At 51.0% G+C, this 423,595-nt stretch overlaps 127 protein-coding genes across 127 annotated transcripts; 69 read left to right on the top strand and 58 right to left on the bottom strand.

Moving 5' to 3' along the window:
- Positions 1-3,516: 3,516 nt before the first annotated feature.
- On the top strand, positions 3,517-4,908 carry TRIVIDRAFT_33409 (uncharacterized protein; the record flags this gene model as incomplete). The annotated part of the gene is made up of 3 exons (XM_014103880.1): positions 3,517-3,615; positions 3,682-4,511; positions 4,572-4,908. Coding segments are annotated over 3 exons (1,266 nt in total), but the record flags the coding sequence as incomplete, so codon positions are not given.
- A 1,902-nt stretch (positions 4,909-6,810) lies between these two features.
- Positions 6,811-8,584, bottom strand: TRIVIDRAFT_229499 (uncharacterized protein; the record flags this gene model as incomplete). The annotated part of the gene is made up of 3 exons (XM_014103881.1): positions 6,811-8,206; positions 8,302-8,350; positions 8,442-8,584. The coding sequence occupies 3 exons, from the start codon at positions 8,582-8,584 to the stop codon at positions 6,869-6,871; spliced, it is 1,530 nt and encodes a 509-aa protein (XP_013959356.1).
- Positions 8,585-10,732: 2,148 nt separating this feature from the next.
- TRIVIDRAFT_198143 (uncharacterized protein) lies at positions 10,733-11,899 on the bottom strand (the record flags this gene model as incomplete). Its single annotated transcript, XM_014103882.1, has 1 exon — positions 10,733-11,899. One exon carries the CDS (start codon positions 11,897-11,899, stop codon positions 10,733-10,735), a length of 1,167 nt encoding a protein of 388 aa, XP_013959357.1.
- Positions 11,900-12,916: 1,017 nt separating this feature from the next.
- TRIVIDRAFT_61857 (uncharacterized protein) lies at positions 12,917-15,000 on the top strand (the record flags this gene model as incomplete). The annotated part of the gene is made up of 5 exons (XM_014103883.1): positions 12,917-12,938; positions 12,996-13,003; positions 13,096-13,125; positions 13,207-13,297; positions 13,637-15,000. 5 exons carry the CDS (start codon positions 12,917-12,919, stop codon positions 14,998-15,000), a joined length of 1,515 nt encoding a protein of 504 aa, XP_013959358.1.
- An 825-nt stretch (positions 15,001-15,825) lies between these two features.
- Positions 15,826-17,422, bottom strand: TRIVIDRAFT_215369 (uncharacterized protein; the record flags this gene model as incomplete). Its single annotated transcript, XM_014103884.1, has 1 exon — positions 15,826-17,422. One exon carries the CDS (start codon positions 17,397-17,399, stop codon positions 16,029-16,031), a length of 1,371 nt encoding a protein of 456 aa, XP_013959359.1.
- Positions 17,423-17,910: 488 nt separating this feature from the next.
- On the bottom strand, positions 17,911-20,709 carry TRIVIDRAFT_177127 (uncharacterized protein; the record flags this gene model as incomplete). The annotated part of the gene is made up of 3 exons (XM_014104622.1): positions 17,911-19,488; positions 19,583-19,660; positions 19,800-20,709. The coding sequence occupies 3 exons, from the start codon at positions 20,628-20,630 to the stop codon at positions 18,139-18,141; spliced, it is 2,259 nt and encodes a 752-aa protein (XP_013960097.1).
- A 2,913-nt stretch (positions 20,710-23,622) lies between these two features.
- On the bottom strand, positions 23,623-26,929 carry TRIVIDRAFT_189022 (Ca2+ transporter; the record flags this gene model as incomplete). The annotated part of the gene is made up of 4 exons (XM_014104623.1): positions 23,623-25,446; positions 25,510-26,103; positions 26,181-26,863; positions 26,902-26,929. 4 exons carry the CDS (start codon positions 26,927-26,929, stop codon positions 23,623-23,625), a joined length of 3,129 nt encoding a protein of 1,042 aa, XP_013960098.1.
- Positions 26,930-30,839: 3,910 nt separating this feature from the next.
- TRIVIDRAFT_84967 (uncharacterized protein) lies at positions 30,840-32,870 on the bottom strand (the record flags this gene model as incomplete). The annotated part of the gene is made up of 2 exons (XM_014103885.1): positions 30,840-32,693; positions 32,759-32,870. The coding sequence occupies 2 exons, from the start codon at positions 32,862-32,864 to the stop codon at positions 31,312-31,314; spliced, it is 1,488 nt and encodes a 495-aa protein (XP_013959360.1).
- An 851-nt stretch (positions 32,871-33,721) lies between these two features.
- TRIVIDRAFT_61862 (uncharacterized protein) lies at positions 33,722-35,052 on the top strand (the record flags this gene model as incomplete). The annotated part of the gene is made up of 2 exons (XM_014103886.1): positions 33,722-34,778; positions 34,850-35,052. 2 exons carry the CDS (start codon positions 33,722-33,724, stop codon positions 35,050-35,052), a joined length of 1,260 nt encoding a protein of 419 aa, XP_013959361.1.
- A 9,276-nt stretch (positions 35,053-44,328) lies between these two features.
- Positions 44,329-46,141, bottom strand: TRIVIDRAFT_61863 (glycosyltransferase family 2 protein; the record flags this gene model as incomplete). Its single annotated transcript, XM_014103887.1, has 4 exons — positions 44,329-44,643; positions 44,709-45,003; positions 45,078-45,932; positions 46,017-46,141. The coding sequence occupies 4 exons, from the start codon at positions 46,139-46,141 to the stop codon at positions 44,329-44,331; spliced, it is 1,590 nt and encodes a 529-aa protein (XP_013959362.1).
- A 2,108-nt stretch (positions 46,142-48,249) lies between these two features.
- Positions 48,250-49,010, top strand: TRIVIDRAFT_91716 (uncharacterized protein; the record flags this gene model as incomplete). Its single annotated transcript, XM_014103888.1, has 1 exon — positions 48,250-49,010. One exon carries the CDS (start codon positions 48,707-48,709, stop codon positions 48,875-48,877), a length of 171 nt encoding a protein of 56 aa, XP_013959363.1.
- A 3,805-nt stretch (positions 49,011-52,815) lies between these two features.
- On the bottom strand, positions 52,816-54,817 carry TRIVIDRAFT_61864 (uncharacterized protein; the record flags this gene model as incomplete). The annotated part of the gene is made up of 6 exons (XM_014103889.1): positions 52,816-53,168; positions 53,321-53,337; positions 53,752-53,755; positions 53,809-53,837; positions 53,938-54,299; positions 54,716-54,817. 6 exons carry the CDS (start codon positions 54,815-54,817, stop codon positions 52,816-52,818), a joined length of 867 nt encoding a protein of 288 aa, XP_013959364.1.
- An 11,671-nt stretch (positions 54,818-66,488) lies between these two features.
- Positions 66,489-67,877, top strand: TRIVIDRAFT_54700 (uncharacterized protein; the record flags this gene model as incomplete). Its single annotated transcript, XM_014103890.1, has 1 exon — positions 66,489-67,877. One exon carries the CDS (start codon positions 66,489-66,491, stop codon positions 67,875-67,877), a length of 1,389 nt encoding a protein of 462 aa, XP_013959365.1.
- A 1,554-nt stretch (positions 67,878-69,431) lies between these two features.
- Positions 69,432-70,340, bottom strand: TRIVIDRAFT_61866 (uncharacterized protein; the record flags this gene model as incomplete). Its single annotated transcript, XM_014103891.1, has 1 exon — positions 69,432-70,340. The coding sequence occupies one exon, from the start codon at positions 70,338-70,340 to the stop codon at positions 69,432-69,434; it is 909 nt and encodes a 302-aa protein (XP_013959366.1).
- Positions 70,341-72,365: 2,025 nt separating this feature from the next.
- TRIVIDRAFT_61867 (uncharacterized protein) lies at positions 72,366-73,879 on the top strand (the record flags this gene model as incomplete). Its single annotated transcript, XM_014103892.1, has 2 exons — positions 72,366-73,748; positions 73,835-73,879. The coding sequence occupies 2 exons, from the start codon at positions 72,366-72,368 to the stop codon at positions 73,877-73,879; spliced, it is 1,428 nt and encodes a 475-aa protein (XP_013959367.1).
- A 684-nt stretch (positions 73,880-74,563) lies between these two features.
- On the top strand, positions 74,564-76,632 carry TRIVIDRAFT_54702 (uncharacterized protein; the record flags this gene model as incomplete). The annotated part of the gene is made up of 5 exons (XM_014103893.1): positions 74,564-74,846; positions 74,909-76,180; positions 76,240-76,334; positions 76,394-76,474; positions 76,540-76,632. The coding sequence occupies 5 exons, from the start codon at positions 74,564-74,566 to the stop codon at positions 76,630-76,632; spliced, it is 1,824 nt and encodes a 607-aa protein (XP_013959368.1).
- A 534-nt stretch (positions 76,633-77,166) lies between these two features.
- TRIVIDRAFT_31858 (uncharacterized protein) lies at positions 77,167-78,766 on the top strand (the record flags this gene model as incomplete). Its single annotated transcript, XM_014103894.1, has 2 exons — positions 77,167-77,218; positions 77,283-78,766. 2 exons carry the CDS (start codon positions 77,167-77,169, stop codon positions 78,764-78,766), a joined length of 1,536 nt encoding a protein of 511 aa, XP_013959369.1.
- A 796-nt stretch (positions 78,767-79,562) lies between these two features.
- On the bottom strand, positions 79,563-80,219 carry TRIVIDRAFT_61870 (uncharacterized protein; the record flags this gene model as incomplete). Its single annotated transcript, XM_014103895.1, has 1 exon — positions 79,563-80,219. The coding sequence occupies one exon, from the start codon at positions 80,217-80,219 to the stop codon at positions 79,563-79,565; it is 657 nt and encodes a 218-aa protein (XP_013959370.1).
- Positions 80,220-82,819: 2,600 nt separating this feature from the next.
- Positions 82,820-84,673, top strand: TRIVIDRAFT_189029 (uncharacterized protein; the record flags this gene model as incomplete). Its single annotated transcript, XM_014103896.1, has 2 exons — positions 82,820-82,963; positions 83,048-84,673. The coding sequence occupies 2 exons, from the start codon at positions 82,820-82,822 to the stop codon at positions 84,671-84,673; spliced, it is 1,770 nt and encodes a 589-aa protein (XP_013959371.1).
- Positions 84,674-86,202: 1,529 nt separating this feature from the next.
- TRIVIDRAFT_32776 (uncharacterized protein) lies at positions 86,203-89,205 on the top strand (the record flags this gene model as incomplete). The annotated part of the gene is made up of 1 exon (XM_014103897.1): positions 86,203-89,205. One exon carries the CDS (start codon positions 86,203-86,205, stop codon positions 89,203-89,205), a length of 3,003 nt encoding a protein of 1,000 aa, XP_013959372.1.
- Positions 89,206-89,987: 782 nt separating this feature from the next.
- Positions 89,988-93,993, bottom strand: TRIVIDRAFT_143603 (uncharacterized protein; the record flags this gene model as incomplete). The annotated part of the gene is made up of 2 exons (XM_014103898.1): positions 89,988-93,704; positions 93,787-93,993. 2 exons carry the CDS (start codon positions 93,991-93,993, stop codon positions 89,988-89,990), a joined length of 3,924 nt encoding a protein of 1,307 aa, XP_013959373.1.
- A 1,951-nt stretch (positions 93,994-95,944) lies between these two features.
- TRIVIDRAFT_31745 (uncharacterized protein) lies at positions 95,945-97,446 on the top strand (the record flags this gene model as incomplete). Its single annotated transcript, XM_014103899.1, has 2 exons — positions 95,945-97,217; positions 97,307-97,446. The coding sequence occupies 2 exons, from the start codon at positions 95,945-95,947 to the stop codon at positions 97,444-97,446; spliced, it is 1,413 nt and encodes a 470-aa protein (XP_013959374.1).
- Positions 97,447-98,732: 1,286 nt separating this feature from the next.
- TRIVIDRAFT_32975 (uncharacterized protein) lies at positions 98,733-100,847 on the top strand (the record flags this gene model as incomplete). The annotated part of the gene is made up of 5 exons (XM_014103900.1): positions 98,733-98,857; positions 98,971-99,061; positions 99,157-99,640; positions 99,711-99,727; positions 99,798-100,847. The coding sequence occupies 5 exons, from the start codon at positions 98,733-98,735 to the stop codon at positions 100,845-100,847; spliced, it is 1,767 nt and encodes a 588-aa protein (XP_013959375.1).
- A 287-nt stretch (positions 100,848-101,134) lies between these two features.
- TRIVIDRAFT_120392 (uncharacterized protein) lies at positions 101,135-101,783 on the bottom strand (the record flags this gene model as incomplete). The annotated part of the gene is made up of 3 exons (XM_014103901.1): positions 101,135-101,248; positions 101,311-101,483; positions 101,600-101,783. Coding segments are annotated over 3 exons (471 nt in total), but the record flags the coding sequence as incomplete, so codon positions are not given.
- Positions 101,784-106,355: 4,572 nt separating this feature from the next.
- Positions 106,356-107,525, top strand: TRIVIDRAFT_33370 (uncharacterized protein; the record flags this gene model as incomplete). Its single annotated transcript, XM_014103902.1, has 3 exons — positions 106,356-106,441; positions 106,509-106,971; positions 107,037-107,525. Coding segments are annotated over 3 exons (1,038 nt in total), but the record flags the coding sequence as incomplete, so codon positions are not given.
- A 590-nt stretch (positions 107,526-108,115) lies between these two features.
- Positions 108,116-110,109, bottom strand: TRIVIDRAFT_177140 (uncharacterized protein; the record flags this gene model as incomplete). The annotated part of the gene is made up of 3 exons (XM_014103903.1): positions 108,116-109,554; positions 109,626-109,762; positions 109,821-110,109. 3 exons carry the CDS (start codon positions 109,969-109,971, stop codon positions 108,520-108,522), a joined length of 1,323 nt encoding a protein of 440 aa, XP_013959378.1.
- A 781-nt stretch (positions 110,110-110,890) lies between these two features.
- TRIVIDRAFT_177144 (uncharacterized protein) lies at positions 110,891-113,977 on the top strand (the record flags this gene model as incomplete). The annotated part of the gene is made up of 2 exons (XM_014103904.1): positions 110,891-111,102; positions 111,163-113,977. 2 exons carry the CDS (start codon positions 110,891-110,893, stop codon positions 113,618-113,620), a joined length of 2,670 nt encoding a protein of 889 aa, XP_013959379.1.
- A 201-nt stretch (positions 113,978-114,178) lies between these two features.
- On the bottom strand, positions 114,179-114,536 carry TRIVIDRAFT_31914 (uncharacterized protein; the record flags this gene model as incomplete). Its single annotated transcript, XM_014103905.1, has 2 exons — positions 114,179-114,365; positions 114,439-114,536. 2 exons carry the CDS (start codon positions 114,534-114,536, stop codon positions 114,179-114,181), a joined length of 285 nt encoding a protein of 94 aa, XP_013959380.1.
- Positions 114,537-116,892: 2,356 nt separating this feature from the next.
- TRIVIDRAFT_61880 (uncharacterized protein) lies at positions 116,893-117,717 on the bottom strand (the record flags this gene model as incomplete). The annotated part of the gene is made up of 3 exons (XM_014103906.1): positions 116,893-117,045; positions 117,120-117,341; positions 117,523-117,717. 3 exons carry the CDS (start codon positions 117,715-117,717, stop codon positions 116,893-116,895), a joined length of 570 nt encoding a protein of 189 aa, XP_013959381.1.
- A 281-nt stretch (positions 117,718-117,998) lies between these two features.
- On the top strand, positions 117,999-119,305 carry TRIVIDRAFT_84984 (uncharacterized protein; the record flags this gene model as incomplete). The annotated part of the gene is made up of 2 exons (XM_014103907.1): positions 117,999-118,587; positions 118,743-119,305. 2 exons carry the CDS (start codon positions 118,089-118,091, stop codon positions 118,883-118,885), a joined length of 642 nt encoding a protein of 213 aa, XP_013959382.1.
- Positions 119,306-120,012: 707 nt separating this feature from the next.
- TRIVIDRAFT_31872 (glycoside hydrolase family 47 protein) lies at positions 120,013-123,251 on the bottom strand (the record flags this gene model as incomplete). Its single annotated transcript, XM_014103908.1, has 2 exons — positions 120,013-123,018; positions 123,090-123,251. 2 exons carry the CDS (start codon positions 123,249-123,251, stop codon positions 120,013-120,015), a joined length of 3,168 nt encoding a protein of 1,055 aa, XP_013959383.1.
- TRIVIDRAFT_218952 (uncharacterized protein) lies at positions 123,250-123,594 on the top strand (the record flags this gene model as incomplete). The annotated part of the gene is made up of 1 exon (XM_014103909.1): positions 123,250-123,594. One exon carries the CDS (start codon positions 123,250-123,252, stop codon positions 123,592-123,594), a length of 345 nt encoding a protein of 114 aa, XP_013959384.1.
- A 3,247-nt stretch (positions 123,595-126,841) lies between these two features.
- On the bottom strand, positions 126,842-127,186 carry TRIVIDRAFT_218953 (uncharacterized protein; the record flags this gene model as incomplete). Its single annotated transcript, XM_014103910.1, has 1 exon — positions 126,842-127,186. The coding sequence occupies one exon, from the start codon at positions 127,184-127,186 to the stop codon at positions 126,842-126,844; it is 345 nt and encodes a 114-aa protein (XP_013959385.1).
- Positions 127,187-135,750: 8,564 nt separating this feature from the next.
- On the bottom strand, positions 135,751-137,697 carry TRIVIDRAFT_229510 (uncharacterized protein; the record flags this gene model as incomplete). The annotated part of the gene is made up of 3 exons (XM_014103911.1): positions 135,751-136,269; positions 136,342-137,274; positions 137,414-137,697. 3 exons carry the CDS (start codon positions 137,555-137,557, stop codon positions 135,751-135,753), a joined length of 1,596 nt encoding a protein of 531 aa, XP_013959386.1.
- A 3,758-nt stretch (positions 137,698-141,455) lies between these two features.
- On the top strand, positions 141,456-141,912 carry TRIVIDRAFT_218955 (uncharacterized protein; the record flags this gene model as incomplete). Its single annotated transcript, XM_014103912.1, has 2 exons — positions 141,456-141,624; positions 141,719-141,912. 2 exons carry the CDS (start codon positions 141,456-141,458, stop codon positions 141,910-141,912), a joined length of 363 nt encoding a protein of 120 aa, XP_013959387.1.
- Positions 141,913-149,637: 7,725 nt separating this feature from the next.
- On the bottom strand, positions 149,638-152,252 carry TRIVIDRAFT_33222 (uncharacterized protein; the record flags this gene model as incomplete). The annotated part of the gene is made up of 3 exons (XM_014103913.1): positions 149,638-149,939; positions 150,109-151,783; positions 152,055-152,252. The coding sequence occupies 3 exons, from the start codon at positions 152,250-152,252 to the stop codon at positions 149,638-149,640; spliced, it is 2,175 nt and encodes a 724-aa protein (XP_013959388.1).
- Positions 152,253-154,514: 2,262 nt separating this feature from the next.
- On the top strand, positions 154,515-154,779 carry TRIVIDRAFT_31808 (uncharacterized protein; the record flags this gene model as incomplete). Its single annotated transcript, XM_014103914.1, has 2 exons — positions 154,515-154,650; positions 154,706-154,779. 2 exons carry the CDS (start codon positions 154,515-154,517, stop codon positions 154,777-154,779), a joined length of 210 nt encoding a protein of 69 aa, XP_013959389.1.
- Positions 154,780-155,346: 567 nt separating this feature from the next.
- On the top strand, positions 155,347-156,852 carry TRIVIDRAFT_31969 (uncharacterized protein; the record flags this gene model as incomplete). The annotated part of the gene is made up of 2 exons (XM_014103915.1): positions 155,347-155,810; positions 155,871-156,852. 2 exons carry the CDS (start codon positions 155,347-155,349, stop codon positions 156,850-156,852), a joined length of 1,446 nt encoding a protein of 481 aa, XP_013959390.1.
- An 8-nt stretch (positions 156,853-156,860) lies between these two features.
- TRIVIDRAFT_84992 (uncharacterized protein) lies at positions 156,861-159,832 on the bottom strand (the record flags this gene model as incomplete). The annotated part of the gene is made up of 4 exons (XM_014103916.1): positions 156,861-158,068; positions 158,149-158,787; positions 158,850-159,100; positions 159,187-159,832. 4 exons carry the CDS (start codon positions 159,583-159,585, stop codon positions 157,492-157,494), a joined length of 1,866 nt encoding a protein of 621 aa, XP_013959391.1.
- Positions 159,833-160,658: 826 nt separating this feature from the next.
- Positions 160,659-161,909, bottom strand: TRIVIDRAFT_15052 (uncharacterized protein; the record flags this gene model as incomplete). Its single annotated transcript, XM_014103800.1, has 1 exon — positions 160,659-161,909. A coding segment is annotated over one exon (1,251 nt), but the record flags the coding sequence as incomplete, so codon positions are not given.
- Positions 161,910-163,820: 1,911 nt separating this feature from the next.
- TRIVIDRAFT_32745 (uncharacterized protein) lies at positions 163,821-165,620 on the top strand (the record flags this gene model as incomplete). Its single annotated transcript, XM_014103917.1, has 1 exon — positions 163,821-165,620. One exon carries the CDS (start codon positions 163,821-163,823, stop codon positions 165,618-165,620), a length of 1,800 nt encoding a protein of 599 aa, XP_013959392.1.
- Positions 165,621-166,168: 548 nt separating this feature from the next.
- TRIVIDRAFT_114634 (uncharacterized protein) lies at positions 166,169-168,091 on the bottom strand (the record flags this gene model as incomplete). The annotated part of the gene is made up of 2 exons (XM_014103918.1): positions 166,169-167,749; positions 167,831-168,091. Coding segments are annotated over 2 exons (1,842 nt in total), but the record flags the coding sequence as incomplete, so codon positions are not given.
- A 306-nt stretch (positions 168,092-168,397) lies between these two features.
- Positions 168,398-170,482, bottom strand: TRIVIDRAFT_167413 (uncharacterized protein; the record flags this gene model as incomplete). The annotated part of the gene is made up of 1 exon (XM_014103919.1): positions 168,398-170,482. The coding sequence occupies one exon, from the start codon at positions 170,480-170,482 to the stop codon at positions 168,500-168,502; it is 1,983 nt and encodes a 660-aa protein (XP_013959394.1).
- Positions 170,483-170,901: 419 nt separating this feature from the next.
- TRIVIDRAFT_84995 (uncharacterized protein) lies at positions 170,902-172,465 on the top strand (the record flags this gene model as incomplete). The annotated part of the gene is made up of 3 exons (XM_014103920.1): positions 170,902-171,040; positions 171,109-171,376; positions 171,442-172,465. 3 exons carry the CDS (start codon positions 170,902-170,904, stop codon positions 172,298-172,300), a joined length of 1,266 nt encoding a protein of 421 aa, XP_013959395.1.
- A 24-nt stretch (positions 172,466-172,489) lies between these two features.
- Positions 172,490-173,843, bottom strand: TRIVIDRAFT_189050 (uncharacterized protein; the record flags this gene model as incomplete). Its single annotated transcript, XM_014103921.1, has 3 exons — positions 172,490-172,515; positions 172,564-173,637; positions 173,696-173,843. 3 exons carry the CDS (start codon positions 173,841-173,843, stop codon positions 172,490-172,492), a joined length of 1,248 nt encoding a protein of 415 aa, XP_013959396.1.
- Positions 173,844-178,260: 4,417 nt separating this feature from the next.
- TRIVIDRAFT_185753 (uncharacterized protein) lies at positions 178,261-179,531 on the bottom strand (the record flags this gene model as incomplete). Its single annotated transcript, XM_014103922.1, has 1 exon — positions 178,261-179,531. The coding sequence occupies one exon, from the start codon at positions 179,203-179,205 to the stop codon at positions 178,981-178,983; it is 225 nt and encodes a 74-aa protein (XP_013959397.1).
- Positions 179,532-180,221: 690 nt separating this feature from the next.
- On the bottom strand, positions 180,222-181,601 carry TRIVIDRAFT_198177 (uncharacterized protein; the record flags this gene model as incomplete). The annotated part of the gene is made up of 5 exons (XM_014103923.1): positions 180,222-180,465; positions 180,543-180,622; positions 180,671-180,724; positions 181,129-181,337; positions 181,469-181,601. The coding sequence occupies 5 exons, from the start codon at positions 181,599-181,601 to the stop codon at positions 180,222-180,224; spliced, it is 720 nt and encodes a 239-aa protein (XP_013959398.1).
- Positions 181,602-191,205: 9,604 nt separating this feature from the next.
- On the bottom strand, positions 191,206-192,129 carry TRIVIDRAFT_119106 (uncharacterized protein; the record flags this gene model as incomplete). Its single annotated transcript, XM_014103924.2, has 2 exons — positions 191,206-191,813; positions 191,895-192,129. 2 exons carry the CDS (start codon positions 192,127-192,129, stop codon positions 191,206-191,208), a joined length of 843 nt encoding a protein of 280 aa, XP_013959399.1.
- A 348-nt stretch (positions 192,130-192,477) lies between these two features.
- TRIVIDRAFT_84998 (uncharacterized protein) lies at positions 192,478-195,631 on the top strand (the record flags this gene model as incomplete). The annotated part of the gene is made up of 3 exons (XM_014103925.1): positions 192,478-192,527; positions 192,591-194,918; positions 194,993-195,631. 3 exons carry the CDS (start codon positions 192,478-192,480, stop codon positions 195,462-195,464), a joined length of 2,850 nt encoding a protein of 949 aa, XP_013959400.1.
- Positions 195,632-196,335: 704 nt separating this feature from the next.
- Positions 196,336-199,998, top strand: TRIVIDRAFT_32887 (uncharacterized protein; the record flags this gene model as incomplete). The annotated part of the gene is made up of 3 exons (XM_014103926.1): positions 196,336-196,518; positions 196,600-198,601; positions 198,671-199,998. The coding sequence occupies 3 exons, from the start codon at positions 196,336-196,338 to the stop codon at positions 199,996-199,998; spliced, it is 3,513 nt and encodes a 1,170-aa protein (XP_013959401.1).
- A 381-nt stretch (positions 199,999-200,379) lies between these two features.
- On the bottom strand, positions 200,380-203,165 carry TRIVIDRAFT_177170 (uncharacterized protein; the record flags this gene model as incomplete). The annotated part of the gene is made up of 3 exons (XM_014103927.1): positions 200,380-201,071; positions 201,135-202,867; positions 202,940-203,165. 3 exons carry the CDS (start codon positions 203,163-203,165, stop codon positions 200,901-200,903), a joined length of 2,130 nt encoding a protein of 709 aa, XP_013959402.1.
- Positions 203,166-203,873: 708 nt separating this feature from the next.
- Positions 203,874-204,971, bottom strand: TRIVIDRAFT_135231 (uncharacterized protein; the record flags this gene model as incomplete). The annotated part of the gene is made up of 1 exon (XM_014103928.1): positions 203,874-204,971. A coding segment is annotated over one exon (1,098 nt), but the record flags the coding sequence as incomplete, so codon positions are not given.
- A 2,950-nt stretch (positions 204,972-207,921) lies between these two features.
- TRIVIDRAFT_32560 (uncharacterized protein) lies at positions 207,922-209,355 on the bottom strand (the record flags this gene model as incomplete). Its single annotated transcript, XM_014103929.1, has 1 exon — positions 207,922-209,355. The coding sequence occupies one exon, from the start codon at positions 209,353-209,355 to the stop codon at positions 207,922-207,924; it is 1,434 nt and encodes a 477-aa protein (XP_013959404.1).
- Positions 209,356-212,148: 2,793 nt separating this feature from the next.
- On the top strand, positions 212,149-213,366 carry TRIVIDRAFT_32495 (glycosyltransferase family 32 protein; the record flags this gene model as incomplete). Its single annotated transcript, XM_014103930.1, has 1 exon — positions 212,149-213,366. One exon carries the CDS (start codon positions 212,149-212,151, stop codon positions 213,364-213,366), a length of 1,218 nt encoding a protein of 405 aa, XP_013959405.1.
- A 774-nt stretch (positions 213,367-214,140) lies between these two features.
- Positions 214,141-215,724, top strand: TRIVIDRAFT_85002 (secretion-related small GTPase; the record flags this gene model as incomplete). Its single annotated transcript, XM_014103931.1, has 5 exons — positions 214,141-214,421; positions 214,491-214,510; positions 214,592-214,618; positions 214,677-214,868; positions 214,924-215,724. 5 exons carry the CDS (start codon positions 214,346-214,348, stop codon positions 215,269-215,271), a joined length of 663 nt encoding a protein of 220 aa, XP_013959406.1.
- Positions 215,725-216,149: 425 nt separating this feature from the next.
- On the top strand, positions 216,150-218,368 carry TRIVIDRAFT_85005 (uncharacterized protein; the record flags this gene model as incomplete). The annotated part of the gene is made up of 3 exons (XM_014103932.1): positions 216,150-216,269; positions 216,327-218,108; positions 218,186-218,368. The coding sequence occupies 3 exons, from the start codon at positions 216,150-216,152 to the stop codon at positions 218,228-218,230; spliced, it is 1,947 nt and encodes a 648-aa protein (XP_013959407.1).
- Positions 218,369-218,667: 299 nt separating this feature from the next.
- Positions 218,668-219,771, top strand: TRIVIDRAFT_15479 (uncharacterized protein; the record flags this gene model as incomplete). The annotated part of the gene is made up of 1 exon (XM_014103801.1): positions 218,668-219,771. A coding segment is annotated over one exon (1,104 nt), but the record flags the coding sequence as incomplete, so codon positions are not given.
- A 554-nt stretch (positions 219,772-220,325) lies between these two features.
- TRIVIDRAFT_81938 (uncharacterized protein) lies at positions 220,326-222,104 on the bottom strand (the record flags this gene model as incomplete). Its single annotated transcript, XM_014103933.1, has 4 exons — positions 220,326-220,755; positions 220,817-221,718; positions 221,789-221,923; positions 222,009-222,104. The coding sequence occupies 4 exons, from the start codon at positions 222,033-222,035 to the stop codon at positions 220,326-220,328; spliced, it is 1,494 nt and encodes a 497-aa protein (XP_013959408.1).
- A 644-nt stretch (positions 222,105-222,748) lies between these two features.
- On the bottom strand, positions 222,749-223,834 carry TRIVIDRAFT_33067 (uncharacterized protein; the record flags this gene model as incomplete). The annotated part of the gene is made up of 1 exon (XM_014103934.1): positions 222,749-223,834. The coding sequence occupies one exon, from the start codon at positions 223,832-223,834 to the stop codon at positions 222,749-222,751; it is 1,086 nt and encodes a 361-aa protein (XP_013959409.1).
- Positions 223,835-224,531: 697 nt separating this feature from the next.
- Positions 224,532-226,331, top strand: TRIVIDRAFT_32089 (uncharacterized protein; the record flags this gene model as incomplete). Its single annotated transcript, XM_014103935.1, has 1 exon — positions 224,532-226,331. The coding sequence occupies one exon, from the start codon at positions 224,532-224,534 to the stop codon at positions 226,329-226,331; it is 1,800 nt and encodes a 599-aa protein (XP_013959410.1).
- A 1,293-nt stretch (positions 226,332-227,624) lies between these two features.
- Positions 227,625-228,592, bottom strand: TRIVIDRAFT_32699 (uncharacterized protein; the record flags this gene model as incomplete). Its single annotated transcript, XM_014103936.1, has 2 exons — positions 227,625-228,062; positions 228,122-228,592. The coding sequence occupies 2 exons, from the start codon at positions 228,590-228,592 to the stop codon at positions 227,625-227,627; spliced, it is 909 nt and encodes a 302-aa protein (XP_013959411.1).
- A 436-nt stretch (positions 228,593-229,028) lies between these two features.
- On the bottom strand, positions 229,029-230,227 carry TRIVIDRAFT_79227 (uncharacterized protein; the record flags this gene model as incomplete). The annotated part of the gene is made up of 4 exons (XM_014103937.1): positions 229,029-229,381; positions 229,441-229,679; positions 229,855-230,030; positions 230,099-230,227. Coding segments are annotated over 4 exons (486 nt in total).
- A 615-nt stretch (positions 230,228-230,842) lies between these two features.
- On the top strand, positions 230,843-234,968 carry TRIVIDRAFT_31645 (uncharacterized protein; the record flags this gene model as incomplete). Its single annotated transcript, XM_014103938.1, has 3 exons — positions 230,843-232,330; positions 232,436-234,248; positions 234,316-234,968. Coding segments are annotated over 3 exons (3,954 nt in total), but the record flags the coding sequence as incomplete, so codon positions are not given.
- Positions 234,969-235,418: 450 nt separating this feature from the next.
- On the top strand, positions 235,419-236,869 carry TRIVIDRAFT_81939 (uncharacterized protein; the record flags this gene model as incomplete). Its single annotated transcript, XM_014103939.1, has 3 exons — positions 235,419-235,769; positions 235,834-235,994; positions 236,096-236,869. The coding sequence occupies 3 exons, from the start codon at positions 235,750-235,752 to the stop codon at positions 236,485-236,487; spliced, it is 573 nt and encodes a 190-aa protein (XP_013959414.1).
- Positions 236,870-237,188: 319 nt separating this feature from the next.
- Positions 237,189-238,622, top strand: TRIVIDRAFT_215384 (uncharacterized protein; the record flags this gene model as incomplete). The annotated part of the gene is made up of 2 exons (XM_014103940.1): positions 237,189-237,599; positions 237,659-238,622. The coding sequence occupies 2 exons, from the start codon at positions 237,281-237,283 to the stop codon at positions 238,339-238,341; spliced, it is 1,002 nt and encodes a 333-aa protein (XP_013959415.1).
- Positions 238,623-239,089: 467 nt separating this feature from the next.
- Positions 239,090-242,598, top strand: TRIVIDRAFT_208166 (uncharacterized protein; the record flags this gene model as incomplete). Its single annotated transcript, XM_014103941.1, has 4 exons — positions 239,090-239,106; positions 239,171-239,356; positions 239,436-242,216; positions 242,289-242,598. 4 exons carry the CDS (start codon positions 239,090-239,092, stop codon positions 242,494-242,496), a joined length of 3,192 nt encoding a protein of 1,063 aa, XP_013959416.1.
- Positions 242,599-243,298: 700 nt separating this feature from the next.
- On the top strand, positions 243,299-243,643 carry TRIVIDRAFT_218986 (uncharacterized protein; the record flags this gene model as incomplete). Its single annotated transcript, XM_014103942.1, has 1 exon — positions 243,299-243,643. One exon carries the CDS (start codon positions 243,299-243,301, stop codon positions 243,641-243,643), a length of 345 nt encoding a protein of 114 aa, XP_013959417.1.
- A 2,098-nt stretch (positions 243,644-245,741) lies between these two features.
- Positions 245,742-247,638, top strand: TRIVIDRAFT_61912 (uncharacterized protein; the record flags this gene model as incomplete). Its single annotated transcript, XM_014103943.1, has 3 exons — positions 245,742-246,256; positions 246,340-246,953; positions 247,022-247,638. Coding segments are annotated over 3 exons (1,746 nt in total), but the record flags the coding sequence as incomplete, so codon positions are not given.
- Positions 247,639-248,461: 823 nt separating this feature from the next.
- On the bottom strand, positions 248,462-249,457 carry TRIVIDRAFT_31697 (uncharacterized protein; the record flags this gene model as incomplete). The annotated part of the gene is made up of 1 exon (XM_014103944.1): positions 248,462-249,457. One exon carries the CDS (start codon positions 249,455-249,457, stop codon positions 248,462-248,464), a length of 996 nt encoding a protein of 331 aa, XP_013959419.1.
- Positions 249,458-251,194: 1,737 nt separating this feature from the next.
- TRIVIDRAFT_229523 (uncharacterized protein) lies at positions 251,195-252,228 on the top strand (the record flags this gene model as incomplete). Its single annotated transcript, XM_014103945.1, has 1 exon — positions 251,195-252,228. One exon carries the CDS (start codon positions 251,341-251,343, stop codon positions 252,226-252,228), a length of 888 nt encoding a protein of 295 aa, XP_013959420.1.
- Positions 252,229-255,211: 2,983 nt separating this feature from the next.
- Positions 255,212-256,039, top strand: TRIVIDRAFT_32597 (uncharacterized protein; the record flags this gene model as incomplete). The annotated part of the gene is made up of 2 exons (XM_014103946.1): positions 255,212-255,702; positions 255,754-256,039. The coding sequence occupies 2 exons, from the start codon at positions 255,212-255,214 to the stop codon at positions 256,037-256,039; spliced, it is 777 nt and encodes a 258-aa protein (XP_013959421.1).
- Positions 256,040-257,969: 1,930 nt separating this feature from the next.
- Positions 257,970-259,401, top strand: TRIVIDRAFT_72350 (uncharacterized protein; the record flags this gene model as incomplete). The annotated part of the gene is made up of 2 exons (XM_014103947.1): positions 257,970-258,312; positions 258,393-259,401. 2 exons carry the CDS (start codon positions 257,970-257,972, stop codon positions 259,118-259,120), a joined length of 1,071 nt encoding a protein of 356 aa, XP_013959422.1.
- Positions 259,402-259,992: 591 nt separating this feature from the next.
- On the bottom strand, positions 259,993-260,991 carry TRIVIDRAFT_4046 (uncharacterized protein; the record flags this gene model as incomplete). Its single annotated transcript, XM_014103787.1, has 1 exon — positions 259,993-260,991. A coding segment is annotated over one exon (999 nt), but the record flags the coding sequence as incomplete, so codon positions are not given.
- Positions 260,992-263,594: 2,603 nt separating this feature from the next.
- TRIVIDRAFT_113187 (uncharacterized protein) lies at positions 263,595-266,408 on the bottom strand (the record flags this gene model as incomplete). Its single annotated transcript, XM_014103948.2, has 3 exons — positions 263,595-263,975; positions 264,055-265,359; positions 265,401-266,408. 3 exons carry the CDS (start codon positions 266,406-266,408, stop codon positions 263,595-263,597), a joined length of 2,694 nt encoding a protein of 897 aa, XP_013959423.1.
- Positions 266,409-269,294: 2,886 nt separating this feature from the next.
- On the bottom strand, positions 269,295-270,093 carry TRIVIDRAFT_185762 (uncharacterized protein; the record flags this gene model as incomplete). Its single annotated transcript, XM_014103949.1, has 1 exon — positions 269,295-270,093. The coding sequence occupies one exon, from the start codon at positions 269,876-269,878 to the stop codon at positions 269,705-269,707; it is 174 nt and encodes a 57-aa protein (XP_013959424.1).
- A 7-nt stretch (positions 270,094-270,100) lies between these two features.
- On the bottom strand, positions 270,101-270,914 carry TRIVIDRAFT_32134 (uncharacterized protein; the record flags this gene model as incomplete). The annotated part of the gene is made up of 2 exons (XM_014103950.1): positions 270,101-270,758; positions 270,811-270,914. The coding sequence occupies 2 exons, from the start codon at positions 270,912-270,914 to the stop codon at positions 270,101-270,103; spliced, it is 762 nt and encodes a 253-aa protein (XP_013959425.1).
- Positions 270,915-274,342: 3,428 nt separating this feature from the next.
- On the top strand, positions 274,343-275,533 carry TRIVIDRAFT_31863 (uncharacterized protein; the record flags this gene model as incomplete). The annotated part of the gene is made up of 1 exon (XM_014103951.1): positions 274,343-275,533. The coding sequence occupies one exon, from the start codon at positions 274,343-274,345 to the stop codon at positions 275,531-275,533; it is 1,191 nt and encodes a 396-aa protein (XP_013959426.1).
- Positions 275,534-276,404: 871 nt separating this feature from the next.
- On the top strand, positions 276,405-281,642 carry TRIVIDRAFT_198205 (uncharacterized protein; the record flags this gene model as incomplete). Its single annotated transcript, XM_014103952.1, has 8 exons — positions 276,405-276,840; positions 276,903-278,112; positions 278,171-278,402; positions 278,931-279,652; positions 279,684-279,780; positions 280,312-280,545; positions 280,592-280,834; positions 281,241-281,642. The coding sequence occupies 8 exons, from the start codon at positions 276,405-276,407 to the stop codon at positions 281,640-281,642; spliced, it is 3,576 nt and encodes a 1,191-aa protein (XP_013959427.1).
- A 656-nt stretch (positions 281,643-282,298) lies between these two features.
- On the top strand, positions 282,299-283,674 carry TRIVIDRAFT_85020 (uncharacterized protein; the record flags this gene model as incomplete). Its single annotated transcript, XM_014103953.1, has 3 exons — positions 282,299-282,419; positions 282,509-282,878; positions 282,940-283,674. The coding sequence occupies 3 exons, from the start codon at positions 282,375-282,377 to the stop codon at positions 283,506-283,508; spliced, it is 984 nt and encodes a 327-aa protein (XP_013959428.1).
- A 469-nt stretch (positions 283,675-284,143) lies between these two features.
- Positions 284,144-285,018, top strand: TRIVIDRAFT_61923 (uncharacterized protein; the record flags this gene model as incomplete). The annotated part of the gene is made up of 3 exons (XM_014103954.1): positions 284,144-284,317; positions 284,379-284,665; positions 284,751-285,018. The coding sequence occupies 3 exons, from the start codon at positions 284,144-284,146 to the stop codon at positions 285,016-285,018; spliced, it is 729 nt and encodes a 242-aa protein (XP_013959429.1).
- An 85-nt stretch (positions 285,019-285,103) lies between these two features.
- On the bottom strand, positions 285,104-288,328 carry TRIVIDRAFT_167449 (uncharacterized protein; the record flags this gene model as incomplete). Its single annotated transcript, XM_014103955.1, has 5 exons — positions 285,104-285,378; positions 285,448-286,829; positions 286,883-287,427; positions 287,533-287,887; positions 288,146-288,328. The coding sequence occupies 5 exons, from the start codon at positions 288,154-288,156 to the stop codon at positions 285,266-285,268; spliced, it is 2,406 nt and encodes an 801-aa protein (XP_013959430.1).
- A 1,773-nt stretch (positions 288,329-290,101) lies between these two features.
- TRIVIDRAFT_54744 (uncharacterized protein) lies at positions 290,102-292,059 on the top strand (the record flags this gene model as incomplete). The annotated part of the gene is made up of 4 exons (XM_014103956.1): positions 290,102-290,159; positions 290,312-290,620; positions 290,703-291,455; positions 291,518-292,059. 4 exons carry the CDS (start codon positions 290,102-290,104, stop codon positions 292,057-292,059), a joined length of 1,662 nt encoding a protein of 553 aa, XP_013959431.1.
- Positions 292,060-293,117: 1,058 nt separating this feature from the next.
- Positions 293,118-294,503, bottom strand: TRIVIDRAFT_32510 (uncharacterized protein; the record flags this gene model as incomplete). The annotated part of the gene is made up of 1 exon (XM_014103957.1): positions 293,118-294,503. The coding sequence occupies one exon, from the start codon at positions 294,501-294,503 to the stop codon at positions 293,118-293,120; it is 1,386 nt and encodes a 461-aa protein (XP_013959432.1).
- Positions 294,504-298,058: 3,555 nt separating this feature from the next.
- TRIVIDRAFT_54746 (uncharacterized protein) lies at positions 298,059-300,137 on the bottom strand (the record flags this gene model as incomplete). The annotated part of the gene is made up of 4 exons (XM_014103958.1): positions 298,059-298,475; positions 298,569-299,167; positions 299,235-299,966; positions 300,068-300,137. 4 exons carry the CDS (start codon positions 300,135-300,137, stop codon positions 298,059-298,061), a joined length of 1,818 nt encoding a protein of 605 aa, XP_013959433.1.
- Positions 300,138-301,929: 1,792 nt separating this feature from the next.
- On the top strand, positions 301,930-304,471 carry TRIVIDRAFT_61928 (uncharacterized protein; the record flags this gene model as incomplete). The annotated part of the gene is made up of 5 exons (XM_014103959.1): positions 301,930-301,947; positions 302,002-302,784; positions 302,825-302,883; positions 302,916-303,871; positions 303,933-304,471. 5 exons carry the CDS (start codon positions 301,930-301,932, stop codon positions 304,469-304,471), a joined length of 2,355 nt encoding a protein of 784 aa, XP_013959434.1.
- Positions 304,472-305,109: 638 nt separating this feature from the next.
- TRIVIDRAFT_110789 (uncharacterized protein) lies at positions 305,110-305,739 on the bottom strand (the record flags this gene model as incomplete). Its single annotated transcript, XM_014103960.1, has 3 exons — positions 305,110-305,463; positions 305,519-305,589; positions 305,658-305,739. The coding sequence occupies 3 exons, from the start codon at positions 305,697-305,699 to the stop codon at positions 305,340-305,342; spliced, it is 237 nt and encodes a 78-aa protein (XP_013959435.1).
- Positions 305,740-306,768: 1,029 nt separating this feature from the next.
- On the top strand, positions 306,769-307,993 carry TRIVIDRAFT_54747 (uncharacterized protein; the record flags this gene model as incomplete). The annotated part of the gene is made up of 4 exons (XM_014103961.1): positions 306,769-306,788; positions 306,812-306,813; positions 306,919-307,113; positions 307,176-307,993. The coding sequence occupies 4 exons, from the start codon at positions 306,769-306,771 to the stop codon at positions 307,991-307,993; spliced, it is 1,035 nt and encodes a 344-aa protein (XP_013959436.1).
- A 579-nt stretch (positions 307,994-308,572) lies between these two features.
- On the top strand, positions 308,573-311,268 carry TRIVIDRAFT_85027 (uncharacterized protein; the record flags this gene model as incomplete). Its single annotated transcript, XM_014103962.1, has 4 exons — positions 308,573-308,681; positions 308,864-309,041; positions 309,122-309,287; positions 309,375-311,268. 4 exons carry the CDS (start codon positions 308,639-308,641, stop codon positions 310,830-310,832), a joined length of 1,845 nt encoding a protein of 614 aa, XP_013959437.1.
- Positions 311,269-311,858: 590 nt separating this feature from the next.
- Positions 311,859-314,469, bottom strand: TRIVIDRAFT_211876 (uncharacterized protein; the record flags this gene model as incomplete). The annotated part of the gene is made up of 3 exons (XM_014103963.1): positions 311,859-312,091; positions 312,189-313,395; positions 313,459-314,469. The coding sequence occupies 3 exons, from the start codon at positions 314,467-314,469 to the stop codon at positions 312,042-312,044; spliced, it is 2,268 nt and encodes a 755-aa protein (XP_013959438.1).
- A 1,012-nt stretch (positions 314,470-315,481) lies between these two features.
- TRIVIDRAFT_26776 (uncharacterized protein) lies at positions 315,482-316,102 on the top strand (the record flags this gene model as incomplete). The annotated part of the gene is made up of 1 exon (XM_014103964.1): positions 315,482-316,102. A coding segment is annotated over one exon (621 nt), but the record flags the coding sequence as incomplete, so codon positions are not given.
- Positions 316,103-316,235: 133 nt separating this feature from the next.
- On the bottom strand, positions 316,236-317,490 carry TRIVIDRAFT_219010 (uncharacterized protein; the record flags this gene model as incomplete). Its single annotated transcript, XM_014103965.1, has 8 exons — positions 316,236-316,469; positions 316,524-316,628; positions 316,678-316,766; positions 316,816-316,988; positions 317,046-317,090; positions 317,147-317,278; positions 317,335-317,424; positions 317,477-317,490. 8 exons carry the CDS (start codon positions 317,488-317,490, stop codon positions 316,236-316,238), a joined length of 882 nt encoding a protein of 293 aa, XP_013959440.1.
- A 321-nt stretch (positions 317,491-317,811) lies between these two features.
- TRIVIDRAFT_54751 (uncharacterized protein) lies at positions 317,812-319,297 on the top strand (the record flags this gene model as incomplete). Its single annotated transcript, XM_014103966.1, has 2 exons — positions 317,812-318,170; positions 318,238-319,297. The coding sequence occupies 2 exons, from the start codon at positions 317,812-317,814 to the stop codon at positions 319,295-319,297; spliced, it is 1,419 nt and encodes a 472-aa protein (XP_013959441.1).
- Positions 319,298-320,537: 1,240 nt separating this feature from the next.
- TRIVIDRAFT_85034 (uncharacterized protein) lies at positions 320,538-326,372 on the top strand (the record flags this gene model as incomplete). The annotated part of the gene is made up of 3 exons (XM_014103967.1): positions 320,538-320,894; positions 320,956-325,844; positions 325,915-326,372. The coding sequence occupies 3 exons, from the start codon at positions 320,538-320,540 to the stop codon at positions 325,940-325,942; spliced, it is 5,274 nt and encodes a 1,757-aa protein (XP_013959442.1).
- Positions 326,373-327,671: 1,299 nt separating this feature from the next.
- TRIVIDRAFT_198220 (uncharacterized protein) lies at positions 327,672-329,732 on the top strand (the record flags this gene model as incomplete). Its single annotated transcript, XM_014103968.1, has 3 exons — positions 327,672-327,737; positions 328,078-328,122; positions 328,449-329,732. 3 exons carry the CDS (start codon positions 327,672-327,674, stop codon positions 329,730-329,732), a joined length of 1,395 nt encoding a protein of 464 aa, XP_013959443.1.
- Positions 329,733-331,894: 2,162 nt separating this feature from the next.
- TRIVIDRAFT_219014 (uncharacterized protein) lies at positions 331,895-332,344 on the top strand (the record flags this gene model as incomplete). The annotated part of the gene is made up of 1 exon (XM_014103969.1): positions 331,895-332,344. One exon carries the CDS (start codon positions 331,895-331,897, stop codon positions 332,342-332,344), a length of 450 nt encoding a protein of 149 aa, XP_013959444.1.
- Positions 332,345-333,722: 1,378 nt separating this feature from the next.
- TRIVIDRAFT_61937 (uncharacterized protein) lies at positions 333,723-335,507 on the bottom strand (the record flags this gene model as incomplete). The annotated part of the gene is made up of 3 exons (XM_014103970.1): positions 333,723-334,613; positions 335,081-335,249; positions 335,464-335,507. 3 exons carry the CDS (start codon positions 335,505-335,507, stop codon positions 333,723-333,725), a joined length of 1,104 nt encoding a protein of 367 aa, XP_013959445.1.
- Positions 335,508-337,761: 2,254 nt separating this feature from the next.
- TRIVIDRAFT_215390 (uncharacterized protein) lies at positions 337,762-338,874 on the top strand (the record flags this gene model as incomplete). The annotated part of the gene is made up of 1 exon (XM_014103971.1): positions 337,762-338,874. The coding sequence occupies one exon, from the start codon at positions 337,904-337,906 to the stop codon at positions 338,378-338,380; it is 477 nt and encodes a 158-aa protein (XP_013959446.1).
- Positions 338,875-340,997: 2,123 nt separating this feature from the next.
- Positions 340,998-341,723, bottom strand: TRIVIDRAFT_211879 (uncharacterized protein; the record flags this gene model as incomplete). Its single annotated transcript, XM_014103972.1, has 1 exon — positions 340,998-341,723. One exon carries the CDS (start codon positions 341,377-341,379, stop codon positions 341,119-341,121), a length of 261 nt encoding a protein of 86 aa, XP_013959447.1.
- A 1,770-nt stretch (positions 341,724-343,493) lies between these two features.
- Positions 343,494-344,345, bottom strand: TRIVIDRAFT_32515 (uncharacterized protein; the record flags this gene model as incomplete). Its single annotated transcript, XM_014103973.1, has 1 exon — positions 343,494-344,345. One exon carries the CDS (start codon positions 344,343-344,345, stop codon positions 343,494-343,496), a length of 852 nt encoding a protein of 283 aa, XP_013959448.1.
- A 2,482-nt stretch (positions 344,346-346,827) lies between these two features.
- Positions 346,828-347,565, top strand: TRIVIDRAFT_219018 (uncharacterized protein; the record flags this gene model as incomplete). Its single annotated transcript, XM_014103974.1, has 2 exons — positions 346,828-346,838; positions 346,899-347,565. 2 exons carry the CDS (start codon positions 346,828-346,830, stop codon positions 347,563-347,565), a joined length of 678 nt encoding a protein of 225 aa, XP_013959449.1.
- A 2,294-nt stretch (positions 347,566-349,859) lies between these two features.
- Positions 349,860-354,613, top strand: TRIVIDRAFT_219019 (uncharacterized protein; the record flags this gene model as incomplete). Its single annotated transcript, XM_014103975.1, has 2 exons — positions 349,860-350,056; positions 354,424-354,613. The coding sequence occupies 2 exons, from the start codon at positions 349,860-349,862 to the stop codon at positions 354,611-354,613; spliced, it is 387 nt and encodes a 128-aa protein (XP_013959450.1).
- Positions 354,614-362,242: 7,629 nt separating this feature from the next.
- Positions 362,243-363,070, top strand: TRIVIDRAFT_61941 (uncharacterized protein; the record flags this gene model as incomplete). The annotated part of the gene is made up of 1 exon (XM_014103976.1): positions 362,243-363,070. The coding sequence occupies one exon, from the start codon at positions 362,243-362,245 to the stop codon at positions 363,068-363,070; it is 828 nt and encodes a 275-aa protein (XP_013959451.1).
- Positions 363,071-363,859: 789 nt separating this feature from the next.
- Positions 363,860-367,189, bottom strand: TRIVIDRAFT_112903 (uncharacterized protein; the record flags this gene model as incomplete). Its single annotated transcript, XM_014103977.1, has 6 exons — positions 363,860-363,936; positions 364,004-366,255; positions 366,329-366,557; positions 366,629-366,722; positions 366,774-366,919; positions 367,012-367,189. Coding segments are annotated over 6 exons (2,976 nt in total), but the record flags the coding sequence as incomplete, so codon positions are not given.
- Positions 367,190-370,152: 2,963 nt separating this feature from the next.
- Positions 370,153-371,364, bottom strand: TRIVIDRAFT_117778 (uncharacterized protein; the record flags this gene model as incomplete). Its single annotated transcript, XM_014103978.1, has 3 exons — positions 370,153-370,251; positions 370,306-370,957; positions 371,012-371,364. Coding segments are annotated over 3 exons (1,104 nt in total), but the record flags the coding sequence as incomplete, so codon positions are not given.
- A 1,264-nt stretch (positions 371,365-372,628) lies between these two features.
- On the top strand, positions 372,629-374,981 carry TRIVIDRAFT_31684 (ubiquitin-protein ligase; the record flags this gene model as incomplete). The annotated part of the gene is made up of 2 exons (XM_014103979.1): positions 372,629-374,588; positions 374,650-374,981. 2 exons carry the CDS (start codon positions 372,629-372,631, stop codon positions 374,979-374,981), a joined length of 2,292 nt encoding a protein of 763 aa, XP_013959454.1.
- A 369-nt stretch (positions 374,982-375,350) lies between these two features.
- TRIVIDRAFT_198230 (uncharacterized protein) lies at positions 375,351-376,407 on the top strand (the record flags this gene model as incomplete). The annotated part of the gene is made up of 2 exons (XM_014103980.1): positions 375,351-375,544; positions 375,621-376,407. 2 exons carry the CDS (start codon positions 375,351-375,353, stop codon positions 376,405-376,407), a joined length of 981 nt encoding a protein of 326 aa, XP_013959455.1.
- Positions 376,408-377,243: 836 nt separating this feature from the next.
- Positions 377,244-378,043, top strand: TRIVIDRAFT_198231 (uncharacterized protein; the record flags this gene model as incomplete). The annotated part of the gene is made up of 5 exons (XM_014103981.1): positions 377,244-377,342; positions 377,396-377,521; positions 377,582-377,799; positions 377,864-377,897; positions 378,008-378,043. The coding sequence occupies 5 exons, from the start codon at positions 377,244-377,246 to the stop codon at positions 378,041-378,043; spliced, it is 513 nt and encodes a 170-aa protein (XP_013959456.1).
- Positions 378,044-378,209: 166 nt separating this feature from the next.
- TRIVIDRAFT_219026 (uncharacterized protein) lies at positions 378,210-379,023 on the bottom strand (the record flags this gene model as incomplete). Its single annotated transcript, XM_014103982.1, has 2 exons — positions 378,210-378,748; positions 378,903-379,023. The coding sequence occupies 2 exons, from the start codon at positions 379,021-379,023 to the stop codon at positions 378,210-378,212; spliced, it is 660 nt and encodes a 219-aa protein (XP_013959457.1).
- Positions 379,024-379,392: 369 nt separating this feature from the next.
- On the top strand, positions 379,393-382,808 carry TRIVIDRAFT_72371 (uncharacterized protein; the record flags this gene model as incomplete). The annotated part of the gene is made up of 3 exons (XM_014103983.1): positions 379,393-379,471; positions 379,752-382,363; positions 382,452-382,808. 3 exons carry the CDS (start codon positions 379,396-379,398, stop codon positions 382,626-382,628), a joined length of 2,865 nt encoding a protein of 954 aa, XP_013959458.1.
- A 38-nt stretch (positions 382,809-382,846) lies between these two features.
- TRIVIDRAFT_72372 (uncharacterized protein) lies at positions 382,847-384,546 on the bottom strand (the record flags this gene model as incomplete). The annotated part of the gene is made up of 3 exons (XM_014103984.1): positions 382,847-383,131; positions 383,199-384,133; positions 384,243-384,546. 3 exons carry the CDS (start codon positions 384,544-384,546, stop codon positions 382,922-382,924), a joined length of 1,449 nt encoding a protein of 482 aa, XP_013959459.1.
- Positions 384,547-384,865: 319 nt separating this feature from the next.
- On the top strand, positions 384,866-386,182 carry TRIVIDRAFT_32553 (uncharacterized protein; the record flags this gene model as incomplete). Its single annotated transcript, XM_014103985.1, has 1 exon — positions 384,866-386,182. One exon carries the CDS (start codon positions 384,866-384,868, stop codon positions 386,180-386,182), a length of 1,317 nt encoding a protein of 438 aa, XP_013959460.1.
- Positions 386,183-386,289: 107 nt separating this feature from the next.
- TRIVIDRAFT_81951 (uncharacterized protein) lies at positions 386,290-387,950 on the bottom strand (the record flags this gene model as incomplete). The annotated part of the gene is made up of 3 exons (XM_014103986.1): positions 386,290-386,612; positions 386,677-387,438; positions 387,733-387,950. 3 exons carry the CDS (start codon positions 387,874-387,876, stop codon positions 386,604-386,606), a joined length of 915 nt encoding a protein of 304 aa, XP_013959461.1.
- Positions 387,951-388,635: 685 nt separating this feature from the next.
- TRIVIDRAFT_208179 (uncharacterized protein) lies at positions 388,636-392,321 on the bottom strand (the record flags this gene model as incomplete). The annotated part of the gene is made up of 1 exon (XM_014103987.1): positions 388,636-392,321. The coding sequence occupies one exon, from the start codon at positions 392,319-392,321 to the stop codon at positions 388,731-388,733; it is 3,591 nt and encodes a 1,196-aa protein (XP_013959462.1).
- Positions 392,322-392,691: 370 nt separating this feature from the next.
- TRIVIDRAFT_54762 (uncharacterized protein) lies at positions 392,692-393,083 on the top strand (the record flags this gene model as incomplete). The annotated part of the gene is made up of 2 exons (XM_014103988.1): positions 392,692-392,802; positions 392,886-393,083. 2 exons carry the CDS (start codon positions 392,692-392,694, stop codon positions 393,081-393,083), a joined length of 309 nt encoding a protein of 102 aa, XP_013959463.1.
- A 153-nt stretch (positions 393,084-393,236) lies between these two features.
- TRIVIDRAFT_72381 (uncharacterized protein) lies at positions 393,237-395,045 on the bottom strand (the record flags this gene model as incomplete). The annotated part of the gene is made up of 5 exons (XM_014103989.1): positions 393,237-394,140; positions 394,196-394,379; positions 394,433-394,566; positions 394,707-394,767; positions 394,844-395,045. The coding sequence occupies 5 exons, from the start codon at positions 394,898-394,900 to the stop codon at positions 393,506-393,508; spliced, it is 1,071 nt and encodes a 356-aa protein (XP_013959464.1).
- Positions 395,046-397,492: 2,447 nt separating this feature from the next.
- TRIVIDRAFT_143655 (uncharacterized protein) lies at positions 397,493-400,678 on the top strand (the record flags this gene model as incomplete). Its single annotated transcript, XM_014103990.1, has 2 exons — positions 397,493-397,789; positions 397,859-400,678. 2 exons carry the CDS (start codon positions 397,493-397,495, stop codon positions 400,676-400,678), a joined length of 3,117 nt encoding a protein of 1,038 aa, XP_013959465.1.
- Positions 400,679-401,201: 523 nt separating this feature from the next.
- Positions 401,202-402,752, top strand: TRIVIDRAFT_85052 (uncharacterized protein; the record flags this gene model as incomplete). Its single annotated transcript, XM_014103991.1, has 4 exons — positions 401,202-401,617; positions 401,679-401,764; positions 401,825-401,977; positions 402,048-402,752. 4 exons carry the CDS (start codon positions 401,597-401,599, stop codon positions 402,427-402,429), a joined length of 642 nt encoding a protein of 213 aa, XP_013959466.1.
- Positions 402,753-402,771: 19 nt separating this feature from the next.
- TRIVIDRAFT_72386 (uncharacterized protein) lies at positions 402,772-403,677 on the bottom strand (the record flags this gene model as incomplete). The annotated part of the gene is made up of 2 exons (XM_014103992.1): positions 402,772-403,558; positions 403,618-403,677. 2 exons carry the CDS (start codon positions 403,643-403,645, stop codon positions 402,831-402,833), a joined length of 756 nt encoding a protein of 251 aa, XP_013959467.1.
- Positions 403,678-404,571: 894 nt separating this feature from the next.
- Positions 404,572-405,565, top strand: TRIVIDRAFT_130235 (uncharacterized protein; the record flags this gene model as incomplete). The annotated part of the gene is made up of 3 exons (XM_014103993.1): positions 404,572-404,653; positions 404,789-404,921; positions 405,100-405,565. Coding segments are annotated over 3 exons (681 nt in total), but the record flags the coding sequence as incomplete, so codon positions are not given.
- Positions 405,566-405,797: 232 nt separating this feature from the next.
- Positions 405,798-407,202, bottom strand: TRIVIDRAFT_61957 (uncharacterized protein; the record flags this gene model as incomplete). The annotated part of the gene is made up of 4 exons (XM_014103994.1): positions 405,798-406,390; positions 406,443-406,773; positions 406,847-406,955; positions 407,039-407,202. The coding sequence occupies 4 exons, from the start codon at positions 407,200-407,202 to the stop codon at positions 405,798-405,800; spliced, it is 1,197 nt and encodes a 398-aa protein (XP_013959469.1).
- Positions 407,203-407,629: 427 nt separating this feature from the next.
- On the top strand, positions 407,630-409,837 carry TRIVIDRAFT_211887 (uncharacterized protein; the record flags this gene model as incomplete). The annotated part of the gene is made up of 3 exons (XM_014103995.1): positions 407,630-407,647; positions 408,015-408,182; positions 408,241-409,837. 3 exons carry the CDS (start codon positions 407,630-407,632, stop codon positions 409,777-409,779), a joined length of 1,725 nt encoding a protein of 574 aa, XP_013959470.1.
- A 509-nt stretch (positions 409,838-410,346) lies between these two features.
- TRIVIDRAFT_61959 (uncharacterized protein) lies at positions 410,347-412,024 on the top strand (the record flags this gene model as incomplete). Its single annotated transcript, XM_014103996.1, has 5 exons — positions 410,347-410,645; positions 410,733-411,244; positions 411,304-411,383; positions 411,444-411,664; positions 411,721-412,024. 5 exons carry the CDS (start codon positions 410,347-410,349, stop codon positions 412,022-412,024), a joined length of 1,416 nt encoding a protein of 471 aa, XP_013959471.1.
- A 1,163-nt stretch (positions 412,025-413,187) lies between these two features.
- TRIVIDRAFT_81957 (uncharacterized protein) lies at positions 413,188-415,109 on the top strand (the record flags this gene model as incomplete). Its single annotated transcript, XM_014103997.1, has 8 exons — positions 413,188-413,242; positions 413,320-413,460; positions 413,549-413,753; positions 413,809-413,821; positions 413,891-413,950; positions 414,014-414,570; positions 414,624-414,801; positions 414,882-415,109. The coding sequence occupies 8 exons, from the start codon at positions 413,188-413,190 to the stop codon at positions 415,107-415,109; spliced, it is 1,437 nt and encodes a 478-aa protein (XP_013959472.1).
- A 455-nt stretch (positions 415,110-415,564) lies between these two features.
- On the top strand, positions 415,565-416,654 carry TRIVIDRAFT_72397 (uncharacterized protein; the record flags this gene model as incomplete). The annotated part of the gene is made up of 5 exons (XM_014103998.1): positions 415,565-415,602; positions 415,710-415,735; positions 415,946-416,091; positions 416,150-416,287; positions 416,361-416,654. The coding sequence occupies 5 exons, from the start codon at positions 415,565-415,567 to the stop codon at positions 416,559-416,561; spliced, it is 549 nt and encodes a 182-aa protein (XP_013959473.1).
- Positions 416,655-417,066: 412 nt separating this feature from the next.
- TRIVIDRAFT_143709 (uncharacterized protein) lies at positions 417,067-417,330 on the top strand (the record flags this gene model as incomplete). The annotated part of the gene is made up of 1 exon (XM_014103999.1): positions 417,067-417,330. A coding segment is annotated over one exon (264 nt), but the record flags the coding sequence as incomplete, so codon positions are not given.
- A 2,684-nt stretch (positions 417,331-420,014) lies between these two features.
- On the top strand, positions 420,015-421,440 carry TRIVIDRAFT_110794 (uncharacterized protein; the record flags this gene model as incomplete). The annotated part of the gene is made up of 2 exons (XM_014104000.1): positions 420,015-420,257; positions 420,328-421,440. 2 exons carry the CDS (start codon positions 420,058-420,060, stop codon positions 421,304-421,306), a joined length of 1,179 nt encoding a protein of 392 aa, XP_013959475.1.
- On the bottom strand, positions 421,440-422,163 carry TRIVIDRAFT_215398 (uncharacterized protein; the record flags this gene model as incomplete). Its single annotated transcript, XM_014104001.1, has 4 exons — positions 421,440-421,688; positions 421,758-421,828; positions 421,886-421,960; positions 422,041-422,163. 4 exons carry the CDS (start codon positions 422,047-422,049, stop codon positions 421,616-421,618), a joined length of 228 nt encoding a protein of 75 aa, XP_013959476.1.
- Between the last annotated feature and the right edge of the window lie 1,432 nt (positions 422,164-423,595).

The following is a 423,595-nucleotide window of genomic DNA, read 5'->3' on the forward strand; positions in this document are numbered from 1 at the left end:
TTGATGGGTGCGGGGAATAAATTGCATGTCATTTGTTTGCAGCAGCGAGACGATGAGGGAAATGACGGCATTAGCAAAGCGAATACCAGGGCAGGCATGTTTCTGCGGCTCGCCCACCCCTCTTGATATGGGCATTTGGATCTTGCTGCTTCTGAGGGTGGCATCCGATAGCCGTCCAAGGCGTTGCTACGATCAACATCCACGGCAGCAGACGCGCTAGGCATGGCATATGTAGCATAGCATAGCATAGCATAGCATGGCATCTGGGGGCCAATCAAGGGCACGGCATGGCACGGCAGACAGAGAGAGCCCAAGCTTTTTGCTGTCGCTATCCGATTCGCCAATGTCTGAAACAGTCGGGAGCGCGAAGGTCGCGGCGCTTCTCGCTGCATATGCGGCAGAGCCGTGCCGTGCTAGTACTATGCAGGGCAGATATTATTAGTAGATGTGTCTGGGATGAGTTTTACTAAGCTGTCATGTCCTTGACCAGTACTCCGTACTTACGTGCAGTAGTACGGCGTGTCGTATTACATACGAGATGGTTCTGGACTTGCGAGAGTAAGCCTGTCTGGAAGCGGCAGAAGTCGTCGCTCGTTGGCATCCAGGCCGAAGGCTCGGGTTGATGTCGAGGCGAGATCCGTCGATCCGACATGGATGGTGAGAATCACACAACCATCTACCGAGCCTCTCGCAGACGTGTGTATCCACATGGGACGGGACGCAGTTGCTCGACATCTGCTCTGTGCTTGTGTTTGCTGCTCTCCCATGTCCAAGGATTATCAAGGCTGGCTCGGAACCAGACACGGACGCACACCGGCAAATGATTGGGGGCTGACAAAAAGACCATACAGTCACGGCCACGGGCATCGAGGAAACGTAGCGACGGCAGAAGTTCTGCTACCTGGCAGCATTGAATCCATCAATCCTGGGCTGGGCTCCCCCCAGCGTCATCTTGCCCGCAGCCTCGATCGCTCCATGCGTTCACCAGCGACAAGGGGCCTTGTGTCGGTCTATTGGGATTGAGCCGCCAACGCCTGTCCAGGATTAGCGCCAGGGCCAATGGGGAGCTGCGGATCGTGTCAGAGGATGGACCAAACGCTGGTTACGTGGATTCTGGGTGTTTTGGAGTTGTGTGTGTGCAGCAGCTGGTAGGTAGCAGTGGTTGATAAGCGAGGCCATGGTGGACAGCAAGTGCTCGGCGTTCGGGATGAAGAGGGCATTTTCGCGAGAGGCGGGAATTCACTCACTCGCCTGGTCTTAAGGGTTCAAATCCGAAAGGATGAGGCATAGATAGAGTTTATTGTTAGTGATAAGAGGAAATGACAACATGCACTGATGCTGGTGAACGAAAGCGAACAAGGAGTTTAGCCTGTAGTAAGCACGGGCTGTCTTGATCCCCTTCCTGATGGACATTGAGGGCTAAAACTTATCGAGTTGCTACACGTCCCTGCCTCAACACCATCACTGCCTCTAGCACGAGGCGCCATCTTAATCAATTATAATTCCGCATCCTTGGAGAATGCAGGGTAGCAGCAAATAGCACCCGCCTATTAGATCATGACGGGCTGCCGGGATGACGGTCCTCTGCAAGTTGTGATCGCCACTACAACATGCTTCTGCATATACGAAACTGCTTGGCATTTCCTCCATGTACATACGGGCAAGGTAAAGGTGGCACCAGGCATCGACACTTTGCACTATGGATGCTGCAGCTTTGTTGTATAAGTACATGTTTGGATATCTTGCTTGATGCTGCATATATCTATCCACCGATGGAAGCTTGATTATTACACCTCGCCAAGCTGTCCATAGTCTCACACTGACTGCCCCTCTGCTCTTTGGAATTAAATAAATAAATAAATAAGCTTCCGGCTCTGTCCAATCTCGCCAACAACAATTATTGTAGTAGGTATTAGTTATCCTTGGCGATCCATGCGATACGGTAGGCAACGTGCCTTATCTCGCGCGGCTGTGCTAATGTAATGCACTTGGCAGCCCGTCGAGCCCGAGACGCCCGATTCGACTCGTCGCTCCCTTTTCCTGTCTGTCGCTCGGAAGCGGCAGCGGCAGCCCATCCGCCTCTGCCAGCCCGGGGCCTTGATTCGCCCGCTCTTCTCTTTTGGAGCACACGAGCTCTCAAGCCATCTACACTGTGCCCTGACGCATCGCTGCATGTAACTCGCCCTGCGCGGGAGGCGGCAAAAGGTACCGCGCCTCTGCGATGACAGCTGGAGCTGCCAGCACTGTCCAGCAACCACCAGCAACCACCAGCAACTGACCCGCCCTCTCAGCGTCCAGAGACGCTCACACCGGCTCCACGCCTCCATATCGTTCTGGCTTCCGACTTACCGTCAAGCCGCCCCGCCTTGGCCTCCACCGGTCTCTTTTTCAGGCGAGTCGACCTGCGGTGCTGCCGTCGTCGTGGCCCGTACTGCAGGTAGCGGTACGAGTAGCCTGCATTGGCACCTCAGACTCCCGTTTTGGCGAACCGCTGTGGCTGTTGGTGGCTCCTCTCCGCTAAACGGGCATCCGGCACAGCGCCTCAGCCAGTGGCATAGCAGCCCTCCCATAGTTGCTACGGAGTCCGGGATTTGATGCATCGGCGTTCCATCGTACTCCGGTCCAGCGCTGTGCTGTCTTCCAGTATTGAGGGTACTGTAGTAGTGTCTGTCGCTGTACCTGTCGCTGTACCTGTCGCTGTACCTGTACCTGTACCTGTACATTTTGTCGCAGCACAGCACAGCACAGCACAGCACAGCCAAATCAAACCAAACCAAACCAAACCAAACCAAACCTCGCCCGCCGCCATCCCTGCTTAGCACCGCCGTGCTCTTTTTTTTCCTCATCCTGATCTCGACTCGACCTGTGCCCCCCCCTGGCCAATTTGCGTCCTCCAAAACCTCGCCGTGCTCGCCGTGCTCGCCGTCTGCTGCCCGCCGCTCTGCCTCTGCCAGTCGTCCTCGTCCCCGCGCTGTCGCCGTCGCTCGTGGACCATGACTGCCGCCTCCCGATTCGCCCTCAATATGTATTAGAAGAATGTGTGAGTTCTGCCTTCTGTCGGCCAAGACTACCCCTACGTGACCCCAGGTCTTGGCGGCCGGCAACTGACGTCTCACAGCGCTCTCCGAGATTCGAAATGTCGTGTATGTCCTCCAGCAAGGCACGAGATGCCTCTCTGATGCCTCGTTTTGCTCCCCTTGGCCGTCGCCGTCGCCGTCGCCTGCCTCGTCATTGCTGCTGTCGTTGCTGCTGTCGTCGCCGTTTGTCTGCTTGCCATTGGCGCTGTTTTGCCTTGCCATGTTCTCCGCTCAAAGTTCCCCGATTTGCATCTTCGTCTCATCCATACGATACGCTCTTGGTCCCACCATCTGTCACCAGCACTGCTTGCCCTGTTGCTCTCACTGTCGCATCGCTGTCCCTCTGCTCTCTCACCAGTTGCCGTCTTCTTCCCCTTCTTACTCTTCCCTCTCTTGCTGCCGCGCCTGCTGCATCGCCTGCTGACTCTCCGCTGCCAGGCTTCTCTTCAGTAATCCGGTCTGGGGTGGTGCCACTACCGTGCCTACCACCATCATCAGAAACATTACCGCGCTCTCCGTGCGTTGCGTCCAGTCCACTGTCCTTCCATGACCAAGCTAACGCCGACATTGTTGGGCCCGACAGAGTCAGATAGCATACGAGGAGCGCATCGACAGCAACATCACCACCTTGACCACCACTAATGCCGATACCCTTAATGGAGTCATCCAAGGCCTCTTATACGTTCCCGATATTAGTCGAATGCCGTCCTGTGATACGCAGCAGTACGACTTCATCCCCAGAAATGTTACCCGTCGCTCCAACCTCCCGCCTACCAACTACAACCTCATCGCCCTCGCTCCTTGGTTTAGCATAGATTGCACCCAGGCCTACCTCGCCGCCGCCCGCGCCGACCCCATCCGCGCCTTCATCTTTTACAAACCAAACAACTCCTCCAACAAGCCCCAGGATGTTTACTCCCCCGTCTGGAACCTTGACGATGATGGCGCCTGGAGGAAGCAAAACCAGTATCCCGTCTTTGCCGTCTCGGGTCTTGAGGGTCAAAAAATGATGACTCAGCTCAGCCTCTACTCAGGAACCGTCAACCAGATTCCCCATGGCCAAGAGATTTCGCAGCTCTATGGGCCCAACCCAAAAGACTATGTTCGAATATGGACCGAGCTGAACATGAAGAATCCCACCAATATCCCGGCTCTGTGGATATTCTTCCTCATTGTCATTGGCGCCTTGCTCTTCATCATCGGCGGCATCTCACTCACCATGCATCTGATACAGAGGCGGCGCCGCTTGTCGTTGAAACGTCGCGTTGCATCTGGCGAAGTCGATCTCGAGGCCATGGGTATCAAGAGACTCACTGTCCCGACGACATTTGTCCAGGGATTTCCGCTATTCACCTACAACCAGGATCCAGACGCACTCAACGGCCCACCCACTCCCTCTTCCCCAGGCATGCCTCGCGCATCTCGCTCTGGAAAGTCCTCAAGGAGAAACCACCGGCACGACCGACATGCCCCCAGTGACATTGTATCCCCCAGTGAGCACAGCGTCCGTAGCACACGAAGCGTACGGAGTAAAAGGTCAAGTATAACAGGTTCCGACACTACCGCCACCAACTTTCAACCAAACTGCCACATCTGCCTCGATCGTTTCGAACACCGCGTTACCATTATCAAAGAACTGCCCTGCGGCCACATATTCCATCCCGACTGTATAGACGAATTCCTGCTCGAAAATAGCTCACTGTGTCCAATGTGCAAGCATTGCATGTTGCCCCGTGGCTACTGCCCTCCCATTACTAACGGAATGGTCCGCCGTGAACGAGCCCTGCGGAAATTGCGAGGAAGGATAGATTTGGATTACTCGTCTCTGGAATCTGGCGAGAGCAAACTCAGAGGCTGGGGAAGGAAAATCTTTAGTTCGGGCAGCCATGCAACTTCCCCTGACGTTCCGTTGACGCCGGTCAAGAACAGCAAACCAGCCAGAGATGCCAGTGTGAAAAAGACGCCGACGTCTTCCGAACAAACTGTTACGGATACAGAAGCCATCAGAGAAATTCCGTCAGCAACGCCGTCCGGGACAACGATTATGGACATATCTGAGTCCGAAGAGGATGCTATCGGAGAGACAGCACCCGTGGCATCGCAAAATCCAGCGCCCACGACACGGGCCAAACGCAAGCCTCAGCCTCGTGCCTTGAGGCTGCTACCCACGGCTACTGAAGGTGTTGAGCTGGTAGTGGCACATCCTGCCGGAGGCCATAGCCCTTCGTCGTTTGCTCGCGAGCGTATGCGGGAGATTGCAAGCCAGAATGCGCCATTTGATGATCCGGACATGAAACGTCCGAAATGTGAGTTATACATACCCTGCTTTCTCCCTCTCTGGATCTTGATCGAACCTTGTCTAACTTTGGCATTCAAGGGCGACGTGTTGTTTCGAGCATATTTCCTGGATTCGTGTAGCCTGCAACTTTCAGATTCATTTCCACTTGATGACACCGTTTTCACTACTTTAAGGAATAGCATGGCGTCGGCGTTTTTTTCTCCATTGGATATCCTTCACCCTGGTTGGCCTTGTTTTATCTTCTTTCTTTTTCGGCATCCTTTATCAGCCATTTTCTCAGAGCACAGTGGATTCAAGGGGGACGGAGTTGATACCGAAAACATACAGGCTGTCTTTTTTTACCCCGTACATTTTACACAACGATTACTCTTTCTTTCTCAACGACTTGATCACAGTTGGGAAGAATGGGCTGGTGGCTTTTTCTTAAGATCGAACATGTTTGACGCGATGATGGCTGCGGCAGAAGACATTTACCGATTCACGACGCAAATGCACTCTTCATCTAGATTTTCTTCGAGAGGAAGAAGACGCGCGATATAAAGAGGCTCTGAGTAGCTACTGTTTAGTACGTTGTAATACTGGGGCTCTCTGGGAAGGTTTGGGGGGGGGGGGGGGGGGCGGGGGGGGGCGTTTTTGGGGTGGGCGTTGTTTTTGCCCAGGAGTTTTTTTGTCTGGATGGCTGTTGTGGTCTGGTGTTGACCACTTGCAAATGAAAAAATCGGCATGTCTGGGGCGGAACGGGAAGGGTTAAATATATGTAGTGTATTTATAAGAGGCTGTGGTGCCTTGTCGTCTTCTTCATGCAGTTGTATGTGCTTTGCCCCTTGTGATGGTGGTATCCGTGTACAAGATTGTTTGGAGCAGCTGATTATCTTGTAGTGATATATGATATTCCGCTGGGGGATTTAGATGATCTACCTATGAGCATCACGAAGACAAGCAAAACGTTCCTTATATATCACCATTTAACCATATCCTATCCTATCCCATCTATCGTGGTGGCTACTTGAGAAGTGGAAAAGACGGGGAAATCCAAGCTCTCGAGGCAATTTATAAAACCCACGGTTTATTTCGTATCCTAGTCGTAAAACATGTTTGAATGATTCTCCGTTTCTAATTATACATGACTAAAAGTGTTCTTGTGAGGATGCCTCCTTCTCGGTAAGGGAGTAAGTTAAAGGCCCTATTGAATCCTTCATGGATAGGCGGGTATGTATACTCCCATACTCGAGGCCGCTTGCCGCAACAATAAGGGTATGAGGCACTATTCTGGCATGGTTTCCTTATTTTGCCGTATTGGCCAGAGGCAGTTTGGGGCTCCTTTTGCATGTTACGAGAATCGAGGCTTGCTGCTTTGCCATGTCTCTTCTCGTCTCTTCTCGAAGTGCTTGGAACACGCAAGTGAGATTGGGAGAGAAGCAGGGAGAAGATGGGATCTATCCAAATGCCCAGCCTCATGGAAGCTTGTTGGCATCTCGGCATATTGATATTATTACGCCTCCATCTTTCCATTATCCTTGTCCGCAGCGTCATCCTTGTTTCCATCGCCTCTTTTCTGCTCTTCAGGATCTGGCGTCTCGTCGGATGTCATTTTGGTATCGCCATCACCACTGGGCTCCTCCTTGACTTTCTTCGCCACGACATCCTCCTCAAGATCGTCTTCTGCTTCGCGCTTTGAGCTAACACTCTCAGCGCCGGGGCTCTTCGCCCGCTCCGGGGAGGACTTGCTATCCGCGTCTTGAGGCTCTGCCGTGGAGGATACGTCCTTTTCGTCATTTTCGTCCACGTGTTTCCGCCCAACTGCGGCTTCGAGGTCGATACCCTGCATCTCGACACCATCCTCACCAACCAGACTCGTCGTCTCCGACTGAGGACCCGTATCACCGACGCCAATTTCATCTGGCCCTCTGGCGTGCGGAACCTCCTCCTCTTCTTCGTCGTCGTCCATTGGATGATCATCTGACGACGCAGGCCCGCCTTCGATCAGCATATCGTGGGACTTGGTGAGCTGGCTGACGGGGACGATACCGGCCCTCTGCTCCTGCCTAAGCAGCTCGCCTTGGGTGACCCCCCTAGAGTGTCCCATGGATGCTACACCGTTGATGCTGACAGAGACAGTCTCGATGCTGCCCACCCCATTAGGTCCATCGATTGTCTCGGTGCTTTCGCTGTGAATCTGTGCCCCGGCTGGTGGCTCGCTGGCGCTCTCTGGCGGCGTACCCCTTCTGATCAGCCAAGGAATGGGCGTTAGCAGCGCCCCTCCTAGGGCTTCATCCGAGCCCACTGCCACTGCTGTGGGATTACTCCAGGAGACAGCCATGGCAGGATCACTGGGTTCGTCTCCGTTGAGCTGGATCGAAGACATGTCTGGAATAGGTGGCGGTAGCGGGTATGTGTCTGTCCCCGAGGTCACGGCCGCTACCCTGTCCAACGCGTGAAGATATGACGGCAGAGCCTTGTAATGCGCGCGGGGGTACAGAATGAGCTCGGCGATTCTCTGGATTGTATGAGGCGGATACGATTTGAAGCTACCAATGTGGTTCTTGATTTCGTCGACCATGTCTGCTAGCTGCTTCGGCAGGACGTTGGGCTCTTGAGTCTGCGGCGGGGATTGCGACAAAGGTTGCGATGGCACCTGCCGAGAGGGTGCGGATGGTTCTGTGTTGGCCGTGGATGGCGGTTGCTCGTCGAGTGGCGCATTCTCCTTGTTTGCGTCGGAAAACGGCTCGACGGGCGATGAAGATGTTGAAGAGAGTAGTCGTTTGTCCGAGAACCGTGGGCGTGGCACAGGAGGCGGCAGCTTGGGTATGGGGAACTCGTTGCGTGCGATCTGACGGATTTAGGACCTCGCGTTAGTAATTCTAGCATTTGATTGACTTGTTTTCATGCTTTCGGATGCTTCTGCTGCATGGTAAGCAAACGCACCTTGTCTAGTCGCACGAGGATATCATCGCGCAAGGCCGGCCATGCCTCTCTATAAAGAAGCAATCAGTTAGCAGAACCGCGATAAAGGCTACCTCAGGTGGGAAAACAGGATAGAATGAATGAAATGATGTGCCACGTACGAGGCGACGAGCTCTCCAGCGGCGGTCTTGCTGAGCAAGTCATTATCGCTGTCCACTTCCATGGGCAAAGTCGTGCGTTTATGGGCACGCGATGCCTGTGTCGTTGTGGTGATTTCAAGAGGCGTTGCCGCAGATGCAGGCATTTGGCGGTAGATGCAAGTCGGGAGTACGTACCGAGTATTGATTTTGGTGGGGGTATGCTTTAAAGCGAGCATCAACTACAAGTAGGTACCTCTAAAAGTACCTGCCTGTAGCTACAACTGCAGTTACAGAGGTACCTACTAAGGTAACTAAAAGACTTTCCCTGCTGTTGGAAAATGATAAAATTAATACCATACCTAAGATATAGAAAATATGACGTAGGTTAATTGCAACGCTAGATTATGGCTGGTGGTCCTTTTGCCTTCTTTCTACATAGTTATTTCCACCTTTGAGTCAAAGTTCCTGTATATAACATGGGATTCGTTTAATCTACTTCTGTATTTTTGTTTGGGTTATTCCTTCGGACAACGTAGCTAAGCTTGACGAGCCTTGCTAATCGGCTTCGGAACGCGGAGATTTGTAGTGTTTCTCTTTATATACGACCACGACGGCTCAATTATGGTGTGGTCGGGCGAGTTTGGGACCCAACACATCCACTGGAACCAGTACCTGCTACAGAACATTGATTATATCTAATGCCTGTGTGTCGGAGTATAGTGTTTTTGTACTTGAGCTTAGGACTGAGTTCCTTTGCAAGCGGGATAAACTTGGAGATGAGGGTGTGCTGTTGGTAATCATTAGTTAACACAGCGTTGCTGTTGCGAGAAAGCTTTACTTTTTTTTTTTTTTTTCAAACTTCCAGACCTGTTTGGGTTCAGGAGTACGGTGAAGCCCAAGGTATTGTTCGCCATTCTTATAAATATAGGAGCGCACTACATATCTATTCTGTTGGAGAACGCTAGACCCAGTAACAACCTCGCCGATGAAGATAAACAGCAGCAGTCTTATCAAACTAGATGACCTTCTTGTAGTCATCCAAAGTCCAGTCTTTATGTGTAATATACTAAGCCGATTGCTACTTCCTTGTTGGCTTTGTTTTTGGAAGCCCAGCTGACCGGAAGACTCGCCACATAGCTATTGGGACACTGGGCCATATATGTCTTCTCTCTTTCGTAGATCGCTGTGTACCTTCTCAGGAATACTATCTTTGACAACAGCTTGCTTTTGTGGCCAGGTAGGCCCAGCAGTGTCTTTGACGTATATCTAGGATTACCGGCTTCCCTAGGTTAAATCTTTGTGTAATACCCCGGTCTAGGATTGAATTCAGAGGCCTAGGATGAATCCCTGGTAGCCGATGCATCTGATCACTAAGAACGCTGGCCGGCTTTAAAGTTAGGACCTGGGCCCGTGTTGCTGTATCATAAAAAAAATATAATTTGAAATTGAGAAAATTGATGAAATTAAAGCTATTCCGACAGCAGCAACGCTCTTTGACGTTGTTTTCTGTTGTTGGTTGGAATAAAAATCGGCGGTGAGACAGGCGGTAGCGACCTTGATTCTCCGTTCTGGGGTAGATGCTCTCATAGGTAATCGTACATGTATGGGTGCAGATCCTCACGGCTATGCATGATTATCATCACTAATGAAAATCGAGGCATGATGCGTTGGAAGTTCTCAAGTGATCCATATGCTTAGAATGCAGATCCGTAATTTATTCAAGTTTATGTTACCGATGGCGAAGCGACTATTTGCAAGCCATAGCTACTAAAACTATCACGCTATTCTCTCAAAACTACGTGCTCCTCTTTTAGGGCGGTATGGATAGGTGTGCTCTTAGTACACTCATCGCTGGATGAAAAGATGAAAACGCATCATCGACGTAAACACTCCACAGCGGGGAGTTGACAAGTAAGCAATATCCTCAAACAGCAAACCATGAATGCACAAATAGCATATATGCCGCCAAGTGATATTCAAGTATTACCCTTGCGGCTCTGAATTGATGATCCTTTCTTTGTGGTTTCAACATTGGTACCAATTTTGGCTGGTGTAAATCTAGGGGTTTCATCATCGAATGCTTTCATGTTCGTACCTTGGTATCCATAGTATTCCTCTTCGTTCTTCGCCATGTGGTATTTGGATGGCGATGGCATAGTGGTACTGTGGTAAAGGGTATGAATACTCGCGGGGTTTGGGTGCCACCGGGTTGTTGCTCTTGCAACGGTTAGTTAAGGGTCAAGATTGATTGACTAAAGCCCCTTGAGATGTGTCCTTGGTTGTGGAATTAACGGCAATCCCAGCCTAGGTTTTCACGTTCCAAAAGCTGCCGTCTTCTCTCGGGTTAAGTCCATCAGTTGCAACTCCATCTTGTGTAGTGGATCCTCCAATCCTTTGGCATCATTAGCAGATGCACTGCCATTCTCCATCTCCACATTGCCCTCCGGCTTGGGTTCAGGATGCGAGGTGGTATCCCCTGCACCTACTCCATCGTACGGTTTTGGACTGCCGTACTTCTGGGCGAGAGCGTTTGCTCTGTCGTTGAGAACCTGTGTCTTTTTCAGGCAGGTTTCTGCATCCTCCTTTCTGGTATGTGCTCGATCCCAGACAATTTGCGGCCTGATAACGGAGGTATACATCTCCTTGGAGATGGTCTGAACTCTATCCATTGCAGCACAGGCATTCTTTATTATTTGACATGCTTCTGCCATGATAGCCTGTGCCTCTGTCAAGTCTGCCTTAGCCGCGTCAATGACGGGATTCTTCTCATTGATCGTAGATGTCGCCAGATCCATCTCTTTTCCAGCATATTTGGTCAGACGGGCAGCTTCTTCCTGGAAAGACCAGATTTCGATGGACGCGAAAATGCGGTCGATTTGAGCGCACACAAGACCTCTCTGCTCCTGCCAGTCCAACTGTCCCGTGTCTATAAAATCGGAACTAGTCACCGATCCGAGAAACAGCTGAGGATTGAGGTTCCAGGTCCTAGACCCGTACATATAAAGACGATGAGGGTGGATGTTATATCTCAGCCCGTTGGTGTACATTGCTTTGACAGCTCGGTAGAGCTGGCTTTTGATGCCTTGTATCTCTCTGTAGGAGAGGTGCAAGTAGCGGGCTTCTGCCTCGAAGTGGATTAAATGATGAGGCGGGTATTTAACGGTGTAGGTTCGAGCAACGGGGTTGTTGCTGACAAGCTGAGGCGCGTGGAGTCCAAGCTCGGGGAGGCGACGAACAATCTTGAGGATGGCGAGGTGGTTGTTAAAGGTTTCGTCATCTTCCAGGTTGGAGATGATTTCTTCGCGCCAGCGAGAATGACGGCTGCGACGGGGATGTTTGGACGTAGTTTCTCTGGAGCGAGTCTTCGGCTTTCTGCGAGAGCCATTTTTGAGCTCTTGCACGCGACGTGGAACGGCCGGTAAGGGTGCAGGGAGAGGGTCTGTCACTGTTGCGGACAGCGTCGGTGGAGGACTCGCCATGGCTGTGGACGAGGCGGAAAATGCAATCAGGTAGGAAGCCTAGCTGTGGATGGCGAAATAATCATGGTGCTGTTGCATTCTGTCTGTGCGGATGTGGCTCGGCTGGTCGTTTGCCTCGAGTGCTTTGTCTGGAGGGAGTTGAAGATGGAGGAAACGGTATTGAGGCTTCCAGGTAATACAGACGCGTTATGTCATCGACTCCCTGGGTAATAAGGTTCTGTGCTTTGTTCAGTAGGTAAAGCGCTATAACAGCCGTCAAAGGGCACTTGGAACGGCTGCAAACAGTCCTGCACCGCCCCTTATACGTAGTACAGCTCCGCCAAATCTCCTCAATAAGCATTCCATGACATTTGGAATTTGAACAGCCCATATTGCAGATAAATCTATCTACATGAGGAACCAGCATTTTGAGCTTGGTTTTCGCATACTTGTAGCATATCGATCACTGCTCATATTGTGCCGAAAAATTGGGCTTTCAGCATGTTTGGGGCTACCATTCGTCATTCCAAATTCAACATATCTACCCCGTTTTAGGAAAGGTGCAGCGCTCATCTGCATGATTCCGAAGAGTGTTGATGCCACTAGCAGGGATAGATCACCACAAAGGGCATGGTAATCCACAGTTCCCCTCCTCTGTGATTGGGCGAAATCCGAATCCAAGCTTGTGTAGGTGGTGAGGATGTGGCGGCAAGGGTATGACCGTGCTGGAACGGCACCAGCAACCAGGGTTGTAAATTAGTATTTTTTAGTATTCGTTTTAGTATTTATAAAAAATTACATAATAAAATCAATATTAAGTATAAAAATAAATAAAAAAATTCATTAAATAAATTATATTATTTTATATATAAAAATATAAATTTTATTATTATTACTCCACTAATTATTTAATAATCGTTAATAATTTACGAATACTAAAATACTAAAATACTAAAATACTAAAATACTAAAATTTTAGTATTTTAATATATTTCTTTATTAGATTTTTTTAAAAATATTTTAAAAAAATATTTAATTATGGCAATAAATACTTTATATAGTAATATATTTTTTATATTCTTCTTATTATTAGTGTTAATTTTATTAACAATTTTAGTGTTTTATGTAAGCAAAAATTTAGTAACTAATTTACAACCCTGCCAGCAACCATGCGGATCCACGTATAAGTATAATATACTACATCTACGTTCTACAAGTATGTACACCATAACGATGATTTCCGAATAGTGAGAAAAATCTGGTAGAGCGGTGCAGTGTCCGTCTGAAATGAATGAAATATATACATAAAAGAACGAAAACCTCGATAGACAGCTAAAACCGATCAATCGACGTCGCTTCTCATCGCCATTCCTGAAGAACTACAACCTACCTACCCAGTTCGGTATTGGATAGATGGGAGTATGTGCGCGTTCTACCTCTTGTGTTGACACGACATATACAAGCACTTGGAATATAATCGCCCAGTTTGAGGTGCTAGAGATTTACTCTCTATTCAAATGATATACGCCTGATGGGTTGACGCAGCCTTGGATTGGGCATTCGTGCACTTACTTCTGCCATCAGGCTGTAGGACCAGAGCCTGATGTTGGTTTATTGGCTCGTCACACCCAAGCCCACTGCATGTACTTCCCCTCTCAAGACACCCACCTAGATCAGGTAGATAGATGGCCTAAAGCATCAACTCTAACTCCATCATATACTTTTTTACGAAAAGCACGATTATTTCTCATTACTTAGATATCATGACAACGGTGGAAGAATTCCTCCAGCCGCTAATAGGGCCCGTTGAACTTGGCCATATTGTCTGGGTAAAGGATTCGAATAAACTCCAGAAACCCCTCGACCCAGTAAACAGTCCTGACGTTGTCTCTGGAAATGCCCAAGACACGTACAATTCGGCCAATAGTCGGTTTGCACCACTGGCCGAAGCGGTCGAGTTGTGGTCGGATTTTGACGTTCGGCACATTTCTTCGGATCCGTCCATTGCACCATGTCTCTCAAGACCATGCCAGGTGAAGTGGGAGCCCCATATTCCCGAGTATGCACGCGTCATCTATAGTGAGCGACAGCTCGAGGCCCTCTATCTACAGACGCTCGTCACTCGGGTCAACATTGCCCTCGACATGGCAATTCCGCCGGAAGAAGAACGAATTACCATTCTCGTAGGACCCGGGGCCTTTGAGAGCGTCTCCGCCGAGGCCACTGCGCAATGGCTCTTGCCGGACTGGATAATTGTTCAGGGCGACTTTAGTGCCGGTATGGAGACCGATTCGCTTCTGGCTCTTCAGGATCTTGTGGTGGAGAACAGGATACTTGCAGTGGGAGATACCAAGCTGGTCCGACAATGGGACGACAGATACGCCATTGCTCACACACGAGGGTGCTATCAAGACTTCTTACGCCAGCTTCAAGAGTATTGCGTCAACCTAGGCACACGCTTTGGCTTTATTCTTTCCAACATGGAGCTGGTGGTGATGCAAGTGGTGGGTGCCCAAGAGGCAAGCCCTCGAATGGTTGACCAGAGAGGACTGCGTTCCAGAACAAATGGTGCTGTACAGGCACAGCGACTTGAAACTAGCCTGGAGGAGGAGGATTCTCAAATGTTCGACTCTTCTCAAATGTCTGGCTCTTCTCAAATGTCCGACTCTTCTCAAACGGCAGGATACAACGGTGGCGGTGTAGATGACCCCTATGAGCTGCCCAGCTTGTCAACATCGTCCGCTCAAGTTCCATCTAAGCGACCCCATCCCTCTACCAGCCCCGAAACAAGCCCGATTCATGCTACTGCTGCCGCCGCCGCCGCTTCTCCTCCTTGGAGAAGTAATGGAGATGATGCGAGCCAAAACTTGTCTGGGAGTGACCCTCCTGTCTCGCACGAAGAAGGAACACAGGCTTCATCGTCTCAAGACCACAGTAAATATACTTCATCAGTTAGAGACGTTGAAGTGGAAGCTCTACAGATACGAAGCTTCAACGTGATGGCTTGGGGTGAAGATGGCGAAGATGGCGAAGATGGCGAAGATAACCCATACAAGGTCCTATTTACCTTTGTAATGATGATCCGTGCTCTTAGACTTAGGAAGGAGTCTATTAACATTTAAGTACCTACCTACCTACATGGGTAGGCAAATACCTATATATAAGTTATCCATATGCTAGAGCTACCTAGGCACATTTACTAGAGCTACCTACATCTACTAGAGACATCTACAGCTACTAGACATATCTACAGCTACTACCTAGTAGAGCCATAAGACATCTAACCACCGCAAGTAATGCATCTCCCGTATAAGAACATAAACTTACGCCATATATAAACCGTGGAGGCTTATAACGTCTTAAATGGCGAAGGTTATCCCCCTTCCTAAGCAGTGTTCAATGACTTCAAATAATCTGTGACATCACCTTACATTGGCCTCATCAACGAAGCTGCAACAGAACATACTCCATCTGAACCCTTAAAGCCCTTCGGATGGCCCCCGTCTCGCTGAGTTACTTTTCATTTTGTTAGCACTCCACTTCTTCTCGTCTTTCAGCGCTAGAGTCTTCGTTTTACGAGATTTAGTGACATTTGTATAATGTACCTTGTCCCGATCTATCAAACTATTCCATGCCAATGCGAGCCTCTAGGCACCATAGAGTTGCCACTTGTAATACACAAGACCAACATCACGAATAGAGGCCAACGTACGGGCATCTTCTTCTAATCAGCTTTCAGTATTGCCCATCATTCGCTCCCGGCCAATATCTGTCAGATAGCACTGCTCTTAGCCTCCACTTTAGCCGTCGACGTAATACCGTTGAGTTTCATCTCAAACCATGAGATGAAATGACTCTTGGGATGGTAAATCCATTCATTGGATTCAAGGCCGCATAAGAACCTTACGTAGCTCAACTTTCACAAAGATAAAGCCAAGGCCAAAAGCCTACCAAATAATTTCCATAACATCCATGCATCTATCAAGAGCTGTATTAAGAGCTGATCAAATCCTCAGCCATCATCACGAATTCATCTATCCCTATAGCAGTCCCCAATAGTCATTACCACAGTCCCACCATTACCAGTCTCATAATACGTCTATCCCAACCCATCCAGCATCACAACCCCAGACATCATCCAACCACAGCCTCAGAGGTCAAATTTAGCCTCCTTGTACAGCCACTTGGCCGGGTCAAACACAACCTCAAAGCTCGTCGCATCAAACGCTCCAATTGCGCAGCTCAAGTCGTGAAACCCCTCCAGTCCCGTCACCGGTAAATCCTGCTCCGCGTCCGTCTCCTCGTGGAGATGCCACCCGCCAGACCGCTGGCCGTTTCTCGTAAAGAAAATATCGACACGAGGGTGGTGCGTGCCCGTCGGGGTAAACGTCATGCCAATGCCGTACGTCTCACCTTTGCGATACTCATGCGTAAAGTCTTTGCCTCCCCAGCGGTCGTTGATGTACTTGTGGCCGTCATCTCCATGGACAGCCAGACTGCCACGATGCCATCCAGGAAGGCGGAAAGACGGGTAGGGAAGGGCAGTGAATCCCAAAGCCAGATTGATGGTGCGGCTGTCCCTTTTAATCTTTACCTCGTAGTAAATGGTCTTTGGCTGATTCGTAATAGACGGGTCGTGCTCATTAACTACATAGAGAGGAGGATAGCCGATGATGCAGCGGTCGGGGCTGTCCTTGACCGTGTTACCCTCCCAGTGGCCCGGCGCAATCCATTTCAAGGTGCCACGAAAGTCCGATGGTTCCATGAGCCGGATATTGTTGGACTGCAGAGCATGCTTGCCCGGCTGATCGAGCGTCATGGGCGGCGTGGACAGCGGATACTGTCGGCACCACGCCTCACCAGCCTCTGCCTCTGCCTCAGTCGCGTTGTTGGCATATGACGCGTCATGGCCGCTGAACAACGGGGGAGGCGGCGGGAACAGAGAAGTATCCGGGACGGCGGCCTGCCAGTCGTGTGCCGCGCTAGACTGGGAAGCAAAGGGATCTGATGGAGGTGCAATCCAGTCGCCCTTCGCAGCAGACGGTGGCGGTCCTGGAGGCGGCGCATAATCTCCCTGCTGATGAGAAGGAGGAGGCCCCGGAGGAGGGGCATAGTCATTATGCTGATGAGATGGAGGCGGTCCAGGAGGAGGAGCATAGTCGTTGTGCTGATGCGAAGGCGGTGGCCCTGGTGGAGGAGCATAATCACTATGCTGCTGCTGCTGCTGCTGCTGCTGCTGACGCCCTGGAGGCGGTCCAGCAGGCGGCGCATATTCTTCCTGTTGTCGTTTCCCAGGAGGCGGGCCTGGAGGAGGAGCGAATTCCTCATATTGATGTTGTTGTTGCTGATATTGCTGCTGATACTGTGGTTGGCCCTGGCTCTGATATCCCGAAGGCCCGCCAGCCAATGCATTCGGCGGCGCACTATACCGACTCGTTTTCCCATCTGGCCTCCCATCTAGGTTCTGCACCGGCCTGGGTGGAGGATCATCGGTCCTCTCGTTCTGACCGCCAAAACACATTGCTGACGTCCGTTTGTCTGTGTTGTTTCACTAGAGGATGGAAAAGGAGGCGACGCGCTCCAGCTAGCTACCTTGGTCAAATTCCTCTCTGCTTCTTTGTAGCCGGCTTGTCACAGTAAGAAGGGAGAAATGGGATGAGTGAATATCACGCTCAGAAAAGAATCTTAAGAGGAGAGTAATGGAGGGAGATGAAACTAGCAGAGAACAGCTAAACAAAGGCGAGAGCGGAGGGCAATTAAAGTTGTTCGTGACGTCTCTCTCATGTGGCTGTGCTGCTTCCGAAAGGCCCCTGCTCTTAGCCCTTTCTGGCAGACCCCGGTGCGCTAATTCTGCTGCTTAATTAGTGGGTTTAATTCTATGGACAGTACACGGAAACACCTGACGACAAAGACCGTCGTGGGTGGCCTCACAAAACAACATTTGGAATACTTCTTTGCACAGCCCAGCCAGTGGATTATTACACTTTACGCGTCATCATGTATTGCACTTCACAATGGGAAACTAAAAAATTGCGCAAATACGCCGTATATTACCAAGGCGTGCGTATGGATGTACAATGTACAAAGCCAACGCTGACACGATTGTACTAAGATATGCTAATATACTTCCTGCCAAGCGCTCTCCAGCCTGCTCTCAAAGCCATCTCACCCATGGCTCTACTCCACCTCATAGGGCGGAGCAAAAAGAAGAAGCCTTATTGAAGAGAACTAGCCAATAGCTATTCTCGCCGGCGCAGTGACTAGCTGCCCCACGAGTTTGCATCGGCCTCGGCCGGGTAGAAGAAGGCGACAACGCCAATAATGCAGTAGACTGCGCAAAGCAGAGCTCCTTCGAGATAGTTGCTTCGGCCGTCCAAAACAAGGAAGTTGACCATAAAGGTCGACACAAAGAGACACACAGTCTCAAAGAGGGTAAAGTACAGTGTCATCTCCTTGTCCATGATCCAGCCCAGAATAACGACCAAGGGCGTGACAAAGATGGCAATCTGAATGGAGCTGCCAATAGCAACACCAATGGCCAGATCCATCTTGTTCTTCATCGCCACAGTCACGGCAGTGACGTGCTCCGCCGCATTACCCACAATAGGCAGGACAATGAGACCAATAAAGATTTCGCCGACGCTCGACGTGGCGACGACGTCCTCGATAGAGCCAATGAGAAATTCAGCACATGCTGCGACAAGACCGGTCGTAAGAAGTAGAAGAATAATGGCTGCTGTCTGAGTGAGGTGTTCTTCCTCTTCCTCCCCTTCAGCACCGGCCGTCAAGGCGGTCAAGGGCACTTGAGCTGGCAACATGGCGCCGGGAGGTCGAATCTGATGGTTGAGCCTATCAGGTAGGGAGTTGGTGCGTCGAATACCGTAACGAACACGGGGAACAGGACCAGCGGGGGCGGCAGACAGAACATCCAGCTCGGGCTTTTGGACAAAGACCGTAGGCGCCAGGTTCTTCACAGACATGGTGCGTAGAGCAGGGAATGGCCGTTTGGATGTCTCATTGCCGCTATCTGCAACTGTATCGTTGGGGATAGCAAAGTCGACACGGCGAGGCTCTCCGTCTCCGTGATGATTCTGCGAATTCTGTTCAGGTTGTTCAGTGATTGCCTGCTGAGCATCGCCGTCTGCATCACGATGGCGGTGGTGACGACGGTTCTTTTTGTATTTCTTGCGCATGTGTCGAATACTGGGCCTTCTACGCTTGTGATGAGATCTCTCTTCGTCCTCAACAGCCTCTTCGTTGGTCTCGGTAGACCCAAGTCTGGGGAATTGCGGACGGGAAGATGAAGTTTCTGAAGACTCTTCTTGAGGATTGGTGGTTGTGGTGCCAAAAGACGAGGTCCTAGTAGGATGCAGGTCGCTTGTTTCCACAGAGGCAACGGACGACTTTCTTCTGCGTCCATGGCGAAGGACCTTTCTCATGGCACGGCGAACGGTATCCCGAGAGTGGCTGGAATCATCCGAATCCGAGCTATCAGACGAGCTAGAATCCGAGCTTGAAGAGTCTAACCAAGCTGCGGCGGGACCCGGAACAGACTCAGCATCGACGATGTTCTGCGGAGTAGACTCATAGAGGTATGCGTGTGATTTCAGCTGGAATAGGAGATAGATGATGTAGACCAGCAACAGAATCTGTCTTTTGTTAGAGAATGATGGAAGCAGCGTGTGAATAAGGGATTCAACTTACAACACTAGTGCCGCGGCTGATTTTAAGCGATTCGCGGTCAGCCAGGCTTGGATCGTTAAAAGAGGCGTGGAAAGCCGTCTGGAAGCCAATTAGCGAGAGAGTTTGAAAGAGAGACAAGTTGTTCTCTTTTGAAATGGGAACATACAGGCAAGACCAAACTGATGACACTCAAACTGAGGAGACAGGCACTCATCTGGGTCACGGTGCTGTTGTAGACTTGCTCTCGGAAGCGAAGTCCGCCGAGGAAGAAGCCCATGCCCAAAATGAGGAGCAGGTTGGCTAGGATGGAACCTAGTAGAGAAGCTTGGACGATACGGATTTCATTCTTGACCAGGGCAATGATGAAGATGATTAATTCCACGGCGTTTCCAAACGTCACATTAAGCAAGGCGCCGAGGGCGTCGCCCATCTTACGGGCCACCGACTCGGTCGCAAAGCTGAGAAGGCCAGCGAGGGGAATCACGGCAATACAGTTCATGGCGAAGATGACGCCACTATTAACGCCCTTGATGTTGGCGAGAATGATGCCAAGAGGCACAAAGACCAGCAAGACATTGAACCAGCTGTGAGTAAGGACCAGCCAGAAAGTTCTACGGAATTCCTCGACAAAGGTACGCTTCTTCTTGACACTACCGTTGTCGTTGTCGTTGTCGTTGTCGGAACTTGTAGTTTCGGGGGTAGAGGTGTTGGCTTTTGCTTCCTTAGTCCCTAAGATAGACCCCTGCCTCTCATCCTGCGAGGATGGCGCTGACGAGAGCTTCTGGGCAGATGCCGGCTTGAGGAAGCGGGAGTCTGGCTTCTCGGTGAAGACGCTGGGAGCATCAGTGCTGAGGGGAGACACGGCGACGCCATTGCGGCTGTTGGAGGTCTGGTTTTTTGGATTGGTGGTTGGTGCGGTTGTAGCAGTTGTAGCAGTTGCGGCGACGTGCTCGTTCAAAGGCGGCAGGTCGCGAAGCTCAGTATCCGGCCGATCGGAGAGTCCATAAGCTACGGGCTGTACATCAGAGCCTTTGGTAGCTATATCGGGGTCGGATGAGGCTTCCTTCATCGAACAGGTAGGTATTGAAAGCAGAGAAGGGCAAGCAAGCAATCAAGCAAGCGGAATAGCTGAAGAGAAAAGAAGTGGGATAGAAACCCAAAAGTGTAAATGAGAGGAAGATAGAAGTAAACCTTGGAGGAGAGAGGAGGGAAAGCAGGATCCCTTTTAAGCTTGAAAAGAGGCGGGCTGTGACTGAAGTGTGAGATAAACGGGGAATGTGGATGACGCTTGGTGGACAGGGGGAGAGGCGCCACGATTGATAGCTGCGTGCCGGATTCCCCAGCTAGACTCGACAGGTATCCCCAGTACCTAATCACGGCCTAACCGCCGGCTTTTGGCCACTAAATTGCATGTTTGCGCCACTCGAGACAACAATAGTGTTGGTACCTAGGTTAGTAGTACTGTAGTATTATGAAAGTCCACTTGCCACCTACTAAGTACCAATTGATGCTACCAACACCAACAAGCTCGTCAAAGTCTGCCATCACCAACTTGAATGTTACCTCAATACTACAGTTGTGTTGCTAGCAGATACCAGCAAACGTGCCACAAGGTACTCGTACCTGCTGGGTGATCCCTATCTTGGTTTTTAAGCTTAGTGGAGAAAGCAAGGCGGTGGGCTTGTTGAGTTCCACCGCAGCGCCCAATCACTGCCCGTCCTCAGGCGTCGGAGCTACATCATAGAGAGCCCGCTGTAATGCGCTAACATTGAGCAACCCAGAACAGCAATACAGGGCGCGTGTCGGCACCTACAAGATGGCGTGTCTACTAATCAAAAGAGTCATTGAACGAATCCATACCTTACGCATCCTCTTCCGCAATCAGCAGCCCAATTGATGCTCGCATAGCGTCATGTTTGTGCGAGCACCCATACAAAGCTGCGGTAACACATTGGACCTGTATTGAAACAAAAAATCCATTGAGCCCTTGCACAACAAAGCCGATTCCCGAGACAGACCAATCCGCGACAGGGGCTCAGAACAGATGCACCACCAAACATGCCTTATAGGTACCATGCTATGAATTAGGTACTACAAAATACGAGCACATCAAGTATTCTAGACTCAAACAGAATTGAATAGACAAGACAATTACCCCTATGCAAACCGCCGAATCTTTTGGAATCTTCCAACTACCACGGACTCAACTCACTTGGCCTACAGCGCGACTCTCCCCATGTCAGCCCATCCCCACACAAATAGAACCCGTTCAAGCTTACTTGATCCGTTCGAGCAGGTATCACAACAAAACCGACCCACGCCTTCAAAAAGGGTCCTCTGAAATCCCCCCTGAATACAATCCATACAACCTTGAACACTGCCCTTCAGAGAGCTACGCGTGCAGTACGGATACCTTCATTCTCAAAAGGTTACGCGTCACGCCCGGAAAATAAACCTCCGTCACCCCATCCCTCTCGTTCCCCCGAATCAATATCGCGAATTCCCCGCCTCGGTATAAACCCAAAAAGCACACACCTTTCGTTCCCCAAAGCGGGCAATTCCATGCGAGCCAAAAGCATAGAAAAACACGTGCCCCCCGGCAATAAACCCGCCCATGCACAAACGGCTTTAACCAACCCCCCCTGGTCACCCAGCTTCGCCACAACAAGCTCCGTTACGTGTAATCTTCCAATCAACGCAAGTCTTGGCAAAGCTTCAGCCACACTTCATGTTGTCATGATTCTCTCAAGTTTGCAAAATCACTTATGACGTTTTGCCTTCTTTTAGGCCTCCCGCCGCCCCCAGTTGTAGCACCTCGGTGAATCTAAAATCCAATTTCCTCATCTATTCAGATCTTTTGGATTTTTAGGGTCCCTTCTAAGATGGCCCGCCCGATGACGTACTTGATAGACACCGCGCGAATGCCGTGAAACGGGAGGTGAAGCCGGTGATGTCTTTGAACGCGGAATGCATGCGGTCTCGGATCCTCACTCCCGGTGAGAGCAGTAGTGAAACAGAGGACTCGGCATCTCTTATCCGTCGAATGCATCTATTATATACTTCACATATATATCGGTACTTATAATAGCAGAGTCAGACATATGTTAAACAATGCATACTAAAGTGCCAAAGATAGTATTACAATTGCGTAAATGCGCATCACAGCATCCCCACCTAATACAACATCCCAACGCAACAGGTGAATGGAGATTCTATAAACGCCATATTTTACAATGGCCATCACGTATTAGGTAGCAAGACCAATCAAAATTTCATCTCGCGCACGAAAAAAAAAAAATCCTCATATTCTTCTTTCTGCTTCCTTCGAAAAAAAAAAACACACTTCTTTCCACCTAAATGCGCGCACAGCCTTGTCATAAATGGACTCCGCTCAATGTCCTGCCAAATGCCCAACACATAAGAAAAGACAAGAAAAAAGTTACAAATACACAACAACTCAGGTATACCGAACAACAATCCCGACACACTGGATCAGCTTTCTACCAGTTTTGAAAGAAAAGAGAAATGAGAAGAAGAAAAAAAAAAAATGTACCCCGGTCTTTCTGATACCACATCACGAAATCCCACTCCCAGATCTAGTCGAGGCGTCTGTGTGTATTTGCTTCATAACAGCCACCACATGAGGGCAATATACGACTTGCAAGATCATGCTAGACGAAATACAATACAAAGGAAAGACGAGAAAAAAATAGAGAAAAAAAAAATTGCCATATAAGGCATGCCCTGACTCCCCATCTAGCGTAGCAGTAGCGGGCCGTAATGGGCAGAAACTACTTTGACCAGATTTCGTAAACGGGGGTTATTAAATAGGCTGAATGATATCTGATTTGCGCGCTTGATGATTACAACTTGATGTTGGCAAAATACGGCGATGCCTCCTGTATGGAAATGAAAAAAGATAATGACAAGGCTACCAAATCGTGCCCAGTCGAATCCATGGAGCCGAAACTACCAGAAAGTGACGAGATTAACCGGAACTTCTGGTTTGCTCCGGCGTGAATTCGTAAATTATTTTGCCTTTTGCTTCTCAGGCACATCCGTTATCGATCATCTCCACCTCGGGCTTTGCCTCGTCTCCTGAAAAAGTCCATGACACGCTTAGCAGCTCCACTGCTTCCCTCATGGCCTCGGTAGTCTCCCTGGTCGTAGGCGTCCGTAAATCGCTTATGGCTCTTCTGCAGCACTCCTCGGCCAGTACCAATTGCTCGCCCATCAAAGCCTTCAGATTGAGTATATCCGTACTGGTATGGTCCCTGCCGAGCCCCCGCAGGAGGTTGGCGCATGTCAACCGAGGTCTCAGAGGCACTGTTGAGGTGTGCACCTTGCTGCATGTATTGTGGGATCGCATTTGGTCGCCTGTCTGCTGGGGCTAGGTTGTGATTCTGGTTCTGAACAGGCGGGGTAGATACGACCATATCTGGCTGCTGGCCATCGTAGCCGTTGTCGAAGAAAGGTGTGCTGCCTCCGTGGGTAGTGACGATTCGTCCTAGGTCAGCAGTGCGAGGGTTTTGAATGGGCAAGTCTTGCTCAGAGGGGTGGGCACTTCCGTAATCCTTAGGAGCGCTAAGGGACTTGAGAGAGAAGGATGCGGGAAGAAGCGAGAAGCGGCGGCGCTCCTTTTTGTCGATGGAGTCTTGGGAGCCGTTGATGCTGCCACTCGCCTTCTTTCCAAGGCCAAGAGTAAAGGACCGGCGAGATGCCTTTGAGTCTATCGAAGGCCGCGAGCGAGGCTCATCTCCCGCAGCCATGCCCGTATTGGCCATGCTGATGGGAGGATACTTTTTGGCCTTTTCGGCCGACTGCTCCGACTTCTTTCCTTTGCGTCCAAACATCGATCCACTGCGACCCAAAAGCTTGGAGCCGATTTCTCCTATCGTGTTGGACCTCTTGTGTCCCTTTCCATCACTGCTCTTAGGCTCGTTAAAGCCTGACATCCTCGCAAACTTGGGGGGAACGTTGGTGCTGGTTCGCCCTAGAGCATCATCCTCGGCAGCATTAGAAGGTTGCTGAATACGGCCTTGAACATTGGTATCTGCAATGGTGGGGGGGACAGGTTGGCCATAATTGCCTCCAGACTGTAAGCCAAGAGAAGTGGCAGACTGCATAGAGTTGCCAGTACGGGGACGAGCGGTCGCCACAGGAACACCAACGGCATACGTGTGGTCGGAAGTCGCGCGAACGTCCCGCACAGGGCGAGTTGGCTGAGGGATTCCGCTTGTTTGTCCCGTAGCTGGCCCTCTCTTGGACTGTGGTCGTGCCAGGTTCCTGTCGTCCAGCGACAAATCTTCCAGGGCCGGCTCGTGGTGATGCCGAGAAGTCGGCCGAGCCTGGTGCCTGGACACTTCTTCGGTACCACCTCGTTGTGTCTGAGTGACAGGCGCAACGTACTCGACCTGGACGGTGCGGCGCTTGGCGTCCTTGGATGTGCGCTGGGTAGGTTCGGTGGGAGAATCGATCTTGCCGTGTGTCTTTGCGAGACCACCAACGACAGCGGGCTGGGGAGACTTTTGCTTTGGTGCCTCGCGAACAGAGGCGCTCCTCGTAACCATAGGGGCCTCTGCATAGTCTGAGCCTGTGGCGCTGACGCTTTGGACTTCGGATGGCGAAGTAGTCGAGCTTGTGATGAACTCGACAACGTGGGCATATTCGCTCAGCCAACTGTGGCGAGCAACCTCGAACAAGTCAGCTCGCTTTCTCGGGTTTGGCACGAGAATTCGCCTCAGGAGGTCTCGAGCATGAGGTGTCACGTATTCGGGGAATGTCAGTGGCGTCGTGACGATGTACTTGTACAGAAGGTTGATATTATCGCCTTCTGGGTTAGCAGGATCGTCGTCGAATGGCAGGTAGCCAGCAAGCATGGCGTACTGTTTTGTTCACAGAGTCGTTAGCAGCCTGAGTTTTAAAAGAGAATTGCATTTCTCACTTACCAAAATGACACCACAGCTCCACACATCAACTTTTCTTCCGGTATACAACGAATCGCTCACCACGAGCTCGGGCGCGGCATAACAAGGGCTTCCGCAGCTCGTCTGCATCAAATCGCCCTTGCGCATGCCGTTGGGCTTCACCTTGTCTATGCCCAGCCTCTTGACATACTCGCGATCCGACAGATTAAGCTCCTCCTCCTCTGTCAACTCATCGTGGGGGTCAAATGTGTTGGCAAAGCCAAAGTCAGTGATGATGATGTTTCGGTTGCGATCCAGGAGCAAGTTTTCCAGTTTGAGGTCACGATGAACGATGCCCTTCTTGTGGAGGTAGCCAACTCCAGAGACTAACTGAGAGAAGAGACGGCGCGCCGAATTATCTTTCAAATAACGATGGTTCAAAATGTAGTCAAAGAGCTCGCCTCCAGATGCATACTCGAGAATAATGCCAATGTATCTATCGGTTTCAACCATGTCTATCAATCGCACAATGTTTGGGTGGTGGATGCCGCGGAGAATGGTAACTTCGCGCTTAATCTTGGCCAACCGCGACGGGTTATGGCCAACAGTATCTCTTTTGATGAGTTTGATGGCAACCTGTATATCTCGTTAGCATCAGTTCCCAAAGGCTGTCCCTGCCAGGTACTGCCGGTGATGGGAGCGGGCAAACTCACCTGCACATTGCTATCCTGCTTCCATCCAAGCTTTACTTTGCCGAATTCTCCCTCGCCAATGGTATTTCCTAGGATAAACTCGCCAAACTTGGTGGTTGCCTTGTTGTTGCGACTGTGGTCGTGTCGACTTCGACCGCCTCGTCGCTCCTCGGAGCCAGCATTCATGGATACAACGGGAGGGGGTGCCGCTGGGTCGTCGTCGTGGGTCGAGTTGTGATAGGCAGCGCTTCGACCGTTTGCCTCTTCGCCGTTGGAAATCACCCGGTGCAGGCTTTCGCTAGCCTCACGCGAGGGTTTGGAGTTTGTTGTTGTCTGATGAGTGCGGATAGGGACGGGGATGGAAGAATGAGCTTCGGCGGCATGGCTGCCTCGAGTGCTGGTGGGCTGGGCTGAGACCGAATCCTGCGGCATGTGGTAACTCTGGGCCCTCTTGCTCCTGGCCGGGTCGGCAGCGCCGTTTGTGTCACCGCGAGAGGCGATCCGCGAGCCATCAGCCTGCCCACGGCGCGGTGAATTGTTCATCTTGTCGCTCGAGTGGGCGGGATTGTTGGACGAGGTTCGTGGAGGGGCGATGGGCGCAGTCGACAGGCGGTCAGCCCTCGAGTGCTGGTCGGCCGCACGAGTCGCGCTGGTGGGAATGCGGGAGTTTACTGGAGCGCTGGTGTCGGATGCAACGGCGGCGCCTGGGCCGCTGGACTTGCGAGAGGGAGGACGCCTTGACGATGGTGGTGTTGATGCGCTCTGGGCATTGTGGATTTCCCGATTGGGGGAAGAGTGCGTCTGCGTGTATTGGCGGTTGGCGGATGGCAGAGAAGACGACAACGCGGTTGGCTGGTGAGGAGGGGCCGTTTGGAGAGCAGCCGACGACATCCTTCCGCGTTGCTACGCGTGATGGCCGGCCCACTAGGGGTCAGTTCGACGGCTCGCTGCGGAGACGGCGAGAGAGCAGCTGAGATGAGAAAACACGGCGTTGCCTCGTTGTGATGCCGTTGTCAATGTTTTTGGAGTCTGAGAGACGGGCGACGGATCAAGGCCGTGTATTAACGATTGGAGACGGCCGATGAAACAATCTTGAACTCTCTCGTCAGTAAAAAGAAAAGAAAAAAAGACGGTCCAGCGGCATGCAACCTTGCAAGAGCAAGCAGCGGACGCTTGAGCCTCAGCAGCAGTAGCGGCTGGATGGTGTTGAATTAGAGAGGAGGATCGGAGAGTGAAAACGGGTCAAGAGCCAGACGGCGGCTACTAATCAACGAGGTGCCGTGCTAGAGAAAAAAAAAGGGCGGGCCAAAGAAATTGAAGACAAGGACCAGGACAAAGCAAAGCAGGCTCGCGGGAGTGAGGAGTGGCCAACGAAGCAATTGTGCACTATTTCATGGCCCGTTTCGACGACGGCGAAGACGACTTGGGGGCTTCTTTTTTCCTTCTTCTGGCTGTTGTTTCACAGACGAACGTCGTGGTCCAGCAGATGGCAGAAAAGCGAGTCCCCTGAGTGGGCAGGCCGTTCGGACGCGCGCAGGGCCAAGGGGGGAGCTGACAGGGTTGTGCAGAGTAGTGTAGCAGTAGGGCAGGATGAGCTCGGATTGGGTGCCTGTTTGGTCCTTGATTGTCCCCGTCTCTGCTGCCGATGAAATGGAGCTGGAGAGATTGATCAAGGCGAAGGTGTTTTGGAGTTTTTGCTACAGCAGTCCAGCACTGCACTGTACGAGTCCGGTAGGTGCTGTAGCTTTAGCGACTTGAGGCCCGGGCTGAGCTGAGCTGAGCTGAGCTGATCAATCTGACGAGGTTCGCCGCCACTGCAGCTGCCGGTGAAGCACCTGTAGTATTGAAAGCTCGAGGTACAGGTACAGCTTCAGTTGATTGATGCCAATGTCAACAGAAGACAAAGAGGGCGCCGCCAGATCCAAATGAAAATCTAAATTGAATCCAATTGAGCCAATTCTAATAATACTGAAATCCAGGCCACCCCCAAAACAAATCAAAACAAAAAACCACAGCCGGGCCAGCCAGCAGCACGCACACACACACACGGGCACAGCTAATCTTGCGGTTGTGCCACAAAAGTAAGACCACCCGCGCCTTGGACTATTTACACTACCGTGCGTGCGGCCAGCCAAAGGAGATTGGAGGCGGCTCAGCAAAGGGCGGCCGAAGTCAAGCTGTCAAAACCGCAAGAGTGGATGGCCAAGGGCTCAAGGACCAGCTTCGCGAAATTGATAGCGCAGCACGAGATTGAGACCCGTGGACAAGAAACGCACAACCGCTGGACCCGCGGCAGCTCAGTGGGCCTTTGTTGCGGCTGCCCGTACCGGTACATTTCGCCAGGTCAATGCCCGTACTCAGCGCCTCTGCTCGACGCCTTTCCATCGTCCATCCGTCTCAAGTGAAGGCTGCGCATCGTGGTCGAGATACCTGCTGCCGCGCTCATCTGGCAGCGACGGTCGAGGTATCTAGCCCAGCCGAAACGCGCTAGGTAGATTTCAGGGGGGCCCACGTCGTTCCTGCATGCATGTACTAGTACATTTTACAAGCAGCATGCATGATTGACTGGCTGGGCGGGAGCGTCACGATGCGGATGCTGAGATGGAACCTCGCCCAAATTAGCTCTCACGCAGCAGCAGCGAACCCTGCCGGCATTGAAGGGGAGAGAGAGGGAAAAAAGGGAAGGCTGGGTCGCTGTAACAGCGCTGATTTGCATTACTGCAGCTGGCTGGCACTACGAGTACGAGTACCGACACTACTCGTACAAAGAAAGCATCGATGCCGAGGAGGCAAATAACAGGCCAGGCGGTCAATGGAATTAACTACCGTCATCTTACCAGTCAGCAGTCGACGAGCAATGAATCATTTGTGCACTTGATCCAAGAAATAGCATATCAGTTAAGCAATTGGAAACGGGAACAGACAGAATGGCCCCAAAAGTCAGCAATGCCCAGCCCACGACATCATCATCGCCACCATTACCTACTGCCTAGTACCTACTCTTCCCGTCCCTTGCTTACTGCTACTACTACCTGGATAATATGGATTTCCATTATCCTTCGGTGACGCCGCAAACACCTCAACTGCTTTGGCCTCGACGCAAGGGGTGGCCCCGTATTAGCGCAACCGTGGGATCCATGCAGCCCTCTTCCCGCATACTATTAGGTACGAGTACGGAATACTAAGGTATAGGTCTAACTGGTAGTAGCATCCATATTTCGTACAGTGACAAACAACAAACAAACAAATAAACAAACAAAGACGACGATGGAGACTTGTGCTCGCTCGCTCGCTCGCTTGCGCCTGTCATTGAGCAGCAACAGGGAGCCAGAGATGAAGGGATCCCGCCTGTGCTTTTCAATTGTACTGTAATATCACTCGCAACACGCGCATACAGAGACACGGAGACGGAGCTTGAATCGCGCTGTCGCCTCGCTCTCTCCCTCGCTTCCTGCGCAAAACCACCACCCCCCCGGCAAGTTGCGCTGGGAGGAAATGCGGGCGGCTAGTACGAAGCACCAATCTCGATCCCGGCTGTGAGATTGCGATGCTGCGCGCTTTAGAACCATGCCGAAATCATGGGCGGGTTTGCACGTCTTGCACCAATCTCGCCACGCACAATCATATGATTTGCTCTTGTCCCGTCCCGAGGCGGTCGTTGATTTGCGGCCGATGAGGTGAAATTCGGCCTATCGGGCTCAAATTGCATCACGTCGATTTGCAATTGTGCATGTGAGTATTGCCAAAGGTGCTTATTGGATGAATCGTACATCTAGAGCAATACTTTTATGCACAATGATATCTGGAACATGCAGGACATGCCCATATCGGCTTGTCACCAGACAACCAAGAAGAGGAAAAAGAAACATGATAAAGCTTAATACATTGTCTCAGCCTATCCCTCCGGCCCAATAGCAGCCGTCTCGTGTGACTCGCATCATGTCCAATTAGTCCAATTCCCCATCATTACAGTTTCTGTACCTGCATGACCGATGTTACCCCTGTTGTTTTTGTTTACATGCGGCTACCCTATTATTTCAACCCAGCATGAAGCATTGAAACCTTATTGCTCTGGCCCACGCCACACGACATGCTCACCTACTCGATCTGTCCAAGGTGCTATTATTATCCTTTCTTCGCCTTCAGCACCATCCAAGTTCGGGCCACAACATACGAGCCAAATGTCCCGCTTTTCCCCTTTGCGAAGCGGACCCGAGACAACCTCACCCATCGTGAAACCTGGTGGCACATCCCCAATTTCCACATGTGCTCTCTTTCTCGTAAAACAATGTTTCGTTGCAATAATGCTCATGAAACACTCTCTTCTTCCGTGCGGCTTCTTCTATTTTCCTAGGTTTTCTTTTCTCCTGTCTGATGCAACGCTAGCAAAAGTACTTGTACATAAAAAGGATCCGGTGCGCTTTCGTTGATCCACCGCATTGTTTGCGGCGCTCCTTTGTTCATCGCATTGAGGCCGGAAATGAGCGACTTGGCTTGGTCGAGTTAAAATAGCTTCATCTTAACTACCTTTCGCTCGTAGTGGATTACGGAGTAGACACCGAGCACAAAAGGCGCCGGTTCGGTGAGCTAGAGGCATTAGCAAATCACTACTACGAGTACGGAGCGTCGGTCATAACGAGTAATGGTAGCACGCATTTATTACGGTTCCGCAGGTGAGATGGTGGATAACCCATGATATTAAATCTTCGATTGGCATCTGTGCACACAAATAAGATCGCCTGACTAGATACTAATAGGTAGATACCCGTCCAAATCCATCTAGCGCGCCAAGTTTGCCATCTCACCATCTCGCGGGTGTCTTGCATGAAAATCTTTGGCTTCAAGGGCACTCCCACCCAATCAGGGCATCGACAGATCCTTGTCTATTCCCAATGTAGACAATAACAATGCCTTTGGTTTCTTTTCAAGGGAGGCTTCCTTTCATTGTGTCTTGGATTCTTTCCTGTACGGTCATGGAAGCGCCCAGGGGTGAACAGATCATCCGTTGGGTACAAGAGCGTTGCATCCCGTCCCTGAATCACACTAGCAAACGACCGATATGGGCATGGCATCGACAAAATGTGCGCTGGTGACCGCATCTGTCATCTTGCTTTGTTCTTCTTTTGTAATGTTACTGCTCTTCTTGCGACCTTTATAGCTTGATCGAGATGTCGTAGATATCTAGCAGCACCGCAACGCCTGTGACGGTTGCCGTGTAAGCCAAGAGAACTCCCATGGCCACAACAGGTGTTGCGTCCAATGTTGGGACAGTCATATTGACCAAACCTGTCAGCAAGTTGGCAATGAGGAACACGGCCAGGCCGTTGCGATTATATGCCTTCAACACAAAGCTCGTGGACGCTTCATAGGCTTCTTTTTCAGATCGCGCGTCCGCGGCATTGTAAAATGCGGGGAAGAAGATGGTGTCAATGACACAGAAAGCTAGAATCTGCCAGCAGTTGAACGCCGCTACCCAAAGGACATAGGGCAGGTTGGCCAGCCGACGCGAGACGGTTAATCCAAGCCCAAAGTTGTAGCTAGTGACAATGGTGTACAGCACGGTCCAGATTCCGGCCCAGACTGCAATCGTCATGAGAAGCGTGTTTCTTTGCATGCCCGCGGTTGAGTTGCTGCTTGATGTGATGCTCCGAGGAATAATGAATTTGCCGAGATCCTGTCCGGCAAGAAAGATGGCGAGATAGCCTATGAAGCTAAAGATGCCCTCCCGGTTCATGGAGATGAGATCTACTCTTGGAGCGGTGAGAACAAATGCCTTGAGATCCGTATTCTCAAGCAGAGCTTGGTACGTTCCCACAAGGAGTAGAGCCAGTGCAGCATGTGAGGGAATAATATCAAAGATGGCCTGAAAGATGGCCACAAAAGGGGGAAGAAAGCCCAGGGTGAAGAAGAAGTTCCAGTGGACGCCATATTCCGAGACGTGCTCGGCGTACTCAAGCCCCTTGACGCTGAGAAGGCGAATGAAGCCGAGAACCAGCAGCGGGATGGAATGGCGGATCGACTGCAATAGGCGAGTGACCAGCGAGACTCGGCAGCCCGAGGCTCTCTCTTTGAGAACCGGACGAGCGGCAACAATGCCGGCTGAGAAGACAAACGAGCCAACGCCCATGTCCATGAGCGACGTGCCCCAGGTTTCCACCTTGGCAAACCGTCGTGGGAAGAGCCGGAAGTCCACGGCAAGGATTGCAACAACGGTGGTGATCATCATGTATCCGCGATAAGTCGTGAGAAAGGGCTTTATGCTAAGAGCCGCAAGGGGCCCCGAGGCGACCTTGGACTGGGCATTTGGCGGAAGCCTGGGCCTTTTCTTTGAACCCGTGGTGGATGAAGGGAGGAGCCATATCAAAAAGGCCGGCGCAAGCAGAAGCAGATTCAACAAGACTGGTGAGTCGGAATAAAGGGTAGTGGCCAGCAGGAAAGTGCCAACAGTGAGTGAGAAGTCGACGACAAACCCAAGGACTGAGTACGGCTTGAAGAAGGACTGTCGGGCCTGAAGAACAGACCACAGAAGAACCGCTGCCTGGGCTCACGAGTTAGCATCTACAGAGTCCCTAAGCAGCGCAAAGCAGACGATGCAAAACTCACGGGCGCGACGGCCGTCACATAGCCGATCTCCGAGACGGAGCCTCCCGTCAAATTGGACACGAAGTCCTCTTTTCGCTGCTTGTAGCTCGCCGTACTCGACATGATGGCGTTATTTCGGTTGGCTCCTGAAAATAGCGACCTATCGCATGATAGCTGAATGACAATGACCCAGAGCAACGGACAGCAAAAAGCAAAATGCAGGCCTCCAACAAGCCCGAGCGCTCGACGGTATTTCTTTGACGGCGTTTTGGTGCGCTGTCAACCTGGCCGGTTGTATAAGCCAATCAGTTCGCGCTTCGTGGACAATTCTCGCCCATAATGGGCCATCACGTGCGCGACACCATCAGTCATCCTATCATGGGCTGGCCAGATGAATGACGGTGCTTCTTTCAACAAACCAACAATGGCATAACCTGAAACAAAATAATAACAATTAGAAGAAAAAATTTTGCATCAAAAGGCCTTTGATGATGCAGAACCAACTAGAAGGAATGAGATCGTTTCCATCTCTTTGTTCTCCTTGTTGGGACGCAGCGACTTGCAAACCGTGCGCCTTTGTCACAAGGGAGCGATATCGCCCATCATCACCAACGATGACTGACAGCTCAGCCGCCACGTCACGTCTATTGACCTTTGTAATGTGCAGGCCAAGGAAAGAAGAAAAAAAAAAAGAAGTGAAAAAAAAAGAAAACAAAATCCGTGCGTGAATGGGGAATGGAAGACTAGTTTTGCCATTGATGTGAACGTGGCGCAATCAAAACAACTCGGCATGTTGTTGCAGCCGTCAAAGCCTCCCGAGATCAGATCTAGAGAGAAAAAAGGGGCTGGGTCATTGCGATATAATTCGGAATATTTCTCGAAAGATTCCTCGCATTGTAGCTTGTGTTTCATTGACCATTCTGTGTTACGTTCAGCATTTAGCATACTGTTCAACGCAGAAACGTTCATCTGTCTTCATCATGTCCTTCTCAAGAAACCGTCGGCACCGTCGCCCCATCATTATTGAACCTATCCAAACAGGTCATGCAAATCTCTTGGATAGACCACACAGGTTCTCAAGACGGAGACTTAGCCCCCTGTCGGGAGCCATCTCAGCAGATGTTCATTCTCTCAACTCAGTCGTGCCTGGTTTTGGTAACATGAGGAGGGAGATGCGATTCGCGGAGAGACAGGCACTGAGAAAGATCCGTATACCGGACGCCACATCCGCTGTGGTACCATTCACAAATCCAGGGGTTGAGCCTGCTTATTATGGATCATGCGTGCGACGTTCGATTATCGTCGAGTCACCTTCTGCAAGAGGTCATCACATGCCTGGTGGAAGAGGTGGTATCCCTTTACCATGCTCCCCCGGTACTCTTCGAATGTCGCTTTCTGTCACTCTCTCGGCCAATGTCACACCAACATCTCCCTCTTCTGAATCTGACATTCGACGGATGCAGCTTGCGGATATTCAGCGATCACGCCTAGAACTTTGGGAACAAGGACCCAAGAGATTCGGCCGTCTCGAAGACGCAGACGTGTTTGTCAGGCCACTGCCACTCAAAACAAGTCATGAAGACGTCAGATCGCTGTCAGAAGATCCAGGCACACCATCTACTACGTCTTCATCCTCCCCTTTGCCATCTCCCGCCTTGCTGTCTCCAACTTCGACATCATCGAGGCGGCTGTCTGTCCGGGCAATTATCCACTCAAAATCACACTCACCCATTGGACTGAAGCGCGAGTTTGATCTAGATGCATTGAGAGCAACGATACCAGATCCTCTGCCATCTCCTCGGTCACCAAACTTCAATGCCGAGGCACTGTTATCCAATTTGGAGCCATTGAACAGAAAACGACGGGCGTCTTATCCACCGGATGCCGCCTCCATCGATGCAAGTGGTGTTGAAGAAGAAGATGAAGACGGAGAAGAAGGGCGTGATGGCGATGTAAGAAACACTGCGAAAACCGTCACGTCTCCTCGACCCAGCAAGCGGCGGCGATTCTCAGCTCAATCTATTGCTGTGCCCATAAGTAAGTTTCTTTGTTTCTTTCTCCCCCCCTTGCTTTCCTCCAAAGAACTTTAATTAACAAAAACGACGCAGATGTCCAATACGCGCGAGCACAGTTACCAGCGTTGGCTGCCGTCATCATGTCGGATCGAGTACTTCGAGGAGATACGATAGAATTGGCATTGCCTCATCCTCAGGTGTGGCCCGAGACGGTAGCATACGTCTACACGGGAGAGTCACAACTTATTACAGAACAGATCAAGGAGAATATCCTGTATCTGGGTGGAAAGATTTAAAAGGGGTTTGGCAGCAGACAAGGGTACCTGTACTCTACTGCGATGGGCGGCGATTAGCGAGATTCCGGTTTTTTTTTTTTACTTTTTTAGAGTTGCATAACAAAAGCGTGTTTTCTTTTCTACTATTCTCTATTAGATTTCATCAATTTCCTCATTAGATGGCGAGAAAACACTAAATTATACTGCGTTAGACCTTGAATTTTCTAAGTTGATGTAGGTTTTCCATCTAAGATGAACCATTATTTCACTGTGAGATATACACTTTGCTGCCTTGTCTTCCATATCCTTTTGGGGATACTGATCAAGCACCCATATACCCGGCAATCTGAGTCTCATTCTTCCTCAGGGAGAATACCAAAATCGATCATCTCACGCGCTCTCATACTACACCTTTTCATAAGACGGCTGCCCTCGGGACAAATCCACGTACACGTCAGAGTCTTGAATATGATGATATATGACTGCAGGTACCTGATATGTAAGGTAGGCCCTTCAAAAATCCAGCAGGTCACAAGCACCTATAGAAAGTATAATCGCAATCACCACGCGTCTTCGTGTTCTCGTTATTCACAATATGACGATTCACATAAACACTGCCACAACCTCCATCACGCAATTAATACTCCGCAACATATGACCAATCCTGCTATCTCGCTGTGACACATCACTTCGTTTTTGTCAAAAGGAAAGAAAAAAAAAAGAAAAACAAGGCACCACACTCCTCGTTCCTAGCGCCCACCCAATCATCTCAGCCCATCACATTATTCCCCGTAAGGCTATCCCCCTTCACCGCGCTGAACAAATACGATAATACAGCCCGCCCTCAGCTGAGACATCGCCGCATGGGAAGCACGAGGTGGCCAAAAAAAAAATCGCACCCATCTTTAGCTCTTACATAACCATTGGGGCTAAGGCTTTGCGGCCGTTGAGTAGCGCGCCCTCCAGAATTACGAAAATACGGAGAAACCTGGTCCAAGTTGATAGATCATCCCTCGATAGCCGGATCTCCCGTCGTCATTGCAATCAATTGCTGTGGGTGACGCGGACGAGGGTGGTCCATGTCATGAGCTTCCCTCGTTGACAGGGCTGAAGGGGCACACACACTCTCGTACTCGCACTCACACTCACACTACTCTCATTCCTCACACAGAGATGGCTGTACTACTAGTATAGTAGTTGGTCATCGGCTATTGATTGTTACGACACTTGTCTAGCTCAATCAAAACAGGGAACTGGAAATACTGGTTAAGCTGAGAGGGGAAGGCCTTGTTTGCATGTTCGTCTGCTGAATTGCCTCGGGATACAACACGGCCGGCTAATGTAGAAAATAAGATGAGTCAAGTGGCCTAGTGTTAGTCGCTTCAAGCAGCAGCAGTAGTCGTGTGCTTTCTGCCGCCAAGTCATGTACATGGATATACATGGACAGGAGCATTCGCAATGACGGTAGCAGTTTGCGAAATCACAAAACGAGGCCATCCATGACACGTAGGTTCATCCACGACGGGCAATGCAATGCAGGTGCAGCAAAGCGTTCCATGTAATCTGGAGCCTGTATACTAATTTGTACGTTTGCTCCATGCCGCATATGCATGCTTGATGCCGGATTCCAACATTTCGGCATCACGATGTCTTTTCCACGCCCCCTCCATCTCCATCCTCCCCCATCTCAAAGTCCCCTTTTTTTCTCCTCATCTTGGGATCACGGCCCCCACCGCTCAAGGCTAGCTCGGTTGAATATGCACAGAATATCGTCTAGGCAATGCACACCCCCTCTTCCGGGGCAATCCTCCATCATGATGCCACGATCCATGACGGCCAGCAAGCGAACGCCTCACCTGAAAGGCGATAAGCCCCGACTTTGCCTCTGCTGTTCGTCGACTGGGGGGGAGGAAGGAGGAGGAGAGGGGAGGGGAGTGGAGATTCTTCTTTTTCTCTCCCTGTCATGTCCACTCAGCTAATCTGAACTGCCTCGCTTCTGCTAACTCACATCACTCACTTGTACAGCATTCGTACTCACAATGCCCACTGCAAGCCATGCTTGCTGCGGCAGGCTGGGTCACATTATAACTGACAGAGTGAAGGAACAGGAGATGGATGCGCAAACGCAAGCGAGGGACTGTCACCAGGCCCATGTCACTGGCTGGTCAATTGAGAGAAGCTGTACGAGTTAATTCCCTCTCTGTGAACGAGCTGTAATAACTCGACACGACCGAGCCGCCTTCACGTCTCGACAACTCACAATCATGGCGGACATGGGATGGTGGGTACGTGTCTGGCAGTTGACGGCCTGCCACATGTATGCTAGCCCGCGTCTGCGGCGCCGGCTGAAGCCAAGTCGAAGCTTGCAAGGGCACTCTATCTTGCCTACTATAAGCTGTAGATGCGCTCGTGCTCGTACGTGGACAGCGATCGCTGCCGCGCCTTCTCTGCCACCTGCAGCTTTCGGCCCTGGTGGCTGAGCCCAGCTGTGCGAGCGAGATGCTTGTATACATGTAAGCAAGCGTCCGTATCAGTCCGTCAGCTTAGCAGATACTGGCGGCTGGATAATTGTGCGTACAGTACTCCGTAGTTGAGTAGATAATAGACGGTTAGTCGAGTCGCAGCGTCTTTTTCCCCCGCGTCTGCATGGTGAGCCGACTACGGAGATAAAGGCGACTGCGATATACAACGGGCTCCCTCTGGTGGATTCGAAATGGAGCTCAGTTGCTCATATGCCTGCGCGAAACATATCCGGGGAGCCGCCAACTGCCGCTACCGCAAAAGAGGATTGCGAAAAACAATCGGAGGGGGAGTCGCTCGGAGGGCCGCCTCATCGGGGGGTGAAGGGCCGAAGCGTTGGACATTCCAGTGGCTAGTGCTGGCTGTAGTGGTCAAGTACTGTACTGCACGATACGGTAGGTACTAAGTATGGCGTTGCAACATGATGCGATTCCATCTCCATGTGTCGATGCAGTTTGTTGTTGGTTCCAGCGAAGGATTTTCTTTTTTTTTTTTTTTTCTCCCTCCCGCACTGCAACCCTCCTCTTGCGGAAATCAAGGAACAGACACTCCGTTTCTAATTAGTAGCTTCATCTAGTCGTTGGAAGTCGAAAATGGCTCCTGTCTAGCACTTTAGCCTTCCGGACGGACCGGCTCGTCGGACACCGTTTGCTCGACGGTTCAAAGTTTCTGCTTGACAGTTATGAACTGAGTGAGGCTGCGGGTTTAACTTCCAGCCAATAGCCGAGTCTGGCATGTGAGAGAAGAGACAACAGCGCCACAGTAGAAATAGGCAATAAACTTGGCTCCAATCCATACGAAATAAAACAAAAAAAGAAGGAGATGTGAAAAATTGTCATTGGACAGTGTCTTGCAGGGTAGGCGGGCACGCCAAGCGAGTGGCACAGCGAGAGACACTTATGCGGCGTCTTGACGACTCAGGTTGAAGAGCAAGCCACCATGGCTAGGCTCCAGCCAGGAAGATTTGACCTGTCAACTACAGATGCAGCCGCATCCAGTTAGCCGGCAGTACATGAGCAGCTACTCCGGAGATACTTGTGGCCCTCAGCACGAGTACGAGCACAGGTACAAGCACAAGCACAAGCACAAGCCCAGGCAAGGCACAGGCACAAGCGCAAGCATCATGTATGCGACACATTTCGTCTGTACACGTAGCCAAAGCCCATTCATCCAACGGCTTCATGTGCTTTTCCCCCTTCCCCCACCAAGCCTCCAAGCGATGACCAAACCATTGAGCGAAGGACAATCTCCGGTCTTTCGTGGGGGAGAGGGACGGTAGAAACTAGGCTAGCTGAAGCCGAGACCTCCACCGGCTGCGTTGTTCTGCGCTGTTCTGCCCTGAATCTGCTTACTGGAACACGATTGATGCAAAAGAGCGAAAGCGAGATACGACACGATGCTAATGCATCCAAACACCAAAGAGTGCAGTACAGTATAGTACAGTACAGTACAGTACCGTCCCTGTCCAAGCATGTGTCGACGGCTTCAATGGTAGCAGGGCAACACTCGTCCCAACTAGGGCCAGCCACCTGAATCAAGTAGTCCTCGTAATGTAATTAGGTATTAGTTAGTAGCCACGGCGCCGGTCTTTTTCACCCAATTTTTTTTTTCTTGCTTCTTTTTCAAGTCAAGCCAAAGCCAGTGCGTCTTCCATGGCCTTCTTCTAGGCCCTGGTGGTGGTGCGAGTGTGTGATGTGACAGCCCAGCCAGCATGCATTATCCCGAGCAGCTCTCTGTCGTTGCTTCGCTGGACCCTTAATTTGTGACTCCGAAAAGACTTGGATGTGGGGGCTGGCCAGGTATCTCTTGTCGTCCTGTCTGCGCGTTTGCCTCGACGACCATGGACAGACCATGGACAGGCCATGCCTCGACGAGCAGGCAAGTCCGGCTCGAAATGGTGAATGGAGCGCCGCTAAGGCCAGCCACGCAGCTAAAGCTCGCCCTCTCTCCGCATTGGAGGAGGGGCCGTCATTTCGCAGCCATTTCTTTTTCTGTGCTCGTACCATTTCTTCCAAGGATGGTTTTCTGGTTTTGCTTTTTTGTCGCCGCTCGCTTACTGCCGCAAGCCAGCCGCCCGCCCGCAAAAAGAAACGTGTTAGCCCGGGAAAACCAGCAAATAAAGCGTTAGTATTTGCGTGACTGATTTTCGACTACTGCTTCTGTCGTGCCACGAAATGGTGGCGGCGGCAAGTGGTGCATCGCGATTGAGCCCAGTCATGAGGCTGCATATTGATGGATTGATGAATGGCAAGGGCTCGCTGTGGATTACCTAAAGGGCTGGGCCCTGCATATGGCCAATCCCTGCACACCCTTGCCTTCCGGCCCAAGAAACAACCGCCAGAACCAAACCAAATACGCACACAAGGCCAAGGAAATACTATGTATGACATGAGACGTGAGACGACGACCTTGCACAATACCAGGCACAGCATTTCATGGTTGGATGCGACTTTACGCCGACCAAAGCACCCCAAAAGCTCCAATTACTCCGAACCATCGCCGCTTCTCGCACTATTTGCGGACGGCCAGACCCCTCTGGGCAACCGCAATGTCCCGTGTCTGCCCGGTTTTGTGGATATCTGAGAGGAGGGGTGGCTAGTCGTGTAGACTTGCAGCCTCATCGGACGCTGCAAATCGCAGATGACGCTCGCCCTGTCGGGGGTAGACTCGAGTATGCATGTCTCAGCCTCAGATCCGATCTGGCGAAGAACAAGAAGAAAGAAAAAAACAGGAAAAAAAACAAGAAAAAAAAACCACCCCGTCCATTGAGTAGTTGATGCCCCATCTCCATGGATGATCCCTGATAACCATGATCCGTCATCGATGGAAGATGGAAGAATACTAGTCGTCGCTAATGTAAGACATCTCTAGGACCAAAGAATCCCCTCATCACAAGCACAGAGCTCTTCAGCTGATGGAGACGGCGCAACCCCAGCGGCCGCCAGCAGCGCACAAGCCAATATGGGGTGCGGAGCCGCTTCTGCTCGCCGTGTCTCACCGTCCGACTCCATTCTCTGCCCTATGTATATACGCTTGGTTAGCTATGGACTAGTCCTTGGCTGACTGTATATATGTATATATATACTCGTATGAGTACAGTAGTACATACTGAACAGCAGGTAGGGGTGCCTCCTGTTAGTGCGTGTATCGGTCGGTACTCGTCACATCATGATCATCAGCGACGCGCGCGAGCTCGGCCCCAGCGGGCACATCAATGGGTCTTGCGTTCGGCACGAAATAGCTCGAAATAGGGCCTCAGATCAGCCCCATTCGGTAGCCTTAGTCGGTAGACGGGTCAGCCTGGACCATGACGCTGGATCGCACAGCCTCCCTCCTTGCTCTCCAGACGGCCTCACACCAGTTCCCGAATTGGTCCCAATCTGTTCGATTCGACTCAGCAGCACGACATCAGCTCACACTGGAATCCCTTCAAGTCCAGTGACCAAAGGTTCATGTGGCTAGCCGCCACAAGGCGCTGAGAAGGAGGGGGGTTGGCTGGCTGTATTGATTCCTCTTTGGGCTGTCTGCTTGCCTGCTTTGCCCGCCAGGTCGACAAAGGCTGCCAGATGACCTTGCCTTCGCTTCTTGCCGGCATACATACAAGGGGAGATTGCCTGCGCATCATCGCCCCAGGTTTGACGTTACAACGCGGGTACAGTCAATGGAGAGATGCCCGCTTTGAGAGGGCGTTTATTTTCTCTTTTGGCAGGCAACAGCCGCCGAGAGTGGGCGTGAAGGCGAGGGGCATGTGCGTCTTTGTACACGTACGACTATGTATAGTACTTGATATATCAGGCGTCACTGTCATTCCCCAGCTCCATCTGCTGGTACGAGTACCTCAGCGCGTACGGTAAGGCTGCTGCATCCTGACGAAGAGGCAATCGCCATTGCTCATTGGGCGCTGCAGAATACGGCGATGGGGCTCATCCATTGGCAAATAGTCCACTCGTCTTCTCCACCGCGTTAGCTTGGACCTGCGTCTGCACGCTGCATGGTTGACGGAAAGCGGTTTGGCGTGTGGCAGCAACAAGATGCGACGACAGGCTACCAGCGAGACTAGCAGAAGGGGAGGGTGGTCGCATCGCAGTGCATCGCATCGCATCGCATCGCATCGCATCGCATGATATCCACGTCTCGTCCGGTCTGCCTATCCAAGCGACCTGGCTGCTGTCCAGCACACGGCTTCGTCTCTGCCTCCCCTATTACATACATTAACCACGCAATCCTTCGAGCCAATGGCCCAGAACCATGCAATGCAAGGTACAACAAGTACGAGCGTTGGTGAGAGGTTGAATGTCCAGCTTGTACCGACGAGCCCACTTGGCCAGTGACTTGCATGTACTTGTGGTACTTGCGCTGATCAGCCACCCCACTTGCCTCAGCCTTTTCTGCACACCCCTCCCAGCTTGGGATTCTTACTTGCACTTCTCCCCTCCAATCCCCACCATTTTGTCAATGCCAACGACTTGTTGACGGAACAGAATCAACAACACCAACGACAACAAATAACGGCAGCTGCACGCTCTCGCACCAATTATGCACGCCGAATCCTCAGGCCCCGATTAATCTCCCCCAGCCTCTCCGGCCGCCAAAAGACGAGCCGAGGGACGCGAGGCATCGTGATCGTGGTCCGGCTCAAAACTCGCACGACCGGCTATTGACTTGAAGGGGGGCGCCGATCAAAAGCGATTTTAGCCCAGCAGGCCATTTGCACATCACGTCCGATTGAGGCCCCGTCAAGCATTCGAAATGGGCTACGCTCATTGCTAGCAGCTCCGCTAGCATTGGAGTAGGCGTTCCTTATCGACGCTATAGCTTCGCGTAGCCGATGTGAGCTCTCATTTTCACTTGGACTATTTCCTCATTCCTAATCCTACGTGATAGCGGCCTGTTCGAGCACAATCACGAGCTCACCGGAATCCAGCGCCACCACAAAGGCACCATGTCACCTCGTTACCACCCTGCCTCGCTCCTGTGCATCATCTCATCTCATCTCTCTCGCCCTCTCTGTGTCCTTTCTCGCCCCCCCTCCCTCCCCATGACCCCGAGATGCACAGCCCTGGCGCCCTCTCTTCCAGCCAAGCGGATTCTTCCTCGGCTGCTGTCGTGTAATTCCCCATGCATACCATCGAGATCTCCGCACATGCAAGAATTACATTGCCTTACCTCGCCTTGCCTTACACGCTCCCCTCCCTCTTTTTACCCCTAGTAGCTGATAACAAGACTCCTACCTGCTTTCGCCTGCCTGCCTATCAAATCCGCCGGCCGGTATTTCCGCCAACAACCATTGGCCCTCTTTTCCCCCTTGCTTCACCCCCGTCATACATGCTGTGCAACTTCAGCACTGCAGACTGCAGTCATAATCGCATACGTAGTAGCACCTCATTTGAGCTGCGTCGCGCTGCAACTGCACCTCGCAAAGTGAGCTGGAAGAGCTCGTGTTTCGAATAGGACGGCCGGCTGTGCCTTTTGCTTCCTCTCATCCTTAGCCCCTCCATCCCTTTTCTCACTCTTTTTGCCCTTTTGATTCATTTTTTTCCAGCTGTCAATTGCTACATACCTATAGGTACATTACACATCATATTGTTCGCCCCCCCCTCCCCCGAGGCTGGCCCTCTCATTAGCCCAATCGCTCGTAAACGACAGCACCCATCTCACCTCACCTTGCTTTAGATTGAATTGCGTGGCCCGGCCTTGCAGCTGAAGACGTGTATCGTGGATATGGATGCCAAGTTTCTCATCTAATTTTTTTTTTTACACATCAATATTTTTTCCAATACTTCTTACTAAAGATAGCCTCCCCCCCGTCATCCAACTGTCATCTGGGCATCCCATGGTGGCGACCAATAGCAGTACACCGTCTTGCACCCGGCACAGCCTTCAACCCCCGTCATCGGACCAATTGGCGTCTAGCAAGTGAGACAAGGCAAACCTAAATTGCCATGCGTTTGTTGGAAAGCCCATGTGTCACCTTGTCAACGGTTCCAGATGTCTCGGTGCCACATGTTGTGTATGTATGTCACTGTCAGAGAAATTACCGATTCTATTCCAACGACAAAATGTGTCGTGTTTAATGCCATTCTGTGTGATATGCTAATCCGGGCGACTTTCATCTTTTATTTTTGTGAATCCCGTCCTGTCCCTCGCCTCCGCCAATTCCGTTCCAGTGAAAAGATGTGAGGAAAAGAAGAAGTAGTAGAAGAAGAGGTAGTAGTAGTAAATGAAAAAAAAAAAAGAAAACAGAAAAAGGGCAGTCTAAGCAATCAACGCCTGATGGGTCAAATCTCAACGCCACCTGTTGTCAACAGCCCTGAAAGTCCCTGGCATGCCCTGGTGGTCCGGTCACACACCACGCAGCCCTAGAAATCAACCCAAGTTTCCATCCGTTCCGTCCATTCCGTCCCAAATTCCGTCCCATGTGTTTCCGTTTTGCAAGCAGAGCCCATTATTCTGCTGCAGTAATCCCGCCGTGACGCAATTTGTTTGTTTCCACCCCGCCCTGAACAGCCCAAAAAAAGAACAAGGCATACCTTATTTACCATGCCTAAAGCTCATGATAAAAGGAACCAAACCCAAGATCCCATGAAACATGTCATTTCTCGTAGCTCGCGTAAAATCAAATCCCGACTGGACAAGCAAGCCAGGGGAAATGGTCCTTTTTTTTTTTTTTTTGGAATAATAATATATATAAAAAAAAAGGCCGCCCAAAAAAAAAAAAAAAAAAAAAAAAAAAAAAAGAAGCAAAATATATATAGAAGTGGAGGTTTCATGACTTCATTACTCAGAGGTGTTGCTGAATCGCATCGAGTGTGGCTGGTCGTGGTTATGTTGCATGCCAGAGTCCTCGTGCTTTTCGGAGGCGACCCTGATGGGATTGTAGGAAGTGCTGGAATCGTAGGCAGCGTATCCACGCTTTTCCCACGCCGAATCCTGCTCGGTCCGCGTCTGCGTCTGTCGTCCCTTCTGACGGACGTTGTAGCGGATGAGCGAGCTAGCACCAGGAGGAGTCGTCAATACCTTTGATGGTCGTGGCGCCGGCGCGAGCCGCTGCGCATCATTTGCATCGCCGTCAGCTCGACTGCCCCAAGACGTCTAAAAAAAATTGAATGTTAGTTTTGTCCATGTTTCTTCTCTTCCAAGACAAAGCAGGTACTAACCATGTTAAGAGTAAAGAGGGCATAGAGCTTAATCAGCCCGTGGAAGTATCCAAAGACAATGGAGACAGGAACAAAGACGACGTCGCTGGGGTTTCGCAACAAAAGTCCCATGAGCTTGACGAACTTGGTGAAGGCGAACATGAAGATGAACTGGGCCCAAAAGGCATAGTGTCGGTATTGCAGATTCCACTCGGCCGTCGCCCACCAGCACGAGGCAAGCAAAAGCGGGTCGACAATGAAGGCGATGGAGGTAAAGGTCGCGAAGTGGAGGGCGTATGTGCACCAGGGCTGTTGTCTATGTCCAGGTCATTTTCGTTAGTACGCTCGCGCTATTTTAGCTATTTTAGACGGCTCAAAGGCCCAACTCACCTCCACACGTGCCGCTCCTTGACCAGACTGGTCCAGTTGCTTCGCCAGTTGCTACGCGCCCAGCGGGAGCACTGATAGAGGAACTTGGGGCCGTTCTCCAGAGTCGTTTCAATCTCGCATTCGCGCTCGTACTGGATCCAGGTCTTCCACTGATGGCTCACCAGCCATCGCGTGACAAAGTTGTCGTCGTCAGCATTGAGGATCCACTTTCTCCACTTCTCCGTCTTGAAGCCATCGAGGAAGTCGTGGCTCTTGAGGATGGAAGATCGGTACGCTCCCGTGCGGCCGGACATGCAAGATGTGCCGCCATCGATGTTGTGCGTGGCTGAGATCTCAAAGTTGCGGCGCTCAATGTATGCGGCGCCGAGCCAGTTCCAGATGCGCACCGACCAGGGAGCTGTCCACTCACGCTTGACTCGCTGACATGTGCCAACGCCGCCCATCTTGGGGTCCTCGAAGGGGGCCAGGATCCATGGCATCAGCGTCGACGGCCACGACACATCGTCGTCGGCCATGATGGTGATGGGTGTGCTGACGCTGGGCAGAGCCTCGCAGACCTGGAGGCGCTTGTTGGCAATGGGCGTGTGCATGACACGGACCTTGGGGTAGTTGAGAGACCTGGCCAGCTCGTCGAGCGCCCTGCGCTTGTCATGGGTTGTGACAAGAATCAGCTCAGCAGGCTTGCAGGCCAGGATGCTCTGCAGTGACGGGCGCAGCTCCTCAAACACATTATGAATGGTAGGAATGATGACCGTGACGTCGTCGTTGGTAAATGTTGGCTTGTTGGGGATCGGCTTCGACTTGTAGGTCCAATGGCTGACACAGTGGACGAGCAGCCGGACATAGCGATGCAGCCTATAGCGTAACAAGCATTAGCTTTTGGTAAACTCAATTGAAGAGAACGAGGGATAAAGGACAGCTAGGAAAAAGCCAACTAACCAGAGGATCCAAAAGATATATGCCCAGAAGGTTGGCGATTGCCAAAGATCGGACTCGACTCTAGGCAATCTGAAGGTGACCAGGGGCGCCAGTTTGGCTGGCAGCTCGCTAAGAAACCTGTCCATGATGTGGGGCGGCCAGGGTTGCTGGGATAAGATTTCTCTTGTCGCGTATACCAGGGATCTTTATGCTTTCATGGGGAGCTCGCTCGCTGCTTGGCTTCTCCAGCTGGGAAGAGAAGAGGACAAGGTGCTGAGGAGAGAGAAGAGAGGAGAGATGGAGATTGCGCGACTAGGTAAGATAAGAGGAGAGAGGACGAGGCCTGTGTGGTTTTATACGGCACAGGGCAGGGATTTCCGTCTCCCGTTTCTCACTCAATCTGCAATCAATTGGAGAGGACCAAGAGCAACGAGAAGAAGAGAGGCACGCTGTAGGCTGTCTCCAACTTGCAAAGGCCCCCGGATTCTCGATTCTGCCAGCTGCCACCGCGCGTGAGGCGAATTCCTGTTGCCAAGTGACAAGCGAATGTTCTAACCCAAACGGGGGGGCTTCCAAAAGACCAGGCAGAAGAGAAGCCAATTGCTGAGGTCCAGACCGCCAATGCGTTGCAAAAGAAGGAGGAAAGAGGCAAACAATATATGTACAGGTTCCCCCTTTGCAAGGCGAGGCTTGGTGGGGAGCAGGAAGGAGGCCGGGCGAGTCAAGATGTCAAAGGTCAAGGACGAGGAGGGCCACGAGCACCGGGAGAAAAAGCGAAAAAAAAAACACCAAGTATAACGAACGGGGAAGAGAAGCTGAGGGGCTCTAGGAGACAGACTATTGCATTGCAGAGTCCGAGCAGCCTGAATAGCCTCTGGGGAGGAGATATTAATTAGGGGAGGAGAGGAGGAAGAGGTCGTGAGGGAGAAGAGCAGCATGGCAGCCACGTTGATCGACTCGACGGCAGTTATATACCAAAAAGGCCCATACGATACTAGAGTACCTTGCAAGACCTTACGATACGACGAGTGGTGTAGACTAACCGGCCCGGCGCCATCAAGCATGCTTCCGATATGACCTAGGCCAATGCCATGCATGAGCACGGAGACGGAGAGGGTCTGCTAGCTAGCACGTCGAGGCCAGATGCATGCCATGTACCTACACAAGTACAGGACTGTAGCACAAGAGATGAGGAGGATGTACGAGTTAAGGTAAGGCAGGGTATTATTGGCAGCGTGCAGGGGCCACGTAGGGTAGCATTTGCCCAAGTGAATCTGGATGGCGCCAAAAGGTGGGTGGATGGCTGGCAATGGACTGGCCTGTGGTGCGTAGTGCAGCGTTACTGTATAGCACATTACATTAGTTTAGCGGAGGAGATGGGCGGCGGGGGTACCTGTAGGGTTCAATTGGGCGCTGTAATTTGTACAGCCCAGGTATAGGTATTCATGGCAGACAGACGGAGGGGGAGGGGGGGAGTGCGCTTGTCCGGGGGCGGCATGGACACGGAGCGCCAGCGTTGAGGATTTTGGGGGAGGGGTGCGACTATTGGGGCAATTCACGGCCATGTTGCAGCTTGTACCGCGTTGCTTTGGGGCTAGCGGCTGGGCAGAGTTGGAGTTGAGACTCGGGCTTCATTTTACTCAATTTCACAAAAATACTACGAGTAACTTTGGCACTCCACAATGCCCGACCGGCGGCGGGGGCCTTTTTCGTTGTTGTCTGATGATGGACTTTTGGACATTTGACTGATAGATACCTACCTTGCCTGGTAATACCTAAGGGCAAGGACAGGTCAGGTACCTACATACCGCCGTCAAGTACGACAAGTTGCCGCAGTGCTACAGTAGCAGTACCGTACTCGTACAGTGTTGTCCAGGTACCAGCACAGCAACTACCGATACAGGGAGGCAAAAGCAAGTTTGAACCCATCAATGGAGCGCTTGAGTGAAAATGATCGTGCAATTTTGATCCTCGCCCGCACCGGCGCGCTAAACGGGGACCCGTCGTCTATTGTGCAGATAATTGTACATACATACTACATACATTGATTCCTACGACCACTTACCTTAGTACTACTGCTGCTAGCGACTTTGCTTCGCATGTACGAGTCTGCTCGCCTAGCCGTTAGCGAAGAGGGGGATTCTGGACGATGCTAGCACATGTGCCCTTGGTGGCGTGAGCTTTTTTTGGCATTCGATACTCGGACACGTCTGGTCCTTTATTGGAGTCTCCATGTCCTTTTGGCGCGGTCAGCTGTGACTCTTTTGAGGGCCGGACAGTTTGGGTGCTGGTGGATATTGTGTGCTCTCTTCCAATTTTTTTTTCGCCTTCAGCACGCGAGTTGGCCACTCACAGCCGCCATTGCCTTTTGCCCAGCGAGCTCGAGAACCGTCGATGGGATGGGATGGGGCCGGGGGGGTCCTTGGCCAAGCGAGCGTTTGCGAGCAGTCAAATCGTCGTGGGGCGATGCGCCAGGGAAGCTAGCAAATGCGGGAGGCGAGGACAAGGGCAGCAAACAACAGCGATTTTCGAGATTAATTGGAGATTGCAATAACGGATAAACTGGGCGGGCAGGGTTCGGCGTCAAAAGTCGAGTTAAGTCCAAGCCTGGTATGGAGCGGCACCCGAAAGTACTGTACTCGTACTTGTCTCTTTGTCTTTGTTCTCTTTGGTCATTCATTGGTGGGTTGCTCTGCGTCTATGTCTACAGGATGCTGCGCTGCGCTGCGTTGTGTGTTGTTGCCATGCTGTGTGTTGTGGTGTTGCGCCGCGTTGCGTTGCGTTGCCCTGCTTCTGCTTGCTTGCCTGCTTGTCTACTTGCCAGATGCACTCTGCGCTGCAACTTTGTTATCGTCGAGCCAAACCGCGCTCAACGCAAGTAATTGCCCTATGTGTATGCGTGGCCGCGAACCAAAGTGTTGGGGGTGCAAGCGAGAGCGAGAGCTAGAGATAAAGAGAAAGAGACAAGAGAAAGTGTGTGTGTGTGTGGACGAGCGAGGCATCGCGATTCGCAGCAAAAGACGAGCCGAGTTGGTGTTGAGATCCACGATGCCAATGCAAGCTGCGACTCGTTCGGATAGGCAGCTGGCTAAGCACGAAAGCCGCCTACCTACCATACATAGAGCGATACTAGCAAACAAGCATAGGGATTGCAACCTTGAGGCTACGGACTGGCCCCTCATCACGCAATCTACCTATACCTACTGTACATGTACTCGTACAGTACTCTACTGACCTCAACTTTACTAGGTAGTCGTCCGTTCTATTAACCCGGCCGGCTGCCTCCTACTGTACGCTGGATCTTACCTCCAGGACGGACGGTGGGTAGGACGTCGGCCTCTCCATGCAGTGTGCGTACTCGTACTACTCTGGATGCAGCAAGAGGACGAAAATACCTACATCAACGGAACTTGCCAGTGTGTGCCCGGAACCCTTGCTGTTGACGTGCCGGCTCACTTGGGAGATGCCTTGCATGGCAATTCCGACGTCTCACACACCGTCTAGAAGCAAGTTTGAGGGCCAAGGAAGAAACAAGACTTTTGCCGTTGCTCTGTCTGGCGTTTAAATGCAGGTACTGTGGGCGTTATCGCGCCTTGTCGCATCTGCTCCGCCCAATAGGGACCATGTCGCCCGGCATCCATGTCATCTCGAACGCAAGATGAGATTACTTGTATCAACTTCCATGGCTACCTATGTACCTTGGCAATTTGCCTGCCGTCCCCTTCGTGCGAGCATGTACGGAGTATGTACACGTGGTTTGAGCCAGACCGTCTCTCTCGACATGGTGATGGCCTGAGGGGATTGATGACTTGTCCAGACATGAACCGTGTGCCTGGCTATTTTGGAATCGGCTGACGGGTAGTCCGCGCCACGGACGACGGCGGTAGATCATGGCGGCCAACGGACCCGGTCTCAGCGACTAACATGGCATCGCACGACAGTCGTATATGTACGGGGAGTCGAGGTGAGGCCCTGTGGTGCAACACCTCACTTTGACAGCCGCCTCTGATAAGGCAGAGAGCAGACACAGTGGACCTGATGTGGGATTGGCATATGTAGGCGCTGCCATTTCCGGCCTGGGAGTCGCCATGAGCACGACCAACAGCGTACATAGTATCCGCCGTTGCAGAAAACAGACGGTGATGCATTTTCGTCTCATTTTTTCCCACTGTGTTTGCTGGCAAAAGTGAGAAAAAGCGGCGGGACAAAGTTCGGGGTCCCCCCAACGGCTTCCACGATGCAAGCACCACGGCTGAGAGAAAGGGGGATCCGGGCCAACGAGATGCAGGCCGTGGACCCTTTCTGCAGCGGTCCTAGCAGAATCCTGGCCTCGTCGACTCCACGACTGCCAGAATCCCAGAAGCTGCTTCTGGCGGCGCGTCTGCCGATACGACAGAGGCAGTCGACGATGGAGAAGACGCACACGCACACGCACAGACACAGGATGCATCAACCTGGACAAGGCCTAGGCGACAAGCCTCCCCTTACCCGGTGCCTACAGCTCCCTGGACACTTGCATGGATAATTCAAGCAGTGCAGCTCAAAAAGCACCGAGACCTTCCAGAATCCGCGACATCTCGCAGCGAAAAAGGGTCTATTTCGGGGCCTCTCGGTCTAAGCGGTATGGACAGCCTGGGGGGGGGGCCTGAGGGGCCTGAGGGGGAGCATCGACGAGGTCCCGGCCGTTGAAACCTTGGAAGTGTGAATCCCTCGAGGTACATGTCGCTGCGTGCCGTGCCGTGTGCGACGAGTACCTCCCCGGTAGTTGGTGTAGCATCATATAAAGACGACTCGACGGCCTCTCTGCCACGACGATACCTGCCCGGTACCTGCGAATGCCGAATCAAGGTGGACAAAGGCGTACCTGTAAGCGAGCGCAGCGGAATCTCAGGGTCCTTCTCGTCTATCGTGTCTGTAGCATTGTTCCGATGCTGCTGTCTCGCTTTTCCCCTGCCTGCGTCGCGTGGCCTGGCTGGCCCTGGACGATGGCTATTTTTTCCTACTACAAGTATTTTCATCGGCCCATTCAACAGTCTTACCCTGGCGTTTAGGACCGAGGTAGTAGTGTTGACCTATCAATGTCCAATTGCTACACTTACAGTACCTTACTTTGGTGCAAGGTAGGTCCATGTACTGTATAGTTGAATTGCAGCCACAAACAAGTTCGGTGACAAAAGTGCATCCTGCTCAATGCTCTGTACACAACATCGAGCCGTTCAGCTTCGGAGGAGACCGACGCGGCCTCGCTCTTTACAGCTCCGTGCATGCTCCTGTATGTATCCGTCAGAGAGCGGCCAAGTACCAAGCCAGCGAGACGACTTCAAGTCGGAGCAAGGATTCAAGATGGTGGAGGAGGTGTACAAGCACGGGCTGCAGCACTTCCATTCGCGCGAGTACCTACCTATCCAGGCCGTGATAGTACGAGTACAGGTACAGCGACAGGCACAGGGAATACTACTACATGTACAAGTAAGCTCTCCATGTCGGCGGCGACTCCATCGCGCCCCTGCGCGGACAGCCACCGGTGCGTACACATACCCCGGAACTGCGCTCCATTGGGAAGCTTCACCTTGTGCGACAGGCACTATCCCGCGATGCCAACATGAACCTTGCCAGTGCAGCGCCGTGCCTCGGACTTGCGCAGAACAAGCCTGGCTCACGTATTATCGCGTGCTCGTGCTTGGACGGAAACACGAAGAACATGCCGGCTTATTCTCCGTGGTTTGTGCGGATGACGGCCGCGGGTTGCAAGATCAGCGTCTGTACAGCCAGAACCAAGGAACATCCGCTCGTTAGCTGCGTCGCTGGGCTTTCCAAAGTGCCTCTTGTTGAGCGTCTTGCCAGGCCCCTGGCCCGCCTGGACTCTCGCGATGCTTGCTGGCGCCAGGGGAACCAAGATTAAGAACTGCTTGGCTCTCTCCATCCACGCAGGTCAGCGGGGGGAGAAATGGTCCATTGGGGGCCGCTATGGAGCTGTCGATGATAGCCGCACGCTGAGCTGTTCTCTGCCAGGCACGGATTTTTTTGAACATGGGTCCTCCAATCAAGGCCATCCATATCACATCATGGATCTCAATGCTCGTGCCGCCTGCTGATGCCTTGGCCGTTGCCCCGACATTGATGGCGTTGACAGCTGTTACACCAAATGAATCAATGCATCAACATCTACAGAGTAGCACATGGATCCAACCTTGGTTACTAGATTTGAGCCTTCCAGGCCTTGGTCTGAAGCGCTGCCGCCATGTAGCACCGCTGCAGCAGCCCGTGAGTGGCTCTCAAGCCCTGTAGTCTCAGTGAGTCCCGCCGACCACTAACCGCCTTGAGCCGCCAAAATCCACAGTCCACTCCGTCTGTCTGATCTGTCAAATCTCGCCATCTCCTTCTCGCCGTCCTGTATTATCTCTCAGGCCAGGCGCGCAGCATCTTGCATTCGTCCAGCGTTAAGAAGCTGACCGCCATCCCTCGGGCGGCCTCGCCATGCCAGACATACTCGTGCCTGTACGGAGTACCGTACCTACGTTGACGGCGGCACAGCGACTGATCCGCGATCTGGCCCAAGGCAGTTGGTGCTGACATCCCAGGGCGCCAACGCTCACTTTACCCTCAATGCCATCCCGAGCTGCAGCAGCAACCCCCAAGGATTAGGGCAAAGGGGGCACCGGCTCATCGCCTTAGATCGCGGCCTCTCGCCAAATGCTGTGCTCGCCTCGCCTCGCCATCGTCTGGCAGTAGTGGTCGCTGCTATACAATGCATGGATGCATCTCGACGACCCGACTGGCGCGCTCTGGCTGCAAGTCAACCTGCAATTAGCGCTCCTCTCTATTCTGGGCTCTTCCTGCGCTGCTGCCGGGCTCCATTGTCTTGTCTTGTCTTGTCGTCGTCGTCGTCGTCGTCGTCGTCTTGAGCATGTCCACGTCCAAGACGACGTCCACGTCCGAGGCTCCATGGCGGGACACGATGCTCCGCACCACGATGATCTGCCTCCATATCTGATGGCTGGCGGCCCAGATACGGGGTAGCCTGGCGTGACGGGGCGGTCATCTTTGCTGTTGAGGCCGTCTCATTAGGCCAGCTCAAGCGTCGCGGAAGCACAGGCTCTTCTCCCCAAACCCTAGCCGTGACGCATGTCGACCATTTCGGCAGTTTTGTGTTTCCTCGATGGGGACCTCTTACTACATGAGTACTCGTATGGAGTCGCATTGCTCAGAGAAAGTCCAAGAAGGCGACTGCTAATGATGCGACTTTAGCCATCGCGGCACAAGTGGGCGACCAACGTGTCCAGGGGTCTGCCTTTTCAAACAGCCTCCCACGCTCATCAACACACACCCAGCCGCTGCTATACTACGAGCATGCTAGCACCACGGGGAAGAGGGATTTGTACATTTACTTGCAAGTGCTTCGAGGCCAAAGGGGTACGTCTACGACTATGTGCGTGCAAGAGCAGAGTCCATGCCATGCAATGCGCAGCCAACCGCATAACGGCTAATGAGCTCTTTTTTTTTTCATTAGCAAATCGGCTCTAGGGCCTTGTATGCCCGGCCACCACCTTGTCTGCCATGGCATAATTTTGGTCCCTTCACTCTGCAGGCGGCAAAACTCGTTGTGCATGCAACGCCATCGTTTAAGCAATCGCGAGTGACTGATAGCGGACCCCAGCCCGCCGTTTGGCCTGTGACTGGGCCGTTGCCAGTTCCACTGTGGAGGCGGCTTACAGTATTACCTGTACACAAAGGCATCATTCTTGTCTATGTGCAGAGTAATACCCGACTTGTACGAGCTTGGGATGGAGCAGTGCCAGCCGCCTACATGCTCGTACATGCGTACATAGCATCAAGAAGCACCTGGCACAATTTTACAGGCTCCTCACCCAGAGCCGGTGCCCACAATGGACGGTTCGGCCGGGATCTTTGTCCCATTCCGTCTCCATTCAGTTTCGCTCACTCTTGCGGGCGAGACGGACGAATCCCAGCGTCGATATGCTTCGTGCCTCTCCGCAACAATCTCGACGTGTGTGCGGCCAAAGGGGAAGCCGTCTCCGCGGACCAGCTGCACGCATAGTCACCATCACGATAATGCCGGTGGAGGGTGAGATAACGCCGGCAGCAGGGCCGCTCGTGGATCAAGCTAAGCTCTGCCATGATGCTCTTGTCCGCCGATTCACACAAGATAGAAGAGACGAAGCAAGGTTCTTGTTCATCAAGCTCGGAGGGTTCGTTGTTGCGGAAGGCGTCCGAAGCTTTCAAGACCGCAGCCGCCTTGCGATCCGGCCCGCTCCATCCGGGACGCGGGTGTCGTTTTTTAGCCTAGCCGCAACAAGTACACAATGCGAGTCGAGAGAAAAAACCATATGTTGCATGATTCTCAACGGGAAGTGTTGGTCGCGCGCCTGCGTGGCGTGACCGGAGGCCATCGGCCCCCTCCGCTTTCACATATCGGTCCAGCACGGGGCTCTTGTACGGAGCCCTACGAGGTCCGGGACTTGATGGCGTTTCGACTCGGTCGTTTCTCAGCCCAAAGCTCATTGATTTGGCTTTGTGGCATTAACAATATGAGAACACATGCTCGACCTTTGATTTCGCGCTAGAAAGATGCAAGACTCCTGGCCCACAACCAAATTTCCTGGCCGAAACAAGTCTGCAGGCACAGGCCCTTGAAACTTGAGTGAAAACTGCAACATGGGGTCAAGGCTGAGTGGCTGATATGCACGCTATCGACGAACCTTTTGTAGCAACAGACAAGTAGAGGACAAGCGGAATTCCTTGTCCATGACTCCTCTAGCTGATATCAGCTCACGCCATGCAGCTGACGACCGGGTATCCATGTGCGAAAATTTGTTGAGATCTATCTCGGCCTATCTAGCCTGCAAGTGTATTTTTATAGTATATGTTCCTGGTGATGAGATTGCTACCCTAGCCTTCCCTACGGCTTGATTTGCTATCGACGAGTATACTGCCAAACCATGTCTATAACTCGGGCTGAAGAGTAATATGAGTGTTTCGATTGTATGCCGTCAAACGAGTTTGTCGGAACACAGCCGTAACTTCACGTGTTAAACTCTGATTGCCTTTGAACTCATACAGGCAAGTTTGCGAGAGATTTCTACCAGCGTCTGGGGGTTATTTAGAACGTTATGAGGACACTCCTCATAACGTGGTAATCAGATCGTGGATTGAGTATGTGCTGCAATAGGGTAGGTGTGATGTTGAAGTGAGGCAAATGCTGAAGTACATGAACACTACAGCATGCGCATGCGTAAATGAACCATAAAAATACTAGGTACATTTCTTTATTGGTACATAAATGTATAATTATCGTGCGGAGTAATTGTTTTCTTCTCTCCCTGTAAAGTTCTTAATGTTCATTTTCTTGATGGCGTGCTTGTTGATATCCATCTCGGCTGAGCAAGATGCTGTAATATATATCTTATTATTCGCTATGGATACCCTGAACAACTTCATTTGAATATCGGTAGTCGAGAATTCTATGAAAAATGAGCTACATATTGGAGATCCTAGTCGGCAATGACTTCTGTCTATGGCCAGCGGAGTGCCGACTCGGATTGCTTCCAAGATGGAATGTAAAACTACAATCAACGACAGGATATTCATCTAGTTGGTATATGTTTGGGTAATTTAGCACTCATCCGTATACATTAAAGGTGTAAATAAGAATGAGGAGTATGATGGATTATTATATCATCCAGGACGAGCAGGTCCAGCGACGGGATTGTGATGCGAAATATTGATACGTGGATAATGTGGCTGTCAAATCATACACACGCTTTGCAATTATATGATCATGTGCGTATTACAATAGAAATGATGGATGTTCTTCTCACAGTGCTACTTGTCGGCATGTTAACGGAATCGTAACAAGTTGGGATCACTGTAAAGAAGGCAGCGCTGGTCTTGGCGATATATATTGCCGTCGAACTGGTCTTTGTTTACCCGCTGAGTAGGTACATGTCAGAGATTTTTGAGGATTCCGACTGTGGAAGTAAAAAATCAATCTTGTATGGGTATTTCGTGAGGAAAGAAAAAAAGATTTGCAAATTGAAACCCGGGATTGCGAACAAAAAAGTGCCCCCCAGTTTCATTGCTGATACTACCAAGAGATGAATTGAACCAAATAGGCTAAATACCAGTGTGTACGACATTTGTATTTAGAAGATGAGAGACTTTCAGTTTCATTAAATCGTTCGCTGTACTATACGAAGATGTGTTACTTGAATCGATGTTACGGTACTTTTCAGGTAGAAAGATTAAGCGATTGGATGTTGTGTAAACGAACACACATTGTTTCTGGAATGAAGCATGTTTAGCGGCACTGAAAAAAAGGACCATTTGGCTACGGCTATTTGTAAGATACATCTACTTCGTATGCTTGGCGCACAAAGTGGCTGAGCAGGTATCTCTACACTGAGGAATTTTACAGCTGACTCTATGGTACATCTGCACGATGAAGAAAGCGGCCATTCACACATCCTCATACGCCCGTCTATAGTGATGTAGATGGCAAAGACACCATCAAAGCATTTCATTTATACGGATATACGAGGAACCGCCGTGACCGTTGCACTAAAGCCGTCCTCTCTCTTCGCCCTCCTACGCAGGTACGTCCTCCCAGCTAGGTACCTAGGTAAACATTCCGGAGCTGGACCGAAGAAGAAAATTAAGAATCTGACATATGACAAGACGGAACGGCAGAGCCAAAGTACCGCCAAAGTACATGCATCGTACTCGTACACCCAAAGATCTAGTACACCAAGAGCGGCGTTGCCGTTACCCCTGGCTTTTTACTCTTTTCGGGAGAGGCGTGTACTTTACGATCTCACATGTCTGCCAATAGAGACAGGCAGTGAAGCCACCAAAATATCACGTTTGACATACATGATGCCATGCAGGGCAACTGACAAGCTTCCTCAACGGGCCAAAGTGATTGACCATGCTACATCCCAACTGGCTCTGCGAGTCATCATAAAAAGATGCAGAGCATAATAGTGCGACGATGAAAAAAAAACAGGTTTTTTTATAACTTCTTTAAATAGTTTTCATTCTCACCTTGCAGGCGGTTTGACGTCGTCGTGCATCCCCGAGTATTCCCAGATGAGGAAAATAAAGGGGGCCGCAATTTTGGAGAATGGGGGAAGTGGAGATTCCGAATAACTCAGATCCCGTTTACAAGGAAAAAAAAACAAGTGCGGAGAAACAAGGCAGAGGGGGGAAAAACGATATTCATCCAAAAAGAGCAATGCACTGGCGATCTATCTGACCGCTGATGTCCGTTCACGATGAGCATCATTTGCTGGGCAGGGGGTGGCCTAGATGTTTTATGTTGAGTGAGAGACGCACAAAGATTCATACCCCTGGCGATGCAGATTCTGTGAGAAATAGGCTGATGCGGGATGAATATGGCTCATTTCCATTATGGGCAACAAAAAATCTCGTATTGCATTTAGTATGCTCTTTTTTCTTTTCTTTTTTTTTTTACCGCGATTGCGACAAAATGTGCCGTGAATCGGTGTAGTTGAAATGGGGCGGGAAAAAAAGTAATAGAGCTGTCATAATATCTCGCGAGAGGGTCTGGCCGAGATTTGATGTCATTGCGCGCTTCTGCGCCTCCCGGATTTGGCAACACGGCATGGGGATCGACGTCCTTGGCATGCATATCAGATATCAGATTAAGAAAATGGATGATGTCGTGGTTTTGGAAGATGTGGTGATACTGGGATGTTTTGAAGAGCACAACGGGAGATCTGTCTCTGAATGCAGGGCGTGTTTCTCTCAGTTTTCTTCGTGAAGCGGCAACAGGGGATTTTGGTTTTATTCGTTTGTAGGGATATTACTGCACTTCTACTCACAATGATTCTTTCACGACTGAGTTATCGTGATTCATAGGAAGCGATCCTGTGGGGCCCTCCCGGCAAGGTTGTATGTACAGGCATTGTTAATGCATTAGATGATATCCTGGCATATATCATTCGCTAATAAGCCATATCTGTTATGAAATTGTAGGCTTTGCTCTTCCATCTCATCTACAGTTACGCAGAAGGCCTTGCCAAAAAATTGACTGACATGAGGCTCACACTGACGTCTTAACAGTACCTATATACAGTACATACATACATAGGCGTTTAACTTCAAATCTCGAGTGGGAGAGATTTTTGGCCACGATGTGCTTCGAGATCCGCCATCTCCAGCCTGCTACACGCAAGTCCATGTCAGTATCTGCATTGCGCGCGAACAAGGCACAGTCAGCTTGCTTTCAACAGTAATTCCACACGGTCCCTAGATCTCGCACCCGAAAATCTCGCCGCATGTCTTGTCAGGTTAAAAATGCTGCAAAGTATGTAGCTGTGGTGACGTCGAATGGGCGGCAGACGAAGCCCTCGGGTGAGGTTAAAAATGCTGTGAAGGGGCATCCTCAGGAGGGCACTGCGGAACAGACCTTGGAACAACCTTGGCAACAATCTTGAGCCCTCCCGAGGTCTCATCTCTAACCAATTTATAGGTAATTCTGGGACAAAATGAAACTAAATGAGCGGCTTACCGTAATATGATTCCGTCTACAACCTTTACAGCATTTTAAGCCCTCCTAGAGCTCTTACCCCCAACATTACCTCGATCGGCTAACACCCGAATTAACATCCTCTACTGCGAGGAAGAGGAGCTTGATCCATTCAGAACCAGACTCACTGAAAAGTCTGAAGATCTGGCGACTGGTTTCAAATTCTTTTCTGAATACAAATGGCGTCGGTTTAAAGGCTGACTTTGCCATGGCGAACCTGACTTGGTCATTTACCTTATCTATCTCGATGTCATCCTAACGCAGCTGCTGGAGGAAAATAGGACCAGGAGAAGCATTGCCAATTGATTGCAATTCGGATTACCTCACTATGCCACTCAATATATCAAGACTTGGTGTTTAAAGTGGCGTCCTTGGGATTCGCCAGTTAGTTCCGAAATGTATTGCCCCAGTCAAAGCACTTACACGTACCGAGTTGGAGGATTTACTACTGAGAATAAATTGCATTAAAACTTCCCAGCTTCAAGACAGAGAGCTGTAACTTCTCGTCATTACAATGGGCGATTACTCATATTCTTCAATCCCTGCAATTTCATCTTCCCGGATAAAAGGCACAGAGAGACAGGTAGCGGACTAGGGATATTAGAGACGATTCCAAGATTTAGGGATCTATAAACTGGGCTGCAGTGGATGAATACCTTGAGGTGGTAACGCATTATATTTGGCCCTACAGTCGTTCATGTTCAGCCATTCACCACCAGATGGCCTTTAGTCTCTATCTTTGTAAAAGAGCGGTCTTGGTACTGAGCATTGCGACTACAAACTGGCGGCATCATGTCTACGCCGAGTAGCAGAGGGTATCGAGACCATTAATCACCATGGTTTTACGTATACAATTGGCCATTGTCTCTGTGCTGTACGTTCTCTTGCCAAACGAGTATGAAGTGAAAAGAGCACCCCCCCAGCTAGGCATACCAAACTCTTGTGGGAAGGACACCTTCGACCCAATGCACGCAGGATACAACTCATGATGCGCAAAGCTGAGAGAGGTATTCGGATTAGCAGTTTTACATAAACAGGGGCTTCACGAAACTTTGGCCAGTATTCTGTCACCTGCAGAGTCTGCAGAGGTTACTAAAAAAGGTCACACAAGTATACAGCAAGCTTTAATCTCTATTACCATTTGTGCACTAACTATACAACTGTTATAGACTTCCTGTTAGCTCTTTACGAGGTATTAGAGAATTATGACACACTGCTTGTTATTATAGATAAGTGTAGTAAGAATGTTATTCTTAAAAAGCTAAAAAGACAGACTCATCGCCAGTTATTACAGAGACGAGACAACTGGATGGGTAGCTGTTGAATCCTGATGGCCATGCTGATAGAGAATGACGCTAGATTTTTCTTTTTGCCTTGTTAAAGACCTATGGAAAAACTTTAGATAAACTTTTGTTTGCACCACTGCCCAGCACCAACAAACTGACGGCTTACCGGAGAGAATGATACAACCGACTACCTCCGTCAAACATGCCTAAACTAGAAGATCCGATGCACTGGCTTAAAGCCACATCACGCGTCATCCATCATACACGGCATGATTGACGTCCGCGCCATATACCGGCTTCCTTTGCAGCTTATGACAGAGTAACGCGATGATCTTGAAGAATTGATTGCAGCCCGATAATCTTAGTGAGAGTCTGAATTCACACCAAACTGCCTCTCAGTAGCATTATACGGTACTATATGAACCATCTCTTTATAAATGCCTTAAATCAAGATACTTGGTACATTTATCCCAGAGGAGGAGTAGAAGAGAACTTGCAGCTGTTCAACGAGAATCCCTGTAAATACGGTATATGACTGGTCTGTGATTTATGAAACGCCATTCAACAATAAACAGAACAGAAAGGCTACTTCTTTGAAAAGAAGAGATGATCAGTAAAGGCTTCTATCCGGCCAGTCACGATACAAGACCAATGGCTTCAAGAAAGTCAACTAGCTGCACATGGCGTGCTTATTCTCAAACCATAATAGTGATTCAAACACATCCTCACGATAGAATAGTGTAAATTGTCTAGACTAGAACGGTCAGTCTTTTATAAGAAGCTAAGGGCTTGCCTGGATCTGGGAATGGGATCTTGAACGTTTAGGTCGATGTCAACTACTAAACTACTCTGACACGAGGAGCTGCGTAGCTATTGCAATATTGAGCCAGACAGATGAAGGATACAGAGAATTTATTTTGATACAGTCCCAGGAAGCTACGAGAGCTGGTTTAACGAAAGACTATCCCCAACCTTCGGGTCAAATGACTGAAAGTGAATCTTCGGTTGGATCTGGTTGGCTACATATGAGCGCACGTAATGTGTATGTTGATGAGACGGCAATCAACTGCTGTTACCTTGGTGTCTTAGACCGTCTAGAGTTTTCACAGTCGGAATGCTTGATCGAAACTGTCTTTTTAACAATATCTCATGTTGGCTGGGGCCATCTCGATCATGAGGTAACAGCCATCCAATCTACAAGTTTTGAACGCTCGAAAATGCATGGTTGGCTACCCGGTAAGCCCATTCGCGACGGCTGCAAGTTCATCTCGACATACCTTGATGATCACTTGAGGGATACAAATGCACACCCGATCGTTTGTACGAGAGTGCCAGTCTCTGCACTTATCAGATGTTCATTGCACGACTCCCACTCAAGATAAACCCCCGATGTTTGACACGGTATTTCCCATTTCGAAGCCCGCAGAAAATTACGTCTGCCAGTGAAGGTTGTCCTTCTCCTAAGCTAAAAGCTGCAGCCTTTCGATAGCTCAGGACTTGCTGAGGATATAGCTTCACAATAACCATCCCATCCAGTTTAGGAAGCGAACGAATCAAGAATGCTTCGCGTTCTGGCTTATCTCGAAGCGACACATTCACTCACAGCTTTTCATGTGAGCCATGCTGCGTGAATTTACAAATACTGCAGCGGGCTCGGCCAGTCTGCAGCGGACCTTGAATAGTCTGAGCGGCTATCTATGAAGCCGAGTTATGGCACTCGGGGTGGCAATGATAAGTAATTCTCGCCAAGAGACAAAGGATCTTACCACTACCGAGTTCTAGCTTGCTTACGAAGTATTAATCTGCTTGCAGAAAGCAATCTGTCGACGACGTTTCTTTGAAAACTTGATCATTACTTGCATCATCTCAGCGATTTTGTCCCCCGCAGTGGACACCAACAAGCGCCCAGTAGTGAAAGAGGGGTTTGAGTGACTCGCATTATCGGTGATCTGGATCGATGAGGGGAGAAACAATACTGTACTACATGGCAATCGCATGGGCCAAGTTTGGAGGATACTAGTATTAGTATCATAGCTGTTTGACCAGCTGACTAGACCGCGTGGTGACGACTTGCCTAGTGGCGGAGCACTCAACGCGTCCTTCTTGGCAGCTTTTGCAAAGGAAGTGGATGATGAAAGCAAAGTTGGGGCGGAGCTGCGGGCACATGAGGAACTCTGTTGCTGTTGCTCAAAGCTCTGAGACGAGATAAGAGCGCCTAGCAGGAGTGATATTGAGGAATTAATATCGCAGCATCCATTTGGAATCCTCAGCCGAGCTCATGTGACTCGATCTACACTTGAATCCGCGTATATCCGTAAGGATGTGGTGTGGCGAAGCTGGTGTGTATCTTGTAAGAGCAGAGCCAGACGGATCAAGCAAGGCCTTGCGAGGCTGCCAGTGTGCGGCTGAGACGATTTTGAGGCTGGAGGCACGTTTTCTTTGTTCTCACTTGAAAACTGTCATCGAGCGTCTGTCACCGGAACGCCAGCGGGGCCGAGTCGGGCACAGACAATCGAGTAGCTCACGGAGGGTGGTCAGCGTTATGGAGCGATTGGCTGCCAGATAGCCGGAACCTCAGGCTATGAATGGGAGGCTCTTTTGTCGATGGTTCTGGCCAAGGCACGGACTCGGGGCTGCATCAAGTTGAGCCGCGCCCGAGGACAAGACGGACCAATGGACGACGGGATGGGACAAATCATGGCAACACAGATGAGGGACAAGTGACGACAAGACAGACAAGACAGATGGGGGCAAAACCGAATGTTCCAACGTCAACGCCATCGTAAGATAAACCACGACGCGTAGATTAAAATGGAGGGGCAGCGGTGCCATGAGTGGTTGCAATCAATGGCCGTCCAACAAGGCAGAAGCAACCAACAAGACAGCTGAAGCTGAAGCGAAGCTGTAGGAGCACCAGCTTCGGGCTTTTGGGGGGGCCGTCACTCCCGGCCCGCGAATGGCGAGCGAGCCGCGGCCTGAGTGGCCGAGATGGAATTGTCACAAGCCACAAGTTTGTTTGTTGACGGCTGGAGCGGGTCGTCTCTAGTCGGCGACGCTATGCAGCGAGCCCCGGACGAATGGCGTGGGATAGCGCAGCTAGTTTGGGGAGCTACCAAAGTGACACCGAGAAAGGACGGATGCGATGGAAGTTGAAGCAGACACGAGCGAGGCAGAGAGAGAGGGGAGAAGAGAGGAGGCGAGAGGGGGAGAGACACTCGAGGGAGACAGGCAGAGACAGGCAGAAACAGGCAGAGACAGACCAGAAGAGGCGAGGGGTTTGAGGTGATGAGCGGGGGAATCCGAGTCTCGCTTCCCAACTGCCGTTTTCTCTCGTCTGTCCAAGCACAGGTAAGCTGAACCATTGCAGCGAGCAGGGCTTAGTAACTGGCGAGACTCGACGATGGAGGAGCACTGGCATGTCACTCGGGCGCTTGCATCCCCCGTATTATTGCTGGGCATCATGTGTTTTTGCTCTTCCACCGCCTCTCTCTCTCTCTTATACGCGCGCATATACTCCGTACTGGACGAGCACATGCATCGCGATGCAGCTGCACAAGCACGCATGTGTGAGGTGAGTACGAGTACGTACCGCTGCTGCTGGGGGGTTGGCGAGGGAGGGAAAGGGAGTATCGTATGTACGAGCACTCGTGCAGTAGAAAGGAGAGGCTTGAGGTTTTTTTTTCGGTTGGTTGGTTTCTTCTGTTCTTTTCTTATCGCAGCCCCGTCTTGGAGGCGGTAGAGAAAGGCGGTGGCAGCGCGGCCTGCATATGCCTCTTGTCCCATGTCGAGTGGTTCCCTGCTTGCCATCCAGGCACAGGAACGGGAACAGCTCATCAGCGCTGCTGGGCCTATGCAGATCATTTACCGCCAGATTGAAGCTTTCTGGCGCTGCGAGAATCCGGATTTGCTGCATGCTGGGACTGGACCGCCTCCGGGGCAACTCGGCAGAATTCCTGGCCGCCTTTTCAACTGAGACACGCATGGATGCTATTACTACTTGTACGGTGCTTGACAGTATACGAGTAGTCGTAGTTTATGAGTGTTTCGGCACAGCACAACTTACAGCTGCTGCACAAGGAAAGCTCAAAACATGTAAATTGATTGTTCTCGTGACCGAGAAGAGTAAAACTCGGCATCTTTAGGATGATGGTTTACTGTACATGGCGCATGTCTCTCGTACGTTTTTGCCAAGGCCCCCGAATATAGCAGCCCGTATACTCGCGATCGGCCATGTCTTGGCCCTGGCAGATGCATCCAGCTATTTGCCAGTAGTACTGTAGCTACGGTATCTATCGTATTGTACTACCTAGTAGGTACTATCAAGACCACTACTATACATAGTACTACTGCTACTACTGTACGAGCGATGGATGCTACGATACATTGGAGCCAGTCGCGGGAGGGAGGCGGCAAAGACGAAAAACACGCAGCCAGGCAGCGGTTGCAAAGCGGGGAGCCAAGGTTTCCCGTCGCGGTGGATTCAAAAGCACGGCGCAAATTGCAGCTTGACCGGCAAAGCTAGCAGCACTATTTGATTTCATCAATTCTCTCGTGCATTCAATCTTCTCCATCGCGTCATGCCATGCGGTGCATTGAGCGGTGTTCGCCTGCAGCTGCGCGCTTTTACCGGTACAAATGGGCGGTGATGGGGCCCTGATCGATGATTTCATGATTCATTTCCTCGCGTGTGGGCGCTGGGTGTCCCTTTTCATTAAATAGCAAATGTGGTAGCGGCATTATTATTTAATACTACTAGAATGGATTTGATTTCATTTGATTTCATTTGCCCAGCTCGAGGCGCAGCACCATCGATATCAAAGGATCGCTGATTAAATTGATGGATGCTTCGTACTGCATCGAATGAAACTACATGATACATGTACTAAAGCTAGGCCGTACCTGGTACGGAGTCCCGGGATCCAGCTGCCATGTATTCCGCGCTGCCGCCCTCCCGCCTGCGAGTACCAAGTACATGGGACGGTTCGGCGACCCGCAACTGCAGTAAACCGCCACAGCAGAGCAAGGGGGCAGCATCATGACCGCCTTTCCTGACCAGCACCTGTTCTGTTGTGTCAATTTAAAGAAAAAAGAGGGGCAAGAAGGGCAAGAAGGGCAGCAAGACGAGAAGAAGCCGAAAAGGAAGAAAGAAAACGGGCGTCAGTCCCATCAACCGATGGGACGCCTCCGGAGCCACGGCGTTTGGCTTGAGACATTTGCCAACTTTGGTTGCTTTTGGCAAAGTTTATTACCGCCCCAAATCTGCGGTAATTTGTTTTCGGACACGAACAGTTGCCCGCCGCCTTTAAACGACTTAAGTGGTTTTTTTTTCTGGGAACTGGAAATGGAAATGGGAAACAGAACCCTTGCTGTAATTTGATGCTCGGCACTCGTTATAGAAAGTACTCGCACGGCTGGGCTCGCTAATGGTAGACGAGAGTACGAGCAATTTACAAGAGCCACTGGGGCTACGAGTAATATTACCTAGGCGGTACATCAATCTCGTTGATGGAAATAGTGCCTCGTCCCCTGCCCGCTCCCCACAGCTATCAATACGGCCCAGGGTTTGTTGGCCCGGCGGAACGTCTGGAAACGCTGTCGAAGGCGACCCCCCGGCTGGCGCTGGTGCTCGCCGCTTTCTGTCGCGTCCACGTGCCGCCGGGCCAGAGAGATTGATTAATTGAGGCTGGGGGGGAAAGGATGACGAGGAAGAGGAGGCGGAGGATCATGTAAACATTGTACGAGTATGCCTACGTAGTAGTCGACGTTGAGACACGACAGCGCTTCCGTCAACGTCCTGCCCGAAACGGAGCAACGCAACACGCCTCGCCGGAGCAACTGCAGACATACCGTTTTCCTGTCAGGCCGACTGCGACAGCAGCACGAAACATGACACCCATCTGGTCCGTTTTCGACCAACTCGACCTGTGTAAGTCGCCACCAACACCGCCTTGGCCGCAAGCACCGTCGTAATCAGACCCCGGCCTGTACAAGTAGCGCTAGCCGTGGGAGTGATTGATTGCGCTGCCCGCTTCCTTACTTCCTTGCTTCCTTACCGACAGTGCCAGTGCCCGCTATCAGCGCCGCATCCAGCGCCTGCGACGGTGCCTGTTCAGGTCCTTTTAGAGGCATCCCCCCCCGGACCACCGCCATCCTCTGCCTCACCATCCAAGCATCATAACCTCGCCCCTTTCCCTTGACGGCCCCGTTTCCTCCTTTTCCCCCCTCCAGCCCCCGGCCAGTTCAAGAAGCGTTCAAACCTGGTCGCCCTTTGCCTTGGGTCCTTTGGGGTGCGTTTCCGGGTGCCCAATGCGTACATCCGGTGGATCCTCCCAGTCCGCCGCCGTGTAACTCATCCATACTCGTTCAAGTGCAAGGAACCACAGCAACAATGGCTTGCAGTCGGTGTAGGTAGATGCTACTGTACAGCAAATCCGGACGAAACGAATCTCGGGCCTTTCGACAGGGGGGCCGTAGTGGGCTCAGTCGAATCCGAAACTTAAAACAAGAACCCAGAAGGAAGCATATTCGAAACCCATCCATCTCTTCGTTCGTTGCGTTCGTTGCGTTGCGTTGAGTTGCGTTGCGTTGCGCTGCGTCCCGTATACACCACAGACAAAGACGACACACCCTCAGACGGCCATGGCTTCATTACAGACACAGCCGTCGGGCCTGAGCAGCCACGGAAAGCTCACCAAGTCGCGCAGCCGCATCGTCGTCAAGCCCATCCTCAAGCGGCTGCACCACGTCCACTCGCACTCGGAGCGCAACTCGCTGGACCTCAACCGCGGCTGGGACGACCAGCCCGTGGCGACGACCCCCGAGCTGGAGTACAGCTCCTTCGACTTTGGGTCGCGCGATCTCGACGACCTGACCAGCGACCGCCGGCTGTATTCCAACTACCCACCTGCGCCAGCTGTCGGCGCAAAGCTCACGCGCGACGTCAGCTTCACAGATGTCGGCCCTGGAGCGCCTGGCCTGGGGCGCGCAAACACCTTCTCTTCCTCCCACGCGCGCACAACCAGCGGCAACTCGGTCACGGCGACTACCGCCACCCGCATTGGATCCTTTGTTCATCCCTCAAGGCAGATGCCCCGGACCTCGACGCCGCCTTTGAACTCATATGCCAATTCCGTTGTGTCGCTTGACAACGGCCTGACTGGCCAGCAGCAGCGTGATTTGACGGCTGCCATCGCCGAGAGCGACAGCGGCGACAACGACGAGCTTGACTTTGAGGAGCCGCTGGCCTCGCCCACATCTCTGCGACTCTCCCACTCAGAGTCGAACCCAAACGGCGCCACAGCCACCAAGAAACTCTCCTACTCTTCCAGCCTGCGTTCCAACTCACCTAACTCAAAACCAACAGCTGCCGGTCGCCCGTCTTTGTCTGGAAGCCAGCGCACCAGCTCAGATGGTCCTTCAGTGAGGGCCACCACCACTCGCTCCAACTCGGGCCCTTCTGTACAACGTCTCACCCAAGGCGCTGTGAATCACCAATCCACTGCAAACGAGGGCCCCTCGGTACCATTGCTCATCTCTACTACCCAGCAAAAGACTGCCTCAAATCCCATCTGCTCCACTTCGCCCATCTCCCCCTTCCGTACTTCTCTAGACATGAATGGTTTCCGCCTTCGCTCACGGAGCGAGATGGACACATCCACCCGCCAGGAGCAGGTCCGCGAGGCCCGTCGCAAGTTCGAGGCCAAGGAGAAGGAGAAGGAGGAAAAGTATGCTCGGGAGCAGATCCGCAAGCGGGAGCGCGCCGACGCCAAGGAAGCCCACAAGAACGAGCGGGCGCAGGCTCAAAAGCGAAAGACCAGCTTTGGACACACCAGCACCCTCTCCAGCGCGAGAAACTCGTCCAGCGTCCGCGAAAAGACCGAGTCTGATCCGCTCAACGGAAGCCAGGCGCAAGAGGCGCAATTCCAGGCCCCCTCCAGAAGCAAGTCGGCCAAGCGCAGGACAAACAGCCTCTGGACCGCCTTTATGCTTTGGCTGAGAACCCGCCTTCTTAAGCTGGCCAGGCGATAGGAGAGCCAGAACCCTTTCAAGGCTTCTCAGAAGAGCAGTAGCCAAGCCCAGGCTTCTTCCAATTCCAACATCTACATCCTCTCAACAACCCCCACTCAACGCGCACGAGTCCGTTCAACCAATGGATTCGATTAATCGGTGACGCACAGTTACCAAACAAATCATCACCGCCTCAGCTATTTACTGAGGACATGCATACGCACACGTATGTGTGTATGTATACTTATCCTTCGCCTTCTTACCAATCATCAATCGATTTAGCGAATCATATGACACTACTAGCGAGGTCGAGGTGCTGGATTTTACCAACATCTCAAATATTTATGATTTTTTTTTCTGTTTCTATTTTACGGCCCTTTGATACAGATGGGGAGCAACAGACCCCAGGCGAACGAAGCATCTGGCAATGCCGTTTTTATCTTTGACGCGAATCACAATGCAAACTTGTCTTTCTGCGAGGCGTTACGGAACCGGAATAGTACAAGCATAGGGCGGAAATGTTTGACAGCTTTTTTTTTCTAATCTCTCACTCACACATTGTTGAGTTTTGATGAAATTTTCTATATTCCACCCATCCATTGGGTCATTACATTACGAATTGCATACAGGAGGAAATACACATTTTAAGGGCACGCTTTGGAGCGTTAGAACAGGAATGCAAATATTCCTTGGAGCCCAAGCAACACAAACAACACATAACAAAAAAAATACGAATTTCCCAAAAAAAATTTGAATATCATGGACAGACTTGGAGAAGCAGGAGATGTCTTGTCCCAAAGGTGGCTTCTTGTTCGAGATTTACGGATCACTTGGAAGCGTCTTGGAAGACGCTAGGTTTTGGGGAGGAGTTTTGGCGGAGGTTGGATGGGAAGGGTTAATAGAGGAGGGATCCGTACAATCTGTAGTTGTTTAGGCTAGTGGTGTGAAATGCGAACAAGTTGCACTCAAGTTGTTTTTGAAGCTCCTTTGTCTCATGTGCATGTTTTTTGTTTTTGTTTTTTTATTGTTTTGAAGTGGGATGTGGGATGTCACATGCAGCCGGCTATTGGACCGTTTGTTTGGATTGGGAGTGTTTACAGAAATAACGACAGGTCGTCATGTTTACAGCGGAGTGGCATCATTGTACATGGCCGAGTGATGTGATTCGCTGGAGGACGCGAATCAGAGGGATTTGCCTAAAGGGGATCACCAGGGGCGCAGCGATGATCGGGAGGTTTGGTGCTGCTTTGTGTGGTTGCACTCGGGAAATGAGTGGGTTGTGGTGAGGGGACGGTGAGGCTCGGTGAATGGTTGGATGGTTTACAGTATCGTGTGGTCGTGCTTCGAGTTGTAGATTTTGGTCATGGTTGTCTGTGTATGTGACGACTATACAGACTTGTGAATGATATGATATGACTACAGATATATGTTGTATATGAGCATACCGTTGACACGGTTTACATTATTAGAAGGTAGACTGGCAGGTTATGCCAATACTGAATGATACCTTTGTGGTTCAAATATTATGATACATTTTGTTATTTGGTCATTTCTTCTTGCAGCTGTAGACTGCCTTCAAAGCTTCGATTTTGGCCTCACGTCCACTGCCGCCCACCAAGGATATCCAGGGGGAGCATTATCGTCAATGGTGTCCTTAAACTCGGGCGCCCTCTTCTGCAGAAAGCTCTCGATGCCCTCCTTGGCGTCGTTGCTCCTGACAAGCGAGTAAAACATCTTACTCTCCACCAAATGCGCCTCCTCTGGCGTTGCCGGCGCCCGGTAGATCTGGTTCTTCATCACGGTGGCCGACACCATGCTCACATTGGCAGCAATCTGGTCCGCAATCTTGAGCGCCGTGGGGAGCACCTGGTCGGCGTCGACAACCTCGCTGAAGAGCCCGTCAAAGAGCTTGTGGCCGGCGGGATAGACGCCGCCCGTCGTGGCCAGGTGCAGGGCCTTTGCGGTGCCGATGAGGCGCGGCAGGAAGAAGCTGCTGCAGGCCTCGAGGCAGAAGCCGCGCTGGCCAAAGACGAAGCCGACCTTTGCGTCCTTGCTGGCGATGCGGATGTTTGCGGGCAGCGTCATGGTGATGCCGACGCCGACGGCGGAGCCGTTGATGGCGGCGACGACGGGCTTGGTGCAGCGGTGCAGGGCGAGGCTGACCTGGCCGCCCTCGTCGCGGTGCTCGTCGGGCGACGACGAGGCCTGGCCGCCGGCGTTGAAGTCCATGCCGGCGCAGAAGAACTTGTTCTGCGGGTCGGACGAGGTCAGGACGATGGCCTTGACGCGCGGGTCCGAGGAGAGCTGGTTGAAGGCGGCGATGAGGGACGCGGCCATTTCGCGGGTGAAGGCATTGCGGGCGGCGGGACGGTGGAGCTTGACGATGATGACGGGGGTGACGATGGCGGAGGAGGCGGGATGGTGGGAGAACTGGAGGGTGGGAAGGGAGAAGGTGTTGTAGCTGGAGGGGAGATTGGAGGCCATTGTGATAGGTGAGTCTCTGTAGGTGGTGTATGTAGATGGAGATGAGAGGATGTTGGTTGGTGTTGAGGTTATGAGATGACTCGATGGGAATTGAGCGTTGTGGAGTGATAAGTCTAATGAATCATGAGCCTTGCAAGGGCGTGAGATAAAGTCAACGGAGGATGAGATGAGAGTTTGAAGTGAGATTCATCATTTACTTGGCGATAGATATGTGTCTGTCGTTCAGAAGAGCTCAAGATGACTGCATACTACGGAGTAATCTGGCACGCGTTTTGCCGTGGACCTCGGCTCCCCACGTTCTTGTCACTGCCGAGCTAATGGCATTTCGAGTCTAGCCTTGGATTGGACTTCGGTACTCGGGCCGTCTCCACGTTTGGAGAGCATCGACGTCCGATCAGTTCTATTTGGGGAAATCTGGAAAAGGCCTGCGTTTGATCTATACACGTGTCGCTTTTTACAACCAATGAACTGTAGCTTGATTTTGAGTGATTGGCTTACCTACTGTTGTTAATAAAGTTTTCCCTATCAATTTCCCTATCACTAAGAGAAGGAATAAGAATCTGGTATTACGACCATGGCGCTATAACACTTGCCATTTGGAATTATAGCACGAGCCCCTGCTCCCCTATTCTATCTCTGCTTTACTTTTCACATATCAAAACTGTAAAACAATGAGTATTGAGCAAGATACCTCTAGATAACTATATCCATGGCGCTGCCTCACGGAGATTTGGGTTCAACGGTACAGTGACTCGACAAACTATGCGAGCCGGCGGATCAAATAACTGGAATTCGTATCCATGAGCAAATCCCATATTAATTTCATCCTACAGAGGTGTTTTCCAGCAGAGTTAAAAGCCCGCCACTAAAACAGATGGCGTTTCAATGTTCACATACCTTTGGTCGCAAACTTTTCAACAGCAGTGGAGGTTTCATTGGTATTGCCTTGAGCAATATCAAAAGGCCCGACACTATTAACTGCGAGCAATAACCTTCAGGCGGGCAAAAACCAAGCCATAAATTTGTTGAGTCATATGATGAGGATGATATGTGAAGGGAACACGGTCTAAATATAAATACGACGCCCCGGCAGAATCCGAGAAACTCTCCTTTTATTCTTTACAAGTGCGCTCTTCGTATAGACCCGATTAGACAATAACAACATCGCAGTCCACGACCCTATTATTCCTACGTCGATATTCCTCATACCGGCCCAACGCTCGTCTGCCTCATCGTTGGCTCATATTATCACTTACAATGGCTTCAGCAAGAGGAAAGAAGTTGTTTTTCCGAGATTTGATTCACTGGTATAGGTATAAGTATTTCTGCTTGATAAGTAGGCGCATTAGAAAAGGAATGAGTTGATTCCTCGAGTGACGAATCAGGCTTGAAGATGGCTGGCTTGAATCATCGTGGGCTGAATATATTTCAGTGGAGCACTAGAGAGAAGACACCATCTATCTTCACAATGCGCCTTTCTACGAGACCCCCATGCTCCAAGTAGTGGCTAGGGAATCTATGGCTCTAAGTAGAGAATCCATTTCTTTGCCTTTTGAGACTTGAACTCGAGATTGTTATTCGTGCCTGACTGTTGATATATGTATATTGCGCCTGACTCTCAGTGGTGAAAGCATATTTCCAGTTGCTGTAACTCAAAACAGGTTTGTCCCTGTTAACTGCCCAAGAAAAAAGCCTGGTATCTAATTCGGCATGTACGACGCAGTTTTCTCAGCCCCCAACAGGCTAGATCGTCTCGATTCGATTGAGTATTTAGATCCTACCCGACGCTCCGTCGGCTTTGATGTCTCTTTATAACCTTTCTAGACACCCATCGAGCGATCTTTCAGCCAGATATATTTTGAGAAACATACATCAATTTAGCCCTGGGCAGGTAAAGCCAAATCAAAACATCACGCACAACGCGCTTTGCATCTCATGGAGCAGCTCATACCTTGCCACGTGGTCAGTGACAGAGGTACCAACACTATAGCGCAGTCGACGAACAACATCAAGTCAAAAGAAACCATGGACAGGCCGGATGACAATTTGCAATTATTGGGTCGAATCAGGAATCTTTGGGAGCAGAACATGTCGCGGCCCAAGATGACCCTACTGCTTCAAGAAGAGGGCTTTCAGGTCACCCAAAAAGCCGTTACAAAGCTGTGTAGTACCAACGGCTTACGGATGCACAACAGAACCAAGTCCAGGTCTAGCCAAGGTTACGGTTCGCGGTCATCTTATTCTAGTACCACTCTTCTAGGACATGAAGCCATGCCGCCTCCTCGAGCTGCTTCCGCACGGTCAAATCACTCCGATCAACCAGAACTTGCACGCGGTACGAGTTCAGCCACTGGGACGAGACGAAACGGGATCAAAAAGACCGCTGCTAGAGCTGGGGCCCGGCAACCTAGCCTATATGACGAACTATCGACACACAGTGACTATTTGGAGTCGCAGCAGAAGTTGGACACAATCTGCCAGAATGTCGCAAAATCAAAGCGTTTCGAAGACTCCAAGATGACCCAACTGGAGGTCAAGAACACCTTGGGACTAAATCCTGAAGAAGTTTGGGATGTACGAGATGCTTTGAGCGCCTTGCTGAGAAATCACGGCTTTGATAATAAGTTCAATGCGACACCTACGCTTGATGAGTGGAAGAACTTGATGTTATTCTGGGGTGAACGATGCCCTAAAATCAGCAATGCTCTAGGCGTAACACGACTCAATTTGGATGGCACAAACGGTGATGAAGGAGACACTTCGAAGATAAAAAGGGCGTTGTATGTTTTGTCACGGGACGTTTTGAAGAGGCTGCGCGATGATCGCCCATCTCGACAGGCGAAAAAGCAGCCACCTGAGTCGAACACACCGGACTCAGACCAGAATCGCCTCAGTACGGAATCCCTTGGTCACACCGATGCGCTCAATAATACGCTCGCCGATGGGCCCACCAATGAGTCCAATGAGTCCGCAACAGCCCCCGATCAGCCTGTTGCCGCTTCTTCCAGCGCTCAAGATACCCCCGTGGGCCAACAACAGATAATGCCCTGGACTCAACAACAGATTCCTGGTCTTTTTGAGGGTTCGAATGTACTGCCAGACGAGGTGACTGCGTATCAGCCTCTGCACCTCCAGGCAGACACACGCATAAGGCTCCAAATTGATCCCTTGATGATCCAGAGTGTTGACTCTCCCCTCTCAGAACCATTCTTGGCAAATTTTGTTTTTTCCCCATCGCCAGCCCTGCAAGTTTCAATTCTCTCAGGAATAGCTATGATCTATCAAAGGACGATGGTAGGGCTCCTACAGGCTGTGGGTAAACTCATCAATATGGGGGGCCTCAAGGTTCGGCGTTTCCTGGGCAATTTTGGAGGGCGGTATCAGGAAATACGCACCGATACAGCACTGGTTAGTTATCTGGCTCAAGGTTACCTACCAGAGTTTTTTGTTGAGGTGATACTTATCTGGGAACATTGAATGTTACCTGTGTTCAGTGTCATTACCGACAAGGATTGGCTTTGGGTATACTGTACGCTTGAAGGATGCCGGGTTGGTTTTTTGGGATGTTTCCTTCTTTTGCATGTTCGTTTCCGGTTCCGGTTCCATTTGCATTTACATTGGCGTTGTGGGTGTCATTTCATTAAATAGCAGTTGTTATTCAGATACCCATGAACCCGCCAGGATGGACGGTTCTCGGTTTTAGTCTATGGATTGGTTGGTTTTCGGTGTTTTGGCGTCACGGATTGGTATTGGATGGGATACACAGAGGGAAGTGTTAACGCTACGAAAGTATTGTTACACTTGTAGCAAATTAATTTGACGCAGAGTCTAGGCAACCTAGAAGCGTTTTATGTATTAATACCTTATGTATTAATATGTATTGATATGTATTGAGTATAGGTAGCTGTATTACAACAACGAATTGATGAAGTTGGAACTCTGATTCTTACATGCCGCTTTGCGCTGCCACGGGAAAATGAACTGCCGCAAAATGCCGAATCTACCGACCCGCCGCTAACGTCGTCAGAGACTCTTAGCACTGGCCTTGCCTTGATCCTTTGGCCCGCCCCCACCATGGCAAAAGCTAAGCTTCGCATTTCGCAATCGCGATAATTTCAATGCAATCCGACCTCACTCCCGCCTGAGAGCCTAATTGCTTGTGGCAGCCGTCTCAACCCTCCCAGTCCCAGGCCACGGGTCCATCGCATCGACAGCGCAAACCAATGCTCAAGTCCGGCTCGGCAGCGCATCCATTGCGCCGCGCACAGGCTCTGCGGAGCTTGGCGGCGGTGCGTCCCGGAGCTGCGCGGCACTACGCAACGGAGATTGAGCCGGAGCGGCCCAAGGCGCCGCGGCAGGGCAATGAGCAGAAGCTGGGGAGGTCGTTCCAGGGCCAGGTCATGGGCAGTATCGGCGCGCGCCTGAGGAGGGAGCGCGAGCAGCGCGAGCAATACGAGAAGTGGAGAGACATGAACGACCCTGCGAGGAACTGGATGATCACTTTCCGTATGTGACGTCGTGGTTGTCTCTGTATGCTGATGCTGATGCTGACTCCTTGGTTTTGCTAGTCTTCCTATCGAGCGTTGGCATTTCCTACTGGCTGGGCACCTACTGGCCACGAGAACCCGAGCCCAACTCGACGCTGCCGCTATCCAAGACGAGGCCGCCGGCGCACAACATCAAGCTGGAAAACATGCAGGCGGCGTGGGCAGACTTTGTCAAGATTGTCGGCAAGGACAATGTCAGCACGGACGAGGACCAAGTCAGCGCGCACGCCACGTCGGATTGGTCGACGCACAAGGCCGACCCGGACGACCGTTCGTTCTGCATAGTGTATCCCGGCTCAACGGAGGAGGTCTCGGAGATTATGAAGATTTGCCACAAGAGGAAGATTCCAGTCACCGCCTACAGTGGAGGGACCAGTCTCGAGGGACACTTTGCGCCGACGAGGAAGGGCATTTCCATTGACTTTGCCCGGATGGACAAGGTTCTGGCCTTGCATGAGGATGATCTGGATGTGGTTGTTCAGCCTGCCGTTGGCTGGGAGGAGCTCAACAACGAGCTCTCGGACAAGGGCCTGTTCTTCCCTCCGGACCCTGGCCCAGGAGCCATGATTGGAGGCATGGTTGGGACTGGATGCAGCGGCACCAATGCGTACAGGTATGGTACAATGCGGGAGTGGGTTCTTAGCCTGACGGTTGTCATGGCAGATGGCACCATCATCAAGACCAGGCAGCGTCCTCGCAAGAGCTCTGCCGGCTACGACCTAACCAAGCTTTTCATTGGATCTGAGGGCACTCTCGGCCTGGTGACGGAAGCTACGCTCAAGCTCACGGTTAAGCCCGAGTCTACAAGTGTTGCCATCTGCTCATTTCCCTCGATTCACCATGCAGCCACCTGTGTGAGCAAAGTCGTTGGCAAGGGCATCCCTGTTGCGGCCGTGGAGATTTTGGACGACAACCAGATGAAGTGCATCAATATTTCCAAGACCACCTCTCGCACATGGGCGGAAGCTCCGACGCTGTTCTTCAAGTTTACCGGAACCCCCAGCAGCATCAAGGAGCAGATTGCGCAGGTCCAGGCTCTCGCCTCAAAGGCCGGCAGCAAGACATTCGAGTTTGCCAGAAGCGAGACGGAGCGCGAAGAGCTGTGGAGTGCGAGAAAGGAGGCGCTCTGGAGCACCATGTCGGTGAAGAAGGAGGGCGATCGGGTCTGGACTGGAGATGTGGCTGTTCCGATGAGCAAGCTGCCACAGTTGATTGAGGAGACCAAGGAAGATATCCAGAAGAGCGGGCTGTTTGCGTCGATTGTTGGGCATGTTGGTGATGGAAACTTCCACAGTAAGTTGAATCGGCGGAATACTTGAATGAGCCAAGCACGTTGCTAACTGCGGGAAAAGCTATCCTTTTGTACAACGATGCGCAACGGAAGAAGGCAGAAACGGTTGTCTCACGGATGGTGAAGCGGGCGATTGAGCTTGAGGGCACAGTCTCGGTAAGTTTAGGGCTGGTTGACAAAAGATAAAAGACTCTAGGTACTGATCTTCTTGACAGGGAGAGCACGGCGTGGGTTTGGGCAAGAGAGACTATCTGCCCCATGAAGTTGGCGAGACGACGGTGGACGCGATGCGCCAGGTAAGCTGCATGAGCCACTCTCCTACACTCGATTTTGTCGTGCAAATATTAACATGGCGATATAGATCAAAAAGGCGTTTGATCCGCTGTGCTTGTTGAACTGCGACAAGGTTGTTCGTGCGCAGAAGCCTAAGGCTGGCGAGGTCAAAGAGTGGTGAAGCCTTGAATGAGGAGTCTGATGAGGTAGACATCACGAGGCCCTCGATGGGAAACTGTATTATATTCTAGTGTGTGTATCTGTAAAAGCACCGACTTTGTTAGACGAGAGATGCAATATCAAACCCTCTCTGTCTCTGCTTTATATGAACTGCACCTTGTACAAGTGAAGTCACAAGCCACAGGCATCAACCCGCTTATCTAAGCTCCCGCCCCACGCTATGCCGTCATCGGGGCAATCACACGCTGCTGGTCCCTGCGCCAACTCCAAGCTCGTGACATTGCCAGCTGCTAGACAGCCCCAATAAGCAACATTCCAGCACCTCTTGGATGCCTTCATAACTGCTGCATAAGCAAATTCTCCGAAATCGTCTTGCTCTCGACGAGTGCTTTTGTATCTTCTTCGCCCCAGAGAAACTCAATAGAGAACCGACTACTGGTAAACCGCCCCGCCATTCATTCGCGCCGAGTGTTGTCACTGCGATTCCAACCCCGCTGGCCCCCCTGGGTCTGTCGCGTCTTCATCATCTCTCTCCATGTCGCTCTTTACCGCACAGCTTCATCCCGGACGGGCCCTCGGGTTTTTCAGTAAGCAGAATCCAACGTTGGCTCAGAAACTCTGTTGAATCCCAGACTCACCATTCTCTGCTAGCCCTTGGCGCGTCCCTTCACGATGTCCTGACCCGGGTCAAGGCAGAGCCGCAAGCGTTCCCGAAACTCGAAGTCCTCTACTCCCGAGACCAGCCCGTCACCGAACCAGTGTGCGTCGTTCTGCCGCAAAACGGCGTCAGGTTGCGGTTCGATGGCCCTGAGCAGCGCCTCCGCTTGATCGAAGTCATCGACTTTACAAAGAGCCACATCACCTTTAAGGATCGGGATCTGGTACGGCCGGCAGGCGCCGCTGCTCCCGAAGTGCCAGGAGAGTCTTCGGCGGGACCTACGTTTCGGCACATTTACCACCGGCTGCTGGGACCAACCTACGCGGGCGAGTTCATTCCTCCGACGGCGTCTCAGGGCAACGGGACGTATGTCTTGTCGTATCCCGGCGTGGCCTTTAACTTCTCCGTGCCCACCTCGGTGTACTCTGCCGATAAAGACGTCGTTTCGCTGCTTTCTGCATCGTCATCCCAGATTGCGACTTCCATGGCTGTGTTTAGTGGTAATTCTTGGGCAGAGGTGCGGCCAACGCTGTGGACGGATGTGCTGCCTAGCGTCAAGGTGACTTCAACTATACCTCGTGGAAAGGACGTTTACCCCGATGAGGTATCTTTGATTCGACTGCATGGTGGGGGAAAGATACAGCTATTTCGGAAATGGACGGCAAACTCTTTCTGGATCATTCTTGGTGAGACCACGCCACAGGATCTCGTGGCGGAACTTGGGCCGCCGAATGCGATATATCGCAAGAATGATCAGAAGATGGTCATTCACAAGATGCGAGCCGCAAGTAATGCACATGGCCGCCCTAATGTGAAGGATTTGGGTCGGCCGGATGAGTCAACGGATACGGACCAGTCGTCGATGCACACTGGTTCTGACGAATCGGATAACGAGGCTGCGGTCGAAGATGAAGGAGGAGACAATGCGTCCGGAGAGTGTTTCTACAACTATTTCTATTTTGGCTTTGACATTCTCATGTCTACGCCCGTACCTCCTTCCAGTCTGCCACCGGGAGAGACACAGGTACCGGACGATATTGGAAATGGAATTAAGGCTCATGCTCCTGATCGATTGGTTGCGACGAAATTAGTGCTTCATGGCAACATCCCCGGCTCTTACGAATTCAACCGCCATCGTCGGTGTCGCTGGGAGATTAGCTACCTGGATGATTTGGCTAGTGATAACGGACCGGTCAACTCTGAGATGGAATTCAAGACGATAGAGAATCTCATGAGCAGGAAATGGGAGGGCGTGTATCCCACAGACAAGACCCAGCCGCGGCAAGGGGGTATGGTCCTGAACCGCGGCTGGGGCGACAGCCCAGGCAGCAGTTGCGAGTTTCTCGGCGGGTGGGAGGAGAGCGGCGCGAGAAGACCAGAGGCGAATGGCGATTCTACGACGACGCTGTATGGCTTCCCTGGCATGGTTTTTGAAGTGTTGAGAAACGATTATGTCAATGCTTTGACGGTGTTTTGAGGGTTGGGAACTTGAGAGGGGGGAGGGAAGGTTTACGGGTAATGCATGAAGAAAGGGGCTTTTTTGATACTAAGCATTCTACGAGAGCGGAAATATTGTATTTCTGAGGCCGTCTTTTTTATTATTATTGCTTTGGATGTTTGTTGGGTGTTTTGGATTGGGATAGCATACATGGTATGTGTAAACATGCTGAAGCTTTTTGGCTTTCATAGCTTTTTGCCCTTTAATACAGATGGGTTTATAAGTTAGTTTGGTCATGTTCTAAATGACTGTGATGTGCTACTGAACCAAGTAATCGAGGTGATATTTATAATCAAGATGAAATTGTTAATGAAGTCATATACTAAGATCCTTCATATGCAAAACTATTATTATACAGCCAAGCCCCGCTCTCGATGGCACTCCATCGGCCGAAGACGAAGCCCGTGTCATTGTCATCAAGATTTAATGTCATCATTTAGACATTTTTTGTTATCTCCTAATCGGTGTTTAAAGGCGCCATCTCGGAATTACCGGGGTTTCCATGAATATTCCTCCATGATGACTTGCTCCAAGGAGGCTAGTTGAGTTATCGGCCTTGTTTTGAGGGCGAATCGTATTTTCTGAGCTCATGTGGACTCTTTGCACATGCATGATGCACTGCTTGCGCGGCTTCCATACATTGCGCGGCATCAATTCAGCAAAACTGGTTAGCTGAGTACTCGGCATATCTAGTCTTTCCTTTTCCGAGGCATCTTCTGTTGCGGAACATGTGTTTCCATCTCATTTGGCGAAGTTTTTATTCCTAACGTAATCCTTACTCTAAATGCATGCCGACATATGGATGCTTTGCTGCATAACGAGCTGCAGCGTTGGCGTGGCAATTGCCTTCCACACTGGAATGACCTGGAACCCAACGCAATTCAAGCTGGACTTCATTATCGCAGAGATATTGTGATACAGCCATGAGATGGCGGATAATGGGATCGTCAAGCAATCGGGCGTTGATCGTAGTGCTCTCTCGAAGCTTGCTTATTGTTTGCAAAACGCTGGTGCAGTCGCTAAAGACTGTCACCTTGGACCACCTGGCCTTGCCATTGGAGGTCTTCTTATTATTGTCCAAGTAAAGTGCCCTCTCCATCACGGCAAAAGTTAAAGCGTGTACAATGGCAGCGAGCTCGGTAAAGGCAGAGTCTCGCCCTCGGCTAGTTAGAGTAAAGTGTTTTACGTTCCAGTGCCTATCTTTCTTAGGCGTTAGAGGCTGATAAGCGACAGCGGCGCCAGATGGAATGGCTCTGGCTTTCTTAAGTGATTTTGGTGTCGTGATCGTAGAACCATCTGTAAAGAAGACCCTATGGCGGCGACCAGCATTACACTGAAAAATATTCGTCGCCGTATCAAGAGCCCTTTCCTTGCTGGGTATGACAATGTTGGCGCAGAATCTGAGTTCGCGAGCAACATTGAACTTGGCCATTTCTTTGTCAAAGTTGAAAATTTTGTTGACATCTCTTATATAGCAGGTATTTTCATGTGCAATAGCTCTCTCCTCTTCTCCCATGTTACCATGACGGCTTCGGTTTGGCGTAGCATTGGCCTTTAGTGCTAGAGTTTTTATAGCATTGCGTAGTAAAAGAGGTAGTAACAGATGGAAGAGACTGCTTCGAGAGCAGATGTAAGAGAAGCAATGAAATCTCTATAGGTAGGCGCTTTTGATCAGCTTGTTATTTCAAGGCAACCTCTTGTTCCGTGAACCTCACCTTGGTGGTGTTGATCAAGTATCTTTCCATTGTTTCTTGTTGGTTGCGTATACTTTGTGATTATTTGGAAACATTTTCATCGTGTTTGATGAATATGTGATGACAAAGTGCAGTTAATTGCTCCATGCCACGGGACGTACTCATGTGACATTTGACACTTAACGTCCTTTTGCGCCACTGAGCCAAACATTCCATCATTTCAGTATTACCTCAACTACTATAGATACTAGACTAAACTTGTCGCCTATCAAAATTTTGCCAAGTCATACTCCGAATATACTGCGGCATAGTAAAAAGAGCGATGGTGTTGCTTTTTGGTAGATCTGATTACGGAGTACATAGTACGGAGTAAATCCAGCGGAGTCGGGGAATACGCCGTATTCACGTATTCTCGGCAGGCACAAGCGACAGCCGAACGGAAGAATCCTTTCGACGCCGGTGAATCGCGGCCCAAGGAGCTAAGAGTGGAGCGCCTGCCTCGCTCTGGTCGCTATTTCCCGTCTGGAGCTGGGTATACGAATACTAAGTAAGCCACGGAAGGTTCCGACGGCGCTCCTTCAGCTACTCCTTCGGCTGCACCTGACATGAATAGACGGAACGTCCAATGTGAGATGATTGCCAAGTCAGTTGGTCAGTCAGCAAAAATGCTGATGCACGTGTGACAGGCAGGGGTTTGGCCGAGCTCGAAGCCACTTCCGACCGTTCTCTGGATTCGGGAATTCTCCCGGCTTTGCCTCTCTGGCATGAGTAGGATCAAAACACCTTCCGCAAAGCACATGCAGAACAGAAAATCCAGATCAAATGCTACTTTGTTCGCATTGCGAAGCCTTGGCTTCCCCGTTACGGGTCTAGTCTGGACGAGATTTGAACAAAAAAAAAACAGGCAAAAGATTGCCGCGCGGGGCAGCCCACAGCGCTTTTTGTGGGCTCTCAAAATTCTGACTCTGACCGGGTCCATTTGAGATGCAAAGGGGGGCCGCCAGCAAACAAATTTGGCGATGGATGTGATGATGTGACGGTTTGATTACGGAGTACTTGCTAACAGGTACTTACAGTCGCAGGTGCTTGGCAGCTTTTACCGACGGTTAGGTGCAAAAATTGAAACCTCTTCGTTATTGCTGCTAATCTAATTCTACAGACCAGACTGATGTGAATCGAGTGTTTTGCTTTGCATCTTGTCATCGCAGTCCAATACAGGCAAAAACACCACAGGGCGCACCTCGTGGTAGTCTATTTTAACTCGCCTTCGCTGTTCGGACTTGTGCAATCACCGGGGGGCAGAAGTACTGCATACTAGCCGCTAGAGCACTCCAGGCATCGGCCAATATCAAAGGGGTTGTGGAAAAAAGAACCTTGAAACCCATTTATTGCCGAATCCTTAAACCCAGCAACCAGACGCCGCCATTGGCCTATCTCGCCAGCCCAATGCTGGCACCCGCTCTCGGCCGATGCCCTGCAGACCGGTATGAGAATCTGGTCTTAGCCTGGCCCCCACTAATGGAGGAAAAGATCCAACACCGGGCTGAGTGGCCGGAAGGCGTCCTTTGCGGTGAGAATGGGCTATTATTACGAACGTCCTAGGGTCGGGAGAGGCAAACACCACACCAATGGCCATGACAAAGCCACGCGCCGAGCATAGACGAACAATACGGGGGCGTCGTCGACGGCGATACACGGGTCCTGAGCTCGCACGAGGCTGCTCTTGGCGATATTTTTGTCTCCGGGCAAGGCATCAACAGATCATCATGCTTCTTTGATGTTCTCCCAACATGCGTTTCTAAGCCCAAGCCTTGCACTTGTCCCGTGCCGGCTTCCGGGAATCGGGTCAAGCCCACGCCGAACTCAACCAGCCCACTCTTCGTACATACGAAGGCACGAAAACAACGGCATTTTAGTGGGCCGGCCGATGAGTTGTGGTCTTTGTTTCTAGCTTTCGCTTGATGACAAACGCGAATGCTTGACGCATTTTGAGGTTCCTTTCTCACCTTCTCTGCTGGGGAGGGGAGACTATCGGAGCGCTACCTTTCTATATAGTAATAGCATCCCCCGTGGACAACCATCTTCTCTGCCCATCCTCTCTAGGTTTTTTTCTCCATCCCCCCCTATCTTCTCGATTTTCCTCCCTTGTCTTGCCGCAGCTGTTGGCAAGACGAGGATCTGGATCAACTGCTCCCAAGCTCAGAGCCAAGAAAGAGGAATCCGAGACAAGTCGCCACGAGATTCAGCGTCCCTCTCGCCACGCGACAGCTCCACCAAAGGTCTCAGCCACCGAACCCTAACCCAACGATTGTATCTTGCAAGCTGTCGACGCCTCATAATGGCCGCCTCACAAGCCACAACGCCCGATAGGCGCACCAGCTCAGACGACACAGTCAATCCCGCGCGCAGCACAGATGGCGAGATCAAGGCCATTGAAGCTGGCGTTGGAGTCGACAAGGAGCTCGGAGAGAGCAACATTGGCGTTTCAACGCTAGAAAAGGACGATGCGGCATCGGCATCGGCATCAACAACGGCACCGGCCGCCGGAGGCCCCCCGGCGCAACAGCCGCCCGCAGAAGACCCGGAAGCCAGCCGGACGAAGGTTGAGACGTTTCTCATCATCTTCGCCCTGTGTCTGGCCCTTTTCCTGGCCGCTCTTGACATGACCATTATCACCACTGCTATCCCAACCATCTCCAACCACTTTGGTTCCAGCGCCGGTTACATCTGGATTGGAAGTGCCTATCTGCTCGGCAACGCTGCATTCGTGCCTACATGGGGCAAGATATCCGACATCTTCGGCCGCAAGCCTACCCTCATCGCTACCGTCACCATCTTCTGGATCGGTTCGCTGCTATGCGCCGTCAGCACCAGCATGGGTATGCTTATTGCTGCCCGTGCTATCCAGGGCGTCGGTGGTGGTGGTACCATCGTTCTGCCCAACATCTGCATCTCTGATCTCTTCTCTATGCGCAAGCGAGGCATGTATTTTGGTATCCTCGGTATGGTTTGGGCCCTTGCCTCGGCCATCGGACCCATTCTTGGTGGTGTCTTCACCAGCAAGGTCTCGTGGCGCTGGTGCTTCTACATCAACCTGCCTTTGGGTGGCATTGGACTGCTCATTCTCATCTTCGTCCTCAAGCTGCACAACCCCCGCACGCCAATCAAGCAAGGACTGGCTGCCATTGACTGGGTCGGCAACGTTCTCATTATTGGCGGTACCCTTATGCTGCTCTTTGGGCTTGAGTTTGGTGGTGTTCAGTTCCCCTGGAAGTCCGCTGCCGTCATCTGCCTCATCGTCTTTGGTTTCATCACCATTGCCCTCTTTGGTATCTATGAGAACCGAGTGGCCAAGTTCCCCGTGATGCCTACTCGACTTTTCCGTGGTAGGACCAGCATTGCCGCCTACGGCCTGTCTCTCATGCATGCCATGACCTTCATGTCTGGCAGCTACTGGCTTCCTCTCTACTTCCAGGCCGTCTTGGGTGCCACATCTCTTCTTTCTGGTGTCTACATTTTGCCCTATGTCCTGGCCCTGTCCATAACATCTGCCCTGACCGGTGTCTTCATCAAGAAGACGGGCAACTACAAGATTCCCATCATTTTTGGACTGACGGTCATGACTCTGGGCTTCGGTCTCTTCATTGACCTAGGCTCTAGGGCAAACTGGGCCAAGATTATCATTTTCCAGATCATTGCCGGCATTGGTGTCGGTCCCAACTTTCAGTCTCCTCTCATTGCCCTGCAAACCAACGTTGAGCCCCGAGATATTGGAGCTGCTACTGCCAGCTTCCAGTTCCTCCGTCAACTTGGAACGTCCACCTCTGTCGTCATTGGCGGTGTCATCTTCGACAACGAGATGCAGAAGCAGCAAGCCTTCCTACAACAACAGCTCGGGCCCGAGTTGGGTGGTAGATTTTCCGGCTCTCAGGCTGCATCAAGTGTATTCCTAGTAGCCAGCCTGAATGGCCATCAGCGAGAGGTGGTCGCCACGGCCTACTGGAATGCCCTGCAAAAGATGTTTATCGCTTATACCTGCTTCGTTGCTCTTGGCCTCTTCATCAGTCTCTTTGTTGAGCAGAAGACGCTCAGCAAGCAGCACACGGAGCACAAGACAGGCCTCAAATCTCTCAAGCAGGAGACAAAGACGAAGCAACCCGATGTTGAGAAGGCCGTGGATGTCGCCAAGTAAAGAGAGCAGATGATGATTGTCTTACAACAATAACAAAAGTTTTAATTTCCATTGTCTTCCATTGTGTTACGGCGTTGATTGTATATATGGGAACGGAAGGATGCAAGAAGAAGATATCCAGCATTTCAGGGGTATATACGCATCGGCTGATGAGTTGTTCAGCATGCCTCCACTCTTGGGTACATTGTTCATATGCTTTAGATTTTGCTTATAGGTGGAGGTCACTATTTACGACACTAATAAATATGCGCCATTGATACTATGTACAGCAAATGCATGTCTCATTTCCAAGTAAGACTAACAGTTGGTGCTTGTACTCCGTACTTGTATGTGAATCTATGAGGCTTGATCTTGAATTACATAATCATTTAATTCTGCCACCGTTGCTGTGGCGACGGCATCCAAAGCCCCACCTGCCCCGTCACGCTATGCTAGGTATCGAGTACTTGGAAATGTAGACCTTTTAAGCGTGAAACCTTTGTAGCTCTACCTGAAGCCGCTTGTCTGCACCAACCCAAAGTTGCTTCGTACAAGCAACTTTAGTGTCTGTATTTCCGTAAACAGGTCTTTTTCGATCTCAGCACCCTGGCTCTTCCTGCACAATGTCCACATCGCACAGATCTTTTCCCAAGCCCCTCCCCGCTAAAGAGTATTGAACTTATGACACAATAGATAATTATTATATTCTGTCTCTCTATTTGCTTTTTTTCCACGATTATTAAGGGAAACTTCTTGGGTCTTTGCTGCGTGCGTTTCATACGCACTGACCAGAAGCTCCGGACTTGAGGTACCTTGGTACCTCCTAATTGCCCATTGCTCCACCGCTATCCCCGCCAAGGAATTATCAACAACAACACACTTACCATATACACATACCTTGGAAAGAAAAAACGAAGACCATCGGCAGTGGTGGTCATCCCGCCGTCAGCATGGCTCACCTTCGAACACGCTCCGATCGAGACCCTACCCGGCCTACCATGAGCTCGTCAGCCATGCGAACAGGCGCCGGCGTGCGAGGCACGCGTCAGGCCAGCACCAGCGGCAGCGCCAGATCCTCAGCCGTCGCAACAAATCGACACCTGGCCGCCGCGTCACGGGCCGACCGGTCAGGCGCCATGTCCCCTACGGAACGGGCGAATTCTACGGCAACGATTGGGACGAAGCGCAAGGAGCGCGACTTTGAGGCCGACGTGGTGGTGGGTGGAGGCGAGGAAACAAACATCAATGTTGTGGTGCGGTGCCGAGGCCGGAGCCAGCGGGAGGTCAAAGAGAACAGCGCCGTGGTGGTGAATTCGGATGGCGTCAAGGGAAAGGTGATTGAGCTGTCCATGGGGGCCAACGCGCTGAGCAACAAGACATACAGCTTTGACCGTGTTTTCTCGCCTGCCGCTGACCAGTCCATGGTGTTTGATGATACCGTGAAACCTATTCTGGAAGAGGTTGGTTTTTCTGTGCAGCCCACTCCAGACCTGGTGTCCAAGGAGCCGCATGAACTTGCTTGTATTGGCATCTGCTAATGAATTGGCCAGATGCTCGCCGGCTACAACTGCACGATATTTGCCTACGGCCAGACAGGAACAGGGAAGACCTACACAATGTCGGGAGACATGTCAGATACGTTAGGCATGCTTTCAGACGAGGCCGGCATCATTCCCCGTGTCTTGCAGCAGCTGTTTAACAAACTCGAGATCGAAGGCAGCGACAATTGCGTCAAGTGCTCTTTCATTGAGCTATACAACGAAGATCTCCGAGATCTGCTCTCTCTCGAGGAGAACGCAAAGCTAAAGATTTTCGATGACGCCTCAAGACGAGGCCACGCCACTACACTCGTTCAGGGCATGGAGGAGAAGCACATCAAGAACGCAGCCGAGGGAATCAAGGTGCTCCAGGAGGGCAGCTTGAGGCGTCAGGTGGCGGCGACCAAGTGCAACGACCTGAGTTCTCGAGGCCACACCGTCTTCACGATTACGGCATATGTTAAAAAGTCCAACGACCAAGGAGCGGAGGAGCTTGTGAGTGCCGGCAAATTGAACCTGGTGGATTTGGCTGGTAGCGAAAATATTCAGAGATCGGGCGCAGAGAACAAGCGGGCCACTGAAGCTGGCCTGATCAACAAGTCGCTGCTCACGTTAGGCCGAGTCATCAACGCTCTGGTGGATCGCAGCCCTCATATCCCCTACCGAGAGTCCAAATTGACTCGTCTTTTGCAAGATTCGCTTGGTGGCCGGACGAAAACATGCATCATTGCCACCATTTCTCCCTCAAAAAGCAACCTCGAAGAAACAATATCTACACTCGAATATGCATTCCGCGCAAAGAATATCCGAAACAAGCCTCAGCTTCATATGATAACGAAAAAGGTGCTTCTTCGGGACTTTACCATTGAGATTGAAAAATTAAAGAGCGAATTAATAGCCACACGACAACGCAACGGCGTCTACCTTTCCAACGACATGTATGAAGAAATGACTGCACAGAGCGAATCAAGGAGGATTGTGTTGGAGGAACAGACAGCGCGACTCGAAACATTGGAAACAAACCTACGGAACAAGGTCCAGGAGCTCTTTTCCCTCAACATTTCATTCATGGGCATGAAGAAGGAAAACGAGGCTACCAAGGCACAATTGGAAGATACCCAAGGAGTCCTTGACCAAACAGACATTATCCTCGCGGCGACTCGCAAGACTCTGGCAGAGGAGACGGAGCTGCGCAAGGCCCACGAGGAGACGGAGGAGAAGCTTACGGAGATTGGCAGTGTACTGATTGACAAGCTGCAGAAGACAGTCAAAGACGTCAATGGCCTACACGCAAAGAATAAGCGCAAATCAGACCTGCACTTGTTGAACCGGACGGCTTGGAACTCATCCCAGTCTCAGGTTGCCGAGATAACGTCGATGGTGGAACGACGGGTCCGCGTATTCCAGGAAGAGCAGCAAGAACAAATCTTGAGTGTATCAAGACGGATGGAGACGTTTGTCGAAGAAGAGCTGCAGAAGCTATCTGCTACACAAGCCTTTTTGGACGAGAATCTAGACACTTTTGCAGAGTCCAAGAGACTGCTCTTGGAGCAGAAGCAACAATCCAAGGAGGACATGGACGAGGTACTGGAAGAGATCAAGGAGGTTCGCGACAACGTCAAGGAACGAGTCAGCGAAAGTCTCCAAGCCATATCACATGCCGCGGAGAAGATTGCAGGGGATGTGTTGAACGAGATGAGCGAGTTCCACGAACAGCTTCACACTTCGTACAGTTCCCTGGGCAAGGACTTCAAGTCCATCTTTGAGGATCTCGTCCGGCACATCACCACCCAGCGCTGTGAGTCTGACAACCTGAGGCGGCAGTTGCAAAGTGCCACAAATACCATTAAGCTCCAGAATGCCAATATATCGGCTCGCATGCAGGAGGCGTTGGAAGAGGAGAGGCGGCACGCGGCCGAGGAACGCCAAAAACTTTTGTCCCAAATCTCGGCCCTGGTCACGACCCAGGCCGAAGCGCAGGAGAACCGGTTCGCAGATAGGGCCATGCAGATGCAGAAGAACATGGTCGAATACAACACCTCTCTCGAGGGGGCAATTAGTCAATACGGCCAAGGCATGGATGCCTGGGATGAAAAGGAGGGTGAGCTGCTGGAAGAAGTCAAGAAGTCGCGCGATCAGATAAAGACAAAGCTGAAGGACGACTGGAACTCGGCAGAGGAACGCAGCACCGCCATCCGAACCAAGGCGAACCAGGTGCATGCTGAGACTGTGCGCGTGGTGGGTGCTCAGATTGATGATTTGGATATCCAGATGGAAGCTATGGACGACTTTGTGGCTCGTGCCAAGTCTGAGAGCAGCGCCCATCATGAAACGCATACGCAATCCCTCCAGGCCCTGTCCAACACAGTGGATCAATCGTTTGGCAATATTTCCGCTCACTTTAAGACCACGTTTGATCGCGTCAACAACCTCGGCGAGGTCATGGACCTTGACGCCAGCGATCTGCAACATAGCCTCGAGCCTCTCACGGCTCAGATATGCCAACCACTATCGGCCCTGCGCGACCAGATTGGCAAGACGGCACTTCAGGATTATCGCCCCACGGGAGAAACTCCTCAGAAAGCACAGTATCTGTTCCCGACAAATTTGCCTCGTACCGAGGCGCACGATGTCATCATTTCGAAGCTTGATGAAGACCTTTCTGGCCTAACTGAGACTGAAGATGACGACGACAACAACACTATTGTCTTTGCCGATCTAGATGCCTCTTTAAGAAAGACGAGCACACCAGATCGTCCATCGACTGATAGTATCTCAGATAGGACTGCAAGCCTGCGAGAAGTCAACCCCAATCTCAGCGCCAGCGGCATTTCCTTTGAGCCCAGCTCAAGCATCAATTCTCTCGCATCGGACAATTCGCTGTTTAAGCGCGGCACCCGTTCCGCGCGAACGAGCCTGGGGAAGCGCAGTGTGCTTGGCGAGGGCCGTGAGAATTTACCCCTGACGGCTCTAGCGGAGAGTATGGCTAGGAGAAAGAGCCCGCGGATAAATTAAAAAAAAGAAAGAAAGAAGGGAAAAAAATGAAATGACATCAAACTGAGATTTGATATAATGACTTGGTTAGAGAAAAAAACTTGATTCGGCCTTGTTGTTTATTTTGACTTTTACGGGGGGAGGAATCTGATTTGCCTACATTTTCGGGTAGTGTGTGCATGTGGCATACATGCATCATTGCCCCCTTTTTATCATTATCGTTGTATGCCTTTCAAGGAGAAAAAAAGGGGGGAGGATCACGGAGTTTCAAGGTCGGTCATGAGCGGTGCAAAGCGCAATCTTTTCTTTTGTCGGGCTATACAAATGCAGCCTTGGGTTGGATGCACTTCTCTTGGAACGGGAGAGAGATTGGGTTGTGTACTTATGGGTGGTCTTTTTTTTTTTTCTTTTTTCTTTTTTCCCCCCTTTATCCAGTCATGGATAGATGGATGTGGGTGGGCTGTGTTTTTGGTTGATTTCTTCATATTCATGATGTTGTGTTTAGGGTTATTGAGCATTCTGATACCCGATTGTGTTTTACATCTTATTATATTGTTTTCAGATATTAGCAAGACAAAGACATGGTTTCTCTTGGCTATCTTACTAGATAGTTTGCCGATTATTTGTATTTTTGATCGAAGCCCGTATAAATTATAAATATGCACATGCACATTGCTGCCAATAACTCTTCCAGGAATATCCTTGCAGCCAACTCCAGTACCATGAATAACGTGAAATCAAGGTCGTGGACTAAATGAACCTTTTGCCGCAAACCCACCATCCAGCTTGACGAAAAGAACCCCCTAAAAGATCTTGGTAATGCTCTCCCTCGAAATCACGCTATTCTGCTTCTCATCCCTCTTCACCCTGAAAAAGCTATCGCAAAAGTCGCTGCACCGCATGTGCCTCAAAAACTCCTCGTCGTGCGTAATCACAATGAGCTGGAAATTGCTCTGCTGCTGCCTCGTCTGGATGATGCGATGCAGGCTCTCGGCCAGCGACTTGATATTGTCCCTGTCGAGGTTCGTCGTCGGCTCGTCGAGCGCAATGAGCCCGCAGTTGACGCCAAACGACTCCGCCAGGGCCAGGCGGATGACGATGCTGGCGAGTACCTTTTGGCCGGCCGAGCAGCGCCCGCGCATGTCCATTTCGGTGTCCTGCTTGACCATGCAGAGGCGGTAGTTGTAATTGCGCTTGCCCGTGGTGTTTTCGTTGTCTGATTTGATGAGGATGGTGTCAATGTCGGTGCCCTGGTATGTTGTCTGCCACAGCTCTCCGGCGATGCGGTTGACCTCTGCCATTTTCATGGCGTGAAACTGCATCACTGCCTTGTCGACGGTAGCAGTGCATTGACTCAAGTCCTCAATCGCAGCCTTTGTGGTTTCAACCCGAATGTGGGACTCACGATACTTTTGCTTGGCGTCCTTGTAATCCATCTCCCATTCTTGCAAGAGGCGACCGAGTTCTTCATCTTTGGACTTCATTGTGCCCATGACAGATCCACGCTCGGCCAAGAGCCGGTTGGACATGTTCTCTAGCGAGCGAGCCTCTGCTTGGAGACGTTCGTAGTCCTCATGGGCATTCCGATCCTCTAGTGCTTCAATGTCTGTCCGTAGGACATCGAGCGTTCGCAAATGCTTGCGGTAGTTGATATTGTCGCTGATGTTCTTCTTCTTGCGGTCCCCACTGTCAATGTCCTGCTTAAGCTTGTTCGTCCGCACGGTAAGATCAGCAATCTCCTTCTCCGTGGTGCTGATGGCTGTCTCAAGAGAGGCAATGGCCCGTTGGTTGGAAGCAAGGTTGGTTAGACCGCCACGGTCAACGTAGTCTTGGATATCGTTATCCACCATCTTGATTTCGCTCATCGAGTTCATGATGGCATCTCGCTCATCCGTGATGACTTGCTCCTTGGATCGTCCATGACGAAGAGTCTCGTCGCGCGCTGACCGTGCTTCTGCAATGCCCGGCTCAATCTTTTCCAGCTCTTCATCAGTCCGCTGAATCACTTCACGTTGATGCGTATAATCTTCCTTGAGAGTTTGGATCTGGTTCTGGAGATCCTTCTTCTTCTCAAGCTGACCTGCGGTGCGACCAATCTTGTTTCGCAGCTCGCTCTTCTCAAGCTCAAGTGAGTTGATCTGATCCTTCATCCGCTGCTTATCAGCCGTGAGCTTGGAGATTTTGTTCTTGAGGCTTCTGAGCTGCTCAGACAAGTTTGACTGAAGCTCATGAATCTCCTCGACGCTGCGAGAAACTCCGCTGGATGATTGCTGAGATACGATGCGGTCCACCTGAGCCTCGGCATCTTTGATTTCTCTAACCGTTTGAGAGATGTTGGTGACTGTTTTTGCCAGATCTCCGAGATCTCTCAGCTTCTCCTCCTCTGCAACAACGAAAGCGTCTTCCTCTTCGAGCTGTTTCTCCAGAGACTCAAATTCTCCCTCGGTAGTCTTCACCTCGCTCTGCAGAGCAGGCAACTCTGCTGAAAGCCGCTCATACGTGTCGAACGCTGAGCGAACTGCACGTAACGATTCCAAATTGTCCACAGCCTCTTTCAGATCCTTCTCCGTATCAACCTTGCCTTTCGGATTCAAATGCTTATCAATTTTTTTACTGAGGCGGTCGAGAGCTGCGCTCTGGCTATCATCAAAATGACGGTCGCAAAGCGTACATCTCTTCTGGGTATCCAGCATTCGTCTGCACTTGTTGTAGTAGTCAAAGAGAGCATCAAAGAGACTAAGATCAGTCCGGAGCTCTTCGACTTGCTGTTCAACCGCAGCAACTTCTTCCATATAGTCTTCTACAACAGCACCGTCGCGTACGTTTTGCAGCGCAGCGACAACTTCTTGCTTGCTCCGGGCCATCTCTTGGGTCTTTTTCTCGTGCGTTTCTCTTGCGTTTTTCAGCTTGTACTCAACCTTTTGCTGCTTCTGTCTCGTCTGGTCTCGACGTTTTTGTGCATCTTGAAGGGCTTTGTTTTGACGACTCTGGACCGACTGAAAGCGAGAGTCTACAGACTCAGGTTCCCAATCAGCTCCAAGGACATTATCAAGTTTAGGTTTCCAAGTCTCTGTCAGCGTTTCAAGCTTTCGTTTCCGATCTGCCATCTCTTTCTTGCGGAGCTCAAGCTGCGCCCGCTCTGATGCTAGCCTTGTGCATTCGACAAGCTCACGACTTAGCTTTTCATTTTCATTTTCCAGCTGCCATTGCTTGTCATTAGCTTCAGTCAGCTGCTGGTCCCAGTTAGACTTGTCCATTTCCTGTTGGACATGCCTGAGCCTGGATTCCAGCTCTTCAAGCTGTCCATCCAGGACAGCCTTGGCTCCCTCATCAACATCAATGCTCCCGGCCTCATTTTGGAGGACGCTTGTTCGCTTTTCTATGGCCCCCATGCGCTGTTTCGCAGAAACACGATCTTGCGTTCTGGCTGCCTTGCGACCCTCAAGCTCTGTAATGACACCCGTGGCCTTGTCCAGCTCCGCAGCGTTTTCTTTTTGCAGCCGTTCCAAGTCTCTCTTCTTTTCTGTCAAGAGCTTTTGAATCTTGTCTTGGAAAGCTTGGATATGTTGGTCATTTAGGTCCTCGTCAAAACCTCTGAGGTTGTACTGTCGTGCGGCTTCCTGAATCAATTCCACCCTTGCTTTGAGCTGGCGCTCATACTTGTCCTTATCTGATTGGTGTTTTCCCTGTTCGGCCAACTTTGCCGACTGGGTTTGGCGATGCTTCGCCAGCTCTTTTTGGAGCTCAGCATACTGTGCCTTGTTCTGCTCGGCTTCTTGTTGATAGCGACCCATGCTCTCTTCGTATTGGGATAATGAGCGCTCGAGGGTCGCATCATCTTCACGCAATTCGTCAATCGTCTGTCTGAGCTCGTTAACAGCATCTTGCCGGTATTCAAGTTGCTCCCGTTTGTTGTTGAGATTCTGCACGATTTGTAGGAAACTATTCGCTTGCTCATGTTTTTGGCGTATCTTATCCTGCGTTTGCTCCATGTCTTTTGTGAGCGATTCGCACTTGTCGCGAGCTGCTTCAATTTCTGCCTGCAACGCAGTCATACGCTTTTCGGCCCGTTCGCCTCTGTCCTTGTTGACCTTGTTGTGCGCCTCGTCGTTTTGGAGCTTTGCAAGCTGCTCCACCTGCTTCTTCCGGAGCACCTTTAGATTTTCAATAGCCTTTGTATATTTCAGAGCTTCAAAAATCTCATCAAAGCGCTTCTTTAAGGCTGAGGGCTCACTCAGCGGCCAGAGAGATTCATCCTGGTGACAGAATATGACGGCGTCGAGAATAGCTGGAGAAACACCGAGCCGCTCAGGAATCATCTCATCAAGCTGCGCCTGCCTAGTTGATGTAGTCGTTCGTTCTCCATTGTTGACAACCACTAATGAGCAGTCAAGCGTCTTTTGTGACCGGGTGTTCTTTTTTGCGGTGAGTTGTAAGCTTCGAGTTGCCACATGTTGTCGATCGTTGATGGAGCGAAACTGTAGTTTGACCTGGGCCATGACCTCTTTCTCTCCGGCGAGCTGTATACGAAGCGCTTGTCATTAGCGAGCAAAACACACAATGGTAGCGCGGACACCAGCCTCGAAGTTTTTTTGGCCTTACCTTTGGGTCATGGATGAAGGCGCCGCCCTTGCTGTTGGGAGGCAGTTCGCCTGTGGTTGCATATTTCAGGCACTCAATAATTGTCGTCTTTCCGGATCCATTGTAGCCAACAATGAGAGTCAACGGGGTGTTGAACTGAATGGCCTCTCGAACAGCCGGGCTGAAGGAGCGGACGCCGGAGATGGAGAGCTTGTCTATTCTCGACATGATGAGAACTGTGATTGCCTCAGTTGTAGAGACAGACGGCGATTCTGGTGGGATCCAATGATGAACTGCCGCTTGTTGTGCGGTTAGCGTCGAGGCATTTCCCTCGGTATCGTCGCCTTGGGCTTGGGGTTCGAATTCACAGATGTCCTAGCGATATCCTGGCGATACCTTGGCGATACCCAAATGGCTTCACTCACTGCGAACGCGCTCCAGGCAGCGGTCACGCGTTGAGCGCTGTGCGCTTAACTGATGCGTCCTCACGTGCGATAAGATTGATTGACCCCTCTTGCAGCCCAGGCTAAAGCATTACTTAGTGCTACGTAAAGTTGAGCAGCCCACTAGAAACTTGGCCTGTGCAGCCAAAACCAAATAAGGGTAGCCCTTGTGGCACGCAGCCACTGACGACTGGGGGCGTCCCACTGCTCGAAATGTGGCATCACGGATAGTGAATGTGTGTGCAAAGGGATGCATAACTACAACCACGGTGGCGATAACGGCATTGCGTTTGTTTTGTGTGAATCTTGAATCTCGCCGTGCTTGGATGTGGGTGGCTGAACTTGTACGAGGACTGTACTGTGTGCTCTGCAGTACTTGATACTCCCTGTCACTGCCTAGGTACCTTACCTGTTTTTAGTCCCAAGCCTTGTACCAACGTGAGCGAGATACCCTACTGCAGTAGAACCTTAGTAGTATCGGTTCGTTCGTTTGTCTGTTCTCCGTATTGGCTCCTAGGCACAGGCAAAAGTGATACATCAGGAAGCGATTTCCCTTGCATTGTCCATCTGGCCCCCCCCGGAGATGCACGCTGCTAGCCAGCCAAGTGGTCGAATCGGATTCACTTGTCTCTTGGCCCGCAGCCTGCTAGCTGTGAGAGCCTGCACAACCGGCACGACGCCGGTCAGCAGGCCTTTTTTCAGTGCACCCAGTTGATTTGCGGTGCTACCTTGATTATACATGGGAATGGCTGTAGGGTTTGATAGTGTTTGCTTGACCACATAGCAATAAGTGCCTACCTCTAGGTATGTAACCATGGAATACTCACAGGATCATACGCTTCAATGCTGCACATGTCTCAGACCACTCACATCACATCAAATCAAAAAAAAACAAGGCCCAGCTTAGCACTTAGTCCCCTAAGAGGGCCGCTTTTTTAGCGTTGTAATCGACATCTTCCCGCTGCAGCCGCTAGCCAGCGCCGCAGGATTGGGGAGGTTGCGTTGCGTCATCCCTGGCATCTTGGGCCTCGCTCGTCCTCAACTGGCTCAGCTCTTCAACCCCGCTAGGCTTCTTGCTGCCAGACATTGTTGCTGCTAGCGGAGCCAGGCGATCAATCCCTATGTTGGCAGCCGGGAGTGTTTCGTGGTACATGCTGTAGTATGGATTAGTGGTTGGTAGTAGGGGGCTAGCAAGAGGAAAAAGCAATTATGGACAAGACCTTGAAACAACCCCAATCAAGAACCTGCAAAGCCCGCTTTTCACGGGGCCATTTCTCCGGCCGGGCTCATGTCTTGGTACAAGAACAGCGTCTGCGTGGTGGTTTTCCCAGCCTTTGCCTGCCTTTGCCTGCCATCAGTCAGCCCGCTGCCCTGCTAGCAAAAATCCTGGCCCCAGCTTAGCTGAAATATCGCATCCATATCCATACATATCTGAAAAGCCTTGCTTTGGATTCTCTCGTGTGCGTGTGCTTCCTTGTGCTGTGCTGTACAGTATATACAGCATCTCGCTCCTCTCCCTCAACGGATTTCTTTCCCTTTCCCTTCCTTGCCGCCAACCAGCAACAGACACAATACGCGCTACACGACAGCTTCCCTGGACAAGCACGCTGCATGAGCCGCGGCCCCTCACCAAACAAAAGCCCCCAGAGCGCCACTGAACGCAGAGGAGCTGCCGCTAACCTGGCTCGCCCTTGATGCGTAGAATTCAAAAGCTGGTGGTATAGCATACCGCGACCATGGCCCGCCCACCTCCACTCCAGGGCGACTTCTTTGGCTTCGGCAACCTCGATGTGCTGCCCATGTTCCCGGGAGCAGGCCCCAGCCAAGGCATTCCAGCTTCTGATGCGCTGCGGCTCGACGACGACGACGACGACGCCATGGCACTTCTCGAGGGCAACCTGATGGCGCAGTTTGGCGGAGACATGAGCCTCAACACCGACCCGATGGCAGCCCTCATGGACGGAGACGCCAGCGACCTCATCTCTCCAGACGCCATCCTCAAGGCCCAGGATCAGTTCAACACCGCCGCAAACGATATCCCCGGTGCGGGGCCGTTGCCAGCAGCCGCTTTTGCACCACCCGCCATGTCCAGCAACAACCCGCTGACCGAGTTCACCAAGAGACGCAACTGGCCGGCAAAGGTGGTCGAGGAGATTCGCGATTTGCTGCAGATTCTCGATTCCAACGGCCGCATCAGATATGTGTCGCCCAGCATCACCGCCCTGGCCGGCTACGCCGTGGAGGAGGTCCAAGACACCTTTTTGAAGCATCTGATCCATCCCGACGACCAGGGCGTGCTCGTCGCTGAGCTCCACGAATCCATCGCAACTGGCAACCCGCTGCGCATGTTCTACCGTATGAAGAAGAAAGATGGGACGTATGCCATCTTCGAAGCCGTGGGCCACGCCCACATTGCGGCTGCCCGATTCGCACCAAATCCAAACAACCAGTCGCCCTTTTGCCAGGCCGTCTTCATGATGGCACGCCTCTATCCGACCAAAAACGCCGCGCTGCTAGACTCGTTTTTGGAGCACAAGATTGAAAATGAGAGGCTGCGGCGTCGCATAGCCGAGCTGCGGGCAGAGGAGGAGGCAGAAGTGGAGGAGGCGCAAAGACAGTGGGCGCAGGGCAGATCGGATATGACTACGTCTGAGGATGCCGGTGCATCGTCCTCGACAGCTTACGCAGGCCCCAGCATGCCTACCGACAAGTCCATATCATCGGCAAATACCGATGGAGCATTGACCAGGAAGAACCTAGAAGATGTCACAGCAAGCAGTCGCCAGGACTCGCTGCGTGATAAAATGGCTCGATTCGAAGCATCCTCCGCGGATACCATAGCTCTGCTGACAGGCATAGAGAATGGGGAACGGATGAGCAACGGCAACCGGAGCCCTACTCTTATCAAGGGTGATGCGGGAATTGCCATGCCCATGGATAGGGATTCTAGATCAGGCGATAAGAAGAAGAAGCTCAAGTTGGCAGAGGAATATGTCTGCACAGATTGCGGTATAACCTTCCCCCCATTTTCAGTTCTTTTCCCTTCCTCATGACCCGGTCATCCTCATCGAGCCAGCTGCTAATATCAAATTTTCTAGGCACTCTTGATTCTCCAGAATGGCGAAAGGGACCCAACGGGCCAAAGACACTCTGTAACGCCTGCGGATTGCGATGGGCAAAGAAGGAAAAGAAGCGCAACAGCGTCAGCACACCGGTGGCCAAGCCAACTCCGGGCTAACGGGTGAAGATGTTGGTCAGAAAGAAAACGATGAAGAGAGGGAAGGGACGAGAAATACTTATACAACGCGACCGGACCGGAGCCTCGCTGACTGCTTTTACGACGGAATCCTGATACGGAGTTTGGTTGGGTTCAAAGACGCATACACCACTGGCGACGGGGACTTGCTTACATCTATACTGTTCTTGTTGTTATTGTTCTGGGGGTGGGGAATGCATGGTGGATTTTTTTCTCTTTCTTTTCTTTTGTATGAAATTGGGCATGGGCATCTGTACACGAATATGATACCATTGGGAGGCAACAATTGGAAGCAGAACTAGACGGAAATGGATGAACGTGGCGAACTACCAATTGGCTTCTCACGTTTTCTGCTGATATCTTGGAAATACACGCATAGAATAAGGCTTTCTTTATGTTATTTGATATTTAATTTTTTTTTATTGCTTTCTGTGTGAGCTATCAGGTAGTTCAGGCTGGTCGTTTCGAATACTTATCTACCTAATCGGTGGTAGAAAAAGATGCTTTAGGCCACGCACAATAGTACAGGTAGCCCTTTCATAAGTTCACCTATAGACTCAAGGGAAATAGAGGGAGCTATCAAACAAAACAAGGTTTTAAAAACAAAAGCATAAAAATTTCTGGGGCCGTGTAAGAATTACGGTTACGGTCATTCAAGATGCACATGCCCGGGTAAGCAAACAAGCAAACAAGCAAACACGCTTGAGCTGTCACATCGGTCTTCAAAATGCCTCCATGCCCACCGACCAGCAACAAGAACGAAAGATGATTTACGAACTTTTGTCCCAATTGCTTTCACATGAAATTCTCTAGACGGGATTAACCGCAGAACAACCCCGCGTCTTTGCTCGATGCAGCTCCCGCATCGCTAGACTCTGTGCTTAGCCTTGGATTCAATCTCCACAGCGCCATAGAGCCTCGGATGTGCCTCTTTGCTGACCTCCATCAGCTCACTCAATCAGCGATCAACATGATACATCAAGCTTAAAAGAAAAGAAAAGAAAGCTTGTATTTTTTTTCTTCTCAATTTGTGCTTTGACCAATTTCACGCCATACCACATACCAACTCCAGTGATTGATTGCCCTGCGCCCAACATACTACATACCAGGTAATTGAGCTGTCACGGTTCGTCCAAGCACGGGATGATCAATGAGGAAAATGACTGAACATGCACCCGCAGGTCTGGCGCTTCACCGAGCTGTGAGCTGCCACACACCCCAAAATCTTCCGAGACATCTTGAAACTCGTCGCTTAGCACTTACCGACCATGGCTCCTCCGGAGAGCTTCGCCAATTACCCTGATGTCCTTGAGGGACCGGACACTGGATACCATCAGAGGATAGATCATAACCCGGTGCTCCGGGGGCTGCCTCTTGTCCTAGGCGCCGGAATGTATGTATTCATAAAACCAAGATTTAAAAAAATCAAGAGAGAAAGACAGAAAAAGAGAAGCTCAATTACAATGCCGAAAGCTAATCCGTATCCCTCTGCAGAATATCTAGCAGCGGTATTGTTTCAAGGTACTTTCTCGCCAACGCTGGCATGACCAAGATCAAAGACATGCCAGTCTTGGACGATGTTTCACCTACGTTCCATGTACGTACACGCCGCCACCCCTTCTCAATCCTGCATTCTGGTGGGGGAAAAATATGCCGAGTCTTGGCTGATGATGAGACATTGTGTGCCTGCAGCCTACCGTTACACCGCTGGGCCAGACTGGGCCCATGATTGAGTTCGAGCCGCAGCTGCTCACCTCCCAGCACGCCTCGTCCAAGGCGCGATACTACTCCGCCGGCGACTACCACGCCCTGTACAAGAGCGGCAACGCCACTCCGCTGCAGGTGGTCGAGAAGCTGCTCGGCCTGACCACCGGCGCGGGCCAGTACAGCGACGCCTGGGCGGACGCTCACGGCGCCGAGAAGCTCGCTCTCGAGGCGGCCAGGGCGTCGACGGAGCGGTGGGCTGCGGGACAGCCGCTGGGCGTCCTGGATGGCGTGCCGATTGGAGTCAAGGATGATACGGAGGTGAAGGGCTACGTTAGCCACTTTGGCTTGAAGTACAATGCTTCGCTTCCATTCTTTGCGCCGCAGAAGGAGACTGTGTGGCCTGTGAAGAAGCTGCAGGAGGCCGGAGCCATTGTACTGGGCAAGAACAAGATGCATGAGTTGGGATCAGGTACAGTAGCAGCCACTGCTTTTCATGTGTTTTGAGTTGTTTGATAAGTGTACTGATCAAGTCTAAACAGATACCAGCGGTGTAAATGTAATTCCTCACATATACCGGCTACCTACTTACATGTAGATGATATACTGACATACTAACCGTCATATAGGTTGCCCAAGGGACGCCCACAAACCACCTCAACAAGGCCTACTATCCCGGAGGCTCATCCAACGGAGCTGGATCCTCCATCGGGGCCGGCGTCGTGCCCATCTGCGTGGGCACGGACGCCGGTGGCAGCGTCCGCATCCCGGCCAACTTCAACGGCATCTACGGCCTCAAGCCCACCCACCACCGCACCCACGTCATGCAGCTCACCATGTGCGTCACCGGCCCTCTGGCCGCAAACGTCGCCGACCTGACCATCGCCTACCGCCTCATGTCCCAGCCCGACGCCTCTTGCCCGACACAGGGCCGCTTCGCCCTCTCGCTGCCGCCGGCTCCGTCCGCCAAGCGTGTCATGGGCGTCTTCCGCGACTGGTTCAACAAGGCCGACCCCCCCGTGAGGGAAATGTGCGACAGGGCGCTCGACTACTTCGCCTCCAAGCGCGGCTACGAGATTGTCGACATCAGCATCCCCTTCCTCCCCGAGGCCCAGGTCGCCCACGCCGCTCTCTGCATCAGCGAGATGGCTGTAAAGAACCGCCGCAGGACGCCCAACCCGGCGGACAACCTGTCCCTGGCCGGCCCGGCCAACAGAGTCCTCCTCTCCATCGGCGCCCAGGTGTCCGGCGGCGACTATCTCAAGGCAAACTCCCTTCGCACCGTCTTGATGAATCATCTAGCCTTTCTCTTCCAAAAGTACCCGGGCCTGTTGATTATGACGCCCGCGACGCCGCTGATTGGATGGCCGCGGTCGCCCGGTGACGACTCCTATGGCATGAGCGACACCAACATCACCATGAGAAACATGTCGTACGTATTCCTGGCCAATATGACAGGCACCCCTTCCCTCTCAGCGCCGGTAGGGTATGTCGATCCTGAGCAGGGTGAGGGGAAGTTGCCTGTCAGCTTGCTCGCCACGGGCGAGTGGGGGAGCGAAGAGCAGCTGTTGGCGTGGGCGCGGGAGGCCGAGGAGTATTTACACGAGACGTACCCTGAGGGACGTAGACGGCCTGATACATGGGTGGATGTGATGGCATTGGCTCAAGGCCAACAGTAAGGCAAGGGGGATCAAACACATCATATATACCTAGGCAGGCCACATTTCATATTTGAGTGACAAAAAAGCAATGTTTACAAAACAACAAGTCTGTTGGGAATTTTCATCAGTTTGGGGCGTCAAATCTTCGTAAGCTCATCATTGATCAAGTCTCCCTCTTGGGGCTGAACGACTGCTAAAATCACGTAGATAAAACACACTTATACATGAAAACATGAAGGCATGCTGTCAGCCCTTTAGAAAAACTTGGAAGCGATGCTCATCAGTCCAGAGGATCCTCCCTGGTTGCCTCCCTGGCTCTTGAGGTACATCTTCAAAGCCATCTCGCCAGCCTGCTGGATCGCAGACTCCTTGCTGGCATCGGATGCCACCTTTCCATCGGCCGCCTTGTTGTCGAAGAGCTGGTGATCCATTAGCATGGGAGGTAGCCAGGATGTTATTCCCCCCCTCCATAGTATCTCACCTTGCTGGCCTCGGACAGGGCCAGGCCCAGGAACGCGCCTTGGCTCTGGTTGCCGCCAGTCTCGCCCTGTGTGAACTTCTTCAGTGCCTGTAGAGCGGCGGCGGAGCCGAGGCTGTGGGAATCTAGGTTGTCGGCGTCCTGCTCGTAGGTCTCCTTGTGCTTGCGGATAGCATCTATATTCGAAGGGGGGTTTCAATGGTTAGCATGTAGCCCCCTATCCATGTACTTGGGATTCTTCACAGCAGGTATGACAAGCGTGTCCAACCATTAGATATTGATATTGACTAACCTTGCTCATCGATATCGCTGTTGGCCAAGTTGCTCTTCTTCTGGCCGAGGCTGTTGATGACGTTGGAGAAGATGTCGCTGCTGCCAGATGAGCCGGCGTATTGGGAGGCCTGCTGGTGCGCAGTGCGCAGATCGTCGTCGTCGTGGTGGAAATCGCCGCCAGCGGGATAATTGCCTCCGTAGGCCTCTATAGAATCGCGACATCGTTTCGAGTCAGGAATGACATGCTTCGGAGTCTATGTGTTACGAGGGGTAGGGGAGGGAACTGACTGTTTCCGGGAGGGAGCTGGCTTCCTGTTGATTGGAGGGACTTGTCAGTTTTCAAATCACCATGAGTAGAGTAGAGTATTGCTTCTGTGATTGGGAAGCTTTATGTCTGATGGTGGCAGACAATGCATGCGGCACATACCTTGACCGTGGGAGCCAGAAAGCTGCTCCTGGAGCTGCTGTCCGAGATACTCCTTGCCGGCGTTGAAGATGGAGTCCATATTTGCTATGTTAAATCCAGACGGTGGGAGATGTTACAAGAGAGTAAAAGAAAAGAGTAGGGAATACGGCCGTGTATAGTTTGAATGCAATGATCAATGGTCGAGAGGATGAATCGAATGGGATGGAATGGATATATACGGAACTACGTAAGGCCACTCTATGCACCTGCAAACTACCCCGCCGTGCCAAGTTGGCGAGCTGCAACAGAAGATGAACCTGGCCCAGCTGAAAGGCCGAGCTATTAGAGACTATGGGCGAGCAACATGAGGGGCCATTTTCCATTGCGGGGTGTCGCCGTTGGGTCTTTAAGGGGCGAACCAGAAGCTCTCTGTATGAGTGGTGACGATGAGTGGCTTTCTGTGTGGCTCATAGAAGCCAACTAGGTACTAACAACTGCCTGTGCCTAGCATCAGGTACTGGACAGCAGGCTGAGATTGAGCATTTGATGGTTCTTCAGCTCGCTGCACCTCGTCTGCATGCCCCCCGGTTTGAGGATAAGGGATCAATCAACGATGTGCACAAATTAGTTCGAATGAATTGATCCATCGCATTACATTACCACCGGCGTGTCTCTGCCGGGCTTTACCCACACGCAGTCCGTCGACGATGACGCGCGTCCAATCACCGACATGGAGAATGTCCCTTAGTCAGGACGCACCCCGTACAGGCCCTGAAATGCACAGCGAGATCTCAATCTCCATACAAACGTCATTTCATCAAACGCACATTCATGCGATGATATTTTTTACCGGATCTCGGAGGGGCCCAATGGCAGCTAACAAGGCACTACAGGCGTTGCTAAGATCGCAATGTGCCGGGCAGCTGGGGGAGGTGAGAACAAGCTAAAGCTTGGCGGCCTCTGTCAGTACGGCGCATGCGTTTCTAGCCCTGTACAGCCACGTTTTTAGTGGAGGCTGTTCTATCAACTTTGATTATTGCACACATGCAATTCGGCTGCGAGCGAGATGATCAATGCCTTGCCCATGTTGCTGTATACATCTTGGTAGTACACGCACATGACGATGCCTTTGGATATCTTCCTTTTTCTGGTCGCCTCTGGAAGGGGAGCACAAGTCTGCCCAGACCGAACCCCTTCGAGACGCAGGTCTAGAGTCTCAGTCTGTGACACGTACCAAACGTGATGGCTGTCCGGCTGCAGTGTCTCCCGGGAGAGTCTCCTTGGCACCTGAGCTGGCTACCTACCAAGTACCAGCGACCAGTCTGTTGTATCTGCGCCTTCGTTGTTTTTGGTCCAAGAAACAAACGGTCGATGTCACTATAATGCGGGTTGTCCGTGTGCACGGGCATGCCAACCCCTCGAGCCGCCCAAGAGAGGCCCCTTAGATAGGACAGGTAGCGATGCCATTGGGCGATGCGGATGCCGTCTGCGTCTGAGACCCGATGGCAGCCCAACAGCAACACCGCTGTGCCGCATTTGCAGGCCCAAGACGCACCTGTGCAACCTCTTGAGAACGCACATGCAATACGGGGTTTGCAGCGTGTTTCGGGGTGGCGCTGAGACGAACTGGTGTCAGCCAACCTCCCCCTTCCCAAGCGCGGCCACTGCTTTCCAGGAACGTGTTGGCCGTTTCCACCATCCCTTACGATCCTCCTGAGCTGCACAAGCCGTTTGTTGTGGTTGCTTTGCAGCAGATGTTTTATTCTCGAATGGATGTCCTATTCTCGGCATGCATGAGCACGACCTACGGATACATACCTAAGTATAAAGATGAGATGGGCTTGCAAGATATGCCCCGAATCGGCAAGTCGCCAGAAAACTCATCGCCTGGGCAGGGACCTCCAGAGAATACGGACTACCGTATAACTTCGCACTCGTAGACCCGTTGCTGCCGTTGTGCCCCACCGTACCGCGTCCGCGGGTGCGATAACGAGCGGTACTCAAAGGTACATGTCCACTAACACCAAATCGCCCTGCCTGGAAGCCCGGCACCTCAAGTACCAGAAGTCACCTCAGACAAAAGGGTTAATGGCATCAAATTTTACTGTCGCACAAGTCGGGCAGTGCGTGGCAACTCCGGCACGGCTTGGTGATCCGTAGCCTGGAAGCCAGCACACTAAGGAGATTGTTCTCACGCCATTGAGCGTTTGTGGCGGTCGGGAGGGGACTTCGTACCTGCAGCCTCGAGCCAGCAAAAAGCCTCTTGGAGCTGCTTTTGCACTGGATTAAAATAGCACGCAGTGGTGCTCGATAGCTGACTGCAGGATTCCAAAAATACCTGTCCAGCGGCGCGGTCGGCTGACGCCACGATTTTTTTCCCGTGGAGAAATGAGATGAGACTGCTACAGGAGGATCACCAGTTGGGTATGTCAAGATTTTTTTTTCTTGGTGCGATTTTAGAAGCGATCGTCGTTACTTTTAAGATCATGGCCTCGGCAAGGGGGGAGCGAATGGTGGTTAGCCAACGGCACAGCCTCGATGCTTAAGAACGGCACTCTGCACTCCCGTCCGGCTCTAGGCAGATGGTAGGAGCAGTAAGTTGCCGTGGATGCATGCGATGCAGACCAAGATGCATCGCGCTCACTCACTGGTCCGCTTCGCTGCACCGGCCTAAGTGAGTGCTCGTATGGATGGACGGAGCGCTGCACTTTGCCGTCATCGCCGTCATCATCATTGCTCATCACGATACGATACGGATCAACTGCGCTTTGAAACCCTGAGCCAGTGGTACGCGTACTTACCTAGGTACTTAGCAGCAGCATTAGCTCTTAGTACTCCGTAGTATACCATCTAATCTCTGCTGCTGCTGCGCACAAACATTGCCCAATTCACAAAGTAGTAGGTAGCAATATGCTAATAAGGCACATGGCCAACATGTCATTGGGGGCTCGTATGTACGAAGTGCTCCGTCCTCCCGTATTAAACACATGTCTCACCATTCTAATCACCGGGCTCCAGCGCTGATCGCACGCCAACAGCTGCTAACGTAGCTCCAGCTCCGCCCAGTCAGCCCAGCCTAGGCATGCATGGCTTCCGCGAGCGGCCCCCCTTGCTGCTGTGCTGTGCTTTTGCGGTGCTCTGCTTTGCTTTCCATGCATTGCCCCCATCATGCCGGCCCATTTTGTTGATCCCGGCCGCGGTACTGCATAGCACATGCGATGGGTACTCGTACATGTACAGTACGGCACTCTACTGTAGTGTCACCTCGTACTCGAGTGCGCCAGCACAGTACCAACCTGTACTTGTGCGCACGAGAATGGCCGGCAAAAGATACTCCCTCCGTCGTAGTGTCAACGGCCAGATGCAGTGCAAGCCCTCGCTGCGACGAGGCTAATCCTTAGGCTGCTCAAAGTACCGCCTCGTACCCTCCCGCTGCGCAAAGCCCTCCCGCCGCCGCGCCTGCCCGCCAAAGCCAAGTGAGCCAAGTACAAGTACAGGTAACTGCCCAGACGGCCAAGCTCAAAGAGCCACGGCCTCCCCTGCCTCGCGAAAGTGCGTTTCACCTTGACCCATCTAACCCTCGTCCCGACCAGAAGTTGCCCCCTGGCGCTCCTACCCAGAATCTCGACTTTTGCTACCTGCTAGTATTACCTGCTACTACTACTAGTCCTGCGCAGCCTTTCTCGCCGCCTCCGCTTTCCGCGTTTTTTCCCTTTTCCTCATACTGCCTGCCATCTTTGTTCGAGTCTCTCGTTTGTTCCATGTTTCTGTTTGGCCCTTCGTTGGCTTTCTTGTCAAACGATTAAGTGATTTCTATCAGCCCGATAGATTTCTTTCTACTTCTTCCCGCATCTTACTCAGTACCACTTCGTTTATTCTTTTTCTATTATTACTTCTCGTAACTCTTCATCTCTCTCTCGCTCTCTCTCTCACTACTCGACTTTTCCTTCCACCATCCTTCGATCGACGTCGTTTCATCGCTTGCCATCGCCATCGAGACAGCCCACCCGAGCATATTTGAGCTTGGGAATGAATTAGTCGGCTCCGGTTCTTTGGAGCACCAGCAGCACTTCGTTGTCCAATCGTCGCTTCCCGCAGACTCCCGGCAGGAGTCAACCAGTTGCCCATCGTGGCGGCCACACAAGAAGCTCAGAACTCCCTGCTCCGAGGCGACCCGGCTTTCGACCAGAATGGCGCCCAGTATCATCACCGCTCCGTCAGCCAGAGCGGCGACTACGGCGCTGAATACGGCCAGGCCTATCCCCAGGCTTCATTAACACAGGCACCCTATGCTCAGCCCACATATGCCGAAAACGCGAGCCTTCATCAAGACCCCGAAACAGTCGGTGCTGCTGGCGGCACTGGCAAGAAGTTTGCTTTCTTAAAAAGCAAATGGCCCACAACCTTCCTGGCTATTACCAGCATTCAGGCTCTCATCAACCTGGCATTTGAAGCGTATGTCAACCAACATCCCCCCTTTTGTACATTCATAGGAATGCGCCGGATGCTAAGACTATCACAGCTATGTTTTCGGCAAATTTCAGCTGAGCTTGGGCGACTACATCTCAGATCCCCAGGTTCAGTCTCAATACAAGACAATCCCTACCTTTCTTACTCTATTTATTTTCGGTTTCCTTTACGAGTTGATCATCGTCCTGGATGCGCTGCGCATGAAGAACACCATTCAGATCATCGGTGTCTGTATCGCCAACCTGGCGCTCTTGGTCTATGCGGCCCTCCAGATTGAGCAGATTCAGGTCGCTCTAGGAATCCTCGAGGCCCACGGTTCATTGGAACAGGGTATTACCTCTGCTATGCTCTGGGGTGATATCAAGGCCTACCTGATTGCCAGTCCTGTCATCATTGCCGTTGCCACCATTGGCATGGTCTATGTTGCCTGGAAACTCTACCAGCAATTTGCCTGGGATATTCTCAAGAACATCGGTGCTGATTATCGCATGAAGAAGCGATTCCTTCACTACCAGGTATGCTTGCTCTGGTCGTGAATTGCACAAGACGGAGATGCAAACTAACATGTCATGATTGCTAGATTTATATCGCCCTGCTCAAGTTCGATTTCTTCTTCTTCCTGGGCTTCATCATTCAGTTCGTCGTCGTCGTCGCTCAAAAGACGGATCCCGAATTCGCTCTCACGATTGCCACTATCCCCGTCACGATTGCCATTCTGATTGCTGCTGCATTCTTCACTCAGCGAGAGAACAAGCCCGGCATGATTGTCGTCATCATCCTCTACTTCGGCGGCTTGTCATACTTCATCTTCAAGCTCTTCCGTATCTACGAACCCAGCCGCGCTCAGTCTTACATGGCCGTTCGAAAGTCCCTCACAGCGTTTGCCGTCATCACCATTCTGCTTATCATCATGACCATCATCAACGCCATCATCTGCATGCACAACTTCGGCTCCGGCCTCAAGGCCCACTTGATGGCCCCGCGCAGAGTTGATGAGAAGTCTGACATCAACTCATTCGGCATGAACGATGTCAAGACTCCCATGGCCAACCGCATGACCATCGATTAATGGAGTCATTCGCATACAGTGGAGAGGGATAAAAAAATAATAAGCGTCGCGGAGATGGGAATGTACAAAGAAACGAATTTACGAAAGGGAACGGGTTGGCCCCCCTTTTTTTCACATATGAGCCGCCTCATGTAGGCTCATAACAAAGGCTAACTCTGAAAGGCTATGCTGGATGGGGATATTTTGATAACATCCCGTAAATTAAATGGATACCAATTTTTTTTGCTTTGTCAGTTTCTTACTTTTTTCTTTTTGTTTGTTTGCTTCGTCAAGTAGGCTCAGCAATGAAGGGCGTTGGATCTGTACTTCGCATACCACCGAAGACAGCGGGGAGTTTTGTTTGGATACCCGTGATCATCATATCGAAGGATATATAAAGGGTGACTTATAGATGACCCGTGTCACTCCTTGGCTACTTTTGTTTTTTTTTCTTTTTCCAGAAAAAAATTATCTATTTGTTTCCTTAATGTGATGAACCTCTCGTTAATACTTTCTCTACTTTCTTTTATTTTCATTTGTGTGAATAAACTGAGTTATGCCTGCAGTAAAACCCCATGTGACTAACATCGTTACGAGATGAGGCTTATTGTGATGCTACGTTGTTTATTCGAGATTTGTTGTTTCTCATCTGAAACCGGACTAATACGAAAAGAACCAGAAAAATATAATAAAATACGATGCTACCAATCCAACCTTGTTGACGTGTTCCCACCCAGAAAAGAAGAAAAGAAAAAAAAAAGAAAAAAAAAAAAACAAAAAAACATAAGCGGTGCTGAGTTATCGTAAAAGCCCAATTACTCCCAAAGAATGTATGATCCTCGCTTTGGTAAGCCAAATAACAATATGACGAAAAATAATAAGAGTAAGAAAACCGGGATGGAGGCCATTACCATGGAACACACTGTGGAAACCCTCCACCAAAGAAGAGAGAGAGAGAAGGAAAAAAGATGCTCGGTCCTCGTCGTTTTATGTTGTATAACACAAAGATGGGCATTCAAAGGGTGATTTTGATTGCATCCTTCAAATGGCCTTCTGTAGGGCAGTAGGGACACTTGTACCTCGAGCCCTTGGCCATGTTGTGCAAGCTCTCTCTGCAGATGACGTGTCCGCAAGGAATCATCATTGCGGGATTCTGCTCTGTTGTCTGTTCCTTGCTGACGGGGCATACGAAGATGGAGTGGTAGATCATGGATGGCGGGAGTGGTGTTTCAAAGGCTAGCTCGTTCTCCGTCGTCCATTCCGTCTTCTTTTCCTTCATATAGGTTGTGTACTTGATGAGCCGCGGGAGAGCAATGGACCCGGCCGTGACGGCGACATACAGCGGTGATTCCGCCGACAGGCCCAATAGAGAGCAGAACTCTCTGGTGAATGAGGCGGAGACGTCTTCGAAAGCCGAGTCGATCTGAAAGATGTGCCGGTAGGGGGACTTTTCAATGTTGGGTGCAAAGACCATAGCTCCGCACAACTGCTGAATATCCTTCAGATGCCTCGTTTGAAAGCGCGCAAAGTTCTCCCTTGCATATCTCAGCGCGCCCATCTGCCCATTCCTCTCGTCATCCGGAAGGCCATTTACTTCGGGGCCCTTGAACAGCCAGACGAATTGCAACTTGCAAAGTTCAAACTCCAGGTTGCTTCCGGTTGCCTCCAGTCTGCTGTTGTTTTGGCGTGCCCACTTAATTGCCGGACCAAGATTCCTATTTCTCAGCTCCGAAAGAAGGCTGTACATTTCTGCAAACTGCCCTTGTAGGTCCTCGGGGTAATTGTTGGCTCCGTGCCCCGCACACTCCTCCTCCTCCTCTCCATCTTCCTGTATCATATCATCATCGCCATCTTCGTCCGTCCGCACCGTCCGAGGAGACAAGGCGGCGTCTAGTGAAAGGAGAGATGGGTCTCGTGACTCGCGGACAAAGGTCGATGCAACGGAAAACTGGCCCTCCCGGACGAGATGCATGGCTATAGCGCGATTTATGAGACCGGCGTGGTCGGCCATGGCATCTGCTTCCATCGGTAGTTCCCTATGCGGCAGGGCCTATCGGGAAAAGATCAAAAGTCAGCATTTTGCGTGTAAGCTAGGCGGGGAGGATGAATCTGGAAGCATACCTTGTCCAGGGCCTTTCCAAAGCTCCGCTGTGCTTTCGTTACGTCTTTGAGATCATTGGTGATGGCATCGAGGCGATCCTTGACGGGGTTTTGAAGTGTTGTCATTGCCATGCTGATTCGATGGGAGTCGGCGTCGGCTGCCGAGATAAGACATGTTAACCACATTCCAGAGTCACCGGAGGAGGGATGCCATACCAGCAGCAACCTGCTCTCTGGCAGCCACGAGGTAATCGATAATCTTGTCCACGTCCTGGATGGCAGCCGTAAGATTCGACTTCTTCATCCGTGCCAGCTCGGCCTGCAGCGGGCCAAACGGCGAGACAATGTCGCCGCCCAACGGAGCCATGGTCACTCGCGGAATGCCTTGATTGTGAAGCAATGTAGAGGTCTATTGAATGAAGCCGTTCGTTAAAGCTCGTAAACTAAGTCATCGGGATGCGAACGAGGGGATTTTTTGCCCTGCAGACGGGGTTTCTCCAAGAAGTCTTTGCTAGGTTGAGGTGTGAAGTTGACCGACGGCGGTTGGAGGTTGTCATCTAAGTACGGCCGGAACCTTATCGATAGCTGGGCAAGACTGGTTTGGGATGGCGAGTCAAGGAGAATGAATGAGGAACGGCGTCGTTTGAGTTATGCAAATAAGCATAACCGCCTTATGCAGTGTGGTGCTGTAGTTTTAATTAGGACCTTGGCATCTTGTGATTCAGACATTCTTTGTGTCAGGTACAAAATCAAATAAATTACATGTAGGTGCTTATTCCATAGTGCCTAGGTAGTAATGAAATACCCGTTTGCTAACGAATGGCAATTTTGACACACATGAGCTCAATCTCATGTATATGATTTCATATACTAAGTGGTCTTGGACGCAAACCGAAATGACGTGCGAGCTTGTTGGGCCGCTTGCCGTGATTGTGAGGCCTCACTAGCAGCCTCGGATCAGCGGTGAACCCCGTTAAGGAGCAGGCGTGCCCCGCTCTGGAAGCCAGAAGCAGGCCATTGCTGCTAGCTGCAGCTTCAAGATGCATCAATCAAGGCACCAAGGTCTCGACTCTGGAGTAGCGGTTAATAGTTGGATAGTGCGCTGCCACCTTACATCACATGCCGCTCCAGCTGGAATACACGTACTAAGCCACAGCGACTGCAGGCGCCATAATTCCAGGATCGCCAATCCGGATCCTGGCTTGCCTGGCTCTGCGTGCCTTGCCTTCGAAGATGCTCCTTGATTAGCTTGCCTCCAGGGGCTGGCCAACTCCACAATGTCCTTCATGCCGTCCTTCTCCCAGGACGGGAGGGTCTATCGAGACGAAGACTTCTCCGGCACGTCAACGTCAAAGCTGGACCGCCGAATCTCTCGACCTCTCCCGCCAGATGGGACCTCGACCCTCCCCGAGATGCACATGGTAGACTCAAGGCCCGCGGCATCCAGCTCCGCAGTGCCGCAGCGACACCTGGTTTTCCCAGATCCCATCGCTTTCAAGTAGGTTTGACGAGGGTCCAGGATCGCAGGCTGCAGAGCCACTGACTGTCTCCAACCCAGGTATCTCGAGAACGACCCCTGTGTGGAAGTGGTCCAGCGACGAAGCGTCCTCCGCGGCTACGATCTGTATCTTGTTGAGCAGTGGGCCTGCTCGAGGAGACCGCCGACTCTGGTTATTACGACCTACACCGGCAACGAAAAGGATTCCATCGTGGTTGGGGTGCTAGCGGTGCCAGCAGACGAAAGCCTATTGTCCGAGGAGGTCCGATTATACCTAAAAAAGACGGAGCAAAACCATGCGCGGCCAAAGAATACCGAGCTGGGAGAGCTCATGATCACGAATCTCAGCAGTTTCCCGTCATCGCTCACCGTCATTGCAGTGCCCAATGGAGATCTCCGACAGCACCGCCACCTGTTCATCGTCAACGAAGATTTGAAACGGCTAGGATGCTCGGGGCGATCTGGTCTCACGCTTACGGAACCCACCGAGGCGACTCAGTCTAAATTCCAGCAGCTTTACAGAACCAGCGATCGAATCCCATTCAACCAGTCAGTGGTGGAACTTATCAAACTTTGCCAGGTTGCCTTGTTCATGTTCGACAAGTTGGATCACGCATACATTGACGGCCTGCTTTGCGATGTCACGGAAAAGGCAATCAACAATTGGTGGACCGAGGTTGGGGCCGAACACTACAATTATGAACCGACAGATGGGATTCTGGGGCCGTCGACCGTTGCAGCTCTGCTGGGGATGCTATTGGGCGCGAGAAACCGACTGCATTGGCAAGGTGCCCCTGTCTCAAAGGATGTCTTTGATCTTGAGAGCACCAAGCGGGGCATCTCCTACTTTCAAAAGGCCCAGAAGCTGGAAAAGACACGACGACTAGATCAGCAAACACTTTTCAAGTTGCACACGGCAACTACGAAAGCGGCAGTCAAAGAAGACTGGGGTGTGCAAAAGGCCATCAAGTCGACAGTCACAGAAATTGGCGGTAAAAGGGGAGAGATGGTTATCGACATGGTGTCTGGAAAAGACAAGGGTGGCCTTGCCGACATTGAAACCGTGGACATTGACAAATTTGCTAGCTTGGCATATGGTGAAAGACCAAAGTGGCTTTGGCATGGCAAGCCGCGCCGAACACCTCTGGAACATCATGATCAAGACCAAGACATCGTTCCACCCCTACCAAAGACGGAGGCGAGTAGTAGCCAACAACCCGGAAAACGGACTCATTCCTTGCCAGTGGAGGATGAGTTGGAGATGAAACGGAAAGATGACTTGCTCTCACCAGATGTTGGGGCTGCTCTTCGTCCCAGCGTGAGCATGTTGGAGGGCCCAACAGGTGAAAGAGATGCGCTGCACAAAACTGTGTTCAAGAGCGTTGCTGGAAAAATGAGCGACGCTCGATCAGGCTTTGGACGTTTCAAGGACGTAGTTGGCGCCAGGGGAAGAGGCCATGGAACACGACTGTCTATATCAACAAAAGAGGATGTCTTGGAAAACGGAAACGGAAACGGATCTGCCAACTACCCGACCCTTAGCATCCCGCCGAGTCCTGCCGCTGTGGTTAGCCGAGCGTTTACTTGGAAGACGAAGCCAGAGGAATATCTCTCTGCCATTAAACGAGGAGACCCTGACGCTTTGCCTGGACTTGCGGCGGCGGTGTCTTCGCCCTCATCAACGGCGGACTTGAGAGCGACGAGGCTACTGGAGTATGAGAGGAAGCCAAGAGAATCAGACAGATCGTTGGAAATTCTCAGCCCGGACATGCACAAGTACTCGCATCAGAGGACTGCTTCGGCCGTGCCATCAACTGGTGATGAGAGTGATATTGAAGTCATCTGTCCCGGTATCAGGGAAAGATCCAATTTCCGGCAGCTGGCATTATCAAGGCGTCGCAGTTGGGATATGGCGGAACTATGCTCAAGCAGAGTACTTGATGAAAATAGGTGGGCACGACGCATGTCATTTGGCGATGCTGAAGAAGCCGTCCTGTCCTGGGAAGAACTTGTCGACTTGATGGACGAGACAGACGATGAGGAGGAGACCGAAGTTCGAGCCTTGCATGCTCGTCAACTCGCCCAATGCATCGATAACATTGTCTTTGATATCGAACCCTGGGTCAAAGACAAGATCAAGTTTGTCCAGCTGCTTGACGACAAATATAGCAGAGACAAGGTGGAAATACAACACTTGCATCACCAGCTCAGCGAAATATATCATCGAGTCCAGTACAACTCGGACGAAATGCTAGCGGAAGAACGTGCAAGCCTGACAGAGAGCGTCAAGGAGATTGAAATTCTCACGGCACGCCTCGATTACGAGATCAATGCGCTGGTACAGAAAATCAACGACGTGGAAGACGGCATCCAAAACTTTGAGAGACAGGTTGAAGATGTCGAGAGACGAGCGGAAGAGCTGAAAAAGCAGCTCGAGACGGAGAGCTGGCTGCATTGGTTTGTGAGAACTTTGACTGGCGTGGGGACCGGCCCCCATATCACCCGGTCTGTATCATGACACGAGCATATATCGTTTTGGGAGTTGTTCTTCTTCTTTTTTTTTTCCTGCTCCTTTGTTGATTATTTTACCCCCTTTGGCTTTAATTATTTTTAATCGTCATTTGCTGAAAAAAATTGGGTTGGAGTTGGAAATCATTACATTCATACGGGATACATGGAACATTGGCGTTTTACTCATTTCCATGTCTCATTACTCATCATCATGTCTCATTTCGCTTTATTGTCGTTCTTGCAAGAGGATAGATACCATTTCGCAGAGGAGATGTTTGTTGACTCGTCACGATGACGATTGCTGCCCCTGGACAGCACTCAGTATAGTCTTTGATAGCTTTATACATCTTGACATGATATATGTATATCCATGAATCCCATCATATCATCAAAGTCCCTTTAAACGCAGACAACTGCCCATATAATCGTACAAAAATCCCATGACATTGCATGGTCATCACGGCCAGGAAGAAGACATGTCGATATTCAATTGACTCCCTCTTTTTTGTTGTTTGTTTTTTTGGTATTCTATAGCTGTGCACGGGGGGTGGAGGGCCGCTCCCATTTAGAACATGCCGCCCTGAGGCCCGGCGCCCATTGCCTGGCCCTGCTGCTGCATGATTTCGCTAATCTTCATGGACGTGTCGAGGAACTTTGCGGTGCAGCGGTCGAGGCAGACGGACTCGCCCTTGTTGAGCTCGCCCTCGCGGTAGTCGGTGGGGACGCACTTTGCCTGGCAAGTCTTTTGCAGCCTGAAGGAGGTTTTGATTTAGAAAAGATCTTTTTCTCACCGAAGTCGTAGGAGAGAGAGGTGGAAGAATTTACCGGTTGTAGGTATCAGCCATCATGCGCATCTCGCCCTCGACGGCAGCAATCTTTTGCTCCGAGGTGGGCTGGGGACGACCGATTCCGAGGAAAGACATGGTTGCTTTGTTTTTTTTACTTCTCCTTCTCTGAATTTGAAAAAGTTGGGAGGCAAGGGAGGCTGTTTCTTGTGCTTGGAGGTGGGTTGATATTTTTCTCTTTCCGGTTGTATGTCGTCACAGGCTTTGGAGATGCGATTTGAGGTTTGGAGAGGAGCAAAATTTCCCTTCCCGGCAGGATTGATTACGTAACATCTTATCGATAAAGGGTTTCATTACTCTTTGAAGCTCTCAGAGATGGTCTTACGATTAATAAGAGAGGGAGCCTGTTCTTTGACGAATGGGGCAAACGAACTTCCTCGTCAGTTGGTCTATAGATTTTACCGGGGAGAGGTATTATATAATATTAATTCCCAAGAGAAAAAAACAAACAAAAAAAAAAAAAAAACACAAGCGTTCCACCGCCTTGCGCGATGCCGCAGACCAGTGAGAAATGAGGTGATGAGGCTAATGCGCTGTGGCTGATAATAGCTGGCGGGGGTGTTGGGAACAAAGGAGAAAAGAACACGTCCATGTAAGATGAGATTTTTTGCTTTAGGCTGTAGGGAGATGGCTTTATGCTGGTGAGCACAGGCAGCTGTAAGTATTTGTATAAAAGAAACAACACCTTGCATTGGCTGGAATGCATCGGGCTGTGCTGCAGCCGTTTTCGAGCCAACTCCAGAGGATGAGGACCTTGGCAGTATAAAGTCTCGATTGGATGGATGGATGGAGCAGCAGCAGATGGACGAATGGGCGGCGGGCATGGGGGAAATAGCATGGCCTTGGCGTGACTGGTTGCATTTTGAAAGTAGCTGGTCTTTGACTCATCGGTTCCGCCTTGATTTTTTGATTCCCCAAGACATGCAGCCAGCAGTCAATTATACCCTGGGCACTCCGTACATAACTTAGAGCATTGGATGCATGCAATGTAAATGTACGAGGACCTTCTGGAGCAGCAAATATAGCCGCCAAAAGGGCCAGCATGGCACGGTCGCACCCAGAACAAAAAGGCTGGAGCACTAATTGGCACGGCATGGGGTCCTCACGCCATCGATTGTGTAATAGGCGTACGACGGTTACGACAGGAACGTGCCACAAAGGAGGGGTGGAAAGCGGATGACGGGAGCAAGAGAGAGGCTGTACTGTATTTTCCAGGTTTGCCAATGGCCGGCCCTCCAGCCCTTGAACACGAACCTGTGAGAGCAAGCCACATCGGGGAGACGGGAAGATGGTGGTGACACGGATGCGTTTGTGGAGGTGGGTAAGCTTTGCTTGCGCAGCCTTATCTTGATATTGGGAGCGACGACGGCGAGAAGGGGTGTGTGTACAAGTATGTGAGATGCAGCCCAGCACAAGCTCAAGCTCATTTGCCCAGTTGCAGACCGACACGGCTGATGGCTGCGTGAAGGGGGACAAGACGGTGAGTGAGTTGGTGTTGTATTTCGTAATACAGTGAAAGAGAGAGAGAATGAATTGATGATGGCGAGTACCGGAGCACGCAGTAGCGCCGTCACGGCCATGACATGTCGCTTTGCGAGCTCGGGCTCATTGACAAGAACATCCACTTGGTCACTTATACTTACCAGGTAGAGGTACTAACCTGTCCGGAGCCGTGAGACGGTCCCTACGAAACGCTTCAATTTTCCTCCGTCCTGTCTGGCGAGAATACAGCAAGTTCGGCACAGGGCAGCAGAACAGGGCGGAACAGGGCGAAGCGAGGTGAAAAAGGTAAAAACGCAGAGGCTCGTTGCGGCTATCGATTAACAGGCAGTCTCTCTGCATGTACGGAGTACTCGTACAGTAGTAGCGGGTCTCAAGGTGTACATGCATATCATTCGCGCGGTGCCTCTGCGGCCAATGAATCTCACGCCTGGGCAGCGTCTTGGCCCGCCATTTGCTGCCAGCGAGGGCGATGGATCGGAATAGCGGAGCTGGGTCTGATGGCAAGGCAGGTAAGTAGGTACAAGTAGGTAGACAAGTAGATAAAGATAGGTGGACAGTGTGCTGGGGGATTCCAGCAACTCTAGCTGCTGCGTGCTACTGTTATCATGGACGGCATATCTGGCACGCATCTAGATAGCATCAATACCTACCTAGGTACCTAGCAGGTGCTTTAAGGTAGTCGCAGAGCAGGGCATAGCATAGCATGGCATGGCATTGCAGGGCATGGCATGGCATTGATAGCATAACATGGCTTACCACCTAATCTTACGGAGCCCCCGGGCATTGATGCTCATCCTCGCAGCATCATATCGGGCTGCAACAAAACGGCCCGGCTCGGCAGCGACCAGCTTTTTTTTTTCTTTTTTCATCTCGTCGCAGCAGTACAGTCACTCCCTCACTGTTCATCCCCGGTAATACTAAAGCTAAGTACCTATAGCAGCAGGTCAATGGAACCTCTACCAGGTGCTAGGATGATTGTCGCGCACGCACCCTTTGCCGGCTTGGGGAGGAGTGCGCACAGTAGTTCCGATGCTTGGTTACCAGATGGAACCTGAGTGATTTTATCCGGGCGGCTGAGCCAGTGCTAGCATCGAGCCAAAAGGGAGCCAAAAGGGAGCCAAAGAGGGATGAAACGAAGCTCCAGCCCAGCAAACACACCGACAGTTGACGGTACTTGAAAGCTCCGGAGTTCCATTTCATGCGTGTAGCTAATGTACCTAAGGCAGAGCCGTTGTTGAACTTGTTTGCTGCTTGTATCTGTGGCTTCGACTTGTACTTGTGCGCCGCACGGCCGCGGGCAGGTACCTCGAGCGCCCAACCAGTACTTGGATGAGTCCCTGGCTGCTGGGTTTGTGGTACAACGAATACTTTAGTACTTTGCTGTAGTACGAGTACAAGTACAGTAGCATCATGGCATGGGCAAAGTGCCTGCCAAATTTGCTTGTGACGAGCCACGTTGCTCCTCCGAGCTTTGAGCGAAGTACTCGATACTCCATATTTCTCGTTTCGACAGGCATTACCCAACGCTTGGCTACCGGCCCGAGACTTTATGGCCCATCACTTTTGCTTGCATGGAGCAGGTACCGACGGGGTAATCTGGACTAAGGCAGCTGCAGCCGTAGCCAATGTTTCTGATACACGAGCTGCAGTAACCATCGTATCGTGCCTTCCCCTCCGCTGCTGCTGCCGTGCTGTGCTGTGCTGTGCTGTGCTCTGTTCTGTTCTGGTGCGCTGTTGCTGTGTGCACCCCCTCCATTGTGCTGGGCTGCTCTTGCCAGCTGTGAATTTTTGATTTTTTTCCCCACCAAAAAGGCTTGAGGAAGGAGAGACACAAGCACCAGAAAAAGGAAAGGAAAAAAAAAAGTACACACCACCCCTCCTTTTTTGCGCGCTGCTCTCTGCGCTGCCCGCCATAGAAAAAAAAAAAATCAATTCCCGTTTCGTGCTATCTCGGCTTATCCTGCCACCCCAAAACAAAAAATTCACACCACCCCAGGAAGTCTGCTCCTATTGCTCTCTGCATCCTGTCTGCCTAACCTCCTCTGACTCTCTCTCACCTCCTCTTTTCCTCTTCTTCTTTCTTCTCTTCTCTTTTCCCCCTCTCTTCTTCTTCCTTTCCTCCTCATCATGTCCGCCTCCACAGAGCCTCAGGACATCACCACATCCTCCTCCACCAGCCAAGATGCCTCGGGACGACAGCCCTCCGCCGCCTCCTCCGCCGCCGCCCAACTCGCCAGTGCACAGATAAGCCTGCGCAAGACGCTGCGGCAGTTCCCCGACTTCCCCATCCCGGGGATTGACTTCGTCGATATCATGCCCCTCTTCGCCAACCCGGAAGCCCATGCCACCCTGCTGTCGGCCCTCGAGCTGCAAATCTCTCAGTCCTTCGGCGCCACCAAGCCCGATGTCATTGTCGGCCTCGATGCCCGCGGCTTCCTTTTCGGCCCCGGCCTGGCTCTGCGCCTCGGCATTCCCTTTGCTGCTGTTAGAAAGCAGGGCAAGCTGCCTGGCCCTTGCGTTACTGCCGAGTATGTAAAGGAGTATGGCAAGGACCTGTTCCAGATGCAGCAGGATGCCATCCGTGAGGGGCAGAAGGTGTTGGTTGTTGACGATATCATTGCGACGGGTAAGTGCCATTTGTGATTTCTATCCGTGACCCTATCTGTGGTCATAAACACGATTCTACCCCATGAACCCATTGGCACACTTTGTGCACCTCATCAATATTTTACCTGCGTCAATACCTCTCCTGCAGACATCAAGGTGCTAACTCGTACACAGGTGGTTCGGCGGCGGCGGCGGCGGATCTTGTTCACCAGCTCAAGGGTCAGGTCATTGGTTACCTTTTCATTCTCGAGATTCCTGGCCTCAATGGCCGCGAGAAGCTCAGCGCTCCTACTACTATCCTCATTGAGAACCCATAAATCGTTCTCGAGAAAAAGCCCTCATGTCCTATTCTCTCCGATAGGCGGCGCCATTCAACACCAAAAAAGACGACATGATTGGAAAGCAATTTTCTCGACACCACTAGCCCTGGTCGACTAGAAGCGCTCGCCTGGGACGAAACATTCCCATTTTCTCGATGCCTTTTTCAATCGACTCAAGGCGCAAAGACGGACGATTCTTCTCATGTTGGGGGGACTGTGATCTTGACTCCTGTGGTCCTCCTTATCGGCACGCTTTTATATACATCAAAAGTTGTTTGCTTGGATCTTTTCTTTAAACTTTTTCCTTAAAAACCATCTTACATATCCATATCTCCTTGCTCTTTTTTCATTATCTTTTTCCAATATGGGGGTTTCTTTTCGCAAATTACAATCAAAAAACCAATAGACTATGGAAAGCGTTTTTTTCTCTCAACGGGAATGGCGAGTGGATGCCGTGCTCTGTCCTCATTCCTACTTATACGTTTTATATATATGACATAGACCACCTTGCTAAGGGTTCCGGAGGGGTAGATGAGGAAACAAAGGAACGAATCTCGAACGGTGATGAGGACGAGTGGGCTACGGAGAAAAAAAGACGTTGGGATGGAAAATTGTTGGGATCAAGGTGGGCATATTTAATAATCACGGCTAGGGACTTGTGCAATGAAACTCATCTCTTCGTTTTTATTTACCTGATGTTCAAACTGCTCCCACATGGCTCCGAGCCGGTATGCGTGATGATTCCGGTAGTTGAATTATCAGTGACCCTTGACCGGTGATGATACGTTGATGCTGGATTTCGCTCTCTTGATTTGGACATGGTTTCAATCAGGAGATGTCGTTCATCACTTGGGAAACCCGTTCTGCTGAGAGTACCTTTTTTTTTCATCATGTCATCAGAATCTATCTAATTATTCAGGGATATCCTATTTTATTGTTTCCAGATAACAAACTCCACAAACTCCTCCTCCTCCTCGAGTCCATTTTCTGCAACGCTCGTGATATCCGTACCTATCTATGCAAAAATGCTAGTATATATGTGTGCTATGTAATTGTTCCTTAATATGTGCGTGTGCATGTGTGTGTGTGTGTGTAGCTTATGTATATGCCAAATATCCCCTCCCTTACAAGACGGCAGCATTCTCCACAACAAGCCCCTGGCTCTCGACCCGATACTTTCTCCTCATGCCCACGCCTGCAGCGCTCCCGAAAAGCTCATAGTCGCCGCGGTCGGCTCTCACGAGAACCATGGGGATGCCGTGCAGGCGCTTCATCCCCTTGGGCGTGGTCTGTTCCCTGTCCAGTAGCGGCCGAGGGAGGTCCCCTCTATCGCGGGCCACGCCGCCGTCTTCATCGCCGCCATCTGGACTTGTGGGCGGCTCGTCGAGGATGATGACCAGCTGCAGCGACTTCTCGTGGGGCGAGAAGCTGGGGATGTTATCCAGCTTGCGGCTGAAGGAGCATCCTCCACGGCGCATGACAATGACTTGATGCTCGCGCGGCGCGGCCGCGGGGAGCGGTCCGTCGCAGGCCTGATCGGCGAGATAGACGGTCGACCAAGGGAAGTTGAACGCCGGGTACTTGAAGTTGTAAAACGGGTTGCCGGTGATGGGGGTGTCCGGGATAGACGGCATGGGATATGCGCCGGGGCCGGTTGAAGTGTATGCATCGTAGCTGTATATCTTGGCGGCCTCGCTGAGGTCCGACTGTGGAAGGGCTGTGTAAACGGGCTCGAAGACGGAGGACACGGCGCGGAGTAGGGACTGAAATAACGAGTTTGATGCGGTTTCCGCGTCGTCATCCCCCATATCATCCGTCTCTTCATCTTCGGACAGGACAAGCGTACTGTTGCTGGTTTCTGGCTTGTCCACGAGCAGCTCAATCTCCACCGCATCTTTCCTTCTCCTGCAGGAGAACACCTCGTCCTTGAGATGTCTGATGTGTTCAGCGTGAAAGAAGACGGTTTCATGGCGTCCAAGTTGCGTGTTGCCAATGTGTGTAATCCTCCACTTATAATCACCTGTAGTTTGGTCCAACTCCTGCTCGAGCTGAAGTCTCAGTCCTTCTAGCATATTGACCGTCGGTCCCAGATGCGTCTGCCACGAGAGGTGCGTGCCGAATCGCGATGCAATGCCGCTGGCAAGATCGTTGGCTGGAAACTCTATCAACGATATGATACGCTCGGGAGGAGCAACGCAAGTGCCGTTCTCGGGCAACATGGCCGGTGGAAGAGTCCACGGGAAGATGGTGTAATTTGAAGTGGCCCTGTATCCGACCACCCGTCCTTTCTTCTTGTCACGCATCTCAACCAACTCGAGGGGCCCATGCACATTGGGCGTGTTGTATAAATCTGTGAACCGGGAAACGGCAAACAAGTCTGGCCTGGCTGCGGTGGCTGAACTCATCAAATGGTGCTCCAGAGGCGCGGGAGGCGCAGGACAAGAGTTGGTGTAGCTTTCGTCGTAGTACGTGTAGACTGCTACGTCTTTGCTCTTCTTCTTCTTCACTTTGAGAGCATTCTCTCGATTAGGGTTTCCTCTCTTGCTTTTTGGTATAACAAGTGGATGGCCTTCTGTGGTAAAGACATAGGCGGCATCTAGGTTGTTTAACGGGTGATCTGGATCGAACAGCAGGTACATGTACTTTGCCGTTTCCCCCAAGAAGAAGCTCTCCATGCGATCCTGCTTCTCGCCCGTCTGAACGTCCTGGAGCCCGGCCCAGCCACATTCAGCGAAGCACCGACGCATGATGTCGCGGAGTACCATCTCACCGACATGAAGGTACCACGGATCTCTGGTAGCACGATAAATGTGGTATGTGGATTCGATGAATTCGGGTCTCCCGGGCCACCAGCCGATGCCAGCTTCGACATTGCCTTCACGGACAGACCAGCGCTCAGGCAGTGCAGAGTACCGAGTCCACAATGCTGTGTAGACAAGATTCGCCTCAATGGCCTCTTCGACTTCACCGGCCAAAGCCAGAAGCCCCGGATAGAAGGCACCCAGACTATCGATCCACATGGCATACGGCTGGCCTGTGGCACGATGATTGTTCGAATAATAGGGGAAATGGCTCCTGTCGGTGTACAAGTATCGTTTGACCGACGCGTGAGCTTGATGCCATGCTTCAAGAAAGGCGTCTGATGTGTGCATCTCAGGCGGTAGAGGGGGGTGAAGGGAGTTTGGATCCAGCCAGCTGGTCGTACTCTGTCGGCGAGACGTGGAGGCGTTGGGCATGCCAAGCCCCGAGAGAAGGATGTGGCTCTTGAGCGCATATTCGAAGAAGCTGTCCATACCTGCTCCGATACCTGCGTGCGGACCAATCCATAGCCCTCGTTCGGCGTCGATGCCGTTACCGATCAGGCCGATTTCGCTTCTGCGATGCCACACTTCCCAGAAGGCTCGTTTGGCAGCTTGCTCGAACCTCGGGTCTCCCGTAAGTCTGCTTAAGACGGTAAACTCAAGAACTAGACTTCCAGCTCCAGCACTACAGGTCTCGGTAATCTCTGGACGACCACTCTGCTCCCCCATTGCCTCCGCCAGGTTTTGGTTGAGGGGAGAGTTGACATAAAAAGGGATGCCGCTGCGGAGGTTGACTCGAGGATACGGAATACCGGTTGGAGTATAAAACGCAGGAAGCAGTCTTTCGGAAAGGTCAAGGGCAAGCCTCAACAGCTGGCCGTCGTACTTTAATCCATTCGGCCATGAGATAGGGGGAAGCTCCAAGGGGTCGTCGCCTGCGACTCCCTCCGGCTTGGGATTGTATCCAGTAATAGGCAGTTCCCCTATGGCAAACAAGTGTGCGCTCAAGAGCCCGCCGACGCCACGAATGACTGTTTCAAACACCTGAACTTTGCTGTCCAGATCGAAGCCTCTAGCACGTATCCCAGCACCAGAGGGCCCCTCTCTGCCGTCTCCGTAGTGGCGCACAAACTCGGCCACGCCATCTTGGAAGTCACTCAGAGCCTGTGGACCAGTATATGAGCCAGTCTGTGGGCCACCAGCCAGTATCGCAAGCGTGGACAAGCTGTCTATCAGAGTCAGGGAGTAGTTGCCAAGAGCATCGTTCAAGCTGATTCGCCCGGGGTTGTCTCGATCTCGCGTTAGGGGAGCACATGATATTGGACGCAACTATGCATTTACAAAAGCGCACCGGTCAGCTACCTTTCTATCTACACGATGCTTGATGACAAACAACCCACCTCGTCCTCGGGAAAGGCATGCTCCATATAGCTGCTATACCCGTGATAGAACATGTCCACCGTATCCTGCCGCAGCTGGGCCAAATAGTCCGAGCGCATAGCGCCCACCGGCCACAGCAGCGAGCAGCCCAGCCATAGCAACACGACCATTGGCAACATCATGTCGGGCCGCGCTTCGGGAGTTGTTGAGGCGGCCGCAGAAGCGATCGGAGAAGCTGGCACGTGCCAGGCGACTCATTGGGGGAGAGAGGCGATGGAGAGAGGCGGCAGCATAGAGCTGCTCACAGCGGAGGAGCGCCTTGACGGCTCGCAAGGAATCGCGGCTTTGCTCTCTGGCAGTCGTCAAACGCAAACGGCGCTGTCTTCGACTGGCCGCTTGATCGCCATATGCCATGTGCTGTCTGTCATCTTTGCGCGGCGCCACAGCGAATCGGGCAGTCTGGAAGCAGGACGAGACAGTTGTGGCTGGTGCTGGAGTGTGGCTGGTGTTCTGCTCACCTACTGAGTACTGAGTAAAGTTGCTTACCAATCGGCTGTTGCAGATGGCTTCGTTTCCGTCTTATTGCCAACAGCTTCATGCGAGAGCATCATCAAGAACAATAATCGGCAAGACTCCCCGGCATATTAGCCGATGGGGACCCTACAGTCTACTAGATACGAACAAAGTCTTGGCGAGATATACTACTCGTACTCAGTACTCAGTACAGGCAATACCATAACACTGAGTCATCCGGAGATTCAGCAAAGGCCTCGCTAATGTCGGTTCCATGGCGACCAGACACTCATACGTGGGTATTTTCCACGCCCCCAGCGCGCTTATCGCTACGCATGTTTGAGAGCTGGCTTTTGTGTCTATAATAGGTATTTGTACAGGGTGCAATTGCCATCGGACAGTCAACCCCGTTCGAGATGTAGCGAGGCGGACTTGACGCTTCAGGTGCTGTCCAACAGCTGTGGGCTTATCGTAGCCCCATGCTGCGGTCCACGTACCCGGCTCTCGCTGGCGAAGCCGGAGTAAACGGCATTTTGCTGGGCAACTCTGCAAATACTTGAATGCCTCCAAAGGATCGAGCACGACCAACCCGCATGCCTACGGGGCAGGGATCAGAGCTTGCTTGCAACAGGGAGTGTGAAGATGAATTGGAGGGTGAATTGAAGAGCGTAACACGAGCGCTAAGCCAGCCATCCACGGGCGTCTATTTCTGCGCCAGCACACGCGTCTGGGCAGCTGTGAAAGGCTCGCCAGTCGTCTCACGACGATAGCCGCGATCAGAAGACGTGCCGTTGGGGGTGTATCGTATCATGATTGTGAGCGTTGGCAGGAAAGTGCGTCGAATAACACACGGTGCAGCCATTGGGGAGTCTGAGCCCATGTATTTCGTAGTAAATGATCCAAGTACTGTACATGGAAGAGAATTTTCAACTCTTCCATGTACGTCAGAGGCAGCTACTGGCAAATTTGCCCAGGAGCTGCATGGAATTGGGGGACGCAAGCTGCCCAGCTGGCCAAAATCTTACTCGAGCTGCGAGCAGACGAGTCAACAGGGATCAGAGCACTGCTTCTGGCATCGAAACTGTCATCCATGATGCTGTGGGCGTGTCCATAGTACAGCTCGGCTCAGCACAGCGCAGCAGGAGAATCCTTACTCGTACGAGTACGTGTACTTCCTCGAATCACCTTGCCTGTGATGGAGCCCATTTCTCCCCAAGCTACTGTAAGCCTACGGCCTTGCTCCAAGCAGCCTGTATCAAGCAGCACATGCATGGCAGCGCAAGAGTACAGGTACGAAGTACGAGCAGCGATAACATCCCCCACAGCTGAGAGAAGCATGGAAAGCATCAGGTTTTTTTTTTTTTTACTTCCTCGGCGCTAAATCCAGCCCGTGGCCTGGACCGTTTGAGGGTTTTCGCTTTCGCTCCGCATCTCCCACCCCTGGCCACGAACTGCTGCTAATGGGCAAATCCGCCATCTCCCCGGCCTTCATCTCCACAGCGCTAGGAAATAGACAAAAGAAATTGAGTCCATGTACAAGTACGAGAGAGTACGAGGCTGGCCAAGGCAAGCCACACGGACTTCGGACGGTTTATTGCCCACGAGGCTTCTGGGATTGCAGTTGCTGTGGAGGGTTTGTGGTTCATCCGAAGAGCGAGGATCACTCCGGCTGCCATTGTGCCTGCCTGCATGGAGGTAATCATTGCCTAGGCACGGTACTTGCAGATGTAGATGCTATAGAGTGTGTGGAATAGGGCTAATCTGTCAGCAGCAGCTTTTGGAAGGTTTGAAACTTGCTCTTGTTTCTACTTTGACGGATTCATGTCATCCATGCGAATCGGGTCGCGAGAACGGGCCTGGCGATGCGCAATACTGCCATACGAGATCCATCTCCAGGCGCTCCCGACTCCGCCTTTCAGTTTGCCTTTAGGACCCTTTCCAATAAGAGGCAAGAGAGAGAGAGAGGGAGAGGAAGGAGTACTGGGGCATCGGTTGGGCCAGTGGATGCCACGCATTTCCTTTTCCATTTCTGCATCGACTACTGTAAGTCCTTCTCACAGCATCACATTACCTCCGCGCCCTTTTTAGCAAAACGGTATTATGCCTGCTTGGCAATCCGCAAAAGGGTTTGGGCCCGTCTTGTTCCACACATGGAAAACAACCAGGCCAGGCAAAATAACCAGCTATCCGCCGGATGCCTCTCCCCGTTAGCCCTAGTTCGCAGCGAGTCCAAAAGGCTTCCACGCATCTTCCGTGGCACGGCTGTGGACTAGGAGATTATCTTTGTGCTAGCATCTCACACTAGGACAGCAGCCGGTCAAATTGTCGCGCCATCTCTCTGCTGCTTGCTGGAGTCTCTGCTCGTGGCCGGCGCGAAGAGCCCAATCTAAACAAGGTCTCTCGCCCGGGAGTCGAGATTAGCGCCACAGTCCACGGCGTCTGCGATCCGTACTGTGAGTACTTTGGCTAGATGAAGCCGTCAGGGGATCAGTCTCATCTCACAATGGGGCGCCAGCAAGGGAGGGGGGTAGAAGGCTGATCATCAAGTTGGAGTCCTCGTCGAAGCATCCATCCATTCCCTCCTGAGGCTAGGCCATGGATGAGAGCATGGCATGGCATGGCATGGCAAGGCTAGACCCCTTGCCCGCAGAAGAGGCGCCAGTTTTTCGTCTTCCGCGGCGAGCTTCATTCGCACAAGCGATCGGATGCCTGCTTGGCCCTGCCGAAGAGGGATGGATCTATATCTGTACCTCGACCGATCCAGTATGAGCCCGCCAACGGACACGTTCCGTTTCTCCTGCGGACATCGTCACTCTGTTTTTTTCCTTCCAATGATGATCCAGGGGTGGTAATACCGATACTCCATATCTTGCTCTTGGCCCTCCCCTTCAATCCCCAGTTCAGTTGTGGCACACCTGTCCATCCATTGTGGCACAAAGACTCATCCCTCTTTGGCAATCGCCGGTGCGTTTGTCGCGGATGTGGATCTGGCGAGACGAACGACAGTCGGGCGGCTCCAGATCACATGGCTGATGGGCCATGTAGCCTTCTCAAAGGGTGGTGGAGAACGACTTGGGTTAAAAAAGACAAGAAACGAGAGATTGTGTGATTCGCACCGGAAGCTCGTGGCGCCCACGCCCGGGGCTATCTTGTCACCTCCACCACACGCCCTCGTGGTCGGCTCTTTTACTCTTTTGTTTGCCAGACGAGCGAGGGCTAGACTTTGTTACAGTTTACAGATGACTTCACTCCCGTATCGCTAGAGGGTATTCACGACCCGCAAAGTGGATTTACCAAGGTACTTGTATTGTGTTGCTATTGTCATGCAGCCCTGCGTGCTAGAGGTGTAGATGCCGCGCGGAGAGGGAAGATATCGGGCAGTCCGCAACTTTGGAGGACCGACCAGGATTGATGATGAATAAACACGGCGAATATTGACCACATATGGACGCTGTATATGAGCATTCGTGGTTCCGGCTTCCAACACTGTTTTGCGAGCGCCTAGAGGCTTTGCGCAGTGCAAATCAAGCTTGGACGGTGACAGGCGTTGAAACATGTTGGCTTTTTTGACAGATCGCCCTGTTTTATGGGGGATGGTGATCATCGTGTGGAGAAGAGAGGGCTAGAGGATTCAGTTCCTATTGCAAGAGAACGTCCACGTACGGTACCTCAACAATACTGGATGCTGAATCCCACCCCCTTTTCTCCGACGGATGGACTCTTTCCGAAGCACCTTTGATGGAGTGGCAGCGGCACTGCATGTGTCGAGTCATGGACGGCATTCTTCATACCTTGCAGCTGTTCAACGGTCTTGATCTAATTTTGCCCAGAAGTAACTCCTCCAGTTACACCGAGCCGGACCCCCGAGCATAAACGGGGGCTTGAAGCAACATGCGACTACTGCAGCCACGAAAAAAAAGCCACTAACAACCCTCACTCACTCCATCGAAGCGAATTGTATCAAGTCCCATTTGCCTTGGGCTAAATCAGATCCGCACTGCAGCGAGCGACGGGTGATGGACAATAGCCTGGCATTTAGGGCCCGTATCGACCTAGCGCTAGTGAAACACACGAAAAGCCCAGGGCCTCTTCCATTCGCAAGAACTGGCTGGTCTTGTTCAAGTATTGAGGTATCCGAAATCATCAATGCCCTTTAATCTTGTGCCGGAGACGGAAGCTGTTGTGGATTTTTCAAGTAGGTAGAGATTTGGGATACGGGAGAGTCGGGATTCTTGGGGGAGCTTGAAAAACTATGACATTGATTTTACCTAGGTGTACCTCATGAGCGTTCTCAACATTAATGTCCGGACATTGGCAGTGGGGATGCCTGGAAATGAAAAAAACAATCGAGCTCGTCCAAAGGGAAAAACAGTACGGTGCCGCTAAATGTCTCACGCCTCGAGTATTCCACACCCAGAGGGGGAGACGGGGCGCTGAATACAGCCATTGCCCAGCCCTCAGCTTCGTATTCCTCCTCGTGCCTTGTCATCAATAGTGCTCTGAGGATGCTTGAAAGTAAGGCTATATTCATGTGTTATTTTTTGCCAATGCGAAAAAAAAGCCACCCTCAAACGTCCGCCCTGATCTTTCCCCCATCCCACGTGGCCTCATCGAAACGAAGCCGCCACAGGTGTGTCGACACTAAACTAGGACATTCACCCTTCCCCTTCAGCTTTCTCGCAAGTTCAATTTTCTCCAGAGTTTCCTCCCCAAGCCACTGATGTTTTCTCCTCGCGCTACAGTTCTTTCTATTCCTTATTGACCAAGCGGACCAAGTTTCCCCCCAACCTCCCTCCCCCCTAGCGCGCGATGATTTTCTCCCGCTAGAAAGCGCCCATACTGTGTACACTATGGGCTTTCAAAGGCGAAAGCGGAGGGCTCGGAGCACCGTTGAGGCTTGCAAGGTTCTTTCCATGCTACTAGAAGGTTTCTTTTCCTTTGGGGTGTGAAAAGAAAAGAAAAAAACGACAAAGGGCCACTAGAGAGGACGGGATCTGCTTGATTCTGGGTCCCATTCACGACTCAAGTGGCCGAGGTGGTTTTTGACGTTCACTTCTTTTGTCCATCTACTTCTAGTTTGCTGCCGGGAGGCCAATGCCGGATACGTAGACACCTGTATCCAGTGTTGTCAGATTCGAAGCGCAGGTGAAGCTCTACGCTCTACGGAATAACTAACTGTTTTGACCGAACTCGCTACATGTAACATTACATTCAAGTCTACTTAAAAAGCCAACCCACTCAGCCTTGTGGGAACAGGCGCGAGTATTCCGTCTGTTGAAGGTTGATGATCCAGGCACCGCGTTGATCCTATCGCCACCTGCATACTATAGCATATGGCGGCTCCCTGAAGCTGCAATCTGCGATTATCTAAGTGTTAAAGGGGGTGTGTGTTGAGGCTATCATCGTCGTCGTACAAAGATACTCGTACGAGTTTGAAAGCACTTTTGCAGGGTCAGGGTGGCACAGAGAATCTTGACTCGGCACATTTAGGACGTATCTAAGCAAGCCACCAACCAACCATCTCACCCAGATTTTTTTTCCCCCTGTAGTGAAGATTCTGGTCGGGAAATATCTGATTCGTTCGCATTTCCACGACAGCTTCCTTGTACTCTTCCTGCATCTCCTTCTTCTGCTCTGCCTGGCACCTTGTCCCTGTTTACCTCCATCAAAGGAGCCACCAAGGGGGTGAGAGAGGATGATTTGTAAAAAGGAGCCAATTGCAACGGCATTTTGGCCGCCAGTCCCCGAGACAAAGTCAGCCACATGCATTCAGTGTCTGTTCATTTCCTAAAGCGGCAAATCAAGCTTTTTTTTTTGGGCGTTGCTGCTCGTAGCCGAAGCAAATGAGACATTACGGGGAGATGTACGGAGACTTAACTTAAAGTTTCCAGCTCTTTCATGTGTTACAAAGTGGGAAAGATACGCCAGTCCATAATGACATTGAAGAGAGAGAGAAAAAGCATAGTTAAGCAACGCGTGTCCAAGACTGTGTTTTGTAGTGTCTTTGATGCTTGATCGACACTGGTACGTGTATCCAACGTTGGCAGACACAAGGCGCCTTTACAATAGGCCCCATACACCATACCAGTGTATTCAAAGTATTTAAGCCACATAAACACGTCAACAATTTTAGTACCCGTAATTTCTCTCCAGTATTAGCGGTATTTTGATCCTTCGATGCCTTTTTCATCTCTGTCATATCAGAGGGTGCCGATATCGTTGGCATTAGCCCCTACTCTACATAGTACGAACCCCCAGCGCCTGGCGGTTGTCGGCTATTAGCAGTCCACCTACAGTGAGAGGGTACAGCAGGTTTAGTATTGACCTGTTTGCACGCCCCCTCTACAACCCACAATACCAGCATGCTATGTTTATTTTTCAATAAATATGGAAGTATATAAAATATCAGTGAATTAAAAAAAAAAGGGATGATGATGATAAAATAATCTTGGAAGAGAAAAGAAAAAAAAACCGCTGCATACAAAAAAAAGAGAATGAAACAAACTGACAACTTCCAACACCTACAGCGTCCCCCACCTCAGACAGCAAACACAAAGAAAAAAAAGAAACAAGGGGGGGAGTGTCTCGCCCATCCACCTTCCTCTTCGTATCCCACCCACAGTGCGAACTGCTCCCGCGATTGTTTCCAGTACAATGCACAAAATACAAAGGATTCCTCCCCCCCATGATGGAACACTTCAATCAGGACAAGCGCCGGATTTCGAAGGCAAGGGGAGGGGGGTTGCGTTAACTGAAGCAAGGGGATTGGGGGAGGGAAGGGGGAGGGGAGGGGAGGGGGTGCGACGAGGTGTTCGCCAATACAAGCGCAGCAAGATGAATAATAGGTACTGCACAGAGAACTTTTCTCGCTTGGAAGCCTTTCTCGGCTTAACGTTTGCTCCAAGGGCTCTTGGCCGGCGAAGGATTCGTCCACGTCAAAAGGGATAAGAAAAAAAAGGGAGGAGGAGCACGGGTCAAAATGCCGAGCAAACACCGTCGCTGTACGGTAATGCGCAAGAAGATGTCATGTCCTTCTATTTTTTCCGCAAAGAATCGGGAGGCTAACTGGATAGTGCATGGATCAAAAAGAAACGAACGGGGTTTGTGTTCCGGTGGCTGAGATGGCTCATATCAGCCAAGCGTGACCTTGACAGCATCATCTCTTTTGTCGCCTTATGCAGATTACTATGGGGTGACAGAAATATCCGTTCCGTTTCATTCGTTGCTAGCGCGGGAAAACCACAAGGACTAGATGCACAGCTTATTTTGTCTCTCCTCGACGTTTCCCCCATGATTCTCGCCCAAGGAATATGGGGTAGCAAAATTATCGGCCCATCACCACTTTTCTGTTAGCGCAAGAAGATCACAGGGATATAACAATGCACCACTTCTTTTGTCACCAAGTGGTGCATTGGGCGAGCGACAAAAGAAGCTTCTCACTCCGGCTCGACTAGTCCGCGCGGTGCTACATTAAAGGCAAGCAAAGCGCATCATTCAGGCACGGACGGACCCTGCAAGCTATCGCCAAGGTACCCCGTCAGTCCATCTGCGGGAGGCGCAGATCCGTAGCAGCACGGATATAGAGCCAGCGTAGCGTAATCCGCCTTCTAGTAATCATTCTCGTTGTCACGGGCCTTTTGCTTTGCAAACAACATTCGGATTTCAATTCATCCTTTAATAATAAGCAGCGTTGCAATGGCTCGTCATTCCTCTGTCGATAGATGGCATCCTTTCCAAACAATTTCCAGTTCGGGCGACTGATACGTACGGCCAACAGCCATCGCTTGCGAGGCGAAGCGTCAGCCAGCCAGTGACATGCAGGCCGGATATAGACCTCGATATACTCCGTACACAGCTGCAGAGCGGACGAACATGGATGCTTTGAAATCCAAATTGTAGTTTGCGGTGCCTTCTCTGATTTCATCGCCAAGTGGATCGTCGTCACCAAGACTGCGACTTTCAACTCCAACTCGACATTGCACCGCCATTTGCGCTGCGCAAATCTCAGCACATGGCGCCATTCTCCGCCCACGCTCGGCACCTCGTTGCTACCCGGGGCCACTCACCCCTGAAGCCCCCCAAAACAACTCCCGAGCAGCAAACGGCACGGTCGGGGGGGGCAAGATGCAGATGCCATGCCACTGCAACCTGCTGCTGTCTGTCTGGTCTTTCTGCCTTTTTCTTCCGATGGCCCTGTCCTGTCCTGTAGCCATCGCCCCGTAGTGTTCGCTCGCCTGCGTTCATCCGATATTGGCATTGCACTTGGATTTCCCTTGTCCGGCCAGGGCAATTACTCCACAAAGTAGACGACAGAGGCATGGATGTGTGTGTCACCGGCACTTTCGCGTCCCATGCCGCAGCCCGTCCGCCGTCTTCAGGCTTCGTCACGGGCTCTGTGCCATGTTCGAGAAGCTGCTCAGCAGAGCTCAGGATGCTCGCTTGTCACGTAGCACATGGTACTGCAAGTACACGTATGCTTGCATCATTCCTGCGAGTGTGCAGGTGGATAAATTGGACTGGCTCTTTCGCCAGGCCCTACAATCCCTGCGAATCTGTATACGAAGGGCCGTCTTGATGATACTTGTATTTCATGGATATGGACCGCGTCGAATAGGACTGCTCCGTGAATGCTTGCTTGTACGCTGCTGCACTCGTAGTATCCGCCCATATGTGCCGTAGTCTGCATGCCGCTGGGCTTCTTGTGCTCTTGTGCTCCGTCCGCGGCCATAAATGGACAAATGGCCAAATTAGCCTCGGCGGCCGTCCTCAGCGCTGTGTACATACTTGTAGTAGGACCATCTTGGCTGATGGAACCATTTTCGGTCTTTTGAAGCGCTACTCCGTCCAGGATGACACGGGCTCCGCATTGCGACCCGTAGATCGACCGGCCGGGGCGCGCCGTTAACAAGAGCAAAACGCACGGCCGCCAGCCGAAGTGCCCATTTGGCCTCCGAATACGTCACGCCGCCGCATATACACACCAAACGTTGGATTCCTGAGCTCGCTCGAGGAGGGGGATTGGGGGAGAAGCGCAGAGGCAAGGGGGGAGGGAAAGCGAGAACGAAGGGAGCAGGGCAACCCCTTACTCCCCGTCAGTCATGCCCTCCAATCGTTCTGACTTGTTTTGCTGCTTCATTGGACCCCAAATTGCGAATCCACTTTCCACCGCGTCATTTTCCAGACTGTCGGGACGGAGGGGCGGTGGGCGAGGCATGGGTGTTCCGTACTGTGCGGCTGTGCTCATCCGCGAAACCCGCCCGAAAATGCAGGCAAAAGTGCAAACAGCAAGAAGAAAACAATGCCAGCAGCAAAGGGGACAGGGCCGTCGGAATGGCAACGCGCATCGAGGACACAAGTAGCACTGCAGTGTCCGAGTCCACCGTCTTGCAGCGGCTAAACGTCTGGAGACCGGTTGGCAGATCGACCTGTCGTCCTAGCGAGCTCCGAATCGCGCCTCCGCCCTACTGTAGACCTAGACATTGCATTGTGGGCGCATCTGACACCCTATCTCTTGTATCGTATCCTTCGCGTCATGTGCCGTTCGCAAAGTGACAGATGAAGCGCCAAAGGATTCACGTTGCAAAAATGGGCAAATAAAAGAGCCGGGGGCCGTCTTTCCCGCCCCAGCATCCGGGTTTCAGCACAGCAATGGTGCTTCCTCCCGCCTAGCGCATCTCGACAGATCATGGTTCTCAAGCCCGGACCCCCAGCCCCAGCCGTTCCTGAACTCACTGGCCCCCCCGGGCAGGACAGCGTCAAGGCTCGGCCTGGAGGGCTATAGTACAGGCTACAGCGATCGTAGCAGGTTCCTAAGCGATGCGATTCCAGGCTATCCATGTGCTGCTGACCACCCTCGTGGCAAACCCATCTCGCATTGACTTGTCGTGATGAGCCAAACGGGACAGCGCGCGGAAACACGAAATCGCCATGCTTGGGGTATCTCTTGGATAGCTCTGCGCCGGCGGTTTTCCCGCAATCCTACCCAAGTAGGGCCATCTCTCAGACGGGAAGTCCTGTCAATCTGCTGGCGCCATTCCGCCCAAAGAGGAAAAGGAGCAAGCGACGCACAACATACCGTAGAGTAGTAGTACGAGCATTGGAGTAGTACCGCCATTCAGCCCATCAACCTGACGCTGATGGGGAAGCGGCACAGGCCAAAAAGTTTGGGGCGAGAGCGTGCCATTGCTCCAAGGTAGCATGGAGCACAAGGACGGTGGGCAAATGCGAGCGCCGGAACAAGGGGAGCCACGGATGTACGAGAAGAATGCCGCGGCCTGAAGACTCAAGGAATCCGTACTGTGCAAACGGGGGGGTAGGCAGGCGGCATGGTTTGTGTTTGGCTGGGCGCTGGGCAGGCGCATGTCTGTATGTCTGTACTCCGTACGTCTGCATGTGCAAAGTACCTGATACAGTGTGGAAAACCGGCGTTGGCGGCACATGGCGTACTGTGCAGCTGAAAAGCTACCGAGTAGCTGCCCGCCGCACCGCCAGCGAGACGCTCAACTGGATGAATAAAAGGCCCCAAACACCGAGACAAATCAAGACGCCTCGGCAGCAGGGAAAGACAAGCACCCCATCAGCTCAATCTCGGCCGCACAGAAAAAAGAAACCAAGAGCACAGAGCCGCATCTCCCTTGCGTCTCCCTCTCCCCTCCTCCCTTGCTTCGACCTCCCATCCCTTGTACTGTGCACCTGTACTCGCACTCCGTACTCCGTACATGCGACATATCCTCTCACCTCCCCCTCGTCGTCCTTTTGCCCCCTTCCAGGGTTCGTGATGCAGCCTCTTCTGCGACGGGCAAGGCGCGATCCCGAGAATTGGGAACTGGTGGTGTGGTCTCGCTGCGAATTGGCCAGCCAGCCCGCAGCTGCATGCCTGCCTGCCTGACGGTGTCCGCTCGGCGCCTCTTCGATGCCATGAATGGACGAGATGCCTGGCCATCTCACCTAGCCCTGCATTTCGACATGCTGCAACCTGGTCGCCCCCCTTGTTTTTTTCTCTTTTTCTTTCATTTTTTTTTCTCTTAGTAATGTACTGTACTCACCTGTCTTGCTCGGAGGGCGTGGCTCGCACAGAGGGGGAAAAAAAGGACAAAAGGACCTGGCGACGGTGGCGCTGCGGACACAACAGCCCATTCCCATATGGTCGTGTGTGTTCTCGAATGCACACGGCCGGGGCCGAGCAACAGCTCCGAAGGGCATGTGTAGGTACTCGGTACCGCCTTGGGCAGAATTACGCTTCCCGTGGCCAGCACACAGTATATGCCGTACAGTGCGCATCCAGACCTGCACTTGTCGAGCACTCGTCGAGCGCTCGTCTTGCTTAGTGATGCTTCTCCGCCATTCTGCGTTGTTTCAAGGTGCGCAAAGTCGGCCACGTAGGAGAATCCCCGCCAGCTAGCAGAGCTTCATCTGCAGCGACGATGCCGGCCCACAAGTTCGCCTTCATCAACACGTCGGACACATACAGACGGCATAGGTAATGCAAAATATCCCATCCATTGATTGTAGCACTGCTACCTTGCCTAGCCGCCCTCCAACTCCGATGCCACCCGCAGCTATCTCGTACTATCTTGTACACGCCGGTTCAGTCACATATACGCAATGCAATAGTCTTGTTTGGTCAAGTGTAGAGGTTGTATTGATTAATCATCTATGCGATTGTATTTTTTCTGTCCCAAGGACCGAGTGCCTATAGGCAAGGCAACATAATTTCAGTAAGCCAACATGATGCATCCAGGCGTATCGTGAGATTGTATCCGTCTTGAGCCGTCCCGAGTTTTCCCCCCAATTCCTTGGTTGTTCGACCGCCAATAAGAGGAAGGAGAAAAAGAAAGTTAGAAATAGAAATGAACAAGATAAGAAATTAAAGGTACCAGGTGAAGAGAAAGATAACCAGGGGAAATGGGAAAATACAGACAAAGACGAATAACACAGAAATATGAAAAAAAAAAAAAAAAAAAGAAAAGAAAAGAAAAAAAGAAACTTGTGGGTGATCCAAAAGGAGTGGTGGTTCTTCGTCGAGAAGATTGAAGCATTCTAACCAATGAAACAAAAGAGACGTCTCGGGCATTCCCGTCCCAAGCCTTCAGCCAAGCCATCCATCCAGTGCCGTCCCATCCCGTTAGACACTGCCGTGCCATGTCCCATGCCATACAAGAGCCCGCATCAAGTTGCCTTTGGTGCTGGGTGGTACACTGAGACCGGCCGGATACAAGGGCCGCCAATGGGGTGGCTGCTTGTGCTGCTGTGCAAGGTGTCAGGCTCCAACTTCATGGGAGCCCGGTTCTCCCACAGGTGTGAATCCATCATTTCGCCGTTTACAGAAGCAATGTCTTCATCCCAGCGATCGCGTCGAGCGGCGTATACCTGGTTGATCACATCGTCTTCGTTGTGGGGCGTCTGGGAAATCCGCAGCATGTCATCGCTCACGGTAACGTCCCCGCCCGGTTCTCCTCGGCCGGTGGAGCGTTTCTTAACAATGGTCTTGCGGCGGCGGCGGATGCATTCGTCGATGCCTTCGATGTATATGGCATCTTCCCATTTCAGGTCATTGACAATCTTGATCTCAATGTCGCTGGCGCTCAACAGCATGTTTCGGGAACCACCCATCTCAAGGAAGTAGTTGAGGATATTTTGATATCTCTCTCTCTCGTACCTCTTGAAAGCGGCTTGCAGTAACTTGACCTGTTTGGTGAGACAAAATGGTTAGCGTCGCATGCATTTTCAAAGGCAATAACGCGGTGGAGCTGTACTTACGTCTTCGTCAAGCCAGTCATAGAATTTGGATCGACCGCGTTTGAATTTCATCTGGAGCATTTCTTTGCCGTGCTTCTTGCCAAACTTTTTCTCAAAGTCGGCTTGGATGCTATCCCACATGTCTTGTCCCCGCTGGTTGCGGTGTTTCCATCGAGACTCGAAGATGCAGCGCTCCTCTTCGGGGCACCCCTTTTTGATGGGAGGAGGGACTTCTTGGCCAAAGCAGTTCTTGTGCTCATCGCCGGGCTCGGTCTGGCTGCGAAGAGAAGCACCCTGCCTCTTGGAGGACCTTGACTTCTTCACTCGCGTGCTGCCCTGAGTCGCAGAGCGTCGACGAGGAGAGCCGCTGGAGGAGCGGCGAACGGTATCGGCACGACTGCTGTAGCTGCGGTCGTCTGTGCTGGCCCGCCGAATGCTATGAAAATGCGATGAGTGAGGCTGCACGAGCAGAGATGATGGCTGAGAGCCGTCACGGGGGTGCGGCTCCATGGGCAGGTGACGGGGTTCGCGTATCATCATGGAGTTTTGGTTGCCCATCTCCATTGGAACATAGTATGACGGCGGTCCCTGGTGGTGGATTGACTGAGTTTCCGGGCCCTCAGATACGCTGAAGGACCCGAAATAGGGCTCTGTCGGAGGGTTGGGCGTGCGGCGATCTTCAGGCATGTAGAAGTCCGATGCCACCGGCACCTGGCTACTCAAGGGCGAGCCGCTCTGCGCGCCCTGGTTGTGCATGTCGAACTGGTTGTTCCACGGCTGGTGATACATCTTGGAGCTTCCAGGAGGGGTTGGCACTTGGGTATAAGGGGTGCTAGGAGGAGGAGGATACTGCGGTGCCAATTTGCGGATCTGATGGAGTGGGGGAGAGCTGGTCGTGGAGATGGGAGTGAGAAGGCTAGAGTCGCACGGGGCAGGGATGTTGAAAGAAGAGACCTGCGAAATTGGCGATTGGTAAGCTTACAACCATGGCGAGCAGACGGAGAAACGGAGAGGGGAGAGGGGAGAGGATCAAGCATTCATCTCTTTTGGGGGGCTCGCTGCGTAAAAAAGGGAAAAGGCAAGCAAGACTCACTGCTGAGAAGGGGGCCACTTCTGGATAGGCTGAAGTGCCTGCAGGCGCGATGGATCTGGCCTCAGACAAGCCGTGGGATCCTGCCAGGTCACCTGTGTGTGGTAGACCTGCAGGAATATACTGTTGTTGCTCTACCATGTTCATGCAAGCGGCACGTTGGGTAGGGCTCCTTGGGCGTTTAAAAAAAACACAGCCAAGGACACTCTTTGGTTGGATAGCGGCGGCAATGCAGCTGCAGAGCGTGCGAAGCAGGCTTTTCCAACAGCAAGTTGTTTGCGATGGCGCAAAAGCCGATGACGGATGACAGATGACAGATGACTTGGTACCTTGGACGGCGTGCCAAGGGGGAGACCAAAGAGGAGAATAGAGTGCAAGGTGGGAAAATGAAAGGATAAACCGACTTGTGAGAAGAAGGAAACCGTTCGTAACGCGGCACGTTTATGTATTTGAGAGAAGATGAATTGGAGGCGGAGGAGGGGTGGGAAGTTTGCAACAGCAGAGCGAGCCGCCAAAAGTTGAAGAAATCTGCCTACCTTGGCCGCGGCCGTGGTTGGTCAAAGGTATAACGATAAAGTTGGAGATGATCTAGCGGGGGGAGCCAGGACAGGTGCAGAAACGGCAGATGAGGAAAGAGAGTCTTGTGAGGACGACAGGAACAGGAGATGGCAAGACTTTTTGTATAAATGGAGGAGGCTCAGATCAAAAAGCCGGGTGAGAGCTCTCCAGGATCCAGGGCCGTGAGTCGACAAGCACGGGAATCAGTGCAAGTACGAGACGTGGCCTAGCGTGTGCTACCTGGCGCAGGGATCAAGCGTCAGATCCTAGTTGACCAGGGGCTTCGGGGAGTGTCGTTAGAGTTGTATGGCTTGGGCCAGGGTCCCTGGTCACGACGGACAGGGCTGGCCGTGGATAATGTACATACAGTGGGAGACACTGTTGTGCATGAGATAGCCGCCGAGGCGTGCAGAACTCGAGATGGCTGCAGGGCCTCGATGGAGAAACGGTAGGGGCGTGCGCGGGCCTTCTCCAGGAGACTCCGTGTGCCTCTGTATCGAGTGCGACGAGTGTAAAATCAAGCGTATCCGGTGGGCACATGACAATAGCAAGGTAATAAGCAGCAGATGAAGGCAGAGAACAATCAATAGTAGCGGGGACACTAGGACCATGATGAATTTGCCATCTCCCGGACTACTAGGTAGAGATCAGTGAGCACGGGCGACTGCCAATGTGCCCCAATATCAGACCTAATTTGCCGTTTTCTGGTTGCATCACGGCCTCGGGTCATAACGGCTGGATGACGGAAGCTTGCGTCTCTGGCCTAGCAAGAGCCACACAAGACGAAAGGCAGGGCATGAGGGGTTGTGCCAGATGATGGATAACGTCTACCCAAGGTGCTAAGGTGAGCATATACTCGTACACACAAGGTTACCTGGGGCAGCTGAGAGATGAAAATGAAACGTTCCGAGGTGCCACTGACGTATCCGGTAAGTCGTCTCGCAATACGGTCGAGATATATTTCCAACGGTTTGAGGTGAGTCCACAATCAAGTGGTCCCTGTAGAAGCTGGCTCATCTCCTGCCATCTCTAAAAGCAGGCCCGCCAGCCCTCAACCCATCACGAATTTGCGTCGAGGCTAACTGGATGTAGCATCATCAGGCGGGCCAAAGCAGCAGCGAGATACCGTAGGAGCCCGATGCAGCCGGTGGAAAGAAAAGGAACAACTTAATCTCTCTGAAATCTCAGCAGGCTCGAAAGAGGCGGCAAAGAAGATTCGAAATAACGGCGGGGGGGGATCGTATCCAAGGCAGAGGCAGCCGCCACGAGGGACCAGCTGGAGGCAGGCTGAGGGTGCGCAAGTTATTCGTGGGCTAGCAGATCAAGCCCCCGGCATAGGGCAGAGACCAGCGCATCACATCAGAGGCAGAGCAAAAGACAGACACAGCGATTGCCGAGATCGTACTAGCGAGCGCTCTGCTAGCATGAATGTGACAGATGGGCAGAAAGTGAGGGAGCCTCAATAGCTTCGAGTGGCAGAGATCAGGATCCGCTTGCTGTGGAGAATTGGAAATCAGAATTCAGGCGAGTTTAGGGCTGTTTTGTTTTGGCTGAAGTGGCTGCCTCAACAGGGCTAGCGCCTTTCCTCTGGCTGGACGTGCTACCTGTACGTACTGTAGTAATGGTTCACGCTCTTTTGGCCTCGGCACTTTTCGCAGACTCCTTCCTTGGCGGTATCTGTACAATTGAGGTACCAGGGCTTCGGCCGGTGAAATTAACGGATAAAAGTACTCGCTGGAGCTACTTAGTACCGGGGACGTTGGACATTCATTCCACGGCTCGTCCTGGCCGCAGGAGCGTACCTGTCTGTACTCCCTACCCGTGCCTTGCCTTACTCCGGACTCCGCGCCAATATCGCGACAGCCGGCGGAAAGAAACCACCAAGTACGAGTACCTGCGCAGGTGCTGTAATGCGTGTGCTGCTACTGTACTCGTACTCGTGCAGGCAGTAAAGCGCAAATCTCGTCCAGTCTGCCTTGACCAGAACCCAGCTCAGCACTGCCTTTGACCTTCATCCACAGTGCGGCCCAAACTGCGGCCCCTTTGCTTCGAGATTGACAGCTTACCACCAACTCCGTATTTCAGGCCTACGGCACAGCTTACACTCTGCTACAGCGCCTGCTGCGCGCAAACCCTCTGCGGCGATGCTTGCTTGCTAGGCCCGCCAGAGCTCGCGGTAACTCGAGCGCAAAATCCATCCCACAATGGAAGCCATGGTGTCCTACGCCATGGCTAGCGTTCGATTGTGTCTTGTGCCCTTTGATACGAGTACTTGCTCAAGCTAGCATCTCATTCACAGTGCCGCTAGCGTCCTTGTGCCAGCACAGCGACAAAGTCTCAAAAGCCTCTACTCCGCGTCTAGTGAGCTAGCATCGATGGCTAGACGAATGTCCCCGACAGAGTCTCCGGACCACTTACCCGCAATCGGCTTGCAAGAGAGACGATCATGGAAGCCAGCTAGCTAATGCCCGTCGTGGGTGACGTTCGCGTACGATCGGAAGGCGGTGGCATACTATGTATGCTTATTACATAGTGGACTAGTTGTCTAATCCACCGTCTACGATTAGTATCGTGCGTACGAGGTACGCTCATCGACGCTTCTTCCCCGCCCGGCTCCGATCAGTGGGTTTGCCCAGATACAAACTGTAAAATGACGAGAGTCGCCAGTATCTATCGAATGGATACCCCTGAAAGGGGCACGGCGGCACCAAAGTGCTGATCAATTAAGCTGCCCGGCGTCCGTCTGGTGGATCGTGGCTGTTAGCCAAGGGAATGCTAAGTCTGTCGCTCGCTCATTCACACGACATTCAATCAACCGCATCACATCATTCAATGGCCTGCTAGCCTGGGCAATTGTGTATTTCAATAAGTGCCAAGGCGAACTAGTGAAGCGGAAGCCGACCACGACACGCTCCGTGCTGAGGCGCACAGTTTCGCAAAACCACTCTCGACGCCTCTAGCGCAGCATTGTTCCTCAATCAAACGCCAGCCATTCTTCAACACCAGCAGAATGTCTGAGTATGCTACTGCTGCTACTGTTTGCCTTTGCTTCCTTTGCTTCCTTCTACGGTCTTCTTATAAGAGGTACAATAACATTCCACTCTCTATAATTCAGACCATGTTTCAGACACGGCTGCTTGTCAAGATGCTAGCGCTCAGCTCTTGGTTTGGTTTACACTTGGTGAGATATCCAAGTCCCACTTCGGACAGTGCGGCGTTCACGTTTAGAGGGAGCTAAGCCCGTCAACCATTGACCGAGTCAAGCTTAAGGCCTAAGCGCGAGGAACATGACAAACAGACAGGACTACTCGGTGCTTGAGAAGAACAAGTGGCTCGGATAGGGACTCGTCGTGGCCCACCTGTACGCATTGCTCGAGATTTCAAACGTCGCATCCTATCCTGCCCGATACCCCCGTCCAAAGTTGTATCAACGCAGCAACCCTGCCTCAATTTCCACGCTGTCGGGACCGTACCGTGCCATTCTCAAATGTCGCGGCGGCGGAGTAATGAACTTTTGGTTCTAGGCCACAACAAGCCAGTCCGGATGGGGAACTACGCGGACTTCGTCCGAGAAGCAGTGGTGCTCTTTGTGGCAGTGGCCGAGGAAGATGCCTGGGCTTGGGATGTGCAGTGCAGTTTGGTGGCCAACGGTTGCGGTTGGTCTGTCTCTCCTTGTTTCCGCTGTAGAGCTCACCAACGAGATGCATGGCCCTCATGGCTGCTCATGGCAACTCATGGCACTTATGGTAGCCCATGGCACTCATGGCACTCATGGCACTGCCGGCGCGATCGTGCCAACACTCCAGGTCCCTGTGCCGTTAGCCAAGGCTGTCTCTGGCTCCTGCTGCCCGCACAGCTCGACACTTCCAGAATGGTCGCACCGCAGCTCCAATTACGGCACATCACAAAATGTGGAGGGCCAGCCTGGGGAGTCGGAGAGATGACCGCCGACTGACGACAGTGAATGGGCGGTGGCGCCACACCGTCTCCCATGCCCTTATCTGCACGCATTTGAGTGGTGGCAGTACGACGGAGGGGAAACCCGAAGTGGGATGAATGAATCACTTGCCCAAGCAAGGCCGTCAATAGGGAGAAAGATGCCGAGAGGGATAGGCCAGCCCATGTGCATGTATGATCCGACTTGGAGGCCGGGTAGGGGGCAGACCAATCTGGCCGAGACGCAGCAGTTTTTTTTTCTCGCTGTCGCACTGCTGGCTCAGGCGGACGAAACAAGAGACTTCGGCCCCGCGTCTGGCCACTCATCTGATGGCGCAGCGCTCCACTGCTCTACTGCGCACTAAGATAGTGCGATCCGTCCCGTCGGGACGCGCTAGCAAGGATGCAGTCGATTCGCATTGGCCCAAGAGCAGCGCACGCCCCCTCCACTGGCCAGGAATCCCTGCGAGTGGCCGCACAGCCCCTGCCTAGCCAATGGGCGACCTCTCCGGATTTACGCGCTAGGCCCGAAGCAGACCACCTACGCGCGCGTCTACCCGCTGTGAAAGGGCCTGCCATTGGGTACCGACAGCGCCATAAGCGAGCCTGTGCTGTAACTACAGACGTTCCTCCTGCACAGCCAACACACAACCAAGCATATCCTGATACTGACCTGTCTCTTGGCCAACACCCTTTTTCTCTTCTCATGTCCGCCTTCTGTGCGGCACCGCTGTCGGGGGGCTCTCGGTGCCGCATTCAGCGCTCAGCTGCTGCTTTGCCTCCTGCGATTGCTGTCTTGGCCTCGGCCCATCTGGTGTTTCTCCGGGGCTTCACGCATTTCCGTCACGCGAATACTTGGATTCAGCTTCTTTTACGAGGTCTACTGCACTTCTGCACGATCTGCGGCCCCTGGCGGCGGCCTTACTCTGCCTGGCCGCACTGAGAGACCTCTGCAAAGCACAAACCCATCAAGACAGCCTTGCGTTGAGCCATCCCACAGCCTGCCTTACTTGGTGCCGTTTGAGAAATGCCACTGTCGTCATTCTATTCGCCAACTCGCGCAAGTAAAACGCCGTCAGTACAATTTGGTTGTCGCCAGTGACCTTTCTTGCCCCTGATCTCTCCCCTTGCCTCTTCTTGTCCTTGTTTGCGTGATTTGCGCTCTTCGCACTCGGCCGCTGTTGGTCAGAGGCATGAAACGTTGTGTCCCAACCAACACGCATCTGCCCTGCCAGAAGTATCTCGTTTCTGCGCCTCTTTCTTCTTTGAGCGCAGGTCTTTCGCATTTCCCACGCCTCTGCGTTATCGCCGTTGCGGATATCTGGGGCGGGTTTTCTGTTTCTACCTGTCATCGTTCATCAGGTGGCCTAGCCGGCGGCTATTTCGATGGCGGATCCTCACGTTTGCTAATCATTGTTGTTGTTCACATCTAAGCGCCGGCTCTGCAGCCATTTCTACAGTGGCTCTACCCCATTTCTGTTGTATTTCAAAGAATCTACCGCACCTGGCTGCTCCAGCCGCGTGTACAAGTCATCCCGTTAGCCGCGAGGCGACCAACGATCGAATGATACGCTGGAAAACAGAAGTTGTGCTTGCCTTACTCGACTCGCTAGCTCTGTGTGACCTTGCAATCGATCTGGATAATTCATATGTGTATGCAAGCTGGGCGCTACCGGATTGTTGGGCCTTGCTGTGGCTGGCTCTTCTCGCCCTCTGTTCCCGTGCCTCTCCACTCACACACTCGTTTTCAATCTCCTTTTTTCCATGTGTCTGCATCCTGCATGGTCTGTCAGCTTGCTGGCTCCTGATTGTTGACGAACCATGGTTGAGAAATCAAACAATATACTTCTACGACGTCCGCCGCAAGGCGTTAAAGCGTGAGATAGCCGGTAGCCAACTTGCCCATCTCGTATCTCTTCAACAACTCAAGGGGATTCCGCCGCGTAATCAATTCTCACTTGATTGCGCTATTAAATCCTGCACCTTGGCTGCATTACTTCTCCTCCCCTGCAGTGTGCCATCTGCAAGCCTGCAGTTTCGCCACTCAAAGGCCTCTTTGTGATCTGCTAGCATGGCCACCCTTGATCTACTTGAGAGGTAGCTAGGCACAGCACCAGCACCCATCAACATTTGCGCTCGCGACGACACTGTACACCCTCCTTTCCCGGTCAATCTCAATGCCCCCTGCACAGTATTCTTGAATATACTCACCTTTGGTAAACCCAGTAGTACCTGCCTATTGAAGAAGGGTACTTACTACACATGCGAACTATACTTCAAGATTTTTAACCAGGGACTTCGGTTATGAGGTCATGACTTGAGTAGTCTTCCATACAAACTCTATGGCGAGACGAGTCACACTGTTAGCTAGCCTAGCCTCTCCTCAGATGAGGAGTCAGAGTGCTGACCACCTGTCTTGTCACGCTAGGGCCATTCCCCTCGGGATGAGACGGCTCAGGCATGTTGAGGATTGCCACGCAAACACTGGATCTGATGAATTCGCTCTGTGTCGAGTTAGAGTGTCGAATGAGAGGTAACGATCAGGCTCAGGAACAGAGGCGATCAGCCCTGAGTTCAGAACTCAAGCGCTTGCGGTTTCGGCCCATACACATCCTGGCTCATGCTTGGAGAAAATGAGGGCAGCGCGAATGACAGCACCGCTTCATCATCCTTCCATTGGTTCTCTTCTATCGCTCGTTCTTGCAACGTTCATGTGGGTGGAGACACTGACAAATGGGATGATGCCGGACACTGGGCTCTTGACTACTCTACTACAGTATCTTGACTCCATCCGACCGCTAGGAACTCCGCAGAGCCTTGCCCATCTCTAGGGACATATGTGCTTTGGTACTTTTGTCGCTCCGATCAACGGTCGATGCTTGATGTGCGAGAGAGGAGGATGAACTCGACGAAGCAACTCCACCTCCCCCTGGATGTCCTCTAACATGCCCCATCCGTGATCCCTTGCTGTTAACACTCACTTGTACCTGCTTAGTTCGCCCTATGCCCTATCCCTGGTTGCAAATCTGCCATGGGGCTGCTTTCTGGGGGCGTGCTTTTCTTGCCTCTCACGGAGCTCACGGGCCAAAGCCGCACCCGGTGCTGCCCACTTGGCGCCAACCTCTGCAGCCCACGGTGTAATTCACGGCTCAGCGTTGCCCAATTTGCTGCCGAGTTCACCTCAGTGCCAGCCCTTTCCTTGCAAGCGTATGAGATGATTACGAGCAGCATTCAACCCAGCCAGCCAATAGCACTCAAGGAATCACGCTACTCCATCCATCTTGACTCGAGTCCTCCCCCGCTTCCAGATCTGCCTGATGGATGGATGGAAGCCCATCCGCTGCCTGTGATGTTGTCAAAGTAATGGAGCAAATCACGGAGCATCATCTGTACCGGCGAGAGGCTCCCGCTCTAGGGAGCGGATATCTAGCCCAAACGCCGATTGCACATCACCCGCACGTCTTAGCTTCTTTACGAAGTGCGCCATGCTCTTTTTCTGATGGATCTAGGCGGATGTCACCAAAAGCCGAGAACAGCGCTCGTGCCTATCGTGCGGGTGCCGCGTCTTCTCGATGGCGATCATTGGATGCCCGCACACCCACACTCTCCGAGCAATCCAAAGCAAGACCAAGAAGGGAGACATGGTCATAGCAAATGACCAAGCCAGTCAACAATTGCCGGCTATCTACGCCTCCGTGCATCGTTGTATGTATCTAAAGGAGGGGGTTCCGGAGAAAAGAGGGGGCGAGAGCCTTTGCATTCTTCATGAGGCTTGTAGTCTAATCCAAGCGAGGAAGTGCCAAGCGAGAAGATGAGTGACAAGTAACGCCCAGTGGGCAGTGCGTCTTTCAAGTCTATCGGCCATTGTGGATAGTTTCCCAGTCCCCCCCATCATGAGTCGCCCAAGTTGCTTTGCCATGGGGCAGAAGGGCCGTTTTCTTTTCGCTTCCGTCGACGAGATAGACTGTGGATGCTTGACACCGGTCTCTATCACGGGATATTTCCGCCAAAGGTCGACTGGGTTCATCATTACAAGCAGGTAGGTTCTTACTCCCCTAAGTTGACAAAAGGGGCAAAGTCCTTGGAAGATATGTGGTAACAGTCTAGGACCACTGAGTACGAGTAGTCCAGAATTCCATCATACCATACTACGGACATGACACTTCCTTTCCCTGTTGTCTAGGTCGCAAGTGCGTCTGTCACTCTTCCATTGACAACTGCGAGCCAGAAGAGTATACACGGTCATTCATACGAAGAGTTTACAATTTCAAACCAACGATGGCCAATATCTTATCTTCTTAATCTCCCACTCGCGGATCTCAAGCCAACAAAAACCCATCGGCGCAACGTTATAACGTCTAGCTACGGGCGCGGGTAGGGCACCACACCAACGCTGTCATTTCTCGTAGATCTCCGGGCCTCTGGATGGATCGCGCTCAACGAAGTCCTGCCGGTAGTTCGATTGCATGGCGGCGACTTGTTGCCTCCCAAAACTCTCCGCTGGATCAAGGCGGAGGCGAAGGCGAACCACAGAGCTCTCATCGTCCGTGTTGGCTCCCTCCCGAATCACCGAAAGCCCTGCTGTTCCTCTTCTCTCATACTCTTTCTTTTCTTTTCTTTTCTTACTTTCGCCCCATCTGACAGGAATGAAAACAGCGTCCTTTTCTGCTGTTGGTTGACCAACATGGATTTTCCCTCGATCGTTTTTAGACTTGACAAACGCCAACACCCCCCCTCTCCATCTCCCCCACTTGGGTAAATCAAATTCACCTTCGTGGTCAATACCAAAGAGTGGCCAAGGCTTTTTCCTTAGTCTGTTTAGAGAGCAGGATGTACTCCGTATGAAATTGGAAGAAGATGACTCGGAGGAGGAGACATCCAGCAAGGTTCCTTTAGACGGAGGGGGGCGTGCAGTCTTGGTTCCCGGCTAGTCAACGAGGTGGCTAGAGAGCCGATGGGCATCGTTCGACGACGGTATTGGATCGAATGGCAAATTTGCCCTTCGCCCCGGTCTCGGATATTGGGGTGATGTGTGCTGGTTAGTGTTGATTGAGCCATGGTGGATGAGCGAATTGTGGCCCCAAATCGTCATTCATCTCAAGCATGATTGACCAGAATCCGCGCCTCAACCAAGGCAGATTCCGATCTGAGATGGGGGAAAAGTTGAAGTGCGAAATGCGCCTTTCTTTATACGTCAACCGTTCTTTTCAAACAGATGTCGTTGTGCGGTCTCGTTTTTGGGCCGGCCTCTTTTTGTGGCCTCGGCACGGCCATTTCGGGCGGCCAAGCGCGACGACACGCCACGGCACAGCCAGCATACAAAGAGGATCCTCACAAGACTTGCGCTGTTGTGGATGAAGCGAACAGGCGGCAACTAGGCACAACGGCATCTAGGAATCATGGCAAATGCACAAAGGGAAGATGCCTTTTCTGTTGGCGGCTTCATCCGCTCTTCCCGCCATCGTGGTGTTGGGCATGAGGACTAACACAACGGCCTTTTTCAACGCTGGGCCCGGGAGAAAGAGAGGCAAAAAAAAACGGGATGTGAGCGTGCATAGCGCTACGGTGAAGTGATCGGGACATACGACCAACACGCATCCATATTTTTTTTTCCTTCTTCTATTTTACCTGAGAGGAAGGTCAGGATACCCTGTATTGGACGAATGGCGGCGGGTAAATGCAATATTGCAAGACGGCACAGACTGCAGTTGGCCAGAGGATCGATTCCACGTTACGAGGCATCTTGGAGTGGCCTCGGCTGTTTACCAACTTTAACCTGGTGCAGGATTCGCAACTCGATCCAAGCGAGGTTTGCAGGGCAAATGAAAGAATTAAGGCTGGTGTCCTACAGTCTACAGCCGAGAGTGACTTGTAGTTTTTTCATCCCCCCCCCCCCCCCCCCCCCCCCTTTTTTTGTAGGTCGGGGGGCTGACCAACAGCAGGATAGAATCTCGTTTAGCACCCTTGAAGGGGAAGGATCAGTGTTCGTGTTTTGCTGCTGTGTCCGCTTGTTCCCGTTGGAATGCCTGTGGTTGTCGGTTGCGAATGCTGGAAATGGCGTGTGGGAATTCAAAGCAGTGGTGTTCTGCTTTTTGCGCTGCTGTTTCGTTCGTGAGAAGCGCGAGGTGTTTTTTGTGCCCAGAGGATTTGCGAGATTGTGAATGTTATGTTTGTTTGCTTGGTTATTTGAAATCTATATACCCTGTCTCTACAGTGCCGGCTGTATAGTTCAGTCCTCGTTTTGCGTTGTCTCGGTGAAACTCTAATGTAAGACACTCGTCAATACCATTGTAGCGGTGTCGCTTGAAGTCTCCAAGCTTTATTCCCATTAAGACGGTAAACATATCTCATCTCATAAGCGCAAAACGTGGGGTATACGGGTGACCAAACATTAGTCTCCTCGTTCTTCTCTTCTCTCCTCGCGCGTTCATGCTATTCGTATGTATCTACCAATCTATGCTTGGTGTTTCATGCAAGTCCATCACGAATAATGATATTCCAAAGCAGAATCTAGAAACACTCAGTATCATTTCACAAGGACCAGTTATTGTCGTATATTAATTAATACTCTGTCGTCGTTTGAAGCGGACGCGTTGTTCTTTGGAATGGGGTTATATTTCAATTACCTGGGCAAATTATCTTGGCTGAGGGCTGACTTTCATTGACGACCTTTATTCCTGTGTTTCCTGAGATTAATATAGATATGTCGATTGGAATTAATATGGAGTGGTTACATTGTAGTCGTGTTTTTGCTTTCAACATTTTACTCTCTTGTGCCACTTTTTCATCAAACGTTGGTGCTCGTCGATCGCGAAAATGATGATGTTCCTATAGATTGTGGCAGATGTCGGAAAACAACAGCTACCCAAAGAAGAAAACTTGAGGAATACTCAAGATACAAATAACCGACCACCGATTCCAAACCAAAATCCATAGGTATTAATTGAAGTCTCTCAACTAAAGCAAAATGATTTGGTGAAAAGGTATACATATACCGTCAACTCTAGGGTAACAAGGCTACGACAACGGAAAACACGAAATGTCAACAATCGCCGACATGCAGCAAAGGCGTAAAACAACACGGTGAAAGTTCATCCAATATACAGTTATTCATTACACTACCTACATATTTGCCTGTATGCCTGTATCTCACAGCCAGAGCCCCTTTTCCGAAGTGCGAAAACGAAACCAAATTGCAATCCAAAGCTGCCCCATTCCCTCCCCAAATATATATTTTCCCGCGGGCAGCACAATAAAAGAAAATATGAAAAATCCAAGTAAAGAAAAAGTCGTGCCACATATAAACAAAGCATCCCCATAGCCTGACATAAGAAAACGACCTAGGCATGATTCCCGCGAGAGACGTCTACGCGGCAGTCCCAGCTCCCAAGCAAAATGATGCAACACGCGCATACACACAAACGTATAAATAGCACTCTGGTATAAAACAAAACTCACTTATGAAACCCCCCTTCCCCCTCTCCACATGTAGCACGGCCAAGTATCAATTTTTTTCAATCGTAAATCACAGCACGAAGTCATTTCCGGATGCAACCGATCTAATCCCAGCGGTCTTTTGAGTTGTCGTCTCTGCAAGCTTGCCATTTAGGTTGGGGCCTCTCCGGTACCAAGAAAAGGAGGATTAGGAGCAATGGGGGGGGAAGTAAAGAAAGAAAACCGACTCATGGATTTAAATTCCCGACCCCTTCAGATTCAGAACTTGCTTGGTCACTCTATGCACCTTCGAGAGGCGGTACAAACGAATAGTTGAAGTCAAGGAGGCCATCCAGCATCCAGTGCTGGGGATCGAAAAAGTCATAGTTGGTGTCGCCATAATTCATGTTTCCAATGATGCTGGTCGGTGCGGTTGTAGGTGCAGACAAGCCTGGGGCGCCTGGTGTTAGTACACCATTCGCAGTAAGCAGGTTGTTGGACGTAGGGAGAGTGTGTGATGGCATCAACGTGCTGTCAAGTTGCGAGGACGCGGCTGAGGACTCATTGGCCGAATCCGGATTGGTAGGGTGCTTCAAGGCAGCTACACGACACATGTTAGCTTTCAAATGAGTTCGACCAAAAAAAAAAACAAAAAAAAAAAAAAAAACACACTCGCTTCTCGTCGAAACAAGGAAAAAGGAAAAAGGGGGGATTATCCTGCAGGTTTCAAGTGCAGCTGGTGTACCCACAGGCCGAAATGTATCTCTTACCTTCGAGCGATCCTCTGCCCAAAGCTTGATACTCCTCTCTCCAACGCCAAACGGAGTCGAAAACAAGGCTCATACTGTGACGACATCGTACTTTAAGCTGTAAGCTGTCGTCGACCTGGATAGGGGAATCGTCTTCGCGGTTGTAGTTCTTCTGGTCCAAACGGGCGCCGTTCCACATCTGCACCATTAGTTCGGCCAAACGCCACTGCAAATCATTGGTAACCACACTGGTGGCACGGATGGCCTGGATGGAGCGGTGGAAGAGGTTTCGCCCGCGTTGGAAGTCAATCGTCTTGGAGAAGAAGGACCGCATCAACTTGAGCAAGGTAAAAGCAGCAGCTACTAACATCTGCTGTATGTAGTTGGTTGCGTAGAGCAAAAAGGTGCCCCCAATATTGTCGTGGGGAGATGTTACCTTGTCCACCTCCAGGAGATCATCCAGGAAGCTGACCGTGGCCCGCCATAAACCCATCAAGTCGTCCAAGTAGCCAGGGGTATTGCTAGAGTCGAAGAATCCAGCCAGCCTCATGTGAAGGGCGGCGGCACGCAAGTGCAGATTCACGACGGAACCCAGCTGCTGAGACATGATAGAGGCATACAACTCTGAATACTCGCGCCGGTATACCCTCATGAGCATTGCCCTGTGCTCATCTCCGGCGACTCCTCTAGGGTCGCTTGCGTTGCTATACATTTCCTTGGAAACCTTGTCACAGAATCTCTCAATCTGGAGTCGGGCCTCCAACTCAGGAGAGAGATGCAACGCCGGGTCGTCGCCGGGTCGGAGGGCCAGGGTCCAGTCATACAAGGAAGAAGCTGGTTGGCCGTAGCCAGTGCCGATGTTTTGTGCCACAATGTTGCACACGGCCCACGTAGTGACACGATCGGCAAGCTGCTCCTTGTTCAGATCGACCGATGTTCGAGAGAAGTCTTGGATGTGGTTGGGGCGATGCAATCCGATTCCCGTCGCCGTCTTCATCATGACGCCGCAGAGGATGTGAGTCGGGTCAGAAGTGGTTGTGCTAGTGGGCAACGGCCAGGCGCAGAGCAAGCACATGGCCTTTACGACGTAGTAATTGCTAGGCACTTCGCCGATGGTGGTCCACAGGAACCTGGTCAGCGGCCCAGACAAGTTGGAGATGAGGTTGGCGCAATTGGCAGGGCTAAATCGACGAGCAGCAACGGCGACAATGGACCAGAAGAGGAGAGGGTGCTGTTGATGGTATTGATCCGGGGATTGCTGAGGATTTAAGAATGGAAGAAAAGGGTGGTAGAAGGCGAAGAATTCGTTGAACAGATGGGTGACTGCTTCGTCTGTCAACTGGACCCCCTCCAGCTCGTGGGAGAAGCGCGGCATGCTATATGAGCCTCCTCTCTTGAGGTGGAGTAGGGATGACACCGCCTCGTCGGAACCCATCAGAGAAGGATTTCGCGTGTGAGTGTAGGTCGCGGTGCTCGGTGCCATGGGAGAGTTGAGAGTGTCGTCATCTTCGAGTATGTAGCCTTGAGCCTGGGCGCGGGCGATGTTGCGCCGTAGACGGTCAATCTCCTTTTCCATCTCGGCATGCTTGGATCGCTTCCCAATGCGCTTGAAGTTGGATTCAATCTTGCACTCGAGCTTTAGACGGTTGCACCGTGAGCAGCTCTGGAACGGTTCTTGGACGACATTACACCGCAACTGTTGCGCAGCAATTGCATCACGAATTAGCCAACATGACAAGGACAATCAATTGCGGACGAGGCAGGGCAGAGCAAGGCGGAACAAGGCAGGGCAAATCATGTTGTATCAGATCATATCAGATCAGATCAGAGCCGAGCCGAGCTGAGCAGAGCAACAAAAGCATCGACTCTCCCAGGCACATCGTGTATCTAAAAACATAAGGGCGGCTCGCTTGGTGGGGGAGGTGAGGACCAGAGGGGAGATGCCAGGGTTGGAGGGGCTGACTCACCTTTTGCTGACGACATTCGTTGCACGCGCGTTTGACACCGGGCTGTCGCTTCTTGTCGTGCTCGCCGTTGTCATGGTGGTCGCCGTGATCGTCTTCGTTGATGCTGCCGGGGCTGCTCTCGAGGCCCATGCCGCCGCTTCTCTTGCGCTTGGGCATGCCATTACCGTGGCGAGAGCTGGCAGGGCTGGTTGGGCTCATCGAAGGGGCCCCCCGGCCAACACCTGGTGAGCCATCCATGCCGATGTTTTCGAACGTGCTTGGGATCGATCTGTTCTGCCTCTCTGCTAGCCAAGGGACGGTGCTTGGCAGCGGCGTCTGCAGCAGTCGAGACGCTGTTGCGGTGCGAGGCCGGTGGAGGGGGCGCCGCTCCAGCTGAGGGCGACGTCAACTGGCGGTTGGAGCGGCCGGGCTGGTCGCGCGAGGCTGCAGCGGAACAGCAGCGGTAGCCCGGATGCAATGGGGGGCTAGCAAGTATAAGGATAGATTGGCTGGTCCTGAGGCCGAGTGCGGATGATGATGCTGGAATGGCCCAGGATAGTCACTTTTTTTTTTTTGGTGATGGCGGAGGGAAAAGTCCAAAAAGCTGCACCCGCAGCCTGGCAAAAAGTTGATGTGCTGGAACCAGACGGTACCTGCCGGCGGCGCCAAGTCACTAAGGGACAGGCCCCGTCATCAAGTACAGCGCAGGTACTCCGTAATTGCTTAGCTGCAGCGCTCCGGCCGTCACATCAGTCCGTGACAAGATGCACCACCGGCGAATTACAAGTTATTGGTTTTTGGCTCGATGCTGCTCAAATCCCGCGGTTTGTCTTTCTTGGGGGGGTTTCCCCTATTCTATATACCTATTATTCTACACCTGTCTATATATGAATGCCTTTATTGGATACTTTTACAAGGACCGTGTATTATATAGAAGAGAAAAAAAAAGCCACAATTTGCTGCTCCGTGCTGCTGTTATGCATGCAAATGCGCCGTGGCTGCCAATCGCCGGCGCCGCCCCAGCTGCAGGCCGTGTCCAAAGCGACCCAGAAATGGTCCAAATAGCCCAAATGGCCCCCCCAGACGTTGCACCAGAAAAGCCCACAAGGCGCGGAGTCCAAGAGACGAGGGCAGCCACAGTGGGGTCCACGAGGCCTGATTGGCTCGCCGCCGCATGGGATGTCACGTGAGGAGGCTGGCTCTGCCGCCGGACCAATCAGCGCCGGCCGAAAATATTCTGAAGCGGGGTATCATCAAGCTGCGACTGTGGGAATCCTCCGCCATTGCGGCTGCTGATTGGCCGGCTGAGGTGGAGGGCGTCGGTCTCATGGCGAGGTGCAGCACTAATGCCGCTGTGCGCAGCGGAGCTACTGAGTTTGTCTGCACCAGAGAAGGTACTTGATGTCTACTTGTGCCTTGGGTGGCGGCACAGGTACCAGGTTACGACGTGCAGCATTTCGAGGCAAAAAGCACACACGAGCTAGCACAAACAATGCGGTCCGTATTACGAGTGACTGGTTCGCACGCATACGAAGGACCAAGTACGGAGTACTCATACACAACCACTCCATGTGATATTAGCCACAGCCAGAGTTGCAAGGGGCGAGTCTTTCCTTTTTGCCTTTCTACCATATTAGTATTAGTAAAGCTACATACCTTAGCAGTAAAGCAATGAATATTACCGGATGTAGCTTAATTCATATGACCTGTTGTGCTTAGCCTGTTATACGAGTAGTACTCAAGGTACTTTCCAGGCCCAGGTACGAGTACTAATTCTTGCTTGCACAGCATGCTCTGTTTCATGATGGACGCCTTATCTTAGTAAGCAGACGGCTCGGCCACCCTCGTCAAATCAGCATGTGTACCTACCAGAAGTCAGAAGCCTCCATCATGCCATCTCTCTCCCTAACCCATCACCAAATATTACTTGATCGCCCTGCTGCTTCTACTGCTTCTACTGCTGCTTCTCCTTCCTCCCCTGCGCCAGCCTCGGCATCTGTGGATCGTGCTGCATCTGCCAAATACGGAGTAGTGCCGGCCAGCTGGAGCTAGCCCCTGGTCTCTGCTCTCATTCCATCTTATCATAGACAAATCGGAATCGCCTGTCTCATCAGCCAACGTGGCACGTCTCGACACCGCCTTAGACATCCATTGATCCAGTCAAGCTCCGAATTGCTTTGTGCCTGACGTGAGATTAGCTCGAATAAGCTTTGTCGCCAATCGGAAAACGTGAGACACTTTCCCTAGCCAGGCATCCTCTGTTGGCGCCCCAATTCTTCTGTCTTCTGGAAGCGGGGGGTAAAGCCAAACTTATTCCTTATAACCTTTTTCTCCTTTTTATCTACACATGGTTCCTGAATCGGCAATTCCTTAGTTGACCTGGCATTGAATTCCAAGCCGTTTTTGCTCTCTCCAGTATTACTTCTTTCTCCGGGTGCATTATTGCCATTTTGACGCATTTGTGTGACATCGCCTGTCATCATGACGGACATCAAATCAACGCAACAATCCGTCAAAAGGGTGTTGAAGCCGGTCCCTGATCACGGGACTCGTGTGCAATCTTCCAAGACGAGATCCTCTCATCAATTTGCCCTTCTCGGCTCTTTGCCGGAGCCTGGTGGGTGCAGCGCTGACTCGTCATCCCAGCACATATCACTTACATGGCTTGCTAGAAATCATCCAGATCAACACTACGTCGGTGCCGCAGCCGTTCCTGGAGCCGGAGAAGCTGGAGCAGTGGAAATGAAACACAAATAATATCCGATTAGTATTACTCTCGGGTTTATTGGCTTCACTCACGATCTCTCGGCCGGAGATACATCACTTGGCGTCTGGCTCCGAAGCCACCTGACTAATGGTCGGCGCCGGTTTGTAATCTCGGCCCGTGATACGCCAGGCTCCCCGGGGATTCAAGGGATTCGATGCTCACAAAGAACTTACTCACGAGGCTTGGGGGGTTACGACAGCCTCTTTGCCGCGTCTCATGCTACTCGTACAGTGCCGTCTCTCGGAGCCGACGCTATCAACAGTAGTGTGCTGTTGGATCTGGAACTGACCCCGCACAGACCAAGGTAGATCGCCATCTCAAATTCTATCGTCGGCTCGGCTACGGGGTGGGTTGGCCGGATTTCTTTGCTCCAGCCATCCAGTGGGATAAATAGTTGCGGTCGACAAGCAAAGCAAGGGAGAACACGTTGTTGGTTCCCGCTGCAGAAAGCCTTGGCATTATTCGCATTGCATCTGAAGGCCTCAAAAAGATTTTCATTCCCTTCCTTTCCCTTCACTTTAGCAAGACCAAATCATTGCATATAAAATGTTCCTCGGAGAAGCCAAGGACGCGCAGGTCGTGCCCTTCATCATCAATGGCGAGGACTACTATCCTGAGAGATCATTTGATGTCACATCTCCTGTGACTGGCAAAGTGGTACACCGCTGTGGCGCTGCCACTCTCGCAGATGCCACTGCTGCTGTTGATGCCGCTGCCGCGGCCTTCAAGACTTGGAGAAAGTCAACACCCGTTCAACGACGTGACATTTTCCTCAAGGCCGCCGATATTATCCAGCAGAAGAGCGATGAGTTAGCCGAGATCATGTCAAATGAGACGGGAGCTGCGACGCCATGGGCTCTCTTCAACATCAACACCGCTGCAGAGTTGATTAGAGACGCTGCCAGCCGAACCTCTGCTATCGAAGGTTCATTTCCTACATTGATGGATCCCAACACCAGTGGCATAGTCCTACGAGAGCCCTATGGAGTTGTTCTGTCTGTGGCCCCTTGGTAAGCTGCAATACCTCTAATTCTGCACTCCCAACCGCTCCGTCTCACAACTTAAACTAGGAATGCCCCCTACATTCTACCCACTCGTTCTATTGCTGGCCCTGTTGCCGCAGGAAACACAGTTATTCTCAAAGCTTCAGAGCTTGCGCCGCAATCTATGAGGGCTCTTGTATCCGTCTTCCACGAGGCAGGTCTGCCCAACGGAGTCATCAACATGATTGCCCACGACCGGGATACTGCGGCTGAGATCACAACGGCTTTGATTGCCAACCCCCACATCAAGAAGATCAACTTTACGGGCAGCACCAACGTTGGACGAGTCATCGGAAGGCTCGCTGGCGAGCACCTCAAGCCAGTCATTCTAGAGCTTGGCGGCAAAGCACCGGCCATTGTCTGGGAGGACGCGGATCTAGATGTCGCAGCCCAGCAATGCGCATTGGGCGCGTTCCTTCACGGCGGCCAGATCTGCATGTCTACAGAGAGGATCATTATTCACAAGAAGATCAAGGGCCAGTTCCTAGAGAAGCTGACGGCGGCCGTCAAGGACATGTTCCCGTCTGATGGGCCCGCTCCTATTCTCGTCAATGAAATGGCCGTCAAGCGGAACAAGGCGCTCGTCGAAAATGCCACATCCAAAGGCGCCACGGTGATTATAGGAGACATCAAGGCTCTCGAGTCACGCAGCACTGAGTTGCGCCCAGTCGTTGTCGACAAGGTGGCGCCCGGTATGGATCTATACAAGACGGAGTCGTTTGGCCCAACTGTGTCCCTTTATGAGATTGAGACGGAGGAGGAGGCTCTGGAGCTTGCAAACGACGCTGATTACGGCCTTACGTCGGCCGTCTTCACCGAAGACCTCAGGAGGGGCCTTCGTTTTGCGAGGGAGATTGATTGTGGCGCCGTTCACATCAACAACATGACTGTTCATGACGAGCCAGCTCTGCCACATGGAGGGACCAAGTCAAGTGGGTTCGGGCGCTTCAATTCATCCGTTGGGCTGGACGAGTGGGTGAGAACGAAGACGGTCACTTTTAAGAACTAATGCTTTTCAAGAGAAGCGGGATATAATTTCATAGGCGGATACTCTAACTGTAACTTTAAGCTGTAGCTTTGACTTGGAATAATTCAATACTTTCCACTCCAACTTGTCTGGATTTTTGATATCTATCGCCTTCTTTGTGATACTCTCAATTAACGAGATGCTGTGCAGCTAAACAACTTGATAGCATGCTTTAGGGGTAATTTATCTTTCAACTCGTACCATTCTTTGACTGCTCAAAAATTGCTAGCACTCGCAAGTAGATCTAGATCTGTAGCATTAAGTTCCCAACGCTCTATAAAGAACAAGAAAGCAATACTAGATATGGTGGGCGGCAGGGGTATCAGACTGCTTCAAGTGCTCTAGCAAAAAGGAGGGGACTTGGGTACGTAAGGATGCCAACAGGAGGGGGGAAGAGGCAGGTAGTCAGTCGCTAGCAAATCTATCTCGTTGAAATCAAATCAAATCAAATCACAAGTCTAAAGAAAACCAAACATCTTGCAGGGGCCACTGAGGAGAGAGCGCAGATAAGAAACAAGAATTGCTTTTGTCTTGTTTGCTTTCCCTCATCCACAAAGTCAAAGTCAACCAACAATTGGTTGACAATGTCCCCCCCGCCCCCAGCACATAATTTTTTTCGCTTCACGTACGAAACTGCAAACGTATAATAGAGAAGAGCATATTCTGCAAAACGTGGAGAATGACAGCAACGCTGGTAGGCAAAAGCTCCGGCCAGACGGCCAGATCCAACTTGCCCTCCAGCCCAACGTCGATTTTGAAAATCAGGGCAATCAGCCCCCGCACGACGAGACTCGCGACCAGCTCGCACCCCCACGTCACCATGGAAGCGTAAAACGTCAGGTTAAAGTCGTACTGCAGCGTCTGGTCCTCGGCCTTGTCAAAGGCAAAGTACGGATACACCTCCTTGTTGGCGCCAAAGTGGAGCACCAGGATGCTTCCCAAGAAGGTGGCCATGGATGTGTTTTCGGCCAGGAAGCGGATGAAGAGGTTTCGAGTTTGCAGCTTTTGATATGTGCCATACGTCAGCCCACTAAGGCCTAGGATGGTGAGAATCTTGTGGAATAAGCGAGTCATCATGATGGGCGATATGATGACCAGTCCTGTGGAAGAGAGAACTTGAAGGATAACGAACTGGGACGGCGAGCGAAGGCGGGCGTATAGAGCTCGGACGTAGGTCTGGTAGGTAAGCATAAAATAGCTGCGAGTTGATTGTTAGCGAGTTGACTCCAACCACATTTCAGAGCTTTTGGATTGGACAAGACAAGGGGAAAGACCAACAGTTTAAAAACCCAGCTCAAAGGATAGCTCCCTACGCGCTCGCCTTCCCTGATGCCCAGCACCCAACCCGTCAGAGCATCCAGCAAATGCACGGTTACTACCCAGCCATATACGTATACGACAGTCTCAAAATTGTTGTGAGGCAGCGTGCGGAGGTAGATTTCAGCATACGCTTCTCCCAGAACATACGCCATCAACCCAATAAAGAGCGCTACGCAGAACCACAGAAACCTCACAAAGCTTGCTGGCAGCCATCGGCGCCGCAGAGCCACTCTGGATGTACCAGAAGGGGGCAGAACTCTCAAAACATCTTGCTCCCAGAGGTCGTCGGTGAGATCGCGGCGCCGGCGTTGTCGGTTAGGAAACGAGTCGGGCTCCCCTGTCCACCACGAGGTCGTAAAGATGCGCTGTGTCTCCGAGAGAGAGTGCCGTAGCCCAATATGTCGTTCGTTTGTCATGAGGATAAGAAAGGCGATGGCGACTGGCATGGCCATGACGATGAACGTCCATGATACCCATGCAGTGTTGTGAACGGTGAGGAAGCGAGTAGAAGGGACGAAATATACGGGAATGGGCACAGCAAGAGATATGATTGCTAGAAGAGAGATTGTTACTGGGAACCCAAAAGACTGTGGCCACCTATTAAGAAAACGTCAGCCAGGTTACATAAAACGCGAGGCACTGAGGGTAGGTGTGCATACCAATTCAACCTGTAAAGATTGAATACTTTGGTGATCCAAATCAGAGCACTGAGGTTATAGAAGCCGTAGTAGACGAAGAGGAAGAACCAAAAGTTGACCTGCACACGGGCCGCTCCGTGACCGGGGACTTTGCTGTCGAACGTCGCCGTGGTTCGTGTAAGTCGCTGCCAGATGCCATTCGCTTGGTCGCCGTCGTTGCCCTCGTCTGGGAACGAGTACTGCGGGAAAGGCACGGCACACCACGCAACGGCCTGGATGGACGCATGTGTCAGCCTTGGGCCCCAGTGTAAAAGTGCTCACCCGTAGAGGTCATGAATAGCAAGCAGCATCAACTTACCAGCGCCGCGGGGAGGAAGACGAGCAGTCCATATCGGCTCCACCACCTGTCCACCACACGCTTCACCGCCGAGGGCCTTGGATCAACAAAGAGATCGATGAAGTAGCCCTGCCACAGCCTCTCCCACCTCGAGTCGCCAACAGCCCTGTCAGCATCCCCAGAGCCGTCACTCAGAAGCCCCGCCTCGATCTCGGCCGCAATCACCGCTCCGTAGCCAACGTGTATGCTTTCGCGCCCGTTTCCATAGTGGCCGGCCAGCAATCCCAAGGGGCTGCTCGGTCGACGCGGTCCGATGCCAGGGCGAGGAGGCACGGCTCGATAGCGACCGAGCAAAGGCGACGAGTCCGTAGGCCGCGCGCGCGATTCAGAGCCCTGTGTGAACTGGAAGAAGGCGGGCATGGCTGCCTCCGACTGAGGGGAGACGAGAGGAGACGAGAGGACGCAGATGAAACGAGACAAGACGAGACAAGACAAGACAAGAGATGCAAGGCGGCGAGCGCTGCCCGTCCCTGCTGCTGCTCGTCCCGTCCTTTTTTGCAAGCTCAGCTCAGCTCAGCTCAGCACAGCACAGGTTTGCTCCCGCAGAGTGAGGTGAGTTGGAATGCGATTCGCTCGCTCGCACGAGAACAAAGGGCCAGCCGGCATGTGGAAGCGTAAATGACCTACAGCAGGGTCTCGTGCGCAGAGGGGCATCCCTGCAGCTGCATGATGCCGCGGGTCTTGTCGGGCGCTTTTGGTTGGATTGCGAAGCACTGAGATGCTGGAGAATCGGCACTACAGCAGATACAGCAGATTCCAGCAGATTTAGTGCTGCTGTTGCGCAGCTGCGGCAGAATGACGCGGTTGCCGCCAGACCCCTGAAGCCACTGGAAGCTTGGAAGCCAAAACAAAAGCGGTGTGCCAGCAAATGACATCACTAGCAGCGGGAGCTTTGCAGCTTAACGTCCACTGGTGTGTTCAATGTTTTGGTGACACAAGCAGCTGTGGATGGTATTGATGGCTATTGGACGCTGTATTCAGCCACTGCCTACATACGTATGCATGCACGAATAAATTGCTATACATCGAGCTATTCCCTCGTTGGGAAAGTAACACAGTTTTTTTGTTCTTGTTTTTCCAATCCTGTCTATTATGAATCAAGGAGCTAATCCTATTGCTTGGTTGGTGGTTCATGAGCATAGCGAAACAAGCAATAATACGCTGTAAATGTGTCCAAATTCTGCAAGGCGCCACGCCCAGCTGCCAAACTTTCCAACAAAAAATGTATGTCCCATCAACCCAATACATCATGTTATACAATACAAAGAAATCCCAAAAACAGAGCCACGCCCTTTTAGCTAAACATCCACAGGCCAAGTCTTGTTCTATCCAATAAAGGCGCGGCATGGTATAGAGAGAGCTTTATGGTTTCATGGCTCTCAGCATCTCACCTCGACGGCTTATTCCATTGAAATGACGGATCCATCGTCAGAGCCTCCAATCACATCATCTGAAAATGCCACCGTCTTTGTCGATGTTGACTTGCGGGACGGCTCAAGCACATCTCCATTCCACGGCTTGCATTCTTTGACGTGCTCTCCACACCGCAGACAAGTGAAGCCCTCGCCCTCTTCCCGGTCTAGACGCGTTGCGATGCATACAAAGCAGTAGATGCATCCACAGGGAATGGCCTCGTATGGATTAGTAACATCGGTTTGTGATGATCCGATAACGCCGCTAGATGCTGCTGCTGCCATGATTTCCGACTCAGATGATGCTGCGGCATTCTGATCCTGGTAGCAGATGGCGCAGGTCCTCTCGGGCAAGAAGCCAAACTCGCCATTAGCAGAATCACCCCCTTGGGTTGTGTTGATAATCTCTTTTGTTTTTCGCCAGGTACGGCTCAGCCATCTCCGCCAGCGGTTGATCCCAATCAGGGGCAGTACAAACAGAAGGAATTCGGTAAAGGCATGCCACACTAGCTGTCGATTGAGGTATTCAAAGGATACTTCGCGGCTGACATGGCTCGTGGGAGGTGCCAGTCGCATGCGTAAGACACGGTCGAGAATCGTGCGATACTGCCCACGGAATAGGAACACCAGGAAGGAGACGCATGCCGCGGCCGAGTGCACCGTTGTCAGTGCGGATGTTAATCGAGACAGCCTCTGGACTCGGGGGCTGGGGTCGCTGTATCCATCGTCCTGGTCCACCAGCCAGTCCTCCCATCTGGTCCAGGCATATTTCCCAAAGACCGTTATCAGGCCATACAGTGACTTTTGTAGCTTCGTCGGGGGTGACAGCACGGGGCCCCCTTTTCTGGCGTCGGTGTATTTGAGGTTTTGTAGAGCCGCTCCGTACGTTGCATCGTTATCCCAAACGGTCAGTTTGAAAAGGATGGCCCTAAGCGCCAGCTGAATCTCGGAAGACCAGTCGTCTTTGAGATGCCCGCCGGCATAGTATCTGAGGGCTTCGCCGACCTGCCCCTTGAGGAGGTCCAGCAGCTCTTCATCCAGGAGCTCGGCATCAACCTGCGCAACGCGAAATGCAGGCCGGGTGCTCTCTATGGAAGCAGCTGCATCCCAGACACCGGCAAGGCGGTTGAGGGGATAGGGCAGCCGCTGCAGCTGGGTGTTCACGCGAGACGATTCGCGCTGAGCCGCGATTCGGGCTCGCTGTTCGGCCTCGCGGGCCTGTCGTCGTGCAGCGACGCGCTGTTGGGCTTGGACGAAGCTCGAGTCGTTCATGGAGGCGGCATTGAGGGTTGAATCTGGGGATGCGGGTTCGGTCGTGTGTCAAGACTTCATGCCGAGCGCGATGGGGTTGAGAGAGTTGAGAGATGTCGAGATGCGATTATGAAAGCTGACTGAAGGACCCGAGCCGAGGTCTAGCTGGGGTGGCTTTCGGCTCGTGGATCTGCGGTGATAGGCCGGGCCCACCAGCCGTGGTTTTAGCACTCGAGGCAAATGCCTAGGTTAGAAATTCAATCGGCAGCAACGCAAAGCACATGAATTGGAATTGTGTAGGTGGTATTACAATGGCTGCTTTGCTGGTTAAAGGCGATATTTGATAGCAGATGGTCACGAGATAAGCAGCCGTATGCTCAAATACTCGTCATGTGATGCGGTGCCGTACTCGGGAGGATGGTGTCGATATGATCTGGTGTGCTTCGTAGATCCCACCCACACGCTTTGCAAATGAAGACCCCTCCTCGCGGGGTTTTTGAAGGGGAATCCTTTGGAAACGGCTTCGTAACTTTGTTGTTTCGTCTCCGCTATTCCATGCTGGCTCGTCTACTCCTTGAAGAGGGCCATTTCATGGTCGTTTATAGTGCTGACAAAGCGCAAAAACAAAACGCCTTCGAATCAATCATCTCACCTTCGAGGCTGGTCAGCCACAAGGATGCACGGGATCTGGAGCGTTACCACATGGCCGGTAAGACCTTTCATGTGCCGGCCAGACACATGGCTGTAGGTGCTTACAGACGGCGGGACTCGACAAAAGAAGGCCAGCGATTTATCATGTCCGGTTGCCTCGAATCCGAGTGAAGCTTGCATCGTTACAAAACGAACGCAATAATCCTCTTGGGGGAAAAACTTGTTCAAAAGATTCGCTATCCATAATCTTTTGCCTCATTTGGCCCTCTTCGAACATACCAGTACTGCATAAATCCACTGAACGGCGCTTGGTAACCTATGCTGTGAATCGATATTGCGACCACCACCTCGAGGATTTTCACGCTGGGCCTAGTTATATCGAGTACCTAAGAACCATCGCATTGGTTCAAAAAGAGCCACAAGGTTGTTCCTCGATTAACTCCTTCCTGCAGGCAGTTTATCAGCCGGATACAGCATGAAGCCCACGAGGAACAATAGCCATCTCACATATTATTACTGGGAACATGACAAACATCCCAACTTGCCCAGTACTCGGCCTCTCTACTTCCGCGCAGATACTCTACAGCGCTCTTCAAAAATCCTATCATAGTCTTAAGAACCCATGAAGACTCTAGAACCCGAGCAACGAATCGGATTCGTCGACGTCGCAAAACAGCAATCCATCCATGCCTTTGATCTTCCCCGGCCGCCCCTCCACACTCTCCATACCGCACTAAAGCAGCCTGACCCGCCCTCGATGCAGCCTAGCTTTAGACGGAGCTTCATCACTGCAAATCCACCATCTCCATCTCCTGGATTCATCAACGGCCGCATCTGCCTAGTCGCTGCTCGGGGTCGTGCTTGCGCTTGCGCTTCTGCTTGGGCCTGCTGCTTTCTTATTCGCCATCATCTGTGTGACTCATTGCCCGTCGCGACGCGAACCCGCCAAATCACGTCCATCGAAAGCACTTTATATCAACAGCTGCTGCCTCTTTCGCGCGATTGCGATCCCGGTCTCGCGATTCACGGCTCGGGGTTTGTCTGCAGGCTCCGTGGCTGGCCTTGGATTGCGATATCTAGGCCGGCCTATTTCAACGCCATCTCGAGGGATTGGGCTGGAGACGGGAGATTGATTAGATCCATCTTCGATCAACCCCAACACCGCCACCTCGCTGTTCACCAAAACGACGAACAGCTACAATACATAATCGTTCCTTGTCACCTCACAATTACACCTCTAGACCTTTCTCTCTTTTTCCCCCACCCGACTTCTGACAGAATATGGCACCGCGTCGGCGAGAAATCCCCGCCGAGGGCTCGTGGCGCCTCGTCGACGGTGAAAACGACAGTTTCGACACAAGCATTATTGATCCTCTGCCCGGGGATGACTTCAGCCCTCCGTCAAGCGCCATGCCCTCTTCCGGGTTCCCCACCCAGGAATCCTTTTCCCAGAGTCAGAACAACATGAGCTTCGCATCTCAGGACAGCATCCGCGACTTTGCCAATTTCCAGAACGACGAAGACGTCATCTTGCGACAGCCTTTCCGCCCCACGCTTCCCTCGAGTGCTGCCACTTCGATGCAGCGTGCTTCATATCCGCAGCCCGAGCTGCAACTCCGAATGCCTCTCGTTAAAGCCAACAATCTCGTTGCGAGCGAAGCCTCACGGACCGCCAGAACCACCGATGATGATAGCGAGGAGGGCAGTGTGTGGGATTCTGAGCAGGAACAGGCTCCTGACAATTGGCACGAAGAGTCGGAAAAAGAATATGCCAGGCTTTTGAAGGAGCAAAACGAGGCTTCGGTTAATTGGGGCCACACCAAGCCAGGCTCATCAGCATCCAGCCCCTCCTGGCAACTGCTTCAAATCTTCCGCTACACAATAATACCCGTCGCAATCGTCCTTGTTGCATATCTCTTTCATATCAATGGCGTCTCTGTCCAAGACGCCCGCGACAAGGTCCAATCATTCTCATTTACATCTCTGCAGGATATTACAGGTGTTTCCAACTTCCAAATTCCATTCTTCGAGGCCGAGACATCTCACCGTGCCGCTGCTTCTTCAATCGACTTCACAAGTCTTATGGAGGTTCAATCTGGGTTTGAGAGTGTGCTCGATAAGAGCGCGTATGGCCTCACCATGCCTCTTGAACTCAAGAGTTCAGAGATGGCTACCCGAAACCTAAGGGCTCTCCTCAAGGAGACCGAAATCGCGGCTAGAGAAGATTTCATTTTGGAGCTCAATGGTTATATTGAAAAAGCTGGCCGAGCAGGCTCGGATTTGCAGACATTTTATATCCACATTGGCTCAACCGTCGACTCCATCATTAATATCAATCGCTGGACCCTGCGCCACATCAATTCCCTATCTATGGAACCCGAGACACCCTCACTACCTCCAGTCATAGCCTGGGCCATCCGACCGCTGAGTCTATTCAGATCATCAGAACAGGCTGGAAACGATCAGGCCCTGTTGGATAAATACTCTGAGCACATCACTCTCGTTCAAGATCGGCTAGGGAAACTCCTCGATGAAGGGAAGGCCCTCTTATTACTCCTCCACCAGAGCCAGAGCCAGCTAGGCGTAATTAATGAACAAGCCAAACAACTTCCTGGAGCGGGGAGTGCCAAACCCGACTCACTGCTCTCGACTATCTGGGCCTATATCGGGAGCTTCATGGAGGAGCCACGCAATTTCGACGAGCAGATTGTGCTGCTGAAGAAGGTGGACGCGCAGTATGCAAACACCATTTCTCATCTCGTGTCCCTAATTGAGGAGCTCAAGGACATCCAGCTGTATCTGGGGGATTTGCTCAAACGAAACGATGACTCTTCCGATATTTGGGAAGAGGGGCCTGGAGCGCTGGGTCAAACGACGTTGAGTGAGCAGTATGACATTATCAAGAATGCCGTGGAAAGGCTTGAACAGGCCAGAAAGAGAACCACGGAGGGCGAGGCAGAGAACAAGACACCAAGCGAAGCAGAGCTCGAAACACCGAGTGAAGCGGAGACTGAGACACCGAGTGAGACAGAGCACGAGACGTCCGGCGAAACGCACGCCGAGACGAGCAACGATAACTGATGCCAGAAGTGAGGATGAAGCGAAGCGGGAGCAACTGTTTCTTTTACTGGTTTATAACGTAAAATGGGAACATAAGGAAGCTAGCCATATTTCTTTGTCCTGTCCCTTTTTTTTTTCCCTTCTTTTTTTTCTATTTTCGTTTTCTTTCCTTCTTTTTCCTTTTCTCCTTTAAGGCTACTCATTCATCTCGCGATTCTATAAGCATAACTCAAGGCTGCGAGAAGTCGGGATTTTTGTATACTACATGGGCGTCACTGGGTATAGACATATGTCATGAAGCGGACTGCATCAGAACCAAATAGCAAATTTTAAGAAATAACCAATCAGTGCTGGTCTCGGCATTGATTTTGTGTCAGCGCCTGTACTTCATTAATTTTTGACCTCCTGTGCCTTTGAAGCTTTCTACCTAAAGTACCGTATCCCAACTCAGTCGCCATCGTCGTCATGAACCCCTATTATAATCAGTCATCGTCTTCATCGTCATCTTCTCCCGTCCGCCTCTCTCTTCCTCTTTTTCTAATCACCAACGAACTCGCCGCCACACTCTCCCTCCATCCCCTAGCAGGATTAATCGGCTTCAAGAACCCATCCACGTGCACCGCTCCCAACACCTCATCCTCGCTATCCCACTCCTCGTCTTCATCTCCCCGCCCAGGGTGCACAAGTTGCATATGCCGCCGTAGATTCTGCCTCCTCGTGAAGCCCGTAGCCGAGCGCTCGCACGTAGGGACCGGACAGAGGTGGAAACCTGCCGAGGAGCGCGACCTCGAGCGGGATTTCGATTGTGAGCGATTCCTGGGCGTGCCGAAGGTAGAAGACGCCGAGTGAGGCGAGGAGCGCCCGCGGAAGGGGGATGAGCTGCGCCCGCGACTCGAGAGACGGCCCAGCGAGGCCTGGCGGGAGAGCGTGTTGCGGGATGACGCAGCAGTTACGGCGTTCGCTTGGCTGTCTGAATCGGAATCTTCGTCCAGGCCGAGCTTGATCTTCTCTGGCCGGTATTCCATCGTATGAAAGGCCGGTGCTCTAGAAGCAGGCGCCTCATCCAAACGCCGCACCACCATACCTTGGCCAAACAGATTGGCGCATCGCTTCGCTGTCCGGGCAATGACCTGGGGAGAGAAACCAGCCAGGGCAGCAGCGCCGACAACATCGCTCCAGTCGCGGAGGCCAAGCCTGCGTAGCCGTCTCTCCTGAGCGCTGGCCTGCGGCTCGATTCCCAGCTCTTCCTCCTCTCTAAGGAGGGCCTGCTCACGCGCCAGCTTCTCATCGCCCTGACGGAGCCATTCTTCGAATGCTGCGTCTCTGTCTTGTGTTAGTGCCGGAAGCCTTCTGTGGGATTCGCGCGCGATGCGAATGAGCATCTCCTCATGTGTCTCGCCTTCGCGAGGGATGTGGATTTTCCGTGGACGACCTCTTTTGCTTTGGCGAGCATTCGGTGTAACGGCGCCGTCTGGGTGAGGCGAGGTTTCTGCTCCAGTGAGCTGAGTGCTGCGAGGGCGACCACGTTTACGCTTAGGGCCAGAATGGGCATCTGATTCCGAGTCGGAGGTTGCTGAAGAATCGGATGCGTAGTTCGTGGTGGCGACGCGGGCATTGTGGAGGATATGCAAGGTCGCGTCCAGCTGTGACAGTATGTGTCGAACAGATGGCCGGATGATTTCGTAGGATAGATCGTCATTGGAAGACATTACAGGCTCCTTTGCCTCTGTCGTCTCTCTCTTCTTTTGTTTTGTTTGTGCTGGCTCATCCTCGCCGCCATCATCATCAATCATCATTTTCTCGTCCTCAGAAGAAGGATCCGATAGACCTGATGTCTCTTGGTCTTCTCTCTGAGATTCGCCGTGATTGAAAGGCGTCGCATTTCCTTCAATAGATTCAAACACGACTTGCCTCTTTTCTCTGGCCTTGCTTTTGTGAAAACGCTCTCCAGCCAGCCTCAATATAGTCGCTCCCAGCTCCTCATGCAGCTCGGAGCTAGGCATCTGTCTCTCCGCCTTGCGGAATGTAAATCTGCCATGCCCATCGTCATCCTCTCTCCGGATGTGCTTCTGCTGTGGCACCCGCTTTTCGTTCAATGGCCACGCTGTCCAAACTCTGGGGGGCGCCCATATACCCTGCTCTCCATTTTCCTGTCACCCAATGTCAGCCCATCGCTCATGAGTCAAGGGACAGGTGGCTCAGTCAATGAGATTAATACAAGAGAAGCGTACCAGGGTAACCGTGACATCATGTGCCGTTTGAGAGTCTTTTCCGCTCTTCTTCAGCGCATATGCGTTGTACAAGTGAATCGCCAAATCCTGACCCTCGACAGCCTCCATCGATTGCCAGAGCCGCCGCTCCTCCACCGTCAAGCGCTGCCATGTTCTTTGTGCTCCTGTCCAGCGGTTTGGCCGGTTGTCGTGCAGATCTTGGGATGTGACAGATGCGATCTCGTCGCTGTCGAGATCCCACTCGGGAGAGCTTCGATCCATGCCTCGCCTGGCAATCACCTCACCATCGATAGATTAGTAGCTGCTTCGTAACATGTATGAGTTAATTAAGGTGTATTGACGATTAATTTTTTCAAGAATAGTGTTAGAACAAGGTTTTAATCGGATTCGCAAATGACGGGAGGGTCGCTTGATGCCAATGTTGATGAAAAGTTGAGGTTGAGGCTCATGGTGAAAAGTATAAGTTCACGTGCTAGGAAAATTTCAAGTCTACTGTAGATAATCATCACTATCAAAGCACCCTGACACAACTTGGTCAATCTCGTAAGCATCATTACGCCAGTTTTTCAATCTCAAATATTTAATATTAAAGAGAAATCCATTTTATTTTCATCGCATATACGCCGTTGAATCCTATTTACTAGTATATTAAACAGTACATCCCGAAAATTACGCCTTGCCGTTGGCCTTTTCCTTTTCCAGCTTTCTCCTCTTGGAGCGCAGCTTGGCATCCTCTGCGCTCTTCTTGTTGTTCGTGTACTGCATCTGCTCAAAGAGCTTTCTCTTCTTCTTGCTCAGCATTCCCTTGGCCCGGTCCAGGTCTTCGGCCTCTTCGCGGGCCTTCTTTGCAAGGGCCTTTCGGGCATCCTCCTTTGCCTTGGTCTTGGGGTTAGCAGCCTTTGATTTGACTGCCTTGCCGGACATTTCAGCTTCAAGCTCAATCTGTCTCTGCAGGGCCTCGTTTTCGTCGTCATCTTCGTCTTCATCCTCCTCCTCCTCAGCTTCATCCTCATCCTCAGCCTCATCCTCGTCCTCATCTTCATCCTCATCATCCTCTGCAACATCCATGCCCTCTACAGTCTCATCTGCATCAGCCTCTTCATCATCATCGCCAGCCTCGAGGGCTTCGTGCTCGGGCTCCTGCTCCTCAAGGGACACTGTCGGGTCGTAGGCTCCCTGCACCTTTCTGACAAAGGGGCTCAGATGCGGGGGCAGTGATGCGCCTGGCGCATACACATGAGGCTCTTTCAGCTCACCATCGTTGACAGAATCCCAGACCCACTGAGGTTGGATGTATATCCGGCCAGGCACACGTCGGTTGGCTGCCAGCTTTTGCGCCGTCTGGTTGTCCTCGCCATCACCATCCTCGTTCATTGAAGCTTGTATCGGGGGTCGGTCGACGATCTGGTGAGTGATTGATGGGTCCAGCTCATCCGTTGTGAAAGCGCCGCCACCGAGCACGGCGTCCCAGCCGACACGCTTGCAGCCGAATGACTTGAGGATAAACTCTAGGGGCTGGCGGGGAGTCTCACGGGACAGGTAAATTGTGAAGTTTGAGAAGAGGGAGTTGGGGCTAGTGCCACTGTATGATGGCTGGGGTAGAACGTCGCCTCCAGGAGCAGCTGGCTCGAACTTGTCAATGGCACCAGCGGCGTCTTGGTCGGCCTCCTCATTGTCCTCCATTGCGGTATCGTCAGTAGCAGCACCATTTGCTCCTCCATTTGTCATGCTCTTCAGGACTTTGTTGACGGCAGCTTGAACCTTGGGGTCCGGCTTGTGAGCAACGTCCTCCAACTTGCTCTGCTCTTCACCGCCAACCAGAGTCTTGCCCTCCAGGGTGAAGGCGCCCAGCTCGGCAGCATTCTCATCCTTGACAGCATCGAACTTGGGCGGGTACTTGAGGCCAATTGAAGTATAAAGCCTGAAGTTGACAAAGCCAAGAAGCGTCATGTAGAACTCGACAAAGGTTCCCATGATGCGGAAGTCGACATCGCCGACAATTCTCTGGTTGAACTTGTAGGGAACCAGCCACAGGACCTCCTCGCCTTGGATGTTGGCCTGGTAGTAGATACCCTTGATAGACAAGAAGGACTTTGTAAGGCTCTTGGAGACAATGAGATAGTGCTGGAACTCGAGGCACAATCGCTCGCAGCGGGCAATCATCTTAGCGGGCACCATGGAAGTCGAGGGCAGGTTCGCAAAGAGGAAGAGCATAGAGAGGCAGTCATCCAGATCCCTCAATGCGTCGACAAACGTCGGGTAGCGCTCGCGGACAACATGATCCAGAGTGTAGGTCGGCTTTCCAGTCTTGTCTGGTCGGCTTGCATTGCTCTCCAGTCGAGCGGCATCGCTGACATCTCCTCGGCCCAATGCTCTTGAAATCTTCTTCTCCAGAACCTTGTGGTCACGGAACTTTTGCACCAGCGGCTCGTGAAGGAGATACTGAATGTCTTTGGTGTAGTAAAAGGTAGTCGAGGCAGTGGAAGACTTGGAAACCTTCTTCTTGCTGCGAGGCTCTCGGGGGTAGATGCCTTTCCAAATGCAAAGCTTTCGGAAATCGGGAAGACTGAGCTGCAGTTTTCGGATCGCCTGGTTTCGCGTCACGAAGTTCTTGGCCGCACCGGCCTGTCCCTTCTTCTTTATCCGCGCCATTGTGTTGACTGTTGGCGATTTGCTATGGCGAAGCTTTTGATACTCTGTGGGAAAAAGTCCGCGGGGCAGTAAATCGCCAATTGTTTGAACTTTTTTTCTTGCAACCAGCCCGGAAATTTTAATGCCATGCGCCACCGCCCACGCCGTTGTCTGGAACAGGATTAGCAGCCCATGTCCTGCTTCACCGCCCAGCCCACTTTGAGCCACTCACGAGCCACCGACAAGCCACTCTTGAGGCTGCCCGTTCTCGCGTCGAACAGGAACAGCTCTAGCCAGGCAGCTGGCGATGTGATTGGCCAGCGAGGCTCAACTGCGGCCAAGTGGCCTCGATCCTGGTCCCTCCAATCTGCCCGAGCTTCAGTAGAGCCATTCCCAAGATCCTCCTCCAATATGGCCTAGGAGATGCCATGTCGACCACCATGACTTTGCAGAGCAAGGTCGGCGTCTTCGCTGGCGCCGCCTTGCTGAGACTCGTCCTGTCCACCGCCTTCCCCAGCCTGCCGGATCTGCTGACGGGCCGCGTCGAGATCTCAACCCCCGTGACGAGCTTCAAACGATGTAAGGCGCATCGCAAATCCCAGCGCTGAGAGGCGGCATTGAGTCCGATGCACTGACTGTTTCCGTAGTGCAGGAGGGATTGTTCCTGTATAACCACAATGTCTGGCCCTACGATGGCGGCGTCTTCCACCAGGCGCCGCTGCTCCTCCCTCTCTTCTCGCTGCTCCCAGACGTCAAGACCTGGCCCATCTTTACATCATTGCTGTATATCCTCGTCGATCTTCTCAGCGCATATGCGCTCCTTGTGATTGCAGATTCGGGAGAGGCCGGCCAGTCAAAACATTTCACCTCTCCTCGACGAGCCAAGAGATCCTCGGGGCTTCTCGTCGCTGCAGCGTAAGGTTTCCCATCTGTAAGGCTTGATGAAGCATGGAATCGGTGCTAACGTTGGGGCCATGCAGCTTCTTATTCAACCCGTACACAATCGCCGCCTCCATTGGCCGATCAACCAGCGTATTCACAAACTGCGCGATTCTCTTCGCCATCGCAAAGGCTCTGTCCGGCTCTCCCTTTAATGCCATGGTTGCCATCTCGTTCGCCTCCTACCTCTCCATGTACCCGCTTCTCCTCCTGCCGCCTCTTGTCCTCCTCGCATACGACCGTCAATCCGAAAAGCGGCGGATTGACTCCGCCATCCAGTTCTCGATAAGGGCTATTCTCATCGCAGCCGCCTGCATATCCCTCCTTTTGGCCATGTCGTTTGCGCTCACGGGCAACTCGTGGGACTTTTTAGCTCGAACATATGGCATCCAGCTCACCTTGTCCGATCTGACTCCCACGGTCGGGCTCTGGTGGTACTTTTTCATCGAGATATTCGACTCCTTCCGAGCCTTCTTCCTCGCCGTCTTCTGGCTACACCTCGTGATATACGTTGGCGGCCTCTCCATCCGACTTCGCACTCAGCCCCTGGCCGTCTTGACGATCCTTCTGGGCATCTTCGCTGTCTTTAAGCCCTACCCGTCCATCTCGGACACAAGCTTGTTCCTCGCCATGTTGGCGCTATTCCGACACTTATACCCCATTATGCGATACACTTACGTTGCCTCTGCCACCATGCTCTACGCGACGTTCCTCGGCCCTGCATTTTATCATTTGTGGATATATGCTGGCAGCGGCAATGCCAACTTCTTTTATGCTATAACACTGGTGTGGAGTTTGGGTCAGAGTTTGTTTGTGTCTGATCTGACATTTGCAGTCTTGAGAGATGAGTGGGAAGTGGAGAGACCAGAGATGGTGGGCAAGGAGATTCGACAAATATAGAACGGATGCATTTCGTCCCGCAGGAATTAAATAATAGATGTAAACTGAATGTGCTATCTTTGGTGGATCAATATGTATAAATACGATGTCGGTAGATCGGCTTATCGGGAAAGGGTAGCATTTACCATGGCGTAAAGAGGACAAGATCAAATGTCAATGTACTGTATTCCGAAATTGAATTTCTTTTTTTCAATCTACTTCGGAATCTACTTCTACTAATTTCCCATTAGGCCCTCCATGATCTCGAGCTCCTGAATCGAGACCGCTCGGGAGAGGCTGAAAGGGACCCATGGCACTGCTGAGCATTGTCCCAAGCTGCCCAAACTCGCTCAATCTTGTGCGCATCCGCCTGGGCTTCCACGACTGAGTCGATGCTCCAAACGGTTGCATCGCCCTGTAGGTTTGGAATCCATAGCCCGTCGCCAATCCGGCAAGGACTACGCCCATGATTAGCATCAGAGCTCTCTGGTCCAAGCCTTTCTTCTGATGTTCAGCCCTGTGGCGCATTTCGGCCGCGTACTGCTCTCCCAGGTTGGGAATATGGCGCAAGATGGAGTCGAGAATGCGGCCGCCAAAGCGAGTAACGGATGTTGGATCGGGTGTTGCCCAGGGAAGATCGCCGCGTGCGGTGATGGCGGCAAGCATGGAGTCGCCGAATTTGTGTAATCTGGGGGCTTTTGGCTCGAGCCAGTCTTTGAGGAAAGATCGTGGCACAGCTGGCTTCTGCATGAGAGCCAAATACCCGAATGCCAAACAGTCCAGCGAAGAGACCGCGGCATCTGTGAAAAATCGAGGGTGATCTTCATCTCCAGCGTTTATCAAATCATCCAGCACCGTAAGGCAGTCCTCGGTCAATCCAAATAACCGTATTGCCGTAGCTTGCTCCGGTGTCATCTCCTCGTGCACAGTCTTCTTGGTCATCAAAGGAATATGCCGCCGGAACGTCTCGGGCAAGGCATCTCTCCCCGCCGTCAGATGGAGGCCGCCATTGGGGTCGAAATCGGTATCCAGCTCGGCCAGGCCAAGATGCTCCGCACGCTTGATAGCCTCCGACCTGATCAAAGTCGGAACGGTCCACGTCAGGGGAAACGTCAGTAGTGAGCTGTACGCGGGCCTGGTGGTGGCGGCCCAATTTGCCGCAGAAACATATAAGGATAGATCAACCAGAGGCCCCGCGTGGGCTCTCAGATAGGCGCTATAAGCGACGCTGTCTGCCCGTTGGATGGAGCTGAGCGTCTCATCCAGGCCGTCACAGATGGCAGCTGAGGTTAAATATTGGACAATTGGTTGGAATCCGCTTGTCCAGGTGCCTTCATGTTGCAAAGCTGGCAAGAGATCTGAAAATTGAGAGTCAGACATATCACCTCGCCACCTGATACGTAGTTGACAACTTACTCGATGGGCTGACGGCCGGATCATTGCTGGGGATGAGACGCCATGACGATGAGGGAAGTGCATTGTGAAAGTACGCTATGATGGCCAGACACTCTGCGTCAATGGATGGCAGGCCAAAAGCCGGGCCCCAAACATGAAGGTCCAGCATCTCAACTAAGCATCAAGTGCTCCAACGGAAGTGCTTCTGTGGCCACTCCAACGTCAATGCAGGGCAGAAAGTGTCTCCTCGGTTTATGGAGCTGTGAGGCTTTGCTAAATGCGTCGTCAAAATATGTCTCTGTGAATTGAAACTGGATGGAGGTTGAGCATTTGCTGTTGCGAGCTGACTAAGAGTGTCGTTGATCATGAAAATGCCCAAGACTGCGAGACAAGGCATCGATTCCCAAGAAAGATTCAACAGACCCACTATTTCGGGGGCCCCACTAGTGTTGAGATACACCACCAAGAACTACATGATGATACTTGACACAATCATTTAGCTCTGTTATTGGGCAATTAGCGGAGTTCAAGGTCGAAGATGATATAGCACTAGGTATTTAGGAGTAAGGATTGAACATTGGGAGAAAAGCTTATATTCTCACTCAGGGCGATGTATTCATCATGGTCACAGACTGAAGCTCAACAACACACAATTGGGGTAGATGGGCATGGCTTCGAAACCGCAAATCGGAAAAGGATGAAATGCAAAAGAGCTTGATGTAAAATTAGAAAAAAAAATAGTCATTAAGCGCTATCCATACTTTATATGTATTGCACTACTCGTCAAAGCCATAAGGCGTGCACTTTATTTAATGGCCATTCAGTGAACGTCAATTTATGCATGATTTAGCGTACCATACCAAGGGGCATGTACCGACGTTTGACATGAAAGGACGGTATTCTCACAGGCGAACTTGTATTCACCATCGCATGTTTTGTTTGTATTAGATTAACTGGGCATGGCATGTACATATGCTGCCTTCAATACCAAAAACACCTTTCCGGCAAGTATCTCGGCGTCCATGTGAGAGTATTGCGAGTATTCAACCAACTATAGGCGCTCTAACCTCATTCAAACTGACAATCTTCTCAAAATAGTATTCTAATAATTGACTGTTGAGCTGGCTGGGGTAACTCTCTATACCAGCGTGTTGCAGCACAGTTTCATAGCTCTTCAAACTCCAATGTCTCTACACGGCCAATCAGAATAATAACATCGTAGCAAAGGCGATTATACTCTTAACGACGATTCAATCGATATAAAGCGCGAATACGCTATAATCTTTACGTGTGGATATTTCATTCATCAACCACCACCATCGTTGTATCTATTGCTCAGAATATGCTACAACAATATTCCATGCAAGGCATCACTTACCGTCAGGTTTTATGCGTCCAAATTCCATTAACTATAAAGTAAAACGGCAAGTCATTCTCTTTTAATTACTACCTAGGTAGCAGCCAGAAAAAATGATTCAGTACTTTACGGATTTAATACAGTTTAGCAGGATAGCATGCTTGGTCAAACCAAGGCTACTTTTCCCCGCTGCCTGTGAGGCCATGTATTCGATCATATCAGCTGAGCTTGGAAGGTCACTCAATCTTGTCAGACGTACGCTTTTAGTTCAGCCAAGAGGCCGCATGCCCAATCTGTTCTAAAGCGTCGCGAATTGGCGCCATATCTGTCTGCATAAGGCTACATACTCGTACTCGGACTAGCAGATGGCAAGGCCAAAGACTTGGCTTCGGCTATAAAGTGCGGCTGGAAGATGGACGGACAAGAAGAGCTAGAAACGTGGTAGTCCTCATTTCGCATGTGAAGTAGCTTGATAGGGTGAAAGGAAATCCGGGGCACCCTTGACCGAGATGGAGGCCGTAAACACGTTAAGGTATATTACCTATCACAAAGACTTGATGCCAAGACATCTTAATCTTACTAGCAGCACGGAGTAGCGAAAGAAGCAGATGTACACTACTACCGTTGGTTGGTTGTACAGCAGGCAGATTTCAGCCTTGGAGGAAGGGCCTGCTAGTGCAAGCACAGCATTCCTGATATAGAAGCGAGTCTGTGCCATGCTTGCTACTTGTATGTATTCATAGCTAGGGTGTTTGCCGAAAACACAAGGCGTGTTCGTACAAGTGTCGTACAAGTGTTGTACAAGCATGCTCATGTGTTCGCATCAGAGCCATGTAATACTGCATGACGCTTCTCAGAACAATCCATCGCCAAGGAGCCAGTAACACGGCCAAACTCTACAAAGACACACGCACAAGGTCATGTGGCACCAACAAAGCACGGCTGTGGTACGAGCCCATCACGACGCTCTTCTTGCCACGCACCCTTGCCAGCTGAGACGCAAGCAAGGGAACGTGTCAATCATTCGTTCATCGGTTGACTGACTCACTGGCGACATGGATCGAGCGTCCTACTGAGCCGATGGCATCAGCCAACGATGATCATGACGGCTCCCCCCGGCCATGGAGGGAAAAGGGCCCTGGCCTTCGCGATATTAACCGCCAGGGATCCGTTGATACGTGGCAGGCAGGTATCCAGCCGCACTCGTTTTCAATAAGAAGAAGGAAACCAAAAAACATTCGAGGATCGACGACACGTGATATCTCCTGCGTCTCAAGACAAGGTGCAGACACCAATGCATTGCATTTGAATAGACAAGTCTATGCAGACATGCGCGTCGCTTGGTTGAGCATCCTGAAACGCCGCTGTGCAAATGGGCCAAGCACGGCGTCTCCGTCCAACTATTGGGAGCAGCCCAGTTGCCCAGCCAAGCTGCGCTGCGCTCTCAAAGGGGGCCTCCCGACTCTGAAACATTCAATTCGCCACAGCCCTGGCACTAGATGGACGGGTTCCTGCTGTAGTTGACGATGGTGTCGCCAGAAGCGGTTATCGCCACTGCAGAGTCGTACGGGATACAGGGGGCTCTTTGGCTGTGAGAATCCAGCTCCACCGCCAATAGCGTGCGCGTGCATACTTTGTACATGTAGGAATATTACGAGTGGCAGTACATAGTACTATGCTATGTATGATGTTTACATCGGGGCAGGGCTTCGATTCGATATTCTTTCTTCTGGAGGACCCCTGAAAGATCAGACCCCCCCGTGCTTAATTGCTGATGCTGATCTGCCTTGTGTGTATCAAAACACGGTGCTGCGTTTTGATTTGTCGTTGTGTGGCGTTATATTGCACGATCGATAAATTCCCCCTAAGCCGTGCATATGTAATTTTACACGATAATACGACTCCAATAGTTGCTTTCCTTTTGCCACCGACGCCGCAGTCAGGTCGTAATGGATATCCAGATACATGTACGTGGAAATATTGAACTAGAAGTTCCCATCAATTAATTATTATCCACACAATTATTAGATGCCACATCTCCGAAAGGGTCCAGCGTACTCGTACATGTAAGCATCCGACTTGAACACAGCCAACAAGGCCCCCAAACCAATCAGCCTCGAGTCATGAATATCACACTAAATACGAATATAATCGACATATTCCAACCTAGCATCGTCTTCGTACTCGATAAATGGCCAAGAAAAGGCAGCACCGCCACTTCGGCTCAGCGGCAAACACCCATTAGCGGTAAGTCTAGAGGACAGGAAGCAAGAAAATAAAAAATAATAGAAGGGGTGTGGGAAGCACTACTCGCCACTAGAAGCCGGAAAAAGAAGTTTTTTCTTCTAATTCAATGGATAGCCTCATTTTAGAAGGGCGTGCTAGCCGCTCCACGATGGGGGCCCCCCAATGTTCACCGCATCGCACTCATCAAATCTCGTTGAAAAAAATAAAAACTAAAGGTAAAAATCCCCAAGCAAGGGTATCCCGACACGGTTCAGCCCGAATGGCGTCCACCGAGCAAGCTGAGCTCAAAAAGCCGGCAGTCAAAATCATTTCTCCATCGATGTATCTACTGTAGACTACCTAGACTATGTTTGAGGAAAAAACAAGATGGAGCCCGCCAAAAAAAAAACAGACCATGGCGGCCTCCCCGTGATAGCCTCGGCCAGCAGTCAACAGTCGACTCGTCCCCGTCCCTTGTGTTTTTTTCCCTTTACCGTCCCCCACATCCCAGCATCCACCGCCACGAAAAACAAGGCAAATTATGCGGAGTCCGGAAGTGCCCAGAATTCCGCAACACCTGCCCTTTTGTTTTTCCCTTTCCTGTCTTCCCTCTCTTGGCGCTGTAACAGAGACATAGACGGAAGTATTTCCCTTGTCCCAATGCGTGCGGAAGTCCACGGAGTACGGCAACGATGGCAATGGCTTGGCATGATCTGAGTGATTTACAAAGAAACAAGGGCGACAAGAATCGGCCTCGGCCAGGGTCTCGTTCGGAGATAAGCCGCCGACTAAGTCGTAGCTCTGCCTAAGTAGCCTGGCATTCCGGAGGCGCAGCGGCCACGAGATGAATGCGGAACGTAGCACTCGTTCGTTTGGTTAATAAAACATGCCCCATAGCATGTCTCAAATTGCGGCCGACAGGTCACTTTGCCCATCGGACGATCACCCAACAAGATCATAGCACCCAAGACAAGCTTACAGCACGAGGAGAGGAACAAAGTGGTAGTAGCAGAAAATGCCAAGTTTCATTGTAGTGTCTATGACTGCCAGACGGGGCAAGATGGTAGTGTCAATCCCACATTTCAATCGTTATCTCTGCCCATCGTATCCCGACCCAATCCAAAAAAGCAAAAAACCAGTCGTCAACATTCCCAGGGTATTCCGCGACGCACCCACGAATGCTCCGTAGTAGTGGTAGTAGTAGTACATGATTCCCTTCCAATTCCCAATGCCAGTAGATGTCCCCTCCGCCACCTTTCATAGAGGTTGATATAATGCATGACGCCAAAGTGAGATTGCAAGAAAAAGAAAAGAAAAAAAGAAAAAAAGAAAAAGTAGAAGTAAGTATTACATAGTATTAGAAAAAAAAAAAGTGCGTGTATGAGATACACCGCACAAGCGAAGTCGATGATCGAAACAAAGGATGTGCTCGAGCCAGCGAGGACGATGTGGAGAGAGATTAACGCAGCCTGTCATGTGGCCAGGCGTTGAGAGATTTGGTGGGGCCTCGTTCGAATGCTGGCGGCTATGACGGTGGTTGTTGTTGAGAGAAACGCTCAGGTTGTCATTGAAAAGCCGATGAGAGCAGGGTTGATGATTCGATGTCGACACGCCAAAAAGGCCGGGCTCGGTTTGGTGGGGGGAGCTGCCGCATCTCAGCCGCGAGCAGATGACCCCGAATATGCATGTCCAGCTCGGGAGAGCAGGTTGCATATAGATTGTGTCATGTCCAGCCCCGCAGTGGTTGGAACGGCTTTGTATTACGGAGTAGCAGCAGAAGTAGTGACGTGCAGCTCAGATCCGCTTCGCATAGCATAGCAGATTTGCTCGCGATGTGCCGGCGACCAGTGGCGGTCAAAGCAGAAAAGTAATTTGGAAAAACCTTGTGTAGAAGATCCGGATAGAACCATGGCCAAGAAAGGCTCAGCCAAGGAAGAGGTGTAGCCATTGTCTCAAAGTTGGGAGTATGATATGATACTCGGAAGATTATTCCTCAGAGCGGCGCGGCTCTCATTTGGGCAGAGGAGGAAGAGGTCGGCTGGGTGGGGGGCCCGGGCAGGGAGGAAGGTGAGAAGGTCGCTGAGCAGGCATTGTGGATGTGAGGGTTTGTTGAAGCTGTGAAGCTTGATAGTTTGTTGTTGAGAGGACGGCGGAAGAAGCGGCGTCCCGTGTAAGTTGGTTGGTCGAGAGTGGATGAGCGGGCTTGAGTGCTAGAGTAGCAAGTTCAAGTTGATGTTTAGTGTGCAAGAGTAGTGGTAGTTGTTGTTGTTCTTGTCTGATGCTGGTGATCTGGAGAGTAGACAGTTCGTGGGGAGAGGCGAGGGCAAGTGTCCTTATGTATTTTGGAGAGGCAATGGAAAGGCAAACCTGACGAGAGAGCGCACTTGTATCGTAGCGCGCCAGGGGGCGTCTCAGTAGGCACCCAGCAGGGGGGGGAGGGGTGTGTGAGCAAGAGTTGAGAGTACGAGATACAATCGACGCGGGTACCTGTTGAGCATGACGGGCATGCATTGCTGCACATACGTCAGCCCAGAATTGCGAGTACCAGCGGGGCTTGTACCTCTGCCACAGCACAAAAAAGCCAGACCGCAAAATGGCAGCCCCCACAGGCCTTCCCGTGTGCGCTGGGCGCTTCTCACAGCTGATGCAACCCTGGCTTGGTGACGCAGCGGCCAGCCCAGCGGGGCCAGGTAGGAAATTGAAACAGGCACAGGGGGGGGAGTCACTGTCGAGCCCTGATCCCTGCTGCTAATTGAATGCAGGGAGGGCGGTGGGATGGATTGACTTTTGGAGAGACACGGTCTGGCTGAGAGTGAAGCTCTGCCTAGCATTCTAGTCGACTTAGCATCAGTAATACCGAGATAGGCAACCAGAAAACGGTGAGGTGGCTTTTTTTTTTCCCTCTTTTTTCTTTTTTTTAGGTTTGATTGTTCGCGATCCATCCATCCCTCCATCCGTTCTATTCTAGGCGGCCCTGGCCTCGTTCCAGCGGCCAACCAGAGCGCGCTGCGCGTTGAAATTGCGCTGGCAGCCTCCCTTGCCTGCACCGGGGCCCGGCCAAGCAAAAGTACACGAACAGCTGCCACCTCTCACCGGAATTTGGCTGCATTTGCCATCGTTTGCAGGTACCGCTGCTGGCTGTTGCAGGCTGCCGCCCGCCATTCCCATCAAATCCATGCTACCTGTCCATAGCACTACCGGCATGTACCTATTACAGTAGGTCTATTGCAGTACTTGCACACGGGCAGCCAAGCAGTAGTAGCAGCGCATGTACTCCGTACATACTCGTGCGTGTACACGTATCCTGCCCCCTTTCCGTTTCCAACACTGGCCTGTTGCAGCCGGACAGTCAGGCCAGTGTAAGACTTGTCGGCCGGTAGGTACTCCGTCCGTACGATACAAACTCCACGTACGGAGTACCACTCGTACCTGTAACCGTAGTAATAGCGTAGCGCCGCACTCGTATACTTGTACATACAGGTAGTATCCATTGATGTGTTTTTACTTTGCCTTCTTAATATGACCCACGAAATCTCGACTCTCGCAAGCGCCCTCCTCCGGGCATGCGAACCGATTGGGAAACGGACTAGCCGCTCTTCTCCGTAACTTGGAGGCTTGCGAGGCCCAGCAAGGCCAGGAACATGATCATATCCCGGCCCACTCGCCTCCGTTTTTCGCCATCTCAACGCTTCCCTTTCTCCTTAACGGAGCGCCCAGACGCTTCGGCTCCACCGTATGGAAGCTTTCTGGAAGCCCGGCTTTTTCTAGCGCCCAAAGTTCTTCCTTGTGTCTTCTCTGCCACCTTTGTGGAGAAGAGCCTAGCACGTTTCATCCTGTCCTTAATTTTCACAGGACCGTTCGCTCATCTCACCCTCGTTTTCAGCCAGCGCAAGGACCAGCTGGCATCAGAATACGGAATAAGGGTGCGCGCAAAATCGTGGGGCGCAGGGCCACTTCTCAAATTGGATTTGCGCACTCGTACGAAAGCAGTAGCATCGTGGCCCGGCCCCCCCAGGACCGCAGCTTGCAGAGCTGAGAGAGGGAAAAGGGCCTTGAGACAGGGGTTCGTTCCCCAACATACTATGTAGTAGACAATTCAGTCCTCGCCGTCGTCTTTTTTGTCATTTTTTTCATTTATTCTGAAATATGCGGGTGTGTGTGCGTGTGATTCACACCGTGGCCGACTTGGCTACATCTCGCCAATCACACACAAAGCCGTTTGTGCAGCAAGCAAAAGTGATCAGGTGCCTCTCCCAAGGGAGAATTGCCCCAGTTCTGGGCGGGGCTTGGCGGTCTTGGCCCCTGCGGTTCAAGAGCCCGACCCCGTCCGGCAATCCGATGCATATCTGCAGTCGCCTCTCGTTGACCGCCAGAATCACATTCCAGGCGGTAAATAATTCAAGAACTGCTTTGCATGAAAAGTGGCCGGTGGATAAAATGGAGCAGCGCTACGAAGCAGATGAGGAAGAAAAAAAAAATAGCATCTAGCGTTCTTTGATACCCGATTATGGGCCTTGGCGGTCAAGTTGGGGGTCTTATTCCCCGGTTTTTGACGGCCCTCTCAATGCAGTGGTACGGTGTAGTAGATTCGCATGGTACGAGTACGACGTCAGAGGGCCAACAACAACTGCTGAGGATGCCTGCCGTCTTCTTCTGGGTGATCTGCAGGGCTGCCACAGAAGCAGATCGCGATTTGCGGGGCGGCAGCCTTTGGACTTGACGTCTTCTCTCGTCAGCTGCCCTCTGATGCTTGACGTTTTATACCCTGGCTGTAACACATTGATGAGAGTGAAACGGTGCTCGTTTTTGTATGTAACATGCCTTATGATTAACTGTCTGGCACATCCGAGTTAGCATTGACGCCGGTGGGCGCTTACACCGGGCTCCTCTTTAAGCCGGTATACTATTACATCAAGACTCATGCTACGAGTATTGCTAATACATAGTATCGCCGGTGCTAGATGTAGCCCGATGGGAAAGATGCCTAAAAACGAGGCTAAAGGCCCGTGCTTGTTCTTTTTTTCTTCCATTTGCTCCATCGAGCGCCTTGGACAAGACGCCAATTTCAAAAGCAGCAAGATTTCTTTGGCCATGCCTACGGCAAGAGACCGAGGCTGCTATACTAGCTGCTTGGTATCACGACTCGAGCAGGCTCCGTGCGCCTAGCTCGCTACTCACCGCATTGCGGGACGATGCAGAGCCGAGACCTCGGTCAGCACCAAGTGACGTGAAAATCGGCAATCGGGGGTTTTTCTCTCTGTGGGAATCAAGCCTAACGATGGGGACAGAAAGACCCGGGGCAAAAAGAAAAAGAAAAAAAATTCATACAGCCGCCCGACTGCTTGGTAACGGGCAAGTCAGTAAGACGCACCCCCCACCGTTCCGCTCGGGTGCTCGTGACCGCCAGGCTCCAGGCTCCAGAACGAGCTAGGTAAACACAAGTCGATGATGACATGGACTTTTGACGGTCAAGAGTGTGCTTTGTTGGCCGTGTTAGTGGCATGCGGTGTCTAGATGTTCGGCCGTCACACAAAGCACCACGTCAACAAGAGTATGTACTCGGGCAAAGGTGCTGCTGCTCGCCCATTCGCATGTACTCGTTCACGCCATCGGCTGGCCAGTAGCATGCCGTTTCACTCACACATCCTGCAGCCTTATCCTCCCACGTTGTTGACATATTCCCACGGACCTGGAATGGATGGTTGAGTCGGCCTCTCAGTGGTTCGCCGTCAGCAATCACGGACTGACTCTCTTGTGCGTGAGGCTCGCAAGGGAACTAACACCGCCATCCCTGTGCACGGCGGCGTCTATCATTGGGGCTTCAAACATGCGGCTGGGCAAATGACTCACATGGCAGCTTCAACATGCGAGTTTCGAGCCGTGAGCTGTCAGACAGTTCCAGTCCCCGATTTAGCCACAGCTTTTCAAAACATGGGGTATGCTCATCAATCCAGAGCTCCTCCTCCCCCCCCAAAAAAAAAATGCCACCCTAATGCCAGTCCTACCAGGACAGCTGTGGGGACATCTGAGATGTTGAGAAGCAGTAAGCAAAATATTTCCTTTCTTTTTTTTTCGGAGCATTCATTACCCGCCAGAAAATAGCCCGACCGCTCTCCCCCCATGATGGGATTAAATTACTGTGAGCACATGCATGCGTCTATCGATGCACGTTCCAAATTAAGAGTCATTCGGGCGGGGCAATGATGAAATCATAGGGGTCCTCTCTTTTTTTTTTTTCTTTGCCTTCTATCTCTTCTAATGGCCGTTCGCGGAATTTTGCCCAGGATCGCCACAATCATGGCCTGCCTTGGGGTTAGCCTAGCTGACAGCTCGCATTGTGTGATTCTCTCTTTGATGGTTGCTGGCACAGATCACAGACTACCGAGTCCTATGTACACACGATGATTACCCCCGGTTTAATTTCCCAGTGCCCTTGACATGACAGCACAACAAGAAAAGGAAGACGAAACAGCATAGATAACATAAATGATCTTATCGCGAAGTGGACACTCCACCCTAAACTAACTAAACAAGCAGGGCAAAAAGTTGAGCCTCCGGATATATCCGGACATGTCCATGAACCCAAGATGAGCACAGGCAAAAAAAGCAGAAGGGGATTAAAAATCAGATCACTTTAACAAGAGTCCACCCAGCGGGGACAAGGGCCATCTCGAGAAAGGCTGCGCACGGGGCAAGATAGGTAGTTACTTGTAGACGTCGTATCCGCCTCACTCATACAAACAACACGACAGGGCTGTCCGTAAGTCGGATAAGGCGTCATCCTTTTTTTTTTTTGCCCTCTTTTTTGTTTCGTGTCTGAGCCACCCCGCGACAGGACGGGTACCTGGCCTGGGCTTTTTTTTCCCTTCTTTGCTTTTTTTTTTTTTTTTCGTTTATTTTGACGGGTGGATATGCTGTCATCTGTTGCCTGATGGGCCACTACCCCCTGCTTATCTTTTGTCTCATTTATTTCTGGCCTTCTGTCTGTATCTTGCGTCTACGCGTCCCTTCGTACTCGCATGTGATGCGAAATAACGACAGACGGCACAGCTCAGACATTTTGCCTGTACGGCTGAGCTTGGTATTTCCAATGTTTCACTTGCCGACAGCAGGGCTCTCCGGCAGCCCTTGATCCCGCTGCAGTATTATCGCGTACTGTATTCGTAGTACGGAGTAGTACATGCTAATGTATCCAAGTCTTACATTTTGACAGATCGGCAGTCGCTGTATTACTCTATCACTACCGTATATAGCAGTATCTACCGTACGAGCAGCACTAATTTAGCCCGTCAAAGAAGGATTCAAGCCCTTGGGTGGCACAGTCCTCCCCGATGCTCTGTATATCCAGGCAGACGGATGCCTTGTGAACCTCTCCCGATCGTCCATGCTACCCGGTAATCGAATCACATGGCAGCACAAGGCACAAAGGACCTGCAAGCTTATCCGTACCGCATCTCCCAAGAATCCTCCCACAAAGGCGAGCTGTAGTACGAGTACCCGCAGGATCCGCCTTGCAGGATGGAAGGAATGCATTGCAGTACAAGAGCCTCCGTATTGAAAGCACGTGTACCGAGTAGCCCTTCTTTTTCCTTCTTAGTGCCGTGCATCGAGAGCTATCGTGTCGCCTGGCCCACGGCTAGTGCTCCTCCCAATCTCCCAAAAATGGCAGCACCCGAATCGGTATCCGTACATCCCACACGCCTTCCACTCTTCTCGGTACGTACCCACTGGGTAGTAGATGTCACACACTGCTCAAGTACGTAGTACACCGCCGTTTCGAATTGATCGAGCTGCGGGCAGATTTCTGTGCCGTACTATTTTCTCTCTGTCTCGTCTGTGGCCCTGTGCCGAGACTGGGGTGGGCAAGGTTTAATTGAGTGCGGTGGATCCGCCCCCCTCTGGAGGCAAAAAGGGAAAAAGAAAAAAGAAAAAAAGAAAAAAAGACTATAACGTCTCGGATATCGTTGACGCAAGACAAAATTGCGTGCGGAGCAGGAGTTCATTACGCCAGATCATGACGCTGAGATGCCACATCCTGTACCTTGTACCCCCGGAGGGTTGACTGGGGTATCGGATAACTGAACAGTATCGACAGCTGCTGTTTCATCATGTCTGGCTAACGTGAAACTGTTCGGGGGCCACGGCCTTTTTTGTCTTTCAATCGTTTACTTTGCAATTTCGCACACCTGAATAGTAAACCAACAGCTCATCAAGACACCGGTATTTGTCATTTTGGTTGCCGATATGCCGGCGGCAGAAGAAAAGGGAACAGAAATTAGAAATTATTCTAGTGCAAACCTGTAAGATGAGGCAATCGCGGCTAAATGGGGGGTCCCGAGTCTATGACATGTACGCACTAGCAGTAAAATTACCTGCGACCATCTAAGTTTTTATTATTATTATTTTGGTTAAATTTTTTCTTTGTTGGGGTGCTAATCATATCACTGTTTGTATAAACAAGTGCACAAACCCTTTATTTGGTGTGAAGCATATTAACCACCACCTGTAGTCTTATAAACGTGCCAGGGGGGTGATGTGACGGATAGGTACGCAATTGACTTCCGTTGCCCTCCCTGAAAAGTGGCTTTTGCAAGCGAACCTGAATTCAATTCAAAGGGTTGCCCCCTATGCAGGTACCTCGAAACCTTCATCACCACCCTCAGTCTGCCTTTCTGACTGATCACCTCGGCGTCGCAACTCAATTCCAAAAAAAATCCCCAAGCAACTTGCAAGTTCTGCCAGGCACCGCTCGCCAACGCCCGTTCGCTCGCCCGAAAGTTTGCCACCTCCTGGCGCCAACGTCCGCCGTTCCCTGCCGTGCGGAGTTGATGCCATGCAGAGCCACGCAAGGAGAGATCTCGCCGTGGTCAGCTTAGGGTAGCATCGCTCCCTACACACATAGCCCTATCATCGCGAGAGTCGAGGCCGAATCAGAGGCAGCGCCCAGCAACCCAAAAAAAGTGAAAGCTGATCAAAACGGCCGTCCAGGCCCTTGTTCCAGCTCTCCCAGGGGGCTTTGGCTGGTTCCAGCCCTCTGGGCCGTCCTAGCGCAAACTGGCGCCTGCCAATCACGGTGCCGTTTCTGCCCTCCGCATTTCCCGAGAGCGTTGCTTTGCTTTGCTGGCAGTTTTGCCCTGCTTTTGAATTTTGTTCAAGGTTCCCGTCCTTGAGTGGCGTGTGGCCAATCGCGGGATGCCATTGGCTGCTTCAACCCGGCTGGCGTGCCGTGGAATCGTTCCATTTCGCTTCTAACCAGCGTCCAGCAGGCATTTCTCTCCTTTATCACCTCTCATTTACCCTCAATGCCGTTGGTCAACGAAAGCATGCTCGGTAGCTAGGCGAAACGGCGTGGCCGTCGACGTTCGCCGCTTATCTCGTCCCTTGTCCAAGGTACGCAGCCACCGAACTGCACCTCGCCATGCTAGCCAGTTTGTATCAAGAGATACGGCATGGATTTGTCCAGGCTATTGCAAATCTGCCATCTCTGGGGTACAGCTTGCCTGGGTCAGCTGTTCACCGTGCATGGTAGGATTTGCAGCTCGGCCCTAGTCCATCGTCAGATGATCAAAACCGTGATTGCGGGGATCCTTGCGTCTGTCTCGCTGGCCAGCCCGATCCGTGATACAATACTACCGCCCTACTGGGAATCGAGAGGGACAGAGGGCGTTGTCTGTGATGCTCGCACTGCGCAACCCCGATGATTGGGCATCAATGGGCCATGGGCCGGGGGGAACAGAAGCTCGGGCAGGACTGTTCAGCCTTGCCGTGCGGGCGAAACCGTTGTGCTGGGACGAGTCAAGCATCCAAGTCGCTTCATGCAGCTGGTCCCATGCCAGTGACGCCCGCAGCTGCGGGAGAGGATTACATGCGTGCATATATTTGGTAATGAGCCCTTGGCACCAAGTGCATACTGTACTCGTACATGCGCGTGCCCATGTGCGTCGACTCTTGGGTGAGCCGCTCTCTATTACGATAGCAGCACTACAGTACGACGGCTCCGGCGACTATGCGACGGCGGCTGCTCCCTTGCGAACCCTCGTCTCCAGCCGCACGGCTCCCGTCGCGCAGGGGCCACGGCGCAGCCACGCAGCTGAAAGCTGAGAACCAGGCACAGGTACGGGCAAGCCAGAGCCGTGCGAGGCCGCGCTGCTATTGGTCTTGGAACGGGGCCGTACCGTCGCTGCGGCATCCCTCATGCGCCTTGTGCAGATGCCTTACATGAGGATTTACTGGTGTCTACCAAGTTAGGTACTGGGTAGGTTTGTATCATGTACCCTGGGCGTGTGCGTTGTTGTCATGACAAAGGGTTTAACCCATGCCGTACAAGTGCAGTAGGTACATGTAGGTGTTCGTTCCGTTTTGCAGCGTCCTCCACTGCATGACGTGCCCATATTCGATATCGTGCCTTTCACCTGATACACCTGCCGCTTTTTGCGTCGGATCCGCCATCAGCAAGGCGACTTTTGAGAAGCATCCTCTCTGTTACATGGTTAAAAGGCTGACACGGCTGCCTCTGTGCTTGATAAAGATGTGCTTAATAAAGATGTGCTTGGTAATGGATTCGGCTCGCTCGGGCATGATTGCCTGAGTGATGCAGATCGACTGTTACTGTAACACTCGACTATCAGTATGACGCGGCTCGGAGACAAAGAGCTCGGTACTTGGCTGGGGCCCTACATGCCAGCAAGGCTCTGAGGTACAGTATCGCCGACTCGACATGGTCTGCTTATGTCTGTCGCCTATCGTACGAGGACATACGAGTATACTGTCCACTGTAGTAAATTGATGTCGGGAGCTGATTAAGCCCCGAAGCATACACGTACAAGCCTTGCCAGCGCTACTAGTAGTAGCTGCAGGAATCAATACTCGCACTTGGGGTATTATTAGCTGAGTCAATACAGTTTGAGTCAGAGCGAGGAGTGGGGCTTTGGATTGAAGCCGCTCAAACTCCTTTTGCTCTCGTATTGTACCGTATAGTGTTAGTCAATTCAATCCACTGGAGAGATTGGTCAATCACTGTACAGGTACGAGGACTGCCTGCAGTGGGGAGCTCTGGGGGCGCAGTGACCAGGCGCAGCTCCACCAGCAGAGAAGTCGTGCCGTCAAGCCACTACTTTTCCACGTGGTGGACAGGGGTGCTGTGGCGGCCCAAAAGACGGACCCCTGGCGATCAGCGATGGGCTCAAAAGGATGTCACACCTCGCCTTGGAGTAAAGACTGGAGGCGAGCGATCCAGGGCGCTGGTTGAAGTCGGTCACTGATCACATACAGGTGGTGTATCATGTATGCTTCGTAGGATTGTCAGCCGCTTGTACAACTGCGCCGCTTTGGGCTTCATACATGCATCTTGTGTTGCTGCATGCCACCCCCTCGCGCCATGTCGTGGTTCGAGATGCTGCCAAGTACGACACGACATGAATGATAATGGGCAGCAAACGCAGCGGATGAATGGATATTGTGCGCCGTCCCGCGCCGTCGTCGCATTGACTTTTTTTTTTGCCCTCCTTGCTGATGGTGTCTACCCCCTCATTCATGCCTGAGATATATGACGACAGCGTGCGGAGAAAGACGTCCGGCGTCTACATAGTACGTGTGCACTAACATCGTCTTGCAACTCGGCGACGGGTTATTTGTCTCCTACCTCACCACAGAAATACCCGTAAAAAAAAAAAAAAAAACGGACACGGCATCACACGTGTTGGAATTACCCTATAGTGGGCAGATCGTGGAGAAGAGCCATGTGCGTCGAGGCGCTTGTGTTACACTCGCTCTTATTTTCTCGTTTGTTTTACAGGGTAGGGTTTCTGCATTGGGCGGCGCTTGTCAAATCCCCACGAGGAGACGTACGAATACGGCATTGCCTCAACCCTCGTATCGCAAGGTGAGGAGCAGCGTGGCAGCGACAGCGATGATTTGATTGATTCGCTTCGGCACAGAGATGCTCCGATAAAAACTTTATTTTCGACGTCTTGGCAAAAGGGCCATGTATTGATAGAGTCATTGAAGCTCTCGCCTGCGCTAGTCCGGGAGCTACACGCCTTGGGGTTCATGATGGCTTCAGCTTTGGCTCGCCAACTCGCCTACTGAGGGGGAGGCGCGCCAAGAGGGTGTAGCGCGACGAAGCCTGTATGGCCGAGATTGAGCAGCCAAATCGTGCCAAACTCAGGCCCCAGCGGCGGGATGCCTGCAGGGCATTGAGTTGCGACGATGGTCGATACTTGTGCCCAAAGTACCTCGAGTCCCCAGGCCAATGCATGGATCTTCGGTGCTGTCATGCGAGCAGAGATGCCGGACATCTCGCACTTTGTGCATTTGGGGGAGAGGGCCCGCGGTATTCTCGGCAAACCTAGAACAAGACTTTTCCCGCCCGCCGTTGCAAAAAAGCCCCCTCTGCGGGGGCCGTGCAATCCAGGCAATGTAGTATTGAAATCACTTTGTTTGCACGCACAATGGAAACCGTACGATGGATTGTTCGTCTTCCATGTCTGCCGCTTTTGACAGCTGCCCGTTGGGGGTCCTGGTAGCCAATCAGGCGTCTTACGATAGGCGCCCAACACTTGCGGCTCGGCGCTATCTGGCAGCATCGCCAACCACGGCCGATATGCCCGCTGCTGCGATGCGGCCTGTTATGGCGGCCGTCCTCCGAGGCACCGCAGATTTGATCAATACATACGGAGTACCTTGGAATGCAATATGCCGGCCCGCAAAGTTGCGGTGACGTGATGTGCTGCGACTGCACCAATGGCCCGTCGCGGCTGGAACATGCCACCTCATACACGGGAGCTGCGCACATGATCCATTGCCCCGAGATATCCTGGCGCAATTCTGCGTTATCTCTCTGTCGTGGAAAAAAAGTGACAAGACAGAGGCTATCAAGACGAGGTATGGATGGCATTGAGGCTAGATGCCGTGCCTGCGACCACACCAATCAGACGCGCCGCAGCCTTGTCATGGCGCCTCACGTGGCAGGTCGAGACGAGGCAATTAGGTCTTTACCGGCCAATCACGGCGCTTTGTGCCTTTTTTTTCTCTGACAGGTACATGTATGAGATCAAAATCACGGCCCGTCTGGGGACTTGTTCGGCCTATCGTGCGGAGCGTGGGCGGATCTGGACTCTCACCGGAAACCCGTTCAAACCTCAGACACGACCATGGCAGGGCAACACTTAATTTGGTCAATCGACGACAATTGCCGCGACCAGCATCTCCTCCGCACATGTAGCCATTGTGCGATATTAATGGGGGTATCCCCACCACTTTCCTTTACGTATATTGTTGCTGCTACCTTACTCGTAGTACTACTGGTATGCCTTTACGAGCACAAGATATACGGAGCAAGGTGAGCGGGTTGATCCGTTTGAAACGTTTGAAAGTGAGCATGGGTGCGATAGCAGACCCTTCTTGATCCATTCCTCGGTCAATTCGTGCCGAGGCAGATAACAACTCCCATGTTGTTTTGTGTTACTTGATGAAAAAAAAAAAAAAAAAAAAAAAAAAAAAAAAAAAAGAGAAAGACAACAAAAGAAGGACCCCGGGGTTTGTGAAACCGCAGACATGTGCCCAGGGACCTCTCAACGCTGACATGGACCCAGAATGATGTCAGTTTCTCCATGATCAGGAAGTCCGCTGGTGTTCCGATATTATACCAACTGACCCGCGGGTGTACGAGTGTTGTGCCAGTACATTGGTTGGAGAGCGCCATTGCATCATATCGCATTGCATTGCATCTCTGAACTCACAATTGCCCGCATGCGCCTGGATACACAGTCTCCGCAATGCGAAAATTGCCCTGCTCAGTGAATGGCGCCCCGAATTGGATGCTTCCTGCGAAGCCATGCCCACGATGAGACGCAAACAATCCCCCCCATCTCCGGATACTCATTATGCGATAATTATTGGCATTATAAACGACGCCTTCTTGGCCGAACCACCCCCCCCCTTCACCTTGTCATGCGGCCTCTTCGCCAACTGGTATCTGCGTTGACGTGATCCAGTTTTCCATCTTGGCCTGGCCCCCAAGGCTTTGCTGCGTCTTGTTCTCCTTCCTTTTGACGATCAAACATAGGACGCGGCCGTAAATGGCGAAACCCTCATATGACACGTCCATTGCGAGCTTTTTCTTGTAGTCATCGTGAAACTGCCCCTCTGGCTCTGCTGGTGGTTTCATAGGCCCCCTGGAGCGTTTTGGCGGAGGCTGACGACCATCGGAATCCACGTCGACAACCGAGGCAGAATCATCGTCCCCGGCGTCTTCGAATTCGTCCGAATCGTCAATTTCGAGGGTATTGCTCCTTTGGCGCTTTGCCCGCCGGCGAGTGTTGGCGGAGGGAATATCGCTGAGTGCCACGCCCTCGTTGTCACTGTCCTCCTCGATACGGATTGGGGCAAAGTCACTGGCATCCACGTCGATGGGATTCGCATTCGTCTCTGCTATGAGCTTTGACGCATTGGACTGCAGTGCAGATGGGCCTTTTTCATGGAAGAATTTTTGCTTCGTGAGCAGAGAGTGTCGCGTGCTGGTTTCTGTTAAGAAGACGGAAACCTCAAAGTCATCTGCTGGCAGGTTAGAATCCGTCTTTGCCTCGGGATCAAGTCACATCTGCGGAGACATTAAAAAAGAGAAGGATAATCATTTACCCTTTACGACGACGTCCTTGATTGCCTTCTTCTTTGTGCTCTTCTTTTTACTTCTCTCCTTTTCTTCACGGAGCTTGGGTATCACGAGTGGTCGGATGGCTTCCATGACCTGTGGAAGAATGGGATTTCGAGGATTTAAAAGCCATGACTGTGCCAGAGCCGGGTTGTCCAAGTATATCCTGCATTCAAGAACGGAATACTTTGTAATCCTTAGGTACCGGCGTATGGGTGCCATCTTTGTTCCAATTTTACTACGTGCTGTATCGTGGGAGCGTGAATATTGAAAAAGGGAGCCTTGAGCTTTGGTGATGTAATCGAGCACTGCGCCAGATGCCCCGCGCCATCCACTAAAAATAGGGTCCAAGGCCGCTGTAAGCTCCCGCCGCAAGACCCAATTGGAGGACCTGGAAGCATTGATCGCAATTGGCGCGGGGAGGTGATGTGGTCGCGAGATCTCTCTAAAAAAAAAAAAAACTTCATTCTGTTGGAGTCGCCGTTGCGAAAGCGTCAATTCCGTCGCATCTTGCCCACTGAGGCTCAAGCCCAGCGCGTACCAGCCGTCCGGCATGGTTATGGTACGATCATGTCAAAGTCATGGAAATCGACGCTGAGGCTGCCCCGCTCAAGCTTCCCGTAAGCTGGCCATGCGGAGGAGAGAAACGGCATTTCGAGATGGACTTGCTGACTTGCAATTAGAGCTCGGCCGAATCCAAAGCTGCAGCAGCAGCTCCTGCGCGACTGTACCGATAGCTTCTACCAGTGGCAGACGAATAATAGACCAAAAGAGAACCCGTTCGTGCTCCACGATGGCCCGCCGTACGCCAACGGGCCGCTTCATGCCGGCCATGCGATCAACAAGACTCTCAAGGACATGATCAACAGGATACAAGTGCAAGGTGGTAGAAGAGTCATGTATAGACCGAGTTGGGACTGCCACGGCCTTCCCATTGAGATGAAGGCTCTTGGGGAGAGTGGCACAAAGGGATTAAGCCCACCCAAGATTCGAGAGTCTGCTAGGCGATTGGCGAGCAAGACGATTCTGGATCAGATGAAAGGGTTCCAGTCGTTTGCCGTCATGTCCGAATGGGATAATAAATGGACAACCATGGATCGGGCCTTCGAGATTAGGCAACTTCGTGTGTTCCAGAAGATGGTTCGCAGCGGCCTTATATATCGCAAGCACAAGCCCGTTTACTGGTCGACGTCGTCTCGCACAGCCTTGGCTGAGGCCGAGTTGGAATACCGCGACGATCATGTGTCGACTGCTGCCTACGTTAGATTCCCCATTATGTCTGATTGGAGCTCGATTCCCGGTCTGAGCGAGTTCAAAGGTCAACTGTACGCTGCTATATGGACAACCACCCCCTGGACGCTTCCCGCCAACAAAGCAATTGCTGTGCATAACGAGCTCGATTACGTGTTACTGCAGGTCGGCAACGATGGGATTTTGGTCGCAGAGAGCCGTGTTGAGGAAATTCAAAAGAACATTCCTTCTGCGGCGGTCATTGCAAAGTCGATTCCTGGTTCTCAGCTAACCGGTCTCTTGTACCGGAACAAGCTGAGGGGGAGCGCCTCTTCTTTGCAACCCATTGTTCATGCCGAATTTGTATCTGCTGATTCTGGAACTGGTCTCGTTCATATGGCACCTGGACACGGACAGGAAGACTACCAGGCTTGCTCGGCGTTGGGCATCGAAGCATTCGCCCCCATCACGGATGAAGGCCATTTTACACCCGAAGCCTATCCTGATGACCCTGAAAAACTGACCTCGGGGCCTTCTATTCTTGACGGTGGAAGTCAGGCCGTGCTGGAACTGGTTGGACAAGATGTGCTCTGGACTCATAAACTTCAACACAAGTACCCCTATGACTGGCGCACGAAGAAACCTGTGGTTATTCGGGCTACGGCGCAATGGTTCGCAGATGTCGGAAGCATTAAGGAAGATGCTCTGCAGGCATTGGGTCAGGTGCGCTTTGTCCCGGAATCTGGTAGAGTTCGTCTGGAAAGCTTCGTCAAAGGTAGGAGTGAGTGGTGCATTTCCAGACAGCGATCCTGGGGTGTGCCCATCCCTGCTCTCTATGATGAAAGTGGAAACGCTGTTATGACGGATGAATCTATTGAGCACATCATATCTGTTATGGAGCAAAAGACATCAGACGCATGGTTTTCCGACGCCCCAGATGATGCAGCGTGGATTGCGCCATCTCTCAAAGGAACATATCGGCGTGGAACTGATACGATGGATGTTTGGTTTGATAGCGGTAGTAGCTGGACAGAGATTGGGCGTCCTGTGGATGTCTATCTTGAAGGCTCTGACCAGCACCGAGGATGGTTCCAGTCCAGTCTCTTAACATTTGTGGCAGCTCAAAAAGCAGACGGCAAAGCTGGAGCTGACATTGCTCCTCCTTTCGGGACACTCATCACCCATGGTTTCACACTTGACGCGCAAGGCAAGAAAATGTCCAAGTCTCTAGGTAACACGATTGTTCCCAGTGAAATCATGGAAGGCAAACTGCTGCCTCCTCTGAAGAGCAAAGGAAACGATGCTGCTACACGATTCGATGCTCTCGGTACTGATGCCTTGCGACTCTGGGCGGCAAGCAGCGACTTTACATCCGACATTCTTGTGGGAGCGTCTATCTTGCAGCCGATACACAGTGCACTGATCAAGTACCGCACGACGTTGAAGATGCTGCTCGGGTCACTGCACCAATCTGCGCTCGAGGCACCGTTGACGAAGCTTGACCAAATCGCCATCTTGCAGCTTCAGGACGTCATGGCTCAGGTCTGGGAGGCATATAGCAACTACGAATTCCACAAGGCTGCCGGATTGATTAACCGATGGATTGCGACTGATCTCTCGGCGTTTTACCTGGAAGGGCTTAAAGACCGCCTGTACTGCGGTGATGGAGGCGATGTCTTGGTGCCCATCTTGGTTGGATTCTTGCGAATGCTGGCTCCAATCACGCCGATGCTGGTTGAGGAGGCCTGGTCTCACAGGCCATCATGGATGGTAGAAGATGCGTAAGTCCTGCGTGCATATGATTCGTTGTCGCTAGTGTCTGCCTACTAGGTATGTCTAACAAAGTTTCACACAGGTCATTCGAACACCCGGCACGGCAGCTTTACAACTCACATGTGATTGATCCCGCGCGCTTGACGCTGGATCAAGCACAGCTACGACTACACTTGCCCATCTTGTCCGCCGTGCACGACGCAGTCAAGGCGGGGTTGGAGCAGGGCCGAGAATCGAAAGCGCTCGGCAGCTCTCTTCAGTGCTCCTTGAACATATCTGTCACGGATGACCGTTTGGCGGCCGTTTTGAAGGAGTACCTAGACGAGCTTGATGCCATGTTTGTGGTATCTTCTGTGGAGCTCAACAGCCCCCTTTCGCCCGACAATCATGACTGGTGCTATTCCAAGGAGTTTACAGTGGATGGCATGCAGGGCGTCGTGCATGTCCTACCGCCGAAGCAAAGCAAATGCTCCCGGTGCTGGCGATATGTTGCCGAGGAAGAGGACGGACTGTGTGGGCGATGCGAAGACGTTACAGCAGCGACGGCTTCATAAATCGTTGGTGATGGCTGCATAAACCGGTATGTGTGTGTATATAAATAAATGTACGAGCGTACTCCCCTCGATTGATGGTTATATAAGGTATACCTATGTACGATAGATGCGATTGATACAGAACTGAGAAGAAAATCTAGAGAATAAATTGGTGGCGTTTGATTTTTATATTATACGAGCTGACGGTGTTTGTGAGCGACGCAGATCACTGCACGTTCATAGCATGGAATTGACGGATTTGGCGCAAATAGGCTTCCGACTGAAGGCGGCATAACATCACCGTGCATCTCATGAGTGGTTCGCATGCACGATCCGATGTACCAGTGACATGCCGGCATAAGAAAAACCGGGCTTGAAGCAAGGGACAGGTACCTGACATTTCAAGCAATTTGTTTGCAATGTCCGAGTTTCAGCCGGGTACCGCTGCAGATCGAGCCGAGTTGCGCGTCCAACAAAAAGTTGGCTTGCGCTGCGCCTCGCTGGCCGAGTTTGCATTTGCACATTCGACAAATGCAGGTTCTGCTGCTACTGGATCGTAGTGGTGCTGCTAATCCAGATAGTCGATCACGCATCTTGCCGCTAGCTCCTCTGCTAAGCTTGGTTGCTACTCTGTGACCCTGTTTCTGCTGGCGCATCGCCAGACGGCCGCTTTCTCGCCTGTTTCTCATCCCTAGTGGAACTTGCACCCCTCATTAACCGGCCCCTTTTGGCTCTCCAGCTCCTTTGTGCCTTGTTCTTCTTTTCACACCTTGATTCTTTATTCTTAGCCATGCGTCCTTCCTCGAGCCTTCAGTAGGACGACTCGCAACGGCACTAGAACGGGTGGCGCTGGCGACTATGAACCGGCGGCCAAGCAATGGCCGATCACCACATGCCTGCGCCTCGGTCTGCAGGATACTACTCAGCGAGCCGAGACGGACGACGAGATGGCACAGCGACGCCAGAGCGCCGGCGGAATAGCAGCCATGAGATGGGCAAGCCCGGCAATGCGCCCACTCAGCGAGACGATGTCTTTTTCCCCAATGACGACGACCAGTTCCATGACGACGACGGCGTGAGTCCTGGCCGTGAGGGCTCCCCATATGCCGACGACGGGCATGGCCACCGAGAAGAGCGGACGCCAAAGAAGCATAAGGGTCGCTTTGGTGGAGGCTTCTTGCTACACGATGCCTTTGGGGGCGGACGATCTCGTCGGCAGCGGGCGGCCCACATCCCAGCTCCAGCTCCTCAGCTACAGCTCGGCGGCGGTCGTGATGCTGCCTTCCAAGCTCCTCCTGTTGCCGGTCCTGATATGGGCATGCGAAAGACGTCTGCGCCCATTCGGCGATCTGGCGAAGAGCCTGCAAACTCACCTCCGAATACTGGACACTCCGCCGATGGCAGGTTATACTCGGACTCGCACCACCTGGAATCGCACGGTGCTGGGGACCTGGATTCCACCCAAATTGTGAACATGGCACTCAGCCTCAGCGAATCGCGCCGCCTTGCCTCTCGACGAAATGTCTCTCGGGCAGCTGTGCCCCCACGACTTACACCTCTACCGGACGCGTCCTCCTCAAGCAATATCAGGCAGCATCTCCAGCAACAACGCAAGTTTTCACGCACAGATTCTCCCAGTCTGCTGCAAGAGCCATCTACCGGACCCCTGGTCCCCGCATCACGAACCAGTGGCACCTTTCAATCCTCGTTTGAGTCCTCCCACGATGCGCAATACCGCTGGCAGTTTTCTGCATCGACTCTAGCCAGAGCCCACAAGGCCAAAGTACATCTCGAGCTGTGGGCGCAGTACAGGCGACTGCTTGATGTGCTGCCGCCCCTGAAGCCGGGCCTCGAAAGGCCATCGTCGGGTAGCTCGCCAGACTCTCCCGTGCTGGCACCAGGTACCCAAGCGCTTGCTATAACACTAGGGCGGCAGTACAATCCGTTGCAGTACATTCGGAACCGCAAAGTGCGGGCACGTGAGAGGAAGGTCATTGATGGAAAGCGTCAGGGATTTAGCGATGTAGATGGGGTTAGGATGTGGGTTGATACGGTGTATCGACAAATGTCGCTGGCTGGGACGTCGCTTGTCGATGACAGACCTTCACTCCCCCCTTATCAATGCGCCGAAGATGTGGACATGCAGAACTCGCCCTCGGAGACCGCGGCGAGGCCCCGACGGCCCAGAGTGGACTGGATCCTAGAACCTTGCGATGTGATTGCCGACGCATACTGGTTGGAACAGAACGGGCACAAGCATCTCATTGAAGACCGCCATTGGCGAAAGATTTTCCCGCCTGCGGCCTCAGACTTGAGCAGGCCTTTATCTCGAGAGATAGATGATTCCAGCAGCAAAATTTCACCGTTCACAACGAGAGACAACGAAATATTTGAAACTATTACTGAAGGAAAAGAATTTGGGCTCTCCAAGGTTCGCTCAGAATTGTCTCATAGCAGTGCAAAGGAGCGTGCCAAGCAGAAGCTACAGAACATCAAAGGGTTTCACCATCGGCATGGAAGCGGCAGTCATGGCCACGATATACTTCGGCACAAGAAAGATTCTGGGTCTGAATATTCAGACAGCGACAATGACAGCGAGCCGAAGAAGAGGGCGCGACCTGTTCGCAAGGGAACAATCTCTAGCAACTCAAACGACTTGCTGCAGAAGCAAATGATGGAAATGGTGGCCAAGGAGGCCCGCGAAAGAGAACTCGAAGATATGGCTTTGGCGAACGAGAGCGCTGATGACCGGAGTGTTGAGGCACAAGATATGAGGCGAACATCACAATCGCCGTCCCGATTCACTGGCAGGAGAGGTTCTCTGGCGGAAACAAGCGACTCGGAGCGCAAGCCTGGGGCCTTTGAGATGCTCAAGCAAGGCTCTCCTTCGCGCCAGAGTCTTGATGCCAATTATTCTCCAAGCAAACGAGCTTCGTTTCCCAACTCACCGGAAGTCCTGCCGGTTCGCAATGGCAAATCTGAGTCGGTTGCCAGCGTTGATCCTTCGCCACCTTGGAGCCGATCAACATCTCCCACGAGGAACCCCTTTAGCAAAATTAAGCAAATCATGCGAGAGAAGAACGACGACGCAACTATGCTCGACGATGCTGAGGATGATGGAGAAGGGCGATCGTCGAAACGCGATAAGTTTCTGGCGCGTTCGGGCTCAACGTCTACTCTAGGCAGGCGTCAATCCAGCCCTGCTGAAAAGGTGCTGTCAGGGACAGATGGCGGTAAAAGCACCCGCAGCACGCGGCTTAGATCCGACGAAAACGTTGGCTTAAGAAGCATGTTCAAGCCGCCTCGTATTGATAACGTGCTCCGAGGTGGTGTTTCGAAGCTGGGAGATATCATACGTAAGAAGGAGGGATCTGGTGAAGCACCAGACCTCGACACGACAGATGAATCCGACAGTGATAGAATCAGAGGGCGAAAGTCCACACCGTTTTCTCTGACACGGAAACCCTCTAACAGGGCACAAGAACTACATCACCAGCCCAAGAACTTTCTCGATACGATGCCTCAGTTTACTCGTATGCCTAGCTATCGCCAGGGCGCCAATGGTGGTGACAAGCTTGCTGCCGCGGCTGATGGCGCAGAAACCCCTGGGCGCCATGCCGCTGAACTTGATCTTCTTCGACCTCCGCTGATTAAAATCCGGAGCGCATCATCTTCTGGGTCTTCTCCTTTACAGAAACCTTTAGGAGACTCGGACGTCTCTGAATCCGAATCCTTGATGAACAATAACAGCACTACCCCTGATGCTGCAGACAAGCGTGTGAATTCGGCCCTTTCGCTCAGCGACAAGGACAACCAACATGGGCGACTCCCGGGCCAGCATTGGTCGATTGCGGACCGTGGTTTGCCTGGCCAGATGAGGCTCTCGAAGCGCGAAGTCGCCAGGATGCGGGCTCTGATACTCAGCTCCGGTGTCAAGGCGATGGAACTGCGCCGCCGCGCCAACGAGCAGCACCAGCCGTTCAGCAGGGAGAATCTCGCCCTGAGCGAGGCCACCTCCTCCAACGAACCCGGCGGCGTCCCCTGGGCGGACATTGCCAGGCTTACCCCCAAACAAGCGCAGCTCAGCCTCCAGCTCCATGACCAGCAGGTGTCCTTCTGCGAGGTGTATCCCCTCGCCGCCCGCACTCTGGGCGTCGCCATCCAGTCGTGGGGCCAGCGGTGGCAGTCGTCGGCAGACTACTTCCGGGACAAGACGACGCGCGATCTTCGCACGCGCGTCTGGGAGGTTCGCACGCATATCGCGGATGACTTGTCCGACTTGGCTCGCAAGGCCGCTGACGAGGCCGACGAGACGAGCCGTGATCTGATGCTTGGGCAGCCCCTCAAGATCAAGCATGTCATTGACACCATGGACAAGATGCTGCGTACGCGCCGCAGGAGATTCCGCTGGTTGAGGCGCGGGCTCTGGCTTACCGTGGAGTGGCTTCTCGTGGGCTTCATGTGGTACGTCTGGTTCATGGTGATGATACTGCGCATCTTCCTGGGTCTAGGCAAGGGGGTCTTGAAGGGCGTCAAATGGCTTCTCTGGCTGTAAATTCCCGCGCACTTTTCCCACTCTGCCCCTTTATTCTCTCTAAATACCGCCCCTTCCACCTCTTTTCTATGTTGGATGAAGACCTCGTGCATCAGTATCCCCATATCCATGACATTACCATCATCATAGGATTTCAGCACTGTAGCTGTATCCCACAATCGCCCTCTTCTTCTATACGCTCCTATTGCATTTTTCCCTCTTCTATTTCCTGTCTGATACCCCATATTATTCTACAGTCTCAAATTTTGTCTCGGTGTTGCCGTTGGCAACTAAGGGACCCGATGCATAGCCATGGAGTGAGGTAGCAAAATACGCACATCTTTCATTATTTCTCGTGTGTAAAAGAAAACCTTTTTTCTTGCCTTTTTTTCTTCTTCTCTTATTTTTCAACTGTATGTTTATTTTCAACTACCTAGGCTTTTTTACTTAATCCTATCCAAAACGAGAAACTTTTTTATTTTAATTTTAAAGAAAATTAGGCAAATAATATTGACTATATATCTTCTAATCTTTTGCATCCTCTTCCCATCTTTTGTCTGAGAGAAAAAAATGGTCTTTGTCTAAAAAAAGACTTGTATAGACTCTTTTCTTCTTCTTCTTTTTTTTCAATTAAAATGTAGCGCGTAGAAAGGGGGCCACGACGCTGGCCACGTCGAGAAAAAATCAGAACCAATAGTAACAACAAATGAAGAAGGTGAAGAAAGGCAAGGAAAGTGTTTTTTTCGTCTGCTGACGGTAAATTGTCCCAGTAGGAGCTAAAGGGTGATTATATGAATAACGCTGCATCTGCAAGCAAAGTCTAACAGCGACGAAGAGAACAGAAGAAAAAGGGGGGCCAGGGGGCCAAAAGGGTAGAATGGAGGCCGTAGATCATACATCTCCCGAGCTCGTGCAGCGTACATCTACTCAATCCTCTTCTTACCCTCCTCGGCGTTGATGAAGCGAGCGGTGCTGAGTCCGCGCTCATGTCTGGCTACGAGGGACCCGATAACGGCGTCCTTTCTGGCCTTGGTGAAGTTCTCGGTGTAGCCATCGATAGCGTACGAGAGTGGGTTCAGACGTGGCCAGTTTACCTGCAAAAGTATGTTAGTTTCTACTTGTGAAGCAAAAGACACAAGGATGGGTTGATTGCTTACATAGAGCATGCCGTGAGTCCAGACAAAGTGGAAGCACCAGGCTGCCACACTGGACCAGAAGAGAATGAAGAGGCGCATGGGAATGACGCTCGAACCGGGAGGCCGCCTGGTGAAGATGCCCACGAGGACGATGAAGACGCTAAAGGCTAGGATATAAGGAATAGCCTGGATGAGAACCGGCCGCCTGTCGCCGAAGATGAGGTTGGTGCCAACGTTGGCCTCACCAGGCTGATAGACGCCCAAGAACAAGTCGTAGGCGTCCTGACGAGGGCCGTCAAGGAAGTTGTTGAGGCAGTATCGTGTGATACCAATACGACCGTCTTGCAGGGCTCCCATCGGCGTACGCTTGCCAGTCCTGGTGACGTCGGTCTTCATGGCACCAGTTCCAGAGTAGGCCGTGGACACAACATCGGCATTGTCGGCCCAGATGTTGCGGAAAAGCACCTCGAACTCGGGGTCTTCGTTCTTAAATGACGAGCCCTTTGCGAGCAGGCCGACATCTTGCAGCATGCGGTCGAGCATGTGACGAGCGAAGATGCTCTGGACGACGTTGGTACGGTCAAGGCAGTCCATACAGTTTGTGCGCATCACGCTGGTCTGAAGACTGCGGGCTTCAACCCTTCCATCGTTGTTTGCGGGCATGTCGACGCCACGGAAGTAGCCCTGCGCATCAACAGCTTCCCGGAGTCTGTCCACGATGGCGTAGGCTTTGTGCATCTGCATGCCCTTTGTCTCGCTGTGATAATCAAAGTAGACATAGTGAAGGCGGTCAAACTGCTGGCGGCTCGAGCCCGGCTGGATCGTCGTGAACTTCTCGTCGGTAAGACGATCGGCCTCTCGCCGCTCCTTGGGCATTGAGACGAGAGCCTTGGCCATCTTCTCGTAAGACTCCTTGACCTTGGACTCTCGTCCTTTGTGGTTGACCAGGTTGATGAGGTAGTTGTCTCCGTAGATGCGGATCTGCTCCTCAAAGTGCTTGGCTGAGGCGGCAAGGGCGGCGTCGGTACCACGCACATGGATTTTCGGCGTGTATTTTAGGTCATTGACCTCGGACCAGAATGTTGGCACGCTGCCTCGAGTTTGGACGTATGATAGAATCTGCATCTCCTGGCCTGCCGACGCGCCAAACTTGCCACTCTGCATATCACTGCTGCCAGCAAATCCTCCCAGGCCGGTACTGCTATCATTGAGGATGACGATCTGCTCCGTCTCGTTGTAGTTTGCCACATGGCCGTCTTCGTCAACACCTCGAGTAAAGAATCGAGTTCCACCACGGTACCGTGAGCGTCGGGAAATCAATACGATGGTCAGTGGTGTGCTCTTGAACTTGGTCTGCTTAATCTCAAACATGCCAAACATGCAAGGCAGAATGTAGGGATCGATAGCAGGCTGCGGGCCGGGCTGGCTACGGGAGCCCGTAGTGCGAAACTTGATCAGCTCGGACTGCAGATGCTTGTTGAAAAAGAAGCGATCATCGGTCCTCAGCCACAGGGGTCGAGAGGTATCGGCATGGGATTGACGCTGGATCGAGTTGGTGAGGTCGATTGAGTAGGAAAAGTACATGGGTCCCTGAGCAAGGAAGGTCTTGAGGAGGTTGATGAAGGTGTCTTCGTCGGGGTCGTGGATCTGTCGCTCGCGCATAGGGAGAATCTCGGTCGAAATGACCTTGTAGACCATCTGTCCCTTGAGCCTGCCCATGGGCTTGGCCTTGTTGATGATGATGACATACTTGTCTGATCCATGGTTAGAGCTCGTACAGAACAGAATAAACGACCACAGCCTGGGGGCATGGAGCAGCTACTGACCTAGAGGGAGCTGAATGATGCCAAGGATGCCGGAGATGCTGGATATACGCGTCGGGCGCTTGGATGAATTGGAGCCGCCCTGGACCAGCCGGACGTCTCCCATGGGACGATCAATGACCAAGGACGGCGCATCGGGAGACGAGGGAGACGTAAAGGTATAAGCATCGCTGGTGATCTTGAGGTTGATGTCGCGATAGGGCAGCTTGGCTGCTGCTAGGTGCGCCATGGCTGCAAATAGCTATCGGTTACAGGCGCAACGTCACTGGATCTGTCGGCACAGCTCTCCGCAATCTCGAGCTTGCAAAGCCGGGTACTTCCGTCTGCTGCGTGATAAACGACTTAGCTGTCTTCGTCTCAGCCTGTGATCAATCACATGTGGAATGGGAGATGTTGTAATGCCAGCAAGGCCTCGTAAGGATATTGGAGCTGCACAGCCTCAGCGCTGGTGGGCAAACGTCACTGCAAAGCCACAGGAGGAGCTAGGCAAAAGGGGGAAATTCCTGTGGCGCAGCTTACATATGCAACTCCTTTTAGAGGCGAGGGGCAATCAGGAACCATCCGGGTACGTACCTGAGTGAGAGAGCACGTATTAACTGGAAATAAAAGGCAGATTGCTTCCCCCTTTCGTATAATGCAAATTGAATAAGGAGCACCATGAGGCGACTGCAAGGCTGGGATGCCCGAATCTTTGATACATTCTCGTATTAGTGTTTATTGGAATTTTGAATTGACTTTGATTAGCGTTATAGCGTAGTCGTCTCATCGTAAACTCTCTACCTTTCTGGGCAGCTGAGATTCTATCACACTTAATGTAAGAACAACGAATAAAGCATCTACTAAGACATAAAATTAGAATACAAAGAGGAAATAAGCATCGAAAAAGGGCACCTTGATGGGTATACTGTGTCCATTTTTCTTTGTCTTATGCCTCAGTGCAAAGCCCAAGTCCCGACAACAGCTCCTCCGCCGTAATGTCAATAGCTCCAGACGCCTTATCCTCAATGCCAAATCCAATGAAGAGCTCGTCGTCTAGGTATCCGTGATACTTGACAAAGGGGCTCTTCCAAGCAATCGACGTAACGTAAATCATCTCTGAAGTAAGGCGATCTGGGTACTGCTGGCGGCCGTGGATCCAGATTGGCCGCTTCGACATGGCGTGCATGGTAAAAGGCGCCTGCTGTTGGAAGAGCATAACGTACGGCTCGTAAACTGCGTGCCAGTTGTAAAACGACTTGTGCTGCCAGATGGTGAAAATAAAGGTGTTGCTTTTGTCGGCAATGCAAATTGCGTCTGTCCGCTTGCACATGGTAACCTTGAGCGAGTTGCTTGCTTGGTGGACTGATTCGTTGTCGGAGATTGTTTTGGGCAAATATTTCGCCAGACACTTGTTATCCTCTTCTTCGGTGAGCACTGCTAGGTTGACGCTGGCTGAGCCATCTGGTGCGACTTGAGCAAAGACTCGTTTTGGCGCGACGTCGTAGTGAATATACATCTGACCCGCAGGATCCCAGAAAGGGAACCAGTTTTTCTCAACGGCATACCATGGCAGAGGTCGCTGTAACTCTGTGCCCCTGAGGAAATGCTTTGAGCCACCCCATTGGCCTGTCCAGTCAACAAGTTCGCGAAAGTCTTGGATAAACTGGCCAAAGCAAGTGAACTGGGAATTCGACCCGTACACAATGTACGGGGACTCCGGTCCGTAAAGAACGCGGGCATCGTGAGGGCCGACGTTGAAGGTGAAGAAGGCTAGATCGCCTTCACATTTGCCACCTTCTGTTGGAGCAACAGGAAGTGCTGTCGGAGGCTCAAGACACCGCAAGACTTGATCCTGGAAAGCGGCATTACACATGAGTTCTGTAAAGTAGACGGTTTGTTCGTCTGCTCCCCGCGCCAGCTGTGCCACCACGATCCACGTATCTGCCAGCGTAGGGTGAGGAATGATGTTGGGGTTCATTCCCCTGTGACCCTCGCCAAAGTCAATGGAAAAGTATTTTTTGTCCATGGTCGAGATTGAGAAGATTTCCTGATGAGAAACCTGAATATTGGGAGGTGCAGAGCCATTGCTCAAGGGCAGATGTGACGGCGGAGCATTTGCTGCCGGAATGTTTCCATCTTTCGGAGTCTCATCAAAGGTTTCCGACTTTCCGAGACCTATTGGTGCTTGAGCCTCTTGTTCATGACTTAAGTCGGTATTCTCCCCCCTTTGGCCTGAATCAAATTTGTCGATGATAGGCGGGATCCGTTCGATTCCTTTGGAGTGCGTATAAAAACTGATGATTGTGTAGAGAATAATGATAATAGGTACTGTCAGGAGCAGCAAGCGCTTAATATCTCTGAAGAACATTGTGAAGCCCTTGTAGCCAGCTGCTGGCCTATATAAATGTGGATGGTATGACGTGAGTTGCTTGTTTTAGGATGTGACAGAGTCTTGAGCGACAAGGGTTAGGTTCCTCACTCGACTCGTCTGAGCAATATTATGCAGATTCTATTTGCATGAATATCTGAGCAGAACACGGCAGAAAGGCTATTAGGCCATGGAAGTTTAATGATAGTGAGAAGGGTAAACTCGAAATCTGGCCAGAGCCTGTGGCTTGTGCGTGGGGGAACTATAGCAAGCCCTCAGGATATAAGCTGATGATACTTTGAGGTCACCACTCAATGACGACGCCGATGCCAACTCGAAGCCCAATAAGCAAGCAGGGCTTTTGATAGTAATGCCTATCACTACTAGGTACTTTGGCACGATACTAGGTACTAGTACCCAGGCAAGTACCACGGGCGGTGCAGTAATGGGTAGTGTTTAAAGAGTGTAATGCTATGCGAGATATGCCATTAGACAGACGCCTGATGTGAGGCTGGAGACGCAAGGTGATGCCATCTCACCGTGAATCCCAAATGTGATACCATACCTAAAAGTACCAAAGATACAAGCCAAAGACTAGTTACGCCACGCTCTACAGAAGATGCTTGAGATCCTGCAGCGGGCCGGACACGGCGATGTGACGCTATACGTAGATGGTAGAAATGACGATGTAATAGCACTACCTTAGTAGGTACTTCGTAGATGGAGTTTGTATGCAAGCCGGACCCAGTTGAACGGCGATGGAAAAGAGTCAGCTACAGGGCTAAATTGTCCCAAGCTATGGTCCGAGATGCGGCGGTGAGAAGGCGAGAGGCGAACAAGAACCTAGTGTAGGGCAATGACACACTGATAGTCACCATTTGCAGCCGTGTGGCTCCATTAATGGCACAGTTTTATGACTAGGACATGTATCGAGTCTTGAGTCGCAAACTTCAAGGACAATGATGTAAGAGCCAGGGCTAACACACGCTGCCGGCGGCAAATAGCATTACCGGATACCTCCATTTCTTATGTTACTTACCACTAACTTGTACGGGCACAGTACTCGTTTTTGCTAGTACGAGTACAAACAAGTGCCGTATACAAGTACAGATATCATTCATTAATGTTGCTGAGACTACTCCGTAGGAGGGCAAGTATCCCTAAGCGAGCTGGCTTTGATGAAGATGGACAGCCTTGCATTCGCAGTGGACACAACCCATGGCCCTCGATGGAGCAGAGTGGCCTCTATCGGGCCTTGCCATGGACTTGCCAGGTAGCCCGGCAGGCGGATGCCTTGATTGTGAATGTAACCCCAGAGTGTGGCCGCTAATATACGAAGATAAGAGCCTACAAACTTTGAGACGTTTGGTCAGACGAGACGGGGGAAAGGAAACAGACTATCCGTTAGCACAAAAACACAGAATCAGCAACGAAAACGAAAACCGGGCTACCCCGCAACAGCAGACTTGGCAAGAGGCTGGAATAGGCAGAGAAGCAGAAAATTGTCATATGCCAAAGCAGAAGCCGAGGGAAAACGCAATTTCGCTCTTCCCGCCCCCAAAAGGCAGCACGCATACACGAGTGAACAGCAACGAACTTGAACAGGGGCCGTCTTAGTGGCCTGCACCTCCGCACATTAGCGGCGAACAGCTTGACAGGGTACAGGCATCGAACTAACTGCGCAGATCAGAGCGATCGGCAGAGCACAATGCCGGAATCCAGCAAAGCGCTGGCGACGCGCTTGTGCTGCTTTGGGACAAACGGCCGTTGGCAGGTGGTGGTCTCAACGGCATATTTCGCCGTGCCTTGTGTTTTGGAAGAAAGGAGAAGAAGAGGGAAGAAATTAGGGAGTCCTAGATAGAGTAAGGCAGAGGGTGAAAGGGGAAAAAAAGAAGTGACACCATGATGACGAGGGTGGTTTGCAGAAGATTCTTGTTTTATGTTCCATTGCTCCTTCTCTGTTGAAAAGCACTTCAACTTGTGCCTTTGTGGCTGACGCTGTGGCGCGTGCGTGCCTGTGCGTGCCTGTACCTGTACAGAACCTCTCCAGGCACAAGCTCAGCGCCAATGCTGGGCAACCAGATTGACGAGATCGCTTGGTTGGCAGCACCCAGGAAGGCAATTTTTTAGGTGCAGCCACATCCGCGCGACGAGTCAGCATGTATCTGTACCTACCAACTTCCCACGCTACAATCAACACCAACACCATGAAACCGACTCTCACAATAAATCAGGAGATTGGATGGATCCACGACCAGGGAAATGCTAATCCAAGAGCAGCAACGGCGTAGAAGTCGCGTAGAGGGAGCAAGAGAAGAAAACTTTTACGTGGGGGATATGGGAGTGGGAGACCGGAAAAAAAAAAGACTGACACTTAATTAAAGTGAAAACTGTTGATGACATTAACCCATGCTCAATTCCATGTTGGGACTGCCCCTTGCAAGCACTTGTACGAGTAAGTACAGTACTATGTATGTGCAGGCGCCGGCATCTCCATGTCCAGCACCTGTACTGAGTAGTGCTCCGTTCGATGTCCCCGTTTGCGCCAAATCACGTATCCGTCTATGTACAATGAAATATCCCGAACCCATATTACCGCCTTCTCATGGCCACCCAATAACAGTAAGTGTAATCTGAATCATGCCCTGGCCTGCTTCCCAAGCACCGGCTCCGTAGAGGCACCGCCCAATGTCTTGCGGTGCAGCCAAGCGGCAAACTTGACACTCGGCGCGTCCACCCATCTCGTCACGGCTTCGGCGAGCACTAGAGTCAGGGGTAGCAAGATCAACTGGGGGACGAGGAAAGCAACTTCCAGCCCAAGGGGTCCAGACTTTGGCAGGGGAATTCTGTTCATCCAGTGCGGGATGTGTTGTATGTGGTCGTCTCCCTTCCAGCCCACGGCCATGTAAAGCCGATCGCCAAGTGTGCACAGCACGGGGCCGTGAACAATGTAGAGCGCAAAGGAAACACGCCCCAGGTATTGGCAAAGCCTGGTCTCAAAGAACCTCTTTAGCCAGAAAATGCGCGGAATACACGCGATCAAGAAGCCTGACGCCAGCCAGAGGTAGAACCACTTGTAGTCGAAAACTGCTTGAGGCTTGAGCAAGGATAGGTAGTACCAGCCGCGGCTCTTTTGCAAGTTCTGAACGTCTGTGGTTTCGCTGGGGATTCCGCCCAAGAATAAGCTGACAACGAGCAGATGGTAGTAGATGAAGTCTTTGATCGGCTCGAGGCGGGCCAAGAAGAGTGGGAGCTCGCCCTTTTTGGCCAGCAAGTCCAAGTCGCAGAGTAGCATGCCCGTGCAAAACAAGGCGCAGTACCAGCCGTCGCATATGAACATGAAGTAAAAGATCAAAAAGGCCTCGCAGCGGAGTCGTGCAGCCTTGGAGCATCTCGAAAAGGCCAAAATTGAGGCGTAGATAACCATGGATCCCTTGAACTCGACTGGGATAGACCACAAGTGGACGTTGAAGCTGATCCAGGGATCACCTCCCTCCTTGAAGACGAAGCTGAAGTTCTTGAATTGGATATACAGGGACCAAAGGTCATCTGTCCAGCTTCCCGCCATTTTTTGTCCGTTGACCCAGATCCCAAGCATGTGCCACTGCGTGATGAATACAAGGAGAACCGCAATGAGGGGAAGATAGAGTCGTGGCCATCGCCTGAAAAAGGCCGATGAAAGATTGTCTCCTAGCTTTGTGAACTCGCCAGCTTGCAACAGGGTCAGTGGCTTTAGGGAGAGGACATAGCCGGATATGACGAAGAAAGTTGAGACGGCAAAGTGTCCGCCTGTGAAAAAGTTGCGTATGAAGGGGAACGCGACCATGTAGTATTTTCCGTCGTAGCCGAAGCCATTTTCAAAAATGGAATTTTGCTTTTCCCAGCCGTGAGCCCAAAGTTCGTGGTGGTGCCAATACACCAGAAAGGCCGCGAAGCCTCGAAGGCCATCTAGATATGAGGTCGGGCGCAGTTTCTCAGCCACTGAGAAGATAGTGGGCAGCTTGTAGAGAGTATTCACAATGCAGCCGAGAGCCCGCTTGTGCTTGGGGATATAGCTGGATGGCCTCCACATCGTATATCCGTTTGCTTCCTTGGCAAGCTCTGGGTCGTAATCGGATTCAGAGGTGATTTCTTCCCAGTCTTTGCTGGTATTGAGGATGCTTTCTTGGGCCATGTTGGCGTTGATAGTGGTGAGATTAATAGCGTTTATCCAGTAGGAAGAGGAACGAACGCAGGGAGAGAGGATGCCAGAAGAGCCCCAGCTTCAATCTCACAAGCCTAAGCTCGGAGCAAGTGCTGGACAAGGCCGGCCGAGCCGTACGTGTACTCGTAATTGCTCGACAAGGACACCACGCTTCCCCAGACGGCAAACCCCAGGATCGATCCGATCTCGAGCGTCACGGACAAACGTCGTACTCGTTAATCTGGAATCAGAATGATAACACGGGGGAGTCCCACCGGCAAGATGCTTCCCCAGCTTTCACAAGCCGAAAATCAGAAGCACGAGGCAGATGATAAAGGTCGTCCCGAGGTCAGAAGCATGCGGAGGCGAAGGATGGACGCGGGGTTCCGGAGCTATAGGTTGACTAGATGAGAGATGCAGTTGCGGCTGACGGTATCACCCGAGAGAAAGTTGTCGAGATATCAAGGACCAGCTCTTCTGATGCCGAGGAGGACCCAGTGTGCCAGGGTGGTGGTGGTGCGAAGACTACCAAAACAGGACAAAGTTAGACACGCAATGACGCATGGGCCGGAGGCAATTGAAGCCCCATCAGCTCTGTTCCGGGACATGATGTGCCAGTGCCGTACAAGAACCTGTATTCCTGTTTGCCAATTATCACATGAAACGTTATTTTGGCCACGGCCCCCGGTGTAAGTGGGAAAAGCCGAGAGTACAAGTACATAGCCACACCATCCTTCTCCGCACAACGCCATCAAAACGCCTCCAAAACGCCTCCAAGGAACGATTTCAAGGCACTGGCAAGTGCACTATTCCGCATCTCGAAGAGACAAGGGGCTGGGCAAGAAGGCGCTCAACTGGGGATTGGACGGCGTACCCCTGCACTGTGGCTTGCATGGGAGTTGCTACAGGAATTGCCCCTCACACCAAACGCATGGACAGGGAATATTTGCAGACAAGCATTCGGGGGACCTGACAAGCCGGGAGCTACATCGTGTGCGTGGCTGATCGGCGGCTCGGGCAACCAATATGCATACTCAGCTGGCTTATGTGTAGATTTCAAATTTTCTCCCCCCTTTCGATACGACGTCTTATGTCACCAGCAGATAGGTACATGCACAAGTATGTACATGCTACCTTGTATTTGCCCGTAAGCTCCGACCTTGGGAGGCGTTTCTTGCGCCAGCCAATCGACAAGAGTTAGAGGTCGAGAAGCAGCAATGGCGAGCCGGCGCAATGCCACAGGCAGTAGAGGTACCCAGACGGAGATTCGGGCGCAATTGATGCTCAAAATACGAATGAAAATCCTGCATATCCTCTGTCATAGCAGCGTATAAAGCTGTGGATCTTGAGGCTTTTGAAAAGTACTTGTACAAAAGTGCAAGTACACGCTGCCGGTGTCGGTCCAGTCCCGTGCGCCGTCTTAAATTGGAGACAGAAATCCTTTCGGCTTCATCCAGGTGCCTGGTTCCAAAATATACGACTAAAGTGTAAGCTGCATCGAATGTTCTTACTATACGAGTACCTGTACATAATTAACGGAACGAGTCCGCGGGCTAATATCACAAGCCATTGCGGAAGACTCAGCCATGGCTTTCTTCTCCTGGCTTATACTTTGCCGAACCAAGGTTTCGAAGGGGTAGCACTGAGCTGAGTGCTCAATCTTGTTAGCCACATGTAGTACGATACACCAAAGAGAAAATAAAAAAGAAGGCGTCTTTATTATGCCGATGAGTACAGTATGGCCGTCCTGCGGACATTGCAGGTACGTCTCGCCGATTCCCTCCACCTCCGTCTTTGTCAGGCCTTGTCCATGTTTCCCCATGTTCCCCAAACTGGCCTCACCTCTGTGCCGTTGCTTTAGGACGTTTTTGGAAGCTGTGTCCGGCTCTAGTAACGTCGTTTCCTCTTCCTGTGGCCCTAAACGTAATCAAGAGGTCCCTGGCAGATTTGCAGGGATCCACCGCTGTGTGGGTTCGACAGACTCAAGTTATGGATCCTGGTGTCTTCACGCCATCCAACTAACCAACTAGCTCATCTTTGCGAGTTGGGTACAGGTACATGTACATGCTCCGATGTTTGTGGCTCAATCCATGCAAGGCAGGTAGGAGAGTATTCGGAAAGGCACAGCGGCGAGCTGTTGTAATTGCGCCCATGGACGGCCCGGACAGCCCTTTTGATACGCCCAGAGTATAATATGCGCATAGGCCGGGCGAGATGACTCTTTTTCAGTCTCTTCTTTCCCCCGGGTTTGCTCACACTGAGTATTCTTCCATCGATACTCGCAGCACTTGTCAGGACAAACTATAAGCAGCCCCCTCAACAAAGTGTATCTTGATAACCTTGCTACCAAGGTGTCTGTATACAGGGAGATCCTATACGAGCCTGAGATCTCAAGCATTCTCAAGATCTTGTGGCTTTGCACTTATTCAGTGGACGTACCGATAAGGCACTCCCTGGATACTTTCAAGCTTCGGCTGCTTTTTGTCCAAGGCAGAGGTTTGATTCGAATGATTAAACCTTAGCCACCTCTCTATCTATTCTTCAATTCTTGTTTTTCCCTTGCGGCGGCTGCCGTACACAGCATGATACCCACCCTTTAAGTGGTGCTTGTCATTGTCTCAACTCTGCCGATCTTCAATATTTTCTCTGTATCGCAAGAAGGGAAGAAGAGAGCACATCACGATGAACTCCCCTCTTGGATCACCGAGGCTCATGTCCTCTGCCAGCCCTTTCCGCAACAAGGTGCCTACACAGATGAGACGGTGCCTCCCTCTCTACCTCGCCATCGTCTTCGTCTTTCTTGTCATTCTCAATTTTGACTGGGTCCTGGCGATACCTAATCCCGCTTCAGTCCTCCGCCGACAACCAAAGCCGCCTCCTGTGCCAGGCAGCACATTTCCGCAAAAGATTTGGCAAACATGGAAAGTCGATCCTCTCAACTTCGAAGAGCGTGATCTGTTGACGGCGCGGACGTGGACTGAGAAAAACCCGGGCATGCGCTACGAAGTCGTTACCGATGCCAACGAGATGGCATATATCGAGGACCGGTATGGTCCAAATGGTTACGACCGCCCGGATATTGTCGAGTTCTATCAAATGATCAAATTACCCATCATCAAAGCCGACCTTTTGCGGTATATGATCATGTACGCCGAGGGCGGCATTTACGCAGACATTGATGTCGAAACCATGAAGCCTTTTCATCGGTTTATACCAGAGCGCTACAACGAAAAGGACATTGACTTGATTGTCGGTGTTGAGATTGACCAGCCCGATTTCAAAGATCACCCCATCTTGGGGAAAAAGTCCATGTCCTTTTGCCAGTGGACATTTGCGGCGCGCCCCGAACAGCCCGTCATGATGCGTCTGATTGAAAACATCATGAAGTGGTTCAAGGGTGTCGCCAGAGACCAAGGCGTGCCGCTGAGCGAAGTGCAGCTTGACTTTGATCAAGTCATCAGCGGCACGGGCCCTTCTGCTTTTACCAAAGCCATTCTCGAGGAGATGAACCGCAAGTCCAAGGGGCCCAAGGTCACTTGGGACAAGTTCCACAACATGGACGAGTCCAAACTCGTGGGCGGCGTCCTTGTCCTCACCGTCGAGGCTTTTTGCGCCGGACAAGGACATTCGGATTCCGGCAACCACAACGCTCGAAACGCCCTCGTCAAGCATCACTTCCACGCGTCCAACTGGCCTAGCCGCCATCCTCGATACAAACACCCTGCCTATGGCCAGGTCGAAGACTGCAACTGGGTGCCCGAGTGTGTCCGGAAATGGGACGAAGATACCGGCAACTGGGATAAATATTCTGAGAATGAGCAGAAGAAGATTGTCCAAGACATAGAGGATGCGCGAGCGGAACGAGAGCGGCAGCAACAGGCTTTGGCTGCTCTCCCCTAGTGCTCCCCATGGATGATGATTTATTTTGCATATTTCTTGTCTCGATTGCAATCTTTCTGAGCTGGTTGCGCCGACTTAGACGTTGGGTTATAATGGGTTTATGGGTTCATGATATGGCGCTGGCACTATTCCCTGGGCACGGAGTTTTTGACGATGCTTTACACTGAGTGATAAAAAGACAGAACGGGCGGGTTGTTAGCATATTGCGGCGATGCAGGACTGGGGGAGTATATATATATAAGTAAATGGGTGGAAATATCAATATCCATATAGATGTGTTGATGTAATGAATTCAGATTGGAACATGTTGCTTTTACGCGGTGTATCTTTGTAGTAGATAGTAGTTTGGAGGCTGCGTATTCCTGTACGTCATTTGGTTGGTGCATTGGCTGAGTCAAGTGATTTGTCGCTGTTACTTTAGAGTATGAGATCAGCACCTTGCTTTTGCTGGACCCATTTGAATGATGTACTCGTATATATTTTTGTTCAATTGTTTAATTTTTTCTCCAAATGCATGTAATCAATTCTTTTTTTCTATAGAAAACCTGAGCCGTGGAAACAAACACCACGCAAATTTGCAGGGTCGCAAGCATCAGGCTAAATCATAACGTGGGCCAACGTCGACACCGGATTGTTCCACTCAAGGCATCCTTGAAAAGCCAAGTTTTACCACGGCAGCCTTGGCTTACCTAAGGCAGTGTGCCATCTGACCCGCCCTCTAGCCTGACGTGTACCGCCCGTCTCTGGTATTCGCCGCATTCAACCTCCATTTCCAGGCAATCCAACTCTTTGTCCGGTGTTTGATACTATCCAGTGCGCTGTCCATCTCCGCCGCCTGTTGCCGCTCTGCGATATCTCGGCTGTTTCTTTACGACGCTCGACTGAATTCCACAGATCCCGACACCATCGGACCTTCTCCCGCCCGGCTTCCGCCACTCAACACTCTCGGCAGAGCGCAGCAAATCAACAAACCTTCAAAATGGCCGCTCGCGCACCTCCCGCTGGTCGACCAGGCCTGAACACTCGCTTCGCGCAGTTTAAACTAGTTCTTTTGGGTGCGTTTTTGATAGTCGGATGATCGACATGTGTTGATGTATTTGCTGACTTGGTTGTTTTTGCGACAGGCGAATCTGCTGTTGGAAAGGTGAACTTGCAACCTCTTGTCCCGCAGTGCTGAGAGAAACGAAGGAAGAAGAGGAAGAAAAAGGCTAACATCCTGTTACAGAGTTCAATAGTCCTGCGTTTTGTCAAGGTAGATTGCACGCAATGTCTGGGAGGCCTCTGAACCACCCTGCTAATGAAGCCATCAGGACCAATTCGACTCCTTCCGAGAATCCACCATTGGAGCAGCTTTCCTCACCCAGACTATCTCTCTCGATGAGAACACGACGGTCAAGTTCGAGATCTGGGATACCGCTGGTCAGGAGCGATACAAATCCCTTGCTCCCATGTACTACCGAAATGCCAACTGTGCCGTCGTTGTATATGATATCACGCAATCCGTACGTTGAAAATTTGGGGTTGCACAATGAATATGGTATTAATAAAGAGATGTAGGCATCACTAGACAAGGCCAAGGCGTGGGTAAAGGAACTCCAACGCCAGGCAAACGAGAACATCATCATTGCCCTTGCTGGCAACAAGCTTGATTTGGTCACTGAGCAGCCCGATAAGCGAGCCATCCCAACTGCAGATGCCGAGGCCTATGCCCGCGAGGCCGGCCTCCTCTTCTTCGAGACGTCTGCCAAGACGGCTGAGAACGTGCGAGAACTCTTCACCGCCATTGCGAAGAAGCTACCCTTGGACCAAGTCGGACCCAGACATGCTCGACCCGGGCAGCGTCCCGGCGTCAGCCTTGCACCAGAGAATTCCAACACTAATGTCAACGGACCATGCAGCTGCTAGACAACACATGATAAGAGGTTGCGGCGGGACGTCTAATGATGCCTATGTACCTACGTCCTGCAATGCATCCATGGGGGTGGATCATTCAGGTTCAGGCCGGGATAGACTGACAGCAGTGATTCAAAGCCTTGGCTTGCATCAAGCAAGTCCAGGTGCGTCGTATATTTCTCGGAGTCTTGGGTTTGGAGGGTTATTGGCCGACGATTTATTGTTTTTGGTCTCTTTTTTATTTTCCTCTTTTTTTTTTTCTTTTTTAATATGCACCTTTGATATTTTTGTGCTCGTCTTGATGCACTGGGATGTGCATAGGGACTTCAAAGGTAGATTCTCTCGCAGATGGGCTTATTCTGAGCTACGGGATGCCTAGTGGAGGATTATGAGATACGGGAACGATGTGTATTCTGTCCTTCGGTGAATCTGACTGAGCGTCTAATAGATTGCTGCTTTGATTAGACTATGGCCTGTGCTGTGATTTTCTTACATGCATCTTGTGAGATAAGGCCCTCCGCATGAGCCGGGGAACTTGCATGAGCGAGTGGGTGGCTGTATCGAGTCTAGTAATACGTGTGCATGGCCTAAATGACTTTATTCAATTCAAACAAGCAAAATTAAAAAAAAAAAATTAAGAAATAAAAAAACAAGTCGCAAATAACAAAGAAGTCGCCATATTAAAGCATGGCATGATTTTTCCATTGCTGAATCCGACGTAACAAAACCGGTTACTGGCATGACCTTGGCGTTGCGTCACGGATCCGGTTCCTGCCGGCAGTCTGGAGCTTGCATTAGCCGAACTTTTGCCCTGAGCGTTTATTGTCCATGGGCCAACTTTTGGGCTGGGCACTCCGATCCAACCTCCAACCACGCGATTGCATTTCCAAATGTTGCGATCATCGCTTCGGACAGCGAGATTGCTAGGCGGCAAGCCCATCGCGGCAGCCGCCGGGCGCCAATGGTCTGTTGCCGCGTCGCGACAGGCGCCTCTGGCCAAGGTAGGTGGCGTGCAAAATCGTGGGCCCGAGGGGAAATTTTGCGACTGACGAGCTGCTGCAATCTAGAGATTCTACGCCGACCAGAAGACGACGCCGGTTCTGCCCACATCCGAGACCCAGAGCTCTGAGCGCACTCCTCCGCCTCCCGCCCAGCCGGTTGTCGACACGACGGTGACTTCGGCTGAGATCCCTCCCACGCCGCCTCCCCCTCCACCTGTCACGAGCCAGAGCGCAAAGCCCAAGTCCAGCCCGCCGCCGAAGAAGAAGGGCTTTTTCAGGAGGCTGAGGAACTTCATCTTCACCTTGATGGTGCTTGGTGCTGCCGGCTTTGGTGGAGGAGTTTGGTATTCGCGCATCAATGACAACTTCCACGACTTTTTCACCGAGTACATCCCCTTTGGCGAGCAGGCTGTTCTCTACCTGGAGGAGCTGGAGTTCAAGAAGCGGTTCCCCAATGCTAGCCTTGGTGGCTCAAGACACGCCGATGTTAGCGAGAAGGTCAGGATTCCCGCCCAGAGCGGAGCTTCCTGGAGGGTGGCAGACAAGACAGAGCCTTCGGAGCGCCGCACAAGCGCCTCTCCTGTTGCTAAGAAGGCCGCTGCGAAGCCGGCTGAGAGCAAGCCTGAAGAGGCGGCCAAACCCGCTGCATCTGAGCCCAAGCCTGTCGTTGCTGCCAAGCCTGTCGAGAAGGTCACTCCTGAGGAACAGCCAAAGACTTTCACTTCCAAGGCCAAGGCGACCGAAGCCAACGATAAGCCTGCTGCTAAGCCCTTGAGGTCCATTGACCTGATGACCCTGCCTGATGCCAAGGAGCCCATTGTTCGAGACCTTGTCCACATGCTGAATGATCTCATCTTGGTTATCAATGCCGACGGTGCGCATGGCAAGTACTCTTCGACAATCGACAAGGCCAAGAATGAGGTCCTGAGAATTGGTGGCCGCTTGAGGGATCTCAAGGACGACGCCGAGAAGAAGGCCGCTGAAGATGTCCGATCTACCGTTGCTGAATTCGATACCGCTGCTTCCGATCTCATCCGACGAGTTGAGGGCACCATGGCTCAGCAAGAGATTGCCTGGCGTCAAGAGTTCGAGGAGCAGATGAAGACTGTTCGCGAGAGCTACGACGAGAGGGTCAAGCTTTTGCTGGAGCGCGAGCAGAAGCTCAACGAGGACAAGCTCCACAACAAGCTCCTGGAACAGGCCATCGCCCTGAAGAAGGATTTCCTCAAGGAAGTTGAGGCCCGCGTCGAGCAGGAGCGTGAGAGCCGGATTGGCAAGCTCAACGACCTTACGACAGCTGTATCAGAGTTGGAGAAGCTCACTCTTGGCTGGAATGAGGTTGTTGACTCCAACCTAAAGACGCAGCAGCTTCACGTCGCTGTTGAGGCTGTCCGCGCCAGCCTCGAGGATGGCCAGCACCCGCGACCATTCATCCGCGAGCTCGTTGCGCTCAAGGAGATTGCCACCGATGACGCCGTCGTTGACGCCGCCATTGCTTCAATCACCCCTTCGGCGTACCAGCGCGGCATCTCTACCTCATCTCAGCTGATTGATCGATTCCGTCGTGTCGCCAGCGAAGTCCGGAAAGCCTCTCTGCTTCCTGATGATGCAGGTGTTGCTAGCCACGCTTCCAGCTGGGTTCTCAGCCACGTCATGTTCAAGAAGCAGGGTCTCGCCGAGGGAGACGATGTCGAGAGCATCTTGACCCGTACACAGACATATCTAGAGGAGGGTGACCTGGATGCTGCGACCAGAGAGATGACTGGTCTGCAGGGTTGGGCAAAGACGTTGAGCAAGGATTGGCTGGCTGAGGCCCGAAAGGTTCTTGAGGTTCAGCAGGCACTTGATGTAAGTTTTTACGACGCCCCCCCTTTTTTCTAATGGGAAATAAGTGAAAGAATATTTTACTAATAACATCGAAATAGGTCATTGCTGCAGAGGCTCGACTACAGAGCTTGAGGGTGGACTAAAAAAAATTATTGAGGAATTCTTGGTTCTGTATATTGATCAGAGAGGGAAGAGAAAAGTAGAGGGCCTCCGGCCCGTGTATAGTTTATCAATAGATACTTGCAAGTATAAGTTTTAAAATTTGATTTCATTGTAACTATATTAAAGAGGCTCACTGTGTGATTTTTTGTTTTGATATGTGTACATATTCAGGTAGTACCTAGTATGATATAGCCCTCAAGCAAACAAAATTCCCTTCCATGCGATTTTTGACAGCATGATTATGCCCCACCATGTGGCTACCTCTTATCAGCCAACTGACATCAATACCGCATACCTTGATTACTGCATCAGCTTTCAACCCTCTACCAGTATTGAGAGGAGAGCCTCAATGCGGAGTACATGAGATGATGTAACGCTTCCTCCGCCTTCTCTTGATCTATCTTTGCGCACCTGGAATATGACCACCAGGGTTGCTCTCAAAGCACGCTTCCCAGTGGCTTCACTAATCCGATCACCTGTAAATCGCCCCTTCAGAGCACCAACCCAGCCCTTCAGCACAATGGCTCGAGACTACAAGGAAGCCCTCGAGAAGCTCGCCTTGCTGCAGTCGAACCGCATCATCACAAGCCTCTTTGAGGCGCCGGAGAAAAAGACGCCGCAGGATCTCAATGCAGCGGCCATCCCGGAGATGCTGGCATGGCTCCGCCGCGCTGGCTACACGCCTCAAGATCTCGCTCGCATGAGACACATCCATATTGCCGGGACCAAGGGGAAGGGCTCTGTCTGTGCATATGCGACGGCTATGTTGGCAAAGTATCGGGCCGTGGGCACGTACACGAGTCCACACCTCGTCAATGTCCGGGAGCGCATTGCGATTAACGGCGTCCCCGTCTCTCGAGATGTGTTTACTGCGGCCTTCTTCGAGATCTGGGACCGGCTTACGGAGGCTGCTGTGAAAGATGGCATGTCTGCTGTTGAGGCGGAGGGGGCAGCGTCGAAGCCGTTTTACTTTCGGTTTTTGACGATTGTTGCGTGGCATATCTTCTTGAAGCACGGCATCGAGGATGTGGTTATTGAATGCGGCATTGGGGGCGAGTATGATTCCACAAACGTGCTGCCTGCGGAGGCTGTTTCGGCTGCGGTTGTGACGCAGCTGGGGATTGATCATGTGGCCATGCTGGGAGACACGGTGGAGAAGATTACATGGCACAAGGCTGGGATATTGAAGTCTGGGGTCAAGGGGTTTACGATGAAGCTGCGAGATCAGCCGGGCGTGATGGAGGTGCTGCGCAAAAGAGCGGCTGAGAAGAATGCAGAGCTGGTAGAGGTTGAAGACGACGTTGTTGAGCGATGGGGTGGCGTGAGTGGGATACTGAAGGGGGATTTCCAGAAGAGAAACCAGGCGCTTGCTGTCATGGCGGTGCGAGAGCATCTCGGCATGGAACAAGTGAAGCTAGAAGACATTCCGCAGAAGATGATTGAGGGCCTGCAGGAGGCGACACTCAGGGGGAGATGCGAGGTTGTCAACGATGGGGCAGTGGAGTGGCTCTTGGATGGGGCGCATACGAAGGATAGCTTGGAAGAGGTGGCCAAGTGGTCTGTTCAGAGTCATTTGGGTTCTGACGAGTCCTTGATACTGATATTCAACCAGCAGGAGAGAAACATCACCCAGCTCCTGGAGGATTTTGTGGAAGCGGCCAGGAGAGAGGCGGGCAGAGAAAATGTGTTTCGATATGCGTTATTTACACGGAACGAGATTGCGAAACCGGCTGATGGAGAGGCGAGGGATATGATTGTACAGGAGCAGGCGGCGGAGAAGATGCGCGCTTTGATTCCTGGTTGTGATATCAAGGTCTTTGATAACACCCCAGACGCAGTGGCAGAAGCTAGAAAGCTTGCACAGGGACAGGACGGGTCGAGGAAGAAGATCTTGGTGACGGGCAGTTTGCATCTTGTGGGAAGCATATTGCAGGTTTTGGAGCCGTAGCAGGATAGAAAATCACTCCAATGCATGTTTTTGATGTCCGCAAGTCTAAGTGTATTTGTCTATACCCAGGTTTTGATTCGATTATTATTACCGCTTTTCTTTTTTCATTCCATGCATCTATGTCTCTCTCACAAAGCATCCGTCTCCTCAAGAATCCCCAACGCACCGCCCACCAGATGCAAACTTCCCGTAACATATGCCTGGACCACCTCTCCCTCCGGCGACGCCCCGGCGACGCCCCGAGCATAATTCAAGGCATCCTCAATAGTCGGCAAGACAACGACCTTTGCCTTGGGGTCGATGGCGGCCCACTTCTCGGCAAAGGCGTGCTGGACGGTGAGCTTGTCGATTTCCGAGGGGTCGATGGTGTTGTTGACAAAGTCGCGCTTGTAGCCCGTCTGGGAGTACGTGACGTTTGTGCAGAAGACGACGTGGTCAAAGGCCGGGCGGTCGTGGTCCTCGTTGATGCTCTGCAGGGTGGTGCTGATGGGCTGCAGGAAGTCGATTGCTTCGATGCGGCCTTGTTGGTTGAAGATCATGACTCTAGGGCCGGTTCTACTAGAAGTGTGAGTGTTTGTTTTTTTTCCATTAGAAACTGCCTTGGAGAGGTATTTCTTACCGGCCAGTGATTTCGCTGGCAAACCACTTGGATGACATCTTCAGGCTGTCCGCGGTGTGGGCGCCGTCGAGGTGCCAAGTCACATTCTTCTCCTCTTTGACTTCGCACCGGCCTCGGAAGACGCACTTCTCCAGACCGTCGATGAATTCTTGGGGGAGCTTTGACTCTGAGACTTCTTTCAAGAGCCCAAGCTTCGTCAGGACCGTCTCCGCCAGCGCGATTGCCAACGTCGCATTCTTCTTTTGAAACACTGCGTTTGGCCTGATTTTGACGCCCTCCAGGCGAGGATCGATCTTCAACGCCCGCAGGTTGACCTCCTTCTCTTTTGCTCGGTTCATCAAGACTTCTGCTGCACCCGGGAGCTGCTCAATCGTGAATGCCGGGCTACCCATCTTCATAATGCCGGCCTTGTGCCAGGCAATCTTCTCAACCGTGTCTCCCAGGATAGCGACATGGTCGATTCCAAGCGTGCTGATGCCTGATGCTACTGGACTTGACACCAGATTCGTTGAGTCGTACTCGCCCCCTATTCCGGTTTCGTAGACGGCCACCTCGACGCCCTCCTGCAAGAACGCATGCCAGCTCACAAGTGTGAGATAGCGAGCATATACCGGCTTCGATCCGAAAGGCGTGTCCTCTTCGGGAGCCTCTCTTGATTCCTCGAGCCGGTCCCATACCTCGAAAAAGTACTTTGCGAACAGCTCCTCGGATATGGGCTTGGAGTCTATGCGGATGCGCTCGCGGACGGCCATGAGATGAGGTGATGTGAACAGGCCAGTCTTACGAGGGCCACCATGGCGCTGTTGATACTGCGAAAAGATTGAATCAACAAAGGCGCAAGTGCTTCCTTTTCCTTTTGTGCCTGCGACGTGAACAATGTTGAGGCGATCAAGATCCGCAGGCTGCCCAAGGGAGAGTTAGTTGGTGATGTTTTGCATGAAATGACATGTGACATTGAGGGAGGTTACAGACTGTGTATCCGATCCTTGTGAGATACGCCCTCATCTTTGCGATGCCGAGGACAGAATCAGGGAGAATCCCGGCCTTGCGACGGGCTTCAATCACCGCAAACGGCGTCTGAAGCTCGTTGAGCTTGTCAATCGCATCCTATCATCACAATCGCTTAGAATTTCACCCAGTGACGCTACAGTTGGGAGTTGGAGTTGGAGCATGAAGCGAAGCGCGCGCATACATTGTAAGTCCTGCTTGTAGACGCCATGCTTCGCGCCTGGAGGCGTATTGCTATGAATTTGCACAGGAGAGTCGTTGGCCGCGTTGATGCATAACGCATCGGTCTGAGTCCAGGGTTCCTATTACTGAAGGGTTGACTGCGCGCAAGATTGACCTCATATAGGGAAACCAGGCCCCTCCCCCACTGCAGAGTGAGAAAAATCGCCGGAATCGGCTCTAGTTGGACGGAGGAAAGAAAAAAAAATGAGAGGTGATTGATTAGTCGGCTTTAGGTGAGCTGCGAGGTGTCGGATGGTTTTCTTGTTTTCGTTCGGCGATTAACTTGGGCTGAATTTGATGATTGGCTTGTTACTCTTAAGGTCTCTTTTTGTTTCTGTTTTGAATGGTAGAATGATTCGTAAAATCAATGATTCTGAGAAAAAGACGGTGCCATTGATTCTTATCATAGCGTCTTTTTATCCGGATACTATCGGCATCGCCAAATATGAGTGTCGATCTGACATCTGAGGTCAGGTGCACAATGGCAGGTGCACAATGGCAGGTTGCATTGTGCTAGAAGTGATGTCTATATCCTGGAAATTTACCTTGTTGTAAATTACATTCAATTTCGAAATAATCACAGCGATGCAAGTCATGTTTTAATGCTAATGTTGAATTCGTCAATGCTAGCTCTAATCAGTGCATCCAGAGGTTGAATACTTCAATCATCAATATCATAATACCACACCAGCCCCAACAGACTTAGAAATTAATCGTGTTCGTCAATTCTCTCCCACTCTTCCCAATGACATACTTCTTCATGCCTTCTTCCAGCCCGTGAAAAAATGCTGGATCAAACTCTTTGCAATCCTCGTCCCAAGCCAGGCGCGATCTCCAGGTTAGCCAGTTCTCAGCCATGGATCCCTCCGGCGCTCGAAGAATACCCGTCGCAATGTCAACGACTTGCCAGTTTCCTGGACCTTTCAGTTTCCGAGGGTCGTTTGCGTAGAAGATGGTTGCGCCGCAAGTGCCACAGAAGCATCGCTGGACATCTGGCGACGAGGCATACACTTTTGAGGTGCCAATCTTGAGATCGCTCTTGATCTCTGGCTCGCAGAACGAGAGAGGCAGAAACGTCCAGCCAACGAGGTGCGTTCCGTGTATGCGGCGGCAGTCGCTGCACGTGTCGTACGAGGCCAGCCATTTTGTCGGATCCGTTGGAGAAACGATTTCGTGCATTAGCTCATGATCGCGAATTTCTTGTGTAGGACGCCTGATTGTGAAGGAGACGCCTCCACAGTGACACTCGGCTCGCAGGCGTTCTTCTCCGTCCTCGCCGACTTCTGGCTCTGCTTCGACAATCTTGGCTCGAGGATCGTCTTTTGGAGGATTCCACTCTGGCAGCTTGACGCCATCTATGTGCGTCAAGATCTGAGCAAAGCCCTTATCCTTGGCTGAATCACTAAAGGTATGCGTCGTGATCTTGAAGTTATCAGGGCCATGGTCTGTAAAGATGGATGTGGAGACCGTCCACTCCTGTCTATCAAGTGCAACACCCGCAATGTGACATCCGCAAGTTGAGCAGAAGTCGTAGGTGCAATCGGCTCCCTTGATGGAGTAAGTGGTCAAGCTCTTCTCACTCGATGGCGCTATGAAGTTGGGCTTGATCCCCTCTCCCAAAGACGTGTGAAAGATGCATGGCGCCCCAGTAGTGAAGCGGCAGATGCTGCAATGGCAGAGGTAGAGAGAAAGAGGAAGAGAGGCCTTGGGAATATCGACGGTAAAGTGAACAGAGCCACAGTGGCACTTGGCCTCAAGAGTTTTGGTCTCAGTTTTGGAGTCTGCCATTGTACAAAGAGTTATGAAACAAGTCGCTTGATTATTAGCATCTGTCTTGACTTAGTGGTCATGCTTCACGCTTTAAGTACAAGATGTAAAGGCCGACGGGCTTGCTTAGGTGGGGGTTTGAGCTACGTTCACAATTCTTCACGCTGCCATATCCATATTCTCATAGTGTTCCAGGTTTCCTGCGTTAAGCTTTTCTTAGTTGCTCCTCTAGCGGATCAGCGCGAGTTGAGTGAAACTCTGGGCGATCAAGATAAGCCCGTTTGAATAGTTGCTCCGAATGACTCAAACTTATTCGGGCTTTGGTAGAGGAATGACTTTCCGTATTTAGCCAAATGTCCCGGTTCCCTGCTGACTCGAAATCAGCCACTCCCGACCATCTCCCAGGAGATGTCAGTTATTGTCACTATTCGTATTTTTCTTCCTTCCGGCGGAGACATCATAACCTGTGAGATGAGATTCTTTCCTACAGGCTGATTAAGCAAGTTGGACTTGATTACGCATCACCCAAAAAAGCTGGAAGGGCAAAAGGGAGAAAAGATGAACATTACGCGGATCTACGAATTATATGGGTGGAGGCGGATATTAGCCGATATTATTCCGGCTGCGCCAAACTTCCTATGCTTGACTCGACCTCTCTATCAAATTTTCTACTCACTGTCTATAGCTTGCTGGTGCCCTTGGCCACATTTTGCACGACATGTCGGATGCTAGAGATAGTTTTCTTGACCTTGAGAAGCACCGTCTACGGCTTGAAGATAATGTCAGCAAACTGCGGAAAGCTCTGCAGCACTGGCAAACTTGGGATGCCGAATATGAGGCTCTCAAGGAAGAGGTCGAGGCCGTGACCGCAGCAGATCAAGCCGAAGAGCTGCATCGCATACATGCCGAGTTTGATGGCGAGCTGCTGAACGGGAAGGAAATAGACGACATCTTCGGCCGGCCAAGCCTCAAGACCCAGGAACAAATCGTCAATGTCCTGGAACGCCGCATTGATTATGTGTCTAAGAACATTGAGACGCTGCAGAAGCAAATCGAAACAGCCGAGAATAAGTATGCTGCTGCGACTGTCATCAGCCAACCTGATGCCACTGACGAAGATGGGCAACCTATCCTGGACATTGTCGAAGAACTGGACGATGATGACAATGTCGTCTCATTTCGGCTGAATAGGCCCGGCGAGTCTCTAGGAAGTGTTGAAGCACTTCTGGAAAAGGCTGGGGTTACAGACGATACGGAGCCTGGGCCTGAGAAGAAGGATCTAGATTCAAGTAAAACCATGGACAAGGGGAAATCTCTCAAAGGAAAGGAACGAGACCTTGAAGCCGTGGCCCCACCTAAACCGCCTTCACCGAAGCCTGAAGTGAAGAAAACCGTCTCATTCTCAGAAGATACAAAGTCTGCCGAGGAGCCTGAGCCTGAGATATCATGGAGAGCGAAGCGCGTCAAGGAAATCATGGGCGCCGCCAAAGACCAAGAGGACATTAGCATGCAAGCTGCTGTTATACCCAAGGACGAGTCACCAGAAGATGCAGCTTTACGGCAGCAGATGCTGAGGTATGGCATGAGTGAAGTTGGTGCCGTTGTTGCCGAACTTGAGCTCGAGGAAGGCGATTCGGAGGAAGGTTCCGAGGCCGACGAGGATTTTGACGATGAATATGACGAGTATGATGAAGATGACGATGAAGATCAGTATGGACGCTATAAAGGCAGTGTTGTCACGGACCAATATCGTCAGCGAATGCTTCAACTGGAGAAGAAGCTTGGCATAAAGTCACATTCCTCGAAATCTCAGCCCAAAGTTGACGAAGATGAGCCAAGCGATGATGATAATGATGAAGGAGTTGGCCGTATCGTCGTCAATCGAGAAACTGCAGCGCCATCATCATCCAAAGCTCCAAAAGCCTCTCCTCTCAAGTCGAATCTTAAAGAGAAACAAATTGGCGATTCTGAAGCAAAGAAAGGCGTGCGTTTTGCGGCTAGCCTTGATATCGCTCCTGAGAACGAACCTTCTGCTCCTGTGGTCAGCGAGACGAAGAAGAAGGACGTTGTCGACCCGTTAAGCGATACTATTGTGGAACGGAGCAGCTCTTCAAAGCCGATCAAACCTGAAGCCCAACCAGCAAAAAGAGCGTCACGGTTCAAGAAGACCAGGGATAATACCGACTCAGCAAGTGCTGTTCCTAAAGGACCCTTGGATATCCGGCCGAAATTTGTCGACGAGGATCGACTGCCAGTGCCAACTGGCCCAGAAGGCGCTACAATTGCCGATAAACTGGTCGAACGGGACTCGACGGCTGCTGCCGTTGCTCCTGACGAAGTCAACGATATGATGAGCCACCAAGAGGTCGCTGATGAGTATCAACGGATGCGCAGAAAATTCATCCAGCGAGAAGGTGGGTTCCTCAAACCGGATGAATCTCCTATCCAACCCATACACGACGAGGAAGATCAGGAACCCATTAGCCGATTCAAAGCTGCGCGGCTCTCGCGCCAGTAGTATGGAGAGGATAGTCGATATATAATCGATAAATCTCACCATATTATTGAGTAATCCATCGTGCTACGAAACGTGACATTTGAGAAGATTGTCTTGAAGAATACCCAGTGTTTGCTAACCTAGTCCTGTAAATCAATTCATATCATCCTTGAAATACATGGATCTGAATGCTCTTACTAAATTATCAGTGGGTTGCAGCTGTCAATCTGCTTTCCATTCCGATTCGATCCGAGAATAATTTCATAGTAGGGTTCTCTGACACCGTTACTCGACTTGGTCGTCTCTATAGTTCTGGTGGCTCGTTAGGCTCTATACATTGGCCATTGAAGGAGTATTGTAGAATGACAAGAGAATCCTGTTTCTAATAAACTCCTCCTATTCCGTTCCTTCGACTCACGGTATTTAGTCCATCACCAACCTTCTTTCTCTATTTGCAACCAACTCGCCTCACTGGAAGATTGACGTCAGTATTATCTTCAACGTCGCTGACTAAAATGGAAAAGTAGACAAAGGAAAACGAACTATCGTGATAATTGGGCCAAAAAGCAAAAAAGAAGTGATTCCGCCCGGGCTCGAACCGGGGACCTTTTCGGTGGTGTCAACTAACTGTTAACGAAATGTCATAACCAACTAGACCACGGAACCGTATGCTTCTTGTTGAAGGATTTGGTCACTCAGAGCATTATCAAGATGTTCCTACGGAAGAATCTGGTCCTGTCTTGGTCAAAGTTTGAGCTGTGATTGAATATCGTCTTTTTGATAGATAGTAAGGATATGGAAAAATTGTTACTAGGCTACGGGGTGGGTATAGAGCAACGTTCCCTCTCATGGAGTTTCAATTGGTATGCCCTCAAGAAAGACGGAAACTGTCAGAAGAAGCTCAAGGAGATTGAATACTGACCAACGAAGAGAATACTAAAGAAGGGCAGAGATTCCATCCAAGTGCTAATGGAGGTCTGTCTAGTTGCGTATTTGAAACAAAAGGCAACTTCAAATCAATTTGTAGGGAGCATTGTATGCTCTCAAGAGAAATAGTTATTAGTATTCAATGATACAGTATGCCATTTGTCACGCCTTGAAATCCTTATAGTCTATAATGATTTGATACATGAGATCCCACCCACGCTCAGATGCCGTAGTTTACATTCACCCCATGAAGAAAAAAAAAAAAAAAAAAAAAAAAAAAAGAACTGAGCGATGGCTTATACAAGTCCATACACACCAAAAGCAAATATATGTAAAAAAAATGAACCCAACAAGGAAACCCTTCATGAACAACCGTTATCCGCAATATCATTTCCCTCTGCTGAACAAAGCAGCAATTGTGTCTGAGAATGTCGCCTGGCCTTCTGCGCGCCGCACCTCTCTCTCTTCCCTCTTGGCGTCCCAAATCTTCTTCACGTTTCGCGCAACGTCTGCCTTGGCTTGCAAGTCAGCTCTTAGAGCAGCCTCTTCAGCAGGTCTCTCGTCTTCTGGCAGCTGGTCCAACTTCTCTTTCCACTGCTTCTGAAGTTCTTCGGATGGCTTTATGTTGGTTGTGTTGGCGGCATTCGTCTTCGGGAGTGAAGGGTCGAAAGTCGGGATAAGCGTGCCGTTTTCTTTGGCCTTTTCGACCTCGGCCTCGTGTTGGAGCATTCTTTGGAACAGCGCATCCGCGTGGAGTTGGATATCCTCATCGACTTCGCTTGGTCGCCCGGCCACGGATCCATATCCTAGTGCTCTTAGAAATCTCTGTGGAATTCACCGTCAGTATCGTCCTCGTATGATACATCGTGGTGAGGTTGTCATACAGATTGCATGGTGTAGCATCTCTCAAACCGCCGTACTTGATGTCGGCACATTTGCAGCTGATCCTCCCAGCTGCCGCTCTTCATGCAGTTGATCCATTCCTCCTGCTGCGGCGCACAGTTCTCGAGCCCAGCCTTGGCGATTGCCGCCTTGCGCTCCTTGTACCCCTCCAGGACTGACATGAGCTTATCGTGATCGGTCGATGTCTCTTCCTCGACCTCTGCTAGTGGTCTGTAGTTCTTCCACAGATGCGCATATCGTCCGTCTTGGTAGAGACTTGCGGCTGGGACCGCGGCCGGCTCTGGCTTTGTTTCCGCCGCGGCGCCTGCATCTTGCCGCTGTGTTGATGCTGCCCGCTGGTTGGGGATGTATCTGACCGGCGATTCTTTTTCCAGAAACTCGCGAAGCTTGGGGTCGAGTTTTCCGAGGGGGTTCGAAGCGTCGCCGCCAAAGATAGAAGGTAGCCAGCCCATGATGAAGAGTGAGTTGAAGCCGCAGGAAGCGACCCAGGGGTATCCGATCTTTATTTGGCTTATACGGAGTAGGTGGCTCTGACGTCCCCCAACAGAATAGGTTCGGGAGATGCTTTTGACAAGGGTGTGAATATTACATAATGTGACAGAAGTGCACTGTGCAATTTTATGGAGCCTGGCGCATATGTCAACGTGCATTATTACTGTATATCCATGATTGTGTGCAAGGGGCTTTTCATTACAAGACAAGCAGTCAATCGAAATCTTAGGGAGGAAAACATGAAAAGAGATGGACATGTTCACACCCCTCGTGAAGCCATCTACGCAGGCTACTATAGGCACATTATATACAGGCGTCAAGAAATGTAGCCAAGTAAGCCCTGCGCGTGGGTATCACGCGATATTTTCCCTGTTGTGCAATCACTGCTTCCACTGTAACGAGAAACCTTTTGTTGATATTTAAACATTGGGTTTTTATTCATTCATCACCTGAGGGCCTCATCATCAAGATTTCTTTTGCATCGCGCTCCATGATTGGGAATCGAATTAAGCGTCGTAAACAATCCTGAGACGTCGAGATCGTGGTCATGAATCCTTTTTATTCACGATTGCGTCTACAACTCATTTTGTAAAGCAACTTCCCATGCCGACCCTCCAGCGGGGATGACTTATTCCCCCCTGATGTTTATCACGCCAAAAATGCCAGTAGAGAAACCCAATTTAGAACTTGGTGAACGACTTGACCGCCTTGCCAGTTCGGGGCAGAACGCGGAGGACGTTGAAGCGGACCTAAGGGGAGAGCGCATCAGCATCAAAATGTGTCATCGGACAAGAGGAGTAAAACGTACAGTCTTGCTGAGAGGCCTGCACTGGCCAACGGTAACCTGGTCACCCTCCTCAACACGGAAAGCAGGAGAGACGTGGGCGGCAAGGTTCTTGTGTCGCTTCTCGTAACGAGAGTACTTGGGGATGTAGTGAAGGTACTCTCTTCGGATAATGACGGTTCGGTGCATCTTGGTGGAAACGACGGTGCCGGTCAGGATACGGCCACGGATAGAGACGAGGCCGGTGAAGGGGCACTTCTTGTCTATATCATCCCAAAGTCAGCAACTCCAGCTCCATTGATCATGTTCAGTGCGTGTCCATTTCGTTGTCGTCGCGTTGCCCTGATTTGCGCCCATCTCCTGCATTCGTGTGCTCGAATCTTTTCCATTTCGCCGAATTTCGAATCCGTCCAATTTCAACCATTTGTTCGCACGTACCGATGTAGCTGCCCTCAATGGCAGTCTTGGGGGTACGGAAACCCAGACCAACATCCTTGTACCATCGTCGTCCACCCTTGCCCGGTCGGACGCTCTTGGTCTTGGTCTTGGAGTTCAAGAAGATGTGAGGCTGCTTCTGGAAAGCACGCTCCGACTGGACGGTCAACTCGGTCGCCCTGGCATGAATGTTAGTAACGGGCAATATTCGTCGGGAGCTGTCGCAGCGCTGTCGGGCAAAACTGACATCTTGAATTATCCTTCTCCGGAGAGGTACCGTAACTAGAGGGCGTGTCGTAGAGGGTGGGAAGACAATGTCGATGGTTTTGCACAGAATGGAGGAGTAGGGCAACGGCGCACTTTTTTCGGGCCACTTTCCCACCTTAGGGCTTGCAAAATTTAGATTGGCTGATTAGGCGAGTCAAATAATGGGGCTCTCTTTATCGGCACGTGATGCGACTTTTCAGCGCCACTGCCAATTCAATGGTGGGGAATAACTTGACTTCAAGTGCCCACTCCCAGTGGCTGGGCCAAGTGTGGCTGAACTCAATGGAGTACGTACCGTTACCCCCCCAGGGAAGTAAACAAACGCGGTCATCGGGTCCTTTTTTGTGATTCAAGCTGGAACTCCTGCTTCGGGCAATCGTGACAGGATCACGACAATCAGCAAAATGTCTGCGCCTGGCGAGTCCACTATGCCGGCGACGCGCCGTACTAGAAAGTCAATCGGCATACACACAGAGCTTTCAAATCGTTCGCACAAGGAAAATGCCACGATTGATGTTGGCGAGTCAATGGCTGCCAGTCGCAAATCACGGAGCAAGAGCATGGGCCCAGGCGGACTGGATGCGCTCAGGCAAGGGAATGGGAACAGACGTGCAGTATGAATTGTTTTACCTTGTGCAAACTCCCATAGTGTTTCTGACCTTCAATATAGTCGCTTGCTGTGCCACCCAAGCTGCCTCGCTCGATTCTCAAGCCCAGTATTTCTCCGCTACCTGAAATTCCACCATTACGATCGCAATTACCCAGAAAGTCAGTAGGCGTGCCAGCACCTAGCCCGCCGGAGGATGAATTAAGCGGATCGAAAATTGCCATAAGGACAGAGGAGGAACAACAAGCCGCCGCCAGAGAGAGAGAAGAGCGGGACAGGCGAGATGCTCGCCGCAAGTCGTTGGCCAATCGCAGAGTCTCATTCGCCGCAGAAGCAACGCTGCACACGTTTCACGAAGTAGAGTACATGCAGAAAAATTCGGCTGAGTCTAGAAGAAAATCAAACTCGGGATCGAATGCCCGAAACACGGACCCTCAATTCCCTGCCGACGACCAGAACACGAAAGGGAAGCGGAGTTCGCTCGCCGCGCAGAATGATATCCAAAGCCGAGATGATAACACCACCTCGATTATATATAGCTCTGATTCTGAACCTGCAGATGCAGTGGAAGAGATTGCCACAGATGAGGAAGAGGTGGAAGAAGAAGAGAACTCCAACAGCGATTCTGATGACGGAACAATGATGAGCGTCGAGACGGAAGAGGTTACTGGTACAACCGTGGCATCTGAAAGAACTTTGGACGACCTAGAAGAATCATCTACGCTTGATGAGGCTCTTCGCATGGCTGCCCGACAGGCAGCAACCCAGCAACTAGGAGACGGTGATTCTGACGATGGTGAAGAGATCATCCCCTCCCTTGGTTGGGTGAGAAAAGCAAACCAGCAGCCCCCGGCTAGTGGGAACAAGGAATCTACAAAGTCACCGGTAGATCAACACAACGAGGATGGCACAGAGATGGATATGGATATGGACATGGATATAACCGTTGCTATGGGGAAAATTATAAAGCCGTCTGGGGCTGGAGGCATCGATGGGGAGCAAGAACCAGAGGTTTCCATGGACGTAACTCGTGCATTTGGTGGCATTCTCTCGAATGATAGAACCAATGCTGCACCTTCACAATCGGGTGAGTTGGACGATGGCGCTATGGAAGATGCTACGATGGAATTCACGACTGCGATAGGGGGTATTCAATATCCTGACCTACCAGATATTGATTCCGAGATTGACCAAAACGAAGAAATGTCAATGGAGCTCACCAGTATCATGGGGGGGCTGTTAGCACGTCAACAGAGAGAGCAGAACGGGGCAACGAGGCGCCAAACATTGAACAAGACTTCGAATTTGGATGACGATGCAACAATGGACATGACTATTGGCCTTGGAAACATTCTTTCTGGTGCTAACCAGAATGTGGCCAATAATGAAGATGAAGATGGCGATGAGGATGCCACAACCGGCATGGATTTAACCACTGCTATTGGCGGGATTATAAAAAATACCTCCCGAGTCCTAAGAAAGAGCCTTTTCGGATCCCAAACAGATAAACCAGAGAGCCCTCAGCAAGAAACCGCATCGCAATTATCTACCGAGGAACGTACTCCTCTCCAAAAGACAGCATCCACAGCGTTGGAGTCTCAGCCTGTGCGAGAAGATCCAGCTCAATCTGCCACTCCTCAAGCACCGAAGGAGCCTCTGTTTGATTTTTCAACAACTCCGCTGAGGCCGAATTTTTCGACTACACCAAAGCCATCTGCAACATCCAAATCAACTACACCCAAAGCTTTAACAACACCTAAAGCTTCAAAAATCCCTAAAGCCTCAACCCCTAAAGCTTCAACAACTCCTAAAGCTTCAGCAACCCCCAAAACTTCAACCCCTAAAGCTTCAACAACCCCTAAAGCTTCAACCACTCCTCGACAAACTTTATCGTCGACAAAGACACAAACGCCCACATCACAGAGCCGGGTTCTTCGATCCGCGTCTAGAACTTCGCTATCTCAGAGCGCAAGCCGAACACCCTCACCTGCGAAATCAGCGCGAAAGAATGCCACAAAAGCAACACCGCAGAAGGACTCTACTCCTCGGCAACCTTCTGGAGTTGGTGCAGACAGAGTTGGCCTAGGATCACCCCAGGTTGCAGCCATTTTTGACCGGCGAGAGTCTTTGAGCGATTCAGCGAGCATATTTGTTCCTGGAAAACGCGCTGTTGCTTTCAGCGACCCCAAGGACTTGGCGGCAGAGGTTGATGAAAGTGATGAAGGAGGTCGGTCGAAATCGGATGGTCGAGATGCTACACTCAACCTTAGGGAGATGATTGATAGCATGAGTCCCAAACGAAATCCGCTGAGAGGTCGAAAGAGCCTCCACATTGGCAGTGCCAGAGGCCTTTTGGGCAAGCGGCCTGCTGAATCGGACGAGGAAGACGAAGCGGAGGAGAATGATGGCGTCAAGAGGTTGAAGGGTCGCCAGGGCAGCCCTGTCAAAAATGTAAGACTTCAGCAGCCTCCTTCAAAGGAAGAGACAACTGGCAGGCTCCGAAGGTCAACCCGACTAAGCTTTGACTTTGCTGGAAAGATGCCTCAAGCAGCCATGTCATCTCCTTTAAAGGGCGGTGATAGCAGCACTCTATTGAGCCAGAAGTACCCCAGGGCTACAAAAGATAACCAGACGGTTCATGATATCCAATTTCACCAACCTGTGGCGAGCAACGACCTTCAGGTTTTGGAGACAGTTGAAGAAAACCAGATGCACCTTCAGGACTTTTTGAACTTGACCTCAATCCGTTTCATGGAGCTTAATACGACGAAGAGACGCCACACAATTGCACCGAGGACATCTCAGAGCGGCCTTCTGCCAGATGGGGAGGAAGATCGGTCATTAGAGCGGCGTGTCATGGCTGGCGCCTGTACCGTGCCCATGTTGGAACTATATCAGCATTCCTGCCGAGAGCTGAAGAAGTACATATCCGAAGGACGGAGAATAGTGAAGGAGATTGAGACAGAGACATTTGAAGATAATCCTCCACTGTTCCGAGAGTACATATCTGCTACTCCCGACGTCAAGGCATTGATGGACAATCAGTTTAAGAACGTCAGGACTCATGCCCGTCACCTTAGCAAGGCGATGTGGTACGAGTGGCGGATGAAGCTACAAGACGGACTAAACGAAGGCCTTATCAGTATTTCTGACGGTATGAATAGCGATCTCAAAGTTGTTGAAGAGCAGGAGAACCTTTTGAAAACTGTCATGCCCAATCTCGTGAGCCGATACGAATCGCTCTTGGAAGAAAGCAACAACCTCGAAGAAGCTGCAAGGGAACTAGCAGACTGCGACCCTGCCGAGCTTCAAGCCGCCCGAGAAGAATTGACCAGTCTGGACGATGACATTGCTCAGAAGAAGAAGCTTATTGCCCAGCTTCGACAAGAGTTTGAGGCGTCAGAAGCCGATGTAGGGGAATTGACGGCACGAAAAACGCAGTGCCTTGCAGAAATACAAGATTCTGAACGAATCAGAGAGGAATGCCGTGGTTGGACCAGCACCGAGGTTAACAATCTCAAAGGTATGGGTGTATACATATATCCGTAAGCATTGTGATAAAAGCAGAGCAAGCTAACACTCAATTATAGCGCGAGTGGAGGCCATCGAAAAGCAACATGGATGGGCCGTAACGGGCATCGCGGGGTCCACGCTCTCGATGACATACAAACGAGAGATTGAACTTGTCCTCGATATTACGTCCTTCCAGCCTCGACAGCCAAACTCGCCCATAGACTTGTGGTATATCGCTGATAGCCGTGCAGTCAATCCTCTGCCCAAGACTGTGGAGAATGAATTCCTCCTGCAGTGTGTACGCGAACACATCCGCGCAATGTCACAGAGCCGCACAAAGCTGTCTCATCTCCTCAGCGTAATAGGGGCTGCATGGGACAAATCCAAATGGATCTCCCGTGAGATCAGACGCATCAATGTAACGTTCCCAACAAAGGTTACCAAAACATCCGACTCCAGCATCGCCGTTACTAGTTCTCTCTTGTTAGCACCTTTGGAAACGCGAGTCGAGGTGGCTTTCAACCTCAAAGGGTCTAGCGGGCCGGAGGGAGTGAATGTGGATGTTTCAACGGAGGCCAAGGTGGTGTATGGGGAGCAATTCAATGTTGGCAAGGTTGGGGATTTCTTGAGTACTAGGATTGGGAAGAGTGTGGGAGCTGAGGGCGAGCAGTGGAGCAACGTAGTGACTGAACTATATGAGAAGCTCATTGCTCGGGGGAAGAAGCAATAACTGTCAGGTTGACGCTGTAACGACTCATGATGAATTGGAAATATATGGCTGGCTGGTTGGCTTGAATAGGCGTTGTTGGACACAAAGATACCTTGAGCTGATGCTCTGTTACTAGTAGCGTTATCATGGAAATTAGGTAGACATGATGTTTGATCATCATGCTGGAGCTCTTTAAGAATTGATTACTTGACACATCCGTTGATATGCCACACTTCAAACTCCGCAGAGATGAACAATGGAGAGGACGGAGGTTACTATTTGGGCAAGGTGCTCTTCTACTAGCAGTAATTGGAGTGCCCCATGGAGAATCTCGCGATAGCCGTGTCTTGGACGAGCTTAACTAACACCAAGTTTTAGCGAGATTTACCCCCTACGCAGGCCGTTTGTACACCCAACTCCAATGATCGACCACCAGGTCTCTTTTTTACTCTCTAATTTCTCTCCCACCTTTTCGTTTTTGTCTTCCTTCTTCTCACATCCCTAGGCTTGGAACGTTTCAATCCTCCATTTTGTCCACTCCGCAGATTTCTTTGATCTCGTCTCTGGGGTTGTTGATTTCCATCTCGTTCAGCTCCGCACATCGGTCCCCCCAGCCTTGCTAGTGAGAGGAGTTACCCAAATTGGCAAACTACTGCGAATTCGGGCATCATTTTATAAAGACTGGCCGCTGTCCTTCATCGACTCCTAAGCCAAGACTACTCAATTCTTTCTTCAATTTTCCTTGCAAATTGGTGCTGGCGTTTCTCCTAGAGGCATAGATTGTGTTTTTTTCTCCTTCGTCATGGCTTCTTTTTTTCGTTGGTAAGTTTGCCACCGCTAGACGATCTTTTCACTTTGAGGATCTGGCTTCTGACCATGAGCGCAGGTACAATGGAAGGCTCGCAGCCCGTCCGTATCTCACCCAGGGCGTGACGACTGCAGTCCTGTTTGCTACTGGCGATATCACCGCCCAGCAGCTGGTCGAGAAAAGGGGCGCCAAGGGCCATGATGTCTCCCGAACTGGTCGCATGGCGCTCTACGGTGGATGTAGGTTTTATTTGGCTGCCTAAACCCACCTCTCTCCTCTCTCTCCAGCCAGCACCACCACAGATCCATTGAAAAATTTTTTCTAACCCAACGGATTGCAGGTGTCTTTGGGCCCGTTGCGACTACCTGGCTGGGCTTCCTAGCTCGTCGCGTCACCTTCAGGAATGCTCGGGTTGAGACGGCGGCGCGTGTGGCGGCTGACCAGCTGCTGTTTGCTCCCGTCATGATTGGAGTCTTCCTCGGCAGCATGGCCACCATGGAGGGTAAAAGCCCCCAGAAGCGCCTGGAAACTACCTGGTGGTCGGCTCTCAAGGCCAACTGGGTGCTCTGGCCGGCTGTGCAATTCGTCAACTTCACCTTTTTGCCTCTGCAGTACCGTCTGCTGTTTGCCAACGTCATATCAATTGGCTGGAACAGTTACCTGAGCTGGGTCAACAGCAAGGGCGGCAACAAGAGCAAGGACCACGAATTGGTCGCTGCCCCAGCCACCTAAATTTCTCTTTGTTTCTCCCAGGTATGGGACTGTTTTGATGTGGCTTTGCTTTTATCTGCGTTAGAGGGAAAAGAAGACAAGATAGAGGGCTAGAGATGATTCCTCAATGCGGTAACTTCGATGTACCTCACGATAATCATCATGCATGACGACACAGTGCATTTTCACCTCACATCATCACTTATGTCTGATGCTTTGTTATTTCTTTATTAATATAATAATGCTCCCCGTATCGCTTCAACTCAGCTGCACCAGTGCATTGACATAGATGCAAATGTACTCCGAATGTAGCATGTCAATGCCCCCCTGAGCCTTGCTGACGTTGATGCGGTCTTGTGATCGGGTCCGATGATGGGGGTTTAGATAAGCCTTGTTCAGGGGGAATATGACGAAACCCGGACTAAAACAACAGGAGCGGGCGATATTTGTAGGGGCGCAATCCGCGAATTAGTTATCAATGCCTCGTCCTTTGAGAGATCCATTTTAACTCTCGTCATCCCCCGGCTTTTCCCATCCAGATCTGATATCTGATAAGAACATTGAAAGCATCGGAATCCACGATAAGCGCAGGGCTTACTCAGTCCTCGTCCGAGACCACAGAGGGCTTAGTGTCGGCTGACTCATCCCTCTTTTTTGCCGCCTTGCAAATCGTTTTGCCGAACGAGCGGCCAAGTCCGGGCTTTGACGAAACACAATCGACATCACCAGGTTCAGCCTCAGCGCTCGAATCGACCTCTTTCGTCTCGCTCCTCTCTATTTTCCATCTGCCCGGCAGACCGAGTCCGGCGACGCAATGTTGCCTCTATCGGTGCGGCGCGCGGTGGCCGCTGCTCCTCAGGGGGCAAGTGGGCTGACTTCTCTCGCCGCGTCGGCCCCAAAGGTCGCAGCCTCCAGCTTCATTCTGAATCGCCCTCAGCGGCGCTATTCCTCGTCGAAGCCCTCAAGATCCGATGAGCCCAACGATATCTCTGCCGGCCAATCGGTACCGGCATCTACCTCTCGCGGAGAGAGCAAAGGCAGCAGAAAACGAAAGACCAAGGAATCATCCGACCGAAATGCGGCTTTCAAGAAGCTACCCAGTGTCCCCAGCACTCACCACATGTCCCAGGAAGGTGTGTGCCGCAGACGCCATATCCGAAGTGATCCTCATCGTAGCTAACTTGAGTGATAGCCCTGAGCTTATCGAGCTTCTTCTCACTCCACCGTCCTATTTCCATCACACAGACCATGCCCAGGACTGTTACAGACGAGCACTTTGCATCCATATTTGCGCCTCGATCAAAGTCGAGCAGGATACGGGACACTGTTTCAACGCTCTCTGACACCATCGACCAGCTGGAAGGCCCCATGGCGCAGGTCACAATAGGATCTCAGGATCAAGGGGCTGGCGATGGTATGCACAGAGTTGATGTCAAGAATCCCGACGGAACCGAGTCGAGCATCTACCTCCAGGTCGATACCATGTCTGGAGAATTCCTGCCATTCCGCCCTCCTCCGTTGCCTGAGGCGCAGCAAGGCGTTGAGGCTGATGCAGCTGCGGCTGAGACTGAGGCTTTGGAAGAGGCAGCTCACCACCGAGTTTACAAGGCCATGTTCACCATTGAGGAGTCCACAGAGCCAGATGGCCAGATCAGGATCATCGCCCACAGCCCTCGAATTATCCAGGACGAGCAGCCCCGGAGCTTCTTGGAGCGTCTGGCTGTCCGCCAACTGCGTTTTGACCAAACTCGCGGTCAGCGCGACCTCTACGCCATCAGCGTTAAGCGACAACGAAAACTCAAGATGAAGAAGAAGAAGTACAAGAAGTTGATGAAGCGAACAAGAAACCTGCGCCGCAAGCTGGATCGAACCTAAGGAGCTGTGCTTGGGCCGTGTAGACATTCACATTTATTGTTTTCCTATATTGCGTTGGGATTTGACTGGTTCTTGGGTTGGTGTCTGTCTGGGGTTGACGGCTTTTTGTCAGCCATGAGTTACGCAACGCGCTCCTGAGACTCTTTCTCTTCCATAGACTGGCGAAGATAACAGTTGTCATGTGCTGTGGTGCATGACCGGGGACACGGCCATTTCCCGTTAGATCGAATTTGTAAAATTAGTATGAATAAGATGAACATGTATCAACACATTTGATGAATATCTTGCACTGCTCTCTCTTCGTATATCTTTTAGGATTTGAACCGAATATGTTACGGCCTAATCACACCTCTCCTCAGACAAGTAGATAAATCTCCGTAAAATCTAAATTACTTGGATACATTAGAGGCTTGGAATAACCCAATTTGCTCAAATTTACTTCGTAACAGCCCAAAATGATGTATTTCCTTGCTCTTCAGCTGTCCATTCCATATAAAATAGCAATCCCAGCTATTAAGTACTAAACCTTCTCGGTCAACGTTTCGGTGAGGAGTTCGGTCGGATTTTGCACTAGAGCAGCTAATAGTTTTCACCGCCCGGCAGAATTCAGCTCCACCGCCAAATTTTTGGATTTTTTGGCTGAGACGGTGTTTTGTATGCAAGAGGTCCCGCAATAAACTGTCTGGAGACAGCAATTCTTGCGCAATTCTTTACCACAGACCATTGGCTGTGACAAAGTGTTCGCAAGATGCAGCGCAAGCAAGTGTAAGTTATTGATCAGCAAAAGTGCTCATATTATACTGTCGCAACATAGCTGACCTGCCTACAGTGACGAGCGCATCGGCGCGCTGATTCGAAATGGCCTACAGGAGAAGAAGAGAAGCTTTTTCGTCGTGGTCGGAGACCAGGCCAAGGATGTGATTGTCCGACTCCATTATATCATGTCCATGGTAGACATTAAGCAGAACAAGTCTGTCTTGTGGGCATACAAGAAGAAGCTGCTGGGATTCACAAGGTAAGCCTGAAATCATGCCTTTCCAATTTTTTCTTTGCCTTTTGGCAGAGCCTAGTATCTGACTATGGTTTGCATGCAGCCACCGGAAGAAGCGAGAAGACAAAATCAAAAAGGAAATCAGACGCGGAATCCGAGAAGCAAACTCTGAGGACCCATTCGAACTCTTTGTCTCTCTGCACAACATCCGCTATACCTACTACAAGGAGACCGACAAGATCTTGGGTAACACATATGGCATGTGCATTCTGCAAGATTTCGAAGCCGTTACGCCCAACATTTTGGCTCGAACGATCGAAACTGTTGAGGGTGGCGGTTTAGTCATTATGCTGCTCAAGGGAATGAACAGTTTGCGGCAGCTTTATAACTTGTCCATGGATGCCCACTCAAAATACCGAACGGAGGCCCACGATGATGTCGTAGCGAGATTCAATGAGCGTTTCCTTCTGTCTTTGGGAGGCTGTGATTCTTGCTTGGTTATTGACGACGAGCTGAATGTGCTTCCCATTTCGGGCGGCAAGAATGTCAGGGCTTTGCCACCTCCGGATGCCGATCAGCCCAAGACTCCTCAGATGTTGGAGCTGGAATCCATCAAAGACGATAACCAGGAACGCCAGCCTGTTGGATCATTGATCAATCTCGCAAGAACCGTTGATCAGGCAAAGGCCCTGCTGACTTTCACCGACGCCATTGCTGAGAAGACTCTGCGAAGCACCGTTGCGTTGACAGCTGCCAGAGGACGAGGAAAGTCGGCCGCTATGGGAGTTGCTGTGGCTGCTGCTGTGGCATACGGATACAGCAACATCTTCATTACATCGCCATCTCCTGAAAACTTGAAAACACTTTTCGAGTTTGTCTTCAAGGGCTTTGATGCTCTTGGCTATGCCGATCATGCGGATTACTCCATCATCCAGAGCACGAATCCCGACTTCAACAAAGCCATCGTTCGTGTAAACATCCACCGGCAGCACAGACAGACAATCCAGTATATTCGCCCCCAGGATGCCCATGTACTTGGCCAGGCCGAATTGGTTGTCATTGATGAAGCGGCTGCTATCCCCTTGCCTCTTGTCCGAAAGCTGATGGGACCTTATTTGGTCTTCATGGCCTCCACGATCAACGGATACGAGGGTACTGGTCGATCGCTATCGCTGAAGCTTATCAAACAGCTGCGAGAACAATCTCGACGGACCGCAACGGACAATGACACCGAAGTTGCCGATCGATCCACTGGAAGGGCTTCTAAGTCGGAGGAATTCCAAGCCAGCCGAAAACTACGCGAGATCACCCTTGCAGAGCCGATTCGATATGCTCAAGGTGACTCGGTCGAAAAGTGGCTAAACAAGCTTCTATGCCTGGACGCAACATTGCCCAAAGCAGGATCCAGTGGTTCACCAGATCCGTCTCTATGTGAGCTCCTCATGGTAAACCGTGACACCCTCTTCTCATTCCATCCCATCCCCGAGGCATTCCTCCAACAGATGGTAGCGCTTTACGTTGCCAGCCACTATAAGAACTCTCCCGATGACCTACAGCTGATGAGCGATGCTCCCGCACATCAACTGTTTGTCCTTACTGCTCCTACCTCAGAGAATAGTGGTAGACTTCCTGAGCCTCTCTGCGTTATCCAAGTGGCCCTGGAAGGAAAGATTAGCCGACAGAGTGTGTTAAACAGCTTGAGCCGAGGAGAGAGGCCTCATGGTGATTTGATTCCCTGGCTTGTTAGTCAGCAATTCCAGGATGAAGAGTTTGCTTCGCTCTCCGGCGCCCGCGTTGTTCGTATCGCAACCAACCCTAACCACATGGGCATGGGATACGGAAAGCGAGCTATGCAGCTTCTCGTCGATTACTATGAAGGCCGATTTGCCAATCTGTCTGAGGACGACGACCAGACCATGGAGAATGGGGCTGTTCGGGCGACGGATGCCGAGCTGGCCAAGGAATCTCTGTTGAAAGAAAAAATCACTGTCAGAGATGATAAGCACATGGCCCCTCTCTTTTCCAAGCTGTGGGAGAAGAGGCCAGAGCGACTCGACTACATCGGTGTCAGCTATGGCTTGACCAAGGAGCTACACAAGTTCTGGAAATACTCTTCATTTTCACCCGTGTACCTACGACAGACTGCCAACGACCTAACTGGCGAGCATACCTGCGTCATGCTTAGGCCACTTGATGGCAGCGGCGATAAGACATGGCTCGGTGCATTCTCCAGGGATTTCCAGAAAAGATTTCTCTCTCTGCTATCCTACGAGTTTAGGACCTTTCCCGCTTCTGTTGCGTTAAGCATTGACCAGTCAGCAAATACCGGTGCACAGCTTGATGCCACTCCTCTGTCTTCCCTGACCAAGACCGAGCTGGATGCGCTCATGTCACCCTTTGATCTGAAGCGATTGACATCCTACGCGAACAGCATGCTTGATTACCACGTCATCTTGGATCTTATGCCTATTATTGCGAACCTTTACTTTACTGGCAAACTAAAATCCGATGTCTCGATGTCGGGCATCCAGCAGGCCATTCTCCTTGCCATTGGATTGCAACGCAAGAGCGTGGATGAGATTGCTCAAGAGCTGCCCATGCCAAGCTCGCAACTTCTTGCCATGTTCATCAAGATTCTCCGCAAGTTTACCGCGCACTTCAACTCTCTGGTCACAGCCGCGGCCGATGCCGAACTTCCAAGGGCCGAGAACATTGGTGTCAGCCGAGAGAACGCCAGTGGCGCCCACGATGACGAGATTGTGGATGATCGGTTTGTTCCTCTTGAAACTTCTCTCGAAGATGAACTCGAGGAGGGCGGCGATGAAGCCCTCATGGCCCTAAGACAGAAGCAGAGGGAAATGATTGACTCTCTGCCTCTGGATCAGTAAGCGATCCCCTATCTTAGTTTCGAAACAAACCCTATTTGCCATTTAATGCTAACCATGTAACTCTTTAGATATGAAATCGATGGCGACGCACCTGCCTGGGAAGAAGCTGAGAAACAAGTGAGCAGCGCCGCGAAAGACGGAAAGTCCAATGTCGTAGTCAGCGTCAAGTCGGCCAAGCAGAAGAGAAAGGCAGGCCAGACTGCAACGGAAATCTACGACCAAGAGTTCGGCGACAACTCTCGGAAGAAGTCCAAGAAGGGGAAGAAGGGTAAATAGATACATCATGTAAGCAAATAGCTGAAAACCAAGGTTAAGGTATTGGGCGCGGCGTTTTTTGGGCTAGACTAATATCACTTGCAATATATAAACATCTTGTTCATGTTGATGGGTGTAATGCGTAGTGGAAACCCTCCAGTATGGAATGTTGTCTTGCACTATCTCAAGTCTAATAACACAAAAACGAACATGGTTCTGAAGATAGGTATCGAAGCTATAAAACTCCCAACTACGCTATTGGAGCACATATAATCCCATCTAGTCAAGAAACCACACCCTGACGAGGTCTACTACGGATCATTCCACTTGTAGTTTTTAAATTCAATCTTCCGACTGGTAGGTACGAATCTTCACAGGTGGCGTAGTAACTTTTCATCCAGATAGTCGGTGAAGGTCAATTTTGCATTTTGGGGCGCAAATGCTTTGCAACAAACAACCTTTTTGCGCACAGAATCTTCTCGATGAGTCCGACTGATTTGCGTGGAGATGCATACGAACCTGGATGTTTATACTTTGATGGCTTTTTTCCATTTGTTATGGCCCATTGCCCTTTCCATATAAACCTACTGCTTCCCCCCAGCTTGAGCGATCTTCTCTACTCTTTACACACCACATCACGTCTTCCAAGTCCAGATTCTCAGCACAACTGCATTTATATGCCCAAAGAATTCAAACAACATCTATCACACATCGTCTCTCAAGATCACCTACCAATCACCACAAGCCATCCCTGGATAACCAGATCAACCGTGCCCCTTGAAAACCATACCATCACGACACAAACCTGACAAGACCAGTCGCAATGTGTTTCCACGAGTATGCCCATTGCAAGTACTGCCGCCACACAGTCTACCAGATGACTGACTGCCGCTGGTACCGGACCGAGTGGTCCAAGGTCTTAATCGGTGTGTCCACGGCCACGGAGAAGGAGATAAGGGAGGCCTGCCCCACGCGAGCCAATGCCATCTACTGCTTCCGTCTCGGGGAATGCCCGAGGTACGAGGAATGTCTCTCCTGGCATTTGAGCCAGCAAAGCTGGTTTCCAAATGGCCGACAGGATGACATGGCCTGGACCTATGAGAATCCCAGAGTCATCCCAGAAGAGGAACTTCCGAGAACCTCCAGACTAGTCGAGGGCGACCCGTAGGGCCCGTGACAAGGTGCTTTGGGATATGGCGTTCCGGGGAAGGTTACAGGGAACACTGGCGTCATGTGGTCTCGCCATCATGATTACTTTTGGTTGGATTTGTCTCTTTCAGTGTATTTGGGTTTCATCTTTGATAATGCTAGGCCAGGTCTATCTCTTGTACATGGTCTAATGTATAAAATAGCATGGCCAGCGTGTTTTTGGACAGGGTTATAGGATAGTATGAACTGAATTGCGATTGAAATATAAATTTGTCAACAATTGTCTTGTTTGTCTATCGTATCTGTCACTCCTCCGTAAGCAGCTTTGTACAACTATCCACATCCTGTCACAGCTCGATGCAGTCGAACACCCAATCCGCATGATAGACACAAAGGCAGCACAACAGAGCCTTGAATCAGAATATTCTACCCAACACGGAGCAATGCAATCCAAGATACCAGGGTAAGCAGCCCCCTGTTGTTTGGTGTGCAAAATGTGAAAATGGCAAAACGGCACCCCGGCTTCCAAGAGTGTGGGGGAGGCCTGGTGACTGTAAGACTGCATTTCTTCACCGTACTTGTACATCCACGACACCTATTGGCGCCAGATGTTTTGTAAATCAACCCCCCTGGGTCCAGGTACTAGTACTCGTATATGAAAACCATGTTTCTCTTTTGCCTTCTCTCTTGTAAGACTAAGACCGTTGACCTGAATGCATGCAGCCACCTGTAGGGGGTCTTGACACGTCGACCGTTGTCTGACATACATCCGAAAGAGTCGAGCAGCCCAAAAGAACCAAACCTTTTTTTTTTGATCTTGTGGCCAAAACCACTGCATGCAACAAGGGCACTTTCATCTCAGCATGACCAGACTTGTGGCTTCACGACCCTAGCGTCTCACCCCGGCTCTCGTTTAGGCAAAGGGGGCCCTTGGAAGCAGCCACGTCTGGATGCAAGGATGGCAATATCTCGTCGTTTTCGGCAGTGGATGTGATCAAATTAATGCTAGGGCGTCGCGTTGGCCCAACAGCAGGCGTGCGAAGCACATGGAAAGAGTTGGGGAAATGGACACTCCCCTCCGCAGGGCAGGCCCAGGAGATGGCATCCGATTCCTCGGCTCCCCGCGTCTTTTTGTGGAATCCCGCATGCCCGTGCTGTGTTTTAATATAATATAATATAATATCAGCCTGCTAGTACTCCGTATGATAGCGATTCAATATGGCCAAGTCAGCGCCGTAAACTGCAATTGAGCCGCACTGGTGAGGGGGTTTGCCGTAGGATTGGCTGCTTAGCACATGATGGCTGGCCTCGTGGAGTACTTGTAGATGCGAAGGAATACATTACAGATGCTCGTACAGGTACTCGTACATTGTGGCTGCTTAAGCATAACGTGCATAAAGCCGGACAGGCATTCATTATTTTTGCACGCCACCTTCCCCTCACTCCGTGTTGACGATGTGAAGCCTTGAAGGAAGAGGTTCGCGTTGAAGATGTTGGGGGTCACGTTGGGGGTCACGTTGGGGACGATTCAGGGCATTATAGATGATTGTAACCGCGGCTTACCTCTAGTCGCTATGTACTCTCCGATTGCGACGCCGTAATAATAACTACCTAGTAGGTAGGCGTGGGATATACTCTTCCATCTTCTTCTTCTCCTTCTCCTCCTCCTCCTCCTCCTCCGCCCTCCTCTTCTTCTCCATCTACACGGGGGTCACCACCACCAAACTCGCCATCCGACCAGCCAATTTATAGGGTAAGCAACATGCCACGAGCCCACGATGCCACAGCCCTGCGTGGGAGCGTGTCGCCCCCATTCACGATGGATCTCGTCGAGGCGCAAGGAACAAGCCGTTGGCCGACGCTTGCGAGAATGGGGTAACTCTCGAGCTTTTGGATAAATATAACACGACCGCAGCGCGGGGAAGAAGCTGAGAGAATGTTGCGAATCCCCTCTGGTTTTCTCTTCTCCTCAACCTCGACCCCGCCATACGATTTGTCTTGGAGTATCATAGTACAAAGAAAGGTAGCAAACAGGGACCAACAACTTGCTCTGGCTCACCATGTCATGTACGCAGTCTTCATAAACTAAAACTCCCAAGTTCCGGCTAACATTCGTCTCAGCCAAGCATTTCGCCAACGAGCCTCTTGCTCTCGTCAATGCCGCCCTCCGCTCGGCCACATACACCAACCCCTCCATTGGCTTTGATGCCGCGCAAAAGACCGTCTTCCTTCGCGATGCTGCTTCTCAGCCTACCATTGCCCTGATCTCGGGCGGTGGTTCCGGCCACGAGCCCTCATTTGCGGGCTTCGTCGGCAAGGGCTTTCTAACCGCTGCTGTTGCGGGCTCTGTCTTCGCCTCTCCTTCTGCTGAGCAGGTCTTTCGCGCAATTCGCCGCGTGGGTGCAGAGCAGCCACAGCGTGGCGTGCTGGTCTTAATTATGAATTACACAGGAGACATGCTGCACTTTGGCATGGCAGTAGAGAAGGCTCGCGCTGAGGGCATCAAGACTGAGCTTTTGGTTGTGGGAGACGACGTTGGCGTTGGCAGGAAACGTGGAGGACGAATTGGCAGGAGAGGTCTGGCTGGAACAGTCCTCGTACAGAAGATTGCGGCCGCTGCTGCTGCTCAGGGGTAAGTTTCAAGTCCCATTTCACACAGAGCAGCATTTCTCGTTTGGAAACTTGTTTCTGACCTCCCGGCTTCCTTGCGAATAGACAATCTCTGGAGCAGGTCTCCCAAATCGCTACCCTTGCTTCTGAGAATCTTGCCACCGTTGGCGCTTCTCTAGCTCATGTCCATGTTCCTGGTCGTGAAATCACCCCCGACGAGCTTGGCGATGAAATTGAAATCGGCATGGGCATTCACAACGAAGAAGGCTTCGGCCGTGTTAAGACGACCTTGAAGGGCCTCGTCGAGACCATGCTCAAGCAACTCCTTGACCAATCCGACAGCGATCGCGCCTACATCAACGTAAAGTCTGGGGAAGAGGTTGTTGTCATGGTAAACAATCTCGGTGGTATCAGCCCCCTTGAGCTCGGCGCAATCACAACGGAGGTCATTGACCAGCTCGATGCCTCTTATAAAATCACGCCATCAAGGCTGCTTAGCGGCACATACATGACCAGCTTGAACGGCTTGGGATTCAGCATTACGATTCTTAAAGTGGCTAATGAGGCCATTTTGCCTTTGATTGATGCTCCCGCCGATGCTGCTGGTTGGTCACCGGCCGTCCGCCCCGAAAACTGGGCTAATGGCATTGACACCACCAAGTCGGAGATCAAGGAGGAAACCCCCTCCCAAGATGATTCAGCCCCCAGCAATCTTGACTGTAAGGCTTTTCCAAATTTCATTGCCCCTTCGCGAAAACAAAACAAGGCGTGTAACTGACCTGAATAGTGGATGCTGGATTTACTACTTCCAAGCTGCAATCAGCTCTCAAGAGCCTCATTGCTGCAGAGCCGCAAGTCACCAAATTTGATACCATTGTGGGCGATGGAGACTGCGGTCTCTGCCTCAAGACGGGTGCCGAGGCCGTGCTGAAGCATCTCGAAAGCGTCTCTTCATCAGGGCAGCTTGACACCGTGCACTTTGTCCGAAACATTGCCCAAGTCATTGAGTCAAGTATGGACGGCACTTCGGGCGCGCTTTACGCCATCTTTATCAACGCCCTGGCTTCTGGCCTCCAAGGCCAGGCCAGCAGCCAAAAGACCACCGTCACTCCTCAGATTTGGGCGACTGCTCTCCAGGCGGCCCTCAAGAGCTTGGCCAAGTATACTCCTGCTCAGCCGGGTGACCGCACCGTGGTTGATGCGCTTGTACCGTTCGTCAACACGCTGGCGGAGACGCTCGACGTTCAGAAGGCCGTCGAGGCCGCGACGAAAGGTTCAGATTCAACAAAGGGCATGGAGGCCAGCCTGGGGCGATCAGTCTACGTCAATGCCGAGGGATGGAATGAATGTCCTGATCCTGGCGCGTATGGCCTGGTCAAGCTGCTGGAGGGCTTCCTGGTCTAAGTGTGGTTTAGATCAGTGTAACGTTGATTTAGTTGATAGACTATGTGGGAGAGTTGCTAGATAGAGAATGCTTCTCGCCGCTGCCTGACATGTATATAGAGAAAAGAATTGAATATTCGTTGCCTAGAGCGCTTCAAAACAAGAAACGAGCACCCGAATGATTGGAAATGGAATACGTATTCGTCAATTCCGTTGCTGTACACACGATTATCTTGAACCCCTTTCTCTCCATTCTCTCTCATCGAATCAGTAACTTCCTAGACAAAGCATTGTTGTGCAATATTTCCTTGAATTCCGTATTATTACTATGTTCTTCTCTACACAGTATCCAAAACTAGTCCCGAGTAGTCAATCTAGGAATGCCATCTGCTCTGCCAAAGGTATCTCACATCCACCTCACTCCATCAAGCACAAAAAGTGCGCAGCTCTAGATTCAAACCAACCACCATGCAAAAACCCATATCTGTTATGCCGGTTATTTCTCCGCGTCTCGCAGCCAGCACAGTTGAGCTTCGTATGCTGCTCAGTTCCCCTAGCCCAGACGGCGAAACTCATCAGGCCAAGACCTCTCGCCCTTTCTTCGTGCTAGTGAGCAAAAGTGCATGCAATAGTCAAAAAGAAAGCGCACAACGGCAACATGGATCTGGATTCCGTCCCCGCTAAAGAGCCTCCACAACCACGCTCGCCTCGCTCGTTTGGCCTCTTGTCCTTGTCAGACTCGAGATTCCCCCCACGCCCCACAGGCCGGTCAACATCGTCGTCCATAGCGTTCTCCATTCTTTATTATTATATCCGTCTGCCTGCTCGTGGTCTGTGGTGGAGACTAAGTTAGTGCCTCCAGCTTCTTCTCCGACTCTACCAGCTCAGAAAAGCCCAACATTTGCGCTTCCAAGGCCTTGCCTTCCAGGAAGGCACAAGGCTTTCGTGGCTGGCCGCCGTAGCTGTAGTATCTCATCAGCGCGGCCTTGACAGAGACAAAGCCGCCCTTGATGGCGGTCCAGTCGCCGCGAGCGACAATCCCTTGCAGCAGCGTCGCCTCCTCTGTCTTGCCTTCTGTCCACAGTCGCATCACTTCAGCACAGGCCTTTGGCGCCACATTGGCTAATCCCGCGATCACACCGTGCCCGCCCACAGCCAGGGTCTGAATGGCAAAGTCGGCGCTACCGCCAAAGGTCCTGAAAGTCGTCCCACGTGTGCCAGCAACAACACGGGCAAGCTTGCCCGTGTTGCCGCAGGTCAGCTTAACGCCGACAATATTGGGATGCTCAGCCAATTCTAAGATGGTATCCGAGCTGAGATCCAGCCCACTGCACGCCCCGGGAAAGTTGTATATGAGCAATGGGATTGGGCTAGCATCAGCCACTTCTTTGAAGTGAACCATTATGAGGTCTGTTGACAACAAGCTGCCGTAGTACGCTGGGGGCAGGACGAGGGCGTGTGTTCCTCCAGACTCGGCAGCCTCACGGCACAGCTGTATTGTCTCTCGCGTAGATTGGCTGCCGCATCCAACAATAAGGGGCATATCACTCCGGCCAGCAGCATCGATTGTTGAACGAGTAATGCGATTGATAAGCTGTCGTTCAGCGTGATCAAGATGAACAGCCTCGCCGTTGGAACCGTGCGTCACGATGCCCGTGACGCCGGCTTCAACCAGGCGCTTGGCATGTGCTGCTGTCGTCTCTTCGTCGATAGTATCTTGAGGAGTGAAGAATGCCACGGTAGGCACGTATAACCCTGAAGCCAGCGGTAGGGTAGAGGTAGAGTTATGGCTTGAACCATTGTGGTTGGAGAAGCCGTTAGCTTCCGTAGAAGCTGTCATTGCGGCAAAAAGTAGAATATGAACTGCGCTATAGATGTAAAATAAAAAGGTGAGATGGGTAAGCCAGATGGATATTAGTGAACAAGAAGAGTGGTTTGCCCTGGAGCGCTACTGGTATAAGATAAGAGGAACTAGAGAACGTCTGAACAGCAGGGCGTTTATATCAACAAAATTCAAAACGTTACATGGGGGGGCTTCATCGTTAACATAGCCGCACGCAACGGGGGCAGTGCCTGATATATACTACCACACCGTGAGCACCGATCCGACGCGGATCAACACCACTACACCAATGGCCGGCATCCCCAGATACCGGAGCGCCAGTAACACAGGCGTAAAGAGGGTGGCTGCCCTTTTGCTTGGATTCGTCCCCCCACGGCAGACCCTGGAGATGAGATGAGCGAAGCATGATCCGCTTCCCCCCACGGAGGAGAGACTGGCTCGGCAAGCAGCGTGCATAAAAACCGGCATAAAACGGCGTCTCTGGCTCTGACTCCATACAGGTACGTACCTGTACTCCCTCCTCTCCGTAGATATGGGCAGCCGAGATGAAGAAGAAAAAAAAGAGAGAGAGAAAAAAAAAAGCTTCGCTTCCTACCCCACACAGCCAACTCGTCCCACGGGACCACACCGTCAGCCATTCTGTGTGCCAGTTAACGCAGTCCAGCAGGTGTGTTGCTCCACGGAGCTTTCCTGTAGCTAGTAGGCGTGGATCCCATGCGATCGGTCGGATCCCCTAAGACATTAGACCGGGGGTACGGGAGGGGACGGAAGCTTGGGGGAGGTGGGCTGAGCTGGGAGGGTGATCGCCCAAGGAGAAATAGATGAAGAGGAGGACCGAATGCGGGGGAGAGGCAGCCTGAGCTGTATCCGAATCGGCAGCACTTCGTATTTGGGCGTGCGTCTGCTGTGCTACTAGCCTGCTAATAAGCTCCTCGAGTCGGCCTAGGTCAGGTTGGATGCCATTACTGCACCTGTACAGTACATGTACACTGCATTGCTGAGCTTTGCCTGGCTGTACATAGTACCTCCAGCAAGCAGACCGATTCCAAGAAGCGGCGGATGTGACATTGCGCCAAGGGCAGCATACATATGCACAAGGGCGCCCGTTAAATGCTCGCGCTGCTCCTTCGAGGTCGAGGGGAGGCTCCACAGCTCGAAAACCCGGAGACGGCAGCAAAGTACGGGGTAATGGAGCGTTGCGTTGCGTCTTTTCCCTCTCCCTCTTCATACTGTAGTCGCTGGCCTTACCTCTGCTGCCCCTCCCGCCCTCCATGTCCCCAAAGGGCTGGCAGAGACGCCCAAGCCCGGCCCCCAAAACAGGCTGCCGGCTCCCATTCTCGCGAGATATCTGCGAGAAATCGGCGGGACCAGGTCCTTGCTCGGATGGAGCCGTGCTTCGGAGCTGTTTTCGTTACTCTAGACTTACCTAATCTCTGCCCAGGCCAGCGGTAGTCGTCCCAGCAAGGGGGGCGCATCGCCGAGCTGTCGGAGTCTGCTCAGAGCTTGTTGGTCTCCCGGGCCCAAAAGTCAAGTTGGATCCAGCTTAATATCATACCCCCTCCCCCACGCGCATCCAGCAGCTGCGGGAGTGCAGGGCCACAGCTAGCCAACGTGTACCAAGGCCAATAGAGCGGCAAAATGGTACATATACCTCGCTGCCGTGCTCCGTACTCTTTTTCTTGAATAGGTTAAAAACACGACCATGCCCCAGTCCCCGAGGTCACCACTTCTGTTCCCTTTTTGCGTCAGCATCTTGTGGTATTCAGTCGTCTCTCGGGTCTGGGGCTGTCGTCCTGCCACATGTGTGACGGAGCAACATGCGCCGTGAGCCCTGCTGAGCCGTCGTTTCTCGCTTGTCACTCTACCGAGCCGTGCTGAAAATGAGCATCAACGATCCATCTACAAGTGATGCGGTGCCAACAACAATGGCAATGGCGGCTCCTGGTGTCCCGGCTCTTGACCCTGGGTTGAAGCTCCCTCCGCTTGTCCTCGACCACTCAATGCCCAATCCTTCAGCCGTCATTGCTGGCCGCTCAATGCATCAGATCCAACTAGAGATGGAGTACGACGCGGAAGAGAGCGACAATGATGCTGATCATGGTCCCTCAATACAAGGCTGGCCTGGAGGACTGGAGCGGCACGTAAGCGACCACCCAGACGACCCAGACGACCTAGCCATGAGAGAAATGCACGCCTTGTGCGTCTTTGACGACGTGTCCGTGCCGCCCTCTGCGCGGCCGTGGTCGTATCTCATCGAAGCGTTGAGCGCAGTTCCTACCGTGCGCAGATGGGGGAGATGGCGGTGGCGGGAGGAGCCTGCATTCGCTGAAGTTCGAGTGGCAGAAGCAATCATGATGTACGAGAGGGGCATAGAGCAAAACACCAGCGACCGACGCTGCAGCCGCTGCCGTGCCGGGCAAGGCATCTCCCCCCAGTGTGTTGTATCTCCAGAAGGAATGGGCCAGGCGCCGGGGGTGACGGGGCCCTGTAGCAACTGTCTTTATGATGGAGTCGAGCACGCTTGTAATGCATCTGGGAGGAGGACTCCTGTGTCAGGGAGTCGGGATCGAGGAGGAGAGAGCATGAGAGACCCGGACAAGGTCGTGGACCACATGGCTGTACTCGAGATGATTGCACAGCTCAAGCGGCCATCTGGGACGCGTAGGGACCATAGTCTTTTGGAACGGGCACGGCGGATCGAAGCTGCGGCTTTGCAGATTGCCCAAGCGGCAAGGGATTGGAGAGAGAAGATGGGAGTTCAAAGCTGAGAAGGTCGGACGGTGGATAATGAGGGAATGGTAATGGTAATCCTCGCCTAATAATGGACCATGTCGGCCAACATCAGCTTCCAGTTGGCATTGTATAGGGATAGGGATGGGCATAGGGATGGTACAAGCATAGGTATATATCCATATATGGTAATGAATGAACGACGAACGATAGAATCACCAGCCTGATGAGGGGGGAGAGCCTCGATGCGTTGTTCGCCTCGTCCATGTCCCCTCTTTGAAGCTCAGCCACCGGTTGGCTCAATATTATGCAGCCACGGAACGCCCTTGTTAGCACGACACATTCATGCTGCGTATTGGCTCAATGGGCTGCTGCATGGGGAGGGATTTGGAGAGGGGAAGCATAGCATGAAATGGGGTCAAGAGTGGTGAAGAGGAGAAGAAAAGAGAAACAGAGGAGAGGATGGACTTTTCTGATGGTTGATAGCAGGTGCGTGCCTCGCGGTAGCCTGCTTGGTTGCCAGGGTTTCGGTCTGGATACACGTATAACAAAGCATTTGCCTGTCCTGCGCCCTCAGATTTGCCACAAGAAGAGGAAGGGAGGGAAACGAAATCAATAAATAAGTATATGTGCCTTTTTTTGCGGTAGGATGGCTGGAAAAGAGAAGAAAAGGAAAAGAGAGGAAGAGAAGAAGAAAATTGGGAAGAAAGAAGAAGTACCAGGGAGAGCTCCAGCCTCGATTTACAGCGTCAAAGTGCGGCTGCAGGCCCTGGTTACATGTCAAAACCTCCCGGTTTCCCTCAATCCTCCATCTGCCGGGGTATCGTTGTGGTAGTGGCGCCCTACATGTATGTTCATGTATGTTTTCCTTTTTGGATATCTTGTGATCAGCCCAACCACACACACACGCATACTAATGTAGGCATTGCTGGCCCTACCATGCGAGCCACAGCTTGAAGGCAATCTACCTGCTACAACCGTCATTTGGCCTCGTTCCGCTGCTTGAAATTGCCTGGGCAAGGAGCTGGCTGAAAGGACTAGATGCAGATGCATCTAATCAAGTTTGGACATCAGCTATCTCTGTCAGATTTACGGGGAGCTGGCTGACGCTGAGCGACCGCACGACCAGACACCAAGGCCCTTGCCTGTGTGATTTGCAGGGATCAACGGACGATCAGCCAGCTACGGAATACACCCGAGACTTAGCAGAGGATGCCGCTGCATGGACAATGCGGGGACGAGGCTTCAGTCGGCATTACCAGACTCGATATGCCCGTTCCGCACGGCTTGCGGGTATACCAGTAGGCTTTGGCGTGATGCTCTCGGCCAGAACCGACGTAGGATTGCCATGCTCCACACGTCAGTCCTGCTCCGTATACCTGGTCCTTGTATCAGCAGATATGGGATTTGAAGTACCTATGCGGAAGTTAATAGCCAAGCAGATATGAGGCTGTGGCCAGCACCTTGCATGGATAACTAGGGTAAACACATCGTTTTCGGCACACAATCATAATCGAAAGGATTCAACGCCCGCAAATTTCTTATCGCCGGAGTCTGACTGTGCCGTCGTCATCAATTAACGAGGAACAAAATATCCGAAGGGCAGCCTCTGGCATCAGTCAGAATGGTAACGACCAACGGATTCCTTCTGACAAAATGAATTTGCTGGGCATGATAGTACAAGAATTTGCCCTACTTGACGGTTTCTCTGCTTCTCTTTTCAGGCTTGAGATTGATGGACGCGAGAGAAGCTCGAGGCGATGCGACGATTTCTCTTTTATTTCTTGGCTCGTTGGAAATAGAACGCCTTTCTTTCTTTCTGTAGGATAGTGAGGAAATTATTCTACTAGATATTTCGCACGCCTACTGATGAGACACCAGTTTGAGATAATCTGTATTATTGGACACAGTCATAATCCTCAAATTGCCACAATTGATAGAAAGAGTGTGTGCGAGCGAGCCTTTTTTGCCTTTGAACGTGCCTCGTAGATTGAATCAGCTTTCTTCAAACCTCGGATGCTTAGAGGAGAGCGTATTCTGCATCCTGTTATACAAAAAGCAGGAAAGCCATTCTACCCACAGCGTCGTCGACGGAAGAATTCGAAATACAATTAGAGCCTAAGACTATTGAAAGCAATGGCAAAGCGACGGCACAAACCCGTAAGAACAACGTAATATCCTCTTAGATATTTACATATCCGAATTGGTAACGAGCCAAACAAAGCACTAGCTTGGCTGAAGAGTGTCACGCTGCCAAAGAAAAGTTCATGTTCTTTGTGGAATCGTTATTCTTTCATGGAAATATAAATAAAACTCTTGAACATTTGACAGACATTGCTTCTAGACACGCGTGGCAATATCGAACTCGCGTGCTTGTCATTTTCATAGTTACAAATGAACAACATGATTTGAACAAGGATGATGAGGTTTATAGAACACATGTTGGTGCATTGTGACCAATGAGTATTGCCATCAGACCGGGGATATAAACAAGGTAGCCGCCGTGTGGAATACAAGCAAACGCTCAGATTCGTCCCATCTGCAGCTGCTTACTACACGACTACCTGCCTCTGGTGACCTTTTCTGACGACAAACGTCGAAAGTGAAGATGAAGTGAGCAGGATTCTATTTACTGGGTGTTCTCTACCTACCTAGGTAGTTTAACACTGATGTGTCTGCTGCCAGGCATCTTTAGGGGGACTCACTCCAGCACATGGCTGCCCCTTGGCCGATAACTTCTAGCAGTTGTGAAGCAGCTATCGTACGCAGTAGGCTGACAACTGCAGGCTGTTCAGCACTTGGTCTTGCCGCAAAGCTTGGTGTATGGTTCCTAGAGGTGAATATGAAGTTCCCCCCAGGAGTGCACCTCTAAGAATTTCCTCCTACTCCTTCTGCTCCCCCCATCCTCAGCTGCCAACATCACTTCCTATGCTAAAGAGGCATCACATACTAGGAAAAGAGCAACACGAAGCCATCACAACTCAACAATCCCCACCATCCACACTATCAACCGAGACAAAGATGTGTGCAGAGTACATTGTCAAATGTAGATACTGCGGCTACTGGAAGCACTACAGCTGGGATCGCTGCGGCGAGAATAGACTGCTCCTCAAGAAGGGCTGCGCTCTTGGCCTACCATCCCAGCATCCTTCGGAATGCGAAATGTTTCCAGAAGACAACCGCCAGCGAATCAAGCGCCAAATGACCCCCTACGAATGCCCTGTTCAGGAGTGCAAAAGCACCGAGATTGCGGCCAAGCTTTTCGAAGAGCGCGCCAAAGTTGAAGCCGCCCGAGCAGCTGCTTGGGCCAAGGCTCGTGCAGAGTGGGAAGCAAAGGACAAGGCAAGAAAGGCTGAGTTTGCGGCAAAGTATTTCAAGAAGCTGCCCGTGGTGAGGTTCAGCGAGAGGCGCGAGTCGTTCTTGGATGCGTCCGCAGCATCTGCCGTTTCTTCTTCGTCGCAAGCCATGCAGCTCCCAGTAAGTTTCGCATGGCTTTTGCGGCCGGGGATTTTGTGAGGTCGAGTCTAACGCAGAACCGTACAAAAGATTGCTGGATCGTCAAGTGGCGAGCCCTATCAATGGCAAGATGAGCAAGCTCGGACGCTTACGAACCTGATGGGAAAAGGCAAGGAGATTGCAACATCCATGCACAGCCAAGTATTCGAAGACAGCGACGACGATATCTTCTCGTCTGCATCGGACGAGATGGAGATAGACGAGGTGGAAATGACCGCCCTTTCCAAGCATATCGGGGCAATTGATATCAAGGGCAGCGGCGCAGGCAAATGCAGGGGAAGGGCCATTGAGTTTTGCGATGACGGAATGCCTATCCGTACGGTGACGCCCTAGATATCGGGCATCTTACCAGGGTGTGAGACTAGACTAGGATTCAACGTTTCGGGGCTTTTGACAGAATCAGATAGCCAGTGGCCATGGGTCGGGCTATATTCAACAGCATCAGTTGGTGACTTGTCTGCAAAGCACAAAAGATCATGATAACGGTGAGTCGCCCATCTTTCCGCCGAAAATGTTTTACGATATGGTCTAACAGCTTTCATAGGGTGATGATTTGGCATGATCGACTTGCTTCTATTGTCCAATCAATACCAGAGAGACGTCAATCGCCTCCGGGACAGTCAGCTCGATGTTGAAACGATTTTTTTTTTTGGTAGCGCACGCGCCAAGGTCTCAATAACGACTATCTACATGAGCTTCATTCTATTCAAAGGCCGACGAGGCCGAAGGGCAATTTAGCAAGCCGGACATGTCGAGAAAGGGAATTATGAAGGATGATTCTTACACTATAACGCCTTAAACTGAGAGATGCATGCGAATAGTTTGAAGCCCGATATATTGCTAGCTACTACTAATGAATAACGATGCGAATGTTCAGGATGAAGGCATCCCCCAGGTTGTTGGATAGGCATATCTTATGCACCTATGATAGGCGTTCCCCCCATGATCGGCTCGGTAGAACTTGAAAAACATGACTCGTACGTAGATGATATTCCTGGAGATTTCAACCTTTAGCGAACACTGCAAAAAACCAGAGACAATAGGTGCTTGTTATCAAGTACCAGGATTCCTTTTATGGGCCCTTTGCGGACCTCGCAAGATGCCCAACGCATAAATCAGCCAACACGGACATGGTCATCCACACCAGCTCTGCTTCTTATCACGCTACAATTGTTTGTGACTGATGAAATGGAGTGAATATGTTGAAATAGTTGCGAGTACTACGTTATCAATAAACGCCTGTTGATGCGCATCATAATGTCTCACCCAAAGCTTGGCGAACCGCATGATGGGCATCAATGATTTGCAGCAAACACGAGTGACTGAATGGCTTCCAGGTTTCGTCGCTACGAAAGCACGGCTTCGCTAAAACCCCTTGCTAATGCAGGTGCTCGTGCGCCAAGTACGGTAAAAGCCGAACTTTTGTCTTTGCTGCGACTCCCGTCTCGCAAAGTCTACGATGCTACCAAGCTAAACCTGCTACAAGAGGGGGAACCAATGCATCGTACACCGCATCTTGTCAAGCAAGTATAGTAGCAGAGAAAGGCTAGAAGAAAAGAACAAAGATTCGAAGAAAAAATACGAAGAAAATTCCACAAAGCTTCCCCCTCCCCCCCTTTTCCCTTGGTGCTCTTCTCTTCCTCCTGCTCCACCCCAACTGACAAGTCAAACGCTAAGCTTAAGATGCAGCGGCATTTTGTTCTTCTTGCTCGCTCACTATCAAATTAGAGCGTCGAGAAAAAGCCTCGCTGTTCCCGTTTGGGCAATTGGCTTTGAATTAACCTTGTGAGCTTGGCGGGTTAGTCGCCGTGCTAGTTGTGGTGAGCAAGATCAATTGAGCTGCAATGCAACAAGGAGAGAGACCGGGAAACTCCGTACTAAGCTGGTCTTGGCCTTTGCCGTCGTGAAACTTTGCGTTGCCTCGAGTAACTTTTTTTTCTCTCCCTCTCCCTCTTCTCTTCTTCCTTCTCTCCCTCTCTTCCTCCCTGTCTTGTCCTCTTCCTCCCCTCTCTTTTTTCGTTTTTGCAGCAATTGAATTGTATCACATTCGTTAGCTGGACGCGAGACTAATCTCTCCTTGTCTCGGCCCACACCCATCTCTCGACGCGTCTGCGAGTTGAAGTTTGGAATTTCAAACCTGGAAAAGAGAAGAAACAAGAGCATCAACACCACAATGCATGCCATCGCGATCCTTGGCGCCGCCGCCGCGCTCTGCGGCTCTGCCACCGCTATGCCCAAGGCCACTCCCGAGCCTCAATTGGAGATGCACCGTCGCGCAAACCTCCGGCCTCGAGCAGACCCAACCGCTCCCTGGGTCACCGTTGGCGACGAGGGCACGCCCGTCAAGACCGTCACGCCCAAGATGACCACCATCAGCGGCACCCCCACGCTGGTCGACGTCGCACCGCACGACATCACCGCCTCGGCCTATACCTGGACCAGCTGGGGTGAGATCTTCACCAGCACCGGCCGGCCTCCCAATCCCACCGCCACGTCCAGCAACAATGACGGCGTCTTTTCGCGCTGCTACAACAAGGACGGCGAGGATGCTCCGTTCTGCACGCCCTACAAGAACAGCACGCTGACGACGGGAAACACCTACTACAGTGAGTTTGAATAGTGGCATTGAATGTTGGGAAAAGAGACAAAGAACAGAGGGACTAACTGCTTTATTACTATTTGCTAGTTACCTGGGATCCTGACTACTACAACAAGACTTCCGTCCCCAAGTCAAACTCCACCTACGAAATCACCGTCCGTCTGGACTATCTCAACAGGACCAGCAACGAGTGGGTCAAGCTGAAGACGTTCGACGACCAGCGCGTGCCCGCTTCCTGGGGCTTCTGGCCCCTCCAGGTCAAGAGCGACATGCTCCAGGGCGAAAAGCTCAACAACATCTCCATCACCCTGCTCGTCGCCCCCCGCGGCTCCAACGACAAGAACAGCTCCATCGCCCTGCCCGTGGCCTTTGCACCCCCCGGCCTGCCCGAGAACCCCGAGCCCCAGGTCCCCAAGGGCCACACCCTGTCCATCGCCCTGCCCGTCGCCTTTGGCTGCATCATCTTCATCGTCATCGGCCTCTTCTTGTGGAACCGCAAGACCCGCCGCATCGAACTCGGCAACATCATGAGCCGCTCCCGCCACGGCTACAGCGGCCGCAAGACCCGCCGCAACAACATCTTCCGCTCCAACAAGGACGCCGGTAGCATCCAGCTGCACAACGCCGACGACCACCTCAACGACGGCGAGTATCACGATGCGCCCATTCCTAATCGCCGTGACAGCGAAGCTCTGGGCAGCCTGGCTGGCACCCCCATCCACGAGAACTTTGAGCGGCAGGGCACCACTGGCTCCAGGAATGCGTTCCGGGATGAGATGGCTCGACAGAACCAGGAGAGGCGCGGAGGATACTAAGAAAGAAAGAAAAAAAAAAACAAAGGATATGATACGGAACGTGATGAAGTGTGATGAATCGTGATCCTGGCGGTCATGAGGACGTGACTAATACATGAATCTATGAAGCATAACGTTTGGATTGCATGCCTTATATAATTATTCTACGTGGATGGATTTCGTTACGAAACTAATGCATAAACGAAGAAAGAGGAGTAGAGAGATAGAAATAGGAGAGGAGAGGAGAGAAGACGAAAAGAAAAAGTAGAAGAAAACCATGAATAGATCATTTTGAATTAAGCACTTTTGCCGTGCTCATCTCCATCTCCTATGTGTCCTGTCCTAGTATATCAACCTAGGTAAGATAGTTCAAAATATGCTGCTCAAAAATCGTAATGAAAAAGGGGAAAGGAAAGAACCATGATTCTCCCACTAAATTCAACGCCAACTCCGACTCTCGACGTCTATGTCCATTCAGAAAAACTCCACCATCAACCCAACGGTTTTATTTCCCAATGCAATGCCCTGAATTACTCCCTTAATCAATCCACCGCCTCGCTTTGAATTTCCCCTTCCACCAAAAAATGTCCCTTTGCCTTTTCATTACCATGTCATGTCAGTGAACAAACCTCAAAATGCTCAAATAGGGAAAGAAAATTAAGATCCAGCTTCTCTTCAGAGGAAGGCTGCTATTGTTAAAGCCCGTAAATTGTCTGCGCCGTTAAATAGAAACCGGACTGTTAGTCGAGTCTGGGATATTTGACAGTCATCTCTTCTGAAATGGCATCCTCCATTGGTCGCTTGAGCGTGTGAATTGATTGCAGATCCACAGACACTGCTTCAATGTTCTGCGAATCTACCACATGCTGCTGGGGTAGTTGCTTTTCACCGGTACTGACTTCGTTATAGCCAGCACACAGATCCAGTCTCTCTTCTCCCTCTCGCAGAGGCCGCATATACTCGGCTGGTATTGCCGTTGCAAGCTGGCAACTCAACTCGCATGGTTGGTAGGTGTCCGTTGTCCAGTCTGGATCTGCATAGTTCTTGGCCTCGGCCAAGGTGTATCCAGTGCTAAATCCCTCGTGATAGGCATCTGGCAGAATGACAATCGTTTCTCCCGGTCGTTGATCCACGATCCGATACGGTATGCCCATTTTTTGCAGCTTCTCAGGGAAGAAGAACTCGGCTCTGTGACGCATGAACTGCGAGCATTTGCCCTTTCGATTCAACGCCTCCTCAGCAATATCTACAGCTGTTGCAGGGACCACAATCCAGATTTTGCGACCCTTGTATAGATGGTTCAGAGATGACAGGCGGAAGTCCTCTGCGTGGAGCTGGAACGTTGCGCCAAAGTGCTGAGCGGATTCGTACACATATGGCGTGTGTATTCCCGGAATAATGGCCTTTGTTTTGTCTAATTTATCGCCGGCCAAAGGATGGATGGGACTTCGCTCTGGTACGCCAGCTTCACGCCTCTGCCTGGCAGTCCACGCGGGGACATCGACTCGATACCGCACATTTCGCATCTGCCTATCCTTGCTCTTGTTGAAGAGCGTCTTGAGCTTTTTGAACTTGTCCTCCACACTGCCTGATAGCTCGCCATCCGGCTCTGAAGACGAAAAGGAACCATCACTCGGTACTGTGCTGACTTGCCAAAACGTCCTGTGATTAATCTGCCTTATTCGGTAGGCATTAGCAGGAGCATGTTGGGATTGTTTCTCCGGAAGGGGTTCCTGAAGCTCGTCCGGGAGCACGATCTTGAAGCATCCATCAAGCTCTGCATGAAGGCTTCGCGCGAAAGACAGAAGAGCAGGGAAATCAGCCCACTGCTCGGGCGTTGGTCGGAGATGCAGCACTCGATGGCCAGCGGGGCCATCATATGAGTGTGCGATTCCATGCGTGTCTGGCTCGCTCAGAGGCGAACTGGCCCGACTACTTCTTGTAACTGGAGAGCTGCAGTTCTCTGATGAGCTGCAAAACCTGACCAGATCGACTTCGTCATCGGGCAAAGCCTCTAGCTCCAGCACTGGAGAAGGGCTGCCAATGGGTTTTGGGTTCTCATCTCGCAATTGCGAAGTCGCAGCCTGGGCTGACTCCTCTGCAACATCTGGCGCTGGAGCAGACATTTCCGCCGGGGTTAGGGTTGCAGCTATTGGTGCTTCAGATTCAGGGTATGTCGATGTGAGGCTGTCGGTTGGCGCAGTAAGCCGCTCTTGGAAATTCCCCGTTGATTGAGCGACAGGCTCGGTATTTGAATTGTCGTCTCGCGGCTGAGGCTCTTCTGCCACTTCTTGAGATGCGCACTCGGAGCCCCTCTCAGGAGGCGCACATGACGACGACGCAGGAAAGTGCTGAGGGGCATCCATTTGTGCAGGGCTCTCCTCTAGGCGGTCTTTCGCGCCTACATACACCTTGTTGGTCGTATAAATGGTCTCGCAGCGAGGCTCTGCCTCCATCGAGCGGTCCAGAGTACCCACAGCGTACCCTGCAACGACTGGATGTGTGTGTGGCCGGGATATAAGGCGGGCGGCAGGGTTTCTCGGGCACTCCGATGCCAAACGGCCACAGGCGCAAAAGACGGTATTCAACGGCCTCGAGCGCAAAGGCTGAAACGTGGACTGATCCGCTGTGTTGTTGGTTGTACTGCTCGCCAAGTGAACCAAAAATAAACCGCAGAAACGAAGGGGAAAAGACGCTGTCCTTCGAGTGAGGCTGAAACAGGCCGGCCTCAGAGGAGGTTTCCGCCCCACGAGATCCGGCTAGTCGCACCTAACAAACACGGCGCAAAGAATCAAATCGAAGGTACAGGAGATGAATGTCGCTCCAAAGTCTGCCTCGTCGTTTTGAGGGAGAGAAAAATCCAAAAAAGGGGAGAGAGATGGGGGAAATAAGCCGAAGGGCGTGATGTCTCTCTGAAGAGCGATGGAATAAAGATGTTACTTCGGTAGGTAGTGCTTTGTAGAAGGCAAGTCGAGCCAGTGGAGACCAAACTCCCCCAGCTGGAATCAAATCGCAAAATTTTCGACGTCGCAACGGACGAGCCGGGTACCAGCTACCAAGCTGACGTCGAGAAGCAGGCGGGAATCGCGGCAAGCAGAGTGTATCGGTACAACGAGAGACGGAGGAAAGAGAGTTTGAGCAGAGACGCCGGGGGAAAAAAGAAGCAGGAAAAAAAAAAAGGGTGGTGGCAATAGCTCTTTGGGGGGCGTTTTCATTTTTCCCGGCGGTGCTAAAGGGTACCTGCTTTCACCTGCCCAAGATGGCTCTTCTCCATGTACCTGCGTCGGTGTGCTAGGACTGCTTGGGGAAGCCTCGAGGTGGAAATGAGCCTGTCCAAGGTAATCATCGCTGGACCAACACCACCGCCTTGACGAGACGATTTCATCGTCACACAAAGAACGCTTTGTAAGGCGTAGCGCGCATGTTGCGCATCAGCAGAGCCGAATGCGGAAACTCGCCTCTGCCAATCCATTCGCCAGCACGCCCAAAAGGGGCCTAGCTATTGATGCTTGTAAGCAGCCAGATGCTTTGTGCTGCTCACTCTGTCGCCTTTGATGTTTTGCTTGTTTAGTGGACGCGCCATCACATCGAGCCAATGCTGGTTGCGTCCCGTCCACATCCCACCAGAGCGGGAACAGGGATTAGTTGCCAATCTTGGATGAGATCCCGTTCTCGTGACGCGGGGGATCCGTCCAGGGGTCTGGCGAGTAGCACGGCGGAAAGACATTGGACGTGAATCTGTACTACATGATCTGGCACACTGTCCCCTCAGCAATGGGATTGGATGTTATTTTGTTTTCCTAGGCCCTCGGAACTGTGTGACGTCAATTGATGGAGTGTACAGATGTACAGATGCAGAGGAGCCGATTGAATTTCGGGCAGTTCAATTAGATGGTCCTTTACTACATACAGTACAAAGAGCAGTAGCGCCTGATTATTCATACTTGTCTACAAAGACTCTGGCTTCAATTGCCAAGGGATACAAAAAAAAGATCAAGAAAATCAGCTTTCAATTCGCCGTGGTATTTACTCTTTCTCTCTGTATACAGGCTAGAAACCTAATCCCTCCATCGCACAAAACAATGCTCTGTCCACTCCCCACCTGCGCGGCGATGCCTTCATCTTATACCGCAAAAACCAACCAGCACATTTCTCCTGACTGCATAACTTCGTCAGGGCATTTCTTTCCCGCAGCCCCGGTAAACCTGGCAACAAGCCATTCCATATTATGTGGAATAAAAGCAAACAACAAACAAAGCTTTGCTGTCAAGAAACATATACACAAGGGGTATTGAGACTCCTCCCATCCCCAAAAGGAAGAAAAAGAACAAAGGGAGGAGTGACGCCAGGATCGAAAATAGAAGCATCTAGTATAACACCATTGGGGGGACTCGCCTATGGCCCTTGAGATTTCAATGAACCCCTTCCTGCCTCTCCTCCAATAAAAAAAAAAGCCATCTATGCTGAATTAATGATTAATGACAGCTCGTCAACCTCATGAAAAATCATCTGCATCTTGTGACGACGCTACCAGCTCCTCCATAGTCTCAACAAGCTCCATGGCTTCCCGGGCAATCTCAAAAGCAATCGGTGGCAATGTCAGGGTCCAAGATTTCCATTCCTTTTCATCGACTTCCAAATCCGCCATCTCTTGGCCTCGACGGTTGGCTTCGACAAGGCGGTCTCGGCAGTCGCCTAGGCGAACTACCATGTTGCCACGACCGTTCTTCTGGGTTTCCGAGACAATGCTACTCACGATGCCATTGATAGAGCCGACGTGCGTAGAAATTTGGCGAATATCATCATCCGCGCGAGCACAATTGACAAGATTATGGATCTCGGGTATTAACAGGGCGTTTTGATCTTCAAGGTACGTCTGGGCCATCGTCAGTCATGCTGTGGGTCGTATTTTTGTTTTTGTTTTTGTAAAACTAGGCGTCGCCCTAAGCCCGTACCTTCAGACCCTCGATTTGGCCGTCGTGGTGTTCTTCACCGTGTCCGTTGGGAGTTGCGTGTGCATATGCATCCATGGATGTCCGGGGAGAGTTGACGGGGCTATAAGCTGAAGACTCAATGCTTGCCCTGATATTGGCGAGGTTCTTGAAAGCAGGAGCCGGAGGCAGACCCTCGTGGGTTGTTGATCCTCGAGCGACGCTGCGAGGCGAGAAGAAGCCGCTAGAGTCGATGGGGGTTGCGTCTCCATCTTCCTCATCCTCCAGCTCTTCGGCAGGGGTTGGTCGGATCTTGGCAGCTCGAAGTATCTCAACAATGGCGACAGTGAGATGTGACGCCGCAGCGTCAACAAGAGAGATTGGTGTAATGCCGGAGCTAGCAGCGAAGCTCTTGGAGACGGTAATTAAGTGGTTTGCGGTGGCGGAAATCCTGGCCCGGAGCTTTCCCTGCTGCTGCTGAGCTGCCTCACTTCCACGCGGTGCGGACTCGTCCAAGTCTCTCGTAATTCGACGGACGCTGACCACGACTGCTTTCATGGCATCTATGACGTTTTCTGGATGATCATCGCGGACCTTTTGCAAGAGTTCGTCGATGGCCATTTGATATTTGGTGACGTGGACATCCTTGACTCGCCCATTCTCATCCAGCAGGGTATTGTCGCTCGGTAGCTTGGTGGCATCTCCATCCACGCTGAATCCGGCGGAAGAACCTCGCAGGCTCCTGATCTGAGTCTTGGTTTTTGCGTAGCGCTCTCTCCACTCCCGAACCTCGTTCTCGAGCTGCTCAATTGTCTTTTCAAGCGCAACCTGCTTCTCGTATTTGGAACCGCTTTGTTGAGAAAGCTGCCGCATCTCGCGTAGAAACTCTTGAGCTTCGGCTCGCGCTTCTTCCGTTACTTGTTGTTGTTGCTGGAGCGAGTGTCGCAATTCATCATTTTCTCGTTGCAGATCCTCATTTACACTTGTAGAAGACATCATGCTAACGCTCTGTCGAACTTGTTCCCGAAGCTGCTTGGTTTCTTGTTCGTGTTCTTCGCGCATGCGCTCCATCTCTTCTTTCAGCGAATTGCTGAGCTTTTCTGCCTCTGTCAGCTTTCCCTCGAGGTCTGAGCGGGCTTCCGCCCACTCCTGTTTCTCTTCATCTTTAGCTGCGGCCTGTGACTGGTGGTTATCGCGCAAACTATTCATTTCCTCTTCTTTCTTCTGCATTTCTTCTTCCTTTTTCTTCATCTCTTCTTCCATGGTTGAGATCTTGGAATTCAAATCTTTGACTTGTGCCTCGTACTCTTCGATAATCTTCTTTTCCGCCTATCATGAGTTAGAACTTGGACCATGGACCACAACATCACAAGTTGAAGAATGAAAAAGAAACTCACTTCTCCATTATCGGGTCCATCCGCGGATCCGTATGCGTCAGCACCATCGTCGTCTTCTTCTATCATTGTACTCTTATTGGGAACAATAGTATTGTTCTGTGTAGGGAGTCGTGGCATTGGCCGAGCGTAGTTGCCATTGGGAATGCTGGGCGATGGAGGCACACCGTACGAGTCAATGGGTGGTGGCCCTCTAATCGAGCTGGCATTGGATGGCCTTCGCATGCGACTCTGTGATCTGGGCGGGTATTCGCCGTTGACTGGAGTTCCTGTGCGATTCATTGGTCCGCCTCTATTGGACATGGAGCTTCCACCTCGTGGGATGTCGTTGCCCACAAAGTGTGGAAACCTGCGCTCCAGTTCGTGGAACACATCGGCAGCGAGATCTCGAAATCGGGGAGGTCCCAGAGATGAGAGTCTTTGGCGAGCCTGGTTTCGCTTAGGATGGAACGTCTTCTCTGGTAACAGGAAGGCTGGCGGCATGTTGGGCGCATTGGGAGGAGTTCGAGCTGCGGCCTGGCGGCGCACCAACTCGTCGTAAACATCGGTACTCAATTCGAAGAATTGGACGGGGGAGAGTCGTAGCAACTTGTCGCGGGCCTTGTTGGGCTGCTGCTTGGCGTTCGGGTCGCGTGAAGTGAGGAAAACCCTCAGGGCAACGTAATGCTCAGAGAGGATGCCCTCATCGATATTGGCTGCGGTTGGCGACTCGCCTCCGGCCTCGCTTCGGGCGTACATGTTCATGCCATTGCTGGATCGGCCAACAGACGGCGGCGGTGACGGGCCCCCCGTGTTTGTAGGCCCCGGAGGAAAGCCATTCATGCTCATGGTCCCTGAGGAGCCTCCAGAGTTGGGAGGAGAGACGAGGTTTCCGCGGTTGGGATAGGATCCGTCTTCGTTGGCCTGGTACCGTGAGAAGGACCACTCGCTGCCGCCTACAGAAACTGGAGACAGCGGCGCATTGCGATCGCTGATGGTGCTCATGGTGGGAGGGAAGCAGGAGGAGGGAAAGGAAAGCGGCTAGCTCAGACGCCACGAGATGGAGAGGCTTTGGTGGTTTGCGCCCGTGCCTGACAGTGCGTGTGTAAAGAGACGCCACTCGGAACCAGTCCAAAAGCGCCTGTCGTTGTGCTAAAACGCCGTTCCCCACAGTGTGGCACCCCTACAAGATGATGTTCGCTGCTATCCGGTAGCAGGTTGGCACGTTGTTGACTCGTTGTTGGCGCTGGGAGGCTCGAAACTGGACCAGCCGTGAGTTGGTGATGGTGCTCAATGTGAGTTGTGAACCGTAAAGCTGCCACGAGGTCGCTAGAAGGGCGTTTGGGCCAACTGGTGCACCGATAGGTTATGAGAGCCGCAGGCCTCTAGAGGAGTCCCGATAGACTTGCAAGTATACGGACGAACCCAGGTAGTATGGTACGAGAGCCTGTGTAGCAATGCTGCAATACTCCGTAGGTAGTATCGAAACACTCCCGAGTCTATACCTGGCAGCTGCTTGTATCAAGGCGCTGGCTGGGTCAAGGAGACGAGGCGTGGCGTGAGGCCGCAGAAGGAAGGCAAAATTGGCGACGGCGCTTGAAACGGCAATGCGAGCACAGGCAGGGATGCACCAGCTCGAATCGAAAGGGCTGATTGTCCACACGTCCGGGGGTGTCTCAAAAGGGGGGGGCTTTGGAGGTTTGCTGGAGAGATCTGGCGCAGTCGGAAATGAGCTGCTATGCCCTTGTTGGCAAATAAGAGTCGAGTGCAATTTCTCCCAGACAGCCCCGTACGAGTTGGGAAGGGAACAAAGCACAGAAGCTTGGCACGGGGGAAGCCAAAGTTTTCACTCGGCAGACTATAATAGAGAGGAGAAGGATGAGAAGAGAAAGAGAGAGACAACAAAGTGAATCCTCGTACAGTAAGAGTCGAGTTGAGGCGACCAGGGGTGGAAGAGGAAGAGAAGCGGACAGAAGGTGAAGAGAGAAAAGCTGATGGGAAATCAGGGCCTTGGAGGAGCTGACGCGACTGCAGAGATCGATCGGCGGGCAGTAATAAACGGGCCAGCCAGTATTAGAGGTCCTTGCACTGCTAATACTAAGGTACAGGTATCAATATCCCGTCCAGTGCTGTCAATGTTGTGCGTGCCTGCAGTAAAAGTACAGCACTGGATGTATATGCGCTGGACAGGGTCAGGGGATAGCCCTCTGTGGCGCATCTCGCTACAGCCAGGCACTGGTATGGGTTGGCATAGTACTAGTATGTACCTATAGGTTGATTCATTTGATGTCCCGTCTTCAGTGGCCGTTGGCCCAAGAGCTGACGACTTTCTGGCTGCTTCGGCTGATGCTGCGATCATGACTGGCTGTCTGCTGGGCCATGAGAATAGCCTCTCTCCACCGACCCCAACCGTCGGTGTGCAGACCATGATTAACAAGTAGCACTTGTGCAGAGGTGGAGACGTCTAGTGGGAGAGACGCGGCATTATCACGACTTCAATCCTACCTTGGGAGGAGTGCATAGATGTAACCTTGCATAGTCCATATTGCAGTCCATACATGTATTCATAGGATCTACTGACCACCAATCTTTATTAAAACATACTTTTACACACCTTGAATTATTAGCAGCAGTACCCTGCCAGCATTGCCCAGACGCGAGTCTTTCGCCTTGCCTCGCCTCTCGCCTCATGGCGCCAACGCCATTTGCGTAGCGTTCGGCTAGAGCTGGGGGAGTGGACTTGTTCCCCTGAATTGCGGTGTCTCCGGGCCCTGATTTGCTCTGCAATCGCGCGCTACGGCTGGATCGGGGGGCTTGATTGATTTTCGCTCTATGATCCAGGAACGAGGCCTCCATCAAGATAATGCCTGCATTTAAGAGACAATTGCAAGTATAGGCACACAAGGTTTATACTAGTCCGTAGTACATATTGATGTTAATCAAACAGGTACTAAGCCAAGGGAGTGCCGTCATCAATTCGTTGGACTGATAATAACGACAACAACAACAACAACAGCCCCAACGCGGACTCTCGGACCATTTCCACCGACCTCTGGAATTGAACAGCGCTTGAGCCTTCTCACGGATGACGAGTACATGCACGAAAACCGCTCTATTTCTCACCTTGGATCCTGCTTCATGGCCCGGGATCCTCCAACCAGGGGTCCTGTGTTCACCAGAATCCGATACAGCACAGCCAGATTCCGGTGATTATCAGCCGTGCCCTGTATAAGCACGGTGCTCATGGAGGATCCGTGCCGCAGTCTTGACTGGTACGTGCAGCTACTCCGTATTTTGCATATACCTATAAGTACTCTCCATGTACTCCCTAGATATCGGAATTCAGATGCTCGGGGAGTGTTATAAAACGAGCTTCGACATTGGGTCAGTGTGTCATGAGATTCTCGGAGTAATATAAGTTCGTGCTACGTAGTACGCAACCCAATTCCACAGAACCCGCATCTAATCTCACATCGAGGCAACTTGAAGTCCGTAGATTAAGGCACCCTTGCTCACAACCATGGCTTTGGCCTAATAACTGTGCTAGCGCTCCCTCTACTGCGACTCTGTAATGAATGCCCAAATCTTACTCTCCCCGCACAACAGGCATCTGCGTACTGCACGATGCTCCCCGTTCTATTGTCGGGGCCACGAGAACTCCGTCCAAGTGAGAGCGTACGTGGACGGACACCGACAGAAATTATTCGCCTGGAGGCCGCTGTCTTAGATACAACGCGCATCTTTCCACACATTGAGGGTTTGAACACTTAAGATGGGTGGGAGATAAGGCCGTACACTACTCCGTGGTGGCAGCACTCCCACTGTCAGGGAGTATGAATTGAACAGGAAAAGAAAAGAAGGAGAAGAAGAGGCAAACAGGCAAACAGCTGTCCGAGATTAATATTCCATTGATTATAGTCCTGTATAAAACAACGATACAGCAAAGCCTGGTGTTCTCTGTAGCTCTTGAAAGACTTGACCGACTTGACCGGCAAAATTGCGTTCTTTGTCCACCTCTCGGGTGCCTCCCGAAGGCAACTCTCGCCCTCCCAATCGTTAGCTTACCCCGTCTCGTCAAGAGCCAATCTAGAACATGCCACTCGAGATCTTGCATTGGACAAGTCGATTGGCAGATCTGGTGCCGGCCACCCAACAAGACTGCAAGCCACTCGGGCTAGACGCGGGTTGGTGCATATACGAGGATCAACGCCACATTTCCCGCCGTCGGGCATATTCGCAAAACAAAACAAAAATGCTTAGCGTTACCTTGTTTTCACCTCATGTGTTCGATTGGAGGTCATTTATTTGTTTAGCTGAGTAGATGAGGAGACAATCTTGTACTCGCTATTGTGTAGTACGACGGAGCCTTGGTCGATAGTATGAGTGGTAAGTCCAGGTCCATTGTAATCGTAGCCAGCAGAATCAAGCTTGGAGGTGCCAATATGTAGCATTGGCCAATGTTCATGAGAGGTCATTTAGATCCAAGTAGCCATGGATGATTTGCAAGATTAACATTCTGCCCAGCCGGCATCTTCCCGGCTTGTTATCCTTAGGCAGTTCTCGTATGGAACAAACAATAACGAGGCAATCACTTTCTGCCAATCGCCAGAACGCCACGCCAAATCCAAGACAACCTCAGCCGTCATCAGTAACATAGATGACAAAAGACATGCAACGATAAATATCCCATCTTCACTTTAAAACCACGCCAGAGTCCAAGTCGAGGGAAGATTGGGCCAGCGTTCCTGCCAGGCAGCAATAATCTCCGGCACTCGCTCGTCAAAGCTGGCGCGAGCAGCGGCACTCCCACTGTCAAAGGCAGCTGGCCCTATAGCGCCTCGCTCTTCTGCGGCGGCGGCATTGAGAGAGTTGGCGAGATCAAGGATGCCCTGCCCGCCAATGTGGGCTTCCTCGTGGTTATCCTTGATATCAACGTTAATCACGTGTACCGGCCGGTTCAACGGTGAGCCGCGATTGAGGAGATCGTCAATAACGGCATCCCAACATCGCTCCTCACAAGTGAAAACTACGTCGACAACTCCACCCTCAGTACCCTCGCTGCCTCTATCACTGGTATGCTGCAATCTGGGCACTCCAACGGGCCAGTCTTGCCAACGCTCGGGGCCCCATTTCACACCTCTATTTCTTCCTAGCATGTTCAATATGCCATTGTTACGGTAGAGCCTAGGATCTTTAGCCTCCAGCTCTTTGTACATGCTATCATAAGATGTCTTGTTGAACTGATACACGTTCGGCTGGGTGATGGTAGGGCCCGGTAGCCGCACGAGAGAGCCTGTGCCAAAGGATATCACAGGATAGTTGGCTTGGGAGAGTCGGAGATGAGCTTCCATGGATCTGGATTCAAATTAGCAAGAGGGTATTACGAGACCCTCACAGTAGGACGGACCTGTTCTGATTGCTGGCACAGACAGTGCAGAATTTGAGCTTGTAGTCCCCATTTTCATTTGGTGACCCATTCTGGGCCGCTGTTGTACCGTTCGCGGTCTCCATGTTGGGCAATTATCCAGGAGAGGAGGTAACGCGAGTGCTCCAGGACGAGAGATGTAGCATTATTCAAGCTCCAGGCGGTGAGTGAACCTGTACCTGATCAAACGGCGTCAGCAATCGATCACAATCTCAACAGGCATCAGAGTAGAAGGGATAAGACTCTTCATCAGCTAGAATCGTATATTAAGTAAATTAAAATTTTTCATCAGAGCACGTAGCTCAGACAGCTCCAATAAAAGGTTCATCATGGAAGAGAGAGGGGGAGGGGAATGCGTTCAGTTTCCTACCTTTGGACAAATTGTCACAGGTACCTGGATGCATGCATCAAGTAGTAGCCATTGACCAATTCAAGCTGTGTGCGGCGCGGGGGCTCGTCAATTTCGCTCAAGCTGAAGTAATATTGAGGCTCTCGCCAAAGCGTGGAGGTGAAAGGAAAAGCTCGAGGGTGGAGCTATACGCGACGAGGGATAAACATCGGGTAAAATCAAAAGCGGGCTAAATAGTTCAGTACTATTAGGTAATGCGGCCATGTGCTGCTCCGAATCTCAAGCCTCAAGATTTTAGTGCCCATGCTTGCCATGCTTGTACCATTTAAGGACTGCGACCCAGTTTCAGATATACAGTACATTAGCAAAGTCCGCGATAAGACTCTCAGCAGCCTCCACGGAGCTTGGAAGAACAAGCATGTCGGCGCCGAATACATCGTCGGAGCACAAAACTCGCGCCTTTTCCAAGTACGAGTACATGTAACCTGAAGTACATGCACGAAATCTTGGTCTCAATGGCATGCTCTCGAAATTTGGTTCGCTGGAGAGACGCCCCACGGCAGCCTTTTCAGTCCCATGATTGGTCTGCAGGCACGCGCATAACCTGAAACAAACGACGCTTGGATGTCTTCCAATCAGCGGCTGGTTTAGACAAGCCCTGTCTCTCGCCAGTGTCCAAAAATAGAAGCGTCTCTCATGTCCTCATGTTGCTATTAAAAGGCAGCATTCGGTCCATGGACTCGATGGGAAATGAGACTCGGTGTGTTATGATGTCTTGCGTCTCTGTGTCTCGAGTCTCGAGCGCCTGGGATTACTATTACATTCCGTCTTGTTCATTTTATTTTAATTTATTCTTTTGTCCGGTCTTGGCAAGAGATCACGCATCATGCAGCTGTTCTGCGTACGCGCTAGCCGCATGCATGTGATGGCATCGTGGATCCTCCTGGTGAAGCAATACTGCTAACGTGCAGCTCTTTGTACTTGTATGCCCATATGCGGAGATGGTGCGGGATGGCTTCTATGCTTGTTCAAGTACAGTACGCTCGTACTTGTATGTTCTAACGCTGTATTGTCTCTCTCTCTCTCGTAACCTCCTTCTAAAGGAGAGTTTCTGGTACGGCTTCAAGTAGATCTGCTCATCCTGGACTGCCGTGTTTCAGCAAGCTCATGACAACGGACTGTACAAGCAACCCATGCGGGCTTTTCCTCGGCCAGCGAGCATTGCAGCACTGAGACGGGCAATCCGACCGAGCTAACACTCTGACGGAAACGAAATTGCCTCTGATCCCAACTCTGCTCGTATGAACCTGGGACATGTTGGGGTTCAGAGCCCCCATGTGGGGTCATCGTAGCAAACCCAGGCCCGCGGTTCGCACGGCCTTTGCTGTAATCGTCCGTTATGCTCGAGGATAAAGTAGGTATTGATTCAACGCCAGCATGGTGATCTGTCCTAGTGGAGAGAGTAGGCAGATGCTTATTCTGGTAGCGCTCATCCGTGGAGGCATAGGTACAGGTACCTCAATATTACTTGGTTCACCAGGTAGTGCTCGCGGTTAGATGGGGTAGTATGAGTTACAAAGTAGTTGGTCCTGCATAATGATGAACTGATTTCGCATTTCTCTTCCATATGGTGGCTTAATCTAACGGAAATATCTCATCCAAATACCATTGCCTTTCCTCGGCAGAGTAGAGGGAAATATATGCGAGAGCTGCAGCCCCCGTTTGAGCACAAGACACAACGTATAACAGAACCAACCACGCAAGTTCAACCGCGACGCACGCCGAGCAGTTGCTCCGAGGCATACAGTATGAATATCCGTGTACACGATTATTCGTAATGACTCTTGCCGTCATTGAACCCCGAACAGAGATAACACTCCCTTGAGCGTGTTTTGCGTCCTTCGTCCTCGTCCTCAAACACCCCGCCTCGCACAGCCGTCGACTTAGACCTGAGACGGGTATTACATACATGCATGCCAGTACGCCATAATACGGCGCAACAAGCCATATTCAACTTGCCTTGCCGCTCATTCAATCTGGCGCTACCGGATCCATCTATTTCAGCGCCGTCAGCCGCTCATACAGAGATATATAGGTCCTTGTAGGCAAGATCCGTTGAAGCCATTGGATCGGCCTCCAGGCGCTGACTCGCTGGCTATTTGCAGCTCGGCCAGTAGAATTAGGGCGTGACGCGCTGGCTCCAGGCCCTCCGTCGAATTGCATCAACCCAACAGGCCGGCCGTTGACAGCGGTTCGCCACTAACAGACGCCCGTACAAGTACCTGGGCAGTACATTGAAGCTGATTCTGCCACTGGACAACTCAACTAAACTTCAAGTGCATCTTGGGGGCAGCCTTGCCATCTCCCGCACTCCCGCCATCTCTTGCATTTTGAATCTCGATCAAGAACCTCCAGCGTCCAAACCCGCAGCGCAGGGGTTCGCTGTTACTCAGAGCCAGCATCCCTTCAGAATCACCGCTAGCCTCCCTCGAGCCTCTTCTGCAACAACCCTGTCCTGACACACTGGCGACCGCGTGTCTCAGATTAGGGTTTTCTGAGCCTCCCACCTCCGCAAGCCGATCGCTCTGACCGAAACTCACACTGCTGCGCTGCATAGCAAAGCAAACCGACGCTCCTCCAGACATCGCCAACCTTGTCCGACGTGCGCTGGAACAATCTGGATAGAGGCGTGCTAGCCTGCCGGCGGCTGCAGTTGGCTTATTCACAAGCCGAGGCGTGGAGCTGGCGAGCGCCGTCAACCTGCGCTGAATTCTTCCAATCTGGCAGCATCTCACCCAAGTTACAACCGATCTGGGAGGGATGACCGCGACCACAACAATGTCGATGAACTCGCCCCCAGCAACAGCGTCCCCGGTGGACATGTCGGACTCAATCGACTCTGGCCCGGCACCTCTGACCTCGACCTCGAATCGCCACAGCACATTATCCCGCCCGCTCTCGTATGCGTCCAAGAACAGACTGTCGCAATACTCGATTGCCGGATCGCTCCCCACCCGATCGCGGCCTCAGTCGCACGTGTTCCCCATGTTCCCCTCGAGCCTGGCGTACACGCTGGTGCGCGACTTCGCATATCCCGTCATGCACCCGATGCACTACGGCCCGCCACCTGAGCCTTCTGGCCCGCCGTCTGGCCTGACGACGCCAATGAGCGAGAGCAGGAGGCTTTCCGAGCCGTCGGTCTCGTGGGACCAGAAGATGCCGTGGGATTCCTGGACTCCGGACCCCTTCAACCGGGCCCACGATCTACCGCCGATCCAATTTGGCGACGGCCCTCCATACAGCGAAGATGAAGATTTACAGAGCCCAGTGGTTTCCACGAGGCACCGAAAGCACAAGTCAACTTCAGCGGCTCTCCATACTGGCAGGGGGCGCACTGGTCGCGATCCTGACAGAGGCCAATCTGCCATCATTAGCTCTAGCTATGATGATAGCCAGAGCTACTACTTGGGAATTGGCGGAGATGGAAGTGAACGGTACTACGTGAGCCACGGGGGCGAGGCGAATGGGCCCGGCGGTGAACTCGTTACCTATCCGCCCGACCAAGCGCATCACAACCATGCGTATCAGTATCCGCAGCAACATGAACATGATGTAGAAGGCTACGATTCGGATCACTCGAGCAGCTCATCCTCGCCAGGGGGGCTTGAAGGAGATCAGTCGCGCTATTCGCGAGATTATCAGTTTACAATCACATCTCCCGACGAAGAGTTCCACGGTAAGGCCGTGGCTCTGTTCGATTTTGAGCGAGAGAACGAGAACGAGCTACCATTGGTGGAAGGCCAAATCATTTGGGTGTCATATCGTCACGGCCAGGGCTGGTTGGTTGCAGAGGATCCAAAGACGCAAGAAAGCGGCTTGGTTCCCGAAGAATACGTTCGACTGCTCCGGGACATTGAAGGGGGCATGAATAGCCTGACTGGGGCCCTCGTGGACCCATCTGGATCCCCTAATGATGCCGTCACTCCTACCCAGACAGAGCATGGCAGCCAGTACGGCCACACTCCCACTCACAGCAATTCAACCAACGGGTATCACCAGCCAGTTGTGTCCATGTTTTCAACCTCGAGCAAAGACCTCAACCCCTACCCCACGGAACAGCTAGGCATTCAAGCTGGTCAAGCCCCACCTCAAGTTGTTCACTATCATGGGCAGAGAGGAGGAAGCCAGATGAGCACACCAACGTTAGCTCAACTTCAGGAGTCTGAAGCTCAACGGAGAGCAAGCCAAGACGCAGGAAACAAATCAGATTCTCCTTCGGCAACAGCTCAAGAAGAATCCAACGCGAAATCTACAGATACGCAGGCGTCGAGTGAGATAACAGATGCGGGGCGGTGATGAAACATCTATCGTATAACTTACCAAAGGAGGCGAGGGCGAGGGCGAGGGCGAGGGCGGAATTTAACCCTCAGGCCGGATTTACTACGTTTATTCTCTTGTTTTTCGATGTGTTTTGATCGTGAAAGAGACATAAAGGACATGGGACGTGTTAGAGAAACCCACGCATAAAATCGGACATACACCCAACTGGAAGGCGGCACAGCATTGGCAGAGAAGCCGCCAATCTAAGTCTCGCTTACAATGGCTGCCGTAATGGATTTACAGGGGGAGATCTGGTGTATCTTGGATGGCCAAAAGAAGAAGAAAAGTAAAGAGGACAACAGAGGATGGGTTTCCTTACTCTTTTGCAGGTTGGGAGAGACTTGCTAGTCTCTAGCTATTATAGGTAAGGTTAAATCGAAGCGGGAAAAGAGAGAGCGATTTGGAGCAACGCGATGATTTGGATGATAATTCCTACGACTCTAAGGGGGCAGGGCATCGTTTTGTATTTTGGCTGGGCCTGGCTTGGCTCTGCTTCCATGATGGATGGCTGTTTTATAACACCGCGAGTGAATTACAAGGGACTGGGTTGAGTTGTTAGATGTAATAAAACGAAAACTATTTGACCCAAGCAAGTGATCTTTCAAGATGGCCTTGCATTTCCTTTCGAAGTCGTGATGGCATTGTTCATGCCCCTGAACTTGGGCAGCCTACCCTAGAGAGGCCGAGGAGAGATGCGGCTGCATCATGTGTTGAAGTACATGCAAATGTACTGTATTTTGCGGCCAATTATCTCCATCTGCTGCCCAACATCAGTACATGTACATATCCATCAAAATTGCTTCAGAATATTAGGTGCATTCCAATTTCTTTATGATCTATGATCACCATGACCCCAAGACGGAAAGCACGCGATTTATCCAGCTCCAATGAGTTTGCCATATACCGAGATCTTGAGGATGCAATCTGCCTCCTGGCCTCGATTATAGACAGACAGCCAGATCTAGGTCTAGCTCTGGACTTGGAACTTGACCATGATGTCGAAAAGACTCAAGACTCTCATGACGGAATCGAGGAAGTAGATGACCTGTCAATTCTCGATGCAGAAAAGGATGAGGCGCAATCTCTCACTGAATTACAGAACAAGTTCCTGGATCGCCTTGCAGAGGCTCTTGCTAGATTCAAGACGAATCCCAAGAACCGGTCATCTCCCGATGCAAAGCACGTCTCTAGTACTTTGATGGTCGTATACAAACATCAGCAGCGGGTAAAAATCATGTGTTCCAAAAATGAAGGGCTTGACGAGGAGGATCGCACGTTCCTGGGTAATTGGAAGATCTATATGGAGGCTGTGGCAAACACAGGTTGAGTATACCGGCAGTATCAGTTCGGAATCGTTCACTGAATCAAGCAGGAACTGCCTCGCAACATCTCAAGGATTCAATGTTTGATCTGGTATTCAACCACCAGCGACCCCGCATTTCGACTTATCTGGAGAAGCTGAGGCGTACATTTCAGTGCCCACGATTAGCAAACCGCCAAACAAATCAACCCCAGCGGGCTCTTACTGAGTCACTGGTCAAAAAGCTGCCGTGGTTGAATACGAAGGTGTGGATTGACGACAAAGGTTTCGAATACGAAATTCCATCAGAGCAGCACCCAGCTTGTGAAGGCGAAGAGATTTCGGAAGCGGTATTGACTGGTCAAAGTTTCAAGGACGTTGATGTTGGCATTTTCGAATACTTTCAAACAATCGAGAAGCTCTGTGTAGAAGAAATACCAGAGGCTCAGGACTGTCTGCTCAAAAACCTGATGCGTATGACTCTGGAACTTTGGAAGGGTGCAAGAACTCGGGCAGCTGTGAAGTCTCATCTGCGTCGCTACTGTGGCGAAGACCCAACACGACAGAAAGAGGCGGAGAAGATCCTTTGTTTCACGGCCAAAATTTACCAAATCGTCCGAACCTTTATCGAAGCTGCGGAGAGGCTACCAATGTTCAAGTCCATCGAGTTGGTCGAAGTTTCTCCTCGCCAATCTGCCCCGAAGAATGCAACTACCAGGCCGTCGACAGCCTTGGAAGCATGCAAACGCTTGGGAATCAGCGTCAATAACGTCAATGGGATCGATTACCTGAGTCAGCTGTCGAAGAAATTTGGCGTTATGGTCAAGGAAAGGCGCAACAAACACCACTTTCATGCAGAGATCCAGATGCTCTGTAGTCGCGATGCCCTACTATCTTGCGACGAAAGGAAGCAAACACATCCCTATATTGGATGCAGTAGGCGTTGCTGTATGCTTTGCTACGCTTTTCTTCGGTTCTATGGGGGGTTCAAAATGAGAGGCACGCACGAAACAGTCATGCACAGATGGGAAATACCGCTAAGCGCCTCAATTCAGGAAGACTTTGCGACGGATTATCGACTCGCGAAAATACGCACTGTGGATTTTCTGAAACACATCATCCGTGACTTGATCACAATGCCACATCCTGCAAGTAGGCAGCAGCTGTTGGCTCAATCTTCATGTGCACTGTCTTCGGCACAGGTTATGGTGGAAAAGGAGGTTGAGACACTAGAGCACCCAATTCGAGAGAGAGAGTGAGTGATGATCTTCAAAAATGTGATTCAGTAGTATGAACTCGCTGACTTTCTCAAGGAACATGATGATGATGCCTGGGGTCGTCGACGACGGAATTATGGTCTTAAGAATGCCCGACAAGCCGGAGTACGCATTCATTCTTGGAGGCGGAGAACATAGCGGGAAAGAAATGTTATTATCTGAAGCTGAACTATTGAAAGATGATTACATCCGCTCGAAGCTTGGGTTCGAAAAACAAAATGAAATGCCTCCGATAGGTACCCCCCACCCTCGAAAATGCCGACTTCAGGTCTGTAGGCAGCCGTCCTCTCTCCGCTGTTCTGCGTGTAGAACAAGCTATTGTTCCAAGAGATGCCAAACGAGGGACTGGAAAAGACACGTCTTCTCCTGCTGTCTTAAAGGCCGCCCGAACAATATTGATCGCCTCAAGCCTATATGTAGGCAATGGACCATCGCATCACATGACAAGCTTTCGCGGAAGAACCTGTTCAAGTATATTTATTCTGACGATGATCTATGCAAAATTTTTGGATTTAACAACTGTGTTGATGATTCTGACGTGGCTGAGCTATTGTGCCTATATAGGAACCTGTTGCGGAGTTTCAAATCGTCTGAGCTCCAACACATGGTAGACAGACAACTGCTCGGCGATTTCATTCACAACTCAATCATAAATGGCGATATAAAACATTCTGGCAGTTGGGGAAATAATTCTTGCTTCCATTGGTTCCAAAGCAGACGTCTAGAGGGCTTTGAGATACCGAATGTCGAAGGGTCTTTCCTATATCAAAATAAAGCGTGGAACTACGTCGAGCAGGTTTTTCCGCTTCAACGTGAAGACGAGACGTGGCGCAACTTGTCTTATGGGGAGAAGAGGATGCTGAATCTATATGGCAAGCTCCTCCGAGGCTTTAATAATAGACCTGATTCCCTGTCGGCTGAGGAGCTCGAATTCGGCTTCGTCCGCTGTGCGACCGATTCTCAGAGAGAGGCCCTCGCAGCGGCGTATATTAAACTTGCAAAGATTGGAATTCCACTGGAACAAATCGCCCATGCGTGGATGGAATCATCTCTAGGGCCTCTGATGCAGAGCAAAGGGATTGATATCACACCATTTTTGGCCAGCCTCAAAAAACCCTCGTTGGACGAATTTGGCATCTATCGTCTCATGGCCGAGGTAAAGCATGCGCTCTCCGGCCATTACTGCCGCTGCTTTATACGAGCATGCCAACACCACTCAAAGCACGAAACTCATTTAAGTAAAGAATCAGAAGGCGACTATGGGTTCCATGGCGTAAATCCCTGGGAGCGCTGGCGGCTCTTGAACTTCTACTCCGATGTATTCGCACATCCGAATTTCGACGCCCAAAAGATGCAGGATGCTCGTCGAAATGACGACGCGGGGGCACTGGAAACATATCTGGACACGCTGGTGCCAAACTGTCGCAACAAAATTAGAAACGTCTATCTAGCTGATGGCTTCTTTCCCAAGTTCAGAGCCAAGTTGATATTTCGTGATGGGCCGCGGCCCCCATGTTTGTGTGTTGTTCATTCTACACTGACGTCTGAGGGATTGGACGAGCTCACGCTGTTTCGGATTTCTGATCTGCGAGATATGGCTCAAGGTGATGGGGTTGTGGAAAATCCATCTTGTTAGCCGTTACTTAGTACGTTAAGACAAGACAGTTGTGAGAAGACTTCAACTGCTTCTCCTCAGAGCTTACTGTCTTACATACTTTCTGCTACTTTTTACTACTTTGTCCACTCTCTAGACTACTGCTTTCTGCTAGTATCACTACTTTGTGCACTTCTCGTTACTTCCTGCTACTGTGGTTATTTTCTGCTCCTATCTATATATTCCTCTCATATGTGCTATCATTACTGCCCAGGCAACTTTAAAATTACTTCTTTCTTCCTACTAAGTAATAGAAGAAAGGAGAGAGCCTGGTCCATTCAGTGGCAGCTGGAGCTTTATTTTACTTCTTGAACAGTTCAACTGACTGGCCTGAATTCACAGGCTGAAATGTATCACATGATGCTATGCAGCCTTTCTTTCTTCTATAAAGCTCCCTTTCTTCTCTCTCTCTCTCTCTCCCCTCTTCTTCTTTCCTTCAACCCATTCTCTCTTTACCAAGGTATACCATGAATCTCTGTATACGGGGTATGATGATGGATGGTGTGAATATTCATGTACCTAGCCATGGCCAGCTGCCATGGGTTCGGTGGCATCTGGCGAAAGGTTACCCATGCACTCTCGACAGCTGGCCAGGCACCTGACGCGTGAACGCGTTATCGATTTATTTGTTTCAATATTCAAGTCTTCTTGTTTTCTTTTTTCTTCTTCTCCAAGCTTCTCTCTCGTTCAAAACCGGCAAGCTCTTCAAGCTCGTGAGGTTCTTCAACGTCGTCAAGCTCCTGTCAAGCTCTTCAAGGTTAGCAGTCTCTTCAACGTCGTCAAACTCTTCTAACGTCGTCAAGTTCTCGTCAAGTTCTCGTCAAGTTTCTCGTCAAGTTCTCGTCAAGTTTCTCGTCAAGTTTCTCGTCAAGCTCTACGTTAAGCTCTACGTCAAGCTCTACGTCAAGTTTCTCGTCAAGTTTCTCGCCAAGTTTTTCGTCAAGTTCTGCGTCAAGTTCTGCGTCAAGCTCTACGTCAAGCTCTACGTCAAGCTCTACGTCAAGCTCTACGTTGTCAAACCCCTCATCGTCGTCAACTATGCCGCGGTACAGAAATCGAATCGACTACTCTCAAATCGCGCAAACATGGCATGCGAATCCATGCCCCAATCCTAGGGTCCCACCGATGGCGATCGAGCTATCAGACATCCGTATTCCAACCACGGATGAACACTATATGCGGGCTAGAGCTGTCGTCGAGGCTTACTGGAGCCAAGCGACAAACATGACGACCGCAGATCAACAAGAGTATAGGACTTTGTTCTACAAGAAATTTTACATAGTCCAAAATTCTACGCTTCGTAAACCAAGCAATCATCGGCTGTACAGAGCTTGTCGTGCCCGACCAACCTGGGCAAAGTTCGTCTTCTTCCACGCGATCTACCCCCAAAGAACCTTACTCGACAACGATATGTTGCCTTTATTTGGGTCCCTTGAGATATGCGATTTTCAGGAGGCCTACCGCGACCATCACCCGCTCGTCGTATCGTCGTTGATAGCAGCATCTACCACAACCGCAGTCATCCCAGCGACGATCTCCCCAGCTGCTTTTTTTCTCCCAGCACCAGTTGCGTCACCGTCAACCGTCTCTTCCGCTTCGTCGTTGCCAGCAGCTGCTCAAGATATGACTATTCTTCAGCTGCGTGCTATCATTGCGGGCGTTGAGAGGCGCCTTAATGGAAGGTTAGATAATTTGGAGACAAGGCTGGACAATAGTGATGAGAAAGTCGACCAATGCGCCAATGATATTGACACTAAAGTTGCGGTCCCGTTGAACAACGTTGTCAACCTTCTGGCTCTAATGATGGACAGAGATGGCATGGCCCCTGTGGACAGCCTGTCTGGTATTGAGTGATCGTCGATGTATTCAGTGGTCTTAATAATAGGTTCTTTTTTTTTATGGAGGTAATTGCACATATCCAGTAGTCATGACAGATTTGGTACTCGCTCATGTTCATTACCCAAAAGAAAACGTCACGTAAAGCATGCTCCATTCTAGTTCTACACTTCCCCGAGAAACCCGCAGATAGCTTTACAATTGAGTTGGATTCCCTTTGTACACTTGCTCATTTAACTGCAAGGCGCCTATTCCATGATGTGGTTCCTGGTTCCTGGTGCCTGGGCGCATCGACGCCACAAGACTTTTGACTTTTGACTTTTGACAGCTGCTAGTGAATGGAGGGCAGAGAGAACCCGTATTTGGCAGTTGACCAACACTAGAGAATTGAACAGTATTAATAGCGCCCACTCGCCTTACCAAGTGCTGAAAATGGTACCATTGGGAGGATTACCAATCCAGCACTGCGATTTGGCTCTACAATTCGTCATCATAATGCCTAATGCCTCGGAAATAATAGGCGACTTGGACATTTAAAGTGGACAGCGGCGATGGGCCAATCACGTGTCAGATGCCGTCATTCATCGCCTATCGCTCGGAAATCATTAAGCACCGATCTAGTTGGCTGTCGGAGTTTTTGGCAGCTTGCAAGGCCCTTGATTATCCATCCAAGCCTCTACTCGTCGTTTTCTGGGACCAATTCCTCTCTACAAGCCTCAATCGCAGGTTAGAGACTTCCTAGAATTCAAAATGTTTGCCAGATCTGCTTTCCGTGCGGCCCAGCCGCTGAAGATGGTAAGTTGAAGCGCCGACAATCCGATATGCTCCGGACGAGTAAACCCAAATTGCCGCTGCAGACGGGCTGATTGTACTCTCATCTCCAGCATGCGCGCCGCTATGCTACTGAGTCTGGTGCCAAGGGCAGCTCTAACACCCTCCTCTACGGCGCTGGCGCTGTCGCCGTCGCTGGTGCGGGCTATTACTTCCTCAGCGGCTCCAAGACTGAGAGCAAGGTCAAGGAGGTCGTTGGCGCTGCTCCCAAGGCGGCGTTTACTGGCGGCGATCAGGGCTGGCTCTCCCTGAAGGTCTCAGAGGTGGAGGATGTCAACCACAACACCAAGAGAGTTCGATTTGAGCTGCCGGAGAAGGACCAAGTTTCTGGCCTGCACATTGCCAGTGCCGTCCTGACCAAGTTCAAGGCCCCCAATGCTGAGAAGGCAACTCTCCGTCCTTATACTCCCGTCAGTGATGAAGGTAAGCAAGGCATTTATCACTCTTTTTGATAGAGGTGCTGACGTTCAATGCCAATTCTAAGACGACAAGGGCTTCCTCGACCTCTTGGTCAAGAAGTACCCCAATGGACCCATGAGCACCCACATCCACGACCTCAAGGTTGGCGAGGAGCTTGCCATCAAGGGCCCTCTCCCCAAGTACTCGTGGTCTGAGAACAAGCACGACCACATTGCCCTCATCGCTGGTGGTACTGGTATCACCCCCATGTACCAGCTGGTGCGAGCCATTTTCAAGAACCCCAACGACAAGACCAAGGTTACCCTCATCTTCGGAAACGTCACCAAGGAGGATATTCTGCTGAAGAGCAAGTTTGACGAGCTCGAGAACACTTACCCCCAGCGCTTCCGCGCATTCTACACCCTGGACAAGGCTCCCAAGGAGTGGGTCGGCGGCAGCGGCTTCATCTCCAAGGATCTGCTGAAGCAGGTTCTCCCCGAGCCCAAGAGCGAAAACATCAAGCTCTTTGTTTGCGGCCCCCCTGGACTGATGAAGGCCATCTCCGGTCCCAAGGTTAGCCCCAAGGACCAGGGCGAGCTTACCGGATCTCTGAAGGAGCTTGGTTACACCGCTGAGCAGGTGTACAAGTTCTAGACGGCATGTTGATGTGATAGAAATAGAGCCTAGAAGGAGAGACACACAGGCATGATTTGATCGATAAAACTAAAGACATAGACCAATTTGCCACTGGTAGAGAATAGAGTCTAGGCGGCTAAGAAATAAATATGAGCTACCAGAATATACTCCTAGAAATTCCATGAAAAAATAACTTTACTCCTTCAAGGCATGAATTTGTCTGATCAAGATACTCCGACCCCCATGAACGGGCAGCTACAGGGTGTGAAGCCGCCTTTTGCTAATCGGCCAACACTGAGACAAGGGAGTGCTGGAGGGAAACCCAACGGTACGGACCACAAGACGGTTGTTTGCCTCTGCGGGATACAAGATGAATGGTTACGTGTCTGTGTCTCTGTCGGCTGCCGATATGCGGTTGTTTCTGTGCTGGGTGACGAGAAAATGTCTGACCCGAGCCTTTATTGGGTTGGGTGGCCCTGTGTGACTCAGGGTGAGCGAGACATGCAATCACGACTCTCCTCCTGCCTTGCCCTTGTTTAAAAATCTCCCAGACATCCCCTTTGTGGCCGCGTTTTTTTCCCATCGTCAAAACTCAGCTGCCGGATATTCTCTGCGCAAAGCAAAGAAAAGAGAGAGATTATTTGCATTTCATCATGACGGCCTCCGAGCGCCCTCGTGGCCAGGAACATATCCCGGACTACCCAAAGGCCTGGATATGGATGCGTGTGCTGCAAATCGTCATCGGCCTCGTCGTTCTCTTCCTCTCCATCCACGCCTTGGAAGAGTTCCACGTCCCGACCGGTATTCAGGTCGTCATGATCGTCATAGTAAAACCTCTGCATCCTTCGTCGCCCGATCTCTGCAAACGCTAACAATTACTCCTCATAGGCCGCTTCCACCGTCGGTGTCTCCATCCTACTCATCATCGCCCAATTTGCTTCTCCCAGAATTTTCAGATACTGGGCGCCTCTCTTATTCGACGTTTCGGTCTTTGTAGCCTGGGCCGTCTCTGCTCCGCTCTTGGTTGAACAGACCTCGGATATCGTGGCCAAGCGAGGCACCGTCCCTGGGGGTGGCAGTCATGAATTGGAGCACCAACATGGTGGCTCGCATCCCATCCCAACGAACCATGTCGATACCCTCTACGCTATCGCCGCTATGGGATGTCTAGAAATGTAAGTTTTCTTGCTACGCTTGATGCGTCCGACGATTTTTGTGTATGGACGTCTGATGCTGATTTACGTGTCAAAATAAAATCAGTGCCCTCTTCTTTTTATCCTGGGTCGTCGATTCCATCGTCATCAACCGCCACCGCGAAGCAGGCTTCCCTTGCAAGCCGCTCAAAAAGAGGGCTTCGTTTGCCGACGAGCGCGAGCGCCAAGCCAGATCGATGCAGGTCTCCCCTCCCACGAAGCCTCGAGCCAAGAAGCCACGTACGAAAATATTCGGCTTCGTATCAAACGGCGGTGGCGGAGGAGGTGGGGGAGGATGTGATGGTGGAGATGGAGGGTGTGACGGCGGTGACTGATTCTCGTTGCTGGTAGGACACACTGCCCGTTCATGGCATTGAACAAGCAAAGGATTGGTCAACAGGGTTTTTAATGCTCCAAGATAAGGGGGATGAAAGAAATATGTAATCGTAAACTAGCACTGCTTCTCGCTACAACAATGGTAATATTATACAGGACATGGACAATATTCACACCACACGATATCCATTCCACACATATTATGACGACAGATTTCTTGTCTAATCTTTTCGAAATGGGAAATCCTTATTGGATGCTCTTTGTGGCCTTGTCAACAGAGTGCTTGATGATGTTGGCCCACTTGAGCCCGTTGCTGTAATTTTTGGCGTCAATGCTTTCCACGAGGCCTGGATACACAGCTGCAGAGAGATTGTCAGTACTTTCGTCAAGAGAACTAGTAGTGAATAGGGAATCATTCAAATACGCACCACCAGCATAGCCTGTCCACAGGCCCGGAGCAAATACAACATGCTTGAACCAACTGCGGTTGTCGAGACCTCCCTCGAACAAAAACTGTCGCTCAATGTACTTGTATTGACGGTTGACCTTGATAATCGTCAACGCAAGTCTGGCCTTGCCAATAACGTTCCACCATGGAAGGCCCTTTTCAAGGCGTTTCTTCGCCCAGGCAGCGCGTTCATCCAGGCTCACTGCCTTTTTTCTGAATTCGGAAATTGAGCGTCGGACCTTCTTCAGGCTTTCTTCAAAGGCGTCTTGGCTTCCAATCACCTCCTCGGATGTAACACTGCCTCTAATCGCAAAGACTTCATCATCGGTGGCGGCCGATTCGATACCAGCGGACTGGATCTTGGCTTCGACTTTGTCGAGATAGCCATCCAGAGCGTCGGCGTACTCGGTCGCACCAAATGGAATGACAACTCTATCGGAAAGCTCGCCAATTAGTATGCCTAGAACCTGGGCCATAGTCCTGTGGTAGACGAAACCCGGGTCGGCAAACTCGCTCATCCAGTGGAAGCTATCGTAATTGCTGTGGTAATGATACACAGGGCCACTGCCATTTCCGCCGAAGCCCATGTCGACACTAGGGATGCCGGCGTAGTCCTGGAAGGCAGTAAAATCACTTCCAGAGCCCATTGTGCTGATTTTTCCATCCCAGACGTCTCCAACACTCTGGCCGGGAACAGTCTGGTTGGGGGACGGAACTAAATGGGTTGCATCTCGAAGAACTTGGTTTAGAAGGGGCGCTGCTGAAGCAGAGAATCGTGGTCCAGAGGCGCCGCCGTCAACGTTAACATATGCTACGTTGGCGTCAGAAATCCAGGGAAGGTACTCTTCAACCCACTCCGTGCTTCCAATTAGGCCATATTCCTCTCCATCCCAGCTGGCGAAGACGATGGTTCGAAGAGGCTTCCAGCCAGCTTCCAAAGCCTTTCCAATGCTTCGAACAGCTTCATTCAGGACGGCTGAACCGCTGTTGGGATCAGAGGCACCGCCGACGATCCAAGCGTCTCTGTGGTTGCCGACAATGATGACTTCGTTGGGAATAGTGCCGTTGATGATGCCAATGACGTCCCACTGAGGGGTGGTTACATAGTCTTGCTCGTTGTTAAGGTTAATGACAACATCCTTGGGCGAGGGACCGATGTTGTATTTGACGCCCTTGTGGCCCAAGCCGAGGTTCCTGTTCCACCACTTGTTCAAATCGCTAGCTCGAGGACCGTGGCCGTTGAGAGCCTTGAGGAGCGGTACGGCATCGGCATATGAGATGGGGATGGAGGGGATTGATGGAGTCGTCTCATCAGCTGGGGCACGAGGAACACCGGGTTTGGAAGGGTAACCAGGGGTTGTTCTGCAGTACGAGTTAGCCACGACGGAGGTTAAGAGAGAATTGGGGTTTCTCACGGGTCACCAGGGCGCGAGCTCAAGAATTGGACACTTCCACGCTGCACACTGCTGGGATTACGAGCAGGGCCTTCAGGATAGGCAGCATAGCCGTTCTCTTCGGTAATCTCACCATCATCGCCAGGGTCACTGTAGATCAGGACACCAATCATGCCGAGTTCCTGGGCACGCTTGACCTTGAGGCCTCTGAAGATGCCTCCATACTTGGCGATGGCAATCTTTCCCTCGAGATCGATGCCGGCCTCAACTAGATCCGCGTAGTCTTGGTAGGTTCCATAGTTGACATAGACAAAAGATCCAGTGACATTTCCGCTGGCAGAGTAACCGTGAAAAGTCGGGATCTTGTCCTTGGAAGAGGTAGTCGGGTCATCTTCAAGAACGTCTTCGGTCAGAGATGCCTTGAATGCAACATTCCAGGACTTGGCGTCGCTTGACTTTTGCAGCAAGGAGACGCTGTGGTCGACGGGGTAGTTGATATAGACGTCATAGGCGACAATACTGGAGCTGACACCCCATTCCTCCCACCTATCCTTGGTCCATTCGGCCTATGGTTACATGTTTAGTATGCTTGCAATACACATATCAAATGCTATACTCTAATCTCATGCATACACATGAGGTGTAAGAAGCTTTGGGTGCCCTTGTCTTACCTGTGAATAGTTCTTACCAGCAAGGTGTGCTCCCGACGTGTAATAGCGGCTCCATTCCTCAGCCTTTTCCCCAGATGGTGTGCCGAGCAGGATGGCTTGCAGATCCTCGTGCGTAAGGTGCTTATGCTTATGGCCGTGATGCGGATGGCGGTGGCGATGCTCCAGTCCAGAGGGCCAGATGTACAGAGCGTGAAGAATAAAGGATGCAAAGCCGCAGAGCAGCAGGCTGACGCAGGCAATCGTGCAGAAGCGGCGACAAGTGTGGTGATGGTATCTCCGGCGTGGAGGCCCTACTCGCACTGTCTGGATCAACGGGGTCGACTCGTTGGCCATTTTTTCAGGCGCGGTCGACGACCTTGGGAGCCCGCAGAGTTAGTGATGTTTTAATATCCTTGAGATTTCAAGTTGAAGTAACGAATAACTGAATATGAAGGCATTTGCGGAATGTTTGATTGTGCTACGACGTCTGGATGAGACGCGGGGGGGGCTGTTGCGTAAGGCTCGCCATAATTCGCTACGCCACTTGAGGTTAAATGACCCGGGGGTGTGACCAAGTGGCGAGGCAGATGATTGATGGAGGGAGAAGAGGTAGCAAGCAGGACATGACACTTACACCTTGCCCATGACTCGATTTCAATCTACAGTTCGAGGCTCAGCTCAGCTCAGCTCATAGAGCATCTGCACGATGAGGAGAGGAGAAAGAAGGGAGAAACGAGAGACGCAAGGGGGAGAAGAAGGACGATCGCTGTGCCGTCTTTGAATTACATTACAAAGCTGCCTCCGTCTGGAGCACAAGAGCTCCCGTAGGCCTATCGCAGTACTGGGACGATGGATCTGGATCATTTTGCCTATCTTATCTCCAAGTTGACGCAAAGGTTCCTGAGAGCACGCAACGACGTCACGCTATTACGAGGCGCTACGAGCTCCTGCCTGATTTTGCCGGAGAGATGTGGGGAGCTGTTCTTTTTCTTTAGGTAAGACGTGATTTGGATTCGATTCAACCGCCACAGGGCGTTATGGAGGCCGCAATATCTGCCTGTATCAACACCGAAGGATTAGTATGCAAGTGCCTACCAGCACGGAGTATTGATGGGATATTTTGGATTCTTACCACGAGGTACGAGAAAGCAATATGTGAGTGATGTTACGTGCTAATACTACTTTGTACGCCGTGTCTGAATCATGGAAATGGCACGGGCATACTGGGATTATCAACTAGTGCCCGTCTTCACACACACACACACACACACATGTTGCAACAAGGAATCACATTCAGCCGTTTTCCCACAGCAGCCAAGACAAATTGCCATATCCTCTTTTCTCTCTCTCTTTATTATTTCCTCACCTTCAACGGAGGCCCCCCCTGTTCCGCTCTCGTGGGCTTGGCGGGCCTAGCAGGCCTTGTTAGCTGCATCAAATTCGATGGCGAGCATCACAAATCCGGCCTTCTCCACCTCCAGGGCGCGCTTAACAGAGCAGCGAATCGGCCATTAATTCACTCTCGGGGAGCACACGCGGGGCAGCCCGCAAAGACGCCCAGGGAGCATCGTGCCTCAGCTGCAAAGTGTCGGTCTGAGCTTGGCCCATCCATCTCGAGTCCTCCAGGGTCAGCCTTTGAGACATGGCGTCCACACCAACCGCCGCGGCTACGGGGATCGTCTCCGCTGTCGGACGCAATCCAGTGTCATGAGACTCTTTATTCATCACAAAGTGACAGTATCCAAATGTCAGCTTTGTGAAGCCGTGAAGTTCGTGTAGGGAACGGTGTCTGCAATCGCCCCGTAGGTCGGCCGGCGCTGGTTCCCCAGTCCAATCACACCGCGGCCATCTGTTGCAGACGGATGAATGCATCTCGGCTCACCTGCAGCACGGCACCGGAGCCGAGCAAAAAAGAAGGTCCATGTAAGTCACGGAGTTTTGCATACTTTGTCCATCATCCGCCGTAGGGTGCATAATTATAAGTCATAAGCAGACAGATGATGGAGTCTCTCTTACAAGTAAACACTAAGCATACCATGTGACAAAGAAACAAGTGATTCCTGTTTCCATCACAGAGAACGGAGAGGAAATCCAAACATTTCATAGCATCGGCTCGTTTCCGAGGAGCCTGCCTAGTGGACTCCGAAGCCGAAGCTGGCCCTTGCTTGGCCCGTATTCAACACAGGTTCCTGTTTCTTTAGCGCATCTACCGCCTGTGCAGATGACTAGTCTGGGTGGGGATTCACTCTTCCGGGGGTGTGTCTGGTCGACAAACTTTCTCACCAATGGCTTTCTTCGTTTTCATGACTTCAACTTTTCACGTTCTCTGCCTCGCTTTAAACATTCGCTCGGCGCTGTTTCTGGGCCGTGAGCATTCTTTTCAGTTTGTCATCACAGTTTGACTGAGAGCTCTTCGTCTGGTGTCAGAGCCATGCTCTTCTAGCTTTGTGGCACTCTCCTTCACCACTCATCTGTATCCGTCTCACCTTGGTTACACGGACAGACTCTGATCGCTCGTTATCCGTGCCATTTCTCAGTTGCTTGCTCATTTTCAGCGCAATCCGTACGATAACGCAGCAAGATCGTGAAAATGACGAAAGACTCCAAATCCAAACCGAAGCTGCCTGTGCAGCAGCTGGCAATTCTAGGTAAGCCTTTCTGGGTGGCGTCAGTATGGTCAAGGCTCTGTCTGCGGCTGTTTCAGTGAGACGTACAAAACGCATTCGCTGTCTTGCCCACCGTGGCTGCAAGTCTATGGATAATGAATAAATGAAGAGCATTATGCTAACTTGAAATCCAGCCGTCGCCAGATTTGCAGAGCCCTTGGCCTACACCTCTGTCTGGCCCTACCTCCCTGAGATGATTCGGGGGTTTGGCGTCAAGCGTGATGAAGTGGCAAAATGGGCTGGCGTCACATCTTCCGTCTTCTCTATCTGTCAAAGCATCACAGCCGTCCCATGGGGCAAGGCGTCAGACAAGTTTGGCAGAAAGCCAGTGCTCATTTACGGACTTATCAGTACCATGATTTGCTTTATAATATGGGGCATGTCAACAAGTCTCACCATGGCTATTACTGTTAGAGCCATCATGGGCGGTGGTAACGGCAACGGTTAGTTTTCTCTTTCTCAGATAATGTCGATCCTTGATTCTCAAGCAAAAGAGCTGACGTGTGATGTTTCTCCTACATACAGTTGGCATTATTAGAACCATGGTGGCTGAGATGGTCACTGAAAAGGAGCTGCAGCCAAGAGCCTTCTCCATCATGCCTTTGGTCTGGTCACTTGGATCAGTCGTCGGACCCGCGTTTGGAGGATTCTTTGCCCAGCCAGCCAAGCAGTTTCCCGGCCTCTTTGGAAACATTGAGCTCTTCAAGACATTCCCCTATCTTCTGCCAAACCTCTTGGCTACCGTTTTCTTCCTCATCTCTGCTGCCAGCGCGACCTTTTTCCTGAAAGAAACCTTGGCTGACAAGAAGGAGCACAAGGACTGGGGATTGTTAGTTGGGGAGCGCCTCACAAGGCTTATTCGCCGGAAGCCGCAGCTCATTTCTCAGCGCCGCAGGTCCTTTGTCGATGGAGAGGCTACTGCACCGCTTGTCCCGAGCAGAGTGACACCCAAAAAAGCCACCGCGCCAAAGGCCCCTACTGGAATGAAGGAAGTGTTTTCTTACCAGACCACGGTCAATCTCATCTCATACACCTTTTTAGCTTTCCATTCGGTTGCGTATGACCAGAACATTACCGTCTTCCTGGATTACCCCGTCATTCCTCGAACTCCTGAGAACACAAAGTTCCCTTTTTACTTCACTGGTGGTTTTGGACTTAGCTCAGGTACTATTGGAACACTCTTCACCATCTACGGTATTACTTGCGGATTAATCCAATTCCTTATTTATCCGCCAATGGTTAACCGCTATGGTGTTCTAAACTGCTTCAAAGTTGTTTGTAAGTCTCTACCGCAAGCAACCACTTCCCCTCTCTGCACCAAGTGCTAACTAGATTGGTAGCTGTCATGACACCATTCGTCTACTTCATTACCCCGTACACTTCTCTGCTCCCCACACCTGCAACGCGGTTCGCCGCCATCCTCACAGTCATGATGATCAAGGCTTTTGCCATCATCATTGCATTTCCCTCGACGACGATCCTACTCACCAACTCTGCCACCTCCCTTCGCATTCTTGGCACCCTCAACGGGTTTGCCACCATGTTTAGTGGCCTGGGGCGAGCTGTCGGGCCCGCTTCTACTGGCTGGGCATTCTCCTGGGGTGTTGAGCATGGTTACATCGTTTCAGCGTACTTCTTCCTAGCTATCATCTCTGCTATTGGTGCCATCCCCGTCTTCATGATCGTGGAGGGACAAGGACCCACAGCATCCGCAGACAACAGCGACAATGAAGACAATGAGGAGAATGGAGTCTTGCTCGAAGATGAGAGCCCTATAGAAGACTACGATGATGCCACAGATGACGAGGCTACTGCAGCGTCTCCTCTCCTGGGCAGAAACAGAGGCAGTTCCTACAAAACCACAAGCACTGCAAATAATTAAAAAGAAAAAAAATTATTGAATATCGGAGATATATTCTTGCATGCATAAATTTGTACGCGCGCAGTCGAGAAAGACGTACGATGAAGAGATATTAAAAGGAGGAGGCATCAACGTGGCAATCAGTTTCTGGGGGCCCGTGATGCCATGGCCACACCATACATGGCCCTTGGATGATTTCGTTGGACGCTGGATATACACACGTGTTGCGCTGGGATTTTGCATCGGAACTGGCGTTTGGTAAATGATACTCCTGTAGTAAAAATGATTATTTGCTCATGAAAGATGACTGCAGAACGATCTGCAAAGATGGAAATAGGGGTCCTGTCTTGCCTCTCTCTCTTGTCGCTGTCTCCCGGCTCTCGCCAGCTGACTCCCTTGACTACATATGACGTACTAGTAGAAGCCGTAAATGACCTGTCGGCCACCATGGATCCCCCTCATGCAGGAATCCCAGGCCTAGGAGCTGCATGCTTGAGAACTAGATGCCCGGGATAGCCTAGCACTTGGTCTTAGCCTGGCCTCAGCGGCATCTCACCGACTTAACCGAGCCTCTCGTTAAGCTTCAACCGAAGGTCACACACACAAGACACACAAAGGACACAAAGTTTCGAGAATTATATTTATACATTTATTCCTAAAACACCGTCCAACGTGTAAATCAAGACAGTATCCAGTACTGTTCAATGCTTGGATGCTACAACAGGTTATAAGATATATATGAAAAAAGCAAACAAACAAAGCAAACAAAGATCTATACATATCCTTTAAACAAGAAAAACAAACAAAGATTTCAGTCGTTCACACCATTTTTTATACAACAAACAAATAAACAAATAAACAAAAACGCAAAAACTCCATAATCTTTTCTCCCAGGATCTACTATCATGTCATGTTTTTCTTTTCTCGTCTTTTCATTCCGCCGTGACAAAGAAAATAGTATAATGTGTCATCTGTACGCGTGAGCACACGCCAGGGTGGATATCAAATAATATGTATATCGTTAAACAAATACAAAAAAAAAACAAAGTCAAAACATATAAGCTGTTATCGTGAAGTCATTAGTAATGATAAGAAGGGAGTACATGGGCCGGGAACCCCTCTCTGTCGTGCCATTCCCACTCGTCCTGGTTGGAGGGATATCGTGTATAGGGCTGAGGCGCTTCGATGGTTCGGTAGTCTCGAGTTTCAGCGTGGTGCCACTCGGAGACGGGCCATATCGGGGTAGAGTTGTTGTTATTGTTACTGTTGTCATAATAATGATAATTGTTCAAGTGGGTTGAGCCGCCGCCCGCAGAGGCATACCCAGCTATGGCGGGAGGCTGGTCTTCATGAATGAAGCGCTCAAGGTCGGCCTCCATGTCACGCAGCCGAAGGTGTTCTTTCCCAACCCAGTCATCGATGATCTCGGCAATCTGGCGGAAGCCTTCTGTATGGCCGCCTTGGTGCCGGGCCGTGATGCCACACACGATGAATAAAAAGCTGTGAATCATTTCGTGTAAGAAGGTGGAGATGAGGAGCCGGCGGTTGTACTTTGTGTCTTTGAGAATTGGCGATGACAGCACGATGAGGGTTTCATAGCCACCCAGGCGTACACTGCGGCGTAGAGCCGTGGTGCCGACGATGTGGCTCTCGTATTGTGCACTGGCAGGGTGGCTCCAGTCCCAGGTGACCCTCTGCGTCAACTTGTTGGCGAAGAAGAGCTCGTTAGCGGCAGAGAAAATGCTCCGGAGAGCATCGTTGTCGAGTGGGAAGTCAGCCTCTCTGGACTTGGGGTTGATAAGGGCCTTGAGAATACGCCCGTGTTGTGAATCGCGATGCCTCCACCTGCGAATGTTGGCAACATGGCGCCGCACCAGCCGGGCAGCAGCGAGATCGCTCAGCAGCGGCGGGTGGTCGTGAAGGTCACAGTCACCTTCTTGGTCACAGGGAGGTTCGACGGCAGACGTGTCCGACGAGATAGACAGACCAGACTGGGTGCGTTCCATGGGAGCAGACATAAAGGACGGGCCGAGATGAGGCGGCGGAGGGAATCCGGTTCGGTGGTCCGACTGTGGGGGCGGTGTCGGAGGCGGAGACGGCTCATGTTCCCGGATGACGAGGAAGGCGAGGTTCTTGACGTGTATCGAGGAGGCATCGGGCATGGCAGCATCGCCGGAATGCTCGTGCTCGCAGCCGGCAACATGATAGCCCTTGCCATGGTAGCCGATGACTTGGCCCCAGTCGTCCAGCCGCGGCCTCTTGGTGAAGCCGTAACAACCCGCATTGCTGCAGGCAGACGCGGTTCCATCTGCATACTCGTAGCCCCTTCGCTTGCCATTGGGACCGAGAGCCTCAGAGCCGTTGGCATAGCTGCCGCGCTTGATGTAAGCAGCCACCTGGCCAGCAGTGGACGAAGCGGCAGCGTCACCAAGCGGATTTCCCCCGCCTACCACCCAGAAGGCCATCGGACAGCATAAGCTCCAGTCCACCCACCAGAGGACCAGTTCAGCAATGGAGTGCAGTATTGGCTGATGTGGTCGAAGTTGTGGTGATGAGGCGACTGCTCCGCTGGACAGCTGGCGCGATGCAAGATGCTGCTTCGTCGTGTCAACCCTCTTCTTGTTTCGCTTCTCGTCTCTTGTCTCCTGGACTTCTCTCGTTCTCTCCTGTGCTGGATGGGAGCTGAGTGGGCTCTGGTGGGAATTGGAGGTGGATGGGACAAGTTTGTGAGTTGGCAAGTCTGAGTTGGCACCGGACCCGGGGAGACCAGACAAACCGCCGTCGGTGTGGACGCAACGACAAGGGAGGGACTGGGGGTAGATACCTCAAGTATACAACCTGGAATCACCTCCCGACTGCCATCAAGAACGGCCGAGGAAAAGAAGGCAGAAACCACCAAAGGAAAAAACAGAAAAGAAGAGGAGGAAAGGAGAGAAGGAAAAAATTGTTTAACCAGAAATGCTCTGCAATGCTGAGAAAGCGAGGGCGCAGGGGGGGGAGCGAAAAAAAAAATGTGTGACAGGGAACCGCCTCAGTCAGTCATGCAGCGAAAGGGTCCTGGGTCTCTGTCGAGGCAGCTGCAGAAGGCTGCATGCCAAAGCCAGCCGTAGACGGACACGACTTGATCATCGCCTCGCTGGCTCTTTTATGCCAGCCAGCGTGGACAGGCGTGATATGCGGGTTTGTGCGTGTGCATGTGGTAATAGCTATGTGCGCATGAGTGTGTGGCGTGGCGTGCGTGTGTCTGTCGAGGGTGTAATCTTAATGGATATTAATTGCCTGAAGGCGGATGATGCAATCGCTGCCTCTTTTGCAGACCGGATTGATTGATTTTGATTGATTTTGATTGATTTTGATTGATTCATGTGATCTGATTGATTGCCGGGGGTGGGGGATGGAGAGAGGAATGGAGAGGGAGAAAAGAGGGAGAGGAGAGGAGAGGACAGAAGCTCACCTCATGTTCATGTACGATGTCTTCGCATCAGCTCGTGGGACTCGGGGGTTTCTGCCAATAACCAACTACCGCCTGGCCTGGAGTACTATATCCTGAAGACCTGAAGAATTAATTCCTGCTTTGACGCTGCTCACTCACTCAATCGTTTACCATCGTTTACCACACACCTCCTCTGTCTGCCTACACCTACTAATAGAATGCTTGTTCCCTCTGCGCCCCCCACACTGGGACGATCAGTGAGGCATGGCCAAATCATCCGATCCAGGGCTGTCCGGCTTAGCTCGCGATGCTTGTCCTCGAGCAAGGCCGCAGATTCAGACGGCCACTCCCCATGCCATTGGATGCTTCATGGAGCTCTCATGCTTGCTCTAGATCGGACATTGACTGGCTGGCACGATAACTCTCCGGTTGACTCTCCGCCGCGCTCTCTCTCTTCCTCTCCCCTCATTGCCTTATCCTATCATCCTATTATCCTATCATCCTCTCTCCCCCCCCTTCCTTCACTCTTTTCTCGCCTCCGTCTCCCTTAATTCCCCCCTACTCGCTGGCACTCTCCCGCTGTCCTCGCCGAGACTCACCGGATGGCTCTTTGCCCCTCTTCCTCCCCTCATCTGCTCTGATCCTTGCAGCTCTCGAGAAAAAATATCCCCGTCCATGGGCCCGCTGCTGGCACAATCCACGCCCTGTGGGCAGACGCCATTGGGCCATTCAGCGGTGTATGCAGCATGCAGCATGCACCAGACATGCGTCCAGGGCCGCTTAGTGAGTTCCAGGCCTCTGTGCGGCGATTCTGAGAACAGCACAGCGTACCCTTTTATCGCTTCATTTCTGGACCGACGGAGCTCTGGGAGGGCGCTGCCATGCCATGGGGTCTCTGGAATCCGGAATCCGGATGCTTGGCGGTTGCTAGCAGTGGCTAGTAGGAGCCAGCTAATAATAAGCCGGGCCATCTTTGCTTTGCCAGACCGAGTAGATCTCTAGAGATTTGTGGGATACGAGGCGCTTCGGTCATCTGCTGGTGCTAGTGTTTGCGCTCTGTTTACATCTGTTTAGGTGGGTTGACTACATGAAGCCATCCAAACGCCCGTGATTGCACCCTGGTGAAGACAAGTAGGTCTGGAGATGGTGGTGAGGCACAAGCAGGCAGTGAGCCGCCTCCCTACCTAAGACCACTGCCGCAACACCAAGGTTCCTCTTCTGCACGAGCACTGACGAGCAGAACGACGCACATACAAAAGCACATAATGCGCCTCCCACAACCACAACTGCCACTACCAGCCGCTGGTCCTGCTAGCGCCTCTTCGTTCTGCACAATGGTGGAGGTGGCGGCTGCAGCACCGCGCTGGCACAGAGATCCTTGCTCGTGCTATTCCCATGTCCTGCGCATGGATAGACTCTGGCCGCTCTGCAAGCTCCTCGTCTGCCTGTGTCTCAGAGATTGCCGGCAGTCGACACCAGGCTACCGATGCAAGAGGTCTTGGGTCTCGTGTCAGATGACTGACTCTGGACGCCAAAATCCAACATCATCCTAGGACTCCAGCTGGTCCAAAGGGCGGGCGTCCCGGTTGCCGTTACCGTAGTTTTTAGCTGCTCTGTTCTGCTGCTCTTCACCACGGTGCTACAGTTACAGACTGGTGCTACTTCCACGCAAGCACATGGTTCGTCCAGCCACACAGGCACGGCGATTTGCTCTCGTGCCGTCGCCTCTCCAGACCGATTTGTCGACAGACAAGTCCAGCGCCGGCCACGTCGTCATTGGACATGAATGCACCTCTAGCACCCCCATCATTGGCTGCCTTGTTGTCTCCTCGCCCACTGCTGCCGGCCCTTGAGGGAATTCGGCCATTAACCTTGTAAAAATGGTGGCATCACGCCGTGGTGAGTAGCACACATGGGAAACGGGCAAGGCAAGGTAACCTAGTTATGCAGGCGTCGAGCCAGTCCCGATGCATGCTTGCGGTGAAGCGGGAGAGGGAGGAAGAAAAAAAAATCTTGTTGAGAGTGATACACGCACAAGGGGCGAGAGGCCGGATGCAAAGAACCTCCAATCCTGGCTCATCGCCAATCCTTCGCTTGTTGGTGATGAGTTGCCGCGTCTTTCGCCTTATTGGCTCACTCGCCTCTTTCTGCTGCCGCCACCTGGGAACTTATTGGTAGTCTGCGCGCGAGGCGCAGATTCGCTGTCCTATCAACTATCATTTTATCCAATCTAGAACGAATCACAGCATGGATAGTTGACAAGAGGCATATGTATGTACGAGGTAGCGTCGCAGCAGATTCATGCTTCCAAAGGGGTCTGGATTGCTATTAGTTCAAGACTTGGCCATGGCCATCATGGGTCATTTGATCGCCGCCTTTTTGATTAATACATATTGGTCGGCCGTCATGAAATTATGTAAAGCTACTAAGTAGGTAGTCAATCTCTTCCCTTCCGTAGACGGGCGGCCAAGTGTCGTGATGGTCCCCCCGTCCAGCAATTTCCCTTCCAAAGTACATGCAATGTAAGAGTACAGTAATCCTGCTATAGCCACTCTGTAGGTAATGCCTTGGCCAGTGGCAATCCCCCTTATTCGCCTAGCCCTCCGTGTCCAAATGTATTCATGAATCTAACTTCGTCTGCATGCCAATCCAGGGCCTCGCGCAATTGCTCTGCATAGCGCCGCCTCTCCTCTTCCTCGGCCGCTGCGTCGATGTCCGGCTCCTCGTCAAAATCCTTTGATTGATAGAGTGGCGTCGGCGTGAAGCTAATGAGCCCCAGCCTCTCGCCTGTCCAGAACAAGACGTTATCGTCATTGGGCCGATCAGGACCCTCTCTCGACTTTGTGGACACGATTTTCCGCGCCAGCTCGCCAGCTGCACTCATCGAGGCGAATAGCGATGGAGCGTCGTCGCCCTCGCAGTGGCCAATCCTCAGTCGACGGCACTCTGTCAGGCCATCTCTCTCAAACCATTTGATGGAGCCAGCTCCATCTGAAAAGACAATCTTAGTGCCGTGGTTGGCTACTGACAGGATGGAGGCAGACGCGGCGGTTTGCCTGTTCTTCATGGTGGAATTCTGCATCATCTCGCGACCAACTGGGTCTGCAATGGCTTGGGTGAGGCCAAAGATCTCGAGGGAACCCTTAGACTTGTAAGTTCCCCCTGCAATCAGTGTCCAGCCCTCGCCGTTTTCTTTGGACTTTGTGACCTGCTCCGTGCTGAGCTCGCCGTGCCGTCGTACTTCGCTATCCAGCGACGAGAACGGGTGAGGCATTGCTGCCATGCTGTTGATCGTAGCCCCTGAGTAGATTGAATCCATAATTACGGGGAACTTGCGTCGATCATAGTGCAGGATGTTTGAAAATCTGCCACCAACGTAAATATCATTTGATACTAGATCTGGCGATCCGCGTATGGGCAAGTGTATGATGCTGACGGGCGTGGGTTGAGAAAGAGACGCGTATGGAAGCAGCGGTGTTGGATCAAAGATTGATTTAAAAATGTCGTTTTGGTCTACCTGCTCCACGGCCGTCTGTGTTACACGTGCTCTTGCACGGAAATCGTGTAGATGGATTCCAAGAGACGTTCCCACCGTCAAAGGAACGTCATTTTGGATTTTTGAAAGAGCCGTAATGGACCATTCGAACGATTCGCGGCTGACGACTTCTAGTCGTTCGAGATCGATTTCGATTAAATCTGCAGCTGGCCGTCAGCATCCCGAAAAGATTGCCTGCCGGTCGGGGGGGTGTTTTGTTTTACTCACGGCTTTGTACAGCAAAATATGCACGATGTCTATGGTTGTCTACGCTGACGCATTCCGTAACCCCTGTATCAACTCTCTTGGATCGTCGAGTGTTTATGCTCCCAGGACCATCGATGAAAAGAATGTCAGACTTGCTGGTTGCAAGGATAGAGCCGGCCTTGCCCCTGGTTCCCTTGACGTCCCACAAGCAGATGGAGCCATCGTCGAGCGGCGATACGGCAAGCATCGCGCCTACGCCATCATTTCCGTCGTATGGATAATAGAGCTCCAATCCACGAGCCTCCATCATAGCCTCGTACCCTCGATCGCGGATCCGAGGGGTTTCCAGCCAGTTAACGCAGGTCGGCCCATTCCTTTGTATATACTCGCTGTACCAGGAGACACGCTCGTTGGGGAACGTCGGATCCCAGTTGGCCATGTCCTGGAGTTCTTGCCATCGCTGACTCCTCCGCTGCGGCTTTCCCGGTTCAACGCTGCTCTTCTCTCCATCTGTGGTAGTCTTTTGGTCATCAGCGTTGGTGTTGCCGGCGGCTTCTGGATTCCCCAATGCCGCCCCATCCCGGGTTTCGCCTTCGGATTCGCTGGAAGAGAAGAGTCGACGACGGTTTTTTAGGTATTGGTACCACGGCGATTCTTCGAAACAGCGACGCTTCCACAGCTCATCGTCGAGGCAGAGCTTCTGCAGCTTCCGCGATACAAGCTGCAATCTGGTGATGTGCAAGGGATCCAGATCTGATGGCAACAAAGATCGAGTCAGTTGAGCACAGGCCTCGTTATTTTTTTCCCAGTCTACGGAGACGACAAGATAGTGGAGGGGCGAGTGGATCTCTTACAGCTAAGAATCTGGAGCACGATCTCATCTGGAAGCTCGTCCCAACGCGACGACCGACCGGACGAAGCCATGGCAAATGCCTCCGAGGCCAGCCTCAATGTTGCCTACCGTTGGCAAGGGGGAGGAGCAAAAAGCCAGGCTGGCCGAGATGAGCTTTTTGACCTCGCTGATGGGGCCCGAGATGGAACAGAAGAGCCGGAGGTTGGACTGGATGGCAAGAGGTCGGGCTCGAAGATCTCTCAAGCGTGATTTAACAGGGACCTGCCCGTGCCGGCCTCGCTAGTGTGTAAGAGAGTGACAAACTCCTGGCACTCTGCTCCGTAATGTCGCGTAAGACCAATAGCAAGGGTTCGGTTCCATACCTCGGGTGCCGAGTTAGCTGCGGGCTTGATTGGGGGAACGTTAAGAGCTTCGCTGGGGAATGCCTTGTTGGTCAAAGAGCGGCTGGGGAATTGATTGGCTCGCGCGACGGATAAGGTAAAAGGGGCTGGGCTCCATGTTTTAGCTCAAGCAGAAGCCGTGCTACTAGCACTAGCATCCGATCCCAGTTCAAGCCATCTCAATTCCATCGGCCCAATGGTAGCACATCGATCAACTACGCTCCGGCAGTTCTAGGCATTGCCAACAGAGCATGGAAGATGCGAATGAGAATGCCAATTGTTCACGATGATGCTTTGTTCCATATAGGAAGAACAGGGCCTGTTGCAAAGACTTCAGTCCTGGCCATCTTTGTACCTCCTTTGATAAAATATGATGCCTCATCCTGCCAAACATGCCCCAATGCAGCGATTGTGTTCACCAGTCAATTCTCTTTGTGTGCTAAAGCTGCCTCTATGATATAGATAGCATTGATGTCTGGTCTGTGTGTCGGCATAGGCTGCTGGATCCTTTGCGAGGCTGAGCCAATTGTAGCAACGCATGGTACCAGCAACCACGCCTTTACTCCACACGAAAAATAGCAGTAGCATCAGGTTCACGAACGCCTCAATGGGGCCAGATGCTTCTTTTTAATATAAGCATTATCAATCCCAAGATGGAGGCGAGTGTCACAGAGATTTTGACTACGATATAATAGGAACGGTCGACATAGTTCTGTCTCAATGTAATTCAGCAACAAAAGTCTTGCTCCATAGTGTAGATGTTTGGCCCATTGGGCAGATACAGATGCAGACAACAAAGAAGACGCGAGGCGTGTTGGAAATTCAGATGATCCAATGCAAAGGATCAGTAACATTAGACGTGTCTGCTGTAAACAAACATTGAACAGCATAGGAGGAAGCAGACCAATTAGGGCTTTCGCCTGAATTTCTGCCTGCCCACAACATTCTCCCCCCTCTGCCAGCTGGCGGGCTCGTACTGATTTCTCCCCCCCTCGACACCCACCATCAGGAACTCCTGCTTTCTCCTCCACCTCCAAAACAACTTGACCAATTCATCTATCTCTGCACCCAAGTCACTCTGCCTCGTGCTAATATTTCTCATGGAAAACGCGTGCACGTGATTATCGCACATCCTTCTTTTCCTAATATTGAGCTTGGACTCTGATTCTTTTTCAATCCATCCTTTCCCATCATCATCACAACTCGACACAGACTGGTGATCTCATCAGGCATCATCCAGCATCTTGCACTCCAAAGATCAACAGAGGACTTCTATCAAAGCCATCGGCGACTCCTCAAGCTCTTGTATTTCCTCCATCTCTGGAGTTGTTTCCCAGTTGCGAGTTGTTTGCCGCCAACCCTCTCCTCCTTTGGAGACAGAAAACATCTCAACCATCAACTTCACAGAGGTTTTTATCGTGAAGAAAGGTCAAAGGCATTTGGAAAGTACTCTAGGAGTGCGCGGATCATAAAATATTTCAACATGCCTAACTTTGGCGAGGTACGCTCCCTCCTTGATCACTCCTCTCCATCGCCACAATACTAACTTCCAAAGACATCCATCCCAAAATATGGATGGAGCAAGCCAACGATCATCCAAATCCCTACTGCTTATCAGCAATACGTTGCGAGGAACCAATCCCAAGAGGATCCATTCGTTGCTTGTGCTAGGAATGAACTTCCGCCTCCTGATGGCTCTCCTTATGATGGCCAGGATGGTCGACCTTATGTTTTAGAACATCCAACCCGCTCCAAATGGAGTATGGGACGCAATCTTACTCATCCTAAGCCATCTGCCAAGGCGGATCGCGATGAAGCGCGCTCTGAATGGGAGACTGTCGTTGGCGATGAAGATGATGGCCAAATGGCCAATGCATCGACAGCCAAGGCGACACTGAAGAGCTTGGGACTCGTGCCTGAGACTGATGATGGCGAAGATAATTACGATGCCAATGACAGCGATGCCCGTGATGTCAAGGGCAAAGGAAAGAAGCCATGCTTCTCGAGACCTGGCACTCCATTTAATGCATTCGGCTTCTCCAAGAGCCATGAAATGCCTGAGCCACGCTCTCTCAGAATGGACATGGAGGCGAGCACCCATCCATCTGTCGTTTACTGTGGACATACTGGATTTGTGAGACAGCCTGTCTATGGAGGTCCTAGCCAAAGTGCAGGTCCATCTCGGGCAAGGGGTGGACTTGGTGCCTTCCCCATCAACTCCAAGACTTCGAGCGACGAGAGCACAGATCGTTTCAAATACGATGGAGAAGCTTACTCGACCTTTTTGCAGCCCTCGAGCACAAGGGAAACTAAAACCTCGAAGCGTCGACCCGCGGCTGTGTTCGAAGATGAAGGCTTTATCACACGAACCAACGTAGAGCAAGGAGGAGATGACACTACTTTCTACAATCCGACCGCCGTCCAGTCGACCTAGAAGGTCAATGACGAGGTACGAATTCCCGTTGATAGGGGTCAGAAGACCCGCTACCAACCCAGCGCCCAGAATGGCTCTGAGCCTGCCGTCGAAGAAGACGATTATGAGTGCTGGCCGCGAGTTTGCAATGATGCTGGCACAGACGCTGATTGGCAAACCGTCACTACCGGACCAGTCTGCAAGATGCAAAATCAATCCGACTTCGATCTCATCAAGGGCACTGGCAGCAGCCTTGCAGATGTCTCCGACATTGTGGAGGAACAACCCAACCCGGTTGAGCACCGCAGAGCTCCTGGTACTATTTCGCACCAACGTAATCGATCCATCCACCGTCGTGAGGCATTCTTCGTCGAAGATGCTGCGTGGACCACTCCTCGTATCAGAAATGCTCGTGGAGGAGTTTCAAACGCTGGCCGTCGTCGCCAAAGAGTCTTTCCAGAGCTTGCTGGGCCCTCTGGCCGGCGACTATCAAATCCTTTTCGGACCCCTCCAGACTGGAAAAATTCAGGCCGAGTTATAGAGTTGGATGACAGCCCTGAGGAGAATCAGGATAAAGACTTGAAGAAGACCGTTCAAAAGCAGGCAATTGCTCCTCCCCTGACGCGCAATGATTCTACCGAGACTGTCTGGCCGGCAGTACCTCGTCGTAAGGAAACGGTGAACGAGTTCGACCAGGTTTTCTGCGAAACTCAAGTCGGTGATTCAACTCTGCCAAGCGATGATTCTGCCAACGTGTTCTCCCGCCTCCCGTTCGGTTTAATCGATTTGGAAGAGGCTGCCAAATGCTATGGCTCTCAGCGATATCGCAGCGCGGATGAAACCAACTCCTTGGCTGAGAGAGCGAGACTTGGACCTCTCTGGTCAGGAAGCTCTGCCGAGGCCGGCCCATCCTCTTCTAGTGCCTACCGCCTCGGTGGCTCTGGCAATCCTCCCGTAGAGCGTCCCTCTACTGCAGTATTTCGTGACCAAGTGGCTCATAGCCGTCCCACTGGTAAGTTGGCCGCCTGAGGAGAGAAAAATAGATAAAAGTCTTGCTAACACCGTGGCTCCAGCTGAGTTTGACTTCATCGATAATACTCCAACCCCGTCGTCTGCTATCCTAGGCTCTCTCCGATCGATGCTGAATCCGCAACGAGAGCCAGCCCAAGAAAGCCGATTTGGACATTTCCGAGCCGCAGCGGCCTTGGGAGCTAAATGCCTCCGAATCAAGGCTCCTCCTCCCGAAACCGACAATGGCCAACAATGGGCTGCCCGAAATGAAACGGGAGGCGTGCTTACTCCCTCTGAGGCTGACTTGATTGAATCCGCTCGAGGAGAAATCATGGAACGTCGCCGATTTCCTGAGGAAACGGAGCGCAAGCGCAGAATCTTGTGCATTTGCATCATGGCTTCTTCAATCGTTTTCCCACTGATTGGGCTGCTGGCTTTGATTGGCAGATTCGACTCAACCGTTTGTTGGTATGCCCTTGGAGAGACGCAAGGCTTCACTAAAGAGCAGCGTGGCATGCTCCTACAGCAGCTCCTCGTCGAGATATTTGTGTATACGATTGTCATCGTCTTCATGGCTCTTCATTTTTCGGGCAAACTCTAAGTGCGGCGGACAAGATGACAGTTTCGCGGGCCTCCCTCTTTTTTTTTCCCGGGCCTCATCTCAGAGCAAACATCATGACAATTTCGGACTTGTTTTATTCTCAGGCCATATTTTGCAGCAGACATGAAGACAATGTCGCGCTTTTCGGTTTTACGGGCCTCATCTCACAGCAGACAACATGGCAATGTCGTGCTTTTTCTTTTTTCCAGGCCGCATCTCGCATCGGACAAGGTATCCATCTTGTGCTTGTTCATTATTCGAGCCACGTCCTACAGCAGACCAGACCATCATCTTTGAGCTTGTTCTTTCAAGCCGCATCTCACAACAAACATGGCGAACATATCCTGCTTGTTTTATTTCAATCTGCATCTCACGGCAGACCTGATGATCGAATGATGGTTGTTCGGTTTTATTTTTTCAGGGAAATCGTCATTTTCTTGCTTCCTTTTCTAGGCTAAAGAGGATTTTTGCTTTTTATATACCAGTGCTGGGTTGGAGGATGAACAGTTCTGCTCAGGATTCAGGTCATACTTGACGAGATACGAGGAAATCTCTAGGAACCAAACGTTTAGTCATTGTTGTCATGTAGGGAAATCAAATTGATCACATTTGCATTGAAAAAATGGTGATTGTCCGTGCATGTAGGCATGTTTTTGATTGCGACAGATGTGAAGCATACAGCACTAGCATCATAGAAAGATGTGGGAGTCTAGGATGCTACAATTTATTGGGCTAGAACCTAGACTGGGATTGGAACTTTCTTAATTCACGCCCGAGCCAATACTTCCTTACTCCTTTTCGACACGAGCATCAAGCCCAGTATTTCCCATCTCAACGGCTCTTACAACGTGCTAAGGTGACTCGCTCACTATTTCTTGCTGCCGCTTCCGGACTGCGAGGAGTTCCCACTGGGCGGAGTGTATGTGGAGCTTCCAGCGCCATTGTTGTAGTAAGTGCTACCACTGGGGTTGGAGTAATAGTAAGAGCCGTTCCTAATCTCCATGTTAGACGCGCATCGGCGACGATCTGGGGCTGGTGGCATCTTACTGGTTGGAGTAGTGGTAGGAGTTGGAGTTTGAAGCGCTGCTGCCGTAGTCACGAGCGCAGTAGTGGTTACCCTGGGAGAAGCTGGTCAGAGAATAATATTTCGAAATAAAAAAAAACTGGAGCATCTGCTATTAGGTACCTGGCTATTAGTGCCGGAGCTCTTGTAAGTGTATTCGGGCATGTTGAGCGATTGCAGACAGATCAAGTCTAGGTAGATGGGGTTATGGAGAGCGATAGAGGAGAGACGAGGAAGAAAAGAGAAAGAAGTTGCGCAGCCACGACCACGCGCTAAAGGGGCGGTCAATAACTCTGGCAAAATCACTCAGTCAATCAGTCAGCTTCAAGCCATGGCAGTTGCACTGGTAGAAGAAGGGTTGGTTACTCTGCATAATACCAAGCCTTGCGCCTTTGTCGAGGAGAGCGGGGTCGACAGCGCTTGCGTGATGTTATACAGAGTACATGTACAGTAGAGGGAGATCAATTCTTTACAACTAAAAAGACTGAACACTGGCTTTGTGCCTGTGAAAGCTACTAGGTAATTCCATTTGGTATGACAGCCAGGCTTTTGGGCTTACCTTAGGTAGTTTCCCACGACTTCGGCATTCGCTATCGAACCTGTGAAGTCCTTCTGCAGCGCTTGAATGACTACAGAGGAATGGCCATGGAGCGGCCAAGGAGGAGAGGCTTGGGATTTATCAGCGTGCAATCTATTAGTCAAGCAGGCTGCTGATTAATTTCAAGCAAAACGGATCCGCAAGGACTGCTGTTATATGAAGTGTATCACAAGCAAGAAAATCAACGGACAAAGTTGCCTCAAACCAAAGCCGAGATTTCAAGCTCATCCTTCTAGCTGCCCTGTAAGATCGGGGTAGTGTCGGGTTCTGTCTAGATTTGGAGGGGCTAAGGCCATGATGTCACGCCACAAGCCTGTCTGCCGCAATTGGCCCCTCCATGCCCCATAATTGCTTGAACAGAGGGAAACTTTGGGCGCGATGGTTACAAATCGAGAGTTGTTGGTTTTGCTTCAGGGGAAAAGATTCGATGCATAGATCGATGCGAAGGATACAAAGTATATAAACTTGCTGTTTGCTGTCTGTCTAAATAATTAAATAGGAAGAATTCAAACAGTTTCAATTCAGACTTGTTCAGTCCCAAAATAACAGAACAAAAGCATTGCCACTCTATTCAATATCCCATTTAACACCCTGCATTCAATCTCATACAGACATACAAACATACCTACCTATACCATGGCTCTTAAAGTCTTTGTGTACGCATTTCCCCGCACTCATCAACTCCTGTTGTATCTAGCGCTAACTCCAATGGATTTCTAGAACCGGTGCTACTGGTAATGCCCAAACAATATCTTGACAACCATGGATCCAAGAACTAATGTTAGCCAGGATACGTTGGAGGCACGGCCTTTGCCTACATCTACAACGCTCACAAGGACAACGAGTACACTCTCCTTGTTCGAAACGAGGCTCGCGCCCAAGTCGTAAAGGAAAAATACCCAACCGTCAAGTTTGTCTATGGTGGTCTTGATGATGTTGATATCATTGAGCAAGCCGCTTCAGAAGCGGATGTTGTTGTCCGTACGTTATGAAATCAAGGCAACGGAAGTAGCTATGGATTTTCAGCTTACAATGCAATCTAGACACCGCAGACTCATCAGATCACGTTCCCAGTGCTACTGCAATTATCAAGGGCTTGCAGAAGGGACACACAGCCGAAAAGCCTGGATACTGGCTGCACCTTTCTGGCACAGGCATCCTGACCTGGTACGATCTCGTCAACGGCAGAGAAGGACAGGCCCCTCTCCCCGAGCAGAAATACCACGACATCAACGACATTGAGCGCATTCAGAACCTGGATGATCGGGCTCCCCACAGGGACGTTGACAAGATTGTCATCGCTGCTAATTCTGATGCTGTCAAGATTGCCATCCTCTGCCCACCTCTCATCTATGGCAAGGGTTCTGGCCCCGGTAACACCGAGACAATTCAGATTCCCACTCTGGTGGACATGACTTTGAGAGAGGGATTCGCACCCGTCGTTGGAGATGGCAAGAATGAGTGGGACTACGTCCACATTGACGACCTGGGCGACCTGTTTGTCAAGCTCTTCGACGCCACTCAGGATCCCTCAAAGAACACCAACCCCGAGATCTTTGGCCCCAACGGCTACTTCTACAGCCCCTACGGCACGCTCAACTTCGAAAAGATTGCTGAGCGGGTTGCGGAAGAAATCAAGAAGCAGGGCTACCTGGCGGACGTCCCCATCAAGCATGTGTCTTTTGCTGAGCAGACCAAGCTCAAGGGCTATCACCCAGTAGCGGAAACCCTTGGCCACAACTCCAAGGGAGTGGCCGAGAGAGCTTCCAAGTATCTTGGCTGGGCACCCAAGCAACCCATTAGTGTGGAAGATGATGTTGCCGAGGTTGTGAGCCAGCGGGCGAAGCGATTGGGACTATAAGGGAAGGGTGATGTTTGGGATATTCAAAAGAGGAACATTGGCTGTAAAGGGAAATAAGGAGAGGTACTTAAGGTAGTATCTTAGTAGCATCTACTCCGTAGTACGGAGTACATATCTATACCATATACTCCGAACTCGTAATAACTCCGTAACCTAATATACGGGATTCACATCAACGTCTCGCCCCAGCAACGCCGTCAATGGCGAAAAACCACCGCCCCGTGAAAAATTTCCTTGTGCATGGCCAATTGATTGGCTGCTTACCTGTACCCTCATCAAGCACCAGATCATTGGTGGCTCAGCCTCTCAAGCGCGAAAGAAAATTTCAACGAGAGCCTTTCCCAGACAGGCCTAGCGCGCTAAGGGACCATACGGTAAAACTTATCGCTTGCCCCACCTTGCATGCACATTTGCTTGCCGACTGGAAAAAAAAAAAAAAAAAGTTCGCAGCAAAAAGTAGAGCGGCAGAAATTCTTTGGCGGCCTGGCTCAGAAAATTTGGTGGGAAGTATTTCTTGCAAACCAACCCCACGTTTGCTCTCTTTTTTTTCCCTTCCACCATATCCATCTCCTCCTTCATATCATCCTTCACATCAGTTTGAAGGACTTTTTTCTTCTTCTTTATCCTTCATATCCCTAAAAAAAAATGGCGGACGAAGTTTATGACGGTGCCGTCGGCATCGATCTGGGTGAGTTGCACACAAAATTCTTTTCTCGCCGTCGATATGCCCCTCACCACTCTCGACGACAAACAGCGAGCGAATTGCGAGAGCAGCAGAGGGAAATCATCCCCTCTTCTCTCTTCATTGCAATCATCAATCATCAATTCAAACCTTCCAAGCTTCAAAACTAACATGATCTCCTCCGATAGGTACCACCTACTCTTGCGTTGCTACCTACGAGGGTAACAATGTCGAAATCATTGCCAACGAGCAGGGTTCCTTCACCACCCCCTCCTTCGTTTCCTTCACGGACAAGGAGCGTCTCATTGGTGAGGCCGCCAAGAACAATGCTGCCATGAACCCCAGAAACACCGTCTTCGATGCCAAGTGAGTATATTTCTCGCCATCTGCACCTCTTTTCTAGCTGCTCTACGAGAATTTGGTGGCTGACAAAATTTTCACCTCAGGCGTCTGATCGGCCGTCGCTTCGATGACCCCACCGTCAAGAAGGATATCGAGTCTTGGCCCTTCACCGTCATTGACGATGCTGGCAACCCCAAGATCGAGGTTGAGTACCTCGGCGAGAAGAAGTCCTTCTCCGCCCAGGAGATCTCCTCCATGGTCCTCCTCAAGGTACGCTTCTCTACATTCGCCTAGTGACATCACTGAGGCAAGAAAAATTTTGCTGTGGAACCAATTCTAACGTATATAAAACTACAGATGAAGGAGATTGCTGAGACCAAGCTCGGCAAGAAGGTTGAGAAGGCTGTCATCACTGTCCCTGCCTACTTCAACGACAACCAGCGTCAGGCTACCAAGGATGCTGGTGCCATTGCTGGCCTCAACGTCCTCCGTATCATCAACGAGCCCACCGCTGCTGCTATCGCCTACGGTCTGGGTGCTGGCAAGACTGACAAGGAGCGCAACGTCCTGATCTACGATCTTGGTGGTGGTACTTTCGATGTCTCCCTGCTCAACATCCAGGGTGGTGTCTTCACCGTCAAGGCTACCGCTGGTGACACCCACTTGGGTGGCCAGGACTTTGATACCAACCTGTTGGATCACTGCAAGAAGGAGTTCACTCGCAAGAGCAAGAAGGACCCCAGCAACGACCCCCGTGCTCTCCGAAGACTCCGCACTGCTTGCGAGCGTGCCAAGCGTACCCTCTCCAGCGGTGCCCAGGCCACCATTGAGATTGACTCTCTCTTCGAGGGTGAGGACTTCACCATGACCATCACCCGTGCTCGTTTCGAGGAGCTCAACGCCAAGGCCTTTGCCGGTACTCTTGAGCCTGTTGCCCAGGTCCTCAAGGATGCTGCCATCGAGAAGAGCGCCGTCGAGGAGATTGTCCTGGTCGGTGGTTCTACCCGTATCCCCAAGATCCAGAAGCTTCTGTCCGAGTTCTTCGACGGCAAGAAGCTCGAGAAGAGCATCAACCCCGATGAGGCCGTCGCCTACGGTGCTGCCGTCCAGGCCGGTATCCTCTCCGGAAAGGCCACCTCCGCCGAGACCGCCGACCTCCTGCTGCTCGACGTTGTTCCCCTGTCCCTTGGTGTCGCCATGGAGGGTAACATCTTCGCTCCCGTCGTTCCTCGTGGACAGACCGTGCCAACCCTGAAGAAGCGCACCTTCACTACCGTTGCCGACAACCAGCAGACCGTTCAGTTCCCCGTCTACCAGGGTGAGCGTGTTAACTGTGAGGACAACACCTCTCTGGGCGAGTTCACTCTTGCCCCCATCCCTCCCATGAGGGCTGGTGAGGCCGTCCTTGAGGTCGTCTTCGAGGTCGATGCCAACGGTATTCTCAAGGTTACCGCCACTGAGAAGTCCTCTGGCCGCAGTGCCAACATTACCATCTCCAACTCTGTCGGCAAGCTGTCTACCGGTGAGATTGAGAAGATGATCAGCGATGCTGAGGCTTTCAAGTCCAACGACGAGGCCTTCAGCAAGCGATTCGAGGCCAAGCAGCAGCTCGAGTCCTACATTGGCCGTGTTGAGGAGATTGTCTCTGACCCTACCCTGTCTCTCAAGCTCAAGCGTGGCCAGAAGGAGAAGATTGAGTCCACCATCAGCGACGCCATGGCCGCTCTCGAGCTTGGTGACAGCACCGCTGAGGACCTGAAGAAGCAGGAGCTCGCTCTTAAGCGCCTTGTCACCAAGGCCATGTCCTCCCGATAAATGTATTAATCGGGGAGTGATGATGGGATAAAACAGAGGGACGTGGTGGGATTCCGGGAGTTGGGTGTGGAAAACAAAAAATTTGGGCGACTGGTAGCATAAGAATCGCTCACTGGTCCTTAGCGCCTTGGGAAGAGCGCTATCATGGGAGGAAGACAAACCTCCTATTTCCTTGTTTCATATTTTTCTCCAAATCTGTGTCCATTCAATTGAGAAGATACCGAGGCATCTGAAGAGTTTTTTTTTGCATTTTCACTCTCCTCGACTTCTTGCATGGGTGCAATAATGACATGCCAAATAGCTGGGGATTCATGAAAAGAATGACGACGATGCTGCTACACATTGGGAGGAACCCATTCGTGTGAGGCAGGAACGATATGTGGACTACGCATAGACTCGGTAGAATGGAAATTACGGATTAAAACCGTTAAACTTAATCAAGTGTACAATCATGCTTTACGTGACGTTGTCTTTTGAGTAATCGACATGAGTTAGCAAACCCATCATCACTACTGAATATGTGCAATCGTAGTTCAACCAACGCCTTTCTTTATCCGTTGTCAATACCTACCTAGTCACTAATTACGGTGTCAATTCTCTTCACCATAGAAGAAACCACCGTTGCTGTTCTCGGTATCAATAGGGCAGTGATTACTTGCTATTAGTCGAGTTGTTGACGACGACAAGTGCTTGGTTGCCGTCGAGTAAGACGTCGGCAGTCGTCAACGCCGCCTCGCGAACGATCGCCAGATAAGACGACGAAATAAATATATTAATCATTAATAGCAGAAAGTAGCGATAGTAGCGGATAGTAGCAGATAGTAGCGGATAGTAGCAGATAGTAGCGATAGTAGCAGAGAGTAGCAGAGAGTAGTAATAGGTAGTAGCAGAAAGTAGTAATAGTAGCAGAAAGTAGTAATAGTAGCAGAAAGTAGTAATAGTAGCAGAAAGTAGTAATAGTAGCAGAAAGTAGTAATAGTAGCAGAAAGTAGTAATAGTAGCAGAAAGTAATAAGAAAGGCAGATACTTTAGGAACTATATATTTATTCTACTACTATTACTACTTTCTGTGGATATCTGGATACCTAAGTATATCGAGATAAGTAAGGAACACCTTATATGTATTGTAATAGAAGCCTGCTCTTCTGGGAATCTGAGTTTTGTTTATTTTCCTGTAACCAGCCTAGTATCTCTAAAGTAATATCTGACTCACCGGGGTCTCCTTTCGCCATCGTTAACCTTAGTCGTCATCCTCATCCCTATTAACCATCGTAATTGACATGTGGTGTTCGTCATCAGAATCGTACTGTGGAGTGAGCGGCGTTTCTGGGCTGGCCGGTTCCTCTATGAAAGTACTTGGGACCGGACGTCGGGGGATTGTTAATTGTTGCAATGGAGCTGTCTGGCGTCTAGGCAAAGGAGGGGCTACATCCTCTGCATCTTGTACAACTGGAGGTGCAGACTCGGTTGTTCGCGGAGGAAGTTGCGGGTTTTCGAGTTCGAGTTCGTCAGTCGGCCGCTTTGGAAGAGGTGGATTGGCGAGCTCCTTGCGCGGTATAAGAGCTGGAGGTGTGATTGTCATGCCTTGAAGAGATTCAGCAGTCTTAACTTCGTCATTGAGCTTGTTACTAGCGCCATCTCCGAAGTCAATGAGATCTTCCTCTTTGTCTTTCATCTGTATGACATCGTCTCTCTCGATATCCTTTCCGGCCTTGACATTTACGAAGCCACACTTGCGTAAAATTTCACCGGTAAGGGACGGATATCGAAGATGGCCGCTAACGCTCTCACTCAAGTCCACGTTCACGATGCCATTCACACCTTTGATGGGCTGCAAACCAGCGACACCGAGTGCGAGACTGTGCATCCGGTATACAAAACCGAGGACCATATCGTTCTCAGAATAGACATTAAAGATCTTCCCAGACACGACAGGTCGGATAGCCCGCCAGTGAGCCGGATCAGACGGAGCTGGGGTGCCGATTATGACGACTGTATCAACCAGACCAAAAGCGTGGCGCTCAGCAAGGGACTGCAAACAGGCGTGGATTGTTGTGGCACCAAGAGAATAGCCCATAAGTGTGACGGGTCTTTCGCCTTGGACCTTATTGATGAGTGCATCAGCAAGAAGCTGCCCAGCCTTTCTTGATCGGTTATTTGCGCGATTGAACGGATTGTCCACATTGGAAGCAACAGCCAAAACTTGTATGGGCCAGAGAGCAGCCCAGAGAGTCGCCAGGACCGTTCGCTTGATGACTTCAGCCTTGAACGCCGTCCAGGCAAAGGAACGAACAAGGTCATTCAAGGCGGTCCCCAAACTAAGAAGAACGCTCATCTCATAGCGCAGAGCAAAGACTTCGGTATCAGTACTTAGAATGCGCCAAGGCTTCTTGATATCATCTTCCGAGTTCAGCCAGCCATTGATTCCGATGGTGACGCGGAGGCGGCGTTGTTCCTTTTGCTCTTTGGTTAGGTTCTCTGGGACATCTGTTGTAACCTCCTCTTTGAGAGGGAGAAAGCGAAAATCTTCCACTTCTTTTGCGTAGTTATCCATCATTTCTCCCTGAAATAACATGTTAGCACATACATATATGTCCTTCGGTCAAAGAAAAGTATCTCAACTTACAGTCATCTTAGCACCATAAGCTCCAAATAGGGTCCCGACTAAAGCTCCGTTCATCCAGAAAATGCCGAGAAAGCTTGCAACACCTCCCAAGCCAACACCTCCAAGAACACTTCCAATGGCCCCCGCAACCAGAGGAGCAGCCAAGCCTCCTGTGACTCCGATAACTGCAGCACCAGCTACAGATGCCAGCCCAACTTTCCAAAAGCGGCTGACCTTGTTCTGCTGCCGGCGTTTAGCAGCCTCAGCATCTGCAGACATTGCTTCTTTCTGGTCATTGTTGGCCGTAGAAGATTCCATGAGAGACATGGCGATCTCCGCCTCTGTCTTGTTAAGGAACGTCTGAGACAACTCCAACGATGAGGTCAGATAAAGTACCAGAGCGCGAGAATGGGCAGAGTATTTCCCAGTAGATAGAAGCAATAGTAACACACAAGTGAGTGCCTCTTCTCGGTCCTCGATTGGGATAGTTGTCAGCCTGGTGGGTATCGGCGTATACGCGGATTGCAGCATGGAGACGTCCTCCGTCTCATCTACCGGTACGCCGTCTATATCAAGGAGCTGGCGATCACTATTGGGCATCTCCAATTTCTTCTTGTCCAGCATCTCGCGCCGGGTTTTCCTCTCGGCCACAATCTTTTGCGTATCTTCCACGTTCACAATCTCCTCAAGCTTGGATACAACTTCATCCCTCCATTCCAGAGAATAAGTCAATGCCGCCCTTAAGGATTTCTCTGCTTGCCTGGTCGTCTTGATTTTCGGCTGCAGCAAGCCCTGAGACTTGTCGCCTTGGGATATAGAGTTACCCGCCTTCTCCGGCGAGTCTGATGGCGGCGATTCATCATATGCATTGCCCTCATCATCTGGAGCAATTGATCCCAGTTCATCGGGGCGAGTCTCCAACTCGGAGATCATGTAAGAGACGATCTTCTGGACAAGAGCCAGCAATGCCTTTCGCCTAGCCGGATTCAGGGCGATAATGACCTGTCGCGGATCCGCGCATAGTGGCGCCATATTGATGCCCACTGTCGCTTAGGCCGTCGTTTCTATGGTCGAGAATCTTCAAATGGACACTCTAAAGCTCAAAAGAATTTGTTGATGTAGGAAGACGATTGATCGGACGTGACATTAGGCATTGACGCCGGCTAACTGGCGGCACATCACACGTCACAGGGATTAATTGGCTGCTGTCGGGCCATCGAATCCTTCGGCCAAGGCGGTCTAAATCCTGTGAGGGAAGCAAAACACGGCCAAAAACAATTGATTTCAAAACATCAGTGGGAGTGCGGGGAAATGGTGGAAAGCCATGGATATCTTTGTGAGCAGTGTGTATGGAAGAGCCAGCCGTGAATCAATGCTGACCGCATCACCCAAAGTCTCATTTAATCACCCAGGCTCTATTTTTAGTGAGCACATTCCTCTGTTCCAGCACTGGACCAATCAGTAATTTAGTGCACAAGTGTTTTGATCTCAGATAACTATCGTTGAGCAAGAGGGGGAAGAAGAGCAAAATCACAACGGCAAATTATCTTTTCTCAGTTTCAAAAGAACAAATTACAGAAAGAAAAAGAAGAGACGAGAACAAAAAAGAGACAGAAGCCAAAACAAAGGCCAAAAAAATGTAACTCTTCTCCGGGGAGAATTGTTCTCCGGGGACGGAATCGAACCGCCGACTTTTCGATGAGATGTTACCCATTACAGTCGAACGCCATGAACCAACTAGACCACCCAGAGGATGTAGAAGAGTTGACATGGAGCGAACTAATTCTAACTAAAAGGCCATAGTTTGGAGCTGAGTGGTAAATGCTAGTGCTGTATTAGTGACCTGTCTGATAAGCGCTCGATAAGCCCGGGCCCCGCTAGAAAAATTCCCATTTCTCCTACCAAAGCCGCCAGCCACGGTGCTGTTCAAAGGCAGCTGTTCAGTTTTTAATTCTCAAGCCTCATGTCGAATCCTCGCCATCGATAGAACTGCCATTCCCTAATTTCCTGGTGCGGCAGCCGTGCCACCAATTCCTTCGACACAATGAACGCACATGCGCTTCTTTCCGCCCAAGGCTGGCGTGGAACAGGCCATTCTCTACACAAGACAGACGACTCAATTGGCCTTGCAAAGCCTCTGCTTCTGAATCGCAAGACCAATACCAAGGGCCTTGGAAATACAAAACACTTTACGAGCGATCTATGGTGGATGGACGCCTTTGACGAGCAGCTCAAAGGCCTCGACACGTCCAAAGAAGGCAAAGTCGAGCAGACAGTAAAAACAGGGAAACTCAATGCGCTCGACCCAGGACGCGTATCAAAATACTCCATCTACGCCTCGTTCGTTCGAGGAGGGTTTCTTCAGGGAACTATTGGTACAGAAACAACGGACGACTCGACTAGCTCGGAGTCCGATAAGAACGACGAGAAGAATACCAAGTCCGCTGGGGCAAAGCCTACAATACCTAAAAAAGAAACCAAGGAGGAGAAAAGGGCTCGGAAAGAGGAGAAGAGGAAACGAAAAGAGGCACGAGCTCTACGAAGAGCAGCAAAACTCGAAAGGAGGTTGAAAAGAGCCGAGGCGAAGAAGGATACGTCTGACTCTAGCAGTAGTGTGGCAGAGGACAAGGCGCTTAGGCGTGCTCAAAAGGAGGAAAAGCGCAGGCGAAAAGAATTGAAGAAGATGAAGGCCTCGGGCGGCTAATGGGAAAACTAGAAGGACGAAATCATATATGGCGCATTTAGCAGGGAGTTTGGCTCATGTTTTCAAACACAAGGGATACCCAATAGACAGCGTTTCAAGTTTGTATTTCTTTGGACGCCTTGCCAGGCTGACCCGGCTTGCCGGACAAGATCCAGGGCCGTCTATCCCAAAATTCATCCTTGATGATGTCTAAGTGTTCCACCACCACTTTTGCCTTGGCTCGGCGCTTCTTATCCTTTTCGGCTTGTGATTTTGATTGCACTACCGGCTCCGCAAGGGCGTCTGCTGCTGCGGCCGCATTGTGACTGCTCGGTTCGGCCAGCTCATACTGCATGAAATGTTAGCTCACGATACGCCAATTACTGTCGGCATGGGTTCTTACATCTCTGAACACGATGCTTCCTTTTTTGAAGATTTCTGGTTCGTTGTTATAATTAATTTGAAATCGAGAAAACAGGATTTCATTTTTATCAGCCGCCAGCGTTCCCTGGAAACCCAGTTAGTAGAAAACCACGACGCCGAAAGAGAGTACGAACTGCAAGCGTTTTCTCTGCCTCTTTGTTGTCAAGGCCTCCAAGCTGTATCAATTTCCAGAAGGCCGTGTTATACAAATTGTTTATATGGCCTTGTTTGTTAGTATAAAAAATCTACCCATGTGATTAGAGTCACCTTACAATCGGCTTGCCTCCAACTCATGTAATCACGGAGATTCTGTACCGTCGGGTAGCAGACAGCTCGGCCGTCAAAGGTCGGGAGAGGAAATGAGAGAGGGGTATCTGGAAAGTATGTCGGCCATAAATAAACATAGTTTGCTGTGAATGTAGAGACAATTGTGGTGACGAGTTTGCTGAAGTTTTGTCAGTCAGTGGTCCATGTAGGGTAAGCCAGGGTTCTGGCCTCTCACCTCGCTCTCCTCTCGAAGAGGTTGCAGGACTTGTGAAAAACAAAACTAAGAATGTTAGACTGTAGAATATGGGCGAGATCTTCGGTTCACAGGAAAACTACCTGTATTCGTCGCTGACTCCGTATGCAATAGTGATCTCAGGTATGTCAGTCACCACCGCCTTGGCCGCCGCATTCATAAGATCGAGTGCTCTCCGGTCATTTGGCTTTTCGAATTCATATTTGGCACACATCCTTGAGTAAAAATGTTAGAAATGATAACAATGGTTCCTTTTCATATGTGCCTTTACTTGGTGAATCCTCTGCCATCTATGCGAACTACGATCCATGTGTTGGGCAGGAGGGGGTCTGGCTGCTCGAAATTTCGAACATATTCAAATCTAGAACGTCATTTAGCATGCATCAACGTAACCCGGAATTAGATCATCGTACTTGGAGTTCGCCATTCCGAAACCCGGCGAACGCTGCCTGAGCTTTTGTAAAAGAAAAGGTTTGTACTCATTTGAGCGTAAACACAGATACTGAGTACTTGTGCGTCATGCTAGCGCACATCCCCGCGGTGGAGCATTTTCAGGTCCCGCAATTCCGCGTTAGGCTCACGCCTTGTCGTGAAATATTAGATGCACCCCTCGCGTGGCGCTTTCTTTTCATCAGCCTTGCAGTAGAGGCTCTGCTTCGCATTCTGCTTGGAGCTCGCAGCCTTCTCGCGTCTCCTCTACCATGTTGCTCTGCTTCTCTCGAAAAGCCCCAGCCCTGTCACCGCCACGATGAATCTCCTCCTTTCAGACGACTATCTCCTCCAGGACTATCCTGAGAGCATGACGAGCACGATCCGATCCGGCCATGCGACGATGCTGAGATTTAACCGCAAGGGCGACTACCTTGCGTCCGGCCGGGTGGATGGAACCGTCGTTGTTTGGGATCTAGAGACGATGGGGGTTGCTTTGAAGATGAGGGGGCACAACAAGAGCATCACATTCCTAAGCTGGTCGAGATGCGGGCGGTATCTGCTATCGACATGCCAAGGTTGGAAGGCCATACTCTGGGATCTGGAGACTGGGCAGCGACATCGTGAGGTGCGCTTTCGGGCTCCTGCTTACATGGCTGAACTTCATCCTTGGAACCAGTATGTGCATTTTACATTTTGCATTCCAATCGTCGCCATTGACCTATTGACTAACATGCTCACCTAGTAATCTTTTTGTCGCGTCTCTATTCGAAGAGCAACCGCTACTGGTCGATGTCTCTGAACCGGTAGACGTCAAACGCGTTCTTCCGTCAGCACCGAAGCGATCGAATGCCGACAGCGATCTTGCCCTCAAAGAGAAGCAGGCAAAAGAGGACGCGAAGCAGATGACGACATCTGCAATATGGACCGTGAGCGGTGACCACATAATCGCAGGAACGAGCAAAGGCAAATTGAATATCATTGATGCCAAAACTCTCGAGATAATATACTCCGAAAAAATATGCACAGGGGTCATCACCACCATGAGAATAACAGGCTCTGGCCGAGACCTACTGGTAAACTCACAAGATCGAATCATCCGGACGTTTCGAATACCAAACCTCTCGGTGGACGATCTCGACCCGGATACAATACAGTTGCCACTCGAACATAAATTCCAAGATGTTGTTAACAAACTGTCTTGGAACCATGTTACGTTTAGCGCAACGGGCGAATACGTCGCCGCGTCTACATATAATAATCACGAACTCTACGTTTGGGAGAGGAATCACGGCAGTTTAGTCTGCATGCTGAAGGACCCCAAGGAAGAGCAAGGCGTCATCGAGTGGCATCCTTCTCGCCCGCTCCTGGCAGCATGTGGGCTGGAGACTGGCCGCATATACATATGGTCCGTCATCAGCCCTCAAAAGTGGTCAGCGCTGGCGCCGGACTTTGCCGAGGTTGAGGAAAATGTAGAGTACATGGAGCGAGAGGATGAGTTCGACATATATGCGCAAGAAGAAATCCACAGGAGGCGGCTTGATGCTGAGGACGAGGACGTGGATGTGCTGACGGCCGATCATACAAAAGAGGGGGATGACCTGGAGAATTTTCGCATGCCCATCCTATTCAACCTGGGCGAGAGTGATAGTGAAGACGAATTCGTTGCGGTTTCGACCGGAACCATGCGGCGAAGGAGTCCTGGGGAGAGCCAGGCTGATTTGAGCGCTGGGGCTGAATCTGCTGCCCCTGTGCGCAAGAAGGGAGGCGCTGGCGCGAGGGGAGGACGAAGTAAGAAGAAGTGATTGGGGGTTATGATTGCATGGCGTTTTTGTTTTCAATTTTTCTTGGTATCTCGCTGGTACTAGCAAAGGCGGGAGGAATAGACAAGTCATAATGCTGGGCAGCGGCCATCATGGCATTGATGGGATATAGAGCATGAATTAACTAGGGGAATTGCTAACCAGCACCCTAATTGGCTATTCAACATCCGTGTCTCAAATGTGATAACACTCAGCAATCGCAGCAGTAGAAAAAAAGGGACATGTAGCGATAGTAGCAGGGAGTAGAAAGAGTAGCGATAGTTATAGATACTAGCAGAGAGTAGTGATAGTAGCGATAGTGGCATTGACTTAAAGAATCAGGTAGATAAAAGGTACTAAGTATTCCCTCTGTATGTGGGTAGCTACGACACTTGAATTCAAATCACTGGGGTGCTGGATAATAACTACTCCCTTAACGTGGCATGAAGCAGCACAATAGCATGAGGCTGAAGTGAAACCCAAGATTCGGGGAGCTGAGTCACACCGGTGACATCAATTCCAAAAGAAGCTCTGAGGCGCGCCTTGCTTCAGGGAGGGGAGGAGTGTGATTAAGCTGCCATGCTGACAAAAACAGTGAGAATTTTTCTTTGTGAAACCCAAGCAAGTAGCGTGGATTCTATTGTCCTTGCGCTCTTCTTTCACCATTTCCACAGTGCGGCGCAGCATGAACGTGAATCAGTGTGGCCTGAGGCACCAACTTCTGCGGGCGCAAGGAGGTGGTTGGTCCCGACACGGCTTAGCGGCATCGAAGGCACCAAGCGCCTCACGTCCAGAACTTTCAGGCTTCTTCTGATCGTCTCGCCTCAACCACGACAAAACTCTGCCCACGGTTCAAAGTCATCACCAAGCGTGTCGGGCATCGACTCTGGCACCTGGAAGCACCCCGAAAACGACGATACAAGCCGCCGACCTGCGATTTACGTGTTGATACGGCCCCAGAGCTGGTGGCGACGGGGGAGACCTGCCGTGAGGTTCTCCTGGGCCTGGTGGCCAGGACTGGCGATCGAGAGAGCGCCATCTCTCAACAACTCACAACCGCTTCTGCCATCGATTCTTCGACTTCCCGCGATAAGAAATTGTCGTCTCTTGGAATTTCCAGTGTTTTTCTTCGCGCTTTGCACCAGTACCGCGACTGCGAGGCGCGTGCTGCATCTGCCGCCCTCACCGATCCTTTTCAGCTTCCGTGATTTTGTTCGATTGAAATCTCGCAACGACCTCGAAAATGGCGAACCTTTACTTCACCCACTCGAGCGCTCCGCTCAAGACGGTGCAGGAGATCCAATTTGGACTTATGTCTCCCGAGGAGATTAAAAGCATGAGTGTGGCGCACATTCTGTATCCCGAAACGATGGAGGAAGGCGGCACAAAGCCGCGCGACGGTGGCCTCAACGACCCTCTTCTCGGCTCGATCGATCGACAGTTCAAGTGCAAGACCTGCACACAGGCTATGGGCGAGTGTCCTGGTCATTTTGGACACATTGAACTGGCAAAGCCTGTGTACCACCCTGGCTTCATCAAGAAAGTCAAGAAGATCCTGGAAATTGTCTGCCACAACTGTAGTAAAGTGCTGGCTGATGAAGTTGGTCTTCTCTTTTCCATGAAGCCTTTGCCTCACTGGATGCTAACCTGAACTTTCCCAGAGCGATCCTGAGTTTGTCGCAGCAATCAATACTCGAGATGCAAAACTCCGCTTCAAGCGAGTTTGGGCCGTCTGCAAGAAGAAGCGGAGATGCGAGAATGAGGATCGGACAGACAAGAACAAGGACGAAGAATTTGCGCCTGGCATGAAGCCTACCCTCGTGGAAAGCCATGGCGGCTGTGGCAATGTGCAGCCTCAAGTACGACAGGTTGCCCTTCAGCTGAAGGCTGCCTTTGAAGTGGCCCAAGAAGATGGCCCTAAGCGGAAAGAGACGGCCCCCATCACCCCGGAGATGGCTCATAGCATCCTCCGTCGCATTTCTGAAAGTGACCTGCGTAACATGGGTCTCAATTCGGATTATGCTCGTCCGGAATGGATGATCATCACTGTTCTTCCCGTTCCCCCGCCCCCAGTCCGTCCTAGTATTTCCATGGATGGCACCGGTACTGGCATGCGGAACGAAGACGACTTGACATACAAGCTTGGTGATATCATTCGTGCCAACGGTAATGTCAAGCAGGCTATTCGCGAGGGCTCACCGCAGCATATTGCGAGAGACTTTGAAGAGCTGCTTCAATATCACGTTGCAACCTACATGGACAACGACATTGCTGGCCAGCCTCGCGCTTTGCAAAAGAGTGGGCGTCCTGTCAAGGCGATTCGTGCCCGCCTCAAGGGTAAAGAGGGTCGTCTGCGAGGCAACTTGATGGGAAAGCGTGTTGACTTTTCTGCACGTACCGTTATCACGGGAGATGCCAACCTGTCCCTTCACGAAGTCGGCGTTCCTCGCAGTATTGCTAGGACTCTGACTTATCCTGAGACAGTCACACCTTACAACATTGGAAAGCTACATCAATTGGTCGAAAACGGTCCCAACGAGCATCCTGGAGCCAAGTACGTTATCAGATCCGACGGAACCCGCATCGACCTGCGGCACCATAGACGTGCCGCTCAAATCTCCCTGGAGTATGGCTGGAAAGTTGAGCGTCATCTGATGGATGGTGACTACATCATCTTCAACCGACAGCCTTCGCTTCACAAGGAGTCCATGATGGGTCATCGTGTCCGAGTTATGCCTTATTCTACCTTCCGACTCAATCTTTCGGTTACTTCTCCATACAACGCCGATTTCGACGGTGACGAGATGAATCTCCACGTTCCTCAGAGTGAGGAGACTCGTGCCGAGGTCAAAGAGCTGTGTTTGGTTCCGAACAACATCGTCTCGCCTCAGAAGAACGGTCCTTTGATGGGTATTGTCCAGGATTCCCTTGCTGGTGCTTACAAGATCTGCCGACGTGACACCTTCCTTGACAAGAATCAAGTCATGAACCTCATGCTGTGGGTTCCTAACTGGGATGGCATTATTCCGCAGCCCGCTATTCTGAAGCCGAGACCCCGTTGGACTGGTAAGCAGATCATTAGCATGGTCATTCCCAAGGAAATCAGCTTGCACGCCCCCGAAGACAAGTCCGAATCTCCCCTCCGGGATACTGGACTGCTCATTCAGGCTGGTGAGCTTATGTACGGTCTCATGAAGAAGAAGAACATTGGTTCCGCCTCCGGTGGTGTCATCCATCTTTGTTACAATGAGTTGGGACCAGAAGGTGCCATGGCGTTCCTTAACGGCGTTCAGCAAGTGGTTTCCTACTGGCTCCTGCAAAATGGCCATAGCATTGGTATTGGTGATACCATTCCAGACAAGCAGACAATCGAGAAGGTCCAGGTGCATATTGACACCCAAAAAGCCGAGGTCGCCAGGCTAACGGCAATGGCTACTGCCAACGAGTTGGAGGCCCTGCCCGGTATGAATGTCCGAGCGACTTTCGAGAACAAGGTCTCCATGGCTTTGAACATGGCTCGTGACCAGGCTGGTACTACGACCCAAAAGAGTTTGAAGGATTCAAACAACGCCGTCACCATGGCTGAGTCCGGTTCGAAGGGATCATCTATCAACATTTCTCAGATGACGGCGCTTGTAGGACAGCAGATTGTCGAAGGAAAGCGTATTCCATTTGGCTTCAAATACCGAACTCTGCCCCATTTCACCAAAGACGATTACTCACCTGAGGCCCGTGGCTTCGTCGAGAACTCTTACCTCCGTGGTCTTACGCCTTCTGAATTCTTCTTCCACGCCATGGCTGGTCGTGAAGGTCTCATTGATACTGCCGTCAAGACTGCTGAAACAGGTTATATTCAGAGACGTCTCGTCAAGGCTCTGGAAGATCTCAATGCTCAATACGATGGAACTGTCCGCAACTCTCTGGGTGATATTATTCAGTTCCTCTACGGTGAAGACGGTCTTGATGCCATGTGCATTGAGAAACAGAAGCTTGGTACTTTGAAGATGTCTGATGAGGCTTTCGAGAAGAAGTATCGACTTGATCTGGCCAACCCCCCTGAATGGTTCAGAAAGGATTACGAGTATGGTAATGAATTGACTGGTGACAAGGCTTCCATGGCTCTTCTTGATGAGGAGTGGGATGCACTTCTTGCGGATCGTCGTGAGGTCCGAGATATCAATCGCTCGAAGATGGGTGAGGAGTCGATGCAACTTCCTCTCAATATTGGTCGCATGATTGAGACGGCGAAGCGCGTGTTCAACGTTAAGGCAAACGATCGAAGCAACTTGAGACCTTCTGATGTCATTCCTGTTGTGAGGAACGTCATCAGCAAGCTCAAGATTGTTCGAGGTGACGATCCGATCTCTAAGGAGGCAGATGCTAGTGCTACCATCCTCTTTAAGGCTCTTCTTCGTTCTCGGTTAGCCTTCAAAGAGGTGGTCAAGGAGCATCGCTTGAACAAGCTCGCCTTTGATCACGTCCTCGGCGAACTTCAAAACCGATGGGACCGGTCGTTTGTTAACCCTGGTGAAATGGTTGGCGTCCTTGCTGCTCAGTCTATTGGTGAGCCCGCCACCCAGATGACACTGAACACCTTCCACTTTGCTGGTGTGTCTTCCAAGAACGTCACGCTCGGTGTGCCTCGACTCAAGGAAATTCTCAATCTGGCGAAGAACATCAAGACCCCCAGTATGGCCGTGTACCTGGATACTCCGCTGGCTAAACAGGAGCAAGCGAAGAAGCTGCGAAGTTTGGTTGAGTACACTAACCTCCGATCGATTACTTCCGTCACTGAAATCTACTATGATCCGGATGTCCAATCTACAACCATTGCAGAGGATGTCGATATGGTCGAGTCCTACTTCTTGATTCCCGATGACAGCCAAGACACTATCGATCAACAGTCGAGGTGGCTCTTGCGTATCACACTTGACAGGCAGAAGTTGCTTGACAAGGAAATCAAGATTGATGACGTTGCTCAGCGTATCAAGGAGGAGTATCCCAACGACTTGGCCGTCATTTTCAGCGACAACAATGCCGATGAGCAAGTCATTCGAATCCGTACTATTCGACAAAACGACGAGAAGGATGAAGATGGCGAGAAGAAGATTGAAGATGATGTGATGCTGAAGCGCCTTGAAGCCCATCTGCTGGACACTCTGACGTTGCGCGGTGTGCCTGGTGTTGAGAGAGCTTTCTTGACCAAGGGCACTCGCCTTGTCGAATCTGTTGATGGATCTGAACTCGCGCTCAAAGATGATATCCGCTGCACTCAATGGTATTTGGACACTAGCGGTTCGGCCCTCCGCGAGGTCTTGGCTGTTCCCGGAGTTGATCCTACACGAACCTACACCAACGACCTGTGGCAGGTTATTGAGGTGTTTGGTATTGAGGGTACTCGAGCTGCCCTTGTAAAGGAGTTGACGGCTGTGTTGGCCTTTGACGGTTCCTACGTCAACCATCGACACATTGCTCTGCTCTGCGATGTCATGACATACCGTGGAAGTATTTCTGCTGTAACACGACACGGTATTAACCGTGCAGATACTGGTGCACTCATGCGATGTTCATTCGAGGAGACGGTTGAAATTCTTCTCGAGGCTGCTGCTACAGGAGAGCTTGATGATTGCCGTGGCATTTCTGAAAACGTCATGCTCGGCCAGATGGCTCCTATGGGAACTGGCCACTTTGACGTCTTCCTGGACCCGAAGATGCTGGAAACAGTTATTTCGGACAACTCTCGCATGGGTCTCATGCCGGGCATGCCTGTCAAGGAAGGAGAAGTTGAGGGTGCGGCTACACCGTACGATACTGGATCTCCCATGGCCGACTCTGGCTACCTCAGCCTCAACTCCCCTGCTGCCGGAAACTTCTCGCCCATCCAGGGCGCGGGTTCGGAAACACCAGCTGGATTTGGAACCGAGTATGGCGGTGGCGGCTTTGGTGGTATCGGGTCTATGAGCCCGTACTCCATGCGCGGAGCAACCAGCCCCTTCAGCACTTCTCCAACATCGCCATTCAGCTCCGGTATGGGTGGCTACTCTCCATCGTCGCCCAACACTGGATACTCTCCTACGTCTCCTATGATCGACGGCGGTATCGGCCGATATGCGACATCGCCTTCATTCAGTCCTTCTTCGCCGTCGTTCTCGCCTACGTCACCAATGCTGCGACCAACAAGCCCTGCGAGCCCCAATTACAGTCCCACATCGCCGAGCTATTCGCCTGCATCCCCGTCATCGCCGAGACATTACTCGCCAACCTCGCCGGCCCAATTCAATTCTCCTACATCGCCTAGCTACTCTCCTGCTAGTCCCAACTACAGTCCTGCTTCTCCTAATCTGCATGGAGCTGGCGCAACTTCTCCATCCTATTCGCCTGCTTCACCCTCATGGTCTCCGACATCCCCAGAGGCCTACTCGCCCACGAGTCCAAGCTTCTCAAAGAGCCCCGGGTCGCAGCAGTCTCCGACTAGCCCCAGCTACTCGCCCACTTCTCCGTCATTCTCTCCTCGGACACCTGGCCCGGGAGGAGCTTCTGGAAACCAATAGTAAGTCCCGCTTTGGAGTCTTGAGACTGCAATAATTACTACGAATATGACTGACCAACTTCTTCTACAGCTCACCTAATTCCCCCGCTAACGATTGATTTTATCTCATAATGCATACGAGGCATGTTTTGCCATCGACCATCAATTTATTCTTTTTTCTTTACGTTGTGTTTTTTTCCTATAGTTCTCCCGGTGGAAGGATTGTGAGAACCTTAGCATGATAGATGTTTATGCAGCCGGTAGCAAAAGCCGAAAGTGGATAAAAAAAAAGAAACACCTATACAAAAAATACTCATAGTTTTGTCGATTCGCGGTCTTACCAGAGAGATTAGAAAGGGTTGACGACAGGTTTGCAGCTGACATGTATACTAGACGCGAGAATGAAAAGTTTTTATCTAGGGGATTGACGACCCAGATTGGAATCAGATTGCAAAAAAGATAATGGGCTTAGCGGAGGAGAGCAAACCTGTCACTGGAACTTGAGCTTGAGAATGGATTTGCTTAGTTGAAAACAATACTGCGATCCTGAAATCCCCCCAAGTGCCCTTGTTCCATCGTGAATGCTCGTTGATGTCTACTTGCCGTATTTTGTATACGTGTGTCCAACCTTGGCTTGTCATCTTGCTCCTGGGATCTACATTCGGATTTGTTGGTAAGGAGGGAATCGAGCTTATAGAATGATATCTGTCTACCTTGCTATAGAGAGGTAAACATAATGTAATGACTGAAATATATAATTGGCAATTTAAGAAGCTTACGGAAACGGAAACTTTGGGTTTACTCAAAGGGTAGCGATAGTAGAAGAAGTAGCGACGGTAGATGAGAGTAGCGACGGTAGATGAGAGTAGCGATAGTAGATAACAGTAGTAATAGTAGATGAGAATAGTAATAGTAGTAGACCTCTGCCGTCAGAGGCTGGGGGCGGGGATTATAAGTGGTTTCCTTTTTCTTGCTTTACGCGCCTCTGTATTTTAATATACCTGGATACCGAGCGAGCGAGAAGGGTTAAAGAAAGAAAGGGAGTCTAGCCTCAGTCTGCAAATTCAAGTAACTTAATTACTCATCCCTACTCTCTGCTACTATGGCTACTCTCTGCTACTATGGCTACTCTCTGCTACTATGGCTACTCTCTGCTACTATGGCTACTCTCTGCTACTATGGCTACTCTCTGCTACTATAGCTACTCTCTGCTACTATAGCTACTCTCTGCTACTATCAATATATTCCTCTGATATCTACCATCATTTTAACTATGTCTTTTATATAGCGCCCCCAATGTAATAAAAGTAACTTTACGATATTTATACCAAATACCAAAAACACGAAATTAGAAGATATGGGGTATGTTAAAGCTAGCACAAAAGGCTAGTTAGCAGAAGGGATTTATGTTAAGCTCTTTGGCGTTGGTATTCTACCCCAATACAGAAGTAAAGGAAGGAGCGCAATTCACTTAACACTTCACTTAGCTGTCACCAGGTATAGTTTCAAATGTTGCCTGACGAAGAGTTAAGCATTTGACTGTTCTGAATTCACAGACTGAAAGTGTTTCGAATGATGTTATACCGCATTTCTTTCTTCTATAAAGCTTCCTCTCCCCCTCTCCGTCCTCTCTCTTTTCTTCCCTCCTCAATCCCTTTCTCGTTCCATCTAGGTATGTCGATATTCTCCTGCCGTTGGAACATCTTCATCTGTTATTGCGTTATTCATTCTAATACTTTCGATAGTCACAAACCCATAAAAAAGCACCACGCCGGCGACAAGCAAGCTAGCAAAGAGCACACTAACGAAAACCACAAAGATCGCATTGAAGACGAACAAACTGAAGACATGTACCACACTGGAGACGAGTACGGGGAAGACAAGCACGCCGACGAGGATGCGATTACGCCTCCCGTCTGCCTTTTACCACATGACAACTTATACACCAATCCCTAACTACCTCTTTTGCAAATTGAAATGCACAATCTCCCACAGTCAGCCTAGGACCAGCGGAAATAAGGGCTCAAAGTCCTTTTTGCCTAATAGAAACAAGCGACGAATATGACTCAAAACGGCCAGAATGAATACTGGAACTCGATCAAACCATCATCTTTCAATATGAGTGATGATACGAAAGTTGATCATTTGAAGCATCCTTTGTATGCAAAACTGTGGAGAGAGCCTACATGGGCGAGACTTGTGTTTTTATCAGCTCTTTACCTAGAGATATCACTTACAAGAGGAACGCACACAGATTTTGAAGCAGATCTTCAAATCACTCCTTCCAACCTTCGATAAGGTGCGTCACCATATAACGCTCAGAGTCTAGTGTGAAATACCTCGAACTATGTCCACGAGTATATGACAGGAGGACCCCCTAGGACTCTTGGCGGAGGATGGCGATTATCGGTACATTATGGACGAAACTAATGACGAGAATGAATAATTTGAGGTGCGATGGCAGGAAATACCTGGCAGCTGGCTGGCACTCCTGAAGAGAATTGCCAGCTGGTTCGATAGCTGCCTCGCAACTATTTATTTTCTTCTTCCCTCTCTTCTCTTCCCCTTTCCTTTCCTTTCTTTTCATCAGTTATTTTTACTGTAATTCTTTTGTTCTTGCAGTAGGTTATCGTGTTGAACGCTCTTTATGGGATTCTCCTTACTAAACGTCTTCCTCAGATTCTTCAAGTCCGACTCGCACACGACGGAACCGTTCAGAAATCGACGACGATGAGTGCCATAACCCGCTATGATATCTCGAACCTGGGGTTGGGACCAGACGACGAAGACTATTCAGACGGCGTCGCCTGCATTGAGGCGTACTGGGCGTACGCGTTGGACATGACGCCAGAGACTCGAGACAAATACCTTGGGTTGCTCAGAAACAAAAAGTGGACGCATACCGTATCCTCCCGAAAGCAACCTTCCCAACACCGTCTCTACAAAAGCTCAGTCGGCAAAACGATTCCAGGATTCCTTGTCATAAGGGCGCTTTATAAAAAGGTACCGGAGGAATTCAAGAACCGCATCAGAGAACGGGGTCATGTTATCCCAGACCAAGACCGCACAAAAGAATACTTGGAACTGTTCCCTGACACGACGCCCGCGCCTGTATTCGATTTCGAGACACCAGAAGCAAGAAATTACGCAGCACAATGGCCTTCCCTCAAAGTGACACCAAGTATCTACCGTCAAAAACCGGTGCAGCAAGCACCTCAGGCAACACTGGTCAGCCAAGCTGCTCAAACCATCGCACAAGCAACGCCGGCTCAGCGGGTACCGCGATATCGCCTACCTACTCCAACCGTCACGCTATCTACAACGATCCATCAGAGACCGCGAAACCCTGTTCGAAGGATAATATTGCGAGAGCTACAACCCGGAGAGGAGGCAAATCGGAGGCAGATTGGGGATGTGGTTTGCAATGTGGCTGGAAGCAATGCTACGGTTGCGTGGTCAGCAACGCGGGAAATGACACCGATTCCAGCCATCAACATGGCCGACGATGTTACTGTTTCTTCCACAGTAGCACAAGTAGCCGCGACGGCTTCGGTACAGCCAGTCATGCGGCTTAGCGCAGGAGAGACGACACTAGGACAACAGAAGTCGATGCTACCCTCGGGGCAACAACAGGCTGAACAGCGTGTGAGATCGGAACCGACAAGGCCACTTATTGAGTCGCAACTTAGTCGATTGATGCGTAATCATCCGCTTCTCAGCTTAGTCGCACCGACGTCTGAGCAACAACAGGCTGAACTCCAGCCTATGCCATTGTTGGACAGAACTGCAGAAATATCGTTGCATAATGTGATGGATGCAAGGTGGGAGGCGACGACAGCGTGGATGAGGGCAGCTTCTGAAGAATTCGTTTGGATTCGGTCGCAGTTGGAACGCCAGAACCAGGGATGATTTTGCTTGGAGGTATGATAACGGGTGGGACAATGGCGGGACGGGAAGAAAACTTTGGCGACGGGTGAGCTATACTTTGCTGGGGAAATTTTTTTTCAATTTTTATACTTCATGGACAGTTTTCAAGTCAAAGGCTGGGTATCGTTTCGTAGAAACGTTTTCTATTCATATGATTAAGGCGAAGATATCGGCTTGGTGACACCACAAGGTAACAGGAGATAAGCTGCCTATATGTATACCTCCCCAATGAGACTTTCTAGTTAGAGAATCTAAGCTTCTCCATACCAACTTAGACATACTGGTTGTTACATATAGTGCTTGGTTGGGTTTCTCGCTGCTATGGACGTCAAAGCCGTTACATATTGGACACCAGGTTTTAAGCACAATTACAATGTACATTTTCAAAAACGGTATACTAGACATAGAACTGTAGCTATCCATAGTCCTATTATAAAATCCATAACATGGATCTAATAGCGGAAACTGAATCCATTCAGCTGCCAAGATGAATTAATGGAGCATTTTCAGTAGCCCATATAATAGACGACACCTTCATCCGCCATTACGCTGGCACAACTGGAATCTCAATGCGATTCTATTGGGAGTTCCATTCTAGCTTCGCCTTTTCCTGAGAGCGCCGACTTGAGGATCAGATTTGCCAGCGATGCCTTGGTGGATGGCCAAGATTCACCACCTGCGCACACGCCATTTCACGAAAGAGGCTTCCGCAAATCGGAACTACCTGCCACCATCAGCAAGGCAAAAGAGCACATGGGCCTTGCAGATGGAAAGAGAACGCGCAGATAGGTGTGTAATTGAATGAAGTTCCTTTTGTATACTTGCTCATTTACCTTCAAGGCGCCTGTTCTAGACGTGCTTTAAGCCAATGTGTATTAATGGCATTATTAATTATTAGTATGAGCGTCTTTTACTTGGAGTTTACTTCTTCTTCTGGCTAATGGAAGAGGGGGGCACAATTCACTTGGTGACTCAATTCACTTGGTGGCTCAATTCACTTGGTGGCTCAATTCAGTTGGTGGCTGCCGGAACTTTACAGCTTTGCTTGATGAAGAGTAAGACCATAGATTGACCACAATTCACGGGCCGAAAATGTATCACATGATGGGGTACCAACTTGCTTTCTTCTATAAAACTCGCTCTCTTCTTTCTTTCCCCTCCCCTTTCCTCTCTCCTTAACTTTATTTACATACCTACCTTTCACTTAGGTATTTTTGTATACGGAGTATGACGATATATGCACGAGAACTTCTTCACTATTAATACTACGGACTTGGTATGCGAATGTAGGTACCTAGTATCCCATTCAAGATCGTGAAGTGTTTCACACGTTGTCAAGCTCTGTTGGGTAAGTAACCAATCTCTTCAAAATCTCTTCAAGGTTGTCAAGGTCTTCTAACGTCATTAAGTTCTTGTCAAGTTCTCGTCAAGTTCTGCAAAAGCTCTTCAAACGCCTTATAATAATGAAGATTCACTTCAGCTCTTCCATGTCTTGTAGCTCTTCATCATCAACTCAACTATGCGACACAATATCAACTGTACTGAAATGGTGCCGACCTGGCACATTAATCCTTGCCCAAATCCAAGGTCCCGCAAATAGCCAACAGCGCAGAAACAAAGCGACTTCTAGACACCATCGACAGCCTTCGAGACCTGAGAATTGGCGACATCGTCGACCTGCCCCAGATCGTCGTGGTGGGCGATCAGTGCTTGGGCAAGAGGTCAGTGCTAGAGGCGATATCGCGAGTTCATTTCCCCATCATGGAGCTTTCCGATATTGAGATTCTAACATTAGGCAAGCAGTACACAAGGGTTAAGGCTGCTGTCGAGGCATATTGGCGCCAGACGACAAACATGACCGTCGCTGATTAGCGTGAGTATAAGGGCCTTCTCGCTAAGAGGTTCTACATTGTTGAAGGTATGGTTTGTACGCCAAGCAACCATCGATTATATAAGACTTGTCATGCCCAGTCAAGCTGGGCAAGTTCGTTTTCATCCACACGATCTACGCCCAAACAAGAGTCAACCTTGCTCAAAGTGCCTACTAGAGTGAGGTACTCGGTGCAATTTTGACCTATATCGAGCGTGTTGCTGAGAACTCTGAGCACAATCTGCGAATAATTCCGCAGACGATCAGTTCCGAGATGGAGGCGTCCGTTAGATATGTCATCCAGCAAAGGGTCAACTCGACTACCGACAGTGTCATCGATGGCATCGCCGAAGGTTTTACACAGATGACGTCCCAAATTGCAGGCCTGGAGAAGCGTATGACGGATCTTCAAGAAGCCGTCGCAGAAACAACCGCCTCCTGGCTACTCTTGTCAACAATATTGCTGCTCTCAAGGAACATGGAGAATACCTTCACGACATTAACCACCCAAGCCTCCAATGGCTATGTGGAGTTTAAGATTCGTAATAAGAAGCGGCTAGTAAATACCTATCTACTATCGCTACTTTCTGCTACTATCGCTACTATCGCTACTTTCTGCTATCGCTACTTCTTCTACTCTCAGACGCCATGTAAGCTAGCAAAGAGCACTCCGACAAAGACTCCAGAGACTACTGAAGATAGGCAAATACATCAATGCTGTTAAATATGCAAGCGTGGTTAATATCTTTCATTATCTGCAGTGCAAACTATGATGAAATCTCTTCTATGACCTTATAACCCTAATTCACCCACCCATAGCTTTATGCGCCCGTCATAGCCGGCTTCGGCGTAGTTGATTTCTTAGAGTGTGATCTTGTGATTTGCTCGTCGTTTGCGTAGCGTACTGTGCTAACAGTTGGGTAGAGTATAGCTCCCTGCTCTTCTTCTTTATGGAGCTAAATTACAAACACCAAAGAACTTTCACGTGAGGTTTTCATGCTAACTACCTATATGTATTTATAACTCTGCATGTTTTGGCTCGATGTACTTACACTAGAGGTGGGAATAGGCGACTGAAGCTTTTGTGGGCTTAAAGCCCAATGTGAAATCACGATGCTGATTCTTGGTGATACGAGAACTACTGATAATGTACCAAATTCCATCAGTAATAGCTCAAACTAGGCCATTGGGATGCCGGAATTATATGTCATCGATGGCTATTACAAAGATAGGAGGAGGAGAATAAAGAAATGCGATTCGGCATTATGTGAAATATTTTTCATCTCTGTGTAATCATGCCCCGAAGTAACTGTCCAACCCCTCTTCAAGTAATGCTGCGACGCTCTAACTGTTACTCAAAAGTGGTAGTTGAGTGAAATGCGCTTCTCCCTTTGCTTTTTCACTGAGAGAAATCCCAAGACCGAAGAACCAGTTGAAGTAAATTCCTGCCATGTAATGGGATAGGTTCTTTGAACTAAAGACAACGAGCGGCTGTTCAGCCTCCTAAGTCTATGAGGAGCCGTCGAAACAGACCACGTCTATCTACTAGGTAGTAATATGAGAGGAGACAATTTGCGATTCTCTCCCCTTAACGGTATTTTCCAGGCATAAAGAAAACAAGTGTTACTACTTCTGGCTGATATAAGTGTGACTTGAATGTCACTATCAGATGCTGCTTGTTTGTCGCTGTAAATATCGTCGTTTTGTTGCAAACATCAGCGACTCCTACCTGTCATTGCCATCTCTCGCTTTTAATCACCAAGATACTACGTGTCTGCGTTTTGCTTCCCTTGCTGACAATCCCACACATTCCATTAAATGCTGTCATGTTGCAAGGGGAAAGACTAATGCAAGTGACTCTATCACAACTCTGTACAGGTCACAATTGTTCTTAGGTATCAATACTCTGCTCAATATATTACCGCATCTTGCATACATATTGTTTATCAAAGCTTATTAACAACGATCAATGCACTACAATAACTCAATGACACTTGAGCTCTCCATATGCTGGACCATTATCACGGTTGATATCCCCCCTCCCTCTACCAAATGAGCTTGACAAAGAATTTTAAGATATGTTGCGTTGCTTTACTACCGTTTCAGCGGTCTTCCCTCTTGATGGCTCGCTCAATTCTCGAAGCACTGTCTTCCAAAGCATCTCTATTCCCTTGCTCCTCATCTAAATGCTCCTCTAACTGCTTTTCCTTGGCGTTGTACTGGGTTTTCACAAGCTGCAGCTGATTGCGAAGGAGTTCCAGCGCTTCAGCCTGCGCTTGGTGAAGCGCACTGCAACGCTCTATAGCTTCTTCCATGATTTTGATACTGCCGCTGAATTCCTGGTTGCACTGTTGATGGACCGTCTGAGGCACCCTGCCATGGACAACGGAGCCCTGCGAGGATGCATTTGCTCTCTTATCTCTGACGGGAATCGTAAGATCAACTGCAATGGCTGTCGCGGTGGGGATGTTGGTGCGAGTGTCGGTGTTGGAAGCGGCCATGGAAGAGGAGGCTCTAAGCTTTGGCTTCTTTCTGTCCACGGTCATGACCTTGACTGCTTTTCGTTTCCCATACCTGGTTGTATTGGTCGAGTGAAATATCCATCGCTCCATTTGACTCTCCTCTGGCGTCCACTCCCTCAAAGCAAATAGCTCTGCGAAGTTTGCTGGAACTATCCCTGCTGGAGCGTCGTCTAACGCCATCGGATATTCTCTTGAGAACTCGTCAAACCAGCCTTGATTTGCGCAAGCTATTGGACCAAACATCACTCGTAGAGTCCAAAAGCGTGCCCACGTTGTCTCTCGAACCATCCACCTGCTGATTTTGTGAAGACAGCAAAAGCCTGTGCTTTTTGAGATTCTGTACTCAAGCAGTTTGTCTTCTGACTTGAATTCATCCTGTAGCTCAGAGGGCCAATCGTTATTTTCGGCAATGTACCGTTTTATCAGTTGATCATAGATTGCTTTGTTGACAACGTTGTCATCATTGTGTGGCTGTGGGTATATGCGAAGAAGCTCCTTCGGGATATCGTCAACTGGAATGAGTGCATTCGCGGAGCCCAACGCTTGATCTTGGTGCCGTTTGGCTCGACAAGCCATACTGCAGGTTCGGCAACTTGAGAAAAATTTGGATTGAATGAGCAAAAAGAAGAAAGAAAGAGAAAAGAAGAAAGAACACAGCGTTTGCAGTGCACGCAGAATTGTTGGCACGTGACGAAGGTTCCTCCAGGTGGTCTACCTGCCTGGCCAGCTGGCCTACCTATCCACCACTTTTTTCTTTTTCTTTTCCTTTTTTTTTTTTTTCACCTCTTTCTTTCTCTCCCCTTTCTCCTCAACTCCTCTCGTCCTCTGCCAAGGTATTTTCATGTGTTACTACACCTTTCTAATACTCGTCCTAACCACAAGCATAGCAACACTCCCTGATGACAAGCAAGCCATAAGATCCTGACGAAGAAGATTACATTGAACCCGAGCACGCCGACGATCACAACCACAACGCGATAATGCCTCCTGCCCGCGATTCTTCTGAGTCGGTGCAAAAGCATGACGCCGATGTCAAAGTCGATCAGAATGTCAACTAGGAGAAAGCATTCGTAGTGATTTTGGAACTCAACCGGTTTACCCAGCGTTCTGAGGAATTCCAGTCGATGATAGATTCTCAGATGGGATGGATTATGGAGCTCGACCAGATGGTGATCAACTCGTCGATTGATGATATCCACAAGCAGCGAATTTCCGAAATCATTACCATATTAAACAGCCTGCAGAAGAAAATGGTTAGGCTCAATGGGGCTTTCGCCAAAAAAAGCGTCAACTTACCCTTGGCCTCAATAACGCTGCTTACGGGGACAGCAGAATAACCCAAAACCCAGGCTTAAAGGAGCTCATGATGGAGCTCAATGCGGCGATGGTCGAAGTTAAGCGTCAATTCACTGAGGCTATCAATGATCTGGCTCTGTTAAAGGAGTATTTGGTGATTTGAAAAGTACCTCAACGACGAATGATGTTGCCTTTCCAGTCAGGCGTCGACGGCTATATTTCTCAATATGAGACACGGGGATTTAGTATTTTCTTGCCGGCTGGGAATGACGTTGTGTTCATCGTTGACATATTCGTCGACACCTTATCACTCTAGTTTGAGCTTTTATAGCGTCAATTGAAGTCTCCTCTCATAATATCCATCAAGTTGCCTCTCCAGAATCCCAGCGACTACGTAGAATCCAAGCCTCGTAATAAGACGCACACAAAAAGATCTTTTAATTTTCTGTTAGTTGCCGATTTAAGCACCTAGTTCCTTCAGACACCTCCTAGAAAGCTTCTACTGCCATCGCTACTGCCGCTACTCTCACTACTTTCCCCTATCATCGATATGCTCCCCTAGTATCTGCTATTATCACTATTTGTAAGACGGGATGCTGGATAACCAAATTGGAGTATCCCCTGGCAAATCCGCAAGAGAAAGAGAATATCACAGAATAGCTGCTAACAAGATAGTCACTGCTTACGGCTCAGTGCTACTCAACCATGTGTGTTCCCATCCCTTGCGACCATCTTTCTCAATTTTTCTTCTGTTACCAATCTCTGCACACAAATTCTCCAAATCACAGCCATTGGCACCATCAGCAAGATTCTTCCAAGCATTCGCCACAGTGGCCTGGATTCAACTTGGATGGTGACAAGGTTCACGACACATACAACCAAAAGCTCGTGCAGAAACATACAGTGACAGCACAGGCGTTCTGCCTAACAAAGACTAAAGATTTACCTCTGCCGTTTCTACCCGCGGTTTGCTCTGCTAGATTGTTCATTCTCGGATTGCCCTTACAGGCCACATGTCGGCTAGGAATAGCGAGGATGCAGCTATCGGCCAGCTTCGGGATGCAGGCATCACTCGGCTCGCAAGGGTGCAAAATCTGCGAGGGAATATCTCGGGATCGAAAAGTGGCATGTTCCGGCTAGAAAGGCTAAAGAAAATTCCATCCTTCATATGTCAGGAGATCTCCAGCACTTCTAGATCTACTCCCCGCATTCTGCTCTGGCCCACAAGCACATGGGAGCGCTGGTGGCATTCCCGACCATCGGTTCCGAAAAATCCCTTTGGCTGCCGGAACGCTCCTCCAATAGGCCTCGAGGATCGGCCGGGACTGCGGTCTTTACCCCGGATCTCTGCCATTGTGTAATACTGCCGCCCGAGCATCAAGTGGAGCTCGGCTTCCGTGACATTGCATCTCCATCTTTGGCATCTGAATCTTCGCCGTGGCACCGCCTGCTGCTCCGGTGGCTTACAAGGCCGTTTCTCGACGATGAGATGGTTGCCCGTCGGCAAATCTCTGGCTCTTTTTTTTTTTTTTATGTTTTTTATGCAGACTCGACTTGATTCATCACGTCACTTGCTTTAAACCCGATCAGCGCTAGGGCTGTCGTAAATTCGCACGTGGGCTCTTATCTCCTTTGCCGCGAAGACCGCCAGGCCGAAAGAACCGGACAGGAGCAGAGCAAGCTTGGGAAGAAAGAAAAAAAAAGAGCAGCCAGGCGTGGGGGGAAAGATCTCTATCATTGGCGCCACCGAAGGAAGGGGGGCCATACCAGTGCTGCATGACGGCGATGCCAACCAGTCTGAATGGACGAATTACCCCCTGTCGTTGTTCACAAATGCGCTGCGGGCGACGCGATGCAGAGCGTCCTGACCCAATGACGGACTGGCCAGGGCCACCGCTTTCGAAAACCAGAGGGGCAGCACTGCTGTTCACATGATGACGATGTGTGTTATTGCAGTCTAAGAAGTCTGAGGAGTCTGAGGAGGCTGGCGGGAGGCGAATAGCTGCCCGTCTGTCGTCAGATCCACAGACACGTCTCAGCCCACCTCCTGTCTCCCATGACGCACCCCTTTGCGGCATGCCATATCCATGACAATCTCTCAGCATCCGTGCTCCCGATCTTGCGCGGGTCCCCCATGTTGTTGGGACGGCCGGGTTAGCGTCTTGTGGCAGCGCTGGTCTGGAGGAGCTACTCTACATACGTACCTCCTTGGGATGTAGGATGTACACAAGCTGCTGTAACACGAGTGCCGGAGTTGGTGAGCATAAAGAGCACGCAATCCGCTCTTCCATTGATTTCCTTCCTGCTCTCTAATCATCCATCCTCCACATATATATTCCCAAGCTTCCCTACCTTTCCTCTCTCTCACACAATTCCTTTCGTGAACAATCTCTATAACACGTCCTTACTTCCTCGGCCTACCATCATTCCCAAGACCAATACTCCAAAAATCCACAACCTTCAAGATGTCTCTCGACTTTGCCCGTGCCGCTCTCGCTGAGCGCCGCCCTTCCTTCTTCCTTTCATTGGCGCCTGCTACTTCTTCTTCATACCCTCAACCTGAGAGACGATCTTCTGTTTCCGAGGGTTCGGTCAGGCCCCGACGAGCCTCCATCAGCTCCCCAACTGGTCTCCGGGTCCTGAAGCTCGGCCCTGTCTACTACGGTGAACACATTGGCCAGAACAAGGATGACTTCTACGATGTCCCGGCCTCTCCTCCTCTCGCCGCTGTTGCTCCCTCTTCTTTCCTTTCACTGGCACCGGCCACTTCGTCCTCCTACCCTCAGATGCCTGCTAGCAACTCTGTTGCCCTTCCTGAGAGGCGACGATCCTCTTCCAGCTCCACCACTGGCTTCAGGGTGTTGAAGCTGGGCCCTGTTTACTGGGGACAGCACGCCGAGGATCACAAGGACGACTTCCACGACGTTCCCTCCTCTCCTTAGAGAACGGGAAATGGAGTCGACTCAAAAACAACACTGGGAATTAGCGACGTGATTTTCTTTCCTATTCTTTTTTTTCTTTCAGCACCCATGAGGGATGAAGCGAGCGAAGCTACTGTTTATTATCAACACACTAAAAAAAGTTTTGGGCAATACACACAAAAGTGCGAGCCGCTATCAAAATAGCGGAAATGACTCGAGGGACAGATTCTACCCTCTACGCCGGCATTGGCGCCATGCTAGCGCCTGATCACTCGGCTTGGCATATGTTACTGGAATGGATGGATGAATGATTTGAGCGAATTGGGTTTCTTTTTTTCACTGGCGAATGACGAGGATCTTCCAACTATGGAAAGAATGGAACAGTTTGACGGATTTAGTGAAGGCTATTTTAGGTACCACCTAGTTTGCAACATTGTGCTACGGGAACACTTCTTGGGACAGATTGGTTTAGCAAGATATGCAGTATGGAATCAATACACAAGAGGTCTTGACCTAACGAACACGTCCCAACACCATTTGCTACTCCTATTGCCTTTGATCCTTTTTGATGGTGGTGACGACGCCTCCCGCTCTTGGCGTGGGACTATGTCTCAGTTGGAACGATGCTGTTGGTGCAAATGCGAGCGAATGTCAGATTAAGCTTGAAATGCCGTGTCTCTGGTACTAATGTGAGGGAACGCCGGTGTCTCTGCTTGAGATTTCTGTGACACTTTGAGAGTGAGACATTGTGGCGAGGCTGCTTGGCATGGCAGTCATCCAGCGAATACTGAGACATAGACAGCTGGGGGATTTACGGAGTTCGGAGTAGTAGGAGCAAATGATTGTTAATACGAGTGCTGATAGTAGTACTTGCATCCCTCGGTCTTGTTTACCAAGCATCTACATCCAGGTACCTCCGTAGCCTCCGTATGGTGTACCAAAAAAAGAGATAGAGAGAACCTTGGCGATTCAGGGGTCCAAAGAGGGAGAGCTACGCGCTCACTAATACAGCACACCAAGAAAAGATTATGCCAGAAACTCCACGGACTACTCCGTTGCGAGGGTATCCGGCTCTTCCACTTGACCGCCCGGTGATAGCCGGGGAAGGATGGCAAAGAAAATATTTTCCATCCTTTTTTTTCTTGTCTCGTGTCACTACGAAAGAAAAAATCTTTTCTCGGCTGTGTAATCTGTAGCGAACGAACCAGGTCCTACCGTGAGAAAAAAATGGTTTGCTTTTTATGCAAGCATAGCATGATGTGAGCGAGATGGATGGGACGCCATGGCCGGATTTGGTTACCCCGAGCCCGGGATTCCGAGGCAATGGGAGATGGCAAGCATGGAGAGCTGCGAGGGATGGCGGATCTGGAACCCCGTGCATTGGAAGCTGGGAGTCTGGATCTGCTGTATGTTGCATGTTGTTGTACTGTGTGTGCCAGAGCACGTCTGTGTGCTGCAGGGGGTTTGAGGGGGGAGTGAATGCGGGCGAGGGGAAGAGAAAGTGTGAGTGATGAGTGAAGAGTGACGAGATGAGCGGGGTTTCTTATTTTTTCCCCCTTCTTCTCTTTGCCGTGTTTATTCACTGCTTTTCTTATTGTAACCAATGGTCATGCTGGCCATACAACGGATGCCACACTGCAGATACACCTGGATGGACACGAAATCTGGTAGGTAGTGTTTTTATTTCGCCAAGTGCGGGGAGGCGAAATACGTAGCTGGCACTGGCACTGGCACAAACCCCCACGTTCTGGCTCTGGTCCTGTCTCTTCTTCATTTCGCATTGTTGCTTGGCAGCGCCTCCCTGCCTTCGGGTATCGCTCCCTGGTAAATCCGAAACAGCCGTCGCACACAGGAGAGAGAAGAGGATACACAGTTACAAAGTACGCGGTGGTTACATGGCAAACTTGCGGTGAATGAGAGGGGAGGGCAAGTAGACGCCGAGTACTAGCGAGCGGCTGAAGGAAAAAAAAAAGAAGCACATCAGGTACTAGCTGCAGTGGTTCTTTTACCAGGTACCACCAGTATATCTGCTGCTGCTATCACTACTAAGATTGTAGGAAGCTGTACCTATCTCAGAGAATTTTATGGCTCCTCATACGTAATTTGAGATGCTGCATGGCCATTCCCAGAAAAAAAATAAAGACAGATTGGAAATGCAATCCTACGGGTTAAAGTGGCCAGTACCTAAAGTAGGTACGTACCTACTGTACACACTCGTACAGGCAAAAAGGCTCTAGCTGTGCTGCAGCTGTAGCTGTAGCTTTACGAGTAGCTGTGGCTCTAACCGAGGAAGTCAAGGAGGAAGGAGTGACGGAGCGTCGGATGTGCGACGGGGCAGGCACGTTGTGCAGGCATTGGCAGGAGCGGATTGGGGGCCAAGCACAAGCTCTTGAGGTAGGCAGCCGGATTTTTTCTTCTTCTTTTTTTTTCTCACTCATCCTACCTGAACACTTTTGATTTGTGCAAGTTATACGAGCGCCGCAACTCATGACCTTTTATTGTTTGCTACGTGTAAGTGTCCAGAGTGACTTGCAGCTGTGGTATCGACGCAATTGCCTACCTGTATATCTATTTGTATAGGTATACACTTGTCAAGCAACAGAAATGCCCCGAAAACTCCGTCATCCAGCTGTCTTTGCTGCATTGATTGCGTCGCACTTCCATGGATGCCTCGGGGCGACAGGGACCCTGATCTGATCAGAGGCCAGAACCCCACATGAGATCTGAGGAGCAAAAGGGCCCTGCCTCTGCTAAAACTGCTAGAGCAGCGGCGCAAGGACCAAGCTCGGGCCCTTGTCCCTGTCACGCGCGATAATGTTGCACAATGTCGCCTCGACCATCTCCGTGATCGTGGCCAAGGTGTTTGTATCTTGCTGCTGAATGCCTACAGGATTACTATCCATGGCGAGTGTTTGTTGCTGCAGGTGCATGTCAGAGCCCTGCTGTGAAGTGGTACAGTATACAGACAGCCAGCACTTTGAGGTGGATTCGCGGTAGGATTTGATGACGGCATCCACCATCTCGATCTTTGACCTATTATGCACACGCAGCACTGAGTACTGTACAGTATTATGCAAGCGCAACCTCACATGCTGACTGACTCTGCTTGGCTCTGCAGACACCCGAAGCAGCACTCCTACACGTCTCAAACTCTCCTTGTACAAGCTTGTTGGGGATAGCAGTTGATTAATAAGATTTTAAGGAGTTATCAACTTTGTTGGATTTTAGCAGCAAGCTTCATTATTCCCTCGGTGAGGTCAGTTTAATCGTTAATCAGCTGAGTAAGAATCAGAGCTGTCACCAGCCACACAAAGTTTATTCATTACGGCCATGTTATACTAAACCTTATCAAACATTTGCACAGGGCGTCTTCAGATTTGGCACATCGTTTTCAGTCATTTATCATGATCTACGGACGCCTAAAAATAGCATCTATCATGGTTTCAACTCCGTGTAATGCCCGACGGCATATTCGCCTCCAGATCCGGTCTCCTTTTCCTAACCCCTTTGCTGCATTTGCTTGTACCAACGATTTCAAAGAGTGAAATCTAGTGGGTCAATCCGTAGCTATGCAAAGACGCAATGATACAGTGGGCTTCCATGAAAGAGTTTCAGGAGAAGTGGCTTGTACCGAGCATCAGCCCCATGCGGCATCCCTATCAGTATGCACAATGGCATCGTTCATCCACCCATCTAACCTTGACAACGGTTATAAAGCCTTCACCGGTGCAGCGTGAACAATCTATCCGGCGAGGTAGTCCATTGCGGCAATGCATGCAGAAAATTGAGGGGCCTTGACAGCAGTACACCCAACACCTTCCCCGGCAAACGTTGCACGACACTTGGGACGTCTCCTCTCTTGCCAACCTAAACCAACCGGTACCGTGGCATTCTTCACAAGTTGGATTTGGTTTCCGTTGGCGAGAGCGGTCAGAATCTATAGACGACCCGCTTCGGATCGAGCTGCTTCTGCTTGACCGGGGCATTATGAATGGCAACGACTAGCTCAGAGTGGCTTTAGATACGGATTGTCTGTTTGCAAGAGCTATTAGTGTGGCAACCTGAGATTCTCGAAATTTGCAATCAAGAACTGCCTGACTTGAGGTTTAGATCTGGTTATCGGGGAAGTAGAGGCTTGCTGTCGAGTTGATTTACACTCAAGCAACAGCCCAGGATACTGACGATACTTATAGCAATGCACGTGGGAGTTGAATACGTTGCAAAATGCAGTTTATTGATGATATTTTGCACATCTTCGTAGCCGGGCTGTGAGGATTGTCGTTATTTGCTGCAACTGTTGTGTACCGTGACACTTGGGATCGGCTTTTGAATGGCTCTCATTGTACGCTGACATCTTACAATACAGCCAAGATTAATAGCAAGAACTCGAGAAGAAAGAAATTAAACAACCAAATTTACATGTTGGAGGATTGTTTAAGACAAAGATGCTTTTGGCGGCTGTGAGTCGTTCCTGTAGTGAGTTGGCGGAGCATTGACTCACACATGACGTGCGAGTAAATGAGCTGCATAGGTGAATATTTCACTTACAAGGAGCTTATCTAATAATGATGGTAGAGTTGTGAATGAGTAGGTTATAGGAGTTGGCGATACAGCCTACCGAGGTGTTGTGGTTGTGTATATAAAATATGTGCGACATCCTTACCAGCTAACCTACACCAGCCCGGATAACGCCTTGTTCAGTCAATACCATTACCTTCATTTCACGCAAAATAGCAATATATACCGCTCATACTGTTGCAGCGTATTGAATCAGATATATTGCTTATAACTATAACCTCTAGGTGATACTCGCATATACCCAGAAATGATTTGGTCAAAGATCTCTACTACTATCATTCCTGACGTTTGCTCTGCGTTTCATTATATCTCACCTCTGTGAGTATACAACATTCGGTTGTGGACGGTATGGCACTGCCATATACTAGATTGGATTTCCCTCGAGCAACGTTTATGTATAATTGCTCAACAAACGCCTCCAACAACTCGTACGCCATTCCCCACAAACGGTATACCAACTTGACAATTTTCGAGCAAGGCAAAGGAGAGGGAAAAAAGGAAGAAAAGGAGAGAAACCACCGAGAGATAAATCATGTATATGCCCAAAAAGATCCCGCTACACTTGCCAGGCCACCGCTCTCCCCCTCCCCTCGGGGTCAACTGCATTCAAGATTGCCCTCCAGTTAATATCAATCACCTTTTCAGCCTCCTTCTTCGCCGCATCATCGCCATTTCCGTCATTCCCTGGCCTCAGGAATGACAAAGGGTTGCACTCATTCCCCTGGTGAAACTCGCACCACGCCCGATCATGCCTCCCCTTGACCCTCAGCCTCGCCTCTCTTATCCCCGGGTCCGCCAACAGCCTCACCAGCCCTTCCAGCGGTGGCTTATCAAACACTCTCTTCCTCTGCCGCAAAAAGGCCCTCGAGGTCGACTGGGGCCTCTCCTTGCTTCCAGTGCCATCATCTACAACCAGTGTTAAATCCCCCAACTCGCCACTCACTGCCATGTCCTGCAGGAAGGGCCCCAAGTACTCCCAAAGCCAGCCCCTCAGCCTATCAATCCTGATCTCCAACTTTCGCACCCTGCGCCTCGCCTCTTGTGACAGGAGGAGGAACCGGCCTCCCGTTTGTCGCAGCAGAAGCTGTCTCTGTGCCTGTTGCCTGCCGCTCCTGTCCACATCATCCGGCAGATCCTCGGCCGCGTCATCAATGAAGTGCCGCACATGGGAGGCGTGAGTGCCCGTCAGGTCCAGCAGGAATGTGTTTCCCGGCCCGTAGAAGATTGGATGGGCGATTACGTATATGGACGGGTGGATGAGGAAGATAGGTACGGGGTTGATACCGAGGGAGAGGGCTCTGTAGGGACAGAGAGGGATGGTGCCGCCATCTGGGGCTGTGAGCAGTTGCTGTAGGATCAGCGACAGGATGTCGACTGGAAGATCGAACAAGTGAAGAGGCTCAGGCATCGTGGCTTGATTCCAAATGAGAGAGCACACCAGGAGATCGTGTTTGGATATGGTTGGTGTCTAGGTAGTCGAATGAGGCACGAGGGCAATTGGCTGAGCAGTGTATCAGCCTAACTGAGGATCGGCAGCGCTCTAAGAGATGCCCTGGGCTGTTAGAAAAGGCTTCCGCTTGTGCTGTATGAATGAAAAGTGTAACTTTGTAAGCCCAAGATGATTAATAGATCGTGAGTCAATGGTGAGTCAATAGTACACTGAAGATGGAGAGGGTGAGTGACTGCGTGTACGTGCATGTGAAATGCTGGGGTTTATCCGAGTTTAAGCGCCGACCGTGATGCTGAAGTGATTGGCCAAAAATAGATCCATGAATGCAAAATGCATGCTGTTCGAGCTATTCATAATGGCTTATACAAAAGATTAAGGGCTCAAATTTGGATTTATTAAAACGAATGAAGAATAATTTGTTGTATGCGCTTACACCTTTGAACAAAATTGAATGCGTCGACGCAGTATGCATATCGCCCAGGAAATAACCTATTGGCAGTGTTGTATGAACTGGAAATGAAGATGTAATTACGATTTGAGGATATAACTACCAATTATTTACATATTTACCTAAGACTTTGAACTATCTTTTGTGTAATCGTCACGGGCGAGTAGAGATATCACCACCACCTACTGAACATACAATCGTAACTGTATTCTAAGGCCGGCAGGAAATTTATATATCCTACATCATTCTGACGCCCTTTTTCGTCTTTGTTTTTGTCCTTCTTATACTGCGTTTTGTGCCTGAGGTAGTAGGGTTGGTGTGCCTCTTCTTGAATCTCCATCGCCGTTTTATGTCGTCACTCTCATCGTCGTTGACACCGTCGCCTTCCCTGGGTCTTCCGGGTTCGCTTTCAAAATTCACCTAATCCTGCCATTTTCTCTCAATCTTTATAGTACACCTCCGAGCCATTGTCGATCAGCACTCTTCCAAACTTTTCCTTAACCGCACTCGAGATGCTCTATCGCTGTAGTTGACCGTGACCACTCTAGATAATAGTCATAAATTTACTACAATCTATACATGGTCTCATTCTGACAAAGTTGCATCGATAAAAAGAGAGTGTCTATCTAATATCCCATCTAAAATTTAAGTGACAGCATAGCATAGGTAGCACGGTACACATTACGTAGCCAGACAGGCACTTAGATGGAGGAATACAAGCTCTTCCTATCACACACATGCTACAATTAGTAGCAATTGCGCGTCCACGACGCGACCAGACAACAACTCAACCAGACCAGATCTTCCAGATACACATTGGAGGCACATGGAGCAGACACCGACGCCAGCGCTCTTCACTGCCACGGCACAACTAGCCCGTTTCGTGTCTACCGAACATCCAGCTACCTCCTAATCGGTAGTGATGATAGTATATAAAAGAGGAAGCGAGTATGAGAGAGTAGCGGCAGTAACAGAGAGTAGCGACAGTAGCAGGTACTCTTGAGCCATTTGCATATTCTTCACAATAATGATCTGCTGACATATTCCGATTCGGCAGTCCCTCCTGGCACACCGTTTCGGTGGAAACTACTACAAGAGACGTATGCTATGGGTACAGCTCCCACCAATCTGTTGGATATTACCGGTGTGCAGCATTTGTGTGTGTGTGTGTGTGTGTGTGTGTGTGTGTGTGTGTGTGTGTGTGTGTGTGTGTGTGTCTCAGGAAGGAGTTTCGTACTATACGGGCACTCTCAACACTGGTAGAGCATGTGTCTCAACAAATGCATTTATCACGGCTGTTACAACTCGGGGTTTCGCACCCTTGGAAAAACAGCATTTCGAACTGTGGCACATGTTGTGCGGGTAGAAACATCAAGAGATCTTTTACAACACAACGAACAAAGACGCTGTACGCCAGGGTGCTAAATTCATCAATCAGACAGTTCAACAGTTAGTATTTGTTAGGATCTACTTGTCACGGTGCTGCCGAGGGCATCTTTGGCAATGTTTGCCTCTACTTGATCACATGGAAATTTCTCGCATTGTTGACAGGGTTCGGAGTTCCGCGCCACTCTTTGGAACCGTTACCAATACCATTGACGCTGCCATGCCTGGGTTGAATAGTAATTGGTGGAAGCATCGAGACTTGCTTGTCCTTTGACTCAACAACAGTAGCAGTCTTTGCCACGTAACCGCTGAGCAGTCACTTACGCATGCCTGGTTACCTCGTTAGGTCCCACGGATGCACTAGAACTCCCGATGATTGGCCGAATAACGCTACAAGCGTGAGGAGACACTGCCAAGGTTGAGGATACACGTACACATTCCTGCCTCGGTTATTTGGCATTACTTGGTTCTTTTAGCGATAGAACAAAGATATTTAACGTCCTGTTCAGACTCTATCGTTGCAAACCAGAGCAAGTAGACAGGCGTGTGCTAAATCTCAAGTTCTTTCAAGACTCAAGTCATCGTGCGATTACTGACATACACATCATGTCCTCGGGGTATGCCAGCCAACTAGAATGCCTTTCGAACACAAGTGACAAGAACTAACTTTTTTTTAGAAGTGCTCTCCAAAAGACTGCTGTAGACGGCGTGATATTGCGTCCGGGAACTGTTGATGATGTCCCTGCCATGTTGAGGCTCATGGACATCGCGACGGATTGGCTTGTGAAGAGAGGGCAGACTCAACAATGGGGTACGGGTGCCGAAAGACATTCAGAAAACCCCCGAAGGATCAAGCAGGCAACAGAGTTCACGGAATCAGGCGGCACATGGATTGCGGTGGACACCAACTCATTGTCCTCGAGGACAGAAGATGGTTCGTCTGGCGGCGGGGTGGAAAGCTCACACCAGTCCACATCCAAGTCTGGAGGAGAAAATGAGCCGCTTTCTATCATCAATGGCGTTGTAGGCGCTATATCAGTTGGTGAAGCGCATTCATACGTTCAGCCAGCGACCGAACCAGAGCTATATGTTCAGTTTCTCGCAACGGATCGGGCCTCTAGCGGCAAAGGAATCGGCACTCTTCTGCTGGAGCAAGCACGCACACTGGCTCGTAAGGCTGGCGTTTCCCTACTTCGAGTCGATTGTTATGCCGGTGGTAGTGGGGGGCTAGTTCGGTACTATGAGTCCCAAGGATTCGAAAGGATGGAGACTTTTGAGATCAACGGGTGGCCAGGGCAGGTCCTCATACAGAGGTTAGACAAAGAAGACCAACTAGAGAACTAGAAACAATCCATCTCTTGGCTGAGCGCATTGATTTCGTATGAAAATTACCGTCTCCATTGTAAGAAGGTGCACAGAAGCAAGCAGAGATGTTTGTGTAGGGACGAGCTATGAGTCGTTAGCAGTGACAATCTTGCTAACGTCTACTATGTAGTTTTGCTTTCATGGATTACAAGAGCCAGCATCGCATGTCTCAATTTACCAAAGCCAGAAAGAATAGCGATAGTAGCGATAGTGGCAGGAAGTGGCAATGGTAGCGTTACTAGCGATACCAGCAGAGAGTAGCAGAAAATAGTGATAGTAAGAGATACTCTTGAGCCATTTACCATCTTTGCAGATTCACAAGACCCAGACGAGCTAGTCGTGTGGGCTTGGAGCCGGACGACGACGGCATGTTGGGTTGAAGCAACACGAACAAGCCATCGGCTCACCGTCGTGCAGATTCGCCCGACCGTCATGTAAGGAGGTGGAGGATTCAGTCCGTGTGTCCGAAATACGAACATGATAGAGGGAAAATTCTGCCTGCATGGCTAGTGATGACAGCTCTAGGTCAGAAAAATCATGGGCTTCGGAAGAGTACATGCAGGCACTACGGCCCGAGGAGGGGTGAGTATAGCATATCCATCCGTAACTTCAGCGGCCGAACTTCTGTTTCCATCTAACCAGAAGGATAAAACTGTTGGTGATTGACTCGGTCAAGATGCAGGAAGAGCCATCCACATTGCTGCTGCAGAATAAAGCCCGCCTGCTGTCCTTCACATCGGGCCGGCCCTGCTAGTGGTTTGTCTCTCTTCCCACGGAGTCCCCCGGAGGCCGAGTATTGGGGCTAATAACGTAAAAGGATATTGGTTTGTTGTACTGAACCCGCTAGGAGTTGAAATGTTGCTCCCATCATGTCAATTAGTTTGGCGTATCAGTCTATCAGTTAGCAGGCGTTTACGCACGGCATTCTCGCCAGTGAGGTTGACTCTCAAACCATCCACACTGAGCTTCAGCCCCATTTCGGGTCTAAACTCTTCGAGCCTCAGTGGGTCGAGTTACCGCGAGTGGTAATCGCAAGCGCTTAAAATGGGCTCTGATTGGTTCCGTCAGTCGGCGCCCTAACAGCGTCACATCGAGATGCTCGGCATGGGTGGCAACCTCATTGTAGCCGCCATGAGTGCAACGCTCATGAATGGGAAAAGAGCCATTGATTCTCCGTTGGTTTATCATCTAAACGACCACCCGCGTCTCTCGAATCGTCAATACGCGCGTTAAGCCAAGAAATAAAATTTCTTGTTCGTCAGACGCCGGTGGAGAAGTGTCTCCCGTCCAGGCTCACAGCTGCTTCGGCAAATGCGGAACTGGGTCCGCTCCCGACGTTGGAATCAGTTCTTGCTCGAGTATGTTGTAGATTAGGACGGATATTGAGTCGATCTAAACATGCACTGATGACATTTTGTCCTGCGGCCAAGACCATCTGGCCCCCAATGGCTGATTCCCTTGCAGAAGTTCCACGGCCGGACATGTTGTTCCCCCCGTTGGATCATGATGAAAGGGTTGGTATCTGGCGATCAACGTAAAGGTCCGACGTGACTAGAACGCTGGAGACGATGTACTGGTGCCAAGCTAACAGAAACAAGCAATTATCGAGAAAGGCAACTCGTACAAACTGTTCATACACCTTTGTCAAGTTTTAGACTTGTCCGTCAGCTGCAACTACAGCAATCAGTCAATCAGCCAAGTAGCGGCAGTGCCAGGCTCATTTGGTATGTACCTAATGATGAATTCAAAAGTTGCAGTTGGGCATAGCGTTTACGCCTCGATCAGAGGAACAAGGGGGGAAATCCCGAATGAAGAACCGATGACGCTGCCACTTCAGGATACCGATGCGCAACTTGTTGGTTCTGTGTTGCCATTAACCCATGCTACCATGTTTTTATTCATACTGAATAGAGTAATATCGGCAGAATGCAACTAGGAGCAGAATCACTTGACTGATGTGAAATGTGCCGGGGTCAAGCTGTTGGCTCAGCTCTCAAAGGTGTGGTTGCGTGTGGATCTTGGGTCATTGAATCACAAACGGAAGCAAGTATCATGATGCAATGCATGCTCGACATCATCACAGGAGCTACATGCTAGCCCGGAGTAACATTGGCACCGAGTATGAGGCCATTGAAGCCTGCCTTGCCAGCCACACTGGGAAAGCCCCGAGAGATGCTGCGCCATGTATCACTAGCATCTCTTGCGGTGTCCAGGAGATGCGTCGGCTGATCTGGTAGATGGAAACGACATCTTGTTCAGATACGGTCATCAATATGGCCATCAGTCTAGCATTGCCGGGTGCGGCAATTACCAGGGCCGCATGGAAGGCCGCATTGAGCTTTGAACGGGAAGATCGCGAGAGCCGTGCAAAGGATGTCGGCCGCATCGTCGGCCGCATCCTTGGTCTCTTCATGTGGACAATCACCGACCTAGGGGAGGCGAAGACCAAAGGCAGACAGCAAGTGTGGTAGTCCGTAAACGCAGCCGCGGCATGTGTCAACCAAACAAGCAACACCATTGAACAAGAGATTACCTGCAATATCATGCGGGAGACTAGCCCGTGGTTGGTTCCTCAAATGCTCCAGTCTGCAGCTACCACCAACGGTATAACCCAAGACAGCGGGTTATCCCGTAGCAACACCATGTCCACCATCCCAATCCATGTCCACTGCACGGCACGAGGAAGCCAACACACAACGGGCCGGAGCGGGGGAAGACTCGGCGCAGTTGAACAATTGATCACCCCTGACCAAGTCAAGCAAGGTAGAGGGGTGTTTCTATGGTGTTGTTCCAGCCTCAACGGCACCGCCCGCACGGGATCGTTGACTACACGAACCCAGAAGGCAAGGGACACGGCCAACACGAGGAAGACGACGGCGATGGGAGGGGCGAGTCGACTCTGATATTGGAATAAGCAGAAAGAACAAGCCCAGTCGCTCCAAAGCGATGCAACGCGGGTAACTATAAGCGAAAGTGGTCATGAAATGTGGTTCTGCCATTGGAAGAGTAGTTCCTATCAGGCGTCTAACACGGTGTCGTCGCGGGCGTTGGTGCCAAGGGAAGCTTCAGCCACGACGGTCTCTGCCAATCTAGACTGGACGAAGTCGTCGACGAATGACGACATGCGGTCGAAATCAGGAGAGCAAACAGGTGCGATGCGCTTATCCCGTCCTCCAGGGCGGCTCGTTGGCGGCCGGCGCCTCGACACCCCTGGAAGTCGCTTGTGTCGAAGTGTGAATGGAGGAAAAGCCAGAACCGCCCTTTGCAGCCGCCGCGCGGAGGCTCCTGTACCAGCCAGGCTGACAAGTGGCTAGCGGGCCAATCACAGCACAGAGCGCCACCCAACCCCGCCAAAGAACCGCCTTGTGCCTGGAGCTGCTGCGCAGGTATCTCGTCGTCTCGGTACCTGCATGACCTGTTCGGCGGCTGTGCTTCTTCAGTTTTTCTATATTTGCATCGAGCAGCGCGGCGCAGACCGTGGTGATGGAGAGATTGGCGGAGAGCAACAGCCATATAGGCGGCCCAATGGGTCATCGCCAGAGCGTTCGTTGGCAAGCAGTGAGGCTCAGCTCAGGAACCAGTATCTGAAGTTTGCATTTGCGGCCATTGATTGGAGGTGGAAGTGCACGGCTGGAGATTGTATGATGAAAGCTACATGGAGCTTCCAGCAGTGCAAAGCCACATTTCAGCCTGCTTCTGGCCCTTTTTAGCACCTGAGGTTAGCACCTAAGGCATCTGAGATTAGTAAGATGAGGTAGCATTCAGTATTTCGATTTCCCAAGCTGGAGGCTAGAACAAGTCATCTGCCAAACTATCGTCCCAACTGGAGGATCAATTGCCCAAGCCTCCCTCCGGCACGCTCGCTGAGAGAACCACGGTACTTACTAGGTAAAGTAGGCGTCGTGATTTCGATACTTTTCTTCTTCTTGTTTTGAATGCCGAGGCTACCTATACTTTACTGCGAGCAGATGTCATGTGAGTGGACGCAGCCGTGCAAAGCGGTAGATGCAGATCGGATCCAGATTGCAGCGTGCTTCCAAGGTCTGTCGGACTTCTTCGGCGTTACCATCCTGGACCAAGGCACAGAACGCCGTGTTTGTAATACGCCACGGCAAAGAATATGAAATATGAACCAGCAAAAGATCCTTGAGGGCATGGCACCTGCTGCGGATGATGACGATGCATATCAAGTCATCATGGTTGGGGAAGAGGTACGAAGTACCACCACTTGCCACTTGTAGATCCTGATCGTCCAGAGCCGGCAGTCGGTGAGTTGACTGCTGAGGTAATCTGTATTGATCTCTTTGTCCCTTCCCCTCATACAACATGAAATCACCATGAAGTGACCCAAAAAAAAATATGTGCAATCTCGCCTTTTCTGGCGTGGTAAGACTGAAGAATAAAACGCACAAGTTGGTTTGTCATCTCGTTGCAAATTGCTGCTGTGGAGTGACACAACTGCGACCTCACCTCAGCCCATCACTTATATCAGAAAGGTGGAGATGTCAAGTCTCAAGTGCGAACCCTTGGAAAGTCTTTCAATTCTTCCGCCAAAACGCATTCTATTGAAAAGGCTGCCGAACCCCCCGCTCGCCGTTTGCTTGACCAGGGTCCCTTGGTTCGACTCTCCATGCGGGAGGCGACGTCAACGCCACAGCCCACAAGTATCAGCCGTGTTGGCTGCGTTGGTCCAATCCAGAACGCGGAGATTCTTGATAGCTGCAGCTGAGCCGTGATACCCAGGCGCCATTTGCTCAGGACAAAAAGAGGGCTTCTGGCGCAGCAGCTTTTGTCCACCAACTAAGCGGCCGCGTTTCCACCGCCACAATGCCTTTGTTTCATTCATTGACTTTCTAGGCGTTCTTGACCGAGTCCTGGCGTCGCTGAGCGTGGATTGCTGTGAGAGCCGCGCTGCAATGGAACAAAGGCGCCGATATGCGATTTGGCACGCCTGTTTCAGCAGATGATGCAACGCTGGTCTTCCGCATTGGTCGTCTTCACGTCTGCTCCGTACAAGAAAGTCACCACGTCCCATCCGGATGTCGCTAATCAATACCCAGTCCGGGGGGGTACATGTATCCAGGCCACCAAAATCGATATCTGCGGGCATTATTCCGTACTTGCCTACTAGTGGTGACTAGAGACGAACAGCTGAAGGAATAGGATCACGGCCTGCAAGCATTCCGGCTGCATGGCGATGGGTTTAGGCTTGGCACCAGTGGTTTAAGCGTTGGAGAATGTGGAATAATTGGCCGTTCGAGGAGTAAATCGCGCCTTCTTGAGATTTTTTCTCTCTCCAATATGTTCATGCACTGATCAATGCTGTGGCTTCATGTGGCCCCAACCGCTACTACTAAGCTGCCACGAAGTACATGCAAGTAGCGTCGTCTCACCCCCGGTCCAAATACATGCAATTAAGCCAGCATTCATTTGCTGTTGGGCAAAGCGAAGACTTTTCGGGCAGAACGAAGACTCTTGAGCAGAACGAAGACTTTTTTGGACAGAGCGAAGACGTTTGGGCAGAGCGAAGACTGTTTTGGCAGAGCGAAAACTTTTTGGTCTGACCGAGACTGGAGCAGAGCAGTTGATCTCCGTTTGATCCAGGAACTGCAATCTTGCCGTCCACCACATACAGGCATCGACGCATATCTGGTACAGTACACGGCCTCTCGAAGGCACCAGGGCTGGAGTCTTGTTGATGGCTTCAACGGCTATGCCCCAAGAAGAATAAGACGTTGTTCGCTGCGGATCATGTGCGACATCCATTGGATCCACAGGGCGTCTAACGCTTGTGATACCCCCGTCGATTTTTTAGAGGCGCAACACATCTACGCCTTGCCTGGCTTGGTAACTGGCAGGGCCAACAAGCACATTTTGGATACGGGAAACGCATCAGGAGCCGGCTCTTGTGCACCGGATTGCTCTCCGACGAGGGATGTGTGAAGCTAGCATGATCCTGATTCCTGATTCCTGATTCTCATCTAGTGCCGCAGAGCTGAGTCAAGTTGCGATACTGCCATGGTAGACTACGACTACATAGTACGTTGTCTGCCCGTTCTGTGAAGCTCAGCCGATATCTCCGGTGACACTGGCTTCTCGGTGAAGGCGCCAAGTCACGACGAGAAAAAAGTGGCTGTTGATGATGGACTCTTGTGTGTGACCCGCGCGTCCCGTTTTTCTCGTTGCGTTGGCGTCTGTCCTTCTCTGCTGCAATATCACGCACACGATGTGATGATTCTACACACTCTGCAGCTCCCCTATCCGCACCTCCCCCCTCAGATCCCTGATCTGCTCACTAGTCGAAGCCGTCATGTACCTACGATCCTCTCCACTCCCCCGTAGGCTTGTTGTCTCCCCTCAATGGCCACTGCAGAATGCTACCCAATGCATGTTGTCATCTCTCCTAGCTGAAGGAATGGGCATGTCCCGCTTGTCGTCTCCGCGGCCCTTGTCCTGGCCGCTCCCCATAGATACAATTTACGACTTGTGTTCGTGCATGGGCAGCTGGTATGACGATCCGGCTACATGCACCCAAGGCATGTTTTCCCGTCTCTCTCCGGCACACAAAGGATGGATGCCCACTCGTCAGTGTTTGTGACTCCACCGTATGTCCATATCCATGTCTGTGTAGTCAAGATCTTGCAAGGGCCTTCTAGCGTGCGGGCATGTAAGTCAAAATGGCTCTTCCGCCCTCTGAATCTTCAACCAGACGCAACCAACAGCCTCAAGTCGAGCAAAGGGGGGTATGGGTGTGTGGTCTTGGTCTTGTCCTTGGTCAATGACGGAAGGAGAAACCCGGAAGGAGAAGGCGAAATTAAGCGAAATTTTTTTATCCAGCTTTAATGACTCTTGCGATGACTGGGATGACATCAACGTCGACATCAACATCAACACCACGGCCCAAGGCCTGTACCGTAGACTCAGACTCTCATCTCCAGCTGCAACCATGTCCAAGAAGCTGCCAATGCCTCTCTCACTCACCACAGACGACATTGCCATACGGGCTAGAACCCTAGGGAATGCCTAGCCATATCGCATCGCGGCACCAATTGCGGCTCCTGCATCGTAGCTCCTTACGCCTCGCATTGGTGTCGTCGAATTGCAGGCCCAGTGGGGGCTAGGCCTTGAGAATCTTAGATGCAAATCGCCTCCACTTTCGCTTTCTTCCTCAAGACTGAGTTCACCCACAGCCAATCTCTGTCTGCCCATCCATCTCCCAACCCCCCACACCCAAAAGATGCAAAAGATTCTTCGGCCACATGCGCATACATGCATCCAGACACACGCTGCTGCATACGGACAGACAAGCTCGCATCATACAGGTGCAAGCACACGCACACGTCCACGTCCACGTCCACCTACATGGGCAGGGGGGGCCAGGCGCCCCAAGTGTTGTTGGTTCTGAGCATCATCTAGGCCTTGCCGACCGGGTACACCCACAGCTGGGCCCGCGCGGTGCTTGACATGGCCTTGTGCAAACTGCCGATACTGCGATGCCTCGTGGTCCGATCAGGGCTACTTGATGTCGCCTCACTGCCTCCCCCTTCTCCCAGACAACAAAATGCCCCCTGGCGAGAGAACGGGCCAGAAGGCAGACAGAACCTCGCACCTACCGCCGAGTAGACACGACGACAACTAACACCATCCCGCGGCACCACACATAACAACGGCCGCGCATACGAGCATATATTGGTGGCGACTAACGTACATGTCGGCTTCTCGTCTTCTTGTTATGTCTCTGGGGCCCTGCAAATGTGCATCTAACAGCCGTGTGCATGCGTCTGGGAAGTCCCGAAGAAGAAGAAGCAAACAGCCAACAGCCATACATCAGTTGACGTCTGGTCTTGTACTCTGCCTGAAGGGGCTTTGTTCCTGGGTAAGAATGAACACCGTTCTGAGCAAACAATGTATATTCACAGCCTCTACCCAGTCCCGAGGCTTTCGTTCCACAAGATATATAAACGACAAACACACCTGCTGTGTTTCTCGATATCTCCTCCCAAGCTTCATCCAGCACTCTAAATCAAGAGCATCACTTGATATTCACCAGCAGACAACTTCTTTCAATCATCTTGAACACTCCTATCTCTACAATCTTCACTCCTTGAGCCGTTCATCCAAACGCAACACCTCAATCCTTCCAACGCTAAGAGGATCAAACGGTAGAAAGTTGTATGCAAAACCATCTCTATGCAGACCACTCTCTGCGCGAAGACTCACTGACAAGACGCCTTCCTTTTAGTGAGCCAATTCCAATCCGGAATACTCTCTCTTCTTCAGCTCCCCTCTCTTTAAACTCCATTCTACGCCACTTTCCCACCGAAGCAATCAACATGTGTGTCTGGATCATTCGACAGCACTACACCCACTGTGGCTGCACCGTCACCGAGTCCGCGCGCAAGCCCAGCTGTGGCTGCTCTAAAATCGAAGACCAAGGCACTCAGACATGGGAAGGATACTGCAGGCGCTCTGAGTGTCCTAACCCAGGCCGTTGAATAATCATCAATGGACTGGTGCCCTCCCTCCTGGTTCTACACAATTCGACACGGGTTGATCTCATCCCATCTCACCTCATCTTTTTCTTCTTTTCCTTTCTTGTTTCTTTTCTTTTCTTTTTTATCTCTCACCCATCTCATCCTCTTCTTTCTATCTTCTTTCCCTCTTTATTTCCATCTTTCTCTCTTCTTCGTTTACCTTCTTCTTCTCTTCATATCTTTCTTTACGATGCACTCAATTATAGACAAAAGTTGGAGGCCCTAGCAATAGGCCTAGGCTCCTTCGACCTCCTGATGCTGGATTCATCTTTCGCAAGAGGAGTATCCACGCTTTTTTCTCTTGATTTTACATTTTTCTTCTTCTTCTTTTCTTCTTTTGTTTTCTTTCTTCAATCCATCTGTTTACCTTCCATTGACGACCTGGTTTCGTCTTTTCTTTATTCTTCTTTTTCTATTTCCAATCTACTTTTTCTTTTTCTACTTTTCCATCTTGTCCGAGCTATGAGGAGGATGCAATTCACTTGTATGCAGGATGAATGATAGCGCATGTACATAGTCCATGGTTATGAGGCAATGATTGGGTATAGCGGATTTTGCGGGGAGGCTGTTCTTTTTCCTATGGCCACAGCCTTTCTGCCTATACCTAGGCCACACAGCTAGAGCATCATACCAAATCTAACAGCGGTGTCTTATTTTACCTTTGTTTTATCTCGTTCTCACCTAACTGCTTGTTTCTTATGATTTACCGTCGAGAAGTTGTCTGCCTCGTGAGCCAAGTGGTCAAAATTTGAATGCCATTGGTCGGCCAACACAGCCTGGCCGCATATGCGGCCGCAGCCCCCCTTCGGAGCTAATTGTCCACAGCCACCAATTGACGAACAGGAAATCCATATAATTAGCTTATTTTGCCCTATGCTCGTCATTTTGATACATCTGTCGTGGGGTCTCACAATCTGGTCGCCGTAGCTTGTTAGGGCCATTCGGGCTGTCACAGGGGCTGCGGCTGCGCGTTCGTAATAAGAGTATCACAGAATACGGCCTCTTCCCCACAGAGCCGCCTCCCCAGCTGCCGGCGGTACGATGGCCAAAAGTGAGGTTACGCAATGTCAGCAGCAGGCCGTGTTGGCTAGCCGTGAGACAAGTCATCATGTGGCTGTCCTCTATGTCTAGATGAGCCAAGGCTGCTTTTGCTTCTAAGCGTTGCTAGGGTAGTGTTTGAGCGCCGGATATTCATTCACCTTGATGTTGTTTTTGTGTCTCCTTGTTTGGTGACGCAATATTTTTTGGGAGGGAGAGTTGTCCCGATAATACGAATTTGTAACTCAATTGAGGTAGGAGGTGGTGATGATGCGTAGGACGTCATATGTTTTATTTTTCCGAGAGATTGTAGGATTATTTCTACACTACTATAAAGCCGATGACACGATTGAAAAGCACAATACTTTCTAAATTCTGCAAAGCCTTCAGCAAGCCAAAGCGACCGTGCTGGCATACAATCGGAAGGATTCATCCTCCATCGCGCGAACCATGAGAAGCTTGGCAGCACGGCCCTTTACGCCGGTTCACCAGGATCCGGTTCGGCACCGATACGAAATAGCATGGACATCTCCCGCCCGTTTTTCGCGGCAATTCAAGCTTAAACGTGGCGGGTCAGAGCGGAAGAGCGGGCGAGACGTTGCATAGACACGGCCGGCTAGCTGCCGGGGGGGAAATAGCTGATTGAAGCACGGACCAAATGCGGCGGGATACGAGCCGGGATGAAAGGGAGACTTGTTTGTAAAAAAGGGAGAAAGGGAAAGGAAAAGGATTTTTGTGCAAGGGAATGGGGGAGAGATTTTGCATTTTGTTTGCGTCAAGGTTCTTTGCTGGTACAGACAGGATGTGGTTGGGCGTGGATAACGACGGTGCGCTCATTGTTGAGAGGATAGATGCATTGTGTAGCGTTGAAAGGGGGAAAATAGATGTGATTGAATATTGTTCAAGCAGAATCGAGGATGAGGTCTCGCTGGGCCGTGGTGTTTGTCATTCTGGATGGCGCGGACCATTGGGAATGTCTTTTCCCCCCTCCTTTCGCGCACAATAATCATTCTACTCGACCAACAGTCTTGTAGATAGTGAAAAATTATACACACAATCTCATCTAATCAAGTAAAATCACATGATCTACTAGATATGCGTGAATGCATGTATAGCGTCGATAGGGCTGGCAAGCGTATCTTAAAGAACTGGCGACAAATAAAACAAACGCTAGGGAATATTCATAGCATGCGGATACGTATATACATGTACATTATTAGCGGGATAAGATATGGAATGGGATAAGAGAAGGATATAAAATGGAGCAAATGGAGCGATATAGAGTACAGGTAAATAGTCTGGAGAAGAGAGAAGTGTACTATGAGGTATGGTGATAGCTACCCTGCTTGGAGAATGTATTTAAAGGAATCATCCGGTAGAAATGCGTTCCCTACATTGCTTACGTTCGACGAGCTTGTAAGTTAAAGAGTTCTACCAGTAGCCGACCGTGGAAACCTCATGTTCAAGGTTTCAGGGTATTCCTCCAAGGTGTCGACAGGTGCGACTAAAAGTTTTCAGTATGATTCATTTTTCTTTTACTTTTGTCTTAATTTTATAAAACTATCACTTTCACCTAGATTAATCTTTTGTTTCAAAGACTCATCTGTTACCTCTACGACTTCACACTAGTACCAAGTACAATCCCATACTACTACTATCAAGCACCAATACCCAAGATGTTTACAATCGGGAAGAAATAGCTAGAGTGCGCTGTAGCAAGGCTGAATTATATCATCCATATATGGACACTGATTATGGGACTGCCTTCAGCTCTTAGAGTTATTTAAGTAGATGGAGTAGATAGAGTAGATAGAGTAGATAGAGTAGATAGAGTAGATAGAGTAGATAGAGTAGATAGAATAGATAGAGTAGATGGAGTAGATAGAGTACTTTACCATATCCCGTCTCCTGCGGTCTCTACACACGTCACAATGAGGTGCAACGATATAGTGGATGAAGTGATGTCGGATCAAGGCTGAGATTTTCTTCCAGCGCATACCATATGTTCATCGATGCGCATTTTCTGAGGCTGAATAAGAAGAAGCAATTGGGATCATTGCCCGCAGATTTGAGATTGAGGATGCATTTTATGCTGGACCAGGTATGTCTTGTGAATCCATTCGTGAATATCTACCAAGTTTTAACCTATTGGTATGGCAGGCGATAATGCTACATATACCACGTCGCCGATCTGGCGTACCTTTATACGCCCAGCTGTAGTCCAAACTCTACCCAACACTCCGGATCTTGATGCCCAGATCATACAGCTGAGCCCTCCTATCACAGAATCAGAGGGAGAAGAATCGGAGGAGAATACTATTCTCTCTATAAAGGATTTTAAATCGTAAGGATTTTGCCCAGCCGTATTAATTTTATCTCTACTATAAGAATTACAGCAACTGTCTCATACTGTCCATACATCCAAAAATCATTACCGTAAAATCCATGTCAGCCATATATGCATTTTTAACTAGAGCGTCCATGCACATTCTGCAAATAATTTTCTTACCATAATCATTTTTATCTAGCATTACGTAGGACAGACCAAAATCCAGACTAAAGCTTAGAAAACGCACTCTACGCCGGCCATGCTGAGTGCCAGAGAATATTTTACCCTGCACCCATAACGTCAAGCCAACATCGTGCTATTGCAACTGGATGTTTACCAATGAACTCCTGACGCTGCTCCTCAGCTGTTGATTTCCGCTGATCATCTTGCTTTCGCTTTTTTGGTGTTTGAGTCGTGGATCGTGGCTTATCAGTTGTCGTTTCAACCCCTTCTTCACTTGTCGTTTCAACCCCTTCTTCACTTGTCGTTTCAACTCCTTCTTCACTTGTCTGAGCATCGCTCACTGCCCAAGCATCCCATTTTTTCTTTTCTTCAACAATATCCGGGTAAATCTTGTAATACCCAGCTGACATGTCGCTCACACACGTAGTGTTGAACTTTTCCTGGACCAAAGCAATATACGCAAGCGGAAGACTTTGCTTATCATATATCGCTTTCAACATGATGTAGTGAACCCATTGGAGTTTATTAATATCCATGGCCTGGGTATGAAATCGTTTTGCGGAGCAGTTTGGTCCATGGGCGGTCTCGGAGGAAGCTCAATTGAGCTGTCCATTGAATACATCGAAGACGCCGGTTTCTCGCGTCTATCGACTTGCTGTTGTCCCAGTTTCGTCTCGCCTGCCCTAAGCGGCATGGCACGCTTTGTACAGTCGATGGTTACCTGGCTCCCCAAGAATGCCTCGTCCATCAATTCTTTGTACTCCTGTTGTTTGCCGCCCGTCCCCTGGCTTCAATGTGCCACGACGACACAGATTGTGCAAGCGGCCAAACCTTCGCATATAGAGCAATCGGCCGCCTCCACACTTCATCGTGGCATGTGGGTATTGTTGCTTTAGCACCACTTCGATGCTTCTGGTTGACGTTGTGATGATGACTGTTCTGTATATCTGCGATTGAAGTCGAATAATGTAGGCTCAATTCTTATTTTTTGCATAAAGGGGATGCCTCAAATGATCATCTATGGTATCATCGCTCATATTGAAAGATGATGGTTTGATTAAGCTCCAGTATTCTTTCTGGTCATCTTCATTCATATTCGTCACCTGTCACTAATAGGCGGTAATGATGAACACATCATATCCGCGGCGGTTTCTCACTGACTGTGAGATACTGTTGAGTATCTGTGAAGTAGATAGATGGTTGGGGGTTGGAAAATGTGTTATAATGTGTACCACCAAACTTATTTGTCCGAAAGAGAAATAGCAAGTGTTGGCACCCGTCTGTCCGTGGTGAATAGCGTATAATGAGATAGCCAAATAAAGCATTCTTCCTATGCTAACGGTAGCCGTATTGAATCTCAATGAAGTATATCGTGTTGAAAATCCGACATTGAAGCTCTCATGTGGCGATATTGCTAACAATAGGCTCTTCGTTTAGTCGGTCAAAAGCAAGTGATTCAGTAGATTCAGGAGGCAGCCAAGTCATTGGTCATCGTGCCTTTCTTCAGCAACTGCATATGCTGCTTGACGAGGCGCAGAATTGACTGACGCATTCCGTTCCTGAGCGAAGTAGGGAAATTCTTGATGACTTATTTTCCCTAGAAGTTCCATTTAGTATGTAGCTTGCGACGATAATTGAGGAAGAGAAGGGAAGCCCACCGAGAAATGGTTTCATCTATCCCGCTGGCCGCGTAGGTCGGGGGAGAGTAGCAAATAGTTTGGATGACGGAATAAAGGCATGAGGTTTGCATTCAGCGGGTAAAAATTTGTTGATTGTATGTTGAACTCAGGCTATATTTATCCAAGGGCGTATCTTGTCCAAACAGGTTCATTTTCATTTAAGAGACTTGCGTCTATGAGTGATGCTTTGTGCCACTCACACGCAATAAGTACTAAGGGTGAGTATCCATGATGAGTCTTGATGGGTGAAGCACCTCCCAGTAATATAAAATTGGAGGATGAGAGAATAAAGGAATAGAGAAAATGAACTTTCAAACAGAGGCAGGCTTTTATACTCGTGCGCAGCTGCTGAGGCGGAAGCCTGCAGCACACGGTGGACACAAGTAGACTATAACTTGAAGCATCTCTCACATAACTGGATCATTCACCCTCCCGTGATTGCTTCTGTGAATGTATCGTTTTGATAATAAGGTAGCTGTGAATGCGGATACCTGCTTTGATCACTAAACCGAGAAGTTCAGCTTTGAAGCTCCTGTTGTTTGGTGAATACAGACCAAGTAGGAACCTGAGTTCAACTTTACCTGTGCGAACAAAGGCACTGGTATACTACCTACCACCTACGCTTTGATATGAACTCCAACCAGTAATTACCATTGCCTAGCACTGCCAGCAGTCCAATTCATCACGTGCTACTGGCTCTCTAACTCTTCATTTAAATAGTGATGCACCTCTCTTCTTCTTCCTTAACTTCTCTCGAAGCTTCAAGCCAGGCTTCAAGCAATCATACTTCAAGGACGGCTTCTGTCTGTCGAATACAAAGACACTTCAATACTTCAACACAACAACAAGTCCCAGAACATCTCGACTCCAAAAAGACATCAAAGAAGCCTAAGATGGATCATTTTATCCCATTCCCGTATATGGGAACAAAACGAAAGGCTACCACGTCCATGGCTGTACAAGAAAAGAAGCTGAAGACGTCTTGCGCCGCCCCTGTCGCCGCCGCCCCTGAAGTTCACGATGAGAATGAAGACGATGACAACGGCGACGATGACGACGATGACGACGACGAAGACGAGTTTGAGTATGAAGAAGACAGTAGTGACACGGAGCATCGGGCCCAGCGCAGTGATAATCGACCGCTGTGTAGTCGACAAACTTGCACTCATGATTCCAACCGCGCAAGGCTTGAATCTATCCAAATCAGGTCACTGAGAGAAAAAATCGCCCAGTTACAAACCGAGCTCTACGCCGAAAAGAAAGGAAGGTTGGACCTACTGGTCATCGTCGAGGGACTCCAAAAAGAAGTTCGTCGACTCGCCATTGAGCGTGTCAACGACAAGAAAGAAGTCATGAGATCAATTGAGCTCAACAATGCAGCGATCAACGAACTAAAGGACAACTTCGAAGCTGTTGAGGAAGACATCGAGGTCATCAAGGAAGATGTTGATCTCAATAAAGTAGCAATCGATGTCAACAAGACATCCCTTGAGAGAGTCGAACTCCATAACAGCAGTCTGGAGCACAGGCTGAGGAGACAGGAGACCGACCTATCGACGTTTTTTGAGCTCAGAAAGGGAATTTTTGAGGATGATGGAAATTTTTTTGACGGTGATGGGAATGTTCTTGATGATGATGGGAATGTTCTTGACGATGATGGGATTGTTCTTGACGACGATGGGATTGTTCTTGACGATGAGGGAATTGTTCTTGAGGGCTAAGGAGAACTTTTGAGGCATTATGAGGGCGAAATGGTCAGCTTGATGGCACCTGGAAGGCAGCGGTCTCATCTTAATATATATACATCGCAACGACACTCAAAATCCAATCACGCTACTCAGTCAAAAGTATAAAAAAAGCACGAGTAATATTTCTTGCATTCTCAGGTTCTATATATCAGGCTTCAAAACCCCGAGGGAGTATGTATCAACGATATTCATCATCTTCCATCTTCATATGGAACCCTCCAACGCTCTTTCATTTGGGACAGGACAGAATCAAGAAAACTCGGTGAAAAGGAATTGAGAAAAGAAATAGGGAAATATGACAGACAGTTTTAGCCCGGATCAAAACGGTGGTAGATAGAAGAAGAAGGGGAGGGGAAAGACAAAGAGAGATTCCAAATTCCAAATGCATTTAACCTTCTCAGCATAATCTTTTCTCGTATTTGAAGATAACTGAATCGTGCGTGGTAATGAAAATGGCTGAAATCCCATGTCTACTTGTTTTGAGGTTCCCCGCCTTCATTTCCCATTTTTTAGGTGGTATCATACGTAAGTCTGAAAGAAAAAAAAGAGATGTGATAGAGAGAGGAAGAGAGACAAAAAGAGAGAGAATGGACTAGTATTAAAAATGAAACGCTGCACATTGCATCGTATCTCTGATTGCGTTCAAGGGAAAATGACGACGAGTGGTATCAAATTGCGGCAGAAATAGTAAAGAGAAGTATTGATAACAAGAAATCGGGCAAAGTGAGTTAGTTTTGGCTTGTTCGCTCAGTTATTACGGAGAGGCACCGATGTGCCCTCCATGTTGCCTGTGAGCTCGGCGACTCGGGCCTTGATGCGTGCGACGCGAGACTCGATTGCTGCAGAAAAGTCAGTAAACTGTATGCGCATTTGTATAAGTGGGAGGGGGTGGTTAATAGCACGTACTCTCCTCTCCATCTTCACCCTCAGTTGTCTTGGTGGGCTTGGGGAAGTCATCCGGGCGGTTTGCGGTTCGCTCAGCCGCATTCTTGCGGAGCTGGGCGAAGCGGTCCTGAATGCCGGGGCTGATGCCAGGAGCGAGTCCTTCGTTCACAGGAGTAGGAGCGATTCCTTCTTTCACAGGCAGCTTTGAAGGGAACTTGGGGGGTTCCTGGCGGCCAGGACGAGGAATCGGTGCTGGCACTGCATCTTCGAATTCATCCTCATCATCTTCAGGGACAAACGCTGGTACGTCATCCAGGGGGCCTTGATCAAATCTCGAGAAATCGTGATCAGGTTCTGGTTCATGAGGGGCATCAGCGTGTTCGGCGTCATCGTCGGCCGGCTGGTCGTAAATCGGCTCGTAAATCGGCTCTCCATCCACTGGCGTGTCTGGCTCTTGCTCAATCGGGGAGACAACAGCAGGACTAGCCATCGGCTTCTCGATAGACTTCTTAGCATTCTGCTCGAGCATCTTGTTCAGATCAGTCGTAACAGCTTCCAGGTTCTTGGAGGTGCGCTTCTTGCGGCCAAACAGCTTCAGGAAGCCACCCTTTTGTTGTTTTGTGGGCTCGGGGCTCCGTGGGGCTTCGAAAGATGTGGGTTTGCCATTAAAGGTAGGCGACGTAACCCGAACAGCGGGCTCTTCTTTGGGCGGTGTTGGCAGGCTGGGCTCCGCCTTTGCTTGCTCAGGAGCAGCAGGCACAGGAGTTTCAGCCTTTTCTGGAAGAGGAGAGCGAGAGCGCGCCTCTTCCAAGACATTCTCAGGGACCAATGACAAAGCAGAGTGTCCATGGGGTAAGGGCGAAGCGGCCGGTGTCAAAAGACTGTCCTTTGGAGGCACTGCAGGCGAGGGAAGGCTGTCACCGGAGGTTTCATGGTTTTCGATGGGTTCGGAAACAGTTGTTCCTCGACCAGCGCTCTCGTTGGCCATGTACATATCCTTAATGGTGCCCTTGTCGTACTTCTTAACCCACTTCATAGCGGAGGAGGCCTCACCCAGAATATTGGGCTGAAGGGTCATAACACTATTAGTCTTTTCAGCGAGCAACTCGGCGTCAGTACGGCCCCGGCGAACAACGGGCGGTGGGCGGTTCTCCTCTCGGTCCTGCTGAGCCCTCAGTTGGGCAGCCTTTGCCTGGACTCTGGCATGAGCATCTGGGCCAATGCTGGCCTTGCTGTCGTTGGCGTTGGCCGTTGCAGTCTTGTCATTCTTGTCGAGAGACTTCTTGCGTCGAGAGACGGTTTTGGACCGTTTCGTCCACGAGAACAATCCCTTCTTTTCGGCAATGTAGGCCCCTTCTTGAGCATCCGGGGCCGCCCCCGCAATCATCTCCTCCACAACAAGCCAGCGGCAACCACGGATCGAAGTCTCAACAACAGCGCATCTGCCAAAAGCAGACTTGCGTTCAGGGGTCTCTTCTGGCGCAAGACTGGTCATCCACACCCACCAGAAAGCGTCATCCAGGTCGATAACCCTAATGCTGGCGAGCTCTCCCGGCTCAACGTCCCTTTCGCTCTCGAGCCTTGGTTGATGAGATTGCGAACTAAGTTGACGGCCATCCGGCGACAGTGGCGGGAGAATTTTATCGGGAGGCAAAAGGTAGTTGGGCCTTGACTGGTTGTCGTCGACAAAACCGGCTGACAAGAAGTCCGCCCACGAAGGCGTAGTTGGGCGTGCCAGCCCGTTACCGCCAGATAGCGGGCTGTTGCGGAGCCCCTGGAACTGTTTGAGCTGTTGCGTTCTCTTTGGCACAACGCTTCCTTCATCGTCGTCTTCCTCCTCCAGGGAGCTGGCGAATCCAATATCTTCGAAACGAGACCAAGAGGCATCTCGTAAGCTCGTAGAAACCTTTGCGCTCGACGCTTGCGACTGATTAGCTGATGAAATTGCCTTGAGAACTCGCTGGCATTCGTCTGTTAGTGCCTGCACTGGGTCTTCGTAGCTGGAAAATTCCTGGAGCTCGCTATCAGAGTCACGATATTGAAAGTGGTTCGCTCTGCGCAACAAGGCAAACGGGGTTGGGGAAACTGTGTCAACAATCATGACCACTTTTTTGGTCTTGACCAGAAGCAATTCCGGCCTCTGTGGTGGATACTCGGTTTCCTGAAGCAGCTTCTGAAGGGACCTGGGCAGCATGGTGATTCCTGTGGGGTTTTGCTCAGGGGAAAGCGACCTCAGATAAGCGAAAAAGAGATGACTGGTGGCATCGGCAGCACTGCAGGCGCAGAAAAATTAGCATAAAGTTCCATCGAGATTCTGTATTCAGAGTTGGCAACTCGTCGTCGTACCTGAGCCACGCCCCATAACTGCCGTCGAAACCGTTGCCAGTGTCGTTGTGATCAAAGGCCCACCACGAGGCCATACGAGACAGCTTGCGCCCACCAAAGCCGTTGTTCTTGCCATGGGCAGCCACTGCCGCTATCAGGCTAAAGAAATCGAAGATTATCTGTTGGCGCGCAGCATTTTCCACGCTGAGAGGGATGAACGTCTTGAACGAATCGCGGGCCATGTTGGAGTCTTGGGTAGCACCAAAAAGTCAGCGCCCGAATATAACCGTAAAACGCTTATTATAAGTCCCCATCACATACCTCGTTCTCCAACCTTGAACAATTCATACGCATCCCAGCCAATGAGGCCTCCGTGAAGACGACTCCAGCACCATTTTACCACGCCCGAGATGACCTACATTTTTGTGTGAGCATTCCACTTTACCATGTATACAGAGGCACGTACCATGGGCTCTGTCATGCGCAGCTCCTGGAGCAGCATCTCCCCGCTAATCGGAGGGTCTTGGCTGAAAAAGTTTCGGATGAACGTGCGGACGGCACTGGGATTCGATGTCGGTCGGAAAGGAAGCAGGAAGAAGGGATGGTCGAGTCCTGGAACGCAATTGTTAGTCAAAGGCAATTGTGCGATGAATCTCCAGAGTCGCAGCAAGCTGCCTCATGGCTATCATTGAGGGATGTCATACCCCGAGACTTGAGCTCTTCACAGCAGCCGTGCAGAAGCTCTCGAACCTCCTCAGGCTCAACCGTCTTGCGGGTCCAAGCATCGTCCCATTTCTTCTTCAGCGGAAGCAAATCTGCGTCGTCAAGTCCGTTCTTCTTGGACTTGGCGTCCTTCTTGCGACGGGAGAAGATGCCAGGCATTTTGAGCAATTGTATCAACGACCGGAGAAGGGACTGTCGATGCAACGATTGGCATAAATCATTCAAAGAAAGAAATATGCGGGTAGGAAGTTGCTGCTGCTAGGTTCCAGCCTGTCAAGAAGCGGTGGATTATAGCTTGCAGACAAAGAAGTAAAAAAAGGCAATGCCGAGACTTGGGCGAGGGACCCAGCCGTAGCGACTGAACGTGCCGAGATGCCAATCACACCACCAGGCTCGACAATGCAGAGAAGAAGAAGGCAATCAATTCGCGCTGCGAATTTCGTATAAGTGCGCAGCTGGCGGCCACGGCACGGGGTGGGTTGAATAAGAAATAGAGGCGATACAGCACAGGTGAACGAAACGAAACGAAAAAGGAGGGGCACTTGTTGATGAAGCTCAACGAGGGGAAGCAGCCAGCGCGCTCACACAGGCTCACGATCCTCAAGAAGGGACGCCGTCCCGCACGCAGAGGAAGAGGATGATTTCGCTTGCTGGAGATGGCGACGAAGGTGGTGGGAATCTTTTTGCTCGTCTGCCTTCAGGGGCGCGACAAGACCGGGCCAGGGGCCAGTCTACGGGTCTTTATGCGACTAAGATTAGATGCTAAATTGTGGGAGCGCGCGAGTGCGCCAACCAGCTGGGGGGCAGGTACTCGCCCGGCGGAAACAGCGCGGAGCGGTACTTTGCTTGGGCACGGCGGCATCGAGGCTACTAAGGTAGCAGTACTGCCCGCAGGCCAATTGCAGTGATAGTGGTTGATTTGGGTGATTTTGCATCGCTGTTGGTGCTCCCTCCCTCCATGCATGTACCTTGATGTCAGGGCCCAATTGGGCTCTGTTTCTGTCTTGCTGGCATGTTCGGCGCCGGGGGCCAAGGCTTGGGCGATTGGATGTGGTGCGTTGTATCGTATAGGATGGTACAAGGTTCCATTTTGTCGACACCATCTGTATACAAAGTATTGACACGTATTGATTCCATGACAGCGATGCTCCAGCCTGTTGCTTCAAGGTCCGATACGTAGATGAACGCTTGGTGGAGCTGCATCGCAAAAGTACTGGTACTTGTGCCTGGAGGCGGCAGTGGCTACAGCCTTCGCCGAGACAATGGTGGGGGTTGCCTTGGCCGCTCAATGGCCTTCGCGCGGTAGCGAACAGAGACGGTGCTTGTACCTTGGCAGCGGAGGGCCACCACTGTCAAAAACGTCGAGTACCAATACCTTTTCGGCGCCAGACATGGCTGCCCCGGGAGCCAGCAGACGGGCTAACCCTGAAATTTAAATTAAGCCAAACCATTGGGCGTCACAGCTGGAGCTCCGTCCAAGAGCCCATCACATTCATCACTTGTGTGCGTACATGGGTGTTTAGGTAGGTAGTTGCAAGTACAGTACTACTAGGTAGTCTACTATCCTCGTGAGGCTGGATTGGGCACATGCAGATGCAAGTACTACTGCTGCTGGGATGCAATGCCAGCGCCACATGCACACCAACTTTGTCCAACGGCGGCTTATCTTGTCTTGTCTCAGACCTGTGCGCTTTCGCCCCAATATTACGTCGCCTGAGTCGGGTATCTGATCTTATTACGATACTAGGTACATAAGGTACGAGCAGCTTTCTCCATGCGGAGTACATGTAAGTACGCGGGCGACTGGCTCCGTCAACATGAAATCATACGAGGCAGGGATTGGGCAAGCTTGGGCCATTGGCGATATTGTTTGATTGCTTGCGCTAACATCTTTTGAAACAAATCCTCAGCCTACCATTAGGGCTGTCAGCATCCAGCTTCTTACTTGGTGCAAAGCTGTGAGTTACCCGTCCTATCAAGAAACGCCGTTTGATGTTTATTAACGTGCAACTTCGTCGGTTGTGTACGATTTTGGTTAGTATAGCCATACGCGTACAAGTGTTATGTAGTATCCCAACGTTGGAGATTGAGCACGGTAGATGATAGCAACACCAGTGTTGACAAGACAATGATGCCCCCAAAAGAAGGGAGCCCCTATAATTCGACGGCTATTATTACAAAGCAAGAGTAAGGTAATTAGCACTTGGGCAAGGCGGTTGTTACCGAGAAGCTTAGCTCTGTGACACGCACAGCTATTACATGTCAAACCTCTTGTTCAGGTACGGAGCGTGATAAATGTTCAGCTGGTTACCTCACGCTACTTCAGCCCCCTGCTTTATTGCCTCCTGGGTACCTGGTAGCCAAGGCCCAGAAGGGAATTAATAACGGGAGTGGCTATCCATTCTCTCGGGTTTACGGGAAGCTATTGAAAGATACCTTGAGTGCTGAATAGGTGGTAGATGCTGTGGCCAATTTGGAGCGATGGCTAACCGCGTCCTTCATAATCCAAATACGAAATTGACATCAGATAAACCTTCTGCCGTGCCTGACATCTCTAGGTAGGTTATCTCAAATCTACTTACCGAGTACTATAGTCTAGCTTCATACCGACACGACGTATAGAGCTGCGGTCTGCATGGTGTACGGAGTAATCCGCGTCCCGCAGGCGAAATCAAATCGTAGATGACTACAAAGTACTCGGCAGCTCAATCCTTGCCTGTATGGCAATGTGTGCAACGGTATTTATCGGTAGAGCAGAATATAGTGCCTAATAAGTAGAAAGGCTGAGGCATGGATTTCAGATGAATGTCTGCGATCCTAGCTGACGTCCTAGGTCTCAAGTGCCACAAGATCGTCAAGAATAGCACCTGAGACAAAATTTCGATTCAATAAATCCGCTTGATAGCCTCGTAATGTTTCTGTCTCAAATCATATTCGTTTCCTATACAAGTAATTCAATCTGAAGTCCCAAAGCCCGCGCCACCGACGCTACCTGTTGTAGTGCCACCCGAGTTGCCATTATAGTTCGTAAATACACAGACATTGTCATGAACGTATCGCTCTCCCCCGATTCGTAGAATTCCCACCCAATAGCTCTAGTAAAGCTGGTAAGCTGTTTAGTTCTTGGTCTTCTCTTCTGCAAGTTTAAGGGCCTCTTCCAATGCAGCTTCCTCATCGGAATCAACATCCTCCTCGTCATCGTCGAATTCTGGCTTCTTGGCCTTGGAATCGCCATTGGTCTTTGCATTACCCTTTTGCTTCTCTGACGAATCTACCTTTGGTTCTTCCTCCTCTTCTGAGTCTTTCGTCTTCTTTTCCTCGTTATCCTCTTTGGTATCTTTCTTTGGTGCCTCTTTGATGGTTTTCTTGGTCGTATTATCAGGCCTCAAAGCCCAGTCGATCTCACCGTCGTCGCCGTATCGAGTAATGAGCCATGCGTTTGCCGACTTGAAGTGACCGCAATCGAAGAATCCCCTGGACGCGCTGAGCGGGCTAGGATGGACGCTGAGGAGCACAAGATGGCGTTGTTTGTCCACCTTCTGTACACGCTTGCTAGCTGGTGTTCCCCATGCCATAAATACGACACCTCGTGTCCGCTTCTGAGCAATGAGATCGATAACTTTTTGTGTGAAACGCTCCCAGCCACGATTGGCATGTGAATTGGCCTCGTGCGCACGAACAGTAAGACATGTATTGAGCATCAGCACGCCTCGATCGGCCCATGGTATCAGCAAGCCACCCCTATTCGCTGGCTCAACGAAGCTGGGGTAATCCTTCTTCAAAGCAATATACATATTTCTGAGTGACGGCGGCGCCGGCGTGGGCGGTCGGACGGAAAAGGCCATGCCGTGGGCCTGGTTCACGTTATGGTAAGGATCTTGGCCAACGATGACGACCTTGACCTCGTTGAATGGTGTGTGACGAGACCTGAGCTTGTTAGGCTACATGACAGACATGTGAAGAGGGTTTTGGGGGACCTACCAAGAGTACACGTCCTCCTTTGGCGGGAACCATTTCTTGCCAGCGGCTGTCTCGCGGTTTAGGAACTTCTTCAATTCAAGGAATTCCTTGGTGGTCACATCATCCTTGAGTAATGCAAGCCAGCTGTCGTGGAGAGTTTCAATCTCGAGCTTGAGCAGCTCCTTCTGTTCGGCAGTCAAGCCTTCAACCCATTTTGCCTTGTCAAACTTGGCGGCTGGAGAGGAAGAAGCAGCAGCGGCACCGGCAAGCTTTGGGACAGCCCCGAAGAAGGAAGCAATGCTACCATTGGCCCTTGTTTTCTTCGCCTCGTTCTCATTGCCTGTCGAGGCCGCTTTTCTCTTGAGATTCGACATTGTGCGGAATTGATGGCTGTGGAGAAGTGGAGATGGGCGGCTGAGTCGTCGAAAGAGGGAATATGCAGTAACAGCCTGTGAACTGACAAGTCTAGCCACGATAAATGAATTGGTGGTTAATATCCAATTGCTAAAGAAAGTTGCACAAGAGCAGATATTCTGGGAGCGGCGGAGGGAAGGAGATGAAATCCAGGAGACTCAACCGAGCTGACCCGTGCAAGATGTTTGACCAGACAGGAATTGCTGGATGGCTGGGCTGATAAAAGCTGCCAGGAAGCGCGTCTTCCGACGCGGGCTAGGGCAGCCATTAACGCGCTGCAGCCCTGACTTTTCACGCGTGACGGCTGAAAAGTGGCGGCGTTAGCGCTGTAAGCTTCAGGCAGGGAGACTCGCTAGCAGTGCCGTGCCGTGCTGTACAGTGTGCTGTCGTGTGTCTTCAGCGGACAAGACGCCTGGCACCGCCACTGGATCTCAGCCAGCGCTTGGGGTGTTGGGGGAGACCCTTGCCGAATCGGCCCCACGCCGGGCATCTTGTTCCGTCCCGCAGCTCCCCATTGACTTTCAATTGTGCAGCTGTTTCTTGGTCAATCATGCAAGGCCGTGGCGAAGCGTAGTGTAGAAAGATTGTATTTTTCTTGGACAGCAGGTCGTGCATAATGCGACCATATCCAGCATCCATGCAGGAGGTAACTTTTTACAAGGTCTTCAACGTGTCCTGTTTGCCTTTTTCTCGCCGTTGCTACACGTGCCGGTAGCTGCGATGACGCCAGTCAGTTCCTGACAAGCAGGGGTGCTTAGTCATCGCACACCATGGCGCGGAATGGGGAGCGGAAGCTTACCTATCACTGCCCGAGTAGTGGACAGCTTGTACGATACCGAATTGGATCTGATGCAACATCTTGCGACTCACAAGCACTGCTTACTCTTCTCTACACGATAGCCATGCCGCGGGCTTCTATTCCGAACATAGGCACATAGCAATTGCCCAGAATGAGAGGCTGGATAGCCTGGCTACTCCGTAAGTCGCTCCGCCAGATTGTGCATTGCTTGGATTAGAGCTCACGCGGGTGTCTCAGTGCTTGCGCAGGCCTCAGCCGTCATCAGCTCCCCCGATCAGCAACCTCTCGGCAGCCACAGCGACTCCACGGCGCACACCGGTGGTGATAAACATGCGGTTGAATCCTTTGTAGACGTTGCAGGAGGGCATGAAAGTGCTGCTTTTTCGCAACCTGGTACGCCGCCACTTGTCGGTGCAAGAGCTGCTATGGAAGACGCTGACATAGCCAAAGGACACGATTTTGTCGACGCAGCGCTTGCCGAGCTCCGAAAGATCCCACGACCACCCCGGCGAGGTCGACAGTCATCCGGAATATTCAGCTCAGCCCTGCGCCTGCTTCTCAGGACCATCCCAACCGGACCTGTCACTGCGCCATCGCATTCGAAGTCGACGCCACTCAGCGGTCCCCTGTTGAATGCGGTGGAATTCCTTGAGCAGGCTGCCAACCAGAACAACTCCGATGCGTTGTATATCCTTGCCGAGTTCAACTTTTTCGGCAACTTTAGCCACCCCAGAGATCTTGGAGCTGCCTTCAAGTACTATCGACAGCTGGCATCGAGCCATGGAAATACTACGGCGCAGTACATGCTGGGGTTGTACTACTCAACAGGCATTGGCGATGTTGTCCCTCGAGACCAAGGCAAAGCGCTCCTCTACTACACCTTCGCCGCTGTTCGAGGAGACACCAGAGCTGAGATGGCTACTGGCTTTCGCCATCTAGCGGGTATTGGAGCAACAAAGAGTTGCGAGACTGCCGTCAAATACTACAAGCGCGTGGCGGACAAGGCCATCGAGTGGTATCGTTCTGGTCCTCCCGGTGGCATGTCATGGGTATCTCAGTCATGGCGCATTGCGGACGACGATGGCGGGTTGTATGGAGAAGGCGCAAGTGCTTCAAGCGCCGGCATGAATGCCTTTAAACCTAGTCCCAACTCTGATGCCAACGCTGCCATTGGCGATGTTATTGAATATCTGGATCTCATGTCTCAAAAGGGTGATTCAAAGGCTTCATTCAACCTGGGACGCATCTATTACGAGGGGCAGCGAGGGCTGGACCACGACTACGAGTTGGCCAGAAAGTATTTCTTATTGGTTGCGTCAAGGTACTGGAAGAATGGACGCATTGTAGACAATGCCAAGTCTGGCATCGAGAAACTGGCCGGTAAGGCCGCCGGCTACCTCGGCCGGATGTATCTGAGAGGAGATGGAGTAACTCAGAATTTTGATAGAGCAAAGCAGTGGTTTGATCGCGGCGACTCACAGGCTGATGCCCTGTCTCGATATGGCCTGGGGCTCATGTATCTGCACGGCTACGGTGTCAAGGAGAATGTTGTCAAAGCCGTGGAGCTGTTCAGAGTATCCGCTGATCACGACTATGCCCCAGCGCAGGTTCAAATGGGACAGTTATACCTCGACCAAGGCGGCACTGAGGATGTTCGCATCGCCAACAACTACTTTGAGCTGGCCGCTCGTTATGGCAACATCGAGGCCAACTATTATCTCGCAGAATTGGTTTTCCACGGTCTTGGTCGCGAAAAGCTTTGTAGCATGGCGCTGAGCTACTACAAGAGCGTGGCCGAAAAGGCAGAGCCTCTTGTCTCATCTTGGGCGGATGCAAACGATGCGTATGAGGCTGGAGACTACGACTTGGCGTTTCTTCAATATCTCCTGGCGGCTGAGCAAGGATACGAGAAGGCGCAAACCAATGTTGCCTATGTCCTCGACACGATTCGATCCAAACTCCCACTATCTGAACTGCTGCGCAAACGAAAGGACAGGTCCGGGCTGCTCGATAATCCTGCACTAGCCTTGATTTACTGGACGCGAGCATCTAGGCAATCAAACGTCGACGCCCTTGTAAAGATGGGTGACTACTACTTCTATGGCATCGGTGCGGAGCGGGATATCGGCAAAGCAGTTCAGTGCTATACGGGCGCTTCTGACTATTCGCAAAGCGCTCAGGCGCTTTTCAACTTGGGTTGGATGCATGAAAACGGCATCGGGTTGACACAGGATTTCCATCTTGCCAAGAGATTCTACGACCATGCGTTGGCGGTTAATGACGAAGCGTATCTCCCCGTTACCCTTGGATTGCTAAAGCTTCGGGTACGAAGTGCTTGGAACAAATTGATCAATGGGTCAATCCACTCCATCCAAGATGAGCCGAGTAAGTTTAGAACCAGGACTGAGGAGAGAAAATTGAACATGTTTGCTGACAACTTGTACAGAGAAACAGAAGGACTGGTCGCTGTCAGAGTGGATAGCCAACTTCTTGGAGGACGATGAACTCTTGTATGAAGACGATTACTATGATGACGACATATACGATGGTACTATCGGAGATGATGGCGAAGACCCTCTTGATGGGGTTATTGAGAGCGCTCTCATCATAGGCATCACAGCGGCGCTTGTTTTGCTCTTGTGGTGGAGGCAAAGGATGCAACAGCAGCATGCGCAGAACGTTGAAGGGGAGCGTCAAGACCAGAGGCAAGCACAAGGCAATGCCGTCAACCCCGAGGATGCGTTTCCCGCCTGGGCTGGAGGAGGAATGGGTTTATAGGCAGATATTTGCGTACATATAAATTATGGGCGGCGTTACAGGATGCAAAAATATTATAGCGGCGGTGCCCTCTTTTTTTAATAGCATCTGTATCTAGGGATTTCAAGAGGGCCATTGAATGATCATACGACTCTCTAAAATTTTCCTCTTCTTTCTTTTTCAGTACAAAGGGAGCGTCTTGTACTCTATTATAAATACCCATGACAGCACCGCAGCTACTACATCTCAGCATCGCGGCTTATTAGTACATTTTACCTATCAGATTACACAGGTTACTAAGCCTCCTAGCACGTGTCTCAAGGCCTCGTATCTGCAACAAATCCCCATTGAAGTCACCGCCAAGCGGACGGCATACCCCTTTCATACATGATGATAGGCCCGTGGAAATTGGCCCGTAGTATCTGGCGCCTGTTCTTGGCGATCTTCGGGGCTTGGCTGCTTCTCGCCCTGCTGTGGGCGCTTCTTCCCTTCCCTTCCGGTGAACGAGACAATGATAATGGCGCCGATTATGCAACCAAGGTCCTCCTCAGCGGCAAGACACTGTGTCGAGTATACAGGCAAGGGTATGCGAACAAAATGAATAAAAGCCAAAAAGCTAAATGAATAAAAACCAAAAAGCTAACTTTATCATCTCTATAGGACTTCCGTAAAGGTAACCGATGGTTCCCGAATAGGTTTTGCGCTTGACTATGAGCTCGATATCTCCAACCTCACCCTTGCAATCTCGGGACTGGAACAGCCTCTACACGTATTCCGCCATACACTGGCTGAGGACAACGGACGCACGGAGGACGTAGAAGTGATTGCGCGAGCGGGTGATACGGATGGCGCGAACTTGCCATGGTTCCCACAGGCAGATGCAATTTTGCTCTTCTGGCAGATTCACCGAGAGTATGCGAGTGTTCCGCTCACAATCCAACGGTCTGCAGAGGAAGCAGGAGATGTGCAAAAGTTCGATATATTGTTTAATAAGCAAGGACACGGAGACGATGTACTTTTGTCTCTGAAGATGTGGGGGAACGACACCTCGACCATCAGAGCCAGCGTCCCATTACGGCCGCATTCTTCATCGCCATCCTACACGTATCCTATCCGCGCCGTGGTCATCCAGGCACTTGCACCGCTCTCGATTTTGATCAACGTTGTCTTCGGATCCCTCGCAGGGCTTTTCAGCACTCTTATGTCCTGGATACTTACGGCTATATGCGTTATAGTCCTGGCGTCAGGTGTAGTGGCAACCGGCATGTACTGCTTAGGGAAACGTCCCTTTGAGTTCGTTGATATTGTTGGAGATGAAATACAGAAGCTGAGAAATTCTGAGCTGATGAGAAAATGGAGAGGTCCAGAGAGTGGTGAAGGGGGATCAGCGGGTAACACCCAGGAGCAGAAGAAATCTTCCACTGAAACAGAGGTTAACAACGTTTGAAGAAGGCCTTTTCGAAAATAATTTAGCTAACTCAAGGTCTGACGTTACCAAACCTTTGTACAAATCAATAATTGAATACATTACAACCAACGCCCTAAAATTGGCTACCCGCTCTTATCTTTATTTAACAAAAGAGGGATGCATTTCGCTTTCAACAGTACAAGTGTCGAGGCTCTGCACATTTACTCATGGTCAATTCAATAGCGTACCCAGTCTATGATTGGATTCGTTCTAAGGGTAATACACCAAAGACAAACCCCTCGGAATAACTAGGATTCTCTAGATTAAACAATTTCCTGTTGGTTGCAGATGGCAAGTGAAGTTCTAGACCAGGGCTCGGATCACCTCCCCACTTGAGTGTTCTTCTGTGACACTCTATATTCGTGATGGTCGAGCAGTAGGGTAGGATAAAAGGCGATAATTCTAATATATTTTTATTCGAATAACTTTATGTAAGTCATAATCACCGAGAAAAAACTATGTGAGAAAGCATTTGAATTGGTCAAGTTCTAATAAGAGATTAAGGGGCTTGTATTTGCTTGAATAGACGCCTTCAGCAAACTTTGCAAGACGGGACTCTGCAGCATTCAAAAGCACAGACGCATATGCTTCGCCCCGGGGTTACACATGTTTCCAGTATGACTCTTATCTGTATGTTTTTCCCTAGGGGGAAGCAAGGGCCACCAATCGGTTCCGGCCATTGCGAGATGTAACCCAGCAAACTTGCACTTGGTATATATTCGCCCTCTTTCTGACAGCACAGATGTAAACTACTCGATATTTACCAGATTTCCTCTTTCTCCCAGTTTAAACCCAGAGACAAACCAGTGGCCACGATGCCGAGGATGGGACTCGTGGCGTTCAAGACTCGAGATGAGCCTGTGAATTTCGGCTCATTGATTCACAATGATGTGATTCTTTACGTGGGGGAAGGAGTAAGACTCCCTAGAATCGAACGAGTGAGCCATGGCATTAACAAATACGACAGAACTCTCATGTAAAATATTACATCATCTTGTCTGTCGTCGTGTTCATCTCCATCTTATTTTTGTTGCTCCGCATCGAACTCCAGTCGAGGCTCAACCGTGGCGCGCCCCCACTAGCAATCCAGAGAGTAAGGGTTGCTTTCCTAAGACATTGTCATATGGTAAAGGTGCTAATAAATCTTGAACAGTTCCTCTTTGGCTGGGTGATACGGAGCCATCAACGAAGAGCAGGCTTAGCACCGCAAGACGGTCAACCAGGCTCATATAATATGGGAGACGTGGCTCCCGGGCCAGCGAACGACTCTGTTAGGTATGCTGCATACCCGGACCATGCAGATGGAGGCGATAAGCTACACACCGTGCAGGAGCCCACCAAGCGGGTGGGCGAGGAGAGTGTTTTGCCGGTGTATGAGCCTCCTTTGGGACCTCCACCTCCCGCGGTGACGAAGCATTAGCACAAAAGGCTGTAGCACTGAGTTCCAAGATGCCAATGGGCCGGGGGAGGTAGGAGTCTCAGGGAGTGTTATTGGGGGAATTGAGAACCTTGTGGTAGGAAATAATGTGTATTTACTACGGATAACATAGTATCCTAAGAGATAATGGTCAATGTACAGGTTTTGACGCTTGAGCAGATTGAGAAAAGGAAGTAATGGAATGGAAGCCAACATGCTAAACGCCGCCGAATAAAAAAGAAAAAAGAAACAAACAAAAAACAATCAAGTCCCATGAAGCAAACTCCCAGAATATTGAACCCTTGGGTATAATGCACGTTTATCGTCACTCGCTGCGAATCAGTCATCTTAGATCTTGCACTCATTAATCAACCTCCATGGCATCGCACGCATCATCCACGTGGACGAAAGGAGCTGGCGCTGAGTCACCGTGCGGTATCGCTCCGGCGGCCGTTTGGAAGTGTGTCTGAGACGGCATCTGCGGCGGCGTGGCACTGCTGCTTATCTCGCCGGGCTTGTCCAGCTTCGTCTGCCCCTCTCTTGCTCGCTGGCGGGCTTCGATGATGGCTCTGCGCACGCCGTCCTTCTCCTCGGGCACGGACAGGGACTTGGGATCGCTATAGAGGACCAGCTGCATACCAGCCAGCTCGCCCTCGTCGTTGGCCAGGATGTGGCGGGGAATGCGGTTCTGGCGCAGATGCTTCTCGATGTCTGGCAGGAAGACCAGCTTGCCGTCGTCGTTTTCGCTGTCGGAGGAGAGCTCGGCATCCAGGTCGTAAATGTACACTTTGTGCTTGGAATCGTCCAGCTGCATGGTCTCGTCCGACGTCGGCTTGGGGCATGTTGACGATGTGGTGGCAATGGTCGGTGTCTCGACAGGGGCGTGGAGCTTTGACTTTGGCTCTGCCTGAAGCGTTAGCGAATTGACCGCTCCGGAGGTGCATTGAGGGATTGCATTGGATCGCTTGAACGCAAATACACCACGAGATAAAATCGAAGAAAAAGAGAAGGAGTAAAGAGAAAAAAGAAAAATTGACAGATCAACTGCAGATCTCACCTATATTCAGCCGGCTGAGGCGCTTCGACAGGCGCTCGCGATCGTTGTCGAGCGTCTCGGCCTTCCTCTTGCGCCGCTGCCTCTCCATAAGGATGCCTGGCGCGGGCGAGGTCCCCAGCATGTCTCTGTTCCGCGTCTATGACTCGCCCCAGCTTAGCCGAAAAGAAGAAAAACGAAAGAGTCAACAGTCAAGTTATGCCGTCAACTCGCCGATTGCATTGAACATTGAGCCCGTGTGACTCCGTCTGTGCTGATGCGGACGCTGGCAAGGTCGCGGCCACAGTGCAGCTCGGCCAGAAGCGGGCGACAGACGTCCTTTGTAGGCTTGAGTCACTCTTGTAGAAGTTTCTACAAAACCCACCCGCCACAACCCCGCCGATTGCTCTCCGAAGCATCGCATCTGCACCCTCGCCTTCGCCTTCGCCTCTGCACTTCCTTTGCATCGACGCGCCGAGTTCTCCAGCCCAGACTTCAGACCAAGACTTTTGCAAGCATGACGGGCAACTGGCCCGAGGCGCAGGTGCGCAAGACCTTTTTCGACTTTTTCGAGCAGAGGGATCACACGCTGGGTAAGTGGTGAAAAAATGTTGAAGCCGCATCGCCATCACCCCTCCAAGCAAGTGGCGGGGTTGACTGCATGGACTTGGGGGAATCGCCAGCTCGTCGAGGGCCGCGGCGGCAGAAACGAGATGATGTTTTCATGTCTGCGATGCTCGACGTCAATTTTCGCGTCTTTTTTTCATTGATTGCATTGCTTGCATAACATCATTCATCCCGTGGTGGCGAGCCGTCCATCATCACCAATTACCAAATTCTTCTGCCCGACAAATGCTGATTTTTTCCATCCAGTGCCCTCCGGCTCCGTCGTCCCTCACAATGACCCGACTCTGCTCTTCACCAATGCGGGCATGAACCAGTTCAAGCCCATCTTCCTGGGCACCGTCAACAAGTCCGACCCCATGAGCAACCTGAAGCGCGCCGTCGACACCCAAAAGGTCATCCGCGCCGGTGGCAAACACAACGATCTCGACGATGTCGGCAAGGACAGCTACCACCACACCTTTTTCGAGATGTTGGGCAACTGGTCCTTTGGCGACTACTTCAAGAAGGAGGCCATCGAGATGGCGTGGGAGCTCCTGACCAAGGTGTACGGCCTTGATCCTACCCGCCTCTACGTCACATATTTCGAGGGCAACCCAGCTCTCAACCTCGAGCCCGATCTGGAAGCCAAGAACTTTTGGCTCAAGACTGGTGTGCCTGAGGATCACATCATTCCCGGAAACATGAAGGACAACTTCTGGGAGATGGGTGACCAAGGTCCTTGCGGTCCTTGCAGCGAAGTCCACTACGACAAGATTGGAGGACGCAACGCCGCCAGCCTCGTCAACATGGACGACCCCATGGTTGTCGAGATCTGGAACCTCGTTTTCATGCAATTCGATCGACAAAAGGATGGAAGCCTCAAGCCCCTTCCTGCCAAGCACATCGACACCGGTATGGGTTTCGAGCGTTTGGTCTCTGCCCTCCAGAACACCGCTTCCAACTACGCCACCGATGTCTTCACCCCTCTGTTCAAGAAGATTGAGGAAGTCACTGGCGCGAGACCTTACACCGACAAGTACGGCCAAGACGATGTTGACGGTATTGATACCGCCTACCGAGTTGTCGCAGACCACATCCGAACCATGTCGTTCGCCATCACAGACGGTGCCGTGCCTAACAATGACGGCCGCGGCTATGTCATTCGACGAATCCTCCGACGTGGTGTCCGATATGCCCGCAAGTACCTCAATGCCGAGATTGGCTCCTTTTTCTCCAAGATTCTGCCTGCCTTGGTTGAGCAGATGGGCGAGCAGTTCCCTGACCTTGCCAAGAAGCAGGGAGACATCAAGGAGATCCTTGATGAGGAAGAAGAGGCCTTCTCCCGAACTCTGGACCGCGGTGAGGCCCAGTTTGAGAGATATGCTGCCAAGGCCGCCAAGGACAACGTCAAGAAGCTGGAAGGAGATGTTGTGTGGAGACTCTACGACACCTTTGGTTTCCCTGTCGACTTGACCAAGTTGATGGCTGAGGAGCGAGGTCTGGATATTGATGAGGATGAAGTTGCCGTCGCCCGTGAAAAGGCCAGAGAGGCTAGCAAGGCAGTCAAGGATTCAGTGCAGACATTTGCCAAGCTTGATGTTCACAAGATTGCTGAGCTCGACTCAGAGCTCAAGGTACCGAGAACGAACGACGACGCCAAATATCTCAGGGGCGACAGCAAGGGCAAGGTCCAGTACATCTTCGACGGCAAGGCCTTCATCAAGTCGACCAAGGATATCCCCGCAAACACTGCCATTGGCGTCTTGCTGGACAAGACTAACTTCTACGCAGAGTCTGGTGGTCAGATCGCTGACACTGGTCGCATCGTCATTGACGATGTCGTCGAGTTCAAGGTCATGGATGTCCAAGACTTTGGTGGATATGTCCTCCACAGCGGCTACATTGAGTACGGAGTGCTCTCCACCGACGATGAAGTCATTTGCGAGTACGAAGAGCTTCGCCGTTCACCTATCCGCAACAACCACACCGGCACACATATTCTCAACCACTCCCTGAGAGAGGTGCTTGGTGATGATGTCAACCAAAAGGGTTCTCTGGTTGACAACGACAAGCTGCGTTTTGACTTTTCACACAAGACTCAGGTCAAGCTCGACGAGCTGAAGAAGATTGAGGAGCTTTCAAACAAGTATATCCGCGCCAACTCCAAGATCTACTCCAAGGAGGTGGAGCTCGACCTTGCTATCAAGATTGAAGGCCTTCGTGCCGTCTTTGGCGAGACTTATCCCAACCCTGTTCGAGTAGTTTCCATCGGCATGGACGTGGATACCATGGTTGCAGACCCCACGAATGCTGAGTGGAGAAAATACAGTGTCGAGTTCTGCGGTGGTACCCACGTCGACCAAACCGGTTTGATCAAGGATCTTATCATCGTCGAGGAAAGCGGTATCGCAAAGGGCATCCGTCGTATCATCGCATACACTGGTGAGGCGGCTCACCAGGTCCAGCGCGAGGCCCAGCTGTTTGAGCAGAAGCTGGTGGATCTTGAAAACCTTCCCTTTGGCCCCGAGAAGGAGGCTCAGGTCAAGGCTGTCTCACAGGACCTTAGCCAGCTAGTCATCTCAACGCTCACCAAGGACGAGTTCAACCAGCGTTTCCAGAAGATTGCCAACGCCGTTGTTGCTGAGCAGAAGAAGAAGCAAAAGGCGGAGTCCAAGACTGCTGTCGACACTGTTGCCAAGCATTTTGAGACTAACAAGGACAGCCAATGGTTCGTCGGCCGACTACCCATCAGCGCGAATGCCAAGGCTGTGGGCGAGGTCATCAAGCACTACCAGTCCAAGGACAAGGCAAAGTCTGTTTACTTGTTTGTCGGTAGCCATGAGGAGGGCGCCGTCGCCCACGGAGTTTACGTCGGAACAGTGAGTTAATTGCCATTACCCCCGCCTTCATGTTTCATGAAAGGCAATATAATATGAACGTATCACTAATATCGATTCTTTTCTTTAGCATCTGGCCTCACAAGGTGTTACTGCCGAGCACTGGGCTGCCTCCGTGTCCGAAGTCATTGGCGGCCGCTCAGGTGGCAAGGAGCCATCTCGCCAGGGCCAAGGTACTCAGCCGGAGAAGATTGACGACGCGGTCGAGACTGCGCGGAAATGGCTGAGCGAGAAACTGAAACTGTAAAAAGTTTTGTGTATTATTATATATAGGAGCTTTTGTTTGTTTGTTGCCAAATTGAGAAAAGAAATAGGTACATGTGAAATGGGAGACTGGTTCTACTGGGCGATGGGCTAGAGTAAATAGGTAGCGCAGATGAGGTAGGAAGACAAAGACACATATTCATCTGGAAAGCGAGTTTAATAGACAGCCTGCGTCATTGATGTTCATTGGTTTTCTAGATTCAGAAAAGATGAATGCTCGTAATTTGTATTGATACAAAGTCATCAAAGTTGGTTTGAGATGTCTATATACACTACTTATACAGTAACCATGACACTGGCATTTCTATAATGCGACAGGAGAGGATTCTCTCCGCTCCGCGTCTCCGTGTCCTCGACGTAGGCCCACCGACGCATGAAATCTCCGTGGGACATGACGCGGGTCAGCTTGCCGGTGATGGCCCGGTAAATAGCCTCGGTGATGTTGAAGTCTGTGGGGAAGAGGATGTCAAAGTAGCCTTGGTGAACCTATATTGTACCAAACGGGTTAATTTCGTGCTCATAACATGTTTATTTCATTTGTTTCGGAACTTACAAGGGGGGTTGTGACGGGGACCATTCTTCGCTGGAAGCGCGTCTGCACGACGGGAGCGTTGAGTCCCTTGATGGCCTGGGGGAGAGCGTCGAAATCGGACGTGAGGAGACGGTGCGCGGGGAAGAACTTCTCCAGGACATCGAAGAACTGCATGAGCCTGGTGGGGATGAACTCGGCGTGGGAGAGGTTGGCGGCAAAGGGCATCTTGGTAGACATATAGCGGAGAAGGGGGTTGGAAGGATACGGTTTGGGATAGTTCCCCCCGGTGGCGGCGTGGCGGACGCGGAAGAATCTGGCGGCCAGAGGATCCAGCTCGTGAACGTAGAACTCGTAAAAGTCGCCGTCTCCGTCGATGAGCACGTGGCCCTGCAGCGGCTCCTCGGTGGTGACATCGTACCGGATGCCGTCGTGGGAGAAGTTGTCAAAGACCTCCATGGCGAGGAAGAAGCACGGCGAGGGCACGTAGCGGTCCCATTCGAAGATCGACTTGTTGATGATCTCGACCTTGTCTGCGTGGCCGCGGGATTCGGCGGTGGAGAGGAGGTGGCGGTTTTGCATGGCGGCGAGAGAGGAGGAGATTTCGATAATGTTGAATTTTGTGCGGGCGTAGACTTGGGGGTCGGCGGCGCGGATGTAGTCGAGGATGTTGAGCATGAGAGTTCCTCGTCCGGCGCCCATTTCGAAGATGAGCAGGTCGTCGTAAGGATACGTCGTGAGGCGGTAGTTGGAGACCAGATACCGGGCAATGGCCTCGCCATAGTACGGCCTGAAGAGCTCTGTGGGCGTGTGCCACAGCTGTCTCGTCGGGCTCTCGCCCTCCTTCTCGTCGAGCAGGTCTTCGAAGTCGGTGTATCGCCTACCCAGCTCGGCCTGGAATTCTAGCTCGTCGCGCATGGAATTGAAGTCGAAGGGCTCGCCCGGGCTGAAGATGACGGCTTCTTTGGAGAAGTAGCCATATGACGGATTGTAGAGACTGTCTGTAGATTGATTCCCATTGTCAGCCGCCAAATCTGCGCATGTGAGAGCGCCCATGAGAACACATACCGTCTATAAAGTCCCGAAGCAGCATCTTTACTTTCCGCGGCCGCTCGGTCCTCTTCTTCAGCTCCTGCAGCGAAATGTACGGATACTGTGCAAACTCTTCTCTCCTGTCCTCGGGTAGAATGTGCGTCCGTTGCTGCCAGCGACTCTCGTTGGTCTTCATGCCGCGATCTATCGACGGTCTTGTCCCGAGGCCGCGACTGGGCTGCCTCTGTCTGCTGGCGAGGCCATTGCGCAGGCCCTGGCATCCGCGAGGACGGTGCCGAAACAGCTGGCGAAAGAGATGCGCCACAATGGGAGAGTCCATGATGGCCAAAGTCACGATGCCATCAACAAGGTGGAATGTTCTTCTTCTGATTCGAAGCTTTAGGTTGGCAGATCCCGCAGCTATTCCCGGAAAGTGGTTTGTTCCGGGTAGGGCTGCCCCGCGAGTTCCCGGTACGTACCTTTTATTTTTTTTTTTTGCTCTGAAGCAGGGATTAGCAATGACCTCAGAAAATCCAAAGTTTAGTCTATCCTGCATACTCCATCACTTATCTTCTGTTGCTATCCCCAATAGCCCGAGGAAAAATGAGGGCATTGTGATTGACAATTAAGATGAGGCATATCCGGTCACGGCTAGTACCATGTCACTGAGCGATCATCCCAAGGCATATGGCACGGCAGCCATTGCCATTGCCTTTACAGCAGGCATTGTTGCTACCCTGGGATTCAAAGAGCTGTATCCCGAGCTCGAATCCCGATACCAGCACAAGAGCACCGGCCGCTTGAATAATACCAGGAGATCGAGTTTTTTTTGGGGAGCGCCGGTCAAGCTCGAAGATCATGATACGAAATCTTCAGTGTCTCGGTCAAACGGAATAGCATCCAATGGCATCGAGGGCTGCATCGGCAACACGCCTCTCATTGAGATCCAGTCTCTCTCCAAAGCCACCGGCCGTATTATCCTGGCTAAAGCCGAGTTCCTCAACGGCGCTGGAAACAGCCCCAAGGATCGAGTGGCTCTCAACATGATCCTGGAAGCCGAGAAGCAGGGCCTCCTCACGCCGCATCAGGGCGACACCATCTATGAAGGAACCGTGGGCAGCACGGGCATCTCGCTTGCTACTCTGGCCCGCGCAAAGGGATACAAGGCTCACATTTGCATGCCTGACGACCAGGCATTCGAGAAATCGGATCTTTTGATTCATCTAGGCGCAACTGTTGAGAGAGTCCCCGTAGCTCCAATTACTAGTCCTGATCATTTTGTCAATTTGGCTCGAAGGCGCGCCATTGAACATACTCGATCATCCAAGGATGGCAGCAAGGGCTTCTTTGCGAATCAGTTTGAGACGGAATCTAACTGGCAGGCCCATGTCGTCAGCACAGGCCCGGAAATCTACCAGCAGACAGACGGCGACCTTGACGCATTCGTAGCTGGCGCAGGAACTGGCGGAACAATATCAGGAGTGGCGAGGTACCTGAAACTAGATGCCAAGATGAAGAATCTCAAGGTCGTCCTGGCAGACCCTCAGGGCAGCGGGCTGTACAACAAGATTAAGCACGGCGTCATGTACTCGTCTACCGAGAAGGAGGGCACCCGGCGCAGACAGCAGGTCGACTCAATGGTGGAAGGAATTGGCATCAACCGAATAACCAACAACTTCGAAGTCGGCAGAGATTTGCTCGACGATGCGGTCAAGGTGACCGATGAGCAGGCATGCCGCATGGCCAGATGGCTCGTGGAGAATGATGGCATTTTTGTAGGGAGCAGCAGCTCCGTTAACTGCGTCGCTGCTGTGATGACGGCAATGAAATTGCCCCCTGGCAGCCGAGTCGTTACCTTGTTGTGTGATTCCGGCACCCGGCATTTGAGCAAGTTCTGGAAGAACATTAAAGAAATGGGCCTGGAGGAAGGGGAGCCCACAGATTTATTTGCTGAATTGGGGATATCGAAGCCATGATGAAAAAGACTGGACCAGAACTCGACCTCTATCTTGTACATAACACAGCTCCACAGCATCACATATAGCCTGAGAAGGAATGATTGATAGAAAACCGGCAGCAGAGATCTATTAGGTGATCTAGATAAAACAAACTGCATAGCCTCACGGCAACACCAAGTTCATGATGTGCACGCCGACGCAAGGCATGCTGAAGAAGGTAAAATATGAGCAAGGGGAAAAACACGATACGGCGCCAGAAGGTCTTGAGTTCTTCATATCATACCCGAAAAACGTAATCAATTTTCCATAACTCCCATCCCGAAAAAAGTTCCACCCCATTCGCTCCGTAGGAAACAAAAAGCAAATCGAAACAACGTCCTCATAGTCCTCGAGGCAGACGTGGCGCCTTTCTTGTATTTTTCTCCTTCTCGCTGTCTCCTTATGAGAACTGCAAGATTCCCTCTCGTTAGTACACCATTATTGTAATATCAGGGGAAAAAAAAGAGACATACCTTCCACCGGTTGCCGCAATTCATACACTCGCAAAACGTCGTCATCGGTTCATCAGCACTTCGTGTCTGTGCCTGAGTATAGCTGACCTTCTTCTTCTTGCACTTGCCGCACTCCAGACTGTCGCTGATACTCTTCTCCGCCATCGGCACCTGTGCCTTCTTCATGTTCTCCTTCTCCAGCTCCTTCTCCATCTTCTTCTGGTCCTCGCTCTTGAGATCCTCGTCCGTCATGGTGACAAATCGACTGGGCGTAATGTCCCCTGACATGACCCGTTTGCCCAGATCCCGATTGGTCTTGCTCTTGAGATTTGAGAAGAGCGATCGGATCTTCTTCTTGTACTCGGCGCCCTCGCCGTTGAAGAGTGTAAACGCGGCATTCTCAACGGCAACGGCCTTTGCGATGACATCGGTCTCGGACTCGGTGGATCGGTAGGCAAGGCCATTGTAGATGAGGCCTATGCACTGGTTGCGGACGTTGGACTCGGTACGCTTGATGCTGACGCCGTCGGTATCGAACTTGCGCTTCTCGGGGTCGCCCTTGAAGGCCTTCTTGGCGCCGCCGGACGGAGTGCTGGAGGACGGGTTGGGCAGAGACGCAGCCGCGGGTGCTGACGGAGAACCCGTCTTTGCCTTTTGCAGCTTGGAGTTCTTCTCCTGCTCAACGAGCTTCTTCCATTTGATGACGAGTTCCGAGGCGGCTCGAGCAATTTCCTTGTTGGGATTTGACCGCAGTTTGCCTACAAAGACACCTGCGCGCGTGGCCTGCAGTTTGCGACAACTAATGTCAGAGAAATGAACAACCAGCAATAAATATAAGAAAAAGGCGAGCTGAGATAATGGCGACGAGAAACTACGGCTGTAGACGATGGGAGGGAGCAGATCGGCGGGCAGTGACGGGGGGCCGTCCAAAAGTGACAGATAATCATCGAATGGAACCCGCCAGAACATGCATTCACAGCCGGTGTAAGAGGCGCACACATTCGCAGCCTCATCTCTGCCATTGCCAAGCGCCGCTTTTGCGGGACCGCTCCAAAAGAGGCGACAAAATCAACGTACCCGTAGCATCTCTTCTGTCGGCGACGCATCCTTCTTGAGCGACTCCAGCAGCTTCAGCGCATTTTCGGGCGGCTCGTTGGCCGCCACGACCTTGGTCAGCGCCTTCACGCGCGACTCGAGCTCACGCTGATCCATGCCCGGCATTGCTGAAGATTTTGCGGGCGAACGTTTCTAAAGCCGACGAGCACGGACGATGGCGGGGGTGAAGAAAAGAAGCAGACAGGCCTTCGGAATTAAGCAAGCAAAAGCAACGGAGGAAGGGAAAAAAAAGGTAGAGTCGGGATCTAAGTTCTTGTCTTTGCCCACGCGGCGCGCGGCGAATCAATCGTCGCATACGGAGTTGGCATGGATGGGTTGTGGGCGGGACGAGATTCCGGGATTTAGCCGTCCAACTTTGCGGGAGCCGCTTGACGAGGGTCACGTGGGAAGCTTCCGAGGTTGGCTCTCAATGATGGCTTGATATTAGGCACTACGGAAAATGCTCTGTAAATGATACAGTCTTGTGCTTTATGAAGGGGTTGGTATGTCCCTTTTTTGTAGGTAAAGCAAGAGCATTCATTTGGATGAAAGTTGAATCCACAGATTTTAAACTGCGCTTTGAATGCTCTCGTTGCACCTGAAGCGGGCACGTGCTCATTCTCTGGGGTGTCAAGGGTGTATACCTACAAATTCGGCTTCCATCATTCAAGTAAATGTATTCATGTTATGAATATTCCTTGCTCTTTGTTGGCTGCCCTTAATGATGGTGAAAAGCTAACTTTCAATGACTGTTCATAAAGATTTGTGCATTAATCTTTTGATCTATACTGTACCGTATGTGGTGGTCCCCTTTCTCGTATATGCTACTATCGTACTTTCTGCTACTATGGCTTAGTACTCTTTTCAGTTGAGACTGTATCCACGAAGTTTATGACGCTGGATGCTGTATAGCCAACTTGGGGTGCTGGCTAGCAAATTTCTGATGAATTTATCCACAAAGATAAGCTGTATACATCCTCTCAAGAACGCCTCTGCCTGTCCGTTTTCCTTCGTTTATTACCCCCCGAAGCATCCCCAGCTTCCGGAGCCTCCTCTTCGCCAGCTATATTCGCCCTCAGTCTATCCACCGCAGCTGCCATCCGCTTGCTTCCTTGAACCCTCTGCCTGGGAGCAAATGTCTCCCTTGCGCCGGCACCAACACTTCCGCCAAAGAACCTCGTAATGTTGCTCTGTGTACCTTCAATCTCGCGCTTGTTCATGTCACGAATCACTGGCACGAGTACCTCATCTGTACGCTCCTTGCTCCATCCAATTGTAGCCATGAGATATTCTCGCAGCCCCGCCACATCAGGCACACCCCATTGAAATTGCTCTGTGCTGCTATCGACCATTGGGTGGAGGTAGGCCTCGAAAACGGCTGGACTGGGGAAACCGAGGGGCAAGAAGAGCTTGGTGGCTTGAGCCTTGCGGAATTTGCGCCTGAAAGAAGAGGATGCATCTGCTTCCTTGGGCCGTGTTTGGGATTGTACCTCTTTCCACCATTCGCGGAATTTTTCGAGGCCGTCTTTGCCAGGGAACTCGGAAAGGATTTCGACAGCTGTGACTGGACCAACGCCAGGTAGTCCTTCTGTGTAATCTGACCCCAGAAGCTGAGCGAGGGAGATGAGCTGTTCTCGAGAAAGAGACATTTCTTTATCGAGATCTGCACCAACGTAGCACTCGACGAACTTGTTGCTGTTGAACATGTTTTTGTAAACTCGTGTCCCCCCAAAGAGGAATGTATCGGAGTCATCTGTGACGATGCCGTCGACCATGCCAAGCCGGACCAGCTCTGCACACTGCGCTTCTGCTTCCATCGGCGCGGTGATGTAAGGGATACCAAAGAGGCGAAGCAAGGCTTGACACTCTGTAATCATTGTCTGAGTCACTTCATCTGCGTCACGGCGGTCCTTCTTCTGCTGATTTCGAAGGGCTCTTAGTTCCCTCTCATAGTCTTCCCTGTTTTGCTGAGTAGACTTGTTGTTCAGTTCACTAGCGAAGCGAGCATGTTCCTCTGCTTCTTCGGCCATCTGTGCTAGGAGTTCCTCGTCCTCAGGATCACTAAACTCATCGTACTCTACGTCGGCAAAGAGGTCATCGTCATCCGCAATCCCCTCGGCTGGAGGTTGGCCCAAAGGAATGCTCTCAATTAAGAAAGAGTCAGCCTGTGGATCTCCTTGAGCTGTTGTGTCGTTTGCTGGTTGAACGTCTTCAAATTCGGGTTCAGGTGAGTCATGGTTGTCCTGAGCTTCTACAACAGGCGGAATCGGAGCAGTGGGGACCTCGAGTATAGGAATTTCTTCAAATTCAGGCTCTGGAGATTCACTCTCAGCCCTACTCTTCTCCTTGTGAGTAGTCTCGGTGGTAGGCGGCTTGGGGCCATCTTCTTGCTGAGGATCAATCTCGAAGCCGCCGCTTAAACCATCTTCTAGAACGTTGTCGACCTTTGAAGGGCTAGAAACTGGCACCACCTCTGGTGAGGGTGGTATCTCGATGATTTTCACATCATCGCTGCCACCACCATCATCATCAGAGGACTGGATTTCGATCAACTGATCCCGTAACTCTCGTCTCCGAAGGTTTTCTTCCTCCTCCGCTTCGGCTCTATCCTGAGCATTGATTTCCCTGTCGACGTCTTGCTGTTTCTTGATTGCTTCTCGGATATCTGTATCATCATCCACTAGCCACGGAGGTAACGGCTTGGGGCCATCTTCTTGTTGAGGTTCAACCTCGAAGCCGCCGCCTAAGCCATCTTCTTGTTCTCCCTCCTTATCCGGTTGCCCGTCATCCCCTCCTGCTGTAACCACAATTGGCTTCTCTTGCTGCGTCTTTTTCTTTGCAAAAAGAGATGATCCCCAATCCAGCTTCGGGAATGGAAGGGGTCCATCAAAAGGATTCTTTTTATTCTCAAAGACTGGCTTTGGCTGAGATTTTTTCATCTTCCGTGACCTTGCTAGGATTGCCTGCATATCGTCATCGCTGTCGCTCTCTTTTGCTTTCTCCTCTGTAATTGGGGCTTCTTGTCGTTTTGGAACAGCAGCATTGGCTCGGTTGTTTACAATGTGCGCAATCATTGAACCACTGCTACGGCCGATTGGCTTTGGTGCTTCCACGGCTACTTGAGTCCACTCTGGCTTGTCGCGGACATCATCATCCGTACCAATGTTGTCTTCTGACTGTCGGCCAATGCCATGCTGATTCTGCAATGACAAAGCAATTGCAAGATTGAGATCATGCTCTTCTTCTGGATGCATATGCTCCGCAGGCTGTTCCTCGAAAGCATTCTCTGTCGGATCCAATCTTCCTCCAACGAACAAGGAGTCTTCGTTGGTACCTTCGTCGCTGACAGCGTCATGTCTGTGGCTTGCATAGAATTGTTGTCGTATGCCACTCATATCTTGAGCAGCTTGAAAGCTCGCAGCACCTGACTGGGACAGCTTGGGTAGTCGATTAACCCCCACGATTGGCACATCTTCAAAATCCTCTTCTTCTTCACTTTCCTCTTCCTTTGTCTGGTAGTGGAATTGAAGGGCATCCACATCAATTGGCTTGTGGGCTTCCCCGACATCCTTGTCTTTGCTGACCACTCCAAGAGCCCAGCCTCCTTCTACACCCTCGTTCTTGACCAAGATGTATTCTCGATCTCTTTCTCCCGCAATACGGGCATTAACACCAAGGGTCAGGTCCGTACCTGACATTCCGATTTCATACATGAGTCGCTGTGTCAGGTGATTTCTCTCCTTGACTCTCTCAATCTGAAATCTTGAGAAAGCCATGCGATCAGGAAACATATCATCAAGCTGTTCCTTGCTCAGACCCATTCTGAGTCGACTTCTCAATCTCGCTGCGTTGAGAATGTTGTACCTATCTGGCGGCGGAAGACTCTTGAAGAAGTCGCCGTCAAAATCAATCTTGCTAAAGTCGTACAAGTTGATATCTTCTCCGTTATTGAACTGGCGCGCGTATTCTTCTAGCTCCTCTACGCTCATGATTCGAGGATCATCCGGCTTCCCCATTGATGCTATTCCACCCTCGAGTTCCGGCAGGTGATAGGCATCCTGCTTATAAAACTTGCGATTTCGCATCCTCTCCTGCTGAGACATGCCAATCTCCTCAACGTAGACCAAGTTGCTGGCATCGGGTATTTCTTCTTCTTCTTCTTCTTCCACCGGGCGCGGTCTCTCTTGTTCCCTTTTGCGTTTTTCCTCCTCCTCCTCTGCGAGTCGCTGCATCTGAATAGCCAGAAGCTTTCCAGCAGTCCTGACGGCATCTTCTCGTCTCCCTTCCCGCCTCTGTTTGCGCTTCTGAATTGTCGCTCGCTTCAACGCTGGAGCGCCGCCATCAAACACAAAGACGGGCTGGATGCCGAACCAGAGAAGCTTGCAGATGCGCCGAAAGAATCCCACAATATGAGAGTTGCGAAGCGCATTGCCTTCTTTATCACGAACAGCCTTGAGAAACTGATAGATCCATATCGACGCATCCACAGCCAAACGCTTTCGATTGAGCGTTGCCAGGTTGGTAGGCCGTGCACACGGCTGGATCACCGTCCAAAGCCCGTTAACACCCATTGTGAGAGTGCCGGCCTACTGATAGCCCGCGACTGGTTATGTTGGCTAGCGAGGCGGTGATAGCATTGCGATGAGGCTCTTGCGAGGTCGACTCGCTCCCACTGCAGTCGTAGAGGCGGAAATGCAAGTACTCTATGCAATGAGGTGTGATGAAGAAGAGTTCAAGATTCACGATGCTCGCTCGACTCTTGCAGTGACGCTATTGTAGCAGAGGCGGTGGGGCCGTTAAGCTCGGATTCAGCTCTATCTATTGGCCAGCCCAGCTTATCGCACCGTCCCTTGACAGTAAGATCAGATGCAGCTTTTCCCCCACGCTCTGACTCTTGCATCTCCATCCTTGCGCTCCTCCAGGCCAAGGCTAGTCCTCACGATGGATAAAGATGAGGCTCACGAATATCTTTCGTCTCTTTTGAACCAGATTTTGCGCATCTACACCACAGATGGCCGCATGTTTCGGGGCACTTTCAAATGCACAGATCCGGTTCGTCTCCCCCGAGCAAAAGGATGGACAAACTTTGCAATTCACCGTCTCCCGTGATGCTAAATATGGTCCTCGCGGCACAGGATAGGAATATTGTGCTGGGAAACTCACATGAATACCGGCAGCCTTCGGAGGAGGAACGTAGTGCCGCTGCAGCAAATGCCTCTGGTAGCTCAACCACTCTAGACATGACGTCTCGATATCTAGGCTTAATCGTCGTTCCGGGGCACCACATTGTGAAGATGGAGGCTGAACAGTTCTTGAGCCAAATGAAAACTTAGCCTGCATGAGGTAAAGGTGGAAAGGGTATCAACATGCATATTTATAGGTCTGAAAGATGGGTTCGTTTCATTTTAGAAGCAGGGCGGCGTTTGAGGATTGGGCATCGAGCATCTACCCTGTCCAAGGGTATGAGGATATGGCTATCCAGAGATGGTATTGGAGTTATTTTATTTGATATAAAAACTATGTAACTCATACAAGGTATTAATGAATAGTCACGCGCCGAAAGACTATTCGAAAGCGAATTAAGCAGATTGACCCAACCAGTGATTGTTCCAGCCTTGTCCAAAACTCCCCCGCCAGGTCGGCGGCATTCAAATCGACACCATCGGCAATTAGCCTTTGCTTTCCAAGACTGGAATCCCTTTTCATTTCCCCATTTTCTTTTTCTTTGTGTTCACATGGACGATAAGGTGACCTTTTAAGCCGCGAGAATTTCTTGAGTTCGACCTCGTGCCTCGCCGTTCATCCCTCCGTCGCTACCCAAGACAGAGTGAGGATGATCCTCTTCCTCTTCTTCCTCTTCTGCGTCGCTGTCCAGTCTGGTCTCTTGTTGTTGAACCCAAGAGCCGTTATCGTTCAACGGCACGTCTTGATGGGACAAGTCATGGCCCTCTTCCCTAGCTCGGATGGTGTTGCGCCGTCGCTGAGAAAGGTTCCGAGATCGAGTAGAAAGCTTGGAGCTCACGGCAGCATTGGAAGTGACCCAGTTAGTGAGAGCATCTTCACAATCCTGGATGATGGCCTTGCTAGCCTCATAGCCATCATACGCAGCTCGGGTCTCGCCGGGAGTCACGGGAGCGTCGTCGATGAGGTCGAGTAGATGTTTTCCGTAGCCAGCAATAATGGCAACTTTCTCGCAATGCTCCCGCAGGGCGTCGAACTGGTAGACATAAGCAGCCTTGACCTTCTCGCGAGTGATATTGGAGAGTTGAGCCTCTGCCACGAGCGATTCAGCCTCGGCGCGAACCAACTCCTGCTCCAGCACTACAATCTTTGGGGAGTTTGGTTCTTTGTACTTTAATTGGGCGATTTGATCAGTAATTTTTTGCTTGCCTGTTGAGGTTAGCTTTGTGTTATCAATCATCTACTCGATAATGCGTCGTCTTACGGTCTCGGCTAGGCTGGACTGATGCCTCAATGTTGCGGATGCTCTTCATGGTAATGCGGTATTGATCGTATCGGTCAACGTACTGGTCTTCGAGCTCGCCGATTTCGTAGAGCAAAACGCCAATCTTGTCGGTGACGTCAGAGACATCTTCGTCGGTGGCTTCGCCCCAAAGGGACAATTGTTGCTATACATGTGTCAAGATTAAGCACGACGATGAACAATCAGGTAACAACATACGGCCACTTCCATGCGCTCCTTGGCGACAAGCTCCATACTTCGCATAACGTTCTTCTCCATCTTGACAAGCTGGGACAATTTCTTGGCTAGATCTGGCCCGAAGGCGCCACCGGCATTGCGACGAAGAGCGTGGCCTGCACCATCAATTAGTCGGCGTAAACACGAGTCTCGCGATCAAGGCAGGCGTGGAAATAGGGACAACAATCGAATTGAAGCCATGTCGATCGATGCTAGCGGGGTAGTGCAATGTTAGAAGAGCTATGGCGGCACTCACCCAAGCTTCCCTTTCCGAAGAAGCGGCCAGACTTGGTGGACGACGGCGGAGGGGGCGGACTCTATCCATCAGATTCGTCAGTTCCTAAGCTCCAACAACAGGAGGTCTCAAGATGGTCGATGCCGGCTGATCCATACCTGGAGCTGCGACGCCGTGGGCGCGCGGGACTGGCGCATAGAATATGTTCGGTGCATTTTGGCGGTGTGGCTGGGCGCTAATTGATACGATTGACAATGGATAATGCGTGAAGATGGAGAAGATAGACGACGGCGCCGCGATAGGGATTGGGCGCACAGAAAACGATCAGCAAATGGTGTTTGTAGGGAGTATCAATACGGGAGAAAACCAAAGCTGACGCAGGAGGGGACGGATGGGGAGATGATTATAAGAATGTCACGGTTGGCTGCGTTCTTGGCGGAGCTGGCGGATCGTCATCGGCTGGACAGCTGTTGCGCCTTCGCTACGTCATCCCCGCAGCTCGGGAGCCTGTTTGAGCCTTAACGAGGAGGAGTCCTCACCAAGGCAGCGCTAGGCTCAATGCAATGCTTCTGGTGCTACGGCGACGACGTCAGATCAGGGTCCGGGACCAGCGGACCAGACTGTCAAGGCGGGCGATCGTGGGTACCTCTACCTAGCAGCCGTCCAAAATGCATGTCTCAGCCGTTGGACTCGATTGGAAGATTCTTGGGCGGTGGTGTTGGCGGTCATGGCCATGCCTCATTCGGCCTAAGGACGATGCTGGAGATGCTAGTGTGTCGAGCTAGGGAAAAGTGAATGACAAGCACAAAACTCATTTCTGCTTTCTTGTTTTTTGTTGTCGAGGGGGAAGCATCTGACAGAGTGAGACACGATGCGTCATGGCATTGCCATCAAGGCACGATGATGCCAGGTCAGTCAGTTGACAGCGTTCACCTATTGTGAGCACAGAGGCTTGATCCGGCTCAGCTGTCACGGAAACGCTGTTCCCCATCCTCACTGCTTGAATTGGCAGACGGCCATATGCAGAGAGAGACATACGAGTACTGGTAGCATCTCTGCTCTTGAATCAATTGGCTCGCTGTAAGGTTGGTAGACAAAGTAGGGGTCCTGCAGCCATGACTCCCGCAGTGGGGTGTGTTAATATTCAGCTGTCTAAATGGAGATGCATGTGCAGCTGTACAAGTATGTACTCGGTAGATAACCTTGCTTTTTGACATCTGCTGTTGGACGCACATCAGACGCCGAATCTGCAAACGAGGAGAATTAATCCCTGATGCTGGGAGGCTCGCTTAGCCCTTTTGCTCCCACGAGGCAACTCTACAACCTGGCGAGTCCATCCATATCTGGACGGGGCCCAGGAGAACCTTGGAATCTTATGCAGGTACATACACAGCTCCACATGCCCGGCACTTGGAGTCGAGTCAGGAGCATTTGGTAGCCAGAAAAGTAGTGTCTATGGATTGATACTGCATCTACGAGGAACAATTCTCTGTCTGTGTTTCTTTCTTCTCAATGGCTGATCTGCCTCTTGAATCGTAATAGTGCTTTACGAGAAGAGCGGGGGGAAATGTAGTACATACCTGAGCTAGCCTGCCACCTGAGGAGTACAAGGCCAGCAAGGTTCGGCTCTACAAGCGTCCGCCTCGTGGACCATGGCTGAGAAAATACAAAGAACAAGATTGAAAAAAAGACAAAGAAGATAAATTCGACAAGCACAAAACCTGCACAAGTACACACCCACGTTATTCTTTGCAAATAGTGATAATGAGACGGGTTCTTACGTATGCCGTGCCCCAAGTAAACGCGTCCCCGAATCTAGCCTAGCCGACCGGTTTTCTTTGTGGACTTGGGCCGGAAACTCTGGCCAATCACCAATGCGGCGGCCCAGCCAACCAGGGCTCGCGTGCTCCAGGCTCTGCTCTCAATTCAGGACGCGATCTGGAAGCCTCTCGAACTTCGCGATTCCTATAATCTCAAGCACCGGAGCTGGGTGCTCTTTGTTGATCAACAGCGGTGCACTGCGTGGAAATGCATTGCTAGTCCGCTGGCCTCTCTTCGGTGTAGCGGTCGCTGTGGATCGGGCTTGTGTTGTGTTTTGTGGCTTGGGCTCAGGAATACAGAGGCGGCGCCTTGCATTTGGAGCACCGTCAAATCTCATCAGTCCAATTTCACCCAAGTCTTCAGCCCTCCCTCAGCCTCACATGAGTGCCGCCCATCGCTCACTCGCATTGCTGTCTGGCTGCAGGAGGTTCTCATTGTCAACGGCGTGCTAAGACTTGATATTGCTTGACTTTATTTCATCTTCACACACTTGCCCAGGGCCTCTCATGCAGACCCCTTTGCGCGCTTCGGCCGTGTATTTAGAGTCGGGTCTGCGGCATCCCTCGCCTGTCTGGCTGACAAGACTGCTGTGACACAAACGGGGCGTCCCAAGAGTTTGCGTGCAACAGAAAGCAGAAGATTTAATTTTCGAACAGGCAAGGATGATGCCCCACGGACTACCAGTATTCGCAACATCGGAAGATGGCGAACCAAGCCACCTGGCCCGTCTAGACTTGACTAGCGGATCTGGCGTCGCGGTTTCAACCAGAGGTCCCATTAGCCCTCCTCCGTTGACGAGAAATTGCTCGTCTGCTCCTCCTGCTCCTGCTCCAGCTCCCTGCATCGGTGACATCAACACCAACGACTGGACGCCTCCCGCTCTCCCTGATCGCGCGTCCTTGCCCTTGGCAGACCGCGTCGCTGAACATGCGCCCGAGATGCCAGAGAAACCTGGTGTCGCATCCAGCGCCAGTCCGGTTCGCAACATGCCGCTCCCATCGACAGCAACGCCGTCGCGAGATGGCCATCGCCAGCCAGAAGCAGTGCAGACGCCCAAGGCTCAGACGGTCCCTGTGACGGAATGGACCGTTCAGACACTTGCTAATCAGCTCACAACCTTCAACCTGGAAGTTCGGAGGGACCACGCGCAGCTCGTCGCCCATGCCATTGAGTCTGCAAAGTGCAGAGAGTGGCGCACGCATCATGGCCTGGATCTCTTTCGCGAGCTGGAGACGCATCCCAATCCGGAGATCAAGGGCAAGCAAATTAAAATCAAATTCAAGGTCAGAATCTATTGAAATTTGAAAGCTGAGACTGGACATTTGAGCATTGAGAATTAACTCCCCGCTTAGCACCACAACAAGAATAAGAAGGATCACAAGGACGTTCGCTACAACGTGATTTGCATCAAAACCAACAAGGACGCTGTTCCATCTTACAGGTTCCACCATGTGGAAATCAAGAAGAACGTCTTGATGCCCAACACCATGCTAACATTTGTTCCCCATCTGCGCGATCTTGAGGGCTCTGAAGAGGCCAAGTACAATCTCTGGCTCAAAGAATTGGAGGACATTGATCTCAAGTCGGGTTTCAAACCTATGAACCGCGACGAAAAGTTTGTTGCCATCATCCAGGCCGAGCGCGCCGCGACTCTTTCGCTGTACCTGGATATGTGGCTCGAGAAGCTCAATATACCATTCTGCAACAAATCTACCCTGATCAGCTACATGGCAAGCCAGGCATCGGATGACGCCATTACCCCCCAACAAAAGACGGATATTATCAGATCTCAAGGCGATGGGAAGACCATGACGCCAGAGGTACGCAGGGCGGCAGAGATGTTTACTGCTGCATTTCAGCTGGCATTTAAGGAAAATCAACCGCAGCTGAAGCAGGTTGAGTTGCGCAAGGTGCTGCTTCTCGACGAGTCTGTCGATAGTGTCATGGACAATAAGCCGGCAGCCAAGGACGTCTCCATCGTCCAGCAAGACAGCGAGGATGAGGTTGTCGAGTCCAATCTGGCCACATATTGCATTTTGGGGTGTCTCATTTGTTTCAGTCATTCTTGTGATCACGGCGAGTACGACCACCAAAATTATAAACGCACCTTTTCCTTGTCGTCCTGCGCGCCATTGTCGGATATCTTGAAGAGGAAACGAACAGCGGCAGCAGGGGCTAGTATGATTTCTGACGTGCCTTGTCGGCGAAGGTGTTATCGTCTTAAAATCCCCCCCGACCCAAGTGAGGTGCTGAAACCGTGGACTGAAGATGAGCGCACTCTCCTGCGGTCTCTATATATTACGACTGATTTCAGCAAAACTACCTTGGACCCCATTTGTCTTGCGACTGAGTTCCTGAATCGTAACTGCGATGAGGTGCACGCGGAATTTCAGTCCCTAAACATTAACGTGTCTGAACCGGAACCCACGGAACCCATGGAACCCACGGAACCCCCTCGACCGAAAAACATATGGTATGATCGGAAGCGGAAGATGCTCCTCGGGGACTGGCAAGATCATACCATTACTCACGAACATCAGCGACGAGAATTGCTCGAACCATGCTCTCACGATGGCCCATGCGCTCCCAAAATATGCCCCTGTGTCGATGCTAACGTTTTGTGCGAGAGATTCTGTGGCTGCACAGACAAAAACTGCCACTACAAATTCACAGGCTGTGCTTGTCATTCTCAGGGCAAGACGTGTTTCTCCAAGCAAAAGGAAAAGCCATGTATATGCGTGCAACTCAACCGCGAGTGTGATCCGCAACTGTGCGGTTCATGTGGCGCTTTTGAACGTGCAGATCCGGCCAACGCTGAGGACGACTGGCTGCACTCTACAGGATGCCAAAATTGTGATTTACAGCGTGGACGACACAAGACCCTCCTCCTCGGGCAAAGCCAACTTGAAGGGGTTGGTTATGGGCTCTTCACTGCCGAGGACATTGCTCAGGATGAATTCATTGTCGAATATGTGGGAGAGCTGATCACCCACGACGAGGGCGTCCGTCGGGAAGCCAGGCGTGGCGACGTGTTTGACGAAGAATCCAATATATCATACGTATTTACTCTGCTCGAAAACGAAGGCATCTGGGTTGACGCCGCCATCTACGGCAATCTGAGTCGATATATCAATCACGCTTCGGAACATGACACCAGAGGGTGCAACATCACCCCGCGCATTCTCTATGTAAACGGTGAATTCCGAATCGAGTTTACCGCTCTCAGGGATATCAAAGCCGGAGAAGAGCTCTTCTTCAATTACGGAGAAAACTTTCCCAATCTTACTAAGAAACTGCTCGATACTAAGTCTGGGGGGAAGTCAGACGGGTCTAGAAAGGCTGGCCGACCAAAGCGCGCCGAAACTGGTGATCGAGTGGCACGCAAAGTGCCCAAGATAGAGCACAAAAAGGTGGGAAGGCCAAAATCGAAAAAGAAGAAGGAAACGACAGCGAGGACAACAACCACGACGGCAAGGACAACAACTACGACGACGACTACAACGACAACGACAACGATGACGGAAGCAACGACAGTCTCGGATGAAGATTCTGCGGCTGTCCAGCAAATGATGGAAGAGGCTCATGCTCGCAAGCGAAAGCGCCACACGCTGATTGACTCAGAGGAGGAGGAATACCACCCTCCCGGCACGGACGCAGTGCCGTTTGCAGCTGAATCGGGCATCGACTCCGAAGGGGGGGAACTTCTTGGTTCAAAGCGGCTTCGGAAAACAACGAGATCACAGAGAGTCAAGGAACCCGATACACCAACCCAGGCTGCGAAAGGAGAAGAGCCAAAACCGCGGGGCAAACGAGGAGGAGCCCGACCTGGCAGTGGGCGACCTAGAAAGCATCCTCGAATCATCCAAAGGCCAAAAGAACCTTCCCAGCCTGTTCAGGTGGTTCAGCCTACTCAACCTGTTGAACAGTCTACTCAAGAATCCCAGCTTGACGCAGATGCCAACGTGCCAGCCCCCGTACAGCCTCCGTCATCTGCACCGTCAACGCCGAAGCAGAACAGACCAAACCGCGGGCACGAACCTGAGGATGCCATTGAGATTGAGGACAGCGAAGACGAGGATGATCAGGATGACCAGGATGACCAGGATTTAGGCACCAGGAACAGAACGTCTAGGAATAGACGGCTACCGGCGAAGTTTAGGGAGGAGGCATAGGCGTAACGGGGTAAAGGTTCATGGGGTTAGGAGTTGTAAAAAAGAAAGGAATACTACTTATAGACCAATGTGCAGGGTCGGGTGTTGAACCAGATGGCGAACGGAATTGCCTAGAGCATTGCTTTGTATGAATTATTAGATAATGTCTATACTTTGGAAGGAAGAGAAGATCAAACGAGCATACCGTGGCCTCAAACAGTAAACAAGGAACCTGGTAGATGATGAGCATGTGAAAACATGTGCTCAACATGACGATGTCGGGTACTCCGTACTTTTTACGTGTACTGGGTTGTAGAATGTGGCGCAGAGCTGTCTGCCTTGGCCAAAGCCCTGTTTCAGCGTGTCAGGGAGCGTACAGCTTGATTCTGGGCAACTGCAGGCGCCTACGTATGCCGAATATTGCTCTCTGTCTTGCCTATTTTTCACGCACAAAGTCTGGGGAGATGTATTGAAGATTAAGCAGACATATTTGGCCAATTAGATGACCATGCTGAAAACCGTTCAAGATAGCTCGCTGTTAGTACTCCGTAGGGGCAGAGGCAGGTATTTGGGCTGCTGTTTATCAAGCCACATCTCTGTAGCGGGGGCGGGGCGGTTCCCAGCCACAAATGGAACACGATGACGTGGGTGATTCGACGCAACGGAGCTGCACAGCTGGAGGTACCTGGATACCTGAACCCACAGGACAAACTGACACTTCACCTGGAATTCGATTTTTTTCTTCCATCTTCCTCTTCCTTCCTCCCACCTACAAAAGCGGTTGCTTGATTCCACAGACGCGACGGATTTCTCTGAGCCAAACATTGGTTTGTCTTCTACTCTCGTCTACCGAAGCTCTATTATCGCTCCTGAGCTTCCGCTACCCCCGCCGACGAAAAAACAGAGCTCGCAGCTGGAGGCCATTGCCCCGACACCACGATGACGCTCTACTACACTCTTGTACGTTTGCAAAGCTAGATGAGGAGACAAATGCGCTTTGACTGGGCTAACGGGCTACAAGGTGTTTGGTCTTCTAATGGCCGAGATGGGCATGTTTATGCTGTTGCTCGTGCCGCTCCCATTCAACATCAAGCGAAGGATCTTTACGTACGCTACCCAATAGAACCCGATGTGATTTGGGCTGTGCGCTGACAAGATCTATGATAGCTTTATTTCCGAAAGCCCATTGATCGCCAAACTCCAGTACTGGATGAAAATCACCTTTGTCTTCATTCTTATCCTCTTCGTCGACAGCCTCAACCGAGTCTACAGAGTGCAGCTCGAGGTTATGGCTGCGCACGAGCAGGGCCTTAAGGGAAAGTAAGTGTTCTTTGGCAACTGGGAAATAATACTCATTGGCTTCGACAATTTCTAACCGCTACGTCAATAGCGCCGCCGCTGTCATGGGATCCGAGCGTCTCGAAGTCCAGGCCCGCAAGTTTTACTCTCAGCGCAACATGTACCTCTGCGGCTTCACCCTGTTCCTATCCTTGATCCTCAACCGCACCTACGTCATGATCCTTGAAGTCATGCGCCTGGAAGACAAGCTCAAGGCCTACGAGGGCACCAGCAAGAACACCAAGGAGAGCGAGAAGTTGGCTGTCGCTGGCAAGCCTGGCGAGATTGCTGCTCTCAAGGAGAAGCTCGAGAAGAAGGACCAAGATCTCCAGAACCTCAAGAAGCAAGCCGAGCAGCTCAACAAGGCCTACAATGAGCTCAGCGACAAGTACGCTGCCACCCAGGTTGATGGCGAAAGCCGAAAGAGCAGATAAGCCATGTCATCATGCGCTTTGCAAAAGCTTGGTGTTTTGTGGTCCGGGATTAAACATTCCTATGATGAAGAAGGGGGTCAAGACTACAAAGGAGTGCGTGAGATGGCATCATTCCAGCCAATGCAACAGATCTTACATTTATGGGACGTTATTTATTACGTTGCAGCTGAAAACCAAGGAAGATGCAAGCTGATTCGGCTGAAGGGCATAGGAGGACTTGGTATGGCTTAGGATGTGTGTGGTTATCTGGTTTTGGGTCTCATGACTAACTCTGTATATTACTCGATCCAAATTTACAGCTTTTATTTCGGACTGCTTTTTACATTTGGTGTACAAGATGGTGCTGAGTGGTGTCTTTTTATTTGCTGCTAACGAAATGCATGGTTCTACTTGCTTCTACCTTACCATAGCAAATCTGTGCCGTTGATGCTAACAAACTTGCTAGTATCGGCATCTCGCTTCCCCTCGATGATATCTCGACAACTCTCGCCACTTACACTCGGCTCAAGAGCCCCTAGTTTGCGACGTTCCTCGGGCGAGTGCGTCAGCTCCGTAGCCACAAATTCCGGGTCAAAGGCAAAAACTTTGACGCCGTGATCCTTCAAGTCGAAAGCGTCACAAGCGGCCAGCATGTTGAGAGCAGTCTTGCTCATGCGGTACTCGACAGCAGGAACGGAGTAATAACGGCTTTTTGAATCCACTCTTTGGCCAATGGAGCCCAAGCCACTTGATACATAGATAAGGCGTTTCCCCTTGACTCCGTCTTCTGGTTGGACTGTCAAAAGGGGCTTGAAGGCTGTGGTGACGGCAAAGGGTGCAATGGTGTTGATCTCGAGGGTATTCCGAAGCCGGGTGAGCGAATCGGGGCTATCGTCGACGATGCCGGCGTTGTTGACGAGGACATCCAAGCGACCGGCCTCTGCCTTTACTGTGGCGGCGGCATTGGCGATGGACTCGGATGAAGAGACATCTAATTGGACGACGGAGATGGAGCTGCCGCTGCGCGGGTGCAGCGAGGCCGCGGCAGTTTTGCCTTTGTTGACATCGCGGGAGCCGAGGAAGACGTGGTACGGGAGGGGGGATTCGACGAGGGCTTTGACGATTTCGTAGCCGATGCCACGATTGGCGCCTTTTAGATTATCAGTTAGTTTGTTGGATGGAGATGGGCTAAGTAGAGTGCTGACGCACCAGTGACTAGGACAACGCTTGCGGACATGTTTGTTCGATTGTGTTTAGAGTGGAAGATTGCTTATTCTGATTTTGGATCTATCTATTTCATCCAAAGTCTTTCTCTTATCCTTTATATATACACAATTGCCATATCCTGCATCGTCATTGTTGAACCCTTTCCTCCATAGCGAAGGGTTCGGCCTCCGGAGTTAAGAATGCACGAGGCTGCAAATTCCAGTATCGCAGCATGAGGCAGCGAAGCTTCTGCGCCAAGGCTCATCGGATATAGAGCCCGTATGTCCCTTTTCGTGCTTAAGCTACTCGCGAGCCGAGCGTTGTCGTTGTTTACTAATAAGTCTCCGGAGAGAATCTATGAATGTACTTTGTAGCTTTACCGTTGAAGGACAAAACACCTCAGGATGTACGTGGGTACTTAGCATGTGTCGATTTAAGATCCAATCGTTTGCTTGGGAGTTGACAAAAATAAGGTGACAGGATGGCGATGGGCTGAGTGAGTATCATACGTGGAGTGATGCTAATTTTAGACGGAGAGAATCATATTCATACGTAAAAAGGAGGGTTGCTCTTGTATAGTATAATCATTGCTTTTTCTTTCGTTGGAGTGTTCTATTCATTTACCTCTCATGAGCATCCGTGTTAGAAGTTAGTTGTGATCACTGTTTAATTTTGTCAACTCTTCAGAATTTTCCCCGCTATTTTCCTATTAGGGTGATTGCCGATCTGTAGCGGATGCTAAAAGCACCTAGTTTAATCCCTTTTCTAACACAGAAGCACGACCAAAGCTCGAAATGCTTCAACCTCGCGTCTCGCCTAGATTCTCGCACACCGAAACACAAGCCTCGCTCTCCATCTTCAAGATATTACCTAATACATACTCTCCAGAAATCCATTTTCAACGCGCTCGGAGGTATCACTGACACAAAAATGACTTCTTCAAACGTACCACCCCACAACGAAATCACAGAGGAGCAGTTCGCGTCTTATCTAAGTCAATATCCAACCGTTGTGCAAACAATATCCCAGACAAAAGGCGGTATGTGGAAATCATTTCTTGAGACATTAGTCCTGTTTGATCAAGCACATAGACGCGTTCTATGTACTCGTTTGGTGTTGAATGGAAGTGTTTCGTTGAGCTAATCGGAGCAATAATCACATACGTGCACAACAGCCAAAAATGGACAAAAGACTCTCACTGAGCTGGACCAATACCGCTACGTAGAAGCTGTGGAGCTGTTCAATCTGAAGAAGCCTACACGCGAGATGAACCTTGATGATGTCAAGATGCTGGTAGAATGGAAGTTGTAAGTTGCCTTATGGTATCATCTGTCCTCAACCACGATGTGTATTCACGCTCGGTGGGAGACTCGTACACACGTGCATCTTCACTCACATGAGATGATACGCTTCTCACTTTATATCCCACCTCACCAATTACCATATATGTGTACAAAAACTAAAATACACAACCCCTTGTCATAGACGGCACGGCAAATTTCGCCCAACGCTCATGTCTCTCGTCTCATCCAACCCCTCTTCAGCCTCTGAAACAATCCAGTTCGCCATCAAATTCTACAAGTCTTCAAAAGACGCCGGCAGCGCTCTCAGAATCCTCTCCGAGCTCAAGGGCATCGGCCCCGCCACAGCGTCGCTCCTCCTCTCAGTCCACGATCCCGAGAACGTCATCTTCTTCTCCGACGAGGCCTTTTACTGGCTATGCTGCGAGGGAAAGAAGGCCCCTATCAAGTATAACCCCAAAGAGTACTTGGCATTGCGCACTGAAGCGGATACTTTGATGAAGAGACTCGGCGTGTCGGCGATGGAGATTGAAAAGGTGGCGTATGTTTTGATGAAGCAACCCGAGACGGCCAAGGATTCAAAAGCAGATACTTCGGCAAAGACGAAAGCGCCAGCCAAGGCCAACTCGTCATCGGCGAAAAAGAGAAAGGCGACTTCCAGTGAAGTCAGTGAGGAGAAGGAGAAGAAGGCGGAGGAGAAAACTGTGAAGAAGGATACAGCGGAGGATAACGCATCTTTAAGACGATCAAAGAGACTGAGAAAGTGAAGGCAGGGACAATGATCAAATCTTTTTATTCTATACCAAAAAGGCTGCTATATGTAGCCTCTCCATTTTATGTATATTAACCATAACCTCTATTTTAATTCGATTGTATTTTCAACTAAGGTAATAAATCAACGACTAATCTTCCTCCGCTGATTTCACCCGCCCTCATCCTATCTAGACCTTTGTTGACGCCATCGAAGCCACTCTCTATGCCTATTATGGGAGGCGGCTGGATCAGGCCCTGCTCTAACAACCGTTCCAGCCACAGAACGAGCGCTTCACCAACTGAAGGAAGTGAATGAAAGATCTTGATCGGGACGGTGTGATAGGCAATTCCCTCCGGAGCAGCCTCTTTCGGCAGCCCTGTCAGCCCCACGAGATGCGACGTCTGCCGCTTGGACTCTCGAGGCGTGTCCGGAGGCGACGGCGGCGCATCGGCGAGCTTCTTCTGGCGGGTGAGAGCGTCGAGCAGGATTGTGGCTGATTCTCGTCCGCGCGTGTCGAGCGCAAAGCGAAGCTGGCTGCCGACGCTTGAGTTGATAATGTCGACGGCCCGGTTGGTGTCGTGGCTGTCGATGAGGAGGTCGGGTCTCTGTGCAGAGCACCCGGAGATGCGGAGGCCGTGTTTGGCGGTGTCGACGATGGTGATGACTTTGATGCCAGCTAGGCGTGCGAGCTGGACGGTAATGTTGGCTGATGTGGATGATCCTGAAAAAAGAGTCAACTAGAAGGAGCTGAAGCGGCTGCTGTCGTCACATACCTCCCCAGATAGTCACCCAGTCTCCTGGAACCGCCCTCTCATCATCAGGGATGCCATGTAGGCACTCCGCTCTTACATCCTCTGGTATGCTCTCTGGGGGAACAGAGCGCATGAGCTGAATCAGGTCTGGGCCGTCGAGTATAGAGGAAAAGTCAACTCCCATGCATATTCCTAGTGTAATCGCAGCAGCGGAAAAGGCGACACCCAAACCAGCAGCCTGCTGAAACGAGATGGACGGAGGTATCCTTGCAACATTGAAATCTGATGAGACGACGTATTCTTGGTAAGCAGCTTTCCGGAGGTCGCGGTAGTCGGTTGAGATGGCTAATACCTGTGCAGATGGTCTGTTAGAGTGCGCTTCTTTCGACTTGCTAGTCTTTACTTTTGGCTTGGGGATATCATACTCGGTCGCCTTCTTTTAGACGAGAGTTCCTACGAGGAGTAGTTGTGATTCGTCCAGCGAGCTCCCGACCAGCGATATAAGGCAGTGTTGCGATGCCAAAGTTAAAGTCTCTATAATACCATCACATCTGTTAGTGATAACCCCCTTCCACCTTGCGCTACCTGCGCAAGTAAATCAAGTGGATATTTCATACGGCGATTTCCAGTCTATCGGGTTCAACCCTATCGTGTGTGTCCTGATTAATGTTTCGTCATCCTCAATCAACCGAGGAATCTCATAGTCGTTGGCTATCTGATAAGCTTGTCGTGGTCCGTGAAGAAGCAAGACAGTCTGTGCTTTTACCAAGTCTCCCGCCATGATGAGTTTGGAGATGCAAATAACACGATGCAACACCAAAGATGATTAATAAAGAAAGAAGAAAGAGGAGAAAAAGGAAAAATGTTGCTTATCAAACCGGTCATGTACTGTAGAATCGGCGGCGATTTCATGCATCCACCACGCCTCCGCGCCTCCGCGGCTGCATCTCTTCTAACCCAGTCGCTCCAGATTTGGTTAACAAGATGCATAAGTAATTGGGATTAGTACTACGAGTGACGATGGCAGTCCCGATAAAGCCGCTTTCGGAGCACAGGCGGTTACCAAGCTGCAGGTGACACTTGGGCGAGGGGCCTGTTTCGCGAGGATTGCGTGATTGCTCGCCAACCTTGCTCATGGCCTGGCGGCGTTTGGGAGTCCACATGACTGCAGGTTACAACGTCGGCTATTGGGATTGCCAACGCACAAAATGGATGGGAAAATGGGTGTAAATGGGGGCGTTTGCGATGATGGAGCGAGCGCCATGCATAGTTAATTAGCTGCTAGATCTCTTGCTTTCGTCCCTTGATGCTTGACTTACACGCAAGCTAGGAGATAGCACCAGCAGTCAGCGCCCGCGTCCAACTTTCAGCTGAACCACCCCTTCGCCTCGATCGGATTATTATCTTCTTAAACGCCTAATTTCAAAGTTTACAAGAAGGCATTATAAAGAAAAAGCAGAAAGAAGAAGACAGGAAGCTTGGTTCGGTATGGCTACTGTTGATCTGCCAACTCCCCCAGCCACTGCGCGGGGTTCCCCAAAGCCTGGCGCAGGTGCTAGCTGGACATTCCCGATCTCAGCTGCTATTCCCAAGCCGTATGAAGTGCCTAAAATTCAAATTCTCAATCGCTTCATTGATGAGCCCAGGGAGTTGAATGTAGCAGTCATCGGAGCTGGGTTGGCCGGGGTTCTGGCCGGCATATTGCTACCCCGAAAAGTCCCGGGGATTAAACTCACCATATACGAGAAGAATGCAGATGTTGTAAGTAATCAACGCCGATTTTTTGAGTCAGCAAAAAAGCTAATGACTTCTTGCAAAGGGAGGAACCTGGTTTGAGAATATTTATCCGGGAGTCCGCTGTGATGTGCCTGCTCATGTCTACCAATCGACATTTGAGCCAAACACACAGTGGACTGAAGAGCTCGCACAAGGCCCTGAGATTCTCGAGTACTGGAAAGGATTGTCGCGCAAGTATGACTTGTACAAATTCTTGAAGCTCTCTCAGAGGGTTGACGCGCTGGACTGGGACCCGGCCACATCTCAGTGGCTCATCAAAGTCCACGATCTGAAGTCAGAGACGTCACGAGTCGATAAGGCGGACTTTGTCCTCACGGCTATTGGAAGATTCAATGCTTGGAAACTTCCTGATTATCCTGGAATCAACGACTTCAAAGGTCTCTTGAGACACACTTCCAATTGGGATCCGACGTTCGATCTCACGGGCAAGAAAGTCGCCGTCATCGGCAATGGAGCCAGCGGCCTCCAGCTCGTTGCCAATATTCAGAAGCGAGTCAAGCAGCTGGATCACTACGCCAGGAACAACACATGGGTGACAGCCTCTTTTGCTGGACATGAGACGTCCATTGAGCCCAAAGTCATCCCCAAGGAGCTCCGTGAGTCGTTTAAGGATCCGGAGACGTACCTCAAGTACCGTAAAGAGATGGAGAAGACCTACTTTAGAGGTTTCCAGGGCTGGTTTAAGGGCTCTGAGATCAATGATCAAGCAAGGGAGGCTTTTACATACCTTGCCCAGATGCGGCTGGCGGACAAGCCAGAGTTGTTTGAAAGGATCATTCCCGACTTCTCTCCTTATTGCCGTCGACTTACACCGGGACCGGGGTACTTTGAGGCTCTCTCACAACCCAACGTCGAGTACATCCAGACACATATTAAGAGATTCACCGAGACGGGCATTGAGACTGTAGACGGACAGACTCGAGATGTTGATGCCATCTTCTGTGCTACAGGAGCCAACTCTGACATGGCGCCTCCATTCCCCATCCGCTCAGGAGGGTCTGATTTGAGCTACGACTGGAGCCATTCAGGCACATACGGTTTCCCATACGCTTACATGGGAGTCGCTTCGCCAGGCTTCCCGAACCTCCTCTTCATTCACGGGCCCAGCGCTACAGGGAGATCAGGCACAGTGCCTCACAACGTGGAGAATCAAATTACCTTTTTTGCAAAGATCCTGCGCAAGGTCAGTCGCGAGGGCATCAAGACCATCACCCCGTCCAGAAAGGCCACCGATGACTTTGTAGCGTACAATGACGCCTTCTTCGAGACCACCGTACTATCTGAGAACTGCAGCTCGTGGTACAATGGCGGCATCCCAGGAGGCCGAATCCACGGTCTGTGGCCCGGTAGCGCAACGCACTTGACCGTAGTCCAAAAAGATCCGCGGTGGGAGGACTGGGAGTACGAGTATCTCTCCGACACAGGCAACCGGTTTGCTTGGTATTTCGGAAATGGAAGTACTCGGGTCGAGGCCGATCCAAAGTCGGATATCACGCCGTACCTGACTGCCGGAGAGCCTGATTTGCGAAGTGTTCACGAGAATTGGTGGGTTATACCGTAGCCTATGGACCTCAAATTGGGATATTAGAGTCATTTCAAAGTTTTTAATAAAATTCTATAAAAAAATTCAAAGTCTAGATTCTTTGTAGCTTTTAGCCGACGCTTACTTTGGGGTGGCTCTCAGCGCCTATCTCGGGAATGACCCATCGAGATGCTTAGATCAATGATAGATCCCCTTCTCAGATTAGCAATAGCGTAATGCTTTACAGGCTGAATCCATCTATGTGCGCCATCGTTTGTCGTAGATCTTGGCTGGATAGCAATGTAGTTGTTATCTGATGCCCCTCCGCGATGACGTGCTGGCAAGCATACGTTTCGCAAGCCGCGACTAAGGGTCCAGTCCGTTGGTAGTAGCAGAACCGATGTCGCAACCAGTCAGCAGATGGGACGAAGAGATTTGGAAATCAAGTAATACTGATAAAATGAAAAGATTTGTAGGTGAAGGAATGATTGATATTAAGATGGAAGCCTAGGGTTGAAGTGTCTCTTCTCACCGGCTTGTGCTACGTTTTTTTACTCTGTCTTGATACCCCAATTTCTCTTCTTGTTTCTTTTAAAGTCAGCAATTATGTCGACTAAAGAAGAAGATGTCTTTACCTCTGATACAACGCCGTTGCCTAAGGAGCAACGGCATCCAGTGAAATGGTATCGAAGTTCGATGTTCGCCATATTATTGCTTGGTTGTTGTAACCTCGCGGCTCCGGGGATATGGGGAGCCATGAATTCACTTGGAGCAGGTGGAAGCCAGTCACCGCAGACTATCAATGCAGCTAATGCCCTCACGTTTTGCTTAATGGTTGTTTCATGCTACTTCTCGAGTGTCTTGGTTCGCTATATTGGAGTCAAGGGGGCCTTGGTGTTTGGAACGTAAGTTTTAATGTCTTAACATGTATCTAGGTACCTGTGGCTCTAATTTGAGCTTGTTGCTTGTAAACTAAGCTAAATATTTGCCAGAATGGGATATGCTCCCTATGCAGCTGGCCTGTACACCAACAACAGATTTGGCATCACTTGGCTGGTAATCCTGGGCGCAGCGCTCTGTGGAATATCAGCTGGAGTATTTTGGGCAGTGGAAGCAGCTATTGCCATTGCTTATCCAGAACCATGGAACCGCGGAAAGGCTCTAGGCTTTTGGTTGACCTTCCGTGTTATGGGCCAGATCATCGGTGGTGCCGTCAATCTAGGCTTGAACAGTGACAGAAACGAAGCTGGAAAGGTGTCTTACGCCGTCTACCTCGTCTTTATCGCAATCCAGGCAGCTGGTGCTCTAGTTGCTCTGTTGTTAAGTAAGCCTGAGTACGTACAGCGTCAGGATGGCAAGAAAGTCCAGCTGTCCATCGTGGAAAGCCCCTGGTATGAGATCAAGGCAACTGCAAAGGCCTTTGTGAACCCACAGTTTCTCTTGATCGTCCTTTGGATTGGACAGGCAGTGTTTTCGGAGGCCGTTTACTTCACTTACCTCGCCTGTAAGGACATCCATCGATTTCGTATCTCGCTTATGCTCTGACTGACCGCATTATTTTAGTGTGGTTTTCCGTGCGCGCCCGAGCTCTCGGTTCATTTTTGGGTGGTATCGTTGCAATCATTATTGGCAATCTCACTGGCGTACGTCAAATAAGTGAAACTAAAATTGTGTTAAACCCCGACTGACATGTTTCACCGCAGTGGTGGCTCGACTATAACAAGGCATCATTGAAGGTGCGCGCAAGATATACGTTCTGGTTCATCGTCGTAACTCAAGGCGCATGGTGGCTTTGGGCCACAGTCCTTGCAACAAGATATCGAAAAACTCTTCCCACATATGACTGGACAGATGTTGAATTTGGATCTGGTTTCGGAGTCTACATCTTCCTCACTTTTGGGTTTCAGATCAACTACCTCTTCCTGTGAGTTTAGAGCCCTTGATCAACTCTTCGTCAACACATGACTGACATCTTTTTAGCTACTTTGTCGTAGCCCAAATAGCCAAGAACCAAGGCGACGTTATTCGATATGCTGCTCTGCTACGTGGCACGGAATCCGCTTGGCAAGCAGTCAGCTATGGATTGACTTCTCTGACGGTTTTTGCCCAAGTTGGTGGAATCTACATGAATTTTGCTCTTTGGGCCATTGCCATCGTCCCTGCTTGGTTAGTGATAAGACGCTTTGGCAACGATGATGGGCAGTGGGATCAAGAGTCAGGCGGATCAAATGAATCTCCTGCGGCCTTGGCTGAGGAGACTTTTGCTTCGACAAAAGCACCTTAGATGAAATATGCAAAAAAAGTTTGAGAAAAGAAGGCTACATCCATATAGAGCCGCGATGGGGGAAAGCAAATAATAAACAATTTTTCTGAGCAACTCAAGTTTCTCTAGGTAGACCGAGTTTCTCTAAGTAGATCAAATTTCTCTATGGAGATCAAGTCTGTCTATTAGATCAAGTGTATGTTAATCTCTGTCATACGCAAAGACGTGATAAAGCCAAGCGCCGATGTAGGAAGAACAGAGGAGTTATGATGCCATATTGACAAATTGTCTTTCTAAAAATCTTGCCATATTAGGAAGTCTCTTCATATGGATAGAGTAGCTGTAGATGTCCGTTACGTCTTACAACCTCATCTGCATGAGCAACCGCGCCCCCAGCCAACTGGATCGTCCCATTCCCAGCACGCTGAGGAGAGAATTAGACCGCCCAACTTTAATCTGGAAATAACAGAAATTTCTCTAGCTCATGGAAATACCGGCGGGTTGAATGCTTCGGGATTGGTCAAGGCTACATGAACTATCAAAGGCCGCATGTGAAAGCTGTCTCGGCCGCCGCTAATATGACCTCCGTATCCGTACCATATCCCGTTCCAGCAAAATATACGCACTCCGCCATGTCGGATATCGTCTAATCAAACTTAAATAATTTTTATATCTGCAGGCCAGTGGGTAACTTTAGCGTGCATCTCTCAGAATCGTGGCTGTTTTGAAGATTGATTGTCTATGGCGGTATCCCCACCCGCGCTGACGTGATTTCAGCAACACGGAGCTTGTCTCTCGCATCGCCAGAAAGGGTAATCTGGGGGAAGCTATTTCAGGACCTCAGGTCTGATATGACGCATCCGACTGAATCTGCCGTTTTTACCCAGAATGGCAGTGATTTGAGACTACCGTCTGATGTGGAGGTGCTGTCTTGCGTGATTGCATCACTTGAATTGCATCATCGTAGCAAAGCTGTTGAGTCTTGTACAACCATGACGGCGGCACGGAAAGCACCGAAAATCGGACATGTGCTCCGGACAGCTATGTAGAATATATGTGCCGTATCGGCTGTATCAGCAAAGCAGTATGAGATTACATACGTGCGAGCTGCTTCAGGAAGTGTCTCCTCTCGAATAGCAAACAAGCACATCATCGTCTTGAGGACATACATCATTTGGGCAGCCATGGGTTCGCAAACCGGGAAAAAGAGCTTAGTGCTCAATGCCTTTGTAGAGATGTGTGCGTCCAATAATACCCTTGCTAACTTTGGAGAGGAAAAAGAAATGGTACTGACTGCCGAAATTGGTGGGCTGCAGGCAGTGGCCACCAGTCTCCTGGACTCTGGCGCCATCCCGATGACCAGTCTTCGCGCTTCAATGAGATAGAGCACTGGACTGAGTTGGCTAAGCTTCTCGAAGAGGCCAAGTTCCATGGCATCTTCATTGCCGATGTTCTGGGTAAGGTAACCCGGCTATAGACGATTTCCAATCTCAGGCATGAGACTGGGATCATCCAGACACATTCTAACCTGATATTGGTATGCAGGTGGCTATGATGTCTATTCCGGCTCATTGGATCCGGCCGTCGTCTCCGGTGCACAATGGCCTGTACATGAGCCCCTGGCTGTCATCTCTGCTATGGCTGCAGTGACCAAGAGTATCGGTTTCGGAGTCACCGTCTCTACGACGTATGAACAGCCCTACCATCTGGCTCGGAGACTTTCCACTCTCGATCATCTTAGCAAGGGACGGTGAGACTAGCTTGTGACCTTATGATGTTGGATGTATAGCTGACAGCCTTGATAGGATCGGATGGAACGTAAGTCGGGGAGATCTACTTATGCAATGCAGCCAACAAGGACCGAGCGTATGCTGACGGTAGATGTAGATCGTCACCAGCTACCTGGACTCTGCAGCCAAGAACATGGGCCTAGCTCAACAGCCCCAGGTCAGTAATATTGCAATAGCTAATGCAGGGCTGCAATTTCGCGATGTGCTGACTCATTCGTAGCATGACGATCGATATGCTCAAGCTGAGGAATACATCAAGGTGATGTATAAGCTTTTTGAATCTTCGTGGCGAGATGATGCTGTTCAACTCGATCGTTCATCGGGTATTTACACTCATCCCGACCGCGTCCGTAAGATCAACCACAATGGCAAGTTCTTCACGGTCCCTGGCCCTCATATCTGCTCGCCCAGCCCCCAGAGAACCCCCCTGCTCCTACAGGCCGGTACATCCAAGGCTGGTAAGATATTTGCTGCGCAGCACGCCGAAGCCATTTTCGTCTCTGCACACGCCCCGCAAGTGTGCGCCAAAAGTATCGCGGAGATTAGAGAACTCGCTAAGACACAGTTCGGCCGTGACCCCAGCAACATCAAGGTCCTTGCTCTTGTTTGTCCTGTCCTTGGCAGGACCGAGGAGGAAGCTCAGGCTAAGTTGGCAGATTATAAGCAATACGCCTCACTCGAAGGAGCTCTTGCTCTCTTCGGTGGCTGGACTGGTATTGACCTCAGCCAATATGGTGACGAGGAAGAGTTGCGAGAGGTTGAGAGCAACGCCGTGAAGTGAGTGCTCCTCTTCTGCAGTGACCGGCCATGATGCTAAGATTCCAAAACAGGTCTACCGTTCAAGGCTACGCCAGGTTTTCTCCAGGCACTGCCAAATGGACCAAGCACACCATTGCCGAGCATGTCAGCATAGGCGGCAACGGTCCCGTATTAGTAGGAACACCTGAGCAGGTCGCCGATGGTCTTGAGACTTGGGTTCAAGAGGCCGACATTGATGGCTTCAACTTTGTCAGTACATCCTTTATCATATTCATTCATCGTTTATATATATTCGGTGGGGATACAGCTTACTAACTCGTGTTTCGCAGGCCTATGCCCTCTTCCCTCAATCATTCAAGGACATCATCGAGCTTCTACTCCCAGAGCTCAAGAAGCGCGGTCTCTTCTGGGATGATTACGCCGTCCCAGAAGGCACTTACCGCGAGAACTTTTATCGCAAGGGTGGCCAGACTGGGCCATTGGATGAGCACGTTGCATCAACGTTTAGATGGAAGGCGGGAGTTTCCGCAGAGGAGGCTGTTATTCCTGAAATTTAGAGGAGTTTCATACCTAGGTAGCGAAGAAGACATCACAGACATATGTACCCCGTACAGTGCGGGTATTTGAGTCGATTTGGTACGGACATCCCGCTATCGACAGATAGAAAAAATGTAAATTAAGATATCATTGAGATAATTTCAACCTCTTTCTCTCAGGTTACATTTATTTTATGTTGCGCAGCAACTTTGATGATCTAGATGTGTAGATCATATTCCATACATCACAGTTTGCCCGTGTTCTACTCTGGTAGAAGTGGCTTAGTCACCGCTTTCGTCACAGTGCGCCACGTCAGATATGAGATTCCTTCTTTCACTCAAATCAATCACGGAACGCGAAGCTCAATCACATCTTCACAACAAGAAGAAAACATCCAGATCGAAGAATCGTTGTCGCCATTGAACTCTAATAAACTCAATACTAAGTCAACTCTCATTTCAGCGCCTTGTTCATCATGCCGCCCACTCAGCTGCCAGAGTCGGGCAATCCGCTGTACGTTCTTTCAACGTCTCATTTCTCTGCACCTATTGCCCAAATGATGCCTGTGCATTAGTCAATTATCGCGTTGTAATACATAATACTAACTGAGATTTGATCAGGGTCTTCTTTGACATAACGCTGGGAGGTTAGTTGAAATGCTGTCGGGGAAGATGCTGGCGATAGTGTCCGTTTAAGCGTCAAGCACTGCTGTTTGCTACATCAAACGAAAGGGCTCAACGTTTCATTCCTCACATACCACAATCTCGCATATCGCATCGCAACTACCTCAAGAAGCGTCAATCTCATATATCATCATATTACATAGATCTCGCTGCTGACACTATGCTTCACCCAGGCGAACCTCTTGGCCGCATCACATTTGAGCTTTTCAAGGATGTAGTTCCAAAAACTGCAGAAAACTTTCGGCAGTTTTGCACCGGGGAATCCAAGGACGCTGGAGGCCGTCCGCAAGGATACAAGGGGTCAAAATTCCACAGAATTGTAAGTCTTTCTCTCTGCAAGCCAAGCTTGGTGACTCAAAGCTTAACAGTGTCTTTAGATTCCCAACTTCATGTGCCAGGGTGGAGATTTCTTAAAGGGCGATGGAACAGGGTCTACCTGCATTTGGGGCTACAAGGCATTTGATGACGAGAACTTCAACCTGAAGCACGACCAGCCTGGTCTGCTGTCAATGGCGGTATGTCCAAGAATCCTACATTACCACCTCTTCTTGTGATCTATCGATGGCTAAACCTGCATGATGTTTATAGAATGCCGGGCCCAACACCAACGGTTCTCAGTTCTTCATCACCACAGTCCCCACCCCTTTCTTAGACGGCAAACATGTGGTATTCGGGAAGGTTGTTGACGGCATGGAAGTGGTGAAAAAAATGGAGGCTACAAAAACTGGCTACCGAGGAAAGGATGTGCCCAATATGGATGTCACCATCGCCCAGTGTGGCGAGATGTAATTTTCTGAAGGTGAGGATAGCAAGAGATAGCTGTGTTGTTCGTATGACAACTCACGTATAGTCAAAGCAATACAAATGCCGTGAACAAGCAAGAATAAAAAGGATCGAGTCTGAAAAGAATATCTGCCACCTTTCGCAAAACTGGTCTTGACCTCTGTACAGATTTACATCTTTCAAGTAGCCTTTATTGCAAGTGGGATTATAAGTACATAGAATACTACTGACTGAAACTTGCCAGGTAATATTGCCACTACTTGAGCGAGTTACGTAGAGTGTTGTGGTGTTTTCATAGGTAACTTTGCAAGTTACTCTATCTACTCTATCTACTCTATCTACTCTATCTACTCTATCTACTCTATCTACTCTATCTACTCTATCTACTCTATCTACTCTATCTACTCTATCTACTCTATCTACTCTATCTACTCTATCTACTCTATCGACCCTATCTAGAAACAAGTTGCCAACAATTTCTGGAAGAAATCACCGAAACTAACGAAATAACGTCTACGAGGAGAAAGGAAGGTGGGAGGATGGCAAAATATTGGACACTCTAAATTCTCTCAAGTATTCCGATAGGAATCTTATCCAACTCATGATCAGTGAGTGTCCGCATATCCGTAGCAGCCCGGAACGGGGCAACTACTTCCTACGCTTCAGTTCGAAGGTGATTGGGTCTTTGACGGCGCTTGCCCACCCTCATACCATGAATGATCTCAAAATTCCAAAGAAGCACTTTGGTAGCAGAGTCTATGTTGGCATGAAATGAACAAGTTTGGGGAGCTGGAGCAGCAATATTGGGTGTAAATTTGGAACGAAGTGTTTGACGCAGAGAGAGAACACGGAGAACTGAGCAGCACTTTAATTCTCAATTAATATAAATAGAAAAAAAAAAAACTTCATGGGAGGCCCGTTTCCTCGTCGTCGTCGTCTTCTTCTTCTTCTTCTTCTTCTTCTTCTTCTTCTTTTACTTCTCCTTCTTCTTCTTCCTCTTCTTCTTCTCCTTCTTCTTCCTCTTCTTCTTCTCCTTCTTCTTCGGGCTCAAGGCCCAGGGCCAGCAGCCCCCTCAACTGGTTTTGGGACAAAGTCCCACCCACTCCTCGTCCTCCTCGGACGCCGGGGAGTTTGACTACTCCCCCCCGAACAACGCCTACATTGTACGATTAGTCATGTGATATATCAGACGTCAGGAGTGCAGAACCTACTGCGGCCGCCGCCCTCTCCCCCTTCTCTCTTCTTCTCTTCTTCTCTCTTCTTCTTTTCTTCTTCCTTCTTCTTCTTCTTGGCTACCCATCCCTGTCAGCTTCGAGATCGATCGTTCGTATGGAGTATGTGAGAGTCTTACAACCACGCTTGCCGCGGCGTCCTGTTTAATAGTTAGTACCTAGGTACTGAGAGATTGATGCTTGGGTAATGGGAGAAGAGAAACTTACTGCCGCCGTTCCCACCTCCTCGACAGCCACCACCACCTCCGTGGCCTATGATCATGTTAGTTATCAACTATATGGGAGTGTTGGTAAGTAAAGGAGAACATACCACCGCGTCCTGGGCCGCCGCCCCCATCTCCACCACCGCCAACACCACCACCGGCCGCCGCCTTCTCCTTCTCCTCTTTCAGAAGGGACACCACCTCCAGGAGCTTGTCCAGGGTGGTACTCTATGGAATACACGTTAGAATGCTTGTATGCATGGAGCAAAGAGGGACAGACGATTATGAACATACCATTTTGTTTAAAAAAAAAAAAAACACAACAGAATGTTCTTCGATTAAAAAAAAAAAAAAAAGAACCACAACAAGATTTATTTCGAAAATGAAATAAAAAAATCGCAGAAGATCTATATTTCATCTGTCAATCTCCTAATCGTATACTCTCGAGGCGCTCACTTACGGCGTTGTTGTTGCTGTTGTTGATGTTGATGCTGTTGGTGATGTTGATGGAGGCAAAGAGTTTCCAAGAGGATGGGTGCCTGAGGAATTCTTTTTGGGTTGCATGTACGCTTCACTTTGGCTTCACTTTGGCTTCACAATTGACTGGTAGCCAGTCACGGGTAAGCCCTTTTTGAGCATCAGTAAATTGTCGTCGTAAATCTTTTAATTCTGGTACGCATCTACTAAATTTGTATTTAATTGGCTGCTGTCTGCAGAGATCGATGTTCCTTGATGCCTTTTCTCGAAAAGACACACAGCATGGACATCATACATACTTGTAAGTAGGAGAATACGCATCAAGTATCCCATTTAAGGTGAAATATAACAGACCCATTCATCGTCCAGTTACGTCCAGCTTGAAAAACGTCCTCGTCAGGCCGCGGGTGTTCAAATGCACTTCTGATATCAGTTTCTGTCGGAGCATATAACAGCCATTTATCCAACTTGGACTGACAGGCTTTCTTGTTTATTTTCAACATCTACTTTCCCTCCTAACGCATCTGCGCCGGCAGTCAAGTCTTTCTTTTCTCTCGAGAGGCTCTTTTCTTCTGGGATCTGAAGATGAACTTTCTCAAGAATGTGGCCACACCAAAGTACACTTACAAGCCTTCCGACTTCCTCAGCTGTTGCATGTTTGCCAAGCTGTCTATGTTCTCGTAAAGCCGTTGGACCGGTATATCGCGGTGGAGTGGAAAGTCTTCACCGTTTCTAACCAACGGACTTGACGTCTTTACGATTTTACAAACGACCATTCTGCTTGCTAGTGTCCTTGTTTCTCTTATTTCTCCGACTCATTCCATGTTTTGTCTGACTCTCCTCCGTCTGAGTCTGCGTTGTCGTTGTCCTGTACCAACTGCTGTCGCTTTCTGGAACTATGCCCCGACTCGGACAGACTGCCCATATTGTCTGAGAGAGAAAACAACTACCAATTTCATCCCTTTTATTCGAGGTAGCTGCATGTAGATAAACCTTACCTATGCATGCAGCCAAGCCAAGAGTGATCTATCTACCGACATCTAGATGGCATCTTAGATCAACTATCCGCACTCAAGGATATTGAACACACTCTAGTAGCTACTCTACTAATTTATGCATATTCTCTAGTAGGAGTACCGCTAGAAAAGGTTAGTAATAGGTAGTACAAGGGAAGTTTATATGGCATCATATCTCTACTACCGGTAACGGAGAAGGACAGATCAACCAAAGCTACATGCAAACACATTCATTTTATCTGTGTAGTCAAAGTACACTACTATCGGAGTACAGAGACCCTCAATACTCCGTGTATGCCGATTTATCAATCCGATTTGCCTGAGCAGGTTGTGAGTGCGGGGATGTGGAGTGATGGGCAGATATTTGGCACAAAGGGCCTATGGCGTCATTTGCGCTTGCGCTTACTCGGCTCAAATGATACATCAACCTCCGTTTGAACCTCCGTATCTTCATATGTACTCTGACAAAAAATAAGTGTTTGTCTCTTCTTCTTCTGGAAGCAAATTCATATCGAGTATATCTGATTGTGTAATAGGCAACCAGGTTCTTGCACGGACTCGGCCTCATTTCACCATGTCATTCACCTCCATCCCCATCCTTGACCTGGATCTATCCAGAGACCCGGCTACCAAGCCCGAGTTTCTCAACCAGCTCCGCCATGCCCTGATGGAAGTTGGCTTCTTGTATCTAAAGAATGTAGGCATTTCACAAGACTTATGGGACGAAGTCATCAAGCAGGGCAAAGGCTTCTTCGACATTCCCCAAGAAGAAAAGTAGGTTTCATCCTCACGTGGCAATCAATTAGTCCAGTTGACTTACTAAAGCTCAACCTAAATCACATAGACTAAAGATTGAAATGAAGAATGCGCCTTCATTTCTGGGCTACTCTCAGCTCTCTGCGGAAATCACAGCTGGAGCTATAGATCACAGGGAACAGATTGATCTCTCAACCGAACATGCACTCCCCGGTCCCGATGCGCCACGGTATTACAACTTGCTCGGTCCCAATCAGTGGCCCTCAGAAGAAAGCGCACCAGGATTCCGTAGTACTTATACCGAGTACATGCGCCAAATGGGAGAAATCACAATCTACTTTACCTCGTTGATTGCCGAGGCGATTAAACTACCAAAGGACGCCTTTGAAAAGTACTTTGAGGCGGATCCGCAACACAAGCTCAAGATTGTCAAGTACCCGGATTTGGCTGAGCTGGGACTTCCAGAGGGCACGCAAGGACAAGGCGTAGGACCGCACAAGGACAGCATGCTGACCAGCTACTTGCTTCAAGCTACGAACCACCGAGGCTTGCAGGTCCAGAATGTCCAAGGTAAATGGATCGACTGTCCTCCCATTGACAGAACACTTGTCGTCGCCATTGGACAGGGTATGGAAGCGCTGACCCAAGGCGTCTGCGTCTCAACAACACATCGTGTCCTGTCCCCCGCCGCAGGGACAGGTGCGCGGTTTAGCATCCCTTTCTTCCAAGGTGTCAAGTTGAATGCGACATTCGAAGAGCTGGAGACGGTTGGAATCGGCAAAGTCCCCGAGGATGTTCAGGAGCAGCGTCAAAAGATTGTAGAGAGAAACGGCGGTCGCATCGATGACGTTGAGTTTACGTTCCGCAAAGGCTCGGTGGCTACCACAATGGGAGAGGCAACTCTGCGTAATAGGGTCAAGAGCCATCAAGATGTGGGAGAGCGCTGGTATCCGGATATCCTAAAGTCAATCCTCGAGGAGCAGGCACAGACTGCGCAGAGGCAGCAGGCCCGTAATGTGCCAAAATCAGTCGCAGAAGTGGCTCCCACAGCCGTGGAGGCGCACTAAAGATCCGTGGGCTTGAATCCTCTTTCATGCGATGTGTCTCTTGACTCCTGATGGTAGGGCGTGGGAAAGGGAACGACCAATGTAGGAATACGCAGACCAATAAACACACAGAAATAAAGGGGAAAATAGCCATCATGACAAGAAACGCCACGCCACGGAACTGGCCGGTGCTATGCTATGTCTTATTGTGCTTGTGTGAACCAATACCCGCGCTATGATGCTCCGCTTCCAGACCAAACTCCCTTCGCCTTGCTAGCAGCCTAGCAAACACCCATTTTTTTCTATACGGCCAGAATGAATCATTCTTGATTATGAGGTGGCGAAAGTCGGGAAACACTCGGGCATGCCCTTGCTGTGCTTGTTCTGGGCGTGTTCCAGAAGTCTAGATCGGGTCGTGATTCGTTAGCCATGGCCCAATCTGGAGATATTATGTGAGGAAGGAATGTCGTACGCAGGAGCCTTTGTGGTTTTTAGGAATGTCGACTTGCAGATCTGGCACTGGATGTCCATGGCCTGGGCGTTCTATGCAGGTGGTCAGCCGTAGTCGAGGTTAGGTGGCCATCAAGGTATAGAACGCACCACTTTGAGCTGAGACTTGGCAGCCTTTCCGCCCTTCTCATTGTTGCGCTCACGCTTCTGCTGTGCTTTGGCGCCCTAAACATTCATCATGCAAGTCAGAAGCCGCCGGAATGACGCAACGGAAGGGGCCCGTGGAAGAGCGGGAAATGCCTTACGTTGCCCATTGTGATGGATGTGGGATGAAATTGTTGGAGAGCGGGGAAGGAAGCCGAGGCTATTAGTCAGACAGGGATGATTGAGTGTTATTAGTGAAGCCTGGGTTGGGCGAAACTGTTTGCCTTGGTGTACTTGAGAAGCAAAATATCGTCGGATGCGGTGTCTCAAAGTTGAGTCGATATTTGGAGCCAAGAAGCCGATAAGGCGATGCGATAAGCCTGGAAAATTTGCTGCACCAATGGGGTGGTCAGGTGAGCCGACGGCAGTCCGGCTGTGCGGAATCCAGGGCGGGCATCCACTGAACGGGCGGCATTGGGGGAAGTGATGTGCTGAGCAACTTTTAGTGGCTTATCCGGTCCATGCGTAGTGGCCGGCGGCTGCTGTGAATTCATCGATGGCAGCCAATAGGGGAGAGCGCCACACGAGGGAGCTGCGCCACTCTCCCGACTTTGCTTACAGCCGGCATTGATGGCTTATACGAGCAGAACTTGAAAAGAGCTGCACTGGTTTGTTGCATGTAACCTGCATTGATTTCTTCCTCGCTCTAGGAAATCTCACTACACAGACAATGGAATGGACGCACCTTTCCCTCGACTTTTATGATTCCATTCGGTCTGGTGAGGAACAGCCAAGAGTTAAACACCTACCCAATTAAGCAGACGGAGTTAATTGACCAGCTCCCGAGTGGATGTGGCGTATATACGACCAGGATATGGGTGACTGAACTTACGGTATAAGATTATGGAGCATTCCGTTGTATTATAAAGAGCTGATGGAGCACACCAAGTACCGATGGTGGGAGACAAGTAGCTGGATTTATTTTAAAGTTCCCTGTTAACCTTCAAACTTGTCGCAACAAGCTTAAGTGCTGCGTAGGATCGCTGACGGCAACCAACCCCAGACACATTCGCTACCCAAAACCGGCAGAAATAAGCTTAGAGTGTTACTTGTCTCTGACTGCAACCCATGTCATCTCTCGCCATTCGCAGCCAAGCTCGGATAGGCAGTTGCGCTGGAAAGGGCCGGCACCACCGCAGCTAGAGAGTCGGCGTTGCTTGGCAGAGCTCCGGCCTCTGAGGTTTATGTTCTAAACGATCTCATGATGGCTCAAAAGGCGCCCGTGCTAAGGCACGGGGGTGCATTAGTGACTGGCCATGTACCTTAGCTAAATATCCTGGCCGAATCGAGTGCAACTTCATAAGGATGGGTAACTTTATTCTTATTCTTACTTACCGAGGTGTCGACGCGGCAGGTTTCGTGCCCTTTTCCCACCAATGAATGGTGTAAGCCACTCAATGCTCATTTATTAATGAAGACATCGCCCGCGTTTGCTTCTTGGCTTTTCGAATTTGTGGTGTATGGACTCCCCCGCCCATGGCTCGCGAAGCAGCTGATGGCTATAGCACAGCTCGTCATCATCACTCGTGTTCCGGCAATACGACATGCGGTCTGTCTGCTGGGGCGAGGTGCATGTGCCGTCACCTAATTCGTGTAGAAGCTTGCCAATAAGGTTAGATGATTAGGCAACTAAATAAGTAGGTGAGGTAGGCGACC

This window comes from Trichoderma virens (assembly GCF_000170995.1).
Source record: "Trichoderma virens Gv29-8 chromosome Unknown TRIVIscaffold_3, whole genome shotgun sequence".
Taxonomy (NCBI): Eukaryota; Fungi; Ascomycota; class Sordariomycetes; order Hypocreales; family Hypocreaceae; genus Trichoderma; species Trichoderma virens.